The 576,716-nt window shown below is 40.0% G+C and overlaps 5 protein-coding genes and 1 long non-coding RNA gene across 11 annotated transcripts; 4 read left to right on the top strand and 2 right to left on the bottom strand.

Annotated features, from left to right (window-relative positions):
• Window positions 1-1,745: 1,745 nt before the first annotated feature.
• On the top strand, window positions 1,746-2,687 carry LOC114697978 (olfactory receptor 2A1/2A42-like). The gene has a single exon (XM_028876404.1). It carries the CDS (start codon window positions 1,746-1,748, stop codon window positions 2,685-2,687), a length of 942 nt encoding a protein of 313 aa, XP_028732237.1.
• A 10,585-nt stretch (window positions 2,688-13,272) lies between these two features.
• LOC114697977 (olfactory receptor 2A1/2A42-like) lies at window positions 13,273-14,214 on the top strand. The gene has a single exon (XM_028876402.1). The coding sequence runs from the start codon at window positions 13,273-13,275 to the stop codon at window positions 14,212-14,214; it is 942 nt and encodes a 313-aa protein (XP_028732235.1).
• A 50,306-nt stretch (window positions 14,215-64,520) lies between these two features.
• Window positions 64,521-88,918, top strand: Arhgef5 (Rho guanine nucleotide exchange factor 5). Its single transcript, XM_028876447.2, is given in 17 exon segments — window positions 64,521-64,627; window positions 71,393-72,440; window positions 72,443-72,510; window positions 72,758-74,753; window positions 75,262-75,319; window positions 76,051-76,115; window positions 76,307-76,560; window positions 79,011-79,171; window positions 79,890-80,042; window positions 80,331-80,460; window positions 80,733-80,807; window positions 81,182-81,271; window positions 82,250-82,407; window positions 83,004-83,165; window positions 84,793-84,863; window positions 87,325-87,429; window positions 88,203-88,918. Coding segments are annotated over 16 exon segments (4,740 nt in total). The 5' UTR covers window positions 64,521-64,627; window positions 71,393-71,404; the 3' UTR covers window positions 88,361-88,918.
• A 14,566-nt stretch (window positions 88,919-103,484) lies between these two features.
• On the bottom strand, window positions 103,485-108,340 carry Nobox (NOBOX oogenesis homeobox). The gene is given in 11 exon segments (XM_037204292.1): window positions 103,485-104,091; window positions 104,682-104,971; window positions 105,308-105,539; window positions 105,739-105,762; window positions 105,765-105,823; window positions 106,046-106,152; window positions 106,545-106,651; window positions 106,980-107,064; window positions 107,164-107,318; window positions 107,321-107,539; window positions 108,325-108,340. Coding segments are annotated over 11 exon segments (1,605 nt in total). The 3' UTR covers window positions 103,485-103,780.
• Window positions 108,341-114,715: 6,375 nt separating this feature from the next.
• LOC119087523 lies at window positions 114,716-115,834 on the top strand. Of its 2 annotated transcripts, none has more exons than XR_005090987.1 (2): window positions 114,716-114,756; window positions 115,717-115,834. It is a non-coding gene; the product is annotated as an uncharacterized LOC119087523 (long non-coding RNA). The 2 variants fall into 2 exon arrangements; XR_005090988.1 differs by lacking the exon at window positions 114,716-114,756 and adding an exon at window positions 114,945-115,175.
• A 19,105-nt stretch (window positions 115,835-134,939) lies between these two features.
• On the bottom strand, window positions 134,940-469,481 carry Tpk1 (thiamin pyrophosphokinase 1). Of its 5 annotated transcripts, none has more exons than XM_037203606.1 (9): window positions 469,341-469,478; window positions 468,954-469,011; window positions 416,931-417,002; window positions 363,649-363,718; window positions 329,026-329,098; window positions 298,776-298,871; window positions 275,018-275,164; window positions 221,401-221,512; window positions 134,940-136,066 (listed from the first exon to the last, which is right to left on the bottom strand). In XM_037203606.1, the coding sequence occupies exons 2-9, from the start codon at window positions 468,994-468,996 to the stop codon at window positions 135,948-135,950; spliced, it is 732 nt and encodes a 243-aa protein (XP_037059501.1). In that variant the 5' UTR covers window positions 468,997-469,011; window positions 469,341-469,478; the 3' UTR covers window positions 134,940-135,947. The 5 variants fall into 5 exon arrangements, with proteins under 5 accessions (XP_037059501.1, XP_028732275.1, XP_028732279.1 ...); XM_037203607.1 differs by lacking the exon at window positions 134,940-136,066 and adding an exon at window positions 188,740-189,692 and having other exon boundaries at window positions 469,341-469,481; XM_028876442.2 differs by lacking the exon at window positions 275,018-275,164 and having other exon boundaries at window positions 469,341-469,481.
• Window positions 469,482-576,716: the final 107,235 nt, after the last annotated feature.

The following is a 576,716-nucleotide window of genomic DNA, read 5'->3' as shown; positions in this document are numbered from 1 at the left end:
CACCTCTGGATTGCTATTCTCGTGAGTGTGTTTTGCAATTGTCTCTTTCTCTCAGAATGCAATCCTATATCTCATGCTGACTTCTTCAGGGAACATTTCTTAACATCACCTGTATAATAATGACAGTTAAACTAGGAGATGGAACAAACTCGGTGTTATTCCTCACACTGTTTGTGGAAAGGTAGCTAAACCTCAAATTATTTTGAGCATATAATAGTTCTGATAAATGTTGGCACTTCAAACTATATTGACTGTCAACAAAACTTCTTGAGGAAATTATGGTAAAAAAGACAAGTTTTCAACTTACTGTACAAACAGTGTATAAGCTATTTCATCATTAATTTGACAATGGAGGTATTTGTCAAATGACCGAAAAGGTGAATTTTCAATTTATGAATATTTTCCATTACCTACATGTAAAGAATATGAGCATTCTTTTATTTTTGAAATTTATAGACTAGGCTGGCATTGAACTCAGAGACTGCCTGCCTCTGCCTCCTGAGTGCTGTGATTAAAAATATGGGCCACCATGCCAGCTAAGGATCATGAGCATTCTTGAAGATGAGGTCAGCTACTGTTTTTCAGTTTGAATAGCAAATTGTTGTGTTATAAATTTCAGGTATGGTATGTATCGCAAATATAAAGGATTAAATTAATAAAAAGAGAATCCTATCTTATTTTCATTTTAGCTCTTTTATGAAAAATAAACATAGAAGGGATAATCTGATCAGATGCTGCATATGAAATTTTTTTCTGAGTGTTTCTACATAGACAGCTGCCATGCCTAGCTTCCAAATCCTGAAGAGCTTACATATTGTTAAGTTTATAAATTTAGTTGATGAAACACAGAATGCCCTATTGTCTATGGACTCCAATAAAAAGATTGCTGTGGCAAATTAATGATTCTGACAATTGCCTGGAGAACCAGTTTCTACATTAACAAATGTTAGTTTGTTTCTATTTTTCAAGACCATAATGCTCATCCTGTATAAATATAGTTACATACATTTTATTTACATATCTAGATAAAGATATATACTATCATAAATCAATACCACTAGATATTGTTTCTACAAAATCCTTCCTTCTCACTACCTCACAAGACTCCAGGTTGTATTTAAGTATCTGAACATTAAATTGAACTTGGTAAGTATATACCCATAATTACTCTTGCCCATCAAAAACAATATTAATAATAAAAAGTTGCTGTTTCATTATTTCCTTTGGGTAGAGCTATGAAAGCAATCTCTAGTTAGGATATAAATATTTATAGAAGCAATCATAACTTCTACCAAAGCAACTGGAATTCTTTTCCATTCTAGTGCTGATCTCATTTTGAGAGCTCTTTTTGAGATTCAGCAATTCCCTGACAGATTTGTCAACATAAAGCCTGAAATGATCAGTGCTTCATGGTTATTTTATATGTGTGGATTTGCTAGTTCTTAACAGCCGCAGGGTCAGTGGTTCTAAGTAAATAATCATTGGTGACACATTTTTCTTCTAAAAATTGAATGTCAGACTAGTTATTTTGCTTATAGATAATTTAGTTTTTATAGGCATTTATTTATTTACTTTTAATTAATAAGTTCCTAGAGGAGGTTGTTAATAGCATTCCACGCCTAAGTAAGCAATAGTTGTTTCCAACACATCTGTGGATGGCAGAGTCATGTGACAATGTCAAAAAATTGACACCTCTGTTTGAAACAGTTGCGTCCCAGTTCTCTGCATCTCTCTTTCATAGTGAAATGGAGGAAAATCAGACAATGGTCACAGAGTTTGTCCTGCTGGGATTCTGCCTTGGCCCAAAGATTCACCAAATTCTTTTTGCATGTTTCTCACTCTTCTATGCCTTCACTTTGCTGGGGAATGGGGTCATCCTTGGAATAATCTGTGGAGACTCCAGACTCCACAGCCCCATGTACTTCTTCCTCTGTCATCTGGCCATCGTTGACATTGCCTATGCCTGCAACACTGTGCCCCAGATGCTGGTGAACCTTCTAGATCCATCCAAGCCTATTTCCTTTGCTGGATGCATGACGCAGACCTTCCTCTTCATGGCTTTTGCACACACAGAATGTCTCCTCCTTGTGGTAATGTCCTATGATCGGTATGTGGCCATCTGCCACCCACTTCGATATTCTTCCATCATGAGCTGGAGAGACTGTGCTGCTCTAGTTATCACATCCTGGACATGTGGCTCCCTCCTTAGTATGGTTCATATGAGCCTCATCCTGAGGCTGCCCTTCTGTGGACCTCATGAAGTCAATCACTTCTTCTGTGAAATCCTGTCTGTCCTCAAGCTGGCCTGTGCTGACACAACACTCAACAAAGTTGTCATCTTTGCAGCTTCTGTGTTCATCTTAGTGGGACCCTTATGCTTGGTGCTGGTCTCCTACACACGCATCCTGGTGTCTGTTCTGAGGATGCAGTCAGGGGACGGCCGAAAGAAGGCCTTCTCTACCTGCTCCTCCCACCTCTGTGTGGTCGGGCTCTTCTTTGGCAGCGCCATCGTCATGTACATGGCCCCCAAGTCTCAGCACCCTGAGGAACAGCAGAAGATCCTTTTCCTATTTTATAGTTTTTTCAACCCCATGCTGAACCCCATGATCTACAGCCTGAGAAATGCTGAGGTCAAGGGTGCTCTCAGGAGGGCACTGTGCAAAGAAACTCATTCCCAGTTGGTGTGATGTTTGAACCACAGTAATATTAGCCCCCAGTTGTTACCTAAATACAGAAATATCCACATGGTCTTTTTTTCTGTGACTGATGATAAAAACACATCCTCCTTCTGCAGGTGTGGAGGGGAAAAAAAAACATAGATAAACTGTATTCTTTTTTTTTTTTTTTGAGACAGGATTTCTCTGTATAGTTTTGGTGCCTGTCCTGGATTTCATTCTGTAGACCAGGCTGGCCTCAAACTCACAGAGATCCTCCTGGCTCTGCCTCCCGAGTGCTGGGATTAAAGGCATGTGCCACCACCACCTGGCAATAAGTTGTATTCTTGACACAAGGTTTTATCAAACATAACTAATTTCCAATTGAATTGATTATGGATTTATATAACGTTATTATATAATAATCATTGTTGTGGTGATAATACTATTATTATTATTATTATTATTATGTTATTGTATTTTAATTCATTTTCTAGTTCAGAACATTACATGTCATCAAACCTTTAAGGTAATTAGATATCTTCACAAACTCCATAAGATATAGAAGCAAAACAAGCTATACCCAAAGAAAGCCCATCACACACTGGTCCATTCTGCAATTGTACTTGCCTAGTCTAGGAAACACTTGAGGATACATAGTCACTTGTGCTTTGTGAGACCAAGAACTTTCATATTAAAATTATTGACTCATATTAAGATCTTAACTTGTTTGCTGAGTGAAGGAACAGAATTAAAACAAGCACTTAGGAGGAAGAAGAGGGGAGTATTTTTTTTAAGATCATAGACAGTGAAATCATTGAAGCTTCATTTACAGATTGAGGATTCAACTGACTCATTGGTAACTAGTAAAAGAGTAAATGTGAGCATTGTCTCCTTGAATAAACTGAAAATGAAACAAGGTTAAACTGCTTAGGTAGTGCAGTATTCCTCTACAACTGTACAATGATGAATTGTGATTTATATCTGTTGCAGACTTTTCTATGCATGGTTCCCCAGCATCTTTCCATCAACTCTTCTACTTCTGTCAGTCTAGATGCCTGCCACTGCCCTCCAAGATCACACCCCCTCCATGACAAGCTTTGCAGGATAGAGCTGGTACCTAGCTGGCTCTGCAACTCAGTTAAAAACTAGAGACTAAAATTCAGTCCCCAAATATTTCAGGTAGTTTTTCAATGAGTTATCTATGAAATCATTTAGTGTATATGCACATGTATTCTCCTGTCTGCTTGTGTACACTCCTGTATACATATATATATGCATGTGTCATGTATACACGAGTGTACTTCTTTGTGTGTGTGTGTGTGTGCCTGTGTGTATGTATAGGTCAGAGGTCAACTTTGGGTATCTTCCTCTTCTGATCTCCCTTTCAGTTTTTGATACAGGATCTCTTTACTGAATCTGGTGCCTGCTGCTTTACCTAGGCTAACTAGCCAGCCAGTGTCCAGAATCCTCTGCAGCACTGGGGTTACTGGTGTGTAACCATGCCTGGTTTTTTTTGTGGGCATTGAGGATCTGAACTTAAGTATTCATACTTATGTAGCAAGCACTTAGCACACAGAGCCATATCTCTGGTCCCTGAAATCATTTTTTTTTTTTAGTTTGCCTTGAGATATAATGTACTCTCATGTCTCTGGTCTTTCTAAATGCCACCATGAAGGCAAATATTGGAAGTATTTTCTTAATGTATGTGTTTTTCATTTGGATTTTTAGACTCTATCAAAGAACAGAGTATGGCTATTTTCCCATTCTTATGTTCACACACCCAGCAATCCACCATATGAGGACTTTCCCCACAAACCAAGCGATCCCTTTTCTGTCAAACACCAGCTGCATGTCCTCCAACTGAACTCTAACAACTATCCGTACTAGATAGTGTCAGATCTTATGAGTTGATGGCTCTTCTCACAAGACTCCCCCACTTCAGTTTGCAATGACAAGCTCCAGTTGTGACCTCTGCTTCTGACTGATTAGGTATAATTCAGGATTCCAATTTCATATCCACTACAGCCTCAAGAGTTGCTCAAAGTTATTTGGATTATACCCCCTTTGGGAAAAACATGACCCACATTAGAGATGAAAGGGCTGGGTGATGTAGCCGTGTATTGGTGGTTATTACCAGGCGTAGCTGCACATTGTAATGAGGAGCACTTGTATTTGCCCTCTGTCCCAGTTAAAGCAACCCTAGCAGCTGAGAAAAATAAACCCTTTCACAAACACTGCCTCTTATTCCCAGGATCTATATATCCCAAATAAACAGCTGACATTTGAAAGTGAAATCCCTCAGGACACACAGTCGAGAACGGCACCAGCACGCTCAGCCCAGAACACTTCTGTCTTGCTGCCCTGAAGATAGACCCTCCCAGCCGGGTGGTGGCACACGCCTTTAATCCCAGCACTCCCGAGTCAGAGCCAGGTGAATCTCTGTGAGTTCAAGGCCAGCCTGGTCTGCAAAGTGAGAACCAGGACAGGTACCAAAACTACACAGAGAAACCTTGTCTCAGAAAAAAAAAAAAAAAAAAATAGACCCTCCCACGTCTCAGTTGTTCCTCCCACTGTAGGGAAAGGCTCCTTTACAGATTGCTCTGATGATGTTTTTCTTTCAGCACTGATCACATCCTCCTGTTTTAGTTAGGATTTATGTGTATTACTCTCCGTTAAATACTATGGTTAGTTCTAGAAGTGCTTCAAGCATAAGATCTTTGAATGTCCATTAAAAGCAAATAGTGTTAGCACATAAATTATATTTGTATTCCAATTCATACTGACTTTACTGTTGGCTTTTCCCATTCCTATACTTATGTAACATTTTTATTCTTTAAAATAGTAAATACTATCCAGAAATTCAGTAGCTACTTCCTTCAAATGGAAGTATTTCCTCCTGCAATGAGTGCCCTTAAGACTTAGAAAGTAAACTAAATTGATGAAGCGCAGGAAGACTTCAAAACTCACAAGTCTCAAGATGGTCCTGAAACTTAACAGACAAAGAAAACCCTTCTCCAGAGTTGCACATAGTAACAACAGCTATAGAGTGATACTATCCACCCACACTGCCTGAAAGTCATGTAGACAGTTTCAGAAATGCAGCTTTCATTGAGTCCTTACCCGTTATTGAGGAGGCTCTTCAGAGATGAGGCTGCCCTTTAGTCATCCACACTCCTGTAAGAAACCCTCCAAAATTCACTGGTCCATTAAGCTTGACTTGGGTGGATCTGTTTTGTTGTCTGTTGTCTGTGCCCTACCTGGGCAAATGAATGTTTGTTTACATCTCCCAGGGAAAGTCAACACAAGATAAATGCTGTCTCAGTTTACTCCCAACAGAACATAACAATTCGAGTCATAGTGCTAGCTATTGGTGTTATGTCCTTCAGGACTCTTTTTTTAAGTTTCAGTTTTTGTTGCATTTCAAGCATAAAACTTAATTACTATCCTCTAATTTTTCAGGTTTATATCTTCAAATATGTGTTGATCATATACAAATGTTTTCTATAAGACTCTGTTAGACAGATTTTCAGGCTATTTCTGCATAGAGGCAATTTTCTGATTTCTATGTGGTTAAAAATAATACAAACATTAATAAACATATTTGTTTCAATTAACATTTGCTTCCTGTGTTGTTCTAATTTCCATGTGTTTATGTCTGCCATGTGTTTGTATTTCACAATGACAGCTTGCGGAAGCCGAGATGTTCCTATCTTGTTAGACACTAGAAAAGGTGTGATTTGGATGGTGTGTTTCCCAAACTTCCCTTTGTTTGCTGTTATGAAATTGTGTGTTTGCCTTGACCCGACTCAAATGTTCAGTCTCTTCCACTAGAATGACTTTTATTTGTTTATTTCTGTTTTGGGTTTTCTTGTGGGGGGTGGGGACAGGGTTTTTCTGTGTAGCCTTGGCTGTCTTGGAGCTCGCTCTATAAACCAGGCTGGCCTACAACTCATAGAAATCTGCCTGCCTCTGCCTCCCAAGTGCTGGGATTAAAGATGTGCACCACCAATGCCTGGCTCTAGAATGACTCTTTATGACTGATTGTTTATATGGTGATCCTCATAGTTATCTGTCGTGACATATTGTGCCCGCCAATATACTGTGTCCCCCAGCAAAATTTATCTGAGGATCAGAGGGAAAAGCCAGCCACTATACTAGACACAGAAGTCAGGTAATAGTAGCACACAACTTTAATCCTATCATTCGGGAGGCAGAGATCCATTCAGATCTCTGTGAGTTCAAGGCCACACTGAGAACAGAGCCAAGTGTGGTGACACACACCTTTAAACCCAGCACTAACCATAGAGGTCTGTAGGTCTGTACAGACAGACAGGAAGTGACAGAGCTTGGCAGGAAGAGGAAGTGATGTAGCTGGACAGAGAACAAATAAGATAGCAGAACAGAAAGACATATAAGTATGGGTATACAGTAAATAGGTCTCTTTGGAAGCTGCAGAGTTGGTAAGGTGAAGTGAATTTGTGGCTTTTCCTATTCCTCTGATCTCTCAGGTTTTCACCCCAATATCTGGCTCTGGGTTTTTATTGAATAAGACCATTTAGCAATTCATCTACAGTTATCATGGTAGTTTTATTTACATTAGTTGCATATCTCCTGGATGCAAAAAGAAGATAAAATGTTTATGGAGTGTGTTAGGGTCCAAGAGAAGTCTCATAAAAGACCACTAGTCATGTATGCAATCAACAAGAGCATTTATTAAAAAATATCCTATATGTTGGGGTCTAACCATCTGACAAAGCAACAAATGGTGACCCTGAGGGAAGCTCACAGCCTCCTTAAGCAGGGTTAGGGGAATTCCAGGAAGGAGAGATTAGTCTCAGGGCTAATTGGTGGGTTTAAACAAGAAGTCTATAAGATTGTTAAGTGCCTCCAGTGGTCAGGAACTTTCCAATGGCAGGGTAGGGAAAGCTATCTTTAGCTAGCAGAAGACTGTGGAGTGCCTGTTGATTGGTTGTCCCTGAGTTGTGGTTTTCCCAAGAACTGCTTGTTCAGCTCTAGCCAGCTCCAGTAAACCAAAACTGAGACCTGGTCTCTGGCAGGGCTACTAAGAGCCTGTCATGAACTTGATCTGGCTCCCCTGTCCTCTCAGAGTGTCCTCTATGCATAGAGACTTTTCATATAAGGAATGATTGCTTGGCTTCCCTAAAAACAGTATGTTTTCTCATCATGGATACATACTCGTGATAGAGGTGACATTACCTGCAAAGATAGGAAAGATGTGAGCATCTGCCTTGGGTTTTTGCTTTAACCTCAGAAGATCAGGATCACAATGTAATAAACTCACTAGTTTATGAAGTTCAGTATGTACATTATTATTTCTCCAACATTCAATATCAGAATAAAATATAAATAAAAATGAAAATGCTTCTAGAATCATCTTCCATCTTCCTGGGAGAGACAGTAACTTATATGGGAAGCCACCTTGTGGAGGCTACAATCCTCCCAGGAAGGGACAGTCTCAGAAGGAGATGAATGAGAACTTCCAAGCAATGACCTACATTTGTAGGTCATTAGAAGGTTCTGCCTTAAAGCAGGTCCCCCAAAGCCTCTCTAGAATACTTTACACCCTCCTTGGACTTTCCAGTCTTTCTTATGACTCTCTAAGCAGCTTTCCCAGCACCTCCCCACCTTGGAGTGCAACTTGCAATCAGATGAGTTTCAGAGACTTTTTTCTCCATGTGTGCTTCAGCCTGGGGCACCCAAACTCCATCCAAACCAGGTTGACTTGAGGACTGGATGCCAGCAGCTTCTTGGCAGGCTTACCAGAATCCCATGGAGACTGGAGACAATGCTATTCCAGAAATTATGAGATCAAATAGTGAGAAGTATTTAGGGATGCTAATGAGAGCTGTAGTCTCAGAGGTATGCTCGGTGGCTATGTTTCCTAATTGTGTGCTGGGGATAAGAACAGAAATAGAAAAACAGTATTGCTTTGTTGCTGCTTCTAGCAGAGGGAGACGTGCAGGATATTTCATGGCATAGCCCTTCCTGTGACTCCTCAAGGACTGTCAACTAGGCTGGGCCCTGAGAGAATACAATATCCTTTCCTGAGGATGTGGCTGCATTTCAGTCAGGGAGATTTCTGCAGCTCCATGGAAGATCTGAGGAGACAGGATCTGTGCTCTCCTCCAGCTGCTTCCCCTTGAAATGCTTGGGTTTAATGTTCAGATAAGAGGGTTTCCTGACTTTACTACCTTAATCCTCCCTGGCTGGCTAAAGCTTCTAGGCTTTGGTTTGTTCTTCCTTTGTTATTACCGCTCTTTATTAATCAGGAAGAGAAATCGTTTGTCTCTATGGATGCTGAATTTACATGCTCATTATTCACATTCTGTATGTGAGTAATTTCTACATTGTAAGTTTGGATGAAATATGTGACATGATTTTCCTACTTAACAAAAATTATAATAGAAGAATAGGATAAGTTACAGAATGATGTTCCATTTCAGGAAAATTAATATGTGCAGGTTATTTCATAATGGTTGCATTTAATTCTTGTCAACCCTGCCGAAATACATGCTAAGCCTATGAAAATGTTTTTATTCCAATGGAATATGAGGCCAAATGAATGTCAAGTCTATGTCTTACACGTACCTTTCTTTGTACATAGTTTTAAGGGTGTACTCGGACATCTAAAATGCACTGAACAAATATGTACATGTTAGATTTTCTGTAGCCTGCAGGATGTGTTTCTTCAGAGGTTATGGAAAGAAACATAGGTGTCTCCATCATTGCAAAGTGAGAGATGGAAGAAATGTTGAAAAACTCAAGGTTTTCAGTTTAGAAGGTTTTGGTGTTTAAAGTTTACCTTTATATGAATCTCTTTCACTTGAAGATAATTTTGCAATAAAGTCTCCACAATACTGGTTCCGTCAACCTGCCCTACTTTGTATTCCTATAGTATTTCGTGCATAAGATACCACTCAATAGACTCAGACTAAGATGACCTGGTAAAGTCTCTATGAAAGTGTGAGTAAGAAAACCAATTAGTTTTCAGTTCTTTCTCATCACCTACAAGTAACCAGGCTTCTATTTGAGCTGCATAATTGGTAAACAACAGAGAATCATATTACAAATTCTGTCACTACAGAGAAGAGACAGATATCTATCAAACTTTGAGATTTGCTTTTCTAAATATGGAGTGTTTAAATGTTAAAGCTTTGTTGATACAGAAAACAAATTCATCTTTCTGAATTAGATATATACTCTAAAATGTTAAAGTCATTGGATGGCTTTTTAACTGGATAAATGGTTGGCAACTTCTAAATTTTGAAATCACACATTTGTAGATTAATGTACATCACAATATCTGAAATTCACATTTGCACCTGAAATACTTATCAGTAGGAAGTCCTTACAGATATCTTGATAATTAGCTTCCATTAATTATTTTTATTAGTATTAGGTATATCAAATAGCTACCAAATAAAAATATAAGAGAAATAAATATTAAATTAAGTGTTTAACACATTGCAAAACCTTTAGTTGATCTTACCAAAGGTTAAAGATCTTACTTTAACACAAGACACAAGAAAGAAGTTTTGCTAGGTTGTAGGACTTGTTTCCTACAGATAGAAGGAGCGGATTTAACCTAATTGTTAGAAACTATATTGTTAAAGAAGCTAGATCTAATAAGAAGACAAAGTTAGTTATTTGTTCTTTTTTATGTATTTGTCATTTAACAAATGTCTGGGATACAAAATAGGCAAATATGCTCTACTGCTGTAGAGTAATCAAGACTGAAAAAATAGTGCTAGCAGGATACTAATACATCTGACCTTTCTATCTTCCTCTGTCTGGGGCTATAAAAAAAACTATAGTTCAATATTTTTCTATGCCTTATGTATTTAATAATTAAATTTAGACAGTCTTTCATTCTAAAAATTTTAATACTTAGCCGGGCGGTGGTGGCGCACACCTTTAATCCCAGCACTCGGGAGGCAGAGGCAGGTGGATCTCTGTGAGTTCGAGGCCAGCCTGGTCTACCAAGTGAGTTCCAGGAAAGGCACAAAGCTACATAAAGAAACCCTGTCTCGAAAAACCAAAAAAAAAAAGAAAAAAAATTTAATACTAACCTTTTGTTAAATCAGCCTGTCATGCTTGGAACTTTAAAATATGTACATATTATTTCGATTATTTTCAGTCAATGTAAGTTGGCCATGTATCAATAATGCTTCTATGAAGGTAGGCACAGCATCTGTTGTCATTAGTAAGGGAACTTTTTTTTTTTGCAAGGTATAGTATTAAAGGGGTTACGTTGGTCTAGAATGTGGTCCCTGCTTTCTAGATCAATCTTTGGAAATTTTCTTCAGGAATTTTTTTTCATGCACAATCAAAGCACAAATGCACAACACATAAGCCATAATATCCAAATATTCTTTATTTAAAATTCAAGATGAAAGTGCAATACAAGCAGAAAATTTTGTTATTCACATATCCATTCCTTCTTTGTATGGTCACCTGTTCAAGAAAAGGGATCGTTACCCAAGACTGTAATTAACATGAAATGACAGCTAGAAGAGCTATTCAGAAATCATCCCAGGTAAGGTGATAGATGACCAGTCACCAGCCCATCTACGTGGAGTGCAGACATCCTGCATCTTTGCTCTTCCTAGTTCCCTTGTCCCCCTCTCCTAAAGGCCATTTTGCACGAACTTCCAAATGCTGCCTTATAGACATGGTGTCTACACTCCATATCCATATCCTCCCTTCTTTTTACCCATTTTCCAGACAGGTATTTCATGAAAGTACCTACATTTGAGCTCACTGGTTGGTAAGATCCTCCAGCCCCACCTCTGGGAGATTATGTCCAACAACTGTAGTGGCCTTTCCACTTACAGGTCATTATTCTCAATAATGAATTTTACAATTGTTTCTTTAAGAACCCAATTTTGTCTACTATGCCAGTTCTTCAAGAAATGCTTATTCATATACCCCTTGCTACAGATGACAGATAAACTGGGGACTAGCTAATATCTGTGTCATTGCTAACACTGATTATTGGGAAAGTGGCTAAGCTTCACATTATGTTGCCTGGATAAATTCTCACCAGCTGGCAAAGTTCTCATCAGAAACCACATTGTATTTCAACAGGGCTTAGTGAAGAAATTGTGGTCCAAAAGCAAAAGCAAAAAGCCAGTCTTTTAGACTATTTTATCCCTAATTAGTCCATTCAGATTTCTGTTAAGTGACCAACTGAAGTATCAACTTGTCGATAGTTTTGGAATTTCCTACTTACAGATAATGATAATTCTTGATGCTGATCTTGTTCTTTTCTGCTGTTGGTTTAAATAGCAAATTACTTAATTTTGGTTTTCACATATGGTATTCATTATAAATAGAAAGGATTGAATTAAAATAAAAAGAGTAGAACAGGCAGGATGACTGGGCAGGTAAAGGAGCTTGCTGCCAAGCCCATCAATCCAAGTGCATTTCCTGGGAACCCATATGGTGAAAGGAGAGAGTTGGCTTCTGGAAATTGTCTTTTGACCTCTGCACACAGACATGATAAGAATAAGTTAATAAAATGTAACCTTTTTTGCAAGTTTTAAAAATAATGAGTATCCTTCTTCCTTATTTTCATTTCAGACTATTCTTATTCTAATAAAACAAAGAAAGGGAAGTCAAAACAGACAGCACATTTGGAAAATCCCAAATCAGGGCCACCCTCCAAATCCCTGGGAGTTCATAGGAACACAAATCCAGACTAATTCAGTGACCAGTACTGTAACATCATGCAACTGAGAAAAAAAAAAAAAAACTTCCCTACTTTCTATGTGTAGAAAAATAGGTATAGTGAATTAATAATCCTTTCAGTGATCTAGTTGCCAGATTATCAAACATTGATTTGTGCTCATTTATCAAAACAATGATATACATTTTCTATGCATATATATTATTTAGATTATATATTTAGAGAGAGAGAATGCTTTAGAAAAATAAAAATATAGAAATACATAACTCCATATAGAAGTATAATTAGATACTATTTCTACTACCAACTTTCTCCTCACTAACACTGCAAGTGTGTGCATGTGCTAAACTTCACCTTCTCCATAAGGCACCCAATTATTATTGCCCATCAAAAACAGCCTCTATACTCCAGTTACAATTCAAATATTTGTAAATAGCTATTTAAAATTTTTGTAACAATAATCTGATTTCTACCAAAGCATTCTCCATTCTCTATAATTCTCTATTTTTTTCCTGACACTATTCTTCTAAAAGCTCCAGTATTCTTGCTCCAGTGACTCACTAACAGAGTGGCACATGTGAAACTCTGAAACATTCTATTTCATGATACTTTTGTAGATATAGGTTTGGTAGTTCTTAATTACATCAGTGCCAGTGCTTCTAGGTCAGTAATTGCTGACATATTTCCTTTCTGAAATTGAATGCCAACATTGAAACTTGAGCAGATGGACAGACAATGTAACTACTTGATACGTAATATTTTATTAATTAATTTACTTGAATAAATTTCTAAGAGTATATTTTAAAAGTGTTCCATACCAAAAAATAGTCATGAAATAAAAAAATAAAACAGATGTTTTAGCATGATTATGTCTCCTAGTACTCTCTATCTCTCCTTCACAGAGAAATGGAAGAAAATCAGACAATGGTCACAGAGTTCATCCTACTGGGATTCTGTCTTGGCCCAAGGATTCATCTAGTTCTCTTTCTACTTTTCTCCCTCTTCTATACGTTCACTCTGTTGGCGAACGGGACCATCCTTGGAATAATCTGCCTGGACTCCAGACTCCACACTCCCATGTACTTCTTCCTTTCACACCTGGCTCTTGTTGATATGGCCTATGCCTGCAACACAGTGCCACAGACACTGGTGAACCTCTTGGATGAAAAGAAACCCATCTCCTTTGCTGGATGCATGACGCAGACCTTTCTCTTCTTGGCTTTTGCACACACAGAATGTCTCCTCCTTGTGGTGATGTCTTATGACCGGTATGTAGCTATCTGCCACCCCCTACACTACACTGTCATCATGAACTGGAGAGTGTGTAGTATAGTGGCTGTTAGTTCCTGGATATTTAGCTTCCTCCTGGCTCTGGTCCATTTAGTCCTCATCCTGAGGCTGCCCTTCTGTGGACCTCATGAAATCAATCACTTCTTCTGTGAAATCCTGTCTGTCCTCAAGCTGGCCTGTGCTGACACAACACTCAACAAAGTTGTCATCTTTGCAGCCTGTGTATTCATCTTAGTGGGGCCCCTGTGTTTTGTACTAGTCTCCTACACACGCATCCTGATGACCATTCTAAACATCCAGTCAAGGGACGGCCGCAGAAAGGCCTTCTCTACCTGCTCCTCCCACCTCTGTGTGGTCGGGCTCTTCTTTGGCAGCGCCATCGTCATGTACATGGCCCCCAAGTCTCAGCACCCTGAGGAGCAGCAGAAGATCCTTTTCCTGTTTTACAGTTTTTTCAACCCCATGCTGAACCCCCTGATCTACAGCCTGAGAAATGCTGAAGTCAAGGGTGCTCTCAGGAGGGCACTGTGCAAAGAAACTCATTCCCAGTTGGTGTGATGTTTGAACCAAAAGGCTCGGTAGTTTCCTCTAATATTGGTCCCTAATTATTTCCTAAGTCCAGAAAAGTTTATATTGCCTTCATATCTGTGTCTAGTAACATCTGACCACACCCTTTCTCTTCATTTGTAGGGAAAATACTACATTTGGTGCATTGATTGGCTTTCTATGAAATGAGGTTTTATCAGACATAATTGTTTTTATTTTTAGCTGAATTTATTGGCTACAAAATTATATAATATTTCATTTTCTGGGTCCCCAAAATAGAATAAATTCTATCAAAATTCTAAATACATAATCTTGAAAATTACATATGTCATAAGATTAAGAATAAAACAAGATACATTCAAAGGCAATGATCCCAAAGCCCCATGTCGAACTCTACCAGTCTCTTCCAGTTACACTTGCCCAGTCTAAGAATTATTCAGCAGTTTCTTCAAAACCCACAGATATTGAAAGAGCTTTAACATTGTTTATAGATTTGGTACACCCTGGTTCATCAATGGGGTAAACATGAGCATTGTCTGTTTGAATAAGCTGAAAGTAAAAACCAGATTAAACAATTTGGGTAGTTTAAGGATTCAGCAGAATGATGACCTAGGATTTATACATGTGTATAGGCTCTCTCTATATGTGACTTCCCATCATCTCTCCATCAGCATTTCTATGATGCAGATGCATGTCACTGCCCCTCTAGGGCATTTCTCAGCCCTGACAGTAAGCTTTACAAGATGGTGCTAGTATCTAGCTGGCTCTACAGCCTGGTAGTATGTTGAGCTTTGCTGATTTGATCTAGTTAACCAGTGTCTGCAGACTAGAGATCAGTCCCCAGAAATTTCAATTGTATTCTCAAGAAGTTACCTATAATTCCTTTCTCTCCTGTCTTGAAATGGAATAGACTTTCATGTACAGAGTCTTTCTTTATGTCACCATGAAGGCAATTGTCTGGTGTGTTTAAAAAAAAAAATAACTGTGTGCTCTTTGTTCAATGGTTAATCAATATTTCACCCACTCTTAATAAAGGTGTATAAATGAAGGCACACAGAGTTAATCACTTACTAAGTGGCAAATACTACACACTGATAGAACAATGTTGCTGAATCCATCCTAACAGCTCCCTTGGGGGAGGGGGTGAGAAGGTGCAGCATCAACAGCACAGACACCAGGAGTCAGTTGAAGGCAAACAGCAGACTCATTTATCCAATAACAGGGAAGGTTTTATATACCCTCCTCCTAGCACCCAAGCTGTGTCCCAATCTAGTGGCACTTTGTGGTCATCCCTTATTGGCTGGGCACAATCAGGACCTCTGCCAGCACCTGTTGCTAAGTCCTCAGACAGACTCCAGGTTGGCTCATAAGGAAGTACATTATGGAAATGCCTTGGTAACTTGTTTGAGCCAATTTCCTCAACCCTATGGGCCTGTCTTACTTCAGAATTTTTCATGGATCATTTCATTTGGGCATCATTTAAAAAAAAAAGAAAGAAAGAAAGAAAGAAAGAAAACATGAAGAAGTTTCCATCATCATTTGTTTTTTGAATAGGTTCATTCCACACAGCAGTGCAGATTGGGCTCTGCCTTAGCCAGTCTGACTTCCAGGTCCACATGCCTATCAGTATCAGTGCTCTCAAATATACAAGGCTAGATATCCAAAGATAGGATATTGTGAGTAAAGACAGATTCTTCACAACTGAATAATTTTCATAGTGAGCTTACCTGAGCTCCAAAGTCTGATGGACTAGGAGTCAGGCATGAGGGGTTTATTGTACTGACTGCATAATGACACTGGTAGTCAAAGAATCACGACACTTTTAGAGAAACACAGAACACAAAGAAGTTGAGAATATAGGTGATTCTCATTGAGCATGGAGATTTAGACTAGCTGGGACATGGAACCAGGATATCCTGATTCATTCTTTGTCCTATGCCTCAGTTAAGGCAACACTAACAGCTGAGACAAATAAAGCCTATCAGAAATTCTGCCTCTTCTATTCTCTGATTCAATCATTTCAAATAACTCTTAGAAATCAAAATCATTAAGAATAAATAGCTCAAAACTGTACCACCACTCTCTTCCCAGAATACTTCTCTCATGCTAGCCTGAAGATATATCCCCAACATCTTAGGTGTTTCTCCTACAGTGAGGAAAGGCTCCTTTACAAATCTCCCTGGTTAGCAAGAAAGAAGATGAAGTTAGGTGGAGAAAGGTGAGGGAAGGTCTGAGAAGAGTTGAGAGAAGGGGCAGAATATTATCAAAATCTAGTGCATGATATTCTCAAAAAAACTATTTCAAAAAAAATCTTTTCAATGATTATTTTGAGCAGTGGTCACACCCTTCCATTTTATGCTTTTGTATTATAGATTATTATTTTATATTATAGGTTTTGTGTGTATTGTTACTTTCAATTAAATACTATGGTTAATTTCTACATGCACTCCATGTACAAAAGTTTTAAATATCCATTGAAAGCAGATAATCAGTGTTATCACATAATATAAATATTTTACTTAAATTAATGCTGTCTGCACTGTTGGCTTTGTACATTCAAATATTTATTTACCACCTTCCTGCTCTTCAAACAGTAAATACTATCAAGATTCATGCAGTTACTTTCTTAGAGTGGAAATGTTCCCTCCTAGAGGAAGGCTCATAAATTAAACTGAAAAGACTCAGGAAGTACATAAAACTCATAAGTCTCAGGAAGTTCCTGACATTTAGGAGATTCACAGGGCCTTTTCTAAGGTTTTCTAAGTAGTAATGATTGCTATGGATACATGCCAAAGACCTAAGCTACCAGTAAGTTGTCCAAAGAGTTTAGGGAAGCAGCATGAGTTTTCACACATGCTGAGTGGGCCTTTTGGGATGGAGCTGCATTTGAATAATCTATGCACCTATGAATAACTCTTGCCTCTCTTTATTCATGTAAACAACCCCAATAACATTGATTCTCTAACATAGACTTAGATGCAATCATTTGGTCTGTCATCAGTGCCCTATCTAGGATGAAGCTACATTTCTCATGTCTCCTCAAGAGACATCACACAGTACAATAGCACCTGACTGGGGCCAACAGTTCAAAGAGAGTTGGTCAAGAGGGGTTGCATGGTTTCTACGGTGAGTGTGAGATGTGTAACTACTTGCTTGTGTACTGGAAAACAAGTAGTTGAAGTTGTGTGTTTCCCTGAAACTCTGCTTAGAATTATAAACTCTTTAATTTGTCTTGCTTTGCTTTAAACATTTTGTCTTTCTGGCTAAAATATATAGTAAGAATTTTTTTCCTTTTTCTTTTATTGAAAATTATATATATATATAATTCTAATTACAGTTTCCTCTCCGTCAATTTCTCCCAGTTCTGCTCCACTTACCTTTCCATCCAGATTCATCCTCTTCCTGTCTTTCATTAGAAAACAAACAGGCTTCTAAGGGATAATAATAAAATATAATATAATAAGATAAAACAAAAACTAACATATCAGAATAGGAAAAAACAAACAAACAGAAGGAAAAGAGCCCCCAAAAGGCACACAAAAGAGATATAGTCACAAAGGACCAATCATTTGCACAGTAGGGAATCCCATTAGACTAAAAAACTGGAAGCCATAATATATATGCAAAGGACCTGGAGGGTAAATGAGAGAGAGAGAGAGAGAGAGAAACTAAAAAGAGATAAAAAGAAAAAGAAAAGTCAATGACATAATATTATGAGATAAGGTAACTGGGTTTGTGTTTACATTTCTTCTTTGGTAGCGTGCAGAATACCTTCCTATACCAACGACACTAGAACGTAGGTGTGAAGGCTCTATGTAGGCAACAGCTCAACTTCTCCATATTCAATGATTTGTGTAGGTTATGTCTTCAGCAATGGATCCTTACCTCAATTTTGTGAAAAGCATCCTATAGTAATGGGAACACCCTGAGTTGCTTGGTGATTCCATGGGATCCCTTTGCCCAAAAACTCAATTAGATTAAATCCATTCCTCATACTGGAAGTTTCATTTGGTGACAAGGGAAGTCCAGTTGGGGCTCTGTCACCATGGTTATTTGGTGATATCCTTTAGATCACCTTCATATATAATGTATATAAAGTTTCTACTATATGATCCTTAATTTTAGCTGTCTCTCCACTTATTTCCTGTTCCCTCCCTCTCCCTGATTAATCCTCCCATTCTAGTCCTCTCCCCTTGTCCAGCCATAATTATCTATTCTATTTCCCTTTCCTGGGGAGATCTATCCACCACCACCCCTACTCCTTTACTCTACAGTTAATCTCTGTGGTTCTACAGATTGTACCATGCTTATCATTGACTGAACAGCTAATTTCCACCTATAAGAAAATACATTCAGGTAACATTTGTCTTTCTGGGTCTGGGTTACCTCACTTGGGATTTTTTTTTCTAGTTCCATCATTTTACCTGTGACTCACTTTTTTTAAAAACAGCTGAGTAATATTCCATTGTGTGAATATACCACATTTTCTTTATCCATTCATCTGTTGAGGGACATTTAGGTTGTTTCTAATTCCTGGCTATTATGGATAGAGCAGCAATGAATATGGTTGAGCAAGTGTCTCTGTGGTATGATGAAACATCCTTTGGTTGTATCTCCAAGTTGGATCTTGAGGTATATCTGTTCCCAGCTGCCTGAGGAACTGCCACACTAATTTCCAATTTTATAAATGTCCTAAAATTTATAATTTTCAGATAAATTATACTTACATTAGTTGTAATTCATATAGACACAAAGGACATGAAAATTATAAAGACTGTATTCTACACACTATGTGTTTCATACAAGGAACAATGCTTTGGGCTTCCTTTAACATACAAAAAAAAAACACATGCTTTTGAGGCTGGAGAGATGGCTCAGAGGTTAAGACGGCTCTTCCAGAGGTCCTGAGTTCAATTCCCAGCAACCACATGGTGGCTCACAAATATCTATAATGAGATCTCTTCTGGCCTACAGGCATACATGCAGACAGAACACTGTATACATGATGAATAAATGTTTTTTAAGTGTTCATTTTCAGCTAGGTGATGGTGGCACACACCTTTAATCCCAGCACTCAGGAAACAGAGCAGGCAGACTTCTGAGTTCAAGGCCAGCCTGGTCTACAGAGTCAGTTTCAGGAAAACCAGGGCTGCATAGAGAAACCCTGACAGAGAAACCAAAAAGGGGGAGGGGAGGAGCATGGAGTATTTTCATCACTAATACATACTCATAGCAAATATGAACATGTCCTACAAATGTAGGAAACACAAAAATTCTCCCTTGAGTTTATGCCCTAACTCCAGACAACTATGTTTACAAATGTAATAAATTCATTGATTTATAATTTTTTGAGTACCTTCAAATGGAATCATTATCTCTCCAATGCCTAATACCAGAAATATAAATAAAATTGAAAATGGTTTTAGATAGTAAAACATAGTAAGTGAAGAAGAAACTTTGGTCTCCTCAGGAAAGCACAGTCTCTAAATCAAGACACCTTCATCTTACAGCATGAAGCCTAGAGAGTTCTTCTAATAGATTGCCTACATGGATGGCTTGTACTCTTAAGCCAAGTCCCAAAGGCCATTCTGGGATTCCTTGGCTTCTTTGAACTCCCCAGTCCTCTCTCTGCTTTCCTATGAATCTCCCAAAGTGTATCTACAACCTGGAGTGTGACTTTCAACCACAAGACATTTCAGGATCCTTACCTTCTCACTTCTACTACAGACCAGGGAATCCAGATTCTCTATCCAGGAGAGACTGAGCTTCAGAGTGGATTCCAGGAGTTCACTCCCTCATTCTACTTCTCAACGAGTTCATCAGAACCATCAAGAAATGAAGACAATGCAATGGGAATTATGAGATAAAACAATGCCAATATTCAGAGACTCTGATGGATGTTGCTCAGAGATGTACTCTTTGACTGTCTGTGATTCTTAATTGCATATCCTGTTGAGGATGAGAACAATAGAAAGAGATCATTTCTTTGTCCGTGCTTCACTCAGAGAGAAGCGTACATAATGTTTCAGGGCTCTGCTCTTTCTAGGAGACTCAAAGAGCACCCAACTAGGCTAAACACTTAGAGAATAAAATCTCCTTTCCTAAGGATTACACTGCATTTCAAGCAGCCTAAGACATAAGTGTTCTACAGTTCCCCAGAAATCTTGCAGGAGTAGGACGATATGCCAGCCTCCAGATGCTTCCCCTTCTGATATCCTTGAGTGTCAATGTGTGAGTCAGTAAAGTTATGTAAATTTAGTACACCAGAAATTCCTCCCAGACAGCCTGAAGCATCCTGTCTTTGCTTAGCTCTCCCTGTTATTGCCACTCTTTATTGCTGTATCATGATAAGAAATAGATTGTCTCTATGAATGCTAAATACACATGCTCATTCACATTCTGTGCAAATAGTAATTTCCATATCATGGGTTCAGATGAAATGTGTAGAATAATTTTCCTACTTAACAGAAACTATAGTAGAATATGTTACAGGGTGGTGTTCCATTTCATTGAAATTAATACATACTGGTTGTAGTATGAAGGCTCCTGTGGGAGCCCACAGAGGTTTCCTAGTGATAGCTGAGCTTGCTTTACCCAGCAGGACTGAATAAGGGGATGATTGGACCACGGGCCTGGGTACCAGGTGTTTGGTAGGGTCTACACTTGGCTGTATCTAGCAGGGGGAGGTCTTTTGCCTTGCCCCTTGGCATTGTTATAAAAAGCCCTTTTGAATAAAGTTCTGGGCTGTCAGGTATTGACCCATGTCCTTCTAAAACTATCCTGTGTTTCTGTCTTTCCTCTCATCAGCTAGGTCTATCATTCTACCTAATATTTCTTTTTCCTCTCTCCTCCTCATAGGAACCCTGTAAAAGGTGGGAGCTGGCCTCCCACAGATTCCATTTCATTCTTGTCAGTACTGTCAAAATGCATGCTAAGATTATGAAGATTTTCTTGCATTGGACTATAAAGCCAAATGCACATTAAGCTTATGTTTTATACTTATCTCTCATTTAACTTTAAAGACCTGGAATGTAATCAATAAGTAAGCATGTATGGTATATTTTCTGGAGCCGAGACATGAATTTTGAGGTGTGGATAGGAAGAGTATGGGAGGGGACACAGGTGTCAGTGATGTAACAAAGAATAATATGCCCAATAACTAAGTCTTCTGCTTAGTAAATTTTTATATTTAATATTTATATCTTTATTTACCTCTTCACTTGGCTTCAAAGCACATTTTTACAACATTTTTATAACATTAGAAACATCAGTCTGTCATACTTTGCATTCCTACAGTGCTGAGTACACATGAGGTATGAACCAGATGATTAGCTAGGATTCAAAGATTAGTGAACAGATGATCCTGCAAGACTAACCTTCAGTTCTTCTTGGCCCATAATAGTCTCTGTACCTTGAAAAATCATTTGCCTCAGCAATCCTCACCATATATATATGACAAAGTCTCTCTCTCATCAAAGAGAGAAAAGTAATTACTTCTTCCTTGGTAGTTATAAGTAGGCAGCCTTCATTTGAGATAAGCAACTGAGTAAAAACAAGATGGTTTTATGACTGTTGCTTTACCCATGCCTGTTACTATAGAAAAGAAATGGATAGCCTATCAAGCTTAAGATTTACTTCTTAAAATACCACATACACCAAGTTTTGGCATTTTATTTATGTATAAAGAAATGCCTTCCTTCTGAGATATTGCCTTTAGCACTTTAGAGCAATCAGATTTTTGTTTGTTTGTTTTTTGAGACAGGGTTTCTCTGTGTAGCTTTGGAGCCTGTTCTGAACTCTCTCTGTAGACCAGGCTGGCCTTGAACTTGCAAAGATGCGCCTGCCTCAGCCTCCTGAGTGCTGGAACTAAAGGCATGTGCCACCCCTCCCTGGCACCAGATCATTTATTAACCATTGTAGTTTGACAATTTTTAATTTCTGAAGTCATACATTCAAAGATTAATGAATATCATCATAATAATTCTTTAAATTTACAATGGGAACTGGAATATATTTCAATGTAAAGTCCTTGTGAACCCTGGAAATTTAATGCTTTGTTTCTTTTTTTTTTTTTTTTTTTTTTTTTTTTTTTTGGTTTTTTGAGACAGGGTTTCTCTGTGTAGCTTTGCACCTTTCCTGGAACTCACTCTGTAGTACAGGCTGGCTGTGCACTCACAGAGATCCGCCTGCCTCTGCCTCCCGAGTGCTGGGATTAAAAGCATGTACCACCAATGCCTGGCTTAATGCTTTGTTTCTACTTGATTATTTTAATTAACATTAGATACAATGCCTAGCTATCAAATGGAAAAGATTATAAAGATTAGCATGTGCTAAATTCAAGTGCTTAACACGTTGTGAACCCTTCAAGTGATCTTATCCCATTTTAAAGATCTTACTTTAATATGGATCATAGCAATGCATTTTTTCTGGATTGCACGAGTCATTTCCTGTAGCAGAAGGATTGAATTTAGAACAATTAGAGAGGAGACTTAATTCTAAAAGAAACCAGACCTCGTAAGACAACAACAGCTAGTGGTTTATTGGCTTGTTTGCATTTGTTCATTTATTTGGCATTAAACAAATATATATCAACTGCCAGATATAGAAAACAAGAAAGCCTGCTCTCCAGCTTTGTAATAAATGATAGGCTACTGTAACAAGAGTCCTAATGTATCAAACACATCATCTGTATTTCTTTTTTGCTATGAAAAAAATCACAACCTAGTGTTTTTCTATGCCTGACGTATTTAATTCAGATAGTTTGTCAACCACAGACAAATTTATTATTATCCTACTCTTAAGTCACTGTATACCATTTTAAATATATATTACTTAGATTACTTTGCTGTCAAAGTGATTTGGCCATTTGCTTATAAGACAATAAATGTGTCATCTTTTGCCATCCCCAAGAGCATGTCTTTCCAAAGGTCTTTCTTAAAGGGTTTTTCTTGGTCCAGTGTCTGGTCCCCACATTTTAGATCCAACTGAGGAAATTCCCTTCAAGAACACCATCATGCTATGACAAATCACAAGAGAACAAGGCATAAGCCACCATGTTGAAATCATATTGAAATTTGAAATATCTGCAAAGAATTTTGCTAATTGTATATTCCATTTTCACAGAGATGTCTGCTCTAGAAAAGGAGTTGTTACCTGACAGTTGATGAAGAACATGAAATGAGAGTAAGAAGAGATAATCGGAGATCATTTTCAGTAAAGTTATTATAAGCAGTCACTCAAACCCATCCTTGAGGACTACAGACATTCATCAGGTGGCGAGAATGGTTCTTCCGAATGGTTCTTCCAACTGGTTCACTTGTCCCTCCCCAGAAGTCATTTCTTATGCACTGCCAAAAACTGCATCTCTTGCCCAAATCCTGCACTCCAAACACATTTCCTTCCTTCTTTCACTACACTCTGTCTCCATACACTATCTCATGAAATATGAGTTCTTAGCCGGGTGGTGGTGGCACACGCCTTTAATCCCAGCACTCGGGAGGCAGAGGCAGGTGGATCTCTGTGAGTTCGAGGCCAGCCTGGTCTCCAAAGCGAGTTCCAGGAAAGGCACAAAGCTACACAGAGAAACCCTGTCTCGAAAAACCAAAAAAAAAAAAAAAGGAAGAAAGAAAGAAAGAAAGAAAGAAAGAAAGAAAGAAAGAAAGAAAAAAAGAAAGAAAGAAAGAAATATGAGTTCTTGAGTTGTTTAAATCCACCTTCTGCACCTCCTGGAGAATACACGAAACACCATGCTTTCAGATGGTCCCTGCCCAAATTCTCCAGTCCTGTTTTTGCTGATGTCTTATTTCCACCTGTACCTTATTCTCATCAGTTGCATATCTATTTTATGAATGAATTTCTCAAAATAAAAGACTGTCTGTCATGTCAATTTCCTTGGGAAACACTCTTTAACATTCTCTCTTGGTACTAATGTTAATGGTCCAAAACAATCATTCCTCTTGCTATTTATGGAAAAGTTGCAACATGTATAATTATTGATGTGAAGATCAACCAATGTTTTCCTAGTTTAAATTGCAAATTCTTTTTTTAAATTTAATTTTATTTTATTTTACAATACAATTCAGTTCTACATATCAGCCACAGATTCCCTTGTTCTCCCCCCTCCCGCGCCCCCTCCCCTTCCCCCCAGCCCTTCCCCTATTCCCACCTCCTCCAGGGCAAAGCCTCCCCTGAGGACTGAGATCAACCTGGTAGACTCAGTCCAGGTAGGTCCAGTCCCCTCCTCTCAGACTGAGCCAAGCAACCCTGCATAAGTCCCAGGTTTCAAACAGCCAACTCATGCAATGAACACAGGACCCGGTCCCACTGCCTGGATGCCTCCCAAACAGATCAAGCCAATCAACTGTCTTAACCATTCAGAGGGCCTGATCCAGTTGGGGCCCCTCAGTCATTGGTTCATAGTTCATGTGTTTCCAATTGTTTGGCTATTTATCCCTGTGCTTTATCCAACCTTGGTCTCAACAATTCTCGCTCATATAAACCCTCCTCTTTCTCGCTAATTGGACTCCCAGAGCTCCACCCAGGGCCTAGCCGTGGATCTCTGCATCTAGTTCCTTCAGTCATTGGATGGGGGTTTCTAGCACGACAGTTAGGGTGTTTGGCCATCCCATCACCAGAGTAGGTCAGTTCCGGCTGTCTCTCGACCATTGCCAGCAGTCTATTGTGGGGGTATCTTTGTGGATTTCTGTGGGCCTCTCTAGCACTTTGCTTCTTCCTATTCTCATGTGGTCTTCATTTATCATGGTCTCCTATTCCTTGTTCTCCCTCTCCGTTCTTGATCCAGCTGGGATCTCCCGCTCCCCCAAGCTCTCTTTCCCTCGACCCTTGCCCTTCATTACCCCCACTCATGTCCAGGCTGTTCATGTAGATCTCATCCATTTCTCCGTCATTGGGCGATCCCCGTGTCTTTCTTGGGGTCCTGTTATCCAGATAGCCTCCCTGGTGATGTGAGTAGCAGTCCAGTCATCCTTGTTCCACATCTAGTATCCTCTTATGAGTGAGTATGCTTTGGATTTCACATACAGTATGTGTTACAAATATGAGGGATTAGATTAACAACAAAACCAGCCTACTTCTTCCTTATTTTTATTCTATACTAATTTTCTTCAGAGAAACCTAGAAAGACAAGTCGGAAGAGATAGTATATGGGAAATTTGTCTGCAAGAGTATTTAAATAAGCACTTAACAAGCCACCTTCCAAATCCTTAAATGCTTGTAAGAACTCACACACACTGAGTCTGGGTGGTAAAACATTTGGTGAAACAAAATTGCCCTATTTTTCTGTAATGTATTGATAATTCTGTCACTGCCCCACTTGACTAGCCACCAAATTTTGAAACATTAGATATTGTCTAATTATCAACGCAATCATTTGGAATGGACACACACAAACAGATGTGTAGGCACACAACATCATCTACCACTGTCATTAGAATAATTTCCACCTCCTCCTTCCTCATGACTAACTACATTCCAAATTCTGTGCATGCATCTAAATAAACATCACCTTGTATTCCAAAAAGGCCCTGGGTTTTTTTTTTTTTTTTTCATTCTATTTTTTATCCCCCTCTCCTCCCTCCTCCCGCCCCCCCCCCAGCCTTTCCTCCAAACCCACCTCCTCCAAGGGAAGGTTTTCCATGGGGGGTTAGCAGAGCCTGGTACATTCAATTGAAGCAGGTCCCAGCCTCTCCTCCCTACACCAAGGCTGCTCAAGGTGTCCCACCATAGGCACTGGGCTCCAAAAACCCAGCTCATGCTTCAGGGATGGATCCTGATCTACTGCCTGGGGGCTCCCTAAATAGTTCAAGCTAAACAACTGTCTCGCCTATCCAGAGGAAGGCCCTGGGTTTTCTTACCCATCAAATGTTCACTTGCTTTACATACAGTCCAATCACTTTTTTTAAATGTTGTTTTATGATTTTCTTTGAGTGTAAGCACCCTCTAGATTTTAGCCATGATTTATACACTTAAAGTAACTATAATTTCTATAAAATTAATTTTTTTCTGTATTAGTCTCATTTTAAAAGCTTTTTCACAACTTGTTTTGCATTCATCCAAGATGTTTCAATCACAAATCTCAGTAACTCCTTTATAACCTTGCACACGAGACAACCCATGTTTCATGATTATTTTGTGTGTATGGTTTTCTAGTTCTTAATTGCTTCTGTGCGCTTCTGTGCAGATGGTTTTAAAGAAATGACCACTGGTGATATATATCTTTTCTAAAACTTGGACCACTTTTAAAAATACATCATTAATCTATTAATGGATTGAATAAATTCTTATTGGTATTTATGGGTAGTTTCTCCATGTTGTTAAAAATCTAAGAGATCTTTGATTTAAAAAAAATGTTTTAAAAGAATTGAGTCTCATTTAAAGAAATGCTCAACATCCTTAATCATCAGAGAAATGCAAATCAAGACGACTCTGAGATAGCACCTTATACCTGTCAGAATGGCTATGATCAAAAACACCAATGGCAGTCAATGTTGGAGAGGATGTGGAGCAAAGGGAACACTCCTCCACTGTTGGTGGGAATGCAAACTTGTACAACCACTGTGGAAATCAGTATGGCAGTTTCTCAGAAAATTGGGAATCGATCTACCTCAAGACCCAGCCATACCACTCTTGGGCATGTACCCAAGGAATGCTCAATCATACCATGAAGATACATGCTCAACTATGTTCATAGCAGCACTATTTGTAATAGCCAGAACCTGGAAACAACCTAGATGCCCGTCAACTGAAGAATGGATCAAGAAAATGTGGTACATATACTCGACGGAGTACTACTCAACAGAGAAAAACAATGACAGCATGAAATTTGCAAGCAAATGGATGGAACTAGAAAAAATCCTGAGTGAGGTAACCCAAACCCAGAAGAATAAACATGGTATGTACTCACTCATAAGTGGATACTATATATAGAGCAAAGAACAATCAGCCTGCAACCCACAGAACCAGGGAGGCTACATAGCAGGGGGGACCCTAGGATGACTGTGGCTTATAATAAGTTTTGGTTTTACTCAATCACTGGGCAAGCCTCAGTGAAACATTTCACTATTAGGATAAGAATTTGTACTGTATCAAGCTGATAATAGAAAAATAGGTAAATAATAAATAAATAATTGAGTCTCAGCTCTCTGCATTCTCCTTCATAGTAAAGTGGAAGAAAATCAGATAATGGTCACAGAGTTCATTCTACTGGGATTCTGTCTTGGCCCAAGGATTCATCCAATTATTTTCTACTTTCTTCTATTCTATCAGTCTTGTGGTACAGACCATCTGGAAATCTGCTGACTCCGACTCCACACTATGTCTTCTTTCCCCTGCTCTTGTTGATATGCCTATGCTCAACACAGTGCCAGACACTGTGCCTCTTGGATGAAAGAGCCATCTCTTGCTATCAGACCAGCCTTTTTTTTTTTTTTTTTTTTTTTTTTTTTTTTTTTTTTTTTTTTTTTTTTTTTTTTTTTTTTTTTTTTTTTTTTTTTTTTTTTTTTTTTTTTTTTTTTTTTTTTTTTTTTTTTTTTTTTTTTTTTTTTTTTTTTTTTTTTTTCTTTTTTGTCGAGTTCTTGCTGTGTAATTAAAGGCGTCATTTTTGCAGTTTGTGTGTTCATCTTAGTGAGACCACTATGCTTGGTGCTGGTCTCCTACACACACATCCTGGTGGCCATCCTCAAGATCCAGTCAGGGGACGGCCTCAGAAAGACCTTCTCTACCTGCTCCTCCCACCTCTGTGTGGTCGGGCTCTTCTTTGGCAGCACCATCGTCATGTACATGGCCCCAAGTCCCAGCACCCTGAGGAGCAGCAGAAGATCCTTTTCCTGTTTTACAATTTTTTCAACCCCATGTTGAACCCCTGATCTACAGCCTGAGGAATGCTGAAGTCAAGGGTGCTCTCAGAGGGCACTGTGCAAAGAAACTCATTCCCAGTTGGTGTGATGTTTGAACTACAAGTCTCAATAGTTATCTGCTGTGGGATGTTCTGTATGGCAAATGTGTTGCTCTGATTGGTTAGTAAATAAAACACTGATTGGCCAGTAGTCAGGAAGGAGGAAGTATAGGCGGGACAAGAAGAAGAATTCTGGGAAGTGGAAGGCTGAATCAGAGTCACTGCCAGCCGCTGCCAGGACAAGCAGCATGTGAAGATGCCAGTAATCCACAAGCCACATGGCAAGGTATAGATTTATGGAAATTGATTAATTTAAGCTGTAAGAACAGTTAGCAAGAAGCCTGCCACAGCCATACAGTTTGTAAGCAATATAAGTCTCTGTGTTTACTTGGTTGGGTCTGAACGGCTATGGGACTGGTGGGTGACAAAGATTTGTCCTGACTGTGGGCAAGGCAGGAAAACTCTAGCTACAGTTAGCTTCTAATCTTTATCTAAAATATTTCCTAAATCCAGGAATGTTCATTGTCTGTTCTTATCTGTGTCTAATGACATAGGATCACAAGCTCCTCATAACCTAAAGGATTAATAATGTTGAATTCTTTGGTTTTCTAGAAGATGAGATTTTTGTAAGGCATAATTTTTCTTTCTAGTTGAATTGATTAGCTGTGAAATAAAATAATATTTTAATTCATTCTCTGAGTCTCTTTATTTGAGTCTTCTCATCAATCTCTTTCATCAAATTAAATGATCTGACATTCTACATAAGATTCAGAAGAAAAAGAAACTATATCTAAACACAGTGAACCCTGTATCATATCATATACCTAACAATTTCCACATTTACACTTGACCAATCCTGGAATTATTTGGGTGTTTTAGTCGTTATCTATGGTACTTATCACTTTCAAATGAAAATTACTGACACATTATTGAGTTAATTTGTTTGATGATATGAAGGAACAGATTTAAAACAAGAGCTATTGGAATAAGGAGGGAGGAGAATTTTAAATGCCATAAACAGTTGGGAGTGGTCGCACATGCCTTTAATCCAAGAACTTGGGAGGCAGAGGCAAGTAGATCTCTGTGAGTTTGAGGTCAAGCTAGTTTACATAATGAGTTCCAGGACACCAGGGTTACACAGAGACACAGTCCCAAAAGAAACTAACCAGCCAAACAAACAAAAAACACAGACAGTAAAAAGCTGCAGCATCATTTACATCATTTACAAATTAAGTGTTTCACCTGATTGTTTTGGTAGCTAGTGTATAACAAAGTGTTTGTCCCCTAAATGAGTTGAAAATGGGCATCAGATAAAATAACTTGGACCATTTGAAGATTCTTTACAAAGATTTAGAATGATGAGCTATGACATATTTTTTGACCTGCCTACAGATAGAATGAATTCCTATGTCTAGAGCATTTCTCAATAACATCATGTTGGTGAACATCAGACTTGCTATGGGATATCTTTCTATATGTTGTGAATACCTGTTGCTCCCATTGGCTAATAAATAAAGCTGCATTGGCCTATAGCAGGGCAAGATGGATCCAGGTAGGAAAATCCAAGAGAGATAGTGAGAAGAAAGGAGAGTGGGAGAGATGCCAGCCGCCACCTGAAGGAGTAACAAGATGCCAGCAGACCGGTAACTCCATGACCACATGGCAACATATAGATTTATAAAAATTCATTTATTTAAGATGAAAGAGCAAGCTAGCAAGAAGCTAAAGCCATAGACCATACAGTCTGTAAGTAATATAAGCCTCTGTGTGTTTACTTGGGACCAAGCAGCTGCAGGACATGGGTTGGAGACATTTGTCCTGACCATGGGGTTGGGCAGGACTGGAGAAACTTCTGGCTACACAGATCTATTCTCACAAAAGTTTTTTGGGGAGTGAATATTGTGTTTAATTGTACCTAGCTTGGAGTGACTGCAGAGCAACCGCAGAACTATTGGGAAAATATATTTAGTATTCAATAAAACAGCAGAACAGCTGCGAAATGCTGCAATGGTACTTCGACTCCCAAGCTGGCCATGTAGAGGTGTGGATCCTCCCATCTCCTGCAAGAGGCTGACAATATTAGAGGCTGTAATTACTGAAAATGATAAGCATGGCACTTTGTGGGTGAAGTCAGTTCTTGCGCCACAATGGCAGTGGCCCCCACAGTATCTCTGGCATGTGGAACCAACACTTGATCATTGCTTTGTAGGAATATTGTTTACTCTTTGCTAGGAACTATAGAGTCCAAAGTGTAGTGGATAGGTATAAGATATTGTGGTAGATCATTGTATATACTAGTAAACAAATTTAGTAAAATAGCAACCTTAGATAATTTGCACTGTAACTTGTACTGTTATGGATTCTTATATGTTGATACAAATGTAAACTATTCTTATATTCCTGTTTAAGTTAATTTGTATATTGATACAAATACAGAACTATATTTGTTATAATGTATATATATTTCTACTCTTATTTGAAATATTTGTATATTGATGCAAATGTAAATTTACATCTGTCGTACTTTATATATGTTCTACTTCTGTTTAGGATATTTGGTATATTGATATATATTTAAGATTATTGTCATATTGCATATCACACTATATATTCCTATCTCTGTTATAAATATTTTGTGTATTGTCACAATTTTGAAGTCATCGTTCTTTACCATACATTTGCTTATAGACTGTTTACTTTGTTTATGTGAAGCCTTAGTCCTTAGATTATTTCGGCAGATAAGACTTATAGATTTATAGTCACCTGTGCCTGTCATCTCTATAGTTACGTTAGTTAGGTTATCCAGATTTACAGATACATAGGTCAGATGGACAGGTAATCTTCAAACACCTCATGGACTTAGAGAATATGGCATTTAAATAACTTAGAATTCTGTTGACATGAGACACAATTGCTCCTGGCTGCACCAATTTGATCCCGAGAGAATGTTGGGCTTCTAAGACATTTCCATTTGGAAGATTGTTTTCTTGGCACAAAATGGCCTACTGGGCAAAGAACTGCCCTTGCCTTGACGGCTGACAGTACAAATGCAATGCTGTCCTTCCTGGACAAGCAGGACACAAGGAAAGCGACCATTGTACTCTGCCAAGACAGAGTAAGATGGTCTTTCAGAATTCCTGCTTCTGAAAATGGTCTGTCAGATACTCTAGACCTGTAGCCAATTTGAATGCACCAACAATGCTGAGAAACATTAGGTGACTATCCAGGCTGCCAGCTGTCTTGGTCTACTCTTGCAAGATTCCCGAAAGTTGCTTGCATCCATCTACCATTTCTCAGGTACCATTATGTGCCTTTTCAGGTCTTTGATGGGATTGAAGACTAGCAGTTATAGTTACAACTTAGTATATATAATATCTTAGATAAGACATATTAAGTATTAGATTCAGGCTCTTTAGGATAGGACACCTTTTGGAATGATCTTTATAGCATCCCATTTACCTATGCTCTATACTTCTCTGGATTTTAGTATGTGTTTCTTGCTTGATATTGTTTGCATTGGTTGTAGTTCCATCTTATCTAGGTCATTATCCCTCATTATTCCTGGACAATATTTGATAACCATTCCTTTGTATATAGTCTTGTACTAGTTTAGAACCTTCTTATTTAGACAAAAAGGGGGAGATGTAGTGGGTAGCCATTCGAGCTTGGATCTGGAAGTTCCAACCCCCATTGAGACTCTGGCAACTGTCACACCTACAAGGCGGGGCCAGGGGATGTGCCTGGAGACCGGAGACCTGGATGGGTGAGTGCTCTCTCTGTTCCGGGACCCTAGACGGTGGAGGTGGACCGAGCAGAGCTCCAGAGAACACCGCTGGACTTTGATACACCTTCCCCAGCCCCCCACGACCTACCTTTCCCTTTTTTGTAAGTTACCCACTAAATAAATCTTCCTTTTAACTATGTGGAGTGGCCATGATAATTTCACCAATACCAATGCTTCTCACTGAATGATGTTTTGTACCTTCAGGTCACCTGGGGAACTTGCAAAAATATGGATTTTGATTTGGTAGATCTGAAAGGGATGGACAGGCATTCAAATTTCTAATTATCTCTCTTTTCTTGGTGACTGGCAGCCCACAGACCATGCTACAGGGAACACTGTTAAATCTGAAGTTCATGGGGAAAGTGGAAAACAGATGAGCATGAGCTTGTGTTCCCACAGGACCTGACAGACATGATGTCTTATCAGACATCGGGGAAGATTCATTCCCTTTGCCTTCTTGATGAACTTTGAAATCAATGGCTCAATTTGACTTATGATTCACTGTAGTTTGTTGGTGGTCATTTTATTCATTCCTTCAACCAGTCATTCATTTATTTGGTTCTTCTTGTTGTTTCAGTATGTTTGCTTAGTCTTGTCTTGTTTTTAGTATTAGGAGACCAGGAAAAAATGCTATTGTGCATAATCTGCTTTGTTCCTTACAGAACAGTCTGAAAGCTATATGTTCAGATTTATTTTAGGGACTGGAGAAAACCAAGATGAATTTCATACTCTTATGTTCTTATAACCAGCCAGCACTTAACCATGGATGTTCAATATGTGATGATTTTCCCATAGATCAAGCAATCTAATCCTCAATGTATAACAGCTGGATGTCCTTTATTGATTCTAAAACCTTCCACCAGAAGATAGAGTCTGACCTCATAAGGTAAAGGATCAGTTCACATGACTGCCCAACTTCAGTGTATAATAACAAGTCTGAGTTGCAAGGCAGGCTTCTGACTGACCAGCTACAATTCAAGATTCGAATCTCATATCTATATCTCAGCCTTCTACATCACTTCTATTTTTTCTGTTCATACATCTTTGGTAAAAATGTGACCTCTATTAAATAACAGAAGGCTGGAAATGGCTTCATGTTGACTTAAGTGAGTACTTACATTCAGGTGCACATCCCCAATTACAGACACACATACATCCACACAATTGAAAATAAAATGAATCTTTCAAGGCAGTATCTGAATTTCCACATGCTGACTTGTAATCACTTGGCAACATAATAGCTTCAATGAAGATCTGTTCATTTTCTGTTTCATTCCTTTTTACATGTTTATGTTTTGTATAATTTTATGGTTTCCTCTCATAGCTTTTATAAACTGGCATTGCCTTATTTTGTTTATGTAGTAAAAACACATAATTTAGAGGATACATTTCTAAGTTTTAGTTTATTTATTATTATGTATTATACTTACCTTGATTTGATTCAAATACTTTTGTTTCCCCCCAAAAAAACTTCTAATTTATGTATACAGAGTGAAAAAAATTAGTGCCCCCAAATTAGAGCTTTTATGTAATATCACAGGAGTTTTACCTCCATTAGTGGCAGAACACCTGGTTATAAAAGAGATGAAGTGTTTATTAACTGCCTTCTATGCATTATACTTTGGATATGATTAAGAGTATTTTTGGCTTCCCTAAATTAATGTGTTTCTTGTCATAAATACATAGATAAGCATGTTCTTCAAATCTGATGTGAATTTAAGAGTTTCCATCAGGGTTATCCTATTACCCTAGAAGAATAAAATCACAGTGTAATAAACACATTAATCTTATAAATCTTACAGTGTCTAAATGTCAACTTTCCAGTTTTCTCATGTCCAATATCAAGAATAAATACAATTGAAAACAAAAATAACTTTAGCAGCAGGTATCTCCATCTTCCTTGGGAGGATAGTAATGGTAAAGTGAGCTACCTTGCACAGGCAACCGTCTTCCTGGAAAAGAATGATCTCTGAATTCAGCATCCATTGCCCTTCAGAGTGAAGGCTATTGGGCATTTCTGACAGATGACCTACATGGGTGGTTTCGCCCTGGAAAATACTCTCCTAGGGAAGATATTTCTTCAAACACCCCTCTGGCACATTCAGGCCCCTCTTTGTGCTCTCCTGATCTTTTCTATGCATCCTTAACCAACTTCCATAATTTCTTTGCACCTTGAAATACAACACACTGTCTGTGTATTAGCTGTGTGTCCTGCTGGGGATGAGAACAGAAATAGAAATAGATACTTGTGGATTTTTTTTCTCCTTCCTTACAAAAGCAGGCATGCATTATATCTCCTAGCTCAGCCATTCCATTAAGTCCTCAGTTGCTGCCAACTAGGCTGAGCCCTCAGAGAATAAAGCCTCCTTTTCTGAGGATGCTACTACATCTCAGGCAGGAGCAGATGCCAGGGTTCTGCAGTACCACAGAAGCTAAAAGGAGACAAGACCTGTGTCAGCATCCAGGCTTCTTCCTATTGAGATCCTTCCATCCTAATATGGAAGCCAACAAAGGTGTCTGGTTTTAGTTTAGCACTAATTCTGCCCAGACAACTTGTAGTTTTTCATCTTTGTTAATACACTTACATAACCAGGATTGGTAAGAATTTCATTTCTCACCAATGTGTACTGAAATAGATGGGGAAAGTCAATACTAACCTGTTTAAACATACTAGTCACAATCATCTAAGTGAGTGCTTCACTTCTTTTCTTTTCTATTTTCTTTTCTTTTCTGTTTGTTTTTGTTTTTCGAGACAAGGCTTCTCTGTGTGTCCCTAGCTGTCCTGGAACTTGCTTTTTAGACCAGGCTGGCCTTGAACTAAAAAATCCACCTGCCTCTGACTCCCCAGTGCTGGGATTAAATCCGAGTGACACCACCACCCCACAATGTGTACTATATTTCTTGAAATCCACATAGTTAGATTCCAGGACACTCTGAAAATACCAAAATCCATGGATGCTCTAATATGCTATATAAAATGGTTGTTTACTTGCATGTAACTTGTATACATCCTCCTATATATTTGAAATAATTACTAGATACTCATAATACCTAATATGTTGTAAATAATATGTTCAATTATTAAGACATGTTTGTGTGTGTACATGTGTGTGCATGTGCATATATTTATATTTATTTTTATATTTAGGAAGTAGTAAGAACAAGTTATACAGTTAGCTCAGAGACACACATCTGTAATCCCTGTCACTTGGGAGAATGAGATGAAGAGAATTTTTTGAGCCAGGAGTTTGAGATCAGTTCAGGCAATATAAAGAGGTCCAGAGAAGAGGAGATGGGAGAGAAGAAGGTGGAAAAGGAAGAGGAGGAAGAAGAGAAAGGAGGAAGATAGGGATGAATGAAAGGAGGAGGGAAGAAGAGGGAAGGTAGAATGGGGAAGGGAAGGTGAGGAAGAAGAGAAGAGGGGATGAAGAAAGGACCTATGGATGTTCAATATAAAGGTAATCTTTATTCTGAATATATTTTTAGCCTTGGTTGGTTGAGCTACAGGTATAAGACACTTGGACTAATAACCAGCCATATAAAATATGGTAACCTTTATTTTATATAGTAAACAGGATCTACAGCAAGACAGCAATAAACTTATGGCTGTTGAAGTTCAGAGAATGAAGAATACATTGTCAAAAAAAATCTACCTTGCTAACTTACATTTATTATAATCAAGACTTGGCTTTTATAAGACGGTGGCCAATGAATTGTGTGATATTCACAGAGTGCCATGACTTGTAAAGAGGCCATATATGTGGGGCCCATATAGTCATGAACTGTCTAAGGAGTAGCTAAAGAATGATGATGGGTAGAGGTTCTTAAGTTCTCACTGCTCAGTATGGACTATGAATTATCATATTTTGTCCTCACTATACCAAATAAAATAAGTGATGTGTGTTTTTTCCTTAAAAACATACAGGAAACTGAAGCTTCAAAAGGAAAAGATCATACAACCAGTAACTGCATGTTTTACCCAAAGTCCAGCCTTTTTCTCTGCTATGCTGCAATGTATTTCAGTCCTTCCTTTGCTTGAGAATTTGACTCAGGAAAGAATGTGGATAGCTTCTTCTGTGTTTTACTTCCTCATATTTAATTAAATTGATATCTAGTCAGATAATATGTAATAAACTGCCATGTTCTAGGCATGATGTATGATCAAATATAATCACAATTTCATCATATTAGGTCAAATATATTTTTTTCAATGTAAGGACATTTTTTTTCATATTTTTAAAATATTTCATGTTTTTGTATTTTATGTATATGAGTGTTTTTGCTGTGTTTAAGGGCATCATATGAACGTAGTGCCCTAGGAGGCCAGAAGATGGCAGTGGATCCCTAGAAACTGGAGTTTAAGGCAGTTTGTGAGCTGCCAGGTAGGTGCTGGGGACCAACCCAGATCCTCTCTAGAAGCAGCAGTGCTCTTAACAGCTGAACTATTCAAAGCCCTTAACAGCATCTTTTAAGTGCAAATTCTGAAGAAATTAGTTTTGAGACACATGCAGTCCTGACTGGCCTCACAGAGTTGAGAAAGAATGCATCAATACTCCAGACAAGTGGGATGCCAAAGAGTATTCCTATTATGAATTATAAGATAGTATTTTTAAGGTTGTTTAAGACAATTTATCTGAATGGAGACTTCCTAAGTAATTGAAGCCTTCTCTGTGACCACACAAATATTGTAACTACTGACAGTCCCTAGACATACTGTGTAGATGCATCCTGGAAACAAATAAGACTGTTTGTGAATGAAAGCTTGTAGGAGAAAGACATGGAAAAATGGGAAATGGGAAGGACATCAAAAAAAGAGAAGAGGGAGAAATAAAGATCTATCTAGATAAAGACAATAAGATGGGGGGCATTGAAGCAGGGACAGGAAACAGCCCTTAGTAGAGACAGAGAGGGCCTTTACCAAGTATATTAGTTGTACCAAATGCTTATTACTTCGTGGAAGTAAACCATTCCAGGCTTCAACTGAACAAGAGATTTAAAAATAGATGTTATTCTAGTAACACTTCATGACTCACTCCCCAAATATTAAAACTGAGTTCATCAGCCCATCGCACTCAATTTTTACTCCTCAAAACACAGGCTCCATCTAGTCCTGACAAGTTTGTTCAGGCATTAAAGAAAGATTATCCCAGTCTTAGATATTTAGTTAGGAACCATGGAGACGCTGCATCACCCATTAGTCATCGGGAGCCCAACTTTTAAACATGTAACTTGAGCATACATATAAGATGTATAATTTCGAGTATAAAAGAAGGTCCATGTGTTGCATTTTGGAACTGGTTATGACTGTATTCTTTAGTTTCTCCCTTCCTTTTCATTTCTGTCAATTCACTGGCAAGCTTGATTCATTTGTGTCAGGTAAGATGGTTCTTTTTTCCAGTATGATATAGAATAAAATTAAATTAAAAAGAGTAAAAATTAATTGTCTGTCAAATGTTCAACAGCTAAACACTTTCTTGGAGCTCTCATAATTATTTCTGTAGAACCTTGTTCCCTTTCACTTGAGAGGAATAACTTGAATTTGGTACAATTTTAGCATGCAAAGTGTAAGCAACAGATATTCCAGATCCAGTCCAAGCACAGCTCAATGCAATTGGTATTTATTCAATGACATACTTTGAGCATGTCTGTAACACAAATCTTAAATGGTCTTACTAATAAAAAACTCGAGAGCCAGATATTGGGGTGAACGCTGAAAGATCAGAGAAATAGAACAAGCCACAGCCAGCCTCACCTTGCCAATCCCTCAGCTGATCTTCTCTCCTCAAACTGGGAGATCCAAATGGATCTCAGCTGAACTGCTGCTAAAAGCTTAAAAAAGGTTCTAGTTCCTGGTCCTCATGCCCTATATACCTTTCTGTTTCCTACCATCCCTTTAAACCATGGGATTAAAGGTGTGTGTCACCATGCCTGGCTGTTTCCAGTGTGGCTTTGAACTCACAGAGATCCAGACGGATCTCTGCCTCCTAAATGCTAAGATTAAAGGTATGTGCTACCACTGCCTAAACCTATGTTTAATATTGTGGCTGTTCTGTTCTCTGACCCCCAGATAAGTTTATTGGGGTGCACAATATATCAACCACACATATCAATGTTATGAAACAATGAATATCCTTTTGTGTGTGTGTGTGTGTGTGTGTGTGTGTGTGTGTGTGTGTTTAACTACCACTTATTCTGGGATCCATTGTCTGTTTCATCACAGCCACTTTCCTCATTGATACTAGTAAGCTTCCATCACCAGGTTCCTCTGATGCACATCTGTCTCTGGAACGGCAACTGCATCAACACTGCCATGACCAATGGCGACTTCTACAACTCTGTTGACAATCACTAACAAAATTGTCCATGTTCATTTGTTTAAATAAACTTTTATTTTTGTTAGTCAATTCTTTTCAGTGATCACTTTTTAAAAACTTTATATGAGTGATGGGGAGATAACAGACCATATGTGTTGTTGTAAGTGTACAGAGAACAATCACTGACAGAATTTAAAATAAGCTCACATGACTGGTATGAAGGACATTTCCCACCTTATTGTGGTGGATAATCATCTATGCTTGAGTGGAGATGATTCACTCAACCAATAGGCTAGAGTTCTGGGTTTTTTCAGCCTTTGAAAGCAAGAAGTGGGTCAACAGCAGCTCTCTAGGGGTAACTCATGCCTTTGGCCTCCAAGCTTGCCCAGGTCTACATTGTCAATCTCTTGTTCTGAGAGGCTTTTAGTTTTTTGACTTGAGTAGCTACCAACTCATCATACTCTCCAGCTCACAAAGAGCCACTGGGATACAATTCAGCTTTTGACTGTCTCAGTCAATCTAATAAATCCTTTCTTATAATAATATATATTTTATTAGCTTTACTTCTCCAGAGAAATCTGATGACTATTTAAGATAAAGATAGAAAGACCCAACCAGAGGTAATAGGATGAATAAAGTGTCTCAATAAAACATACTAATAGTTAGAATTATTACTAAATACGCTGTATCTTCCATTGTATGTTGCCATGTAATTATAGGGACAATTTCATTTATCATCCTAACAAATCCACTTCTTTTTAACCACCATCCCCATTATGAAAGCAAAATTAGGAAAATGGTAAGTATTGCTCTCATATCTAACTCCAAGTGTTCTTTACTTAATAGGATAATGTAGTACATTCTTATCAGGATGATCAAATTAAGAATAAGCCTATCCTAACTGACTATAGAGCATGCATTGCATATGGACTTCTCAGTTTAATACAGGTCATGATGAGCCCAAGAGATTATAGATGAAGGTTCCTTCCTTGTACTGGTCCTTGAGTGTGACTGTCAAGGGATTCAGAGCTTTGGAGAAGCAGATAACATTCAAAACATAATAATGAATGATGTTCTCTAGGGCAGTAGAGATTATGTAAAATGGAGCATCAAGATAAGACCCAGAACCAAGACATGTCTCTTCTCAAGTACTTCACTCACACATCGTGCACATGTACACACACATACTCACACACTCCTCTAGTGAGTTCTTGGTGAGCCACAGTTCTAAGTATTTGGCAATATTAGCTTTTCAAATCTTCATAATAACTTTTCAAATTAGGGACTAGCAATCACTTTCATATCTGAGATTAGGCAAACACAGAGAGTAGGCTGCTGTGGATATCGCTCTATATAAATAAAACACTGATGGCCAGTGACCAGACAGGAAGTATAAGCGGGACAAGGAGAAGAGAATTGGGGAAACAGGAAGAAGGGGGCAGAGACACTGCAGCCACCGCCAGGACAAGCAACATGTAAAGCCGCTGGTAAGCCACCAGCCACGTGGCAAGGTATAGATTTATAAAAATGGGTTAATTTAAGATATAAGAACAGTTAGCAAGAAGCCTGCCACGGCCATACAGTTTGTAAGTAATATAAGCGTCTGAGTGATTATTTTATACGTGAATTGTGGGACTGCGGGGCTTGGTGGATCCTGGAGAGAAGCTCTCCAGCAACAGTAGGCCATGTTATTCCCACACCTTCTCCACAGTCTCTAAATGGGGCTTTCATTTTATGGCAGCACTGGGAGAGTCATCTAGATGGCCAGACAAGAGGCAAGAACTGGAATTCCAGGGGTAGGGAAGGAAGCTCCCCTGTCAGAATGAGAGAAGATAATATTCTAAGATAATGAAACTGTACCCAGAGTATCATCCATGTTCTCCCCTAAAGCTGCCCTGGGGACCAAGAAGCCACAAGGGCTGCCCAGCCCATAAGAACCAGAGATTTGTAGCTGGAGACCTGAGTATCAGTGGGTCTACCAGTTGTTTGCTGTGGGCTTTCTAGAGAAGTTCCTATAAACTGTCTGAGTCTGGGTCCTTGCCCCCATGAAGTTACATATATTCAGAGCTGCTAGGCACTCAGCCCTAAATGGGATCTCTTCATCACTGGGGGTGCAGGGATCTGTAGGGAAGAAGATAAAAGACTGCAAGAGCCAAGAAGGGTGAATGACTGGAAAACAATGTCTTCCTGACACAACAGAGCTGATGCACAGGGCCTCAACTCACAGAGCTGGAACAGGGCCTGAACAAGTTTAAGTCATACAGGTTTCAGCCCTTACAGGGGACGTGGATATGGATATGGAGATCCATCCTTAACCAAGCAGTTACCTGCAATTATACCGGCCAGAAAAAAGGAAATCAGTTTTCTCCAGTGGAGATTCTCTGGGTTTATCAATCAGGGCAGGCTCCATGCCCAGGAGTAGTTGGCCAACACAAAATGAACTCAATGGTATTTTGTGGGCTTTTTCATTCATTTTGTTTTGTTTGGACATTTTATTTCTTTGTCTTATTGGTGGTCTTTTGTTCATTTTAATTTTCATTTTTGTGGGGATTCTTGGTGCGTGTTTCTTGCATTTTGTTTTTATTTCTTCAGTTTGCTTGTTTTTTAAAAATGGAAAAAAAAACCACAAATCTGGGTGGGTAGGAAGGATCTGGAAGGAACTGGGGGAAAGGAAAAACATGATCAAAGTATAAAATTTTCAATTAAAAATCTTATAAGCACAATGCAAGAAGAGGAGGAGGGCAGGAGGACCTGCTTAGACCGCCTCAGAGAATTCTTGGAGACTTCAGTCAATTGAAAAAGAAGTCGACACCACTGGGTGAGATAATATACCATGCACACATAGGTAGTACTGTTATCACCATTGTGTGAGAAGTTATCTTAAACCTGTCAAGGTGGAAGACCTTCTGAGCTTGGACCACAGCTGTCCAGAAACAGTGTTGGTATCAAAATATTGCTTTATCCTGTGCCCATGTGGCTTCCTTTCAAGTCCCCATTGAAGATGAAGTCACACAGCCTGAGAGAAGCAGCCCAGCTAGAGTTGCATCCAGACTCATTGCCCCACAGTGAGTCACCTGGGGATGCCCCCTGGGGAATTCCTCTCCCTTAGAACCTTTCCCAACCCAACCACCAGGAAAGCATAGGGGATTCCTCCTGATGCAAAAGATTTCTGAGTTCCAATCCTTCGTAATCTTTAACCTGGGATTCACAATACATTCCTTAATTGTGTGTAAATATCCACAGAGAAGAAGACAAAAATTAGTTCATTTGTTTATTCCAGCACTGAGACATGACTAGCACATAGCGAAAACCCTTCAAAAGCCTCTTGAGTAGGGCTTGGGAGCTGTCTCAGTTAATCATTTGCTTGCTGCATACATGTGAGAGATGGCATTCACATATCCAGCATCAATTTTTTGTTTGGTGGCTTGTTTGTTTGTTTCAATTTAAAGCCAGGTGGGAATGGCAGCACACCCATAATCCCAGCACTCAAGAAGGTAGAGACTGGTGGCCCTTCCTGCAAGATGGCTGGCTAGACTAACCAAGTCAGTGAGCTCTGTATTTAGGTGAAAGACCTTGTCTCAACATCTAAGTTGGATAGCAATAGAGGAAGACGTCCAGTGCTTACCTCTGACCTCCACATACATGTGCACATATGCAGCCATAACCATGCAAGCATGTACACATGCATTCATAACACACACATGCATACTCACATATATACATGTAAACAAAAAAATAGAAATAAACAAAGAACCTTCTAACTATCTACTATTCACTAACCTATCTAACGATCTATCATTCAGTGTTGCGTTTTCTTATGAAGACTACTGTCCATAAGTTCTTTACACTGTATGATTTAGTACAAAAAAATTACAGTTGGTAATAATTGAGATTTTCTCTGTGGTAAACACTGAATAAAATATTTAATATGGTACTTGTATCAAATATCTAGAATTAGTACAATACTATACTTAGAAAAAATATTGAAAAAACAATTAGTTTATCTAAAGCCACAGTATTCTACAACAGGCAACACAATTCAAGACCAGGCACTCTAGCCTTAGATGAACTCTGCATAAAACTTTTGTAGAGGATTTATGCATACCCAAATCCTGAATGGCTGGCAGCTGCCCTGTTCTAATAGACACTAAAAAAACACTGACTAAGTATGCAGAGAATAAGAGACTGTGTAATGCTCAGCCTTCAATGAAGCATACCTGTTATGCTTCTTCCCAAGGGTCGGGGATCTCAGTGGATGGAAGACTGTAAGAACCAGACCGCATAGACAGCTTCAAGGAAACAGTGTTTTCTGTCACAACACGGCGATTGAAAATAGGAACTCAAAACATTGTGACATCATACATAAGACCTGTGCAAGCTCAAGCCAGACAAAATTCCAGCATGGTGGGGAGTAGATAGGCATGAAATCCCACCACTATCTGAGGAGATGTTGGCATTTGACAGTTGCTGGAAGAGGAAGAGGGAGAATCAATTTTCTTTAACGGTGTGACCCCTGAAAGGCTCACCATAACCAAGAAGTTGTCGAGCAAGACAAATTGAACTCTGATACACTGTTGACTTTGCCCGATTCCATCTCTGCCCAATTGTCACTTTGTGATCTGCTTGACTCTTGTGTGCATCTGCACTTTGAACAGACCCTTGAACTAGTCCAACTTTCCTTGTCTTACAGATCAAGAAACTAGCCTAAAGTCCAGTACTCGAGAAGAAATTTGGGGGATTTGGGTTTTGTTGCCTGATCATTTTTTCATTCCAGCACACTATTACACAATACAATTGTAAGAAATATTTGTTATACAATGATAGAAATAAAAGTGTTGGTGGCTACTTCAAAACAAATTTGAACTCTGGATTTTCAAAAGAAAAGGACAAAAATGAAGAAGAGAAGGAAGAGGAAGAGGAAAGGAGGAAAAGATGGAAGAAAACTCAAAATTGTGTGGGCAAGGAGGTGGAGGTGGGGAAGGTGAATCTGAGAGGAGTTAGGAGGGGGAGGTGAATATATTTCATTACATGAAATTCTGAAAGAATACAAATATGGCTTTAAAATGTAAGTTTGACTAAGTGAACAAGAAAATGGTGAGCGTGTCCAGCCTACCACTCATTATCTCTAGACTAAGCATAACAATGATTCCTTACATTCCTGCAAGATTAGATAAGTTACTGCTCATTAGATTTGCTTTTATCATAGTCTTATATGGTAGAATATTGATAATGGAGAACATGCCATTAATCTGACATCACAACACAAAAATGAAACAAATTGAGGTAGAAATTCGTTCCTTATTATTTGAAGATTTGGAGGATACATATGCATTTGATGACAGGTTTTCCTAATGATGTGCCAACAGCTAAGCCTGTGGTTTGGGAAGGCCCGACAGAGTGACTTGGGGAGAAGTATTAGGGTGTTGTTCCTAAAAACTGCTGCGAGGGTGGAGACAATAACTACTACAAATGAAGGGGTGAGGATGCACGCAGGAGACGGCTCACCTGAAGCCTGAAATGGGCACCTACAGTATCTGTGGCATGCAGACAACCTGCAGGGTGGCTATTCATGCTTGAGTGTGGAGCAGGGTCCTACATGCTGTTGTCAGCAGACAAAGAAGAAGGGAAAAATGGTGTGTCTCCCGCCTAACAGGAAAATGACTTAGAGCCCTTGCTTTCTTGACACACTTTGAAGAGCTGTGGCTCATTTTTATGTCAGCTTTTCTTTTCTAAACTTAATTCTGGGTTTCCATTTCTGCCTTTAAAATAATCATATCATGTGTATTTAGGATGAAAAACTTAATGTTGCCGGGCGGTGGTGGCGCATGCCTTTAATCCCAGCACTCTGGAGGCAGAGGCAGGCGGATCTCTGTGAGTTCGAGGCCAGCCTGGTCCCCAAAGCGAGTTCCAGGAAAGGCGCAAAGCTACACAGAGAAACCCTGTCTCGAAACCCCCCCCAAAAAAAATAAAACTTAATGTTAAGATACATATAAATATTAAAAGGGCTATTTTAGTGGAGCCAACTTACATGCCCACTAACCAAAACAAGGTTATAACTTTGTTTCAGAATATGACATCGTTGGCAACGGTCCTGCTGTCCATCAATTCATCCTACAGATGTGCTGCTTGATTCCTCTGGCTCATATCTCCCTCTTTCCTCCCCCACCTTGACCCTGACAACCACCATTTTAGTCTTGGTCTCTACATATTCCATTTGTCTTAACTTTTCAGATCACACCGCTGAGATCATACAGTATTTGGGTGTGGGGGGGAGCTGTATATTTCTTTAAGAAAGTTTTTTTTTTTTTGGTTTTTTGAGACAGGGTTTCTCTATGTAGCTTTGTGCCTTTCCTGGAACTCACATGGTAGCCAGGCTGGCTCGAACTCACAGAGATCTGCCTGCTCTGCTCCAAGTGCTGGATTAAGCATGCGCACACACGGCAAGAAGTTTTTTTTTTTTTTTAATTTATTTGAGCTTTAAGATCTTCTAGACTCATTCACATTGCAGCAAATGGTAGGATCCCCTCATTGTTTTAATGTTATGTAATATTCCATTGTAAATGTGCACCAAATTTTTAGTCATTCACCAACTCATTGTTGTTTATATTATTCCCATATCTTTCCTACTGTAAACAGTGGTGCAATGAATTTGAGAATAAAGCATCTTCATGATATGATGAGTAGATTTCCTTTTCTTTAGGTGTATGTCAAGAAAAGGATTTTACAATTATGTTGGGGCTATCATACAAAAAAATAATTTTAATAGGTAGCATTAATTAAGAATTAATTAAGCATCATAAACTATGTTGGATTACACACATTGCTATCCTTTCTAAACTTCCTAGGACTGGAGAGACAGCTCAGTCATTAAGAAGACTTGCTGCTCTTTGAGAGGACCCATGTTCAGTTCCCAGCACCCACATGTGGCTCACAACTGCCTGTAACTCCAGTTCCATAGGATCTGACACCTTCTTCTAACCTTCACAGGCTCTTGCACAAGCCATGGTGCACAGACATACACTCAGCTATGCACAAATACACATAAAATTAAAAAATAATACTTAAAATTTCCAATAACTCTCTAAGTCCACTAGTTTTCACCACACTCATTTTAGAAAAGAAGACAGATGCAGGGGTAATGTAGAAAACTTTTCTATGGTCACACAGCAAGCATGTGACGTGACCTAAGGATGAATCTGAGTTAGCCTGATTCTTCAAATCTTGGCCACAAACGCTACAAACAATGCCACCTGACAGCCTACAGATGTGGAATCTTTTTCTGTTAGTGCTAAGAAACAAGAAGGTTATCCTCATGATCTATTGTATAACATGGTGACGACAGTTAAAAACAACATATTGCATTCTTCAAAATCCAAAGAGAGTACGTAGAGAGTTCTTACTGAAAGGTGGGTAAGCCTACATGAGGTAATTCAAATGTTAAACAGCTCAACTTAGCCACCCTACAATATGCATCTATTTTTTTAAAATCTCACTGCACATAATAAACATTTACAATTTTGTGTGTAAACTTAAAAAATGAAACATTTTAAAAATACCCAAGGAATGCTCAACTATGTTCATAGTAGCACTATTTGTAATAACCAGAACCTGGAAACAACCTAGATGCCCATCAACTGAAGAATGGATTAAGAAAAGGTGGTACAGATACACAATGGAGTACTACTCAACAGAAAAACAATGACAGCATGAAATTTGCAGGCAAATGGATGGAACTAGAAAAAATCATCCTGAGGGAGGTAACCCAGATCCAGAAGGACAAACATGGTATGTACTCACTCATAAGTGGATTCTAGATATAAAGCAAAGAACAATCAGACTGCAACCCACAGAACCAGGGAGGCTTTATAGCAGGGGGGACCCTAGGATGACTGTGGCTTATAAGTTTTGGTTTTACTCAATTACTGAGCAAGCCTCAATGAAACATTTCACTATTAAGATAAGAATTTATACTGTATCAAGCTGATAATAGAAAAATTAATTAATTAATTAAAAAATGTTTAATGTTTTTACTAAATATCATATACATAAAAATATCAACAACCTTACATCCAGTGCTCTGTGTCTGGGCTCTTGAACCCTCCCCATCAGAGACAGAACCCTAAAATGCTAGCACGTGCACGATGGCAACTACTTGGTGAACTGTGACCGTACCACTGATAAATGCCCGGTTTTGCCCTTTGTTCTTGAAGCCGGTAACCATCCAGCATTGTATTAGAAGCTTCACAATTATCTCGCTCAGCCTCCAGAGGGTCAGAAATTCTCCAGCAAGGCAAGCTTTTGTTTCACAATCACAGACAACCTTAACTTGCAGCTTTATCTACGCATTCATGCTCGGCTCTGAACAGCAGGCTCCGGAGCAGCCATGCTTCAGGACCTGTTTGGATAAGAGTCCTAGATACCTGAGGAGGGTGGGGAGCAAGCAAGACTGGGATTCCCCCGGTCAGTTTCACCTATTTTAATCTCACCTCTTCTGAAACCTGTGACTACCCCGGATCCAGAGAGGTCACTAGGTCTATGAAATCTGCTGAGATTCTTAACAAAAATGGGAAAGAAGCAAAATACACTAGGCTCTACCAATAGAGCACTGATAAAGAATTGTGTCATCAGACAATGGGTAGCCATGCAAATATCTGTAAGGGCATTATCAAAACAAGATCCCGACCTTTTTAGCTTACACAGGAAGGTGTTGTGCCTTCATCACAAGACCACCACTGAGCCGATATCTAATGCAAAACACACAGGGGTTTATCAATAATAAGCAAGCCCAGGCTTGGTCTGTGTCTGACACAGCGGGTGGAGAACAGCCCTGAGCTCTCAGGGTGAGGGGTTTTAAAAGGGAAAAACCGCAAGCAGGATGGTACCAGCTTTTGCATCATTATGATTGGGTGAGGGTGTGTAACCTTTGAATTTACTGGTTGGAGGTTACAGTTATCATTTGAGGGCAAGCCTGGACAAGTCCCAGGCTTTGTCCTTGAGCTGCCATAGAGGCTGGCTGGCCTTGCATGTACTGAATGTTGGGGCTGACTCAGTGGCCCAGGCTCTGTCCTTGAGCTGCCATGGAGGCTGGCTGGCCTAACATGTTCACATTAACCCATGCACGTAGCTCTAAGTTGGTGAGGGGTCCGACACAGTAAACAATTAGCTGAACCTTGATCAGTTCATGCAGAAAGGGAGCTACTGCAAGGACTATGTCTTTTGTTCATGGCCCTCCCAGAAGCTGCTTATTCCAGTCTCAGGAAACTGAAATTGAAGCCTGATCTCTGAGAGAAGACTGAGCAGCCTGTTGTGGCATCTGCTTGGTCCTTTCAAAGGTATCCATGATGCATTGAGAAAAGCAAGCATAAAGAAAAGAAGGATGCTATTCTACATCTGAATGTGCTCATCTGGACATAAAATCACTCTTCAGCTAAGACATGGGAAGCTAAAAACTGAAAAGACAGTCACAGGCTGTCACTGACAACTTTTTACGTCAGTGCTAGGGATGGGACTCAGGATTTAATGCATGCTAACCACATACTGTACCACTGAGCTGCTGAGAAGCTGAGTCCTCAGCCTCTGTGACAACTTCATTAATAAAAATGGGAATTTATGCTGGGCAGTGGTGGCACACCTTTAATCCCAGCACTCAGGAGGCAGAAGCAGGTGTATCTCTGTGAGTACGAGGCCAGCCTGGGCTACAAAGCAAGTTCCAGGAAAGGCGCAAAGCTACACAGAGAAATCCTGTCTCTAAAAACCCAAAACAAAAAAATGGGAATTTACTAATCAAAATTAATTAGTTAAGTTAACCCAAACATCTACCCACCTATGAGCTGCTAGAGCACGTGAAAGGGCTGATCCTGCAGGAACCAAAGAGGCAGGATGGCCATGACTCAGGGCAACAACAGGATATCCTAGAAGAGTCTCTGTGAGGGCCCAGTAGTGATGGTGTAGCAGAAGCCAGATGCCTCAAACTAGACTAATAATCCATTGCAATGAACATTTGCAAGTAAAGCCGTTTGAACAAAAAGGTAAGTGTGATGCACTGCAGCTTCCATAGGAGAGGTTTTTCTTTCTTTGATGTTTTATTTCTTTTTGAGGAGGTTACAAGGGTGGAGGGTGGAAAAGGAAGCACTGGGAAATGAGTGTGCTTGGGGTGTAAGGTGTGAAATTCACAAAGAATCAATTTTTAAAATTATGGAAAAAAAATAGTTCAGGTGGTAGTAGCGCACATCTTTGACCCAGTACTCGGGAGGCAGAAGCAGATGGATCTCCATGAGTTTGAGGCCAGCCTGGTCTACAGAGTGAGTTCCAGTACATCCAGGGCTATACAGTGAAACCCTGTCTCAAGAAACCAAAAAAACATAGTTCAGGAAATGGGAAAGAATGAAGCTCCTGTGTCTCTATGTAGCCTTGACTGGCCAGGAACCAGGATGGCCTTGAACTCATAGAGATCTGGCTGCCTCTGCCTACCAAGGGCTGGCATTAATGGAGTGCACCACCACTGCCCAGTCAGTCCACTTTTAGAGCTATTTTATAAAAAGCTAAATTTATAAACCACCAGCCATCAATCTCCCAAAATAGCTTTAGAGAAAGAGACTTGACTTGGGTAGCCAGGCCTCATGGACAATTCTGAGTTCATACAAACAAATTTATAAGAGGAATACTGTAAAATCTAAAACAGCAAATTACATTGAAGTATATTTCATCTATCACGTCAGCAAAAAAATTTTAAAAAAATTTTTTTTTTTTTTTTGGTGTTTTTGAGACAGGATTTCTCTGTAGCTTTGGAGGCTGTCCTGGACTAGCTCTGTACCAGGCTGGCCTTGAACTCACAGAGATCCACCTGCTCTGCCTCTCGGGTGCTGGGATTACAGGTGTGTGCCACCACTGGCCGGCTAGAAATGAAAAATGTTTAAAGTGAAGTTACTGGGCTGGGGAGATGGCTCATAGGAAACAGGAAAACCCTCAGTTAGATCCCAGAAAAGTCCCATAAGAAAGTGGAACCCAGCAGCAGATATCTGTAACCCCAATAACTGGCGAGTCAGAGACAGATAAGTCCTTAGTGCTTAATGTCTAGCTGAATTGGCAAGCTCCATGTTCAGTGAGAGACCTTGTCTCACAAAATAAGTTGAACAGTAATTGGAGACACCTGGTGTCAACTTTTGTCTGCATCAATATGAACACACATATACATGCACCTAAACATACATACATGTGCACATACTAGCGAACATGTACACACATACACACACATACACACACACACACACACACACACACACACACACACACACAGAGTCAATGATGATTTATGGAGTGTTACTCATTGCTAAATCTTGATCTAAAACTGCACAGAAAATAAGTCTGCCCACGTCTGCTACAATTCCAAATGTATATATGATTTGGTTTAGAAATTTGACCTCCATGGGCTGGAGAGATGGCTCAGTGGTTAAGAGCACTGACTGTTCTTCCAGAGGACCCAGGTTCAATTCCCAGCACCCACGTGACAGCTCACACCTGTCTGTAACTCTAGTTCCAGGGCTTCGGACACCCTCACACAGACATACACACAGGCATACACACATAAAATAAAAATAAATTTAAAAAGAAAGAAAGAAAGAAAGAAAGAAAGAAAGAAAGAAAGAAAGAAAAAAGAAAGAAAGAAAGAAAGAAATTCGACCTCCAGCTAGGTGGTGGTGCACACCTTTAATCCCAGCACCCGGGAAGCAGAGCCAGGCAGATCTCTGTGAGTTCGAGGCCAGCCTGGTCTACAGAGTGAAATCTAGGACAGGCACCAAAACTACACAGAGAAACCTTGTCTCAAAAAACCCAAAAAAGAAATTTGACCTCCAGGAACATATCCTACAGGTAGACTAACAGATGTGCAAGATACTCATTAAAGCACTGTTTGTATATCACACTATTGGAAACAACGTCAACAGAGACTGGGTAAGTACTTCATGCTACACTCTTTCAACAGACTACTATTCAGCTGAAAAATAAGGGAGCTCTTCATGAAATGATATAAATCAGTCTACATGTTCAAGTGCAAAGTTGTGAGCTCAAGATACTTTTCAGGCTGTCTTTGAGGCAAACATGTCCTAAAAGCACAGAATATTTTCTGAACCATTCTACAAGCAATTTGTGATGCTGCCAAGGGGCTAGAGAAGGAAACAACTTGTGCTCTGAGGTATGTATTTCCACAAGATGGTGCTGTAACTTCCACCAAGAACAAAACCCACATTTCCTTCAGAATGTGGTCTGCAGAACGTGTTTCACAGTCTGTATGTGTTCTGGTGAGTCCATCAAAGAAACACAGTGGGCCAACATATCCTTATAGAGGATGACTTGGGCCTGAAGAGCCAAGACTGTTCCTGGTAAATGCTTTCTACCACCCCCATTCATACCTGAGTTACTGTGGAGGCTTCATGTTTACCATAATCCGGGGCCTCTGTACCCTCCTTTCCAATTGCTGCCCTCACAGGCCAGGGATACGTGAGGCAGGGTGGGACCCCGTACTGAGGAGTGGCTGGAGTGTTCGTTCCTGGAAATGTAAGCAATGGAAAGACAACCCCCATATGAACCCACACTTTCCACCCTGCACAGCCCAAGAACCTCTAATAGAGCCATCCCAGCCCACACTAATCATACTTTCCTCAGATGTTCTGTAGCTTTAAAGCTTTTGCCCTCTTTAGGCTTATCAAGGGTTGCTTTAGAATATTTCAACATTTCCATTTAAATGTTCCAAGTTCTTTTAAGACAAGAACCCTGTGATAATGATCTATTGTATATCCTAGAGCAACAAGCATCCTAGCACCGAGTTATGCATAGTAATGAGACCAGCAACGCCCACCATCAGAAATATGTGTTCCTTAATCTGCAGCAGTTGGGGTGACTGGGAAGACGGTAGCCAGTTGGTCACTTTCTAGGCCTAGGAATGTGATCTTATGGATCACACCCTCTTTGAACTGTTTGATCATCTCTAAAATCCAGAACTGAACTGCCTTAACTCTGTAGTTATTAAATTTGCCTTTAAATAGCTTACTTCTCTCAGGATCTTTAGAATTCTCTCTTTGAGAGAACCCTCCAGGCAAGAATATTTGTATCATAGAGGAGAATGTTTCTCTTGAAGAAGATGGCATCATCCTTTCTGGTCTTCTTCATTCTTGGCTCTGTTCTTCTTTCCTCTGTCTCCTTCCTCTGGGCTATGACAGTCATCACCATTGACACAGATGCCTGAGGCTGACAGTCTCTTTCCACTTCTCTGATCTCCCAGGACAGGAAAGAGCAAGGGGCAAAGAGGCCTGAGGGCACCGGGTATTCTGGGCCCAGTCTCAGGAGTAGTAGAAGAACTTAGTGTGTTTGGGGAAAGAGTGGAGCAGGAATTAGGTGGAAAAGAGGTCTTTTGTGCCAGGTGTAATAATACTTGGGGCTGTGACAGAGAAAGAAGATCCTCCAGGCATGGCCACCAGGCCCTGGACATAGGGAATAAGGTTGGCAATTTTGTACTGGTATAAAAGGGCAAGGCAGTGTTAGAGCAGTAGGAACAGAAACCAAGATTGTTTCCATTCACGAAATGAATAGCATCTAATTAATAGTCTGTATTCCATATTACATCCACCACAAGAAGAGGGGACAGAAAGAGGACCCAAGTCATTCTTTAAGTGATATGATGAGGTGGACAAAACAAAAGACAGATTTCTATTTTATCCCAACTAGAAGGAAAAGGAGATATGTGTGTGAAAATAGCATTTGGTACTGGATGGTGGTGGCACACACCTTTAATCCCAGCACTCAGGAGGCAGAGCCAGGCGGATCTCTGTGAATTCGAGGCCAGCCTGCGCTACCAAGTGAGTTCCAGGAAAGGCACAAAGCTACACAGAGAAACCCTGTCTCGAAAAACCAGAGAGAGAGAGAGAGAGAGAGAGAGAGAGAGAGAGAGAGAGAGAGAGAGAGAGAGAGAGAATAGCATTTGGCTTTATACTTCCACAATAAAAACTGCTGGGACCCTCCCCTCCCCCTTCTACAATTTAAGTTACTATAAACATCTCCATCTGTATGTCCTTCTCCTACAGAAAATAATATGACTCATAAACATGTATACAAAGCTATATATACACATGATAAGATAAAGTTAAAGAGCGATAAGAAAACAGGGAAAAGGGAAATAAGAACAGAAGCTGTGAGTTTACAACCCACGTGACAGTCCCCTTGGGAGATCAATTCCAGGAATCTCTGGATACTAAATTCCTCAAATACTTAAATCCTTTATATAAACTAGTACTGCTTTTGTTACATACAACCTACAGACATCCTTTCATGTACTTTAAATCATCTTCCAATTACCTGCGACGCTAAATACAGTGTAAATGCATTATTTACAGTAGAATGCAAATTCTTGGGGGGTTTGCTGGTTGTATTTTAAGATAGGGTCTTACTGTGTTGATAAGGCTGACCTTGAACTCACAGAGCTTTGCCTGCCTGTGCTTCCTGAGTGCTGGGATTAAATGTGGGTGTGTCACCACTCCTGGCCTGTAAATACTTACGTCTTTCTTGAAATGGCAGGAAAAGCAATTTCTATTTCTTCAGTACAGACAAATAACCCTGAAGATACAGAGGGGCTGGCTGTTCTAACATATCTCTGGAAGGTAATTACAACTTTGCTACTGAATTCTATTTTCCAATTCATACTGAAAATGAGAGTGTTGTGACTTTCCTGGTACTAGTCTTTCTCTTTCTTTAGTACCTCCCAGGATTTGTCATTAAGATACAATCTTTACAAACCTCTGTCTTGGGAAAATAGAAGCACCATCTTTAAGGCTAGATGCCAGTCAGGATTCATGCTTTCTAACTTAACATCACTCACATTCCAGGGCTCACTTCGGGTTGGGATTTCTACTGTCTTCAGCCCTGAACGTGGTTAGACCTGGAGTTTCCCTCAGAGATTCCAGGGTAACTACTGACACCCTTTATTGAACATTCTTAGCATGCGTGCTTTTTTTGTTTCATATAAAAAAACAACTGACAGATTGTCTCGGCATTCAGGGAGCAGGAGAAGAAGTAAACCCCAGCCTTTGTGATAGGTAGCATCCCAAATGCCATAGAGATTAGAAGTGAAGAGGAATTAATGTGAGCAAGACAGAAGAGACCCATCCCCTGCTGTTGGCTCCTCTGGACTTTTGTCTTTAAGCTTGAACCAGAATTGCAATGTTCAGTTTTATCACTGTCTGTTGATCGTACAAAGCCTTGGGTTTCCTGACGGTTTCACCAAACATCATGTCCTCATGCCACAGTCGCCCCCGTTAGCACTCTTGTTCCTCCCTCCCACTCCTGTTTCTTCCCAAATATACTGTTTTCAGGTCATATATGTATGTGTGCGTGATAAAAACAGGCTAATCATTCCAGGCTAGTCTCAAACTCACAGAATCCACCTGCCTCTGCCTCCAGAGTGCTGGGACTAAAGATGTGTGTCACCACCACCCAGTCACAAGGGAAGTCATAAAGTCAATGTGAAGGCTTTAGGTGGAGCTTTGAGGAAATAACCGAAGTTAGGTGAGGCCATGAGAGTGGGGCCTTTATGATGAGAAGAGGAAGACACAACAGAGTCTGTTCTCTTTACAGAATACAAGAAGTTAGCTAACTGCCAAGAGGAAGAGGGTCCTCATTCAACCCAAATCTTTGGCACCTGATCTGGAACATAACAGCATCCAGAGCTGTGAAAAGTAAACATCCGTTGTTTAAATTATCTGGTTTGGGGTGTTTTGTTACAGTAGCCCGGGGTGACTGACACAAAGGAATTCTCAGTACCCCCATAACTAAACAAGTATAGATAAGCATTGCTTTTTGTTTTATACATAAACAGAAAGATCAGCACTTCATCTACAATCTCATGATCAGCAATAGATCAAAACTTAAATCTTTCTAGGGTGAATTTACTCATTTATTTATCAAGCATTAATCAACCATCTACTGTAACATGGAAGTCACACTGGGCCATGGTGTCACACACCTTTAATCCCAGCACTAAGGACGCAGGTGGATCTCTATGCCTTTGAGACCAGCCTCATCTACATAGCAAGTTCCAGAGCAGCTATGAATACATAAAGAAACCTTGTCTCGAAAGGAAAAAAAAAAAAAAAAAAAAAAACAATTCATACTGAACTTTGATGTCATGAAGTCAGAGAAAAAAGAACTACACATTTCTTAAATAAGTTTTTGAGATAATAACATAACTACCATTCCTTGTTCTATTTTAAATTCAAAAATGGCCCCCTTTTCTTTAATTGTTGGTATATATATTTATGTCTCTGTGTGTTTATTTCTAAATATAAAAATATAAAATATAAAAATTACTGCTTAGTGCATATACTGTTACTTGCATGCATATGCTGACCATTTGGTTTTGGTTTTGGATAACCAATTGGTATGCTCTTCCCTGTGGAAGACTATTTCTCCTATTCTCAGCATTTCTTAGTTGCTTGTAGTTCTTTATCTAACCTTCCGACCTTCTGAGTTTCCTCCCTTCCACATTAGCATGTCTATTGGCCCTTATTCAGCTCATGTTTAAGCATCTATGTTGATGAGACTTCATGGGTGCAGCTTCTGACATTCCTAGGAGACACAAGCTGACAGGAAACTCCCTAATGGTCTGGCCCTCACAGTCTTCCTGCCAATGTTCTTTAGTGTTCCCTGGGACTTAGGTACAGCAATAGTGTTGTGATGTATCAGCTGAGACTGGGCTTCACCTCTGCTGTTTTGCTGTAATCAATGGTCTCCGCTGCAAAGAGAACTTTCCTTGATGAGGGGTGAGAGCTGCATGAGGACAAGTATTTAGAATGCAGATAGGGATGGTGCTGGTTTAGTGGAGTGGAGGTTGTAAATTCTCCTTGAAGATACAAGATTTGAGAAGCCTTGGGGAGTTGGCTAGGTTTCCAGTGCCAGGCATGATTTCCCTCTTGGAGAGTGGGTCTTAAGACCCAATTGGAGAGTTGTTGATTACTGGCCAAGATAAGTGTGCCATTACTGCACCCTTCGATTGTCATGCTGGTCATTATGGCTTTGGGGCACTGTATCTGGGTAGGACTGTTGGTTGCTCCCCTCTTTTGCAAGCTTGCATGATGTTTCTGGTACCATGAAAGCTGTAGGAGGAGGCATTCAGGTCAGTTCCAGTTCTGGTACTCAGGGCTCTGTATCTCAAGTGTATGGTATCTTCAGCAATAGGGACTTACTTGATACTCCTTGGGTGTGGGGGTATTAAGGGCAATAATAATAGCCTGTAATGTTTGAGGAGTTACTTGGACTACCCTGACCAACAATTTAAAAGAGAGATTTTTTTGTTAGATAGTGTCTTAGGGTTTCTATTGCTGTGAAGAAACCATGACCATGTCAACTTTTTTTTTTTTTGAGACAGGGTTTCTCTGTGTAGGTCTGGCTGTCATGGAACTCACTCTGTAGACCAGGCTGTTCTCAAACTCAGAGTTTCACCTGCCTCTGCCTCCTGAGTGCTGGGATTAAAGGCATGTGTCACCACTGCCCAGCTGACCATACTAACTCTTATAAAGGAAAACATTTAATTGGGGCGGGTTTATAGTTCAGAGGTTTAGTCCATTATCATCATGGCAGGAAGCATGGCAGTACACCAGAAAACATGTGGTGGAGAAGGAAGTGAGGTTTCTACATCTGGATCCGTCGGGAGCAGGAGACTATATGTCACACTGGGCATAGCTGAGCATATGAGACCTCAAAGTCCACCCCCACAGTGACACACTTTCTCTAACAAGGCCACATCTCCTAATAGTGCCACTCCCTATGGGCCAAGCATTCAAACATAGGAGTCTATGGGTGCCATACTTATTCAAACCAACACAGATAGTGTAAGGCTCATGGGAGAAGCACTGTTAGGCCAGAGGAGAAAATTTTACTAAACTGTGTGTGTATGCTAATTTACATGAATTATAGGCATTTTTAGGTAAACAGTTAATAGCATAATTCCTTATGACTTTTTCAAACATATTTACTGTTATTACTCTCCATCCTCCTTCTTCTGTATTTATTTCTCTTCCCCCTCCTTAATTAAAGCACTGCTCCATGGAGCATACATCTTAATCGTAACGACATTTAAAGAAATCAGAAAAGGTTCCAGAGATGAAATAACATGACTTCGTCCTGCAAAAGACCAGGAACCTGACAAATAGAAGAAGGGTAGGAAGGACAGTTCAGGCAGCAGCGTTAGTACCTCAGAAGCTCAAGGGAAGGAAATGCTGCATGGCATTGATGGTTTGGCTGGAAGACAGCCAGAGCAGAGAGCTTGTGGAGTCAGAGAAAAGACAGCCTCAGAGGAAGGCTGGGAATGAAGGCAGAACCCAAGCAGAGAAAGTCTTTGCCTTGTACTCAGTACTGTTTCTCTTACCTAGATGGTTACATATTTACCTCCTAGCTTTCCTTTCTGCGTTGTCTCTGTATTGACTAGAGTGACCTAGAATATCTACGGCTACACCCCACCTCACTCCAGGCCTAAGTGGACCTAGGACTTCCAATTCTCCTTTTCCTCTTAGTGATTCAAAGCCAGCTCATCACCAGACACAAAGACTACAGGTTTGCTTCACTGTTGGGGGAGAGCGAAGCTCATGAGCACAAGCAAGCCCACAGGTACCTCAGGAAGCAGCAGAGCTGTGAGGACATGCCAGTCAGGTTTTCAGTGTCAACACTCTTCTAGCTGTGAGGCATCCCAGTGTGTGTGTGTGTGTGTGTGTGTGTGTGTGTGTGTGTGTGTGTGTGTGTTTGAGTCGGAGGTGTGTTCCTGGAGGAGTCAACTGTCAACCACAAAAAACTATGTTCAAGAGAAGTGTTAGGGAACACAGGCAGAGGTGCCAGCTAAGACCAGATGAGGCACCTTGGCGAATTAAATACACCCAAGAAGACCATTATGTAAAGAAGTAGACTGCCTCCTTGATCTTTGTTTTTCTGTAACTGTTGAATGTGGCCATGAAGCTCTTGTGTCTTTAAAAGTATCAAAGGAGGCTACTCATCTATACATTCTATTATTTCATGTATCCTAATATATACTATTTGTCATATCATATTTATTTTATATTTATTATTCACTCAGCAAATATTCACTGGTTCACTTACTATATGATTCTTTTCAAACCCTAGGAATATGGAGATATGGGATATAATCTCTGCACTTAAGATCCTTAATTCCTCAGTGTAGCAGTGTAGGAGCTGGGCCTAAGAGATGTTTGAGTCATAGAGACACAGCCTTTTACATAGATTAATACCTTTCTTGCTTGTCACAAAGGCTGTAACTCATGTTCTCTCTTTTCTTTGCACACCCGAGTCTCAACCCCCTTTCATGCATGGAAATAGCATAAGGCCCTTTGGTTGGTGTTGGAAGCCAAATTAAACCTCCTTCCTTTACAAATAACTCAACAGTAGGGAGCAGACCAAGACATGTGTGCATCTTTCACAGGACACATTTCAAGAACCACAAGCCTCCACAGACCATGAGAGTATGAGCGTTGATGTATTTACCATCCTAGCAATATCACAGGAAGACACCAGCAAGTGGACCTCAGTTTGCAAACTCATTCAGAAGTAAGTATCTCTATACCTCCTCTAAACTTGGCTCTGCACACACCTCATCACAAAAATATATTGCTGTTCCCTTCAGAATCTGAAGAGGATGGGTTCCAGGATCACTCGTGGTAATCAACATCTGCAGATGCTTGAGAGTCTTATATAAAACAATGTTGATTTTTGCATACAATCTATGCACAGCCTTCAAAACACTGAAACCATCTCTAGGTCACTTCTACGACCTAGCACACTGCATTGTTCAGGAAATATTAATGAGAACAATATATATATATTATAAATGCAGGGTTTTTCCAAATATTTCATTCTTGGTTTTTTGAGATAGGGTTTCTCTGTGTAGCTTTGTGCCTTTCCTGGATCTTGCTCTATAGACCAGGCTGACCTAGAACTCACAAAGAGCGCCGCCGCCGCCCGGTATATTTCACTCTTGGATGGTTGAATCCTCCAGTTATGGAATCCCTGGACATAAAGATCTAAGTGCATACATTGTTTACCTGTTTCTCCTATTAGACATCAGGAACAGTGGACTGGTTATCTCCTTGGGACAGTAGAGGTAGTAAAACCTTGCTTATTGTTAAGCTAAAAACACCTTTTATTAATAATCCACAAATTAACATGATTCCAGTGTGTGTGTAAGGTTGTGGTGGTCTATTTAGCTGTTTTAATATATAAAATAACTGACTTCTACCTACATAGCTGACTTGGAATCTCTGAAAATGCCTGAATGTGAAAACCTTTGAGCTAGTATGCACATGCCTTTCATAGAAAACATACTCTTTCCTTCAGTGACTTACCACAGTACTGCCCATTTTACTGACAATGAATAAAATAACAGGCAATGTCAACACACATCAGGCAAACTAAAGTTCTGGCTCTGGGACACAAATGATAAGTGGAGCTGAGCTCCAGGGAAGGCTTGTTTGTCTGCGGTCAGTGGTTTCTAAATCCTACATTAAAGTACCCACACGGAGAAAACAAAAACAAACAAACAAACAAACAAAAAACAGTCCATGTAATGAAAAGTTATCAGCAAATCGGTTCATCTTCCTGTAAGTAAAATAGAGTCATGAAGGTAGTGAGGGCAAAAGCCAGACTCCATTATTCTGGCCATGACTATGGAACATCCTGGAGATCTCTTCCTCTTGGGGGCTGGGGTGATGGCTCACTGGTTAAGAACACTGGCTGCTCCACCAGAGAACCAATTCCTAGCACCCCCATGACAGCTAACAACTGTCTGTAACTCTTAGACCTGACACTCTCATACAGACTTACACGTAGGCAAAACAGCAATGCACATAAAATGACAAAAAAATTATTTTTTTAAAAAAATCTCCTCCTCTCCTGCCATGTCCCCCCCCCCCATCACACACAAATTTAAATCTGGATTCTGCATATGAGAAAACAAGTAGTAGTATTTGTCTTTCTGAGTCTGGCTTATCTTGCTCAACATGATCTCCAGTTCCATCCATTTTTTTTCAAATGCCATCATTTCATTTTTATGACTGAATAAAATTCTAGCGGGTATATGTACATTTTCTCTATGCATTCTTTTTTAATTTTTTTTAATTACATGCATGTCTAAGGAACACATGCATGCCTGGAGCATTTGGAGGCCAGAAGGCATTGAATCACCTGGAACTGGAGTTCCAGAATTGAACCCAGGCCCTCCGGAAGAGCATCCAAAGATCTTAGAGACTGAGCCATCTCTCCAGCCCCATCCATGGATTTCCTGATGGACATCTAGGTTAGCTCTATTTTTTAGCTACTGTGACTGGTGCAGCAGAAAACATGGCTATGTAAATACCTCTGTGGTATATTGCCTTTCAGACCTGCAGGTATATGTCTGGAAGTACAGTCGGGTCACATGGTGGTTCCATTTTTAGTTTCATAAGAAGCCTCCATACTGGTATCTGTAGCAGCTGTACCAACAATATATGAGAGCTTCACTTTTCCCACATTCTTGCCCAGCATTGCTGTTGTGTCTTTGCTTGATGACAGCCATTCCTGGAGTCACATGGCATCTCGAAGCAGTTCCAACCAGCATTTCCCTGAGGGTGAAGGATGTCCAACACTTTTTCAAATATTTGCCAGCTATCTGTAATCGTTCTTTTGAAAATGCCCTACTCAGCCCATTTACTAATTGGATGATTTGGTGTTTGCTATTTGATCTTTGCAGTTCTTTATATAGCCTAGATGTTAATTCCTTGTCTGATATATAGTTGGCCAAGAATCTTTCTAATCCTGTAGTTCTCTTTTGATTTGGTGGTTATTTCCTTTGTAACACAAACACCTTTTTTTTTTGCAATCCCATTTGTAAATGCTTGGAATGATTTCCCATGCTATCAGAGTCAGTTGCTGAAGTCCACTGACTATGTCTCCATTTGCTTCACCTTTATTTTCTTCTACAAGATTCAGTTTCAGGTCTTACGTTAAGGTGTTTAATCCAGCGCTGAATTTTTGTACAGGATGAGAGAATGAGACCTACTTTCCTTCTTCTACATGTGGATATCCAGTTTGCTCAGCATCATATGCTGAAGAGCTCCCCCCCACCCCTGATCTATTTCTGACAACTTTCATAAAACAATAACTGGCTATAAGTGTGTGGGTTTACTCTGGGGTCTTCCATTCTACCTCATCAATTTACATGTGAGCAAGCTACTTTATCTTTCCCATCGTCGACTCTTCAGTTCTGAACTTATTATTTACTTTCAAGAAGCAATCATCCTCTACCAGGTTGATCTCAGTCCTCAGGCAAGGCTTTACTCTGGAGGAGGTGGGAATGGGGGGTGGGCTGGGGGGAAGGGGAGGGAGGCAGGAGGGGGAAGAACAAGGGAATCCGTGGCTGATATGTAGAACTGAATTGTATTGTAAAATAAAAGAAAAAATGTCAAAAGAAGAAGAAGAAGAAGAAGAAGAAGAAGAAGAAGGAGAAGAAGAAGAAGAAGAAGAAGAAGAAGAAAGAAGAAGAAGAAGAAGAAGAAGAAGAAGAAGAAGAAGAAGAAGAAGAAGCAATCATCCTGACTCTTAATTCCATTTCCTCTCTTGCTTGTCCTTCCTCCAGAATTGGTTCAGGGTGTCATCTGCTTTATCTACAGACTGTGATGTGCAACCAACTATCAACCACACCCATAAATGGGCTTCCCCACATCTCCATTTCATGACCTACTCCCATCCGTTCTCCACAGTCCAACAACAGTGGCTTTCTTGACATCTAATCTGATCACATTGTAACCTTGCTCACAGTTCTCCGGAGGCCCATCTCCAGAGAATAGTACCTAACCCAGGTAGAAACATGGCCACAGGCCTTCCTTGATGTGGCTGCCTGACCACCATTCCCAAACATTCTCCATTATTTCACCAGTCCTAAGCTTAAATTGCACTGTTTGTACTTCTCTGATGAGAAGATAGATACTCAGGCTTCTCTAGCTATATGTCCTATTTCCAACGTGCATCTGCCCTTTCAGTATCTTCCTTTACAAATAAGAATCATTTTTTGTTTTTTGTTTTTATTTTTTTTCATTTTACACACCAACCACAGTTCCCCCTTCCTCCCCTCCTCCCACCCCCCTCACCCCACCCCCCATCTCCTCAGAAAGGGTAAGGCCTCCCATGGGGAGTCCAGAAAGTCTGGCACATCAAGTTTTCTATAACCTCTGACCAAATATCTTCACCTGCTAGGTCACCTGTGCTTCCCCAGCAGTGAAGTCTGCTTTCCTTTATATATCCATTGTGAACCTCATAACACAGCACTTGGCCACCGTTGGCTATCAGAGTCTGTTGTCTGTGCCTTTGATGTGCTGGGGAGCTCCTTGGAAACTGAGGCTTGTTCTTTGTATACCCAGTGTCTGTGAATACACATAGAGCAAAGGATGATGGGGAAATGAAGGTATTAATTAGTACATATGCCTTGGATAGCACTAAGTTGAGTAAGTGCTAGTGTGGGAAGGTTGAGAAAACAAATAAGTGAAAACCAAAATGCAGAAAAGAAAAAAAATACGTTTATCAAACTCTTAACAAAATAGCTAAGAACTGTAGTGGCCAAGTCAGGGTGGATTTAAAGGACAGAGATGAAGAGACCATAGTCACCCAAGTTAAGAAAAGAAGTTCACTCCAACTCCAGTCTGAAAGGTGGGATATACGGGCAGGCAAAAGGCAGAGGCAGGAATGTGTGAGCTGCATTCAGAGCTCGCACAGGATTGGCAGGAATCAGAGTTGCCCAAGCAGGAACAGGGAACACCAGGTGATTGTCTTCAAGACCATGGCAGCTACAGGGTTAAAGCGAGTGCATTCCTACTGCAAAACAATTTAGCCTTAACATCTAGAACTACACAAGGAAGTTCCTTGTTCCTCTCCTCACTCCTAGCTGGATTTCAGAGGCACTTTCTCTGACTGAAGTGACCTCCAAGTCCAGAGCCTGCTTACTCTTCTGCACCAAATACAGCGCTCATTTAAAATTAACTTTAGTCTGAACCCAGTTTCCTCTTATCTTGTTATTATAAATTCATTTCACATTCATAACTGTCAGGTCCTCTTAGAAATTACAAAAGGAAAACAACCCATATCCAGCACCTTCCCATACAGCGTTCTTGTATCAGTGATTTCTCTATAGCCCTTCTTGAGTTGCCACAGCAACCCAGGGGAGGAGCTACTATCAATGAGAGTGGGAAACAACTCAATGAAACATTGAAGTAAGGCACCAGAAAGTTAACATCCCCACATTTTCATGTTGAATAAGTGACCGAGGTAAAATCTAAGTATTCCAGTCTACATCTGTCTGGACCTATATCCCATCCTCTTTCCACTATCATCCCCTCTCTTATCTAAGAGTTTTAGAAGAAATATGAGCCCCCAAAAAGTCTCTTTTATCTCAGGACAGGATGATAATCCTCACTCCAAAGTCCAGGCACCAAGCAAGGTAAAAGAAAAATATACACTAAATAATGAAACTCAGTCTGCAAAGTGAGGAGCGCTAAACTGCTCTTATATTCAGGGACACCCTAAGACAAGGGGCAGGCTCAAGGAGCGGAGAAAACATCCTAACTGGGCGGTTCAACTTTTCTACATCCTACTATCAATGGGAAAGCCAGGTCAACATTTCCTTTTAACTTGGGACAGGAGCCAGAGAGCAGAGAAGCAAGAGACTTAAAGAACAAAAATACTAAGAATTTGCTCAGAATCAGCAAACACGAGGAGGTTCCTGTGTGAGACCCAGATGGAGAGAAAACAGGGAAAGCAAGCTGATTGATACCAAGGAGGGCCAAGAGCAGCCAAATGAATACCCTATCCCTGTCCCCACCGCTGATCCCAAACAGCATTACGGAAGCTGTCAGAGACCAGCAACTTCTAGATTAGAAATTGACAAAACCTGTTCACCAATTAGAGCTCAGGATGCTCTGATCGCTGAAGTTCCCTCTCCCAGTCTAGAAGGAGTCTAAACTTTTCAGCCAGCTTTAATTTTCTGATTCACTTCACTCCTAGTTCTCAGGCTTGTGCTGGGTTTATGAAGCATGCTGGCTGGCCTGCCCTTATATGGCTGAATCCTAGTCTTGGCATTTCCTGTTACTTCCTGTGTATTTCATGACAATTGAGAGTGTGTCAAAGCTAGCTAACTGTTTAAAATTTAATCCTTCAAAGGAGCATGACGGAACTAGGACTTTTTTTTTTTTTTTTTTTTTGAATACAGTATTGCTTCAGGACTATCAGAGAGGAGGCCATTCTTCCTCGGTCAAGTTTTATTCCACAGGGCCTCTCATACAACTGCTTAGCTTCTTCTTTGTGCCACGATCAGTGGAGCAGCCAGCCGACACAGGGATCTGGGAACAGTCTACCCACGAAACTGTTTGGCGTTGTGGGCCACAGCGTTCCTGAAAGCAAAACAGCCAAAGAGCCTGTTACGATTCTCCTGGACACATGTTACTGTGGAACCTTCCAGAGTAATGAGTGGGTCTGGGGAGAGAGCCTATGCTTAGAACATCCAAAGTCCCTGTCCTTAGGTAAGGGAGTGTGTGTGTGTGTGTGTGTGTGTGTGTGTGTTAACACACCAAAGACACAGCTTAAGAATTATGTATAAACAAACACATACACTCTCAGAATACTGCAAAGAACAGGAAAGGATCATAAACTGGACATAAGCTCTTAAAATGAACTTAGGAATATGGACGCAAACAGGGTATCTACAGAAAAGATATAAGCATGTTTCACAGGCACCCAATAAAGGGAGACAGGGAGAGAAAGAGGCACAGAGACAGAACTTGGTCAAGAGACACCCTTTATCTTATGCCAAACACCAAGGAAGAGAAAACTGCATTGCATCCTGAAGATCAAGACACACGGACAACACAAATCTCAGATGTCCCGAAACATCAGCAAGCCAAAGACAAACTCCAGGGCCAGAAAGCCAACCGGGTCCGTTGGAGGCCTGAAGAGGACCCACGGGGGAAGAGACACCGAGGGGCGTCCAGGGGCACGAGAGACACCGGGGGATCCCGTGCCCGGCTCTCGGATGCGGCTCCCCGAGTGGCTGCGGCCGGGGGACTCCGGCCCTGGGCGGCCTGCGGGTGCTGTGGGTCGGCGCTGGCCGCCGTGCCGAGCCCGCACTTCCCAGCTCTGCTCGCAGCTGCCCCTCCCCCGGGAAGGTGTGTCCCTGTTTCCTCACCTGAAACTTCCTTAGGAGAAGCCGGTCCCTCCCTCCCGTCCGGCGGCAGGGGCGGGCCGCGGGTGGGGCGCCGGGGCGGCCTGGCCTGGCTGGGGACCGCGGCGGGCGCCCGGACCTGGAGGGGACTCTCGGGCCGGTCCGGGGCAGCATGTGACTCCGACCAGGTGGGTGGCCTCCTCTCGCCTCGGCCCCGGGCTCCAGGGGGCCGTGGCGCCCGGCGGGAGTGAGGCCGGGGCGGGAAAGAAGCGAGAACTAGGCCTCCCCGGGGACCGGTCCCTGCCGGGTCCCGGGGCTCAGGCTCCGGAAATGGGGGGCTGGGCCAGGGGGCCGGGCTCCGAGTGTGAGGGGCTGAGTACCTGGTGGGGAAGAGGAAGGGAGCCGGAAGGAATGGCCTCTTGGAAAAGTTGGCTTCCCAGCCAGGGCTGCGTCTTGGAAATGGGCACCCTGCCCCGCGAGCTTCCCGGGCCAATAACCAGAACTTTTTTTTCCCCACCCACAAAGTCGGGGGCCTGGGGAAAACTAACTCCTAGGATAGGGAATTCTTGAGTTTCAATTTCTAGACTGTCCCTTACCTGGAAGTGGTATTGTCTCTATTTTTTTTTTTTTTTTCTGGAACCAGGCCTGGGCCTTGCTTCGTTATCTTCACGGCATTTCCATGCGTACGTATGTGTGAATCTGTGTACACACCTCTCTCCGCTGTTAACCAAGGCTCTGAAATCTGTAACAGGGATCCATGCTCTGAGTTCCCTCTCCCCTATTTACCGGTCTATAGGGAGCTTCTTGTTGGCCTCAGTAAAACAAGGTTCTTAGAAAAGTGTAAGAGAGCCGTTTCGAGCAGCCAGCCAGCCAGATTGCGGGTGCAGGCGCCCATTTTCAGAGCCTAGTTGTGAACATCTTTTCTAAAAGCCTTTCGGCACAACTGGCCAGGGAGAGTTAATCCGGGGCCTCAGTTTTCAAGTCTCCGTCCCCCCCTCCCCCTATTCCTGGATCTTGGGTTCTCAGGACAGACAGTCTTGTCCTCCTATCGGCCTAGCAGTGAACTCTGGCCAGCGCTAGGTCAGACCGGGAGGCGGGGGAGCAGCGCACACCAAACAGAAAGAGGGTGAGGTGAGAGGGTGGTTTTCCTTCCAGCTTCCTCCCTCCCTTGCCCCCCAACTGTGCTCTCGGCTTTACTTCAAAAGCACCAAGTCCCAGAGAAACAACCCCCCAGTGTGGCCTCTTCCCAGACTTCCTGCTTTATCTACACCTGGGGTATGGAAGCTCTATCAAAACAGTCATCATTTGTTAACCAGTCCTCAGGCCTAAGACTGAAAGCGTGAACATTGAAAGGACGTGGGGGAGGAGGGGAGGAGCTGGGCAGGGGACCGAGGTGTAAATTCTGTGACTGTGGTCAAAGAGGAATGTAAGCATTGGGAGGAAGAAATCAGAAGGAATGTAAAGGGATCCCTCGTTTCACAAGAATACAGAAATTCCAGATATAGCCAAAGTTTTCATATATCAGGGCTCCCTAGAGGGGATGGCTGTCCATAATGTGATTTGTCTGAGGTTGTCTGTGGTCACATTATGCACTTGTCTGTCTTTGGGATAGACAAGAAGACGTCATTTGTGGTGTCTGGAATCGTCACTTACTCTGGTGTAGACAGAAATGGGATCTCTCCTGGGATGGTATGTTAAACAGAATGGTATAGAAACAAACAGGCGATGGAAGCCTCCGTGATGAACAGGACTCCCTACTTGTGATGGGTGTAGAATAAGCTGGCCACTTAGAGTGTCTGTAAAGTTCACAAGAACAGTGTCACCCAGGATAAACAAGTCATACCCTACCTGAGTGGATGGTCCCACAGCCACAGGTGGGCCTGAGGACATAAGCATCCTCATTTAGGATGTTCTTATGTAAGACCATCTGCCCTCTGAGGCAATCGATGATGTTTAAGAACATCAGAGAGTAAATAAACATTGTTTATTCTGTCCATCACCGGGTTGGTGGGACAGGTCTTAGCAGTGGTGTCATACTACCCTTATTTTGACGTCTTTGGAATATGAGGGCAGTGATGTCAAACTCTGAATCAAGTTAACCTGTCTGTGCAGTGATCGTATGTGCCAAATGAAAATAAGAGGGTATCTTTTGGATTGAAGGTGGGAGATTTGTTTTCCTACTGTAAGCACATGTATAAATGCCATTGTAAATGCAGAAGCAATTATCTTTGAAATCATTTTGTACCTGGTGATTAGAAATGGACAAGAGCTAAGGTGTTGGGAAGGGGTGGGGGTGGGGGGACGGACTGTGGAGGTCTGCTGTGTTCTATACTGCTAGTGGGGTGACTTGGAGCTTTGTCTCCTAACAAGTACACACCTTGGGGTCTTGAAGATGCTAAATGTCTCTGGTCTGGATAGAAGCCAGTTTCCCGTGATGCTGTGCCCGGCCTCTGCCTGTGTGCAGATAAATAGTGATTAGTCACCCCAGATGAGAAGGAGATGAGAATGTTTCAACTCTTAACGGAACGGGTAGTTAAAAAAAAAATCCATTCTAATTCTAATGCCTTTATATGAGTAAGACCATGTTTCACAGATTTCCTTTAGCTTTCTCCACATTCTAGCCGGGTCATGCCTGTTTGTGTAGGATTATTAAGGTAGAATTAACTATAGAAACTAAGGATATGTGCTAACTTGGGGATGAATGGTGTATAAACAGGTGACTCCCATATTCCTTTTCTTTCTTTCTTTCTTTCTTTCTTTCTTTCTTTCTTTCTTTCTTTCTTTCTTTCTTTCTTTCTTTCTTTTTTCTGAGACAGGGCTTCTCTGTGTAGTCCTGGCTGTTTTGGAACTTGCTCTGTAAACCAGGCTGGTCTTGAACTCACAGTAATCAACCTGCCTCTGCCTCCGGAGTGCTGAGATTAAAGGCGTGTGCCATCAGTGCCCTGAAACCACGTTATTTCTGAAAAGATAAAGGCATTGCAGAGACATTCATTGTGTCCTTAGATCAAGACTGAAAATAGCCACATAGCACATAGTACATGTGGATGAAGTGTGGCTATGGCAGGGACTCATTTATAAATGCAGGGAGTCCTCTTTTACCGTATGGTGATGTTCAGAGATAGGGATCCAGACAATACAGATGCTGGTGGGGAGAGATAACAGGGTTTGTCACTTTGTTTTCTGAGGCAGGTAGAAGCAGGTTTCAGAAGGTGTCAGTGAACAAATGTGCTATTTAACATGTGGCTGAGAGAATAAGGTCAAATTACATATCATTTGTGTATTTCATATTTAAGGGCTAAATAGAGCAACTCACACACTGCCAGTTAACTGGAAAAGGACATAAAAATCCTTCAGCCGGGGTGCATTTATGTTAATCGTATCTACTTGCCCTATATAGATAATATCTGCATCTGTGAGGTGACCAGGAGCTTGTCACATACTCTATCTGCAAGGTGCCTAGGGACTTGTCTGTTTATGTCAGATCTCTTGCATAGAGACTACAAGGGTAGGTAAGTCACTGTGGGGTGTGTGTGTGTGTGTGTGTGTGTGTGTGTGTGTGTGTGTGTGTGTGTACACATACATAGCCACTCTGCATGACGACAAAAGGCAGTTTCATGAGTGGGTTTAAACCTGGAGTAGACCGGAAGGGTGCACAGCTGTTTAAACCTGGAGTAGACCGGAAAGGTGCACAGCTGGGTGCACTGAGGGACCCACAGGTCCACAGGGGCCTCTCTTGTGTTGTAGCTGGATGATTGGGTTCTTGCAGTAGACAGGAGTCTTCATTTCCAATCATTTCTATCATTTGCTTAGGAAATGGAGTCTTAGAACTTGAGTTTTGCCGTCTGCAAACTGAGCAAAGTCTTGTGTTTCTAGGAAAGCCTCTATAGCTCACAACTTTCTGTTTCTTTCCTGCACATATTCAGTCTCTCAGAGCAATAATACCAGCAATTTCTATGACTTTTAAAGATAAGTGAACTTTTTTGTATTGTGTTAGTTAATCTTCATTAGAACTGTGAAGGAAGCAATTTTTCTCATCTCTTATAGATGAGGAAAGGATATTCAAATATATTAAATGATTTCTACAGTTGACTTAAAAGCCAGCAAAGACTCAAAAAGGCAGAAATGAAAAATTGAAGCACACCCTTTTAACTGTACATCTTTCCCAAGGACCATAAATCTTTAGGTGGAGGGGGCTGCACAGTTATGGAGATCCTGATACAGCTCAAAATGCTAGACAAGTTCAGTGTTGGTTTGTGGAGAAGCAGAAAATTCTTTGGGACCAGATTCCAGCAGAGGAGCACCACGTAGGAAAGCCTATAGCTGAGAGAACAGGGGTTGAGACCTGAGGGTAGAGGCAGGTACTGAAAAGGGAAGGCAAAGGTTAGATTATAAGGTGTGTATGATCTTTTCTGAATTTTTGGGGTTCATCTCAGGACTACTGAGAAGATACCAGAGACTTTAAACTACTACAAGTGATATTTTGTGTGGAAAACGAACTGTATGTGTGGAGGCTGAGGCTAGGCTGTGCTCCGGGTACAAAGATGTATGAGCATGATATGGAAACTCTCGGCCAGGAGGGAAACAAGAGATTTATTCTTTATATTTAAAATATTTATTGATGACTTACTATGGACCTACTGTTGTGCTCGATGTAGGTAATTGAACAAGACATGTCTCACACAGCTTGTCATTTGTTGGTTGAAATTGAGGTTAAATCAGATCACATGACTATATAATTGAAATGGTATAAATTGCAAAAAAAGGGAGACGTGAAGTGAGTTGCAATTTGGTTTGGTTTGGTTTTGTTTTTCGAGACAGGGTTTCTCTGTGTAATTCTGGTGCCTGTCCTGGATCTTGCTCTATAGACCAGGCTAGCCTCAAACTCACAGAGATCCACCTGCCTCAGCCTCCCTCTTGCTAGGATTAAAGACGTGTGCCACCACTGCCCGGTGAGTTACAGTTTTTAATTACATGACATAGAAATGTAGTTTAAGCCATTTGAGGAATTGGAAACCCAGAGCCGAAGTCATGACAGCATACTGGCCTTTCCACCAGGAAGGAAAAGTCCTTGTGAGTCACAACCACCAGCAAAAGTGGTGATGCAGGGGACATGGCAGACTGGCACCTATTGAAACTGGGTGGAGCGGGTGGGATGTGAGGCTGGGAAGACAGCACATAGGCAGAACTTGTTTTAGAGAGTCGGAAGAAGGAGGGTGCCTGGGACAGCTCAGACAGACACTGTTAGAGTGGTTAAAGGGATAGTCCATGGCACACAGGCCTGGAGGAGACAGGCTACGGAAAAGAGGGAGGATGGAGAGTGGACATGCGGGCTGCTGAGAAGTGCAGTAAATGAAGGTGGCATCTCTCCATTGTTTGCTGAGCGTTTTTGCTAAATAGGATATGAGGTGTTCTTTTGGAAGGGGGAAAGACAGAGTAGAAAGTCACAATGTTGGGAGTAGTGAGAGGAGTTAGTGTGGTTAGAGAGAAAGACAGTATCATAATGAAGGTAGCACAACTTTACGAGCCACGTTGAAGAGAGGAAGCAGGATTGCCTTTCCGTTTTACAGCAGCTGTCTCTATAATTGAAAACAAAATTGTTCATTAGTTATAAAGCACTGCTAGATACTATGAAAATAGGAAGACGAGTAAAATGCAGACTTTGTGAAAAGGACTCATCTGTTGCACGTTGGCTATAACAGCTTGACCTACTTTAATCCTATGTCAGCAGCTCCGGAGGATGGCTGCACGCCTGACACTGCTTCTCTGGCCTCTTAGATGGAGGGTGTGTCGGTCCTCATGTCTGGTAGTTATTCCAGGCTGAGTCACACTGAGAGTCCAGAGAGTTGACAGGGAGGACTAGACAATGGCATCATAGAACTTAGAGGGCAGTGACCACTGGCAGTTCCTGGAACTCTTTGACAATGGTCTTTCATGCTAATTGAATTGTTTGTAATCGGTTTTTCCCACAAGACTACAAGATCCACCAGGCGCTTTGTCTTGGTCACTGCTCATTGTCTACACGTAAAAGGGTCACTAGGTAAATTGTGTGTGTGTGTGCCTTGAAGGCTCTCCACCTTATCTTTTGAGACAAGCTCTCACTGAACTAGTACTCATTGATTGACTAGCTGGCTGACCAAGAAACTCGAGATCCATTGTCCCTGATCACCCCTACACATGTCCCTAGACACACTTTACTTCTCCTGGCATTTTTTATGTGTATTCTAGGGTCAGTATGTTTGTATGGCAACTGAGCCATCTTCCCATTCCCTCTAGGTAAATCTCTATTACACTTACCAAATGAACCATCTCCCTAGTTCCTCTAAGTCCCTTGGGAACTACAGAGCTGGCTTAACAGTTAAAAACACTTGCTGCTCTTTCAGAGGACCAGGGTTCAGTTCCTAGCACCCATATTAATGACTCACAGTCACCTGTAACTCCAGTTCCAGGGGATCTATTGCCCTCTCCTGGACTCTGTGGGCACTGGGTGTGCATATAGATAATGTATAAATAAAAATATATTTTGAGGCCGGGCGGTAGTGGCGCACGCCTTTAATCCCAGCACTTGGGAGGCAGAGCCAGGTGGATCTCTGTGAGTTCGAGGCCAACCTGGTCTACAAAGCGAGTTCCAGGAAAGGCGCAAAGCTACACAGAGAAACCCTGTCTCAAAAAAAAAAACCAAAAAAAAAAAATAATAATATATATATATATATATTATATATATATATATATTTTTTGAAAAAATCTTTAAAAAGAAAGTGTAGCTTAGTTTAATTTAAAAATAAATAAAGTTAAACGAGACATAGAAAGGCTAGTGCTTATTTGATTGAATACCTGTCTTGAAGAATGACCCTGAATAGAAGGACAGAAGTCTCCCTTTCGTCTTCCTGATCTCTCCCTTTGGACACAGGAAATGAAGGAGGCATTGGAAACTTTTGTTTTGTATTCTTCTTTAGGATTCAGCCCTGATGGAGGCTGAGCAGCCTGAACATGGAGCATCTGCACCCATCCCTGCCATAGAGGAATCGAAAGCTATCCCTGAAGCTATCATGAGGAGCAGTCAGATCCCTGTCCTGGAGCCTGAAGCTCAAGAAGGCCAAGACCCATCCTACAAGTGGGCAGATGGACACAGACCCCTGATGGGCCAGCCACAGGAGTTAAGGGACATGAGTGACCACATACCTGATAGTATGGGATTTTTCTTAAAGGAAGTTTCTTCCAATGTGGAGACCAACCAGGAAATCCTTGTGGCTGAGGCCTTCCACACTCCAGACCCGCTGGAAGCAGTATCCCAGAGCCTTAAAGACAGTCTGTCAAAAACAATAGCTGTCCCGGAGCTCTTGGCCTGTGCTGTTCGGGAGGAATGGCCAGACAAATCCAGCAAACTGGACAGCACAGTGGAGCTAGAATTGCAGCCGGAACTCATGTCTTTGACACTGGCAGTTAGCAAAGCAAAAGAAGAGAAAGACACCTCGCCAGACCCTTCGAGCCCTAGAGGATTTTGGCCTCCCTGCAAAAAGCACCCTGGTGAGACAGACCAGTCTGGGGGCCATGGAAGTGGACTGGTCAGGCAGTGGAAAGCGCTGCAGATGGAGGCCATGCAAGAAGAGCACGGTCAAGAAGGCCTCCTCCAACCTCAGAAGGCCCAGGGACTCGAGGGGCAGGAAGTCAAAATTCAGGAGGAAGGAAGTCTGAGGGGAGACATTTGTTCTGATGGGCTTCTAGGGAATCGGGAAGACGAGGAAGAAGAGGTTTGTGGCCGTGAGGAAGAACAGGAACGAGTGCAAAACCATAGAATGCTCGGAGGACAGAGGGCCAGTAAGGGACTGAGTGGGGAACTGGAGGCTCTGGATTACAGTGAGCGGGGTCAAGAGGACAGGGATAGGAGGGTTCAGGGTCAGAGAGATTCAGAAGAGGAGGGATGGGACAGGGAATTAAGAGAGGTGGAAGAGAGGAGGGCACACTCTCAGTATGCAAAGAATCAGAGGTTAGTAGTGAAATCAGAGATGTGAGTGGAAAGCAGGGAGATAATGATGAAACCCAAATAGTGATGCCAGGAGAGGGCCAGGAGGAGGCTGAGGGCCAGGAGGAGGCTGAGGGCAGGAGGAGGCTGAGGATCAGGGGAGGGGGACGAGGGGTGAGGATAGGGGGGCTGAGGGCAGGAGGGGCGGGCAGGGGGGTGAGGCCAGGAGGAGGCTGAGGACCAGGAGGAGGCTGAGGATCAGGAGGAGGCTGAGGATCAGGAGGAGGCTGCGGGCCAGGAGGAGGCTGAGGATCAGGAGGAGGCTGAGGATCAGGAGGAGGCTGAGGGCCAGGAGGAGGTTGTAGACTCAGGTGAGGGGGGACGAGGGAATGGGGAAGGGGGTGGACAGGCAGCCGTGGAAGGGAGGAGAACAGACGAGAACAACAAGCATTGTCCTCCAGTGGATCTCATAGCTCCTGAGGCGCTCTCTTCAGGAGCACTGTTTCCAGACATCTCTTGTTCTGTGTCTGATATTCCTGGGGCTCAGTGGGAACCTGTTCCCAAGGAACAGATCCTCCCAGCTCTGACTCCTGCACGGGAGCCAGTAGAATGGCCTCACCAACCCATTTCTCCACCTGCCTCTTTTGCTACTGAAGAACTCCCTAATGATAGGACTCACAACAGCCAGCAAGAAGGATTCAGGCTGAAGAAAGGGACAGTGTCTCTCCAGGGGACTGAGGTTGTCTCTGCTAGTGTATCTATGACTCCTCCAAGGACACCGGATTCAGCTCCTTTCAGTCCCACTGAAGTCTTCCCCATCACTGCCACCCTGTCACCTGTTAGCCCTCCAGTTGTCCTTCCTCGGAAGGACACCCTAGCAGCCTCTCTCTCGACTGACACTCCACCTCATGGTGGGGCACTTGAGGCTCCTCCGATACCTGCAAAAACTCGCAAGGACCCATGTGCCACCCCTGACAAGGCCAACGCTCACAGCCCTCTCACCAGCTACGCTGGAGCCACCCAGCATCTAAGAAGTAACTCGTTCCCAGGCTCTCACAGGACAGAACAGACTCCAGACTCCGTGGGAAAGTCTTTTTCTTTCTCTCATTCGGAATTACCACAGAGGCCCCCCAAACCTGCCATCTATGGCTCTCTGATCCCACGAAGAGACAGAAGAAGTAGGGACGGCATCGTCTTCTCAGAATCCTCTGCTGCTTTCTTTGCTTTGAGACAGGACTCCGAAGGACTCACTTCAAATCCAGAGAGTCCCGGCGAGCCTCATGGTAGTCCGCTGTGGGGCTCCCCACAGAACTCAGCCTTTGCCGTGGGTTCTCCTGGGAATGTTTCTTCTCTATCCACTGTCTCCATGGACATGAGGAAACATGAAGCCTTGCCCCCTCCTCCCCCAGGAAAGAGACATAGCTACAGTTCCGTGGTGGAGAGAGATGGCCATCTTCATGTAGTAGCCCCCACAGTGAAGCGATATAGTCATCCTCCTCCATTGGCCCTAAGTTCAGGGCTACCTGGATCTCCTGAAGGCTCGTTTCCGCTAGTTCCTGACTCTGTTGTGTTGAGGCAGCACCGCCCTCTGCCAGCCACCCCAGAAACCCCCCGCCATACTCAGACCTCCATCTCCTCCAGGCTGAGATACAAGAAACCATTACCCCCAACTCCCTATGTGCCTGACCTCTGCCATTCTCCCCTCTCCCCCGCTAGCGTACCAAAGATGTACAGGCCTCTACCCCCAGTCCCTTCCTCTGAACCACCCCCATTACCACCAAAATCCAGGGAGAGAAGCAGGAGTATCCAGGGAGGAGTTATACATTCAGGGGGTCAAGCCAAACCAAGACCCACTGGCCAAGACTGGACAGTCTCCACACTCTCTGTCGGACGGACCTCTTGGCCCCCGGCTACAGGCAGATCAACAGAATCATTGGTTCCCACCAGTGGGAGTATAACTGAAGTGTCCACTGGCCTGGCTTTCAGCAACATGATAAACCTTCTAAATCCCTCTTCCCCTACCACTCCCTGTACCCCGGAACTTCTGAGACCTACCAGTAAGGATGAGTCGGAGCTCACCGAAGAGTCTGAGTCCCCCGTGAGAGGATCGTTTAGAAGATCAGTCCCTCAGGAGGGATGTAATGACACACGGAGGTCAGCTTTAGGACCAAAAAAGCAGTCAGAAAAACCCACCCACCAGCAACTGGAGAAGGCATGCAGCTGGCCCCACAGGCAGGACCCAGCCAGAACAGAGAGTGGCAGTGAACAGGCTGGGGGCCAGGCCTCCAACAAGCACAAGGGCTGGAACCGGCAAGGCCTGCGGAGACCTTCTCTGTTGCCGGAGAGCTCTGCAGGTGAGTGGGGAGCAGAGGGCGCAGGGAGATCGGTGTTAGGCTCAGCTTTTCTTCCATTCTTGGGGCCTCTCCTGCTCTCTCTGCAGCTTCCCTCACCTGCATATTTATCATCAACTCAGAAACTCATGATCCCGTGATCCCGTCAGAATGTTCTTCCTCCCCTTCTATCTTTCCATCTCTGGCTTCCTCTGAAGTCCACCTCGTCCTGACGTTGCCAGACTTCCTCCGTGGCTACACCTTCTTGCTCCCTGTCTTGAAGAACTTAAGGCACCATTTCTTTGTGCACTTCCCATCTGTTTGAAGGCTGGGGGCACAGCTGATACCAGTCTTCTATCCTGAATGAGGGCCAGGGACACGGCCTGCTGGACTCCCAGAATTCCTCTGCCTTTAGTGTTGTCTTCTCTTCCCGATTCTAGTAGAACTGTCTTCCTTCTGCTCATCTGTGACTCCTGCTCATCCTTTCACTTTCTCTAAATGTCCCTGTTATGTCACCCATTTCCCTCTCCAGATTTGAGAAATCCAAGCATGGGAAGACCTCCTGGCTCTTCAGATTCTGTGGTTTTCCGGTGAGTTGCCCTGGCTCCTCACAAACTCAACTCTATGGTCTTCATTTATGACTCTTGAGATTCCCTTAGTAAAGGCTGGAGAGATGGCTCAGAGGTTAAGAGCTCTGGCTCTTCTTCCAAAGGTCCTGAGTTCAATTCTCAGCAACCACATGGTGGCTGAAAATCCATCTGTAATGAGATCTGGTTCCTCTTTGGGCCTGCAGGGATACTTGCAGGCAGAACACTGTATACATAATAAATAAATAAAAATCTTAAAAAAAAAAAAAAAAAAAGATTCTCTTAGTAGGACTTCAGTGGATAAGGATACTGGGACCCAGTATTCCTGGTGCCTCTATCTTCAGAAAGTAAGGAGAGGAAGAGGAAGGTATCAGAACTGTCGGAAAGGGCAGTGTCTGGATCATCCCAGTTCTACCTGCTGTGTCTGGGTCTACTGTCCTCCTCAAGCATATGGCTAGAAACCAGTCTCCTTCTACATCTGGGGTTATTGTTTGACTTGCCCATTTTTATAAGAATTTACAAGTTTTCCCCAAGTCCTCAGGATCTCTGGACTTTGAGGTAAGGGAAAGGGGTTGAATAGAAAGATTGATGATGGGGACTGATTGAAGCCACTGTTCCTTTGGTCCTGACATCCCAGCCTGTGTCCAGAGGATTAGAGATTTCTTCATCTAAAGTCACTTGGGGGTCTTCTGTCTCATGGTCAGCAAGCACCCCAAAGCCTCCCTACTTCACAGGGAGAAGAAACCGAAGGAGGGGACAGGAGGCTTTTCAAGACGCTGCTCCAAGCTCATCAACTCCTGTGAGTGCCTTGAAACAGATCTCTAGGCTTATGCTTTTTGCCTAAAGTGGGACAGGGACTCATGACTGCCAGCAATAGAGTGGTGGTGTCCAGAAGAAAGGGTTGCCAGAGGTCAGCCATAGAGGGCAATTTCTGGCTGTGGGCTTCCACTCACTTCATTTTCTTCTTCACCCATGAATCCTCACCCATAGCCCAGCTACTTTATCAGGAGTACAGTGATGTTGTTCTGAACAAGGAGATTCAGAGCCAGCAGCGGCTGAACAGCCTAGCGGAGGCACCTGGACTCTCTTCCCCCCGGCAGCGTCGAAAGGCAATGGTGTCTTCAGACTCCTACCTACAGCGCCTCTCCATGGCCTCCAGTGGCTCCCTCTGGCAGGAAATCCCTATGGTGCGCAACAGCACAGTGCTGCTCTCCATGACCCATGAAGATCAAAAACTGCAAGAGGTACCACCCAGGGCAGGGGGGGGGCGACAAAGTCATATTTGCTAATGTTTTGTCTCCTCCTCACCTTTGTCACCAAGAGCAGGCTGTCCCCACCTCACAGTCCCCTGTATACACATGCTCACCGCCATGCTGAAGAATGTGAACTGCCCTCAGAATCTGAGCACTCAGCCCACTTCCCACATTCATGCATGTGCCATCTACTCCTGCCTGTACTGGCTTGGGCTCCTACGTACCTCTGAATTCGTTGGGAGGGATGTGAAAGTAACTTCATCACTGATGCTTCATGATGAGCTATAATCTCCCTACCACTTCTACACGTATTTCAGACAAGCCCCACGCTCAGTCTTTGTGCTGGCTCCTTTGAAGAGGACAACTTCTTGTCCTTTGGTTCTTTTGATCTCACTGGCCCTGCTTGGTCATCACGCCCAGTATCAAGACTGAGGGAGACAATGCTTGTCTGGTTCTAAGCTGGGACCATTAGTAAGTTTTCTATAAGCAGTTCCTGCTTTCAGATCTGTCTGAAATAAGAGGTAGAACCTTTCCTTCCAGGGAGAAAGTAGGGCACAGTGGGATAGAGTAATTAATATCTAAGTAACTGGGTTCCACAACAGATGATCTAGACATAAAGCCTTCATTACTTGCTTGATTTGGCCAAATCCCTTGCTTTCTCCAAGATATTGTTTCCCACTTGTAAAACAGATACAAAGAGTTACTGGGGGTGGGGGGGGAATAAATGGTTACTACAGAATCATCAGTCAGAAAAATATGATTTGAATTTTGATGATACAAACCTGGCTTCATGTACTAGCTGGATAACCTTAGACAAGCTATATAATTTCACTGCAAGTTTCAAAACACATGCGTTGAGAAAATCACTAACCTGTTCTGTATTCATTTCTTCCCATCAAAGAATGGGAAGATGAAATGAACTCCAGCCACCTCTCCCTGAATCTTTAGGAAGCTAGGGATTCACAGGGTCCAGCCCTCATTCCTGTTGACTCTGTGAGATGGGAGGCCTCTGCATCACTCGTTCATACACACACATTCAGTTCATGAACTAACATCTTGGGAGCCTACAAAGTTCCTTCACAGACTCCATTCCTTTTACCAATCATGTTCTCTGAAGTGTGTGTGTGTGTGTGTGTGTGTGTGTGTGTGTGTGTGTGTGTGTGTGTGTTTGGAGGGGGGTTCATTATATCTATGTAAAAGGACAAAACAACAACAAATACCCTTAAGTGTCAGGAGCTTAAATGAGCCACCTTAAGCCATATGGTCTTTGAATGTTGAGAATAAATGTGCGGTGTCATGCTTCAGGGTTGTATAGAAAGTCCCTGTGTGGTTGGCTATCTCAGTGATCAGCAATGAATGTCTGTCTTTCTCTTCATCCAAGTGGCCTTACTGAAGCTCCATGCTGAGAAGGGAAAGGAGTCCACTGGTCATGTCTGGGTCATTGCACCCCCCTGCTGGAGCCTCCACACACATTCTTAAGTGCTTGGTTTCCATTTTAAACTAAAACTTTTCTCACATATCCTCCTTCTTTCCGTTTCTATTTCTCCTCAGACCTCAAATTGAGCTTGTCACCTTCCTCCCTAAGTCTTTTCCTACTATGAGCACTGTGGCTTCATCAACGATTCCATCATCCAACCCACTACCCAACTGAAAAGCAAGGTGCTGGCTTTGGCTCCTCCTCTGTACACCCCAGTTCTAGCAAATCAAGTCTTCCAAGTCTGCCTGCTTGATGCTTAGAGCAGTCTGTGTCTTTTCTACTTCTAACATGCCTAGGACTGGCAGGCTTTCATTTCCCAGCTAGACATGGTACCCTTTCCCAACATTGCTCCTACCTCTTCTAATCTTTTCCACACTTGCTAAAAGATACTGTCTTTTAAAAAAATAATAATAATAACAAAAAATAAAAAACTACCCAGTTAATTCCTGTTGTGCTGCATTGTTTACATAGCCCACCTTACATAGCCTACTTATCCCTCTGGCGTCATTTCCTCTTTCTTTTCTGTTTGTTTGTTTAGTAAAAGTTCTAGAAATGCTCAACTTATTTGTTTCTTCTCTAAAAATAAGTTTCATTGTGTTTATTTAAAATATTAACCACCTAGTTATGAGGTATAACACAGTCTATTTTGTTGGTAAAATTGTTACTATGATGTGGTAAATTAACATATCTGTGATATCACAGAGTTATTTGCATATGTGTACAACTAGAGCTTTAAGTTTCTTGAAAACATAAAGGCTTACACATGTTCTTCAGCCCCTAGGTTGAATCTTACATACTCAAATACTTTTCATATCTCTGCTAGACTAAGTTAAATTTTGTGACTGTGAGTGATGAAACAATGTACCTACTTCAGTGTTTGGCCCTAAAACGTTGTTCAACAACTGGTATCTGCCAGAGAGTTCATAAAAGTATTCATGAATCTTCCTCTTGTCCAACCCTCTAGGCCAAATTTGAGCTGATTGTGTCAGAGGCGTCTTACCTTCGCAGTCTAAACATAGCTGTGGATCATTTCCAACATTCAGCTCAACTTCGGGCCATCCTGTCCACCCAGGATCACCAGTGGCTCTTCTCCCGTCTACAGGATGTGCGAGATGTCAGCACCACGTGAGACTTCTTCCAAACTCCATCTTCTCAACCTCGCTGTTCTTAGCCATTGAATCTTCAGCTTCTTTCCTCCCTCACAGACACCTTCTCTTTGTCAGTCTCTGTATGAAAGTGGGCCTGGGCTCCCTCCAAGGAAGCAGGTAGAAAAAACTAAGAAGAGGCAAGAGTATGAGGATTCACATCTGTTAATAGACGAGTGAGATGTGCTTCCTGGATCGGGGTTTTACATACATTCTGGGTGTGTACTGCAGTGGACACAAGGTATAAAAATCACTGAAAGAGGGGGCTGGAGAGATGGCTTACCAGTTAAGAGCACTGACTGCTCTTCCAGATGTCCTGAGTTCAAATCCCAGAAACCACATGGTAGCTGCTCTATAGTGGGATCTGATGCCTTCTTCTGGCATAAAGGTGTACATGCAGGTAGAGCACTCATATACATTAAATAATAAATAAATCTTTTTTAAAAAATCACTGAAAGACTGGCAAACCAGAATAGAATAAAAGAAGAAAAAGAAATAGAATGTTATTTCAATTAAATCAGGAATGAACTAGTAACAGCCTGGGGGAGGCTGTGCTGCATAACAAGGCCACAGAGCTGAGGAGAGGCAGTAGAAGTTAGTGGTCATGGAAACAGAAGTTGCGTGCTCAGAATATACAGGGCTGAAACATGCTGAGCCGAGGCCCCCGTGCTTCATGAGACTGTTTCAATACTGCGCAGGTTCCTTTCCGACCTAGAAGAAAACTTCGAGAACAACATCTTCTCCTTCCAAGTATGTGATGTTGTCTTGAATCATGCCCCAGAGTTCCGCCGAGTCTACCTGCCTTATGTCACCAACCAGACCTATCAGGAACGCACCTTCCAAAGCCTAATGTGAGAATGATCCCTGTCCGTTCCCTTCGTGGACATTGCCGTGACCTTGACTTAGTCCCTAGCCCAGAGTGCTGTCCCCAGAGTACTTGTTCTTTTGCCTACTGTGTCAGCTGAAGTCTCAGCCCACTCCCCATATCAGATTGTCCCTGCAGTCACATCTGGACCCTGTACATAGGCTCTTACCGTTCTTTCCCACTCCCAGATCCTACACTTCCATTCCCCAGACCTTCACTGAGCCCCCTTTTCTCCCCATCTTCCTCCTCACCCTGAGTTTTGCTACTCATATAGGAATAGCAACAGCAGTTTCCGGGAGGTCTTGGAGAAGCTGGAGAGTGACCCCATCTGCCAACGCCTGTCTCTCAAGTCCTTTCTGATACTGCCCTTCCAGCGTATCACCCGTCTTAAGTTGCTACTCCAGGTATGGCAGATACTTCTTTAGTCTAATTTCCTTGACTCAAAGACATGATCTTGGGAGGTTTGGAGGCAAAAGATCATCCATTCTTCTGTGAAGTTTCCACATCATGTGGAAGATGTGAGCGGTTTCACAAATGCACACAGTTTCTTTCTTTCTCAGAAATCTTTGCTTTTGGAACTGTGTCCCTGACTTCTGCATCAGATATCCCCCCGTTATCTCTTCCTGTTTATCCATTCTTCCTCCCATCTGGCTCTTGTCCACTATTTGTTCTACAGAACATTCTGAAGAGAACCCAGCCTGGCTCCTCAGAAGAGGCAGAGGCCACAAAGGCACACCATGCCCTGGAGAAGGTAGGCAGCCATCATATCCAATAACCTATAATACTCCTTCCCCTGGTACTCATGACTGAAGAAAGTATGGGACATGGGACACTATTAAGAGGAGAGCTCAGCAACCTCCTTGCGTGCACTAAACTTGTTTCTTCACGTTCCATGTCTAGCAGCTATACCACAGTCCCAATACCACAGTCCCTCAGTATGTTCTCTCAGATCATGTAAAGTAGTTTAGCCATCTAAAACATGAATTTGATGCTGTTCCTTCAGCTCCAGCCTGGTCGAAAAAGACCGAGGTTTGCAGGCATCTTCTCGGATTGCTTGACTGGGACTTACAGCTCAAGACTCTAACACTGTGATCTTCCCCTCCCTTTATCCTGCTCCCTTCTCAGCTGATCCGAGACTGCAACAACAACGTGCAGAGGATGCGGCGGACAGAGGAGCTCATCTACCTGAGCCAGAAGATTGAGTTTGAGTGCAAAGTGAGCTGTCCCTGGCACACCTTCCTGCCTCTGAATCTCTTTAGCATGTCCTACAGACCATCCTCTGACAGTCATCTTGCTTACATCATCTCCAGTCTCCAGTGGTTCTACCTGCCCTTCTCTCCATTTCTGGAATATGCAAATGATCGTTTAGTTTACAAGACATGTTAATAGGTGGAGGCATAGAACTATGTGTGGATTTTATTACCTTTGCTGTAAAAGTAGAGGATGTAAATCTATTGCTGCGTCTGTGAATGTGCATAAGGAAACTGTCAGGATAATGAGAAGGGGGGCAGTAGTTACTGGAAGAGGAGGAGGAGCACTCAATAAATGGACAGAAGGAATTTCCCAGATTATAAGAATTTAGGGGTTATGAATGCTTGACTCACTTATTTTATCAGATCACCTTTAATCTAACCAAAGCAACATGCCAAAAACCTCAAAATGTCTTGTCCAAACAAATAGAAAATTGATCTTCAACATTGAAATTCCAGTGCATTGCAGATACCATCTTTATCTCCCTAGAAGAGAAGGGAAGTCCTTCTCTAAGTTCTATCAGAGCTCTTTTCCCAGGCCCCAGTTCTCAGCAGACCCCACCTTGATCTCCTTATCCTCAGCTTCATGACTGATTCTGACTGCCTGTCTTGGCTCTGATCATCATCAAGGAAAGAACAGATAACATAACTGATCCTTAGACTTTTAGGATGAGGTCTTATGCCCTCCTGTTCATTAACATGTTCTGCATGGGCTCACAGACTTCTCCCACATCATCACTTGTTAGATCAGAATCACCTTCCTTTGAGCATGTAAACACAGGATCCACACACTAGTGTGGTATAGTTACAGGGTTCCAAGAGACAACAGAATCTGGATGGGTTGGTTAAGAGCAAGAGGGAAGATCTGGTATTGGTGGTGGGTTGGTTGGGCAGGACTGAGAGGAAGCTCATGACCTGTCTTTTCTCTCTTCCTGATCTTTAGATTTTCCCGCTTATTTCCCAATCTCGATGGCTGGTGAAGAGTGGGGAGCTGACAGCCCTCGAGTTCAGTGCTTCCCCAGGGCTGAGGAGGAAACTGACCACTCGTCCTGTCCATCTGCATCTCTTCAATGACTGTCTGTTGCTGTCCCGACCCCGAGAGTCAGTGCCTGGGATGGGAGGCCAGGGCATAGGGCCTATGAAAGAATGGGATAAGTCTAGAGGGACACCAAATGACCTGCTGCCAACGAATCCCTTCTCAGACAACTCACAGTCTGAGTCATGAGTCATAGCTTAGAGAACAGAAGTAGGGGGTTAATATTACCAAATTACATCATGAAGTCACAGAACCAGACCTGTCCCATGTTAAAGACATGAGTAAACCACAGCAAAGAAACACTATCTTTTTAAATAAGTTTATCTATGGCTTCATTGGGTTGTGCCTAGCATATTAGCCAATATATCCACTTGGCTAATTTCAGAGCTTAAACTCTGGTCTTTAGGACCTTTGAAAGTTAACATTGGTTCTTATCTCTTCGACTTCTTAAAGTAGTAAATAGTGCTATTGCAGTAAATAGTTGGTTGAGACACTGGCATTATCGTGTTGAGAGCAGGTTGAAGCCCTCATATGGATTTTATATGAATACGGTCTGTAGAAGCGAAGAGCAGAGAACTTGAATTTAAGACTATGAGGGTGAGAGTGGATGAAGTACAAAAACTCTAGAATCAGACTTAAAAGATTTCTTTCTGTCTTGCAGAGGCAGCCGGTTCCTGGTATTTGACCATGCTCCATTCTCCTCCATTCGAGGGGAAAAGTGTGAAATGAAGCTGCATGGACCTCACAAGAACCTCTTCCGTCTGTTCCTGCTGCACAACACACAGGGCACCCAAGCAGAGTTCCTCTTCCGCACTGAGACTCAGTGAGATGGGGCTGGGCAGCAGTTGGGGGAGGATGTGCCAGACCATGGCCTCAGCACTTCTGGAGTGGGGATCATTCATAGAGAAACCCAAAGCCCCAGAGCTAAGCAGTAACTTGAAGGAGATTCAGTGTGGGCTGAACATGCAAAGTTGCCACCTTCTTAACATCTGCTTTCCAGTGTACTAAAAATCACAAGTTCTATGAGACATCATGAGGGAGATGAGCTGGCATGGAATGAGCAGAGAATTGGATTGCTGTATCTGTGAGAGATCCAGCTCATCTGTACAACCCAGAGCCAAGGCTATAGGGCACTTACATGAATAAAAAACACCTTATATGCTTTCTTCTTTTCCTTAATCCCCTAGCTTCATCCGCCATTGAGCAGAAATCTATAGTGTTAAGAAATATGGGTTGTAATCTTTCCAATGATGATAACAAATGAATACAATCACATATACACATACACTGTTTTGAGAGTTGAAATGATAACTGTAGAACCTGATATATAGTATACAAACTAAAGAACACCCAGTGCTTTCCTGGTACTGTATGAGACACAGGAAAAGCTTGTCTGTAAAATTATTAAACACTTCCGTGGCTTAAGACCCCACATGATGTGGGTGCTGTTGCTGGAGGGCTTCTCTCCAGGTTCCCCAAGCCCCGCAGTCCCACAATCCACTTATAAAATAATCTGTATGGCCGTGGCAGGCTTCTTGCTAACTGCTCTTTTATCTTAAATTAACCCATTTCTATAAATCTATAGCTTGCCACGTGGCTGGTGGCTTACCGGCGTCTCTACATGCTCTTCTCCTGGCGGTGGCTGCAGTGTCTCTCCCCTCCTTCTTCCTGTTTCCCCAATTCTCCTCTCTCTTTGTCCCGCCTATACTTCCTGCCTGGTCATTAGCCATCAGTGTTTTATTTATATAGAGTGATATCCACAGCAGGGTGCTTTTCAGCTTGGTCCCTTGGAAGACATTTCTAGTAAGGTCAATGGTTCCTATCTCTACCCATGGAACAGAAAAGATAGGACATGAGTTTGTATTCAGGATTTTACCTTAGATAAATAATCCGATGTAGCTTTGTGTTCTTTTTTAGGGCTATGGGCAGCATCTTTTTGGAAAGTGAAAGTGTCATTCTCAATAACCTAGGTACATTTGGAAACAGGATAAGAGATTAGAAGAATGTTCAGATGATCAAAAATTAATTTGAGATCACATTATAGACAACAACAACAATGAAATGGAGATAGCTCCTTGGCTTACTTGTTATTAAACAGTAATTTTCATCTTAGATATTTAATTGAAGGGAGGTAAGTGAGGAGCAAGAGTCATGCAGAGTGGTCATGTCTAACCAGATGAGTGTTTTGCTTGGTATGATTTCCAGACTGAAAAATGTTCATGCATATGATTGACAGTTCACCTTATGACTTTTTGTGGAAGATATGCCTGAAGAGAGAAAGGAAGAATACACAAGATACACTAACACGTGTTATAAGATCATTCCATGTTTCCAGCCAGGCAGAATCCCACTGGCTTTAGGGTAGCCACCTGCCTTCCCCACTACTGGCCCTCAGCCTATGTCCCCAGACTATAACTGAAGCTATGACTCTTTTGTTTTGTTTTTTTCAGAAGTGAAAAGCTCCGATGGATCTCGGCCTTGGCCATGCCCAGAGAGGAGTTGGACCTGCTTGAGTGCTACGGTGAGCAAGGATGTAACGAAAATGGTAGTGTCTATTTGTGGTCTCCTTTAGATGAAGGGTTAAGTGTACTGGGTGGTAACTCTAAAAGTCTCCTGTTCATTGGCTTTTCTTAGAATTTCATGATGAATTGCTGGTGGTAGAAGCTTAAACACTTGTGATACATCTACTTAAAAACTGTCATTTACGCCGGGCGGTGGTGGCACCCGCCTTTAATCCCAGCACTCGGGAGGCAAAAGCAGGCTGATCTCTGTGAGTTCGAGGCCAGCCTGGTCTCCAAAGCGAGTTCCAGGAAAGGCGCAAAGCTACACAGAGAAACCCTGTCTTGAAAAACCAAAAAAAAAACCTGTCTTTACCATGGTAGTACTGTACCTCATACATTCACTGCCTTAGGCACATATTTGTTCTTTGTAAAATATATATTCCTTGAAGTCTTATCCACTATGATTTTGACTTAGTTTTACCAATTGAAGATATAAGAGGGAAATAAGGGGAGACAGTGTAGCTTCAATGGGGAGGACAAGAAAAGACCAACATTGATTTGGTATGGCCATACCCAGGTAGCTGACATTGCTTACCCAGAACACACAGAGGTAGCCAGAGCCCAGAGCATGGCAAAGGAACACTGGGACTTTTGTGGGTAAAAAGAACAAATGAGTGTAATGAACCTTGGAAAAGGACCTAGGAGAACCCAGCTGAACTCAGTGTTGCTTGCTTGCCATACAGTCCATTGGTTCACTTCATTTATGGTAGGTAGAGAGGGTGGAGGGGACTACTTCACTTTACTGCATTTTCCGTGGATGGAAGATGATGCCGAGCTTTAGAAAAAACAGTGCACTATTAATAATGTAGCATTCTATTTATTTTCTGCAAATCAGAAGAGTGCAGCAAAGTATAAAGACAAACCCATCGAAGATAGATTGCTGCAAGGACAGACGTTCTCTGAACTCTGTTATCTTGAACTTGATTCCAGTCTATGGAAATGCTGCCTGGCTCATAAGAAAGCATCTAGAATTTCCTTATGAATCACTTTGATCAATGATCATCTTGATCACTGGGCAATGGTAGCACAAGTCTTTAATCCTAGCACTCAGGAAGCAGAGGCAAGTAGGTCTCTGTGAGTTCAAGGAGAGCCAGGGCTACACAGAAAATCCCTGTCTCAAGTACAAACAAACAAACACAAACAAACAAATGATCATCTTGATCAATTCCAGATGAGGAAAGTAAGGTCAAAAGGAATCAAAGGCACCCAAGTCACCCAGAAAGTCTAATGCTAGAAGACTATTTTTAAAGGAGAGGGGTCCCTTACTGGAACATTGAAGAAAATGATGAAAGATTCACAGACTTCGATTTTGAATCTTGTTGGAAAAGCTGTCACCTAAGTTCTGAATTCTGTGCTGAAGATCCTAGGGACCACTTGACTGGAAATTTGTGATTGTGAACATGGAATATCACAGATCAAGAGCCAAAATTAACTTGTGCCATTTTTTATCACAATAATAGCCTTTATTACCAACCACTATATCTGACCTGACATCCTTGTGACCATTAGGAATGTGGAATGTATTATTAAACTTAGTAAATCATTAACTTTCACCAGCCCTAAAGCCAGGTCTGTTAAGATAATGTCAACAACCTATAGGAGAGGTGTTTCTTCTCTGCTATAACCTGCCTACCTGAGGACCTCACCAGCGTATTGGCAAACACATTGATTCATGCCTTGCTTTTGTTCTGGGACCATAGGAGTAACCTCTTCCACAGTGGAATGTGTCATTCATGGCAACTTGACTCTATGCTTCTAGGCCACAGTCACTTTTATTTGGCTCAGAGCATACTAGATCTTGCTCCCTTTGGAACAAAATCTGTGCTCTGCCCTAGCAAAGCAAAACACATGCATAAAATAGTTGGTTAAGGGATATATGGTTCCTCTCCAACCGTCAGTTCTAAGGAGTTCAAAAGCCATTGAAAACTGAAAGATCAATCAGGGAACATCTAAGAGAGAAGCTGGGTCTTCAGCTGAACCTCAAGTTTTGCCATGATGAGGAATTAAATGTGGTCACAAGGTATTTTCCTGTCTTCTTCCCCAGAAGTAGAATTTTTAAAAATTAGATCCCATACTCATATTTCTATTTCTTTATTGAACCAGGCTTGTTTGATCCCTGGTAGATGATGAAGATGTTTCTAATCACCTCTTTTGTTTTTGTTGGGTCTGTCATTTTTTTCCTGGCTTTTGTTTGGGTTTTTGTTGTTGTTGTTGTTGTTGTTGTTGTTTTATGTTTTATAGATAGGTTCTCACTCTGTAGCCCTGGCTGACCTAGGCATGCTCTGTAGCCCAGGCTGTACTCAAACTCACAAAGATCCACCCGTGCTTATCTCTACTCCAGGCCTTCCACACTCCCCTCACAGTTCCTTGTGTGTGTCCTAGTCACGGCTCCTCACTTTTCTTCACTCTTCTCTTCCAAAGACTCCCCACAGGTTCAGTGTCTCCGTGCCTACAAGCCCCGAGAGAATGATGAGTTGGCACTGGAGAAGGCGGATGTGGTGATGGTGACTCAGCAGAGCAGCGATGGTAAGAGGGGGAGCCCATGAGCAGGAGGCTGGCCAGCAGAGGCAGCAGGAGGCGCACTAGCTTTCCAGGGCCACCACAGCAGAGCACTGAACACAGCTGATAACAACAGTAATTTATTCTCTCACGGTTCTGGCGGTGAGAAGTCCCACTTCAAGGTGTCAGCAGGCTCCTCTGGAGCTTCTAGGAACAGTCCTTCTTTACCTTGTCCCAGTCTGACAGCTCCAAAGTGGCTTGTGGCTGCATAACTCCAGTCTCTGCACATGTACCCTTGAGGGCTCTTCTCTCTCTGTGCATATAAATTATCCTTTCTGTACGGAGACCGATTCCGATTGGTTGACGGACTCCAGGGTGGCCTTGGTATAACTTCATTAATTGTATTTGCAGTAGTTTCATTCCCAAGTAAGAGCAAATTTTGAGGGGTTGGGGATTTAGCTCAGTGGTAGAGCGCTCGCTCGCCTAGCAAGTACAAGGCCCTGGGTTCAGTCCTCAGCTCTGAAAAAAAAAAAAAAAAGAGCATATTTTGAGGTAGGGACCAAAAACTTTGATGGACAAAACTCCACTGATAGCAGTGAAGCAGGTCCCAGAATGTTTGGCTGTAGATATCAGCAGACCTAGGGCAGCCATCTCCATACCCTGCAAGGCTGGGTTTTTCATGCTGGAGGATCCTAGTTCATTCAGTCTTAGGATGTAGATTGATTTTCAGCCAGGAGGTCCAACAAGTTAGCATGGGTCCTTAGCAGCTAATTCTTCCTTCCTCTTCCCGTGGACTGCAGGCTGGCTGGAGGGTGTGAGACTCTCAGATGGGGAGCAAGGCTGGTTCCCCGTCCAACAAGTAGAGTTTATTTCCAATTCAGAAGTCCGCGCACAGAACCTCAAAGAGGCCCATCGAGTCAAGACTGCCAAACTGCAGCTGGTACAACAGCAAGTCTAACTGTTCTTGGGAAAGAGTCTTCTGAGATCATGAACAAGCATTCCTGGAAATGGCTGGCCACAGGGACCTGCTACAGAGGCCGTCTGTGGACCAGGAACTCGGCCTTCTGAAAGCCCAAGGACTGACTCAGTCCCTTGCTCCAGTACTTCTTTCATTTTGTGCTTGGTGGGGAATATTGAGTGACTTCACACTGGATTCTGGGATCCTTTTTTCGAAGGAAAAGGGACTGTGGGGTCCTGAGCCTAGGCGGTGTACTTCCCACTACCAGATGGTGCTTGTACATCATCTGCTGCTACAGTGCAGATTCAGAGCTGGCCAGATGTGAGGCTGTAGACACATGTTACCAGATGGACCTCAGCCCACTGCAGAGTGGGGTTGAATGGGGATTAGCACATCAGGTGGGGTGTGGACCTGCTGACCGCTAGGGTGTCTTCGGATCTAGAGATTCTCCTCAGTGCATGCGCCCTCGAGGTCTTTGTTTCTTGGTGGCAATGTGAGGATGGCATTCTCTCACTCTAATAAACTTGGCACTTCTCTGAGTGTTTTCTTCTCAGACCACTCCGAACTCACTGAACAAGATTCACAATGCAGAATCCTTTAAGAACTCCAGCCTATGTGGTGTGTCATTGAAGACCAAACTGGCACATAGACAATATCAGCTACTGACTTCTTCGACAGAGCCCTAGGAGCTTGAGCAGCGCCTCTGCTTGTTCAGAGCTTGTAGAAGGTATTAAAAGACACTGGTGGGTAATGAGAGCCTCTTCAAATAGTTTACCATATCCGTAGGCACAAATAAACTAATTTGGGTAGATTTTGCTCTTTAGACCATTCATGAATTTCTGCTATGACTTGACTTGCTATGAAGTTGTCAGCCTAGGTATTCCGGCTTGTGAAAGTCGGGGGAAAGAGTCCCAGAATCCAGTTAGCATACTGGCATGGGCCAATCGGCCCAAATCCTTAAACATAAACTGCAGCACCCAATCAACACTCTGCAAAGTCTCATCCAGATGGATCATTCTGTCTCCTTTAACATGGCCTTCTCAGTTGAGAAGATTGTTTTTCTTGTTTAGCATCCTTATGTGACAGTACATGACATCCTTTCTGCCATCTTTTAAGGAGGATCACTATAGTTCTTAGCCATTCGATTGTTTATTCTTACGACTTAAGTTATTATAAAAGTAGGAATGAAATAAAGTTTGGTAGCGATGATATAGTAGTACTAACTTTTGACAGCACATTGCCTTTTTAGTCATTCTAAAATATAAGCCTGCTTACCTCTTTTTAAAATAGACCAATATTTTATTTGAGGCAGAATGAGCAATAAATCTAAACTAGGGATAGTCTTAGGGAAGCTAAGTTGAGAGATTCACAATCTTCTAGTCTGGTCAATAAAAATGACTAACATGTGATATATTTTCCATGTGTATATGTAATTTAACAATTTAACGACAGATTCTTATTAATGGCTGTGATAATTGCATTCCAAACTGTTTCTATAAGTAGCATTTGAATACTGGCCATACAACACAGAGAGAGTTGCAGTTTCCAGGCAAGTTCTCTAGTTCTTCAGCGGTAAAGAAATGCACCATTTCTTCATGGTGGATATACAGGCAGGTGTCGGTGCTGTCTGAATGATTTATTGCTTGAAGTGATTGAGGGCTTAAGATGCCTTTGTAAGTTCTTTCTTTTCTTTTCTTTTCTTTTTTTTTTTTTGTTTTTCAAGACAGGGTTTCTCTGTGTAGCCCTGACTTTCTTGGAACTGACTCTGTAGACCAGGCTGGCCACAAACTCACAGAAACCCACCTGCCTCTGCCTCCCAAGTGCTGGGATTAAAGGCGTGCACCACCACCACCACCACCACAACCACCACCACCACCACCACCCAGTTGCCTGTTTTAAGTTCTTAATACATTTCTTTAGTTACGTAATATATAGACACTGGATTATTCTTATCTAATCTGGAAAACCAAAAGACATTTGGCTTTTACATACCAGATGGTCCTTAATTTAGATCTTTGCTTAAAAAAAGAAAAACTAGATGTGAGTAATCTCTCTTTGGGTGAGTTACTAAATTTTCTACTGACTTTGAACTTGGGGGAAATAATGTATATGTAGACCCAGTGACTGTCACCTTCTCCAGATTTCAAGACTTTGCTTCAGTCCCGAGTGATGTCAGTGGCGTAGAAGCCCAGCAATTACTTATGAGAAAGTGTCAGATAACCACGTTTGAAACATAGATGCCACCCCGCTTTTTGTTGCTTTTCTAAGTAAGCGATGCATGGCAAACATCACTGTGTACAGGCCTGTTTATAGGTCTCAACTATAACAGGCATGGAGCTTGGAATCAAGCTTCAGTAAATCTCTACTGAATTGATTCCTTTGTATAGTTAACCACACTGAAGTGGGTCGTTTTTTACTGATTCCTGTTGTGTAGTAAGCTGCTCATTAAAAGTTTACATGCTCACCACCCACTTTCACTTAAGGATAACTATGAGCTTAGGATTTTTATTGCTTATTACTTACTGTCTTAGTTATTTAGAATGATTTTTGATAACATCAGCCTATGGGGACTTTCTCCCCTTTTTCTTTCAGTTCTGATGATTAAATCTGGAGCACTGATTGATAGAGCATTGATTGACAGGCAAGCATTCTACTGCTCAGCTCCACGGCAGTCTCTTTTTTAAATTCAACTTTGTGGTAGATATTTAAAAATCTTAAAGTCTAAATAACTTACATGTACTGACTTCCTTCCTATGACATGTATCTATCTCCCAGAAGTACACTTGATTGCAGTTTTTATTCTGTTGAGGTACCCACATAGTCTGTGTGGTTTTTAGTAGTACTTCCCTTATTATATATTTAATTATGTAATTAAGTAGTTAGTGGTATTTCCATTATGAATTGTTTTGGGGATCAACTTGTAGAAATTCAGTGTCTTGGTATAATAGCCCTTTACAGACAGCTACTCCCTGCTAATCTCCCTCCCTATGACACAAGAAAGACACTTGTGCATGTTTGGACGTGGCCTGCAGGCCTCTCTGTAAATATCTGGTGTGGTGATGACTTGGCTTTATCACCAGCACAGACCAGTGACCCTAAAGCCACATTAGCTGTAAACATGACTCAGGAGCTGCATGACTGTAGGGAGCAGAGCCAGCAGTTGAATGTAATCTTCTCACTCTGAACCTAGGTGTGTGGGGAGGTCAAAGGTTACAAGCAAGTGAGCTAGAGAGATGGGCCAAACTCAGCCTGGGAATTCAGATAAACTTCTTGCTCAGATTTAAAACATTCTGTATGCTCAATAGCCTTGGACCCATTTCTTTTTTTTTTCCAACCTGCCAATTTTTAAAATGACACTTTTGCGTGGACATCTCCCTAGCCCCTTCCTCGTGAGACTGCCCAGTCTGCAATTGCCACAAAACGTTACAAAAAGACATGACAAGTGGTGAACAGGGGAGGTTGATTCTGGGCGGGCAGTGGGCAGTGAACAGAGGATTGGGGAGGAAAGGCGCTGTGTTTTTCCCGACTGGTGAGGGTGGCAATTGCTGATTCCTGCTGCCTGGTGGATGAGTCATGCACCTGGGGCAGAACTCGAAACAGGGAAGGGCCAAGTCTGGCCACCAATGAAACACCAGTGAGCAGATAAATACTTTCCTGGCACTTTACCTGAGTCTTTCAGAGGCCACTATCCCTGAACAATGCAAATGGAAACTCGGGAGTAGGAGCCAGTCTGTGTGTGCACTAATATGGAAATTCTAAATCCGCTCACAGACGGAGGGGCTCCCAAACACCAAGGAGAAAGTTCAGACTGTTCAGGGAAGGGAGCCAAGATCAACAGACCATTAGCTATGGTAGAGCAGTGTCACAGAGAAACTTGAGGCCACCATAGGAGTAAGTAGGTCTGAGAGAAAAGGATGGGACTCATCCAGCTAGTTCTTGGATGTTTTCTTAAGATCAGCTTGTGATGGGAGTGTGAAGATTCACTATCGGTGCTGAAAAAACTCCCAAGACCTTCGTATTTTCACACCCATAGTCTCGGTGGTGTTGGACACACTTAGGGGAACTGGAGATTGGAAGTGACTTGCTGAACGTTGCACAGCCAATTAACTGTGAGCTCCGCGTGCAAACAGCTCCGCGTTCCCCACTGAGATTTCAGCAAGTAGCCTGCGGAGTTTACTGTTTTCATAAAAGGTTAAAGGTGACTTGCTGTGAGATAGAAAGACTGGACAGCTGGGGTGTTTAAGAGAGCCGGAAGGGCTGGTGCTCACATGTATGGGCGGTTAATAAGCAGGTGCTGGTGCTGGTGTGGAGCTGGGTTGGGCAACAGACTGGAAACAAGGGTCAAGGTGTGGTCTCCAAGTAATTTATCAGCCTTGCACTGGGGCCGTAAGATACTAAAGAGAACTTTGTGTGTGTGTGTGTGTGTGTGTGTGTGTGTGTGTGTGTGTGTAAATTTAGAGGAAGATGGATTTGATGCAGAAGACTGGATTTGCTCCCTGGGATACAATAATGTTGGAATTAACGAAAGGGAAGCAGAGTTGGCCATTTGAGGGTTAGAAGGCAAACTCACAGTGGTTTCAGACGTTCGCCAGTTGTACAGGTTCACCACTTGTACAGGTACTCGTTTATACATGTGTGAGTTCATACCGAGGCTAGAGGTCAACGGCAGGTGCTTTGCCCTCTGCCCTCCACCTTATTTTTTGAAACAGGGTTTCTCATTGAGTGTGGAACTTGGCAATTAGGCTAGACAGGCTGGCCAGTGACCCCAGGGATTCCTCTGTCTCTGCCCTCCCAGGGGGTTACAGGTATGCACCACTGTGCCCAGCTTTTTATGTGGGCGCTGGGGATCAAACTCAGGCACTCATGGTTTTGCAGCAAGCAGTCTACCAACTGCGCCATTTCTCTAATTGTTTTTAATCTGTTGTTATATATAGCATGTGTCTCCAGCACCACACCTAACATGATTTTGTGGTAATTCATTCCTGGACACTAGAATGACTCCACTGTTCTGTGGACTCCGGTCCTATCCCCATCATTCCTCTGGAAATGCATGCTATAATGCTGGAATGCTCTTTCCCCCTCTCACCGAGTAGTAAAAAGGCTTGCCATGGATGGACCCAAGCCAGGGTGCCCTATTCCACACGGGCCCCTCTAAATCCTTCTGTTTCTCCCCAGCCCACAACCCTTTACACACATGCTCACTTTCTTCTCTGCCTGTGTTCTTCATGAGTGCTGATTCTCTTCCTGGTTTGGAAGTATGCAGCCTTCCTGTCCCCTTTACAGCCGTTAGCTTCTCCCTCTTCTCTGTCTAAATAATCTTGTTTTGAATTTAAGACAGGCACAGTCATACTGACTATTTACACAGACACAAGTCCTCCTGCTGAAGGACTTGGTTCCACATCTGTTCTGGTGTAGATCTGTTGTTTTGACATTCCCTCCTAAACTCTCGCCCTTGCTTATTGAAGTGCACCATTCATGACACGGGAATCCCGTCTGAAACTCATTCTTTTTCCAACTTGGGACAAGTACTTCACTCTGAGTTTCATATTTTCACCTATGACATACATATTACTTTCAGGGTTGCTTTCAAATGGAATTACTCAATAGAGAGCTAGTTACACAACGAATACTAAATACACTATTATCTTTACCATTAATATTTCATTTGAGAACCAATTTCTGGGTTTACCCAGCCAGCCATTTCAGCTCCCCATAGTCTCATAAAACACAATCACAGGACAGGGCAGGCCATGACTGATGGCCTCTTACCTAAGAAGGCTCTCTCAGAATTTGAAATGCTTTCGTGAAGCAAGACCTTGCTATTGGCATTTAGAAAATAAAACAAAATCAAAAGATATTCATGTAGATTTGCCTAAGGTGAGTTTTGGAAATAACTTGCTTTTCAAGACAGAGTTTCTTTGTGTAACCCTGGCTGTCCTGGAACTAGCTCTGTAGACCAGGCTAGCCTCAAACTCACAGGGTTCTGCCTGCCTCTGCCTCCCAAATGCTGGGATTAAAGGCGTGTGCCACCACCACTGCCACCACACAGCGAGTTTTGGAAATAATTTAAACCTCATGATTTTTCATCTGTAAATTGGGATATTTATATCTTTATTTGTACATTTACAAGTCTGACTTCTCTGTGACCTATGGCCCTGAGCTCTGGATCATTTTCTTTCTTCTTCTTCTTTTTTTAAACGAAATTTATTTTTATTTTCTGTACATTGGTGTTTTGCCTGCATGAATGTCTATGTAAGAATGCTGCCTCCACTGGAACTAGAGTTACAACAGGTGTGAGCTGCCATGTGGATGCTGGGAACCCTGGTCCTCTGGAAGAGCACTCCCAACCACTAAGCCATCTCTGCAGCCCCTTCTGGGTCATTTTCAACCAAACATCTCTTCCAGCTCTTTCCACCTCTGCTGGAAAACTACCTGTTGCTAGACAATCTCAATATCAGCTCACTGTCCCATTCTCCTTCTCCAAGAGGTTTCCAGAGCAAGACAGCGAGTCCATCCTAGGATGACTTTGCTTCTCATACTTGCCCTGATGCACAATTATGTGTGGTCCCCTGACCTCAGCTATACTTCCCATGCACACAAGCCCACAAACTGTCTTTGGTTCTCACCTCTGACTCCAATTCCACATTTTTTCTTTACAGGATCTCAGCCTTAGCAAACACAAAGAATCTTCATTCATGCAAATTTGCTGTGTCTCTGCTTTTCCCTTCATTATGGCATTTATTACTTTAAAAGCTACTTATTCCCTTTCTACTCATTCCCTTTAGGTAATTTCCTACCAGGTTCCAGTGATTCTAACTTTAGCATTCTACAGATCTACTTCCTCTTCAGTCTGTCACCTTGCCTTCCCAGGGCATCTCTGAGACTAGTTCAGTCACTTGATATAGAATCTTTATATCCCCTCTCTAAATCTGCCAGTCTTGCTGTCCATTGCTCTTTTAAAAGCCCAGATTGGGGACAGACATGCCCATAAGTTAAAACAGCCAGTGCCTGTGCCTGGGCAAAGAGTGCACTCTGAACGCCTAGTCCTAGGCCTCTCCTTATTCCCCTCAGCTTCCCTCAGAGCTTTCCCCAGTGGCTCCAGCACACGGCACCACCCTGCACTCCCTCGTCCTTGTCCAGTCTCAGTGGTCTTGCACCTGCTTCTGCTGAGACAACTGTCTTTCCTTCCTTGCTTATGCAAACCTGCTCCTCCTGCCGCCGGAGCCAGCTCTCTAACTAGGCTCAAGCTTTCTCCAGCTGCCCTGCCAGACAGAGCTGCTCTTCCTTTGTTCTCCGGGCCAGCTCCACACAGCCCTGTTCAGCATTGGCCCCCTGCATCATAACTGGTCCTTTGTGTTGTCAGACTGCCCAGCGAGACTAGCAGTTCCCAGAAAGCTGGGAAGACATTTTATCCATCTCGGTATCCATCAAGTACATTTGGTGCCTATAAATCCCTCTTAACTGCTGGAACAAATGCCTGCCCTTATTTCTCGGGGCTTTGTTATGAAATCCAAATGGGAAGGTATTTATGACAGAGCAGTATACACTAAGCCACAGATGTAAGAACTAAGTCTCCTCAGTGTCCCTCTGGACTCCAGCAAGCACCACTTCTGTGTAAACAGAGAAAAGCTTCCCTTCGGAGGAGTCAAATTTATTCCTAAGTAATCAGAGCCATTTAAGACTCCGGCTAAATTGTCTTTTGTAGCCCATTTCCATCCCATGTTCCACTAATGCAGATGTTATTTAAGTGGACATTTAGATTATATTCTGTCATAAAGTCACATAAACATGGAAGTGTCAGCTGAGAAGAAAAGATAGGAACCAAGGGGCTTTAAAGCTTCCAGAAGAAAAAAGTCATTGTAAGGAATCAGGAGCCTGTATGGAGGGACTGAAGGCTACCAACGCTGTGGGAGGAAGCATCAGGGAGAAGTGGAGGGTGCCTGGGAAACGTTAGCAACAAACTGCTCAGAAGCCTGGCAAGCAAAAGGCCAAGGAGATAGAAAGGCAGACTCTGTGGTTCCTGAATCATGGGCTTTTCATGGGCACACATATCCTTAGCTAAGTGCTACAGGGCTGCCAGGCTGAGGAGATAAAAATATCCGACACCCCCAAATATAGCTTGTCTGTGTTTTTTTTTTTTTTTAATCATTTGATGCTTATCTGGATTTGCTATTTACCCGAAAAGCCAAACTGAAACCCAACTGACTTTGATAACTAAATCTTTGATAGGATGGGACTCTTAGAACATTTAGGGGAAAGGACTGAGCAAAGCTCCCCTACTAGGCCCTCTGACTACACAAGCAGAATTTTTAGGATCACAAAGAAACTAGTGGTGCATTGCCATCTAGTGGGAAAGAAAAAAAAACTATAGGGAAATTAAACAGTGGTGCTGACATTCATTTTATTTAAATTTCTCTAGCATTTGCAAAAGAAGGTGCTACCCTGGGGAGCAGCAAAGTACTGAGGAGTGCACTGCTAGAAGATGATGTCCATCAGGGGTGACTGGGCAGGTGATTGCGGAGTGAGGCTGAGATGTGTTTGCCTAGAGGTCTAGGTGGACTCTCCAACATGCAGAAACTTGGCTCCCATTCAGGAAACAAATGAACAAACAAAACAAAAAAACAAAACCACAGTAAAGCAAAGGCAAGAACTAGAAGAAGTGCAAGAGCTTTCCAATGGAGGATGCATGGGGGTCTAATCACAGGAGATAGCAAAAAACAGGGTTGTGATAAATGTAGCTCCTGAGATAGTTACCATGACAACCAATGATGGACAAAAGCCTTGATTTTTATTTCAGCCTGTTTGCTCCAGGAAAGGAAAGTGATCTAGAAATTAGAAGGTTTAAGTGAAAAGTAAAATGAATAAAAGATAGCCTTGGAACCCAAACCAGGGCATCATAGCTGATTTCAATAATTCCATCATTTTTCTAGTATATAACAGGAGAGGTCTCTAAGACTTAATAGAGGCATAAAGACTAATTTCTATCAAGCTGATTTTTAGGAGCCTTATGAAAATAAATTTAATGTAAAATTCTTAAATATTTCTGTAAGGTATTTTTGAAATGTAGTTCATAAACAGGTCAATTAACTAACAACAAGTGATGGTGAGGATGGGAGGAAGGATGATGGTGGGAGTGTAAACTAGTGCAGCCATTATGCAAATCAGTATGGAGATTTCTAAAAACAAACACAGCTACCATAAAACTCTACCACCTCCAGCACATACCCCGAAGACTATCTTAGCACAGCGATACCTGCACATCCATGCTTATTCCTGCGTTGTTCACAACAACAAGAAAATGAGTGTCTATCAACAGAGGAATGGAGAATGAAAATATGGCATGTATACATAACAGATTTTTTTCAGATATAGAACAAAACTGGAACTTATAGAAAAATGGATAGAGCTAGAAAGTATTATATTAAATGAAGTAATACAAACTGGATGACAAAAGTCACTTCTCTCTCATATGCAAATTCTAACATGCTTATACACATGTAAATGTATATGTGTGTGTGTATATGTAGTATATATGTATGTAAGTGGGTGCAAGTGTGAGTATAGGCTATGACACTAGAAGAGAGCCCATGAGAGGGAAGAACAAGAGGCTGAGGAAGTGGGGAAGGCAATAGGATACATTAGTCAAGAGGAAAAAAGGTTATGGAGGTAGAAGGGGGCTCAAGGAATTGGGAGAGAAGAGGGGATAAAAATAAGTGACATTGTGTTTCAAAATGCTGTAATGAAACCTAATACTATGTATGCTGATTAAAATAATATTTGTCTTCATTACTTTTTTATTGCTGTGATAAGACCTCATGACCAAGGAAATTTGTAAAAGAAAGCATTTAATTGCGACTTAGAGTTTCAGAAGTTGAGGTCATGACAACCATGGTCGGGAGCATGGCGGCAGGCAGGCAGGCATGGTGCTGGAGTAGTAGCTGAGAGCTCACATCTTGAGCCACAAGCACGACACTGGAGAAAGCTAACTGGGGATGATCGGTACTTTTGAAACCTGACAGCCCACACCAGTGATACATGTCCACCAACAAAGCCACACCTCCTATTCCTTCACAAACAGTTCCACCAACTGGGGACCAAACATTCAAATATGTGAGCCTACAGGGACCATTCTCCTTCAAACCACCACAATGTCCTTAGGAGGCATAAAAGACAGTGGGTGTCCCGAAGCGCATGCTTATCTGGTTGTATTACAGAAAATGTTGATTTTATTGGTCATAAAAGCAGATTCTCCCCCAAAAAACATTTTGCAGGAGCTAGCAAAGGATAGCTTTGGATGATAGAACAGTTGAGGATTCACAGCTAGCTTAATACTAAATGTCAGTAATAGATTATTTTCCAGGAGAATGACAAAGTATCTTATACAACCTTAGTGTCCTGCTTATTAATTTAGCAATGGTTGAAATATAAAATGTCCAAAACATACTAATTTTCAATTAGAACAAAATTTTCAAATAGAACAAAATTTTCAAATAGAAGAAAAATTCTAAGATAGGTGATATCCTGTAAGGATTTCAAAACATCTTAAGATCATAAAGAGTTATAACTAACCAAATGAAGCTGAACAGGTGACACAAGTCTTAGCATATTTAGATTTGAGATGTTACTTCTCCAAGTACAAATTGGGAGTGAATTGGACTCAAAGCATCTTTTATTAAAATGCCCTGGAGGTTGTAACTGATAAGAATATAAACAGCTGCAGGGATAAACAAAACACCTCACTAATATTTTGTCTGTAGAGACCCATTAGCAGAGATCCTATTAGACGGAGATGATAGTTTGCAATAAGCATCACAGACAGCTTTAGCAGAGGTAAGGTCCAGACCCAACATCACCATCATTCCTCAGAGAGAGGAACAGTAGAAAATCACATTCACCCGAGAAGAGCCCAGGCCATGTGAGGGCTGAACGAAGCGGTTCAGCATGCCTGGAGAATGCAGGGCTATGGAGGAAGGCACACAGTCCCCAGTGCTCACAGCTTGAGTTTATTCTTGGTGGTGCCTCACTCAGAAGACAAGACTCCACTCTATCCAGTGAAGCTAGATTTTGTTTCCTCTCAGAATCAAGAACTTGAGAGGAAATCTGTTCAAGACTTTTGTGAAACAGAGCTGACAAAGATCCAGACTGTTAGACTATTGTAGAGCCATTGATGCTAGAGTGGGAGTGCTTCTGGTGTGTCAGTAACTTGGGCTTAACAGCCTATGAGGTTTCTTCAGTTTCTAGGCTTCTAAAACACGTTCATCATTTCCTTTCTTCAGGCCATCTTTCATTTTTCATTTTCAATACTTAAGTTTACTTTTAGAAGTCGATGTGTTTAGATTGTCTGACACTTGGCCTAAGAGTCACATATTAGGCTATATCGTGAAGTTCACATTTCAGTTTTTCAAATTTACATATATGTGTGTGCACACACTCATATTTGCCATACACAGGGTGCTACCAATCATTGAGTGGTAGGACCCCAAACCAATCCTAAGCTGTAGAAAAACACCCAGGGTGTTTTAGACTTGTGTCTACCAAGTCTGAGTTTTGAAAATAACTGAATATGTGATATCTGATGGAAAGAAACAGTTTTCCTCTCATTTATCTGTTTCAAGGCTGCCCATGTCACGGGCCTTATGAGACCGAATGTAAACCAAAAGGATTTGTGAAATGTCTCCTTTAAAAGTCTCCCTTGTGCACATAATAAAAGACGTTCAATATGGCAGGCTGTACATTTGAATCCCTAAATTAAGGGCACTGCTACTGGTCCTGGGGCTCTTGAGTGGCAAGAGATGAATAGCTATGACACTAGGCTGGGTTTTGAAACCCGATTTGTAAACCCCTCTCTGTGTTTATGTAGGATTAATCCTAAGATTCCCCTGGATGCAAAAGTCGGCAGGTGTTCAGGTCCCTCAGCTGTAATGCCACATATCCTATGCATTCTCTCATACACTTGGACTCATCTCTAGATTATTTATAATACCCCAAACAGTGGAAATAGTTATACTAAATGACAAGAAAGTATCTATGCCTACTTAGTAGAGATGCAATTTTCTTCCAAATAGTCTTGGATTGCAGATGACTGGATCGACAGCTGTGAATTTGAAGGGCTACCTCAAAGATCAATGGAGAAGGCGACTGTAATAAAGATTTTTTTTTCCACTTCCAAATAGTGCTCCTTGGTGGTTCTGATAGCCACTGAACCAATAACTATTTTGGTGGATATGTACACAATCCACTATGAGAGTGGGTTTTTTTTAATTTATTCAATAATCATAGCAAATTTTAATTTAGGAAGTATTGTAGGCTACCCCAGTTGGATGCTAAATATAGCTCCCACTTACAGGGAGGTTGAGTCATAGCTAAAAACACTTGGGAAAAAGGATCCCAGACTAAAATCTGTCACATGCTTTCTGTGTGTCAGACACCTCCCTGAAAGCTTTTTGAGTATCGGTGTTTTAATCCAATAGCCACTCAGTCCTGAATAGCAAATACAAACAATCTTAACACAACCACTGACGTTTCCCTATCCCTAGATTGGTATAGATCTGTTGCTGACATAGACAAATGCTCCTTTCCATGCCTCCCCTTCCCATCACTAACTCTTGCTACAGTAGTTTTGACTCTTTAACTGTCCCTGCCTTCTCTGAATATCATTCAAATCACCTGCACCTTTGGCCCCGTGAGAAACGCCCTTCCTATTTCAGGGGTGCTCTCTCCCATCTGCCACAGCCATAGCGATCCATTCCTCTATTAGATCCACCTGCTTCTTCCTTGGGTGGGTTACATAGCCTGCCTCCCACACTGTAGACTTGACCTCGGCCATCTGTCTCCATATGGCCACAGATCTCACCATGCTCCTTACAGCCCAGAGCCTCCCTCTTCTCCCTGCCTGTTACCTCTCCCCCCACAGTTCCTTGGCACCTTCTCTTGACTTCATCATCCTGATGCCCTTTCACCTGCTCTCCTGAATTCCTTATCTTCCCTCTCCTTTCCTTGCTGGTCCCTTTTTCTACTCACTTAAGCAGTATCCACACATACCCTCCCCTCACTGTTTTACACTTCTCATAATTTCCCACCACATCCAAGTCAAATCTCCCTCCTGGTCTGTGCATTTCTCCCATCGTGTGCATTTTCTCTGGTGGTTTTCTGCATCCTCCAAGAGACAAATCTGTACTCATCTCCTTAGTTCATCTTTCAATTCCTTGAAGCCTCCTCCTGTGTGACAATACTGATCTTTGGAACTCCTTCCTCCATTTCCCCCTTTCAAGCTTCCTCTGCATCTTCCCAGCTTTGCCTTTTCATGTAGAATCTACCTGCTCCACCCAACTATTTTCTCTTGGTCTCATGATCTATTCTTTCTTACCTTGGACCTTTGGGTCCCTTCACCTTACTGTTTCTGTATCTGGGCTTTACTCTCCTTCTTTGATAAAACTTATTTGATAGAAGAAAACAGTCACAGAATGACATCTATCACTCAGTCCATGTTTTGTTATTCCCTACAGTCTCCACTCTTCTTTCTAGTCCCATTTGGATGCATCTCTCTTGCATCTCTTCCGCCCTTTACCTTCTCATACAAACTGACTGTACATCCACCATCTTATCCCTATACTTAAGCAAGAGCTCATACACAGACAGTACATCTAATATTTCTTCCTTCATTGTGGAATTTGTCATTGGGTCCAGTTTGGCTAGCCACCATATGAGAAAAGAAGTATTTAGGCTTTATGTAGAATTGAAGTTTGTCTGCAAAGGGCTGGAGGGCAGGCATGCACACATGGGCATGTTCTCATGCTCTGTTCCTCCTGAGCTCTTGAGAAAAGATTTTTTGTTTGTCAACCTGCACTCTTCCCTCCTCTTCCCAATACCTCAAACCATTTCCAAAGCTGCCTATATTAGCTTGCAACCCCAAATAGTAGCTGTAAATAAACAAACCTGCAAAACTTCAGTCTGTGGCTAAGTGCTGTGAGATGTTCTGTATGCTGTGAATGTGTTGCTCTGATTGGTTGATAAATAAAATATTGGTTGGCCAGTAGCCAGGCAGGAAGTATAGGTGGGATAAGCAGACAAGGAGAATTCTGGGAAGAGGAAGGCTGAGGAGGAGCATGTAATGGCACATAGGTAAAGCCACGGAACACATGGTAACATATCGATTAATAGAAATGGGCTGAGTTTACATGTAAGAGCTAGTCAGTAGTATGCCTGAGCTAATGGCCAAGCAGTTTTAATTAATATAAGCCTCTGTGTGTTTACTTGGGTCCAAGTGGCTGCTGGACCAGTGGGTGAGAGATATTTGTCCTGACCGTGGGCCAGGCAGGACACAGGAAAGCTTTCAGCTACAGCTAACTATGAAATGGTAGTTATTTTAGCATAGGTATTCTTTCCAGGTACCAGTCACATTTTTTTGTTTCCTTTCCCAGCTATTGGTGTAGGAGACAGAAAGACCCTTGGAACCTTCATCCTAACCCAGTGAGGTCTATGCTGTCAGAAATTAGAAGTGCTATGACATCATCCTAAGCAGGAAAGCACCATCTACTTACTATACTTTTTTTGGGTATCCACTACACCTCACTCTTTTTTTTTTAAAGTTATTTATTTATTTATTCATTTATTTATTTATTATGAACACAGAAGAGGATGCCAGATCTCATTTCAGATGGTTGTGAGCCACCATGTGGGTGCTGGGAATTGAACTCAGGACCTCTGGAAGAGCAGTCGGTGCTCTTAACCTCTGAGCCATCTCTCCAGCCCACCTCATTCCTTCTTATCATTCCTACCCTTCACCAGAAAATAACTTTAGGAAAAATAAGTTAGGATTCACAGTAACAGACGCATAGAGCTTCACGTCACATCCAATAGCTTCCATGCCACTCACATTTCTCATATGATAATATTCCTACCAGGCCCAAATTTGAGAGAGGAGTCCAGACTCACTTCCAGTTTTGGGTTTGGGAATAGACAATGCTAGTGGCAGAGCTAAAGGAAAAACACAAGGTGCCCCAATCCTCTTTTAGTGGAGAAATGGGCCCATGGAAATGCCAGGCTCCATATGGTGATACCCAGTGGGAACCTCCCTTGAGGGTTACATCTAACAAACCCAGACAAGTAGTCAGAAACACAGCTCTTCATTCCCAGAAAAACACCCAATAGTTACTGTTTTATTGCATACAATGGACACGAACTCAATGTCTAGGAAGCAACCAAAACCATAGAAACTGATGTAACATTTACAAGTAGCATGGCCCAGTTCTCTTCAGAACTCCTAAGGGGTAAAGGAAAAATGATGCCAGCTCCCTTCCTTCTTAAAGCCCAGGTTGGGAAGACCTTGGACTCCCATCCCTTTCAAAACTTTCAATCCTGTTCTTTACATGAGTGCCTCAATCCTGTTCTGCCTCACAGCCCCTGACAAGGACCTTCTCTTTACTCTTTCGTCTCAGTGGCATGACTGTTCTTGGTTTTGTCTCTCACCTCCTCTGGTGCAGGTTGCTCAAGGGAAGAGGCAGTCTGCTCCTCTGGCATTTTGCTTAGTGAGGACCCTGTCTCTGGTCTAGTGTCTTCAGGAAGCCCATTGAGTCCTAATGAAGGCTGCTTGCTCACAGTCTGAGCACATGGAGCTGGAAGCAGGTCTGGAAAGAAGCCGTCTACCCCCAGGGGGTGCCCCAGAGTCTGTGGGCAGAGTGGACCAGGGAAGGGAGGTTCTGGCAGACAGTGGCCACTCCAGGGTCCTGGACCTGTGGAGTCAAAGAACATGGGAATTATTGGACAGGACTAAGAGCACTGAACACTACTAAATTGTGTGAGTCTCTTTCTCCTTCCTCAGGACCACGGCTCAGGTCCCTAGTGCCGTCTGAGTGAGACATTAATACCAGCCTCTCCCTCAGGATCAGACAGGCCCCTGGACTCCAGGTCCTGTGATTTAGTAGAGCATGGGTCGAGGCCAAGGGCTGGCCCATATAAGCACCAAGGAGACCTGGAACCACCTGGACATCTCTTTCATCCCCCCCTATAGAAAGAACCCTCTCATTCATGTGAGGGCCTTGGAGTTTCAGAAGTCTAGGTAGTTAGGCATAATATCTGCTACCAATTCTGTACCAAGTTCTTTTGCTCATTATTTCTAATGGTCACCACACCCTTCAGCAATATGAATCCAGTGCTCCGATATCAGATCCACAAAAGTTTCAGAACAGCTCCAAGCAGGGGCAAGCAGGAGTTCTGCTTGCCACCCATGACCTGCCTCATTCTGCCTTCCAGCTAAGGAGGTGCTCTGTCCTCACATTCAAACAAAAGGGAGTGGAGACCTTCCTCTCCAGCCCCAACTCACCCATGTATCCAGCATGTGGCTGTAGCAATAGCTGACCAGGTGGAGGCCCTGGGCAATAATCCTGTGATGTGTCTCCACTGAGGCCAAAAGGAAAAGAAAAAAGAGAGTCTTCCGGCGGGAGAAAGCTTGGGATGGGGAAAGGGAAGGGGGGCAGATAAGGAAACTGGGACTGAAACGGTGGGAAAAGAGGAGTCTGTGGAGCCTGGGGGAACTGGAATGAACCCAACTGGCTGCTTGCTTGGTAATACTGAGGCCCCAGGTCTTCCAAATTTGAGGGTGATGAGGAGATGCTATGGAGAACAGAGGAGCATTTAGTAAGGTATAACAGTGACCTTCTTCCCAGTTTAAAAAAAAAAAAAAGCCATTCCCTCTTCACCCCTTTCTCCATCTCTGTGGCAACATCAACCCTTGGACATCACTTCAGTCTCATTTCCCCTCACCCCCGACCCCCTGCTCACTCTTTCCCCTTGTTTCTCTTCTATTGCTACAAATACTGGATCATTTCTACCCCAGACTCACCCATCTTCCTACTCCCTTATCACATAAGCCACTTGGACCCACTCAGCCCCTTCCCTCTCCCCGCTGTCCTCCTCTCTCCAAGTTACATCTGAACTTCGGTTCCATACCTGGGGCCCCAGGACCCACAGGGGCTGTCCTTGTGTAGGCTGTCACTTCCAGGAACGTCCCTTAGTGGGGGCATCACTTGAGGAGTTTGCATAGGACCAAGAGGAAGAGGAAGGTTGGTCCTTCGAAGAGGTGGGGGGCTTAAGAGTGGTGAGGTCTCTGCTACCCTCTGAGCACCCTCACTTTGCTGAGAGGGGGTCAGAGTCTGGTCAGAAGTCAGCAGCATGGGGGGCTCTAGGAAAATATGGAAAATAGGGGATCTCAGCATAAGAAGGTGGGCACTGGGAGGCAGCTATGGCACTGCTGAATGGCAGATGGTGCAATGCCTGGGGATCCCCACTGCTAACCTCTATGGAGCAAGGACTTCCTGTTCCGACTGTCTTCTTTTTTCATCCCCGCCCTGCCCACAAACTTTCTGAAGGTGGTAGCTCACCTGGAAAGGCGTCCAAAATGTGCTCGGGGGAACAGGGCCAGGTTCTAGGTCTGTAGGCATGGGAGCTGGGAGCTCAGGTGCAGACCTGCAGAGTGAATGAAGACTGTAGCTTCCATGGCCACTGGATTTAGAACTCAGATTCAGTGCAAGGAAATGGCCACTTAAAAGCACCAGCAACTCTTGACTCCAGCCCAGCCCAAATCCCCTGAAAGGTTAGTCAACACCCTCAAGCACTCTGATGCCCAGCTTCCAATTCCCCTTTAAGGCCCCCAGGACTCCCGTGTGGAAAACCCAGGAGCGTTCTCACCTGCTTTGACTGCTGTCCTCACTGGGGGCTGCAGGACCATCCTGACTTTCCTTCTCGCTCAGTTTCTCCACTTTTCGCCACTTTGCCCTACGGTTCTGAAACCACACCTACAAACGGAGGAAGGGGACCCGAACTTGAGAATGCTGGCAGAGACAAAGTCCTGGGTGTCACTGTGAAGGACACTTTTTCAGCTACTTCTTCACTTGGAAATATAAAAAGACCCTGGTAAGCATGGGAAGCCTAACACCATGGGTTTGGCCCTAGTGTCATCTAAAGATGTGCGACACACAAACCCATGCTTGCTGAACCAGGCCTAGCCCGCAGTCTTTCCTCTCTAATTGGTTAAAGCTGTGGCCCAAAGGACAGCTGGCACACCCCTGCATCTGAGCCTGACTTTGGTCTCTATCCCAGCTGAGACTGAGCACATGCCTTCTCCCAGAGAGTTCTGACCAGCAGCAGCTTCCATATCACCCTACTGATCAATTAGCCAGCCCTTTACCATGATGCGTTGGGGGGTGACCCCCACCATCTGGGCAATCTCCCGGCGCTTGTCACTGTCTGGATAGTGGTCTTCCTGGAATAGCCGTTCCAGCTCCTCCAGCTGGTCTGCAGAAAGAAGACACTTATGGGGGAGGCCAGACACCACAGCAGGAGAGAAGAAAAGCAGATGCCCATCGGGCACCCATAGCAGATGGTGCCAAAGCAAGAGTATGCCGCCTCTCATGCATAGTGTGATATATGCATTTCTGATTCTTCTATCCTGGTCTAACAAGACAAGACAGCCTGCCTGCCCTTCCCTTTCAGGGTCAGAGGTGTTGGCACTGCCACAGATGAAGAAAAACATGTAGGACAAAGCGACTAGCCATACCCCAACATCTCCTGGGGCCACACTCTTTGCACTGGTCTACAGTTTTCTCTGCCTTTCGGAACTAACCTGAACGGTACAGGGTTCGAGTCTTTTTCCGAAATTGACAGGTCACTTCTAGGGACTCCTTCTTCAGGTCCTCCTCTTGACTGTTCTTGGCCAATGTATTGAGGAGACTGCGGGCTAGGCCTGGTTCAGAAAGCATAGGTTTGTGTGTAGCACATCTTCAAGATGACATTAATGCCAACCCCACGGTGTTAGGCTCCCCGTGCTTACCAGGGACTGAAGAAATGGATGGCTTTGCTGTCTTTACCTCTGTCTCTAGAGAAGTAACTTCTTCCTGGGCTTGGGGACTACAAGCAGCTGGTGCTGGGTCTTTGTTGGGGCCTGCTCTGTGTGTGTCAGCACCATTAACTCTGCAGAGGTCTTTGACAGTGGTCTCTTTCCCGAGCCAGCCCTGGGAAATGAGGACTGCTTGCCCTGGTCATCTTCAGTAAGTGAAACAGAAGCCTTCAGTGGTCCCTCTGACTCCGGCCCAGGAGTCCGGGGCTTGCCTCCAGCTTCCTGGCCTGTGGAGAGCAGCAGCCCCTGGTACCAGGTGGTAGAGTCCCTTCCTCCCTGCAGCTGATCTGTGGTTAGAACCTAGGCTTTCCTTTGCCTGTCTACCAAATGAGGCCTGAATGCCTGGCATACCTTCCTAACTGGACAGTCAAGAGGATGGACTAGATAGGTTCTCAACCCTTCTAATGCCGCAGCCTTTTAATACAGTGGTGACCCCCAACCATAACATTATTTTCATTGCTACTTCATAACTGTAATTTTGCTACTGTTATGAATCATAATATAAGTACCTGTGCTTCCCAATTTGTCTCAGGCGACTGGGACCCCGGTGAAAGGGTCATTCAATCCCCAAGGGGAATAAACAAATATTGCAACCCCGAGGGGTCTTAATGTGAGAACAGTGGAAAACTGGGTACACATTTTCTTATCCCCCCCCCCCCCCCCAGACATCAGAGGTGCAAGTTCAGGGGACAGGCACCAGGTTTGATCTAATAAACAGCTGTTGGGGGAGGGGTGAGTAGGAAGAGAAAGAACAGGCCTATTATTCTGGCTTTCCTCAGACTAGCCCCCTTGCCCCAGGAAGCTAGGCTCTGTGGCCGCTGAGGAGACAAATCAGGCTCCCTGGGGCTCCGCAGAACAGGCACAAGGACATCAGAGGGGATCACAGGAAAGGTGCTCCTCCTCCCTCCCCCCCTCCCAGCTCGCTCCTCACTCCCCGTGCTCTGGCTCCTTCCCTCCCCTCCCCCCAGTCCAAGTGTTCCACAGGTGAGGAGAAGCGCCCATCCAGAAGGAAACCCCCCTTCACACAGTGGTAAAGCTCAAACTCCCCTGCCCCAACTCTGAGTCCCCTTACAGATGGGGCTCGCCATGGGTGTTATCAAGAGCACAGTGCGCCAGGCGGTGGTGGCGCACGCCTTTAATCCCAGGACTCGGGAGGCAGAGCCAGGCGGATCTCTGTGAGTTCGAGGCCAGCCTGGGCTACCAAGTGAGTTCCAGGAAAGGCGCAAAGCTACACAGAGAAACCCTGTCTCGAAAAACCAAAAAAAAAAAAAAAAAAAAAAAAAGAGCACAGTACCCACTGGGTCCCCACGAGGCAGGCATTCCCCCCACCCCAGGTGAAGAAATGCGGATAAGCTTGCAGAATGATCGACCCAAGGGCACACAGGGTTGGGGTGCAGGAGCACAGGCTAACTAACCCTCGGCCACCACCTGGAACTTTCCCCAGGCTCCCAAACACTTGCCCTCTTTTCTGCATATATTCATAACAAAAGAAATTTCCCTTCAGGGAGTTGCTGTCATTTCCAACAGAAACCAGAAAATGTGTGAGTGAACGCCGACTAAAGCTTCTGATGTCGCCTCTTAACAAACAGCTTTCTAACGATATATAAAGCTAGGGGGCAAGAGCTGGCTCAGAAGCCTCTTCCAGCTGATTCCAAATACACAATGCAACCACTTCAGAGAGGGGGAGAGGGGGTACATCCTGGGGTGAGAGGATAAAGGTGGACCAAGGGACACTGGGACAAAATAAGCTTTACAACAGTTGGGGGGGGGGGGCTTGTCGCACACTAATAAACATGGTACAGAGTGGACACTCAACAACCTGAACCTTGTTGGACTAATGTACTGTACTGAGAAAGGTGAAGGGCCTCAGAACCTAGATTAGAGCAGTGTTGGAGACTTAAGACCAGGCCCGTCTCCAGCATGTCAGGGATGATCCCTAAACAGAAGGCTGCAGTGAGGTCGCCTCCCTTTCCCACTACCACCCACAGACCTAAGCAGCCTCTTAAGGTTGTCAGAGGGCTCAGCAAGCCCTCACCAAGGTCGACCCCGATGCGTGCTCACCCCGCGTTTTCCTGCAGAGCTTCTCGGTGGGTTCCATGGCCCGGACTCCCACTTCTCAGCCCGCCCTGGTGCCACAGGAGCAGCCTTAATGAAGTCCGTGGGGTGGCCAGGTGTGTGGAGTCTGCACAGGCCAGGGCGAGCGCAGCAGGAGTCTGCGCCCCCAACCCCACCCCCGGGGCGAGGCACAGCACACCTGGGGTAGTGGGGGGCTGGGAGATCCATCCTGCAGCTTCCTGAGCGCCTTTATGCAGCCCCAAGGGGGTCCAGATGCGGGTCACCTCCCTAAAGCTGGGGCAGGAACAGGGCAGCAGCAGGATTGCCGAGCTGCTGGGGTGTCTTTGAAGGTGAGGTTCCCAGGCTCAGCACACATTGTATGGACATGATTCCACGTCGTTACGTCTTGACCCTTGTGTAAGGTGACTTCTGCAGCCACTCATGAAGAGAGTCCCCGAATATGAGGCTGCCCAGTCTCCTGCCTGCTTCAAGGATTTTTTGTGTCTCAAAGTCCGAAGTGACTTGAACATCCTTAACATACAGATCCAGGAGCAAATGGCAGGATCGGAGCTGAAAGCACCTCAGGCCTGAAGGAGAATATGCCTTGCGTATTTTTGCGCCGACCCCCCGCCCCCCAACCGCAACTTTGCAGGTATAGACGAGGTTCAAGCTAGTCTAGGTTTTCTTATTAGGCTTACTCATTTAATATCAGTTTTCTAATCTAAGAAAGAAAGGAACACTCCTGGTTCACGGAATGTTTCTTATTTCTCTTAGGGAAAACATACCAAAATTGTAAAATTCTTACTGTTTCTTACTTCTACCACGGAAGTGGGAGGAGGTGAGGAATGTAAGTGCTGGCCAGATTGAACCAGCTGCTGGGAGCTGGGGGAGGAAGAGCGCCTCCGGACCGGAGCTCAGGTGTTCTGATTTTAGCATTTCAGAGCTCCTGGACACCGGCGGTTTCCTGCTGTATTAAACAATCTGCCACCGGGACATTTTCTTGTGTTTTAAAATCATCTTTGAGAAGCTTCCTCTACCCACCTGTGGACTCCCTCCGAGAGGCTGTGGGACTCTTAGTTCCTTATGAAACATAAAAATAAGGGCCAGGAAGATGGCTCAGTGGGTAGACGCACTTGTTTCACAAACCTGATAATCTGAGTTCAGTCCCCAGTGAGGGGTGGAAGGAGAGAACCAACTCCTGAGAGTTGTCCTCTGACCTCCGTAAAGTCCTGGGGTGGTGCACATGAGTACACACACACACACACACACACACAGAGAGAGACAGAGACAGAGACAGAGAGAGAGACAGAGAAATAAAATTTAAAAGATTAAAATGCAAACTAACTTCATAGTAATGTAATCAGAACTTCAAGCCTCTGCCATTCATTCCTACGCCCCCATAAAACTGACACCCTGTTCCAGGAGAATTTTAGACACAATACCCAGTTTCTATGCTAGAAAATCTGCAGCATTCTAGGAAGGAATGGGAGCCGTGAAGGGGCTCTCTATAGGCAAAATTGGGACTATTTGGTAGTGACCTGATTGTAGCTGGAACACCATGGTTTGCTTGAGTATACATTTAAAGGACAATGGCTGTGTGTCAGGGACTGTGGGGAAAATGATCTTCTTGCCCACAGAAGCTTTTTGGAAGACATAGATTAAAACATTAGTTCAGTGGAATGGGTCACGCCAATACTACACGGCCACTATCCGTTGAGCAGGGGGCAGACTAGGGAACCCTGAGCAACAGAGTCTCTCTTGGAGAGACTCTTCATAGAAGTCTGACCACTGTGCTGTGAGCTGTGTGACTTACCATGTTAGGGCCTGCCTAAACATCCAGATAGCAAGCAAGCCCTCTACCTTGAGATAAGGGCCTTTCAGAAGCCGGCTGTCTATGCCCCACACCCAGGTGTCCAGAGCACTTTGATCTGATGTTTTAAAAATTATTCTGAAACTCAGCCATAACCAGGATTTCTTAAGGAATTCGTTTAAAATGTGCTGCAGGTCCAATCCCCTGAAATCTTAATTATTACTAGATCCAAGGAGCGACCCCAAACAGAGTACTTTAACAAGACTCTTGAGGGATTTACTATGCTTCATAATTTGAGACCCTCAGACTTTTGGAAAGAAAAGTCAATTAAAACCTACCCTGGAAAGGGCCAGGGGTACAGCTCAGTGGTTCGGTGCTTAGCATGTTCAAGGCCCTGGGGTTGTTTCTCAGAACTGCAGAGCAAAATAAAAACACACTTCTGGGCAACGGATGTGGAGGCTGTAGGGGACGGAGGCCCATAATGGGACAGGAAATGATCTTTCTTCCTGTGCTGGTGTGTCTCCCTGCAGTGAGAAGCAGGACACAAATTCTTAAACAGATTAAACTATCACATTAAAAAAAATGTTACCCTCCTGAGCCCTGGCTTCTGTTTCTGTCTTTTCCTCACAGGCTGTCCCCCACCAGGGTGAAGGTAAGAAAAACACTGTCACTGTATGCCTAACTATGAATGATGCAAGGCCGAATTATATAAAAGGTTTGGGGTAGGGATTTGGGGGATTAAAAAAAGTTCATTATTTTTCCAAACGTATGATTGGATTTGTTGGGGTTGGGATATAAGACTAGAAAATTTTCGTCTTTCTTTTCTCTTGCTCATCTGGGCTTACTGTGACTTCTTTCCCGCTAAATGACACAGTTCAATGTTTTCTTTATTTCCGTAAAGAATGGCTTTACGGAAAGTACTTGATGGCTAAGAGTGATTCTGTGTAGGATGTACAGCATGACTTGCCTGTTGGGAAGGTACAGTGCTGACAATATGGACCATTAAGCCCTACTCCTTACTAAGCCCTTAACTGAAGTGAAGGGGATTATGTCATGGCAGTTAACACCCTTCCCAGACAAGAAAGACATCTCTATTACATTGGAGACAGCAAGAGGCTGTTTTAGGGCTTCTTGTGGGTGTTTATTTTCAAGTCGTGCTTGGCTACATGTCATCTTCATAATTTCTGACTATTTGATATACTCCACTCTGTTTGGAGGAAAGGCAAGTTTTTATTATTTGGTTTCTTAGTTTTCAGAGCCAAACCATAAACCATCACTACCATTCACCAAGCAAGGGCCATTTTATAATGTCTTTTTCTCTTTCTCGTGGATATAACCATGAAAGAGAAAATAGAATGTGTCAGCTGCTGGCTACTAGAAAATTGTCGCCCACCCCAGTCTGGGCAGAGCTAACCATGTAACTGTGGTAGCAAGTGAAATAAGCTCTCCTTGTCCATCCCCTTTCTTTTTATCTAATGAGGACCACAAATGATTGATGGCACATGATGTTTTTCAAAGTAGTTGTTGTTCTTTGTGCCACACCCAAGGTCACTGGGAGACCTGAGACCAGAGAAGCAGGAGGAAGTTGTGAAGGACAGCTGGAGGCCTCTACAGGCCTCGGATAGTGAAACCAGAGTCTCAGCAAAGACGGGAGGCCAAGGCCCGCCCCTCCACCCCCCCGGGGGGGGAGGAGGGCGGGGAAGCTCTTTGGAGAGAAGCAGGAAAACTGAGAAAGGCTGAGGTAGGCCCAGGTTTAGAGATCACCACTTCAGAGCCAGAAGAAGGCAGATAGTCAGGTGACCCAAAGCTACCACTGCGGTCCTGGGGAGAGAAAGGAGGAAGCACCCAGTCTGCCGCCAGAGGCTTCCTTTGCACCTGATGGTTTGAGCCCCTGATGAAAGGGGATTGGGGACACCTGGGAACTGCCCTGGCAGGGCCAGATCAGATCGGGGTGTGTGAATCCACACAGTAAATCTTCATTCCTTTGCCTGGAATGCCCCAGATTGGATGCTTGTGATAAGAACGCGGACTGTGTGTGACATGCAACTGCTTTTGTTTATAACCGATCTCCACTGTCGGCGATTTTTTAATTTAGAAAACGGGTCCATTTTGGAGGCACTTTTCTCCTGTTCTCTAGGTTTCTCCAGGGTTGCAAAGCCGGAGTGCCAATTAGAGTGCTTTCTGGAAGTCAGACAGGCGCTGTCTCCAAAGCCTTGTTCCAACCTTCACCAGGGCCCGGCTCCCTCTGGTCCTCCAGTCTCGCGAGAGCCTCTGTGGTCGCATTTCAGTCTTGAGAATGGCCTATGCCCTCTTAGGCCTCAGGACACACAACAGCCGGTTATCAGCCCGGAACATCTTTCCTTCTCTTCTATTTCAGTCAAAGCCTTACTCATGCTTCAAAGCTCCGCACAAATATTCTGTTTTCCGTGGAGCCTGACTCAGCTGGGCTTATCCCTTTGTACTGTCCTTGAATTATTCTGTGTTTATATTTACATAGCATTATTTAACACAGGCTGACCTAGTGAGAATTTTGCCCACCCTCCACAGGGTTGAGCTCTTAGATGATAACATCCATCTATTTGTTAAATGTCAGATATTTCCACTTGCTTAAAAAAAGTCAACTCACCCTTACATTTTTTCACAGTTCTATTATTAGCTTCATGTTGTTGAAGAACATACTGTGTTGTGATGAGCTTAAATACTTTCCCGAAGTCACAGTGGCCAATAAAGATCGGAACCCAGTCAGTCAGGTTCCTCCCTGAACTCCCAAGTGTCAGGTTATACTCTTTACCTGACTATCAATCACTGTGTTTGGTAGACTGATTTGCACATGGCAGAATAATAACTGTTCATTGGATCAATTGGCCACCAATGCCAGGAGTTGGGCCGTAGGACCGGAAAGACAGCCATGGCTTAGGCTCCACCGGGATGGAGCCACCTGACTCTTGACTGCCATGGAAGTTCCACAGGCAGGGAATACAATTTCAGAGAACTAAATTCACACTCGAATGCAGAACGAACTAGTGAGACCTAAGTAAGTACTCTGGGTTTCTTGTGATTTCACTGGAGCTAGGCACGATGTGTCCATGGAACCTGGACGAAGAAGGGAGTATGGAATCACGTTATTGTTTCTGATAACCACATGTGAGTCTAGCCATCTCTGAATAAAAAGTAGAAAAAAAAAATCCTCATTTCTGCCCAAAAGTTCAGCTATTTTAGACCTGTGTCAGTTTAATTCATAAAATCAAATTAAACACTCTATTTCATAGGTAGTAAAATTGCTAAATTTGTTGACAATTTTAAAGTAATCTATTATTACTAATTTTTAAAAGATTTGCCTCTCTCTCTCTCTCTCTCTCTCTCTCTCTCTCTCTCTCTCTCTCTTGTGTGTGTGTGTGTGTGTGTGCGTGTGCATGTGCGTGTGCGCTCACCCATGCTTGTGTGGGTGTGGAGTACCACAGCTCATGCTGTGGATATTGCTCTATATAAATAAAACACTGATGGCCAGTGACCAGGCAAGAAGTAGGTCGCCAGGCAGGAAGTAGGTGGGACAAGGAGAGAGGAGAATTCTGGGAAACAGAAGGCTGAGGAGGGAGACACTGCAGCCACGGCCAGGACAAGCAGCATGTAAAGACTCTGGTAAGCCACCAGCCACGTGGCAAGGTATAGATTTATAAAAATGGGTTAATTTAAGATAAAAGAACAGTTAGCAAGAAGCCTGCCACGGCCATACAGTTTATAAGTGATATAAGCGTCTGAGTGATTATTTTATACGTGGACTGTGGGACTGCGGGGCTTGGGGAACCTGGAGAGAAGCCCTCCAGCAACAAGCTCACTCACAGATGTCGTCAGAGGACAGCCTGCAGAAGGGAGTTGGCCCTATCCTTCTACCATGTAGGTCCCCGGGACTGAATTCAAGCCATCAGGTTTGGTGACAAGTGCCTCTTCCAACTGAGCCATTTGCTGGCCCGATTCGTTACTTTGTGTGTGTAGCTCGCACGCCATGTGCTGTGTGGAGGTAAAAGGACACAACAAACTGCTGTTGCTAGGCTTGTGTGGTAAGCGGCTTTACCTGCTTAGCCATCTCACTGGCCCCATGGACAATCATTTCTACATGGGGATTTAAATCATATTAATTTTCTTAACAGGGTTGTAGACAGCCAATCAGAGATGTTTATATTTCATCCAGTTGAAAGTAAAACAAAGAGGGCTGGAGAGATGGCTCAGAGGTTAAGAGCACTGGCTGCTGTTCCAAAGGTCCTAAGTTCAATTCCCAGCAACCACATGGTGGCTCATAACCATCTGTAATGAGATCTGGTGCCCTCTTCTGGCTTGCAGGGATACATGCAGACAGAACACTGTATACATAATAAATAATTAAAAAAAAAAAAAGAAAGTAAAACAAAGAATATGTCTTACAGTGGGAATTTATTAGGAAAATAATTTTAAATATGTAACAGTTTGACATGGAAAATATATCATTTCTGTTGAAACAATAGTATTAGTCATTAACAAGTTGGTGCATTTCCTTTCTTAGTCTTTGTTTTGTGGTGGATTAAGTTTGTCACAATTATAATTACCCTCTCTGTGTAATTTCAGGTGGTTCTCGTTGGAAAGGCACCGTGAAAAGCATAGTCATTTATCAGTGCAGAGTTCTCAGACTTTACAATGGCAGTGTGATAATGTAACGGCTCCACAAATAAATATTTTAACCTAATGTCTACATTTTAATATGTATTTACTTTTAAATTATTTATTTTTTTACTTATTCATTTATTTACTGCATATCAGTGTCTGCATGTATCAACAGTCTGATACATGTGTCTGAGTCCCATGTTCATGCAGTGCCCATGGAGGCCCGAAGTCAGTGTTGGATCCCCTAGGGATATGAGCTTCCATGTGGGTCCTGGGAATCAAACCCAGGTCCTTTGCAAAAGTAGCCAGTGCTCTTAATGACTGAGCCATCTCTCCAGCCACTACATTTTTTATTTAAAAAGGCAAATTTGCAATAAAGCTTCTGTTTTTGTTGTTGTTGTTGTTTGTTTGTTTGTTTGTCTGTTTTTCCTTGTGGGCTTCCCAATCACAGTCTCGCAGTTGTTACTGATCTCAACCACCCTGTTTCTTATTCTCAAGCCCAGGATGCATTTGTTTATTTCACAGAACATGTGCTCCGCAGTTAGTGGGGCAGCTGTAGAGGAGCAAGAAGTGCCCCTGAGCTAGTCTTTGTTCCTCCTGTGACATGCTGGGGTTGTCATCTCTGCTGGTGGCTGCAGAGAATTTCTCCAGGCCAGGGTTAGTGGTCTCCCACGGGGGCATGTTCTGTGAGACCTCAATGCCATGGAAGAGGCAGCCCTTTCCAGAGAGCACAACCCACTCTGGCTCTGCTGGTGTTCTCTAGACATGAGTTCCTAGTATGTTTAATGTCTTCCTAGTCCCTTGTGGCTCAGGTATCCCCCAGGACGAGGGAGAGAAAATGAAGGTGTGGTCGTGTCACAGTTAATAGGCTCCTTTGGCCTGTTTCAGTGACAAACTTTTAGCCTGCTAGTGTTATGCTAACTCTTCTAGACCTTTCCAATTGACAATGCCCAGACTATGTCTTCCAATGTATACTTTGCTTGATATTGATCAAGGACAAGATCATTAATGTGGGTTAGAAGTTGGGAGTAACTTCCTTTGCAATGTGGAATGATGGTGAAATGAGAGGCTTGCACTTGGTGAGGCACAGAAGTCAAACAATAGCAGATTAGATTGATTACCTGGGAAATAATTCAGCCTGCCAAACCTGTCCGTCCTTCAGTCTGTTGGCAGGAAGTAATAGAACTGGATAGGCTGCTAGACCCGGTCTTCATTTTGCAAAGGGCTCTGGTTGTCTGTCTTTCCAGCTGAGCTGCAGAAAATGTTATTAACTACAATCTTGGTGAGGTTTTGCCTGGACACTCTGGAGTTTATTCGTGGGGTCATTCAGAGCAGGCCTTGTGGTGGGAAAAGTGAACATGCAGAAGAGATAAAGCCATATTTGGAAGTAAATGAATATGAAATACATATTTCTGGTTTGTTTATCTGAGTTTTTATTTTATTTTTAAAATAGGTCACATGCTACATTCCAGGTCAGCCTTGAAGCCGTGGTTGCCCTGCCTTAGCCTCATAAATGCTGGGATGGCAAGACATGAGCCAGCAACTAGTGTGACCCCATCTTTCGAGTTTCTAATCTGAACCTTTCCAGGTACTGCTCTAAGTCCTGGAGAGATTTGTTTGTTTGTTTGTTTATTTGGGCTTATTAGGGATATTTCTTCAAGAGGGTAGTGGGCATGTTCTCTGCTTGCTCATCATGAGCACACACACACTAGCTGACCAGGAACCGATTCATTGCCCTAAAAACACTGGGAAGCCAAGACTGGGAGGGCTGAATAGTCATTCTCCAGCCTCACAGGCTCTCGTGACCTGGAAGAGGGTGCTCTTCTTATGTAACTGTCTTCTTCATGGTGTCTGAAATTGGAGGAGAATCTCATCGTTCTCAGTATGACCTCCCTAACTCACTAATGGATTAAACCTTTGTTGATTTCTTGGGATTTCTCCGTCAACCTGTTTATATTGTTAGCTCCTCTCTGTACCGATAGGTTGCAGAAATCTTTGAAGACGTTTTGTCCTGTGTATTCAGTGCATTCTATGTGCAGGCATGATGCCAAGCGCTGAGGTTGTGGAGCAACACCAATGAAAGGAGAACTTTGGTTGTTATCATCAATCATGCAAAAATGGGAAGGAAAGAGATAATCCAAAGTTTCTGGAGAGATTCGTATATATGGTTTCATTTTCTCCTCTGTCCTGGTTTGGGTACATGTTCAAGCCTCAGTGTTATTTAGCTTCAGTTTTTGTTTGTTTGTTTGTTTTTGCAGGGTGAACTGCTCCTTGAAAACAAAGCCCCCATGGTTTTTTCTTAAAGTGTAAAGACAATTAAAAAGTTTGTTTGGTGGGGAGAAGAGGGACACATAGGTGACTCTTTTGACAGAGTAAGCAGAGAAACTTCCCAACCATGAAAAGGCCATGGTGGGGACCCAGGTTCTAGATACTTCTCAGAGAGGTGGGTGAACCACACAGACACTGGTGTCAGGAGGTCCATGGAAACCAATGTTGCATTCTCACCTCTTCAGGGATCATGACTCTTGCTTTTCGCTGCCTTCTTCACACATTGCTGAAGAATCTACTGCTGATGCCCTTGGGTGAGCTCCTTGGAAGCACTTGGAAATAGTCTTTTTCTCTGCAGCATGGTCTACTGAGGGAAAGATAATTAGCACACAAGGGTCAGCTAGATGGTTCTATGAAGTGCTTCTCATGCAAACCTGATGACCTGACTGAGTTCAACCCCCAGAACCGACAGAAAGGTAGAAGAAGAAGAGAACCAACTCCACCAAATTTGCCTCTAACCTATACATGTACACACACACACACACACACACACACACACACACACACACACACACAGTGTTAGCCAAATACCTGCATTCACACATTATACACAGACACACTAATGATAATAATTTTTTAATTAGCATACCAAGTAATGGTTTCATTCATTTCACTTTCACACTTATTTTTATTGATTCTCCTCCCTCCTCCCATCTTCTCCCTCCTCCCATCTCCTCCCTGCCTCCTGCTGGTCTTTCTCTTCCTCCCAAGCTCCCCTTCTGCCTTCATGCCACATGCATCCTAATTCACTCTCCTATTTTCTTTTCCCCACCCTACCCATATGAACATTGAAGTCTAGGCTCCACATATTTGAAAAATGATCTGTGAAACCTGGGAGGACATAAAGGAAATGTTCAACCCCAGAGCATTCTTTTTTCCTGTGTGTTCCTTCTTAACTTCTACGATATTGTGCTCTCATGAATCATCATCATTGGCAAGCCTTTGGGCTTTTGTTTCCAAGTGTGCTCTCCCTGTCTCATGTCTATGCAGTTCTTTCTCTTGACTATGTGTAAAAAAATTTTTTTCAATCATAGGTCTGTTTTTGTCCTGCAAGTAATATAAACTTAAGCAGAAAAGAATTCATCAAAAATAGGTAAATAGGTGATCGATTCAGATAGGAATGACGAAACTGACTTGGCAAATGGCACACTGCAGAAGTCAGGTTCTTACCCAAGGAAGGGGCTGGGCAGGGCATTCCCATGGGAACGTCGATGCTGTCACTTTTCCGTTGTCTGCATCCACAATCTTTAAAGTCCTGATCAAAACTGGAACATTGGCCCAACCTTGATGTATGCCCACCCCGGAAACACTCCAGGGTCTGCACTGGAAGCCGCTCTCATGGTGAAGAATGGGGCTCTATTCCCTCCAGAATTCTGCCAGTGATAGCACTTTCAAAATACGATCCTATTTAGATACCGACTATAGAAACACACAACTTGTCCTTCCAGCTGTCACTAGCTGCTACTGTCAGGAAATCGGTGCTCACCCCAATCTGTACCCCCGGTTCTGATCTTAAGACCACTTGTGAGCTTTGTTTTCACATCCCCATGCTCATAGGATCAAGACTGGGCACATCATCTGTCCTCTCCCCAAAGCATTTATTTTAGTAATGTCTAGAGGATCTGAGTGTACTGGGTCATGCTTGTGATCACAACACTCGGGAGGCTGAGGCAGTAAGGTTGACGTGCCGTTGAGGCTAGCCTGGGTTTTAATGTGAGCTCCTATCTAAAAAAAATTAGATCAAAACAAAACAAGTCACCCCAGAACTAGTTAAAACGCAGCCTTACTCTGTCTCCCCCTCAGTTTAGACTTTTGACCTGCAGTGGAGCCTAGCAATCTTCCATCTTTGCTGGCGGCCCAGGAGCATCTCTAAAAATAGTCCTGTCCGAGCAACGAGCTTCCCATCTACTGCGAATGCCTGCCAAGCCCTTCTCTGCGACATCTTCAAGTCTTTCTTCTCTCTTTCATAAGACAATATGCCTCCTTTATCACAAAGACTGTTTTCAAGCCGGCTTTGTCCATTGTTGGCTTTTATAGTTTATCTGTTGCACTTCATCGTTTTATCTGTTGCTGGTACAGAACGGCCCACCGGCATCTCTGCTCCATCTGTGGAGGTAACTTCAGGGAGAGTGGGGAAACCGCCTGCCAGGATCTGCTTCCTTTGAGGCCTGGCTGTACTTTGAGAAATTGGGTTTTCTGTGGCTGCCCTTGGGTGGTGGGGTTTGAGATCACTGCCAATTAGAGTGGACACTGACTGTGATGAACAGATGCCTCATGCTGAATTGGCCCGAATCCTGATCACAGCCAATGGTAACTGTTTGGGCTTCCATTTCCGCAGCGTCGCAGGCCTTCCCACAGGTAGCTCAGCTGGCTTAGGTCCTGCTTCCGTCTAATGAGAAGTGGCATTCTGTCTCAGCTTGAAAGACATAGTGCAAAGGAAGTGGCACCCACAGCGAGCCCATGCTCATGAAGGCTTTATGATCCGTCTTACAGGATCCTTTATTTTCAAACCTGATTTCTCAAATGGTTGCTAAGTTCCTGGGGCCTTTCTACAAAAATGATTCTTCCATTGTTCCCTCCTCTGGCTTCAACCATGCAGTTGCACTTTCTGTTTGGTAAGCAGGATTAGGAGGGCTGGCTTTCCTCATGGAGGCTACCTTCCTCCACACTGATAGGATTTTTTTTTTTAAGTTAAGGGTAGCATCTTCTTTGTCTTATGTTTTTACATATTGGTATGATTTTATATCTTTTCTCATCTTGAAATTGCCTTTGTAGATTTTAATTTAAAAGCTGAGGTGGGAAGCCTGGGTCTCCATGCCCTTCTGACCTCTGGGTTAGTGGATAGCTTCAGCAAAGCACAAGAGGCTCAGAAGTGAGAAAGGAGCATTTGAGCTGGGAGGAAGCTATACCACGAATCTGTCCTAGACTGAAAAGAATATTAAATACCCCCCCCCCCCCCCCCCAAAAAAAAGCAACTTGACCTCCACCTCTGGTCTTGGAACATGGACTAGCAACCCACAGGGACACATGCCACACCGTTTTCTTGTCTCCAGGCAGTAAATCTCTCTCTTTCCAATCAAATCAAGAGGCTGTCTGCCTAACTAGATTAATGCAAATGCTTAATAAAAATGGGAGTTTACTCTGAGTGCTTCTCATTCATTCAACAGCTATGGCACATGCAACACTTAGCCTCACATACTCAGATAACAGGAGAAACATCTTCATGTCCACTGAGACAGTCTACTTTGGACTCTAGTCTGTTCCTCCCCAGGGTGGTTGAACATTCCATATGCCATTCTGATGGCCCTTCTGTGTTTCTGGCTCTTATAAGGATGCACCAGCTGCTTTTCTGCCATCAGTCCCTTGAGAGCCTCCCTGAGACATCAATTGCCTTTGTCTACAGGTTCCATGAACACCTCGGACTCTGCTGCTGTGAATGGAATTTTTGCCAAGCACCTCAGTGGAGGGTTGTGCAAGGTTCTCCTCTCTAGTATCTGGCTCCTTCCCTCCACAGATGCTCCTCAGTCTCTCCACCCAGGGACAGCTCTTCCTGCCCCAGATGAAGTTTCTTCTCTGTCTTCTCCATTCCATTTGATGTTTCCCTTCATACCTTCATCTTGGACTGAGACTCCCCTTTCTATAGAACATGGAGGGTAAAAGCTCCAAAAGAGAGGGTGAACATCTGCATTGCCATGCCTCTTGTCTTTCAAAGGAACACACATAGAAAGCTTGTACTGGGAGCCTCTTGTTCTGACACCCAGGCAAGTGCTGAGTTCTTACTTGTAGATGAAATTGTAAATGGTCTTATTAAACAAGAAACACAGAGCCAAATACAGAGTTAAAAGACCAAGAGATCAGAGCACTAGTGAGTAGCCTTTAGTTTACCACTCGCTGCCATCCTTCCCCGAGAGAGAGAGAGAGAGAGAGAGAGAGAGAGAGAGAGAGAGAGACCTTCTCCTGTGTGACCTGTCTTTTTATTGCCTTTCTGTTCTACCTTCTCATTGGCTCTAAACCCAACCACATGATTTCCTGTCTATACAGACCTCCAGGTCTCTATGGTTGGTACTGGGATTAAAGGTTCGGGTCACCGCTTGGCTGTGTCCTTGACCACACAGAGACTCTGCCTGCCATGTGATCAGATTAAGGGCGTGTGCCACACCACCGCCAGACTTCTGCATTTTAAATGGCTTGCTTTTAGCTCTGATCCCCAGGCAACTTTATTTATTAACATACAAATAAAATCACATTTCAGCACAAATAAAATATCGCCATACTTACTGCTGTAAAATTCATTACTTAGTCTGTCTACTCATAAATTTGTGTCAAATGTTAACATAGCTAAGATGTCCTGCTAAGCAGCTGAAGAGAGTGAAGGGACATTGCAATCCTTTCCTCTATCCGGCAGGGCTCTAGCATGCAGTTAAAATCTAGTAAAGAGGAATAGCGTGGCTTTAGATAAATGAATGAGAGAAAAGACTTCAGAAATGCACAGAGGGCATCTGGTGCTGAAGATGGAGAAAGGCAAATGAAGCAGGCATGGCCAGCTCTATGTCATTGCAACGAGACTTTGTCATTTCTAAAGAACCTTGAAATTGAGTTATTAAAAAAAAAAAAATCTTGGTCTGGCAAAATGGTTCAAGAGAAGAAAGTACTTGCCACACAAGCATGGTGACTTCAGTTCAATCCCTGGAACCCACTTAAAAAAATAAAAATCAACAGATTAAAAACTGCACCAATGAAACAAATAGACATTTGGATGCATTAATCCTACTATTCTTATAGAGGCAGGACAATGGCTCAATGGCCCGAGAGCTCACAAGACAGGTAGCCTGGAATGTGCAGCACAGCATGAATACATTAAAACAGACTCACAGACTCTTCAGAATTGTCTTCTGATCTCTGTGAGGGCCATGGGACGCGCGCATGCACACACACACACACACACACACACACACACACACACACACGCACACACACACTGCCTGAAACTACATAATGTTTTAAGTAGGCTTACAATTTTGTGTGGAGCTGCATCCATAGCTGTTCTGGGGAACTGTAGTTTGTAAATCTCAGGAAGGACAACCCAAACTGGCTCTGCCTTATGTATCATTTGCTATTTTAAAACTTTATTCACATTAGCGAGAATATTGTGATGAGCAGCATTTCAACTCGCCTGGTTTATATGTGGTCCTGTCCCCATCTGCTCAGATCAGCTGTATGATGGAGACATCTACTCCTACTGCCCATTAAGGGTGGGGATAGTAAATTCCCCATGCACCAGCACACTAAGCTACACATATGCTATACTACAGCTGACTTAGAACTTACCTCTTCTGTTATCTTTTGCAGGTTAACTGACCTATGAAGAACATTCAAAGAGACAAAAAAAAAAAAAAAAAAACAAAAAAAAAAAAAAAAAAAACAGGGAAACTAGTTAAAACAGAAAGTATGGGGCTGAAGAGATGGCTCTGTGGTTAAGAGAGTACACTGTTCTTACGGAGGCCAGAATTCAGTTCCCAGCGTACAATTTGGATAGCTCACAACTGCCAGTAGCCCCAGCTTCAGGGGATCTGATGCCCACTTCTGGACTCTGTGGGCATCTTCACTCACATGTGCACAAACCTATACACAGATTCATAAATATACACAGATGCGCTGGGTGGTGGTGGTGCACGCCTTTAATCCCAGCACTCGGGAGGCAGAGCTAGGTCAATCTTTGTGAGTTCGAGGCCAGCCTGGTCTACAGAGCGAGATCCAAGACAGGCACCAAAACTATACAGAGACACCCCTCTCTCTCTCTCTCTCTCTCTCTATATATATATATATATATTATTATATTATATATATATACTAATTTTTTTTTTTTCAGAGCTGAGGACTGAACCCAGGGCCTTGCGCTTGCTAGGCAAGCGCTCTACCACTGAGCTAAATCCCCAACCCCAGATGCACTAAATTTTAAAGAAAGAATAGTAAATGGGAAAGGAAAGAGTGTCCTTTCTTTCCTTGTTTCTATACCAAATTTATGTAGTTTCCCCAAAGAGGAACAACGGCAGCATCTCAGGGTACGATTATAATCCACCCACTATTATTCTCCTATTCTTGCCTTTATTGGGTCTATGAGACTGTTTGTCTTGTTATCATATGCCATGGTTTTTAGAAAGATTAAATATACTGGCCTCATGCTATTAATATTTCTTTTGTTCACTCAAGGACTTTGTCTGGGGAAGGAGAGAAGAGACGTCCATAGGGACAGTTTCTTTTGCTTTACTTTCCTATTGTGTCTATCTTTTCCCATTATTTCTGTGAGCTCAGTCAAGGACAGTGTTTTTGTATGGGTGTAGAACAGTAGCAAGGAAAGCTGAGATGCCATGTAAGATTTATTGCTCTGAGGGGCCTGGGACTTACCTGGACAACTGGTGTTCAGGACTGCCTCAATACTCTACTATTTGAGTTTCCCAATACCAATACTGCAGTGAACATTATCAGGCAGGTGAACCTGATGCAGGCTGCCTGCCAGAGTATCTGTTCAGCCCTGTCACCCTGTCAAAGCCACCTGCCCCAATTTCCATCTCATTACAATTTTCTGAATAGGGTTTGAGGATGGTGGGCCTCCTGAACAGAGTAAATTTTTCCCTGTCAGGAGACTAGTGCACGGGTTACACCATATTTTTTTCCTAAGGTTTGGCTGCCACCTGGTGGAAGAAATCCTACTATATGTGTATCTTAGTTTTGACCTAACAGCTATCTCTGGGTTTGGACGTCTGAGAATATTCTGAAGTGGTTCTGTTGTCTTAGGCTAATTTAAAGGTAATGCTGTTTCTGGTGAGGCATGATGTGAAGTCTTGATATTTGCAAATAGGCTTCACATTAATGAAATAATCTAGCACCAGATTCAGGGGCTTCGAGGCTTGCTCCCAGCTCTGAGACTGTGTAAGTCTATCCCTAGTTCTGGAGAACAATTCTAGCACAGAATGACAAGGATCTTTACTGCCGGTGGGAGCTGGAATGGAGATGTAAAGATCTAGTAAACACCCTACTCTTGGGACAGATTTGGCGGGATTAACTCAAATGCAATGGAATCCTCATTCTCCTCTATCGACCCTGAGAAGCACGTAATAAAAGAAGAGTGGAAGGCTAGCAATACAGCAATACAGAGCATCTAATGAGTTGTCCTTAAGTTCTGCTCAATTCAACATATAATTGCATCCTTTATCTTGAGCTATTGGTCCAATGAGGTCCATGATCTTTCTGTTACGTGATGAATCCCACCACACGGTATCCTCGCCAGTCCCACTCTACTATTTGTTTTTCCTCAGAGAGAAGGCGGGCTTCTGTGGGTATAGGCAGGTCGGTGTAGGCATCAGTGCCACTGGAGTCTGCACTCTAGAGGTTAAGGCCGGGGCACATTGGTATACTCTTTTTCCCAGGGAGAAGCCACAGGAGACATCAGTGAAGTCCTTGAGACTCAACTTTCTCATTAGCTGCCTTGAAAGGCCAGTGACAACCCTAGGGAAAATGAAGTGGGATTAGCTTGAGGAAAGACTCAGGGAAGCAATTAAAAAACCTGGAAGGTATCCCAGGAACTGGACACATGGTGCCGGACCCTGAAGGACAGCTGTGCCTCTGAGCCCAAGTGCTACTGAGAGACGTGATGGAGGTGAGGTGAGTCCTGAGATAGTGTGTGGAGACAATGGTGACAGCTGAGGGGTGGGAGGTGGCTTGTCGTTCGTCAGGTGTCACAGAGCCTGTTCTGGCTGTCATTCACTTGATGTCAGTTATTTAAGCCTCCTTGTGTTCTGTATTCACGTCTAGGAGGTGGAATTAACACTACCTGGCTGCGAGTCTTAATCTGAGGTGTAAATAAGGTCATAGAACATGCTTTCGAAATGGTGGTGGCTTCACAAATCCTATTTGAGTGTGAAGGGCATGAGGAGGGGTGTGGCTTCCCATGAATCAGCACAGCTGTCAGGCTAATTAAGCATGGCAACCAGAGTCTTTTCTAAGGCCAGCCAGAGCTCCTCTCCTGTCCATTGGCACAGGTGACCTGCCTGGATAGAAGGTGGCTTATCTTTAAATATTATCTCCCTTGGATAAACAGTGGAGGCAGTGCAGTCCTATTTCTGGCTATAGGAATGTCACCCAGTGGCTTGCAGGCCACTTCAAACAGTAGGATAGAGACATGCCAGCTGGCGCTGGCTGCACACTGTGCTATGTACATAAGGAAACACAGGCAGGTAAACACTGTAATTAACAATCCTGGAGTGACGGTATGTTCATACAGTAAAAACAGGTGATGGATTTGACATGCAATCTGAACTTAATTGGTTGGGTGAGGTGATTTCATAGTTGACTAATTTAGCAAACCATTTTTTAAAGGTAGCTAATTAAAAAGTGCCTGAGGTTATCAATTTGTTGCCAGAACTGCAGAAAAATGGGCATGGAAAGATTTTAGTACAGATAATTATTGAATAAAGATTTGATTCCCCTGTTAGGGGGATGTTCTAGATGGAGGTATTTTTAGTTGGAACTTTTATAAATGTAGAGGGGGGCTTGTTAGGGACTCCAGAGTATCATATTTAATTTATTTTGTTAACCACAGGTTATATTTGGTATCATTAGGGTGAATTCACTTTTACATGCTTGTTTAAGTAAGCTTGGGATCCCGGCTTGTAGCAGGAACCCTTAGGAAGAGTGACAATGGATATATCTGAAGACTAGCAAGAAGGCTGAGGAATCTTGAACACAGTGTGCGGTGGGGAGTATAAAATGAGGTTAGGGAGGCCAGGGGCTTTTGAGTTGACTGTAAACACTTGTATGTTCCCTCTAAGTCATTTCAGGGTTTCAAGTAGAGAAAGGGATTGATTGGCTGTGGCTTCATCTGGAGAAGACAACAAGGTAGAAACAAGAGAGCACTGTGATGGGAGATCATGTTGGGTTGGGGTATGGGAATGTGAGGGGAACGGGGAGAAGTGGGGAGAGTCCAAGTACGCTTTGAATATGGGGGGAGAGGGAGAGAGAGAGAGAGAGAGAGAGAGAGAGAGAGAGAGAGAGAGAGAGAGAGAGAGAGAGAGAGAGAGTTAACAATTGCGTTTGAACGGTTAGGGCAAGAACTGCCATGATGATCATGGACTAACCCTCCGAAACTGCGAGCAAGTTGCTTTGTTTTAAAAGTTGCCTTGGCCATAGTGTCACTCACAGCAACAGAAGAGTAACTAAGACAGGCTCTTAAAAGATCTTAGTGACTGGACAAAAGAAGAGTAAAACTGGGCGGTGGCAGAGAGTGTAAGAATGCATTTAAGACAGTAATTGTAAGGCAATGAGAACAATTCAGACGGAAGACATGAGACTTCAGGAGGACCTTCCTGGTGGGGGAGGGGAGCTGTGCATGGTGGAGGAGCCAGTCTTGGTGGGATGGTTCATCTCTGGTTACAGGCTGGAAGATGAAGTGTGGGGGAGGAGGAGCCAGGTGTTGGGTGGAGAGACATGGGGCCTCTAGATAGATCATTTTGACAGCTGTGATTTTCATGGTGAAACCAGGCTATTAACTGAATATGAGGAACATCAGGGAGGAGTTACATCTGGATGAGTAACCAGAACAGAGCAGTCCTTTCTGACTTGTTTCCCACTGTCATGCGAGCCCTGCAAGGGCATCATTGTACCCCAGGGTCTGCCTTACGGCTGGCAGTCAACCTTGTATTTAAGAACAGTTTGTTAATCAGGACTTTTAACTGTCTTTTCTCCTTTATTAAAAGTTAACCCATGGTTACAATGAAATGTTAGAGGATTAGTGTCTGTGTAATTTGTGTGTAATGAGGGGAGTTCATTCTTATCTACATTCTTTTTTTCTGTATTCTTCCTTAGATCAAATATCATGAGACCTGACTAGAACATGAAACATTAGTAATATTTTAATTTAGCCATAAGAAAATAACTGTAAGAGATAAAAGGTAAAATGCTTCTAATGATTTTAATCTAAGCAGCACAGACACTAGAAGGTAGTCCATGTAGGTGTCATTCCCTCAGACTTCATAGTGGTAAAAATTCTTGGATTTCCTAGGGAGCCAATCAGCATAGGTCTGTGTAGAGTAAGTTGTAGGCTACACCTTGTAGTCGGAAGTTTTTCTGTGTCCTGCCTGGTCCTGCAGCCGCTCAGACAAGTAATCACACAGAGGCTTATGTTAACTAAAACTGCTCAGCCATTAGCTCAGGTTTACTACTGACTAGCTCTTACACTAAACTCAGCGCATTTCTGTTAATCTGTATGTCACGAAGTGTTCCGTGGCTTTACCTGTATACTATTACATGCTGATCCCTAGACGGTGGGCTGGTGTCTCCTGACTCAGCCTGCTTCTTCCCAGAATTCTCCTTGTCTGCTTATCCCACCTATACTTCCTGCCTGGCTACTGGCCAATCAGCATTTTATTAAACCAGTGTACAAAAGCATTATCCCACAGCAAGATCCTCATGAGAGTTGGTCCAGCAGTGAAATGGATACTGCTAGTTCAGGGAGTTTGCCATGTCCCCAGGTAGCAAGTCCTTTCTGTCCTAGGTACACAGCAACACTGTTGGGGCTTTCTTTCCTGCAACATGGAATACACCTCCTGAAAGTCTGTAAGAGCCTGCTGGGATGGGGATATTTTTTGAGAGACTAGAATATTTCTAGTAACTTGAGGCCTCTGTGACTTCTAATTCTTTGTAGTCAATTTACTTTTTCTATGAGTTGAGTATGAGATATATGGTTTTAATGCTATGGAGTTTAGCACTTATAATATCAACCCAATGAGAAGACAGAGCCTTACAGTGACCTGTGGAAAGCTATTAACTCCTGAATGGAAATGTGTGATAGCAGCATCTGTATGAATAACATTTATATACTTACATGCATGGACTACTACTAGACAAACCTGGTCTAGACAAGAAGTTATATGAGTGATTTACACACACACACACACACACACACACACACACACACACACACACACATTTCAGATTTATGGCATTTTTTCATTTTCCCCCCAAAGAGCAGGGTTTTTTTTGTTTGTTTTTTGTTTTTGTGATGTAAAAAGCTGAGCTTCTTTGTTAAAAAAAAAATTCCTGTGCTTCTACTTGCTGCTAGTCTGAAAAGAATCTATTGGCTTCTTACCAATTTTTTTTTTTTAATTCATGAATCATACTGTTCACTGCCACTTGAATACAAATATTCACAGTGACCTTGTCGCTTAATTTCTTGCATTGGAATTGAATAAAAACTTGGACTAAAAGGTCAATTTTAAAATATGCATAATAAATTCCCTGACTAAAAGTGATCCTAGCAACTTTCTGCACCATTTCTCTTTGCCTCATTATTCACATAGGTGTCCCTGAATTTTAAGGAGTAAAAATAAAAGAGCAGTATGTGGACCATTGGGGCCAAGGAAATTTTGCTCATGAATAAGGAACAAGTGGCAGAATGGATGAGATTTCTTAAATTAATAGGGTAGCTGTAGTGGAGAATATCATTGGGCACTTAAGTCTTTCTTACAGAATGAAAAACGGAAGCTTTTACATTATTCTAAAAAATCCCTTCCTTTTAGGACCTTCCCTATATTTGGTCATAAAGGCATAGTACTGAAAGCCCCATGATGTTGGATATAACTGGTTTTTAAATTTCACAAGATGACTAAAATGTTCAGATCTATCCAGTAGGGTGTGGTGGGGTAAGGAGGGAAATTGGCAGAAAGAAAGGTGAAATGATGGCTACAGATACAGAAGTCTGAATGCATTCTGCAAATATTTGCTAAGTGTATTAAAAAAACTGATCCTTTTTTTTAATGACAGGTTTTTTGTTGTTGCTTTTTTTGTTGGTCTCTTTTATTTTTGAAAACAGTTTCATTTAGCCCAGTTATCCTGGACCTAACTTATGTCTGAGGATGACCTTGACCTTCTGATTCTCCTGTCTCCAGTCCCAAGTGCTGGGATCATAGGTGTGCACTACCACACCTAGTTTAAATTAAAATAGGATTTTTCTTTACAAATAGGTTATTCAGTAGAGAACAATGAATCAAAATCACCAATAATTAGGTTTAGTGTGGGCAGTTCAGCTGGGGACAATATATACTGCTTCACGATCTTAGAATACTCACCCTAATTTACTCAGCCTAATTTGGGGTAACAAGTAGATTTAAATACAAATAAAGAGATCAGAATGGCATGTCCTTAAGTTGTTAGAAACAGTATTTGTTCTTGTCTTAGTCTACTTTAGTTCATGACAGCCATCCTCCTGCCTTGAACCTCCAACTGGGAAGAGCTTCAGATTCAAGATTTCCAACTCTGAACCATTTCTCTTCCAGTTTCTTTGTTGCTCTGCCTTCCTTTCCCACCTGTCAGCAACAGCCTCCACCCTTATGTTCTTGGTTTTTTCCACCCAAACCATGTGTCCCAAGCTTTGTTATTATGTACTGTGTCTTTCACTGTCCTTGACTCACTGTTTCAGGAGATTTCATAGTCCTTGGCCTTCTGGTTTTTTTTTTTTTTTTTTACCTTGATCAAAATATTTGCCTTGGATTGGTGCCTTGGAACCTGGCCTTGGCCTTGTAAATATTACTTCCTTCAACAGATAGGAAAGTGAACAATGATTTTACCAGGTCTGTCCAATGCAGAATCGGGACACGTCTCTTTAGGGTTGAGGGACACAGGTAAGAGAATGTTAACATATTTGAAGCGTAGCCAGCTCAAGACCACCACAGAAGGCAAAGAAGAGTGGTTGCTTGAGGCTGGGAAATACACGTGTTCCCTCAGTGTGGTGCAAGGGAAGGTCTGCTAGTACAGTGGCATATTACATGTCTCCCCTGAACTCCTGCAGCAGACACATCGTATTCTAGGGGCAGGCGGTGGCAGATGACAAGGAAGACAGATGTGCATGTCCACAGGGGTTTATAGTCTAGGAAGGATTCATAACATTAAACAACTCGGCATGAAATTAATTATTCAGATGGAACACTGTTCTATTACAGAATTTTATATTTATAACTTATTTTTGTCCTTTCCCCCAAGCACCCTGTCTAGTAAATATTCAGTCATCTTTAGGTTTTAAGAGATATTTCTAAATTAAGTAGTTGCTAAGGTACATGTTACAATTTTTGAGTTCTATATCAAAATCCTGTTCCATATCTGGATGGATTCTGTCAGTGTCATGTCTTTGAGAGTTTGGCTTTCAGTGAGAAGCATCCTGTTCTGAAGACTTCCTTCTCCACTACACATGAGCACAGGGTCCACTTCATGTTTTCCAAGTTATTTTCAAGGGTGGACCTCGCTCTTATTTTGCTGTGCACAAAGCCATTGCTTCTAGCACCCAGGGAACGAGTCCTTGGATGTGTTTATTTACCCATTAGCTGTGAGCAAGAGTGATGTTTCCACGGCCTCTTTCCTAGGCTGTCAGCAGAGTGGTTTTGTATACAGTGGGAAAATAACACATTAGCTCTGAGCCAGTGGAGCGTCAGCGATCACATCTGCTTGGATAACTGTTTTGAGATGGATTTGGAGGCTTTGGCTGGGGCTCACCAGAAAAGAAAATTATGACTGATGAGTGAAATCTGCTATGGGCAAGGAAGGGCAAACTTGTGCTACCTACACCTGCCAGTTACTGTCCAGCCTTTATACAAGCACTCCCTAGGAAGGAATTGGCCTTGTGGCCTAAATTTTAATCTGTACAGAGAAATATATTTTAAAAGTGACATCAATATCATAAAGTTAAGAAATCAGTGTAATCTCAGTGTAAGACTCCTATGTTTTTAAAAGCAATTTTATGAATTTTGCTCTTTTCTGAGGTATGCTTTTCAAAGGCATTTGCTTTTCAATTTAAGGTAAAAGTAGAACATATTGCATGTTTCAGTGTGTGTGTGTGTGTGTGTGTGTGTGTGTGTGTGTGTGTGTATGTGTGTATGTGTGTTTCTCTACAGACTGGGTCATAAGGTAAATATTCTTTGTGGGTCATGGTAAACACAGTTTGAAAGTCACCATTGAGACCATAATAATCACAGTGCCTTGGAGGAAGGAAGAATCATTTCTCCCCCTTGGCTGACTTGGTGCATGCCACCAGTCTCAATCACATCCCATCTATGTGTTGCTCTATTTCAACAGTTCAAGTCGTGTGCAGGGAGCTGTGACTGTAACCAGGAGGAGTATGCAAGGCTGGCTCTACACAGGGGTAGCTGATGAGAGGTGCACTCTACACATAGACTCGTGAGGCGAACTCAGCATTGTAGCTTCAAAAACACCCAAGCAATGTGCACCTCTCCTTGCTTCTCTGTGCGTGGAAGTCATAGTTTTCAACCCCAGTGAAAACTGCTCTGTCTCTTCCCCAGAATATTTCTGTCAGACCCACATCTGATTCCACTCCCCTCTAACATCTCGTGGTCACATGTGACTCCAGTCATTGCAAAGGTGACGGCTGTTGCTGTTGGCTCAGACCAAGCCAGTGCTTTGGGTAGCTCAGCACTATTTAGTGCAATAGTCACTAGATGACAGAAGCTGCAAGCTGATCAAGGAAGGAAGAAATTGATCTAAGTCAAGGTTCAAGTGGCAAGAGCAGCTTTCCTAGCAGGCCCAATTTGCATTTTCCCATTACAAGGAAAGGCTGCAGGTCAGCATGTGACCTGAATAGGGGCTAAGAGGGAATTCCTTAGAGGGTTGACTTTCAGCCACGTATCCGAGCCCTCATCATTTGCAGCTCATATTGTTGCTATTAAAAAAAATAGGCAAACAGTTTGTCTGGATGAGTCAGATAGCACATAAAGAGGGAGACTGCCCTTACATAGTTTCAAGGAACAAGCAGGGGTAGTTATAACACCAGCAAGCAGTTCTTCAGCTATCAGCAGGACCTGGGGATGGTGGCCTTTGCTTTGAGAGAATCCCTGAGGTGGTCATCTGATGTTTCTGGCATGATTCACAGGCGACAGTCTGGGTTAAATATCTATACCCCACTCACTCCAGTGTTTACATGTGCTTCATTAAGATGCGCGTACACACACACACACACACACACACACACACACACACACACACACAGAGAGAGAGAGAGAGAGAGAGAGAGAGAGAGAGAGAGAGAGAGAGAGAGAGAGAGAGAGATGCTTGCAGGTTAAATAAGACACGCATTAACAGTAAATTTTTTAAATGATGGACACACGTCTTTTGCATGTAATGAATACACTTCTCATTTTGAACATACAGCAGTTGACAAACTGGAAGATGGAGACATGGCTGACCTCTACTTTGCATGGGGTAGAGAGTGGTGGTAAAGAAGATGCTGCACGCCTAGTTTTGGCTCTGTCTCTTCTTCTAATTTCATTTGTGGCAAGTAGTGTTCGTGGCAGCAGCTGGAGGTCTTGCTGAATCACCAGAGGAGCTTGGCTGCTTCTCTCTCCTGGCAGAATAGCATCTGTCTGTTGGGAAGGAAAGGGATGCATGGAACCTCTGAGCTCTGTATTTGTACTGAAAGGATGCAGAAGGTCCTAGTCATGAGCCTGTCACCTTGGCACCAACGTGATCTTCAAGTGTCCCATGTCATCTCTTGCTGCTCCTCAGATGTCTTTCTCTATCAGTTCTCTTTCTTTTCTCTACCACCGAAGACACACAGTTCACTACTGGCTCCTTTTCTCCAGCAACTAGGCACCCATAATGCAAGTTATCTTCATTTTTGTCTTTTCTAATTCCTACAAAGTGGCTAGGTAAGACAAGCAATTCTTATTTTTATAGAGAAAGCCAGAGGGCTCCAAAACAATGGAATAAAAATCACTGGTTCAGGTCGTCTAGAGAGTAATGTTCATGGTGAAAGGGTAGAGGGAGAACTTAATATGACTGGATTGCTGTGAAATCAGATGTGAGATTTCATTATGAATTATGCATCTTTAGTCAGCCCTTTGAGAAGAAACAATGATTATGAGAGATGGGTCATAGTGAAATACAAGTGATAAAATTGAACATTTTCTTAGAAAACCACTATAGACATGCACGTTGATAATTGTTTTTATTTGACATCCAGATTTCAGTATCATATTTGCATAAATAATAACAATAATTCTAACAATTTCTGTTCAGAACTTGGCATTGGTTCAACTGATCTCTTTTCTTTCTCTGTATGTTTTAAGCCTCATACTATTGTAGCACCAGGAAAACAGTGACATACTCATGGTTAACGTAACGTGGTGGGCAGGCTGCCTTAAGTCACAGGTTGTTTGGCAAGATGTAGTTTAACAAATGGGCTAGGAGAGGATAGGAAGATGAGTAGGGGCTAGCATGAAAGAAACATGAGTACATTTTAATGCACCAGCAAGCATATGCTAAGTTAGTATTATCTGCTCTCCAACTGCAACATGTTATCATTAGAGTTTGGATCTGTGGTTCTTTCCCACACAATGATTAAAACCCTTCCACTCTACAGCTAGACGGGGTTCAGGAACCAGGTACATGGTGGGCTGGAATGTAGCACGAATCTTAAAAGGTCTTATTAATAAAAACAAGGGCCTGGTATTGGGGTGAATGCTGGAAGATCAGAGAAGCAGAACAAGCCACAGCCTCACCTCCCCAATTCCTCAGCTGATCCTGTTTCTTCAGACTGGAATCTTCTGAGTCTTCATCCAGAATGAATCTCACCTGAACTGCTACTCAAAAGCCTAAAAGCTTAACCAGCTCTAGTTCCTGGTCTTCATGACTTATATGCCTTTCTGCTTTCTGCCATCACTTCCTGGGATTAAAGGTGTGAGTCACCATGCCTGGCTATTTCCAGTGTGGCTTTGAACTCACAGAGATCCAGGCAGATCTCTGCCTCTGGAATGCTAGGATTAAAATTGTGTGTGTCACCATTTTCTGGCTTTTATATCTAGTGGCTGTTCTGTTCTCTGATCCCAGATAAGTTTATTAGGGTGCACAATATTTTTGGGGAAACACAATATCAGCACATTGGATGACTTCCTCAGCAGGCTGTGTTCATTTATCTCCATAGGTACACTGATTTTCTGCTGATGTCAGGAAATGTATGGTCCATTAATTAATAGTTCATTTTTTTAGTGTGAGGCATGTTAAAAGTGACTGAATTTTTAGGATTAAGAATCCTCTACACAAACCTCTTGAGTTTGTCATGATTTTCATAGGGATCTCTGCATTTCTAAAGCTCAGAGTGATTACTTTTAAGTTTTGAGGGGTTAATGTATGAGGGAATCATGAATTACCACTTCTCATTTACCCATAGCCCATGTAACTGCTTGCTTTCAAATCTAAGAATTAAGTCAATGATTCTTATCTTTTAAAATATCATGTCAAAGTGAAATGGTGCCATTTTATTACAGCACTCTGGAAGATAATATACATTATAGAGAGGAATCCAATGCTAGGAGGAGATACTCAGAGGTAGGCAGCCCTTGTTGGCAGGCATTTAAGGAAGTGCTAGACTCCAAGGCAACACTGACAACAGTTTTTGGTGCTTCGAATTTAAAAAAGAATTTTAAGGTAAATGGACTTATTAATTACAATGATCAGAACTGAATTATATAATGTAACGATCTACATTAGCCTTTTCAATAGAGTATAATAAAGCTTATTTACTTTGATGGAACATAATTTTCCCTCAGTATAAATTTGAGATATCATTTACAGCATGACTAGAATGTTTAAACACCAACATCTCAATTTTGTGGTGTTCAGGGTCGAACCTTGCCCCTGTGTAGCAAGTGCTCCTCTCCTCAGCTGTACCCTAATCCCCAACATCTTGAAAGCCCAGGGCTTCCTATGGAGAAGTTTAGATTTCTGCACACCTAGGTGATTGTTCATGGTGAGCAGGAGCCACTGGGCAGATGAGCGAAGGCAGAGGCACATGATGGACACCACACTCTAGGTTAGCTTTTGATGGCCATGGTCCAGAGAAGCGGGTGATCAGTTTCCACAGTCACGACCCCAGACCCATCATAGGTGTTAGAAGTACTGACCAGTGTTCCAAAGGCAAGCACATCATTTGCTGTGGGAAAAAAGAGAAAGAGATTAATGAAAACTTTTCATAGTGTAGACCAAGTCCATCAACAGCTACAATGACACAGCTGAGCATATTCTTTGATAGATGTTATACCACGTGGTGTAGGGTTTTAAAACCAAGTGTCTCACAATGTTCTCTACCCATTCTCAGAACTTGTCATTGTATCATTCACCGTTTGGGCTATAACTTACTATAGGTAACGGATTGATTAGCCTCCCCACTTTTCTTTATGAATTCTAAACCCAAAACACTTATCTGTAATGTGCCATTTACTTTCTTGCTTGCTTGGGTAAGTTTTATTTTTTGATAGTACAGAAATAACTTTTTATAAAACCATTAAACTCTATAAGGCACAGTACAAATCATATGGGGACAGAAAACTAGATACCTAAAAAAGCATGGAGTTTGGGTCATTATTTTTGACTCATAGAGATATGCCACTTTGAGCATGGCTTATGTTCTGAAAAGTTAATGGGAACACAAAGGTCAAAGCTGACTTTCTGATGTGCAACATCGCATAAGTTACAGACTTAGCTCAAGAGGAAGGCAAGAGATAAGACTATCCTTCAAGCTACTTAACTACTGGAGTGTAAGTTTGACTTATATAGTTAAAGTGTTTGTATATGTCTTAGTTAGAGTTTCTATTGCTGTGACTAGACACCATGACCATGGCACCTTTTGTAAAGGAAAACATTTAATTGGGATGGCTTACAGTTCAGAGGTTCAGTCTATTATTATCATGGTGGGACATAGCAGCATGCAGGCAGACATGGTGCTGGAGAAGGAGCTGCGATTCCTACATCTTTTTCAGGCAACATGAAGTGAACTGACACATTGGGCATGGCTTTAGACCTCAAGACCCACCTCCACAGTGACACACTTCCTACAGCAAGGCCACACCTCCTCCAACAAAGCCACACTTTCTAATAGTACCACCCCCTATGAGCCAATGGGGGCCAATTACATTCAATCTACCACAGTATATTTATACATCTCACAGGTACACACATGTAAATATGTATTTTATTTCTTAACAAGTTAGCACCTTGGCACGAGTCAACACCTTCTGCCTTGCTTACTCAGAACACTTCATTTCACCAATGTGACTTAAAATGACTCTCCTGCAAATATCCTTTGACTATCAGGATTTTCTTGGTTAAAATGTGATGAGAAACATAAACCAATATGAAGCAGAAACTGCCCTTTCCTTCAGAATCTAAGTAGTTCATGCTTGAGGGAAATAGTTCAGTTATAAGGCTCACTCTCCACTAGAGGGGGCCTGCTGTCTTCCTTAGGATATCTTTAAAATGTAATTGAAATCCCTAGTAACAGCATTGCAAGTCAACATAGAGGAAGCATTACCACTACACATGTTTTTTTTTTTTAAATTAAAATTTATGTTATTTGCATTTTGTAGTTGTCAACGTCTTTACTAATGCAAACAAGAAGCCATAAAATAGAACTATCCAGGAATGCAGAGTGACTTTCCTATGAACACTATTGTAATATGCAGTATACTGTAAGAAGCTCCTGTTTCCAGAACTGCAACTTTGAGACACATGGTTTCTAAATGAAGGGGGTACACATCAGTGTTTGCAGATCCAGACACTGTTACATGATACAGACAGTGGAGTTTGGGTGGAGGTCATGGTGGAGTTTACAACAGTCATCTTGCTAACTCTAGATGATATCTTGCTTTATATAAGACTGTTCCCCCCACCAGTGGCTTCCTTAGACTCATCTCAGAACTAGGGGTACACAGTTTTATAATCTTTGTTTTGGGGGCAGTGTGGACTTTTGATGTCATTTAGTTAATCACAAGGGCAAAAGAGGGTGCCTTAGAAGTGCTGCTAATTTCAGAGAGGAATCTCTGGAGTGAAGACCCAAGTCACACAGTCACCTGAAATTGACACAATGTGTTGAAAGTCTGGAAACCAACCCTAGTTTTAACTGAGCTCAAAGACTAACAGTATAGCACTGTTGCTGTGGTAGACAGCAGTGCATTCATTCCTTTCTGATTTTCCAAGGACTAAGAATTCTAGGCTTCCAGAGGTAGGGAACCGCATCATACACCTTTATTTTTCTAAGGTATGATGCATTCGAATTAGTTTTCAAATGAGCAAAGAATTGAAATAGCTGTGTTGGGCAGGACACACAGGAACAAAATCTTTTCAGAAAACATTTTAGTGAAGAAGGCAACTATAAACTAGGTTTTATTCCATATTTGCTATTGCACCAACAGCTAATTAACAGCAACAAGTATGTTTGATAATCTCCCAGTTTACAGAAAGTAAGCTGAGAGTAGAAACTAAAATGAATAATCTGAAACATAGAACAGTCCATTTAAGCTTATAAGGCCACAGGCCTGAGTGGGACCTACTGCTATTGTATTGCTAAGTGAACATACTGTGCATGTCAAATTGCCTTCTCAATACTTAGACTGAGCCTATAGATGAGTGTTATTGTCTTCTTTGGCCACAGAGCTTCCTTTTTGTAATGGGTGGTGGTTACTGCAGAGGCTTATAACTGGCCAGCATGCTGAGAATGAGTCGATGGTTGAATGCTCAGCCTGTAACGGGGCGTCTATGTCAGCCCCTCCAAGGTTCAGGGAACTTCACAGAAGAAGGGGTAGGAAGAAAGCAAGAGCTGGAGGATGAAGAGTGTAGTTGTTGTGGGACTGTGTCTTCTGGGCATGGTATGGCCACTTCTCTCTTTAACACATTAATTGCAAAGACTGCACAAATTTGGGTCCATCAACACTTAAACCATAGACAGGGAAGGTGCTCATGAGGCCCTACCCCTTCCTGAGGATTTATCCTTGATTGGGACAGGGAGACATTTTCTTCAATAATGCAGTCACTAGTATGGAGCCTAGCCTACCTGGGAGGGACTGGGTGGGACTTTAGTCTACAATTGGCACCCAGACCTTTGTTAAGAATTTCCACATAAAACCTGAGAGCTTAAAAAAAAAAGAAAGGTTCTAAAATGGAGCCCAGAACAGCTTCCTGGTTCAGGTCTCATTACAGGCTGTGGCACAGAGACCCTTCCCCTGGCTATGGCGGGCTTCAGTGGCAACATGCTGGACTCCTGTGGTCTCTCATGGGCTGTGATACAAAGAGGCTTCTCCTAGCTGCTGCCTGTAGGTTTGAGAGCACAGCCATGGGCTTAAAAACACATGCATGCTGCTTAATATTGCTTCCCAGAATTGGAGAGGTAAGCATGACTTGTTGGTCCCTACACCATGTTGAGCATGACTTGTTGGTCCCTACACCATGTTGAAAAGCCAAGCGGGGCAGAGCAAGAAGACAGGGCCATCACTTGGTCCTAACCATGCTGCAGTTTAAAGCAATGGTCAGAAAATGATTACATTCCTATGCAGGCTCCATGGCTGTTGGTCTAAAGTTCACGAACATAAGTGAGACAGTTGTGTGACTTGGTCTGTTTATGGGGCCCCTGGCAGTAGAATCAGGATCTATCCCTAGTGCATAAGCTGGCTTTTTGGAGTGTATTACCTATGGTAGGACATGTTGCACAGACTTGATGCAGAAGGGAAGGGTTTGGATCTGCCTCAACTGAATGTATCAGGCTTTGCTGACTCCCCATGGGAGGCCTTACCTTTTCTGAGGAGGGGAATGAGGGTGGAATGGCGGGGGAAGGCTAGGGGGACCAGGAGAAGGGATGAGAGGGGGATCTGTGGTTGGTATGTAAAATGAATAAATTTCTTAATAAAATAAATAAATTAAAAGAAGAAAATTATTACAGATACACAATAAAACATATTCAGATGGAAAAAACTTCTAAATGGGTTACAGTGTGTTTAAAAATATACATCGGCTTGGTTGAGAAAAGAAAAGGATAGAGAAAGTCCTTAAAAAAGAACTAGAGTAATTAAAAAAAAGCCAAATAAAGATGGTAAATACAGAGTCTGGATACTGTATCTTGTTGTGTTGTATTTGGGATTTTTTTTTTTAACTGCAGAGAGACATTTGATTGTGGGGGCTGCTAAGCTAAACCAACATATCTATCTATCTATCTATCTATCTATCTATCTATCTATCTATCTATCTATATTAAAGGCATCTTGACTCAAAATTTGGGTCTAAGGATAAGTTGCTTTAGAAAAGAGGTTCTGCTTTTGTTCCCACTGAAGATGAGAAGCTGTAGATTCCTTCCAGGTTAATATGTTTCCTTCAAGGAAGACTCACTCCCTAGAAGTCTCTGTAGATGAATTGCTAATAAAAATAAAACCCCAGAGCCAGATATAGGGATGAAAACCTGAGAGTTCAGAGGAATAGGAAAAGCCACAAGCTAACCTCACCTCACCAACATCTTAGTCTCCAAAGAGAGAGACCTACTTCATGTATACCCATGCCTATATGCCTTTCTGTTCTGCTATATCATTTGCTGTCTCCGTCCAGCTACACCACTTCTTCTTCCTGCCCAGCTCTGTCACTTCCTGTCTGTCTGTACAGATCTTCAAACCTCCACAGTTAACTACTGTTGGAATTTAAGGCGTGTGCCACCATGCCTGGCTCTGTTCCCAGTGTGGCCTTGAACTCACAGAGATCCAGACAGATTCCTGCCTCCTGAGTGACAGGATTAAAGGAATGTGCTACTATTTCCTGACTTCTATGCTTACTATAGTGGTTGGCTTTTTACTTTGATCCTCAGATAAATTTTACTGGGGGACACAGCATATTGGGAGACTCAATATATCACCATAGGTCTCCAATGGGAGCAATGGCCCAGATGATCCAACATCCAGAACAACTTCAAAGCAACTGACTGAGATGATGCAGCCTCACAGACTACTCCAGTTAAGTGTGACCATAATCCTCAATACCCCCAATTAGCAGGAAGTAGTATAGAAAGCTATGCCTAAATTCCCAAAATATTGTTTATAAATGTTTGTTTTTATTTAAAGGGGGCTGTGATATAGAAATGGTGAAAAAGGCAGATTATTAAATCTACTTTAAACCATCTGTAATGAGATCTGGTGCCCTCTTCTGGTGCCCTCTTCTGGCCTGCAGGCATACATGCAGATGGAACACTCTACAAAATAAATAAATAAATAAATCCTAAAAAAAAAAAAAATCTACTTTAATACAAAAAAAAAAAAAAAAAAAAACCCAACTGTTAATCTCAAAATACTTTACATTGGTATGGATTTGGGTTTATTAATACAAATTTAAGGTCAATTTTGTTATACTATATGTTTATTTCTACTCTTGCTTAAGGTATTAAGTTTATGCAACTCATTTAAAATTGTAATACAGCATTAAGAAATACAGAATAATAGTCATCCATGGATAATCAAACTTTTTTTTTTTAAGATTTATTTATTTATTATGTATACAGCATGTATGACTGCAGGCCAGAAGAGGGCACCAGATCTCATTACAGATGGTTGTGAGCCACCATGTGGTTGCTGGGAATTGAACTCAGGACCTCTGGAAGAGCAGCCAGTGCTCTTAATCTCTGAGCCATCTCTCCAACCACGGATAATCAAACTCATAGTCATGTTCGTTAAGTTTTTTAGGTATACAAAGATATATTTCAATTAGATAGATAATCTTAAAAGACCTACAGAATATGGCATTTAAAATGTTTTAAGAGCTTAGACTTTTTTGGACAGTGAGACACATCTGCTCCTGTCAGCACCAATTACTTCAAAGAGGATGGTGGGTATCAAGGAAACTCATGGAGTTTGCTTACAATGTGGAAAAAGCTAGCTAGCTATTTGGGCAGGAAACTGCTCTTGCCTGGACTGCTTGACAATATGTTGTATAAACTAGACATGCAGGGCCATAGGAAAGTGACCACTAAACCTTGCCAAAACAAGGAGAGATGGTCCTTCAGGTTCCTGCTTCACAGAAGAAACTGTCAGACATTTTTCAGGACACAGAGGAAAGTGACTGATGAACTTTGCCAATAGGCAGAACAGTCTTTCAAATTTCCTGCTTCACTGAAAAGTATGCCAGAGACTCCAGGCCTGCAGGCTGAAGATAGATGTCCCAATGCTACACAGGAACTTTGGGTAACTGTCCAGGCAGCCAGATGTCACTGTCATTTCTAGAATTTTGGAAGTTGCTTCCAATGCACTTCCTGTTTACTCAGATAATATATCCTTCTGGGGTCTTTGATGGAATTGAAGACTAGATAGTTATAATTATAGTTTTCCTTGGTTATGATAAAAGGTAAATTAGATATGAAACTTTAAACTCACAAATATAAGATAGATAATAGAATATTTTCTTTAATTTTGCCAAATACAAATAGGCTAGATATTGTAACTATTTTGTTATATGTAATTTTACTATGTTAAAGTTAAAACCTTCCTTTTTGATTAGAGAGAAAAAGGAAAGTGCTGCGGGATAGTCTTTCTGTATGCTGTGAATATGTGTTGCTACCATTGGTTAATAAAGAAGCTGCATTGGCCTATGGCAAGACAGGTTATAGACAGGCAGGAAATCCAAGCAAAGACACAGGGAAAAGAAAGGTGGAGTCAGGGGAGATGCTGCGAGCTGCCAGGGGAGCAAGATGTAATAGAACATGAGACACATGGCAATACAAAGATGAATAGAAATAGGTTAATTTAAGATGTAATAGCTAGCAATAAGCCTGAGCCACAGAACAGTTTATAATTAATATTAAGCCTCTGAGTGATTATTTTATAAAAATGACTATACTAGCCTTCTGTAGATTACATCTCTCCATGGCCATGTCAACAACCTAATAAAATTCAACACACACACACACACACACACACACACTCACGAAAGACAGGAAAGTAGAAAGGGATGAACTGGGAAGAGGAAGGGGGGCAGGGGGAGTTAGAGGGATTAAGAAAAGGTAATGAGAGAGTATAATCAAAATAAATTATAACCATGTAGCAATGCCATCATGAAACACATCATTATGTATTATTAATGTAAGTTAATAAGAACCGATTTACTGTCATTTTAAGAAAACCACAGTTTTGAATACCACAATAAAATCTTCACAGAAAAATTTTGGGGCCGAGGCGAGGGAGGTGAGGGAGGCGCTGGGAACTGCGCTGACTGAGATGCCCGGGGCCGGCGTTCCAGCAGTGACGCCGAGCCCCTCGTCCGGGGCCACCGGGGCGCTGCAGGTGTCAGACTCCCTGAGGCGCATTTAAGAATGAATTCCAGGCAGCCGGCAGAGACATTCAGGCCCAGCGGCGGTCCACAGAGGTAGACAGGCCCGGCGGCAGCGGAGACAAGCAGACGCAGGTAGGCCTGTGGCGGCGGCCTGTGGAGGTAGACGGGCCCAGCAGCGGCCCGCTGAGGTAAACGGGCCCGGCGGTAGAGACAAGCAGACGCAGGTAGGCCTGCGGCGAGGGCTCGTGGAGGTAGACGGGCCCAGCGGCGGCAGCCGACAGGGATATTCAGACCCGGCGGCAGCCGGCAGAGACATTCAGGCCCAGTGGCGGTCCACAGAGGTAGACGGGCCCAGCGGCGGCCCGCAGAGGTAAACGGGCCCGGCGGCAGCAGCCGACAGGGACATTCAGGCCCGGCGGCAGCGGGCACAGACATTCAGGCCCAGCGGCAGCGGGCAGAGACATTCAGGCCCAGCGGCGGCCCACAGAGGTAGACAGGCCCGGTGGTAGGGACAAGCAGACGCAGGTAGGCTGCGGCGGTGGCCCGTGGAGGTAGACGGGCCCAGCAGCAGCCCGCTGAGGTAGACGGGCCCAGCGGCGGCAGCCAACAGGGACATTCAGGCCCAGCGGCAGCCAGCAGAGACATTCAGGCCCGGTGGCGCCCCCCAGAGGCAGACAGACCCAGCGGCAGCTGACAGGGACATACAGGCCCGGCGGCGGACTGCAGAGGTAAACAGGCCCAGGGACGGAGACAAGCAGTCGCAGCTTGGAACAGAGACGCCCCTAACCCCAACATCTGGGGAAGAAGCTATCTCGGTGGGTCAGAACCAGAATGAATCTGAACACTCCGTCTGAGGACAACCCAGGGCCCAGGTGCTGATCCTGTGAAACCCAACAACTTGGAGGTGTTGGTGAGACTACCCTGCTCAGCTGAAACCCATCTGGGAGAGGATTCAGATGCCTACAGTTTAAAGTCTGAAGAAACAAGATCAGCTGAGGAGTTGACAAATGAACAAAACGTGACCTGGGAACACAGAAGAAGGCGCTACCCAGACACCAAACCAGATCACCAGAATCATAAGTATATAATTCACCGATCGAAATCAGCTGCCCCTGAAGAAATAGCCCAATAGCACCAATTTAACCAAGAACCACTACTAAACCAAGACTAAAAAATAGAACAAGAGAGCCACTCTCAGACACAGACACCACCTGCACCTCACAGAGGAAGAGATGAGTAGACGCCAGTGCAAAAATACAGGCAACAACATAAAGACCTATATGGCAACATCAGAACCTAGTGATTCTACACCTGCAAGACCTAAACATACCATGACAGAAGAAACAGAAGAAATCAACCCTAAAAATGACATTAAGAAGATGATAGAGGCCCTTAAAGAAGAAATAAAACATTCCCTCAATGAGGAAATAAAAACTTTCCTTAAAGAGGAATTGAAAAACTACCTTAAAGAGGAAATAAAAACTTTCCTTAAAGAGGAAATAAAAAACTCCCTTAAAGAGGAAATAAAAACTTCCCTTAAAGAGGAAATGAAAAACTCCATTAAAGAGGAAATAAAAAACTCCCTTAAAGAAATGGAAGAAAAAACGAACAAAAAATGGGAAGAAATCAAATCAAGCCAAGAAAAAGCAATTAAACAGATGAAAGAAACATTCCAAGATCTGAAAAATGAATTTGAGACAATAAAGAAAACACATGCTGAGGGAATGCTGGAAATAGAAATCCTGACAAAACGAATAGGAACTACAGAAACAAGCATAACCAACCGATTGCAAGAGATGGAACAGAGAATCTCTGACACTGAAGACACGATAGAGGAAATAGATTCGTCAGTCAAAGAAAACAATAAAGACAAAAAAGTCCTAACACAAAACGTCCAGGAAATTTGGGACACCATGAAAAGACCAAACCTAAGAATAATAGGGATAGAAGAAGGAGAAGAATACCAACTCATAGGCACAGAAAATATATTCAACAAAATCATAGAAGAAAACTTTCCTAACCTAAAGAAAGAAATACCTATGAAGATACAAGAAGCTTACAGAACACCGAATAGGCTGGATCCAAAAAAAAAGTCCCCTCGCCACATAATAATCAAAACACTAAACACACAGAATAAAGAAAAATATTAAGAGCTGCAAAGGAAAAAGACCAAGTAACATATAAAGGCAAACCCATCAGAATAACACCAGACTACTCAATAGAGACTATGAAAGCTAGAAGATCATGGACAAACCTCATGCAGACACTAAGAGACCACGGATGCCAACCCAGACTATTATACCCAGCAAACCTCTCAATCACCATAGGTGGAGTAAACAAAATATTCCAGGATAAAACCAGATTTAATCAATACCTGTCCACAAACCCAGCCCTACAGAAAGCACTATAAGGGAAAATTCAACCCAAAGAAGCTAAACACATCCATGAAAAATCAAGCAATAGATAATCCTACACCAACATACACCACAGAAGGACAACACAACACAACCAAAAAAATAACAGGAATTAACAATCACTGGTCATTAATATCCATCAATATCAATGGTCTCAACTCACCTATAAAAAGACACAGGCTAACAGAATGGATAAGAAAACAGGACCCATCCATATGCTGCATACAAGAAACACACCTTAACTCCAAAGACAGACACTACCTCCGAGTAAAGGCTGGGAAAAGGTTTTCCAAGCAAATGGACCTAAGAAACAAGCTGGTGTAGCTATCCTAATATCTAATAAAATAGACTTCAAACTAAAATCAATCAAAAGAGACCAGGATGGACATTACATATTCATCACGGGAAAAATCCACCAAGATGAAGTCTCGATTCTAAACATTTATGCTCCAAATACAAAAGCACCCACATTCATAAAAGAAACACTACTAAAGTTTAAAACGCACATCAAACCCACACATTAGTAGTGGGAGATTTTAACACACCACTCTCACCAAAAGATAGATCTACCAGACTGAAACTTAACAAAGAAATAAAGGACCTAACAGATGTTATGACTCAAATGGACCTAATAGATATCTACAGAATATTCCATCCTAACACAAAAGAATATACCTTCTTCTCAGCACCCCATGGAACCTTCTCAAAAATTGACCACATGCTTGGACACAAAACAAATCTCAACAGATACAAAAAAAATTGGAATAACCTCCTGTATCTTATCAGACCACCATGCCTTAAAGTTAGAACTCAATAACAACAAAAATTATAGAAAACCCACAAACTCATGGAAACTGAATAATGCCCACCTGAAACATCAATGGGTCAAGGAAGAAATAAAGACAGAAATTAAAGAGTTCCTAGAATTCAATGAAAATGAAAGTACAACATACCCAAACTTATGGGACACTATGAAAGCAGTGCTAAGAGGAAAATTCATAGCTCTAAATGCACACATAAAGAAGATGGAGCAATCCCATACCAATGAATTAACAGCACAACTGAAAGCTCTAGAACAAAAAGAAACAAACTCACCCAGGAGAAATAGACGCCAGGAAATAATCAAATTGAGGGCTGAAATCAACGAAATAGAAAACAAGAGAACAATACAAAAAATCAATGAAACAAAGAGTTGGTTCTTTGAAAAAATCAACAAGATAGACAAACCACTAGCCAAATTAACCAAAAGGCAAAGAGAGAGCACCCAAATTCACAAAATCAGAAATGAAAAGGGAGACATAACAACAGACAATGAGGAAATCCAGAGAATAATCAGATCATACTTCAAAAACCTGTACTCCACAAAAATGGAAAACCAGGAAGAAATGGACAATTTTCTGGATAAATACCAAATACCAAAATTAAATCAAGACCAGATAAACCATTTAAATAGACCAATAACCCCTAAAGAAATAGAAACAGTCATCAAAAGTCTCCCAACTAAAAAAAGCCCAGGACCAGATGGTTTCAGTGCAGAATTCTACCAGACTTTCAAAGTAGAACTAATACCAATCCTCTTCAAAGTGTTCCACACAATAGAAACAGAAGGAACACTACCAAACTCTTTTTATGAGGCTACAATTACCCTGATACCCAAACCACACAAGATGCAACAAAGAAAGAGAACTACAGACCAATCTCCCTTATGAACATTGATGCAAAAATACTCAACAAAATATTGGCAAACCGAATCCAAGAATACATCAAAACAATCATCCATCACGACCAAGTAGGATTCATCCCAGGGATGCAAGGATGGTTCAACATACGGAAATCAGTCAATGTAATACACCATATAAACAAACTGAAAGAAAAAAACCACATGATCATCTCCCTAGATGCTGAAAAAGCCTTTGACAAAATCCAACACCCCTTCATGATAAAGGTCTTAGAAAGAATAGGAATACAAGGAACATTTCTAAACATAATAAAAGCAATTTATAGCAAGCCAACAGCAAACATCAAATTAAATGGAGAGAAACTCAAAGCGATACCACTAAATTCAGGAACAAGACAAGGCTGTCCACTCTCCCATATTTATTCAATATAGTACTAGAAGTGCTAGCTAGAGCAATAAGACAACAAAAGGAGATCAAAGGGATACAAATTGGCAAGGAAGAAGTCAAACTTTCACTATTTGCAGATGATATGGTAGTATACATAAGTGACCCCAAAAACTCTACCAGGGAACTTCTACAGCTGATAAACTCCTTCAGTAAAGTGGCAGGATATAAGATCAACTCAAAAAAATCAGTAGCCCTCCTATACACAAATGATAAAAGGGCTGAGAAAGAAGTCAGAGAAACATCACCCTTTACAATAGCCACAAATAATATAAAATACCTTGGGATAACACTAACTAAACAAGTGAAAGACCTTTTTGTTTTTTGGTTTTTTTTTTTGGTTTTTTGAGACAGGGTTTCTCTGCATAGCTTTGCGCCTTTCCTGGAGCTCACTTGGTAGCCCAGGCTGGCCTCGAACTCACAGAGATCCACCTGCCTCTGCCTCCCGAGTGCTGGGATTAAAGGCGTGCGCCACCACCGCCCGGCGTGAAAGACCTTTTTGATAAGAACTTTAAATCTCTAAAGAAAGAAATTGAAGAAGATATCAGAAAATGGAAGGATCTCCCATGCTCATGGATAGGTAGGATTAACATAGTAAAAATGGCAATCTTACCAAAAGCAATCTACAGATTCAATGCAATCCCCATCAAAATCCCAACACAATTCTTCACAGACTTGGAAAGAAAAATACTCAACTTTATATGGAAAAACAAAAGACCCAGGATAGCTAAAAGAATCCTATATGATAAAGCAACCCTTGGAGGCATCACCATCCCGGACCTCAAACTCTACTATAGAGCTATAGTAATAAAAACAGCTTGGTACTGGTATAAAAACCGACATACGGACAATGGAATCGAATTGAAGACCCTGACATTAATCCATGCACATATGAATACCTGGTTTTTGACAAAGGAGCCAAAACTATACAATGGAACAAAGAAAGTATCTTCAACAAATGGTGCTGGCATAACTGGATGTCAATATGTAAAAGATTACAAATAGATCAATATCTGTCACCATGCACAAAACTCAAGTCCAAGTGGATCAAAGACCTAAACATAAATCCAGTTACACTAAACTTAATAGAAAAGAAAATAGGAAGCACTCTTGAACGCATTGGCACTGGAGACCATTTCCTAAATAAAACACCGACAGCACAGACCCTGAGCACAACCATTAATAAATGGGACCTCTCAAAACTGAGAAGCTTTTGCAGGGCAAAAGACACAGTCAATAAGACAAAAAGACAGCCAACAGATTGGGAAAAGATCTTCACCAACCCACATCTGACAGAGGATTTATCTCCACAATATATAAAGAACTCAAGAAACTAGACATCAAAGCACTGAACAGTCCAATTAAAAAATGGGCTAAAGAGCTAAACAGAGAATTCACAAAACAAGAACTACAAATGGCTGAAAGACATTTAAAGAAATGCTCAACATCCTTAATCATCAGAGAAATGCAAATCAAAACGACTCTGAGATACCACCTTACACCTGTTAGAATGGCTAAGATCAAAAACACCAATGACAACCAATGTTGGAGAGGATGTGGAGCAAAGGGAACACTCCTCCACTGTTGGTGGGAATGTAAACTTGTACAACCACTGTGGAAATCAGTATGGCGGTTTCTCAGAAAATTAGGAATCGAACTACCACAAGACCCAGCCATCCCACTCTTGGGCATATACCCAAAGAATGCTGATACATACCATAAAGATACATGCTCAGCTATGTTCATAGCAGCACTATTTGTAATAGCCAGAACTGGAAACAACCTAGATGCCCATCAACGGAAGAATGGATGGAAAAAATGTGGTACATATACACAATGGAGTACTACTCAGCAGAGAAAAACAATGAAAGCATGAAATTTGCAGGCAAATGGATGGAACTAGAAAAAATCATCCTGAGTGAGGTAACCCAAACCCAGAAAGACAGTTATGGTATGTACTCACTCATTGGTGGATTCTAGATATAAAATGAACAATCAGACCACAACCCATAGAACCATAAAGGCTATATATATAGTATGGAGGTCCCTAGGACGACTGTGGCATATAATAAATTTCAGTTTTACTCAATTATTGAAAAAAAATAGCCAAATGAATGGAAACACATGAACTATGAACCAAAGGCTGAGGGGCTCCCAGCTGGATCAGGCCCTCTGAATAGGTGAGACAGTTGATTGGCTTGATCAGTTTGGGAGGCATCTAGGCAGAGGGACCAAGTCCTGTGCTCATTGCATGAATTGGCTGTTTGAAACCAGGAACTTATGCAGGGACACTTGGATTAGTCTGGGAGGAAGGGACTGGACCTCCCTGGACTGAGTCTACCAAGTTGACCACAGTCCTCGGGGGAGGACTTGTCCTAGAGGAGGTGGGAATGGAGGGTGGGCTGGGGGTAAGGGGAGGGCGTGGGAGGGGGGAGAATAGGGGAACCCATGGCTGATATGTAGAACTGAATGGTATTGTAAAATAAAAAATATATATCAAAAAAAAAATTTTTGAAAGACCTTTTGGGTTATGACTAGAGTCCCCTCACCCCCAAACATCTGAGGATCAATCTAGGAATAAAGAAGAGGTGGAGCACATCCCTTATCTATGACACATGACATTATAAATGTTACAAATTCAGAGTATTTGAATATAAAATGTTACATTGAGGACAGAGCTCTAGTCATTAACACTGTGTACACCCAAGCTAATGCTAACTTTGTTTCTTATTTCTTTTTTTTTTTTTTTCGAGACAGGGTTTCTCTGTGTAGCTTTGTGCCTTTCCTGGAGCTCGCTTTGGAGACCAGGCTGGCCTCGAACTCACAGAGATCCGCCTGCCTCTGCCTCCCGAGTGCTGGGATTAAAGGCATGAGCCACCACTGCCCGGCTAACTTTGTTTCTTATTTAGTGATTGCATTTTGACTGTTGCCTGTCACACAAGGACAGGCGTGAGATTGTCCACTGATGGTGTCCTGTGTGCAGACAACATGTTTTATATTATGGAGCACTCTGGATCTTTAGATTAGGGGTGCTCACCCTGAAAAAGACACTGGCAGAAGGAGCAAGCTTCATCTATACTGGAGAAAAACCACTTTCTTCTTTTCACACTGGAGAACTTGTCTAGAACAGGGCTGAGCTTTTAGATAGTTGAGACTCAAGTTCAGATAGTTCTCTCTCTGGACTGCAGAGTACAGTGAGCCACACACAGCTGCTCTAGTCAACCAGTCATTCAGATGAAGTCCTGCTTTTAACCAAGGACACGAATCAAATACACAACAGGATTACTAGAAAGCACAGGACCTAGGCTTGGTCTTCGTCTAAATGTAAATCTTCCATCTCTTCTATTCGTTTCAAGCTATAGTCCTCATCTGTGCTGATGACAGGTTGTTTGGCAGGTCTGACAACAAGGACTGGTTGAGTTCCTACTCCTGGGAAATCTCACAGGAGGTATGTTAGGGCATTGGTAGAGCCAGAGCCTAACTTTTGGCTTTCGTATTGTAGAGAACTAGACCTCAGAAGTACAAGAAACATTCTCGTAGGCATTTTCACCTTCTGTCCCAGGTTCTCCAGGGGTAAGGATGAGAACCAAGAGCTTGTAGAGAGAGAAAAAGCATCTTTCTCTTAAAATAACGGGCCCTTCATGGGGAGGACAGAAGGGTAGACCCAAGGTCAAACAGAGCTCAGCTCTCTCATTCACTAACTCAGTGAACTGAGTTATTTACTATGGTCTCAGTTTCCTTAACTGCAGAATGTGAATAATAATTCCTACTTCACAGGCATGGTATATAGAATACAGGATCTGATTTCTAACATAAAATAAGTACTCAGGAAAAATTCTCTTCATTTTGTTTTCTCTGGCTATTCTACTGAAAGAACATGTTAGGATTGCCTCTTAAATCAGAAGAGAGAGACATACTGCTTTAAGCAGTTATCAAATGCCTTTGTGCAAGTGATTAGCATTTAGCTGGATGAGTAGAATGAAGTAAACTCACATCTTTTCTAAGCTAGTTTCTGTGAAATACTTAAGATTATTTTGGGTGCTACCTTGGTCATGTATATGTATGCCTTTGTTTGTTTTCTAGATACAGTCCTTAAATACGTAAGGTTTACATCTGTGGGTTGATATATTTGGGAAAAGACATCTGTGTCTGTCCCAGACATATACAGACCATTTTTTTTCTTACAATTATTTCTTGAAGAGTACAGTACAGAAACTATTTACATTGCATCTATGTTATAAAAGATACTACAAGCAATTGATACCTTGTGAAGAGTCTAGCTTACTTAAAGTATATGAAGGGTATGTATAGATGGTGTGCAAATACTGTGCCATCTTATACAAGGGGCTTGAGAACCTCACTATATGGTACTGATGGTAGTCCTGAGAGCAGCCTGCATGGAGGGATAATGGCATTTCTTAGAGTTTGAATGCAGCCGCTACCAGGGTTCAAATGTCTCTGCACCTAAGGTTCTCATGTTTTAGTAAAAGTGACAGGATGGACGCAGTCATCTGTCATACCAGGGAACAATGTCTCTTGGTTTGATTACATAGAATCTGATTATCATTCCACACATAAATATTCAGGCTCACATGGCAGGTTATTAAAAGCACATGACACTCGGTGTAAGTTAAGTTATTTCAGATGATTAAGCCTTATGAATAGGTTAACAGATACTTAACTCTCAACATGCTCATTCCTGAGGGCTGAGTTCACTGCCCTATAGGCTGAGGAATACCTACAAGAAAATGTAGGAAGACCACTGAAAAGTAAAACTTTAAGCAAACCAAATCTAAAAGTTTCAAGCGGACATACCTTGCATCTGGTAAGGCTGATAAACAGTCGAGCACTGCCTGAGCTTGTGGCAGACAATCTGCTTATATTCCTTTAAAACTACTGTCTCTCCTTTTTATCCTTGTACCTCACCTCTAATCATGCCACTCCTATGGGAAAGAATAACTAATGATGGACCCTAACTGGCAATTGGGTAACTATCAAATGAAAACGAAGCAACATACCCCCTGGACCTGTCCACATGTTGGCATAGCAGTTAGGACTCCCTATCACCTGGCTCTTTCTCACCTACTTACCAGCCATTCTATGCAGCTCCATAGTCCTTCACTAAGTCATGAATTTCCCATTTTCATGGAAAATTTTGTGTTCCCTCCAGGAACAAATCTAGCCTTTTCTCTGAAAATTGGATCCATACAGTCTGAACTCGTAGCTCCTTTCCTAGCCTTTATCGCTCTCCCATTCTTTATCTTAACAGTGATTGAATTAATAGTTCTTTGTCTGGTTGTAAATGACTTGGTTCCTTCTCTAGAACATACTTTGTATTAGAAGCTGACTATTTAAAATCCTAGTTTAGGTCAGAAAAAGTACCTGGTGAGCCTGAAACATGCTGCTGCAAAAGTAAGAAAATGATCCAAAACCCATTTAGACATGTCAAAAGGACAGAGTTGCTGGGACAATTTGAGATAGAGAAGACTACTGAGGAAAATGCATTACAATGCATTTCATAACAAAAAGAATCCCCAAAGGCAGAAGGGGAGAAGAACATTTCTTTAGAGAAGAGTGTCAACTCTAAGGAATGACAGGAAGTCACTATTCTGTAGCAAGCAGTGTAATAACTGGGTCAGGCAGAAGCCATTAGTGCTAAATCACGAGCTGAAATGATGCTGGGGAGTGGCTGATCACACAGAATCAAAGTGCCACTCCCATGTTGTTTTCAATTTCAGAAGAACAAAGGGAATAGTCAGATCTGGGCACTTTCAGATCTCAGCCAAATGATCAATGATCAAGCAGCATCAGTAAGAAAGGACACACAGTGGCCACGTGCCTCCTGAGATGATGCTAAGGAGGGATGCAGTTCCATGTAGGTATTGCTTTTGCTCCAAACTGCTTGACCTGAATCTAAAATCAGATAATGAAAGAGATAAATATTGATCATGGGGGTGAAGAAATTAGCTGCTAGGATGCCTCAAAATAGTCAGTGTCATGAACCCCCAAATTAGTGGAGGGACTTCTCTGGTTGACAGAGTAAAGAGGCATGCCAATTACAGACAATACATGACTTTTTAAAAGTAAGTCTCATATTTCAAAAACTTTGAAAAAGCAATTAGACATCTGGAAACTGTCTGCATGGTCTGGGTGCTGTCCTGTCAGTGCTATATATACTTTAGGGTAGTGTGTAGCTAGAGTTTTCCTGCCTTGCCCACAGTCAGGACAAATCTTTGTCACCCGCCAGTCCCACAGCCACTCAGACCCAACCAAGTAAACAGAGAGACTTATATTGCATACAAACTGTATGGCCATGGCAGGCTTCTTGCTAACTGTTCTTATAGTTTAAATTAATCCATTTCCATAAATCTATTCCCTGCCGTGTGGCTCATGGCTTACAGGCATCTTTACATGCTGCTTGTCAGGGTGGCGGCTGGCAGTGACTCCTTCTGCCTTCCTGTTCTTTTATTTCTCCTCTCTGTTAGTCCTGCCTATACTTCCTGCCTAGCCACGGGCCAATCAGTGTTTTATTTATTGACCAATCAGAGCAACTTGACATACAGACCATCCCACAGCACAGCCAAGTGCAGACCATCTCAGACACCTGCACTCAGGCCTGTGGTCCTAATCATCCTCTATGCGGACCTGCTGGGTAAAGCCATGAGGAACCCAAGAACAGGCTCCCACAGGACATACAGAACATCCCACAGCAGTAGTGGGGAACGGAACTCTAGTCATGTGGGAAGATGTGCTGGTCCTCAGGAAAAGGCTGGAGGGAAGGCCAGGGAGCTCCAGGGAAGCACTGCCTTCTCTTCACCTGTTTCCCTCTGAGCTCAGTCAGTGCCATGTCTGTGAAATGCTCACTGGTTTGCATTAAGACCAATCTGAATTGAAGAAAAATTCATCAGATCCAGACAGACAGAGGTTGTGGACTTGAGATTTGGCGTCTTAGAAAAAGTTGAGAAGAGAGAGCACACAGCCTGGGATGAGGCAATGAGTCCTGTTGTCGGCACACAAAAGCCGTCCAAGGGCAGCTTCTGCTTATGCTTGGATGTAAAGGGCCTGGAAATGAACCTGTGTTATCCAGAACTCCCTACGCTGGGACAATGGTGAGTGGAACTTGTTCTTACACATGGCTCTGGTAATAGTCACATTGGGCTTTTCTTCTGAAATTTATCTCCCTAAACCCTGACCACTGGACACTTCCTGAGGTGAGCACTCTGCCCTTTCGTAGCCTAAGGAGGAATCATGAAATGCATGAAAGCAAGGAAGACACATCCTCCCCTCTCAGCAGTCACAGGGCCCTCCCTTCATCTCCGGACTCAGCAGTCACACATCTATACACCCTTGGATGAGGCCTGGAAGATGCTTGAGGGCTTCAGGTGCTCCCTTATTTTTTTCCCTTTTAATATTTTATTATTTCATTTTTAATTTTTACTTCAACACAGCCTGCTATCAAAAAACACAATTAGACCAGAAGAGTTCTGTAACTTGGAGGAATTAAAATTAAGTATTCTAGTTTGGAACTGTCATCCAAGATCAGTATTTTCAAATGTTTAGATCTGCCTAAAATAAGCAAAAAAAAAAAAAAAAAAAAAAAACAAAAACAAAACCAAAAACAAAACAAAAAAAACCCTGTTTCTTTGTTGAAACACATTCCCCAATATGTTATATTAATAATGTGTTCTATTCAGGTCAGCCTCTCTGGCAGTTAATCAGAGCTCCTTGAAGAAATAAAGAAACGCCCACAGGGTCTATGAGACAAAAAGGACAGTTCACATCCATAAAATGTGGTTTTGCATTAATGATTTGGGGTAAACTGTATAAAACTGCCTGGACAACTTCCCTGTGAAAGGCTAGTATGAGCTTTATATGTGTATGCAGACAGAGCGCTGACCCACACACTACATGGGCTGCTCTCCTGAGCTTAGCATTGGGCCTCAGCACAGCCTCCTGGGCACACTGGCCTGCCGGAAACCATCCACACAAGTATGAGAACTGTGAGCATATTCAAGGCTGATGTCCAGGACTAGGTCCTCAGTTCAGGCTGGAGAACAGCTAGAGTCATTCTGTGTGGCTGGGCCTCAGTGCCACCCTGGAGAACAGAGAACTGAACTTCCATTCTACTACTCTAATATCCCATGATTTTTGAGGAAAAAATCCCCAGGCGATCTCAGCATCCATTTAGAAGATGTCAATAATATCTACTGCAGTTATTTCTCATACTGGAAAGGTGAAGACGAATGAGTTAATGCCTGCAAAGAGCCCTGACTTCTCCAGAAAAGCACTGAAAATCTGTATTATATCATCACTTCATCTGCACCAAGGAAGCTTTGAAGTCACATTTGCTTCCATCTTTCAAATGTCAACCGAGATTATTACGAGTATATCAAAAAATGCAAATGGCACAGAGAAATGAAGAAAGATGGGAAGATGTGAGGGAGCACAGGATTAAGGATTAATGCGTAATGTCCAATGTGCAGCTGGTACCTAACCCCAGTAAGTGAAAGAGGCACAATTCCTGCTCTTCAGAATAACCAAACCAACTCACCCCACACAGGCAAACAGAAAGCAACCACCATAAACACGTGGGGCGAGGAAGGGGTTTCGAAGGACTTTGAGTTCAGGATGCTAAGCTCCTTTCCTCAGATCAGAGCAATGAGAGAAGGAGTCTGAGGGTTTTCACTGCTCTGAAGAGACACCGTGACCACGGCAACTCTTATAAAGAAAACATTCAATTGTGGTGGCACCTTACAGTTTCAGAGGTCAGTCCATTAGCATCCTGATGGGAATCATGGCAGTGTGCAGGCAGATGTGCTGGAGCTGAGAGTGCTACACACTTTGCAGGCAACAGGAAGTCGACTGACTTACTGGTGGTAACCTGAGCACAGGAAATCCCAAAGCTGACCCCCATACACTTCCTCCACAAGGCCACACCCATTCCAACAAAGCCACACCTCTTAATAGTGCCACTCCTTATGGGATTATGGGGGCTGATTACATTCAAACTACCACAGAAAGGAAGGGAAACATTGGAGACATTCTTGGTAAAAAACAAAACAGAACTGCTAGAAGAACAAACTTGTCTGCTCAAGATTTGACTGAACCAATCTACTTACCTGGCTCTACTCTGGCCTATTTATGCCTCATGATGATGACTTGCCTTCAAAACCAGAAGGACTGATCTCACCTGTTACCACTAACTCCTTACAGAGCAACAGGCTATTTTATGTGGTGAAGGAATGAAGTATGAAGATATGGAAGCTGGGAAAGATATGGAAGCTGGGAAAGCCACTGCTCTATTCTGGATTGAGAAGTGACAAGAAGAAGGAACTACAGAAGCAATGTTATGTGGTCCTAAGAGGAGAGGGTAGGCAGATCTGGCAAGTCTCCTCCACAGACATTGTAATAGACCCCTGGAGGTCACAGAAAAAAAATGCTCTCTCACACACTTAGAAACTGATTTCTTGGAGCTTATAACTCTCCACGTGGCATTCATGACATCACGGTGACAGTAGCAGGCATCTATATTAACTGTTCATTTATCCTTGTCTTCTAATTAGGTTATATGCTACTGTGGTAAACATGTGGCTTGTTCTGTCTTAGCATGGGTTGCATGATCTGCAAGGACCTTATCTATTAGCTTTATGGTTACCACACACAAAGACAAAGCTGTCCCTACTTCTACCCACAATAGGTGCTGGACTCAAGGCTCCACTTACCTCCTGCACCAAATGGGCCTTAGGCAATGTCTAGAGCTTCAAGGAATAAAGCTGAAGAGCCATCTAAGTCCATACCCTTTATTTCAAGATAGGGAAATAAGTACATACCTCACTGATCTTGAACACAGCAGTGGAGTTCAAGTCTCCAGACTCTGGTGTTATCATGGCATAGTCTGTGTCCTTAACACACCAGGGAGGCCTCGGGGCTGTTTTGGATTAGTTCATCAAAATTAAATGGCCTGTGCTACTTATTTAGTATTTACACTAGTTGAAAAATATAACTGTGTTCTCTTAATTTTTTTCAGTGCTTGTAGATTGACTTAACATTGCAGGTTTGAGGCCTGAAGGAAAACTGACTCATGGGTATCCCACCCCTGACTTTTTAATAAGGTAGATACCATGGGATTCAGACACAAAATCCTTAACTGAGGCACATTATACTGCATATTTTTATTTTTTAAGTACCAGTTCCATTGTAAAATGCTGAAGGAGCGTCTTATCCTCAGTTCTAGCCAGTGTTGAATAAAGGAGCCTTAATCATCTTCATAAAGAAGAGGAGAGGATCAAATGGACAGAGTTGCTGAGTTCAGGTTTCAGTAAAACTACTTCGACACAGCTGTAATATAAGCATTCATAAGAATTAAAGGGGCTGGAGATGGCTCAGTGGTTAAGAGCCTTGACTGCTCTTCCAGAGGACCTGGTTTCAATTCCCAGCACCCACATGGTAGCTCACACCTGTCTGTAACTATAGTTCCAGGGGCTCAGACACCCTCACAGGCAAAACAGCAATGTGTATAAAATAAAAATAAACAAATTATTAAAAATAATTAAAGATAAAATTCAGTAATCTATCTTTACTTTTCAACATGGGAAAAGTATTTCATGGTACAAAAAGAGTTATTAAAAGTCTTTATTTGTAATTCTAGGGACACAGATGTTGTTATTAGAAAAGTTGTAAAAAATCATTACAACTAAAAGAATAAAAATGAAGGTTTTCAATAAATTTCTCATTAATGACAACAAAATAAGTCAGAATTGGAAGAAAGAAATAAAGAAAGACAATTTTAATATTGAAAAAAGTTTCATACAAGCTGAGTTATACTGTCTTATTGTACAAGCTGGCATGATGATAAGCCTGATATCATGTCTGAGGCTCAGAAAGGCTTATCTATCACATTTGACATCCCATGGCCTGTGTCTCTGCCAAGAGTAAAATTATCTCTAAGATTTAAGTATTCCATTTCACCTAAGAAGCCATATATTAATACCCCTGGGAACGGATGAGAAGCCTCCATATGCTGCTCCTGAGTTCAGGTGTCTGATACAGTGCTTCAGGCTGCCTTGCTGTACCTCCTTCCTGCAGCTCCTTCTCACTTAGGCATGTGACCAGAGAGTGGGGGATCTCAATCTTGCTTCAATATTTTGTTTATTTCTGTTTTATTTTGTTCAGTATTTAAATACATACCAACAGAGTCTATAAAGTTTATTTACTACATTTGTCATTTCAGAGGGTCATTATCTTCTGACTATTTTAAATTTCGGAATCAAAGAGAAATAGCTGCTTTAGAAATTCTTCCAGAAATTCAGGCTTCTTTTTTTTTTGTGTGTGTGTGTAGTACTTGCAGTATGTAGTGGTGGTGATAGGTGTTGGGAGCAATCATGGAACTTACACAAGTGATTTTATATGTCTCCCCAAATTGTAAAGTCAAGGTGAAAAACAATCCTTTAAGTGTTAGGTATTAAACACGCTGGACCTTATGACATCAGGCTTGATGATGCAGCCTCGAGAGTCTCACACGCAGAGCTTTAGTGGATTAGATCAGCACACTGGTGTGCTTTGCTCCACAGCTAATGGGCTCAGTTCTTGTTCTTTTTTTTTTTTTTTGGTTTTTCGAGACAGGGTTTCTCAGCGTAGCTTGTGCCTTTCTGAGCTCACTTGTAGCCAGCTGCCCGAACTCACAGAGATCCGCCTGGCTCTGCTTCCCGAGTGCTGGGATTAAAGGCGTGCGCCACCACTGCCCAGCAAGGGCTCAGTTCTTAACAGTGCAGTTGACTGCCCTTAGTTCTCCCACCAGACATGGTGCCTGTGAAAACTGCTGGGCTTGCTGTGGTACGTGATGAATACATGCTACTGGCTTCTAAGCTGAGAAAGAGAAGGATCCATTTTCTATTTTGCTTTTGCCACAAACCCAGTGAACAGAGGTGTGTACTCAGTTCCCAGGTAAGAGGCCACTGTGACTGATGAGAAAAACACTAAAGTAACTGATTAACTCTGTCTGATCTCTTTCAGCACAGTACTTTATGGCATTTCAGGGCTAAGGGGTGGTAACTAAAATGAGGCTGGAAACACCACACCTTGCCATGCTGCCTCTCCTTAAAGTACAGAACTTTCTCATTGGGTGCTTTCTATTGCCATTTAGGATGGCATTTTCAGTCCTACCATTCCTTGAAACATTTTAACATTTTGTGAAGAGGCTATCATTGTCCATGCAGGTAGTCATATGGTTTATTATATAGGAGAGTAACCTGTAAGGGTAGAATGGAGACTTGTATGTACAGTTGTAAAGGATTTTAAATTATGATTGTGGTCATCTTAAGTGTACAGTTTCTTGTGAAAAATTTCACAACACTGTGCTGGATTTTGTTATGTTCATTAATAAAAGAGCAGACTGACTGCTTAAAACTGCAGCCATATGGAAAGTTTGGAGTGCTACAGGTCTAGAAGCTAATTACCTAATCTCAGGTTAGCGTTAGCCCTAGACAGTCATTTCTTGCCCACATCTGTGTCAGAATACCCTGTGACTAAGATAAAAACCTTTTGGAATCTGTTGACCTAGCAGACCACTGTCTTCCACCAGCCAAAAGGCTAAGACAGTCACCAGAAAGCATCTTAGGACTATAGAAAAGCTTCCTCTATCTTGCTGTAACTGCCTCTCTGATGTACCCATGAATGTATTTTAATCTTCTCTTGATTTATGACTTTCTTTGTTCTGTAAAACCATAAAACTTCATGAAACTGTTTCCATGTGGCCATATGGAATTTAAGGTAACCTAAATGTGTGTTCCCAGGCCACAGTTATTCAAAATTGCTCCATAATAAACTCTTATTCTCTTTAAAGTGAGAGCTGTGTGTTCTTTGCATCAACAGTTGTTTTCCATTCACACTGGAGCTGTTCTTGATCACTATACTCTGACAGTTTTAGAAATCCCACTTAACCAGAGAATTTCCCAAAGTCTTTCTCTTGTGGTTCACATTAGCACAAAGTATCAACACTGAAGATAATACTTTTCTAGTCTACTCACTCCCCGCAAGACACATCAGCCCAGGCCAATGAGCTGGCATCCCTGGTCCACCTGTGTACTGACATTGGGTTTAGTGCCAACTACACTTGCCATATTTATTGAATGAATAACTGAATACCTAGGTAAGACTGAATGGTGCCTGTAATAATAAGTTGGACTTAAACTTTCAAGTCTGCTCTATGAGCATCTGGAAAGATTCACCCAGAGAACCATACTCCTTTGGTATTCATTTGCCCCAAGCTCAGACCAAAGGTTTTTAACAGATGTCACAGTCTCTCAGAGCTTGGCATTTCCTTAAACAGTTTGTTTCTGATGGAAGCTTATAAGTTCTGGGTATTCCAGAGTTTATTAATGATGCATCCAGCTTATCTTACACAGACATGTCCAGAGCCTAGGAGATAAAGGAACACAGAATACACTCAGTCCTCGGTTTGATTCTTGAAGCCCAGGTCAGAGGAGGGATTCCAGGCTCTCTCTGCACCCTGGTTTGAGCATGCTCCATTTGTTGTGTGAGTCACGGTGGTGACAAGCTTCAGGTATTTTCCCACAAACTGGCTTCTTTCCTATGTGAATCTTGATGGCAGTTTTTCCTTAATTTTTATTCTCCTACTATTGCAGGCTCTCAATTTAGCATAACATTAATGGAGAAGTCACAACTCTCCTGTTTGACAAAAGGTGCCTTCTATCCCTCGATGTTAAAAAGCATTTTCTACATGGTTCAGTGGATTTACCGCTGGTGGAAACACCCCATTAAAATTTCTCATCAGGCTGTGATGAAAAGAGAAGTGTATGCTGTGAGGAGAGAGGGAAGGTTTATCGTACGATCAACCAGTGGCTATGCACCTTGTTTCTCTTCTCTGCTAGGAGCAAGGGAATTTTCGAAATAGTAACAATCTCCAAATATTCACCCTCTGCCAAACCATTAATCATAACATTTATCATGCCTTAGAGTATACATTTATAAGGGGAAATTCTTAAACTCCATGAAGCCTAAATGACTAGTATGGATAAAGGGTAGGTTCTCGGCAGTTCTGTAGTATAATTCACTTTGATACTGAGTTTAATATGCCTTTATTTGAACTCTGCCATCCCAGATTTGAAAAACAAAAACAAAAACACTTGCAGCATGACTGACATAGTGACTACGAGCTCAGTGAAAGGGAAGGAGGATGGATCCACTCCATACACATGTGGAGTTGTCAAATGAAGTGAATCAGTGAAAATAAAAAAGAAATAAATTAAAAAATCTACTTCTGCGTAGCTGTGAAGGCTTGGATAATAACCTTTACAACTGCAGGGCGGTGGTGGCATATGCCTTCAATCCCAGCACTTGGGATGCAGAGACAGGCAGATCTCTGTGAGTTCAAGGCCAGCCTGGTCTACAGAGCGAGTTCCAGGGCAGGTTCCAAAAGCTACAAAGAAAACCCTGTATCGAAAAACCACAAAACAGCAACAACAAAAACCAAGAACCAAACCAAACCAAACCAAACGAAAACCCAACCTTTTGAACCTACTGACGTGGCAGACCATTAGTTTTTTAGTGTGTCTGGCCTGAGTTAAAAGCACACAGACACAAAGATTATGTAAGGCGAGTTTTCTCTCCCTTAGTCACTGGTTTGAAAGAGAGACTGGCTTGAAGCTCCACATTCACAGCCAGAGTTCGTCTCCTCTATGGGTCAGAATGAACGTAGATACTGTCTTTTCCAGTGCTCTGATGGGAACCCCTGGTCTCATCCATGCCAAACACATGCTACACTGCACTGGACTGCTCATTGTTGTGATGCATGCATTAATGTTTCTCCTTTACCTCCTGCTGCTTTTTGCTACGACAGCAGAGCAGACTTCTTCTCTCTAGTGCTCTGGATGCCTGTTGTTCCAGCCTTCTTGGACACTGACTGTTGGTTCCTCTTTGCTGTATCTTCAGGTCTGCTCATCTCTCACTGCTGTCTATGAGCAGTTAGACACAGTCAACTTAATTTCAGTTTCTTAGATTATTTCCACAAACTTTCTATCTCTGTAGCACCTACCATTAGAGACTGCTGAGTCCCTTCTGTCTCCCAGGTTCCACATTCTCTTGACTAAAGCAACACCCGACTCTGAAAGTAAAATCACTTTGTTTTTCCACCAGAACAAAGTGGTGAGCACTGAGCGTGTACACAGACAAAGGCAGCATCTTAGGATGGGAAGACTTTGACCCAGTCTGCAGAGACCAGTGACCTCTAATTTACAAGAACTAGCCCAGGAAACTAGCCTCCTGTCAGTCAGACATGGTGGAAGTTAGACTGCTATTTCTATTAATGATCCAGGAAGCAAAACAGTAACTTCACTAATCATCAGATTCAACTGGCTCGGGCCTGATTAATGAATAGCTTTCCTATGTTTTACCCCAGCTTCCTACTTTAGGATTAACAATAGCAGTGCAATGTGCTCCTGGGACCCACCCCTAACTGCGTGCGCCCTGCCTGAGGAGCCTGATGACAGCCTCTTCCTGCCAGCAGATTTTCCACTAGAAAGCTATGCAACTCATCTTTCTCCTCTGAGTGTGCAAAAGTGACCCCGAATACAGCCTCTGACATTTTCGGAGTGGTGTTGGTGATCTTAATGTATCTCCACAGGTGCAGTAAATGAGAAAAACAGAAAGCATTCAACTTCAAACACTATGTTTGTTTATTCTTAAGTTCCTGTTAGTAACTTTCAAATCTTGTAATACGTCTCCTATGCTTCTGCATGCCTGCTACCTCTTTTGCTACAACAACAAAGCAGACCTCTTCTCCCCAGGCTCTGGATGCCTGTTGTCCCTAGTCTTCCTGTGACTTTGATTATCAGCCACTCTTTGCTGTATCTTCAGATGTACTCATCTCTCACTGCAGTTAGATGCATTCAGAGCTCTCACACCCTGAACTCTTTCACTCAGAGCCCTACACCAAGGCCTCTGCTGTCTATCCGTGTCTTCCTCATCTCAGAGCCTAGCTATTGTAATTACTCGTCTACTGTTCACTCCCTATAACCATTCCCAGTCTGCTGTAATGCAAGTTCCACATTGGTTACTCAATTAAACTGTTCTAAGATCACCAAGGGCTTTGTTTTCACCAAATATAATGTGTATTCTAAGTGTCCGATATTGTGACCAAGCATGTGGGAGAATCTGACACTTCTGGGTTTCTTCACCTCAGAAATGACCTAGCTAAGCACTGGCTTGTAGCTTTACTACAATTACCCTCACTGCAAGCTTGAAGACACGATGTTATATCATTCCTATTTTGGAAACCCAGATTCATAGGGGGTAAATTATCCCCTGCAGAACACACACCTGTTCTTCTTCCTCCCTCTGAGATAGCATCGGTGTCCTATAGCAAAATATCCTGACTGTCCTTAACATGAATCCAGAAGCATGAGCTATGGTCTGTTGTATGCTGGGCATCACTATTGTCTATCCTCTAAGCAGTATCTGACACATGGAATAAACCTAATGAACAAGGTCATAAAAATACTCAGATAATTGTTTCTGTTGGGACATGTGGTCTGCTTTAAAAGCAAGTAGGGCCTTAAAAAAACACTTCAACCTGGAGTCCTCCAGAGGATTTTACCTGGTTACACTGAATTCAGTGAAGAATAAGAAAAGCCCTATCTCTCTCTTTTCTACCACACATACTCATCTATTTTTAAAAAGGAAGACTTACAATGTTATTTGTTATCTCTAGCATGTGCCTCTATCAGAGCTTGGTGATATTAGTTTGTGGTATGAGTTGAGCCACTGAGTCTTCTGTTTCCCATTATTTATGGTATAAATTTGACTTCCTGGTATTTAAATGTGAAATCTGCTACTCTGGAGAAGTAAAGTCTAATTACAGAGTTAACAAGACAAAGGGGATAAGAATGTAGATTTATTGCACTGTTTCCTCTCTCTGCACTGATTTATGCTAGACAGAGCAGACACAGACAGCTGGAGGGACAATAGGTGTTAACACAAAGGGTAAGGAGAGAGACTCCTTACATTCCAGCAGCTGAGCCAAGGGTTAGAACCACAGTGGGACCACAGGGTGTTCATTCTAGGCTCTAACAGAGCACCTAAAAAGTACCTACCAGAGTAAAAGCACCAGTGCCTCTTTGCCATTCCATTTAAATATTGTTAATACTTAGGAAGTATCCCCCAAACAGCCACTACTGTGTCACAGCTTGCTTAGCAATTAGAAGACTTCTTTCTTTAATGGAAAGTAATAGCATAGGGTAGTGGTACATATTGATGACATGAAGGATTTCTAGAGCAGTCCAGCACAGGAAGCAAACAGACTCAGTGAGGTTTCTGGCTCAAAGTGATACAGGCGAAATATCTGGTAGGAAACCTATAACTTAGGGAAAGAGAACTTAAATTTAGATTTTGAGAGGGAAGATAAAATATCCACAGTAGTTTGCATAGATGGAAGTCAGATGCTTCTGGATGCCATACTGAAAGACGTCAGGAGGGTGTGCTGAAGTTCCCATGAAAGCTAACTGCAGCACTCCTCACAGATGAGGTCCTACATGGACACACTAGACAGGGAACATATTCACAACCCTATAGAGCGGAGGAAGGTACTAGAAAATAGAAGCTTAAGTGTGGACACTTTAAAAGACAGGAAAATGGAAAAGCTGAAGGTTGGGAAGTTCACAGCAACAGAAAGAGCTGAATTCAATAATCACAAGGACTTCCCAGCTCTGTGCAAAGCAAAGACGGCAGATTTATTTCTGCCTGGAGAATATGCTTTGATACCTGTGACCAGAGACCTGCTTGGCTTCCACAATCTCCAAAGGGGAAAGTGGTATTGCATGTTACAAAACAAGGAAAGGACTCCAGGCACAGATGATACTGCAGGCCTTTGCTGGACTAGCTTATTGAAAGAATGTCCAACTAATCATCCTCAAGAGCAAAGTTTTTCTTTTCAAAGATGAGAGCTTTACTTTGTGTGTTAACTCGGGGACATGTGTATTACACAGCAGATGAACCAGGAGACGTTGAACATTTTCCCAATGGGTATCTATCAGCAGATCTTTGAGACAGCCTTGAGTGATGTGAGATTTTGTCCTTGGGCAATCTCATTCAACTCTGTTCATCTTATCCGCACACACTAGAACAGTAGGAAAGCAAAATGAAAGAAACAGAAGCAAGACTCAAAAACGATCTTAAAAAGTTACAGTTAGAAGCCACAGCACTGTCTGGGGTGAGTCTTATGTGATGTGAGTTATACTTTAATGAAGTTGTATGTATATATACACACATATACATTAATACAAATACAATTGTGTAAGATAAAAACAACAGGAGGATGTTTAAACTCAAAATTGTAAATAAAGCCACACATGTGAGTAAAAGGCTCACACCTGGCACAGGGACAGCTTAATTGGCAAAGGAGTAGCACATGAGCAGGTGAGTTTGCTGTAGGCCAACAGCATAGTCCACAGGGTTGCCGTTTCCTAAGTCCTGACCCTCAGCATCTAATGGAACACCCACTACAGAGCAGGCATATGAAAGTAGTCCTTAAATAGGTACACTACAGAAAGTAACATGACAGAAAAGCCCCAAACCTCACATCATCTTAATGTAGGTAGTGTGACATCTTTTTAAATATATGCCCTTTCTGTCCACCTAGACATCCCGATTGGATAAATGGTAGTTTCTTTGCCTGTCATAGTCTGATGTTCAGGACAGCAGCAAATTTAACCATCATCTCTCACACATTAGGACAACTGAATTAGATGAAAAACTAGAATTGTAATCGACACAGCCACTCTAGCAATGTCCTGGCATGATATAACTCTATGAAATGATACCTTACACAGACTAAAAACAAGTCATCATTGTTACTCAGTGTTTAGACTAGACACCAATTTTGGAGGTCCTTCCTTCATTATTCATTTTTTTGGTGGGTGGTAAGGGAAAAAATATCTCATGGGAGTAACTTTTCTTTGATTGTATGTCATTGGTAATGTGTCTGATGTGACCCCAATACTGTTACTTCTTAAAGTTCTATTTCACAGGAGATTTTTATCACTCTTTCAGTCAATTACAAGATGCTTTAGATCCATGGCAGGGAAGAAAAACAAGGGCCATGTGTCTAGGCCAGACCTTTCCCATAAGGCAATGGAAATCTTTATTTATGGGAAAACTCAGAAGGGAGTTGGCTACCTTCTATATATCAGGACTTGGGACTGGGTCAAAGGCTGTCTAGTGAAGCATGTTTCCTGGGACTTAGGACTGTGAAGGGTTTGTGTTTCAATCAGTGGTCTCAAAAGGAACTAAGAACTAGCAATGGCTGTCTCTAGTCATGAACACCCTCATTTAGACTATCATTAACAAATGATCACTTAGTAAAGCGAGTACCCAAGTAACAGAACAAAGATCCTACCATTTTCCAAGCCACAGTATAGCTCTCATTTTTTTTTTTTCTTTTTAGGACTGCGCTGTCCTGAGAAGAATATGTTACCTCTTGTCCAAGAGGAACACCAGGAGCATGGCCAAGGTGGATGTCTAACACACTGTGTTAAGTGTCAGAACAGCCACACACCAGGTGCTGTGGAATCAGGCACAGCTTCAGATCAGCCAAATCTTCCTCAGCTGCAACTCTACAGGGGATACTTTATATTGCCAAGTCAGCAACTTCGATATTTATGAGTTACATGCAATGTTATGGTGAGATACAGGTTTACCTTGTAGAATAAACCAACCTAACAACAAATTACTACCACACATACTTTCTTGTGACGATATTTAAAGCTCTCAACAATTTTGAGATGTACAGCATTATTAATCGTTAGAGGCATTGTTTTGTGTGAATGCATTAAGGTGAATTCCTTATGCACAGTCCAAATACAACTCTGTACCCTTTGATCAGTATTTCTCCTTTCTCTGTGTGCTCCTCTTCACCAGCAAGGCCGATCACCATTGCACATTCTCCTATGACCTCAACTCTGCTAATTCTACATAGTATTATTTACTATTCTGCGGGCATGATAAAATACCATGAGCAAAAGCAACTTACAGGAAGAATTTATTTTGGCTTGCAATTACAGAAGGAGAGTCCATGACAGGAGATGACGAGAGCAGAAGGTTGAGCCACCACATCTGGATCACACTTAGGCAGCAGAGAGCAAGAACTGGAAGTGGGATGGGGCTATTGACTCTCAAAGTCAACCCTTAGTGATGTACCTCCACCAGCAAAGGTCCCATACTAAAAGTTCCATAATTCCTCAAACAGCAGCACCAGCTGGGCAACAAGTGCTTAAAGTCACAAGCCTGAGGGGGAACACCACACACATCCAGATGTTCTATCAGCATTACTTCCTTCATTCTACTGATCTTGAGACAGAGTCCTTGCAATATTAAGATTCCCATGAGTGGGAATAATAAGACGACTTTTTTTTGTCTTATGTGTTTTATAGCATGTTCTTTATGTGTTTCAGAGCAACATGTGTTCTACATTGTTGGGTGGAATGGTCCATACCACATGTCTCTTAGGTCCTTTTGGACTAATATTTGTTCAAATCCACTGTTTCTGTTTTGATGTTCTCCTCTTTGCTGTTCTTGTAGGAAGTATGAAAATGTTTACCATCACCTTATCCCAATCTATATGTCTTTAGCACTAAGAAATATTGCATTTTGTTTTGAATCCATTCAGCCACTCTGCCTTTATTTCAAGTAACTATTGACAGGTAAGACTTACTAGAGATACTTTATTTTTTACTGATTGTTTTTACAATCCTCTAATCGTTTCTTACAGTTTTATAACTTTCTTCATGAAATGCTGTATTCCTGAAGCAGTATGCTTCAATTCCTTTGTCATTTTACCTTTTGCATATCTACTACAGTGCTTTCATCTTCGGGGAAATCATTGAATTTTAAAGCAAAATTCTTTGTTGCAACAGCAGATAGATACAGCAGGAAGCTAGGGGTTCGAATCGACGCTGGGAGGCTGTGAAGATAGTTTTCCCTATCATTTTTTGTAATACTAGCCACCATACTGTCCAGTGTATGAATCAGTCTTTGTGACTGTGTGTCTCTTTCACTGTAGTGTCTGTACGTCGGAGTTCTGAGTGCGAAGACCATGTTTTCACACCACTTTCCCGCACTTTTGCTAATATGTGCTTTCTTATGCTTTGAAACCCCCTTTCTCATTTTTGTTACTTTTATTTTTTGAAACTTAGTTCATTCAAATAATGGTGTATTTCTCTAACATTCTGTCCCACCTAAGATTGATATAGATGATCTGGTATACTTGCACATAGGTGTAATAACAACATTCAGGAGATTGAGGCAGGAAGATACTAAGATTAAGGACAGCCTGAGGTACATGGTGAGAACCTGCCTAAAAAAGCAAAACAAAACAAAAGATGCATACAGGCTTGGGGGAAAAGTTAAGTATAAGTAATAGTAATTAAGATCTTATTATGGCCCATTGATTTTGTTTACTATTTATTACCTAGGCTAAGCTGTGGCAATTGAGGGAACATCTCCAAATACTTGGTGCTTTCTTTTTCAAATAGAAGTTCACACATGAGCACACATAAGTGAGAAATGCAAAGTTAGTGACATATCCTAGGAAGCGCAGTGGACACTCTGACAGCTGCAATTTATCAACATACATTTTTTGCTTAGCTGCAAAGCTTTTGCCACAGGGAGATAGGGCACTTCTTAAATTGCCTCCTGCCTTCTTTAATAGTAATCTTAGTTTTTACAATCCAGATATCTCAGAACAAAAACGACACCTTGGTGCACAAAGAGAGAGGAATATTCAGATTTCATGTGCATCAGCAGGAGTATCCATCTTTAGATTAGAGCCCTTGCCCCTCTGTCAGACGTGTCAACAGATTGCTTCTGCAAGAAAACAGAGAGAGAAGAGGATGCTTGGTGGTAAACAAGTCTGGGTGTCATTTCACTTTCCTTTGAACCATAGGAAAGGCGGAACTGGATTCCCTGTCGCGATCTTTGTGGTGGTTTCTAACAGCATTAAGTAGGGAGAATCCTCTTCTTGCTAGCCTCACACCAACGACCTGATTGGAAATGCATGCATTTAACATTTCCCAAAGCTGGTACCACTATATATATACTTGTCTCTCTAAGCTACTTTGGGCACTTTAAACACTGTTTTTCTCATTTAAAAGCAGTATCAATTTGCATTTTAGGTATGGTTAAGATATAGTTTTTAAATATTCACAGAAATCTCATTTGGGGGATACAATCACATTCCAGTGGAAGTTTCTAATAAAGTAGATTAGCTGAAACCTGGGCTCAGGTCCCCTTTAAAGCCTAAGCTTGCTTTACTGCAACCAGCTACCCTCACTGAAATTACCTGCCCACACATCTTATTTTTAGAAAGCCAGTTTTAAGACTGCTATTCATAATGCCAAATTCTTGAGTTATTTTTTTCTACTATTATAAGAGATGTTGGCTTAGCTGTTATAGAACTGACTCATTAAGAATGAATAATTTGAAGTTTTGATAAGCTCCCCACTGTTAGTCTTTGGGTAGTCTCCCAAAGACATGGAGGCAAGAGCAAAGATGTCTATAATCTCCTCATGGTTGCAAATTTATCTGCCAGTAAATGTGCAGTGGTAACTAGCTGTAGTAAACAGACTGCCGGTATGGTCATCTCTGCTGTAAGATCAGGAGCTAGCTGCCTATAGAGGTCACCTCCTGGTTCCCCAAAATAGGACGTATGGTAAATTAATGCAGCAAATGAAGTTGATTTTCCAATCAACTGACCTGAAAAAGGTGATACTAACTTGGGTTTTGTAAGTGGATCAAAGTGACCCAATGCTGCTTGCTGGGTTGGAAAGTAGAGGAGAAGAGAGAGAGAGAGAGAGAGAGAGAGAGAGAGAGAGAGAGAGAGAGAGAGAGAGAGAGAGAGAGAGAGAGAGAACACATTATCACTAAGACCATCTTAAATTTGAAGTAGGTTTTCCAAAGTAGCATTCTAGATAAGATTTCACTTCTTTCCCACAGCAACCATAGGAAGTGTGAAGAAAATGTTGCTATCACTCTGTCACAGACAAGGAAACTGAGGCGGAGAAAGTCTAAGTGATTTATTATTGGCTAGGAGCCAATGGTGGATGTGTGTCCAGAATTCAGAACATCTCACTAAATCAACATTTAGGACTCAGTGTCTATTACCTATGAAACTCTGCATTGCAACTTTATCAGAGTGTTACAGTAGTGGAAAAGACCACACACAGAGGTTAGAATGTTAAACTGTCATAAGAAGGTGGGATTCCAAAGCAAACGATGCACAAAAGAACAGGAAAAATCAGGAGATAATTATCTGTTTGGGGCTAGAATATCTCCATTCTGTTCAATCCCCATCCTAAGTTTTTTTTTTTCTTTCCTATCTAGAACTGGTAGTAGAAGATGAGAGAGTATTGGCTTTCTGTCCTTTTCAGTCCTTCACAAATTTCTATCTTTTAACCTTTCAGACACATCAGGAAGACATAGTAGGTTTCCTGACCACAATATCACCCTCTTCCTGTGTTAGGGTTCTCTTTGCACTTTTACTCTAGGCCTTGCTACCCACAGTGTGTCAGAGGATCAGTAACTCCATTTGAGGAAGCCTTGTAGGAAGGCAGGGTCCCAAGTCTCACCCTACCTTCTACACCAGAATCTGCACTTTAACAAGACACATTAAGATGTGAGAACTGTTATGCTAGGCCCTCACTTCATGAATTAGCTCCTCCATTTTACCATTGGTCTCCTTACAGTCTTTCTCCTTCCTTTCCTTCTTCAAACAATCCAGGTCCACTATTAGGAAACAAGTGAGAAATCCAGCGACTCTTTTAATGACCAGTATCTTTTCAGCTCTCAGGTCATCACACGTTTGTTTTCCTGTTTACCATGTTTTTGAAATTAATGCTATGCCCCTGTTCTCTTTACTCTGTATCCACGTGTGTGTGTGTGTGTGTGTGTGTGTGTGTGTGTGTGTGTGTGTGTGTATGTGTGCATGTTTGTGGGTGTGTGGTGTGTATGTGTGCAGACTTTCACTCACAGGTGTAGATACAAATAGTTTACTTTGGTGAGGTTGGATCAGCGTTGGAGATCTCCACAGTTACAAAAATGGAAATGAATGTCCTTTGCAAGCATTTGGTGCTTGGCTATTTCTGTGTGCCTATTCTCATCACACAGCTATTCAAGGTCATTCACATGTGTATGTCCCTGCTTAGTGGTTGGGTTAACCTGCTCCAGGCCAAAGAATGGAGTACCTCCTAGGCACTGCACTTACCTCAAAAGATAGAAACATCAAACAAGTACACAGCCACAGAATTCTTGAGAAGGACAGTACCTTTAGGTCAAATGAATATCAGAATGGCTAATCCATGTGTAGGGATATATTAAAAATGAAGGAAAGGACCAAACAGTCAATGGAAGTCAAGGGACTCCTCACTATCCACTGTCACAAATAAGGTTGGACAGTGAGGAACCAGAAGACAAAACAGAATCAGACCCTTCTCTTTGTCCAGTGACTTTCTGAAGGCATGTTGTACGTTAAGGCATGGGAATGGTGATGCTTTAAAGGTCTCTGGGATCACAGCCCACACGCCACTATGGAGTTCAGCAACCCACTCCCTTGTGATTGGATGTCCTGCTAGTCATCAGATCTGCCTCGTATGAAAAAAAAAATGGCGAGCATAAAAGAAAAGAACCACAGTGAAAATGGGGGTGTACCAAAAGGTTAATGTGCTCTTCAGCCTACTTCTGACAGATCACCTAGCAGCCACACAATCTGTTTACATGATGCATGCAGAAAGAACTGTCACACTTCACCTTTGGAAATGGGCCATTACTCCTGGTGACAGGTTATGAGTTGTGGAATATGGCCAGCACCTGGCCAGACAAAGAAGAGTTCATAAATCAGACTCAAAAAGAAATACCTGACTGACATCCGTGAGTTCTGGGGGGATTGTATAAGACATGTAAGGAGGGGATCGGGTTAGTCCATGTGGGTGTATGTGTTCTCATGTGCTGGACACCGCATGACAGCTACTGACTTTCAAATATCTTTCAGGTTCTACAAAAGAACTACTTATTTTGTTTAATTTTTTAAAAATCTAGGTAAGTCATTTTGTTTTCCCACATTTCTCTGAGGCTTCTAATGAAATGGATTATCTCAACCAAAAGTATAAGTGATTGATTCTCTAGAGTTGGCTTTATTTTACAAATAATCCAGAAAACAGCTACAACTTGGCAGATAATACTACACAAATTGCTAAATGGGTAGGAATCATTGAAATATAAGCATTTAAGAGCAAGCACAATTACCCAGAAAAAATGTCAACTAAAATGAAATATTGACACATAAATATCCACAGGGACAAATCATCAAAACCCCTTAGAAGAAGAAGAAGGGCTCCAAACTTTTGTTTTGAGGTTGGCATGAAATACTCAAACGTTATTTTTTTTTTATCTAAATTATTATCTAAAAATATGTATCAGTGTACATGAAAGGCCAGGAAACGGTATCTTGTAGAGAGGGATTGGTAACGAAGACAAGACTGTTCTTTTCCCAGTTCAGTCCAGGCTGATTGCACACGTATTGCCAGGAAGCTGAGAGTTCCTTTCCCATCGCCCCACCCAGCCTCTTCCCCGAGCAGTCGCTGTGCTCTTAGCACTTCTTTACCAGGAGGGCGGCGAAGTGTCTATACATTTTTGAAAAGATAAATAAGGCTAAATCAATGTATAAATCATTATTGTGGTGATTATTGCTATTATAAAACTATAATTTTCTTGTTAAAATAACTGTATAGCTATGTTTTGAATATAGCACATGGTACGGAAAATAATAAAATGACGATAATTCATAATTATAAATAACAAATTTATAATAATAAAATATATGCCAAAAATTATATTTCTCATAAAGTCCCATTTCTAATAATATACTCTGTTTATCCAATGGCTATTGCAGGTCTTTCTAGAATCCTAATAAATCTATCTTCATTATTTTCAAATATGAAATACTATATTTTTCCTATTTATTTTGAATATTAATGACTTACGCTATCAAGCCAAATCAGGTTCTCCTGTTCAGTGGCACAAAATCCTGTCGAATATGTCTTATTTTAGTGCATTTGTGGCCGTCACCAGCATCTTGCCCACTAGTGGGCAGATGGTCCAGTCAGCCAGCTGTTATGCTCACTTTTCAGTCCTAACTTAAAATGTCCCATTCCATGAGATTTTTTTTTTTCATGGTGCAGTTTATATTTGTTAGGATTTCTTCTCTAGGTCTGTTTGGCGCTTTTATTTTCTTTTAAAACAGAGTTTTGGAATAGTATCCTCTCAGTAGCAATATCTATTCTAGTATGAAACACACTCGAACTAATTGTCTGAGTCAAGTTTTGCATAGAGATACACCTACATGAGGGTAATAATGCAAATAGATTTTATCTTCATCACACCTTGCACAAGTTTAGTATTTAAAAATAAATCCGAAACATCTTAATATTTAGTCTGTAAAAAAGATGCTAATACATGGCACTGGTTGAGGAGGTTATGGACCCTTTAGGAGGTGCAGCCTGGCTGGAGGAAGTACACTACTGCAGTCAGGTGGTTTATGGCCTCACCCCATTGCCTGCTTGCTCTCTCTTGCTTCTTGTTGTGGATAAAGGTGTGATCAGTCAGTGTCCTGCTCCTGCCTCCTGCTGCCATGCCTTCTACATCACTATGAGCTTTGAGCCTCTGGAACCAGAACACATAATAAACTCTCTTCTGTAAGGTGCTTTTGGTCATGGTGTTCACACAGCCGCAGAAACCAAGGGAACACATATGTACACAGCAAAACAAAAACAGGGACTCAACAGTTAGTCAGTGAGTTCTCAGATTCTTAAGTTAGTCAGGACTATAGCTTATTTATTAATAAATGAGAAATATTTATTATGAAAACTAATTTCTCTGTCTCAGGAAAAATAATTTTAGGTTGATTTTAAAAACCATCTTTAGCCAGGTAATCTTGACTGAATTCCTTACCCTACATATAAAGCAAGTTGAAATCTATAAAGAAAAGCTTTGAGATGTAAGAGATGTGAAAGGTGACATAATCAAGTTCACAGGAAGCTTAACTACTTCAAGTAAGTAACAATTCAATATAAACAGAAGATGTTAGAAGTTAGTATGCTTGTCAAATTAACTGTGCAGAAGTAGTTGCTTCATAATTCACTGTACTGGAACTGCCAGAGAAGCTCACAGAGAAAGACAGATACAAGCTGCCCCTCAAATGGTGAGCAGCTTTAGATTAGAAAGTCAGTAGAGATAAAGAGTACAGGGAGCAGAATGGCTTCACAGAAGTTTTTCCACATCTTCAACAAACAGCAGAAAGGCAGAAAACACTCTCTAATTACAAGTTATCTGTGCTAATATGGTATTAATATCAGAACCTGAGAAATCTATTGAAGATACCATTAAGAACTACGAGCCAGGCATGGTGCTGTTTGCCTATGATCCAGTACTCATGGGGAAGAGGCAGAGCCTTATGAATATGAGGCACATGGGTCCCATACCAAGTTCCAGGTGAGCCTGGGATACATAGTAAGACTCTATCTATCTGAAAAGCACAAAGTGTTGGGGATGTAGTTTAGTCATAGCTAGAATGCTTGCTTAAGCATATTTTAAAAAAGATACATAAGAGGATGTAAACTTGACAGACATGTAGGAACCATAAGCTAAAAATGTTAAAAATGAAAAAACCCTGCTGAGAAAAGTTAAAGAATTCTTGCCAAATGGAAAGAGACAAATGTTCATGGGCTACAGGGTTCAATATTGTTAGAAGATCACTGGGTTTGCATTATCTGATTTCAAAGCTTACACAGCTACAGTAACTCAGACGTGTGGTACATGGATAGAGACAGGCATTTAGAACAGTGAATCACAATAGAAAACTCAGAAATAGACACAGACCTAAGTGGATGACTGATTTCAACCAGGGATGTTCAGAAGCCACTGAAACCATAGGCTAGTCATATGGAAAAAAGTACATATATCAAGCTTTCAATGTGTCATTTATAAAATTCAAATTGAAATATACCATGGATTTAAATGTAATAGCAAAATTTGTAAGACTTCTAGAATGTAAGAAAATAAAAGACTTTTTTGGGTTAGACAAAGCATTCCTAAATCAGGGAAAGAGCATGAGTTGGGAAAACAAACCACTCAAACTTCGTAAGGATGCTTGCTTCTTAGAAAACAAAGCACACAAAAAGAGTCATAGGCGTGGACACGTAAATAACCACTTTTTCAAAGAAGAACATATATGCAGAATATAGAAGTAGAACTCAATAATCAGAAGTCACACAATTCAATAAAAAAAATCAGGCAAACCGTTTGGACCATGCTTTCCAACTGGAGTATGACTGAGATTTAGAGCTACATGCCCATTTCTGTCACTGTAGACAACAGTCCTGTGTGGGAACAGTAGCTGTCCTTCTAACTGGCACATGCTGGATGGATACAAAATGACATCCAAGGATGTCCGAGGCATTACAAAAGGTCCCATGGGAAGCCAGAGGTTGAGAATTACTGATCTGGTTGGAGCTTTCTCAGACAGGATATATAGGTGACAAATAAACATGTAACCTGTAACAATCAACTACAAACTATTAAATGCAGGATCCGATTAAGTTATATGACATATAAAATATCAATATGATAATTGATAAAAAGAACATTTATAATATCCTCTAGTTTTGCAGAAGCCTTCAAATCTGAAAATGGGTTACTGAGTCTTCCCCTCCCTAAGGTTATTTTGTCTGCTCAGTGACTTCAGTGGTTTCATATATATATTTTTGGATTCTCTTTCTATTTCTATGAAGAAAATCACAGAAATTTCAATAGGAATTGCACTGAATCTGTAAGTTACCTTGGAGAGGATGAGCATTTTAACTGTATTAACTATTATTCCAATACATGAACATGAGCCTCTTGCAATTTTTCTGTTTTTCCAATTTCTTTCATTAATGTTTTACATTTATCAGGGTATAGGAATTGGTTAAATTTATACTTAAATATTTTATCTATTTTTTTTGTAGTTGTAAATGAGATGGTAAATGAGACTTTTTGGGAGGGTAGATATTGTTAACATATAGACATGCTACTGATTTTTTTAACATGTTGAATTTTTGTTTTTATGTTTTGAGATAGGGTCTTATGTAGCCCCATCTGGCTTTGTTCTTACTTTGTAGCTCAGCTGGCTTTGATCTCACAACAATCCTCTACTGCAGCCTCCTAAATGTTGGGATAACAGCTATGCAATATAATTTTTAATACAGCCTTTATACAAGACTCCCTCATATATAGAACAGTTTAACTCCTTCCCTTCTAATTTTGATGTCATTTATTTCTTTCACAAGCCCAGTTGTTCCAGGTAGGATTTCTAGCACCATGTTGGATGGAAATTGATACCTGTTCTGTCCAGAGCAAAAGGTCTTCTGCATATATCCAGATAATCAACTTGGTCTCATCCTTCATTCTTTAATGTGATTTATTTTTATTGATTCTCATAGAATAAATTCCATTTTATCAAGAAGACTGATCCTCTTAAAGTGTTGTTGAATATGTTTTTGAGTTTTGTTGAAGACTTCTGAATCTATGCTCACCATGGATCCTGACTAATAATTTTCTTCTCTTGCACTGTAATTGAGTGTACATGGTATCAACGTTTTACAGCTTTATTTCTTCAACTTTGACAAAGATTAAAAACAAAGAAAACATTACTTTCTACAATTGTGTGTTTCAACAAACTATCAAAATAATTCAAAGTTACTGTGAAGCAAAGTAAACATATACCTATGTGTATGGTGTTAGATGAGAAACTGTAATAAAATGTGCAGTCCATAGAGTTCAGTAACTTGAGAAGAGTTTGCTCACACAAGTGAAAGACAAATAACAGGCAAGGACCAGGAGCTGCAATTGCAACTAGGAATTTACAGAACATATTTAACAAAAAACATGATGATTTGGTTTCTGATAACAACTGTATGATAATTTTGTTAGCAGTAATACTGTTCTTCATTAGACTGACAAAGAAAATTCATTTTAAATCAATCAGTCATCAATCAATTAACATCCATACCATGATCCAGCTGTCTACTTCTGGACATAGGGTCTTATTCCTGTTTATATGTGCATATGCACAATATTTTGGCTCCAATATTATAAATACAGATTATAAAATATGGTACTTGTGTCTTTACTTTTCCGAGGAACCATTATATGAATTTCAGTAGTACCTGTACGAGTTTGCATTCCCATCAACAGTGTATTGATGATATTCCTATTTCTCCCCATCCTCACCAGCAAAATCTAGTTGTTTATTAAGAAATCAATGGATAACAAAAATGTGGTACATACATGCAATGGGAACTTATTCAGCAATAAAGAAGAACGAAATCATGGCATCTGAAGGAAAGAAATGGAATTGTAGCTCATTATTCTAAGGCAGATTCAGAAATACAGGTATTAAGTATCCTGTCTTATATAGGCTTCCTCTTTTCCTCCCTTCTTGCTCCATTCTCTCTCTCTCTCTCTCTCTCTCTCTCTCTCTCTCTCTCTCTCTCTCTCTCTCTCACACACACACACACACACACACACACACACACACACACACACACACTTTCTGCACCTCCATGAAAGCACGCATGAATGTTGACTGGGAACTCAGAGGAGAAGAAGAGTTGTAAAGGGCATGAAGGGTAGAATGCATGTGATGCGAGAGCAGGAGGAACTAACTGGAGGAAAGAAGGAGGCAGTCGGAAGGGAAGGAGATGAATAAGAACTATAATGACATTTATGAATGACAAATGCCACATTGAAACTTTTTAGGATGCCTAGAAAAGTTATAAAACCAGGCACATTATCAACACACATGCTGTACTGGAACTAGTTAAATGTCATGGTTAGCTCTCTATAACACAATTCTCTGTGCATAGGAAATCAGTTTTTTAATGATACAGGAAAAATATTTTCAAGTAGAAAAAGTAACTGCAGAAGAGCTTTCATTACTGTCACTTTTTTTGGCTAAAAATATACATATAGAGGAATGTAAAAAGACAAAGTGTTTTAAAGAGACAAATTCTGTAATTTTAGAAACAGTTATCCATAAAAATTTGAGTGCAATGAAACTTCAGCTTTTTTTCTGTTTTAGTTACTTTATTTATTTTATTTAAGGGTAGTGAGAAGTTAATAGAAACAAACTATAGCATTTCCTTCTGATATAGCAACTCTGTAGCAATTACTGATGTAAATTTAAACAGTTACCTCAGACTGCTGCTAGTCTTTCTAAGAACTACAGACACAAGAGAAACAATTTCTATACTGTTAGTTAAATACATTATTTTAAATATTTGTATATATGCCAAGGAGGTCATATTTCAACTAAACTCTCATCAATTCATTCAATCCCTGTCATGATAAATATTTTTAATGATGTGCAAAAACATTCTGGAAGGATTCTTTTCAAAATCCTCCAAGCATTACAAAAACACAGAGTTGGAATGATACATGAAATATAACTGAACCCTAGGACAGCATTTCCCCCTTTCTATCATAAAATAGATAGTAATAGCTTATACAAACATAGTATAGAAAGCAACTGAGAATGTTTCATGATGTCTCTTGATAAATAGTACCACTGCCAACCTCAACAAATTTCTAAGTCATCTTAAAATGGCAATTTGTTTGCCTGTTTCAAAATGAATAGTTCTATTTATGCAAAGGCACAGTCTTCAGTATGTCATAGAAACTTTGCTTGCATTCTCTCTGTTCCAGAGGGGCAACCTTCCCAAGCCATCTCCCTTTGACATCCAAGGTGGGAGTCACTGTAGCATCTACATCTCTAGTGCACTACTACCCAGGGTGCTCTTGGTTTGTTCTATTTAAAGGAATTCAAGGGACTTGGTTGGAGATACCCTTCCCTCCAAGTTGGTTCTGTTAATCAACTAGTAAGTACCTGACAGAACATGTAAATGTAGTATGAATAGCAGGTTTCTTGGTGTGTCACATTCCTGTGAAGCTAACCACTGAGTGTACATTGTGCTAAATGTACAGTCCACTTTATTATTATTATTATTATTTTTTTTTTTTTACTTTTTTTTTTTTATTAAGTAAATTTATTTTACAACATCATTTAGTTCAACATAATAGCCACAGATTCCCCTGTTCTCCCACTCTCGCCCCCCTCCCCTCCCCTATCCCACCCCCCATTCCCACCTCCTCCAGATCAAGGTCTCCCCCGAGGACCGGGATCGACCTGGTAGACTCAGTCCAGCCAGGACCAGTCCCCCCTCCAGACGAGCCAAGTGTCCCTGCATATGTCCCAGGATTCAAACAGCCAACTCATGCAACAAGCCCAGGACCCGGCACCAACACACGGCTGCCTCCCAAACAGATCAAGCCAAATGACTGTCTCACCCGTTCAGGGGCCTGATGCAGTTGGGGCCCCTCAGCCTTTGGTTCATAGATCCTGTGCTTCCATTCGTTTGGCTATTTGTCCCTGTGCTTTATCCAACCCTGGCTTCAACAATTCTCGCTCATATAAACCCTCTTCTTTCTCACTAATTAGACTCCCAGTGCTCCACCAGGGGCCCAGCCATGGATGTCTGCATCCAGATTCCTCAGACCTTCCTTGGATGGGGTTTATGGCACAACTAACAGGGTGTCTGGCCATCCCATCACCGGAGTAGGTCAGTTCCTGCCGTCTCTCGTCCATTGCCAGCAGTCTTTTCTGGCGGTATCTTTGTGGATCTCCGTGGGCCTCCCTAGCTCTCTGCTTCCTCCCCTTCTCATGTGGTCTTCATTTACCATGGTCTCCTATTCGTTGTTCTCCCTCTCTTTTCTTGATCCAGCTAGGATCTCCCACTCTCTTTCCCTCGACCGTCGCTCTTCATTGTTCCCACTCATGACCAGGTTGTTCATGTAGATCTCATCCATTTCTCCATATCTTTTTTGGGTCCCGTTTTCCAGGTAGCCTCACTGGTGATGTGAGTAGCAGTTCAGTCATCCTTGTTCCACATCTAGTATCTTCCTATGAGTGGGTACATACCATATTTGTCTTTCTGAGTCTGGGTCACCTCACTCAGGATGATTTTTTCTAGATCCATCCATTTGTCTGCAAACCGTATGATGTCATTGTTTTTCTCTGCTGAGTAGTATTCCATTGTGTATATGTGCCACAATTTCTTTATCCATTCTTCAGTTGAAGGGCATCTAGGTTGTTTCCAGGTTTTGGCTATTACAAACAATGCTGATATGAACATAGCTGAGCAAGTGCTCTTGTGGTATGATTGAGCATTTCTTGGGTATATGCCCAAAAGTGGTATAGCTGGATCTTGGGGAGATTGATTCCCAATTTTCTAAGAAAGCGCCATATTGATTTCCAAAGTGGTTGTACAAGCTTGCATTCCCACCAGCAGTGGAGGAGAGTTCCTCTAGCTCCACAACCTCTCCAGCATAAAGTGTCTTCAGTGTTTTTGATCTTAGCCATTCTGACAGGCGTAAGGTGGTATCTCAGAGTTGTTTTGATTTGCATTTCCCTGATGATTAGGGATGTTGAGCAGTTCCTTAAATGTCTTTCAGCCATTTGGGTTTCCTCTGTTGAGAATTCTCTGTTTAATTCTAAAGCCCATTTCTCAATTGGACTGTTGGTCGTTTTGATGTCTAATTTCTTGAGTTCCTTATATATTCTGGATATCAGTCCTCTGTCACCTGTGGGGTTGGTGAAGATCTTTTCCCATTCTGTAGGCTGTGGCTTTGCCTTGTTGACCGTATCCTTTGCTCTACAAAAGCTTCTCAGTTTCAGGAGGTCCCATTGATTGATTGTTTGTCTCAGTGTCTGCGCTACTGGTGTTATATTTAGGAAGTGATCTCCTATGCCAATGCGTTCAAGATTACTTCCTACTTTCTCTTCTAGCAGGTTTAGAGTAGCTGGATTTATGTTGAGGTCTTTGATCCACTTGGACTTAAGTTTTGTGCACGGTGACAGATATGGATCTATTTGCAGCCTTCTACACGTTGATATCCAGTTATGCCAGCACCATTTGTTGAAGATGCTTTCTTTTTTCCATTGTACACTTTTGGCTTCTTTGTCAAAAATTATATGTCCATAGGTGTGTGGGTTAATGTCAGGGTCTTCAATTCGATTCCATTGGTCCACATGTCGGTTTTTATGCCAATACCAAGCTGTTTTTATTACTTGTACAGTCCACTTTAGATAGCAAATAAAAAATACCTCCATCACACTTGACATTTCACAGCCGGTAAGAATTGATGGGATTAGTTCTTTCTATCAATTAATTACCCATTACCGAGTTCTGTCATTTAAAAGAAACAAGACTTTAGAACTGTTGAAAATTTGGCTCATATGCAAGAAACAACATTTTTGATGGTCTGAATGAGAATGGCCCTATAGGCTCATATGCTTCAATATTTGGTCCCTAGTTAGTGGAGCGCTTTCTGGAAAAATTAGGAGGTGTGGCTTTGTTGGAGGAGGTGTGTCAGTGGGTGTGGGATTTGAAGTTAAAAAAGCTCACACTAGGCACAATTTCTGCCTTCAACTCGTGGATCAGGATGCAAGCTCTTCACTACTGCTCCAGCTCCATGCCTGTCTGCCACCAAGCTTCCTGGCCTGATCATGGATGGACTCACCCCCTGAAACTGTAAGCAAGCCTCCAATGAAATGCTTTCTTTTGTAAGTTACCTTGGTCATGGAGTTTCTTCACAGCAACAGAAAAGTAAGAAAGAAATTTTTTTCTACATTTTATTACCATACAAATACAATTCTAGTCAGATGGAAAATAAGAAAAACCATCCATAATCTTATTACTTAAATATATTTTCCTATAATTATTTTTCATGCATATAATTATATTTTTTTGGTACATTCAATTGCAGCAACACTTTTTATATCTTTTTTTAGGTCCATCTTTCAAACTAAAAAAAAAAAAAAAAACACCACTGAGAAGTTTTCTTCTTCATTGTGGTGATCCTTTCAAGGGGGTGTGGGTGGTGAGACGTAGTCACTGTATGTTTTTATCACTCCATTCCTGATTCTGTTATCAAGTGACTGTGCCAAATTTTCAGGTCAGAGTCTACTCCACAGTGAGGCATTCCTGCTGAGGTGCTTCTAGCTTCAAAGCTATGCCAGACAGCTGAAAATTACTCTTGCCATTCACTGACCTAAACAGGACTATCCTGCCCACCTTCAAATGTTTAATTCTGTTCTCTTGGATTTCTCCTTTTCTGCTTCCTGATGGCCCACAATACCAGTTTCTCTCCTTTCGTAGGAAGTAGAGTTTTCTCACAGAATGTGTAACACAAAGCAAAGTGAATTCTAAAGCAAGCTGCAGTTGGTAAGTGAGGAAGAAGTGCTAACTCCAAGTCCATTAGCTGTTACAGATGGACAGCTCTGATGAAGCCACTGACAGTTGAACTATGTAGGAGTGGAATAGATGGGAACTCTTTGTCTTGTGGGGTTTTTGTTTAAGTTTTCAATCAACTTACTTACTTATGACCTACCTTTCTTCCTTCCTTTCTTCCTCCCTTCCTTCTTTCCCCCATCTTTCTTCCCTCCTCCTTTTTTTCTTACTCCTTTAGTTTTTTGACCATTTCGTGAATCTGCAATTTCTAAGTTCCCATTGGATGTTTACTTCATTTGACATCCTATGTTTACTCTCTTACTGTTTTTTTCTGCTTGAGAAAAACTTTACTAGGAAAGGGGCTAGGGAGATTGCTCAGTTGGTAAAATGCCCAATGTGCACGCCATGGGATTAGAGTTAAAGTCCCAGCAGCTGTGTACATGCCAGCATGGTGGCCCAAGTGTGTAACCCAGGGCTGGGAGGAACAGGCAGTAAGGGTTAGCTGGTCTAGAAGAACAGGTGAGTTCTAGGCCACAGTGGAAGACTGTGTCAAAAACAAGGTGACTGACTTGTGAAGAACACCTGCTGCAGACTTTTGACCTCCACACACATAGACATATGTTTGCATTTGTGACCAGAAAAACATATGTCTGCCTACAGAGGAGCCTGCACACACACACACACACACACACACACACACACACACAAAAGCATAACACATGTGGGTGAACAACACTCTCCAGCAACAGTCTTCCCATGTAAATATCCACTTACACAAATATTATACTCTTTAGCATAAATTCCTCATTTTTTGATCAAGTTTATCATGAATTTGTCATTACATAATAAAGATAACAATAAACAGCTTTATTCACAACTTTCTAATATGTAGCCTTCCAGTATCATCTCCCTTTAAGTGGATCTCTAATGGACTTCACATTGATGTTTTTATCCAATCTTTTATTTTTACATCAGTTTTATCTATGTGTTTGTTTTTAGTTATTTCTTGTTTGAAGGAAATATACACTATACATCTTTTACATACAAAAATGTCTATCACTATCTAGACTGAAACTTCCCAAATAGTCCTATATTTATTAATTTTGCAAATCCCTTCCAGTTCCCAGAGCTGTGCACAAGGACTGGTTTCCTGACTTGAATGGGAATTTCTGGAATGGAATGCCTAGCAGTAGAGCCCAGGAATCAGCCAGAAGTCAGTGGTGATAAATCGGGGCCAGGAGTCTTCCTGGATACACAGACGCACAAAACTGCAGTTGCTACATCCGTCAGTAATGTGCACCTGCTGTTTCTGTACTTGGCATAGACTAATTGGACAGACACATTTCTGGTCAATAAGAGATAAACACAGTCCCTTCCTCTTCAGCCACCTTGCCATTGCTACCAATCAATCCAGAGGTTGTTCCAATTTGGAGTGGGATTTTAACTGCGCCATTTGCCTTTCTTAGATCAATGTGATGGCTGTGAACAGCAATAAAGGAATAATTCAAAAAGTTCAACATTCAAAGGAGAACAGACAATGCAGGAGCCTGAAAAAGAACTGCATCCAGGGTCAGGTTTTTCCACCTCCTCTTTCCTTTGTGGTTCCTGTTATCTCTGCTTCCTTCCCAAAGGCTTCCTTATTTGCTTTACATTCTGTTAGTCTTCTAAATATCTATTGATAGTCAAATTTCAAAATTGTTAGCACATTCTTTCAAACAACAAGGCTGAAGTCACTCTAATTTTATTCCTAGGGCAGGTTTGAGTAGACATTTTTTATTTTTTCCCCCTTAAAAAGGGACAACTGGGGTCTGTTGGCTTTTTCCTGACAACAGGGAGAGATTTTCCATTAAGTATCCTGAATGTAGCATGGCAAGGAAGATAGGTCTTTAAAAAGTATTATTAAAGTAGAAAAGAGTTATATGTTTTTACAGGCAGGTGTACTTAGAAGCCATTTCATGAAGTGATATATTATGCTTCAGGATTCCGGTGGACAAAACAGTCACCAATTGGTAAAATTCCAGTACTACATGAGGGAAAGCTGTACAAAATGTATGTGGAAAAGGAGAGGGAGAGGGAGCAAGAGAAAATATGAATGAATATAAGAAAGAGGACCAAGCCAGGGGAGGGGCTCTCTCCTTCCCTCTTTATGTGGAGAGTGAACTCTGAAAGGTTAGGGGCTTGGGTAGTGATCATCTTTAATAGTTTTCAGATGATGGGCTAATGTGTTCACTAATTAAAGATCAGCTAATGACATTGTTTTCTTAAATAGTTATATAGGTGAAGTTATACACAATACTACACCTAGTAATTATGGTAGGAATACAAAACAAAATCAGAAATGAAAACCATAGTAGTGGGGGAAATAGAAAAAATATTGGTAGCTGTTGAATAAAACATAAAACACAAGTCCACAATTTCTTTTTTCTTCTTTTAAATGGCTTTATTAATGACAAGTAGAGGAGACTATAGAATTACTCATTATTTCTGGACCCTGATTAGGGTTGTCGATTTGCTGGAAAAGCTTTCAAATACATTCTTTAAAGGAACTGCACAGGGAGGAGCTCAGGCAAGGTGGGTGAGTGAAGAGCTGGGATGGAGCACAGCAGAAGGGCTGCTGAATTCTTTATTCATCTCCCTAGGATGAAATCAACTTTGCCCCACTCAGGTTCAGAGCCCAGCTACCAAGGACCTGGACACATACGTGGAAACTGACGGCCAGTTCAGTCTGCTTTACTGTGCTCGCATTCTGACAGACTGACATTTGATTCAAGGGAGGGAGACTCCCAACTCCTGCCTTCTCTTCTTATGGGGGGCCCATAAGCTAGTTAGAATGTCTGAACTGGCATCTGACAAAGATTCATGTTTCTAAACAATGAACAGTTGATTTAAAATGTCCACTTGGATTATTAGGTCTGTTATTTTTAATGGATCAATTTCATCTTATCCTTTGAAAAACCATGAATTTAAAAGGCGGATTTGGAAATAAATGGCCCAAGCAGAGCAACGAAAGATGTGACCTGTAGGAAAATTACTGTCTTTGCAGGTAGGTAAATCTACCAGAGAAAGTTCTAGATAAAAGTATACGTGCAAACGTTGTTTAGTTCCTTACAGGAATTTCCTTTAGAGACACAGCTGATAGAGGTGCCTCTCCTAGCTGTCCCCAGGGACACTGAAGGGATGCACCTCCAGCTGTTGCTTTTGACCAGACTTCATGCAGAAACTGAGGAGCCAGACTCCTAAACTACCATGGGAAGGAGAGCCTCAGCTCCCCTCCTGATGACTCCGGTGGACATTCCTTTGTGAAAGAAACCTTTCCTGCATCCGAGCTACTGCTCTTCTGGGCCTGCTTGCAGTGGAATGAGTTCTGGTAGATATGCTCCTAGGGAGGGCATCTTTGCGGAAGTAATTACACACGTAATGAAAAGAGACTTAAAGAATGTTACTGGAGCCCAGGGGCCAGGGTATTGCCTTTCATTGTCTTTTTGTCTCTGCTCTTATTTTCTAATTAAATGGTGAAATTCACATCTGCAGAATTCATTGTCTTGGGCTCAGCAGTTTCTCTTCTGAGCATTTATCTTAAAAAAATCATATGCAGAGATCAAACACCATGCACATATGTGTCTGTCATACCATTATTCATAATGGTAAAAGCATCTAACTGTCCAAGAGAAATAAACATGTAAGCTCATACTCCACTGAGTAGTACTCAAGGAAGACACACATTCATGAGCACCATCTACAGCATATGTCTGCCTTAAGTCCATTTAAAAATGGTATGAAAACCATGTGTATACAGCATCACTATGTATACAGTAAAGCATGAGAGGAAATACAGAAAAATTGCTATGTTTGGATGGCATAATAATTCCTGACATTATACTGCAATTCAGAACACAAAACTTCCCTCATTTTTTCTGGCAGTTCCAAACTTTCTCTAGTCTCTCTGTCTCTGTCTCTGTCTCTGTCTCTGTCTCTGTCTCTCTCCCTCTCTCTCTCTCTCTCACACACACACACACACAAACCACAATTTTTTCTCGACCTAGGACCCTTGATCAGGATTAAATGAAATGAGGACCCCGATGAAATTAAAAGGATCAGTGACAAGAGTTCAGAGTTACATAGGTCTAGACAGTATCTCCCTGGAAACCAAGAGTTTTAGTTCAAGTGTAAATTCAGTGAAACCATTTAGTGTGTGCTTGTTGAAGGAGCTAATATAGAGCTAATTCCATACAACTGTAGTATTCTGAAAGGGACCACAACAAACCACTTCTATATGGACCATTCAGTCTACTTTAGAGAACCTTGCCTAGCTACTGGCTGGACATTTTAAGACTGTCATTGTTGACCTATAGCACCCATCAGAACATTGTGTAAAAGGTATTGTCAGAAAATGGTATATGGGGGTCATTCAGGAAATAGGAGAATCTATTTTATGAGATTATTAACAACATCATTGAAAGAATCTGAATTTAGGTCCTCTCCATGGATGAATAATACTCCTCCCAGAAGTGATAGGTTATTAGATGGAAATCCCAGTGTTAGATGTGTTGTATTTCTCTAAGAGTTGTTGGTAAGGGAGGTCCCAGAGGGCCCCAAGACAACACAAGCTATTGACATTGCTCTTGGCTGACTACTGGAACCTGGAGGTAAGACCCTATTACTGAAGATATCACATACTGCAGTCACATGACAGAAAAATAAAGCTGGAATTGAGCTGGAAGCATCTTCTCCACTGGCTACTTTTCATAGTGCCAGAGGATGCTACAGGCTACTAGGGAAGAGAAGTCAACATTTTCACCTGTCGGTGAATCTATAAGTTACAATAATGACCTGCCAGGCAAGATGTACCCTCTGGTGCAATAGTGGCATGAACATTTCTGGGGCGAACTACCATTTATTCTGAATTGGATGTAGGGCCAGCTCCACAGGAAGGAGCCCGGTTCCGTAAACTTAGACAAGAGCCCATGGCTATGAAAGCCATGCCCTGATGGGAAATCTACTGTTCATGGTCCATGTAGTAAAACTGCCTTCAAAATACTCATGTTTGCATCCATAGATTAGTGCCATATTTTTCCTCGCTCAGAGGAGGTTCTTATTGCACCAGGTTTGGTATAATGCAGAGACTTTTAATTGGTCAAAATGCCAAAAATGGGACAGTAGAGTGTTCTGCCTTAAATGAAACAATATAACCTCCACCAAGACTCTAGGACCATCGGGGAGAGAAACAGAAAGCATGTAAGAATCCGAAATAGTAAGATGCATAGCAGAAAGATGTCTTCTGGACACAACACAGCTATTGCCTTTCTGAACTCACTGCAGCTTTAGTTACCTGTGCAAGTTGGATCTATTAATGTCTCGTCATGGGTTCTGGAAGGGCCAGTGAGGTCCCACTCTTCCCCGAGGGACTGTTGGCAGTTAATGATCTTGGGGGGGAGGGGCTGCTGTTTTCTTCAGTCGTACAGTCACAGATAATTTATTTGTATGACAGTAAATAACCTTCTACCTGTGCTCTCACAGCAGCTCCAATTAAACTCAGTGGGTCACAGACAGAGAGACAAGAAAATGGGAGGGGGGCTTGTTAGGAAGAAGAAGGGGAGCAGGGGAGAGGGTGGGGATATGATGGAAGCGGGGAGCAGGGGTGAGGGTGGGGATATGATGGAAGGGGAACAGCTACCGAAGCTCATTATATAAATGTATAAAGCTGCCAAAGAATAAAAAAGATTAAAAAACCTCACAATAAAGACATGTTAACTGACCGTATGCATGCAGCTTGTGGCAGAAAGATTAGACTCAGATCCAACAGTTTTAAGAACAGAAAGGAGGTCCAATATAAAAAGAACTACCGAGTTCAGGGGACAGGAAGGGTTTCTGTACTGGCTGACATGGTCTTATCATTCTGTCCTCTTTCCACAATCTTTTGGGCATGTGTTGACTACTTCCTTACTTATTAAGACATATTTGGATTTATTCTAAATCAAATACTTAAATAATAAATAAAATTTAAAAACTGCTGTCTTAAAACCAATAAAAACATAACAAACTTTTGTAAACTGTAACTACCTAAAATACTAAGCTTTTGCCAGTGGATCTGTGATCTGCAATGCTGCCCACTTAAAGTAGAAACTACTATTAATATATTATCTTTTACTGATTCTTAGAAATCTGTATTTTAAAAATTACCTGTTTCCTGTCCTATATGCTTATGGTAAATTTATTTCTTGGTGGTTTTGGTTTCTTTGTTTTTTGGGGCGCCTTTTTTGATGACCGATTACAAGTACCATCAAACTAACTCTTTGTGAAAGAAGACCATGGTGTGCGGAGATTCTCACATTAGTGAATCAGGGTCACATAATCTAACTGTAGAAGGAGATATGACTAGATCTCAGTCCTCTGTCCACATCTGCTCTGTCTCACTGCCTCTTGCTGCTGTTTTCTTCTAAGCACTGGGACAGTCACAGCACATGCATGTCAGGATCTTATTTAGCAAATCAATTTCTCAGCACTCTGAATTCCACGTCATATTTCATTATGATCATGTTGGGCTTCTTGACATGATCTTTTCAGATGACCTGCAAAGTAGGAACGGTGTGAATACGATGTTCCACATAAATAGTATTACATGCTGTGGACTCAAGAGGAAATGGGTTGTAAGATATTGGCCATGAAATTTCTGTTGTGCCACCTGCATGCCAGAAGCTTAAAACAATTCCCCTTTTATCCTTGTTTATTTTCTACTCTAATACATACGTTATGTCCTTAGTTAAAAAATATTTTATGTGTATGAATGTTTTCTTGTATGTATATCTGTGTACCATGCATATGATGTATCAACCCAGGTTAGAAGAGGGCATTGGATCACCTGGACCGGAGTTGCAGAAGGCTGTGAGATGCTATGCAGGTGCTGAGAAACAAACCTGGGTCCTCCATAGAACACTAATTGCTCTTAACTGCTGATCCATCTCTCCAGTCCACTGTTTATGTATTTTAATCAGAAAGTCAAAGAGTCAACTAACAGAACCAAAGTACACGATGCCCAAACCTATATGCACCCATGTGTAACTTTTTAGAGATGCCTAGAAAAATCATTTTAATGCAGTGCATTGGTCAATCCTACTCATCAGTTGTAATCTTAAGGAAATATGTAATACCACTATAGTTTTTAAATATGAGTCTTTAGCCCACATATACCACCTGGTGGCCTCCCCTTAGAGCACGGGTCCTTTAACTTCAGACATTGATCATCAGCCATGAAGTACCATTTATCTATCTTCTTTAATTCACCACTGAATGAACCAAAAAAAAAAAAAAAAAAAAAAAAAAAAAAAAAAAAAAAAAAAAAAGGAAAGAAAGAAAAAGGAAGACATGACTACTCCTAAAGTATGGAGAAGGTTTATTATAGATATATGGGAAAGCCTAAGAAGAAGAGGTGTCCGCAAGAGTCAAGACTTGACCTTGCAGGCAGATGGAACCATCAGGCCATGTGAGGAGAGTGGGGGAGGGGAAAGGGAAGAGAGAGGGGAATCAGGAGCAGCAGCCAAGAGGGCAGGAGGTCCAAAGGCCAAAAGGGACCAGCAGAGCTGATTATGTAAGGGAGAGCAGCTGGGGGGAGGGGAGAAGTTTTGGGTAGGACACAGGGTATTCCAGCTAGGAGGACCCTGTAACAGGTAGGGACTAAGGGATGCTGAGCACCTGAAAGCCAGAGTCTGGGGGTTTGAGACCTAACAATCATGCTACAGGATTTTTCTAGTTTTATTTTTTTTTTTTAAACTTTAATCAGCAATTGTCTGACTCAGAAAGTGAAAAACAAAACAAAACAAAACCAAAACAAACAATACAATAAAATAAAACAAAAAAACAAAAATAACTGGGGAAAGAAAAGGCCAGAGAATTTGGCACTCTTCTTAGAACACCCTGTCTTTCTCACCCCATCCAGTTGCTTTGAGAAACTGAGTAAATGCTGCACTTTTAAACTGAGCCTAATTCATTGCCTAGCAGTTCCATTTCCAGCTGGCCACAGGCTGTTTCCAAGAGCAGAGTGAAGCACCGAAAGCCATCAATCATTCATCAGTTACGATTACTATTTGCATCCGTTTATCTAATCACAGCCTGCAAAAACTACCAGCGACTAACAGTTCAAAATCAGTTTAACACAGACACGTCGGGGTGATTATAATACTCTAGCATTATCTAATACACATGGCTGCCCTGTTCATGTTTCATTTAAAAGAACAATGTTTTGGCCGCATCACATATATGGAGGGAAAAGAGAGCAGAATATTCTACAACAATGGGAATGTCTGGGTAATCACATGCCATGCTTCTTCAAACCATTAAAGGCATAAATCTACCGAGCTTCTAATACCTGGGATTGTAGTTTACTGTATATTCCTTATTTTTTTTTATTTCTTTTGCTAAATAACCATCAAAATTGCATCCTTATGCAAAGCTGTTAGCTTGGCTACTCCAGGTCTATCTTCCCAATCATGTTTTTACTTCTGTGTTCCTTTTCTTTCTTCATAGTTTCTATATCTGGTTCTTTTCAATGTTTTGAAATGACTTTGACTATTCTACATACTTTTAAAATATTTTATTAATTATTTTAGCATTTTGTACATTGTATTTTGGTATTGATGCTCCCTTCCACATCCTTGCAGATCCACCCTCCCATTCCATACCTACTCAATTTTGTGTCCTTGTGCTTGATAGTTTTACATCAGCTTGACACATGCTACATTCATCTGAGAGGAGGGAACCTTAATTAAGAAAATGCCTCCTCAAGATCAGGCTGTGGGCAAGCATGGAAGGCATTTTCTTAATTAGAGATTGATTGGGGAGGGCCCAGCCCATTGTGGGTGGGTGATGCTATCGCTGGGCTGGTGGTCCTGGATTCTATAAGAAAGGAGGCTGATCAAGCCAGTGGGCAGCACCCCTCCCCACTCACCTCCCGCCCACTTCTGCATCAGCTCTTGTCTCCAGGTTCTGGTCCTGTTTCAGTTCCTGTCCTGACTTTCTTCAACAGTGGGCTATAAAATTATAAGCCAAATAACTCCTTTCCTCCCCAGCGTGCTTTTTGGTCACGGTGTTTTACCACAGCAACAGAAACCCTAACTAAGACAGTCCTCACTTTGTCTTTTAAACTCAGTGAGCTCCATTAATGCTGCATATGTACTCTTAGGTGTGTGTCCATCTACTGGAACATGTTCGAACTACACACTTTCAAAGGAAGCCTACTCTTTTTTTAGGGAGTTATGAACAACTAACAGCTCCTCAGCCAGTGCGCTCACTTCCTCCTCCATGCTGGGGCTTTGTCTGTTTTGAGTGTGTGCAGGTCTTATGCATGCTGTCACAACTGCTGTGAATTCATGTGTGCAGCTGTCCTGTGTTCAGAAAACACTGTTTCCTGGTGTCGTCTACCATCTCTGTCATTTTACAGCCCTGGTGTCATCTCCCACCTTTGTCGTTTTACAGACTTTCTGCCCTGCTCATCCACAAAGATTCCTGAGTCTTAGGAGGCAGGGATGTTGTAACAGATGTACCATTTAGGACTGAACACACCACAGTCTTATGCTTTGCATCTTGACCAGCTGTGTATCTCTGTGTTAGCAGCTATCTGCTTCAAAAGAAGTTTCTCTGAGTTTTGAGAGATGGGACCCACACCTGGTACAGTTCCTGGGGCTACAAACTTGTGGCTAGATAGGCCATGGCCCCTAGGGGAGAGCTTGTTAATAGCACTCTGTAATGGGACACAGTATTAAACAGACTACCAATGACTTTTTGTAATACCCACAGATTAATGCATCTCTCAAATCTCATACATATTCACTTATAATTGCTACTTCTTGAGGATTATAACAACACTAAAAGCAGTTACAACAGGAGACTAACAACCCTCGATTTTGCTACTATTTGGGAGTACATGATGCTTCCCCTTTTACAATTGTGCAAATGTGCATATGTGCATGCACATGAAGATTCACACCTTACTGTCTACACACTGAATTGATTTCTGTTAACCTCCATTATATATTTAACCTGCTCACTTGACTTCTATTCTCTAATAACACAGTTTATGGTTCTTAAATTTTTAAATTTGTTTCCTAATCTTTAATTTGAAGATGCTATTACCTATTTCACGTGGTTTTTCCATGTCCCATGGAAGCAAGTAGATAGTTAACTGATGCCAAGGTCATTTGAGTTGACCTTATTGTTGGATTAACACAGCCATAAAGGTTTTGTGGAGGAATTTAGCATTTTGTTGCTTTTCATGCTTGCAATTTTATATTCTTAACTAAGCTCAAGAAGTTGAGGACAGTATGGGGAAGAGAATGGGGGGAATTGGTGGCCAGGCTATAGTCAACGAAACAACTGCAATGCTTTTGTTCTTTAGGTAAAATGAAGAGTTGCTGTTTGCATCTTAGTGGACAGAACCCCCAAGTAACTGAAAACTTGGTGGAGACTTGGAGAGTGCTATTTCCAGTCTACTGCTCCCTCACTTGTTCTGTCCTACACTCAGACCTGGGCATCCCTATGAAGAATGCTGAGACCTCTGTACTCCTCAGGATGGTCACATAGAAAAAGCACTAACATGGCCATTGTGGGATGTCTGGTAGTTTGTCCTTAGCCTGATTGTGTGATAATTAGGTTTCAGGGTGCTTCAAGTAGAAGGTGAAGGTGGGTTGCAAAGTTACTCATGTGCTCATTCCTGATATATCCTGTCAGCGATGCCCATACTGATATGGTTCAGCTTAAGTCAAATCTAAATCATGAAGTCCTCTCAATTGACAGTGACTTCCCCCATACATACCCCAGGCTGCATTTTTCCTTGAATATGCATGCCATCTTCCTTACATATGTGAAGAATCTCACTCTTTTGAAGGGGGTATGGTGCTCTTTGGATGAAATAGCACACACAAGCACTGTGATTTTTTATCCAAACAAATAGTACTGAAACACATTTCTTGAGGTTGGATTTTAAAAAGTTCCTTGTCTAGAGGAAAAGTTATCCCTTATGATCTGAATATCTGGCAAGTGGATTTTCTTAGATGGTTGGTAAAGCACACAATGATCATTAATGGTCAAGTCAATTTGCAAAGAACTGCAATGTCTATGTGCAAGGTACAACTGGAATGGGTTTTACAATTGTATAATTTAAAATTATTTTTGTAAACATTATGTTGATAGGTTGTCAAATGCATTTACCAAAGATATGTTATGAAACTAGACTCCATTTAAAGATATTTTATAGCAATGAAAATGGGTTAATACTTTCATCTACAGTTAAGCATTATTATGTAAAGGGATAATGAGATTTATGGAACATCAATTCTATAAGTATATCTAGCTATGTATTTCATTTCTTGGAGGTAATATGCAAAATGAAGAATGCAGAAAAAATTAAAAAGCATTCTTTGCTCACATATTTTTGAATGTGATATTCAAGTTATTTATTCAGGGGAATTTCCTAATACATTAGTAAGCATGCTGCAGGATATTTTGGAAAAGTAATGAAGGCTTAGTAATGCAAAATTTTTCTCCAGCCGTCTTCCCCCCAAGAAACAAATGAGGCGAGACTTTCTTTTCAGTTGATGACTTCAGCGTTTCCTCTCCACCATCTCGTTTATCACTTTATCCTGTGCATATGTAGCGAAGTTGCTCACACTGGTATGAATTAGCCCCGGCTCCTTTACTAGATGCTAAGCCCTCTGGAGGCAGATCAAGGATTTGACATCTTATGTGCAGCCCAGCAGCAGAATTCCCTTTGTATAGCATGTGGGCATGACGAATAAGGAAAAGAGTTTGCCGAAGAGAAATGGAGGAGGAAAGAGAAGCAGGAATGTGAATGACAACCCACTTACCACATACTGTTGGCTCAAACCAACATGCTAGCTCAGCACTCAGTCCACAAAACTGCCACCATGCACACAACTAGCTTATACAAAATATCTAGTCATTGCAGTTGCAAGTTTCTTGGCTCTGAGGCACTTTTTCTCTCCAAGTCCTCAGAGAGACTCATAAACATAAGAGGACATTAAATATACATGCCACTATGAGTTCTGAATTGTTAGAATCGCTAGTGAGAATGGTTCTTTTTAAGAAATGTGAAGTTGTTCTAGAAAGGACCAGCACACTGGTAAACTGGGCAACAGTGTAATGCTGTTTGAAGTAACCAGGAAGTAAAGTTCTATGCCTCAAAAGGGTTATCAAATAAAGTCTTGAAAAACTAGGTAATCAACTTAATACAGAATAAAATGTAATGCAATACTCACTCCCTTAGGAGTCTAATTAACAGATGTTTCAACATGAAAACCCAACATTTTTTAAATATTTAAATACACACACAAACACACACACACACACACACACACACACACACACACTTAAGCAATGTAATGAAGTTATTTAAACAAAGCAGTGAAGTCTTCCTGCATGTACAGGGAACTCTAAACATGTACACATCTGAATTCTTTGGGGCAATGTTACTTAAAGAGCACACGAGAGCTGGCGTCTACATTATTCAGTGTACTCTGTAGATGGCACTGCAGGTCCAGCAATGATCCTCTGCTTGTAAGTCTTGCCATCACTGTCGAGCTCAGTTAAGAATCATGCTGTACGCTATGAAAACCACGTCTGTTTTGAGAGCAGAAATCACTGTGCAGTGGCAGATCTCTTTTACAACTGCAGGACACAACTCTAGTCTGCAACGTAATTAAACATTTCCTCAGAATGTACTGTGTCCCACAAAGGCTGGGCTGCTGAACTGATTCTATTTATTCTCTGGTATCTCTTTTAGTTTGTGGTCAAGTGTTGAAAAAAAAGTTTCATTGATAGAATGAAAGAACGTGAAGCATGACTGTCAGTACTTGATCACACTGTAACAAATGAATACTTTTTATGGTATTTAATTTGTACTTTCTGGCCCAGATAGTTAAGTGACACTCTACAGAGCGGCAAGTTTCTTGTCTACTGAAGGTGACGGTTGAGGGTTGAAGATAGAGTTATTTTACATCAGGCTGTGATGCTAAGGGGGGTGGGGGTAGGAAGCCAGCTGAAGAGCAGCATGCTGGCCCAAGCACTGAGGAAAAAGAAAGGTCAGTACTTCTAGTCTCAAAACCTTTATTTTTATTTCATTTCATATTGATTGTGTTTAAAATTTTTGCAGAGGTCACTAATGGCCATATAGAAAGAAAAATTAGCACCAACAGCTCCTTAGAACCAGTGTGTTATCTTTCTCCACATACTTGACGTTTTCTTTTTCTAGCAAAACTCAAGTCAACAAAACATGTCATAGTTGAGTAGACATTTGGCATCATGTTCTTTGGACTAGCTTTTCTTTTTTTTTTTTTTTTTTTTTTTTTTTTTTTTTTTTTTTTTTCAACATTTTTTGTAGCTTTGTTTCTATCATTGTAGCCACTCCTCAACTCACAGATCCACCTCTCTCCTCCCTCTATTCGCCCCCCCCCCCATGGACTAGCTTTTCTTTGTAGGCATTTATATACAGATGGGGCAGCAAGAATAACAGTTACCCATTATGACCATCAAGTCAAAGGTTACTCAATGAAGGGCTTTCTTACCCCAGGTGCACTGCTAAGAGGAAACAATCCCTACAGCCTTTGTCCTCTATTTGTGCTCTGCACTCAAGATGCTTTGCTGAACTTTTGTAGCTGACAGTCACCCAGACCATGGGAGACAGTTAATTTCTCTTGACCTTTGTCTGAGCGAGCTGCTTACTTGAAAACGCCGACAGGGAAGAGATGAGATGCCCTCTTTCTATCCCCTCCTTAGAGCTTATTGCTTCAAGCAGCCTCTCATGTTCACTGCCCACGTGGCCCAGAGAAGCACAGGGCAGAAATCAAGAGTCGGGGACAATGCAGACACAGATGCTTCCCATCCAGGAGCACTGAGGTGCTAGGATGATGAGAAAGAGTGGCACTTTGAAGAGAAAGACAGGAAGGCTGTAATGTATCAATTCTGACCTTCAATATCTCAAGCTGATCACAGAGATTCTATATTTCAATTATCTAGGGGTCGAAAAGCTGAAAAGAATCCGATAAGGACTCAGAGCTCTCAAAGACCCAGCATACAACAGCACGGATCAGAAAACTCACAAACAAATCATGAGTGCAATGCTGTTACTCTTCTGTGTCTCAGATTTGAGTGCACATCTTAAAGATGTTTGCAGATGAGGATAGTGCATGCCAACTATAGCACCATTCTTGCCATATTTCAATTGAGAAATTTCCAATTAACTCCTCAGATTAAACAAAGCTCCCTATGCATTCATAGCCAGTAGTTCTGTGGTGAGGATGTGGAGCTTCTGACCAAGAAAGAACTCAACCTTCTGCCTTCTAGCTAGAAGGCGGCTCACTGTAGACTACCCAGGGAAGCAAACAGTTACAATTTTCCTCAATTTGTGACCTTGTAGGCAATATCTATCCTCATGAATTCAAATATTCTGTCATTCCATGCTGTAAGGCAATTATAAGAGCTAGGGTTAGAAAATTTACAGGATACGTAGTTATGAAAAAAAATTGTAATTGTATTCTGGATGTGAAAAGGGGAAAATATGGAGTTAACAAACATATACATTTTAATTTTAACTTTAAAAAGATCACTCAACATGACAATGAATTTACCTGAATAAAACAATCATGATTTTTAAAACATCACAAGACATCAAATTTTGAGAGCTGTGGGGGGGGGGGCAGATTTAAGCCCCTAAATGATCACTTGTTTCATAAAATGAAAAATCACTTGATGATATAATCTGTTTTGTTTTCTAGAAAACAAGTGAATGCATTTAATTATTGTAGATGGAAACATAATTGCACCTGCATGTAATCACAGAAAAGAGCTAATCAACTTGCCCACTCCTTGGCAAGTAATAATTCAGTGATGGGCATGGAAATCATTATCATGTTTACTTGTTTATATTCTCCAGGGCTGAGTTCCTCCCTGGACACTTATCATTTAGCTCCGTCAAAGTCTACAGAGGGGTTGTATGTGACATACATTGAACTGGAGAGCAGCAGCTAGGCTGGTATAGAAAATGTGAGGGCCAGATTTCTTCACCACTCTAGCTCATTAACACAAGCAGACTCGCTCTCTCTCTAATGGAGACATCCATGAGCCTAAGCAGTGACTTCCCAAGTACACAGCTCTCACCACTTTCACACCATAAACAAGGCATTAAGCAAGGGGTTAGATGTGCAGGATGCCCTAGGCTGTTTTACAAGGATTCATTTGAAAAATTTCGGTTTTGGAAAGTATATGTGATGAAGATATTAAAGGCTCAAGATTAGTCAGTGATCCCATTACTGGAAGGCTTAGGGTGATTTTATGTTGGTGGCCTATCCCACATGTCCAGTGATCCTGTGTCATGTGTGCCCTGAGTAATCATACACGTGAACACAGGACAGTTTAGCTTTTGCTACATTGCCTCCCACCTCAGTTGCAGAGGAAGCTCCCAGGCAGCTCTATATCAACCCAGCACTTCGACCACTAATTAAAGTAAAAAAAAAAAAATGCTCACCAGGATTTTTTCTCCTGATGTGGCACCAAGATGTGTTACCAATGTATGTTACAGACCCCAGGTGACTGTACTTAGCACCTAGGTTTGAGAACCTAGCTGAATTTTCTTAAAAACTACTTCAAGAAGTAGGGGGGAAAGGTATGTAAGACTAAACCTGTTACTTGTGGGCTAATTTGTTAGAAAGTCACAGCTAGGGGCTGGAGAGATGGCTCAGGGGTACAGGGCACTGGCTTTTCTTCCAGAGGTCCCAGGTTCAATTCCTAGCATCCACATGGCAGCTCACAACTGTCTGTAACTCCAGTTCCAAGGGATCCAACACCCTCGCACAGACACACATGCAGCCAACACAATAAAAATGCACGTAAAATATAAATCATTAAGAATTTTTAAAAAAGTTATTCATAGCTAATTCTCTGCCAAATTTTCTTCATGTACATTAAAACAGAAAGAAAAGAAATTCTGGTGAGCATTTTTCTTTACTTTAAACAGGAGATGGTGTGCATATTAAGTATGTGGACTGTGGAGTTAGATGGCCAGAAAAAAAAGAATCCCAGCTCCACTGCATCACTTAAAGTCTTTGTGACCCTGGGTATGTTAATTAAATTTCTGTTACTATGACAAATTACCCGAGAAAAACAACTTGAAGGAGTAGAAGTTGATTGTTGGTTCCTGAGTTCAAAGATTTTAGTCCATGGTGAGTGGGTTTATTGCTTGAACATGAGATGAAGCTGAATTTCATAATGGAAAGAAAGTTTGGCAAAGGAGGTCCATCTCATGGCAATAACAAAAGGAGGAAAGAGTGAGGGGGAGGGAGAGATGAAGACATGGAAACAGGTGGACATTAACAGTCTAATCCAGCAAGCCTTGGATCCCCCTATTAGGCCGGCCTACTTACAGGCCATTGACTTATGAACTAACCAGTGGCTTAGTTTGTAGATGAAGTTATTAGTTCTCTTGTGATCCAATCACTTCTTTACAGTGTCACAAACAGGGGAATATGCATTCAGTATGAGCTTTTGGTGCCATTTCATATCAAAACCATAACATCAGGTATTATATAATCATAATACCTCATTTCTAACCATGCAGAAAAACAGGACTTGACATTGAGGACTGAGGCAATTCACAGAAAACACTCAGAGAGTATCTGATCAACCATTACTGAGTACTCTCTTTGTGCATACCCTTGTCATTATTTCTTGCAGGAAAAAAATAGAGGTCATGTAGTGAGAATATATGAAGTTACTTTGTTAACTGATGTCAGTGTGACAGAATTTGTGTTGCACCTTAAACTACACTTAGTTACCTTTATGTTTTAGGATTCTGTTTGTTGAGCAAAGTGTTTTACAACACAGGAAAACGTTAACAAAACAACCCCCTTGCTAACCTAGTTACTCCCACTGCATAGATTTAAAACACATCAGGGGAGGTATACTGGGCACTAGGATCTTCTTTCGGAGGCCCGTTTGGCCATGTAGGTAGTGGACACCTATCCTCCATGTGGGGAAATCTACCTGAGCAAGTGTTTGGCTTTTATGTTTGTTTGCCTCTCAAGAACCTTTGCTGGCTGGCAGTAAAGACGGCACTGATGAGGCTCTCTTAGACACAGGGAGAACTTAAGTAAAACCACCGAAAGGTATAAATAGGCCTTGACTAGCACAGTGCTAAGCATGGCAACGAATCTTCAAAAACTTCACGTGGATTTGATACTCCGGGGAAAGTTTGATATTCTATTCTTCAGCTGTCTATCACAATCTCATGAAGACAGGAGTGTAATTTATTATTGTTGTTACATTAGGTGGTGATTGGAAACACATTACCAATGTACAAATTAGAGCCTCTAATTCTAAAGTAATTATCAGCCAATTCTTAAGTTGTTAACAGGATTAAAAGTATGAATATATTAGCTGATTCACTGTCACAAATCAAATTTTGATTAGATAATACTATGTACTAATGTGTATACTATTCAAATTTCTTAAAAGGGTAATTTTTAGTACAAAAACTTTGATCAAAAATTTTAATAATATATTCAGAGCTACAGAGAAGGAATGAATGATTGATGGTTTTTCCTCATAAATTTTATTAAAGGTCCTGATTTGGTTGCCCCCAACTGTTTGGGTTCAGAATTAGGAATTCTACTTTTGATGACAGCTCATGTGCATTGATTAGAGAAATATTTCATGGAGTTATTAAGAAAGCAAATTAATCACTAGAAATGTAGCAATGTCTGTGACAATACTTCATCCTAGGAGTTCTTGAAGATCCACATTCAATTATGATAGATACACTTCAAGGAAGCAGCTCCAGGTGGTAGCCTTGTAAGTATACAGTAACCTGCCCCTTCCTGAGGCCACACTTGAACCCTATCTGGAATCCTTCCATCAACAGTGCTAAGTACTGTGCCATGCACAGAGATAAGGGAAGGGGGTGGAGAGGTAACAGGATAATTATTCAATGTCTGAAGAACTACATTAGTACTTTAAATCACATCACTTCTTAACAAAAGTGTTTGGCATTAAACTAGGCCATCAGGTTTGAACACAACAACAGGATAAAACAGATTACAGAAATCAGTGTTTGAATGCATCGTTTATATCTATAACCCTGGGGCTTTGGAGGCTGAGTTGCGAGGATCTCTAGAAATCTGATGAAAACGTGGACTAAATGGTGAGAAAGGAATAGAGACCCTTTTAAAGATGTGTATGCGGTGGTGGACCAAATCAAACAATGTCAGAAACAATAACTCAAGATGAAAACATTCTTTACATAGACACTGAGGATGAAGGTAGATGGTTATATTGGAGCACATAGTAAAAAGAATCTTTTTTTTTTTTTTTGGTTTTCCGAGACAAGGTTTCTCTGTAGTTTTGCGCCTTTCCTGGAACTCACTTGGTAGCCCAGGTTGGCCTCGAACTCAGAGATCTGCCTGGCTCTGCCTCCCGAGTGCTGGGATTAAAGGCGTGCACCACCACCGCCCAGCAAGAATCATTTTTAAAAGAGTAATTAATTGAGATATGATCTTTGTCTTAGTTAGGGTTTCTACTGCTGTGCGAAAACATCATGACCAAAAAGCCAGTGGGGAGGAAAGGGTTTATTAAGCTTACACTTCAGCATTGCTGTTCATCACTGAAGGAAATCAGGTCAGGAACTAAAACAGGGCAGGATCCAGAGGAAGGAGATGATGCAGAAGCCATGGAGGGGAGCTGCTTACTGGCTTGCTCCCCATGACTTGCTCAGCCCATCTTTTTATAGAATCTAGGATCACCAGACCAGGGATGGCTCCACCCACCATGGGCTGGGCCCTCCCGCATTGATCACTAAATGAGAAAATGCCTTACAGCTGGATCTCATGGAGGCATTTCCTCAGCTGAGACTCTTTCCTCTGGTAACTCTAGCTAGTGCCAAGTTGACCGACAAAACCAGCCTGTACAATCTTCTAAAAAATGTTCCAAGTATATCATTCCTTTTTGATAAAGAGTGAGTATTGCTTCCTCTGAGACTTTATTCAGATAATGGACAGCACTGAAAAATAAAATGAGTGTTTACTCAGATAAATGCAGAACTGAGATAGTTCAATAAAAAAATGGGCTCTTTCTAGCACATATCATCCTTTGAGAGTCACATTTGTTAAGGCACAAAGGTGATCATCTATCCCTTCAGCTTAAAAATTCCTTCCATTGCCTATAGAGCCAAGCCTGACTTCTGTCACAAAAATGTCTCCATAAGTGGATCCCACTTGTAGTTCTAGCATCATTCTCCTTTAACACCTCCTCTATTGCATGAGTCAGCCATAGAAATACTCGAGATCGTTTCAAATGGTGGTCTTGGTTCTGGGAATGGGCTCCTGCTTCTCTTTACTTCTGCTCAAAGTGGGTCATCTCTGTAGGCTGTTTGTGCCCAGGACATACCATCGTTCCCCACCAAAGAAAATGTTATAAAGCTTACAAATGAGTCTTTCACATTAAAGGAAATGTTCAACAACAGACATGCACCTACACACATGTTCTGGGATATCTGTACACTGTGTGAAGATATATTGCTGTGATTGATTTAATACAGAGCTGAGTGGCTAATAGCTAGGCATGAGGTATAGGTGGGACTTCTGAGCAGAGAGAGAGAGGAAGTAGGGGTGAATCGAGGTGTGCAGGAGACTCCATGGAGACTTGGAACGAGTAGGACAAACAGAATGGGAGAGACATAAAAAGCCACATGGTATAAGATAGATTAATAAAAATATGGGTTAACTTATAATGAGGTTATAAGAGCTAGTTGAAAACAAGCCTAAGCTAAAAACTACTCTTTCATAATTAACAATAAGTCTCCACGTCATTATTTGGGAACTGGCTGACAGGACAGAAAAAGACTCGTTTTACACACACACACACACACACACACACACACACACACACACACACACACACTATTTAAACTTCATTGGAGTATTCACGTGAGAAGCTGTGTTTTAAAATGCAACAGGAAGGGGCTGGAGATATGGCTCAGAGGTTAAGAGCACTGGCTACTCTTCCAGAGGTCCTGAGTTCAATTCCCAGCAACCACATAGTGGCTCACGACCATCTATAATGAGATCTGGTGTCTTCTTCTGGCATGTAGGCATACATGCTGGCAGAACACAGTATGTACAATAAAGTAATCTTTAAAAAAATGCAACAGGAAAATTTGCCCAACTTGATCCTCTTCACAGCATCAAGGTAAAATAGAAATCATTGCAATAATACAAATTGAGAGAGTGTCTTTTAGAGTTTGTATTTCTGTGAAGAGACACCATGACCATGGCAACACTTAAAGAGAAAAACATTTAATTGGGTGGGGGGGGCTTGCTTACAGTTTCAGAGGTTCAGTCCATTATCATCACAGTGGGGAGCATGGTGCTAGGGGGCATGGCATCCTGCAGGCTACGTTTTGATCAGAAGGCAAAAGGAAGTCGACTGAGACACTGGGCAGTATCCTGAGCACAGGAAACCTCAAAGCCTGCCCCCACAGTGACACACTTCCTCCAACAAGGCCATCATCAAATCCTGCCCCCACAGTGACACACTTCCTCCAACAAGGCCATCATCAAATCCTGCCCCCACAGTGACACACTTCCTCCAACAAGGTCATCATCAAATCCTGCCCTGCCCCCACAGTGACACACTTCCTCCAACAAGGTCATCATCAAAGCCTGCCCTGCCCCCACAGTGACACACTTCCTCCAACAAGGTCATCATCAAAGCCTGCCCCCACAATGACACACTTCCTCCAACAAGGTCATACCCACTACAGCAAAGCCACAGCTGCTAATGGTGCCATTCCCTATGAGACTATGGGGGCCAATTACAATCAAACTACTCTACTATAAAAGATCAACTGTATCACAACAGATAGAATAGATGTAATATTTTTCCATGTTCCAAAAAAAATCAAGTTTATATCCTTGCTCTCCTCATTTGATGGCTCTTGGCAATTGTTTTGGCTATTTTTGTCCTCAGGCAGGGTTGCCAGTTTCTTTGCTAAGCCTTATCTGCCCACAGTGTAGGTTTCCTTAGTTCCAGTACTTGCTCTGCTGCCAAGCTCCCCTTCACTGCCTTGGCATCAAAATGAAATGATGCCATGAAGGAAAGCATCCCAAGAATCAGTGTGTGCAGTGCGGAAGCCATTTCCTTGAATTGCTCTCCTCCAAGCATGTGAATAGAGCACAGCTTGGAGTCCTATCGTCCTTTTGTTGATAATCTGCTTCTGCTTCTGGCATCTCTGCCTCTCCTGGCTCCGTTCCCTTTATTTATTCAATTATATAGCCATAAAATTTGCTTTTAAGTATGCAAGGGCATAAAATACCATGATTTTAGTGTCTGTGGTTCCCATAACAAAAATGAAAAGATCTGATGAGGGCTGGAAATAATTGAGCAATAATTCTGATAAATATTCTAAATATACCCTGTAGTATATGCTGAGCACATGGACTCTTAGATCTTAAACTGCTGTTCCACAATGCATGGGAGAAGTTGGTTAAATCATATTTTAGGGAAAATTGTTGGTAAGTTTCTAACTTAGAAGAAGTTTCTCCAAAGTTATGTCAGCCTTTGCAAAATTCTAACAATGTAATCAGAACCACTTTCCATTCCCCCTGGAATCCTAACTATGATAAACTTACTCACTACATTTCCAAATCAATGAGGCCAATGTGTTCTTTCAGTAGAATTTCCCTGGTTATAATGTAAGTTACTTGAAAAGATTCTGGGATTTGTTCTACTCAAAGGGACACTACACTAACAGGGGCATTATTAATACTTCTGAACACACATAACAAAAGAAACCACTCAGCCCCATTTCAGTACCTTCCCCACTCAGAAGTTTCATGCATATTTAAGAGAATTAATTTATTTTCTGCAATTTGCTCTTAAGAGCTTAAGTGGCCATTTGCTGTTGCTTATTTCAGGATTGTATGCCCTTGTTCTCTGAGTCACCGACTTACAGCTCAAGTGCTTCAGGTGTATTTATGCTCCCAAAGTATTTTAAATTACCTATCAGGAAATTCAATTTCCTGTGCATAAGATTCAGAAGTGATTTTCTACTGTTAACTTTTCTTAATTAAGGATATAGGCCTGAATTCACTGCAGACTTCTTGGTACTACATTTATTCATTGGCTCCTGACAGTCAACATTTAAGAATGTCATCAACATTAGAATATTAGATAGTCATTTAGATTAGGTCACTCTTAGATTAGCTGCAGAATGACATTTTGAGTATCCATAGCAGTCATCACCATAACAATACATACTCTTCTCTCTCTGCACCATGCATAGATAGCACCATCTTGCTGAACCTTTTACAAAGTCCTGTGATACTAACTTCGCCATCACTTCAATTCCAGAGATCTGAGGATTTCAGCCAAAGGGAAGTGAATCAATGCATAACAATTAATAAAACATTTAAACCACCTCCTTCTTCCTTTAAAACTGGGTACAGTTAGAGAAAGGGGACTAAAGGCAACTAGACAGAATACTACAATTTAAAGATACATGACCCTTAAAGAGACTTAAGATGTACTTGAGAATTCATGCAAATGGAAGTTTATATCTGGTTGGAGAACAAGGGAAAACTTTAAGATTTAAAAAACCAAAAAAGAAAAAAAAAAAGGTGGGATTCAGAAAACTTAGTCTGTGGACTTTAGGGTATGAGATAGACTGTCCATTCCAAGGCACTGGCCATGAACTATGCATGACTTGGAAGACAATGACTCTAAGAGACTTTATTGGGTTGAAGTGCTGACCCTGTCTCCTGATAATAGACTGTAGTAGAATTTGCTCTGCCCATGACCTTGGGCTATAAGGCCCAAAGGAGGCAGTGCTTCCTGCCATTGTATGTGACCTCTTATAAGGAGTTGGAGAAGGGTCACATGCCCCTTCTCCCTGCTCCTGCCCATGAGGTGGATTCGCTCCTGGTCAGATCAGAGGATGACTTCTACTGTCTACTCCATTCTGTAATTGTGAGTGTATTTCCTCAATTTATATCTTAATAAATTCTGTTACCAATTTAATAGACTCACATGAATTGATCGTAATAATAGACTTGATAGATATGTGAAACTCATGGATTTAAGGGAAAACATTTTTTTTTTTGACATATAGAATTGTGTTACCTTGATGATCAGGGTTCCTTTCAAGACAATGGCTATGTCAGCTCTCTGAGGAATATCATAGCCAGTCACATTATTTCACAGGAAGGATATAATTTCAGACTTACTTGAGACACTCTGATTCTACCCCAGGAATTCCCTGTCTACAACCCCTCTGGGTTTGGTCTAAGTCCCCCAATGATACCTTGGTACCATTTCCACCCCAACTCTTGTGAAGCACATGACCTATTATTCCTGTTTCTGGCCAGAATAAAGTAGTTTAGCTTTTCATTCTGCTGTGAGATGTCTTTCTGTATGTTGTGAATATGTATTTCTATGACTGGTTAATAAAGAAGCTGCTCTGGCCTATGCTGAGTCAGGTTATAGGCAGGCAGGAAATCCAAGGTGAGAGAAAGGAAAGAGAAAGGCAGATTCTAGAGAGAGACACCAGCACCGCCAGGAAAGAAGCAAGATGTGAAAGTACAGGTAATGCCACAGTCACGTGGCAACTTACAGATAAATAGAAATGGGTTAAGTTATAAGAACTAGGTAGCAAGAAGCCTGCCATAGGCCATGCAGTTTGTAAATAATATAAGCCTCTGTGTGTTTACTTGGGTCTGAGCAGCTATGGGACCCAAGAAACTTATGGCTACATCATTCTCCTTGAGCATTTCTAGCAAGGCATTCACAAGCCCACACTTTGAGTGAGTCCTCCTTTCCTGATAATCTATGAATTAGGAATAGTGTTAGCCACCTGACCCAACCCATTAAATCTGGTTATCTCTTAGGATCATGAGCTTGTATTTTTCTCTGATGAGGGAATCTTTGTTGAGGATTCCTTCACTACTCAGAAAGTATTTTTTCAGGGCCTACTCATTCAGAACTACACCACCAGTTCCCGGTACAGTAGAGAACCAAATGGTGGTGATCTCCTCAAATTTACCTTTTGGTGAGAAGAAGACAAGACAGTCTACATTTCATATGATACTTTCAAATAGTGATGATTTCAACAATGAAAAAAAAAAAGAGGGAGAAGGGATGGAGAGTGCTCTGCAGGGGAGGGCTCCATGCCTAGTCAGACTTACACCAGAACGGCTCCTTCCTCAAAGTAACATCAAATAGAACAGTGTGGAAGGTATACTAGAAGGCCCCAGGAATAGGATCCTAGACAGAGTCTACAGGCCTTAGGCAGAGACTAAAAGGTAAGATGCGTTCATAAACTGACAGGTTTGGCAACCAATTTGGATAGGTGAGACACAGGCAAGAATGTGCCTCTTATTTTAAGTATGAGGGAAATGTACTGGAAGGCTTCAAACTGGGAGTGGTAGGCCATTACTTTAGGTTTAGAAAGATCTGTACTGCTTTACAAAGCATGGTTAAACAAGTGATCCAACAGTACTCAAAAAGAAGACAATCTGGACTCAGATCAGGCTGAAGTCCTGGAAGAGAAGGTAGGGAGAAAAGGGAGAATGAATCCGAGGCTTTCAATCATGGCAAGTATCTAGATGATGGTTTGCTAATGGGGTAGGGGATAAACCTGATAGGACAATAGCCATTATGTTTGCTTGATCATCATGTTACATGATACATCCTTTGTGCACAAGTCTTTTGATAAAAGTTTACTCAGCAACAACTCTAAAGCAGGTATTCTTTTTTTGGGGGGGGGGTTTCGAGACAGGGTTTCTCTGTGTAGCTTTGCACCTTTCCTAGGACTCACTTCCAGGCTGGCCTCGAACTCATAGAGATCCGCCTGCCTCTGCCTCCCGAGTGCTGGGATTAAAGGCGTGCGCCACCACCGCCCGGCCTAAAGCAGGTATTCTATGAGCAGAAGGGGTAAGTTATACACAAAGCAGATGGAAGATTATATTCCAGACATCTCGGCGCACATGGGAAAAGCTAAGAGGGATAGGATGGGAATGTATGCTTGACAAGCAGTGACATTCAGATTTGTATAGGTATGATGGGTCTCAAGAACACAGAAGAAAAGAAAACAAACCAACAACAGCCCCCACTCCCAAACAAAGAGGCTCAGATCAGGCCAAGAGAAGATGGACATTTTGTTGTTGTTGTTGAGAATAGTGTGGGAAAAATATATTTGTTAACTTTGGTGTGACAAATTTGTTTTCAGTTTGTTAGAGAATAATGACTGATATGGCAGTTGCCTCGCTCCACTTATTGATAAATATGCATGCCATTTATAGTGCCATCTTCTACACCTCTACAAATTTAAATTAAATATGTATGTATAAACAGTGTGTGTGTGTGTGTGTGTGTGTGTGTGTGTGTGTGTGTTTGTGTACACAGGCATGCAAGTGTCATGGCACATAGTGCAGGGAAAAATGTCAGAGGTTGTTTCTCCTCTTCCACCTTGCATATGCCAGGACATCTGGGCCTATGGGTTTTGGGCAACTGCCCATTCCCAATCTCCCATTGTGTTTTAGAAATACTGGGATTACAGACATGTACTACCATCAGCTTTATGTGGGGTTCTAGAACCCAAATTCATATTCTCATGCTCGTGTGGCAAGCACTATACTCATGGAAGCACTGCCCTAGACCTCAGTAGAGGAATCTCCATGTGCTTACATCTTCTGCTATAACCAATGTGGTTCTATTAAAAGTATAATATACTGTCATTGTACTTTTCGTCTATGTGAAATGCCCCCCAAACCTCTAAATAATAGAAATCAGATCAGTTCTTTTTACAAAAGATTTTTTTTAATTTCTTCTTTGAGATTATCATGCTTGCATGTTATGGATATTAATCCTATTTACTTTCCAATTTCCTCTCCCAACTCTAACCAAATGTTCACCTCCAAACTTCTTGTCCTATTTTTTTTTTAAACAAACCACTGAATCATCCAATTAATGATGTCCCTGTGTGCATATAGGTGCAGTGCCATTCCCTGGAGCATGCACCCTACTACCCTAGTGGCTAAATCCCTTAAGAAAAAAGATTCTCTTTCCCCTAGCCATTATCCACTGCCATCAGTGCTGGGACTCTGAATGGCTTGTTCTTATGTGTGCACTGCCTTCTGTTCTTAAAATGCTGCTACTTCTCTGTGTTACCAAGAGTAACTTAAATACCTCATCAGTAAAAATCACTTACTCGAACTCTTTTCCATCTCATTCAAATCACGAGCCCCCTCTTCCAGTGATGGCTTCCCCCTAGCAAACCTGGAAGAACTTTCCCTCTTCCTGCCTCATTTCACGTTCCATTTTTTCCTTTTACATGATCTCTACCCTTCCTTACTCACCTGTCAATCTGTTTCCCAAGGCTAAATGCCACATTATTAGTTATTTCCCCAGTTGACTGTGCTAGGGAAATGAGTAAAGTTCCCCATGAACCTTATTCTATGAAGAGAAAGGACAACCCAGATAAGCAGCCCCACTGTCAATCAATGTCAGGGATCATTACTATGGATGTTGTTAAGTAGGACTGGAAGTACAACCAAAAGATCTGTAAACAAGGTATAACCTTGTCAAGTGGACACAGTAGACAAAATGATGGCAACAAAGGCAAAGCCAATGTTTACACTGATACAACGCAGTTAATGAGATTAGGAAATCAAACCAGGACAGCAAGGGCAGGGACCCCACCAGCATTTCTGAGCTCTGGTTCCTGTTCCCTTGTTACCTCTTACCCTAGAGGCTGTACATGAGGACCTGACTGGAACTGAGGGGAGGCAGATGGACACCTGGCTGGGTGCAATCAGCTAACCAGCTCAACCCTCCCCTAGTTTCTTATTAAATGTTGTAAAAAGCCCTAGTCTAGCAGCACTATGGCTCCCTATTTCCTCAGGATGAGCCCCAACCTGCATTGTAGGACTTCCAAGCGATCTCTCCCTGCTCTTTCATTCTTAGGCACCTACTTACAGATCTGTAGTAAATGTCTTTCTAAAACCCACCCAGTGTGTTCTCTGAATTTCCTTCTGCAAGATTCAAGAGAGGAGAACCCGAAAGCCACTGGCTAGGGCAGTTTTGGTGGCTGAGTTTTCTAGGACCACAGTCCTGTAAGCCAAGCTCATCAAAAACTAAGAAAAACTTCCTTACTCCCAAAGACACCCCAATATTTCCTCATCATTAATGCCCCATAGCAAACAGAGTATGTTGAGGGTTTCTGTTTTCTATGTTTTTACTAGGCAAATATTAGAGGTTTCAGGAATAAAGAACTACTATTGAGAAAACTGATTTCATTATCCTTTATTTTTATATTTGCCCTCAAATGTGTGTTTGGTATTTTCAACATTTGAAAGCAGAATTTAATGAAATGTTTTAGACACTGACTCATGCTTTGACTAGTAATGCATGCATATACATACACACAAACACATGCATATATACATGCAAACATGCACATGTCCACACATATCTCACATTCTAGTCACATAACTTTAAACTCTATCAACTCCTGGCAGGGTATGCAAGAATTTCCACACTTAGAATTCAACCCATTCCTCATTATCCTAATTGCTTTTGTGGTTTTTGGTAATGAACTTCTGCTTCATTACTTTTTGCCATAGTGCCATTGACTCTGTCTCATTATAAAATTCATGTAGGTAAGATGCACTTGCTCATTTAAAAATGTTGTTAATTACAAGAGTTAGGCATGGCACTAGTGCAGATAAGTAGGAGGAGACCAGCATTGGCATCCGATCCAAGGAAAATTCACTCTACTAAAAGAACAGGTGCTGTGGCTATCGTTCTGTATAAATAAAATGCTGATTGGCCAGTAGCCAGGCAGGAAGACTAGGCAGAACAAGCAGAGAAGAGAATTCTGGGAACAGGAAGGCTGAGTCAGGAGACGCTGCCAGCCACTGCCATGAGTACCAACATGTAAGATACTGGTAAGCCACAAGCCATGTGGCAAGGTATAGATTTATAGAAATGGGTTAATTTAAGATGTAAGAACTAGATAGCTAGAAGCCTGAGCCATTAGGCCAAACAGTTTAAATAATGTAAGCGTCTCTGTGTTTACTCGGTTGGGTCTGAGCCGCTATGGGACTGGCGGGTGAAAGAGATTTGTCCTGACTGTGGGCCAGGCAAGACTGGAGAAAACTCCAGCTACAAACAGGAAGCATGTACAGAGGAGGACACTAATGGTCATAGATTCTGAAAAGTTGCATGGACTAAGAATTGAAAAGAAAGAAAATGTTTCCCTTGATAAGGAACACCATGATTTGTTACAGTTTGATTTTAAATGGCCTTTGAAACTAGTGGAGCTGTTAAAGGGAAGCATATTCTAGTAAAACCAGAGATAGAGTTATGAAGTATAGTGGGGGTGGGGGGATGGTGACTCATGATGCTGAATATCAAATGCTTCAACAGGCTCCTGGGAGGACAGAACAAAACAGTACATTTATACCAATTAAGGTAAAATACAAAGAATAATGCAAAAGATTAAAAAGATTTTGCCAGGCGGTGGTGGCGCACGCCTTTAATCCCAGCACTCGGGAGGCAGAGACAGGCGGATCTCTGTGAGTTTGAGGCCAGCCTGGGCTACCAAGTGAGTTCCAGGAAAGGCGCAAAGCAAAGACAGAGAAACCCTGTCTCGAAAAACCAAAAAAAAAAAAAAAAAAAAAAAAAAAAAAGATTTAAAAAGATTTTGAAATAGTCCACTTACTCATTTCAGACAGCAGTGGATGATGAGGAAGGTGATGACTATTTATATTCACATTACGATTACAGGAGCATCAAATAAAGAGGAGAAGCTTACTAGGGCCACTTCTATCTTTATTCTTTTAGCTCTACACGAAAAAAGCCTGACCTCCCACCATACACAAGTTTTGTAATGGTTCTACCCATAGAGGTGAGTCCTATGTACTTAGTTCCCATTGCAATCAGCACATACCATGTGATGCACTAGAAACTAAAATACCTTTGTCCTTATAGAGAACCTGCCTTTGGTAAGACACAAGTCAATGAAGCCAAGACAGGTCTCATTCTTTACCTTTCTTAATTATATGCCAAGTTTAAATTGCCCACAACTCATTTCTCTTTCCAGAAAGATTGCACTTATACTCTGCAAGTTAGTAATTTTCTAAATAGCTAAGTAAAATTGCTTATCAATTTTATCTGGTTAAAAAAAAAAACCCAACTAGAAAGCCAGTTAAATGGCTTAGCAGCTAAAGGTTCCTGCTGGATCTGAGTTCCAGCCCCAGAATCCACAAAATGGAAGGCGAGAAAGACTCCACAATGTTGTCCTTGGATTTTTACATTTATGCCATGGCCACTCACCCACACACAAAATAAATAAATGAAAATGTAAACAAAAATCAGAAAGCTTTCTTGCTTTGATAATTTTTTATGAGTACATTCCTTAAGACACACACACACACACACATATATATATGAGGAAAATAAACACATTAGGGATGGCTGAAAAAGACAAGTTGTTATTTCAAGATGCAGCATCAGATGGTAGGATAATTAGGGCATTGTGGTTGGTCTACAGTTTTCAAACCCATCATCATGCAGTGAACTAAGTCACAAATAATTTACACAGGGCAGCATGAACCCCCAACACTCTTACATAAAGGTCCCCAACTCTCATTTGACTCAGCTTCTCTGGAACTTTTCACTGCTACCACACAGGACACTAGGGAGAGACATTTCTTCTTAGAAAATCAAGTTTCTGGCTTTGATTATCTGGGTGCATCCCTTCTCTGTGGGTTTACCAGTTCTCACAATGAAGGAAGCCTTAGTAGTCGCCCACTGGTCCTTTGTGTGATAAGAACCCATGTGATGTCCCGGCACTGTCCAAGTCACTGGTGCCTATGTTGGAACTTGAGCCCTGTTGCCAACTTTTCCTGTACATCAGTAACTGAAGTAAACATCTATATACTTCCTTTTTTTCTAGTATATTTTGAGGAAAACTCAAGGAAGGAATAACAGAGACAGCAAGTAATTTAAACAACAATCTCTAGATAAGTATTTTGTCAGCAGGTTGGAGGCACTGGAACACTGTCATTTTGCCTGCTTTATAATCTCAAAGCCAGAGGTCATTACTTTCTTAAGTTGGTTTAATTAGACTTTCTTGTCTGGAGAGGAAACAGTTCTGTGCAATTCTTTGCTGTATTCTACTAGCTGCTCTGTGTGTAATCTTTACCTTGATTACTGTTTGAAATACAGCAAAATATATTTTGTGATTATAAAAATAGGTATACTTCACAACAAACTGGGGTTGCCTGTAGGCAGGTACACACTCACACATGTGCATCACCCCCAACGCCCACATTCTTAGGCTTGGGAAACACAAGGAATCCCTTAGGCCAAGGCTATAGCTCCCCCTGCTTAACCATTCTCTTGTTAGCCATGTCTCTTGTTTGTGGTCTTAGAGGCTGTTCTTATGGGAGAGGCTGGTGCTTTCTACTCAAGATGGGCAGCAGCAGTCTGAGGGTGATTAGGTGAAAAAGCAGGAGACACAAGACTTGGCTTCCCCTTGTGAATCTGATAGACATGTGTCATTAGAATCTCAGGAGATGATCTTTTGCTTCACACATCCCATGCACACCATGAAGCAGCCTGCAGGGCTAGCACTCCCTGCTCTCCACCTTGAGCTCCACTTCTTTTTATATAAGCCTGGTGTTCTTCAAATGTTTTCAGCGCTCGCTCTCTCTCTCTCTCTCTCTCTCTCTCTCTCTCTCTCTCTCTCTCTCTCTCTCTCTCTCTCTCGCAATTTGACCTCCAAACAACCTAGGGAAACAGTAGCAGCTCCCTGCTGAGAGAGCCACCTGCAAGGGCTCTGCAGCCAAACCATCCTAGCTACAAAACCCTCTTTGAACAGGTTAGTTCCCTTCATGAATGCTGGATACATGTTTCCCCCTTGAATTCTTGCTACAATTTCCCTGAGAAACTGTGTGATAAATGACAACATTTAGTTTATAATCCTTCCTGTAAGGAGCTGTCACAGTGAACTTAAGTTACATGTAAATTAGAGTGCAATCCACAAAATGCTGGCCTATGTGTTAATAGTTCAGCTCTTGGAATGAATATCCTAGGTGATGCCTACATAATTTTAATTGCTAAACTTTTTATTCTCTATCTACTCTGCCTTTTGGGGGAAAACTCATCTTGAGAAAAGACTCTGAGATAGGCTCTTTATAATGTCTAAAACGTAAAGAAATAGACAAGCGAATGATGGGTGATTAATTCATCCATGTACACAAAGGACTAAGTTAGAAAATATGAACTTGAACAATCCATTCAGTATTGTCTGTCTTAGTTTTTCACCTATAAGATGAGGATAATGGTATCTCCTCCACATTAATATGAAGCTTGAGTTATGTGATTGAGTTTAGAGAAAGGACAGGCCAGAATATGTGAAAGAACTATTCAGAATATAAAGTGTTATTATTTGGGCCCAGAAGAGAATTATACCCAGTGAGCTGTTCCCACAGTAAAAGTTTATTCACAACACTCCTTGATTCTTTCTCTACAATTCATGTAATCACTGAAGTTATTGCTTTCTTGTCTGGATATATTAACTGGATGGCTGAGTGCACAGGGCCCACATCCGAATCAGTGCAAAAATGGAATGTGGAGGAGGGAAAATAGAAAGGGACTTGAGCTTCCACCGAAGTCATACTCATCAGTCAACCTGCCCACATAAATACTGCAAAATCAACTCAGTTAAACAAGCTGGGAGGCCAACTTGAGATAGAATAGTGTTCCTGAACACAGGTCAATGAAAACCTGGCACACACACAAACTCCCATTTGTCATATTCTCTACAAATGCCCACTAATTGTTTTCATATTTAAATGGCCAGAATCAACCACCACAAATGTATGTTGTCAGACTGTTGGGTGTTTTCTAAAAATAAAACAGGATGGGGAGGACACACAGTAAATTATTGTTGGTTCTTTGTGTTCTCAGCAGAATCCTAAAAGGGTAAGGTCTTAAAGAAGAAAAACCATTCATGTCCGGTTCAGCTTCTAAAACACAAATGACAGTACTGGAACCGAGTCAGGGAGATGTGTGTGCGCATGTGTATATACTTACTCCTTCTGCGATATTTTGCAAGTCATTAGTCTTCCATGCTTGAAAAGGTAATTTGCTTATAAACACGGTATTTGAAAACCTTTCAGAATGATTCTGAGTTTAATAACTAAGAAATTTGTAAAAATCAATTCTATTCATTTATTGTTGACAAATAAAATCAGTATACTAGGTATTCAAAAAATAGACATGAGTATAATCCTCCTAAAATGCCAGTTGCAGAACTCATCAAAAGTGCACATTTTATTATCTCTCTATAGCCCGTGGCAGACAAAGTCTGTGTAGTTGCTAAGGCAATCCAAGCTTGTGTCATGGTTGTACATGTGTGTACATGTGTACAAGTGTGCATGTGTGGAGGTGGCAGGAATAAAGTGACACTGGTGTCAGCGGCTCACAGGCTGCTTCATGGTGTGCATGGGATGTGTGAAGCAAAAGATCATCTCCTGAGATTCTAATGACACATGTCTATCAGATTCACAAGGGGAAGCCAAGCCTTGTGTCTCCTGCTTTTTCACCTAATCACCCTCAGACTGCTGCTGCCCATCTTGAGTAGAAAGCACCAGCCTCTCCCATAAGAACAGCCTCTAAGGCTAATAAAGACCACAAACAAGAGACGTGGCTAACAAGAGAATGGTTAAGCAGGGGGAGCTATAGCCTAAGGGATTCCTTGTGTTTCCCAAGCATTAGATTATACATTGAGCTGGACTGAATATGAGACTTGGGTCACAGACATCAGGCTGAAAGGGAGCTGTGACTCTCACCAAATGAAACATGTCCGCAAGATCAGTTTTTTTTTTTTTTTTTTTAATCCGTGGTCTTCACCACTAGTGCCCAGAGTCATAATGAATGACGACACTGAGATGGATTTTCTCAAGAATCTAATCTTCATGCCTAGTTTCAGAGTGATTATGAAAATGCAGTGGCATACATCTGTATTAAAGATGTTATTGTAGAGCACTATTAAGTCCATTGATTATAAGCCTAACATGCTAGGTTGAACTGACAGCCTGTACTCAATGTACACTTACAATTTCTGGTCCTGAGCCTATGATTTGTGGTAAGAGTCACACGGGTATAAGTTAAAAACCTTGAGGTGATAGTAACATAGGTTATCTAGGTGATTCTCCTATCATCGAAGGTCACTTAAAAGGGGGGAACTGGAGAGTCACATCAGAGAAAAAGGGACCCGAACACCGTGTTTACATCTCTCAACTATTACTTCTCCTTTTCAGTGGACAGTGGTTATTGCAGAGATTCATCATCAGTCAAGCTGCTGAGGATAAGTGGCTGTTGCATAGTGGTCCATTGCTCAGCCACAAGTACAAAAAACTAATCGGATACCCACACCATCTTTTCTAAGGCTCGGGGAACACCATACAGGAGAAGCAGAATGAACCCTAAGGGATGGATCAAGGGTGGAGTTAGTATAGCTATTTCTTTCAAAAGGATGTTCTCTCCTGAAGTGGGTTGGACCGTGCCTAAGATCCAAGAAGCTCATAGAGCATGAGGATCAGGAACTCACAAAACATATAAGGCTCAAGAGGCTCTCTCCACACAATAGACAAGGGTTAGGAGACTCCTCACCGAAGGTTCCTGAAAGCCAAGGGAATGCCAGTGACAGAGCTTTTGTGAATCATCATCCACAGTGAGGTTGGCTTTTTGCTGAGGCAGCTGCTCTCACGTCACCTGTGCTCCTGCTCATCCTCTCTTCCTCACATCCCTGTAAACGACCCCAGGAAGCTCACTGGATTAACAACTGAGAATTAGGTAGAACTGTCTCTGGTCTGCTGTCAGTGTTCTGTCAGGTATGAATAGACATTCACTCAATACTGTGAAACAGAGGATGCCTTTCTCTAATGACTGGGACCAAGGCAGATGTCTACTTGTATTTATATTAGAATTTGTATGGATGGTTCTAGCCTTCACATTTGGGAAGTAAAATACATCAGAGACATCCAGGTTTCAAAAGAATAAGTAAAACCATGTTTGTAGACATATTTTCCTGTAAAGAAAATGCTAATGAATCCACTAAAAACCCCACAAAAAACTGTTCAGAAAGGTTATTGTGATGGCTATTTTGGTTGTCAATTTGACTACATCTGGAATAATTAAAACCCCAAAATGAGTGGGCACACCTGTGAGGGATTTTGCTTAACTAAACCATTTGAAGTGGGAAGATCCACTTCTAATCTGGATCTTTGAGTTGGGAAGACACAACTTTTTTTCGAGACAGGGTTTCTCTGTGTAGCTTTGCGCCTTTCCTGGAACTCACTTGGTAGCCCATGCTGGCCTCAAACTCACAGAGATCTGCCTGCCTCTGCCTCCTGAGTGCTGGGATTACAGGCGTGCGCCACTACTGTCCAGCTGAGTTGGGAAGACACAACTTTGACCCAGATCTTTTGAGGGGGAAGACACACCTTCTGCTGGAAGCCTATTTAAAGGACATGGAAGAAGAAGTTCGCTCTTTGCCTACTTACTCTTGCCCTTGCTAGCAAGTCCATTCCTTCACTGGCATAGAGCCTTCCAGCTTATACTGAAGACCAGCTGAACGATCCAGCCTCATGGACTGAACAACTACTGAATTCTTGAACCTTCCACAAGCCATTCTAATAAGTCATACACACACACACACACACACACACACACACACACACACACACACACCTATATCTGTCTGTCTGTCTCTGTCTCTGTCTCTTTCTTTCTCTCTCTCCATATTCTGTAAGTTCTGTTACTCTAGAGAATCCTGGCTAATATAGCTAGCCAGGGTAATGTAACATGAAATCAATTGATGCACAATTGATACATATGAATGAAATGGAATCACAGTAATTCTGTCATACAACATAAAAACAGAGTAATACTTGGGAATTCATGGAACAAAAGGACTACAAAATTAACTCAGCGATGTCATCAAAATGTGGACAAAATGTTAAGACTTGAATAAATGAAAATCAGTCTGTGTTCACAGATTGGAAGATTTGACACGGTTGAGATGGTGCCCTCTACAATGTGATTTACAGAGTCCAGACAATCCCTATTGGAACCACAGCTAATTCCTTTATAGGAACCAACATACTGGCTCTCTATTATCACCTCATATCATATCTAAAAATTAACATAAAGTGGACATCTAGAACCCAAAGCTAAGAGCAAAAACCATTAAACAGCCACACAGGAGCAAGTGTTTATGATATTGGGTTTGGCAAACATAATCACACACTAAGTGTGTGTAGTTTACAAGTGTGTACAGGTGTCAGTTTGTGTGTGTATATGGATGTGTATGAGCATGTTTGTCTGTGTGCAGGTAGACAGATGTGTGCCAGAATGTGCACATGTGTTTGGAGGCCAGAGGTTAACCTCAGGTCTTGTTTTTCAGGAGTTGTGCACCTTGTTTGCTGGCTTGTCAGTTAGGTTAGGCTGGCTGGCCAATGAACTCCAGGATCTGCCCCCCCCCCCCATTGTTGATTACAAGCATGATGGTTTTTGTTTGATTGGCAGCTTCTGCTTCCATACTTTGCTACTTTTTTTTTGATGGTTTCTCTCTTTATTCTCTCATATTGGCTTCATACTTTGCTACTTCTACTTCCTTTGCCCTGGAATTGCTCATTCATGGAATATTATCAGTCCCTGATCATCTTTTCCCTGATTCACCTTTTTAAATCTATGTGCATGTGTGTGTGTGTGTGTGTGTGTGTGTGTGCCTACCAGAGTTTATGTGCACCACCTGCATGCAGGTGCCCGTGGAGGCCAAAGAGGACATCAGATCTCCCAGAACTGCAGTTCCAGGTGGTAGGGGCCACCATATGTAGCTGCTGGCCATTAAATCCAGGTCTTCTGCAAGAGAAGTAAGAGCTCTTACCCTGAGCCCTCTCTCCAGCTAGGCAATAAAACTACTATTTGGAAAGTTTCAGTTCTTCAAGATGATACATAGGTATCTTTCATTCTTTTTAAAATGTGAAAATGTGATGTGTGGGTTTGCAGAGTGGTAACAGATATATTAGACTACTTTTAGAACCTGTGGCACCAGACCTTAAAGTGAGTTAGATGGGCAGGTAAAAGCATAAAGCATGAAACCAGTTGACTATGGGGGTGCCCACAAGAGAAGTTGCTTATTCTCACTGATGCGAGAAGGACTGAGGACTAAGCTACTGTAGCTCTTTCTTTCTTTCTTCTCAGAGTTGGAGCCTCCTCTGCAGCTGTGACAGAACAATGGTGACCTACCAGAGTGCAGAACTGAGTAAAACAGGGGCATCTGTGAACAAAATCAACCCACTTCTCTGTTGTCAACATATACCACCATACTTACTCTGTTGTTTTTAACTATAACCCATGTTAGAAGTCCCTAGAACAAGAATTTTCTTGATTGATAATTTCAGTTCTATCTCTTTGCATATGCTAAGAAGTTGCTGGGTATTGGCTGCATTTTGAGGCAATCTAACTCTTAACTTGCCCGATACTAGTTAGGTAGTCCAGTCTGGCCCCACACTAGTGGCAATCATCCTGCCTTAGATGCCTGAATGCTAGGGATTACAGATGTGCCCCATCGTGCCCTGCAGTTTTTCATTTATTATCATAAAGATGTAGAGAAAAACAATTATTTCAAAACTCAAAGCCACTTATAACTAAACAATGGATAATGGCATATTGCATTTAGGCAAGATCAAACATTATATCCTTCAGCATGTACATAGTGCTGTGGGAACTAGAGGATGAAAGGTATTCTAAAGAGCTTAGGGGAACTATACTTGGACGTATGATTCCCATTTCCATCAGGACTAGCATCCTGGGCTACAACACCTCTCCCCATCTGTTTCTTGGCTTGGTGTTTTATCCTTCCTCGTGCCAGCACTGGAAAATGTGGTCAGCACTAGATCTGGAAGAGAGCTTACTGCTGTCTACTTAGGATCTTTGTAAGTAATGGGAAATGTAGGAACTGAAACAGTTGATTTAGGTTGCAATGTTTTTAAAAGACTTCTAATGGAGCTCATGCTAGCTTCAGCTGAACAGCTTCAAAGCCATTACACACTTATAAGTAGGAAGGAGGCCTGCTTTCTTTTCAAACTGACAAGTCTATAGATGTGTTTCAAAGCAGTTCCAGTTTTCCTAATTATTTCATCACTGACTCATAGAAAGGACTTAAAAATAATCTTTTTTATCTTCAAACTATTTCAATGGTAAACATGTTAGAAAAGAATGACATGGTGTGGTACATATTTCTTATACAGCCTGAAATAGACCGTGGTTAATCATGGCTGAGTGATTCCATGTCTGGCAGTTTTTCCTTTTCTTTTTTTTGAAGGGTGCATCAACATTTATTGAATAAACATTCTGTTTTATTTTTCAAGTCAGGAAGTTTTTGAATAGCTTAATGTAGCTCATAATTTTTGAAAAACATTTAAATATTTAATAACAGAAGCTAATCTGTGAGAGCTCAAAGGTTTGACTATGAAAACCACTTACAACTTCAGAACTTTACCTACTTCTAAAAAGTAAAGTGTAGCTCTTGTACATAAATCAAGAAAGAAGTTGGACATCACAGCCATGGCATCAGGAGGCATAAGACAAAAAGAAAAACTGACTTCATCAGAATTAATTTAGTTAGTTAAGTTTTAGGAAATAAAAATACAAGGAAAGAATTCTAAGAAAGTATCTGTAAGCCAAATATCTGATGTAGGACTCATAACTAGAGCATGTGAAGGACTCAGAGTCCAGGCCAAAGGGAACAGCTTAATTAGTAGACGAGCAAAGACTTTGATACTATTTTCTCCAAGAAGTTATACAAATGTCCCATATAGTTATAGCAGAGATGCTGGGCCATCGTAAGTCATCAACAAAACAAGTCAAAGTTAGGCTCTAAGCAACACAGGAGAAAAGCATAAATGACTCAGATGGTGGTGGGGTTTGCAGTAGTACAGGGACTACAGAAGACAGCCTGTCAGTTCATCCTTAGGTTACTTTTTGACCATCGAAGACATTAAGGATGAAAATTGCTAGGTGTGGTGCAGATGCCTGGGAACAGGAGGCTTACCTAGAGGCCCATGTTTTCAAAGCCATCTCTGACTAAAACAAACAAACACCCTCTCACAATGGAAAGAGAACCCTCCCTTTCAGAAGGGTTTTACTCACTGAGGTTCCATTTCAGGCCCGTTGTCGTCACCTGGTTGCAATGCTGTCCAACAGGAATAAGGCCACACCAGCTGCCTTCCATCCCAGTGTCTACATGGAGCCTGTGCCTGCCCTGCAGGAGAAGAGCGAGTGTGAAAAAGGGGAGGAAGGGGCAATGGGCAGCATGCCAGCAGCCAGATAACACTTAATGTGGCTTACCACAATGCCAACCACAAACTAACTTAGCACATGCTTTAGTCCTAAGAACTGACTAATGCCGATTTAGTTTGAAGAGCTTTTCTATATCAGATTACTATAATTATCAGTTTTACAGTTGATAAACTGGTTAAATATATCCAGAGCCACACATATAAAGTATTATTCCTTACACCTGCCAATTCTAAAGATACCATCCACTGCACCTACTGAAGATGCAGCCTTTTGTGACACAGAATTCTGGACTAAAAAACAAACATTTGTCTAATTATATCTAAAAGACTATTTCCCAAGTAAAATCTTTACTTATCTGAGAGTCAGGTTTCTAACATTCAAAACTCAACATAAGCACTATATGTGGTTAGCCTGTCTCCTGTGGCCATCATTGAGATCCTCACAACGTACACATAGCTGTGCTGGTTAGTTTCTGTCAACCCTAGACAAACTGGAGTCACCCAGGAAAAGGGAAGCTTAACTGAAGAACTATCTCTATTGGACTGGCATGTTTCTGGGAGGCATTTTCTTGATTAATAATTAAGTGGGAGGGCTCATCCCACTGTGGGTAGTGCTACCCCTGGGCAAGTGGTAATGGGATGAATAAGAAAGCAAGCTGAGCAAGTCATGGAGAGCAAGCCCAATAAGCAGCATTTCCCCATGGCTTCTGCTTCAGTTCCTGCCTTCAGGTTCCTGCCTTGGTTTCCCCTCAATGATATTCTGTAAACTGTAGGCCAAATAAACCCTTTCTGACCCAAGTTGGTTTGAGTTAGTGTTTTATCATAGACACAGAAAGCCCTAAAATAGTAGGGAACATTTTGTTTCAATATTCAATCAGAAAAGGCCTAAATACAATCAAACAAACTATTTTAAAGAGCAATACATTTTGAACTTGGTGTCTGTTGTTGAGAGAAAAGATGAACCACCACGCAGGAGATAATGTATACACAGAAGCATGGGTTGATTGTGGTACAGATAACATGCCCGAGTGGCAGAAATGAGTCTGCAGGATGAGATATGAAAGAACCTTTTTGACCAATGATTAAGTGGGAGGGCTTAGCCCACGGTGGGAAGTGCCACCTCTGGGCAAGTGGTCCTGGGTTATCTAAGAACAGTTTGCTAGCATCAGAGACATGCCTCTACATAAACACTTCAGGTGATAACAGTGAGTCGACACTAGTTCCTTACTTGTTAAAAAGGGACCACATGAAGACACGGTAAGGAACACACTGCAGGCCGTATATGCGGGTGCGTGGGGGCTGGGGACTGTATATAATTTGCTTGATGTTCTCAACTGAAAATCTTCTCTAGATGTAAGAAAGTGTAAGTTTAAAAACGCCTCACAGCAACCCTCCAGACCTCCCCTGGTCAGGACTGATGGCGGCAGTACCCCAGGTCGGAAACCTATACTACATGAGCAGCGCCAAAGGGAACATGACTCCCACCTCAACAGCCATTACAACTGGTTCTGATTTTACCTCTAAGAGTCTTTACCTTTCTGTAAGGCATGGTGTGTCTTTATTGCTTTGTACAGTTTTCTCTTAAAGTGACTGAGATTGGCTAGTTTACCACACATTTGTTTTTCTCCTTCCCTCCTATTCTCCAAAGCAAAATAATTCTCTCTGAAGAGAAGATATTCAGAATATAATACAAATGGACAAATCGAATACCACACACTCACTGCACATTTTAACAAATTCTGAAAGAGGTAAAGATGTTTCTTTTACAATAAAAGCAGTTGTCAGCAGAAGGGGTGGCAGAAATTCTCAGTTCTTTACAAATATTTTGGCTTTAGAAGGCGGTGATTCGATAGCATCTCATGACGGTAGAGCCAGTCTCCTGCTTTAGGCTGCATTTCTAGGGCCCCGGGGGAGAAATGCCACACTATCGGAGGGTGACAGCTAAGCTGCAACCTTCTGGCACCGAGGAGTAGATACAGGGCTCAAGAGGCTGGAAGAGAGAGGGTTGGAGTCCGAATGGAGGCCTCGACTTTTGCCGCCATTCCCCCTGGCATTTCTGACAACGAGGGTGGCTTCCCAGGGCTTATCAAGGAGGGATTCCCATATTATGGGTATATATTATTTTCAATGTATTTATATGCACCCTTACTTTTAATGACTCTTCTTCCATGTTTTTGGACTGCTTTATGCTTTGGTAGAATCTAGCTAAATACATTGTATGTTTGGTGTTCTAGAAAACTCTAGTGAAGAATGATGAAGGAAAGAAAATAATTTTTCAACTGGTAGATATTAACTCCCTGAGAGAAGATCCTTCAGTGTCCCATATAACGCAAAGGAAACAGCACAGATACACGCTAAGTTTTACTATCCTGGGGAGAGAAGCCCTGCTGTAAAAGCTGATTTAAGCAGCACAGTGGGAAGCCCCCTTCCTTGGCTTGGCTATATATTCATGGCCTTTCTCGTTATTCTAAGAACCAGTGCACCTTAACATTTTCATTTTGGGAATAAACTAGCTTGGAGACTTGAGAAGTCACAGATAGGTTTTAGACTATCATCAATTAGCATTTTGTCTCTTGCTTTAAGTGTGTTTTGCCATATGTGAAGGGTCTTGGTGTTTATAAATATGCAAATTTAGCTTTTATGGCTAAAAGAGAACAGTATTATGCTTTCATCCTCTGTCGGCATGCCAATGTGACATCTTTAAAAAAATGAATGACTGGGTGAAGGAATTTTTGTTCATTTCCTAGATTTCTCAGTTTATAATATATGCTAGTCTATATGAGATTTGACAGAGGCAGGCATCTAGCTTGACGTTAAAGAACCCCTGCAGGATTTATGGCATCACTGAAGACCAGAGGCACATGAACTAATCATTCACTTCCATCTACTCCCATGAATCACTGCTCAGGTCCTGCTCCATCCTCTGTTCTCAGCTAAGATAACTCTTTGAAGTCAAAAGCAGTTTTATACAGCGAAGAAGGAACAAAAATCAATCATGGTTTGCCTTTTCAGTTGCGGTTATTTGAACATATGCGGCAACCTCAATGTGGTTGAAACTATAATCCAGTGAAAGGCAGCAAAGATGTTGCATGGTATATGTGCTGGAAATCATGCTTAAGATCATGATAAGGACAGACAGTATCATGAGATCAGTTTCCCCAGACTATAAATCTAAGCTAGAGCAACACACACACACACACACACACACACACACACACACACACACACACACCTTAATTGAGGGCAATAGGGCTAAGACACCATTCCCATCACATTTTGTACTCTGTTTCATTACTGCAAGGGAGGAAGGTGTAATTGAAAGAAACCATTAAAGCTCACCCTAGATTTCTGTCACCTAAAAATACCAATTAGGAAGACATTTTAATTCAGTTTATATTTCTAGGTCCTTAAATTTAGCAACTATGCCAATATTTGCACACAAAAAAAATGTTTTAGAATACCTTAGTAAGAGGCTCACAAAATGCAAATGCATTGCAAATTGATAAGATCACAAAACATGGAATACAGGATGAGTAATGACCTTTCTAGTTGATATAAAAGATCCAAGGAGCAGGTGAGACTGGTGAGTCACAAAGCAGTCAGTCATTCATTAAATAGCTATTAATGCTCAAAACACACTCTGTGTTAACTGCTGTATACATTGCAAGTAAGTCACCAGACCTAGTGGGAACACTCCTGCACATTGCTTGAACACAAGGTCAATCGCTAGAATGTCATCTTTTATCACTCTGTCCAGGTTCTTTAAATTGTATTAGCAAATACAGGCCACTTGCAAGAAAGTAAATAGTCTGCAGGAAAAACTTCAATGAGGAAGATAAAAGGATCCACACTATGTGCACCAGAAGAAGCTGTTGCCCTGTTCACACAGCTTAGGGTTGATATTCTTTCATGCTAACACTGATCACACAATAGAAAGCAGATATACATGGTCTGTCCAAATAACTTACATTTGCAAAATTTCATAGCTGGAGAACTCATGAGTCTCTCTTATTTTCCTTTATAGGCATACATTTCAAAACATGAGGATAGTAGGTTGGATTAAATGGCCTGTATTGAATCAGTATTAAAGTATGTTTTACACACACACACACACACACACACACACACACACACACACTTCCCAAGTCAAATGCAAAATAAGACTGGAAAAATTGCTTCACAGATTGTTCTTAGAAGTCACAATGTCTGTTCACACATTCCATATTCTAGAATCTAGATAGTCTTGCAGAGAAAAAAACCAAAAACCAAAATACCAAATTGAAGAATAGTTTTCCTGAATGATTGGGAAATTCTTATGAATAATCATTTAATCTCTTTTTACCCCTAAAATAATACTTCATTTCCTATAGAAGCTTTATTTTTAGAAAGCTTCCTTCCAGAAAATCCATATAATAATGACTTGAGAAGACACACACACACACACACACACACACACACACACACAAAGAGAGAGAGAGAGGGGGGGTACAGCCACATACACTATATAACTTTGATATTTTGGTTTAATATTTCTACAGCCAGAACATTTTAGAGATATGTTTCAAAACTGACAATATATATTTGTTTTTTGTTCTGGAAATTATTGTTAAAGACAGGCTGAAATCAGGTCTTCTGAAATAAGTTAACCTTACTCTCTACTTGAACAGTTAACACTAAATGATTAAAAACAGAGAACCTCTTAATGCCAATTAAGTTACTTTGTTTACTCAAAATTAAGAAATAATTGTGAAATAATTGAAAGCCTAGAAGGGCAGACTCATTCCCCTACTAGCCCCCTAAATCTAGACTATTTCAAAATTCAAACTGATGAAATCAACACGCCTTTTATTTCCCCTCACACCTGCATTTATGTTGTTTTACATGTCTTACCCCATCTCTATGTTCCCCTTTTATTGGAATTGGAGGAAAGAGCCTGCTAAATGCTGCCACACTAAAGTGTTGAAAGTCTTTTCTTTACCATTCCAAAGGTTCTGTATTTGAAGCACTGACTTCTCAGAAATCTTATTGTAGGAGTAAACAATTGTAACAGTGGAGACAGACTGAGCTACACGGCAGGGCATTATGAGCCAGTGTGATAGCTAACTTTCCATGTTTTTCCCCAACCTCCACAGGAAAAGCCACAAAGGAAGTCCTGCTTTGTATGTGACCTTCTTATGTTTCCTATTTAGCACTGAGAGATGAGTTCTTTCAAATGTTACAAACTTTATCTGTGCTACTATCCATTACATATATAACATATAATTTGCTACTATATTTCATTTGGCAAACAGGTTCATATTCTTACTCTAGAAATGATAAGAAGCCTGCTTTTATTTTGCTGGTTGGATTAATCAACAGCACAGTGGGAGAATGTCTTTATGTGTTTAATAAATATCTGACTTGGAAATTGCTTAGAGCAATCAGAAAAAGTATTGATGAAAATGTGTCAATAATTTTGAAAAATTACTTCAAAATTTGAGCTGAATAGATGGGGAGGTGTCTTTAAAGTACTGGAGGGAAGGTTCAGATGAACAGAAAGGATGCACAAGAACACCAGTATTACCTAGACAATGTTCATCTGATTAAATACTAGGACAAAAAAACCATACTCACCAGTATTTATGAATAGCCTGTCAACAGTTCTCCAACCACACTTTAAAATACATGCTGTGTAGACATCTGTTATATAAAATGGAAATTATATGGCCCTCTTATTAAATCATTTCAGGACTTGATTATGGCATAAGTGTTCCAAGAACAGCGATTTAGGCATTTAAACTATGAATACTGATTTATTTATGCTTTTCTGTTTGAGGTTTCATTCAAGCATTGGTTGACATTCCATACTGTTTTAAAAGATAGTGATTACTCATCATGAGGCTAATGCAAAATATTAGCAAAAGGAAAAATACTTAAAACATTAGTGTTAGAATGCTTCCATTAAGGTATCTTAAGAAGATCACTACTCCACTCTATAAAACTCACAGATATTTAGTAAATTAATGCTATATGTACCATTCTTTCTTCATTATTTGGAAAAGTTCCAAGAATTTCTGACATTTTATAACTGGTACCATTCCTTTAATGTATCTCTTATTTTCTGGAATTCTCATTATAAACAGAGTCTAGGACTATAGCAACACAGGATCTTTTTATTTTCAATGGTAGAAATAATTTAACCCATTCTCAGCTATTAAATCCACTGGCTGCTTCCCAGCTTTTATCACAATTGCACAGGGGGTGATGGGATGTCAACACTGAGTCACATTTCCATTTTTCTCTTCGTGCTCACTGCCCCACCTTTCTCCCTATGCACGGTGCACAGAGGCTCCTACAGTAGCCATCTGATTCCCACAATGACTCTTAAGAACAAAGATGCTCTCTTCCAACCTTCCCTCTTGTCAGTCTGTACTTAGCAGCACCCCACAATATGCCCTCTTTTGTCATCTCAAAAGCTACATATCCTTAAGACGGGAAGGAGGATGGAAGATAAGGCCAAGACAAAGTGTTAATGAAGGCAACTGTTTGACGAGGTAATTCTCATATTTCTTCCTTCTGTGAATTCTAAGATTCATGTTCTGGCTGACTCAGGTTGGTGGGGATCACTATCTAGTTCACATGTGGCAGCTTCTCAGTGTCCTTAGCAAGAATAGTAATAGCAGGACTCCTTAAAAAAAAACTAATTCTATTTACAAGGGCTCTATCATTATCTCACCATTTCTGTATGCACTTCTGTTGCTGTAATGAAACAGAGAGAGAGAGAGAGAGAGAGAGAGAGAGAGAGAGAGAGAGAGAGAGAGAGAGAGAGAGAGAGAGAAAGAGAGAGAAGTTTGTTTAGCTCACAGTCTGAGATGGATATTGTCCACCATGGTGGGAAGGCAGGGCAGAAGTGTGAGATGAGTTAGGAAGTGGTTCTTCCACACAGAGGAAGCAGAGAGAACATAAAGTGGGGCCAGGTTACAAAGCCCCACCCCTACCCCCCCACCGCCTCAGTGACCTACTTCCTTCAGTAAGGCTTGACTACCGAAAGGGTCTATAAATAGCAGCACCAGTCGGGGGACCAAGTGCACAGATACATGAGCCTACAGTCAGCATTTCACACTCAAACTACAACAATGTCCTAAATATTATGACTTTGGGCAAAGATTTTAACCTATGAATTTGACAGAGAGGGCACAAGTTTTCCAAGCATATTAGCTTGCATAGGAGCTTTGAGTTCCCTTTATTTTTGTGGCTGTTCTCTGTTAATGACCAAATATAGAGAGGTATAGATGCAATCTTATGTAGCACTCATTCATGTTTTCAAAACACATTCAAAATATTTGAATTCAGTAAGTATGATCCGTAAAACAAATATCAAAAAGCATTAAAAGAAAACTACTATAAATAAGGAATTTATTTTGAAACAAAACAGCACAATACAGAATTAGAGAAACGTAAAGGCCCAAAGGCAAAAGGTAGATAGGATAATTTGAGTTAAGAAAAGCTGGCTAGAAATAAGCCAAGTCAAGGCCAGGCATTCATAAGAAATAATAAGTCTCAGTGTATTTATTTAGGAGCTGGGTGGTGAGCCTCCAAAAAGTGAAGAGTAAAAAATAGCAGTTACACAGACCTACATGCCTCACAGTGACACGTCGATTAAGAGAAATATACTTAGTTTCTAAATGTCTCTATTCCCTTTTCTAGACCCCTGGTGTGGAGAATAGCAGTCATTGTTAATGAACACTAATTTTGAGTTGATATATGCACAGTGATCAACTATAAATTTTGTGGATCTAAAATCCCTTTCCAACTATAAACTTTGTGGATCTAAATCCCTTTCCACCCAGGACAAATTTTGTTTTGCTATCTATAAAACTAGAGTAAATTTAAGGGCACAAATGATTTGATATGTAAGGTACTAACAACAAATGGAACATGACTTAGAACAAATGTTAAGGAAACATTTGCTTTGGTTTTTTATTATAAAACAAAACAAAACAGAGACACCAAAAACCTGAACACTTTTAATTTTAGAAACTCTGCTTTTTTTTTTTCTTTTTGCTTTTTGTCAAGAATGTTAGACTAACATAGTCAGGAAACATTTTGAGAAGTAGTTCTTAACAGCACAGCTTTAACAGTTAACTTGACACAGCGTACAGTTAAATGAGGAGAGCCACAGGTGAGGAATTGCCTAGATCAGCCTAGCTTGTGGGCAGCATGTCTATGGGTGGTTGTCCTGGTTGTTAACTGATGTAGGGGAGACTAGCCTGCTGTGGGATAATGCTCTTGTACACTGTAAAGATTTGTCACTTGAATTGGTTTAATAAAATGCTGATTGGCCAGGGGCCAGGCAAGAAGTATAGGCAGGGCGAGCAGACTGCCAGAATTCTGGGAAGAGGAAGGACGGAGTCAGGAGTCACCAGCCAGATGCAGAGGAAGCAAGATGAGAATGTTGGACTGAGAAAAGGTACCAAGCCACATGGCTAAATATAGATTAGAATTATGGGTTAATTTAAGTCTAAGAGCTGGTCAGTAATAAGCCTGAGTTACCAGCTGAGCATTTATAAATAATACTAAGCCTCAGAGAGTAAATTATTTGGGAAGCGGCAGCTGGGTATTTGGGAGTTGTTGGTGGAACAGAAACTTCTGCCTAAGTAGCCCACCATGGACAGTATCATTCTATGAAGAGGTAGATCTGGGCTGTATATGAAAGCTAGCTAAGCACAAGTCTATGAGCCAGTATCGTTCATGGTTCATGCTCTGTGGCTGTGAACTGAGTTCATGGTTGGAAGTAATTCTGTGTGGAATAGTACACAGGCTTGCATTTATGTTCCTGCCTTGACTTCCTTCAATGCAGAATTGTGATCTGGAATGGTAAGCAGAAATAAACATGTTCTTTCCCTGAGATGCATTTGGCTGGAGTCCTTTATCACACCAGTGACATGAAACTAGGAAAAACATCAATCTCTTGTCACTTGGTAGAAATATTAGAATGTACACATCTTTTAAGCTGTGCAGACCAAGTCATCATGCTACAGTACTCTCATTTTCACACATCTTCTGGAAGAGGCGAGAACCCTTGAAATCAGAATATAAATGCACTAATAATATTCGTGCAGTGTTTTTTGTTTTGTTTTGTTTCTGGAGGAATGAAGGCGAGTGACTTCTGATTCACTGAGGCAAAATCATGGTTAACATTTCTGAGAGAAATACACCTTAATGTAATTTACTTCCGTTTGTGTACTACAAAGAGCTTACTACAGTAAGGGCACAATTAGAAACACACATTCTGTTGTGTTTGAAGTAACATCTGATATATCAGCATTCTTCACCTTTTGTCTGTCCTCAGGTGCACTCAGGATGACCTGTTCACACTCAATCTCTACTTGACTGAAGATATACTCTCTTCTATTGCAAAGACAATGAATGCATGAATGGGGTACCTCTTTCTTTGTCACATTCCTCTGTGGTAGTGTCTTTAACATGATACTCATTGAACAGTACCATCTGGTATTTGTTGCTTTATATTCCATACAGCTAATAAGACTTATCTATGTGGGTGATAGACAGGATACTGCACATGTGCTGCTATGTGAATTCTGAGGCTGAAATCATCAGGGAAAAAGAAGGAAAGGACAGCTGCTCTTTTGTGTGAAGATTACTTTCTTTGAGGAAGGCTAGTCACTATGTCACAAGGACCTTAAGGGCTCTTCTGGATGATCAACCCTTTACTCTTACATATGGACAGCCAGCCCCAGTTGGCCTGCTGTGTGAGTGAGCCATATGCTACCAGTGAACCAATGTGAGGACAAATGAACCTCCTGAGACCCTATGCTTGAAATGCCAGCTAATCCCCAAATCCTGACCACAGAGCAACTTTGCAAATAAAACATGCTAACTGTTGTTTGAGCCATAGGTTCCAAGACACAGCAACAGTCAGCTAAAGCTCTCTACTCTCAGCCCTCTCTAGTCCCAGTATATTTCTACTCCTCGGCCTATACTATACTCCTCATCTGCCTTCTGCCTGCCATCTTTACCCCCTTCTGGTCCTTTCTGCTTTAAGTGACTGTGAAGTAGAAAATTGTCTTAAACTTTTGTTCAAAAAGGGGTATGAATTCCTTTTAAATGTGAAAAATTGGTAAGTTTTCTTTCTTATTTTTTTTGTGTGTGATTTTCCTAAAGGAAAAAGAAACAAACAAGAAAACAAAACAGAAACCACAAAAGCTTCTGGTCCTCCCACCCCAATACCTAGAGATGATCTGATTTGATTCTTCCCTGTTCATCTTGATTTTCTCCTGAGCTATCAACCTGGGAACAGTAGTGCTAAGCTGGAAAAAAAAATGATCCCCATTAGTTATGAAATTAAGACAGGTACCACAATCATGAAGCAGAACACTTTGTGCTGGGTGCTGCCTCTGTGTTTATCCTTTTATTTAAAAGACTACATCTAAGCAGAAATGATTCATATTTTAAAATATATTTTGTATAATAGGAAGACAGCATTAAAAATATCACATAATACCTTACTTCCTATCCAAAAGTCAGTTAAGCTGTCTTCATTTAAATAAATGGTAAAATGTGATCAAATTGATATTTTAAATTTGATTTGGATGTTATTTTTTCAAATGGGAAAAGTCTAATTCCAGACATATTTCAGAAGCTGCCTCCTGTGTACTATATACTGGATTTTTTACTTTTCTAATTTTTTCATATAATAAATTTTGTTTTAGTTTGCTGTTACCGATTGTTGGTACCCTAGGAGCCCCACAGTGATGGGAAAGAACAGGTACTCACAACAGAGTGGAGTTGCCAACATATTTACAGCCTTATCATTTGACAGGGAAGGTCAGAGCTTTCCTGAGTTTATTCATAACCTGGCACCAGCTTTCAATTCTTTGAAAATTGCTCCTTGATACCAAGCTTCTCTGAAATCACAGAGAGTGGCAGCCACTCTCTTCAGGTATAAATCAGAGTCTAGATAACTGATAGCATTTCCCCCTCTACACCTCATAGGAAACACTGTATTTTCACTGGTGAATGCAGGCACCTGGGAAAAGCTGCACCAAAGATGATCTTAGCACTTAATTTCTAGAGTCAGTGGTAGGAAAGCAGTCTCCGAGGTTGTAGAAGTAAAGGTCCTGTTCTTGAATGATGCTGGTATTTCAATAAACACTCTACTTTTACCCTCGGAGTCCAAATTAATCAAATTTAGCTTCTGTGTGTCACAATGAATCCAATCACAACATAGTTATTCTACACCTAAAATGACCAAAACATGAATGATTTTGGCATGTCATAATAAAAGCCAATGCCACGATGGCAAGTGAAATAGATAAAAAAACGGTAGAAAGAGAAAGGAAAAATTTAAAAGAAAGCTACATCTTTTGTATTTTCTCCATCAAAGATCACTATTTCTTTGTTGCACAGATCTTTAGTGAAGGCCCTGCATTCACCAGTGAAAATGCAGTGTGTTAAGGAGCCCTAGTGAACTGTCATGTCAACAAGATTGTCACCTGTGACCCCTCCTAATGAGATTATATTATCTATCACAAAATATTAGAATTACAGTCATGGTTATCAAACACATCTGAGACATACAGGGTCACCCGAGGAAAGCTAAAGAGTAGTTTGACAAAATAGCAATCTTTAATTTTAAGCCATCTTTTTCAATATATGAGGTATGAATATACTTATCGATATGAAAAATTAATATTGTTTTCCCATTTAGTTTGGTATCTTAGTGGTAATATGATCTCATTAGGAGGGGTCACAGGTGACAATCTTGTTAACAATATTGTGATTCAACTTCAGTTGCTTTATCAATCTATTTATCTTTTTGTTGGCAACAAACAGGTCCAAGAGAATCAGTTTTCTCAACTGAGAACACAAGTAGACTGGTTATTTTGGTGATTTTTGACTGTGTGTTTTTGCACTCTAAAACTGTGTTTCAATTTCTTTCTTTTTCAAATGGATCTTATCTAATGCTACAGAGTGACTGGAATGAATAAAGAGCTTACATAAAGCTCCTGAAATAGTTAGTAATCAATCTTACCCATTTCTCTATCAATATTATTTTTACTGTATAATAATAAATAGCAGAGACACTCTAATGGGGAAATACAGTAATATCAAGTCAAAGACAATTGCTGACATATCATGCCACATGACTGGAGCTTCACAGTAAGGCCCTGGGAATTTGTTTGTTTGTTTTCTTTCTTTCCCTTTAGATAAAAGTGTCTGTGCCACTGTAAGGGGCATGTGGTAAGGAACCCTAGTGAACTGTTTTGAGTAGTACAGACTGCATGGGCTTCCTTAGATATCTATGAAAGACCCCCATTTTCTCAATGGCAAAAAAAATTGAGGATCATGTCCAGGATTTCATTATTGAGGACAGAGTTCTCATAAAGCATGTGTTCTCAGCATCTTCCCAAGTCTCTTACTTCATGGTCAGGAGTCAGGGAAAGAGTAACAACCAGAGAAACAGAATAGGAATAGTTGAACTAGTGAACTAAAAACGTTGATTTTTTTTTTTTTTTAGATTAACCCCAAATATACAAAGTGTTGGAAGTCAAACTATCTTTTTTTTTTTTTTTAAAAGACTAAACTCTCTTCCTTGAAATGACTGAATATGTGACCTGCAAGGCAACACATCATCTTTTCTGTTCACCACTCCTCTCCCTCATGGTCACAGCCAGTAACAACAGCAAAGGCTGAATTTAGCCTCTTCTCAAGGGATAAGCACTGCTGAGGTAAGAGAGGGTCTGCATCCTACTGGAGATGCAAGGCCTAGATACCATGCTTGTATGGAGAAGACTGGTCCCAAAAATGCTAGTTAAAAGAAGAGGAAGCCTAAGGAAAGAAAACAGAAAGCATGCAGATGCTGCAATACTTTGCTGACACAGGATGGGGCTTCTTCCCAAGACTTCTGGTAAATGGTGTAGAAAACCTACCAGATGGTCTCTGAAGATGTGGCAAAGGGGCTCACATTTGGTGAAGTTTACATCCCTAGAACACCAGTGGCAAACAGGGAGCTCAGAGAACTGGCATGGGAGACTCAGTGTGCTTCCAAGGGGCCAAGTCCCTCATTTAATTATGGCTGTGAGGAGCCTGGAGAAAAAAAATAAGAAAAGAAGCTGGGGACTAGATACCAAAATCAAGTGGAAGCTTGCAGGAACAACCTACTCTAGACTCTTGGCTGTGTCTTAGTTAGGGTTTCTATTGCTGTGATTCTTGGCTTGCTTCCCCTGGCTTGCTAAGTTTGCTTTTTTATAGAACCCAGGACCACTAGCCAAGGGATGGCACCACTCACCATGGGCTAGGCCCTCCCACATTGATCACTAATTGAGAAGATGCCTTACAGGCGAATTTCCTCAACTGAAGCTCTTCCTCTCTGATGACTCTAGCACCTTGACACACAAATCAGAACAGAACAGGCTGGTCAGAAAAGGTTCAAGTGAGAGTAATGTACATTTGGTCATTTGTGTGTGTTGTGTATATATGTTCATGTGCATCTGTGCATGCATATGAAGGACAGAGGTTGACTTCAGGTGTCTTCTATCTCTTATTACCTCATGAGTTGGTGCAGGGTCTCTCACCTCTCACTGAACTGGAGATTGATTTAGACAGGTGGGGAGGCCAGTGAGCCCCTGCTATCTGCCTATCTAGTTCTTAGAGTCACATTAGGCTCAGCTTTTACACAGGAGCTGGGAATCCTACCTCAGGTCCTCATGCTTGCACAGATGGTACTACACCAACTGAGCTACCCTGCCAGGCCTGCAATGCAGGATTAACAACAGTGGGCAGGCTCAATCATCACAAAAAGCAACATGACTGGAGTTACAGCCATCAGATGCTTGAACCCTCCAAAATATTGGCAGTGATTTCTATAATAAGAACCTGTGTTGGGAGGCAGAAGAACAAGGGAATCCATGGCTGATATGTAAAATTAAATTAAATTATAAAATAAAATTAAAAAAAGAACCCATGTTCATAGGAGCAAGGTAAAAGTGTTGTTACCAACACTCTTTTTGATTTATATAATAAAAAGAAACTAGCCAATAGAATGTCACAATTTCTTGCCCAATCTCTGGGTATAAGCCAGTTCTTAAAATTGGAAAACTTGTCATGGAATGAATCAGGGCATTTACTGAGAGGATGGGTCTTTAGGGAGCAGGACCTTGTAGGAGCCCCTAAAGTGTCTAGTCTTGTTCCAAATAAGGTAGGCTGGCTTATTAAAGAATATCACTTAAGAAGGGAAAGAGGTTCCTACATATTTTATAGATATGAACAATGTTGGAACCTGCAGCAATATCTTAGCATCACTGTCAGATTGTGGTTGCGGGTAGAGATAAATAAAAAATGGAGTTTTGGATTTGGTCCATTTCAAAGTAATTCCGCGATTCCAATGATCACCTAATGCCTAGATGTGTAACTGAAATGGTCACTTTTGATAGTTAGAAAGATTCCTACATTTGTTCCTTCAATATGGGGTAAAAACTAGGATTGGGAGTATGAAAGAATTTTCTTGAACTGTTTAGATATTGCCAAGATTTGAGAGAATACCAGTAGATTATCAAAAGAGGCTCCAATTATGGCTGCTGGGCCAGTGTAGTATCTGCTGGAGGAGATAAATATTGCCTCTTGGTAAAGGAAGCATTGTCCATTCCCCAGACTCCCAAGCAATGACCTACAGCAGCTAAAGGGGGTGATAATATATAATCCTTCTAGGCCATCTGTTCACATGTCTTCATTTTCTCCATTTATTTTGAACTATATGAGGAAGACATAGCCCATAGGCAATATTAGAAATTTTATGCAGGCAACAGTAAAGCCTACAACAGTTTGGTATTGAAGTGACTATGTGAAGCTTTTCCATTGGTTTCTTCAATGGTCTGGAATTTTTATATGAACAAAAAAAGAATCAATGGTACTTGAGTAAGCAAAAGGGAAATGAAAAATTATGCATCTGAAGAATTCAGGAATGGCAGAAAAGAGCAGAGTTCCAATTGCTAGTGAATCAAAAATTTGGTTTTCATCCTATTATTCTGACTTGTTGGGCATTTTGCAAGAGATATGTCATATGGCATTATGAATCTTTGATACAGTTGATAGTTTTAATTTTCCCAATGTTAACAGCTTTAAAAAAGGAAACTAGTATGTTTTTCTAGGTTCATGTTGTCATTTGTAAACAAGGTCTATTTGGTATAGACCTGCAAAAGTTAGTATACATGTCAATGATGATAAAGAATAGGCTTGGACGCTAAAAGCAGAATGACTAGACTCATTCCATAGTGAAATTCAGACCAGAAGTGAGAAACAGCAAAGGAAAGATAACAAAAAACAGGGTACCTGACAGTTAGCTGCCTAGAACCAAGGGGGCATGTCTTGGCACAGGGGTATGGAGGTGACAAGTTCTGAGCTGGGTGCTAAAACCTCGTAAGTGAATTTTCAAACATGGTAGAATACATGGAAACTTCTTTATACAAATCTACAAAAGCAGCTTATGGTAAGTACATTCAGAAAGGACAGCAGCACTTTCTAGAACATGGGAGGATCTGTTTCAAGTGCTAAAGAGTGTTTACTTATAAGCCCAACACAATTTTCTTTCAAGCAGAAATTATTTCTTCACCTAGTCCCACAACTGTTTTCTCTGTAAGATGTCAGTTTTAGCCAGCATAAGGAAATTTACTAGGATATCACTGACTTAGTTCTAAGTAGCTTAACATTTTCAGAAAAAACTCAGATTTCCTACAACTAAGAAATCCAGGCTACTATGTCTTTCTTCCTTTTCAAACATATTTTCAAGTAAAATAATTAACAGGTAATTTCATAACCCAATGCAGTATCTTTCAAGAGTCACACTTTAACTTTCATTTTTAACATTTACATTTTATTTATAAATATTAAAATTATAAGACACAGAAATGCTAAATAGATTGCTGAGCTTAATTTCTTGTGCTCCAATAAAAATGTTTTACAATGGAGTTCTACCTGAGATTTAAAAACTTTGGAACTGAAACACAAATTCACTACTGAGGTATGGTGATAGTTAAATCAGCCATTGCCCTTTTAAGTACTTTTGTTGAATTTGGTGAGGTAGCACTCTTAATAGGACAATTTCTTCAGTCCATGTAAAATTGTCCCTTATTCCCCTTTATATAAACCATTTCTCACCACAGGCAGAAGACCGTCAAAATAAGGTCAGTGTTCTCACTGTTGAATTATGACATTTACAGGAAGAAAGCTTAAGGGAATATGACCTGACATGGGTAGAATTAATTTTATAATTCCCCTAGTTGTAATCATAAATAAAAGGTGTTCATTGTCCCCTTCCATCCCTTCTAGCTAGTAACAACTTTAGGAGAAAACTGGACATTTAGAACCCTGACTATGCTGGTATTTTAAATGTTAAAATGTTAAAAATGTTAGTATTTTACTAATATTAACAAAATCAAACTGTCACATGGAGGACGGTGAAATGGTAGTATCAGAAGATTCCCAGATGTAAGCAGTCCTACACACTGTCTGGAGAACCTCATCTCAGAAGATTCCCATATGTAAGCAGTCCTACATACTGTCAGGAGAACCTCATCATAAATACAGATGAGGCCATCCACATATCCTAAAATGCTATTAGTTATCAGGTCCATCTCACTCCTATCAATCACTTTTTTCCAGGCCATTCTCATTTTGATTTGCATTCTAATACAGTCTGTTTGGGGGAGAATATAGGATTGAAAATGTTGCTGATGTGGGCCTCACATGTTCTTATTGCTGGGACAGCACTTCTTATCAAGTGACAAGTAGCTATGGTCACACTGCAGTTATGACCACTGATAGAGTTTTCATTGTAGGGACTGAAATTAGTTTTACATGTTTAAGTGGTATTTTATATGAGTATAAGTGTTCTGTTGTTCATATTTAATTCTGTCAGATAAGCCAGTGGAGAACACTGAGAGTGGAAGGTGGGTTACACTGTCATCAGAAGCTTTTATGTGAAGCTTCTGCCTACATCACACAGATGCAGTCTCAATTCCTACCACTTGGTCAACTGACACTTCAATGTCAGGTCACTTAGAGTACATTGTTATAAAAAGCAACCCACTCAATTAGTACAGAGGTGTCTTCAGGAAAAAGAATGAGCAATAAATATTCCAAATTCTACCTGACTTAAAAACCCCACTATTCTATTGCTTTATCTTAGCGCGTCTTGGAGTACTATTCTGTGTAGCCACAGTGTCTGTACAGCAGCCAAACTGGGAGGGGCTCCTTACCTTCTGACCATAATTGAACATTATAGCTGATAGAAAATATTGGGGAAATATTTTGGAACAATTTTAAATTCTCAGTGAATTATTTTAAATATTATTCATTTAAAAATTATCTGTTCAACTTTTCATAAGCATTGATTTACTATTGTAGTAGGAGCTTGGCTGCCATGTGCATGCGATCAAGGTAAAGAAGGACTCATCTGAAGAATGCTATTAACTACAGGATCATTTCTTCCTTCCTCTGAACCTTCCCATATGCCTGCCCCTCCTCGCTCTTTCAAATTCATGACATTTTTCATCAACTTTGCTACATGCATATGTACGTATGTATATATGTATGTATGTATTCCTAAATATAAGCTATTCATCTTATGTTATTTGTATGTATGTTATGTTTTCAGGGTTGAGCATTTGGTATTGGATAACCAATTGGTATGATCTTCCCCGGGGAATGTTATTTCTCCTGCTTTCAGCATTTATTTGCTTTTAGTTCTTTGTGTAGGGTTGAGGCCTGATGGTCTTTCCCCCTTTCATGTTAGCATGGCCATTGGTATCATCATTGTTTAGTTCACTGTCTTAGGGTTACCATTGCTATGATGAAACACTATGACTAAAGCAAGTTGGGAAGGAGAGGGTTGATTTGGCTTACATTTCCACATCACTGTCCATCATCAAAGGAAGTTAGGACAGGAATTCAAGCAGGACAGGAATCTGATACAGAGAATATGGAGGGGTGCTGCTTACTGGCTTGCTTCCCTTGGCTTGTTCAGCCTTTCTTATAGAATCCAGAACCACCAACACATGGATGGCACTATCCACAATGGGCTGGGCTCTCCCCACATCAATCACTAATTAAGAAAGTACCCTACAGTCTTGCCTACAGCCCAATCTTATGGAGGCATTTTCTTAATCAAGGTTCCCTCCTCTCAGATGACTTGAGCTTAGGTCAAGTGGACATAAAAACTATCCAGCACACTCACCTTATGAGTGCAGCTTCGACATCACTAGGAAACCCAATCTCACAACAAACTCTCTGATCCCCTGGCTGCCCACTTTGTCTTCTTCACTGTTCCCTGAGCCTTAGGTGCAGAAGTTCTTTTGTTGATGTATCTACTGGGACTTGGCTTCACAATCTACTTTTTTTTTCTTATGAAAGAGACAGTTACAGTACAAATTATTAAGGAGAGATTGTTAAAACATGTAGTATTTCCCCTCCTATTAAAACATTTTTTTCCATTTGTGTTCCTTGTCTGATAGCTGGTGAATGAATGGCTGTCTTATCTATTTTGACTATTTACTAGTTTTGGCTATTACTGAATGACCTCATTCAATTTAAAAAATACATTCTGAAAAAAAGATGAAAAATGATTATTTGTAATAGTCTGCTTTTAAAGTAACATTTCCACCTGACACTTCTCAGAAACTTGCACATACACACACTTCTTAGAAACACACATACTTGTACATGCACACATTTTTCAGAAATACACATACTTGTACATGCACACACCTCTCAGAAACATATGTACTTGTACATGCACACACTTTTCAGAAACACACACACTTGTACATGTACACACTCACCCCCCTCCCCCATCAGAGAGGTCTCCATGGTGTCCCAGGCAGTGTGGAAAAGGAAAAACATTAACATCATTATGATGTTTTGTGACTGCATGGGAATCTAGTTCTTTAGCCCCTTGTGGGTAAGATGAAAAGTTCTCCCATCCCCTACCATTCAAAGTGTCAATGTATACAATGTATACAATGTGCTGGATGTGTTTATCTGCTGTCTCTCTCTGAAGAGGAAACTTGTGACCTGGTTTTAAAATGAAGGAAAGGTAAAAACCAACAACTGTACTAAGCATCGGGAGAGGGGGAAATGTGAAAGAATCAGGATTCTTTAGCGCCCCTTTGTCCAGGAGCATACAAGGTCCTAGTGCCGAGAGACAAGCTGCCAAAACTGAGATGTGTTGGTATTTGCCATAGGAGAGATGGAGTCTAAGTTACGAACGAGCCTTCTAAGCACTTAAACTATGAGTATATGAATGTGGGGCAGATAGTGAGATACTTCCCCTGTAAAATGAGAGCCCAGTGAAAGATGCTCGAAAGCACCCAGACATTTCTGCATCCTCAGCAAAGCAGTAGAGGCGTTCTTTCTTTTCAGTACCAAGTGGGAGATTGTCTTGATGGTACTTCTCCAGGACAGCTTCTGACGGAGAAAATGTGCCCTCTCTAAGCACTGATGGACAACACATTTAATCCCTAATACCAAAAATTAAATGAACACAGTTTAAGACCTGAAACCATGAATGTGCCTTACTATTTACATCCTAATGAGAAATTTATCAATTACAACCAGAAGCACTTATAAACATATTTCAAAGTATATGTACTGGTCATAATTCCTTGTTACAGCTTATAAAAAGGCAAATTACAGTGAGATTTCAACAAGGAAAGTGGAAATACCTCTTCATTTGTAAGAAAACTGAAAATAAGCCCTGTGAAAACTACAGCCTGAGATGAGCCTAAATTTAGCTATCTTTGTGAGGCATAGAGAAAGGGAGATAAACTATGTTAATATTAATGTTTAGCTTAAATTTTTCTCTATTGTGTGGAAGTCCACTTATGATGGACATACCTGAAAAACTAAAGAACTGTCTTGGAATAAAAAGACAGTAACAGGAATTTATTAATAATAATCCAAAATTAAAATATTTTCATTATAAAATGGAAAGTTACATGTTGATGGGCATTTCTTCATAAGACAGACTGTTCAACACTAGATATTCAGCAGTTGATAACTTAGTCCATTAACCCAGTATAGTGCACATCAAAGCTACCTATTTTTTTTTTTTTTTTTTTTTTTTTTTTTTTTTTTTTTTTTTTTTTTTGGTTTTTTCAAGACAGGGTTTCTCTGTGTAGCTTTGCTCCTTTCCTGGAGCTCACTTGGTAGCCCAGGCTGGCCTCGAACTCACAGAGATCCGCCTGCCTCTGCCTCCCGAGTGCTGGGATTAAAGGCGTGCGCCACCACGCCCGGCCAAAGCTACCTATTTTTATATTCAATATAAAAATGTGAATCACCTTGACTTGTTTCTTAGCCTTCAAATAATGTGAAAAAATAAAGAAATGGAACATGATGCTCTATGAAATATACTTGGCAAATCCCTGGAACACCCCATGAGCTGGCTTTGAACTGTATATTTTCTGGGTCACCACGACTATAAATAGATTAAATATTATGATAAGAAGAATATAACACCCCAAATTCCTCATGTACAAACCCCAGTATGATATAATTTAAATTTACCTTTAATTCTAATTCCTTAAATCTTATCAGGAATTTTAAATATCAATAATACAGATTTTAAAAAACGCAACAAAAATACACGAGTGGAGAGCAAGCCGAGTTTGGAAGGCTAGGACGGGGAAACGCGACGTCAGATGTGCGCCTGCAGTGGCGGATCCAGGGACCACACTGGGTTCAGCGGCACTCTGGCTGCACACAGCCGGATGCCACTCCCAGGACGAGAGCTCAACAGCCAGAAGACTGAAGCAGTAAATCTGCCCAGCAACGGCCACAGACAGATGGCGAGGCAGAAGAGCTATTTCACAACACACAAAGGTGACAAGGGATTGACATTGAAAATATGTAAGGGACAGTTTCTAAGCAGCAAATGAAGCGGTCTCATCTGTAATAGGAATGACTGAATCACAGGAGGATATATGCAGAATCAGTAGTATTTACAAAAACAGAAGCTCACACAGACCACACCAAATCATTCCTATAAAATTACACCCAGAAATTTGGGATAAACATCTGCAAAATGAGTAGGCCACGTTATAAGTTATATGCTACTTCGTTTGACCAGGTCCACATAGTTCTGTGTAATAGTTCTATCCAGATAAAGGTGCATAAAGGTGATCTTTAAACACTTCAGTTTATAAAGTTTCTCTCTATTTCTCTATACACATTCACGTTATCTACAAAAAAAAAAAAAAAAAGCCTGCTTAAGTCCATAAAGATATGCAGAGGAAGCTGTCCACTAAAAAATATATTTCTGAAAGTCTAAAAAGTTAAAAAGGAAAAAAAATAGGTGGACAGAGAAGGAGACAGATCAATCTTAAAAATATAATGTTGAGTGAAAAAATGCAATTAAGAGAACATACCATGGGATCTTCATGGACACTGCAAAATGAAGCAAGCCAGTCTGCAAAACTGTATTACATGACATTCAGAAATTAAGCAAAGCTGGAGGAACACTACACAGAGCAGGACCTGGGGTTTGGAGAACATAAAGAACAACTGGAAGTCAAAGAAATACTGTATGGGTGTGTGTTGTGTGTGTGTGTGTGTGTGTGTGTGTGTGTGTGTGTGTGTGTGTTATATGGAATATTACTTAAAGATGTGTTACATTTGTTTATGCTGTGGAACATTTGTTTTAATGATGCAAAGATGTGCTGCATTCTTTTATGTCACATTTGTTTAACTCTGTGTTACTTTGCCTGTCTAAAACACCTGATGGTCTAATAAAGAGCTGAATTGCCAGTAACAAAGCAAGAGAAAGGATAGGCAGGGATGGCAGGCAGAGAGAATAAAAAAAGGAGAAACCTGGGAAGAGAGGATTGGAGAGCAAGAAAAAGAGAGTGAGAAGAGAAGGGGAGGAGGACATCAAAGGCCAGCCACCCAGCTACACAGCAAGCCACAAAGTAAGAAGTCAAGAAAGTTATACAGAAAGATAAAAGCTCAGAGGCAAAAGACAGACTTACATTAAGAAAATCTCGCTAACTTTGGAAATCAGTATGGTGGTTTCTCAGAAAACTGGGAATCAATCTACCTCAAGACCCAGCTATACCATTCTTGGGCATATACCCAAGGAAGGCTCAATCATACCATAAGGAAACATACTCAACTATGTTCATAGCAGCATTATTCATACTAGTCAGAACCTGGAAACAACCTAGATGCCCCTCAACTGAAGAATGGATGAAGAAAATGTGGTACATATACACAATGGAGCACTACTCAGCAGTATAAAACAATGACATCATGAAATTTGCAGGCAAATGGATGGAACTAGAAAATATCATCGTGAATGAAGTAACCCAGACTCAGAAGGACAAACATGGTGTGTAACTCTTAAGTAGATACTAGATGTAAATCAAAGGCTAACCAGACCACAACCCACAGCTCCAGAGAAGCTAGCTAACAAGGGGGACTCTAAGAGTGACATATGGATTGCCCTGGGGAAGGGAAATAGATGAGATCATGAGTAAACTAGGGATGAGGGGGGCAATGGAGGGTAGGGGATGGGGGATGCAAACATAAAGGAACAGGATGGGCGAGCTGGAACAGAGACAGAGTGGGAGAGCAATGAAAGAGACACCATGATAGAAGGAGACATCATGGAGATAGGGAGAAAGCGGGTGCTAGGAAGTTCCCAGGAATACACAAGGATGACCCTATGGTGATATTTTAATTGTACTGAAATGTGATTTTATTTGTATGTTAATAAATAAAGTTGCCTGGGGTCAGAGCTAATAGCAAGCCATAGCAGAAACTGGGCGGTGGTGGTGCATGCCTTTAATCCCAGCTCTTGGGAGGCAGAGCTAAGCGGATCTCTGTGTGTTCAAGGATACAGCCAGCATGGAGACACATGCCTTTAACCTCAATACCAACCATAGAAGACCTGGAGGTCTGTACAGATAAGCAGTGACGAGGAGGTCATGTAGTTGGGTTTACAACCAATGAGAAGGCAGAATAGAAAGTCTATAAAAAAGATAGACAGGAAGTAGGTCTCTTGCTGAAGAGGACAACAGCAGCAGTGAAGGGTAAGGTTTTTAGCTCTGACCTCTTGGGCTTTCATCTCTGCATTGGCTCTGTGTTTCTTATTTAACAAGACTGTTCATTTACATGACCCCAACTTAGACTACTAGCAGTAGTGGAGAGGGTGACTGAACTGGCTTGCCCCAGTAATCAGATTGGTGAATACCCTAACTATCATCATACAGCCTTCATCCAGTAACTGTTGGAAACAGATGCAGAGGTCCATAGCCAAGCACCAGGCCGAGCTCCAGGAGTCCAGTCAAAAAAGAGAGAGAAGAGGGATTCTATGAGCAAGGGGCACCAAGATCATGTTGGGGAAACCTACAGACAACTAGACCAAACTAGTGGGAACTCATGAACTTTAGACCAACAGCTGCGGAGCCTCCATGGGACTGAAGTAGGCTCTCTGTATAAGTGAGATAGCTGTATAGCTTGATCTGCTTAAGGGGCCCCCTGGCAGTAGGATCAGAATCCATCCCTGGTGCATGAGCTAGTTTTTGGAGCCCACTACCTATAGTGAGACACCTTGAACAGCCTCAATGTAGGAAGAGGGGCATGGATCTGCCTCAACTGAATGTATCAGGCTCTGCTGACTCCCTATGGGAGGCCTTACCTTGTTGGAGGAGGGTACGGGAGGTGGATTGCGGGGTTAAGGCTGGGGGGGGGGTAAGGAGGAGGAAAGAGAGGGAGACCTGTGGTTGGTATGTAAAATGAATAAAAAATTTCTTAATAATAATAAAAGAAAACCTGGCTAGAAACAAGCCAAGCTAAGGCCGTGCATTCATAAAAAATAATGTCTTTTTGTGATTTATTTGGGCGCTGGGTGGTGGGCCCCAAAGAGTAAAGAATAAAAACAACCAACATATACATACATATACATGTATATCACAGATATATATCATATATATGACATCAAAACTTACACAATTAAACAATTGTTGCATCTTATTTTATAAAATAAAATTCATTAGCAAGGCTAACAGACTCTAAGAAAGAATGAAGACTCTGATAGGTAACTCCAGTTATATGAAAAATATATGAAACAATCTCAATGAAGAGAATAAGAGAAAGTGTGTCAATCCAATCTTCAAAGGAATAATAATTATTATTATGATGATGTGCCCAAGACAAAAGCACATACAAGCATATGCCATTTCTAGGTGTCAGAGCTGTTTTCTATTGGGGTATCAGTTAACAATCCTATCATTTATTTATTTATTTATCTATTTATTTATTTATTTATTTAAATTTTATTTATTTATTTGTAAGTGGAAGTTTCTCTCCTACCTACCTGTTCCCAAATCAGTTAACAATCTATCACTTATTTATTTATTTGTAAGCAGAAGTTTCTGTCATGCCTGTCTGTTCCCAAACACCCAGCAGCCACTTCCCAAATAATTGATTCAGAGGTTTAATATTACTTATAAATGCTCCACCAGTAACTCAGGCTTATTACTAACTAGCTCTTACACTTACATTAACCTGTAATTATTATATTTGTTTAGCCATGTGGCTTGGTATCTTTTCTCAAAATGGCATTCTTATCTTGCTTTGTCTGCAACTGGTTGGTGATTTCTGACTCTGCCCTTCCTCTTCCCAGATAAAAGCATATAACTACATCTCACATGAGGAAAAGTTGTGTAAAATCCAAGTAAGTTATGCAATTACTTGAAGTAAAACTCTTCCCCTACAGTGTGAGGTCACACACTAACTTGTGTAGAGAAAGGTGAGGAGAGAAAGAAGGGAAGAGAGAAAAAAATAAACAGAGAAGGATGGAAAGGAGGGAGAGAAGATGAAAGCTACATGGTAGGTAAGCAGCTTTTATGGCCCGGTGGATAAAGCATTTGCTATATAAATCATAGGACTGATGTTCAGATTCACGAAACCAAAGTAAAACAGGGCACGTGTGGTGGCTACCTGTAAACCTAGGACTCAGGAGGGAGGCAGAGATAGGAGATGCCTGGGGCAAAATGGCTAGCTCGACTAGCTATGATTGATGGGCTCCAGGTTCAGCTAGAGACCCTGTCTCAATAAGTAAAGTGGAGAGCAAGTGAGGAAGACACTGGATATCAACTTCTTGTCTTAATATGCACATGCACACAAATGTACCTGCATATACACATGTGGCCACATATATGTAAACATGTATGTACACATATATGCATATCATATACACATAAATGTGTCACTAGTACAAGGACATATCATTGAAGTATGTACTTCTATATAGGTTAATTGAATTTAAGGAAATATACTAAACTAATGTAAGATGTTAATAATTAAAAGGGAACTAGGTGAAGGGAGTGGGTTATAAATGAAAATTCTACTCTCAGTCCAAGATAATCTATAAATTTAAAATTGTTTGGAAAATAGGCCCATTACTAACGAATATAATTAAACACAAGTTCATCATGATAAAGTAAAGGTAATAGAATCTATAGAAAACATGCATACAGCTTTTCTAACAAAATTGGAAGAAAATGAGCAGGGGAAAGTTTATACAAATCACATTAAAGATAATGGATTGTGTTACTAATTGATAAACAGTTTCTACCAATACAGGAGAATAAAGGCTAACTTCTCAAGCTGAGAGGTGAGCAGTTCATGGAAAAAGGAACATGAGCAGCTTTCAGTGTGCTCAGCCTTGTTTATAACACAATGAATGCACACTGAAGCTACACTGGGACACACTTTCTCACATCGGTTAGCCTGAGGGTCAACAGGTACCTGTTGGTAGCTTACCACCTCTTTGCATATCACTTACTGTGGGGCATTTGGAAATCACCAGGGCTCCTTAATCACATTTCTGGGGAAAATGCAAATGGCCACTAATTAGAGCTGCAAAAGTCCCTTCACTGAACATTGGCAAAAATACAAAAGGACAAATGTAAGACTATTCACTGCAGTGGAAAAGATCTCAGAACTGAGCCAAGGCAGAGAGACTGCGGATCAATGGGGTGTATTAGAGAGAGCAGAAGAATTCACACTCAGACGGATGGCCAATTTTAACTAACCTGATAACAAACATATTACAGTGGGAAGAAACTTTTCAAATAACTGTCATGAAATAATTGAAACTCTGCATGCATATAAATGAATTTTAATTTATACCAATATAGAAACAAAATTAAGTCAAAATTGTAATATAAAACACAAGACCATAAAATTTATAAAGCGAGCCTAAGTAGAAACTCTGAACCAGTGGACTACATAAGAGTTTCTCCATTCAGTGTTATAACCATAATCCACAATAGAACAAACTGGTAAACCAGGCTTTGCAAAATTAAATATTCTGTCCACCAGGATGCCATTTCCTCATAGTCATGACTTTGAATGGGAAGTATAAATACAAACAAATAAAAACTAGCCTTTTTTTTTTTTTTTTTTTTTACTAAATCAAGTTAGCAGCAACAAAGATCTTCTTTAATGCCTTGATTGTGGACTATTTATTTTTTAAAGATTTAAAAATGTTGAGAATTATATACTTTAGTACTTTTTTTAAACATCATTTCACCCCTCCATCTCCCCCTTCTAACTCCTCCCACTACCCCCACCACACTCCCTCTCAAATTCAAAGCATTTTCTTCTTTAATTGATATTGTATAAAACCTAGGAATCCATTTATTACTAGCAGTATGCTTATTAAGGACAGTGCCAATTAGTTTTCTATTGCTATGATAAGGCATCATGACCAAAAACACCTTGGGGAGAAAAGGGTTTATTTCATCTTACAATTTTCATATCCTGCTCCATCATGGAGGGAAGTCGGGGGAGAACCTGAGGTAAAATTGAAGCAGAAGCCACGGAGGAGTGCTGTTAGCTGGACTGCTCAGCCTTCTTACATAAGCCAGCACCACCTGTCCAGAAAGGCCACTGCCCATAGTGTGCTGGGCCCTCCCACATTAATCATTAATCAAGACACCACTTCCTAGATTTGCCTATAGGGCAGTATTATGGAGGCATTTTCTCAATTAAGGTTCCCTCTTTCCAGATATTTCTAGATTTGTGTCAAGCTCACAAAAACTAACAAGCAACGACCCTTTAAGCCTCATGATAAAAGGATGTGAGTGGCAAACTGAATATCCTCCTGCTGGCCAAAGGTAGAATACTTTGACCAGTAATAAAGACACTAGAAGAAAATGCTATACATCGTATAAGCTGAAATTCAGGAAATTGGGGGAGGGAACCCAAATAATGGATGGATGATTTCCATGGAAATCATCTTATTGTTTGAAAAATAGTAAGTAAATGAAGAGTCAGGAAATCTTCATTTTATAGAAGTATTTTTGACAGTAAATTGAACAAAAATGGTGGAATTTATAGTCTGCATTGAGCAGTGGGAATGATTCATAGATGTAAATAACTGTCATCAATGGCTATACGGTGTTACTAGGAACAGACATCCTGGAGCAATGCCATCTCCCTCAGAAGCATCACCCTGCCCCCTGTAAACATTTTAACTGTCCTGATCACAGCATAAAATTAACTACACATAAAAATAAATGATCCCTGGAAATTAGTAAGTGACACCTTGTCACACAAACAGTTTAAACTGTAAAGTCCTCCACAGAGAAAGTGACACTAGAAATGAAAGTAGAAAGAACACGGGGTGGGGGGGGAGAAAGGGAAAGTGGAGAAAGTTCATGAAGATCAAATGGACAAACGCAACACCCCCCCCATCCCCGCAGAGTCTCCACACAATCGGCCACTCGCTATACATGCTTCTTACTTCATCTTCATTCAAATAACAATTGGTAAAACATTTTCAAACAGTAGAGAAAACAGAAAGACGCTATTTCATTTTATCAAATAAGGATTGTTTTAAATTTAGGTTTGACAGTGACACCGTGTTTATGATTTTAAAAGCACCTTTGTCTTCGAGCTATGTAAAAGGGGTCTTTCAAGCTGAGCTTAGATGCATACACCTCAAATTCCTGGCAACTCTAGAGGTGGAGGCAGGAAGACTGCAAATTCATGGCCAGCAAAGCTACAAAGTGGTTCAAGGGCAGCCTAGGTTTGAAAGTGAGACACTCCCCCACCAAAAAAAATTAATCAATACTATAAAGAGAGCGTTGAGAATATAGGTCAATAACAGGCCTTATCTAACTTGTGCATAGCCTTGGGCTCAATCAGAACACCAAAAATAAAAAAAAGTCATGAAAAATAGGCATAAAACATAGAAAACATGTACAATATGTCAGATAGTATATTAGGATGCCTTTGAGTGTGTGTAAGAAGGTCAGAAGGCAAACTTGAGTGCTGATCCTCACCTTCTGCCTTGGGTGAGACAGGACCTCTTGCTGTCAACAGTACATCTGCCAAGCAAGCTGACCTACACGATTCTGGGGACTCTTTTGTCTATCTCGCCAACACCCCTAGATGCTTTCTTATGTAAAGAGGGAAAGAAATCCTAGAGGTAAGTGGCAAAGAGCAGTGAATATTATGGTGACAATAAAGCAAATCCAAACTGAATAGCTAAACAAACTGGCTATTAGTGAAATATGTGAACCAGGACAGCTATTAACCTACCCTCCCCACATGAGGCTGAAAGGAAAGAAAAACAAAACAACCCTCCCCAAAACATACAAATGTTACATATGTGGCCTTGAGTACTTTAGTTATCATGGACATTTGGGTTTCAGGACCTGTGTCAGTAAATACTATAACCAATGCTTGAACTTCCTTCTCAGATCAGGAAGCCTTGACATAGCATCAAAACCTCTATTAAATAAGTTAAAAGTCCCCAAACTAACAAGGCACAGGAATACATCGATTCAATAATGCCCATACTATAGCTTCCCATCTCTGTGTTCCTTTAGTGGGTCTTTTCATTTGAGACAGGGTCTTACTCTGTATGCCAGCCTTCCTTTAAACTCATGGGGGTCCTTCCTCAGCTTCTCAAGTGCTGGGAGTACAGGCTTAAGCCACCACACCCAGCTTGACTAATGGTTCGGGATGGTTTCCTTCCTTTGATGGCAATTCCTCTCCCAAACAGCTCTGCTATAGTAGGCTTCTTTTTCTTTTAAAGGTAAAAGCATCATCATTAAAATGAGTAGAGGCTAAAATCTACAGCATTATTAATTACTTCTTCATTTTTCACATGAATATTTTTCTATCAAGCACTAAGTTAAAGTTCAGTACATAAAATTATTTTGAAGGAAGTGTATATTAAAGATAAGAGGGTTTTAGAAATGAAGTTCCCCATGCCGCTTGCTTGATGAGATGAGACACTGTGCTGCTCTCAATGTCCTGTGGCCATATTTAACAGCACTCAAAACGTACTAGGAATGCAGCAGCTGAGCACTAGTGCTTCCCAGGGCAGAAATATTTATATCTGAGCTGTTAGTTCAATGTACTGAATGAGGATCTTCACATTGACTTCTATGTCGGTCCAATCCCTCTAGGCTTCTATCATGTAAAGCAGATTCCAGTGTGATTGTTCTCTCAGAGCAGGGTAGTGAAGTAACTAAGATGATAGAAGAATTCATGAGCAGCCATGTCTGGCATATCTCATCTCTGCATATTAGTAGCTATATATAAGTTCTTGTGCTTCAGTTTTATACCAGAGAAACTGGGATAATCAAATCTATATAATGAGTCCATAGGGTCTTACTGTAATTGATAATAATAATGCTAGTAATAAACAAAAAAGTTGAGGTAATCAATGCAATCACTCTACATGCTTGGCACATGCAGAATCTCAGTCAGCATGAGCCAGTGCCATTATTTCATCGTTACTGAAGAACTTCGCTGTTCTCCCACTATGATCATCAATGATTATTTAAAAGTTACAATTTGCAGCATCTATGAATACAGCTGAACCCTTATCATGCACTGGGTAGCATGAGGGATGTTTGTCTGACACAGTCCATTCCTAAGTGAAAGTCTATGGGTAGTTCAGAGCTCCCATAAATGCTCAAGAATGTGCTTTACAAATTAATGTCAAAATGGATATTTTTAGGAGACCACGATCATAGTTTTTAGCATGGTCTGTGGCCTCATCTTCCACCATATGCACATTCACACAGGAGACACCAGGCCTGCTCCAGTTCCCCCATGTTACCTTGTTAGTGCACACTTTTGTTTATGTTGCTTGATTTGCATTTGGTCTACTTCCTCCATTCTCAGGAAGTCTAACTCACCTGCCTACTTCTAGGCCCAATTTGGAAGAACTCCTCCAGGAATGCTTTCTATGCCTTTCTGGGGCATATTACACAATGCTTATCTAGAACCCTAGAATAGTCTCTCTCTATATTCATTTACTGAATTAGTTCTACATTTTAACATTGATCTATTTAAGGAAGACAGTCTTAGCTCTTTCAGGAAAACTCATTTATGACCAATCTAGTAAAATACCTGATAGCAATAAGCCCTAACTAATATGTTGGTTGAATATACACATGAGAATGTTTATTTTCATTTTGATTAGCTCTCTGCTCTTAAAATTCTGTATGATGTGAGATGTTAAAAATATGAAGGTCAACTAACAACTTTTTAATTACTATTATCAAAATTTCAGATTGCCCACTTATATGTTGTGTTACTCAGGAGAAAAATCAATCCTCCACTGCTCTCTGAACATTTCTATATGCTAGACTTGCCTGATAAAATAAGACCCACATACTACACTCTATGCCTTTTACTCTATCACTTTTGGAGGGTGCTTGGTAGGAGTAAAATTGGCTTCTTGTGCATGTAGTCAATCAGTTTTGGGTCCTCTATCTCCATGACTCTGTCCAGAAAGAAGGAATCTGATTCATCATTACCATTGTGTGAGCTACAACAGAAAGCAGTTTCCTCATGTTAAGAAAACTGATTACACCCCCCACCCCCACCCCGTCAACACATATTTACAAAGCAGAAATACTGGTGGGTAAGCCTCATTTTCTGATATCAGAGAAGCAGCTATCCTTATAGGTCATGTTTGCTTCATGAAATGACCCACTTAAACTGTTTCTTCTAAAGTGAATGGAATCATAAAAATCTCATACATTATGATGCTATTGGACAGAGAAGTGGCAAGGAGAAAGGTGAAGGGTGAGCCTGATACAGGACATGTCCTGTATCACAACTGATGGGATAATCCCTAGACAGTCTGGGTCCCATGTTGTTCATCTCTTAAATGACATGTCTTTTGTATAAGACTGCTTTGACGGTAAATTTTTTTTTAAAGAAATATCTATAAAAGCACAGAAAATATTAAAAAAACCTTTATACTAAGAATCCAAATTACTAGCCTAAATTTTAATCATGTTATTTCAAAAAGCTATTTCAACACATGGTTAGAATATGATACACTGGGGTGCATCCACACTGTGGAGTCATAATAAAGGAATAATAATGATCTTTTTTTTGGTTGTTTATAATTTCTTATTTTTTAAAAAATTTAATTAATTTAGGGGCTAGAGAGATGGCTCAGTGGTTAAGAGCACTGACTGTTCTTCCAGAGGACCCAAGTTCAATTCCCAGTACCCACATGGTAGCTAATAGATCTTTAACTCCAAGATCTGACAACCTCACACAGACACACATATAGGAAAAACACTAATGCAACTGAAAATAAATAAATTAAAAAGAAAAAGCTGGGTGGTAGTGGCGCACGCCTTTAATCCCAGCACTTGGGAGTCTGAACCAGGCAGATCTCTGAGTTTGAGGCCAGCCTGGTCTACAGAGCAAGATCCAGGACAGGCTCCAAAAGCTACACAGAGAAACCCTGTCTCAAAAAACAAACAAACAAAAACCCAAACACACACACACACACACACACACACACACACACACACACACACACACACCAAAAACAAAATTAATTAATTGATTTATTTTAAATCTTGACTGAAGTTTCCTCTCCCTCCTCCTATCCTCTCCCTCCTCCCTCCCCACCTCAATCCACTCCTGTTTCTGTTCAGAAAGGGGCAGACCTCCCATGGGTATTAACAAAGCATTGAATATCAAGTTGAAGTAAGAATAAGGACCTCCCCTTGTATTTAGGCTGGGCAAACCAATCCAGTATGGGGAATAGGTTCCAAGAGCCAGCCAAAGCATTAAGGACAGGTCCTGCTCCCATTGATACCAAACTACACAACTATCACATATATGTAGAGGGCTTAGGTTGGTCCCAGGCAGGCTCCTTGAATTGGCTCAGACTCTATGAGTTCCTATGAGCCAGGTTAGTCATTTCTGTGGGATTTCTTGTGATGTCCTTGACCCCTTGGCTCCTACAATCCTTCCTCCTTCTCTTTAGGACTCCCCAAGCTCAGCCTAATATTTGGCTGTGGCTCTCTGCATCTGTTTCCATTAGTTACTGAATGAAAGCTCTCTGATGACAACTGGGGTAATCACCATCTGGTCACAGGAGATGGCAAGTTCAGGTTATGTATCCACGATTGCTAGGAGTCTTAACTGAGGTTATCCTTGTAGATTCATGGGAGTTTCCCATGCATCAGGTTTCTACTTGACCCAGAAAAGTACCCCCGCCCCCACTTTCCAGTCATCTCTTTCAGTACTTTCCCCCTCGATGTACCTCCCCAACCTGATCCCTCAAGTTCCCATCGCCACCCGACCCGACCATCCAGGAGTTTCCCCTTTCCAGGGACATCTACGTGTTCTCACTTGGGTCTTCTTTGTTACTTTGCCTCTCTGGGGCTGTAGATTGCAGTATGGTTATCCTTTACTTTACAGCCATTAACCACTTATGAGTGAGTACATACCATGTTTGTCTTTCTAGGTCTGGGATACCTCACCAGTATAATTTTTTTTTCTAGTTCCACCCATTTGCCTTCAAATTTCCTGATGTCATTGTGTTTAACAGATGAGTAGTACTCCATTGTGTAAATGAACTGCATTTTCTTTATCCATTTTTCTGTTGAGGGGCATCTAGATTGTTTCCAGTTTCTGGCTATTACAAATAAAGCTGCTATGAACATAGTTGAGCAAGCGCCCCTATGGTGTGATTGAGCATCCTTTGTGTATATGCACAAGAGTGGTATAGCTGGGTTTTGAGGTAGATTGGTTCCCAATTTTCTGAGAAACTGCCATATTGATTTCCAAAGTGGCTATATAAATTTGCACTCCCACCAGCAATGGAAGAGTGTTCCCCTTGTTCAACATCCTCTCCTGTATAAGCTGTCATATGTGTTTTTGATCTTAGCCATTCTGATATGTGTAAGATGGAATATCTGAGACATTTTTATTTGAATTTCCCTGATGGCTAAGGATGTTGAACATTTCTCTAAGTGTTTCTTTGCCCTTTGAGATGCTTCTCTTGAGAATTCTCTGTTTAGGTCTGTACCTTATTTTAAAATTGGATTATTTGTTTTTTTGATGTCTAGTTTCTAGCTAGAGCAATAAAACAACAAAAAGAGGTCAAGAGGACACAAATTGGGAAAGAAGAAGTTAAAGTATTGGCATTAGTAGATGACATGGTAGTATGCGCAAGCGACCCTCAAAATTTGACAATCTCCTACAGGTGACAAACACTATAGCAAAGTCGCTGGATACAAGGTTAACTAAAAAAAAAAAAAAAAAAAAAAACCAGTAACCCTCTTATATACAAATGATAAAAGGGCAGAGAAAGAAGTTAGAGAAACATCACCCTTCACAATAGCCACAAATAATATAAAATATGTTGGGGGTAACACTAGCCAAGCAAGTGAAAGACCTTTATGACAAGAACTTCTAGTCTTTGAAGAAAGAAACTGGAGAAGATATCAGAAGATATGGATTTGTAGGATTAACACAGTAAAAATGGACATCTTACCAAAAGCAATCTACAAATTCAACACAATCCTGATTAAAATTCCAACACAATTCTTTACAGACCTTGAAAGAACAATACTCAACTTCATATGGAAAAACAAAAAACTCAGGATAGCTTAAACAATTTTGTACAATAAAAGAACTGCCTGAGTTATCACCATCCCTGAACTCAAGCTCTACTACAGAGCAATAGTAATAAAAAGGCATCGTATTGGCATAAAAACATACATGTGGATCAATGGAATCAAGTTGAAGGACCAGACTTAAGTCCACAAAGCTATGGACACTTGAATTTTGACAAAGAAACCAAAATTACACAATGGAAAAAAGAAAGCATCTGCCATATGGCGTTGGTATAAATGGATGTCTGCATGTAGAAGAATGCAAATAGATTCATATCCATCACTCTGCATGAAACTCAGGTCCAAGTGGATCAAAGACCTCAACATTAATCCAGTTACACTGAACCTGATAGAAGAGAAAGTGGAGAATAGCCTTGAATTCATTGGCATAGGAAACAACTTCCTGAATCAGTAGCACAGAAACTGAGATCGACAATTAGTAAATGGGACCTCATGAAATGGAAAAGCTTCTGAAAGGCAAAGAACATTGTTAATAGGAAAAAATGGCAGCCTACAGAATGGGCAAAGATCTTCACCAACCCCACATCTGACAGAGGGCTGATCTCCAAAATACATAGAGAACTCTAGAAACAATAACCTTTATTGCTGATAATGTAGGGGTCTCTAAGATGTATTAAGCAAAAAAGGGAAGAAATAGGCAGATTAAATTTTATATATTATAATATATATTCATATACAGAATCTGTTTTGGTTTTATTTGTACTTTTATAAGAGTCTGGAAGAATCTGAAAAAGATGTGGTGGTGGTGGTGGGACAAGGGGAAAAAGTCATCTCCTGAAAATATGACCCTAACCTACCTCTGCTTTTGAATAATATAATTATTTAAAAATAACTGAAAATAAAGTTTTGTAATGCTAAATACAGTGGAACAAATGAACATGACTCTGTATTAATAGCAAAGCCACAAAAATAACAAAACAAATAACTGCAAGTGGAAAAGTTTTAGACCCAGTAGTCCTAGTGGATACTGTCTTTGTACCAATACCAGATGATAATTGGGAAAACAGTTACTATTTATTATGGCAAACTATAGAAATGTCATTTCAAATCATAAGGATGTTGGTTAAAGAAATAAGAAAATAAAATTAAAACAATGGACTAAAGTTGAATTCAAAATATCAAAACTGGCTCATGATTTATATGTACATTCTTGCATATATGTGTGAACACATGAAATCTGTGCTTTTTTGGTCATTTTATCCCTATTCACTGTAAATCTAGGGGCAAGGCTAGCACAGTAATATTGCTTATGTAGAAGTCTGTAGTGATATGTAATGTGATATATATACTTATTTAAAAAAAATTCTTTTTGTTTATTTTTTTATTATTTTATTTTATTTTACAATACCATTCAGTTCTACATAACAGCCACAGATTCCCTTGTTCTCCCCCTTCCTGCCTCCCTCCCCTTCCTCCCAGCCCACTCCCCATTCCCACCTCCTCTAGGGCAAAGCCTCCCCTGAGGACTGAGATCGACCTGGTAGACTCAGTCCAGGCAGGTCCAGTCCCCTCCTCCCAGATTGAGCCAAGCGTCCCTGCATAAGTCCCAGGTTTCAAACAGCTAACTCATTCAATGAGCCCAGGACCTGGTCCCACTGCCTAGATGCCTCCCAAACAGATCAAGCCATTCAACTGTCTCACCTATTCAGAGGGCCTGATCCAGTTGGGGGACCCTCAGCCTTTGGTTCATGGTTCATATGTTTCTACTCATTTGGCTATTTGTCCCTGTGCTTTATCCAACCTTGGTTTCAACAATTCTCGCTCATATAAACCCATCACTTTCTCGCTAATTAGACTCCCGGCGTTCCACCCGGGGCCTAGTTGTGGATGTCTGCATCCAGATTCCTCAGTCCTTAGATGGGGTCTCTGGCACAACTATTAGGGTGTTTGGCCATCCCATCACCAGAGTAGGTCAGTCCCGGCTGTCTCTCGACCATTGCCAGCAGTCTTTTGTGGGGGTATCTTTGTGGATTTCTGTGGGCCTCTTTAGCACTTTGTTTCTTCCTTTTCTCATGTGGTCTTCATTTACCATGGTCTCCTATTCCTTGTCCTCCCTCTCTGTTCTTGATCTAGCTGGGATCTCCCGCTCTCTTTCCCTTGACCCTCGCCCTTCATTGCTCCCACTCATGTCCAGGTTGTTCATGTAGATCTCAGCCATTTCTCCGTCATTGGGTGATCCTCGTGTCTTTCTTGGGGTCCTGTTTTCCAGGTAGCCTCACTGGTGATGTGAGTAGCAGTCCAGTCATCCTTGTTCCACATCTAGTATCCTCCTATGAATGAGTACATACCATATTTGTCTTTCTGAGTCTGGGTTACCTCACTTAGGATGATTTTTTCTAGATCTATCCATTTGCCTGCAAACCTCATGATGTTGTTGTTTTTCTCTGCTGAGTAGTATTCCATTGTGTATATGTGCCACAATTTATTTATCCATTCTTCAGTTGAAGGGCATCTAGGTTGTTTCCAGGTTTTGGCTATTACAAACAATGCTGATATGAACATAGCTGAGCAAGTGCTCTTGTGGTATGATTGAGCATTTCTTGGGTATATGCCCAAGAGTGGTATAGCTGGATCTTGGGGTAGATTGATTCCCAATTTTCTAAGAAAGCGCCATATTGGTTTCCAAAGTGGTTGTACAAGCTTGCATTCCCATCAGCAGTGGAGGAGAGTTCCCCTAGCTCCATATCCTCTCCAGCATAAAGAAGATAAATTAAGGCATACAAAAAAAAAAAAAAAAAAAAAAAAAAAAAAAGCTCAGGGACAGTTTTCTACCTTCCTGAGGATCCTTTAGCTTCATGGTGGGGTGAAACCAACTCTCACTTAATACAAACTGTCCTTTAGATTTTGAACATTGACTTTTCTTGGCCTGTCAACATGTGGCACGTATCATGTTGTAATGTTGTATATGTAATGGAATGCAGAAGCATGAACTCACAGCTTGCACATAGTCAAGAACTCGCAAGGGGAAACCACTGATATTCTTTGGTGTGCTGTGTGCTTAACTATGATATACATGTGAGTTGTGAGTTTAAAATGCATTTTCAAATATTTCCAACTTAGAATGAGCTTTTGGGATCATACACCATTCAGGCCTGGAAGACTCTGCATATAACAAAATGCTTAAGATATTAAAGTAGCTCACTGGTGATACTGTTTGATGTATTATACTACCCTTCTGAATTCTTGATACACATATTACAATTTTCCCAGTAAAAATTTTGATTGATGTGCGGAAAGCAACATAGGTGATTTCAATTTATTCTCCCTTGCTGGTAATTCAATATGCAGAACATACTTTAAAGTATCTACTTTGTTTTAGGTTTTCCAATGAAGTTTTCAACGTTGAGTGTTAGAGCAGAGGGTGGAACTGCTGGTGAACTTCTAAAAAGCTCACAGTGTTTTTTTTGTGCAGAGTTCCCATGCAAGAAAGAGCAAAAGGTTCCGTGTGACTGCTTAAAGCACACTACTTAGGATGATCAAACAGATAATGAAGAAGTTACTTTATAAACTCAAAGTGTTGTCTAATTCTGAAAAAACTGTTGTTTACTTTCCACCTTTTCTGGATCTAAAGGCTGCTTATAAATCAAACATGAGTGTCATGAGTTTTAAGTCTGCTATGTTAAATTCATTCCATTTTCAACATTCAGACTCCCCTGAAGACTAAATATTACCTATTTACAATCTGTTTCAGGAGACCAGCTGGCAGGGGCATATCTTTAAAGCTATTCTCCAACAGCCAAATTCTCTCCCACGCTCTCTATTCCTGTGTGGATGGGGCTCTTCTATACAACTTGCTTGCTGACCTAGGATCACTTTTTAAAAGATCATCACTGGATGGGCAAGATGGCTTAGCAGTTAAAAGCCTTTACTGTGCAAACCTCACAATCTGTTGACCCCTGCAACCCAAGATGGAAGGAGAAAACTGAGTCCTGAAAATTGTCCAGGGACCTTCACATGTGCACCATGGGATGCATGTACCTGCACTGACTTTCACATGTGCACCATGAGATACATGTGTCTGCACTGACTTTCACATGTGCACCATGAGATATATGTATCTGCACTGATTTTCACATGTGCCCCATGGGTTACATGCACAGGCCCTGACCTTCACACATGCACCATGAGATGCATGTACCTTCACTGACATTCACATGTGCACCATGGGATGTATGTATCTGCACTGACTTTCACATGTGCACCATGGGTTACATGCACAGGCACTGACCTTCACAAGAGCACTATGGGGTGCATGTATTTCTACTGACCTTCACATGTGCATCATGGAATACATATACCTGCACTCATTTACTTTTCACACATACAGTAATAATATATGGAAGTATAAAACAAATTTATCCTATTCTCTACATATTTGCACCAAATACTGTAAATTCAAATATATTTCCTTTTTAAAATCAATGACCCCATTCGTCCTTTATTGAAAATTGACTCCCCCCCCTCACATAATAAACCTTGATTGCAGTTCCTGCTCCCACTGCTCCTCCCAGTTCCCCCCACCTCCCCTCTCAGCTGGATCAACTCCCTTTCTGTCTCTCATTAGAAAGGAAACAGGCTTCTAGGGATAATAATAAAATAACATATAATAAGATAAAACAAGAAATAATACACTAGAATTTGATAAAAACAAACAGAAGAAAAAGAGAACAACAAAAGTCACAAGAAACAGAGACTCACTCATTTTCACATTCAGGAATCCCATAAAAACACTAAACTGGAAGCTGTAATATATACACAAAGAAACTGTAAGGTTAAAAAAAAAGAGAAGAAAAATATAAATAAAATGAATTACAAGATGAGAGAGAGAGACAGAGAGAGAGATCCTGACATGATATTACGAGACAAGGAATTTCCAAAGATGCCATTGAGTTCATTTTCTGTTGGCCATCTACCTCTGGGCATGTAGCCTACCCTGGAGAATAAGTAGTTTGTTTCCCCAGTTATACTCCTATGGAGGAAACTAAATTTTAATTTGCACGTGGTTATCAATTGGAGATAGCTTCTCGGTTAGGGATGGCGGTATATGTTCACTTCTCTTTTCTGCTCTAGAACTCCATTTATGCAGACCTGTACAGACCCTATTCCTGTTGTCTCTGTCTCTGCGTTCATATCTACTTCCATCCTGTTAACTTAAAGGACATCTTTTCCTTGACTTCCTTCATCCCCCTCTGACACATACTCTTTCCGTCTTCTCTTTCACAGAGTTCCCTGAGCACAGAGAGGGGTGGGATTTGATGGAGACATCCATTTATGGCTGAGTGTTCTAAGATCTCTTTCACTCTGCATAATGTCTGGCTGCAGATCTCTGTGTTTGTTCCCATGTGCTGCACGAGGAAGCTTCTCTGATGATGGATGAACAAGGTACTGATCTATGAATGTAGCAGAATGTCATTATGAGACATTTTAGTGCTATCTTTTTCATTTGTTCTGTTTTTAGAACAGTAGTATTTGTAGTCAGTACAGTAGTAGTTTTGCTGTCAGTTGTGGAGACCAACCTTTAGTCATGGCAACACCCTGGGTTATTTGGGGGGTTCCTAAGGCATCCCTTTGGGCAACTTAATTAGATGTAAACAATTTTGGTACTGGAAGCTTCATTTGGTGCGAAGAGATGGCCAGTTGGGGCTCTCTCTCCCCATTATTTGGCAATTTCATTTAGATCATCTTTATGTATGTACATGTTATAGGATGCTTCTACTGCATTAGATTTCTACACTACTCCTCAAACAGTCCTTAATTTTAACCATCTCTCACTGTAGGACCTCCCTTCTGCCCCCTCACCACTCGATCCTCCCATTCCAGTTCTTGTCCATCTATATTTACCTATTCTATTTCCTTTTTCTAGGGACATCAATATGCCCCACCCTAGTCTCTTACTCTATATCTAACTTCTATGGATTATAGCTTGGTTATGATTGACTTAACAGCTAATATCCACATATAAGTGAATATATCCCATATTTGTCTTTCTGGATCTGGGTTAACCTCATCAGGATGATTTTTTTTTCCTAGTTCCATCCATTCATCGGAGAATTTCAAGATTCCATTTTTTTTTAAATGGCTGAATAATTATGTAAATGTACTACATTTTCTTTATTCATTCTCCTGCTGAGGGGCATTTAGGTTGCTTCCAGTTTCTTGTTATTATGAATAGATCAGCAACAAACATGTTTGAGCAAGTGTTTTTAAGATGGAATAAAGTGTCCTTTGGGTACCCAAGAAGGAATACCTGGATCTTGAGGAATATCAATCCCCAGCTTCCTGAAGAAACACCACACTGATTTCCATAGTAGCTGTATAAGTTTGCACTTCTACTAGCAATGGATGACTGTTCCCCTTGCTCTGCATCCTCATCATTATGAGCTGTCATTTGTTTTACTGATCTTAGCCATCTTGATGAATGTATATGAAATCTCAAAATAATTGATTTTTATTTCCTTGATGACAAAAGATGTTGAACATTTAAGTGTTTCCCAGTCTTTTGAGTTTCCTCTTTCAGCATTTTTGTTTAGATCTGTACCCCATTTTTAAATTGAGTTATTGGTTTCCTTGATAACTAGTTTCCTGAGTTCTTTATATAGTTTGACTATTAGCACTCTATTGGATGTATAGTTGGTAAAATCTTTTCCTATTCTGTAGGATGCTACTTTGTCTAAATGCATTTTGCTGTGTGGAATCTTTTCAGTTTCATGAGGTCCCATTTATTAGTTGTTGTTCTTAGTGCCTGGGCTAATGGTGTTTTGTTCAGAAAATCTTTTCCTGTCCCAATGAATTCATGACTATTGCCTATTTTTTTTTCTTTTATTGGATTCAGTGTATATGGCCTTATGTTTAGGTCTTGATCCATTCAGAGTTGAGTTTTGTGCTGGGTAGTAGGTAAGTATCTAATTGCATTCTTCTACATGCAGCCTTTCACCTGGCCAGCACCATTTGTTGAAGATGCTGCCTTTTCCCCCAGTGTGCATTCATAGATTATATATATATATATATATGAGATATATGTATATATATATAAATCACATGTCCAAAGGTATGTGGATTTATGTCTGTGTCTCCAAGTTGGCTCCATTGATCAACAACTGTGTCTAATACCATGGTGTTTTTATGATTATAGTTCTGTACTACAAACGGAAATTGGGGAATGGTGATACCTCCAGCAGTTCTTTTATTATTCGGTATTATTTTAGCTGTTCTGTTTTTTGTTTGTTTGTTTTGTGTATGTGAGTGTGGGCACATGTATTTCCATATGAAGCTGAAAATTGTTCTTTCAATATTTGTGAAGAATTATGTTGGAATTTTGATGGGGATTTTATTAAATTAATAGATTGTTTTGTTAGGATGGCCCTTTTTATGATATTGATCCTCCTACCAAAACATGAGCATGAGAGATCTTTCCATTTTCTGATATCTTTAATTTCCTTCATCCATGCCTTAAGTTTTTTTTTTTTTTTTTAATCATATAAGTCTTTCATTTGTGTAGTCTGGAGTTACCCCAAGACATGTTCTATTATTTGAGGCTATTGTGAAAGGTGTGGTTTCCCTGATTTCTTTTTCAGTCAATTTGTCATTTATATAGAGAGGGCTACTGATTTGTGTGAGTTAATTTTGTGTCTTGCTACTTTGCTGTAAGTGCTTATCGGCTGTATGAAAAAATCATAAAGAATTATACACCACTTTTAAAAGGCATGTAGAATAGAAATTTTCAAAAAACACAATATCCTCTCTTACAGATTTGAGATACGAAATATTTCCCTTTTCTTCCACTAAAACATTAGAAGAACTGAGCTTCTTGAGGGAGTGAATGTATAGTTGTAAGCTACATGTTTATGTGGGGTGGGGGTATCTTCCTTACTTCTCCATCCCAGTTAAATTTGTCTAAAATTTCCCCATATTCTTTACTTTGTGTTTTGGCCATTTTTGTAGTAAATGAGATCAAAATGCATCCAAATTCAGAGGTGCAAACATTTAATTGGCCGAGAAGTAAAAAGACCCAGCTGGAGCTGCATGGGGGCTTTTTATATAGAAACTTTCACTTCTGCCAATCTTCCTTCCAGAGGCTCATTTCATTTTCCTGCTGGTAACACTCAAATCCCTTCACAGTTCATTGATACTACATTGGCAACCTTTTGTTTTCAATCAAAGGAAGATACTGAAGCAATGCTCAATTGAGCTAAGTATACATGACACAGTGTACTTATGTCCTTGCCAGCAAGGACCATGGCTGGGGGTGTGTGTGGAGATGACATCTCATATCCAATATCCCTGTACTTTACCCAGAATTGGATTATGATAAATTATGATGACAGCACTCTGATAAATGCTGATGCCACCTTTTCTATTGTTTCACCTGCACACAGCCTCTCATGGGTGCACCAAGAATCAAAAACCGATTCTCTGTCACTCATGGTTGAAAATGAGAGGCCAATATTCAAATAAGGCTTTATACAGTTTCCATGGAGATAGAATTTTATATTTTCTCACTTATTGCTTCAGAATCACTGGGGGATTGCTGTAAGGTTTTGCTGATGGGCGTCTTTCTATAAACCTTTTAAGTAAAAGACTTCTTTAAGGTCAAAGAACTTTTACACTGTGTAGTAAGTGGCAGAAACCAGATGCGTGTTTCATTCTTTGCCTCCAGGATACTCCACATCCATGCTGCTTTAAAGCCTCCCATCATTGCCCACATGTAATACACTGCAGCCATGATCTTCTAAGACATTAGGAAGACTGAAGAAGGCAAATGGAAAACTTATTGAATAAATTGAAGTTTGACTCCCAACCTGAGGGACCAGGCAACCTGCTATATGAGTCAATATCAAACACCTAAATCTTTCATTTCTTTGTACTTTTCCAACATTAGGTAAGTCAATTGTGATAACTGTTATTTCACCTTTGATAGAAACACAGGTAATTGTATGTTTTTAAGGAATTGGGCATTAGAGAGTTCATCACATTATTTTTCTTTTATAGTTATATTATTGGAAACCCAGAGGAGTAAAGATTTGAAAAGCACTTGGTCTGTGTACCTTTCCTTTTCAAAAATTTTTTTATGAAAAGCAAAAGTTACGCCCCACGCCATGTGGCTGGAGCAGGTGGGATTCTACCAAACACAGCCTGGGGTTGCTAGCCCTGACCCACAAGAGGACTCCAGCAACACCTCCACACCAACCAGGAGCCTACTCTCCAGAGACACGGTGCAGTTGGGCACTATTGTGATCTCTTTGTGATGAGGATCTCATGGTCCTGTTCAGAACCATGATAGACTGAATGCAACAAGGACACACACACACACACACACACACACACACACACACACACACACACAGAGAGAGAGAGAGGCCTGGTGCAGTCTGCCCTGGGCTTTGAGGAGAAAACAGAGGTCCACCTGGCACCTTTCAGCACCGGGCAGACAGGCACTATTATGATGAGCAAAAGTATGGTATGGTACGGGAGAGAAAGACAGAATGGTTCAGGTTCAGGCATATATGAAGAGGTGAAAGAGGTGAGGAGTTGGCTGAGGTGGGTGGCTTGATTGTCACTCAGGGTCATGGTGATGCCTGGGTCTGGGCTGCTGCTGGGACCCAAGTCTTGGTGCATGGCTCTGATGTACCCACAGCTGCAGTCTCTGTTGATGTTCCTGGCTCCTGATACCACCAAAAGCAAGAGGTTAGGGCTGTACAGAGTTGGCCCTGCCCCTCATTGGCTGGAACACTAGGGAGAACTGGTCCTTCCCTTCACCAGCTGAAGCACCGAGGAAGAGGGTCCTACACCTCACCTGGGCAGCACAATAAAGCTGACCTTGAGGGCATGGAAGCAGGAGAACTGGCCCCGCTCCTTGCTCATCACTGCAAGGGGTGAACTAGCCAGGGCAATGCTGGAGAGCTCACTTTGGTGGTGAGGCCAGAATAGATTGTGATACAAATTACAGGGGAGAGCTGGTGGGCTGACTAATCCTGCAACTACCCAGGCCCAGAATCAGGGCTATGAGTTGGCCCACCCCAGCATCCACCCGATCTGTGATCTGTGGGAATACATGAAGGGGCCGATCCTGTAGACCTAAAACTATAGGATCTTCACAGCAAAGGGCAACAACAGGGTCTCCAAGAGGCGTCCCAGTGAGGGCCCAGTATCGAGCGGTATCTATGACATAACAGCTATTTAAAGAAGGCTGTTGGTTGCCGGGCAGTGGTGGCACACGCCTTTAATCCCAGCACTCGAGAGGCAGAGCCAGGCGGATCTCTGTGAGTTCGAGGCCAGCCTGGGCTACCAAGTGAGCTCCAGGAAAGGCGCAAAGCTACGCAGAGAAACCCTGTCTCAAAAAAAAAAAAAAAAAAAAAAAAAAAAAAAAAAAAAAAAAAAAAAGAAGGCTGTTGGTGTGTTTCCTGCTACAAATCAACAACTACAGAATAAATACTTTGAGTGTGTGGTTTTATTCTTAGTTGAAGAAAAATTAGTTTAATTAAGCATAGATAAAACCATAAAGAGAAAATTTCTCTATTAACTTAAAGGAGACAATGAAATAACTGGAAAAACGAGATTTTTATAACTCTCCAATGTGACTGCCTTATTTCATATTAAAATAGAAGGATTTTAACTAACACAGTTCAAAACTAGCATAACAAAATAGTAGGGTAGGTTATTGTGTTAATTTTTTTTTTTTTTTTTTTTTTTTTTTTGGTTTTTCAAGACAGGGTTTCTCTGTGTAGCTTTGGTGCCTGTCCTGGATCTCGCTCTGTAGACCAGGCTGGCCTCGAACCCACAGAGACCCACCTGGCTCTGCCTCCCTAGTGCTGGGATTAAAGGCGTGCGCCACCCTGCCCTTGTGTGAATTCTTAAACATCTTAGAGAAGGAAGAGAACCTCGGAGAAGAGAAGAATGGACATTAAAGATTTCCTGGGAAGCCCAGGGATGTTTACAGGGGTAAACATCTGGTATCTTCATGCATTCCAGTGGGGAAGCTGTTGCACTGACAGAGAAGCAGAGGAGCCAAAGCAATGGAGTGAGTAAAAAAAAAAAGCCTCGGTCGGTCATGCACAGAGCACCAAGGGTAAGAAGCTGCACCAGAGAATAAAATGTGGGCAGATATAATAAAGTGTGGAAATGGACATTAGTAATTTCCTTCTGGAAGAGAAAGAAAGACTGGGAAGGCACACTGAATTTGACCATCTGTAGATATAAAGGGATTGGAGCCCCTTTATAGTCACTATCAGAGAGATACCACATCTGTCCGCTAGTTGTCAACCTGACACAAGGTATACATATTCATTTGGGAAGAGGGAACCTCAGTATAGAAAATGCCACCACCAGATTGGAATGTCAGCAATCCTGTAGGATATTTTCTTAATTAGTGATTTATGTGGGAGGTCCCATCCCATTGTGAGTGGTGCTACCCATGGGCTGCTGGTGCTGTGTTGGATAAGAAAGCAGGCTGAGCAAGCCACGAGGAGCAAGACAGTAAGCATCACTCTCCAGGGCCTCTGCATCAACTCCTGGCCTGACTTCCCCAGATAATGGACTATAAGCCATAAGGTGAAATAAACTTTTTCCTTCCCAAGTTGCTTTGGTCATGGTTTATCAGGGACAAGGACAGAATCTCTAGTTAGTAGAAAAATACAGACCCCCGATAAGACAGGGAACTAGATCATCTTACAGTCAGGTTGTCTAGCAACAGGACATTGAGTCAGAGTCCTTGACCCTTTCACCCTGTAAACATCCAATACAAACATCCTGTTAGCTTGCCTCACCTTATGCAGATGACAGCTTCTTGCTCCCCCCACCCTGCAGGAACTATAGAAACCCTTCTGGAAAAAATAAAGTTGCATGTTGATCAGAATCTAGGCTTGGTGTGTTTTCCTTTGTATCTTCTGTCCCTACATTCCCTCCTTAGGGTGGTCAAGAACATGTAGCCCTGCAGGCACGGCAATGGTTTTTTATCACAGCAATAGAAACCCTAACTAAGACAACACATTTCAGCATCAATATATATTTTTATTTTTAAAAAGTTATTAACTGTACAATTTATGAGGAACAAGGTGATATTTCATAACTTTTCCATGTGTTCAATGCAATAGCATATCAATCATGGCAGCTAATATTTGCTACTTCTCAGATATTTTTAGAAGTGTTTTGATTAACATGAAACAATTGCCACATTTATCAAGTACAATGTGATATTTTAAAGCATGTAAAAAACCTGCTGACCAAACAAATATAATCAACATTTGTATCTCCTTCTCATGACCTTTTGTTTGGAACCTCCAAACTCCTCTTTCTAGTTACTCACAAAATACATGGGCAGTTGTGAAACTGTAGCCACCACTGTTCTGCAGAACACCACACTTTATCACTTCTATCTATGTGTAAGTTCCTACTATGCAACTGCCCACCACCTTTTCTATGATCTAGCCTCTAGCTATCACTATTACACATTTCAATGAACATATTTTAATATCATTGAGAGGGACATGTGGATTTGTTTTTCTGCAGCTGCTCTTTCACTTAGCATACTATAATCTGGATCCATGCATTTTGCTGCAGATGATGGGATCTTACTCTTGTGTATAAATAATAGCCACAGATACTATATTTTGTGTATTTGGTATTTAGTATTCTGGGTATATACCACATTTTTTATGGTCGTATTTTCATTTATGGACCTTGCTAATGTGAACAATATAGCAGCAAGCATGTACAGATGTCTGGAGTCTGACATCAGTATCATTTTTCTTTCAGAAAATTCTGTAAATAACTGTGGGTAGATTACACACATGTCTGTGCAATGCCCATTTGTACAACAATGACTAAGGCCTGGGGACCATTTTCACTTTTGGTGAAATGTATTTTCACATATGGTGAAATTTCACTAATACATAATTTGTACTAGATTCTAAAAGGCCAGGCCAAAAAAACAAAAAACAAAAAACAAAAACAAAAAAAAAAAACCAACAACAACCAAACAACAACAACAAAACCCAGAAATATTATGAACATGTAGAGGGAAAGAAAAAAAGTGATTATTCAAAATAAAAAAAAGAATTAAAGTTGAGTAGCATATAATGAAGGCAGCTTTCAGAATTGCCTAGAATTGAACACTCCCTGTCCTCCACTGTAAATCTTGCTGAGATTTACTTTTTTGTTGCTATCACAGACCAGACTCTGCTGAGGATATGTGTACATGGGCACATGGACCTGAGCCTGCAGTTGGCATCAGAAACTATCACACATGCCAAATTTACCTCATGAATATTCATCTTCTTTTGATCAGACCATTAACATCTTTTTATCATATTCATTACCATCACTGCAAGTGTCCACTGCACAAAATGTCAGGACTTCATACAGTAAGTAATTAATCTGGTGAGAGAGAGAGAAGGAAAGAGAGAGAAAAAGAGCCAAATAGCAGTAAAACATAACTAAGATCATGAGGAAGATATATTTACAACATGTTTAGAAGTTTGCTTCACATACAGAGAAGCCAACTCTGTAACAGCATTCCACATCAGATGTGGGAACCGTAAAGAGGAATCACTGGACAGAGTTAGGATAATGTAAAAGGCACACCTTATTAACTCCTGGACATCTCATTTCCTGGCCGTAAATCCTATTAACTTGTATTACCAACTGTCATCAAACTTGGAGATAAAGGGTAATTTATGCTCAGTTACAGAGCTAATGTTTCTGTCCTCCTGGGAAGCATGGGACCAGAAAATGAGAAAGTTTGTATGTGAACCCTAGAGCCATCCTGTCCACATGCACCATGTGGTAAACAAGGTTATGCGTTGACAGCAGAATTCAGGCCACCATGGGTGTCAGTTACTGGGGACTCAGATCTAAAATATCTATGACCTGTCCCAGAAAGACTCCTGCTCATTCAGGCTGAGCAGATTTTAAAAAATATTTTTTGAGGCAAAAGAGGAAAGTTTATTTTTCAGGGAAGAATCCCATTTTTAATTTTCCATCTTCAAAAGATAGATGAAATATATTCATAAAAGCAATTGTTACTTTGGGGTTCTCATTTACCAGGAGATTTTACTTATATTAACTGTTATATGCCAACATTCAACATAAGGTGGTGAGGGCTGTAATAGCATTATTCACATGTACTAGAAAGCATGGGACCTTTATTTTAAAATCCAGCTTCTGGTTAACAAAGACAAAAAAAGGGGACTAGAAACAGGGTGTGAACTGGAATATGCTAAAATGACCTCATGCAGCTCAGCTCCAAATGGCTAATATAACTGTCCTCAATCACAGATGATCACTTATTTATACAAGCTAGTTACAGGAGAATCTCATGTGCACACTCTCTCAAACAAACAGAACATCACAGAACCTATGACTACTTGATATAGAAGCTTTAAAAAAAGATCAAATTAAGTACATTTTAGTCTCAAGGTTTAGAAGAGGCCTGGCCAGTTAACATTTATACAGCAGACACAGCACCAGACCTGTTAGAAGTTACACTTAAAAATAACAAATCACTCATATGATTGATTTATTCTTCTTGTTAGCTATCTTATATGTCAGACAATATATAATTGTAAAGGAAATTCAAGAAGACACTTGTTCCCAAACTTAACACTCAGAATAATTAACAGTTATGCTGATTTTTTACTACTTTTAATGTAAATGTATTTCACTGTTATCTCATTGGATCTGTTTATATTATAAAGATTATTGCTATAGTTAGATTTCCTTATGGTTTAGAAAAATCCAGAAAGTAATCTTTCCTAATTTGAGATTATAGTAGCAAGGAAAAATTACAGTCTTAAAATGCATTCACAATTAAGGTGGAGATGTGAACCAGTAATAGTGTGCTTGCCTAGCAGGTATGGGGCCCTGGATTTGATCCCTAGCACTGCCAAAAAACCATAGTGCACCTAATACTTGCATTATTTGAACTCAATGTTATAGGCAAAACTATCAATATCAGATAGGATTTTATATATGTATAAAAATATATATGTATGCATGCTGTGTATAGGAATAAATATTTAAATCTACACACACACACACACACACACACACATAAACTGGCCATTCAGTTACACATTGCTCATGGATAATCACCAGCCTATGAGCTATGACTTGTTTTAAGAGCTTGTCATTTCTTTCTTAGTCCATTAATTCCATGAGAGAGGAAATATAGTGCTGTGGAAAAAGTGTTGAGTCAGAGCCTTACAGTATAACTGTATTATCCGCCTTGCTTTTTTTTTTTTTTTTTTTTTTTTTTTTTTTTTTTACAGTACTGTTATGAAGGTTAAGTAAAAGCTTTCATTTTAAAGCATCAAAATTATTATCACTCTACCTGAGAGTGGACTATTAATATTAATTTAAACAACTTAAACCATTCTCCATTTGATGCCAAGGCATAACAGTCTTGGTTTTCTTGAGCTTAATTCTACAATATTTGAAACTGTTTTCAATTAAAAGTTATCATGTTTCTTTTCTGATTAAAATCATGACTATTATTCCTAGTAACAATGAACAGTACCCTGTAGGCCGTCTCTTCTGTATATTCCTCTCAACCACTCCAGTTCTTCTCTAAGATGTACAATTATTTTTAAGAAAAAGTTTCAGCAAACATTAGTATCAAGTTCATCTGTAGGTCATTCACATTTCATACACACACACACACAAGCAAAACTGCCTAAGTGCATGAAGGTCATACAGAACCATCAAACAATCAAAGCCCTCACACTGTCATTCTGCCTTTTAATTTGTGTTACTAAAATTTTCTTACCATCCTTTTACTAATCAGGTTGTACAAAAGTAGGGTGCTAGAGTTGGTCTCTTAAAAAAAAACAACTCCCTAAACTACAGTGACAAAATTGCAATGCTAAACCACTGGGAGATGCTGGAGCCAGGCCTTGACCCCCTTCAAAGTGTCATTAGGTGTGATCCAATATGAGCTCTGCGTAATAGTTATTGTTTGAGGATAAGGAATTTTCTAATTATTTCAAGGATGCAAAGCATCCACAGTAACACAGCTGACATGTTGGGAGACTCCAGAATTCTCCTTTAACAAGCACAAGGTGATACACTGTGCCATAATATCATAAATCACGTGGGGCCAGATGCCTGAGCATTCTTAGGACTAGAGTTTCTTGCAGTTATGCAGAGGCGGAGTTCCAGGCTTCTATGGTGCCCTCTCTTCCTGGGCCCACAGCTCTTGTTCCCTGGCTACCTACAGTCTTTGCTAAGGTGGCCATTATGGAGGGAGCACTGCTCTGGCAGAGTCACAACCCCCTCCCCTGGCCCCTCGTGTCTAGCTGTCTGCAAGGTAAAGTGGAAAAAGCTTCCCAAACTATACTACATTCTCCCTTAATGACAAAACGTTCAGTTCCAGAAAAATCTGTCAGATCTGGGGCTAATTATGACTGGTGATTTAGAGAGACAGTGTATCTTATTATAATACATGATAGAAAATATTAGAGGTACTAGAAAAATAATAAAAGGATTATTTTAAATAGAATCAGATCTGTTTAAAAATAACAATACTTAGAAATAAAATGGGTTTCCATTTAGAAGACCAAAGCTAACGTTCATCTTGACAGTGTTTTCCAAATTGGCGAACATCAGCTAAAGCCCAAAGTCTAGGGGATGGTCATATATGACAGAGACCCTACATACCAAAATGGACATAAACACTCCCATTGCATGCTGGGAAAATGGCCCAACCAAACCTTGCCTCTACAAAGCTGAGAAGAGGGATATTAGAAGGCACATCTTATCATCAGACATCAAAGTCCCAGAGGTATTACAATCATGAGTCACACTAATGGATGCCACAGGAGTCTCAGAATGTTCCATGTAGTTAATGGTCCTGTAAACAGGACTAGGTGTCATTCAAGAGGTTGACGAAAGCAAATGTATGTTTTTCATGGGCTTGCTTTTAACTCAAGCCTCAGACAATCTCCTCAGGTAGAGATTTCAAAGATGCAAAATCACAGCTATATACCACACAACATAGAAGAAACTGAAGTTACAAAATAAAAATCAAAGTATTCTGACATATGCGAATTATTCTAGAATATCAAATAAGTTCGACACTTACGTTTTAAGAGTCAAATGTGAAAAGGGCAAGCATGTGAGGGCAGGGATCAGAGTCTCAGTAGATGGGTTGAGCAGCCACACAACGCTGAATTAAAGAATGAAGAGAAGTGAGAGTAGAAAAGGATGAAGTCCAGAGAGGCTGAGGCATACAAATCATGAAAGAGAAGTTTAGTGACGCACGTGACACCATCAGAGACTCTTACACACACCCAATGGGAGTGGCAGCAGAGGGACAAAGAAGTAGAGCAAGGTAGGAAAGTACAATGGTAGAGAGGCTTTGGGAAGTGCTGACAGACAGCAGTGCAGTGACGGGGGAGTCCCAAGACTCCCAAACTGCCTGCTTCAGAAACCCCAGAGCTTACCAACTACAGTGAAGATGCAGGGCATCAATGAAAAAATGTTACAAACCATTCCTGTGACATGTTTTGCAGGTAGCATTCCAATCACACTTTAGGATACACTCCAACCTCTACTGTTCTTCAATTGTAGCTCCTGTCTTCAATGACTTTCCCATCATCTCTCATAGCAAACCTCGATTCACTCTTTTTTTTTTTTTTTTTTTTCCGAGACAGGGTTTCTCTGTGTAGTTTTGCGCCTTTCCTGCATCTCACTCTGTAGACCAGGCTGGCCCTTAACTCACAGAGATACACCTGCCTCTGCCTCCCAAGTGCTGGGATTAAAGGCGTGTGCCACCACTGCCCGGCCTCAACTCACTCTTGAGTGTGTGGAAATGTAAGCTCAGTAAAATGCCCAAAGAAGTGAGCATTTCCCCTCTTTTGGACTGCTTTATTGCTGGAAAAAAAGCTTCTCATCAGTAGGTATATTCTAAGGAATTGTTGAATTTAGGAAATGTTGAGTGGATAAACAGAGTGTCTCTGTGAATCCTTTCCTTATTCCATGATGCCCAAACTACTTATTCTCTCAACATCTCTATTTACTAAACTTTAATCATTGAATTACTGCCACATACTGGACCTTAAGTGTCCCCACCAGGCCATGTGAGAAAACTTTATGCCTAGGATGGCACAGTTGGGAAGCACTGGGAATATGCAGGTGGAGCCTAGTGGATTGTGGAGGTGGATTCTAGTGGGAGGCCTTCACATCACTAAGGGTGTGACCTAGAAGGGGACTGTGACCACAGGGACATGCTCCCTTCTTTTTTCTCTTTTGTGTCTCAGACAGAAGGGGGAGTGGATTTATCTCATTACATGTTACTACCATGATGTCCACTGAATGTACAGGACCAATGGGTCCTGGGCTTAAAACCGCTAAGATTATGAGCTGCAGTAATCCTTTCTTTTTAGCAGCTGACAATCATAGGAATTTATTACAGCAGAAAACTGACTAGTGCAATGATGCTTATGTTTTGATCACTGTCTTCTTCACTGCACATGAACTGGGGGGGTAAAGATCAAATAGAACTCCTTCTCTTCATCCTCACTGCCATGGACTGCAACAGAAAGGCAACCAGTACTGCAAGCCTGGTGGCTGATGAAGTAAGAGGCTGGCAAGGAATCTGAAATCTGAATTCTGCTTTTGTTACACATATTTGCAGGAAACAAAAAAAGTGAGGCAATGAAAAGAGCCCAAAACCCAACCCGAACCAAACAAAGCAGAACCTGATGAACGAAAGTGAGTATGCTATGAGACCCGCTGTCTCAGCAAACAACAGTTTACAATGCCGGCATACTATAGGTAGCATGTAGCAGATGAGGTAGACACCAAATCATTAGTTCCATAACACAATGAGAGGCAAAACGGAATGGTCCACTATCCTTAAAAATTCTCATGCAGAATAAACTAAACTGCAGGCCCAGTCAACCTTATGGAATTTGGTTCCACAGTAAGAATTCTATTCTGTGCACTACACTGGCAGAAAATTTCTTGATGCTTACATTGATTGGAAAGCAGTGACATCATTTTTAGAAAATTACTTAAGGGAATAAAATTAATAATCAGGCAACTTATGAATAGTAAAAGCTAAAGATTTCCTTTAAACTGTTGAACAAAATCAAATCCAGTTTCCAATTATAATGACAACACTCCAAATACATGAGGAACCCATCTGAAATATTTGCTAAGCCTGTGTTTCCCTGTTGAGACTTTTCTCAAGTGTCATTCATATTTAGCTGCTCAAAATGCAAAAGTACTAAATTTAATTCTTAGGGAATTTATTTAAAAGTTACAAGATTTTTTTCCCCTTCTCTCTCAACACAAAGAAAAACAACAATCCATAGAAATTCTGAGTATTTTACTACCTATGTGCTGTTCAGTCATTTGGCCGTAGATAAAAATAAAACAAACTACTACAAGCAAGCAATCTTCGCTGAAAGACATAAGCCAGGCCAAGGAGTCTCCTATTCTACAGAAACATTGGCTCTGTGAACAAAATCCTGATGAGGTCTACTATTTACTCACTGGTTGGAGGAGGTAGATGAGAGATTCCTCTTGGATTATTATAATTGGCAAAGGAGTGATGTGAGTGGCTTGGAAAAGGGTATTCACAGATGCCATGATCTGGTCAAAACGCCCACCAAGTCCTCCCAGGGTCACGATCATGTCAACCTGAGCAAGGAAGGTAAAATTCAAAGTCATGTATTTGAACATTGCAAAACTAAGGGATATCATCAAAGACCCGAACAGCGTTTTCATTACTATAAGATTTGATAAAGCAAAAAGGAAAGCATGCATCATTTCTGCTCCTCAAAGGAGAAAACAAGTCACTTGTTCCAGGCAACTGAGCTGAAAAGTGGCAGAGCTGGGTGTCAGGATATACTTCTTTATGAGCAAGTTCAGTCTTTACTGTCTGCTTGTTTGCCTAGCAAACCAGCAGGTCTTGCTTCATCCATATGTTCCTTCCATGCATGTGGCTTCTCTGATTAATATAATGTCTATAGAGTTCAAGCTCATAGACTGGTCATGAAGCAGAAAGGAAAGAAGAGTTTAATTATGATATACACAAACCTTGCAGTCATTTAAAACTTAGAGTAATAATCAATCTATATAACAGTAGTTGCTGAAAGGGGAGTATTTTGGTTATAGGTTTTAAAATATATTAAAATTTAGATAACATGAGGTCTGAAAAGAGGGCAGGATTTCATAAAAAATAATCTAGGACATAAGCACCAATAGAGCCTGTTCAATTCTGAGAGGAATGACAAGTGTCAGCAGCCCGAGAGACTGTTCAGTGTTTTGGGTTTACTTATTTATTTATTCACTTATTTTATTTATTATTTCTAAGTTTTGTTGTTTTGTGTTAAGTTCTGGTTAAGTCTGTGTTATGTTCTGGTGACTAACACATATGAGATGCTCAAGGCCCCAATAACTAAAGAGATTTTTTTTTTTTTACATATGTACATACACACACAGAGATAGACAGATAGGTAGGTAGGTAGGTAGGTAGGTAGGTAGGTAGGTAGGTAGATAGATAGGTAGGTAGATAGGTAGATAGATAGGTAGATAGATAGATAGATAGATGGATAGATAGATAAAGTAGACAGATGAGATAGATGGCTGAAATAGATGCATCATCATTTGGTAGGAATATAAAATTAATGAAGGAATTCCATCAACACATTAAAATGTAAATTGCAAAGAAGAATGAAGAAATAATGACATGAGATTCCTATTTCTGACCTCATCAGTGTTGGAAGAAAGGTGATTTAAATTTGGATAAGATGCTTCATGTTAAAGTTTGAGTAGTTTAAGGCAAACAAATCACACATCTATAGGACTCAGTAGTATCTTTAGAGCTAGTCCATTACAGTGCTAACAGTTAGATTTGTGGCTTAGAGAAGCATCGGAAATAGGTATCATTTGAACTACAGAGGCATCCAGAAGGTATGAGTTCATCTTTTGAGAAAAATGAGAACTCACTGTAAGCAATCCAACATTTGGGATGGAGTTGGCTTCTGCTAAAATCGGTTAGGTAAACAGATTCTACTTGTGTATTACAGTTCTCCCAGTGATGCCTACTCCAGGCGAGCTGAGTCAGGACTACTTACGATGCCAGGAATACCAAAGTCAGTTTGCTTTAAATTGAAGAGAAATGCACTGTCATATTCCCACCCTGTTTCTAAATTTACTTCAGAATCTAGGCTTTATGGAAGATTATTCACTATGCAGATTCTTGAATCTTTGTCAGGTTCTCAACTTTTCTTTAATATACTCTAGGCCTTGAGGGATCCCATAACCTTTAAGGCTGGAATTGAATTCCCATCTTCTGCAATGGGATAGCATGATGAATAAGTAATATCTGTAAATCAGTCGATGAATTTTTCAGAAGCAGCAGCAAGATTACTCCTCATCACTCCTCATTTTCCCTACAGGAAGTATTTAGCAAGGCTGATTAAGAACACCAGAGGATCAGTGCAAGCTGCAGGTGGGTACACAGGGTCATCTTTGGATTACTTCTTAAGTTCTGCTCTTCTAGCTCTAAATGGGATTTGATATTCAGATGGAGGAGCAGATGCTAACCTGACATACGTTTGTAAGATTTGCAAGGTCAGATGAATATCTCTGCGACAATGCCAACGGGGCAGGGAGCTCAACCTACAACAGGCCATATGTGGCCCGTGAGAACACCTTCCTTTTGGGCCTCCAGAGCCCCACGCACTTACTTTTAACATTACCCAGTCAATTTTTGTGAGAACCTTTGATATACATGTATGCCCCTCTGTCCAGAGGCCCATAAACCATAGGCAATAGCAGTGTTTGCAATGGAGTAGCCCATGGGGGTTTTCTGAGGGAGCTAAGGGTATAAGAACTCAGAGAAAAACTACTGGTAAGAAACAGTGGCAAGAAGCTAACACACAGGCTGAGTTAACATAATCATATTCCTACACAATTGTTCTCCTCTATCTGACAAGGTCTTTCAACTGATTTGTAGATTTTTTTTTAAAACTGAGGTGTGTGTGTGTGTGTGTGTGTGTGTGTGTGTGTGTGTGTGTGTGGTATGTGTGGTATGTGTGTGGGCAGGCATGTGTGTAAACAGATGGACAAGCACATAGAGGCTAGAGGTCGATATCAGGAGTCTTCTTCAATCATTTCCATATTTTTTTAATTTTCAAATGATTTATTTATTTTATATGTATGAATGTTCTTCCTTCATGTCTACATGTGCATCAAAGGCATGTCTGGCATTCACAGAGGTCAGGTGTTGGATCACCTGGGACTGGAGTTTCTCACCAGTCCCTCCACATTGTTTTTTGAGTCAGGGTCTCTCACTGAACCCATAACTCATAAATTTTGGCTAGGCTGCCTGGCCAAGGAGCTATGAAGATCCATCTCTCTCTCCTCTTTATTTACATGCTGTTTTATTATTAATTTTTAAATTTATTTTATATACCAACAACAGTTTCCCATCCCTCTTCTCCTACCATTCCCTCCCCGAACCTCCTTTCTACCCCCTATCCATTCCTCAGAAAGGTAAGGCCTTCCATGAGAGTCAACAAAGCATGGTATATCAAGTTATAGCAGGACTAAAGGACTAAGATCCTCCCTCCTGCATCAAGGCTGAGCGAGGCATCCTACCATAGGGAATAGGTTTCAAAAAGCCAGCTCATGAGCCAGGGACAGATTCTGGTCCCACTGCTAGGGGTCCCACAAACAGAAAAAGCTACACAACTGTCACATACATGTGGAGGGCTTAGGTTGGTCCCATGCAGGTTCTCTAGCTGTCATTCTATAGTCTGTGAGCTCCCATGAGCTGGGAGATCCATTTCTTTCTGCAAGCCCCTAACTCTGCTCAGGAATGAAATTACTACACCACTAAGCCTAGTTTTTATATGGCTACTGTTGCTATAAAATCAGTTCTTCATGCTTACACAGTAAGCATTTTACCCAATTGGCTCTCCAGCAAAATATTTAGTGGTATTAGAAAAAACATTAACATGTCACTTTTATTACCTCATAAATATAATTCACAGATTTATACGTTTCATTAATGAGCAAATGGCAAACAAGAAAAACAGAAATATTTATTGATCATCCAACCTTTGTTAGGAACTATCCCAAGCACCCAAGAAAGTGAATGGTAAAAGATGGAGAATGTATCTAAAACCACCAGCAGGAGTTGCTTCATACAGGTGAGCTGGGGTAGATTACATTCAAACTAAGAATGGCAGCACAGACCAAAGGAGGGGAGGAAGCTGCTACATGTTTAGAAACTTGTAAGGTGGGAGATGCTTTAGAGAACAGATTGTAGTATGGATCCAGAGACTACATTAACCCAGGTGTTGTCAAAAAGCTCCAGAGTCCCATTTGCTACACTCGAGTGAAGTATACACTTTAACTCTGTGAAGATGTGATACTTTGTCTGTCTAAAACACCTGATAGTCTAATAAGTATCTGAATTGCCAATAGCCAGGTAGGAGAGAGAAATAGGTAGGGCTGGCAGGCAGAGAGAATAGACAGATGGAGAAATCTAGGAGGAGGAAGAAAGAGCAAGAGAACAAGGAGAAGAGGATGCTAGGGGCCAGCCACCCAGCCAGACATGGAATAAGAAGGAAAGAAAAGGTAAACATGAATAGAGAAAGATAAAAGCCCTCAGGTCAAAGATAGATGGGATAATTTAAGTTAAGAAAGCTGGCAAGAAACAAGCCAAGCTAAGGTTGGGCATTTATAATTAAGAATAAGTCTCCATGGATAGTTTATTTGGGAGCTGGGTGGCGGGCCCCCAAAAGAGCAAAAACAACCAACAACAATGAGACATTGTAAACAGCAGTAAAGAGAACACCACAGACTGAGTGTCAGATTCAGGTATCCCTCTCCTGAAGTCCAGGCTCCTGTATCCAGCTGCTTAATTATCATCCACATCTCAAGATCCATCCCACAGCATCTGTTCTACCTAAAACCCACAGAACAATGATTGAGGTCTACCTCACATTTCTTCATTTATTTTCCCTATGGATTCTACTGGCTTTACTACCAAAGCATTCTCAAAGTTTCTCAATCCACTACCAACTATAACTTTATTAGGACCATGACCAAGCCACCATCACTTGAGAAAGAATAGGAGCCACCTCTATATCTCACATGAATGCAATAGCATCTAACAGAGAGTTACTGCTTCTATCTGTATTGTCTACAATCTATCTTAATGCAGTAACAAAAAGAATCCAGCTAAAATGTCATTCTTATCATGGAATTCTGCTCAAAACTGTCCAACAGATTTACAGTGATTTTTACAAAGACTTATAAATGCCTACAGGGTTTGTTCTCTGGTCACTTCTGTGATCTCACCCCCCTACATCCTCTTTCTCCTCTTCTTCCCTTCTCTATTCCAGTCATACTTCCTTCATTTCTCCTACTGCTTAAACACATGATGCCCTTCTATTTCAAATACTTTGCACTTGCTGTTCTTTCTTTATGGAGCACATTATCCCCAGATATTCATTTGATGGCTTTACTTACCTTTGCTTTAAACCCCCCACCCCTCTCATAATACAATGCTAAACAGTTTAATGACTTAGTATGTCATGTTATTACTGCCAGAAATAGATACAATTAACATGAAGGCAGAGGCTTTCTATTTCTAGTTCTTAGAAGAGAGTATGGCATATAAGCAGTCAGTAAGTATTTGTTGAGCAAATAGATGAGTGAAACAAGAAGAGACGGACAGTAGAAAAAAATGGTTAACAGATGTAAGTTCTGGAGGGAAGGAAGAATGAGACGAGGCTACAAGGGGAGATGATTATATGGGAAGTTGGAAATGGTGTTATAGGCACAACTAAGATATGTACATGTGGACAAAATTGAGTCACTGTGGTAAAAAGGTAAAGGAGAGTTCAAAGAAACCAGATGTAGGTATAATGAAAGAAGCATTTGAAATATATGGAATGTACCACGAATTACACAGTATCGTTGTGGGCAAATATTATTGATGAAAGGGTTGGTAATTAAGAAATTAATGTCACTAATATGTAACAATAAGGACTATAGCAATAGGCAGTAAGAGTGAGATTAACTAGTGATATTTCTCTGTGGTTTAAAAGTTCAGTTTCTTATTGTTAGATTGTATGTTTGTTTTATATATACACATGCCAGCAAACACCTTTTGTGCTCTCCTTTTTAATACAGCGAATATGAAAAAATAAAATAATCCTGATTGATTTGTATGTATTTCCTGCCCTTACGTCAAGATAATTTACAAAGATCTTATTAGTTAGCAAGGCATATGATGGTAATAAGAGTTGTCTTTGGCTTTGCATAGGTTATTACATTTAGCAAAAACCTATCTCAAAATTCTGTGTTGCCACATTCATGATCCAACTACAGTATCCATACTTGAATAGCCAGCTAACTGCATCCAAACCACATGACCTCTTTAGGCTTTACTTGAGGGTTTAAACTAAATTTACTAGCATGTTTTTGAAGATTATTTTTACTTCTTTTTCCTAGTAAAGTGTCTTAGTTAGGATTTCTATTGCTGTGAAGAGATACCATGACCACAGCAACTCTTGTAAAGGAAATCATTTAACTGGGGTGGATTATAGTTTCAGAAGTTTAGTGTATTATCATCATGGTAGGACATGGAGGCATGTAAGCAGATATGGTGCTGGAGAAGGGGCTAAGAGTTCTACATTTGATCCACAGCCAGTAGAAGGAGTGTGAGTCACTCTGAGCATAGTTTGAGCACAGGAGACCTCAAAGCACATCCCTACAGTGACACACTTCCTCCAATAAGGCCACATCTACTCCAATAAAGTCACACCTCCTAATAGTGCCACTTCCCTTGGGGACCATTTTCTTTCAAACAACCACATATGGTTCTCTGTTTTTACCATTATAAGTTAAATAGTAATTGAAACTATTTTGTTTTGAAAAAATGAATGACAAACTGGGCTTTGCTTTAAATGTCTTAACAGTACCATGGCAAGGCTAACTGAGGAACATATAACACCAAGGAAAGAGGCGATTTTACTTTTCTATTAAAGCAGTAAAAACCTTTCAGTAACCAAATGACAAGTTTTTCTCTTTGACCTCAAAAAGACTTAAACACAACATGCACCATCTCCTGTAAGAACAGTGACTGTCAGCGTATTTTAATTACATTTACTTTCTAGAAATTGAATTCTGGGGATGCATAAACGGGCAGTTTCCTTGTGGCTCTCCCTGATAGGGTGATCATATAATTCAATGTACAAAGTGAGATGCCTGTGGAAGTAAAAGTGGATATTATAAATACAGAATACAAAAATAGGGACTTTGCTGTATAAACCAAGACATATGCTTTCCCTCCTCTGAACAGAACTAATGTTACCATAGGCAACCTATCAAAACCAAACACACGGGTTTAAGTCAGCTTACATGACATCCTTACCAGCCCTTCACTTGCAAAGATCTACACTGTACAATGATGAGGCTTCCAATAAAAGTCTGAAAATTTTGGCTCCATTATATTGCATGTTATAATTTGAAGATGGAAGAGCAAGTATCATCCACAGACAAATTACTGGGTCAGGACAGAGCAAACAAATTAACTACAGCCAGGAGTATCCAATCACTACATGATAAGAAGCAAAAGAAAATGTTTCAAAGCAAACAAAATAGTTAAAATACATGTTTTAATAAGCATATAAAATAATTGTGGTGATCAGCATGAAACAAATTAAGAAACCAGAAAAAGTGAAGGTTTCCGCTTTTATGGCCTCAGCAAAGGCTATACTGATAAGCACAGGCACCAGCAGCCTGTGGTTTAACTGCTACAAGGAAGTCATTGCATTTTGGCCATCTCAGGACAAGGCACAGCTAAGAGCAGCCTGTTTAGAGATGGACAAAACAATACTTTCAGTGGCTAGCTCATGGGGATTCTATACAAATATGCAGAATTCATGATTTTTCTCAAAGAATTCTTATGCTGTCCTCCAACCCACAGCTTTAATGAATGCATGAACATATATATTTACATGGTCAACATATATATTTATTGGTCCTTTCCTGGCCAATCACCACATGGTGACCTTTATAAAAGCTAAACAATTGTCTACTTAGTAATGATTGTTACTTCAACTATCTAAAATCTGATCTTGCCAATGTTCTGCTTAAAATTAAGTTTGCCTTTCTAGAATTTATAAAGGATCCCCTTCAATGCTGTGCTTTAAACCAAGTCCTCAACTCATACCCTACATTTACATCTCAGACAGACTTTAGTTCTCAGAAAACCCACAAGATTGTAATTCTCTAGACCATTACCTTTCCCCTTCTTCCTTGGAAAAGGTGTGATTAGTAATTACAAAGGAGGACCACTTCACTACATTACCAAAAAAAAAAGTCAGCTAGTTTGGGCAGTACTTTGTTAAACACATTGTTGATTGAGAAATGCCAGAAGCGTGTTTGTTAGTTCAGCTTGGACAGCTATAAGAAATGAGCACAGCCAGGGGACTCTAAGCGACAGTCCCTTCTCATAGTTCAGGTGACACACAGTCTAGGACGAAAGGAGCCCAGTTTTGGTGAGGACTTGTACTGGTCTGCAGATTGGTCTGTGCATCTCTATATGGCAGAAAGCAGAGTGGAGCCAGGAAATGCCAACCTGCCACCCATTATACTAGACCTCTGCAGTAGCATGGGTGACAACACATTAGATAATAGAAACACAGGGCATCTACTCCAAAAGACAGCATATTCTCAAATCAGAATTAGGTCTCATTCAATTTGCTTTTCTCAATCAACAACAATTAGGAGAGTGACTACCACACATATCAACTGCTTATTATCTGAATAGTTTGTTTGAGGACTCAATTAAGACACAAACAAACTCAACACCAAGCATCTACTTTAATGCTAATTTCTAGGGTCCCCATTCCTCTCTAAAACCCCTGGTGGAAAAAATAAGTTTAATCTCAGAACAACTTTGCAACTAATTCACTACTTACTGTCATTACATTCTTCAATCCAGCCTGGAAACTACAATTACATTATTTTTTTAAAATTTATCTTCTATTGTTCTTTAGTAGAGCACCATTACCTGGAGATGCAAATTCTTTACCTAGAGATCACAGGTTCTCTATAAGCAGATCCAATGAATTGGTTCTAACAACTGCTGTGACCTCCCCCCTCCCTAGAACTCTACATATGGATGGGTTTTCCTACTTGCCTCAATTCTTCCTACTTCATGTAGCTATAGACTGGAGTCTTTACCTGTTCTCATACTGCATTCAAACACCCATGCAACATTTTAGTTTTAGGTACAGTACACGACAATGTGTAGCATAATCACTGAATTCACTCCCAAAGCACTCAAATGCTTTTTAAACTTTACCCTGAGGAGCTTCCAAATCTTGTAGTCAAACATATCAAAGTCAGTTGTGTTAATGATGGTATCTTTCCCCAAGAAGGGCCCTTGAGCACTCATATATATATATATATATATTTTATATTATATATATATATATTGTGTGAGTGGACCACAGTTTCTCAAGCAATAGCAAGGAGTTCTCTAGAGATTACAACAGTTTTCAGTACTAACAAAACAAGCATGATATCTAGAAAATGCACAAATGTGTTATTTTGCCTTCTTGATGTAAATATACGATTTCAGGAGCAAATTCGCATGGTTTATATTTCTACTATCAGAAAGTGAGTGGCAGGGAAAGAGGAACAGAATAAAACAACCTCTCATGAGTCTCTCAATTTTTTTAAACTTAATTTTATTCAACTTAACTCTGCTGAAAATTAAAAGCTTTGTGGAGAAAAGTCAGCAATACAATATGTGTATGAGTGAGTAAAATTATGGAAATGAGAGGTGTATGAAGAAACAGCATGAATAATATACAGCCTGGTAGAGATAATTTTTGTGTCCAAACCTCCCATTGTCAGGCTATGAAAATACTTCTAGGGAAAAAGAATTCCAAAGTATGTTTGTGAATTCCACACCTTGGAGAAATAGGAAGGTCTATCATTCATGGTTTGCAAGACTTACTTCTCCTATAGCAACCTTCCCATGGTAGTTATTTAGATGAAAATGCAAACATATAACCTATGACACATTCCTAGGTTTTCATTGATTGGAAGTAGACTTAGGTTATTACAACTGACATTATATAGATCTTGCCCATTGAGGCTAAATTATTGATTGGTAGCCAAATGAAAAATTGAAAAGTTTGGTTTTGAAATCCTACTAAAAAATACTAAGAATTTTTCACAATAGCTAAAAATTCTCTAACATGCATGCTTCTCGACTCAAGATAAATATCTGAAAGGACTCTCAACTTGTACAATCTCCTTCCCTTTCTATGGAAACTGGGTTGTGGTTCCCAGGAGATAGGACCTGGGCTATCTTTCTTCATCCTCATAGCTGTGCAGGTAAAGAAAAAGCAGATAGTTTGGCAAACCATTTTGGACATGCACTGACCTGTTGTCCCAAAGATTCATACTTTTGAACATGTGGTCATGTATACAAGCAATGAGAACCCCTTGCATCAGGACCATTCATTCTCACCCCACAGGGTTTCTTGCTTTGCCTCACCCATAAAATAACACTTAGTTGCATAATCCCATCTATCATGATGCAGCAAATGCCTGGTTTCCACTTCTGGAAGAATAAGAATTGGCTATTTGCAGTGTTTTTCATGCATTATTTCCTCAGTCCTTACTAGGTTAAAATTATCTTCACATTTTAGCATGTAGTTTATAAATGGCAGCTATCAGACTTGCTGTAGTATAATCATTTGCTATTGCAAGCTTATGTTAATTAATCCCTTTCTACCATTAGGAAGAATAGAATGTTTTGGTAGCAAATTTTGCACTTGGCATTAGCACTTTGATTTCTAGACATGAGCTAGACCATTTTATAATGTCAAATGAAAATGTTATCTGTACTACAGTGACACTAATTACTTCATGCTTACTTCTTGCAATACAGTAGTACGTTTGCACACATTAATCCATGTGTATAAAATACTTATCATGTCATCATGCTTAGACTTACCTTGATATCCACAATGCCATTTGCCGTTTTGCTAAATATATTGTATATGAGAATCACAGCAAATTTATAATCTGAGCTAAAATATTTATTTGATAATAAGTTTTTCATGAAATATTTTACTTCTATAAATGCTTTTAAAAAATCAGAATTGTTCTGGTCCATTTTATAAGCATCTGAAACAGATAAAAAGGCAAGCAATGCAATTTGACTGCAGATAGTGCTGTTTCTTAATATGCTGCAGAGTATCATGACATGATAGTTTACTTTAGGAAAGATATGCATTCACATGTATTCATAGAGGAAGGTGCTCGCGAAAGAAGCTGGTGTGCTTTCACTTATATCCCACATATGTAGACTTGAGCATGGCATTTGCTGATATAGAAGAGTATACTGAACCAACATGAATGCTCCATAGATCTGCTCTTAGGACAGCAGAGCACCAGGGAAAACTGAAAGTATTTTCTACTTCTATCTCCAGAGGCAAGGGTAAAAACAGAGTACACAGTAGTTCAACCTCTCTTACTTAAAAGAAACTTTCTGAGATACTAATGCTCAGCAAATAACACCAAGAGAATATACTTAGACAGAGGGAAAGAAGTATAGCACTCCTCCTGATCACTAGTGAATCACCACTAAGGATACATTGATCTGTATAGGAATCTCTGTGCCATGCAGTAACATCATTTCAGGATTTTCAGTAATTACTTAATGGCTATGTGGAAATAACTTTTTAAAAATATACACCACTCTCAATGTGGTTGATCTTAGTTATCCATGTAGGTGCTTCTGCATTTAATATCTTTCCAAGAGAAACAAAAGCAAAAACAATCAAAAGAGGGGGGATTTCTATCCACTAAGCAGCGGCTAGAGCATTCTAGTGCATAGTCACTAATCTTGCAGAAGGCTTCAAGACGCAGCTTTTTTTTTTTTTTTTTTTTTTTTTTTTTTTTCCAGCTCTGGTTTCTGAATCTTCATAATGCTATAAAGCTCTCTTTTTCATACAAGGCCCTGTGTCTTCTGCAGAGGATCCCCACAACCACCAAAGCTGTCACTCTATACATTAGTAGGAAATTCCATCTGGCAAGTGAGTCATCAAGCTGAGATTCCTGGTAATCAGATAAACATAACCTTTGTCCTGGGGCCTATAAACACACACTCTGCTCTTCTTGCAAGATTGAATTAGATTGCCATGGCCTCTAAGGTAGGACACTTGTTATGTCCTTAGCAACATCTCCCAAGTCACTTCAAAGCACTAGGTTTATCTATATTCTCTTGTTGCACAGCACTATCAAATAGATTTCTGTTCTCTGAGAAGGAGAAACTGTAGCAGGCTTTCTTGGACTGCCAGCCCCTAAACCATGACACAGAGACATTATTAATTATGAATGTTTGGCATTAGCTTACACTTGTTTCTAGCCAGCATATATATATATATATATATATATATATATATATATATCTTAAATTAACCCATTTCTACTCATCTATGTGCTGCACTGAGTCTTGTTTACCTCATCTATGTACTGTCCATCCTACTTTCCTGCTTCCTTGTGTCTAGCTGGCTGGCCCCTGGCTGACTGGCTCTCTGCCCACCAGCCCTGCCTATCCCTCTTCTGCCTAGCTGTTGTTTGTTCAGGTTTTATTTATTTATTCATTTATTTATTTTTTTTGAGACAAGGTTTCTCTGTGTATCCCTGGCTGTCCTGGAACTTGCTTTGTAGATGAGGCTGCCCTCAAACTCACAGATATCTGCCTGCCCCTGCCTCCCCAAACTTTTCAGCTTTTTAATTAGACCAATCAGGTGCCTTACAGGCAAGGCAAAGCAGCAACACATCTTTACATAATTAAACAAATGCAGCATAAACAAATGCAACACATCTTTACACAGTTAAACAAATATTGTATTCCATAACAAGAAACAGATGCGAGTTCCTCTTTTGAAAGCCTCTGCAAAATCTCGGAAACCATCTGCTAGCACTTGATGGTCAGAAACTTCCTTCTCCTTAGGTCCTTGTGTGTCACTCAGCCTGTACAGCATTTGTCCTAATACATGGGAACTACTGTGGCACCTGACAAAGAAAACAGTGCTGCTTCTGCACTAAAATGCGAGGATTGGTAGATGTAGATATATTTATATATTGCTCATAATGTGTGGATGGATATAGCATACATTTCACTTTCCCAAAAAAAATTACCATTTCAGCTCCTAACACTTCTTTGAGGTAAATAAGCCCAGACCCCCGCCCCCCCCCTAAAAAAAGATGGTGATGCTTGCTGCACATGTCTTACGAACACTGGCTCAGTTACAGAGTCGGTGTTGGGAGTACAGGCTATTCTGTAACTTCCTCAAGATGGACTTATTATCATCAAGTTCACAATGGCGATATCTTATGAAACAATCAAGATAGTCTCTTTTTTTCCCTCTTGATATGTGCAAGTCACTTAAAACACAGAAAAGAGATGGGAGTTCCAGAAGTAACAACTTGTACATTACAGAGTGAAAGTAATATAAGAACTTAATAATAAATTGTAATCACATACAATACACATCCTACCAATCATATAAGCCAATCATTATGTTAGGTATATATCCATACAGAACCACATATAACACATCGGCATATAATAATATAATAAATGCACTAATGTAATAGTGGATAGGTTCGTGGTTATCCCCATGTATTTCTAAAACAAACATTACAGTTATGATGGGACAGGATCTGTTGCAACAGAATGGGCTTTTTAAATTAAAGCTGGCAAAAATGTTACTAACATTTGATAATAGAGTTTCCTAAATAGGATCCTTCCAAATTTGCGCATGTTTATTTATTTCATAAACATATAGGGAGTTCCTACATGTTACAGATATGGTTTGGGTGCAGTGGACCTAACAGGAGGCTGGTATGCATGAGTGCCTGTTCATGTGAAGCTTGCATTCTACCATTTAAAGATATAAAAGAAACAAATGCCCGAAATGTGAAGTACTCCAGATGCCACTGTGTTAGGTCGATAGAAGAACAAGGAAGGGTATAAGGACAACAGAGTCAACAGACTGGAAAGGAGGGGTGAGGAGTTCTGCTTAAACAGAGAGGCCAAGGAAGGCCTTGTCACTATGAGCTACATTCTCATTACAAAGAATATCTGTCATTCCATTTTTTCCTCAAATGACAAATGAAAGGATGAAACACACACAGGTTATATACAATCTGAGAGCAATCCATCCAGCATCAAAGTTGGATCTATCTGAAAGTGGTGTACAGCATCTACAATAAATCTGAGTTGCTCTATCTGTCTGTCTGCTGTATTAGATTGAAGGCTATTAGAGGTCATAGCTGTTTACCATCACATGGCTGAACAGAGATCCAAGTGTTGCCCAAGAACCTGGGCACCTAGATTCTAGTAATAATGCTTTGCACTAATAGTTTAGAAAAAAATTAAATTTGGATTGCTACTTTTATAATAACTATCCTCACTGTTACTAATGGTGGAGATGAGTAAGACCCTAGAAAATCTGGCCGTATTTTTGAGAAGGAAAGCTACTAGGATGAAGCCCAGAGTGTATGTGCAAAGGAAGGTCATAGCATCTTCGGGGGTGTGTACACATGCTACAGGAGAAACATTTGATCACTGGCCAAGTATTTACCAAATACATAACAATGGGAGACAATTAAAGATTTAAAGCAGATGCTGAATTAATATATAGCATGTGACTTTTCAGTAAAAGGACGGACTAAAGAGGGTCAACAAAAACTAATAACCCAGCTAGTGTTGTAATAGTAAGACTGCAAAGAAAAAGCTCTATGCAAGAGAGGGACACCTGTGGAATTTTCAGTAAGTGTGATAAACCATTGTGGACTATATAAGGTAATTTTAAGGTATATATAGGTGGATGGATGGTAATACCATTGAGTGAGATAAGGAGAATGAGATACTGTGAGCAAGATGATGAATTTTGTTTTAGACACTAAAGCTCCTCTGTCCCACTAGTTAGCTAACAGACATATGGCTTTGTATTTTTTTTTTTGTATTAGAGTTATCTAGATCAGGGTGTTAATGGTACAGAAGTGATAACAGAAGCCAGGTGACCCAGGAGAAGAAGCAGGAGGCAGGTGTGATGCAATGTCAACATAGAGACCTGCAGGAAAGGAGGGATGATGAAGAGTCATGAAAAAGTTATCAGGGCATATAAAGAATGCAGAAATAAACAGTGAATCCTTTGAGTCCATCTGGTTAATACACCTCATAGGGCAGTTCCATATGTGGAGTTCCATTGTGTTATGAAATATATCCCTTGGGGACATGGAAAGATAGCGAAGTTCTGGGCTTCCCCTTCAGTTTAAATGCCACCAGTATCAAACCAACATTTCCTAGTAGAGTTTGCTGTTGTTCTGGATTCTTATTCTTTGCTACCCAGCTCCCAAATAAATGACACATGATGGTTATTCTTCCTTATAAGTGCCCGGCCTTAGCTTGGCTTATTTCTTGCCAGATTTCCTTGACTTAAATTATCCTGTTTATCTTTTGCTTCTAGGCTTTTCCCATTGTCTATTTCTGTATATCTTTTCTTTCCTTCTTATTCCATGTCTGGCTGGATGGTTAGGTGGTTGGCCCCTGAACTCTTCCTCTCCTTGTTTTCTTATTCTTCCCAGATTTCTCCTTCTGTTTATTCTGTCTGCCAGCCTTGTATATCCTTTCTTCTGCCTTACTATTGGCCATTCAGCTCTTTATTAGATCACTCAGGTGTTTTAGACAGGAAAAGTAACACAGCTTCACAGTGTTAAACAAATGCAACATATAAGAATGCAACACATCTTTGCATCATTAAACAAATGTAACATATTTTAAAATAATATTCTACAATAGTTTTCATCTAAAACAGTTGTCTAAACATGAAGCAGAGAACCAAAATGGGAAATGTTCTAATGGCATCCTGTAAAGGCTGGTGAACTCACTGTATTCTTGCCCACATCTAAGCAGTACCTGTGTTCTCCACCACTGTGAATCTAGTCACAAAACCTGTGCTTTAGCTCTATGGAAATAACACATTTAAAACAATGATACATTTCTTCTAGTCCACTTTTTATTCTGAACCAATTTTAGATTTACAAAGTTAGTGTTACAAAGGTGCCGGGTGGTGTTGGCACAGGCCTTTAATCCCAGCACTTGGGGGGCAGAGGCAGAGGCAGGTAGATCTCTGTAAGTCTGATGCCAGCTTGGCTGCAGAGCAAGTTCCAGGACATCAAGGGATACACAGAGAAACCATGCATTGAAACCCCCCCAAAAAGGTACTACAAGGGGGATACAGCATACACTTTACCCAGTTTTCTGTGTTATCTTCTTATAACTATGGAACATGGACCGCTGGTTACAACTAGTGCTGAAGCTGTTTACTACTAATGGTTCACATTTCACCATCTGCCTATCAATGCCATTTTTCCACTTCAGAATATACACCAAGACACTACATCCCTTTGTCATAAATCCTAAGTCTTCTGTGATTTGTGTTAGTTTCTTAGCAGACAGAGAGACTGACAGAGAATATCACATTTTGCTTCAGATCTGGACCAAGATATTCACCCATTAGAAAAATCTACAATGGAACCAGTTGGATAATGATGATGCTCTCAGGGATCCATGTCCTCCTACACTCAAATGAATAAGTCTTAAATTTGATTTTCAAATAGGGTGCTTTTTCAAATGAGACTTTTATAGTATATGCAAAATAAAGCCATTATAAGAATATTGTATACCTACATCCAGTATGGGTAATTAATGGCTGTAACTATTCTAAAATGCACAGCACTTGCTGATGTGCAATGCCAATATGTCTATATGCATGGAAGAGTTTGAAAGAAGGATAACCTGTAATTCTTAACATAGTCTTCATGGTAGTGGAATATTTCAATCCAGACATAATTAAATAACATAAAAACTATTCCTGCCACATATACATTACGATTCAGTATTTACTCAGGTTTCTAAAGGAGTAAACATTGAGCTTAATAATATAGAAGTCTATATTTTTACATAGTATTTATATGTGATTGAATAGAATGTAGATGCTCTCAATACCTATTCAGTATTCTTCATTATTTTATTAAAAATTTCTTAGAGCAGTGTGGCAAAGGCAAGATAAAGTGTTTTTGAGTTTTAGCCTATAAAATTTGAACAGAGTTAAATCTCTAAAAACACAGAAATAAATTAATGGAAAACTTACTGGTCAATTAATTTCTTTATTATTAATATAAAGTCTATATTTAAAATATTAGCAGTTGTTTTCTGGTCAACTTAGGCTACAGAGTGAAACCCTGTCTCAAAAAACAAAAAGAAAGAAGGATGAGGGAGGAGAGAGGAAGAAAGGAAAAGGTAAGATGGGAGAAGGAGGGTCGAGGGAGTAGGGAGGACAAGAAGAGGTAGGAAGAAGAGGAAAGCGGGGAGAAAATGTTGAGCACATACATAAGCTCAGTACTCAGAGGCTAAGGTAAGGGGACTGCCCTGTGTTCGAGACAAGCCTGTAATACACAGCGAGCCACAGGTCAGTCTGGCCTCCAGAGTGACGTCCTAGCCTGGGTGTGCTATTGTATTCCCCCAAATATTGTGTATGCTAATAAACTTATCTGGGGTCAGAGACAGAGCAGCCACAATATTAAACATAAAGGATAGGCAGTGGTAGCACACGCCTTTAATACTAGCATTCCAGAAGCAGAAATCCATGTGTTCAAGGATACAGACAGGCATGGTGACTCATCACACCTTTAATCCCAGAAAGCGAGCCTTTAATCCCAGGGAGTGGTGGAAGAAAACAGAAAGGTATATTAGACATGAGGGCCAGAAACTAGAAGCATTTGGCTGGTTAAGCATTTGGCTGGTTAAGCATTCAGGCTTTTGAGCAGCAATTCAGCTGAGACCCATTTTGGATGAGGACTCAGAGGCCTCCAGTCTGAGGAGACAAGACCAGCTGAGGATCCGGTGAGGTGAGGTAGCTGTAGCTTGTTCTGTCTCTCTGATTTACCAGCATTGACCCCAATAACTGGCCTTGGCTTTGATTTTATTAACAAGAACTTTTAAGATTCATGCTACACCTGGGGTTAAAAAAAATAAATATATGTGGTGTTGATATAAAGAACTATCAGCAATTGAAGTCATCGGATTTACTGCCCTGCAATACCAGTAAATACCTTAACAAGACCTATCCTCTCATTCTTGGATCTTATACTGCAGACACATTCCTGCTTAATTCTAAGAATGTGCACATTATCTCTTTTGGTGCTTGGAGCCACAACTTTTAATGTTTCCTACTGAATAGCATGGTTTAGATCTCAAGTGTTTAATCACAGCACTAGAAAGTAAGTGTTGTTTGAAGATTCATTCATATCAGATGTCATCCTGATAATGAATTATTCATGAATCTGTTACAGATAAGGAATACTGCACCATGAAAGCAAAGCATTAAAGAGTCACATGCATCAGAGAACCCTTCTGTAGAAGAATGGGACTTGAGGGCAGTTGGGGATGTAATTCATGGGATTTTTCTTCAATTAATCTCATATTCTAGATAATAAACCCCTTCAGGCTAAGAACAATATTGAATCCAAACTCTGCAAAGTTCAATGTTACATGGCACAGCTCCACATTCAACTGCACTGGGTACCTCATTTATCTATACTATAATTAAAATTTTATTTTGCAGTAGGATCTTGTATCTTTTGTTATAATTTGATCTGTCTGGAAGGCATCTAGGCACTGGTACCGGGTCCTGTGCTCATTGCATGAGTTGGCTGTTTGAAACCTGGGGCTTATGCAGGGACCCTTGGATCAGTCTGGGAGGAGGGGACTGTATCTGCCTGGACTGAGTCTACCAGGTCAATCTCAGTCCTTGGGGGAGGCTTTGCCCTGGAGGAGGTGGGAATGGGGAGTGGTCTGCGGGGGGCAGGAGGGGGGAGAACAAGGGAATCCGTGGCTGATTTGTAGAACTGAATGGTATTGTAAAATAAAATAAAAGGAAAAAAAAAGAAAATGTGTTTTACTAGAACCATGAAAGATTATTTGTTATAGTTCATATATACATTTCAAGAAGAAAATTTTAAAAGTTGTCATGATCTCCTGCTAGGATAGAAGGATGGATAAGGGGAATATTGTATTATTTTTCTTTCTAATGTTTACCTCTTGCTAGTTCATCAAATTAAAAAAACACACTGTATATCCAGTTTTAGAAAAATCCAATAGAAACTTGATTTCCTCACATTTAATACATGGCAACATAATAGTAACCAACACTGAAGTAGGACAAGCACAGCAATATGCTAGAGGGAAGGTTATGTGAATGTGGTTTCTGCCTCAAAATACATTATTGTACAGAACCAACCCTTTGTCTTCTTATAGTAATGTGAAATAATATGACTATGTGATGAGATGAAGGGAAGAGAATGACCAAGGACTGTGATAAAAGTGTGATGACAGATAGGCCCACTCAGACAGAACTGGGATCCTGTGTGCATCAATCCAATACACAAAACAGAAATAAATGACTAACAAGAAAGTAGTGAACACAACATGGACATAGGGATAAATCAATATTTCCAGAGGAGAATGCACAAAATATTCATGCCGCTATCCACAAAGGCACAATATGTAAAAACTCATGAATTACTGATTTCTGCAACTATCAGTTTAACATTTTCAAACTATGCTTGTCTATAAGTAACTAAGGTACAGACAATGTAAATGCAGTTGAGGGCAGACAACCATCACCATGCTTTTCAGTCTGAATGACAGCTACCTCAACAAGTTTTCACCATGAGCAACACAGTCTTTAGCTTGTATAAACATGCTGTGTATGTGTGTGTGTGTGTGTACATGTACGTACGTACATACATACATACATATGTACAAGAAGTTAAAGTTGGGTGTTTTCCTCAATTAGCCTCTACATTATTTTCTGAGATAAGGGTCTCTTCCTTAACTCAGAGCTCACTATTTAGCTAGGCTAGATTCTGGCCTATATTCTCCTGTCACTGCCTCCTTGGCGCTGAGGATTCATCCTCAGCATTATAATATAATCCTGAGGATTATAGATACATGCCAGCATACCCTGCATTCATATTGTATTGGGAATCTAATTTAGGTCCCCATGCCTTGTGTAGCCATCTGAACTATCTCCCCACTCTCTAAGTATATTTCTTTAAATACTAAAATAATAACTGTCTTCTCCATCATAAACTTCTTAAACTGTCTTTTATTGACTACTGAAGCTAAGGAAGCTCAGAATAAGCCACCCCAACATATAAAGACCACTCTAATATGCTGAATATTTAAATTATAAATAGTGTAAAATTCAGTACAAAAAGATGTCTCTGGCCTTCACAATTTTTCTTAAAAACAGAAATTCAGTGCCTGTGTGGAAGAGGCAACAGCTTATCCTTAAAAAATGAGAAGAGAAGACTAAGAGAACTCTGCATGGTGCTAGTTAAGAGACTAATAAAATCTGCCTATGTGCATAATTTAGGTGCTTTTCCACAACTAATATTCTTTGTCATTCCCCAACCAAGAAAGTAGATCCACGCCTTGTTCACCCATCACCAGAGATTCCTCCCATAGATGAGGGGAACAAATAAGAGACCTAAAGCCAAAGAGTATGAAGAAAGTGAGAGACCTTGGAATACTTAGCCCTAAATGGGATGTCTCCATCAAATCCCTCCCCTCAGGGCTCAGGGAACCTTGTGGAAGAGGAGATGGAAAAAGAGTTAAGAGCTAGATGGGATGGAGGACACCAAAACAGCAGGGCCCTGTAAATCAACAGGATCAAAGCTCATATGAACTCCCAGAGACTGAGGCAGCATGTACAGGGCCTGCATGGGTCTGGTCCAGCTGGGGGTCCTGGAGCTGAAAGGAGAAATGGACACACACCCCCATTCCTAACCAGAAGCTACCTCCAATTGATAGCCACTTGCAAATAAAATACTCTGTTTTCTCTAGGGGCATCTCACTGGGGAAGCAAACTACTCTTAAGGGTAGGCTCCATGCCCAACAGTAAATGACCAAGACAAAAATGAACTCCATAGTATTTTTGTCTCATAATGCTGTCAGAGTATTTTTTTTTTAACCACACAGGTCCTTTGTATATATATTATGATTTCCAGTTTCATGCTTTTAAGGAATTCCTGTGTGTGTGTGTGTGTGTGTGTGTGTGTGTGTGTGTGTGTGTGTGTGTTTCTTGTGCTTTTTTTTTCCTTTGGCCCCTTCTCTTGTCTGATTGTTCTGTCATATTCTGGATTGTTCGTTTTGTTTTACCTTATTGTACTGTATTTTATTATTATTGTTTAGGTGTTTGTTTTCTAATGAGAGACAGAGTGGTGTAGATCCAGACAGAAGGGGAGGTGAGGAAGAATTGGGAGGGATAGGAGGAGGGAAATCTTAATCAGAATATATTGTATGAAAAAGAACTATTTTCAATACAAATATTCTTTGTCCAGTCTGTTACTTAAGTAACTGATTCTAAATGCAACTTTGGGATTTCCTATCTCTTCAATGATTCTTATGCTATGTAAAAAATCTGTATTACATAAATGTGTATGCTTTTTTTTCTATTGATCCAGCTTATATTAATTTAATTCTAAGGCCTATCTGGGGCCCTGAAGAATGGATATGTTATTTTCCTGCCTTTACCAAGCAATCTGTCCTTGCTGTACAGTGCAGATTTTAAACCTGCTTTGCCCCTCTGCTGCTTAGATCCTATTAGCTTGTCACAGTCCTTCTGAAAAACCTTCTCTGTAACTGTGCTCTTCTTTATGTTCACAAAACATCAAACATCAAATATTGAGGGCGCCTCTTTATGAAAAGCACTTCCATTAAGTCTCTAGTACCTGCACCTGATCCCAGCTTCCTGGTTGGATAGTAAAGATGTGAAGAAAAACTTAGGGCAAATAATTAGAAATAATTAACAAAATGCTTTAAAATGTTCAGCGTGCCCTAAAGGAGAAATAATGGGCTATATGGAAATGAGGAGGAGCAAACCCTAACCTACATGAGCACTAATGAAAGCCTGGCAAATGAGTCAAGTATGGTTGAGGCAAGAAAAGAAAAACAAAACAAAACAGGATTTCAAGCAAAGGGACAAACACGTAGAATTGCCTGGGGACAGAAGGGAGGGAATATGGTAGATTTTAAGATCTGTAAGAAAAATCCATTAAGTATAGGATTGAGGATGCAGGTTTGGAGCATACCAGAAGGCCCTGGCCACTAGGGCAGGCATGACTGCATTTCCTCCACACAAAAGCTCATGCACACCACCACCCAACTACAACCACTTGAGCACGCAGCACAGGAAGTCCAAGCTGTTCCCTGCAAACCCTGGAGCCAAACCCTACTCCTCCTAGCAGCAGCAGACCTAGGGCCAGCACAGCTAGAAAAAAGGTCATCGCTATGGGTGCATACTGCTGGTCCTCTAGCAGGTACCTCATTCAAAACTCTGGTTGGACTTAATACTTAAGAGTAATTATTATTATTTGCTTATTTTGATACTTTCATATGTTTTTTTGTTTTTCAGATCATTTCTTTTACCTTAGTGTGGGAGTTTTCTGTATGTGGAGATCTTGTTGAGTTGAAATATAATTGTTTCTTTTGAGACACATGACTAAACACTGTATTAAAGATACTATCAATTATACAAAAATGGGAATCACATAATTGCATTTCTATTTTTAATAATTTTTCAGAAATGCTTGAAAAATAGAGATACGTTTGCAAAAATTTACAATCTTTTTCTTAATAAACCCAAAATCAGCTATATGAGTTAAAGTAGATAATTCTCAATTGGCTGTTTTCTTTCTTCTTCTTCTTTTTCTTTTTTAACCTAAACAAATACTAAAATTATAGCAATTTACTGCTGGAAATAGCACAACAGATTTAGTACAGTTCAGCAATGTTCACTGAATTACTTTTGTTGTGTCTGCACACTGAACTCCTTGCCAATTATGACAGTTAACAAGGTTTATCTTCAAAGAGAGAAAAGTATTTATTCCCCCAACTTAGAACATATATGCCAGAGGAAATCTCTGAGGGACCTCACTGCTAAGGAATAAGTTCTTATTAGAGTTGCTTCTCCCACAACCATGCCATTATGCCAGATGGATACTGTGGGCTTTGAATAAATGCTCCGGCGGATCAAGCTCACTTCTCATTCTTGAAAGCAGGCAGGGATACTCCTCCTCCTTTTGCCAATCCATGAGTGGTGTAATAGAGAGATTCTGGGAGTGAAGTTGGTGGATGGTGGAAAAGGATGAGTAAGTCTTCACAACTTTACCTCCCTGCTGTAAAGAGTAAGAGGCTCTGGTGGCAGTTTCACCATCAAGGAAGCCTTGTGAAGACCCAGCCACACAGCATGTGGATACAAATCAAGCAAACAGAGTAAGGACCTGCCTGAGGTGTGCTTGTAGGCTTCCCTACTGCATTAGACTAATGACAGCAGATTGGCATGCATTTGCTGATACTTGTGCTACCAAAGCATTCACATATACAAGGGTGTTTCCTTGGTGTAAAATTATACAACTGATAATACATATTGGCTTAAGTTATTGCCCTAGTCAGACCAAACAATAAAAATTTATCATTCAATGCTTCAGTTATAATTTTCTAGATGTTCATTTAAAGAAAGACCTAAAACAAATTTCATACCACTTCCACAGGTACTAACATATAAGAAATATAGGCTGTGTACAACCTAATATAATTGAACATTTGGGTGATGGATGAAAATCATTAAATAATACACAAATGCAAATCAGTAAATGCCTTCTCTAGCTAAAATACAATAAAAGCAGCATTTTAATTTCTTTACATAAACTTTGCAATGATGGCTCATGGGCCAAATCAAGGCTGTATCTGTTTTCCATGCACAATACACAACATTGATACAGAAATATCACAAAATCATGCATAGCTCTAACTGGCAACAGGGTGTCAGAAATGATGACTTGCTGATCACTTTAAGTTGGCAAAAAAATCTGTTCGGATTACTTTACACATAGTCCAGTTCACCCATTTGTATCTCTAAAAGTCATCAATATTTGCGACTTCTTATCTATGCACATACGTTAATGTCTTCCTAGCTCAGTCCAGATTTATGTTACACACAAGAAAAAAAAAACAGATGGAAATTCAAAACTAACAAAACAGAATTAAATAACTACACATGGTCTTTTTATAGCATTGTGACCACCAGATTTCCTTTCTGGTAGGCACACACCTTACCTGCAGCTCTTTTTCTTCCATCTTCCTTTGGAGCACTTTAAGACACTTGGTGAAATCAGTGTGGTCTTGGTCAGGAGTTGAAATAAGATCACAGCCCTACATGTTGAAGACAGAGAAAGTTAAGAATAAGTAAAGATTTCAGCACATGATCAAAAGGACAAGCTCTAAAAGTAAGGAAATGTTTTTAAAGTAAAGATAGGCTATCATTAGATAAATCCTATGAGGCCAGTACTATCCCCTCATTAGAATCAGCATCATTATCTTTATACCTTTTTTCTTTCACATAAAGGGACACACCAGGAATGAAGTTACAATTATAAGATGATTATGTCAATCATTTTTCCTAAGGAAAGTACATATTTTAACATATAATCAGTCCTTCAGAGATACTGATGTAATAACATTCAAGATTAAAATAAGGACTTTGTACTAATATAATAAATTATACTCACAGTGAAATTCCTGAATTAAAATGAAAGTATTTCTTTAAAACTCCAGTTTTCTTTAACCAGACTTCATCACTTGAGTTACATGAATGGAAAAACTAACATTAATATTGAACTAGTGATTATATTTTATACTTTAGGTAAAATCCAGCTAGCTGTCCTATAAGAGTCCTTTATAGTCCTGCTTCCCCATGTGAGCAGCAGCAGAAAGAACTTCCCCTGTGCACATATGTGTCTTGAATTATCTTTGAGACATTATAGAGTCAAGTTGTAACTTCTTTGCCTTCTTTATAACATCTCACCATCTGCAAGATACCAAAGCCTATTCCAAAAGACAAAGCCAGAAGAATGCAGTTCCTCATCTCCCATGAACTTATATGGATAAAGAGCCTATTTTTTTTATTCATTTACATACCAACCACAGATCCCCCACTCATCCCTCCTCCTGCTCCCCAACCCCTCCTGCTTTCCTCCAAGAAGGCACGTTTTCCCATGGGGGGATAGTTAAGCCTGGTACATTCAATTAAAACAGGACCAAGCCCCTCCCTGCTTTATCAGGGGTGAGCAAGGTGTCTGACCACAGGTAATGGGATCCAGAAAGCCAGCTGATGCACCAGGGACAGATCCTGATTACACTGCCAGGGAACCCTTAAACATACCCAGTTACACAACTGTTTCCTATATGCAGAGGGTCTAGTCTGGTCCTAGACAGGAAGAACCTGTATTTTTGAAAAGACGTCTTCTTTCCCAATGTCGTACAGAGGAAAAGGTATATAAAACCAGACCAAGAAGGAACTCCATACTTCTTAAATCAGTAATGAAACAATTCTTGGATTCTTGACAAGCAGCTGAGTAAGGGAAAGTTAAACATAATCCAGTGTATAGGGTTGCCATTCAAAGAGTTTTCAAGGATACAAAACACCCATACGGACTCCTAAATTATTCTAAGAACCATCCTCAGTAGATTTAAGGCTTCTTCTTTTACCTCAAGGTCTCTCTAAATGTGTCAAGCTCAACCTGTGCTTTATTCATTTATGACTTCCTTCCAATGAAGTGACCAGTGAAAAAATTAATTTCTCACCATTCAGAAATATATGATGCTCTAAAAGACATATATGTCATCTTTACAAGATCAAAGACATAATTTCCTGACCCTAAAAGAACATTGAAATTTGCTATAATCACCAAGCAAGGGCATGAAGAAGTGGCTGATCTAAAGCTAACAGTCTTAAAAAGAAAGACATATGTGAGTCACTTAGGGATATTAATAAAGTGACAGATAAGGCTGTCACTAACTACCACTATATGGAGAGCTCCCTGAGGGTAGGAACTGTGTTTCTTTCTGTACTGTTTCCCATTCTGGCACCTATCTGCTACACAGTAAATATCTAATAAATATTTTCATGATGTTTATTTTTTGCAGTGTAGGAATATATTATACTAAATGTGTTAAATGTATACATATTTAAAGATGTTTATAGAAATATGTATTGGCAATAAGCTGGGACAGCATCTTCTTGCTAAGCACACCACATTTAACAACTGAGATTTGTCTTTCTTTTTAAAATAGTGACAACAGAACAACCACACTGAGAAATAAAACTGAACAGGCAAATACTAACAGCAATAGACACAGGACTTAGGACACAGGACTTGCATGATTTGAGCTGGATCCCTCCTGCAGTCTAGCTTGCAAAGGATCAGAAAGTCTTATGCAAGCCACAAAGGAAGGGAAACAATAGATATCCAGCTGTGAAGCTTATGAACCCCAACACTGACCAACATGGTAAAGAGACACATGGTGTAAGAATAGCATTCTTTTTTAATTAATTAATTAATTAATTAAGAGCTGAGGACTGAACCCAAGGCCCTGCGCTTGCTATTACCACTAATCCCCAACCCCAAGAATAGCATTCTTAATCTTGCCAGTAGCCAACAGCTCTCTAGTTGTACTGTAGGCCCGTTCCATTCAACATTAGCGAAATCAGGCCTGATGCAGGAAACCTAGATAACTACCTGGCAGTAGTGAGGTCATGGGTCTTCAAAGAAAACCTACTACCTCCACTTTAAAAGATCAGCATAATTCTTAACATACTCTGAAATTTATCCTATACCCACAGATAATTGTAGCTCTCCTCCCATGTCAAAGAAGTGTCTCTTTAGAGAAAGTGGAGACCATTACAGAAATTCACAACTAGACACAACACAGAGATCAATCAATCACAGGGACTCCAGCCCCAGGGGATTCATCTACAACACAACTACAATAACCAAGGAAGGCTCCAGGAACACTGGAAGAGGGGATGGAAGGTTCTAAGAGCCAGAGGATGAGGGAGACTGACGTGTGACTGTGTTTCTGAGAAATGGCTGATTAAAGAAGACCTGAAAAACGACGAGATCAAGACATGCTAACACAGGAAGGGAAAAAAAATCTCAAAACGTCCCATCTGCAAACAAAGAGCAACAGTCAACTAATGACTATTGAGAAAAGGATAAATACCGTCTCCTAGCGCTGAAACCCATAACTGATTATCTAGTATAAAATGGTGAGCCCAGAAATCATACACACATTAACAAAAATGGACGCAGCAGATTGCACTTACGTATCTGTGCATGCACACACATCAGAATAATGATCTAAGAAAAATAGGCTATCATTTTGAGAATGAGAGGGGCACATGGAATGGGATGGAAAGAGGAAAGGGAATGGGGAAAATTTTGTAATTACATTTTAAGTAAAAGACATTAAAAATAAAAATTTAAAAAAATTGAAAAATAAAAAGAGGATATGAAGTTGGGAGGGGTGACTTTGGATTTGGAAGTGGATACTGATGGATGAATGTGATCAAACTACATTGTATACTGGTTTGAACTTTTCAAATAATACATTATGTATGTGCATATATATATGTGTATATATATACATACACACACATATATATATACATATATATATATATATTTAAAGTTGACTTCACTTTTTCTCAGTCCTCTAGAAAACAGTAAGTCTAATAAAGAGAAAGTATAAGGTAACAATGAAAAAAATGATAGTTACGTAAGTTATCTATCAAGGCACATCCATATTAGATAGGGGGATATTGACCATGCTAAATAAAAACTAACTTGATCAGAGTCAGAAGCACTAGAGTATTGAACATTTTTCACTGATTTGCTATTTTCTTTTTAAAAAGTTAAAGTCCTCACAACACTCAATACTCCCAAACTTAGAAGAAAAGGCCATGAAGCTTAGCATTAAAAAGACTTGAGTTTCCAATTGATGGTCTGCAGGATTAGTTTCCTGGAAGTAATACATATATTTTAACTAAAAATATACTGAAAAACCCACAAAGTTAAAACTACAATGATCTTAAATAGTCTTAAGGTGCTGTTCCTTGGTAAAAACTGCATTTTCATTGATTTTTCTTAGTTTCATAAAATGCAGGGTTTTTTTAAAGCAAAAAAGTATTATTATTTTATGAGTCAGGAGGTGGTTCCATTTTCATATTGCATATGTCTGTGTTTATTTTTTCGTTAGTTAACAAGGAGATACTTACATGACTTAATTTTACTAAGTTCCCTCTATGAATATGCTGCTTTCTCAAGCTGGATTGTGATTTTTGATATTATATTTCATTAATTGTAGTTTACAGTGACTTAAAACAAAAATCTGGACTGATGCTACACAGTTCAGAATATGTTGATGCCAAGGTTATTCTAATTTTTGTTCTAACCCAAAGTAATCTTTTGAAGATGTGGACTCACACACCCGCCTGAACACTCCTGACGTACACAAACACTAGAGGAAAAGCAAGAAGTATGGGAATGAGAGCAACCACTTTAAGAATTCTGTTCTAGCTTTGAGTTGACAATAATCTCATTTATCAAGCATCTCTCATCCCATAAACAAAAGGAAGGAAAATTACAAAAACTTAATTGTAAGTTACCAGTCAACTGCTTTTTAAGTCTTATTATATGTCTTAAATCTGCAGCTCTGTTAAAATAATGCTGTGTAGTGTCTGGGGTAGGGGGAGGGATAATAGCTCACTTCTAGAGTGCTTGCCTAACATGAAGGAAACCTAGTGTTAGATCCTAAACACACACAAAAAAAAAACATACAATTATTATCTTTATCATATGAAGAAGAAGGGATCTACCAGATACTAAAAACACAGTCTAGCAGAAATAAAATATGAACACTATGAATAGTAACATATAAAATATAAATTACATTTGATTACTCATGAGAAAGTAAAACAGAAAGACAGTCAGGCTCCTTATCTTCTTATTGCCATTTAGAAAAACTCCTAGAAAAGCTTGCTTATGTTTAATGTGTGTCTGAAGAAAATAGTTTTCAGTTCATTCTTAAATCACATTTTTCCTTTTGGCAGGTAGTGTGGACATTTGAAATAATATTTTAGCTTTTGCACTAAGCCACATTCTCTATAAAATAACTTTATCAGGAATTCCTGTACTTGAGGAATAAACATGCCTCTACTAATATTTAAAAAGCCCTTTTTGCAGGCTTGGACCTGTTCAGTGTAATACTTCAAAGTAGCGTCACTAGATCAGAAGGCAAGAAACAATTTGAAAATTCTTTACAAAAGTAGCCTCCATTTCACAGTATGGTATACATAAATGGATATTATAAAGTATTTTATATTTTATAATTCATACATAGAGTTATATGTAATTGTTCCAAGCAAAAACTACCTTAAGGGTCTACATTATTTATAATCTGTGTGTGTGTGTGTGTGTGTGTGTGTGTGTGTGTGGAGAGAGAGAGAGAGAGAGAGAGAGAGAGAGAGAGAGAGAGAGAGAGAGAGAGAGAGAGAGAAGCAGACAAAGACATAGAAAGTGACACATAAAGAAACAAAGATCCTCAAGCTTAGGGAAGTAATCAATGTTACCCATATAGTCAATGATATTCTACATGAAATTTGAAAATATCACCATAAACTCATCCCAAACAATGAAGAACCAAGACAACCAAAGGAGATTTTTGAAGTAAGATGGCTGAACTTGACCTTCCCTCAGATTTAAAAGTAATTAAAACCAAAATGTTGGCAAACTGCATCAAGGGAAGACGGGTACCCGCAGGGCAGAGGAAGCCATCTGTATGGTACGCAGCTATCTTCTTGGAACCTGACTGGGACCCAGGGACATGTAATGTGCAGCTGTTGGTTGAACAGTCTTGAAGAACTGGGGAGAAAGAATTAAATATATGCACATGCACATTTGGAAACTGAACATCAGACAAGAAATAGGGTCAGAGAAGCGATCAGACTTTGGGGTAGGTGATCTCTTAAATGAAATAAAAAATACCCATTGTTCTGTATTATTTTGATTGTGTTCTGACAAATAAAGCTTGCCACTAGCTGACCAAAATTAACTACAGGTTTTGGAGAATGCACACACATAGGACAGGAAGTAGTAAGGCAGGGCAGAGAGGGATCTTGGCACTTTTGGAGGATGGAACGGAGCAGGTACGAGAAGAGTGGTGGCTTCTCTGCTCTTTCAGGTTCTTATTCTGATATCTGACTCCTGAATTTTTATTGATAAAGAATATTTAGATGAGTGCTTCATCTCACCCCTGATTTTGTGGCCACAGTTTGCAACTGCAGCCACCAGAGGCAGCTGGTTTTTCCTCTTGCCTCAAGCCTTCTGAGTAACTCTGGGACTGTCTTGTTGCAGCCATTCTACAACAATCTCCACAGGCCTCAAACTCCATAGGTGCCTGGGCTCCAAATGCCACCAAAGTTAGCAGTCCACTACTGGCTGGCTTTGCCTTCAGACAGTTCCATGCTCTCACTTCCTGCCCATCACACTGCTGCTTCCTCCTGTTCCCTGCGACTGCCTTTTATACAGCTGGCTCCTTTGCTCCTTTTGCCTGTGGGTTGTGGGCTTCCCCTGGACCCCATCCTCAGACTGCTGCCACCCTAAGCTAGCGGCCTTAACACTCGCTCTGGCTTCTATTGTTGTTGCAACTGCCACACACTCTCAGCTCATGGTTATGGTAACCGTTATATTAATTATCATGTATAATATAATTAACAAGTTTTTTGTTAAAGTACAAAGAAATGTAAGGCATTAGAATTTTTTAGATTTAGCAATGAAACAAAGATAATTTGAATTTTATAGGCAAATATACTTAAGTTGCGTGGTAATTACATATTTATTACTTTTTATGGTTTTACACCTCATGTATTTCATACAATTTTTTTGAAATTACCTATAATTTCTTACTAAGTAGGGGTAGAGAGTAGGTTAACTTTTGTAGTGCTAGTGGCTAAAACAATTAATACAGATCAAACACAGTTTTCTTCCATCCTGCCTATTAAAATTGTACAATCCTACAATGACAGGAAATTTACGAATAATACATTTGAATTCTGAACAATTCTATTAAATGTCTATCATATTATCATATCAAGTTGGAAGATATCATCATTTATTGTCTTATAACTGGTCTTAGTTGTACTCTATGGAATCATATAAAATTAGGAACATTTGCCTAGGTTTTATTTTTCTCATATGCATTCCACTGATATTGGTTGTTAAATCATTTAAGACAGAATATCAAATAATAAAAATGGTCCCTCTCAGCTTCAGGAGTGCTCAGATATGATAGAGATGTGTTTGTTCCCTGACTGCATCCTTTCTAGGGACAACAGTGATAAGGAGAGCTGAAGACAACACCCTTCTTGAGAACTTCTGGATTCTCACTGGGTCAGGGTATCTGAAAGCAAGACCCACAGTGAATGCCTGAAAGCATGGATAACAAGTGCAATATACATTATGTTTTCCTACGCATACTGTTGCTATAATTCTTTCATGAGGGAAGACGTAAAGCAATGTCTGAATCTTTTCCCACGGCCCTGAGATAGTGCACTTGGGAATCAATGAAGTTATTGGGCTTTCTTGCAGAATGTAGGTGAGGGGCGACTTACAAGGATGAGAGCATTTAGCTCTCCCCACAACTGGCTGCACCTAGAAAGTGTTACTCAACAGGGATGATGGTGTCCCTTATAGCAACATTGATGGAGCACTTTCTCCTGTCTTCCACACCTCTATGTACTCTAGCCCTCCCCCCACGTCACAGGCAGTATTATAGGTGGCAGGGAGCACCTGGATACTCAGGGGAGAGTTTTGTGTCCTACAGTCATCACCACCCAGTTGGGATGATCTTGTATAAGGGGGCACAGCTGAACTCCCCAAGACAGTGGCTGCTTGGCTTGGAGGACAGTTACTCATAATACCCATATATGTCTATAATAATGTTTGACTCATAACGTAAGCATAAGATAAATTAAAAATATAGCCAATAACAAACAGACTTTAATAGCATTAAATCTCTGTCATTCTCAATATCCCACTGAAGTGGATTCACATTTTTTCACCATGACAATATGAAAAAACATAATGCCTATCTGCCACCCATGTGGTAAGACATGATGAGATGAACAGAGGTGAATGTCATAGGTATGGTGACCAAGGATTAGAAGGGTTGCTTGCATATGGCCACCTTAGCAGCTGCCATGCTAACTGAAGCAGCAACCAGATCACCTCTGGTTACACACACACACACACACACACACTGGACACATTGGAAAAGGGGATGACTCATGGCCCATACAGAACAGATCTAGATGTTGTAAAACTTGGTGATACTACTTATAATGGTACATAATTTAAAAGTGGCTTTTTTTGCCAGGCAGCACTGGTGCACGCCTTTAATCCTAGTACTCGGGAGGCAGAGGCAGGCGGATCTCTGTGAGTTCGAGGCCAGCCTGTGCTACCAAGTGAGTTCCAGGAAAAGGTTCAAAGCTACACAGAGAAACCCTGTCTCAAAAAACCAAAAAAAAAAAAAAAAAAGTGGCTTTTTTTTTTTCAATTTCTAGGGATTTGCATTAAATGTATTTGGCTTCAATTAACTTTCACTAACTGAATCTACAGCAGATGGAACCACAGCGAAGAGACCCACTATATTCTACAAGGCATCTTTTCAACAAAAAAATAGGTAAAATGAAAATATATCTAAAAAATGACATTCTGCCTAAGCCAGACATTTTATTAAGAAAATGCCATAAAGGATTAAATATTATAGACTGTTTTAAATATGAGGGTATATCTGCAAAAAGAAAATATTTCCTCAAGATGATTTATGTTAAAATGACAAAGAACTTACCAATACAAGAAAGTTTTTTTTTCATTCAAATAGCATGGCTCCTAGTCTCATCAGCAAAGCAGTTCTTCTCAAATGTCTACATAAGAAATAATCATATGTAGATGCACTCAAAAAGGCTTATGCAACATCCTATAAGTGATGAAGTCCCAGGAAATAGATAAATCATGCCATGAAAGCTATAGTTTAAGATGCATTGGAACTCAAGACAAGTAAGAACTGAGAAAAATGGCAACAATGACTATAAATATTTCATGAAGGTTCTACACAAGAGATCACTCATATAAAATTATAGGTAAAACTATGCCATGAGGTATGAGGTATTAAATAAATGTAAAACATTAAATCATCAATAATAGTACTCACTAGAACATAGTAATTATCTGAATCTGCTGAATTAATAAGCTAACAAATATGGGAAGGAATATGAAAACTAAAGGCTAAAAGTAATAGGAAGTAAAGAACACAGAGAAAATATATTTGTTGGTAACTAAACAGAGTAGTTGCCCAGACAAAGAATAATATCTAAAGGTGGCTGGGGATTGTTCAGTCCTATAATTCCCCTGAAAACCATCACCTCCAACATCTCTGTAAGTACTACTTACAACAACAGCCATCCAACTGCCGTCACCACCATTAATTCCCAACCATTACTCCCTCCACACCATGATCACCATCATCACAACTTCCAACACCACTGTCATTTATACTACTATTGCCACCATTACCATTTCAACTATCACAGTCATCTCCACTACCACCACCATCACCAATGTCACCCCCATTACTATGATCACCTCCACCCCCACCACCAACATTCCCAACACTGTCATCACCATCATGTCATAACTACCACTTTACAATGGAAAGATGAAAAAAAAAAACATGAAGTGTGTGTTGCTGTGAATAAGCCCTATCCATTTGCTAGGCAGACACAAAGCGAAACTATTTGTACTACCTTGAACTATATGTTCCACCATCCTACAAGTTTCAGAATCCTCAAATTGCCATGGGCACTCTTAAGCATACCATATACCTCAACATCAATGGAATTGTAGATTTGGCTATTGATTATTTGCCAAAAAATGCACATTAAAGGTACTTATTTCTTTTCCACAATTCTTAATTTACAAATCTAACCCAATCAAATAACCTTTGATATTTTTCTCCTTTTATACTGGCTCTCTGTGAACTAGGCAGAGGAGACTGTTCATGTTAGAAAGTTGTTATCCCTAAAACATGACATTCAGTATGTGAAAGTTCTTCATAACTAACTCCTTTCCTTCCTTCAGATTCTTGTTAAAATTCCATCTTCAAGAGGCTGTCCCACCATACCACACTATTTAATAATATGAGTTCTTAGGTTTCCCTTGGTCAACCAGTGCAGACCTGATTGTGGTACCTCTAGAATTCTCTTACCTTACTCAAAATCTCCAAACTCTCTCTCTACAAGGCCTATCATCTCTTAACATTCTGTGTGCTACTTATGGTCTCTTCATACTAAGAGATTCCTTCTGTGGAGAAAGTGTGATTCTTAGTTTTATTGACTGCATCCTATGGACACTGAGTACCACAAAGTAAAGACACTGCATTCCCAACAGTGCATGCACTCTGCCTAGGTGGGAGAATATTGTTAGAGGTAAAAGATTTGATTTTCCTCCAAATTATTATCCTCCAAACACTAGTACAAGTGTTCTTTACTAGTGCTTTAAAAATTTGCAGTGACAGAATATTCAATGATCTGCAGGCAGGCAGGCAGGCAGGCAACTAAGTCTCCCAGAAGGTTCATTCAATAGATCATATGCCAATCTCAAAGAATGTTAGATTGTTAAGCTTAACATTCTCGAAACAGACTAAAGCTTATGAATGACAGCAATGTGTAGTGTTATTTGCTCCGCCCATGATCTTGGGCTATGGGACCTAAAGGTGGTGGTGCTTCTTGCTCTCATATGTGACCTCTTAAAAGGAGAGGGAGAAGGGCCACATGCCCCTTCTCCTTGCTCCTGCCTGTGAGGAAGATTTGCTCCTGGTCAGATCAGAGTACTACTTCAGCTGTCTATTCCTTTCTGTATTTGTGAGTGTATTTCCTCAGTTTACCTTAATAAATTTCCCTAATATTTCTTAAACAGACTCCTGTGGATTTATTGCTTTAGCAATGTTTCAAGTTCAAATGAAATAGGCTATGCTTTCCTCTCAGATTCATTAGTATCTCTGCTTCCTTTATGTTAACATGAGCCCAGGGCAACTCCTGGTACCTTACTTACTCCCAGACCCAAGTTGTTCTTACATCACTGCTGAAAGCATTGTCAAAGTATGTGAAAATTACAATATGAAATGACTAGTAATAATGAAATGCGAAGATCTGGCCTCTCCACAACTCCTACCTCCCATTCTTTACGTTCTTGACATGAGTCATTTGCTAAAACAGGTTTGGTTATTACTTCTTTCTTTCTTTTTTCTTTTCTTTCTTTTCTTTTTTTTTTTTTTTTTGGTTTTTCTAGACAAAGTTTCTCTGAGTAGCTTTGGTTATCTTGGAACTGGCTTTGTAGACCAGGCTGGCCTCAAACTCAGAGATCTGTCTGCTTCTGCCACCTGAGTACTGGGATGGGCTTGGTTTGGTTATTTTTAAAGAAAGAAAACAAAAAACAGAAAAGAAAAGGAAGATAAAAGAAGAGAGAAAAAGATGCCATCCATCCTTGCTTGGGTACTCATGTCCTCTGACTTTCTCATACATATAGTTTGATATTCATGAGATGCCAGAACTTAAAATACACCAAAGATTTAGAGATGACCATATGCCACAATTCAGATGAAAGGGAGCCAAGAACTGCCTTATGTGATCAAGAACCAGTGAAAAGCCTTCTGCTCCACAGCAGAACATGTGCAGAGATGCTGCTAAGCTGCAGCTTAACTGCCAGAGTCCTTAGTGTGCTCCCTGAGCAGTACACTGCCTCTGAGCAAAGGAGTCAGAAGCAGAAGAACCAGGCACCTGGAGATCATTCCAAGAGCCTGACTGTGCCTGTGCATAGCTCTGTCATCTCAGTTACAAGACACAACAAAAGACTTCTATTTCGTGTTGCTGTGGCACACTGCTTTCTATTACTTGCAACACAAGTATTATCACAGCACCTTTCCACAGAGGAAGAAAACACTAATTTAAGGTTTTAGGTATAGCATATTGGACAAACAACATCTTTCATTTTTTTTCTACATCTAGAACTAAAAACTGTAGAAGATATGCTATTATTTGGCTTTGTGTCTGCCATGTTCAGGTTAATACTTAGGAATTTAAAATCTAAGAATTTGAACATTATGAACATTTTGTAATCAGGGGAAGATAAATCATGTATAGGGTGTGAGCATAGAGAACATATAGGCCAAGATCTTAAAGATATACCAGTCTATTATTCAAAAATCATTCTCTGTCATCTTGAAGAATGAACTTATACTAATAAAATACTGTCACTATAATGATATGTAACTTAGTGAGTCAATAACAACAGATAGGAAGGAGTTCATAATAACACCTATAATTTTAACATAAAAATAAAGCATTAACCTCTTAGTATTCTATTCTAACCTCAGAGTTACTCAAAGTCCTTGGAATAAAGGTTTACCAGAAATACCTGTATATTAAATGAAAAGACAAAGTTTCCTTGTTTATTCTCATCCTCTCTCTCCCTCCCTCCCTCCCTCCCTCCCTCCCTCCCTCCCTCCCTCCCTCCCTCCTCCTCCTCCTCCTCCTTCTTCTTCTCTTCTCTCTCTCTCTCTCTCTCTCTCTCTCTCTCTCTCTCTCTCTCTCTCACTCACTACAGAAGAAGCAAGAATTGAGAATAACTCCATAGGGTGGGAGTTGGATGGAGAGATGACCTAGGTTCAATTCCCAGTACCTACAAGGCAGCTGTCTGTGGCTCCAGTAACTGATGACCTCGTCTGTCCTCCACTGGCACTTCATACATACATCGCATAGGTATACACGAAGGCAAACCATCCATACATAAAGTAAAAATAAAAGAATTCCTCAACAGGGTTGGTAAGACAGCTCTGCAGGTAATGCAGCTTGCTGCCAAGACTGAAAACCTACATTTGATTCCTGGAACTTATAGTGGAAGGAGACAACTGACACACTCATGTTATCCTGTGACCTTCTTAATACACACACACACACACACACACACACACACACACACACACACACACAACAAAAAGAAATGCCTCTGTAATCCTAAGAGGAAAAATTTATTCCATCATTATGTTTCAGGTAATGTGAAACAAGAGACCTTCATAAAAGTTTAAGAAGTATCATACAAGTATAACAATCATTAGAGAAAATAATGCTATAGTGGCCAGCATTGCTACCTTCCAAAAATAATAAATACCTATATATGTAGTTAATACAATGTTTTATTTCTTTGCAATACTAAGGATTGAATCCAACGTGCACTGCATTACAGCACTAGATCATTTTATTAAATCTCTTAACAGGTGAAAATTTAAAATGTGCAATTTCTACAGTAAGGCAACAAAAGCCCCAAGACCTACTGCAATACACTGTGATGGGTGATACTATCCATAGAATTGTTCATGGATTACACTTAATTCTCCATTCAGGAGTAAATGAAGCATAGAAAATTGAAAGGTAAAGAATTAGATTGTAGGACTGGGGATGCAGGTCAGAGAAAACAGCTTGCCTAGCATGTGCCAAGACTTGGCCCTTGGTTTAAAATATCAGACTGTAATATGAAACTTATAATAATAATAATAATAATAATAGTAATAGTAATAATAAAATAAATAACAAGTTAAAAATAACTACTTGAAATAATTAATAATTGTATAAAAGACGTACAAATTATAAATAATAAAATTAGTTTTATGTTTAGCCCAACAACTTATAAGAACTGAGTAAACTGAAGAATAAAAGAGAAAATTTACATTAACTGAGGTAGTGCTTCATATCTAAGATAATACACTCATGGAAAAGATAGTCCAAGATGTGATACAAATTATGCTTGAGGGAGAACTTCTTTTCTTGGGACTAGGAATATAGGCTCAGTGTTGGTAGATCATCTGGTACTAGTCAACCCTAGTACTAAACTAAAAAAATCTTGTCTGGAAAAGTATTATTATTACTTCAGGAAAAAGGAACCTTGAGAAAGGGAGGGAAGACATGGCTTTCCTCATGAATAGGGAAATCTGTGCCTGCATCTTAAAGGGGAAGAGGGAGGAGGTACCAATCAGCCAGTGAAAAGGAGTTTGATGAACAGACAGAGAATGGCTGAATTGTAACTCTCCTTCTCACATTCTCTTCATTTCTAAAATATAAACTCAGATAAACCAGGCAATGTGTCTAACACAGGAAAGCAACAGTGACGGTGTGAATCTGGGTATTGAATATGGCCGCCTGGGGAGATGATACTTTCCTTCTGGTTCCTAAGGTGGTGCCAAGTCTCAGTGCTCGCCACTGGCTCCCGTAAAGTGCAGCGTGCAGTGATGTAACAAAGGTGCTTTCCTGCTAGACAATGTGAAGTGCAGCCTCGGGGGCAGCTAGACAAACACCATTGTATAAAGAACTCCATAAATAATTCAGGGTACTTTCGAACAAGTTTTCATCTACTTCTAAGAAAAAGACAGCAAGGAAACAACCAGGTGTCAGGGACAGAGTAAGAGAACTACTGATGAAGAGTTTCAAGAATATGACCAAGGATGATGGGTCCACTGAAACACTACCAATGACAACATCTGTAACAGACACAGACACAAAATGCTATAAAAATTAATCCTGATAACAGCAACATCACAGATAACCTAGAACAAGAGTAGGTTTATGTTCAGTGTGGTGTATATACGAAATTGCTTTTTAAATTTCAAACCCTAAGGTTGTGTTCAGTATTTAGATTATTTTTAATAGATTTAGATTCATGTATTTTAAAATTCTTTGTATGTAAGTGTTTTTTCTGCATGTCTCTTTGTGTACCATTTTGTGTGCCTAGTATCTGTGGAGGTCAGAAGAGAGCATCTATCTGGCAGGAACTGGAGTTATAGATGGGTGTAAACAACCATGTGGGTGACAGGAACTGAAGGCAGGTTCTCTGGAAGAGCAGCTGGTGTTCTTAAGCACCCACCCATCTTAACAGCCCCCTTCTATTATTATAACTAACCTATTTTGTTAATATATACATATTTTATATTTTGCTATAAAGTGTCCCCACAGCCTCATATATTGAAAGCTTGCTCCCTTAGCTGATGGGGTTGTTTTAGGAAGGTAGTTAAAATTTTAGAAGGTATAGCCAAGTAGGAGGAAGTACGTCACTAGGGGGATGCCCCAGAATTCTGTTTCCTGACACCCATTCCCTCCATCTCCCTCCCTCCTCCCTCCCCACATTCCTGACAACTATGATAGTCAGTTTCACCTCAGACCCAAAGCAACAGATCCTGGCTTTGGTTGGAAATCAGGAACCAAAAAGCTAATGTGCCCACATGTTGCGAAGCAGGTAGTAAACATTAAATGAATAGTCATTTAACAAGTCCAGCATGGGAAGGACAGTATTCCTCTAGGCCAGAGATCAGCAAACTTTATGGAAAGAGAGAGAAAATTATTCTTATTATGCTTAGGAGACCACAGGGCCAATTACTAGACTCTATCTTTAAAGAAACAAAGAGGGAGAGCTATGTTCCACTAAACCTGAAACTTTAATTTCATGTGGTTTTCATGTGTCATAAAGTATTATTCTTCTTTTGATATTTTCAACCATTTTAAAAATGTCAGAGCCACTTTTTGCTTGCCCACAGTACAAATACAGACAGAAGGCTGGGTTTGCCCTGTGGGCTGTCATTTACCAACTGACACCTGTCTGACCTACAATTCGTTCTTATGACTATGCTTTTAAATCTTATGTATGTGCAAAAAAATTAATAGAAGGAAGGGGTTTCAACACTTTAAAAATATCTCTCTGAATCATACACCTTATTCTTCTGTAAAGAATTTCACAAGAAAAGCCAAGTTGCTGATCTGATCTCTATGACAGTGTGTGGTAACAGGCGCATGGTTGTGGAGCCTTACCACAGGGGCAGAAGAATCTGCAGATCTTAAATGCCACAGGCGGCCCACTTCACCCTGCTGACCAAATTATCGTTAATACTTCCTGAAGAATATTCTGTAGACGTTTACAAAAATACTTTCAAATTTACTGACAACTAAAATAAATTATTACAAGGCAATGGGTGTCAATAATAAACCTAATTTCAAAAGACCAATGCAAAAGTCATTAGACTGCCATTTTTGATTACTTAATTTACGGTTTGCCAATAATTTTGCTAATGTAGGTTAATGAGTTTTTACATTTTGCAGTTATAAAACCTATCAGGTTAGAAGATGCTGACTCCTCTAAAACTCCTTAATGGGAAATAAAACAATCTTTAAAAAAATGTAATAGGATATTAATTGTGATTTCATGCAGTATATCTAAGAAGAGCCTTGCCCTCATAAAATAAGAAACAAGGAGTTGAGTCTAGTAAAATCATTCCCAAGTTTGCTATTAGCTCACTCATTTTAGGTCAAGTCATTTAATACCCATCCATCTATCCAGGATAGAAAATAATTGCACAAATTAACCTGTAACCATTTTATGGGGCTCTGAGACATCCATGGTAACTTCATGGACTATGTTTATAAGGTTACAAATTCAGAACTGGTAGTTCTTCTTCCTCACTTTGAAAATGGATCCCCATTGATTTGCACAATGACACACAAAGTATGTGAAGTTTATAAAGTCTAATATTCTCTATAAACAGATTTCTTTTCAATAAAATACAGTGTAATTCTTTGAAAGATTCAGATAATCTCTAAAAGTATCCATTTTAAACTGTAACTAATTTACAATTAACTGCCTTCCTCAATAAATTAACAATAAAAGTCAACCACTGAGTATACGTGGTATTAAATGCTAGGTGATATGTAAATTATGTTCTTCAATTCCATGATAACTTAATAAGGTAAGTGTAATTACCATAGTGTAGTCTGCTCAAATGGAAAATCTGAGAGATAAGGTAACTTGTCTAAGGCTACAAGCTGATGAGACTTGGACCGAAAGTCCAAATTATTAGCCAACCAAGCCTTGGACTCACCCCTGTTACTTAAACTGGGTATTTTGGAAGGTTTGAGCAGAAACATGGCTTTAGCTTAACCTTCATTTAGTTTGCTTTCTACAGTCCAAATGTCTGAACATCCTTTAGCATGTAAGCATCTGGGACACCATGAATTCGCACAGCTTCCATGTGAACAGAAATTTGGAAAGTGTCATGGCTCTTGTTGTCATGCAACAGTGGCTATGAAGTCTGGCTATCCCTTAAAAACAAAACAAACACAAAGACCAAAACCTTTTACTGATTTCCTTCCTTATTAAATTATGTAGCTTTATTATTCACTGATATATAAAAACATAGGACTATTCATATTAGTGGGGTTGATATATGATATTTCAATACAGGTAATCTTTCAATCAGATGAAAGTATATCTATTTCCTTATTATTTCATTACAGTAAAATCTTTCAAAACCTTTTGTTCCATCTTCTTAAAATAAACATCATTGCTGCTTAAAGTCACTATCATAAGTAATAGAACACCAATACTAGTTACCCCTCTCTAGCTGAAATACAGAACCCATCCTTAACCTTTTTCCAGCCTCCCATCCCTCCCAGCCAGCCAAACTATCATCCCACTCTCACCTTTCAGGAGACAAACATTTTTAAATTCCACATCTGAACAAGACAATGCCAGTGTTTCCTTTCTGGATCTGGCATCACTTAACATAGCAATTTCTCTTTGGCCAGTGTTGCTACAAATGACTGGATTGTACTCCAGATAGAGGCCAAATAGCCTGCTGTGTGTATGTACATCACTTTCTTCATCTATTTAACAGGATTTAGACACTCAAGGTGTTTTAATTAAGTTTTGTTTTGTTTTTCATTTTTTTTTTTGTTATAGGAATTATGTTCTAGAGTCAAAGTTACTGGGGAAATTATTAGAACACTGTTTTAAGATCCCTATTTTTGTCTACTGAGTGTTTTTAAAAAATAGTCTAGAAGTGTACATCTTATTTGAAAGACATGAGTGTGAAGAGTCTTTTGAAATAGCCATAGAAAAGATAATTCATTAAATATTTATCTTGGAATTTAGGCTAATTAATTTATTAAGCTTTTCACCAACAATCAAACTCTTTAAGGGAAAGATGACATCCACCAAAGAGGAAGGAAAAAGAAGGGTAATTACAGAGTATAACACAGAGGTGGGCGTTGTCCACCCAAGAACCAAGTGACTCCAAGGGACTATAAAGGAATGAATAATCCCTGAGGGTGAAGACACCAAAGATTATCTTTAATACTTGCTTTGAAGACATGAAATACAGTTTCTTATGGACTTACATTAGAATATTGATAGGTATTTTATATTAGAAAAGGTAAGAGTATTATTGAGTTTTAAACTTTTGGCTTCTACATTTAATCTTTCCCATTTCATTGCTAAAGTTATCTTTCTTCCTGCATGTATGCAAGATATACAATGAAAAGTATCTTCAAAAGTCTTGGTAAAATTGAAGATATTAAATTTTAATAATCATATTTCAAAATAATCCTTTTAAATAAATTGACTGGATTTCTAGAAGTAGAAACTGGCTTTCTTGATCGAGGACATAACAGGCAAAGAACAAAAGGAAATGTACTCTAGGTAATCAAAGATACAGATCTAAAGTTAGAGCAAACACATTCTCAAACTTTCTAAGAATTGTAACAGTTAGATAAAACCAATTAGAATCCCAGTGATCCATGTGCATGGATATAGTTACAGAAGCTATTTGTTTACCTGCAGAGATGTAATCACAAAATAACCACCTTCCATTTGTTTGTTTTCAAAAGCACAGTGTGCTAGACTGATGGTCTAATTGGAATTACTGGCCTCTTTACAGGCACTTCCGTTTCTCACACTAAAAATGACTTTTTTTTCCTTTTAAATCAACAAATGGCAACTATGAATGATGATTTCTTGAAGGAGAATGTCACATGATTAAACTTTTAAAAACTCAAAGTAACAGGTAGCTGATGCAACCTTGTATTCTCTTTCTAGTTTTCACCCAATTTCACTTGTAGCAACTCCGCATTCGACCCCAAATGAAGATATTCCAATCTAGTGTCACCTTAACTGCTCTATGCATTGCAAAATAACACTTTTTTACAAGGTGGAATTGACTGAAAGTTACAGCATTTCCAACAGGAAAAGTCATCCCTCTGTCAATGCAAGTCAAGTATCTTCAGAACAACATAAGGTGCTAAATGGGTGCTTCCTCTTTAAAAGCATGGTCAGAATTCTATGAGTGGCAGAAGGTTCAGAAAAGTCTTCTTTTTTCCTTTTTACTTTCCTTCTAACTTTTTATTGATTCTTTGTGGATTTCACATCATGCATCCCTATCCCACTCATCTCCCTGTCCCCTCACTTCTGACCTCTGCCCTTGCAACCGCCCCAAAAAATTTAAAAGCAAAACCAACCTCCCCACAAAAAACCCAAAAAACAAAAAAACCCAAACCAACCGAACAAACAAATAACAAATATCTTGGTGTGGAAGCTATAGTGTGGCCCAGTGAGTCACACAGATACCCTTTCGTCCATACATCTTTACTTCTAAGTGTTCATTGCAATGAATCTCATTCAAGGCCTCTGCCTTTTGCTACACCACCAATAATGGACGATCTCTGGCTCCTCTTGGATATTCTGTTGTTGCCTTGTGTCATAGAGATCCTGTAGTTTTGGATGAAGTGGATGTTGGGTGGGCTACCTTGTATAGCCCTGGTTCTGGGCTTGGGTGGTAGCTGGGTTGGTCAGCCTGCCAGGTTTCCCTCACCCTCACCACCAGGGTGAGCTCTCCAGCACTGCCCATAGCTCTCACAATGCAGCAGGCAGCAAGGTGTGGGGATCAGTTCTCCTGCTCTCAGGCCCTTGGGTCCAGCTCACACTCACACCACGAGGGCCAGCTCAACTGTTTTGTCCAGGCAAGGTGCAGGGCCCGCTCTCCCAATTGCAGCTCTTAATGAGGGGCAGGGCCAGCTCTTCTATTCTCATGCCCCTGAGACCTGCTCTCCTGCCTCCTGCAGGTGGCAAGAGGTGGGTGGGGGGCAAATTTCCCTCACCCATGCTACCACATGGCATATAAGGGAGGAGGGTAGCTCTCCTGCTCTCATGTCCACAGGTCTGGCGTATCTGTGCCTGCCCCCCAACAACAGGGCTAGCTCTAGTGTGCTACCCAGGAAACATGCAGGGCCAGCTCTCACTCTCTTATGACCTTGGGGCCAGCTCTCCTACCAGCCCAAGGTGTCAAGGGGCAAGGAGGGGGAAGGCAACTTTCCCTCAGCCATGCCACCACATGACATACAAGGAGGGGAAGGGGCAGCCACATCCTGCTATAGGACCGGCTCACCTGCAACCCTGCCAACAGAGTCTGCCCTACCATGATGCCCAGGTGAGGTGCAGGACCTGGTCTCCTGAGTGCTGCTGCCACTGAGGGGCAGTGCCAATTCTCCCTATCTCATGACCTCAGGACCAGCTCCCCCACCTGCCACAGGGAGCAAGGGGCAGTGTGAGGAGCCATCTCTCGCTTACCCATTTAATCATATGGCACACAGGGGGTAGGATCAGCTCTCTTGCTCTCATGCCCTCCAGGCTAGACCACCTGTGCCCATGTCAACAGGGTCAGCTCTACTGTGCTGCCAGGGCAAGGTGCAGGGCCTGCTTTCCCAAGAGCTTCACCAGTGAGGGGTAGAGTCAGCTCTTCCACTCCCATGGCCCCAGAACCAGCTTTTGCTACCTGCAGTAGGTGGTGAGGGGCAAGGGGCAAGAGCGGGTTATTGCCTCTTCACTCATGCTACCTCATGACAGTGAGGCTAGCTCTTCCACTCTCACACCTTCAGGGCTGTTTTACCCAACCCTCCACCAACAGGCACAGCTCTACTGTGCTGCCCAGGTGAGATGCAGGGCCTGCTCTCCAGAGTGCTACAGCCAGTGAGGTACAGGGTCAGTTCTCCCTAGTGCTGCAGCAGTGAGGGGTGGAACCAACTCTGTGCAGCCCTATTCTCACTATTTTCAGTGGTAACAGGAGCCATGGACATCAACACAGACTGCAGTTGCAGCAGCGCCACAGACTCAGATATAGCCCTTGGCAGCAGCCCAGGTCCAGAAGACACCATGGCCCCGGGTGGCAGTGCAGGCCACTCAGATCTGAATGGCCTTGGTAGAGGCTCAGCCCTTAGACACTAACATGAACCTAGGTAGAGGCCAGAGGCTACTGATGTCCATGTGACCCTTGGTGGCAATATAGACCATAGATATCAACACAGACCTCAGCTGTGGTTGGACCAGGGACCCAGACATGGTCCTTGGCAACATCCAGGGCCCAAATGGCATCTGGCTGCACAGGTCAATCAGACAGACATGGACCTGGTGGTAGTGTAGTCCTTGAGCACCCACATGGCCCCAGGTGGTGGCCTAGATCTTGGGAATCCACATGGCCTTCAATGCCAACAGGAGCCTTGGACATCAACAGAGACCCTGGCTGCAGCAGGAACATGGACCCAGCAGCAGGAGCCATGTCACTGAGGTCCCTTATGTGCTGGGAAGTGGAACAGCCCTCAGATTTTTCAGAGCCACTTGAGCCTACTGCCCTCAAGAAAGCCAGCCTACAAGGAAGACCCCTGGCTGATAACAGAGGACCTCATCAATCAATAGCTCTCTCCACGAAAAGATACAAACAATGTGGCTTGGGCTGAGCATTCATTTCTTTCCTCCTAGGAGTTTGGTTTGAAGTACATGCTACACAGAGGGCCCAAGTATATATGTCATTAGCCTCTGGTAAATTTCTGGGCCAAGTCTCAAGTGAGATTTCTAACAACAATATCATTTGTCACAAAGTGATTAATTATATCCTCAATGACCAAATGACAAAGGACTCAGAATTGGTGACTTTCTTTCCTAACCATGACCTACATGCCCCTTTGCTCATTTTGTTTTGTAACCTTTCCAGTATTTAATCATAGCCATGATTTCAACTATAAGCCTAGGTTTCTAAGTCCTTTTTGAGAATCACTGAACTATGGTGGTGACTGAGAATGAATGATATTATTTGTTCCTAGAAGTATCCTGATCAGGAACCATTCCATCAGAGCCTAGCTTTATATGCATAGTTGCATATGAAAAGAGACTCAAATCCATCCATCAGGGCTCTTCTCTCCTTGTTTCTATAAAGTCTAGGGTGAGGAAGGAATTGAAATACTGAAGATACTAGTAGGCTCTGGTGCTCAGTTACTCTACCCATCAGGGCTTTCAGCTTTCTTCCAGCTATCTCCAAAAAGACTAGGATATGGATTGGGAAGGGATTGGAATACTGGACATATTCATGAGTAATAATGCCTGGTTACCGAGAATGTCTTAGACAGCAAGACTTAAGTAACAGAAAATGTAAATCCTGTACAAAGAAAAGGAGACAATGGTACTTCTGGATTATGAGAAGCAGTGCTTTTTTTTTTTTTTTTAAGAAATCTCCCGTCATCAAGCAAGATGAATGGGACATAGTGACTAGAAGAAAGCATGGATTCTGGGAGCAGAATGTCCCTTTATCCAGTTCTATTTCAACCAATTCCTAGTTGTGTTACCTAGTAGAAATTACTCAGTATCTTATTATTTCTAACTATCTGTATGATGCAGATAATATATTTCTATAAAGGTGCTGCCAAGACTAAATGAATTTATAATGTAAACACATGTAAAATGGTATATTGTAAGTCCTTAGAATGTGTTGTCACTACCTCAGTTAGCTGTATTAATCAATGTACTATAGAGCAATTTCATCTATATTTGTGACTACTTTTAGAGCAGGTTAGATTCACAGTGAAATTAAAAATTACTTCCCAAGTGTTCTGGCACTGGTCATGCAAAGCATTCTCCATTGTTAGCATTCTCCACAGAGTGGCATATTTGTTACAACAGACACATGTCCTTGTTGGCCTAAGTCCACAGTTTACACTAGCATTCAGTCAGTGTTGTGTTTGTGAGTTATAAAACTATATATAACTGTACTCATCACCACATCATATGGTGTATTTTCAATGCCCTAAAATCCCTCTTTAGGGGTGCTATTTTTCTTATGGGTTTTAAAAAGAAGAATAAGTTCATATAACTTTCTTGAAAAGTTTCTGAAATAGTGAAACAAGCTTAGCAGCATCTAGGTACATTTTAGCCTAGTTGGAAGGCAATACAGAAGAATAGGTGCTGCTGGGTAATAGATAGACATTCTGGGGAGAAATACATTTGAAAAATATCAAGGTAAATTTCTACTTTTGTCAGACTTATTTAAAACGGCACTGTTAGCTGTGGGTTTCCAGGAGGGATACACAGAATGCCAAATTTCCCAAACTCACATCATCTCTTAAGTCTCTTTTATGTGAAATATCATACAAGACTTGTGCCTTGTCACTCTAGTTCTAATAGAAGACTTATATCCTGCTTCATATGAACTGCACCGAGAATCTTCTGGTGACTAGGGATGCTAAGATGAATGGCCATAGACATGAAGTTTCACTAGTTCACCTGTTAGAAGGGATAAGGAGGAAAATCATGATAGAATTGTCTATTTCGAGCTCTGCAAACAAGTACAAAGGAAAAAATAAACAAAGTGGTAGACAGATAAGTAGGTCCCCTCTGCCAGGTGACCAAAGAAGACAGATAGTGCCAGAGACCCTGGAGTATTGTCTGTTCAATATAAGAGGACTGAGGAGGGCGGGTGTGCACTGTGGGGTCATGTGGACCTCACTTGGGAGTACTTATGGTTAAAGGTCAAAGGCTCTTCCCTCCTAATACCTTAACGATATTTAATCACTTCAAACAAAACAGGTTTCAAAAAAAAATAAAGATGCAATCAATTCAGTTTGAACAAGCCATGATTGAAGCAAGCGCAGGAATTAAGATACATTCAGGAAACAGTTTCACATGATGTTTCCCTGGCAGTCTCATCATCCCCTTGGTGAGATGCTAATAAAGGTTAGGCAGCCAGTTCAGAGAATGTAAAGCGCCTGCCACTCACTGTCAATGGAAACTGCCTGTCTATAATTCCCTCAGCAACAGCTTTATATCACAGCATATGCTAATTAGTCTTCATGCCTAAGCCTACAGATTCACTTGCTCAGAATTTGTTTGCTTCATTTTCTTTCTATTTTGTAGAAAAGTATGCAAGTGAATGGAGTTGACCTTTAAGCATCTTCTAGTTTATTGTGCTTACATAATAGTCAATTGTGCTAACTTTAAAAAATCTCCAACAGTCCAATTTGTTATGTTCTCTAAATTACGTAATTTTACTGTATCTAAATTTTATTGGCATATGGGTGGGTAGAAAGAACCAAAAAAAGAGACACCACTAAGGGTGAGAATAATAATATTCATGAGATTTCATTACATCAGTGCAGATATATTTAACAGGAGACATTCAACAAAATTTAAATAGAACTGAACCCAAGGTTTTGTCAAATTCAAGATATTCTAAAGGATTCTGACAGTTGAGTCCAAGTAAATTCATAAATTACATACTTAGAGAAAAAAACAAACAAGAAATATTTTAAAACAACATTAATGAGAAACAAAAATAGATATTAAGAAGCTCATAGGACAACAACTTTTGAAAATAAAGTACCACATTAGACTAAAGTGTTAGTATTTCTAAAACATTTCTGTACCTGTATCATTTTGATCATTACTACAAGCATAAAAGGAACCAGGGCCATGAACATGATTTTTTTTTCCCTACATGTGGTAGTAAAACACTCACGTATGCAGTAACTTAAAAATAATTTTCATAGTTTAATAAAACACTATTGCTTAAAAAAACTAAATGTATGCTATTAAGATCCAAGATTATTACTTATTTGACACATATACGTATACTTATCCACCCATTCTACTCCCCATTTCCCCACTTAAACATCTGTGATTAATACCCTTATTCTTAAACTGAAATTAATATTCAAAGCATTACTTAATTAATCTCAGTAAGCCATTTAGGAAAAAAATAAAATACTCTATTCACTTGTCAATTAGAAGCCAGTTTCTAAGGATTTTCACAGAAAAAAATTTTATGTAAACCCAAATCCCATTTTTAACCTGTAACAGACACACACTGAGGTAGGTGATTGTAATGCAAGGTAACATAAGGAGCCATTTCCTGCTCCTCTAGGTCACTGAATACCTATAAAAAGGAACACTGGTTTAAAAAAGTTTTGATCTTTCTTTGATCTTTGTTGAAAGCAGGCTTTAAAACTTGGTAAATGGCTTTAGCAACTTTATATGATAATAAGATTTAACCAGGAAACATTAGTTTAATAAAAGTCATTCCTAAAAATTCATGCAGTTTGCTCACATTTATGGTGTTTCTCTATGCAGAAAAGTTCACAACACAATGAAAAGTGGGAAAAAACAAGGGCCTGGGCACCTAGTTCTATTTTTGCACCCAGCTGGTGGCCCATGCCATTTTCACACAGCACATAACTGTGGTCCATAGCACAGCCTTCCCGATACCTCTCTCAGCTTCACACTGGGGTGGAGTACACTTCCTTGGGCCTGTCCTTGCCTCTGCCCCTCACTCAGCTTCACACTGAGGTGGAGTACACTTCCTTGGGCCTGTCCTTGCCTCTTCGACTGCAGCTCTGCGGGGTCTTTGGGTAGCATGTTCCAATCATGCAATATTCTTTTTTTAATTAAAATTTTTTCATTTTTTTTACAGGCTGGCCACAGTTTCCCCTCCCTCCTCTCCTCACTTTTTCTCCCCACTACCTACCCTCTGCCACCCTTCCTTCCACTCCTCCTCTGTTTCTGTTCAGGAAGGGGCAGGCCTTCCATGGGTGTCAACAAAGCACCACCTATCAAGTTGAGGTAGGACTAAGCTCCTCCCTTTGTATTAAGGTTGGGCAAGGCAACCCAGTATGAGCCAATCATGCAATATTCTTTCCAGAACAATGAAACCAGGTTTTAAGTCCCATGCTTGAATAATGACTAGTAATTTTACTAATCTGTCTAGAGGATGGCCTGGTGCTTTTCAGAACTTTCCAAAGTGCCCAAACTCTTGTTACAACATAAAGGAACATATATTTGATCACCAATGTCCTTATTAACTTTCTCTTACCAATCACCCCAATTCTTCAATAATCTATGCTAGCGTAATCCTATTTCAGTAACTGAATGACTTATCAGACTCTTTAAGTGCTGTCCTTTCCATCTTGGCGTAACCCTTGCACCCTGTCCCCTGCCTGTCCCTGAACTGAGGAGTGGAGGAAGGCACATGATGGAACTGTGAAGCATCACACAGCAGACTCATCGCATTGCTGGTGATGCTGTGAGAAACCCATCCCAGAGATGCTAACTAAGTGGCCCCTGCAAGAACAGCCAAGGAGGTACTGCTGAGAAGCAGCTGCAGCGACTCCTTCCAAGTCTCCACAGAATTCTCTCACCGAAAACATGAGAATTAATTAACCTTCAGGTTGTCACACACAAGGAATCAGTTTTTTAAACTTTCGATTGATTCTTTGTAGATTTTACATACATCACTCATCCTGATCCCACTCATCTCCCTGCCCCTCACTTCTGCTTCTGCCCTTGCAACCCCCCCCCCAAAACAAAATTTAAAAGTAAAACCAACCAACCAAACAAACGAATAAAAACAAATAACAAAAAATCTTGGTGTGGAAGCTATAGTGTGGCCCAGTGAGTCATACAGTATACCTTTTAGTCCATACATCTTTACTTGTATGTTTCATTGAGGTGAGTCCTCTGGCTTCTGCTACATATTGAGCCCTCACTGGGGCTCCTCTTGAATATTCTGTTGTTGCCTTGAGTCATGGAGATCCTGTAGTTTTGGATCTGCAGGTCTGGCCCCTTCACATGCTCCAGCAGCTCATAGGTGAAGTGGATGTTGGTGTGGGCTACCTTGTAGCCCTGGTTCTGGGCTTGGGTGGTAGCTGGGTTGGTCAGCCTGCCAGTCTTTCCTCACCCTCACCACCAGGGTGAGCTCTCCAGCACTGCCCAGGTTAGCTCTCACAATGCAGCAGGCAGCAAGGTGTGGGGACCAGTTCTCCTGCTCTCAGGCCCTTGGGTCCAGCTCACACTCACATCACCAGGGCCAGCTCAACTGTTCTGTCCAGGCAAGGTGCAGGGCTTGCTCTCCAGAGTGCTGCACTTGGTGAGGGGCCTCTTCCATTCTCATGCCCCTGTGGCCAGCTCTCCTGCCTGTTACAGGTGGAAAGGGATAGGCATATTTCCCTTACCCTTGCCACCCTATGGCATATGAGGGAGGGGGCAGGGGCAGCTCTCCTGATCTCATGTCCACAGGCCCTGCTCACCTGCACCCCTGCTAACAGAGTCAGCTCTAGTGTGTTGCCCAGGAGAGGTGCAGGGCTCTCTCTCCCATGTGCTGCAGCTGGTAAGGGGCAGGACCAGCTCTCTCATTCTCGTGGCCTCAGAGACAGCTCTCACAAGGAATCATTTTACTGAGGTCATCAAACTCTCTGTAATTACCACATTTACATCATCTTTTTACCTCTGATCCCAAATACCACTATTTATAGAAAAATCCTATTATTCTGTAACATCTTCAGGAATTAGCTAAATGCTGTGACTAGCTCTTCAACCACCTGAGTATCAAGTAACCATGTGTTAACTCCCTTTTTCTGTAGCTAGTGAAGATCCACAGACCATTCCAGTAATGGGGAAGTGTAGTTTCTCCCAAAGTTCCCAGGAAGCTGAAATGTAGGTGCTCAGGATGGAAGGGAAATTACACAGCCTGAAACTGATGATTTCTACCCTGAGTCAAAGAAGCTCAGAACTGCCCAGAAAGCAAAAAAAGAAGAAAAGGAAGAGGAGGAGGAGGAGGAGGAGGAGGAGAAAGAAAGCAAACAACAACAAAAATTTAAAAATAAACAATGAGCATTATTAAGAGACATTGCTCATAGAATAAAAAATGGTGACCCAAGCTGAAAGAACTAAAACAGAAAAAAAAAAAAACCACAGATTTTATAGTTGCATGAAAGAAAGGTGAAATACAGAGCAAATATAGGCTTGTATGCTTTTTGTAAAGTTCAACTTCATATGGGTCAATACTGGCTCTGTGAGTACTCTATGACTGCAGCAGTATTTTAGCACTCTAAAGTTTATATTTATTTTCTTTACTAGAACCCAAGTATTAGCTCACTGAAACCTCAGACCAGCCTGGGGGCCAGATGGATGTGCAAGTGAAGATAATGTCCTTTCACTTGTGAAAGAGTTTAAAGGCTGTTGAAGTTGGCGATAATGGCTTATAGAAATTGTGTGTAATGTTGCATTAACTTGTAATTATCATCATTATTAAACTCACAGCCAAACACTCAGGGTACACTCTATGGGGCACAGTAATTGCATGAAGGGCATCACCTGTGCCCTCTAGGAGCATGCCTGGTAACTTCAAAAGCAGAGATTTAACACTCAGGACACAGGGAAAAATTGGACTGTACTATGCAGCTTAGAACTATGCAGCTTAGGAATGAGGAGAAATGGCTAAACATAACTTTTGAAACTAAGTCTTAAAAAAATAGGAGGCTTTTAAAGTTTGAAAAGAAGCAAACAAGAAATACAAGAGAAATCCGAGTGTTAACTAGAAAATTCTCTTTATTGCTGAATTCTGATTTAACATCCAGAAGTTACCTAAGAAGCTCATTTCCTCATCCTGGAAAGTAATAATCAGACTGACATTTCTAGTTTTGGCAAACTGTCAGCATTAAGAGACAGGCAGATAAGTCAGATCTGACTGTCTCTTCAGCTTGTTTTAAGTATGCTGGCCCTTGCCTCTCCCTCTGTTTGCTCTGCTCCTGAAAATATGATTAATGCCCATGCATTAGCACAACTCTGCATTGTAAGCAAGGCCAGAGCTCCTTCCCAGCGAGGCTGAGGTATGGAGTTAATGAGAAGGGGCTGTGGGGGAATGAACAGGAACATGCCAGTGCTGAAGTAATTGAGTGTGAATATCAAACACTGGCTCGGGAACGGTCTTCATTTGTGGAAGGAAGGTCTGATCAGCTGGTGGGCAGATGGGACTCACACAAATCTGCTTTCCAGCCAATCCCAGAATTTGCATCCACAACAGTCTTGGTTCACTTATGCCATTTCTAACTTCCTTTCTCTTTCTTCCCCTTTCCTTGTCTTCCTCTTGCCTCTCTTTCCTAAAACATTTTTTATTATATTTTGAGAATTTTATACAGGAGTACTTTTTTTTACATAATGTCCTCCTCATACCCTCCCTTACTTCAGGTATCTCTTCTGTTCCATCACTCTTCTTTAAATATGGGTACACACATGTACACACATGTACACACATCACACACACACACACACACACACACACACACACACACGTACTATCTGGGGTCTTTTCCTAAGACAAGACTGATTCCACTCTTTAAAATTTTATTTTATTTTATTTATTTTTAATTTATAGATATATTTATCCAAATGTATGTGTGTGTGAGGGCATCATGGGCATCACAGATTGTTGTGAGCTGCCACGTGAGTGCTGGGCATTGAACTGGGTCCCCCAGAAGAGCAGACAGTGCTCTTAACTACTAAGCCATTTCTCCACCCCCCCACCTCTTTTAGTAGCCATTACTTGTCTGTAGCTATTTATCTAATGTTTCCTGTGCATTAAAAAATTATCCCATCTTTCTTCCAGCCTTAAAAGGAATTTATTTTATGATCACAGCCATGGCAGTTTCTTTAAAAGAAAATACGCATGATTTGACTGCATCCATTTAGAATAATACACATACTGAGACTATAGCTAGAATTACTAATGCTACAACTTTTCCTTTAAAATCTCTTTATTGAAATCTAAAACTTGTGGATCCTTTAATCAGTAACTACTGTAATTCATTACTGTGTGATTCCATCACCCCACTTAGATCTTTTATATGGTTTTTAAGTGTCAAGGATCTGAGGAAAATTTGCACAACAGTGAAGAAGAGTTGCTATTATTAACCTCATAGTGTTTTATTCAGAACAAAAAAACTAAGTGTAGAAAAAATTTATGATTCTAAAATTCTAGGAGTAAACAATTATACACATTTATAAAAACTCATTTCTAAAGATATTTTAGTAAAGTTTATATTGAGAGAAAATAGATACAGTTTAAGTATATTAATTGGAATTAGTTAAGTAAAATATTAATATAACCCATTTGTTAAATGAGATCAAAATATTTGTGAAAACATGTAACAACCAATGAGGGTATAAACAGCAATAAGTTATTAAACATGACTTGGTAAACTATAGCCATATTGAATACATATGAAACATGCATGCTTAATGTGTTGATTAATGCATATTTGATGGTGATAGAATTTCTAATACTATGTTTCTATCTGTCATTTTTAAAGTCTCTATTTTAACACATAGTAAGATTTCTACAGTAGAAAGTATGAAAATAAGCAAACATGAGTTTTTCAATCTATACCCACCGTCCAAGATGGTCAGACAGAGCAATGGCATGTGCAAGTATAAAAGTGAGTGTGCTTTACCTTCTCGGTGTAGTACTCTCTGACTTCAGGCCTAATAGAATCAAAGTCCCCACTGATGAATTCAGGCAAAAAGCTGAAAGAAACAGTTCCATGTAAGTTAACTAGACTGAGCCATTCATTTATGAACTTTAAAACTACAGTTGTAAGGACCAGAGAAAAAATTAGGACACTCGAAACAAGAGGACTGTTTTCAAAGTAAATGGGATGTGTTCAGAGTAAATGTGCTAGGACATCCTCCTATCACACACTCCTGGCTTCAGAGGAGTGCAGACCAACAACAAATAGCTCCAAGTTCAACTCAAACCATCAGCATTGTTTCAAACAAATAGATACTGATGAAGGCAACTGACTAACCAAAAACAAACAAACAAAAAAACCCCAAAAAACTCAACTAAAATGTTCTAACACAAACACTCTCCCCACTTCCCTATTAACTTCTCACTATATATAGATCTTAACATCACTTAACTCTCACACCAACTTTCAATGGATTTGAACAGAGTGAACATGTGACCAAGTTAGTTTAAACACATTTTCCAAACAATGACATATTTCTAAAAGTAAGAGTCTTCTGGAGAGGCTTAAAATACTCATATGAAGACCAGGGTTTATTTGTTGTTGTTGTTTCCACCCGTGGCTCAGCAGATAAAAGTGCTTGTCATCATGCCTGAGGATCTGATTTCCATCTCCAGGACAGATGTGGTGGAAGGGAGAACGGCCATGGTGTGTTTGCCTTTCCCCCAAACTAATCAACTACTCAATGTACCTTATAAAAGAACCCCAGGTTTTATACAGGAAGAGACTCTCAAATGTGGAATTTCTTGTGACATTGAAAATTACTTTAATACACTTTCCTGTTTTGTTCAGCTCATTTTAAAAAATCTATTTAACTCTATTCTTTAGAAGTCATCATTTACTTTGTATAAAGTACCTACATGGCTTGAGAATTTCTCTGCCCCACTTAATACCTCTAACTATGGAGGGAAAGATGACCCTGGATTTTCCAGTGCTCTAGCAGAGAATGAGACAAGAGTCTCCCACAGCTGACGAATGCACAGTAAAGGAAAATGCATATTTTCAGATCCTACTAAAATACTATTCATAGAACAGGATAACTAGATCAGTACACATTTGTTTAATTAGTTTTCTGATTCAAAAGAAATAACAACACCTTTGTAACATTGGCTTACCTCTATAGGTATTGCATGTGGGGGAGCCCCAGAACTGGGAGATCAGTCTAGGTCATAATAGCAAAGACCTCAGTGGTCTTCTTCTAGCTTTGAAGAAATTCTACTCAGAAACCAAAGCGTTAGGGGCAGGTCCACATAATCCTCAAGGAGACCTTTCCCAGGGGCAAGGGACACAGCTGCCATCTTTCACTTAATTGGTAGAGAAATAAAACCACATTTTATTTTCTTTACCCATGGTGTGCCAACTACCAGCAGTAGGCAACTGACCTGGCTTTCAGCACATGGGCTGACAGTTTAAAACCAGAACAATCATATAGTAAGAAATACAACTCACAACACCTTAGGTGTGCATTCAAGATAAAACTAGTAAAGATAAAATGATAAAATAACCTTGTCTCTTATACTATTTTGTAGCTTTTAATTCAACTAGAACCCTAAGAAAACTATTTCTTAGGTCAAGCCTAATTTGACTGAGATGGCTTGTGCCAATTTACCGTGAAGTTACACAACTTTCTCTGACTACATGGTAAAAGGAAGGCATATGACAATGTAGTTCACATAGTGCAGTGCATGGTGGGACATGCCTGGAGCTCAGTACTGGGAGACTGAGGTAGAAAGACTGGGAGTTAAATGGGTTATAAAAGGAGATTCTATCACAAAAACCAACAGCTGAGGCCATGGCTCAAGGGTAGGGCACTTGCCCAGCATGCTGGAGGCCCTGGGTTCAATTCTCAGTATCAATAAACAAATAAAAAGCAATAACCTGTACCACATGTATAATGTGGATGAATGAGAATTAAATTTGATTGCTGTTCATGACTCAGTCATGATCTATTCACTCATGACTGGGTACTTAGGCTGCTTCAAGATGAGACAGAAAGGAAACAGACTTGGGTTTTAAGTGGTTCCAACAGTCTTCCTGTAATCTTTCTTTCTCCCAACTGCCTTGCTCATCGTGTCCATTATCTTACTCTTTTCTTTACTTGTTTTCTGGTTAAATAAATTTACATACTTTCAAAGTTTCAACTGGACACTCTTTTGCCATCTATAAATTAATACTTTTGTAGAACACAGAGGATTAGATCTGGAAAGGGTAAAAGGGATCATTTCTCTAATTTTGTCCATTATCTCTACAGAGCTGCGATCAAACCAAGTGAATATATGGCCAGTGCACTTCACTGTGCACAAAAGCCACTTCAGCCGAGGGCTCCCATCTGTATCACATGGTTCAAGCAAACTGCCTAATGAGACTCACTTTGTATCTCTCTCCAACTTGTAGTTCCTTAGATATCTAGAAACAATTTGGCAGTTCCCAAATAGTGTATTGATTTTGATAATAAATAAAAATGAAAAATAAAAGCCCAGGCTGATGAGCATCTGTCCTGTAGGATAGATCATCTTTAAAAGAGAATTAGATTTCCTTTTATCTAACACAAAAATAATCTAACAAAGCAATCATCTGAATTCATTTATATTTTACGCAAACTATTAATGGGAAACAAAATTATATAGATAAATGACAACTGACTTTAGTTACCTTTTAATATAGTTTTCTCCATGTAACATAAATGACACATTCCTATTGAATAAATATGGTTATTTCTAAGAAGACTAATGCCAAAAGTAACCAGGCATTCATGCTTAGATGACTAAGATTATTATAAGTTTCTACCATAAAACACAATTTATGGAACTGTCTGAATTGTATTTTTTTATGTTGTAATTAACAGTCCATTGAACATGTTATCCAGTGCCTGTTACTATGGCACCTGGGCACTCTGAAGGCATTCCCAGGGATGACACTTCAGAGATGTAGAGGAGTTGTGTTATGACATAAATGACAGTTCACACAAGAAGATTATTTTAGGCTGACTACTCGTATCTGCTGACTGCAGGGACAGAGATTTGCATAGCCCCTGACCCCATCTGTCTACTCTAGAAATGGATCCAAATAACATACTTGTTATTTTCAGTCTACAGCAGGTGACTTATTATTAAAAGATGTCCAAAATTTCTCACCCAACAGAACTACAACTCATCACACATCACTTATCAGTGACAAAGAGTCCAAAAAGAGCTGAGATAATTGATGGGTTAATGGCCTACCACATGTAATCACCAAGGTGGCTGATACTTGTAGGAAACATAAAACATGAAGAAATGCAATCTTTCAAAATCCCTTTCCTAGTAATTATGTGGATAGCTATCCGTCCAGAAAGTTTTCTGCCTCCAAGGAAAATGCTATTCCTCCTTTAAAACTCAAATAGCATGAAATCTCTCACAGGTAACAATTCTCTGTGTCTTTTAGCTTCTGGTAGAGGATAAGTCTTTGAAGCAGGAGTAACTAACTAACCTTGGTGTTCTTCAAAGCAGCAAGCACACAGATGCTGATATGGCACAATAAGGTGAAGATGAGGAAAAGAAAACAGTGCGGGGGAGGACAGAAGCATTAGAAAAAGAAAGGATGAAGGAGAGAAAAGAGAAAGCAGAATAATAAGGTACAGGCTCCTTTCTTCAGCCTCTGAGACGGAAATTTGCTCACTGTTCATATCTGGATGGACATGTGGCCATCTTGCTGAATAATGACTTTGCAATGTAGCCTGATCCATTGGCAACAGGCCACTTGCGTAAGAGACCACAGAGCACTACAGGAATGGTTCCAGTATCTATGATAGATATCTCAGCTCAGGCTCTAATGCTCATGGCTGGTTAAAATGTGGGGAATTATCTTTTGTTTTTGGCCTATACTCTCCACTTTCCCACCTGACAGATCAGGAAGGCCAGGTTATTGACCAGGGAGATGATCCACCTTCCAGAGCTGCTTCTGGGCAGAGTAGATGCCAGGGAGCCTTGATTTTTTGGGTTGGCTGCTGCATGGTCAAAAGAATATAAGCAGAGGAGGCAGAGCACTTTGCAGAGAGAAGGGGGTGGCTCCTCCCAGAGGATGAAGGCTAGACTGGCAGTTGGAAAGAGATCTTCAGTGCTGGACACAGGTGTAGATGGCACCAGAAGTGTTGGTGCCCCTGAGACAATACCTTGGGACTTATTGATCTGTAATCTTTGCTCTGATGTTCTTCAGTGGTTTCCTATCAGGCAGGTATGGCAGGACTTCTCTCCCTCATACAGGCTATTGGGTAGCACTGGGTTTCCACTCCAGATGGGGAGGACACTGTCATAAGAGTTGGGGTCTGTCTATCTCTACTTCCTCAGAGAGAGGCTTATAGACACATATTGCCAGGCTTGGCATTCTACATGGATGATGGGGATAAGACTCACGTCCTAATGCTTGCATAGCAAGCACTTTACCCCTCTAGATTATATATTATTCATAAAATATATTTAATAGTAAACATACAAGTAACTTCTAAATATTTTATAGTGCAGACACAACATAAACCTTGAAGACAAGATGCTTCCCTCCATAGTTGTGAAACAGGCTGTCTATCCATAGCCCAAACTGACCCTGAACTCAGTTTCCTACCTCAGATTCCTCATTGCTGGAATTATATCTGACACTCAGTTAAAAACATGCATTTTAGAAGAGCTTTGTGATGGAATTACATTATAATTCAAAACGTGAATCAGCACCCAAATGTTATAAAAAGATCAATTATTCTTTGAAATGATATTTAACACTGACTTTATAATCATGTATTTAATCAAAAATTTTCTTACTCAGTATGATGTCTGCTAAGACACTATTACACCAAGCACTGTGTGTGCTGTCAGAGTGGCTTTCTGCCTTCCCAGGGCTGCCAGGTGATTATTAAATGGGTCATGTGAGGTGTCGCTGCTGACCATGACACGTGAGAATGGATTTTCCAGGCATGAAGGAAAAAGCAGCGTCTGCGGACAGCTTTGCTAGGATGCCAGTGCTAGGTAGTATCTAGGGATAAGATCATGTTTACTCAAGATATTCAGTCTTTTTACTGTGAGATTCTCCCAGCTGGAGCAAAGAATGATGACACAGAAGGCAGAAAAGATAATTCAACTGAAAACCTTAGGCAAAGAATTCTGGAAGAAAAGCAATTTTTAAATTTACTATCAGTTCTGCTTAAAATGCATCATCTTTTTTTTTTTTTTTTTTTTTGCTGTACAAATAGTGAAAGAAAGAAGGAAAGACGAGAAGCAGCCACAGGCATGAAATCTGTAGTGTACACTACCAACCTGGACACCAAGATAGTGTGTACACTGAATTATATGTTATACATAAGCTAATAAGCAATGTATTTAGGTGAATTCTTATATATTACACACAATTGAGCAACCTTTCTCTGAAGGCATAGACTGTGTTTCTAGTATTCAATGCACTTCTAAAAACAGTTTATAGCTTGCACTACTTACGCACACAGACTGCAGTAATTTTAGTCTTTCAACATTCCTACTAGATGTTGTTTGTAGCAGACTCATTGTCTTTTGGTCAGATGTGAATGAATTCTATTCAAAAATTAAGGTAAGAGCTAGAGTGGGTTGCCAATTATTTACGATGTATAATTATTTATCTACACACAAAGTGAAGTAGTATAAGGAAAAACATACCAATAAGCCAGTACTAGCTATTTATATTAGAAAGATTTTATACAATGCATCCTACAGGCTGTTAAATTGCCTTTAAAATAATCCTTCTTTACATTTTCCACAAAAGAAATACACATTCTTAGCTTGGAACAGCTAAAACAATACTCACCATATCAAGTCTCATAGTTTAGATTCTACCATGCTACCTTGTATTAAGGCACTTCAGACAGGTGGATTCAAAGGTTACAGAAAAAGTCAGTGTGCAATTTCAGCTGAAAATTTTAAATGCAGATTTAAAAGTGAGGAGAGATCAGAACTCAAACACTTTTTGCATAGAGGACGCTTACTTCAACTTATCAGATATTTACTAAGTATATATTGTATGTGACAGGGTCTGAATACAATAGTTACTACAGTCACAAAGGCGTGAAGTTTAATAGTGAACACATCTGACACAGAGTCAGGCTTGGAAGAACTTGTTAGTAAAAAGGTAAGAGATTTGTGAGAACTGACTCTACACAAAAAGTTAAATAAGTGAGGTTCTGGCAAGAAAATATGAGTGAAAATAAACATATATGAGCCATTTGCTGGCAATGAAGACTACAAAAATATAAAGACAAAAGGGGGAATTAGAAAACATGAAATGAAGGACACAGGGCAGACACCATAAAGACAACATCTTGATTGCTGAGACCATACACAGTGGTCATATTCTGAATGTTGCCATCCCTTCAAAATTCCTGTGTCAAAATCTAATCCTCAGTGTGCTGGTATTAAACAGTAGGGTCAGGGTGTATAGAGGTGATTAGGTCATCAGGGAAAAGCCCCATGAATAGATTAATGGACCTTACCAGAGAAGCACAGAAGTTGTCTGTTTCTTTCACTGTATAAGGACATACCCAGAAGGCAGTCTATGTACTAGAGGAGAAGATCCCTCAACACATATGGAATCTTCTGGAGTCCTGGCCTGAACTTCTCCATATGGGGGAGTGAGTATGAGGATTCAAATAGTGTTGTTTAGAAGCTATCTGGATGACGACATTTATTATAAACACCCAAGAATGAACTAAGGTACTGATTTTTTAGGTCAGTCACCCATATTCACATATCACAATAAGGGAGGAGAGGCTTTGCAGCCTCTTCTGCATCCAGAGTGGAGCTTTGCATACTTCACACAATGGAAGTTCTGTGCGAGTAAATAGCCTCCCATTAACATTAGGTCACTTTTCCCTTTTTACTCTGCCCAAAGCACTTACTTTCCTAACGAAGCTAGAAAGTGTGAGGAGAGAATGATAGCAGCTGATGGAATGGAAAGTAAAGTATGGGGTTATTTTCTTAGCAGGAAGTAGTGTTGGAAATGGAGCAGGGTGGTATGGTACCAGAATGCACCATGTGATGAAAAAAGTCGAGAGAGGCCAATACAGTACAAAGAAGGTTCCATCTCTTATTTATAAACATGAAAGAGCCAGAAGCATACATAGAGGTTAATGCCAATTCTTCACCTTAACAAATAGAAAAGACTGGCTCACGGACAGTGAATTACTTTGTGTAATTTATTTGCTTTATGCTTCCCTCTGTGATTCAGCTGAGACATAATACACAGAATTCAATAAGTACAGCCAGTGATAAATGCCATTAGGGTCACTAATAGGCTGTTTGCTCCTCCCAAGTTTTCTGGAACAAAGTGCAGCAATCTGCCCAGCTCCAATGTCTGCTGGCAGGATTTTACATTTTGACTCTGCCTTTTCCCTCCACAGTTGTCTTTAAGGAAAGGACTAGGAAACAAATTATATACTATTGATATATGTATTTATATATATATATATATTGATATATGTATACTATCCTACAAGGCAAGTGTCTTAGCAGTACAAGCTGCAAGAAACTTCTGTCCCTGCCAGTTTCTGGCTTTATCCCACTGCTCCCATCCCTTTATATGGACAATGAACCATGGTCCTAAAGGACAGATGCTGAATGTAGACAGAGCTCTACAGCACTGCATAAACAGCCTTGTTAGAGGAGTCCCAAGGAAGGAAGTCAGATGATAAGGGCTTAGGCACAGACCTACAAAACACTATGGTCATTGAGTGATAACTATTACTGATGAAATTGAAAGGGTCTTTGGAAGACACTTAAAAGAAATACAAAGGACAAACGGTGAGTATCCTTGTTCAAACAATATCTGACACAAAACTAAATTCAAACAGGAAAACAAAATAAATAAGAGATATGATACCAATGCCATGGAATTTAAGTATGCAACCTAAATACATGGTGCATTTTCCATCTCCAAAGAGTTTTACATTGGTCAATCTAATCAACTCCCCTATTTTACTTTATCCATTCAAAACAGATTAATATAGTTGGCTACTCCCTATTTCTTAATTCTCTTTTATTCCTTAAAAGACTCCTGGTTCTGGGTTCTATTTCACTGCTTATTCCTACTATCTCCTTGCTGTCTCCTAATTCTCTCACAGTGTGAACATGCACTGCCCCAGCTCGGTCGCTGGCTTCTTTCCCTTCTTTCTGCACTTACTGTTTATTCAACCAAGTTCTGCTGCCTTATATGCCATGCATTCAAGGCTCAATCTTACACCTCTCCTCAGCTCACAATCAAGTATCCAACAACCTAGTCACTGTTACCCCATCTTGTAGAAGAGTTCTGCCCAAATCCAAACTACTTCCCTTTCAGCCTCACCAAGGTCACCCAACGAAAATTCGTTTTTCCCAGTTGTTCAGTTCAAAATCATTATGGTCATCTTTGACTTTTTCTCTTTTTTTTCTTTTCATAACTGATTGTTCCACCAATTCTATAGGCTCCTCTACAAAATCTGTTCCCTCACTGGCTCTTTTAATACTTTCCATGGTACAACCTTGACAGGACAGCTGGTGCAATTCTACTGCCCCAAATCCTCTGGCATCATCCTTTCTGACTCATAATAAATCAGTGATATCCCCTCTCCAGGCACCCACAGGTACCACCCTTCTTGTCCTAATCAGTTCCCACTTTTCTATCTGATAGAAATTACTAGCAAAGTTATCCATTATTTCTCCCTCCCTAACACACCCAATTATAATGTGACTTCACACATTTTTCTTCAAAAGATGCTATGTCAGCCTAACTCTGAACCATGCAAATGAGTATTTATCTTGTAGTCCTCAGAACAGAAGGCAGCAGCAGCAGTAGCATGAGAAGTATGAACTGCAAAAGCCTCACATGGAAGTGAGGGCTTCCCTTTACTCCTGGACCCCTCTCTCTAGCCCTGAGAACTTGGGCAAGCTTCTGGAGGTTGGGGTATGAGAAGGAAGAGTTGCAGCTTAACTAACTTTCACCAAAGTGTGATATAATTAGCAATACATATTTTATTTTTTGTCTCAATCTTCTGACAGAAGGGACCCTAAGACCCTGGGAATCTCTGGCTAATATAATTTGACTGATGAGATGACTAGTGACTGGGGTCCCTAAGGTCAGCCTCACGTTGGAAGATGGTCACCACCAAAGACACATGAACATGATTAGGAGGTTTACTACTCCCAGCCAGCTCAAAGGCAGGGTGCAGAGCAGTAGACTGAGTTAATCAGCAATAGTCAATGGCTTCACTAATCATGCCTATTGATCCAGTTTCCTCTTGTTGCTATGTTACAACACTCTGTCCGAAGGCAACTCAAAGGAGCAAATGGTTTATTTCATCTTACAGGTTACAGTCAATTATGGAGGAACTCAAGGAAAGAACCTGAAGACAGGACTGGTTTGTATTCCATGAAGCATTACCACTGACCAAGGAATTCAAAAGCAAGAACATCCAGTGGGAACCAGGGAGGAGGCTGCTTATTTGCTTGCTCACTAGCTCAGGCTCCACCTGATTTGCTGTACAGCCGAGGACCCCCACCTAGGACAGTGCTACCCACAGTGGGTTGTGTCCTCTCACATCAGTCATCAGTCAAAATAATTTCACACAGATATGGCCATGGTGGAGGGTAATAGTCAGAGCTCGCTTCCAGATTCTGAAACCAACCAATGCCAAAGCTCGAAATCCCACCAATCCATGAGCTAGTTTCAAGCCCAGGATTTGAAATCCCACTAAACCCCATGCCGAAAATCTCCACCCTGGAAAACCCCGCCACCAAGAGACCTTATATAAGCCTGTCTCCTGCTCAGTTTCCTCTGCTTGTTACCTGAGCAGAGGCAGCAGCCCTTTGTGTTTTCCCCAGCACAACCCTCCTGTGAGGTTTGCTGTGCAGTGTGACTTTGTGAGCATACCTTTCCCTTCAGAGCTATAACATGTGGACTGGGGAAACCTTTTGCCCCAGAGCTGTAACATGTATGAGGGGAAATGAGAAAACATTTCCCCTCAGAGTTGTAACACTTACAATGGGCCAACCTGATAAAGACAATTCTCTATGTGAAGATCCCTCTTTGAAGGCGAGTCTAGGCTGTATCAAGTTGATGATAAAAACTAACTAGGTCATCTATGTAATGGGATACTGACAAAAAACTCTAAATAAAGAAAGTGGTTCAGGGAGCTTCCAGCTCAGAGAACACATCTAGGGCACAGGAGGGTGAAACACTTTAAATTTTAGTTATTTATTTTCTCCATATCTCTAGGAAAGGTCAATGAGGTCAGTTATATTGTTCCACATCACATTGTCATTCATACTGGATGGTTACATAATCCAAAATATGCTAAAATCACAATGGTATATAATATCCCATACTAGACATCAATAAAAACCCATGGTGGAAGACACCCACAGACTTTGGTGGCAGAACACAAAGAAACAATCTTGAGCTGACTAGGAAACTTTGCCTGAACGTCAGTTGTCACCGTATTAGAAAGTGGTATGCTGGTTTCTGGAGGAGAAAAGATATCAATGGTTTTATCCAGAGCTGGACAATACAATACTGAACTGCCAGGCAAGATGTGACCCTAGTGTAATAGTGGCATGCCTGTTTATAAAATGACCAAATACTGTTTTGATTGAATTTGAGGTCTGTTCTACAAGAGAGATTCTACGCCTGGTTGTAGCTGGAGAGCTTCTCTCCGGGTCCCGCCAACCCCCCCCCCCCCCCCCCCAGTCCTGCAGCCCACTTATAAAATAAACACACAGATGCTTATATTATTTAAACTGTTTGGCCTAATGGCTCAGGCTTCTAGTTAGCTGTTCTTATATCTTAAATTAACCCATTTCTATTAATCTATAAGTTGCCATGTGGCTCATGGCTTACCAATATCTTAACATCTTCTCATGGCGGCAACTGGCAGCTTCTCTCCACCCCAGCCTTCTACTTCACAGATCTCTCCTCTTACTTTGTCCCACCTATAATTTCCTGTCTGGCTACTGGCCAATCAACTTTTTATTTATCAATCAATCATCCACAGCACCTGGTACTGAAAACATGGTTTAAAAAAAAATGGCTAGGGGCTAGAGAGATGGCTCAGAGGATAAGAGCACTGGATGCTTTTCCAGAGGTCCTGAGTTCAATTCCCAGCACCCATGTGGTGGTTCACAACCATCTGCAATGAGATCTGATGTCCTCTTCTAAATAAATAAATAAATAATCATTTAAAAAAAATGGCTAGGGAACTCATAAGCCCTAGGGGAGAAATGCTTGAAGTTTTTGTTTGTTTGTTTGTTTTTGATTTTTCTTTGAGACAGAGTTTCTCTGTGCAGACCTGTCTGTTCTGGAACTCACTCAGACCAGGGTGGCCTGGAACTCAAGAGATCTGCCTGCTTCTGCTTCCCAAGTGCTGTGATTAAGCATGTGCCACCACTGCCTGGTTGAAGTTATTTTTCTAAATGCCCTTGTTGTTAAACACTTTCTAAATATGTTTATAGTCATAGATTTCTGTTGCTACCAATCCTGGTCAAGAAGCTTATTACTGAAGTGGGTAGTGGGTAATGTAGGCATGTATGGCTATTCAGAATGCTGTGATTAAGCAACTGTGTGCTCACCCAGAGATGGTATAGTTATATCAACTTCTGCTCCCTGCAAGGATCAGGGAACATTGCAGAAAAGGGGACATGAAAAATGTAAGAGCCAAGAGCTAGGGGAGGAGTGCTGGGAAAAGTTGTACTATGGACGTGAGATGGCTGTTGCAAACCTGAGCTCACAGAAGCCATGGTTACCTACATAACACAGGCACATGATCAAGCCAGTTAGAAATTCCATCATGGAGAGGGAAGGGGCTCCTGAAGGCCTGTGCCTAGGAGAGGATCTTTTGGCTGCTGATGGCTTCTGGGGAAATATATATATATTTAGAGAGAGAGAGAGAGAGAGAGAGAGAGAGAGAGAGAGATACAGATATATATGTTGGTAAGCCTCTTCTGAGGATATTTACCTCTTAATGAAAGCACAGGGGAGAATCAGTCTCATAGCATATCTATGCATTTCAGCTTTCTGGAAGTTTCCATATACCATTGACAAGAAGAGAGTTCCTTCAGTAGTTAGTGATCAGGTCCTAACTATTTATATCGTCACATACCCCTCTGCTTGTTGGTCATTACTCCCTACCTATAGCCTACATATTTATACTTCATGTCTAAGCACCACAAACTTCCACAACATCAGAATAAAAAAGATAAGGTTTGCTAAGTTAAAAATAATAAAGAGGAGGATATATGTTCAAGAGAGAAAATTGTCAAACTGAATTTAAATTATTTTTAACTCATAATTTGGCCCAAGTTTTAGACCCAAAAAATTATTCCAACTTCCAGAAGCTCAGTTATATTTAAAAATCCTATCAAGTTTTATCATCAAGGTTTTATTTATAAAACACTATGAATTATATACTTTTCTGATATGCATAAAATGAGCTAATGTTAATGTCAAAACTGTATATATAACATGGTATGTGTATATATAATATTAACCAGGTATTATATAAAAGAACATGTGCATAAAAATTTTTCACAATAAGCATTTATATGTTATATATTCAATAATGTAGAAATATAACTCTTAAAAATTAAAAAAAATCTTCATAAAAGAAATAATGGTGGTTATTTATACAAATGTGATTTCAGGCTTTATTATTTAAATGATTTCCTGTATTTTTATGTATTCCTCAAGTTCATTATAATGAATTTTTACTATTTTCATAAAGGGCAGAGGTAAATGGGATGGAGAAGGACAAGTCTCAAAAAAAAAAAAAAAAAAAAAAAAAAAAAAGCACAAAGACAAGCCAGGTTGTCACACCTGGATTCCAGCTCCTCTCCTTCAAAGCTGGGGCAGGAAGCCGAGCCCATGTTGAAGACCTGCCTGTGCTGTACAGTGAGGACAGTCCAGCCAGGGAAAGTGAGAAGACCTGTCTCAAAATCAAAACAAGAAAAACGCTGCAACTGTAGCTTAGGGCCAGAGCACCTGCCTAACATGAGTGAGGCTCTGGGCTCAACTGCAAGTATCTCAATGAACCACAGAGCTTAACAAAGCTGAATTCTAAGGAATACAGGTATGTTCTCTATAAACCAACTTACCTTTGTATCCTTTTTCTTAATGAGCATATTAAAATTAATAAACATAGTTTCATCTGTCACAAGATAAACAAGAACAGTCCAGTTAACTCTTTGATCATGACTTGGTTTAGTTACTGTTGTTGTTTGTTTTTTGGCTCTTTTTTTTTTTTGGGGGGGGGGTCTGCTACCCAGCTCCCAAATAAATCACACACAGAGGTTTATTATTACTTATAAATGCCTGGCCTTAGCTTGTTTTGTTTCTTGCCATCTTTTCTTATCTTAAATTATCCTATCTACCTTTTGCCTCTGGGCTTTTCCCATTCTCTTACTTCTATAAACCTTACTCTTATTCCATGGCTTGCTGGGTGGATGGCCCCTGGAGTCCTCCTCCTTCTCTGCCTACTTCTTCTTTTCACACCTCCTGGATTCCTCCTTCTATTTATACTCTCTGCCTGCCAGCCCTGCCTATCTCTGTCGCCTGCCTTGCTATTGGCCATTCTGTTTTTTAAGAGACCAGTTAGGGTGTTTTAGACAGGCAAAGTAACACAGGTTCACAGAATTAAACAAATGCAACATAAATGAAAGTAACACACCTTAAAATAATATTCTACAACAGATTACATTTGCTACTCCTTGCTATCTTGACTCTTTCCTAAGCAGAGCATCATGGGATTAGTATAATGGACCTCCACTCCACTTCCCAGCAAAGGAGGAAAGCTTTGGAGTGCTAATGTCATAAGAAGAACTCTCCCTGAAAGCCTGATTACTGCTAACAGGAATCATCAGACCACTGTATTATGCAAGAATGTTCTCTTCAATGACAGATAAAATGCTAAGATGACAGAAACTGTAGTTGTTTTTCTTGTTCCTAACGGAGGGAACTGCTCTCCAGTCACTAATAACCAACTAATGTACAGCCAAGCAGGAGGAAATTGAATACACACCAGAGGCCACAGTGATAAATAAGTGGATTTTACATGAAGTAAAAGAATGATGCTCCTACAAAGAAAACTGCACTCGAGCTGCCAAGCTCAGCTGCCTGCTTAGTTACTATGCCAGAAGTCAGAAATGGCTCTGCCCCTTTCTGTTCTTTCTGTCTGTAAAGCTGATTCTTTTTAATGAAAATTTAAAAATCTATGGAATTTTCATCTATAAATTTTTTTCTTAGAAATTTGTCACTGTATCATTAGAACAAAGCTCTGCCTTATATTCATGAAATATTTTTACACACAAAAATAGAAAATAGAATCAGGCATTTAATTCCAGCACTTGGGAGGCAGAAGCAGGTGTATGTCTGTGAGTTTAAGGCCAGCCTAGTCTACGGAGTGAGTTCCAGGATAGCCAGGGCTACACAGAGAAACCCTGTCTTGAAAAATAAAAAAAAAAAAAGAAAGAAAGAAATGAAGAGAGGGAGGGAGGGAGGAAAGGAAAAAGGAGGAAAATAGGAGCTAGAGAGATTGCTCAGTGGTTGAGAGCACTTGAGTCTCTCGCAGAAGACCTGGGTTCTGTCCCTAGCACCCACATGGTATAGCTCACAACCACCTGTAGCTCCATGAGATCTCATAACCTTTTCTGGCCTCAGAGGACACCAGACATACACACAATACACACACATATTTTCAGGCAAAACATCCATACTCATAAAAACATTATAAAAAAAAAAAGGATGGGAAACCTTTTTATTCTCTTAATTCCTGCAAGATTGAGGCTGAGTAAAAGATACTGTTATCATTCATAATACATGAACTTGTCTTAGTATTATTCCATTAAGAGAAAAAGGCCCAGAGGAGGTTTTATATCAGGTGAGTAAAACTATGAAGAATTTTAGTTAAAGAAACATGCAAAATAACAATACAGCTGCTTTTCTAATTAACAATACACTTGTAAAATTATGGGAAAATTACACATCTACTATACTTTTAAAATAATTCCATGAGAATTGCGTACAACATGTTTGCATCATACAACCCTACTTATCCCCAGATCTTCCTAGGTCCACCCCCCCTTCCCATCCAACCTCGTGTCCTCCTCTGCCCACCCATCAAGGCCATTTGTCCTGTCCAAATATTCTTTTCAAACTGTGAAGGTTTTCTCAGAAGGCAGGAGTTATTTTTATTACTTATGTGCACGGTAGGTGACCACTTCATTCCCTTTCATTCAAACAGAAGACTGTCCTCCAGTGCTGAAGAAAGCCTTCCTTTTCCCCCAGCTTCCCACCATTTGTTGTCATTTGCTTTCTTGATCACAGCCATTCTGATTGGGGTGAGACAGAACTTGAAAGCAATTTGAATTTGCATTTCCTTCATGGCTAAGGCTGTTCAATAACTTTTAAAATATTTATTGTACATTTGTATTTCTTAAGATCTGTCTATTCAATTTGTTGCTTGCACAGCACTGTGGAAACAGTATGGGGTTGCCTTGTAGAACTGAAAATACAAGTACCATATGATGCAGCTACAATCACTCAAGTATATCTCAAGGGACTCAAGGCAAAGACCCACAGAGATAGACCTGCAGATCCATTTTGCACTCAAAACACCCTGTTAACAGAACCACCTTCGATGTCTATCAGCAGATGAAAAGATAAGGAACATACATTGAATTTACACAATGGAATTCTGAGCAGCCATAAAGAAAATGAAAGGATGATATTCCATGAAAGCAGAAGAAAATGGAAATTATTGCGTGCAACAAGCCAGATGCAGGAATGCAAATACATGTTTTCTCTCATATGCAGAACATAAATTTAAAATTATGTGTGTAATTACATGTTTGTGCATCCCAAAATTAGAGTAAGGATCATGACAGGGTAGGAAGGGATCTGAAGAGGTGGGAGATAGAGAGAGAGTAGTGGAACAGATGTAATAACAAAGAAGAAAGGAGACAGTTTGAGGGTAGAAGAAAGGAAATCACCTGAAGGAAGGAGGGCAGTGGATGAGGGAATTAATGCAAACAAGGTGTAATGATACATATGTATGAAGATGCCATGATGAAATCCACAATTTTCTGTATGTATTAGATACATGTTCCTCTAACAAATACCTGACAAAAGCAACTTCTAGGAGGAAGGGTTTAATTTAACTCAAAGTTCAGTGGTATAGTCCATCATGGCAAGGAAATCATGGTAAGGAAGCCAGAGACTGGAGGAACTGGGCAAACTGTACCTGTGGTCAAGAAACAGAGGGCAATTAATGTCCAAGTATAGCTCACTTCCTTCTTTTTATTCGTTCTAGGTATCCAGCACATGGGATGGTACTATTTACATTTAACACAGGTCTTTCTACTACATTAACCTAATCTAGATAATTCCTCACAGACAAGCCTAGAAATGTACTTCTATGGTGATTCTACATCCCATCAAGCTGACAGTTAAGATTAATGTCACAGTATGGTAACTTTAAAAGTAGTTTTTAAAAGATGGATGGACATGGAAAGTATAATATTAAGCAAGACAACCTAAAGACAGGGAGGCAGAACCACATGTTCTCTCTCATATTTGGATCCTATCTAATGTACATGTGCATACACATATATGCATATACACACATGACATGAAGGAGAAAAAAGGATTCCAGGAGAGGTTACAAAAGCAGATCAGGAGGGTACCAGGGAATTAGGGATGAAGGGACAAGAGAATCTACTAAAACACTTTGTTTCAAAATGCCATATGGTATTTAATAACCTAGTATGCTTATTAAAGAATAAAACTTTTAAATTATTCAAAAATAAGATATAAAATACAGGAAAAAAAGACAACAAGCTTAAAAAAATCCTAAGCAGAGAATTCCCTATCACAGTAAGACACTATTAAGTTAGAGAAGTGAATATGGAGGGGAAATAAGGATACTAAAGGGCATAAACTGTCAAGATTTAGTATTGCGAACCAGAGAGATGTGGATCTACATTTGTTGGAACTCGGGAGACTAGAGAAGATACACACACATCTGCATGCACACACACACCACCACCACCACCGAGTTCATTTTGTACTGGCTATCTACTGCTGGGTATGGGGCCTACCATTCAGTGTGGTTCATGTTAATGAAAGCTCTTGAAAGGTAGCTGTCTGTGGAGACTGATTAAGATTAGTATTTTAGTACTGTGGATAGACTGGAATGTTGCAGGTCCAGAGGCTAATTACCTTATCTCGGGCTAAGTTCTGGATCTCTGGAATACCCACTCCTAGCCCTCCTCTGTGTCAGAACTAACATCTCATGACAACAGATAAAAGCTTTTAGAATTTATTGACTTAGCAGACAACTGGCTTTTACCAATCCACAAGCTAAGAATGCCATCAGATGGCATCTTAAACCTATAGGAAAGCTTCCCCCATCTCAACATACCCATCTCTCTGATGTACCTGCCAATGCGTTTTAAACTTGCTTTGATTCATGACTTTCTCTGTTCTGTAAAACTATAAAACTTGTTGAAACTGCTTCCACATTGAAACATAGAACTTGGGGTAACCTAAATTGGGCTATGGTCACTCACAATGGCTCCAGCATAAACTGTATTTTATTTCCTTTAAGATGAGAGCTATGGTTTTTGTGTCAAGATTTACATACCGAGATTCCATTGGAGAAAACTAATTTTTCCTTTGCAAATGGTTGTCAATTGAAGACAGCTTTTTAGTGAGGGATGGAAGCTCATGCCCACTTCCCCTTTCAGCACTGGGACTCAATCTGGCTTGAACTTGTGCAGGCACTGTGAATGTTGCCACAGTGTCTATGAGTTCATATGTGCATTGGTCCTAGTGTGTATGGAAGGCATAGTTACTTTGGTGTCATCCACCGCTTTGGCTCTTAAATTCTCTCCGCCTCCTCTGCTCCTTAGCTCCCTGAGCTCTCAGGAGAGGGATTTCATGAAGACATCCCATTTGGGACTGAATGTTCCAAAGTCTCTCACTCTGCACACTGTCCAGTTGTAGGTCTCTATGTTTTATTCGTCCTTCTTGATGTGCTTAGAAACTTACATGCCGTAGGTATAAAAGGAAGTTATATCACTCTCCCGTAAATAAAACAAAACAACCCCTGCCCCAAAATACCCTGCAATAGTAGAAACAAGGACACAAGCAGATATACCATCGGATCCTCAGCTCCACTGGCCACAAGAAAGGAGAGACAGATGGGAATCCAAGCGCTGCTCCCAGTGCCAGCTCCCCTAAGTGCAAAGCCTAATTTCCTGTTCTTATAATGCAAGCATAGCTGTGGGCCTGCAATCTAGTTTACTCTAAATCCTACATGTTTTCTATAACCATTCTCCAATTTTCCCATAAAGAGAAATTTATGGAGATACTGGGAGAAAAAAATAGCCTCTCATGGAGCCCCTCTCCAGCTGAGAGTTGAGAATTCAGGCATAATTAATGAAATTTACTTTTGAGGTTGACAAGATTCCTTTTATAGAAAGATATTTCAGACAAGAAATTTAAAATAGCAATGCATCATGCTTGGCCTTTGTCTACTCTTAGCTAGAAACCTTCAGTTTCCTATGGATCTCACAAGAAACCCCATTCAGTCACAGCCAAGTCTTAATTTCCTTGTGCAACCTTATGACCCATAGCTTCATCTTATCAGATAATAGCACCATACAAGACACTTTTGGAACTACCCTGTCACTGCACTTATCAGAAAGAGGGAAAAGACAAAAAGAATTCTCAGCATCCTTTTATGTTGTGAGTTGAGACATCAAACTGTTGAATATTGTCACTGCTAAGACACACATGAGACATTTTGAAAAGCTTACACCCATGTTCTCAAATATGAGCCCTATTTTTCTGCTTAAATCTATGCTAAGCATCTTTTTTAAAAGTATCTCTTTTAGTTTTTGAGGTTATAATATATCATTTCCCTTCCCTTTTCAAACCCTCTTACATATCCCTCCTGTTCTTTTCCAAATTCATAGCTTTTTTCAAGAATTGTTACACACACATATGTATATGTATACAAATATATGTTCCTAAATATAACCAGCTCAGTCTGAATAATGTTACTTGTATGTATGTTTTTAGGGTTGACCCTTTGGTATTGGATAACTCATCTCAATTTCTATCACCTGTTCCTGGCTGCTAAGATTATTTTCAAAGATAAATAAAACAAAGAAACCATCCAGTTAAGTAAAGCAGCATAGACAATTTCAACCTTATGAGGCATCACGGTGAAGGATGATTTGGGAAGGTTTTTTTTTTCCTCCTAATTTAGATCTATTGAAATAGATAGTTATCAGTAAAGATTTCTTGAGAGAGACACACTGGAAATGAGTTTTAAGAAAGCGCCATATTGATTTCCAAAGTGGCTGTACAAGCTTGCATTCCCATCAACAGGGAGGAGAGTTCCCCTTGCTCCACATCCTCTCCAGCATAAGCTGTCTTCAGTGTTTTTGATCTTAGCCATTCTGATGGGTTTAAGGTGGTATCTCAGAGTCATTTTGATTTGCATTTCCCTGGTGATTAGGGATGTTGAGCAATTCCTTAAATGTCTTTTAGCCATTTGAGTTTCCTCTGTTGAGAATTCTCTGTTTAGCTCTATAGCCCATTTCTTAATTGGACTGTTGGGCATTTTGATGTCTAATTTCTTGAGTTCTTTATATATTCTGGATATCAGCCCTCTGACAGATGTAGGGTTGGTGAAGATCTTTTCCCATTCTGCAGGCTGTCGCTTTGTCTTGTTGACCATGTCCTTTGCTCTACAAAAGCTTCTCAGTTTCATGAGGTCCCATTGATTAATTATTTCTCTCAGTGTCAGCCTGGGTGAAGAGAGGAGGGGACTGGACCTGCCTCGACTGAATCTACCAGGCTAAGCTGAATCCCAGGGGAGTCCTTGCCCTGGAGAAGGTGGGAATGGGGGGTGGATTGGGGGGAGTGGGGGAGGGTGGGCAGGAGGAAGGGAGACAGGGGAATCCGTGGCTGATATGTAAAATTAAATTAATTATAAAATTAAAAAAACAGAAAATAAACAAACAAACCAAATAAATAAATGAATAAATAAATAAATAAATAAATAAATAAATAAATATCCTATTAGGAAGCAATTGAAATGTCAACAACAACAACAAAAAAAGGAATTTACTTTCATCTACTGGAAAGTTGTCACAAAACTAGAAACTTTACTACCATCTGCCAAAAGCTGTAATGAATATACAAATCTAAACTTTATATGATAGCAATGCTGTCCCCTAGGGTGAACATGTACAACTGTATACCAGAAGTTCTGTTTAATAAATAGTTTGTCATAAAAGTGGGCTGTGATAAATGCTGAAGATGTAGTTAAACAAAGTATGGTTCCAGCCCCCCCTACCTCACAGAATCTCACAGCCCAATAAACTCAAGAGTTCCATTACAGTTTAGCAAGTGCTGTGCTTAGGGGAGGGTCTCTAACCTGGCTGGTAGGGAATCTATGTTAACATATTTGCTCATACAGAAATGGCTGTGACTCTACAAAATAAAACAGTAAGTCATAACCATAACAAAAAAAGAGAAAAGTTTATACTATATGACATAACAAAAAAGAAGAAGAAGAGGAGGAGGAGGAGGAGGAGGAAGTGGAGGAGGAGATGGAGGGCTAAGGCTGAAGGCAGCCAGAGGACACAGAGAGAAAGAAAAGATGAGCAGTTTGTGCACTATGAAGAGAGGGGGAACTGGAGACAAAGTGAGAAACAGCCTGATGAGAGAGACCTGTGCTGCCACTGAGGGCCATGTCTGGGTCTGCAGCCCCACTGCTGCCAGGGTCTGTGTTGATGCCAGTGGCTCATGTTACCACCCAAGGCCATGGGGATGTCCATGGTTTGAGTTGGCTTTTGAGGACATGTTGATGACTGAGTGCCATACTAAGCTGACCCCACCCCTCCTTGGCCAACTTATTGTGGCTCCAATGGTGAGGTGGGCTTGGGAGTCCTGGCCCCACCCCTTACCTGGGCAGTGTGGAAGAGCTGGTCCCAGTGGCATGGGCATGGGAGAGCTGGTGGGCTGACAAACTCAGCTACACCCAGGCCCAGATACAGGGGTTTGAGCTGGTCCACCCTAACATCTACCCCACCTATAAGTTTCTGGAGCATGTGAAGGGGCCAGTCCTGCAGAACCAAAGTTGCAGGATCTCCATGACTCAGAGCAACAACAGGATATCCTAGAGGAGTCTCTGTGAGGGTCTAGTAGTGATGGTGTAGAAGAAGCCAGATGCCTCGAACCAGACTAAATGACCCACTATAACGAACATTTGCAAGTAAAGCCGTTTGGACAAAAGGATGTACTGAGACACACCATGACACACCGCAGCTTCCAACGTGAGATGTTTTTGTTTTAATTTTCTTGGTGGGGGAGCTACAAGGGTGGATATGGAAGGACTTGGAAATGAGTAGGATTTCGGTGCATGATGTGAAATTCACCAAGAATCAATAAAAAATTATGAAAAAATTAGAGATAGGTTTTAGAAATTAAACAGTATTCTGTTAAAAAAAAATACCACTACATGCTTTGATTTGCAGAGGCAACACAGGGTTTTTAAGATAACAGCCTGAATGAACAAATAGTATTAAGACAATGTAAGGATTTGATTAATTATTTCTTCCACATTCTAATACTTAACTATCCTGTTCCTATGTGGTTGTGACAGCACCATACATCATCCCTGATATAAAGAGCCCCACATGACATCCAGCAGAAACTGAGCAAATGTGATGTTCTCATGATGCCAAGCCCTATTACAGAATGGGTCAGTGTCTCCTTCCCTCGAGTTCACAAGAAACACTACTAATTTCAGTCCACAAGTGAAAATGCAAGTCCACATAAGAGGGTGTAGAACAGTTTGACAGTAAAAGAATTAATCAGCACATAATAATTGTACATATTTATAGAGTACAGACTATGATAATTCAATATACTGATATAATAGGCAATGACTGGATAATTAACATCTATTTGAAGTTCTGTCTTCCAGCTCTTTTAAGAGTCATAATGAATTGCTACAATCTGGCCACTGTGGTGTGCCACAGAGCTTTGGTACTTACTCCTGTTACCCTTCCTGTTCCTCCTCTTATGGCATTTGGGAGCCTATTACATATCCACACAATGATTGTATTCCTATGGTGGTAATGTATGTTCTTCCTTACTTAAGAAAAAAGATTTATTTATTTTATTTTATAGGTATGTGGAGGACCAGCCCCCACACTTATTTACCCCAGGAACTCTTGAGGGATGAGGGATAAGAGACTTAGTTAGAAATAGAGAGGGATAGAAACAGAGAGAAAACACAAGATAGACTTGGGTTGGCCTGGATCCTTATCCACTGGCCCAGAGTTTTATTCCAAATGTCTATTTATAACAATGCCAAGGGGTGGAGCAAAAGACTTCCCCCTTGCTAGTTAGATAGATCCTTACAAACACCTGATACTCAGGCCTGTGGTCCAATCAATCTCTTATGCAGTCCTGCTGGGTACAGTCACTAGGAAACCTAGTGGGCTCCAACATAGGTATAGGTGTGTTGTTTACATGTGTGTATGTGAACCACATGACCGCAGTGCCTGTGAGGGCAGAAGATGATGACGGATCCTTTGGAACTGTAGAACAAGCTGGTGTGAGATGCTATTGTGTGTGCTGGGAACTGAACTTTGACCCTCTGGAAGCACAGTCAGTGCTGGGAACTGCTGAGCCATCGCTCCAGTCCCACCCCTGCTGAGATTCTTCAGCATTTTCTTAACCTTTCTTGTTACTAAGATAAAACTGAAGTTTGTAAGGTTAGCAGCTCAAAGAAACCCCAAGATTGCTACCTTTAACTGCAGTGGTATCCCAAGGCTGTGTAAATGCCATTTAGATATTTCTCCATAAAATTTACAATGAGCCCTTGAGTAAACTGAATCCTGTCAATTTTCTGTCTCCTAGCAATAGGAACATCATTGCTGGTTTGGCTGCAAGTTGGTCATCAACTCAGATTTCATTCCTATAATGACGTTTTGGTAAACAGAATAACATCCACCCTAGAATTAGGGATATTTTGCTGGATCTCTGTCCATCAATACAAACCTCCAATTTTAATAAACAGAAAATCACACTGTAAGTATCTAAATAAATGCTTGCAAGCACACATGTAAATGCATCTGCATAAACATGTATGAAAAATCAGACAATTAGATGCTATATTGTAACACATACAAAAGTGATTTTAGAAAAGATGGCTCAGCAGTTCATAGCATTTGCTGGTCTTCCAGAGGACCCAGGTTCAATTCCTGGCACCCATGTCAGGCATCTCTCAACCACCTATACTTCCAGTCATAGGGGATCTGGTGCCTCTGGCCTCCTTGGGTACATACACTTACACACACATATATCCACCTGCAGATACATATACATAATTAAAAATAACAAAAATAAATTTTTAAAAAACAAACAAACAAAAAAACAAGCTGGAATATATGACAATATGTAATTGCTCACAATCACCATTTTTCATTAAAAGAGCCACATGCTGCCCCAAACTTTTGACAAATGATGCCAGGTTTTTTTGAACAATCACCAGAAGGTAATTTATTTCTGAGGATTCCATCTACAGAGCAGGAAGGGAAAAAGGTTCTGTCAGGAACATACTTTATGAAATAGAATAGCCATAAAGAACAATGGCTCTGATTAAATTTAGTTGTAAACTGACTTCCTGCAGCTGCTGAAAGTGATCTCACTCTAAGAATTTATTCTGAGTTCAGGCGTGATCTGACAAACATGGCCCTTTGCATACACATTTGTCCCTCCTCTAGTACCCCCAAATGATTCACAGCCATGTACGGATAACTTTGAGATCAGTGATTTACAGCATTTGATAACCAACAGACTAAAATTATTACTAAGCTAATCTAATCAATAATTCAAGATAAATATACCCACACAGTCTGTTGTGTAAGGTTCTTTACTACCAAGATTTCTGTTGTAAATTCTCTTTTAAATGTGCTAATCATTTCTCCCTTCCATCATTTTGATTCAAAGATCCAATAGTGTTGGCCTGCCTACAGAGCTCAGTCATTTGACTGCATAAATACTTTTTAAATAGAAACTTAAAGGAGCAAATGACTGAACATTGTACAGGACACTTTGTATGCTAAAGCACAGTGAAAACTTTATTTTCTGACTGGGCCTAAAGTACTTGAAAATAGTGAAAATGAATCTCAACACTGACAAAAGTTGTCACAGGGAGGTGAAATGAACTATTTCACATAGTAAAGTTTACTGACATCATAATTTATGCTCAGATACTTGACACCAATTTATTCCATAAAAACGACACCAATTTATTCCATAAAAATGTGTATGTATTGTCTTATCTTATAAAAACATCTAACATGATTGACCTAGCATTTGCAAAATTTCTACTGATACAGCAAATGCCGACCCTTTGTATGAGTTATTTCAATCGTTATATAATCCTCAGTGTTGACAACTTCAAGGACTTTCATCAGTTTTAATTAAAATAACTAATACACTTCCCCCAAGAAGCCCTTGGAGAAGCACTGACAGTGGCCAACTCAAAGGTAAATTCAGGAATGAAGTGCTTTGTTGTTTGGCTTTCGCTGCTGTGGTGAGCACCATCATCAAAAGCAGCCCCGAAAGGACAGAGTTGATTTGGCTTACATGGCTGGATCACAGTCTAAAAGTGAGGGAAGTCAAAGCAGAAACTCAAGAAGGGCAAGAGTCTGGAGGCAAGTCCTGTGGGGAAGTTTCTGTATGCTGTGAATAAGTGTGGCTCCCATCGGATAATAAATAAAGCTGTTTTGGCCTATGGCAAGAAAGCTTACAGCCAGGTGGGAAATTCAAGCGGAGATACAGAGAGAAGGGCAAAGTCAAGAGAGGTGCCAACAGACTGGTAATGCCAAAGCCACGTGGCAACATGTAGATTAAATTGGAATGGGTTAATTTAAGATGAAAGAGCTAGCGAGCAAGAAGCTGAAGCCATATGCCTACAGTTTGTAATTAATATAAGCCTCTGAGTAATTATTTTATAAGTGGCTGTGGGACCACAGTGGGAGAGATTCATCCGGACTGCTGGGCAAGGCAGGACTGGAGAAATTTCCATCTACAGGCAAGAACTGGTGTAGAGGTGTACAGTGCTGTTTACTGACTTGCTCTCTATGGCTTGCTCAGCTCGCTGTCTTATATACCCTAGGACCAACTGCCCAGGGGTAGCACAAACCAAAACGGTATATTCTTAAATCAAGGAAATATCCCAACAGACTTACCTACAGGCCAGTCTTACTGAGGCATTTTCTCAATAAGTTCCCTCTTCCCAGATAACCCTAGCTTGTGTGATACTGAGAAAAAGGTAACCAACACAGATGTGTTAACTGTGCTGAGTGCACAGACAAATGTATGGTGCCCCATTCAGTAGAAGACTATATACCAGCAAAACCAGCAAACTACTGATACACATTAATATGGGGAAGCTCACAAACTTTTGGTAAGGAGAGAAGTCTGACCCAAAAAACCACGAGGCGTAAGAGTTTGTTTTATGACACTCTAGAAGGGCAAAAAGGTCAGGGGCCAATTATAGAAGGACAGGAGGCATACATAATATATAATATGTAATAAATAAATACTATATATATACATATACATATATATACACATATATGTATATATATATATAAAGGATAATAAACATTTTTACTCTTGATTGTGGTGGTGGGTACCGAACTGCCCACCACTTCAAAGACAACTGAACTGCAAGTTTACAACCAACTTTATCATATAAAATTATAGCCAGCAAATGCTGAACAAAATAAAAAGAAATTAAAGGTCAAACACTACATCTTCACTCCAACCATAATTTGAAAAGTACTTAAAATCATTCTATATTACTCTAAGGATGTGCATAAGTCACTGATGCAGGGGTATAGTCGAATTTTTCTTTGGGCCCTCAGCTCACAAATAACAACACAAAGACTTATTATTAATTACAGAAGCTCAGGCTTAGCTTAGGCTTGTCCCACTAGCTCTTATAACTTAAACTAACCCATTGATGTTAATTCACCATCTGTTGTGTGGCTCGTTACCTCACCCCTCCATACTGCCCACGCTGCTTCCTCTGAGTCTGGCTGGCAACTCCACCTTCTTCTTCCCAGAGTTCTCTCTCTGCCCAGAAGTCCTGCCTATACCTCCGGCCTAGCTAATGGCTGATCAGCCTTTTATTACACCATCACAGCAATCTTCACACAGTGTACAACTATCCCGCAGCACAAGTGTGTGTGGCTGTCCCCTGAACTTCCTAAGGTGTTCACCAAGCTATCTTGTGGCTCATTATACTGTACCTCTTTAGAGGGTCATTCTGAATCTTCATGGCTTATGCACTATTTTATGATTAGTCAATGTAATATGGCTCATCAAAATTTCTCTAAATACTCCACAGACAGTGATGCCTTCCTGAAACCCACAGCATAAGAAATGGCTGCCCAAGTACCTGAACTGGCCATGTATGTTTGTTACACTAGTGTGGCAATACAATCAGATTGAATCCAATGTATCTTACTGCAAAATTCCCAAACTGAAGTAGCTGCTATGTGCCTTGAAATAAGCAAGAGGAAAAATGGTTAAGTTACTCATGACATGTCACTAGTTCCTCTGAAGGTGTAAAGAACACTTGTACCAGATGCCTGAGTTAGTTATGTTGGTAGATGCTTTAGAAGCTGTTTTAGGACAGTGGTTTCCATGGGTGTTTGTTTAGTTACATATTTGTTATTTTTTGTGTATGTGCTCTGCACATGTTTGTGCCCATATGCACATGTGTGTAGGTGCACATGGAAGTAGACGCATGTGGAGGCCAGAGGTCTGTCTAGTGTCTTCCTTCACCTTTTTTTTTTTTTTTTTTTTTTTGGCATTTGTTCTTTTATTTGTTTGGAGTATTGGGGAGCATGCCATGGTGTGCATACAGGGGTAAAGGACAACTTGAGAGATGTGGGAATAAGGGATCTAACTCAGTTTGTCATGTGAGTACTAGGAAACTGAACTCAGGTCCTCCATACTGATTAAGCTGTCTCCCAGGTCCCAGTTATTTCAATTGTGTTTTGATCTTGGTTTAGCTGGACAGTTTTATAGGAACAAGTGAAGCTACCACAGTCATCTTCTGGAAAGAGTGGCCAATCTGCTGACAGGAGAGTTGCAAGGGTAGAAAAATTTGAAAGTTTGAAAAGAGAACTTTTTTCAGTGCCTTGTGCATTCTAGAAAATCACCTCATCACCGAGTTATATTCTCACTTAAGGGAGTGAGAGAAAACAAGTCCAGGATGTGTTTTGCTTTTCTTTGTAAATGAGTCTGCCTCTCAGTCCTACCACTGAGTAAGAATGTTCAGAAGTGAACATTTGAATGAACACAGGGGCATCTTTGAGATGCTTGTCTTTTAAATCACAGTAATCGTTACTATACATCTCACCTACCTAAAATAATGTTTTACATAAAATTAAGCAGGAAGACTTCCTATTCAGGCATTTACTCTGAGAAACAAAGATGAAAATGATCCTTACAACTTCAAACACCCTTAGAACACCATCAGCTCAGAGCTATTTCTTACTATTCTGCAAATGAGCCTAAAAATCTCCAACTCCCACAAAATCATAACATACACACATACACACCCTTCACACTTAGCACTGATGTTGATACTGTATGCTGTTCCCAACTATTAATGAATTCAAATGTGAGTACCTTGTTCAGAATCAGATGCATTTGATAGAAATTAGAATGCAGAATAATGTAGCAAATCTGTTAGAAGTGAGACATAAACTAATTTTTAGATCGAAAGCATTTAAATTATGTATAGTGTATATACAATAACAAAATTATGATGCATATAACTATGAAACATTTCTTCTGCACTAATATACTTAAAATACCTGATTTTATAGTTGAGAAACCCCTTGATGAAAAATAGCTTAGCCTTAGTGACATCTCTGTTGAGGTATCAATAAAAAATCATTAATTCAATAAATTTTCAGATGCTCATTAGTGCACTAGATATTAGAGGCATGCAAAGATGATTAACTGTGATTACCGTCTTCAAGCAGTTCACCACCTAGTGAAGGGTATAAAGCACATCTTCACAAGATAAAATGAGAGAGTAAATAATTAAAAAGCATTATGCAATGTTAAGGAGCAATAGATCATTAGAAATTTATAATCTAGTAAAGGACATAAGTCCTTACAACTCTAAATCAAGGTAAAATAGGAACGGGGTGTTGTGATTTGTAGCCAGTATCACAGTGAATGAGACAAGCTGCAGCGGGCTGGAAGGAGAGGGGTGCTCAGATGCACACACAGCATCAGCCCATCAGTGGCTACAGACAGCACTGCTACAAGAAATGCTGGTGTCCTCCATTAATACTACCCAATAACCAGCACAGCACAGGATCTTCAAGCACTGATCAGTCTGGTCAGAATGGAGCCTGTGTAGCTCCAATGTGTACAAGGTAAGCTAGGAGTTGAGACCCAAGCAAAATCAGAGAGAAGAACTGCATGGCATACTTCAGACAGCTCTGTTTGTTTACAAATGAAAGGATGAATTAGAAATATCTGGAAAGACAACCTTGGCTCAAGGCGTTTAGCTTTTACCAATGAGACAAAGGGTAGTCTCCCTCAACCCCCAGCCACACACAGGCACACGCAAATATGCACCCATATACACACTCCACTGAACTACCATGATCTCTTTATGTCTCATAATTTACTATACTGAATATTTTCTCTTCATATAATTCTACAGCATAATACATTTATTTTTCAGTATGGAAGTCTAGCACACAAACATGCGTTAAATCATAGCATCTTCAAACAAACCTGTCATTGTAATTTGTCTCATTCCTCCCCCTCCCACCCAACTCACCATCTTCCTACCCACTCTCTTCTCTATCTGCTTCCCTTTCTCTCTCCAATGAATCCCAACTTCTACTTTCTTCTATTAGTTTACTTTTATGTATATGTGTGATTGCTTATGGTTATATGTGCACCCTGTGTGCCTTGTGCCCACAGATGCCACAAGAGAGCACTGGATCACTTGAAACTGGAGTTACAGAGTGTTGTGAGCCACTTGATACAGGTGCTGGGAAACAAATGAGTCCGCTTCAAGAACAGCAAGTGTTCTTAACCACTGAGCAATCGCTCTAGCACAGTGGTTCTCAACCTTCCTAATGCCGCAATTGTTTAATACAGTTCCTCATGTGGTGACCCCCAACCATAAAATTATTTTAGTTGCTACTTCAAAACTGTAATTTTCCTACTGTTATGAATCATAATGTAAGTATTTTTGGAGATAGAGGTTTGCCAAAGGGGTCCTGACTTGAGAACTGCTGTTCCCATCAACTTTTTTTTAGTGTGTGTGTGTGTGAAATAAAAAAATAAATAAAATCACCAAACCTAAAGACTTGATTTCAATTCCTGGAACCCACATGGAGAAAAGAGATAAGTAACTCACAAAAATTATGCTCTGACTTCCACCCTCACGTTGAGACCCACACAAGTGTGCACACATACACTAAATAAGTAAGTAAATAGATTATTTAAATTATGTTTTAACAATTTTTCAATAAGTTAGGTGGTGACTATTGTGAGTTTATATCAGCATCTACTATTTTGTTACACTGGGCTGTATGTTTGTTGTCATATCAACACTAAGTTGATTTGCTACTGTGGCTCTGTAGTACAGTTTGAGATTGGTTACTTTGCTATCTCTGTTATTGCCCTTTTTGCCTTGGGTAGCTTTAGCTATATATTTTCATATAAATGTTAGGAATGATTTTACTAGCTTTATGTTGTAAGCCATTGATATTTTGATAAGGATTTCATTGAGTCTATAGGTTTCTTTCAGTGTCAAAGAAAAACAAGAATCTTCCAAACCACAAAGTATTAACTAGTAAGAATTAGGGCAGAAATTCATTTTATAAATTAACTTAATTAACAATAAGTGGAATCCATCAAAGAGTTGATTCTTTTGGATAAAGGGAGAGAGTATTGAAAGAGACATCCTGATGGGGGTACATTTTGGGGTCAGGTAGAAATCTGGTGCAAGGGAAACTCCCACAACTCTGTAAGGATGACCCTAAGACTCCTAGTAATAATGGACAAGTAGCCTAAACTGGCCATCTCTGTATTCAGATTGGTAACTACCCAATTGTCATCAAAGAGCCTTCCTCCAGTGATTGATGGAAAAAGATGTAGAGATCCACAGCCAAACATTGGGTTGAGCTTGAGGAATTCTCTTGGAGAGAGGGAAGAAAGCTTGTACAAGCCTGGGGGTGGTGGTCAAAGTCATCACAAAGGAACCCACAGAAACAACTAACCTGGGTTCATAGGAGTTCACAGACTCTGGACCCAACAGCTAGGGAGTCTACAAGGGACCTACCTAGGCCCTCTACATATGTGTGGAAGTTGTGTAGCTTTATCTACTTGTAGGACTCCTAGTGGAGGGAGCAGGACCTGTCCCTAATGCTTTGGCTGGCTTCCAGGAACCTATTCCTTATACTGGTTGCCTTGCCCAGCCTAAATGCAAGAAAAGGAGCTTAGTCCTACCTCAACCTGATATACCATGGTTTGGTGACACCCATGGAGGCCTGCCCCTTTCTGAACAGAAACAGAAGAGGAGTGGTTTGGGAGGGTGGGAGGGGAGGAGGAAGGGGGAACTGCCTTTGGAATGTAAAAATAAAGAATAAATTTAATTAATAAGAAAAAATCATTATTTAATATTAACTTTCAAAGAAAAGGAGCTTTGTTTATCAAGCTTACACTCACCTGAACAAGTAACTGCAGGCGAGTGAATAATATTCTCTATTGTCTCAAAGGGGAGAATCAATATGCAGACTTAATGAGGCTCTTTGCTTCTTAGGAAGAAATAAGTACAGATACTTTAATTTTTTTTCTTCCTACCCACTATCATACTGATTATCATTCTTTGCTTTCACGATAGAAAATTTGTATGTTTTTTACTGTTCATCAAAACAAAACCTGATAACTGGAGGTAAGCTGCTTTTAGGACTGAAGCAAAGGCTGATAAAACTGAAGTAACATGACTTGGACTTGTGGTATTTACTAAATGGAGTAAGTCATACACACAACTACAGATACTGCATGGCTAGACATACATAAAGCATCTGAAATACACTGATGAGTGAGGGACGGAAGCTTCCAGAGGTGAAAACATCACAGGTTAGGAGCTCAAGACAGTGGTCACAATGACATGGCAGTGAAACAAGACACAAGCTCAGAGACCTGCACTATAGTGTGTGTCCACACTCAACAGCTCTATACTCCAGGCTCAGCAGTGTGCTGAAGTAAGTTCATGTTTACTGCTTGGATGACAACAGAAAGTCAAGGTTGTGTGGAAGGGGAAGGTACCTGCGTACAACTGGAGCGATGAGTGGGAAGAGTTCCAGGTTTAATACCAGCCTGGGCTAGACAATGTGTCCAGGCTAACAAAGGCTACATAGAGCCACACCCTGTCTGAGACTCAGCATTTACCTTTCAAGGTTTTAGAGCATTAGCCCAATGTTCTAAAATTAGGTAGTGTGAGAGAACATTAGATACAGCTCCTTTCTTATAATGTGTATTTCTAGTGCCTAGCCGTGTACTTTCTGTGCTCCACAAATACTAGTCATTGCATTTCTACTAACTGAAAACAGCTAAAGCCAACAGCTACTTACGAGTCTTCCTTCTCAGGGCATCTAGAGGCATCAAACCCAAGACTCCATGCCACTACTGTGCAGAATGTCTTCCCTTGGTGCTCAGACTGTATCTCCTTCAGCTTCCCTTGTAATCTGCTGTCTCCCCTATACATGGGCCCAGCCCAGTTCCTAGCTGGGGCGCTGTCTCCTGAGGTCATACAGCACTGCATCCTCCTGAGTCTCCCAGAGGGTTCTGCCCTACCTCCCCTGCCACCCTCAGTCCTCTCTCTCTGTGGGTCTGTGGAGGAGCAGGCACAGCTGCCAGGCCTAGCAAGGCCTAAGTGGACTTGGTCTTGTTCGGAGGCTCCCCATTCCCTTACTCCACGGGGGCTAGCTTTAACCTAGACTGATGTTCAGAGGCAGCATGACAAGAGGCCTGGGTAACACCTCAGGCCCCGCCCCCAAACAGAAAGGAGAAGGGCCCAGAGAGGACTTGCACAGCGTTGTCTCTAGATAAACCTACTTCCAATCATCAGTCTTCTTTTCTTCTACTTCAAATGTATAAATGTTTTATGTTCTCTTCAGCGGGAGATAGTTCTTTAAAAATCCATTTTTTTTTGGTTGCATAATTACAGGGCTTTACAGAGTGGATGTGGTTGTTAATGAATAAACATATGAAAACAAGACCAGCCCAAGCCTACAAACTGCAATTTAGCTTTTTAAAACTCAAGAGATTTTATTGTTTGTTTGTTTGCTTTTGCTGTTGTTGTTATTTTGGTTTGGTTTTCATTGTGCAAGTTTTTTGTTTAAAAATACAATTAAGAGGAATTACATGCAGTCACCTGTATCCAATTAGTTTTACTCGTTAGGGGTTGGAAGTAATGAGATTTATTCCAAGGATTTAATTCCCATGCAAGACAGTTAGTTTCACTGATCACTAATAGGGACTCTACCCTTCCCCAGGCCAGCCATGTCCCAAGGCAACAAAACAAGAATCATTGCAAACATCATTAGGCCCCCAAAATCAATGAGAATTAACTACATTGCTTCACTAAACAACTTCATGTGTAGACAAACAGTTGTAAGATAAATTGTGTACAATTTGGAATGTCTTCTATAATATTATTTGTAAATATAGTTGGACATAATAAGACCTTTGTTCTAGCACATGGGAGGTGGATCTCTGTGAGTTCAAGGCCAGCCTGATCTATATAGTGAGTTCCAAGACATACAGTGTGATATAGAGAGACCCTGTCTCAAAAAACAAAACAAAACAAACAAAAGAATATTTATAAATAGGATGAGGAATACTTTATTTATTTTGAAATTAATTAAAATAAAGGCAAAAATAATGGTTCTTCTTTCTAAAAGCTACTAAGCTTCTGCTTTTAAATACAAATAAAAGTGTTCTATTAACTTTGTTACCACTGCCTGCCTAAGCCAAAGAAAATAACCAAGACAGACATTTGTAAGTTTTCATAAGCATTCTAGATGGTTCTCATAACTAAGGGACAGGTGGAAAGTGGCGGGTTCATAACTTCTCAAGTTCTGCTTTTTACTATGTTCCTGAGCTGTGTCTACCATTAGAGAAACAATGTTTAACTGCTGGCTACTTGACAGCTACTGCAGGCTACAGGCATGGGATAAACAGTACCCAGTTTATAACCTGAGCCCCCATGCCCTATTGGGAACTACATGCTGAGGCACTTTCTAGAACAACCTGGAGGATATTTCACACAGTGTCCTTATCAGGTATTGGAGTGTACTATTAGAGGAAGCTGTGAAGTCATGCAGCAAGTGAGTGAATGAGATGTAACCGTTCCGGGCTCTCACGATCATTGTCTTTTTGATAACTGCATCCCACCCGGTCTCCACACATTAGCAAACAGCATCTGATATCAAAACAATAACAACAACAACAACAACAACAAAAACAAAAAACACAGCTTCTCCATGGAAAGCAAGCAGCTGCTCTCCACAGCAGCTCTGGCACCAGAAAGCTGAAGTTAAACATTCTGATGTCACAAAGAGAAATACATGATTTCAAACCACACATGTTTAATGCCCACACAGGGCCTGTTACGCTATAATATTTTTATTTTTGTTTTGGAAGAGAGTAGGCGGTTTCTCAAATGCCAACCATTTCAATATAGCTACTGACACATATGAGAATGACTGAACCACATTTCACAAATAGCATACTCACATCTATTCCACGAAATCTCATGTTTCCAAATGAGTTGGGCCACAAACATATTCACAACTGAACTAATCTGAAAATCTCTTTCTATCAAACATATTCTCTCACCGAAAAATATCTCACCAGACAAGAATCAGGAAAACAACCCAATGCAGAAAGCAAATCATTAAATAAACTCTCTCTAAACATGTAGGTATGTAACTCAGAAGTAATTAAGAAAGAGTAAGTCCCACTTAGATTTATTCAACACTAATATTAAACCTCACATCTTCACAGCAGACTACATATTTCTTTTCTAGGAGTCCAGTTTGTATTCATTTAAAGTGTTTTAATACCAACATAAATAGCCAGTTGATGTTTTATTTTAGCCAATCTTCAAAGTCCTCACAAATTTCAATATTTGGTAATGTGACTTAATGAGGCTTTAAAGTAACAGAATAGGATTTTAAAGAGAAGAATAGAGATGATCCTAATTCTAAGAAATCTCATTCAACAAGAGAAATAATACATCGTGGTTACACAGCTCAGCCCTTCTCATAGAGGCTATTTCCTATGATGAATATGAAGGAAAAGAAACAGTTGCTATAAAAAGATTACAACTAAGGGCAGCAGAAGTGAGGGGCGAGCAGACACTGATTTGCAGGAGCATACCTTTCTCTCTCCCCTTCGGTGAGGTCATATAAGCGGTTGGCACCTCCATCAGCACAGGCTCTGAAGAGCGCTTCAAACAAAAGAATACAAATCATTTCAGTACAAATGGCAAAGCACAGTCTTCCTCTCCTGAGAACATCACTGGAAAGCAAACACTCAGAACACAGTCATGCTACCCCTGGATCATAAAATTCACCTTATGGCACTTCTGTCTTTATTACAAGTGACTCTACACAGCAGGACAAAACCACCCAGAGACCCTCTGTATCTTCTTCAGTCTCTCTGAACCGAGGTGGAGTGTGTGTAGTGCTAGCCTGTTCTACAATGTGCTGACTTATGAGAAGACAGGTTCATGCTCATGGCAGGAAGCAGGACACAGCTTCTGATAGTTGCTCTGACTCCATTACCATGCTGGCTTTGGACTTCTACTGGGAACAGGGTGATTTCAGGTGACTCACTGTTCTGTCTCAATGTTCTGAGTCTTGTTTTGTCTTCTCTCTGGAAACACTGAAGACCTTCCTTTTTTCATCGAAGTTTTGAACTTCAAAACAGTACCTAGGTGAATTGTGCTTCCCAAAGCTTAAGACGCATCCCTTTCAGGTTCTGAATGAACCTTAGTTATCTTAACCCAATTATTTCCCATTCTCCAGTGAAACATATCCATAGCTAGTCTTACCTGTTCTCAATCTTTCTCCAAATGTTTCATTCTTATTTTCCTTCTGTATGTGACCAACTACTTCAACTCTGTCTTTCAATTTGTGAAATCTCTTTTCAATTATTAATAACATTTATTATATAAAACATTAATAATAATTAATATATTATTAACAATAATATATGCAAATAATATTAGTTTTACTATTACTATTTTAAACTATTAATCTAATTTCAATAAAGGTCCTTTATGACATCTTGTTGCTAATTTTTAAAGTTTCTTTTTAAGTAAAATAAAACAAGATAAATCAAAAACTGACACATTGGAATTTGAAAAAACAAACAAACAAAAGGGAAAGAGCCCTAGAGAAGACATAAGAAACAGAGACACACTCATGCTCACACTCAGGAATTCCATAAAAATACGAAACTGAAAGGCATAATATATATGTAAAGGCCCTGGTATGCTGTGCATGCTGCCTGGGTCTCTGTGAGTTCATGTGAATTTTGATCATGTTGATTTAGAGAATCGTGGCTTTATTTACTTATTTTAAAAAATCTTTGCCCTAGGGGTTCAGATCAAACTACTCTTTTATTCTGTGGAATATGAGTAAATGCAAGATACTGGTGATTTAACAGGCTATCTTGGCAGTTTCTTTAATATACCAAAGTCTTGCCTTCTGCCCTTACACAACCACTAAAAGCAAAGCCACTAAGTATATTAATTACTTTTTCATTGTAGATTTATACAAGAGTAATCAGTAATAATGATGCCATAAATCCAAATGTATGCTGTCTTGCAACTTCCCCCACCTATGAAATTAACCTCAGGGGTGAAATGTGACCAGATTATTTGCCAAAATATTACATGACTAGCTTTACACCCAGCTGATAATGGAGCCTTGACTCCTACCTGCAGGTTTCCACTCTCTGTATTCCTCTCGACAGCACTATCTTCCAGGCCCTAGGAGAACAGTCTAAATTCTGCTTACAGCACTCACCTGCTTTCCTAGTCCAAAACTCCAGTGTCTGCCACACTAAGTCAGTAGCATGAGAAAATGTCTGGGACAGGAACAGTTTCAGAAGAAACAAACTACCCTGTTGACCTACTTCTTCCTTTTAAAACCATCCTATCATCTTTCTGTGTGCAAATCTAGCTATATATTTAAGAAGATTTAGAATGTTTAACTCAGAATTTTGATGTGCTAACATCAGGAAAGATAAGGTAATGAGTATCTAACCAACCCTATGGACAGGCACAAAAGCCGATTCATCAAAGTTGATTTTCCATGTTCCCCGTTACATATGAAATGAAATACAAGCCACATGTATAGAACACACTCATTTTAGCTTGAGCTTCTTTACCTATTCAGTATGGTCATTAAACAATTAACAATTTAATAATCACATGTGATCATTCCTATAATTCATGAACACATTCAGAATTCAGTAAATAGTTTTCTGTTTTTTGTTAGAATTTTTAAAAATATAAAAAGCTTACATTCTTAGAAAAGAACAGCACAAGCTACTATGAAATATTAAATAAAAACAAGAGTTTTTATAAAAACAACTAAGAGGGATGACTAATTTCACTAACCACCCAAAATACTTTATAAGGACTGGAACCCAGGCTCATATTATGCCAAGAATATAACTAACAGAAGAACATAGAATTTGTGGCACATTTCCTACATGTCAAAATCATCATAAGCGAAGAGGAAGAAATGATCTCACATAAAATGTAGTATAATATCACTCGCTGGGGAGAATAAAAAGACTGATTAATAGAAACAGATGGTAAATGATCAGTAATTACCCTTGGAGTATAAAAAGTAATTCTCCATAAACAAAATTAACAAGTATATGAGCTCTTTTATGTAACAATTTATTTACTAAAGCAATATAAAATGTAAGAAATAGTGTTTAATTGATGAAGATTAACAAGTAGAATGATATCAATTTTCCATATATTACACAGCAAAAAATCAGCTAACTTCAACATTTAAGTCTTTTTAAGAGTCAGGGGTAGAGCTCAGCGATAGAGTGCTGATCAAGCATGTGTGAGGCATAGTTTTGCTCCCCAGTGACATCATAAGCAAATAGGCACATTTACATTTGGTAGGCATCCAGGCTCTTTGCAGGAGAAGAAAACAGAGTGAGAAGCAAATGTGTGTAATGTCCTCTGGACTAACAAAAGCTTCAAATGCAATGAGCAGTCAGAGGTCAGCTTCAAAGGACGAGACATAAGGAATGCATTAACACATCCAGCTCAGCTAAAGTTCCTGTTATTTTTGTCAATCAAAAAGTTCTAATACTTGTTACTTCTAATAACTATATTTAATTTGATGGATTTAGAGCAGTTTATGAAAAGCAAAACACTTAGTAACTACATTTATTGATGATTACTAATGTTTTAAATGGAAAACTGAGCAGGAATATTCATGAGGAAATGCACAGACTACCCTCTCATTACACACGAGTTAGGAATGGGAATTTATTCCATCTGAAGGGAAAAATAAATCTATTTTCAAAATAATTTGATTCCCATAAGGTACTGCAAAAACATTCTTTACTTTTTAAAGCTTTATTCACAATAAAGTTTTCAAATTTTATAAGTATACAAATAGAATTACACTTAAAAAGAAAATATTTGAAGAGGATAAACAATGCTGACACATTGTTTGGGTTCACATATAGCAGTTAGAAAAATGTGCAACACATATAACCAACAAAGGGAACGGCCATGTAACAAGACCAGAAGTGGAGGGCACTCTAGAGGAAGAGCAGATAAATCACAATAATTCGGACCAGAAATGTTCATTCATCATAATTTAAATTGTCCTAAGAATTCCTGCATGAGTTATCTCTTAATGTAAAATGTCCGTTAGCTTATACAGCGAAATTTTTGCAGGTTGCCAAGTAATGGTTGAACAATTCTTACTATGCTTCAAGTTGATAAACATGTGAAAACTCAAATACACTAAAAATCACTGGAGCAACTTTTCTATTTCAACTATTCTGGTATGTTAAAGATAACTTTAAGTGTTGTTTTTTACCCAGCATTTAGCAATATTTACAAAAAAAAAAAAACCCTGCATTCACAATTACAGGTAAATTGTCTATTTCAAAATCTTCTGTTGAATAAAATTGAGCAGAAATAATTTGACTTACTGCAAAGTATACTATTAAAGTAATTTTAAGTATTTATATGTAGAAAAAACAGAAGGAGAAGAGGAGGAGGAGAGAGAGAAAAGAAAAATCTTACCATTTTAGTAACTTAGAACACTGGAATTCGATTTTGATCCCAGTATCTATGAGCACTAACAAACCCAGTGGTTTTTATTTTTATTTTTTTCTTATAAAGCCCAGTGATTTTTAAGTCAATCCCAACAACTCTGATTCTAATGCAAAATCATCAAAATTACTATTGGTGTATTCCCCCAATTAATAAAAAGTTCAGAACCAACAGGAAGACAATATAGATAAAACAAGGAGCGAAGTACCGGGGAAGATGTGCTATTGAAGCTCTACCTCAGAGAGACAGCCCTGTAAACTGATAACACTTTTAAATGTGCTTCCCCTTTGATGCAGAAATTCTATGTAGCCAATACAAATACTTGTTTAATGGACGAGACAGTAAGCATAGGATAACTGCTGTCACATACATGTTACAATGGGAAACACTGCAGTAGACATACATGGCCATTGGGTGAATACTGGTACCTATATCATATTCAACCACCAAGAAAGAGCGCTTTTTTTTTTTAAAGTTTTGAACGCTACTGGCTGTTCAGTTTTTTATTAGATCTATCAGGTGCCTTAGGCAGGCAAGGGTGAAACAAAGGCAACACATCTTTATATAATTAAACAAATGCAGCATAACCTGCAAAAGTAACATACCTGAAAGTTGTTTTTATATGCATTAATATGCTACTTGTTTGTTTGAATTTGTCATCTCCTGGCCTCAGCCTATTACACTATGGGATTACATGAAATGTGTCACTACATTTGACTTATAGTACAATATTTTTAAAATTATATCTTTATTTATTTTTATTGTATGTATGTTTTGCCTTCAGGTAAGTCTGGTTGCCAAGTATGTGCCTGGTCCCCCTGGAGGTCAGAAGAGGGTAACATATCCTCTGGAAAAGGAGTGCCTTAGTTAGGGTTTCTATTCCTGTGAAGAGACACCATGACCACAGTAAATCTTACAAAGGAAAACATTTAATTGTGGTGGTTCACTGAGTTTCAGAGGTTTAGTTCATTCTCGTCATGGTGGGAAGAAAGGCAGCATTCCATAGACATGGTGCTAGAAAAGGAGCTGAGGGTTCTTACATCTTGACTAATAGGCAACAGGAAGTGGTCTGAGACACTGGGCAGTATCTTGAGCATATATAAGACCTCAAAGCCCGCCTCCACAATGACATGCTTCCTCCAACAAAGCCATACTTCCTAACAGTGCCACTCATCTAGGGGGGCATTTTGTTTCAAACCACCACAAGAAGTTAGAGACAGTTCTGAGTCACTGTATGAGTGCTGAGAATTGAACCCTGGTCCTCTGCAAGAGTAGCCAATGTTCTTAACCACTGAGCCATCTCTTCAGCCTCCTAGTATATTATTTTATATGATAAATTCTTTTAAAATTACTTCTGGTTTAGATATTCCAGTAAATAGCAACCCAGAGAGTATATAATATACAAACCTAAGAAAACTAAATGCATGATACAGGTTTCCATACCAAGATTATGAATTGGTTAAGCAGTAATCAGCACTGATAATATGTACCGACACTGAAAAGTAGACATTAGACTCAATTCCCTAAGAAAACTCATGCTAACCAAAGTGGGGAAGGCACTCAAACATGGATAAAAGGCACACTGGAAAGCCATCCTGACAAGACTTCCCTATTTTATTATTATGCAAGCATGATGCACTGTCTTGTAACCTTCCTAAGAGGTTAATGAACTTCATTTTTGATCAAGCCCATCAAGCCATATTTGCTAGTTCAATCACAAGATCATCTGTCTATTCCTCAAACTAACTGTTTAATAGTGAATATTTACAAAAACAATAGGGATGAGATAATGACATTTAGACACTGTGTTATGAATCTTTTTTTGAACAAGGAATATGAATTATATTGAATTTCAATTTGAAACCCATAAAAACTAATGAGAAGAAAACCAAAAGTTAGGGTTCTAGCTCAATGGTAGAACACTTGCTTAGCATATGTGAAACCATGGTATCAATCTCCAACACACAGAGGTGGAAGTCATGCACACATATGTAAGAGGGCAAGAGAAAACACACATATATACTTTGGATAGCAAAAATAATTCAGGATAATCCCTACTTGGGGAAAAGGGATAAAATACTTCATCAGGTAAAAACAGGGGTGTTTCCCACCCACAGCCAAGGAGACTTCACAGGTTTCCTCTTTCCTGACATACAGCTCTTGACTGGGAATGTGAAACTACAGAGGCTGCCACCCTGACCATAACCAAGAACATGATAAGAAAGCAAGAAGACAAGCGTGAACACGCCAAGTTCCCACTGCGATGACTAAAGCCAGGCAGAAGTCTTAGTTGTGTGAGTTAATAAATTCTCTTTCTGGCTGTGGCAAGTTTGAGTTGGGTTCTACTCCACTTAAAATATGAAAGAGCCCAAACTAGCACAAATATTAATTTCTAATTTAAAGACAGAGTCCTCAGATCTATAATGAAACAAGCTTTTAGAGAGGAGCCATCATGCCTATGGCTGGTATGTAAATCACCAGCAAAGCCTTGCACACAGCCCGAATCACTTAGTTCCCAGACATGGTAAAATGAGATGGATTAGTGTGCTTTCTCTTCCAAGGCTTTATTTCATGTAGAAAAAAAGCATTAACTCAGAAATTCATGGAAATATATTCTCTCCTAAAGAAATAACAATTTACTTTTCTTAGAGGAGTGCTGAAATGCACACAAAATTAACTGCTGTTTCAAGATCTTCTTCAAGGTTTTTGATGGAAGGTTTTACTTATAGTATATTTATGTGCAATTATTAAGAAAGCTCACATTATTTGTAATATTCTTCAGATAATGAGTAGAATACTCATTACATTTTAGTCAAATCAGTAGCACAAAATTATCCTTATTTCAAATGAAAGCCAAGTGGTATTTATACTGAGCATCAACATGCACAGTTCTGCACCAGCCCTAATGACCTGCTTCATGCCATGTAATGGGGATTTTTATTACCTTTTAGTAAATATTACTGTGTAAATTCTATTATCCTTTCTCTCTCTTCCTTCCCTACTAATATACTGCAGATATGAAGTATGACATCTAGTCTTCTAGGATCTTATTTATAAAGTCTATAATAAAATACCTCTTTAATTCTGGGTCTCACCAACTATCTAATTACTATGAAATCTCAAGAAAACCACCTACTGTCAAGCTGCACTGTATCACCTAGCACAGAGAAATTTTTCTTAAAAATGGAAAAGCCCATTCAGTATAAAAACTACTAAGTAACACAGATAAATATAATTATTTTGTATATATAAAGAATATATATATTTCTTTAAATATGGAACTGTTACAAAAAGTAAGGTCCCACAACTCTCAAACCTTACATTTTTACCAGTAACCAGCAAATCTTTAGGAATAGAACAGCAAATATGAACTCAATCCACAGTGAATGAAGCAAACATGGAAGGAATCATAGTTGGCATTATAAAGCTTTATAGGATTCATCTTTGGGTCTTTGCTGAGTGCTTCTTTAGACGTTGAAGGATATTCAGTATTCGTGACCTCTACATATTACATGCCAACAGTACCTTGCTGTTGTGGTTATGGCAACTGCGTATACCTGCCAAGGTCAAATGCCCACTCAGTCATTCCAAGTTGAGAAGCAAGACACCAAGAAGAGCACACCTACTCCTCAGTAGGCTGACCACACCCCACAGCACACACCTGTAAGGAAGACACGCTGTTATTCTGCAAAATTTCTGGTTTAAACCATTGCCAAGAAGCTACATTACCTGGCTACTAAAGTCAGGGAAAGTAACAAGGTAATTATATACTAGCTAAACTGACTTTACATTTATTTCACATGCACCTCCTATTTCTTAAGGCTCTGTAACTAAATTACTAACACTAGTGACAACTGAAGTCAGGCCTTTTTGACTGTCCTCCAGGATTGGCTGAGTTGTTGTGAGATATCTGTACACTGTGTGAAGATGGATTTCTGTGATTGGTGTAATAAAAAGCTGTACAGCCAACAGCTAGACAGGAAAGATAGGTGGAACTTCCGGGTAGAGAGAAGAGGAGATAATCGAGGCGCATAGCAACCAGAAATGGAGGAAGCAGGATGGGCAGTACATAGACAATGTAACAAACCTCATGGAGGAACATAGATTAAAAAAAAATACTGGTTAATTTAAGTTAGAAGAACTAGTTAGGAAGAAGCCAAAGCTAAGGCTGAGCTTTTATAATTAATAATAAGTCACTGTGTTTCTGTGTCAATATTTATGAGCTGGCGGTCCCTATGAAAAAGTATTACTATACTGGGTGGTTCACATCATTTCCCAAGTTGCTGAGTCTCAGCTATCTCATTCCCCTGTGGAAGGGGAGTTTCTATTGACCAGTTCACTACAGAATACACAATTACCCATAAGAGGCAGTGCCGATATGAAGACAGGAGTCAGATCTCTATGAATATAGTGGAGATAAATGCCTATAACTAGCAAGAGGAGCAGGTCCACAATAGTCAAAGATGGTGCTTGATTCACTTGGCAAAAATATAACAGCTTTTAAGTAAAGCTTTAAAATAAAAAACAAAAATCACTTTGTGTGGGAGCCCACAAAAGCTTCCTTTACACAGCAGGGCTGCAATAGGGGATGGCTTGACCACGTGCATGGTCACCAGGTGTTTGGGATGGTCTGCACTTGGCTGTGCTGGGGGGAGGTCTTTTGCTCCACCCTGAGCATTCCTTTAAAAGCCCTTTAGAAGAGACAGAAGGGGCTGGTGGGTTTTGAACCAGGCCCTCCTGAACTATCCTGTGTTTCTAACTGTCTCTCTCCTCTATATTTCTATCTAAGTATTTCTTACTTCTCCCTCCTGAAGAGTACTCTGGGGGGAAAATTGGAAGCTGGTCTCCCTCAACTTTGATGATACAGAATGAATATAAAATAAATACAGGAGACTGTGGAGTGGGTAGAACTACTGAGTCTATTTGCTCCTTCTTATCCCACCAAATCACTTCCATCCTTTCCTAAAGGCACCAAGAAGGTTCCAGTGGCAACAGGTCCCAGAGACACAAGGCATCTTTCAAATGAAAGATGCGCTGTGGTATACATCAAAAGAAAACCATTGTTAAACAAACAAAAAGATGATGTTTATATTTATTTTATTTTATATAGGTAGAAGAAAACATTACTTATCCAGCCTATATTTCTTTCTTTCTTGACACCTTTGGCATTCATATAAAAATAGTTTAAGGTCAGTGTGATGGCTCAGGCAGTCAAAGAGCTTACCATGCAGGCCTGAATACCTAAGTTCAACCCTCAGAACCCAGAGTGCAAAGCAAGAACCAACTCCCCTAATTTGTGCTCTGACCTCCACGTGCATCATGGTTGGTGTATACACACACACACACACACACACACACACACACACACACACACACACAAACACATACACACACTTCACAATAAATCAAAAACTATTAAGATATATATGTTTAACATAGTTTATAGAGTGAACCAGCAAACCTATCTGTCCTCTTAGTCAAAGAAAAACCATTACATCTAAAAGGTACTAAATAGGTTACCCTCAATAAATAGACCTTACTGATAAATAATTCGAAACTGAACATTAATTAATATTTATATTCAACTAATTCAAGGATTTCACATATAACTTGACCACTATTTTTTTCCTAATGAGCATAGCCATGAGCTTATTCTTCCTGCTTAAAAAGGAAAAGGGGGGGAGGATACATGAAGGCTATGAGTAGATGTAGTATATTTAGAAAAGCAGGAATAACTGGATACAAGCTCAAACTCACAGGAATTACACAAAAATTCAACATGGGTTTTCTATAGGTCAACATTAATGGCTTTAGTAATGGAAACAGCAAAGAGCTTAAAGAGGCAAAACCACCTTGAGTACCCATCCTTATTCACTGTAGAGCACAGGAGGCTTTTGGTACGTGGGCTATCTCACGGAAGGCTTAGAGACAATCTCTCTCTCTCTCTCTCTCTCTCTCTCTCTCTCTCTCTCTCTCTCTCTCTCTCTCTCGTGTGTGTGTGTGTGTGTGTGTGTGTGTGTGCCATGTTGTTGTGTATGTGTGTGTAGAGCCAGGGGGATATCAGGTATCTTGTTGTGTGTGTGTGTGTGTGTGTGTGTGTGTGTGTGTGTGTGTGTGTGTTTTACACATGTTGTCTGCAAGTGTACATGTGCCTGTGTAGAGCCCAGAGAAGGATGTCAGGTATCTTCCTCTATTGTTCTCTGGCATATTCCTCTGAGACAGACTCTGACTGAACTTGAAGCCCACCATTTGGTTGCAGCTAAACTGGCTGATCCATGAGCTCCAAGGATCCACCCTGCAACAAGGGATTATAGGCAAGTGTGGCCATGCCCAGTTTTTTACAGAGGTGCTAGGGATTTGAACCCAGCTCACCGTATGTTCCATAGCAAGAGTTCTTACCTACTGAGTCATTTCCCTGGCTCTGAGAAATTAACCTTAATCCTAAACTAAATCAAGAGAAAATCCTAGATTTAACAAATCAGGAAGAAATTTCCATTAATACTTTAAGATATTTGGCTTTATATCAGCATTTGGTCATATAAGATGATACTTGCAAAAGGTAAGTGAGAAGTAAAAGCATTAAGACCACAGTAAAAAGAGATTCAGTATACAATGGAATTCAGTATACAAATGTCAGCTATTGATGTGAATTCTGAGAGATCAGAGAAACAGAACAAGCCACAGCCGAGCTCACCTCAACAACTCCTCATCTGATCCTGTTTCCATGAATCCTCAGGCTGAAAGCTTCTGAGTCCTCATCTGAATGGAGCTCAACTGAATTGCTGCTAAAAGCCTAAAAGCTTAAAAGACTCTAATTCCTAGACCTCACACCTTATATACCTTTCTGCTTCCTGTCATCACTTCCTGGGATTAAAGGTGTGTGTCACCATGCCTGGCTGTCTGCAGTGTGGAAATTAAATTAGCTTTAATTTAAAGACATGTACTCATTTATTCAATAAAGATCTTTGGACATTGTAAGAAAATAATAGTCCAATGAAAATAGGTTAAAAAATCTTCAACACAAGTTTACACGTCAAATTCAACTACACATAAACCACACATTTACCACCATTGAGTAAGACTTGTCCCTAAGGTAACAGGCTAGTTCAGGTATGCAAATAAGTAAGTGTGAAACACAGCCTTAAAAGACAAAGAACATAGCTATGCAATCCTTTGGATAGATGGAGAAAGAGCATTTGAAAACAACCAAAACCCTACATAAAAAAATATAAAAAAAAAGACATAAAGGAATGTAGCTCAACACAGTAACAGTCACACATGAAAAGTCCACAGTTAGCATTACTTAAACTCAACAGCTAAAACACTGAAGTTTTCCTGTAAAATCAGAAACAGACAAGGATGGCCACACTTACTGCTTTGCTTTGACATAGTACTGAAAGTTTCAGCCAGAATAATAAAAAATTGGAGTTAGTACATTATCAATACTGAAATCAGCTCCTAGCTACATTTGGTTATAGACTACATTCTTAGTTCTACCACCAAGCACTGAAGATTGCTAGTAAAGCAAAGTAAGGGATGAGGGATGAGGCAGCTCCAGCTTAAGGTTAAGAATCATAAAGGTCAATTTTACAGCTAACTGTAAGGCACATGGCTTTTCCAATGTAACAAAATATATGATAGAAGCCAGACACAATCACATATACATCCCTTAAGCCCACTCATAGAGCTAGTTCAGTGTTCTAAAAGGGAGGGTGTAACATGAATCTTAAAAGGTCTTATTAATAAAAACAAACCTAGTGTCAGCTATTGAGGTGAATTCTGAGAGATCAGAGAAACAGAACAAGCCACAGCCGAGCTCACCTCAACAACTCCTCATCTGATCCTGTTTCCACGAATCCTCAGGCTGAAAGCTTCTGAGTCCTCATCCGAAAGGAGCTCAACTGAATTGCTGCTAAAGCCTAAAAGCTTAAAAGACTCTAATTCCTAGACCTCACACCTTATATACCTTTCTGCTTCCTGTCATCACTTCCTGGGATTAAAGTTGTGTGTCACCATGCCTGGCTGTCTGCAGTGTGGCCTTGAACTCACAGAGATCCAATGGATCTCTGCCTCCCAAGTGACAAGATTAAAGGTGTGTGTGCCACTATTTTCTGTCCTCTTTGTCTACCTAGTGGCTGTTCTGTTCTCTGACCCCAGATAAGTTTATTAGGGTGCACAATATATTAGGGGACACAACATCACCATAGGAGGGGGTAAAGCTTGAAGACATCAAATATCAAAACCACTTTTATTGACTTTGGCATGCTGAAGAAAGGCGTTTGCCTCTGCATCCACTAGTGTATATTGCATTAGGGCATGGCATACAGCGTTTTGAACTAGGGAAATAATTTTGAAAGTAGCTGGAACATGAGAGTGAATCTAAGAAGAGAGCAGCCACTGCCTCTATGGATTGCTGGAAAGGGCTCAGTAGAAAGACTAACTGGAAACACTCACTATGCAGAAACTGGAACCCACTGCAATGTGCCAGAGATAGCGCTGGGGGAAGTAACACTTGGCAAAACCATGTACCAAAGGCACCTGACAAGACAAGAGCACAAGGATGAAAAAGTAATGCCTTCTAGTAATGCCCCTTTCATCCCTCTGTAGACATAGCTAACTATCACATTCACTGCAATGGAGAAACACTACCAGTGGAATGGTTCAGCATAAAGGATAGAGGAGAAAGCTTAATAGGCACAGGTCCATGATTACAGTCTAAGTAATTAAGGCTCGTTTGGAGCTAAGAGAGAGCTAATAGACAATTCATAACATACATATGTTTTTATTGAATTATATTTTCCAACTCCCATTGTGAATACATAGCTATTCAACTGTTTCAATGTCCTGTGTAATCCTAACTGGTCTCTTTCTGTCCCTCATTGCTATTCCCTCTCCTAATAGCTCCCCAGCCTGGTGCAAGACCCTGCACAGGGCAGCAGGTATCGCGAAAGTGCTTGAACTGAACTGAATATACCACATCCTAAATGCCTTTCAAACAATAAGGCCAGTCCAGATTTTAAAAACCAACACTTTTAATCTCATGAGGCCCCATGGGGCACTGAGTTTATTAAGCATTTTTGACATTGGGATTAGTACTAAAATCCTACCCTGAAATACAGAACAAAGGAGATTTGATTTAAAATGCCCTTTTGGACCTGCATACCTCAAAAGGATATGCATCTCCATCTGTGCCTCCTTTTCCAGCAAATAACTAAAATAATTCATATGAAGGGAAACAAAGAAGGAAAAATATCCCTTGTGGCTTAATCCTAAATTTTCACTTTCAAAATTATAGAGCATATATCTAAAGTAAATGTTCTGACTGTATAAAATATACCATATACACCAAAATACACCAATGAACAAATAGTACAACACCTTTGTACCTCACGCCACCTTTGCCAATTGTCACCATTCAACACTTCGGGTTGCCATAAAACCACAAACACTTCCATTCCTTAACTGCCATCCTTATACACAACAGACCCCCATGCCCTAATCAGCACACCCCCTATTCTGGATTTCTCACAGCTTGTGGTTAGTTGTTCTGTTTTGTTCTTTATGCTGTATGCTTGTAACCATGAGCAATATGTAATATTGTGTCATGGTGTTTAAATTTTTAAGCAAAGTGTTCAAATATTTTCTCTTATCATTGAATATTAAAATGCAAGGGATTTCAACTTGAAGTATAAATTCAGTTTACTAGATTCACCTGACTCATACCAATTTAGTGAATTCATCAAAAGATTTATATTTTAATAATTCTGCAATTAGCATCTATATGCATGATTATACACATATTGAGTATCTTCTGTTTGGATGTCAAATATCTAAATGGATAGTCACCAACCAGGTCCTAGAATATGCACATTACTAATTTTACTACATTATACCAGATCATTGCCCATAATGACTACACTAATCTACACCAAGTGAAATTTTATTAGATAGTAAAAAATTGAACCAGACTCATGGCTTCTGTTTGTATTAAAGGGGAATGAAAAGGACATGCTTATAAATTCGATCATGGTTTCTATGGAAGATGCCCTAATAGTACAAGTGAAAGGGCAGAGTGTCAAATGTTCTTCATTGAAGTCTTAGATGGTAAGTGGACCCTGGAGAGATTGGCATCTTCCTAATTTCCTTTATTAGTTGTCCCCAACAAGAAACCTTTGGTAATTTACCTCTTCAAAACCTGTGCTCACTGCCCTGATTTGACTGAAATGTGCAGAATATTCAGGCCTAGGTGTCCTGTTTGTAGCTAATGTACTTCAGTTCTCTTTACAAGAGGCATTAGTATATTCATGACTTGCATCAGTAATCTTAATAACCCTCCTTATATACTATATGCCTTCATTCATTCATGCACTGGTTCATAGGCACACACTGAAAGTCAACTAGGTATGGCAAGGAGTAAGTACCACAAAAACCAAACATAGTTCCAACCTTCAGGAGTCCATAGTCTCCTACCAAGCCGTGTAACAAAGAGGCATCAGCCAAGTGTGAGATTGAGTATCTGGGATGTAGCTGTGTCACTTCAAGTGCAAACTACACACTAGACTTGGAGGCAATAAAAAGTACACTAAACTAGACCATTAATAAGTTTTTACATTGGCTATAGTTTGAAATGATGACATTCTGATTCTTATTCAAAGAGACTTAAAATTATTTTTCCCTGTTTTCTTTTTCTAAGGCCACATGGTTTAAATTTATATATTTGGCTCACCTTATTTTAAGCAAGTATACCCAATAAAGGGAGAGGCAAGCATAACAACTAAGCAAGATGATTCCCAAGATGAGTAGATGCAAAGCTGTATGGAAACAAGTCAGCATCAAGAGCAAACTTGCAGGTTACTTGAGAATCATGCAAAGTTGGGAGATCTTAGTTATTCTTACCACACACATACAAAAACAGGTAACTATGGATGGATGGCTATGCTAGCTTGGTTCACCATAGCACACTCTTACTATCTAACAGCATGTTGAATGTCTTGAATACACAGAATAAAATACATATACAAGATGAATGAATAAATCAAAGCAATCAAGTTTGTATGTGTGAAGGCAGAAAAGACTCATCCCAGCAGAAACCATGGCCATTCTCAGTTGTAACAGTAGAGCTTTACTATACCTTACAAATGTTGAGTTAGCTAGTTGGGAGAGGGCAGGGTGCTGTGGGATGGTCTGTATGTCAAATCTGTTGCTCTGATTGGTCAATAAATAAAACACTGATTGGCCAGTGGCCAGGCAGGAAGTAGGTGGGACAAGGAGAGAGGAGAATTCTGGGAAGCAGAAGGCTGAGGCAGGGAGACACTGCAAGCTGCCACCATGACAAGCAGCATGTGAAGCCACCGGTAAGCCACCAGCCACGTGGCAAGGTATAGATTTATGGAAATGGATTAATTTAAGCTATCAGAACAGTTAGCAAGAAGCCTGCCACGGCCATACATTTTGTAAGCAATATGTCTCTGTGTTTACTTGGTTGGGTCTGAGCGGCTGTGGGACTGGGGGGTGACAAAGATTTGTCCTGACTGTGGGCAAGGCAGGAAAACTCTAGCTACAGCAGGGAGTGATACAATCCCAATCAGAACCTAGGAGTCAGAGACAGTACAAATGAGCAAGATCATCCAAAAGTGGGAAAAAGTTCTCACGTTAATTCTGGTAACTGCAGGCTGCATTTCTTTAGACAATTAAAATAACATACAGAATATAAAGAAAATAATGTTTTATCCATTTGTTTACTTCATATAGTCATCAAATCTACTGTCAGAATTGCCAGAATTAAATGATAAGCATCTTAGGAATACTCACTGGAGATATGAGTCACCATAATTCCAACAGGTCAAACAGGTATGTCAGCACCTGGGCTACTTGACTCAACCCTGTACATAAATAATATAGCTATATTTTCTCGGCTTTAGAGCCATGAGCTCTTATGTTGTTTACACATATTGTCTCTGTATAGCCTAAAATGGACTGGAACTATGTAGGCCAGGTTTGCCTTCAATGCACGGTGATTCCCCTGCCTCAGTTTCCTGGGTACTAAGATTAACACTGTGAGCAACTATGTATGACTGGCTCCTTTTTTGAAGTTTTGCTTCATACTTTTTGAGTTGCAGAATTAAAAGGATACAAGATTAAAATTTCAATCAAGAGCTGGCAAATGATCCTTTAAATGATGCATATACAAGAATGCTTTTGAGTTCTCATTCTCCTGTCTCAAGCACCAAGCATCTCTGAAAGCTTCTTTCCATGAATATAAATAAAATTAAGAAACAGTCAACAGAAGAGTTAAAAGTGAGAGGATTTGCTGTTGGATGATAGACTTTAATAAGATTTAAAAAGCAGAATTAACTTCAGCAGCTGGAAGTTATATTTGGCTTGCACCAAAGGAACATCGCTGCTGCTGTTTGCAAACGTGATGAATGAGAGCAGCTTGCAATGGTGATGGATACAAATTAATATTTCATTCCAAAAACTGTGTTCTAGTGTTGTGTTTGTAAATTTCAAACAATTATAAGGGCTGCACAGCAGCCCAGGCTGTTAGTCATTTTCACTCACATGTAGTCTTTGGTTCTTTCCTCCTTCTGTGAAACTACTGCAGTCATTCTGTCTCTTTTTCTCCTTCTGTGAAACTACTCCATTCACCAGGCTGTAGGGAATTGAAAACTGCTTTTCTGATAATAAAATAAAAACAGCTACCTTCTTCCCAGCTAACAGAATTATGTACATCTTTTTAATTGCATTTTGATCCTTAGAACTTGAAACTACAATAAGCTGCTAACACTAAGAGTGATTCAATAATAAAGTCCAGAAGTAGCAGAAAGGGAAATGCACCCTTTTTGCAGATGCATTCCAGCTTGTTTCAATAATTCATGAAACACACAAACTCATAAATGCACAAAGAAGTACAAGATAGCCTACAGGAATGAACAGAGATGGAAATATTGATCCTATAGCATTTTTAATAAATGCACTAACAAGGTGTGTCCTCCAAACAAACAAAACTCCTCACAGTACAGCAGTGCCCTGTGTTTTCATCATCAACTCATCAGGGAACCAGAGGCTAGACTGTGAGATTCCATTCTCAGTAAAACCACAGCAGGAAGAATAATCAGCAGGCAGTTAAAGGAAAGGATGGAGAGAGCCAAGACGTCAGATCCTAAGTCTACTCTGCAGGAATCTTCTGATAGCTGGGTCACACAGACTGAAGGATATGAAGTGAGAAAAATCTTCTTTTAAGACCCAGAAAGACATCTCTGACTTTTTCCTATCCCAAACAAATGAATAAAAAATAAAACAAAACAAACAAATAACAACAATAAAAAACAAGAAATAGAAATTTGACTTCAGATAAAACCTGGGCAAAATTTCTTACCAATCACATTATTTATGAAAGGCAGTGAAACTCAGTCTGGGGTGTAAGAAGACACCAGAGGTCTTGGCTATAGATTCAGATCCAAGGTCAATGCAGGAGGCCCTGTGGCTGAGGGGCAATGAAAGAGGCTGAACTGCAAACCACCCTGTGGTTGCTAGTGCCTTGGCCACAGCCATAAAGCCATCCCTAGCCACCCGCCTTCCTGCAGCTCCCAGTCCTCAGGAGAAGCGCTGTCATCTCTATTACCCCAGCCGAGCTGCCCAGGGACATGAACTCTTTAGAACTTAGAGGTCAATGGAAAGGGGAATACAGGATTTAGAGTAGACAGGTTAACAGAAAGAGAAAGAAAGGAGGGACAGAAGCATGTGGGAGTAGGGTTGATAGGGGAAAAAAAATAAGCTAAAAAAATAATAAGGGGAAGAAACCAGAAAAATATTGCCTCCAAGTCAATGACAATCATGATTGGAAATGTCACTAAAACCCACAGGACTTCAAGAAAACCTAAAACCATTCAAATACAAGAGCTCTTGAAAGAAATGTGAAAAGCTCAGAGAATGAGTCACAAGCTGAACGTGTGAAAAAATAAATCACAACAAGAAATTACTTAATCACTAAAAATCCACTAAAGGGCAAGGGAGACAAAACGAAGAGGTGAACAAAAGCATGAAAACTGAGAACTAATTACAAATGATTAAAAAAATGAGACAAAAATTGGTGCTCCGCTGGGGATAAATTCATAGCCTCACTTACAGTTGTCAAACACCGTAACACATCCTAGGTACCTCAAAAGTTTAATCATATACGTACAACTTCCATGCAAGAGAACTACAGAACTAATTAAAAACAAACTTTTCAGTACTAGCAAAAAGTTAACTGTACAGACAAAGACAACAGAACACACCAGACCACACCACTGAAGAGTGGGAAGGCCCTGAGAGATAAACGGTCTAGAGCATCCTCTGGTGGAAAAAGTATCAACGTGTCCTTAGACTTCTATACAGAAGCTTTATACTTAAGCAACATGGATGAAACCAAACTACGATCAATGAAGTAAGCTAGACACAGAAACTAAATGACTGATCTAGTGAAAAACATGACCTGGGCTAGTGGTCATTACAGACAGGAATGGTAGAGAAGGTGATAAGGCAGAAATCGAGTACCAAAACAAAGAGAGGGGAAATTAGTTTGGGTTTCCTATAGCCTAGTAGGGCAACTTTTGGCACATGTGAGTATAATACAAAACAGAAAAAAACTTTAAAATGCGAACACATAAAAATAGTTTGAAGAATTGGAAGTGCATACTGCCTTGAAAACTGAAAACATGTCTTGAAGTATCATCATATACCTGATACAGATACATGGATATTGCTACCTCCTAATAAACAAAGTACACAGTAACTATTTAAGCATCCCTAAGGAGGTGGCTAGAGATGGCTCAGTGGTTAAGATCACTTGCTGGTTTTGCAGAGGACCAGAATTTGATTTCTAAAACTCACATCACAATGACCTGTAGTTCCACCTACAAGAGATCTGGCATCTACTTCCTACTTTCAAGGTCTCTCACACACACACACACACACACACACACACACACACACACACACACACACACACAGAGAGAGAGAGAGAGAGAGAGAAAGAGAGAAAGAGAGAGAGAGATCGATCCACATAGATGGATGGACGAACAGACGGATGGCCAGTCAGCCAGCGAGACAAACAGAAAGATGAGAGGGGAGCCCTTTTGGGCAGCTGAGAATGTAGCTTAGTGGTAGAATTTGTATCTAGTGTGCATGAGGGTCCAAGTTTTAGCCCAATGCACATGCACTGACATAAAAATCTCTTAAGATCTTAGGAACTAAATATGCAATCAAACTGCTCTTCAGTTTAAAAGAAAAGGTATTTTAAAGCCTATGAAATTTCATACCCACAGTTTCTTAAAAATCACTCCCAAAAACCAAAACAAAACCAAACCTCAATAGAACAAAAACACTATCCTCCCAGACCTTCCTTCCTCTTGTATTTATAGACTTTCTAGTCCTCCCTCATGCACATAGCCACAACATTCTATAGTCCACACACTCATTTCACCACACACTCTCCTCACTCATTCAGCACCACCCTCTGTTGGGGAATAATATTTAAGGTGTGTTACCTTTGTTTATGTTGCATTTGTTTAACTCTGTGAAGCTGTGATACGTTGCCTATCTAAAACACCTGATGGTCTAATAAAGAACTGAATGGCCAATAGCAAGGCAGGAGAAAGGATAGGCAGGGCTGGCAGGCAAAGAGAATATATAAAAGAAGAAATCTGGGAGAAAGGAAGAGGCTGAAAAGGAGGAGGACACCAGGAGCCAGTCACCCAGCTATACAACCATCAACGGAGTAAGAAAGAAAGGTATACAAAAATAGAGAAAGTTAAAAGCCCAGAGGCAAAAGACAGATGGGTTAATTTAAAGTTAAGAAAAGCTGGCAAGAAACAAGCCAAGCTAAGGCTGGGCATTTATAAGTAAGAATAAGTCTCCATGTGATTTATTTGGGAGCTGGGCGGCGGCCCCCCCCAAAAAAGCAAAAACACCCAACAACAACCCTGCCTCTTGCTGTCAGTGCCTCATCACCCCCGCCCTCCACCAGGACTCCACTCACTCTGTGTCATCAAGCAGCTCTGCTGTTTCTTTTCTAGACTTGGTTTCATTTTTCTATGTATCATATGTGGTAAATGTATCTAAACCAAGTATTCCAACAGGCTGAAAATGGGCCATGACACAGATTGTAACTGTAAAAATAAGGAGTCACAGCCAGGCGTGGTGGCGCACGCCTTTAATCCCAGCACTTGGGAGGCAGAGGCAGGTGGATCTTTGTGAGTTCGAGGCCAGCCTGGGCTACCAAGTGAGCTCCAGGAAAAAGCGCAAAGCTACACAGAGAAACCCTGTCTCGAAAAAACCAGAAAAAACAAAAAAAAAAAAAAAAAATAAGGAGTCACATTAACAAAGAGAAGAACCTTTTCCCATTTCATATATCCAAGAATATGGAAAACAAAGAAAAAAATGAATGAAATAGGATTAAGTGAAGCAGATCAAATACTGTAATCTGTAAACAGTGGTTCTATGTGTGCATCAAAACCATAAAAAAACAAATATATATGTAAACCACAAAGAAACATCACAAAAACTCCAGAGAGGATACATGAGCAAGATATTGTTCCATAATAAAGCAATAAAATAAAAAACATGAATTGATCCTAAAATAGAAATAATGAAAACCCCTAAGTGTTGAAACTTTTTTTTTTTTTTTACAACTTTTGGTCTAATGGGAAAGAAACATAAATTGGAGAGATTTTACTTGACTGAGTTAATTATTTGGAAGAAAAATAAAAATTTTTGTTAGTGTCATGGGGACATGAAAAGGGATCATTTAAAAGATACAATCCTGAAAAGCAAAAATGGAACTCATGAATTATAAAAAATGTCATCATAGTGACCCCAAATCATTATCCAGGTCTATCAAGAGCATCCATGAATGTGCCCAAAATGATAAAGGTAGGCTGTTTCTCCATATGACACATACATGTATAAAGAGAATTAAGAAAACAACAGAAACAGTGTGGTGTATGGCTACCAGAGCCTCCTACATTCAAGGACCACCAGAATGCAAAAATCAGAGAACACTCTGAAAAGCCAATAGGATGAAACACTAAGAGTACACGCCAGAACAAAGGTAGAGGTTTGGACATGGATCATGAATAAAAGATCTGGGGTGAAGGAAATATCACTTTAACATGTGAATATAAATATGCACTATAAATATGCAACAGCCTAGGACTGTCATCAACTGCCACTGGACAAGGTTCGTAAGTGGAGAAAGCAAGAGCACTTGACTTTACCCACATACAGGAACTCATTCAAGGTTATCATAGGTATAAATAAAATTAAATACAACATTCTAAAAGAAGGCTTGGAAGAAATTATTTTAATAGATAAAAAATATTTTAAGAAATTTCTATTTTGATGATACTCAAATTTAAAAAAAATGAAACAATGTTGCTTATGTCCTAAGCAACAAAACTTGACCTTGCCTTCCTCAGCTTTATATATGATATTTCTGGGCTAGGGTTAGCAAATAAAAGCTGTACATATTTAAGACTGGTTGCATGATATTTTATATGCATATATATTATGAAAGTTTCCTATAGTAAATTGAATTACCATATGCATCACCTCACATAAGTAACTATTATTTCAAATAAAAAATTATTAAATATTCTCAATGAACATAGTAGCCAGAAGCACAAACAGTGCCTGTCCACGTGGCTCAAGAAGGGATGATCCACCCTAAGGCAATGGAGCCACAGGGTGGAATGCCACTGAGTATAAGGGAGTGATGGCAACACCCCATCCTGACTGGAGTGACTGCTGATGTACTTACATAACTTATAAACTTACAGCATACTTACCTCATCAATACTCCACATACAAATCCCACAGTCCCCATGACTGTGGGATAGACATTTTTAGTCCACAAACTCTACCAAGTGAGAATGACTTTTTAAAGTTCACTAAATTAGACTTAATATCGTAATGAACGTCTAAAATTAAAGGATTAAAAACATGAGTTTTCTGTTTTAAGATATTGCAAACCTGGGCCACTCCCAACATTACATGCTATACCCAAGGTGCTTTGTTCCCTAACTAAAATGGCAGAATTCAAATACAGATTGACCACACCCAAGACACTAACACAAAGAGACAAACCAAATAGTACTACTGAGAAAGATTAAAAAACAAAAAAAAAAAACTATTAACACTGATACCATGTGTTTTTTCCTCTAGGATGCCTTTTATGTACTCAACCACATTAATTAAAAGGAAAGGTTAAACAAACAAAACAAGACTTTGCAAAAATAAAACAATAAACAAAAGTCATGGGACTGCAGGCATTCATTCTTAAGAATCAATATTTGTGGAGACCGGCCCCCAGCTCACATCCTGCCCCGGACTTCCCTTCTGGACAGGAGGTGAGTGCCTGGGCTCAGCCTAGATCCCATCCCTGGGCACCAGCCACTCCAGGGAAAACCTGCCCAACTTGGCCCCAGGTTCTGGCCACCGGGCAGGATCCCTTCTACCTGTACTGAGAAGACTACGCCTTCTCCAAGACCTCCGCAGACCCTGCAATCTCCATGCCCTGCCCCCATGCCCATCCGCCCAAGACCCCAGGCACTTCCTGAGACTTAGAGACAGGCCCCCAGCTCCCATCCTGTCCCGGACTTCCCATCTGGACAAGAGCTCCCATCCTGCCCCACACATCCCATCTGGACAAGAGCTCCCATCCTGTCCTGGACTTCCCATCTGGACAAGAGCTCCCATCCTGCTCTGGACATCCCATCTGGACAAGAGCTCCCATCCTGCTCTGGACCTCCCATCTGGACAAGAGAGAGAGACTTCCTGAATCTGTCAGCTCTGTCTGGACCAAGTGTGCTGCTAAGACCAAGAACGAACTACAAGGAGATGGGCAGACATCAAGGCAGAAAAACATATAACAAAATGAAGAGCAATACAGCATCACCAGAACCTAGCCCGCCTCCAACATCTAGACCTAAACATCAAAAATTGGAAGAAGCAGAAGACAAGAGCCTTATGAATAACATCATGAAGAAGGTAGAGGCTTATATGGAGGAAAAGACAAACAAAAAATGGGAAGAACGCTATAAAAACTGGAGGAAAGGACAAATAAAGTAGAAGAAAACAATAAAGCCCTGGAAGAAGACGATAAAGCCCTGAAAGAAAATCATGAAAAAGCAATGAAACAGATGAAGGAAACATTCCAAGACCTGAAAAGGGAAATAGAAAAAATGAAGAAGAAACAAACAGAGGGAATGCTGGAAATAGAAAATCTGAGTAAACGATCGGGAACTTCAGATGCAAGTATAACCAACAGAGTGCAAAAGATGGAAGAGAGGATCTTTGGCATTGAAGATACGGTAGAAGAAATAGATTCATCAGTCAAAGAAAACACTAAAGCCAACAAAGTCATGAACCAAAATGTCCAAGAAATTTGGGACACCATGAAAAGACCAAACCTATGAATAATAGGGATAGAAGAAGGAGAAGAATACCAATTCAAAGGCACAGAAAATATATTAAACAAGATCATAGAAGAAAACGTTCCCAACTTAAAGAAGGAAATGCCTATGAAGATACAATAAGCCTACAGAACACCAAACAGACTAGACCCCTGAAAAAAGAACCCTGGCCACAAAATAATTAAACAAATAAATGTACAGAATAAAGAAAGAATATTAAGAGCAGCAAAGGAAAAAGGCCAAGTGACTTATAAAGGCAAACCCATCAGAATAACAACCGATTTCTCAATGGAGACTTTGAAAGCCAGAAGGACCTGGACAGATGTAATACAGACACTAAGAGACCATGGATGCCAGCCTAGACTAATATATCCAGCAAAACTTTCAATCATCATAGACGGAGTGAACAAGACATTCCAAGACAAAGCTAGATTTAAACAATACTTATCGACAAACCCAGCCCTACAGAAAGCACAGGAAGGAAAATTCCCACCTAAGGAAGTCAGATACACCCTCAAAAACACAGGCAATAGATAAAGCCACAGCAGTAAACCCCATAGAAGAGAAGTACACACACAATACCACCAAAAAATAACAGGAATGAACAATCACTGGTCACTAATATCCCTTAATATCAATGGACTTAATTAACCTATAAAAAGACACAGGCTTACAAAATGGATACGAAAGCAGGACCCATCTTTCCGCTGCATACAAGAAACACACCTCAAATTCAAAGATAGACACTACCTAAAAATAAAAGGCTGGGAAAAGACTTTCCAATCAAACAGTCTTAAGAAACAAGTGCGTGTAGCCATCCTGATATCCAGCAAAATAGACTTCAAACTAAAATCAATAAAAAGAGATCAAGAAGGGCATTACATACTCATCACAGGAAAGATCCACCAAGATGAAGTTTCAATTCTGAACATTTATGCCCCAAACACAAGGGCACCCACGTATGTAAAAGAAACATTACTAAAGCTTAAACCACATATAAAACTCCACACATTAATAGTGGGAGACTTCAACACCCCACTTTCACCACTGGACAGATCTCCCAAATTGAAACTTAACAGAAAAATAAAGGACTTAACTGATGTTATGACTCAAATGGACTTAATCGATACCTACAGAACGTTCCATCCTAACAAAAAAGAATATACCTTCTTCTCAGCACCCCATGGAACCTTCTCTAAAATCGACGACATACTTGGCCACAAAGCAAATCTCAACAGATACAAAACAATTGGAATAATCTCTTGTGTTCTATCAGACCACCATGGTTTAAAGTTACATTTCAACAACAACAAAAACTACAGAAAACCTACAATCTCATGGAAACTGAATAATGCTCAACTGAATCACCAATGGGTTAAGGAAGAAATAAAGAAATTAAAGACTTCCTAGAGATCAACGAAAATAAGAGCACAACATACCCAAACTTATGGGACACTATGAAAGCAGTGCTAAGAGGGAAATTCATAGCACTAAATGCCCACATAAAGAAGTTGGAGAAATCTCACATTAGTGACTTAACAGCACACCTGAAAGCTCAAGAACAAGAAGAAGCAAAGTCTCCCAGGAAGAATAGATGTCAGGAAATCATCAAATTGAGAGCTGAAATCAATAAAAGAGAACAACACAAAAAAATTAATGAAATGAAGAGATGGTTCTTTGAGAAAATCAACAAGATAGACAAGCCCCTATCCAAACTAACCAAAAGACAGAGAGAGAACATCCAAATTAACAAAATCAGAAATGAAAAGGGGGACAGAACAACAGATAATGAAGAAATTCAGAAAATTATCAGGTCATACTTCAAAAACCTCTGCTCCACAAAACTGGAAAATCTAAAAGAAATGGATAATTTTCTGGATTGGTACCACATACCTAAGTTTAATCAAGACCAGATAAACTATTTAAATAGTCCAATAACCCCTAAGGAAACAGAAACAGTCATTAAAAGTCTCCCAACCAAAAAAAGCCCAGGACCAAATGGTTTCAGCACAGAATTCTACCAGATCTTCAAAGAAGAGTTAATACCAATACTCTCTAAATTGTTTTACACAATAGAAACAGAAGGAACATTACCAAACTCCTTCTATGAGGCTACAATTACCCCAATTCCTAAACCATACAAAGATACAACAAGAAAGAGAACTACAGACCAATCTCCCTCATGAACATTGATGCAAAAATACTCAATGAAATACTGGCAAACAGACTCCAAGAACATATCAAAACAATTATCCACCATGATCAAGTAGGCTTCATCCCAGGGATGCAAGGGTGGTTCAACATACGAGAGTCCCATCAATGTAATACACCACATAAACAAACGCAAAGAAAAAAACCACATGATCATCTCACTAGATGCACAAAAGGCATTTGACTAAATTCAACACTCTTTCATGATAAAGGTCTTGGAGTGATCAGGAATACAGGGAACATACCTAAAACATAATAAAGGCAATTTACAGCAAGCCAACAGCCAACATCAAATTAAATGGAGAGAAACTCAAAGCGATTCCACTAAAATCAGGAACAAGGCAAGGTTGTTCGCTCTTCCCATACTTATTCAATATAGTACTTGAAGTTCTAGCTAGAGCAATAAGACAACATAAGGAGATTAAGGGGGTACAAATTGGAAAGGAAGAAGTCAAGCTTTCCCTATTTGCAGATGACATGATAGTATACGATAGTATACTTGAGCGACCCCAAAGATTCAACCAAGAAACTGATACAGCCTATAAACACCTTCAGCAACATAGCAGGATACAAGATCAACTCAAAAAAATCAGTAGCCCTCCTATATACAATTGACAAACAGGCTTAGAAAGAAATCAGAGATACATCACCCTTTACAATAGCCACAAATGACATAAAATACCTTGGGGTAACACTAACCAAGCAAGTGAAGGACCTATATGACAAGAACTTCAAGTCTCTGAAAAAAGAAATTGAAGAAGATGTCAGAAAATGGAAAAATATTCCATGCTCATGGATAGGCAGGACTAACATAGTAAAAATGGCAATTTCACCAAAAGCAATCTACAGATTCAATGCAATCCCTATCAAAATACCAACACAATTCTTCACAGACCTGGAAAGAATAATACTAAACTTCATAAGGAAAAACAAAAAACCCAGGATAGCCAAAAGAATCCTGTACAATAAAACAACCTCTGGAGGCATCACGATCCCTGATTTCAAGCTCTACTATAGAGTTACAGTAATAAAAAACAGCTTGGTATTGGCATAAAAACTGACATGTGGACTAATGGAATCGAACTGAAGACCCTGACATTAATCAGCACACCTATGAATATATAATTTTTGACAAAGTAGCCAAAAGTGTACAATGGAAAAAAGAAAGCATCTTCAACAAATGGTGCTGGCATAACTGGATATCAATGTGTAGAAGGCTGCAAATAGATCCATATCTATGACCGTGCACAAAACTTAAGTCCAAGTGGATCAAAGACCTCAATATAAATCCAGCTACTCTGAACCTGCTAGAAGAGAAAGTAGGAAGTAGTCTTGAACACATTGGCATAGGAGATCACTTCCTAAATATAACACCAGTAGCTCAGACACTGAGAGAAATAATCAATCAATCAATGGGACCTCTTCAAACTGAGAAGCTTTTTTAGGGCAAAGGATATGGTCAACAAGGCAAAGCAACAGCCTACAGAATGGGAAAAGGTCTTCACCAACCCCACATTTGACAGAGGACGGATATCCAGAATATATAAGGAACTGAAGAAATTAGACATCAAAATGTCCAACATTCCAACTAAGAAATGGGCTATAGAACTAAACAGAATTCCCAACAGAGGAAACTCAAATGGCTGAAAGACATTTAAGGAATTGCTCAACATCCCTAATTATGGAAATGCAAATCAAAACAACTATGAGATACCACCTTAGGCCTGTCAGAATGGCTAAGATCAAAACCACCGAAGACACCTTATGCTGGAGAGGATGTGGAGCTAGGGAAACTCTCCTCCACTGCTGGTGGGAATGCAAGCTGGTACAACCACTTTGGAAATCAATATGTTGCCTTCTTTAGAAATTGGGAATCAATCTCCCCCAAGATCCAGCTATACCACTCTTGGGCATATACCCAAGGAATGCTCAATCATACCACAAGAGCACTTGCTCAGCTATGTTCATATCAGCATTGTTTGTAATAGCCAGAACCTGGAAACAACCTAGATGCCCTTCAACTGAAGAATGGATAAATAAAATGTGGTACATATACACAATCAAATACTACACAGCAGAGAAAAAACAATGACATCATGAGGTTTGCAGGCAAATGGATGGATCTAGAAAAAATCATCCTGAGTGAGGTAACCCAGACTCAGAAAGACAAACATGGTATGTACTCACTCATAGGAGGATACTAGATGTGGAACAAGGATGACTGGACTGCTACTCACAACACCAGGGAGGCTACCTGGAAAACAGGACCCCAAGAAAGACACGGATCGCACAATGATAGAGAAAAGGATGAGATCTACATGAACAGCCTGGATGTAAGTGGGGGTAATGAAGGGAAAGGGTCGAGGGAAAGAGAGCTTGGGGGAGCGGGAGATCCCAGCTGGATCAAGAACAGAGAGGGAGAACAAGGAATAGGAGACCTTGGTAAATGAAGACCACATGAGAATAGGAAGAAGCAAAGTGCTAGAGAGGCCCACAGAAATCCACAAAATGCCCCACAATAGACTGCTGGCAATGGTCGAAGACAGCCCGAATTGACCTACTCTAGTGATAGGATGGCCAAACACCTTAATTTGTCGTGCTAGAAACCCCATCCAATGACTGAGGGAACTGGATGCAGAGATCCACGGCCAGGTCCAGGGTAGAGCTCCAGGAGTCCAATTGGCGAGAAAGAGGAGGGTTTATATGAATGAGAATTGTTGAGACCAAGGTTGGATAAAGCACAGGGACAAATAGCCAAATGAGTGGAAACACATGAAGTATGAACCAATGGCTGCGGGGCCCCCAACTGGATCAGGCCCTCTGAATAGGTGAGACCATTGATTGGCTTGATCTGTTTGGGAGGCATCCAGGCAGTGGGAATGGGTCCTATGCTCAGCGCATTAGTTGGCTGTTTGAAACCTGGGACTTATGCAGGGACATTTGACACAGCCTGGGAGGAGGGCACTGGACCTGACTGGACTGAGTCTACTAGGTTGATCTCAATCCTTAGGGGAGTCTTTGCCCTGGAGGAGATGGGAATGGGGGAAGTGGGCTGGGGGAGGGGAGGGGGGAGAACAAGGGAATCTGTGGCTGATATGTAGAATTAAATTATATTGTAAAATAAAATACAATAAAATAAAAATTAAATTTTAGAACAAAAGAATCAATATCTGCTTTACAAATAATTTAAAAAATACCCAAGTGACCATATTGTAGGCCACGTCTTTCCAACTTCAGTTCTGTGAGAATACTGAATTAAGACTCTTTTTTTCAAAGACCCTACAGATATATGCACATGTGCATGTACACACACACACACACACACACACACACACACACACACACACACACGGTGTTCTGCAGCTTTATAATGGCACCTCTGTGATTTGGTAATGTCTGGTAATGTGCAGATGTAAAAACCTTGTTTCGTTATTACTATTTCTACCCAGGTGAATAATATTTTTCTCCATCCAATTTTAAAACAATGTCAAGATTCAGGCTACTGGAAAAGGTGTGAACATTCTTCTGGCAGTTAAATACTGAGCTCTTCTGAAGTGAAGAAGTCTTAATGTCTATCTGGAGATGATGCAGTGTTTTGAATAAGGTCCTTGGCACACCAGGCAATGGAAGAATTTCATCATTGGGCAATGGGGACACTGTACAAACCCATGTAAAATCTCAGATTATGTAATTATAGAAAACATTTCACTATCTATGAAGGTTGTACACAGACTTTATAGAGTTTTGTTTTTCTTATGCCTTAAATTCTGTTCAGAAGTCAAAACAAAGGAGACCTGAGGATATGTATGCATATTTTAGTGTGTTGGCACACTCTCAGAAATCTAAAAACGCTGCCCAGGAAAAAAATCAATAACAAAATCCCAACAATTTTTGAAACAGGAAGAAAGAACTATTTCACACATTCTGTCAATGAATTTACTGCATCTGGGATACATCTCTTTACAAACAGCTCTGACTTTCATGATTGCAACAAGTTGTATACTTAAAATACCCTGATTTTATTTTATTCACAAAAGCATTTTTCCTACTTCATATTATTTATAAAACTTATAATTTCTTCTTCTGGTAAATTTTACATTGCAGATTTGATCAACATTTTGTGAAGATGCAAATCAATAGCTTATGCTGTCTAAACTGGGAACCTCCATCAAATTAGGAGGGATAAAAGACTGAATCTCAAGAATGATTATATTAACTAATCTAAGTTTGCATGGCCACATCTGGCTGATTGCTACCATTGTCCAAACAGCACAACCTCAGGAAAGTCATGGCTGCAAGCTTAGAAGCTTTATCATTGCTCATGTTTCCTTAGCTCACCTGTGATCCTAAGGACAGGTTCCTAACTATGACCTGCCAGCAATGCAAACAAACCAACAATCACCAAGAGAAGCATGGGACTGTCAACTATCAATCACACAGTAACTAGAGTTGCTTCTAGTAATAATCATTTAAAGTTTTTAATTCATTTTCCCCTCTAATGTTAACATCTTTGAACAAGTCATAACATGTTTTTGAAACATTCCTAGCAAAACTAGTTACGTCATTTAGCCTTGGAACTGGAGCATCAGCCCTGAAATTGTCTTCTCCTTTAAAGTTTTCTGCATACCATCTCCTCTTTGTCATAACTTAGTTCCTATTCCCTCAGGGCTCCGCTTCCTACTCAGAACTGCTGTGGAGAATCATTTTTGCATCTCTTTCTGTATTCTTTCTTTACATTTTCTTTTATCCGGCTTTCCTCAGATCTCTTTTCCTCTCTTTCCTCTTGCACTAATGACACATTATCCTGTGGAAGAAAATCGGAAGCTTTGTTTCTTTGTTTAACAGCTCTATTAGTTTAAAGAACCTAGTTCTAGTTCTAGTTCTAAACTAGTTATAGAAGTAGTTTAAAGAATGGGTTTAATAAATCTCAGAATTTCCCTTTGTCCTACTTCTGGAGACCAACACACATTCATCTGCAGAAGAAGCAGGATGAAGATGATGATGAAGAGCAATGGACAAAGACAAGAACAATAGCAATGGCCATGTATGAGGATATTTAGAACCTTGCCTTTTCAGTTCACATTTATAAAGTGAAAAGTTTAACAATTCTTATGATAAGTAGACTCAAATATACTGCAAGGAAAAGACAAAGGAAGGTACTTTATGATAAAACCTAGATAGCTGGTCCAATATAATGAGTATACACCATATATTACAAGTTATTAAGAAAAGGCAATGGTAATCACTGGGTATATTAAAACACCTAAGTATTTAGCATTGTTCTGAAATGTCATTGCACACAAGAAGCTATTTATCCATTTTAGATACATACATAAAAAAATTCACAAGGAATTCATTAGATAATTGAAGAAAAGGACAACTTAGGACCCAATATATAGCATCAACTCTTAGGATGCTTTATAGTTTATCAGCAGATCTGAAAGACATTTGGCCTAGATCCTCCTTGATAATCAGCAAAGTGTAAAGCCAAGGACAGGAAATGCAAGACTCCAATTACTGGTCAGAAGAATTAGATCCGCATCCTATTTCTAGCCCTGGGATGAAACAGTGACTTCCTTAACAGCCTGGGAAGTCATTCACTGATAATTACCTTAGCTTTGGTCCCTGGAGCCTGAAATTTCATAGGCTTACCATTATTAACAGGGCCACCATTACTGTTAATATGAAGCTGGGGACTTCATGAAACATTGTTCCCTCCTGTAGGAGTCAGTCTAAATGGGCCTACCAATCACCCAGAAAGGAAAGCTATCTGTTACAAAAACCTCAGAAATTGTATCAACCCTGCCTAAAGTATAGATGGGCAGTAGTCCCTGTGTTTCCTCTCAGCCTTTGGGAATGTTGTACTTGACTCTGCAATAAACCTTACCTATATTTACATTCTACGCTGTGGGTCTCCTAGGAATTCTTTCAGTGGAGATCACAAAAACTGAGGGACAAAGGTGAGGCTAGGGCAAGATCCCTGTGACATCAATTATTGCCATTTCTGAAAATACTGAAAAGGAAAAGATGACTGTTGGCCTGGAGTCATCAAAAAGAACTTAGGAAAATAAGCTAGGCTCTATTGGAAAAAGCCAACCCATCAAAGAAAGAGAATAGATTTGCAAACTGAGTAAAGTGTGTAAAGGAAAACAGAGAGAGTGGCCAGAGTGTGGAGGGTAGAATACTTGTGAAGGGGTATCCAGGACGTCAGTGAAAACACACAAGTAAGAAAAAGGTGAGGGGGCGGCAGTCAGCTTGGGTGAGAGATGAGTATCACGAAAAAGAAATTAAATGTGATGGAAGCAACACAGCAGATACTGCAAAAGGAGATGTCAAGTGCTACAAGCAGTCTATTCGAGTTTGCTTTCTGTTGGTGTAATAAAGACCATGGCAAAAGCAACACTGGGGTGGGGGAGGGCTTACCTGGCTTACAGGTTCCAGTCTACCATCACAGGAAGCCAAGACAGGAGCCTGGAGTTGGGAACTGAAGCAGAGACCACCAAGGAACACTGCTTGCTGGCTCAACCTGCTCACATTCAGCTATCATTCTTGTATAAGAGTAAGCCCACATGCCCAGGGATGGCACTGGCCACGCTGGGCTGGGCCTTCTCACATCAATTAGCAATTAAGTTAAAATCCCTACACACATGTCCACAGGCCAATCCAATGGAGGAAATTCCCTAGGTGAGAGTCCCTCTTCCCAGATGTGTCGAGGTTGGTCAAGTTGATCAAAGCTATTACACAGTCTAACAGATGAAATGCAGCAGAGAGGCTATCACACAGTCTAACAGATGAAATGCAGCAGAGAGGAAACCACAATGGCAGAGAACAGGTTACAACAGTGAAGTGAGGCAGCAGCAGTGACACACAGCAGGGGGTGAAGGACAGTTAAAGAATAAAAAAAACAATCAGTTAGTCTGAAGGCCTATCAAGAAAGAGGCAAAGGGAAAGAGAAAGCTTCAAAGACGAGGCAGCATTCCTATCAGTAAAGGGAGAATCAAAGACTGGTAACACATTTGATCACAGTATCTAAAACACATAAAATCCCATGTGGTAGCACATCGTTGCTGAGCATCTGGCTTAACCCATGCATGCCAGATGAGGCCCCCCAGCATCTTTCAAGGGAAGATACTGAGTTATGCCGTGCTAATAAAAAGCACAACTATACAAGGCCCAGAAATAATTTTTAAAACAATGCCTCTTTTATGGATAAAAACTATAGGATATCTTGTATTTGCCTGCAAACAATCCAGTAGGAAAGAGTGTATGTGAGGCAATAATAACCCCAGTTAGCAGCTAAAGATGAATGGGGCATATATACAGGTAAGAATGGAAACTCCCTCAACACATTTGTCCATTTAAAGGAACCTAATGACTTACATAGACATACTTTTTTTTAAAGAATAATGCTGTATAATGAGAATGACATTTGTAAGTAATTTTTATTAAAAAGGATAAAATTAACATAGCTATTTTTGCATATAAATGCAAAAAATGAATAAAAGCTGATAAAATCCCTGCTTTGTTCAACATTGCCTTTCCATAAAGCTGTAAACTTTAGTTGAAGTCATGAAGAATTAATAAATGGCAACAATTACTCACATGCTAAGATTTTAAAAGTCAAGACTAATATCAGTAAGACATATGAACAGTATACACTGTGTTGCACCCAACCAAACACTACACATCTTATGTATGTCAATGCCTCAGGGAAAACTGACAGTATCAGCAGCTACTAATAAATGTCTAGATGTTAGTTGAAATATTTTACCTTTTATAGTTGCACCCTAATTAAAAAATGTTACATACAATTGTGTTCATGAAAGTCTGGTATTCACCTTAAAGTCTGGATTCAGGATTCTCTTTTAAGTAAATGTTTAACTGAGATACTAAGGTAATCTGAAGGATTTGCTTTGGATAACTGCCTTTTGGATGCACATTTTAATGCTAAACACACTAGATTCCAAGCACTGAATTTTAACCACTGCAATTTTAAACATGACAGAATCCAAAGACTTATGCCTGACAGTATTTCACTGCCTGAAAAATAACAGCGAAGTTGACCAAAGAATTGACAGTCTTACCTTTTGTCTACTCAGCTTTGTTAGGTGCCTAAAACCAGTGAAGAATAAGAACTAAATCACTAGATTCCCTTATACACTATAATTACTTTTCAAATAAAGATACATTGTGTGTGATTGTGTTTGTATATATATGAAATCTTCAAGGAATAAAATCTAAAGGGACATGTTGCTACCAAAATGGAACTAAAAAGATTCATTCAATCTGGAAGTGGCATTCTAAAATAGCTACACCTCACTTCATATTTTGTAGTGAAATTCTGAAAGCTTGCCTGCGAAGCTTAGATGAGTACTGGGATACAGTGCAGCTATAACTCCTTAGGTGCTACAATTTACAACTCTTTTTGCAGCTCTGTAAATCACTATAAACACCATGTATATTTTCCAATAGAACATATAAGGATAGCCTTAAAGCTGTTTTTCATGTAAAACGCTGGCATATTTATAATAAACATTCATCTAATTAGTCTTAAAAAATCTAGAAGAAATTATTTACTAAAGGCCTAACAGTGTTATTTGGAGAAGATTCTTATAAATTAGGGCCGAATCTCAGATCTGCCATGTGCCCTCTGTGTTGCTGTGTGGCACCGAGCCAGTCATTCAACTTCTCCTACCCTCAATTTCCTCATCTGTCCCATGAGACTCACGAGAACACCTAATTCTCAGTCTAGGAGTTAAATGAGCCAGTCTACAGAACGATCTCAGAGCCAAATGGCACATGGCAGACATTATAAATCGCCAGCCAACTGTGACACTGTACTGTCACAGCCATGATCCTCATCGAAGATTGCTGCTTCTACACAAATGTGGATGTACAAATTTCTCAATGCTTTCCTTAGTAAATAAAAGTAGATTTGCAATTTTGGACACACAATGTTTCATAGTCTTCATCAATGAAAACAGCCAAGCAGCAACCCTAAAGTGAACTATGAGAATTATAGCAGCTCGAACTTGAGATTTAATTGGGAAAGTGAGTAACTATGTGCACATATAATGGCTTTAAGCAATTTCAAAACACCGCATATGACTTGAGGCAAACAAAGAGGCTTTCTTTTTCCTATAACTGGACCAAAAAAAAAAAAAATGCCAATCTGCATTATTCACTACTGTCTTAGTTACTGCTCTATTGCTGTAAAGAGACTCCATGACCAAGCCAACTCTCATGAAGAAAACATTTAAGGCAGACCTGTTTACAGTTTTAGAGGGTTAGTTCCTGATTATCATAGGGGAGCACATGGCAGCAGGCATGGTGCTGGAAAAATGGCTGAGAATTCTGATGCAGGCAGCAATCAGAGAACTTAGACCTGGCACAGGCATTTGAATGGTCAAAGCCCATCCCAGTCACATACTTCTTCCAACAAGGCTGCACTTCTTAACTCCTGCAAATAGTTCATCAACTGGGGACTAAGCATGCAAATATATAAGTCTACGAGGGCATTCTCATTCAAACCACTCATACTCTGCTATACCTCTTGTTTCTCAGACACACCAAACCTTGCCGCCCTTTCTTTCTGGGCCTTTGCTCCCATGAATCTCATGGCAAGGGTTAAGGGAGGTCTTGTTTTCTAGATATGTTCCTCCATTGTGAAGACTAACTTAAATGTAATCCCTTCAGAAAGCATACCCTGATCATCTTTGTGTTTTACTTAACCTTACTGGACCTAGATATATGCTCCTATGGCTCTTTTGTTTTGTTTTGTTTTTCAAGAAAGGGTTTCTTTGTGTGCCCCTGGATGTCCTGGAACTTGCTGTGTATCTGGCCAGCCTTGAACTCACAGGAATCCACCTGCCTCTGCCTCCTGAGTGCTGGGATTAAAGGTGTGTGCCACCACCACATGGCTTCTATAGCTCTTTTTAATGCTCTCCATCTTCTCCCTTTCCCATCATAAACAGGAGTCCACAAGAGCACAAGTGTCTCAGCTCTTAGTGTGTGGCTAACACTAGCTATGTCTAACCATCTACTCAGATTAAGGCAGTGATGCCTAAATATTCTATACTACTCCTAAACAACAATAAAGCTCTCTGAACTCAGAATAAAAGCTTTACTCAATTTTTTTAATCAAGAACACACAGCATTAACATACTTCAGCAATGCTCTGAGTGGCCCTTAAGAAAGACAGGGACCAATCAAGAGCCAGTCATGTGGCCGCCCAAGCTATGGAAGCAGCAAGGCCCCAGCCACAAGAGTATTCTTAAAACCTTTACTCTAGCTGTTATTTGTAATCGTATTTCTCTAAAACCAATTCCAAACCTCTAAGGAGTGACTACAAGTTTATACCTTACCCTACTGGAAAGAAAAATATTTCTATTTGTGTTTGACTTTAAACTATTCGTATTATATTTTGGATAAAAGTAATTAGCAGAATTATACATGAATCACTATCATTAAGTTTACAAATTCCTGCTGAGCATCTATTTTTTTCCCTGTTTATTCTAGCTGCAAAGGTAACACACAGAAACTTGTTAACGTATACCCAAATCGCAGGTGTAACAGAGTCCTGCAAACTTGCTTTGGATTGATTTCATTTCCAGTCTGAGAGGGTAGAGTTTCACGTCCTTAAAAGTAACCTCTAAACAGTCATCTTGCCCACAGTAGTATCACCTTATGATTTAGTCAGACTGAGGCAGTTACAGATTTATTCCATCTAAACATGTTAGAAGACACCACTGGACCTCTTTATGACCAAACGTCAACAATGACTGACTTTCCATGTGCAAAAGAAACAAACCTAAGGAGCAGTAGGGGAGTCAGCGAGGAGGGACGCTCTGCACCACACACATCATGACAGGTGAGAGGGGGTGCTCCTGAGCAGAGGCAAGGCCCGGCAACCAGAGTAGCACAGCTTGCCTTGTCGGAAGGGGCACAATCTTCTACTGTATCTGTTCAAAGCATTCTGCTATTTCTTACCTTTGGTGACTCTTGAAAGATGAGGATTTTCCAAGTAAAACAGAATTAATACTTTTTTTTAAGAGGTACTCTTAATAAAAGAAGTTCTGAATAAAATACATACTTTATATAACCCTATTTGTTTGCATTCCTCATCCTCAACACATGCATGTGAAATGAAACTGGACAGAGAGACAATAAACACACTGCACAGAACAAACATCACCTGCCAGGGTCTGAATTAGACTGGAGATGTTTGCAATTTACCTCCATCCCTTCACTGAAAGCATCAAACGCAGGCTCTGCATGGCATCAGTCAGTGTCTCTCATCCTTGTCAAACTGTTAGTAGCTTGGAAGGATTAAATAAACAACTTTCCCATGCCCAATCGTCAAGCTTCAATGATAAGACATCATTACTGAATCATCATTACTATGAACCAAATGTGATGTAACCACAAAATATAACATGGAAGAAGTAAAACTGCACAGATTTTCCTCTAAACTTGTTAAGGATGACCATTAAATTCCACTTTCCTCTGACAGCAGTGATTTAGTTGATAGCTAAAAATGCATGAAAATAAACCATGTGCTCTATCTTCTTTCCTCTATGTATCCTTATTTACGACACCATAACTCTAGACCCATGAGCAGTGGTCGTGAATATTGTAGATAGCAGCAAAGTCAACACTAGCCAATAAACTCGGGTCTTATCAGAGAGTAACTAAGTTACTAGAGAGCCTTAGGGTCTGGAAAAACACATATAAATCCACTGGAAGGCATCAGATAGGAATCTGTGTGTCATATATTTACCATGGCTAATATATATGTTAAATAGATAACTGAATAAGTCATGAGTATAATTCATGCTAATGCCATTAACTAGATGTTCAAATTGTTAATGTTGAATATGTCTTATGAGAAGTAGATCCCTTAAGTACCATTAGAAGCAAAACAGAACAAGAGGACTTTATAAAACCAAGTGAATAATCCAAAAATATTTAATCTAAATAAGTAGTAGAAAAGAATTAAACTTAAATTATTTGTTCTGTCTATATTATAATATAAATATATAAAAAATCATTATGCATCCTGTATCAACTCATTTCCTTAGAAAATCATTTTCAGTAGATTAATACATTTTTTTAAAAAAATCTCCAGAATGAAATTATACTTTAAATGGTTCATGTGTGCTTGAATATTATGTAAAATCTTGAAAGAGCTGTAGGAGAATTGAAGATTTTGCCTAAATGAGAACTTTTGTATGCTTTATTATTCAGTATGGAATGAGAATCACTTTTCAAATCAGGGTTTCTTCACCTACACAGAAAAATTAATCATAATTCTACATGTTAACAATGAACACATGAAAAACAGTATTTAAAACACAGCATCATTTAAATTCATTTCAAATGAAACAAAGCACAGAGATAAAAACCTTAAAAATAAATGTATAATATCAAAATGCTCAAAAAAAGAAATCAAAGCAAGTAAAATAAAGGCACTTTTCCAATAATGTATAGTTATTGAAATTCTGGTAAACTGCAAATAAATATTACCAATAAAATTTACATCTAAATTGTTATTCTCCTGAGCAAATCTTGTTAGTAGCATGAGGCTTACTGTAACAAATGTCCCATGTACAAAATGAATTGTTCATAACTTCATCTTTCTGTTACTGCTGAGACTTCAGTTTTTGGTATTCTAAAATGCTGTTTCCTCTCAGGAGGTAAACTATATGAACTCCTAGGCACTTCCAAAGTCTTACACGTTTTCCTGAGGACTAATTTTGAATTCTTAATAATTTTGCAATGATAGCAATTTTTAGAAACTATATCTCAAAAGTCACTTTCCAAAAAATTATTTCTTTCCCTACCTAAAAGAGAAGTGTCCTTGGAAACCACAGAGAGAAGAATCTTTATTTAAAATGAAAAGTGAATGTAAGAAACAGGGTTGGACCCATGGGAGGCCTGCCTTTTTCCGAAGAGAAATGAAGGAGCAGTGGATAGTAGGGTGGGGCACAGTGCAGATGGGAGGGGGGAACTGGAGGGAGAGGAAGGAGGGGAAACTGTGGTCAGGATGTCAAATAAATATAATAAAAGAAAATTTAAAACGACAAAAAAAAAAGGTGGAGGAAGATGCCCAGTGATGGCTTCTTCCTGTATTACTTATAAGCAGTGAAATCATCTGCACGGCATTTACAAGCAGTATGACATTCATCTCTGAATATTTACGTATTTTCTATTTTTCCTTTTAAAATGCTTAGGTACCAAGCTAGTAGTCTTTATGTCTACATTCTGTTCTCTAACTAGAGTGGCTTCCTCTCAGGTTTGTCCTGATAAGCTCCTTTTTTTATATTTTATTCTTCTGCAAGGCATTCCTCATGCCTAGCTCTCACTGTTCATTCAACTCTTGCATATATTACCTGTTTTTATAATTAGGAAATATTTTTTCATAAACAGGGTTGGTTACAAATAAAGCCACAAAACAAAAATCCTATCAGTTTTCATGATTGATGTGATTTCACAGTGAAGACAGTAAGTATACCAAGAGGCTGAAATTCTATTTTAAATTTTTTTTTCGAGACAGGGTTCATCTGTGTTGTTTTGGTGCCTGTCCTGGATCCTCTGTGTAGTTTTGGTGCCTGTCCTGGATCTCGCTCTATAAAGCAGGTTGGCCTCGAACTCACTGGCCTGGCTCTGCCTCCCAAGTGCTGGGATTAAAGGAGCATGCCATCACCGCCCAGCTCTATTTTAAATTTTAATGGGCTACAAAAGAATTCTCACTTGAAATACCTTAGGCAAAATAGGAAGATTTATTTACAAATTTCCTTTAATAGTTTCCCAGCTTTCTGCTGCAGCCTCTGGCCCTAAGACTGCAAGCATGAACAACAGTTGTAAGGAAGAAGTCTCTGTCAATTTTCCAATGTAGAGATACTGGTAGAAAGAAGTTGACTTGGATACCTTCCATTTAAAAATGTAATCCAAGGAATATTGATTGAGCCAGCTTGCCTGGTAAACTCAGAACATAAGAGGCTGAAGCAGGAGGACTGACTGATTCAAGTTCAAGGTCTGGACTACATAGTAACTTTCAGGCCACTCTGAAAGTTTGATAAATAAATAGATGATTGATTGATTGATTGATTGATTGATTTACAGAGAGAGAGAGAGAGAGAGAGAGAGAGAGAGAGAGAGAGAAAGAGAGAAAGAAAGAGAGAAAGAAAGAGAAAGAAAGAGAGGGACAGAGGCAGGCAGGCAGACAACCAAAAAAAAAAAACAAAAAAAACGATTGTCCAGGTCATGTACCCATCCTGGAGCCAATCATAGTAGCCAGGGGATGGCATTCAGGTATACCTTAAAGAATTTACCATCTCAGCAGCCAGAGCTAAATTACAATAATTGGTATTTTCTACCAGAGCTAAAGGGATAAAGAAAAAAGGGGGTGAGAGGGTGGAGATGATGAACCAGTTCTTCCTCTTTCCTCACAAAGTAAAATACTCATTACCAAAACACTAAGAAACTGTACCCAAAGGAGGAGAATGCTGGGCCAGCAAGAATAATAGCTTTTTACACAGGGTAACAACAAGAATACTTGTGCCATTTACTAATCTCAAATTTACTAATCCTAGTGACAGACCTAGATCAGGACAGTCGTTCAGCATTTCAGTCAATAATCCTTTCGAGAACTGAGGGAGGAAAGCAATCTTGGCCTTCACTGAATACCTGCCATAGGCACATAATAGCATGACAAAGAAAACACTGGCACTGAGCTTGGTGTTTGCAAAGATGGCAGCTTGCAGGTCTAGGAGTCAACAGACTACCCTTCTAGAAGTTCTCCAACAGCAATGATATCAATGGAACAAAGGACAGAGTTACACAGAAAAGCATGAAAATTACAACTCATTTGTAAGGTTTTTCAGAAACATTGGATGTGATACTCTATCATAAAGCCTTAACCATTTTTACTCACATTTTCTAGGTTGAAGTTTCAAATATGCCTGACAATTCCTTGATGCCTACTTCTGAAGCTTCAAAAGACAGAGGCTAACTTCTTTCTCCTTAAAGGTGGACTCCACTTAGTGACTCACTTCTAACAAATATTATAATGTATGTAACTTCTGAAATGGCATCAAAGACATTGGAGCACCTTTCTCACAAGCCTCTTGGGTCACTAACTCCAGGGAAAGGCAATCAAAGTGTTGTGAAGACATGTGAGCATCTCTATGGGGGCAAAGAGATTCTCCTGGCAGAACATGGGTGGTCACAATTCAGCCCTGAGTAAACCCTTATTGATAAAATGTGTAGCCAACATCTTGAGGGCATACTGATCAGAGGCCACCAGACAAGACTACCTGTGGTGAAATTCTCTTGATTCTTGACCCAGAGAAATTATGAGATTAAACAAAAAAGGAATCTGTTGGAGTTTCTTTTGCTACTGATTTTAAGCTTTATTCTATTGTGGTTAGATTAAGATACATTTACTTATTTTAATTTTCCTAAATTTGTTGAGATTTGCTTTATGTCCCTACATGTGACATATCTAGAGGAATTTCCATGCTGCTGAAAGAATGTATATTCTGCAAAGCCTGAGTGAAATATTCTGTCACCAGTATTAGGTGCATGTTGGTCCATGATGTCATTTAACACTACTTTTGTTTTCTGTTTATTTTTGTCTATATCACCTGAACTGTGGTGAAAGTCAGGTGCTGAACTCACACACTATTACTGTGTTGGATTTTCTGTAGATTAATGGCTAGTAGTGCTTGCTTTATGCACCTGAGTTTTGTACATATGCTTAGAATTGCAATAATTCTTCCTGGTGGATGTGTCATTGATCAGAATGAAGTGACCTATGTCTTTTCTGATTAGTTTAGCTAGAAGTCATTTTGGGGAGATATAGAGTAGCAATGCCTGCTTGTTTCCAGTAGTTTATGTAAATGTCTCAAAACATTTATAAATCTGTTCACATTATAAATACGTTTAAATATACACTTTCACTCTTTTTTGCTTGTGCTCTCTCTTCTCTATGCTCACAAACAGTTCATTTTTTCCACTCAACCTTTTATACTATGATGTATGCTGCCCCTGATTACATACACACATAAATTTTCACATGCACACAACACTAACGTATTCATAGAGACTTATGCTTTAGTGCCTTTGTTTTAGAAAAGGTGAATAAACTAAACAGAATGTTTTTGTATCTTGATTTTTTTGCCATAAACAATACCACACTGACAACCCTGTATACATGGTATATTTTTCATTCTTTTTCAAAATAGCATACTCTTCTATGACATAGTTTTTACTATTATATATGGTACTACTCCATAACACAGGCATTTCTTTGTTTTCCAATATTCTATCTCTATTAAGAAGCTACAGTGAATGTCCATGTATGAACACATGTCTATATACACATGCACATACATGTGCATATTTTCCCATGTTGACTCATATTTGAATTGTCAGAGAATCACAGTAGCTGGAACTATAGAATGGGAAGACTGGTTTTCATGTTAAAAGAAGCCCAGGAAAAAAGAACAATCATTTGCCTCTGCCAACAGCTATCAGATGAGCCTGTCTCCCATGTCTGTCAGTATAATCATAGGAAAAGTACATCTCATGTGGCATTAACTTGCAACTGCACAATTAAGGTGGATTGATCATTCTTTCCTATGTTTAGAATTCATTTCAATTATTTATCCTCTAAAATGCCTATTTGTATCTTCTGTGTGTATGGTGTGCACAAGCACAGGTATGTGTACATGAGGTATATGCATGTATTCCTGTGGGTACGCAAATATGTACAAACATGTGTCCCTGAATGTAGAAGCCAGAGGTCTCTGTCTGGCATCTTTATTGATCTCTCTCCACATTATATTTTGAGTCAATGTTTCTGACTGAATTTGGAGCACACTCAGTCGGCAACACTGGCCAGCAAGCTCCAGAGATCCTCTTGTCTCTACCTCCCCACCACGGGGATTACTGGTGTGGCTGCTATAAATGGCTTTCACACGAAAGCTGAGGATCCAAAGTCCTCATGCTCACACAATAGGTACCACACCTAACTAGGCATCTCCCTAGGTGCCTCCCCATTTTGATAAACTTTGCTTTTTCTTATTTAATGATAATAGTTATTTTTTATAAAAGAATTTTTAAAAACCCTCTTACCTATTATCTACATATACTTATTTTCCATACTAGCATGATTACTTTTTTAGTTTTTTTACACTTATTTAGGGTTGGGGGAGGACTCATGACATGGCACTTATGTGGAGCTCAGACGATAACTGTAGGAACTGGTTCTCTTCAGCCATGGGATTCTTAGGGAGAGAACTAAGGTCATCAACCTTGGCAGCAGGCACCTTGTTCTCTGAGCCATCTCTCAAGGCGGCGACTGATTTTTCATTTTTTTTTTTTTTTTTTTTTTTGAGACAGGGTTTCTCTGTGTAGCCTTGGAGCCTTTTCTGGATCTCACTCTGTAGCCCAGGCTGGCCTCAAACTCACAGAGATCCACCTGCCTCTGCCTCCCGAGTGCTGGGATTAAAGGCGTGCACCACCACCGCCCAGCAATTTTTCAAATTTCTAATTAAAATATAATTACATTGTTTCCCCCTTCCTTTCCTCCTATCCCTCCCATGTCCACCCTCTCTTTCTTCCAAATTTCATAGCTTCCTTTTCTTTAACCATTTGTTAAAGACACACATGTAAAGAAATCAACGGGTAAGTTCAACCCCCTGAGTCTGTTCAGTGTTGGCTGCCTGTATATGTTTCTACAATGACCACATGGTATTAGATATCAACCAGTCAGAGGGCTCATCCTACAGACCACTATCTACTTTGGGATATCAACTGTTGATGGAATTGGTCAGGTCTCATTTAGGCAATGATGCCTAATAGATTTTGCCATGTAGAGATTTCGTGGGCACAATTTCCCTGCCACAGCTAGAAGGCACAATCTCATAACAGACTTCCTGGTCCTCTGGCTCTTAGAAAGTTTCTACCCCTTCCTATGCAATGTTCCTTAAGTCTGGGGTACAAGAGTTGTGCTGCACTTAATAAACTGAGGCTGGGTAACCCACAAGTCAGTTGTTTTCTGAATTGTGACCTTCTGTAACAGTCTCTCCTACTTCAAAAAGAAGCTTTTTTGGTGAGGAGTGCAATCTACAATTATCTCTGGGTATAAGGATAAGTATTGAGAATGCACTTAGGAATTACGGTGTCTTAGTAAAGTGGGGGTAGTAAATTCTCATCTAAGATCCATGATGCTACATGTAGTTGGCTAACAGAGTAACCAGAGAAAACAGGGAAATAAAAAGGGACCATGGGAAATGGGGGGTTGGGGGTGATGGATTGAGGAGAATAGTAGAGTGTGGGTGATAGGAAAGGGGAAAGGAGAAGAGCAAGGGAGGCTTTAGTTGGAGCAGGGGGACAACACAGAAGGAGAGACAGCGAAGAGAGATGAAAAATATTAAGATGGCTAAAAAAGTCATAGGGAATCATTACTTTATATTTACCTAAAATGACATATAGCTGTACATGTGTATGAATATTCAACTATCTATAAATGGAGTTACACCACATTAGATGATAATCCTACCCCATACACAAGAGCCATAGACTATCTAACAAAGCCCCAGTGCCAGCCAGGTCCTCTGTTCAAAACGTTGGTTGGGGAAACCCAAGAGACTCCAAAACAATATAAGCTACTGCTGGCACTCTGTTGCCATCCAGATATTAAAGTTAAGTCCCTATTACTGAAGGTGCCACACAATTCATACAACTTAGAATATTTGAGCTGTAACTGACCAGAAAGACTCCTCCTTGGGACTACCTTTCATAGTACAGGAAGGTGATCTACAAGCTACTATTGAGAAAGCAATCAATAGTCCTATCCAGCTGTGATGAATATGAACTACAACAATGAACAACATGGCAAGAGATCCCTATGGCCCAGTAGTGGGATTTATATCTTGGCAGTGATCAACAGCTATCTAATTGGACCTTTGCTGAGTTTTATTTAATCAAATATATCTATTTATTTAAATGTCTGGTTTTTAAAAACATCTTCTATATCTTCTGTTATTCTATAAATTATATTTATTAGGTATCATTTTCTGTTTAGTATCATAATTACTTGGAATCTTTTAAATGTCAAATGTTGCCATTCACGAGAATATACATTTAAATTTGAACTAGTACAATTTCCTAATTTCTATTCATACTTTGAAAGTCTTGACCTATACTAAGTCATTAAGTTAATATTCTATAATGCCCACAAAACTGCTCTATTTCTCATTTTTACTTAAATCTACCATTCTACTTGAAGTTGTAGTCCATATGTTTCTTGGTTTTACTTTTGGGGAGGGGCAGGACAAGGCCCTCTAAATCAACCGAGTAAAGTTCATCTGAACCCACAGAGATGGAAGTAGCAAGCACTGAGCTTACTTACCCTGGTCTCCACTAGGTTCTCTGCATATATTATGCCTTTCAGTTTAGTGTTTTAATGGGACTCCTGAGTGTGGAGTGGATCTCTGAGTCTTGTGCCTGCTCTTGGGCTCTTTTTCTTCTGTTTGTTTGCCTTGTACAACTTTGATGTTATAGCTTTTGTTTAACTTATTATATTTTATTTCGTTATGTCTGGTTGTTATCTTTTAGAAGCCTGTTCTTTTCTAATAACAGACAGAAAGGAAGGAATCCAGAGGAGAGAACAGGTGGGGTGGAACTGGGAGGAGTAGAAGGAAGGAAATTGTAATCAGGATGTATTGTATGAGAAAACAATCTATTTTCAAGGGGGGGAGTGTCTAGGTTTCTAAACCTAAATGAGAAGGCCTTTCTCTACCACTACATTTCTGTAGATCTGGTCATTTTTAAGGATTCTTACTTTTTTTTTTGTTATTTTTCTATATTTAAGGATTTTCTATATTTGAAAATATTCCCATACATGATAAAATAGTCTAATACTAATATATAATCCATAAGTACTTGTGATACACACACTTACACACACTTGTGGTAGTTTGAATAAGAATGGCCCCCTACGCTGATATATTTGAATGTATTAAGAAGTGGCACTATTTGGTAAGGATTAGAAGATTAGGAGGTTGTATCCTTCCTGAAGGAAGTATGTCATGGGTTAGACTTTAGGTTTCAAAAGCCCATTCCAGGTCTAGTCTCAGTCTGTCTGTCTGTCTGTCTCCTTCCCCCCTCTCTTTCTCTCTCTCTCTCTCTTTCTCCCTCCCTCTCTCGATTTCTCTCTCTGCCTATAGATTAGGATGTAGCTCCCAGGTACCACCATTATGAAAATGAAGCACACCTCTGAAACTGTAAGCAAGCCCTCAATTAAATGCTTTCTCTTATAAAGAGTTTCCTTGGTCATACAGTCTCTTCACAGCAATAGAATAATGACTAAGACACTTTCCTTATTAAATTATTGTAAATAAGGCATCCATCTATCTAATATATCCATCAACTCATATACTGTTAAGAAATTCATTTTAAGAAATATGTATTCTTAAATTTTACACACACACACACACACACACACACACATATATATATATATATGCCATGAATGGGGGGGTGGGAGGAGTTGGAGGAAGAGAGAGGGACAAAACGATGTACATACAGTATATAAGTAAGAAATAAAAAAAATATTTGATCTGACTACACAATGCTGGCAAGACAGATTGGCAGTAAGGGTGCTTACCACCCCGCCTGACAGTTTAAGTTTGATCCCAGAAATCCACAAGGTAAAAGGGGTGACCCAAGTCACTCAGGTTGTCCTCTGATCTCCACATTTACTGCCATGTGTATGTGAGTATGTGCACATATGTACATACACACAAATGAAGAAATAGAAAAAAATGGCTAAGTCCAAGAGTCACATTTTTATGCACTAAATATTGCAAGAGGCTGCTAAAACCAAATGTATTAGCGTAATAAAGTGCTCACAGAAACTTGAATGCAGTTTAGTACAGATGAATGAAACAGCACACAGCATAAGGCAAGTGTAAGTTGTTGTGGATATCGTTCTATATAAATAAAACACTGATGGCCAGTGACAGACAGGAAATATAGACGGGACAAGGAGAGAGGAGAATTGGGGAAACAGGAAGAAGGAGGGAGAGACACTGCAGCCACCGCCAGGACAAGCAACATATAAGACACTGGTAAGCCACCAGCCACGTGGCAAGGTATAGATTTATAGAAATGGGTTAATTTAAGATAAAAGAAGAGTTAGCAAGAAGCCTGCCACGGCCATACAGTTTGTAAGTATTATAAGCGTCTGAATGATTATTTTATACGTGGATTGTGGGACTGTGGGGCTTGGTGGAACCTGGAGAGAAGCCCTCCAGCAACAATAAGTTGAAACTAAGTGTTTTCAGCAGATAATAGCAAAGGTGCTAAGCACACTCTACCACACATTACCTCTATTACTCATAGAAAGAGGCAATGCAAGTGTTGGCTAAGAACAGATGTTTCAAATAGATTTACTCAGGTTGTTATAACTCGAAGTTCTTCTATTGTGCAGATGTGGAAGATAAGACTGAGGTTGTGGGTTGTTTCTATAATTCTCTGACTTACACTATTTTATTGTATTTTCATTGTATTTCTGCCTCTCTTCATAAAATAGACTTCTTAATCCCAGGGAAATACTTTACTATTATAAAATCTTCTTCATATAATCTGGCTGCTTTTTGGCATATAGGTTTTTCTGGTCTTCCTTACAAGTCCCCAAACTTGTGATGCCAGCCAAAGCCTAAGGTGAAATGTCCCTTATAATACAACAGGAAAGAGAGGGCACTATTGTGGCCAGCATCAGTCAGGATTCCTAACTTTGGTACACAGCAGCTGTTCCCTTCCACACTGCATAATAAAATAAAGAACTCTGCATCTCACTAGTGGTTTTGTTTTTTCTTTATTTCCTTTTTGTTCTTGAAATATCACTTTTGATTTCCTCCCAATTCATTATCAGAGATGGCATTTCTGCCTACTGAAGTTTTCAACTGGACACCTGATGTGTGTATCCACATAGGTCTCCATCCCCAAAGTCCCTCTTAGAATTCTAGCAGTCCATAGATACCATTACACAACACTGCTGGAATATAGGGGTTTATGTCTTGTGCTGGATCCCATTTGCATTACAGATTATAAATGCTTAAGGGTGGAGCCTTCCTTCCCTGCCTCTCAAACTCCCTTTCAATAACACTGGCCAATTCATTGATAAAGTCCTAAGTGCTGTATAAATCCTTATGGACTCACTCCATAGACTGTAAACCCATTCAAGGAAAGGATTTTGTCTTTCGGCCTGTTTAATCCCAGATACGCAAGATCCACAGCTCATTTACTTAGTAATTTAATAAGCATTGTGAATGATCACTAATTCACAGCATAACATCAGACAAGAGGCTTAAGGACTTTGTAGTGGCAGGCTCCTAAGGATATTTCCTTTTCTTGAAACATTTTGCTTGCTTGTTTAAATTAAGAAGATAAATTCCTTCAGAATTCAGTTTCTTTAATTAAGATTTTAATGCTCATAATGAATGCCTCTCACACTCTTCCATGGAAAGCTTACCCTTAGTAAAAAATATATCAAATAAGAATGTTCTAATTAAACTAAAGTCATTCTTTGATCTGAGAATTAAAACAATAAATATTAAGAACCAGAAAGTACACAAAAAACAGTATGACAGGCATTTCTATCTAGTTTCCTAAATCTATCATGCTATGAAAAAAAAGTGTGATCTTCTTCTGTACCAAGTATTTTATTTCATGCAGCACTAGACTTTCTAGTGTTCCAAGACATATTCACAAAGAAGTAACTGCTTACTGTAAATGTTATAGAGACCCAAGATTTGACTGCTAGAGAGTAAATAAAATCTGCCACCAAAACACCAACTTTTATATGTAGATAGCATAAAGGAAGTATTCAGAAAAAGAAAGGGAATATTTCAAATTATAAATTATAAATGTTATTTTCTCTGATGTAAGAGACAGATAACATATGGTATTTTATGGAATTTAAGTTGAGCTATAATCTAAGCCTATCAAGGCATTATCTTATCAGCTAGTAAGAGTTGTACTTAAAATAATAATTATAAAATAAAATGATGTCCACCTAAAATTTAAAGCACTGGTTCTTAATTTTTAATGTTTCTTATTTGATTTTTATTATTATTTTTTTCATTTATTTATTTATTTGTTTGTTTATTGGTTTCTTTGGTTGGGGATTTAGCTCAGTGGTAGAACACTTGCCTAGCAAGCGAAAGGCCCTGGGTTCAATCCTCAGCTCCAAAAAAAAAAAAAAGAAAGTGAAGCACTGGTTCTTAAAGTATACCAGAAAAGTCTTGTTTAATAAATGAATAGATAGATAGATAGATAGATAGATAGATAGATAGATAGATAAAACTCAGCAAGCAAATCTTTTAGAAATATGGATTTGTGATCAGTTTAGTCCAAAACTCTGTGTTATGACCACATGGTAGATTTGAGAAAATTTATGCATAATATTTCCAAAAATGAAGACAGAATCTTCATATCTTTATATGTTAAATTTCACAAGGAAATGAGCATCTCATTGTTATGAAAGACTAGAAGAGATTACACCATGCTTTACTGCCTATTGCTATTTTTTGAATACCCTACTGAAATATAATTCATATACACAATACAACACACTTAAGCATATGATTCATCATTTTAGCAATTCACAGTTGTGCAACTACTATAAAATTGACTTGCAAACATTTTATTAACATGAGAGTACACAACTTCAAATAACTCCCTAACTCACCACTCCTCAGTATTGAGCATGCATGAATCTATCTATGTCTATAGATTTGACAGTTTGGGCATTTAATTGTAACTGAGCTGTAAGATGTTGTCTTTTGTGCCTGAATCCCCTCACTTAGACCACTATGTTCAAGGTTCATCGATTTTGTAACATACCAGTGTCTCATTCTTTTACTGTAATTGAATAATATTGTACTCTCATTTCTCTTGAACTTGAATCTTGGAGTAGAAATAGGTCAAGTGGTAACTCTGAGGAACTTTCAAGTGGTTTTCAAAAGTTACTCTACCACTGACATTCCTATCAGCAGTGTATCTGGGTTGTCATTTTTTTTTTAACAATCCCCAACTCTTTTTCTCAACAGAACTTAGTATGTGTGACATGGTATCTCATTGCCATTCGGATTTCCATGATGGTGAGCATCTTTCCATGGGCATGTGCATCTTGGGAGTTTGCATATTTTCCATGGAAAATGTCTATTCAGATCCTTTGTCTAGTTTTTGTCCTTTTAATTGGGCCACTTCTTGCTTTCATTATTCAACTATAAGAGTTCTTCATATGCTCCAGGCATGTGTCCATATGTGGTAGTTTGAATGAAATGGCCCCCTTTGTTCATAATTTGAATACTGGGTCCCCAGTTGGTAGAATTGCTTGGAAGGATTACTAGGATACTAAGATTACTAGGAAGGATTATGTCCAGTTGGAGGAGCTGTAACACTGGGCATGGGCTCTGAGGTTTCAAAGCCCACACCATTCCCAGTTAGCTTTCTCTGTCTCTGTCTCTGTCTCTGTGTCTCTGTCTCTCTCTTTGTCTCTGTCTCTCTCTGTCTCTCTGTCTCTCTCTCTGTCTCTCTCTCTCTCTCTCTCTCTCTCTCTCTCTCTGTGTGTGTGTGTGTGTGTGTGTGTGTGTGTGTGTGTGTGAGTGTGTGTGTATGTATGCCTGTGGTTACTGTCTCAAGATGTGAGCTCTTAACTATCTCCTATTGCTCCAGCGCCATGTCTACCTGTCTGCTCCCATGCTCCCTGCCATTATGGTCATGGACTCACCTTCTGAAACTGTAAGTCCTCAATAACCTCTTTCTTCTATAATTTGCCTAGGTCACAGCAACAGAAAAGTAACTGAGACACAGTCCCATTCAGATACAAAGTTAGCATGTAATTCTTTCTATATGTGGCTTGACCTTTCACTCTCTTAATAGTAACCTCTGAAATACAATGCACTTTTTGAATACATTTTCCTAAAATATTGTATTACTTTAATTTTTGAGAATTTTATATATACACAAGTATACTATATTTATATCCTGATTCTTCTGTACTTATTACTTATATGTACATATGCTAAGGCTGACCATTTAAGACTATATAATCTATCAGGGAACTTGTCCCTGGAGAAAACTGATTCTTACTCCCTCAGTGGCCATTAATTGCTTATTTGCTCATTAAATGGGGAGGATACATACCACAGTACAAATGTGGAGATCAGAGGACAACTCTGTGGAGTTCTTTATTTCCGAACATTGTCCTTTTTATTGCTAAGCAAACAAACAAATTGGTTTCCCTAAAAATATCTTTGTTCCCTAAAAAAATCAGCTTTGAATCTACTATATAATGTTAAGTATAATATTTCTTAAGATACTAGCTCTTGAACTTTGAATTTACATGGTTTAAGTTTTACTAAATTAATATAATATTGCAAAGCTATGGTACAGAATCATGATTTGGTAGCAGTTAAATTAAGTGTAAACTACTATTGGGAATAGGTAACTGAATGAAAACAATAATGATTCTGGACTCATATTAAGCAATCACTTATATTAAGCAATCACTTCCACTGCACGGATAGTCAGAAACACAAAGATACACAAAAGCAAGGGATGACACAGATTGAGGAAAAGACAGATGAGATGCCAGCTGATATGATGCAGGTATGCAGGAGCAAAAAGGTCTAAGTAACAAAGAGCTCTCTGATCATCCACCACATGCAACGTGCAGTACCAGTTCTGATGCAAAGAACTCAGAGACCGAAAGTTCCCAAGTGTCTAGCTGTGTACATCTGAGCTGAAGAAGTAGTACTGCTACCTCCTCCTGAGGCTGAAGGTCCCAACTGAGAGAAAGAGAACAGGTGTGAGCAGTTCCCAGGAAGTTCCTCTGAGATATGACCCAGACTAACCCCTCAGAGCTCCTCTGAGAATCCTTCGGCAGACAAAGTCTGAAAGAAAAACGTACCTGGACAGAAGAAACTTAGTGGATACCCTTTGAGAGTTTCAGAAGGAAGCCAGGCCAGGCTACTAGGATCTAATATAAGGGGACAATGCCATGATAAAGGCTGTGGCAATGGCCTGAGAGCGGAACAATGTCCACTATAGTGGGCTGGGATTCAATATGCTATAAAGAAAAAGAAGCCATGAATTTGAGAGGAAGTTGGCTTGGGAGAGGCTGAAGGTAGGAAAAGGAAGGGGAGAAAGGATGCAACTATATTTTAATCTTTTAAGATTGAAAAGAAAAGAAAGCATGCACAGGGCCTGTACAGTTTAAGCCAGATGGGGTCCCAGCACTGAGAGGGGGGTAAGCAGACACAAGTTTCCATCCCTAACCAAGAAGCTATCTTCAACTGGCATCTGCTCACAAAGGAAAAACAATCTTTGCCAATGGAGTCTCACTGATGTGTGTATTAATCACACTTAAATGTAGGTCCCATGCCCAGCAGTAAATGGCTAATGCAAAACGAACTCAATGGTATTTCTGTAGACTTCTTGTCTCATATTGCTTTGTTGGGGCATGTTTTTGTCCTGTTTATCATTTTTCATATATCACACTTTCTGGTTTTGTGCTTTTATGGGTTGAATTTGATGTGTTTTTCTATTCTCATCTGTTTGTTTGCCTGTTTGTTTCTGAGAGAGAGAGAGAATGAAAGAGAGAGAGAGAGAGAGAGAGAGAGAGAGAGAGAGAGAGAGAGAGAGAGAATATGAGAATGGAATTGGGTGTCAACCAGGTTATTCAGTCTTAAAGACAATTAAATGCTAATTAAGATTACCTTGTTTATAAATAGATTTATTATGATGTTTTTAATACTTTCCCCTTAGTTTATTCTTTGTATCATAGTAATTCTTTTTTTTCCTTTTATTTTATTTTACAATACCATTCAGTTCTACATATACTGTGATAATGTCCTTAAGTTCCTGTGTCTAATATTTAAATTGTTTTTGGCATAGCCTTAAACAGATGGTGTGGACTTTGGTGATGTTGTAGGTATAAAATCTTCAATATGTGAAGCTGGGGATTTATAATTTAGAAAAAAAGAAATTTACATTTACGTCTTCTATCAGTAATAGTACTTCTTTATGGATCTTTTGTAATGCCTTTATTAATCAACATCAAATTATTTCTTATAAAAACAAGAGAACAACTCTTTCTTTCTTCTCAAACTCCCCTCCCTTATTCCCTACTCCCCTGCTTGTGGCATTCTTCCTCCAATACCCCACTCTGCTTTCATGTCAGGTATGTTTACTGCCCTTCCTTCCTTAAAACTTATTTACTCCCTCATAGCCCTATTTCTAGTTTCATGACCAATACCCACACACAGATATACTAGTAGACAGACAGACAGACACACACACACACATAAATAAATGCTCCTAATATGAAGAAAAAGGTGCATCTTTCATGTTTCTGCTTGTGGGTTACTTTGTTGAAAATAAAAATGTCCAGTTCCATTAATTTTCCTGTAAATGTCTTGATTTCAACTTTCTTGACTGATGACTATAATTTCACTGTTTTGTGGATCGTATTTTATTTACCCATTCTTCTGTTGATAGACATTCAACTAATTCAGTATCCTTGCTGTTGTAAGTAGCTCACCAATAAACATAGATGCCCACATTAAAAAAAAAAAAAAAAAAATTACCTTTTTTCCAAAGATGACGAAAGCGTGTGTCCAAAGGCTGATTAAGAACCACAAGGCAGTATTTCAAATTTCCTAAGAGAAAAGAAAAAGGTTAAAGCACACATTCAGATGAACTGAGCCCGCACCCATCATCTGGGTCTGTATCAAAAGCTCCATGAACATAAAGTGGGACAGCAATACAGCAATGACAGTTACTCATTGCATACCTTCCTTTTTATGGAGCTCATGTATCACCAAGACTTACATTGTTTAAAATGTCTACCTCTCTCACATCATTTCTCAGAGGAATGTATCATGAAAGCAGTTTACAGAAAAAGAAGAGTAAACTTTTTTTTTTGCAGGAGATAAAATACTTTTAATATGAATTCTCAACCTTAAGAAAGATCCACCACTTACTGATATGATGGACTCTGCTGGCTGCTGGTTTCACACTATCCTCCCATTTTTAGGAACTGCTGTCACTCAGGAGTGCCAGGGTATGCTATCACACTCATTCCCACTCCTTCGTGCTACTATTTTCATGCCATCCCACCTTACTTTGAACTTTCTAATGTAAAACCATGTGCATATTCTCACAAACTCTACCAACTATGTTTATAGTATTCACACAATACCATACAAAAACGTGGGGAATGTTATTGTCTGTACTTCTCTAGAAGGAAAACAAGCCAAGTTCAAGAAGAAACCAAACAGGTCTGAACAGTGTACACAGGAGCATGTACACATGCATATCCCTACATGAGGCAGCTCTGTGCTACTCATATACTGAACCATGGACAATTCCTCTCATCATTCATAAATTCAAAGAATCATTAAAAACAAAGACAAAAAATTAACACTCTTATTCTAAGATTTTCTTAAGTTGTTCCTGGAGTAGACAAAAGGTTTTTTGTTTTTTGTTTTTTTTTAAAAACACACACACACATACACACACGTGCATGCGCACACACACACATATATATATGTATAAATTTCCTCATTATCTTACAAAGGCTACAATTTTTCTATCAATACTTTAATTTGTATGCAAAATTTTAGGGTTTCAGGTATAATGGCAACAGAAAATTTTCATTTATCCATAAAAACATATAATATACTCCATTTTAAAGAACAAAGAAAAATATAAATTCACCATTATTCTTCAAAAGATGATGACAAAGTCCCAACCACTGATATACAGAAACTGATAGGTCATAAATTGCATAGATGCAAGTTTATGACATGAAAATAAAGATGAGGTCAAATGATCAACCATGGGCTAAAACAAACAGCTTTTGAACATTAAGGACTAGTGAACGTAAGTTCAATGTTAAGAAAGGAGAGCTGTCTTCTGCCACATAGATGGGACACTGGCTCTGGAGGAATATGCCAGGAGCCATTGCCATGCGCTATTGAGGGCCAGGATGCAAATACAGCTTATAGAAATTGATAATTCAGATATCAACCCACCAGAGGGATGATTCTCAGATGGGGTACCCTTTCGAGCATGGCTTGCAGGCCATTGACTCTGAATACTGTTGCTTTCATGTGTAATTTCTTGTACAATAACAGCTATGATATCTCCCCATTACCATGCATTTTCATGAAATGTGCACTTGTAACCTCATGGTTGTATCTCAGTCTTATGGGCACACATATATCTATGGATGGTCAGAAAGATGACTTTTCCTTAGCTGTACAATTTTTATATATATATAAAATATACTTGCAAATTCTTCATAGCTAGATCTGTTGTCCCATGTGGATTGTAGACACTTAAAGCCTGCTTTGTTCCTTTTAATCAGACTAATACAAGAAAATAACAATTTCTCCTCAGTCTAAGACTAACTGCACACATTTAGCTCATTTTTACCTTAGAGGAAGTTCAAACTAGACTAAAGGCCTTTGTAAATAGATCATAAGTTTAAAACTTTACAGTTATGTACAAGTCAGAGTCGCAGATGTTTTACCAAGGTTACAAAGAACCCCACAAAAAGCCTGCCAATTCTTCGCTTGCCAAGTCTACTGACAATAGACCTATGTCTCAAAATTCGTCACTGGGCACTGTGCCCTCCCACCCTAAGGTCTGGTCAGTCTTACTCCTATAACCTTGGAACGTTACATTGCTATGGTAAATGCCCTTATCGCTTACCCTAGGAATGTGCTTTTGACCAATGAGAGGCAACTTTTGTAACTTTTTCTATTGCTTCAAGCCTCCTGTGAAAGAAGAAGTATTGGGCTAGATGAAAAGAAGCAGGAAGATAAGAACAGAGAATTAGAGTTAAGAAATTATAGACAATTAGGCCAAGAAAATTAGGAGAAAAGCAGAAGAATAAAAGAGACATGCAACGAAGTATGCTGTGAGCAGATATTAGTTTTTCCTCGCTTGTTGTAGTGCCTTTCTCGAACCCTGGAAGAAGGCTTTAAGGCCAGTCCTTAAAAGTATTCGTTGGGAATAGGTAACTCTGTAAGCAAGGAAAAAGTAGCAATGATGGGTCTAGACTACCAAGGGTATCACCAGAAGGAAGGGGCTGCTAACAGCAACACAACAAACAACTGAAATAGCCCGCTATGGCCAAATGGCTAAACCTGGAACAATCTGAGCCACAAAATAGAATATTAATTTTTTATAGTACAAAATTAAACATTTTTGAAAGCCAAATCTGAAGCAAGTGTTAATTAAATACTAGCCAAGTGGATGGGCTCTAGCCAGGTCCATACCCAGGTTCCAGGAAAATGGCCCAGAATCACAATTTGCAGTAGGTTAAGAAGGAAAACCCATAATTCATTACATTTCCCATCAGGTCCAATCAGGGTCAAGCATACATTCTGATGTACCTCTAGCCTACATCCAATTAGGGGCAATTTAATGTTTTTTTTTAAGACCACATTTACAGGAGAAAAAAAACAACAGGGAGAACCCTAAATGGGGTATATACCTCTTTGCTGCCCATGGCAACACCTATCAAGTGAAACTGCTGAGGAGGGAAGGCCTTTCCACTGGAGCATCTCAGAAACTCTGAACAACTTCACCATTCTATACGGAGACTGGATTGCAAAAGTCATACTTTCATTCTGAAATGAATGAGTTTATTATGTACTTAGCAAGCGAAAGTAAAAGAACAAATAACAAGTGGTAGACAGAAACAGCAAATAGAGAAAGATCAGCTTACAACATCTGTCAGAAAGGATTAGAGCCTCTTAGCACAGAAGAGCAGCAACATCCAATCAGGGGCCTGGGCATCCAGCAGAATGGCCAGGGAAGCCCTGCTGAGACAGTCTTGCTCTGGTTCCTAATGAGAGCTTTCCATGCAGAGCAAAGTAGTCACTCCATGGATGAGCTCTGTCTTGGTCTTCTCAGGAGCACTGCAGGCATTTTGATAGTATGCAATAAACAAGAGACACTTGGAAATGTTTTTCCTCTAGATCAGTGGTATGTCAGCATATGCTAAAACAACATTCAGTCCTGAAACCCACAGAAACCCAATCTGACTCAGGAGGGAAACATCAGACATATTTCAACAGAAGAGTAGCTTACAATGCCCTCTTCCAGTAGTAGTCAAAACTGTCAGTGGTACCAAAGACAAGGAAAGTCTTGGATACTATCACAGATATGATGAATCTAAGAGAGAATGATAACTACATACTGTGGTATCCTAGATACTATCACAGACAAGATGAATCTAAGAGAGTATGATAACTACATGTACTGTGGTATCTTAGATGGGTTCTTGTTGTAGAATATTACTTTAAGGTGTGTTACTTTTTGTTTATGTTCTGGAACATTTGTTTAATTATGCAAAGATATGATTAATTAAATAAAATTCACCTGCAGTCAGGAGGCTGCACCAGCAACTAGCTGACAGGAAGTGATAGAGAGGAGCCAGGGGGAGAAGGGTTTTTAAGGATGGGTTAGGAGACGCATGAGGGCATTTTGGAGGAAGCGAGCAAGGAGAGGAGGTGAACTACTTGCTATTCAGCCTCTCTGAGGAGCATAATTCCACCTCAACCACTGAATCTTGAATTCTTTACAGGGACAGACAGGGATTTAGTTAAGTTCCCTTGATAGCTTTGAAAGAGTTGGAGCCTGGGGAAACAGAATTCCCACAGGCTGTGACTGCTGCTGGTAGCAGGAGTTACAGAAAAGGCAGCAACAATTTAAAAAGGACAACAAGTTCCTGGGGCAGAAAAACAATAGTAAGTAAATACTTGAGAAACTTGGTAAAATGCAGAATAATAATGCATATCTTCATTACATCAGCATTGGCTCATTAATGTGAACAAATGTATGTTAATATGGGAGAAATTATACATGGGGCTGGCTACTTGAGAACCCTAGCCTCTTAATTTTTCCAAAAGCTTAAAAAAGTAAAATCCATTTATTTTTATTATTTATTGATTTAAAAAAATTGAGATAAGGATCTCTTTAGGTAGTCCTTGCTGTCCTGGAACTTGCTCTGTAGACCAGACTGGTCTCAAACTCAAAGATCCACCTGCTTCTGCCTCCTGGATGCTGAGCTTAGAAATATGTATGTACCACCGTGCCTGGCTATGTGCAAGGCATATTTAAACCCTTGTGCAAGGACAAAATACAGACTTGAAAACTATTCCATGCAGTATTGTTAGTGATTATTCAATGTGACCAGATTGTTTACACCCATGAAAGAAAATCCAAGTGTATTCGAACTTAAAAAGTTAAGAAAAAAAACTACTAAAACAGAAGGAAAAGGGAACACTATTCCATCTTTTGATAAAAACTGTAGTTTTACCAAGACTTTTAAAAATGTTAAACATGGGAAATAGACTGCATATATCCAGAAAGGCAGCTTCTCTGACATTAAAAATTATTTGTATCACAGACAAAAAAATACACTATTCACATCTTTAAATCAATAATCTCAAAATGCAGTAGTGCAATTTAAAAGTGAAAGGCTTTTCTATTATTTTCAGAAGGAGAAATTATTATTTGACAGTATTTGTGGTGGTCTGAATAAGAATGCCCCCCAACATAGGCTCATAGATTGGAATGATTGGTCACCAGGGAGTGGCACTATTTGAAAGGATTAGGTGTGACCTTGTTGGAGGAAGTGTGTCACTGCAGATCTACTTTGAGGTTTCAAATGCTTAAGCAAAGCCCAGATTCAGTCTCTTTCTGCTGCTTGTAGATCCAGATGTAGAACTCTCAGCTATTTCTCCAGCATTATGTCTGCCTGCATGTTGCCATGACGACAATGGAATAAACAGCTGACACTGTAAGCAAGCTCCAATTAAATGCTCTCCTTCATAAAAGGTGCTATGGTCATAGTGTCTCTTCACAGCAAGAGAACATTGATACATTGATAATATTTAGTATGTAGACCAGGACAAAGGCCTCCCTATGTTTACAAACGAAATTCCTATGTTTTCTACCTTAGCTGATGTCTTAGGGTTTACATAACTCTGATAAAGCATCATGACCAAAAGCAAATGGGGGACGAAAAGACTTATTTCACTGTATAGTTTACAGTCTATATCCAGGAAAGCCAGTGTAGGAACTCAAGGCAGGAACTTGGAGACAGGAACAGATGCAGATACCTAGAGAACATAGCTTACTGGCTTGCTCCTCATAGCTTGCTCAGCTTGCTTTCTTATAATACCCAGGATCACCAACCCAGAGTTGGCACTTATCCATTTATCAAGACAATATCCCATAGGTTTGACTACAGGCCACTCTTAGGGAGACATTTTCTCTATTTTGATTGCCTCTCTTCCCCAGTATATCTAGGTTTGTGTCAAAGTGACAGAATGCACACAGCCAGTACAGTTTAACTACAGAAAAGTAGAAGGGCCACCTCATAGGGTGCTGATGGGTGCCCTCGCTCACCCCTGCAGCTTACTAGGCACACTATGCTTTACCTGTGCCCTGGAGAGCACATTAACAAACCAACTAGCTTCGCACAAAATAATCTCTAAATATGACGAACTTAAAAATACTCCTCAGCACCCCCTGAAGACAATACATGTTCTATGAAAGCATAATCATACATATCAAGGTCAGAAGCTTCATGTAGAATCTCACCAGCTCCAACAGGAACTAAGTGGCAGGAGGAGAGGACAGAGACAGTCTGGGAGGATGGACAGGCAGGCAAGAGAGTCTTATGGATGACCAAGGTTGAGAAGCATTGGTAAAAGTCCTGATAATGACATTTTTTCATGTTAAAATTTTTTTTAAAGTATATTTGTTTACTTGCATAGTTATTCATTTATTTATTCTGGAGGGAAGGGCATGGTGTCCTGTGGTGGTCAGAAGATAACTTGAGGGAATCAGTTCTCTCCTTCTAGCATATAGGTCCCTAGGATTGAACTTGGGCTATTGGGTTTGACCACAGTGCCCTTACACACTGAGCTACCTCCTGGCCCACTAACAATATTTTATAATATTTATTCCATTGTTTTATTTTTAACTTCTGTTTTCTCAATATTTTATATATAATTTTAAAAAATTAAAACCAAATGTGGTGGCACATATCTTTAATCCCAACACTCAGGATGCAGGTACAGGAGAATCCTCTGAGTTTGAAGGCAGTCTGGTCAACATAGTAAGATCTAAGACAGGCAGAGGTACATAGTGAGGCCTTATCTGAAAAACAAAGACAAAAATTGTGGAGCCAAAGTAAAAACTGTCCTCACTGGGGCTGGAGAGACGGCTCAACAGTGAGGAATACTTATCACTCTTGCAGAGGCCCAGGGTTTACTTCCTAGTACCCACACAACACTTAAAACTGCCCTTAACTCCAATTCCAGGGACACTAATGACCTCAGCAAGCAAAACGTGCATACATATAAAATAAAAAGGAAGATCTATAGGAATGCAGACTTTAATTGTAATCTTGGGGATGGGTGCCAAGAAAACATCAGGGTAAATCAACCACTTAGGTATTAGCATTAAACTGTTGAGGTTTACACCAGGCAATCAAATTATACTGACAGATGAAGACAGAAACATAAACAGTCAGGGGGTTGGAGAAAAGGAAAGGGGAGGGAGGGGAGGGGAGGGGAGGGGAGGGAAGGGGAGGGGGTGATTTTGCTGTAGTACTAGGGATAGAACCTAGGAATTCACTACAGTTGGTAATGATATACTGAGCGACATCCCCAGGCTTATTGCATCTTTTTAAAGGTGAATTACACTATCATGAAGGATGGCTTAAAATTAAACTACTATGATGACAAAAGTTCATTTCCTATAAAAAGTAAAAATGAAAATAAAAAAGCTAATAAATGACATATACTTGACTGAAAAAAGCACCACATGGTAATTTATAAACTGTTATAAATACAGATTACCTTTTTGTGTGTATTGTGTGTGTGTTCACATATGTATGTGCGTTTACAATTTTGTGTGCAGGTGAGTGCATATTTGTCATGGTGTGCATTTAGAGGGCAGAACACAACCTCAGGTGTTAGTCCCCAGTTTTTACCATCTTTGAAATCAGAGTCTCTCTAGGCTTTAAGCTTCTAGGGGTTACACTGCCTCTCTCTCCTATCTCTTGGGATTGCAGATGTGTACTACTGTATCCAGCTGTTGCAATAATTCTTGAATTCAGGTCCTCATGCTTGCATGGTAACTAATTTCCTCACGGAGCCATCTCCCTAGCCCTTCAGATTCCCTTTCAAAACATGAAATGACAGGAGATTAAAAGAATGCACATATATTAAAATACCATTTATTATAGAACAGAAGTATTACTCCAATGAATGACTAAGTTGACAAGTTTGTATATACTGTATTTTAAAATTACTGGAGCAAAGAAAAATTGTTATTAGCTAAAATATATGCCAGTCATTACACATATAACTTACTTTGTCAAAGAACCAAAAAACCATTATTATGACTTTCTCATCCCCAGAACGTATTGCAATTAAATAAAAACTTTGGAGCACTTAGTCTCATATCTGCATTCATGAACATCTTTTAAACACAGTTTTTTTTTTTTGTAAGTACACACAGGGAAATCAACACTGTCAAATCAATTTGTTTTCTGAGGTAATAAATTACATATGGATGAAGCAAAACTATTAAAAAGCTCTGAACGAATATTCTTACAAAAGTCTTAAAATAATTGAATTACCAATAGACTATGAAGAATTGATAAGTCAAATATAAGAAAAATAAGAAAAGTAAACAAAGAGTAGGATAAACACACTTGTGAAGAAATGTTTCCTGGCCTCCCCCAAGTGCAAACTGATGGCTTGTTCCACTTACATTAGCATAATAAAAATAATTACCTTTCTATTCATAAGGTGCCTTGTTTTGGATAATAAATGAGAAGGTCACTCTACCCTCTATCACCTCCAGCTTCCACCCCATTTCTCTGTCTTCAACGAAAGTGATTTTTACAAATTTATTTATTTTTATTCCATGTACATTGGTGGTTTTGCCTGCATGTATGTCTGTATGAGAGTGGCAGATCCACTGGAACTGGAGTTACAAACAGTTTTGAGCTGCCATGTGGGTGCCGGGAATTGAAGCTGCCAGTGTCTTCCTACTGGCAAGCCATGCAAGTATTTTTTTTTCGAGACAGGGTTTCTCTGTGTAACTTTGCACCTTTCCTGGATCTCACTCTGTAGCCCGCCTCCTCCAGATCCACCTGGCTCCCCCGAGTGCTGATAAGGCGTGCACCAACGCCCGCAAAAGTAATTTTTAAAAGGCATTTATCTTCCAACATCTGAAACAATCATTGCCAAGGCCAACAGTGCCCTTGTATTATAAAACCGAATGGCTAATAATCCCTTCTCATCTTGCCCAAGACATCTTGGTGTCGGGGCAAAGTAGGTAAGGGGCTTCTCCTACTTGATTGTTCATGCTAACCCCTACAGTCTTGTATGTGCATAACCCACGGAAGTTTCTTATTCTATCCACACAAAATTATAACATTTCCATCACATGCTTGTGCCTGCCTAAACTCTGAACTTGTCTTGTCTTCCTAATACATTTATCAATAATACATGCATTCACTGTTTTTCATATCTCCCTATTCTAGAAACTAAGCTCTTGAATCCAATATCTACAACAAGGGCACATACACAGTAAGCATTTAATAAATATCTGTTGAACAGCTCTTCCAAGATAAGACTTTATGTCCATTTATATAATAAATTAGTTCCAGATACTTCTTTAATAAAAATACTACTCCCTGCAATTTGTCCACATTCTATCCTTTGGATGCTTCCCTCATATAATTCCTTACCAAATGGAACTACTCCCTTCTAAAAGCCAATAGTTCTGTCTACATCCTGCAGCCCTGAGCAGCCCTGTCAAATGACCAGTGGATAAAATGTTTCTGAGAGGACACCAGGAAACAGCAGCAATCACTCACCTTGCTTTCACACAGCTAAGTGCTGCTCTTCTCACTACATCTCAAGACTATCAGAACTAGAGATAAGCCACAGAAGAGCAGCTATATTAGTAAGAGCTAGGAGATACTTTCATTCAGAACAGATTGACTTTTTTAAATGCTAAATACATGTTTATTATCTTTAACATCTACTTAGGAAATCAAGACTCCATATAACATTCATTGAGCCCTACAAATTTGACCATATATCTGGTTATTATCATTCAAGTTTTCAGGTTGAAAGTGCAAACCTATCTGAAAAGATTTAAATCAATTTTCATTTGAAAGCATTATTTCCCATGATGCAACAGAAATGACCCTGTCTTTGTTTAGCAATTCTAAACTCTAGGCTATTATAGACAAAATGACTGAATACATTTTCATAAGAATCCATAGATGCTATGAATGTATGTTATATTTCACAACTAGTAAGATTCTATTGTATAGGAAATAGGAGAAAGAGGACCTAAGCTGGGCAAGTATTGAATTTTTCTTGCTATAAAAGTAGAATGCTATCCTATAGAATGTTTTCTTTCTTACCTTTGAAAGGTTAGTGATATTCTTGCTACCAGTAAACATTCTCACTGTATAACCCAAATGAATAACGCTTAATTCTTCATCTAGGCATACGTGAAGTGCTGACAGAGTTCAAAGCTGTTCCATCAACTGTCCCTTGCCCTGATGATCTGGACCACATAAACTGTGTTTCCTGTCAATCAAGAAAATCAATCACTTCCCAGCAAACTGTGAACAAAATGCCATAACCCAAAGGGTTCATCATAAAGTCTTAAGAAATTAGAGTCCATCACATCTGTTCTGATGTGTTGACAGCTGAGCCCAAAAATACTCTTCACATTTGGAAAGTCAGTTCTGAACATTTCCTAAAGACAGAAGCTATATGAGTTTAGAATATGCTTATAAAACAAATTCAGAGCTAGCTACTCCTATATCCCAAGCCCATTTCTAACCACAACAAACAAACAAACAAACAAACAAAAACCCACAGAACTGCAACCACAAACAGTAGTAAGAAGGAAGACAACCAAACTCATGGATCAGAAGCCAATCCCTGTCAATACCCTTTCTAGACATTCTATTTTGTGTTGGTTAGTTTTGGTGAGGACAGTTTAGCAGATTATAGCCTTCAAAGCTCTGTGGGTTCCACATACAATATTACAGAAAACAAGTATTTATTACATGGAGAATATTTCCTTCATTTTTTAATATTACTTAGAGATTATTTTACTGAAAAGTCATCTCAATATTTATAATTAAAATAAGATCAAATAAAGCTAAATTGGAACTATTTAAGTGACTAATTGAGACTTTAGGTTTGACAGAACAAAAGAAACAACAAATATTTCTAGCCTCAAAGTATTTTCAACCATCTTTAATAGGTATAGATTGCATGCTACACCATCACATGGTCAAAGCACTTCTGGATAATTTTTTTAAAAGTTTTTTTTTTTTTTTTTAACCAATTTTTTTCAAACAAGAAAATATACAGGTATAAATTCAGAAGACTGAATGGTGAATGAATTCTGATTACATAGTCAATGGTATAAAGAATCCCATGCAAAATGCAGGAAAATCTACCAAAGCACATTTTGTTAATGCCACAGTCACCACCTGCAGCTTGAAGAATAAAGACCAAACTGCCTACATCTGGATTCTGGCTTCTCAGATTCCCTGCTGTCCTCTCACATGGTGAAAGGAACAGAAGTGAGAGATTCACACCACTGTGTTCCATGGCAGAGGGAGCACACGAGCATCTCCTCAAATGCTCACCTCTCAATACTACTGCCTGAGAAGCAAGCTACCAAATAAGTATTCACAGATATACTAGGACCAGAATGTATACATTTAAACACTCTTATAAAACTATAGATGGTTCAAAAATATGAAAGTTTACATAAAGACTGGCTGAAGAATTATCTTCTAAGCAAACAAAGAAAGCAGAAAATTACCACAAAAAAAAATGCCAACATCATTATTAATTAGAGCTAGCATTTTAATGAAAGTCCATATGCTCATTTCTCATTTCCTAGCACCCAGCACATTGCCTGGTACACAGCAGACATTCAATAATACAGACCAAAGGCTAAACTGGATCCTCAATGGAATGGCCCCTTTGACAGGGGCCATGTCAGGTGTTTGGATTCCAGCTACTTCAGATCCACTCCAGAAGCTTCTCAACACTCTATGAAAACATTACACATCTTCATTGTTTTCACATCCTCATTCTTGGTTTCTTGTCAAGAAGTGTCTTGAACACTTCTCTAGTAAGCATATGTGCTTGCCAGGTGTGGTGGTGATGCATGACTTTAATCCCAACATTTGGGAGGCAGAACCAGGCAGACCTCTAAGTTCGAGACTAGCCTGGTCTACAAAGTGAGTTCCAGGACAGGCAGGGTTATCCAAAGTAAACAAACAAAAAGAATGTGACATGGGGTCTGCAATCAGTTAAATCTCTTCTGTGTCATTTACTAGCTGTATGACTTTGAGATGCGTGGGGACTATGTTTAACATCTCTGAGGTTACAATACTGTGGAATATCATAATGGAGGGTTAACCAATGCACATAGAAAGAACTCTACCAACACTACGGAAGGAAACCTGCAGATGTAGTTCTCTCCCCAGCACAGTCATAGTTAGGCCCCAACCAAAAGACATCTCACTCTCTTGCATCATTGGATACTCAAGTATGTTAATGACAATTGCTTCTCGGTCAACATTTTTACAAGCTTTACACACACAGACAACATAGTTGGCAATTCCCATTATCTTCAAAATGCGGCAAAGGACCTGGGGCAAGGTGAACTGTTTTCTAGCATGAACTTGAAATGTCACTTGCTCATGGTGTTATTAACTGTGCTGCTAAAACACTGACCTGCAAAACTGAAAATGTGCATGGGCACACAAACAAAACTATCACAGTCTTATGATGTTCTCAACTGCTTTACAATTAAGCTTTAGGACTTCGGTCCCTTGCAGAGTTGGCTAACCTAACACTATACCTTGTAGGAATAGGAACATAACCTTAGAATAGAAAACAAGGTAAACAGGGAAGAAAAGATGAATGGTAAGCTATGGCAGGCTCATTCGGGCATTCCTCCCTCAGAGAATCAAATGGTCCAGTTCTAAGTCATCTACAGACTGAATTCTATTTCAGTCCATGACATTCTTATAAAGTCACACACTGAATCTCAAGGGAGAAGACTAAAACACTCTTAAGACTTTCAGGGAAGGTTAATTATAAAAAACAACAACTGTTGCCAGTACCTGGAAGGCTTCCATCTGAACTCTGTTTCATCACCATCCCTCTGCCCACACACACCTGGAAATGATCCAAGCCCAAGGGAAGGACCTTTCAAAGACACTGTAGTTTTCCAGTAAGATGAAATAATCGCTTACAATTTTTATGAATAATATGGTTCACTAATTTTCAAAAGATTTCTGCCTTATCTGTTTGTATATTCTCGATGTAATCGGTTATATGCTCAGGAATGTTGTGACCTGTGCGTCGCCCTGCTATATGACATCTTGTGTTATTACTACTCAGTAGCACACCTACCAAAAAGCCCATGGAGAAAGGAAAAAGGAATACCACCTAAGCCTTCATTTTGTTCCATGGAGTTATGAGAAGACATGAGGGAACACTATTCACCAATCTGAAAATGAACATTTTTTTCACATTTTAGCATCTCTAGCATATATTCTGATGCATTCAGAATGTCCTTGGCATCTCAGCACTGACAGCTTAGCCAATGTTTCATTCTATATTGTGGTGAATAAACTAATAATGAAACTTACATTAGTAGCACCACAGAGGCAATAACAAGCAGGTACTCAAGTCACACACAGTACTAGGCTACAGCAGTATCAGGAGTATTTCTGAATTGTAGTAAGGTTTGTAAGACATTTGAAGTTTGTGGGCTAAAGGTGTCTAGTTAAAACATCAGCTATAAGCAAAGAATGACGATCTCTGCTATTTATCATTTAAAAGCCATGATCTCCCTGTGATGTCAAAACAAGGCTGGTGATAGGAACATGGTCTTTGATCTTTTAGATCCAATGAAATTCATGGGTTCAGTGTAATAAAAGGCTGAACCCAACATACTCAATGTACCAGTTGCAATGAGACAGAGGGAAAAATCATAGCCTCCACAGAAAAATGGTGCCAGGAGGCTCATTTTAGTATCTTGAAGGGTTAGAGTATTAAAATGAAGAAGTACAGCATGCAAAAGGATGGGCGCGCACGCGCACGCGCGCGCGCACGCGCACACACACACACACACACACACACTTACATGGTAGTAGAAAACCTTAGTGAGAAGGATGTTAACCACACAGAAAAGCACACTTCATCCACATTAAGTAATGATCACCAGCCACTTCTTGCCCTCATTTCAACTGGACAACCAAAATAATTTCTTTTGTGTTAAATCTCCATTTTGTCTACTATTGGCCTTACAGTTTAATGTAAGGTCCTGGTGTTCTACACAACTTTAAGGCTGTGAATGTCTTCTTTATATTTAATGCTGTAGAATTAAAAAAATGAACCAATTCTTAACATGTAGTTAATCAGCTCATATTCTTCAGCATGAGTCAGCACAGGAGCTCCTGAAATTACAAATCCCTAAAACAAGCTTATAATCCTTTGCATATAGAACTATGAATGAAGTCTAATCTAAAAGACAGTTAGGTCTGCTCAGACATATAAAATGTATCCATTAGCACTGGAATCCAGAGGGCCAACACAGTACGCTGTCATCTACTCCAAGCAGTTACATCCTCTGAGCTCTGATGAAGAGAAGCCACAAGGCAGGGATCAGTGAGGTTGTAATTAGAACTGCTTCCTCAGAGGTATTTTGATTTGCATTTCCCTGATGGCTAAGGATGTTGGAACATTTCTTTAAGTGTTTTTATGCCATTTGAGATTCTTCTGTTGAGAATTCTCTGAGATTACATTTTACACCTGCCAGAATGGCTAAAATCAAAAACACAAATGACAGCTTATGCTGGAGAGGTTGTGGAGCAAAGGGAACACTCCTCCATTGCTGGTGGGAGTGCAAGCTTGTACAGCTACTTTGGAAATCAATATGGCAGTTTCTCGGAAAATTGGGAATCAATCTACCTCAAGACCCAGCTATACTACTCCTGGTAATATACCCAAAAGATGCTTAATCATACCACAAGGACACTTGCTCAACTATGTTCATAACAGCTTTATTCATAATAGCCAGAACCTGGAAACAACCTAGCTGCCCTTCAACCGAAGAATAAATAAAGCATGGTACATTTATACAATGTAGTATTACTCATCTGTTAAAAACAATGACATCAGGAAATATGAAGGCAAAGAGATGGAACTTTTGTAAAAAATCATCCTGAGTGAGGTAAACCAGACCCAGAAAGACAAACATGGTATGAACTTGTTCATAAGTAGAAATTAGCTGTAAAGTAAAGGATAACCATGTTACAATTCACAGACCCTGAGAGGCCAGATAAGAGCGAGGACCCAAAGGGGACACATAGATCTCCCTGGGAAGGAGAAATAGAAAAGATCTCATGAGAGATCTGGGGGTGGTGTGGGGATGAGAACTTGAGGGATCAGGTTGGGGAGAGGAAAGAGGGAGAAATTACTGAAATACATGACTGGAAAAGGGGGCATTTCGGGGTCAGGTAGAAACCTGATGCATGGGAAATTCCCACGAATCTACAAGGATAGATAAGACTCCTAGCAATAGTGGATACATAGCCTGAACTGGCCATCTCCTGTGACCAGATTGGTGACTACCTCAACTGTCATCAGAGAGCCTTCATTCAGTAACTGATGGGAACAGATGCAGAGACCTACAGCAAACATTAGGCTGAGATTGAGGAATCCTGTTGAAGAGAAAGAAGGATTGTAGGAGCCAGTGGGGCTCATCACAAGAAAACCCACAGAAACAACTAACCTGGCTCATAGGAACTCAGAGTCTGAACCAATGACCAGGAAGCCTGCCTGGGACCAACCTAAGTCCTCTACACATATATGACAGTTGTGTAGCTTGGTCTACTTGTGGGACTCCTAACAATAGGATCAGGAGCTGTCCCTAATGCTTTGGGAACCTATTCCTCATACTGGATTGCCTTGCCCAGCCTAAATATAAGGAGAGGTGTATAGTCTCATGGCAATTTGATATGCCACGCTTGTTGATACCCATGGGAGGCCTGTCCTTTCTGAACAGAAACAGGAGAGGAGTGGATTGGGGGTCGGAGAGAGGAGATTGGGGAGGAAATGGGAAGAGAGTAAGGAGGGGAAAACAGTCAGGATGTGAAATAAACAAATTAAAATTTAAAAACTTGAGTGAACAAGGGTTATTTTAAATAAACTTTATAAATAAAAAAAAATTTTTTTAAAGTTTCCTCATTGGAAGCCTCAAGAAAACAAGAAAGAACTGCTGCTTTATTACACAGTACCTGACTATCACATAAACTGTTTGCCATGCATTAATTACTTCTACATTCTATGTATCTAGTAAGAAGTTCCCCCATAGGAAGGAAACTCAATGGGAGAAACCGTCTATTCCCTAATGTCTAATCCCCCACTGCCATGAGCAGAGCAGAAGCTTAGCCCATCATCAGTAAACACAAGAAGAAAAACAAAAACTTAGACACCACAGTATCATAGAGGCACTTTTCCATCTATAAGTTATAGGGGAATCCTATTATTTTTCCAGAGAAGACTATGGCTTGAAAAGTCACTTGTCTAAGGTAACTTTAGCAAGCTACCATACAAAGTCTGACTGTTTCCCATCAAAGTCTTTCTGAACAGCCTCTAGGCTGCCCTTTCATATTTCAGGACATCATTAAAATTTCATTTATAAACACATGGAAAAGCTAAATGAAAGATTCTCAGGACCCAGTCCCCATACCTCTAACCCCTCCATTCTAGATGATCTACTGTCCTCTTATATCTATGACTGCCTGTTCACCTGCCTGCCAACATACGTTGGTCCATAAGCATAATACAACTCAGTCCCTCCTCCAAGCCCACCATCCCCTTTGGACTCACAATCATCTGTGGCTAAAGCCAGAGTATGCCTAGGTCTGCTTCTGATGCCCATTGTGGAGCCAGACCCTAAATCCTGCTTGAGAGAACTCAAGAGAGATTCTACCCTTTTCCACTGTCTGACAGCCTATCACCCATGCCACCTAGTGGACCAATATCTTTGAGTCTAAACCCAGAACTCCAACAAGAACTTCCGATGTGGACCTAGTACCAGACTGCGCCCAATACTAAAAACCAAGCATTATCTATCCTTCTAGTCCACAATCGATATATCAGGCTGGGACAACAGCAGCTAACCAACTAAACATCCCCCAACAAAAGTGAGACCAAGTATCTATGAAGACACTATTTCCCTGGTACCAAAACCACCCAAAGACACAAAAAATAAATGAAAATATAGACCAACATCCCTCATAACATGTAATAATTCTCAATAAAATGCTTGCAAATGGAATAAAAGACCATTTCAAAAATATTATCTACCTTGATTAAGTTGGTTTCATACCAGAGATTCAGGGATGGTGCAACAAACACAAGTCAATAAATAAACATAATCTACCACCTAAACAGAAAACAGATTAAAAGACAAAAGTCCCATTAGATGAGAAAAAGATCTTAGAAAAATATCCAACATCCTTTCATGATAGAAGTACTTGGAGATACCAGGACAAGATGTCTTCTCCATCTCCCTCAAGGCTCAGGGTCTATCAGTAAGTGGAGGCAGAAAGATTGTAAGAGTCGGAGTTTGTGGATGACTTCAAGAAAAAGTGCCTTCTAGAAACAATAGGAAGGCTTGAGCACATATGAAGTCACAGAGATTTGGACAGCTTATATAAGATCAATCTGGACACAATCCCAGCAGGAAGAAGAGAAGGGGACAGAAAGGCCACCACTTGCTACAAAACTTTTTACAATTGATCTCTGCTAGGAGAGGGAAAATCAGTTTTCTCCAAGAGAGTGACAATGAGTAGTACATCAACCACACTCCAGGGTAGGCTCATGCTCAGCAGTAGTCGGACTCGTGTGTGTGTGTGTGTGTGTGTGTGTGTGTGTGTGTGTGTGTGTGTATGCGCACGCACGCATGCATGCACATGCATGCGTGTGCATACACATGCTTTTTGATGTTTAGATTTGGTTTGGTATTTTTTGTCACTACATTTCTTGATTTTTTTATTTTTCTTTTTTTTTGAGACAGAACAAGAAGTTAAGAAAGGAAGGAGGTGAAAGAGCATCATCAAAATACATTGTGTGTGTATGTATGTGTGTGTGTGTATATATATATATATATATACACATATATGAATATATATAGTCAATAAAATGTATAAAAAAATTAAAAATAAGATTTTCGGGGCCCCCAGCTGGATCAGGCCCTCTGAATAGGTGTGACAGTTGATTGGCTTGATCAGTTTGGGAGGCAACTAGGCAGTGGGACCAATCCTGTGCTCATTGCATGAGTTGGCTGTTTGAAACCTGGAGCTTATGCAGGGACACTTGGCTCAGTCTGGGAGGAAGGGACTGGACCTGCCTGGACTGAGTCTACCAGGTTGATCGCAGTCCTCAGGGGAGGCTTTGCCCTGGAGGAGGTGGGAATGGGGAGCGGGCTGGGGTAAGGGAGGGGGTGGAAGGGGGAGAATAGGGGAACCCGTGGCTGATATGTAGAACCGAACGGTATTGTAAAATAAATAAATAAATAAATAAATAAATAAAAAGATTTTCACAGCTCATCAGCACATACTGATGTACCAGCAGTACAAGATGCTGCCTGACCTTTAAAAATGCAGAAAAAACAAGGGGACATTATACACTCCAACATCCTGCACTCTGGCATAAGGACTGTTTAAGCTGGCCATCAGAAGACACAGATTCCTTAAACACTCAGCATTCCTCATGTTTTCCTACAAAAGGACACTAATTTATAAATATGAAAGAGCATTCTCCTTCCCTCTGAATAAGAAAGGACAATACATTTAAAATCCAAGATGTCCATGGGTCTTTATCAGCCTGGAGGTTGAACCTGAGAAATATACCTAAAATGCTTCACTAAATTACTCACGCTAACATCAATTTCCCTTTCTGTCTTTTTCTACTATAAAGGATATCACTTCTATAAAGCTTCCTGTTCTTTGTGGAAGATAAAATATAAACCCAAGTTACTTTCCTTGAGTTTTCTTCCATGTACACAAGATAGAAGCCAGTAAACGTCTGTGTGTTCCTCTCCTGTCTGTCTCTTGTTGTAAGGGTCTAACTAAGAACTAAGAAATACAGCAGGCAAGTTAATTTTTTCTTCTCTTAAAAGCCTCAGAGATGAAGGACAATTAGAAGATTTTAGCATTTAAAGATCTTATTATTTGAATACCTGAATTTTGCCTGATTGATAAATTATTTTTTACATACTATTTAACTTTTTTTTTTGTTTTGTTTTTTGAGACAGGGTTTCTCTGTGTAGCTTTGTGTCTTTCCTGGATCTCACTCTGTAGACCAGGATGGCCTCGAACTCACGGAGATCAGCCTGGCTCTGCCTCCCAAGTGCTGGGATTAAAGGCGTGCGTCACCACCGCCTGGCTCACTAACTTTTATTAGTCTTTTAAAGTAATTTCTAGGATGAGGCTAAGCTCAATGACAGAGCACTTTCCTAGCATTGTAAGTGTTATACACACACACACACACACACACACACACACACACACACACACACACACTGAACTAACTTCATGGCAAAGTAGTACTTTTAGTAAAGTGAATCCTCAGTTTTTTTCAGCAAAATTAGTATAAACCTATTGAGTGAAATAACTCCATTCATTTCTCAATATATAACTACCACCAACTGTTTTGAATAAGTTAGAATATATCTGAATAAAATTAATTACAAAATTGATTTGTTCAATTTTTCAAGTTATTTTTAAAAGATTTTGGAGACATGCTAGGTATCTGAATCACATTCTGGCCCTTGATACAAGGGAGCTTCTCAAATACTTCACTGTTAATAATAAAAACTCATGAATCCTGTAAAAATGTGTTAAATCTAACCATGTGGCAAGAATTTGTGAAGATATATTTTAGGAAAGAATTTCTATGGATATATAATCCCACACAACCATAAATGAAAGCCATACCAGTCTGAGACAATCAATGAGTCCTTTGCTAATGTAAAAAGTCAACCAGGGCCTATAGATATAAGGATATACAGATAGAGTTATAAAAAATAGCGAATTACAGAACAACCACTTCCCTTTGACACCCAGGGGTTCCAGGGACAACCTTGGAAACCAGTCCTCTGAGAGAGTAAGGGCATTATAATAGCAAAGGAATGATGAGGAGAGCAGAAAGGGACTTGGATTAGTTGCCTTTGTACTGCGGTGATGAAACTCCATGACCAAGGCTTATAGACAGAAGAGTTTATTTTGGCTTACAGTTTAGAGGAAGGCATGGTTGCACAGAGCCAGCATGGTGGAAGGACTGGGGAGCAGAGAGCTCACATCTTGAAACCACAAGCACAAGGCTAAGAGTGTGAACTGGAAGTAGTGAATTTCACATATTTTGCTGTGAAATCCTGACCCCATTTATTTATGTCCCTCTTAAACCTTCAAACAGCACTACCAACTAGGTACCCAAGTATTCAAATACCAGAGCTTATAAGGGGCATTCCTGTTCAAAACCTCTACAGGGATCAACTTAGAAGTAAATAAATTCATGAAGTCAGTTAATAGCAAGAGTCTTTAATTTGTAGCTGAATTCAGATAAAGGGAAAACACACCCAGGAAATATCCTAAAATGAAAATGAAATAGAACATATAAAAAGACAGAAGAAAATATTATTAAATTATAATAAGTATAAAACTATGGAAAAGCCCAAGATACCATGAGTAAACTGTTTAAAATTATTAACAAAATATCAATCCTCAAAGCAGAAATGAAGATTTAGTTCCCTTGAGGATCTAGCAACAGATTTTTAATAGTCTCTCTGGAAGTAAGAACATTCAATTATTTGTTAATACTTGTTAATAATCAAATGCCAATTGATTAAAGAACTCTGGACAAAAAAGTAAGTGGGGTTTAAAAGCAATTCAAGAGTCCAACAGTTGGCTAACTGGCAGCCTCTTACCTCTGGCCTCTACAGCTCTACTAACATACTACAAGTCAATACTACTCATGCTACAAGTCAATCAATTCGAGTACTGGCTAACAAGAAGTAATCTCCAACCTTGGAGTTTTAGAGTCTTTAACTCTGGCACCTAAAGCAAAACCACTGACTGTTGCAGCCCTCAGTTTATACAAGTCTTTTAAAGGTGCCTGGGCCTGGTGCACTGATTGCTCAGCTACTCTGCAACCCCATGTCCACAAGGCTACTGTAGCCATAAAGTCTCTGAAAGAATAACACAGAAGTGAAAATGGACATGGCATCTGTCTTAGGGTTTTTACTGCTGTGAAGAGATGCCAGGACCATAGCAACTCTTATAAGGAAAACCGTTAATTGAGGGGGCTCACTTACAGCTTCAGAGGTCCAGTCCATTATTATCATGGTAGGCAGCAAAGTTGTGGCATGCAGGCAGACATAGTGTTGGAATAATAGCTGAGAGTCCTACATCTTGCAGGCAACAGGATGTTGACTGTGACACTGGGTGTGGGTCGTTTACCCACCAACCCCACAGTTCCCCAGAGTTTTCTTGAGTGTGAGCAGCAGGAAATATTAGATAGAAGGATTTAGATTGTGTAGATAAACAGATAGAAAATAAAGGATAGCCTCGAGAGGGCCTGGAACCTTTTCCAATGCCCCCCCCACTGTCTCTGCCCCAGGGTATTTATAGAGATGCCAAGGGGTGGAGCAAAAGACCCCCCCCAGCACAGCCAAGGGCAGACCATTTCAGACACCTGCACTCAAGCCTGTGGTCCTAATCATCCTCTATGTGGACCTGCTGGGTAAAGCCACAAGGAACCCGAAAACGGGCTCCCACAACTGGGCAGTATCTTGAGCATAGGAAACCTCAAAGCCTGTCCCCACAGTGACACACTTCCACCAAGGCCATACCCACTCCAACAAAGCCACAACTCCTAATAGCACCACTCCCTGAGATTATGGAGGCCAATTACATTCAAACTACCACAGCATCTCTCAGCAGACAAAGCCCAGACACTCCATCCCAGAGATCTGGCCAGCATTAGTCTTACTAAATCTTACTAAATCTTCAGATATTACTAGCATCCTTTCTCAAGCTAGCCTCTGTTTACTGCTTGAGAGTATCTGGGATAGCACCTTCAAATAATTTTCTGAAATCTATTCAAAATTGAATTGATTTGAATAGAGTCTCTTGTCAATGTGATTAATCAGTGTGACTGACAGAGTGGGGTATTCATGTGTGAATTCATCAGGAGCCACAACAATATAGAAGCAAGTGTTTGTGTTGCTGGGTTTAATTTCCCAAGAGTCTCTGCAGTCCTTCTCTGCATGTCTTGTGAGTATCTGTTGCCTTTGCTGCCAATCATCTTTCTGGAGACTGTTTTAGGTTACAAGTGTTATATCTGGAGCAAAAGACTCTTTAAAATGATATGTTCCAAGTGGGTTCCTTTCACTATAAAAATTCGAGACTGATAAGCTCTGGGTTCCTCCCATGTTCCCCATATGTGTTATGTGACCCTCTCCACATCATTACTCAAGAGATATAATCTCCAGAAAAAGGACCCAGATGCTTCCCTGCTGACTACTGCTACTGCAGTACTAAACAAACCCATTTGTGATTCAGGTGTCTCATCCCCTTTACCAACAGCCATGAACCTGAGGCTGACCAACTGTTAGCTTGTAAGTGCTTTAAGTTTACTCATACTTTAAAAATACATAGCATCACAACACACACACACATACACACACACACACACACACACCATACTTTTACTCAGAAGAGTGAGCTCCATATAACCTTTTAGTGAAACCTCTTTAAAAAGGACAAATATACCAAACTGAGGAAGATAAGCCCCTTTCTTCTGGAGTGTTCTTCCACCACCTTCTGACAGAACCACATGTTTGGACAACTCATCAGGAAATGAGTGTACCCTACTTCCTACTCTTCATCTGCTCAGCCACCCCACCCACAACTATTATAAATACTTCTTAAATATCCAGTTTTACCTTCATCAAGTCATTTGAACTTTCTCAGTTTTTAATGTTACATGAACAAGCGTATGGATTTGAGCAAGAGTCAAGAAATGCAGAACTTAGGGACACCAGAATATTATCCATGAAAGACTTTTGTTTCAATATTTTTTTTTTTTTTGGTTTTTCGAGACAGGGTTTCTTTGTGCAGCTTTGCGCCTTTCCTGGAACTCGCTTTGGAGACCAGGCTGGCCTCGAACTCACAGAGATCCGCCTGGCTCTGCCTCCCGAGTGCTGGGGATTAAAGGCGTGCGCCACCACCGCCCGGCTTGTTTCAATATTTTAAGCAATTAGTAAAGGCACTAATTGACAGTCTCAAAGGTGGATGTTCAACATGAATATTTCTTAGGCTCTAAGCCTCCAGCGTATGTTATAAATACTGCATCAGCATAAGATAAATATTACACAAGGCACACTTCTGCAGTGGTTATGACTAGCATGGTTTACAGTTACAGTAAACATGTCAGAGGAATACATATTCAGGTTTGTGAGTGGAAAACATAGATCTATGTCAAAAAGACTGCTCAAACTCACAGCACATTGCTTCTCTGCTCTGAGACAATATCAACCACTCCATAAAGCACAAGACACTTTTGTTCACATCATAAACTACCAACTCAAAATATGTGCATATGAGTGTATCCATGGAATATGTCTCAGTAAATGCCAGTTATCACCACCATAAATTCCTAACAGCTCTTTATAAACAAAACCAAACAACATGATTCACAATTACATTATTTTAAAGACAGGTCATTGTTCATGATTGATAACCTCTGTACACAGCTAAGATAGGGAGCTACTTCATAACTTTCATGATATGAAAAAAAAACCTTACTCATGAGGTAGTTTTATATATAAATGTATCAAAAACATTTAAATAAATCCTAGAAATTATAATATTTAATCTATAAATATTTCAACATGGATCTTCAAGAGTTCTTTAAAGTACATCAATATTTATATCTTTATATACATTTCAAATTATCATCACAAGCAGAAATTTAATTGATTGTTCCATATCTAGTACACACTATGCTCAAATTTCCCCTGTTGTCACAAACATTCTTTTTATGTTTGCTTAATTCAAGTAAGAATCAGAGCATTCACACATGCATCTTTTCATCCACGTTTCACCTCATTTCTTTTTATTGTTTTATTTGAAAGTTACGTATTGAAGGAGCTAAGTGGTGCAGCCATATTCTAAGTTCTGTTTGTGGTATCTAGGAGCATCAGTGGTACACTCTGCAGTTGCCTGACCTCTCAGGACTGGGATCGCTTGTCAACTTCCAATGCTTTGGCTATTAGTTAAATTTCTTCTTCCTTACATATTCCATAGTGATGGAAAAGAACTTAATTTGATTTCTCCAGTGAGCTCTCTAACATGATATACTGCCAGAAGGTGCTTGAAGGACGCTATAGAAGCAAAGACCTCGTCTTCCTCTTTCAAGTGTACTTATCCTCTGGGCCTTGATGCAGCATCTAGTTCTTTCCTTCAGCACCAACCAGGCCCTACCATACACCTCTCTCCAGAGGTTCAAACACAGTGGCCACAGCAGATTATATAACACTGACTTCAGCAGGCTACAGAGTAGAGTGCAGGTCACAGAATGCCTATCAACTATTCTCCATTGATATCACAGCATCCAATTATCTGAGAGAAACAAAAGTAGCCATCTCCACTTAAACAAACTTTGTTACCCCTTCCCAATCAGCAGGTACCTTCCAGTATACTCTATGCCACAGTACCTTCCTGTGGGTACTTTCCCCAGTACTTGGGATTTCCTGACAAAACAGGATTTCAAATTCCCCATGGTTAAATTAAGTTAAATTTGGCAAGCTGTAACTTATTATGCAAATAAGTTGCAAGCAAACTTGAGACCAACCAGGTTTTTTTCTGTTATTATCTTCTGCCATCTGTAAATACTGTCTGCACTTTAGTTCCTGGGTTGCACCCTATGAACTTTACTGATTAACAGGACTGCTTAATTCATGAATCACTTTTTGGCTCAAATAAACACTACTAAATTTAATTTGTGCAGTTTTTCCCTGAACACCATCAGTAACTCCAGCTGCACAACCTCTTTCCTGTAGATCCTAGCTGTGGATCTCCACATTGCAAGCAAGTAGATAATTTCTTGAGCACTTCACTCAAAAGGTAGAAAAAATACTGCGGTTTGGAACAGAGTCTACTCAAAGACCACACATTTAAAAAAAATCTCTACACATGGTGCTACCAGGAGGTGAAGGAAGCATTAAGAGAGGGAACCAGTTGGAATCCTCCTGGTTAGCTGAGAGCTTTGAAGAGTCTACCTGGAACCTTGAACCCTCTCCTTGACCTTTCCCCTCACCCTCTAGATCACTATCTAGATCACTGTGAGCAGCTTGCTCTATCACGCACTTCCACCCAGAAGTGCTGCCTCACTATAATGGGCAATGCCTCACCTCAGAGGCAATGAGGCTCACACACCAGGGGTTTTGTGCTAGCCAAAACAAGTCTTTCTTCTTTATAGGTTGGACTGTTTTCGGTACTTTGTTTTGCACCAGTTATATGATGATTAACTTTATACTTCCAAGTCAAACACACAACTTATAAACTATGTAAGAATGAAAAAAAAAATACATATAGAAACTTGCTATGGGATGGTCTGTATGTCAAATTGTTCTGATTGGTCAATAAATAAAACACTGATTGGCCAATGGCCAGGCAGGAAGTATAGGCAGGACTAACAGAGAGGAGAACTGAGAGAACAGGAAGGCAGAGGGAGTCACTGCCAGCCACCGCCATGACAAGCAGCATGTGAAGATGCCGGTAAGTCACGAGCCACATGGCAAGGTATAAATTAATAGAAATGGGTTAATTTAAGATATAAGAACAGTTAGCAAGAAGCCTGCCATGGCCATACAGTTGGTAAGCAATATAAGTCTCTGTGTTTACGTGGTTGGGTCTGAGCGGCTGTGGGACTGGCGGGTGACAGAGATTTGTCCTGACTGTAGGCCAGGCAGGAAAACACTAGCTACAGAAACTATTTGATAAAAATAAAAGAAATACATGTGGAGGATATAATCTCTCAACTGGAAAAGAGAAAGAAAATAAAAGGAGGCAACAACAAAGTCTATCAACAATGAAGTGCCTAGAAAGGAAGGAATGGAAAGGCTTTTGTTAACTCATGGTTGAAGGGGTAAGTGCAAGAGGCCTTAACCCTAGACAAAGAACTACAGGCAACTATGGAATGTTGAGAGCAAGACACACAGTGATTCCAGAGTTGTCTGATACCAAGTGGTCAGCCCTAAAATCATCTACATACAAGTAACATTACCAAGACTGAGTAGGTTGTTTTTATACTTTTAGGAGTGTGTGTGTGTGCTGAACAACAATTAAAGGGTTAAAGGAAAGAGGTCATGAATTTGAGATGAAAAGTACATGGAGTAAGAAAAAGAAAAGAAAGAAATGATGTTACTATATTATAATTACAAAATTAAAAAATATTTTAAAAAAACCCTCAAGGTTGATATCCAATGCATATTATATAAAACAATTCGGTAACTGGACCTTACAAAATTAAAACTTTCCCTGTGGATGATCTTTGTGTTTAAAAAGATGAAAATACAACATGCAGACTTGGAGAAGACATCTGAAAACTGTATACCTAACAAAGGAGAGGAAATTAACTTTCAAATGTCTGTAGTGAAAATGCAAGTAATCTAATTAGAAAAAGATAAAACCATGAATGCACATTTCCCCCACAGAACACAAAGATGACAAATAAGTACACAAAAGGATGGCTATCATTGGTTAACAGGAAATGCAAATCAAAACCACATGTTATCATTATACATCTTTCAGAATGTCTAAAATAAACATGGTGGCAATACCAAACGATGGAAAGGGGCAAAGAAACTGGGTACTCTCCACTGAGAACGGCCACTCTAGAGAGATATAACAAAAGTTCTTTAAAAACTAAGCATGCAGCCACAATACAACCCAGAAACTGTACTTCTGGACATCTACTTAGAGAAATGAAGACAGATCTACACAAAAAGAGCATACAACATTTACATCAGCTTTATTTCCAAGAATCCCAAACTAGAAACAACCCAGTGTTCACTGAGGGGTAACTGTTTACACTGGTACATCCCTACTATGTATCCTGGGCAACAAAAGAAATGAGGTACTGGTAAGTAGTACAATTGGGGGGATCATGAATGAATACAAGCAACTCAAATCACATACTGTATGTGGTTCTGTTCAGACAAAACTTTTGCACTTAAAACAACAGACTTACTGGCCAGCTGACTGGACAAAGAAGATAGGGGGGAAGAAAAGGGAATGTGATGCCATGAAGGGGAGCACAGGAGTCTATGGTGATGGAACTCTTCTGTATCATGAATTCGGAGGCACTGACATACATATCGGCTAAAGACTGTCAGAATGGACTGAAAACTAAACCCAGCTTGTCTTAGGATTTCTACTGCTGTGATAAAACACCATGACCAAAAGTTTGTTTCATCTTACACTTCCAGGTAACTGCTGGAAGTCAGGGCTGGGACTCAAGCAGGAGAGGAGCCTTGAGGTAGGAATTGAAGCAGAGGCCATAGAGGAGCACTGTTTACTCCCTTACTCAGTCTGTTTTCCAACAGCACCCAGAACCACTTGCCCAGAGGTACTGGCCAAAATAGTATTGCCTTGACCCTATTAATCATCAATCAAGAAGACAGGCCAATTGGTTGAGGGCATTTTTTTCAACTAAGGTGCCCTCTTCCCAAACTACTTACTCCAGCTGTGTCAAGTTAACATGAAACTATCCAGCACACAGTTTTATACACTTTACTAGACAAATAACTAAAACATAAGAACCCAAAAGGTCTGGAAGTACATAATAGAAAAGTACAAAAAAAAAAAAAAAAAAAAAAAAAAAGAAAGAAAGAAAGAAAAAGAAAAAAAAAATACATGAATTGGAATATAATAGCCAGCAGTTAATGCAGTTTTAATAGTAACAGTGGGGACTGGAGAGATGGGTCAGAAGTTAAGAATACTGGCTGCTCTTCCAGAGGATTTGAGTTTAATTCTCAACACCCACATGGAGGCTCACAAGTGTTACTCCAGTCCCAGGGAATTTGATGCCCTCTTCTGGCCTCCACAGGAACTGTACACACATGGTACACAGACATACACACAAGAAAAAAAAAATGAAAAAAAAAAAAAAAACAAAAAAAAAAAACAACCTGTGTCACAACTAGTTTGTTGAAGTTAGTCTTTCAGGATATAACTTGATACCTTCATTCAAAACTAAAGTATTATAAAGACTCGCAAAAATTATTCCATGGTTTAGAGAATATATTACCATCACAGAGGTCTGAGTTTAGTTCCCAGCAGCCAAATCATGTGGGCTCACAGTCATCTGTAACTCCAGCTTTAGGACATCCAATGCCTCTGGTTCCTCAGTTAGCTCCACTTACACACACTCACACATACACATAATTAAAAATAAATCTTTTTTAAACTGAGTATCATAGAAATGCATGCCAAGTAACAGTGGTGACATTTCCATGACCTTAAAATGTGTTCCAGGGTTTGGGTCCAATAAGTATTCAGAAACTGTTAATGGACTGATGGGAAGTACTCCTAGAATGTCCTCACAATGCATACCTCTAATAATGGCTGTGTGGAGTACCCTAAGCAAACGTTTACCACCAGGGTTCCACCAGAGCCCTAAGGTAAAAGTTAGCTACCAGTATATCCCTTTCACAAAAAATAAAAAAATAAAAAAATAAATACCAATCAACAGAAAGGAAATATTTTATTGACACATTCAAACTCATTTTAAAGAAAAATAGACTGGGGAGTCATAACGGCTATAATCAAGAGAACAAATTCTGAGAAAAGTGTGGGAAAAAAAAAACACCCAAGAAAGGAAAACTGTAGCCACCAAGGAATTGGTGTAGAATTTCTAAGAAACAACTGATTTAAGCACACACCAATTTTCTTGAAGAAATAAAATTCACCTGTGAGTAAGTACAATATACAAAACTCAACACTTGAATTTTATGCTCCTGTCAAGAATAGAATTATAGTCCTTAAAAGGAAGTTCTAAAGTAGATGACTAATATTACTTTAGGAAGAGGAACTAAAAATTGATGTGACCCACAAAGCATATACAAAAATATCAGCTAGAAGATACAGCTCCTAAAACTGCAGCCTGCACACAGGATGTTCTGAATTTATCACATATCCTCCCTCAAAATAGAGCTCCCAGGTTCATGGAATATTCTGTAACTTGCAAATTTAAATACATGCTAATACCTCTGTAAGAAGCCAATCAAACCCTGGCTAGCACACTGCTTCTACCTGCAGTTTAATGTAGATTAGAAGGCTCTTCTTGTTAGAATTCTACCTAAGTTCACTGCACATTACCAAACAATCAGAAGCCAAATAGGAGAATCCTGACCCTATATGTTTTTAAATGGTGAGAAGACTAATTTTTTTTTTAAACAAATACTAAATTTTGAAGCCTCTCTACCCCAGGCCCCAAGGGCAGAAATGTGGTCTCTTTCCATCTCTCCTACAGCACCCTGGACAGGGTGCCTGGACAGTGCTCTGCATTCAACAGATAAATGCCTGCTAACTAAAACAGCCCAGAATGACTTCCATATGCTCTGACTTCAGCACTTACATAAAGGATTTCTATTAGCTCCCATGTCATAGCCCCATGGTTCACTGAAACCCAATTACAATTTCACAAAAACATCTCATTTTAACAAGCTGATCTCTACTGTTCTCAATAAAGCAGTCGTTTTTGCACACTGTAGTTTTAATTCTCTGGTACTTCTGAATTCCTCCAATTCATAAGCATATCAAACACATTCTTGTAGAAGATTAACACACAACAATGTGCTATTTCCTGTGTAAATTTTAAGTATGCAGAAAAGTAATAAATTATTACTTTAGAAATACAATAAATATATAGATTTTAAGCCTCTTTTGTTTTCAATAAGGTATTTTTCAGTTATGATACCAAGACTCACAATCTTGCCTCAAGCTCCTTTCTGCTCAGCCAATGTGCAAAGAGTCAGGGAGGGACATCCATGAAGTATATGTCACAAGCTCTCCCATACACCAAAGGTGATTAAGAGTGCTTCCTGCTCGTCCAGAGGACCCAAGTTCAGTCCTCGGGTCCCACATCAGCTATCAAAGGAATCCAATTCCATCCTATGACCTCTGGTAGTCCAGCACACAATATCAACCAATGCGGCCTGAACTACTTCAGCTCAGACTTGAAGCTGTCACATGTTATAAGCTGCAATGATTTTACTACACAAAGTTTTCTGCTCTTATGCAAAATAATGTAGTAAGAAAAAATAAGGACTTTTAATATTTTTCCACTGTCAATCCTGAACAAGTAAGTATCAAGTTAATACATCTTTTGATTGTATTATATTAGAATGCTCGATTTTAAAATTTGCTGTTTGAGTTGCTGACTTCAGTTTCATTTAAAAAAAAAAAATCATTCAGGGTCAGCAAGATGGCTCAGCAGGTACAGGCGTTTGCCGCAAAGCCTGACAACCTGAAATCAATGCCCAGCACCTACATGATAGAAAGAAAGAACCGACTTCAGGAAGTGGTCCTCTGACCTTCATAAATGTGTAGTACACACACACACACACACACACACAATTCCTATTCATACTACCTCATTTCTCTGCTATACATTATAGAAAAATGTCTCAGAAGAAATAAAAAGCTTTGAAAACCATCACACTGAGTCTTTGACTCCTACCTAAGGAAAACACATCAAATCCTCAATGACTCCACAATGCTAACCATCTTTTAGGCTGCCTTTTAGACACCATCTCCGATAACCACAAACAGCAGTCAACCCTGGCTGTTCCCTCTCACTGTATTTTCCTTATCTGGATCCGCATCTGTGCATTCCCATAGTCTTCCTTCAGCCTCTCTGGTGACTTCTTCACTGTCTCTTTTCCTGGTTCCTCCCTTTTGCTACAGTCTCTTAATCTCAGAGCAGCCCAGGGCTTAATACTTGATTCTCAAGTTTCCTGTAAAAATCAACCAGGCATTCAAACAAAAGCCCAATCTTTCAAAAGAATCCCAGCAAAAGCTTAAAAGTCAAGAAATTCCTGCAACTGTTTTTAGTTCATCTCATTGTTCTGTGACAGCTGCAACTAGAGACTAGCATACTAATAACTTCAATGACAGCACCTCTTGTTCCTTGGTGCAGAGAAGTCTTTTATTCCATACTCCTTCCAAATTCTCCAGGATGTATTACAGCAATTGCTATGCTAACTGCTTCACTCTTCTGTCCTGCATCGGGGAGGCTAGATGATAGCTTAGTATTGTATGACCCAATACTCAGGATGGTTCCTGGCACACATTAGTAGCTTGTATAAAAACAAAACAACAACAATATAGTGGCTGGAGAGGTGACTCAGCAGTCAAAAGCACTGGCTGCTCTTCCAGAGGAACTGAGTACTATTCCCAGCACAACCATGGCAGCTCACAATCATCTGGAACTCCAGTTCCAGAGGATCCGATACCTTCTCCTGAGTGCCTCCAGCACTGCAATTGGTGCACTGACTAATATGCACACAAAATAAACATACACATAAAAAAATTTTAATTAAAAAAATCCAAATTCAATTAATTAAAACTAAATTTTAAGGGGCACACCAGAGAGTTCTATCAACACTCATATGTCACTGGAGAGGCGGAAGGGCTCTACTCATGTTTAAAGCTACACTGAGAGTCCTCTAGAGGTAACACTTTTACCACATAGGTTTATAAGATAAAGTAATTCTTAAAGTCTTGATAAATAAATCAATCCCCAAGAGAAATAGCCTAGAAAATTGTACACTTGGACGAGTCACTAAAGATCTTCACCGAATGTTGGTATAGGACCTAAGTCCCCAGAGCTGACCACAAGGCTCATTCAACATGTGGACTGATGAAGCTAACCTCTGTTCTGGGTTTATACCTTGAAGATTTGTGAGTTCTTAATACTCTATATGCAAATCCAGAATAAATCACAGAACACTTGGGAAAATGTTGAGGTTCATTTGGCTTAATTACTTTAACTGGCAAACTTTCTCTAGTTTTCAGCAAACATCTGTAGACTGTACAGGTCAATAATGGGTACCTGGAATAAAGGATATACCTTAAAACGTGAACTGATTGTTCTGGCTGATAAACTAGACAGCTGCTTCCACATCACAGCTCGTGCTGCGTTTACAAGGAGCAAGTTTCCTGCTGCCAGCCTCCAAGCTTCTTGCAGCAACATATAGCATCATTCGCTACCTTCACTTCATCTTCACAGAAAGATGCAGAACTGACAAGTTAGGCTTCATTTCCACAGATAACCTCCCCTCTTCACAGGCTCCTGGCCTCTGTAGTAACCTCACATTTAAGACAAAATCTTACACAAAATCATTACATTACAATATGCAACTTTAAAAGCTGCTAGTCTCCTCTTTGAATGTTTTCTCAAACTAATATATTCATTTCCCAACCTTTCATAGATGAAACTATATTTCTAAGTTAAAAGGGGAAAAAAATCACCAAGTTGTACCAGCCTTTTTGATTGCAAAACCCAATTTACATTTTACCACAATCCTTACCAATCAGCATTATGTAAATTGTGACATAACTGAATACAGCATAAAAATCTCAATTATTTCTAATAAAATTTTAAAGAAAAAGACTGTTCAAAGTTCATTTTTCACTAACAAGATTATTGTACTTTAACTTAATAAAAAGGAAACACTTTTAAAGTAATCCCCACAACATGAGTGGTATATAGAGAGTATTAGTATAATATTCCTAAATTAACAACATCAAATTCAAGAAATGGATAACTGCCCAGATTCTATTGCCTCTACGAGTTGAGCAAGTTCATGGTTTTGGATTTGTTTGTTAATAAACAACCAATTATACTAATGCAAGTCTCTTTTTAAAGCAACGTTTTATAGTAATGAAAATTCTGACTATAAAAGATAAATGGTAGGCTGATATTTACCCTTGTGGTTATGACAGCCTATTAAAGCAATTTACTCTTTTGTAATTTAAGTCTCACTTCCACGTTTCCTGGTTAAGTATGCAACAAAATGCAAACTAGATTCCACAGAAATGTATATAAATACTCAGTGGAAGTTCCAAATAAAAGTATTTTCCTACCAAATTACATCCATTTATTTCTATTTAGTCGGCAGTAGCAGTAGAAAAGTACTTACTTTCCCCTGTATATTTCCATAAAGTTTCACATTTTAAAAATAAGACTTCAATTTGGACTCTGAAATCACTGAAAATCTCCAGACTTGCATGCAACTTTTATTAAGTCTTTTTCTCTAATAATACATCTTTGCATATAATTTTGGAGGTTGTGAAGGCTTTTTGGTGCATTGCAAAGATTTTTGTCACTTTTCACGTTCTGTGCAAGCAGCTTCCTCAGTGATGAATGCCCAGACATTCTTCTGTGTCTGTAATTATACAGATGAAGTGCTCAGCACTGTTACTCTAAGATCACATGCTGTCTGCTGTCACCACTCAGTCACAGAAGCAGCTCTGTGATCTGCAGCCAATTCAGACCATCAGCCTGACGTCCTCAGCTGACAACCATTCAAGGATATTTATCATACTTCCTTCATTGCCCTTCAGGAAAATCTCATTTGATTTCTTCATTACCCACAGCCAAACTCTCCAGCACCCCTAAGCCAGCTCCCCCTCCCCCAGAAGACAACTGTGTGTTCCATTAGCCAGCACATGGTTCCTGACCTCTACACCACTGAGCAGAGCTAAGCAGAGTCACAGGCACCTTGGGTAGAAATCAGTATCATCTAATTCAGTCTTCCGTGAACCTCAATGTGGTGATTTCCCTCAAGAGGAGGTAATGAAGACGATGCATGAAAATACATCAGGAAAAGCATAAAATGGAAGACCTGCAAGAGGATCATTCTCATATAAATACACAGGCATGCAGAGATGATCTAGATAAAAATGACAATTCTGAATTTAGATGACACTTTCAATCTGAAACTAATGCCATGGCATCTAGAACCGAATGACACTCAGAATAAGCCAGAATGGAGCTGCCGCTCTAGAAGAACCTCCAGACACTGCTCCAACTTCTTAGGCAGTAAAGCCGGAGCTACTGCTCTGTTTACAACATAGACACCTTGTGCCCCAAGGGCTGAACACAGCTTTATCAGAACAGCCATATTACAATGCAGACACCCTCCACCACTGTTCCTTTGGCAAGAGCAAACCTGTCAGATAGAAAAATCATGAAACCTTTCATTGAGGAGACACTCAACCCTTTGGAAACTTGCATTTCTGTGAAGATTTCATGGGCATCCACTCTGTGGGCACTCACACTTTAAAATATCCTCATTTTTCTAGCCAACTCTAAACAGAACAGTCAATAAAAATGCAATAAACTTTAAAATCTTGGCATTTGCAAAGTATCCTATCTGGTGCCTGGAATTCAAGTTTGCATAAAGACTGACTACACCTGAAATTACAAGTGTAGGATAGTAGTAGTTATAGCCCACAAGAATGATTTGCATCATTCTTCCATGGGCTTGACAGTCAAACTTTGATGAACATTTTACATGCTATCACGATGCAGGATTCTAACACAGAGGGAAAGAAGAATAGTCTCCTGAAATTTAGTTCATATTCTAAAAGCTTGTGTTAAGATGCTGAATGTAGATAAAAGAAATTAAAGTAATTTTCAAAAAGAAAACCTGTCAATATGTTCCAAGCTTCTTCAAAAATGCTCAGATTTCAGTTCCACATTATAATTAGCTTTCACCATTGAAAGTTTCAATTGCTCATGTACGATCACCAACTAAAGGGAAAAATAGTATTATAATGCAGCCTATGATTTATTGCACAATTAAAGCTGTAATACATAAAAGGAGGCCCAGAGAAGAAAGCTGAGTTGGAGTACATAAAAGGCAATCAACAGGATTTAGAACCTACATATGTACAAGGCCACCACTTCTTTTGTCTTTTTCCCTCCTTTTCCAGTGTGCCAGGATTGTCCATGTCTCATGCCTGCTAGGGAAGTATCCTTCTCTAGAAAACTACATCCTCAATCCAAGGCTACCACTTGAGTGCTGGACAGAAGCTGGGTTTCCTCCTGTGTTTCCAGAGTGTTCTCTCTCACACTTGCTAACAAAAATTCAGAAGCTAGGAGCACTAGCTTTTTTCTAGAAATTAAAGTTCTGCTACACTGTGCCTTAGGTAGGTGTTCGTGGGCCTCTCTGAAACTTTAACCAACACTGTAACCCCATTTCCAAAAGAAAATCCATTGTCAAATTAGAAGCAAACTACCATAGCCTCAAAAAGCCTGAATGCAGAGTAAGGACCAAGGATCATCTTTGCTAGTAAACATAAATACATTGAAATTAGCATCAGTGTGTACTGCTCAAATATGACTCAATCTGCAGTGCAGGGGGCTGAAAACTCCTCACAGAACGCAGCCGTCTCTGAAGTGTTCTTGTGTCTGTGAGTGGTACTTCTGTGCCTGTTAACATCTGAAGCAGCAGCACTAACTCATAGACACCATAAAAATGATTCAATATCACAACAAGATTGACTAAACGCAAGTCATTAACACTTCAAAATACAACAGAAGGGCAGAAGTGTACTGTTGGACTTTATCTCAAGCACTGTTCCTACCTGGCAAGTGGAAACGGCAACTCATGTCCTAACAGTAATAGAAAGGTTATACGATGATAGGTTTCAAGTATCCATGCTGCCATATGCATGATCCTTTCACAGCTATCTAATGTCACAGTCCAGAGCACACTTCAGAGTGAGCAGTGGCTCCTATGAATGTCATTAGTTTGAGCCAGTCAGCACACAGATTCTCTTCACTTGTATTTTTTTCATCAACAGGAATTATTGTAGGCTTTCTTTAACTCATCCACTGAAACCCGTAACACGAATTCAGATGAGTTGACAACAGGCAAGGGAGAACTTTCAGAAACCAACTGTTCCTAGGACGACGGTAACTGTGAATTAAATTATTTTACAGTTTTAAACCCAAACTGCAGAAGGTTCTCACCAGGCTTCCCAGGCCTAGTCCTGAAAAGTACTTTTAAGCCGTGGGCATTAGACCCCTGGAAATCCTCAGCATCCTCTCACTTTCTCTACCCTTGGGGATCCATGAGGTTCCCATGTTAGCGCTCACTCTGAGCTACTTCAGCTTCTAACTCTCTACTCCTCGGAGACCCACCAACCCCAAATGTGTTCATATTTCCAATTCAGATAGAAAGCTAAATGGGTTTTTAAAAAAAAAACTGAAAATGAGGGAAAAAACAAAGTTCAATGCAATACTTGGTGACTTGGGGTGGGGGAATCACTTCTATAGTTAGAAAGTAACACTTAGAACATGGGATCGGGCCGGGCGGTGGTGGCGCACGCCTTTAATCCCAGCACTCGGGAGGCAGAGCCAGGCGGATCTCTGTGAGTTCGAGGCCAGCCTGGGCTGCCAAGTGAGCTCCAGGAGAGGCGCAAAGCTACACAGAGAAACCCTGTCTCGAAAAACCAAAAAAAAAAAAAAAAAAAAAAAGAACATGGGATCAAGCTTAGGGGAATTAAAGCACATAAAACTACAATTATTGCCCGAATATAACACTCCTGACTACTGTGTCCACTTCGTTGTTAGAGAACAGGTGAGAAAACACAGATGCACATCCAGAAAGCCCTAGAGGTTGTTTTCCTGTCTCCCCCTCATCCACTGCTGGATCCTTTCCAGGAGCTAAAGAAAGAACGACCGAGATCGGCTGCTGAGGAATTAAAACTCTCTCTCTCACCACCTGGAAATTCCTGGTGTTACAGGCAGCTGATGGGCTGTTACAGCAAATTAGTGGAGCATTATGGGGTAGAATTCCTCTTGGGCTGTTTCCAGGGCACTCTGCAATGTAGCCCTGCCTGGTCTACGTACCTTCCTGTGGAAAGCACCTTCCGCTGCTGAGCCACAGGTCTGCCTTTTCTCCTGAAGCACTAGCAACAGCGATAAGTAGAGCATACTCCCTGTGTCCATGCCAAGTTTGTACCATGTGGTGGAAGACTGTAGTCTGTACTCTGGGGGCACACAGTCACTTGTTATACAGGCTGTTAGACATCAGCCATAGGAAAATCAGATTCAAAAAAGTCACTTAACAATGAAATCAGCATGATTTAACTGACACTAACGCATAATTTCCAAAAACTAAAACTGTGGCTTTCCTATAAATACAAACTGATCAAATGCTAGAAACTTTATTCAACAATGAGGATTAGTTCATATTTCAAGATATGGGTATGGGCCAATAGTATTACTGAAATATATTTCCTGATTATATAAAAATGGTGCATCTGCTGTAACAAGGGCTCTCTAAGCATCAAGACAGCTAGGCCTCTGGGAAATATTAGAAACAAACTATTCCTATGGGATTGAGAGCTAACTTTTTTTTTTTCTGAGACTTTTTTTCCCCATGTAGCCCTGGCTGTCCTGGAACTTGATTTGTAGACTAGGCTAGCCTTAAACCCACAGAGATCCGCTGCCTCTGGCTCCCAAGTGCTGTGATTAAAGGTGTGCACCACCACTGCCTCTTGAGACCTAACTATTTAATAAAAAGAATTGTTGGTATTTTTTTGACCATGGTAAAACCAGAAAAAAAAAAAACATTACTGAGATAGAATACCATAAACTGGGTGTTTTTATAATTTCTGCTGCACAGCAATTAGCTATAATATCTTAGACCATCTGTTCGTCAGGGCAGAAATCAATTACACGCCCCCTGCACAAAAATTGTTTGCAATATTGTATTTAAGAATCATGTGTGTGACTATTAATTAACTTCTACTACCACAGCATTATAAAACAGTCTATCTAAAGAAAGAAAAAGGGGGGCTGGAGAGATGGCTCAGTAGTTAAGAGTGCTCATTGCTCTTCCAGAGGACTGGGGTTCAATTCCCAGCACCCATATGGCATCTCACAACTGTCTGTAACTCCAATTCCAGGAGATTGGACACCCTCACACACACATCAGGCAAAACATCAATGAACATAAAATAAAAAATAAATCATTTTTAAAAAAGAAAGAAAAAGTAGTGTACCCCATACAGTCATTTCAGGGTCCATGAGACAAACCCAGGATTACACAGAAAGGACATGGTAATCTTTCAAACCCTAATAACTTTCCCCACTTGGATTGTGGCTAGTACTAATATGAGTAAAGGAAAAGTCTTGAGAAAGGAGTTGGGAAGCAGAAACAATGTGTCATACATTCTTCCTCCAAAATTTGCAAAGACAGACTGGGGATATGTGCATTTGACAGAGTGCTGCTCGCATGCATGAGGTCCTGGGTTCAAACCCTAGCAATGTATGAAACAAGGATGGTAGTACACACCTGTAACCCCACACTCAGAAGGTAGAAGCAGAACGACCAGAAGTGTAAGATGAAGAGATGGTTCAGTCAGTAAAATGCCTGCGGCTATAAGAAGCATGAGGACCTGAGTTCAGATCCCCAGCACCCACAGAAAAACCAAAGTGTAGCTGTACTAACCCTAATCAGTCGGTTCCAGATTCAGTGAGATAACCTGTCTCGAAAAGTAAGGTGGAGAACAACAGAAGAGTCCAGTGCTGACATCTGGCCCCCATTTGCATCTGCATACACAATGAACAGGTACTCCTGCATAACACACACACACACACACACAGAGAGAGAGAGAGAGAGAGAGAGAGAGAGAGAGAGAGAGAGAGAGAGAGAGAGAGAGAGAGAGAGAGAGAGTTAGTTTAAGGTTAAGACCAACCTGGGCTATATGACACACCATCTAGAAAAAAAAATTTCTAGCACATTCTGACAAGGCCAGACTAAAAAGGATGCTAATGTACTGTTACTGGGCTGTTAGTTTGATTCACCCTTTCCAGGAAGCCATCTAGAAATATGTATCAGAGACTCAGGTGTCCTATTTCATAATTCTACTCCAAGAATCTATACCCATCAGATATGTATCAAGGTATACAAATTCAATACAGTATTGATGTAGATTCACCAATTTATAGAGTTGTCAGAATCCTTCCATAAGCCCTCAGCTGTTTCGTGTGATTCAGAGTTCCCTCTGATTTCCCTATCATACTGTACTCATATGTGAACATGCTGCCACATGCATAAGAGACTCAACACACACACACACACACACACACACACACACACACACACACAACACGAGAGAGAGAGAGAGAGAGAGAGAGAGAGAGAGAGAGAGAGAGAGACAGAGACAGAGAGAGAGACAGAGAGAGAGACAGAGAGAGAGACAGAGAGAGAGAAGGAGGAGGAGGAGGTCTGGGGAGCAGGTTCCTTCTATCAAGATCACACATCAAACAAAAATCACAGGAGGCAACTTGAACACACTTTCAAGTAGCCTAGATCTATTCTATCTGAGAGCAAACAATTTCAGAGCCCTGATTCCCAGAAAAATTAGGAAGAAAAGGAGAATAAGAAAAAGTCTACTGTAGACTCCATGATTGTTGCTTCAGTTTCTGTGAGCTGCTATGAGCCCTGCTTAGTTGATTCTGTGGGCTGTGTTCTCCCGGTGGTGTCCTTGACCACTCTGTCTCCTACAATCCTTCCTCCCCCTCTGCTGCAGGGCTCCCTGAGCTCTACCTAATGTTTGGCTGTGGGTCTCTACATCTGCCCCACCAGCTGCTAGGGGAAGGCTCTCTGATGACTACTAGGTGAGGCATCTCTCTGTGAGTATAGCAGAATATCATTAGGAATCATTCCTCTGCATATATGTTGTGGTTGTTTAGCTTAGGGATTTTGTGGAACTCCTAACAATGGGAGCGGGGTGGCTCTGACTCTTGCCTGCTCTTGGGACCCATTTCTTCCTACTGTGTTGCTTTGCCCAGCCTTGATATGAGGGTTTGTGCCCAGTCTTATTCTTATGCTGTGTTCAGTTGATATCCCTGGGAGGCCTGCTCTTTTCTAAAGGAAAATGGAGGAGCAGTAGACCTGGGGAATGTCAGGGGAAGGGGGAGGGGGAGGAGTAGAGGGATGTATTGTATGGGAGAAGATTAATATTTGTAAAAGAAGGAAAAACAAAGATTTAAATAAGAAAAAACTCTTATTTTTACAAAAAGAAAAAGTCCAATGATTCCTAACTTCATTAATCTTCAAAGCACATTTCCCAAAACTAGCATATGGATTAATTTATTAGAACAGTGTCATCAGAGAAAAGACTGTGGCAATGTGATTCCTTTGCTGAAGCCATCTGTGGAAAAAGTACTCTTTTACAGATGCCTCTTGCCTATAGGGACAACTTAGAGAGCATCTTTCAGATGAGCGTTTCCCTCAAGGAACCACTCCTGACTTTAATCCTTTTGTATTGGTATTAGGTAGTTTAGCATTGATGTGAGTACAATACCTGAGAAAAGTAACTTAAGAGGGAAAAGATTTATTATGTTCATTTCTGGAAATGTCAGGAAGAGCTTGGTAAAGCAGAGTAGTTCACATCATGGCAGACCATAGAACAGAGGGAAGGAATGCCAGTTGACTTCCTCCTCCCTGTCCTCAGTGAGCTCCAGCCTATGGGACTAGGCTGAAGTTAGGTGGATCTTCCCTGTTAACCCTCTGTAGAGACACATGCAGATCTGCTTCACCATCTGTTCCGTGGTTCCCAATCAGAGAGGGCAGACTGTGAAGACTACCATTACAGCACCCAAATTTTAGAGTGCATTTCCTAATTTATTATTTGGGGGCCAGTGATTACATACAAAAATTTTAGATTCACTTCCTCAACAGTCAAAGCAGCACCAAATCAAACCTACATGGAAAGCTCCACATTCTGTCTGTACCAAACATACTGACAGAATCAAATCATGTGCGGCTATTCTGAGTAGTACAGCAAGTACCCCAAAGGAGACAGTCACCCGAGATGCTACTAGAACACAGGACATTAGCATGCCACTCTCAAATGAAATGTCCTCTGCACTAAAGACTTGTACAGGTATACTGTCACACAGACAATAGCAAATCTCAAAGGAAAAGCATGGGCATCACTCCCTTAAAAAAAGAGAAAAAAACTGGATAGCAACATATATTAGCTCTTAATATGAGGTTTTGTTTGTCTTCATTATTTCTGAAAAGCTTGTGGTATGCCTCTTCTGTCACTGCTTCCCAAATTTTAAGGGACTTAAGTTTGACCTGGAGGTATCACTGAAAGGCAGGTTTAAACAGTCTGTCTGAAGTGGGGCTTGAGATGCTGGGTTTCATAGTCACCTAGGACTTCAGTTGAGTAGTAAGGTTTAAATATACCACACAAAAACTTTAAAAATATATACAATGGTGTGGAAAGATTTCTTAGTTTCTGTTGTTACTTTATTTATTGATACAGAAGCTCTATTTCATTTGATGATGAACCACAAGCCCTAGTTAGTGTTATAAATATGCAGGTGTTGTCATTTAAAATAATGGGAAGCAGGGTCTCATTGAGCTTCTGGGCGGTTCTAACTTTCCAAGAAGGGATGGTAGGACTGAAAAGCAGAAGGCCTAAGGAGATCTACTGAGATGCCTTCCCATGCTTTGAACTGTTCTTAGCACAAGTAATTTTTCAACAAATGATATTAATATAAACCTGGGAAATAATCTAATTCAAATTTTTCAACATTTTGGAGAGTAAATAAAATCAAGTAAAAGTCTTCTGTGATATTTAAGTTGCAAACTAAGAAAAATAAAGGTAAGTTTCCATTATTTTAATATATAGTTGCATACTTGAGCTTAGCCAAAGGCTAAATGATAAAATGCACATTTTTAACCAGCTCTTTGTCCAGTGTGAAGGGATGTGACAAAGGAAAAGCCATACCTGAGACTGCTTACAGTTCCAGTGATTATACAGAGAAGAAATATTGAAAGCACAGAACTAAATCATCATAGGTTATTTTAGTACCTGACTAACCATGTATTGCCCACCCTATGTGTGATTGGTTTGTAAGTACTAGAGAAATGTTTGGGGCATGTAGAAATGGACCCCAAGCTTCCACCAACCCAAACTCACACTTGGCCTAAAGTAAGTTATCTCTTTTCCCTTTTGGGGTGAGCTGGGTTAGTGCATCAACACTAAGAAAGCTGTGTGTTTTCTCAAAAAGGCAGAGTTGCCTGACTATGTTGCAACAGAGAGTCAGCCCACCTCAAGGATAAAAAGGACAGCACATGCTGAGCACAATGGGGAGCTGAGCAGACTTCCCATCCCTGCAAACTCGGGTACACAGCTCACAGCACTAGCACTTGGGTTAGGAAGAAACTGCAAGCCCAAGCCCAGTGCTCTTACTTGGAAAAGGGCAAGCTTCTCAGCAGCAACGGTGCCAGGAGCCAGAACCTCACACATGACCCAAGAGTACATCAAAAGCTTAAAGTTGCTGGAAGTCATAGAAACTAAAAAACTATTCCTGCTCACAGATGAGTAGCTTTCAAAACAATGGTGCGATAAAGGCAAGATTACGTTCATAATGAAATCCATTTGTTTGAGCATCTGTTTGCCACCTATAAAGAATAACACTTTCCAGTGGATTTAACCAAGAGAAGGACAGAAAAGAAAATCCCCTTGGTGGGGAGTAAGTGCAGAAACATACTAATCTCCTGGAAGATTTCAAAGCCATCTTCTGGTAAAATACCAAAACTACAGATTTTATTTTCCCTTGTTTAATTCATTGTGTGGGGGGTGTGCTTAACAATATTAAAAGTGCCCTCAGGGTTTGCTTTATATTTTCAGTTATTTAACCTAAATGATTAGTATTCCCTTAGTTTCAAAAGGCATGTGACTATCAAAATACTAAGAACAACTGAGAGAGGAGTGACCTGGAGAGTAACTACCACTAAAGCCACAGAAACTGGCCAGGGTAGTTCAGGTATTTGTCCTGGACCAGAAGCTGGAAATGCCCTTGGCTCAGTCTTTGGTAGAATGGAGCTGTGGTTCTGATCTGGATCCCTGTCATCCCTCAGCCCCTCTTCCACAACCTGCATGCACAGGTGTGAAGATGACCCTAACTGAGAGGCACCTGGAAACACTGGACTGACCAGCTCACCTCCCCACGCCTCACCCGTTTCTGCCAGTCTTATTAAAAAGGCCCGAGAACAGCAGCCTGATGGTACCCATTTTCTAGGACCCACACCCTCTGTACAGGAGCTGTCTTCTGCTCACACCTATAATCCCTTCATAAAACTCCTTTCTAAACTCACCCTCCCACTGTCCCAAATTTCATTCATTGAGTTGACAAGACAAAGGACCTGGAAGCCACTGCTCTGGAGTGGCTCAGATGGTCATTGATTTTGTGTGACAGCTTTGCTCTCTGAGACATGCACTCTTGAGACAAGAAAACTTCCATTGTACTCAAGGACCACCCTTTGCTAGATTTCAAAAGCAAGTGACTATTTCAGTGCAAACAACAAAGCCCTATTGACACAAAGCAACACATGAACACAACAGCCAGGTTTCAGCCCCCATCTATCTCTAACAACACCTTTATTCAGGACTGACCTTGCAGAAGGAATATTCTTTTCATTGTCTGTGAAGGTAATTACAAAGTTATGAGGCTATTCATTGATCAATGAAAAAAAAAAAGTCAGGATTAACCCTTGAAACTTCAAAGTCCAGTTTGTCTTTAAGATTTTCCTAGCTAGACCCTGACAATGAAATAATACAATGCTCAGCTGTAGCCTTGGCAAGAGGCTTATCTGTCATTTGTGATAAATTATATTACAAATTAAATCCATATCAAGTATGTTCAATGAAAATTTAGCATCTAAACTGTGACAGAAATGTAAACTACTTCCTGAAGCTTGAAAATTTAGAACAAGAAATGTAAACCCTAACAGCTATAACTTTTATACTGATTACAAGTTATAGCAACATTTTAGAGATACTTGTTTAAATAAACTATAAAATTACCCCCTTTAAAGAGGTAATTGGGAAAATTTTAATTATATACAAAAAACTCAAAAAAAGATGTTTGTTACCTTAAACCACCTGCTATAGGCTGAATCTTTTACATGTTTTAGGTTGAGACTTATTTGTCCTCCAAAGACCGGATTTTGAGAGATTGGTCAGTAGAAACTACTGGGTGATGGGAGAACCTTTGGGAGGCAGGGCCTGGGAAAGGACATTAGGTCACTGGATATGGGTGGGGGAGTCTTTAAAGGAGATGTTCTTCCCAGAAACCAAGTGGTAAGCAGCCTTCTCCACAAAGTGCTCCTTACCATCAAGGGCTGTTTGCTGCCTCCAGAGGCCCATAGCAACAATACAAGCAGCCTTGGACTGAAACCAAGGTCAAAGTAAAGTCTTTCTTGCTTTCTTTTTTGCCCATGATAATCAAATTCTCTACCTCAGATGAGCATGTTCCCAGCCTTTACCTCCTTTAACTTTCTCAGGTATTTTGCTGCAGTGACAGGAAGTGGCTAACTCATAGAAAGGCTTGCCAATTCTTTCCTTTCCCTGAAGCACTGAACAAAGCAAGACCCATGTCATAAGAGATTTTTTGGCCAGACTTTGGTCAGGATCTGAACTTTCTCATAGGCCCCTTGTACACTTCCTTTAAACATGACGGACCTAAGTCCTGTCTTCAGTATCCTAGGCTTCTCACCCTCTGCCATCCCAAAATGATGTCTGTGCATCCTGGCCTGTCTTCAGCAAGAATCCTTCTGACTGTTTTAGGCAAAGCTCCCCAACACCTGATGTTTCCTCTTGAAAATGTTCCATCCGCCGATTGCCCACCCTGCTCCTTGGCTAGCAGGTCCCATTTACCATACTACATACACAGTTGAATCTAATCTCTCACGAACACTGTAAGATTTGGCTGAAGGGGTTCCTGTATTCACCTCAATGGTCCTGGATGGACTCTCCCTTGCTGTGTTTTAATAAGTACTACTGAATGATGTTTCTTTAGCAGTGGAAAATCAGGAACTGTTGAAGGAACAAACAGAACTGTGTAGATACACATAGAGCACCTAAGAAAGACATACACACAAAATGACTTTCTACATACCAGCTATATCCTATGGCAGCGACATTGAAAACTTCCTTATTTGGTCATTAGACTACAGGAGACCCTCCAACTAACAATAGGGTTATGTCCTAATAAAATTATCATAAACTGAAAATATCCTAAGTCAAAAGCACATTTAAGAAACCTAAGTACTAAGTACATCAGCTCAGCAACGGCATGCACTGCAGGATGCCAGATGTGTAGCTTGGTTTGCATGGCTGACTGGGAACTGAAGTTGACAATGGTTGCTCCTATCCCAAGAGCACCATGCAGATCACTAGCCATAAATCAAAACTCAAACTCAAATCATGGCTGAATTCTTAACAATCAATCCTTCAGAATGTGATGATATTAGAAGGTAAAGTAAAATGAGCTCATATGGGTTAATATTAACTGAAAATGGCTGGTATTTTCATAAAAATTTGAGATTGTACACAGAACAACTGCCAATCATGTACACATAGGAACTTAATATCATCCGCAAGACAAAGAGGGAGACTCACAGAAGAAGCCAAACCAAATCAAGATGCCTTATCTTGGACTCCAGGCATTCACAATGGTGGGAAATCAAAGTTCTGATGTTTTAGAAAAGATCTGTTTTTCTATTTTTTCAAATGTGTGTATGTATGCATGTCTGTGAGAAACAAACCTGGTCCATGCTTTTAACCACTATCCCATCTCTTTGGCCTCTCAAAAATTTGTTCTTAAAGAAAGCAACTGTGGCCAGTGAAGGCTGCCCATGTCACGTAGTATACTGTTACAAAATATTGAAGACACTCTAATAATGGAGTGGAATTTTGGTGTTTTTACTCAAGTTATAGTCAGCTACAGGAACAGTAGAGTTCAGATACTCAAGAGCCACGTGTGGCTAGTGACTGCTATACTATAGAGCACAGATTTAGAGACCAGACAAAACCAGAAAGGTATAACAACAGCCCCAAGTCGGTTGGGTAGTGTGACCAAGAAACAGTTTCTACTGACTGACACATATTTAATCAATACAAATTCACAGGAGTCAAATCTACTCTCACATGTCAATTCTTCCTCTGGTTTCCTGAGTAGGTTAAGGAAGGATCATACATATGAACGTCATCACTCAGGTTCTTGAAAAGTGAGTGCTGCTACAAAACACAGAATGGAGGTATGTGACTGGGGTGTGTTTACCATTCATAGGGGTCAGAATTCCAAGACAGATGATCCAGGTATTCTCAAATACCCATTAGTAACTGGCAAATGTCGGAATTTACCTCAGGTTTTATGATACACTATTTAAATTTGATCAGGTGTTTTCAACAGACACAAATATAAGAAATATCATTAATACTACATTGAACAAAATATTTCAAGTCATTCAACTTAACTGAAAAGTATGGTTCAAAATGACTAATTTCATTCCCATACAGTAACCGAGTTCAACATGCATGAACACACAGGAGTGACACAAAGAGCAGTTCCGTCAGACTCCCCCAGAACTCTGTCATCTAACTGGACCAAACACTTTTATTTAAATAAACAGCAATCTCACTTGAGAACTGATCAGAAAAAATGAATGTTAGAGACTATCGGGGTCTAATAATTAGTATGTTGCTTATTTAGTACAAACTTCTAACAAGAGAACTTCGTTTGAAGAGACCTCTCCTTAAATTTACTTTAAAATATCTTACATTTACCCAGGGACTTAATGTTTAGACTTATTCTTACTTTATGTAGATAAGGAAACTAAGGCTCATAGAAATTAAATGACACAGGTGTGCCACATAACTAAGATGAGGACATCTAAAGCTCAAAGCTGGGCCACCTTTGAATTCCACAAATTCTCCACAGGCATTGCCTTGGAGAAGCATTAGAAGTATGCTGAGCATACAATGTCATGTGAACGTTAGTTATTACAAAAGTCTGTAATATAATTATGCTGACTGGATCAAATGTGCATTAATAATACTTAAAATGGTAATTAAGTTTAGAACAAACCTCAATAATGGTAATTCAATTTAGAAGAAATAACTCCCAAGGGCATCATGCTCAAAGGAATCTTTTCTAAACTTAAAAGCCTATAATCTTTTTGCAAAGAAATGCAAAATGATCAATAAATGGCTTGCCAGCATAAAATTTATTTATGAAGATCAAATTATGTGTAGAAACTAAAATGGAATTTTTGACTCAGAAGTTATATTTCTAAAGTGAGTTGTATGACATATCAAATTGCTGTATGTTTTATTCCATCAGATCTCTTTAAGGCTGCTGTAAAAGCTTTATTTAAAATGTCAACAATGTCAAAGAGAATTAAAAATGTGAGGAACAAGCATGGTAAATTCAAAAAGACTGGGTGAAATGCACAGGTGGTCCTCACTGGAAGAAAGCAACTGAGAAAACTCATTCTAGAAAAGCAGCAATTTAAATATGGGCAGCATTACATACTATGGAATATGGTGAGTGTATGAAATATGGTGAGTGGAGTCAAAAATTGAATAAAGCAACTTATATCACATGCCCGTTTCTGTTTTAAAAGAGCTTAAATGCATGATTATACATAGTAAATATCTGTGAGAATGTAAATATAAATGCACAGATTAAATGTACATATATATACACTGTGGCAACAGCAGCAGCCTCTGAGGGGTTACAGTGAGGTTCTGTTTTGTGCGGTATTGGAGATGAAACTCAGGGCCATATCCATACCAAAGTACTCTATCACTGAGATACACACCCAGCTCATTTTGTTAATGTTTTCTAATGTTGCATAGTGAATATGAAAGTTTGAAGATGACATAACACCGTAATGAAAGGTTTGGTCCGTAAGGTGGAACTACTGCCAGGTGGTACAAACCTTTAAGATCTGAGGCACTCGTATAAATAGGATGTACCCTCATAGAAGACTGAAGGACCCTAGTCTCTCCTTCTGCCCACTGATGGAGATAAAACTGCTTCCATCCACAGGGGACTTTACCATAAAGGGACCACTATCCTCAACCTTTACTAGAGGCTAAATCTATGGTACACTATTTATTCTTGGACTTTGACAATCCAAAATTGAAAGCTAAATAAACTATCTTTATAGCTCATTTGTGCTAAATACTTCATTAATGGCAAAAAGCTATTATGCCGTACACTGTAAAATATATTTTAAACTTTTTTAAGCTTTTGTGGCTTGTTGAAGTTGTTTGTTTGCTGAGGGTAACATGATTTACTTAAGCTTTAGGGTATTCTAAAGACTGTTTTTTACGGAATATCCCAAATGAGGACTGCACAGAAACCTTTACATGTTTTCTACCTCCTTCCCTGAAACAGTTCTTTATCTTCCACTTCCTGATTTTACTCATCTCTCAAGCATTCTCAAACACCCCCAGTGTCCTCCAGCATCCTCAGATCTCTTCTCACAGGAGCCATTTTAGGTGAGTGCTCTCCTGTGTGGATGCAGCACTAGCCCTCCCTTGCAATGTACCTCGGGTTTCCTGGTGCCACTCACAAGAAACCCCATGCCCCTTTGGAGATGCAGATCCAGTCTGCTCAGCCATGAGTTATTTGCCTACTCCTGCCTTCCCTAATCCCCCTCTCTGGAGACCCTGTGTTTCATACATAAGCACTGCATTCTAACATCTCACTAGAATCCATCTTACTTTCTTCCTAACATCCCACTACAGAGTGTACTACGGGACAGAAAGCAGAGTCTTCCACTTTTGTATGGCCCACAGCTCCCAGTAACAAGAGAAAAGCACTAGTTAGCTCATCGTTTCTGCTGACCTTGGAAATGTACAAATACCTTTCACCCAGCAATTTCGTTTCTAAGAATTTATCCAACTGATACATGTGCATAAAATTTCAAAACCATTGTTATCAAAGTACCAACTACAGAAAGGAACCATACAAACTACAAATAATATAACCCTTAAGAGAAGATCAATTTGAATGTATGTTGCTAATCAGAAAAACACAGGACATGGTCTGGAGATGTAGCTCAGTTGGTAGGGTACTTTTCCAACAAGCAAAGCCCTAGATTGGATCCCCAAGCCCACAGAGAATCAGGTGTGATGGTGATAAGCATCTGTAATCTCTACAGGAGGAGCTAAGAGGATCAGAAGCTCAGAGGCATTCTCACCTATGAAGCAAGCTGGAAGGCAGCCTGGAATACAAATGACAAAAAGGAGTGAAAGAGGGAGGGAGGGAGGGAGAGAAGGAAGGAGAGAAGGAGAGAAGAGGGAGAGGAAAGAAAAATAACTTAGGGTATTTCTCTATACGACCCACAACAAAGAAGTTAGTGAAAAACTGGCAGAAAGAAGGTATAAAGTTATTTTCTAAGTTTAGTTATTTAAACATTCAAGCCCACAAATCAGAAGAACACATAAAGTGGTTTGTTTTTAGTGCAAAGATGGAGCACAGGCCACATGCATGCAAAGCACATATTTTACTGCTAAGCTGAGTCCTCAGTTATCAGCTAACTTTTTAGAATGATCATCTCTGCTAAGTAGAATGGGCTGTTTACTTAGGAACATTTCTATTTTGTCTAGAAAGAAAATGAACAAGGAACTCATACAACATTTGACGTTAATATATATATCTACACATATATACAGTTGTATGTATGTATGTATATGTATGTGTGTGTATATATATATATATAAACTCACTGTTCTAACATGTCATCTGTAAAACAATTTATAATATATACCCATTTTGTTTGAAATGAGTAGTAAGTTATTTCCAGAAGACTACAGTAAAATATTAGCAGTTTGAGGAAGGCTTTATTTGTTTGATTTAAAAAAAAAAAAAATCCCTTCAATAAAAAAAAAAAAAATAAGCTACACTACTTCTTAAATTATTATAAATGACTAGGCGCTGCACTGGCCTTATAGTAACCACTCAACTTCACTACATCTTACATGAATATAAAGTCAACAGAAACATGCCTGGGAACTCTCTTTCACCACCAAAGCTAAAAATGAGACAGGAATCAACAGAGGAAGAAATTCTGAGAACCACCACAGGAGCACTGGACTCTGGTCCCTGAGGATTTGGACCTGACATGGTACACCACAGTATTACAAACCTTGCTCCAGTGTAAACTTAGAAATGTTCTAGATTAAAGAGCCAAGGCTTCTCCGCTGAGTACGTCATAAAAATGAAGGCAACACTGCACTTCTTGTACATTACTGTTACCATCTCAGCACTGACCCTGAACTCCCACGGCCGTCGCTTCTCTCAGACTCTGCCACTGAATCTACGAGCTCCTAGTCATTGAGTCAAACTGCTCTGCGTGTATTAGCTGATAGTCCCAATAGCCCCATGACATATCTCTGCTCTCCAGACAAAGAAACCGAATCACAAGATCTCAGAACCACTAAGCAGCAAGATGAAAATTTAAATCTGGAGATTGGAATTCTTCAAGGTCATCTTACAGCACTCACCCCTCTCTGCACTTCTTTCAAGACAGAAAACATTCGCAATCTTCGGACAGTAACATTCTAACATTGTAGTAGGCGATCTGAAGGTCAACAAGTCCACCAGGATCAAATGTTTATTTTTGGAAATGCTGTTGGTTCTGCCATTATTAGATAATTAGAAACTGTGAGATTTAATTTGCAAGATGTTGTGATGCTTTATGTCTGAAAACTGTTTGCAGTAATAAACAGGAAACATCAGCAAGCTTTTAAAAATGTGTTTTAATTCTCATTCTACCACTCTTTTCTGTGTGGAACAATAATCCTCTTTTACACTAAGAATATGTATTACTCTCACTGGTTAATAAAAAGCTGACAGGCAGTAGCTGGGCAGGAAGTTAGGCAGGAAAGCCAAACTGAGAATAGGAAGGAGGGCAGAGTCAGGTGAGATGCCAGCCAGCTGCCAAGTAAACAGGATGTGTAGAAAATGAGGTAACAATCCATGAGCCACGTGGCAAAGCATAAATAGAAATATGGGTTAATTTAAGTGTCAGAGTGAGCCAGTAACAAGCCTGAGCTATTGGCCAAGCATTTATAATTCATATTCAGTCTCTGAGTTGGTTATTTGGTCAGAGGTGGTCAGGGCAGGAAACATCCATTTACACTTTTCCTCTACCTATATAATAAGGTAAAAAGGCACCAATGAAGCACTAGAGACAAGAGTACATAGACGAGTGACATGGTAGCCCTCTTAGTATGTGCAGATAGACTCCTGCATGTTTGCACAATTGTGAGATTCACATAGTCTTAGAAACCATCTCAGCCCTTAGGGGATGCATGACTGTACATGAAGAGCTGAGCATAATGAATGACTAACACTAAAGAGTCAATGTCACCTACTGTTATTAGTGTAGCCTTCGGATTTTCCTATCAGTACTTCCAGGATGCATTAGTGATAAGTACAAATCAAATTCAAACCTCTCAGAACAAGACCCCAGAATTCACATGCTTATAGAAACTAAAGGCAAACACTGAAAAAATGATGCTTCTTCTGAAAATGATACTAATGATGAACCCAAAATTCCACACAGTGGGAACACAATAAACACTAACAGTAAATATGGGCTAGAGAGACAGTTCAGTCAGAATAGCAGGAAGAAGTGAATCCAGTTTCAGAACCCACATAAAAGTACATGGCATAGTAATTAGCACTTAACCCTTGCTCTATGGAGGTGGCCAGAGGAAGACACCTGGGGACCCTATCCAATTGGCTAGCTAGCCAGCCTACCCTAACGAATGATTTCCAGGCCAGTGAGAGATCTAAAAACAAGTGGATAGCACCTGAGGAATGACACTTAAGGTTGACATCTTGTCTCCATATGCACACGTACCTATACACACATACACAGACACAGAAACTAACTTGAAAATTAGATACATCTAGCCTTAATGTATTGCGGTAGTCAATTTACAAAATAAATGCTACTAATAAAACTGACTCCACATATTACCATGTGGAGTGCAATCATTTCAAAGTTTTAGAAATAAAAATCCTTGGGGCTGGGCATATAGTTTACTGATAAAGTATTTGTCTAGTGTGCTCAAGGCCCTGCGTTTGATCTCCAGCACACACAAAAAAAGTTTATAAGAAAAATTAAAATCCTTAGTGTTAAACCTTTCAGACTTTGATATAACCGTTTACTAATCTGTTACTAAGTTCAGGAACTTTAAGGTGGTTAGAAATGCGTCCCTCGTGTTCCCAGTGTCCTATGTTCCACTGTTGGAGATGTGTTCAGTGTGAGATGCTTATTTACTCTTGGAACTTCCGGCAGAGGACACAAACTGTATCAACTCCCTGAGTCCTCACAGAGGTTCTACAGAGCCAAGACTAATCCAGAGGCACAAGTGTGGTTGGGTGACTTTGCCCACAGGAAAGAGAAAAACGGAGATAGGGGTTAAGGTGCAGACAGCAGCCCTTCAGGGTGGGGACGCTGTCCCTCTGCGGGCCTCATGATGACACTGTAAGCATGGGTAAGGAATACAGTACCCGTGGGTAGCAGGGGCTCCAGCGGGGTAAAGGCATGCTCCATAGCGAGTTATGGGTTCTGCATGGAAAAGAAAAGAAGTTCCAGGTTAAACTTTCCCAAATCGAATTCTGCGACAGGAGCAAGCACGGAGCAGAGCAGCTTGCACTTTGGCCCGGGCACTGCAGGAAGCCAGGAAGATGCAGCTGTGGGCTGGGGGGGAAAAGTCTCGGGAAGAGGCCAGAGGACCAGGACCGGGGGCGGAGGCCCCAAGCCAGCTCCCCGCTCCCGCCGCCGCCTCAGTCGCCTAGACCCGCTAGCTTCCATCCGGGCACTGGCGACCTCCCTCCCTCCTCCCCTCCCTCCCGCGCCCCCGCCCCGCCGGCCCGCGCGGGCAGCCGCGCACTTACAACAATGGCGGGTGGAGCCACGAGCGACGCGAGCGCGGGCTGCGGGAGTGAGTGACGGATCGGCCGCTCGGCGCTCGGCTGCGGGGCCTGGGGCAGCACAGCGCGTTCGCGGGAGGAGGGCTCGTGCGCGCGCGCGGAGACACGCCCCTTCCGGAGGGTCCCGGGGGCGGTCACCGGCGCGTCCCCTAGCGGCCGCGGAGGGTGACCCTGGGCTGCCGCCCTCAGTTCCCCACAGGGCAGAGAGTTCCTGTCATCCTTCACCGACCAGCACGCCCTGCCCTCTGGGTCCACCTTCTCTTTCAGCTCCTGCTTCTTGCGCTCTGCGGAAACAATCTTTTGGAAACATTCCAATGGAAACCCTTAAAAATGAGTCACCGCTTTGTAGGAAGAATGCAGCCTTTTTTTTTTTTTCAATATAAGCAAAGCCAAAGGGTCAAAGTCTCCCTGGTCACCACCAACCACTCCTAGGCCTGCAGACAGGACTCAGAACTTCTGCCAGCCCTTATGGTGGTCTCCTGTTGGCCCAGACATTGCAGAGATCGATCCTTGCTTGGGCAAGGTAATCTTCCACTAGAGATAACCCGAAGTGACGCGCCTCAATGTGACTTTACCCCTGACAGACATCAAAAGCACACGTTTAAAGAGCCCTCAAGACTACTAAAACACAAAGGAGATTTGTAGAGAAGGTTGTGTTTACATGTAACACAGGATTGCTACAATACAAAAGGAACTTTTAAAAAACAACAGCCAGAGGCAAACCAGTGAAATGATAACCCAGATGTATTATTGATGATAATAATGTAGCAAAAATAAAGCAATAAGAGACAAACTTAACAAACAGATGAAATTTATCTGTCATCTTATAAAGGATATTAGTAACAATTTACAATCATTAAGCAGTTACCTTTCAGTTACTGTAGAGGGCTTTTGTGTTTTGTTTAATTACTATAAAATGGTTGCAGTAAAAGAACAAGAAACCATTAAATGCTGACCATTGTTTCCTCTTGAATCTTCATAGTCTAACCCAATTGCTAGTAAAGAATAATCAGTATCCATTGAATATTCATACTGGAATTTTTTCAATACTCTTGAATGCTACCTCTCTAGCTCTTAGAACTGACCCATCCATCTACCTCAGAACAATTCTCCTTAACCTTTAATCAACTACAATTGATTCCAACACACTTATGTATGTATGTGTCTGTGTGTGTGAAATTGATGGGAGCCATAAGCCTAAGTGACCTTTGACATACATGCTGCCATATTTGGGCTTCTCTCCTCTTTTCTTAGATCTAGGCCTTGCTTAAGTCTCCATAGCACCAGAACCTCTTCTCACATATAAGGTGAACAGGCTGCAGTTAAGCAATTAGGCAGTTAGGCAAGAGTAGATAGATAACACCCACAGCAACATTCCCTGCTGGCCGAACAGCCCACAATTAAGTCCCTTCCTGCTTGCAACCCCCTTTGCCTACCTATATATACCTTAAGAGAAAAAATAAAATTTTGGAGCTTGATCAGACATCCTGTCTTGCTCTCATTCTTTGTGTCTCTTGTCCCTCTCATTCGCAGTCCCTCCCTTTAGGTCCCCGTTGAGGACCTCGCTGGTCGGGGCATGAAATGAATTCATACTAGGAGGAAAACAAAAATTGTAGTATAGCATATCAGATATTCTTGAAACAACAAACCAAGCCCATAGTCCTTTGTGGAATAATGTTACTAACAGTAAATTGCATAAATATGAATAGTAGAATAATTCCAACTGTACTTCTAAATGTATTTGAATATCCTTAGAACATGGTTAAAGATGTCATTGTGGTTTAGATGAGAAATGTCCCCCATAGTCTGAGGCCTTTGAGCACTTGGTCCCAGTTGTTGACACTGGGGAGGTTTAGGTACTACACCCTGGCTGCAAGAAGTCAGTCACTGGGTCCGGGCTTTGAGATCAAATGCGGTTGCCCACTTGTGCTTTGCTCTCTGCATCATGCTGGTAGTTGAGATGTGAACTCACTGCTTCCTGCTTCTGCTATCACGCCGGCTGCCTCCTCACCATAATGGACTCTTAACCCTCTGGTACCATAAGCCAAAATAAACTGTTTATTCCTTAATTTACTTTGGGCATAGTGTTTTATTACAGCAACAGAAAAGTAACTAAGTAGATGCTCCATGTTAAGAGAGAGAGAGAGAGAGAGAGAGAGAGAGAGAGAGATGGGATGGGTAGAAGTCAATAGGTTGAAGGAGAGATGGCTTATTTTCAAACACTGGGTATCATATAACATTTTAAATACTTTTCAGATTTTGGTTGACACAATAATTGCATGCATTTATGTACCTCAGTGTGAAAATTCATGTACTCAATGTATAATAATCAGATCGGAGAAACTGGTATATGTTTATTTTTGTTTTAAAACCCAGCTCCATGTATACCAGACTAGCCTCAAAGTTACTATGTTACTAATGATGACTTCATACATCTGAGTCTCCTGTTTCTTCCTCCTACGTACTGGAATTTTAGTCATGGCTATTCATGTCAGGTTTATATGGTTCTGGGTATTCAGCTAGGCAAGCACTCTGCTAACTATAGCATGAATCTTAAAAAGTTCTTATTAATAAAATCAAACTGAGCCAGTTATTGGGTAAAATGCTGAAGATCAGAGAGACAGAACAAGTCACAGCTTCTCACTGGCAATTCTCAGGTGATCCAGTTTCTCAGACTGGATGCTCTCAGCTGAACTGTGCTGCTCAAAGTCTAAAGCTTAACCAGCAAATGCTAACAGACAAATGCTCTAGTTTCTGGTCCTCACGCTTATATAGCTTTCTGCTTTCTGCCTCACTCCCTGGGATTAAAGGCTCGCTTTCTGGGATTAAAGGCATGAGTAACCATGCTTGGCTATATCCTTTTTTTTTTTTGGTTTTTCGAGACAGGGTTTCTCTATGTAGCTTTGCGCCTTTCCTGGAACTCACTTGGTAGCCAAGGCTGGCCTCGAACTCACAGAGATCCGCCTGCCTCTGCCTCCCAAGTGCTGGGATTAAAGGCGTGCGCCACCACCGCCCGGCTGGCTATATCCTTGAACACATGGATTTCTGCCTCTGGAATGCTAGGATTAAAGGTGTGTGTTACCACTGCCTATTCTCTCTGTTTAATATTGTGTCTGTTCTGTCTCTGACCCCAGATAATTTTATTAGGGTGCACAATATTTTAGGGAACACAATACCATCTCAGCTAATTGACGTACTTCCTCAGTCAGGTAGTAGGTATATCTTATTAACTCCAACATCATTTCTTTGTATTTGAAATATTCAAATACACTCCCCAAGCTCTGGCAACCATTATTAAATTCTCTCCTTTTTTGATATTAACATTTTAGCTTCTAGATAACAGTAAGAACATATACTATTTGTCTTTCTTTACCAACTTTCTTCGCTTGATATACATAATGTCCTCAAGTCTCATGCGTGTTTCTGTAAATGCCATTATTTTATTATTTTTATAACTGAAGAATATTTAACTGTCGTAAAGAACATTTTATTCATTCATTTATCACTATATATCTTTGCAATTATGAATGCTAATTCAATAAACATAAGAGTGCAGTGTGTTTGATAGAGTGTTTTTCATTCTTTTTGGATATATGCCCAGCAATGGGATTACTGGGCCATATGGTAGCTTATCTTCAGTTTATTTAAGGAACTGCCATTATGTTTTACACAGGTCTATGCTAACTTAAATTTCCGCCAACCATGCTTGAGAGTTTTCCTTTCTCTGCATGTCCCCCCTTCCTGGCCCCACTTTCTACTTATCCCTGTCACTGACCCTCTTCCCTGTCTCCCATCTCTACCATCTTGTTATCCTGTTGTGGTTTTATTTCATCTCCCTGAAGATTTATGATGTTGGGCATTATTCCTTTTACTTTTTGGCCATTCATGCATCCTCTCTTGAGACATAACTGTTCAAGTCATTGTCCCATTTTTTAATTTGGATTATTTGTTGGCATAGTTGTTTCAAAAAAAAAAAAAAAAAAAAAAAAAAACTGAGTTGAGTCCCTTATATGTTCTAAATGTTAGTCCCTTATACAACAAATGATCTAACATCCCGCCTCCAGTTCTGTGGCTGTCACTTTAGGATGTTAATTTTTTTTCTTTACTGTATCAAAACATGCTTAGCTCAGTAAAGACCCAACATTTACTTTTGCTTTTATTACTTATGCTTTCTGAATCATGCCCCCTCCCCCCAAAAAACTGTTTAGACCAATGTCCAAATGTTTTCCTTACGTTGTCTTCTGGGATTTTCACATCTTACATGTGTCTTGATCCATTTTCATTGACTTTTATACACAGTAGAAAATAGATGTCTAGTTTCTTTCCTTTGCATATAGATATCCAGAACCTTTCATAAAAGGAGTGTACTTTTTCCAGGGTATGATTTTACTGCTTTTATTGTCATCAATTGGCTGTAAAAACATGGATTTAAAGTCTGGGTTCTCTTTTCTACTAGTTTGTGCTTCTGGTTTTAACATGCTGTGTTGTTTTTGTTCTTTGTTGGTGGTGTTGTTTTTGTTTTTGTTTTTCCAAGACAGGGTTTTTCTGTGTAACAGCCCTAGTTGTCCTGGACAGGCTGGCCTCGAACTCACAGAGATCTGCCTGCCTCTGTCTTCCAAGTGCTGGGATTACAGGCCTATGCCTCCACCACCTGTCTTAAGTTGCTATTTTGATTAATGTCACTTTCTAGTATGTTTTGAAAACAGATATTGTGATACCTATAGCTTTGTTCAGAATACTTTAGCTATTTGGGATCTTTCATGGTTCAAAACATTTTCTTTCTGTGAAAAGTATTGATATTTTGGCAGAGTCTATTAAATATACAGATTTTGGCTTAGTGTGTGTTGGATTATTTAAAGAGCAGCTATACAGAGAGGGAACATGGAAATAAATAGAGGCTTGGTCTGACCTTAGGTGGGACTGTGTTTATTCATGACAAGGGGATACTTTTATCACCCACATGTGCAGAAGATGGGACGTGGCCCCTTATAGAAGTAGTAATGACTTCCATAGTCCACAAGGACACTGAGAAATGTAGATTATCAGCAGGAAGTTATCATCCCGTACCTGAGAGGCTGTAAAAAAAAAATGCAAGACAGGGGTGTTATCACTGTTTTCTGCTGAGGAGGGTCTTTGTTGGATGAGGTAGTTCTGGCTCCATTGAAAAGACCATCCTCTGGTCCTCTAGCCAGAGAAGAGTCTTAACTTGATCAGCTAAGGTGGGTCAGACAATTGCCATCCTGTATTCCTGAAGGGACTTGTAAAACAATTATTAAGTGGTTGTAAGCAGATGACTTGTTTACAGAATAAAACTGAGAGATATTCTGGGAAGGTTGAGGGATAGGAAGGAACAGAGGCAGGAGAAGCAGAGTGAACCAATGAGAGGAAATGGGCTTAGAGTTGATTCAGGGTGACAGTGACTGGTCCTGTTGCCAGGATTGCATCAAAATGAACTAGCAGATGTAGCAGGGAACTACAGAGCATCAAAGGATGGGAAGAGAGAAAATACAGAACTAATGTAAAGAACTGTGTCTGGCCAGCCGTAAAAGGGTTGAAAATCCCTTTCACAAAGAGTTTCTCCACAGCATCTAAAAGGGCTTTTTACAGATGTATCAGGAACCAATGGAGCTGCTGTAGGGTGAGAGCTATTGGGAAAGCTTACGTGGAACATTTTGTTTGCGTAGAGGGTGAAGTTCAGCAAGTAAAACATTTAAAAGACAGGGTAAAACTGTAAGTATAAGGACAATGAGGAAAGGAATGATCTAGGGGAAAAAACAGGGTGGGAGTAGGTGGGGAGGGAACCAGAAGCCCATACATAGGAGGATGCTTCTTTAAATTTTTTCTGGTATCTGTTGCAAGGACCTAGACCCTTTTCAAACCAGTTAGGATTTGGTGGCATGGAAGTAGCACAGGTCACAGAGAAAGCACAAATGCCATCCTTAGCAATAGTCAGACCTAGCTAGTCCTTTTTAATTTTGGAGTACTGCAGCAAAGAGCTTGTTCGTTTGTTTGAACATCCTAAAGGATGTCCAGCCGATCTGAACTGGTGGGACAGAGAGAGGTTAGTTGATGCAAAGAAGGCTTTAGTCCTGCTGCTTCAGATCTCAGTCCCCAAAAGCAATGTCCAGTGTAGCTGGAGGGCTTCTCTCAAGGTTCCCCAAGCCCCGCAGCCCCACAATCCACTTATAAAATAATCACTCAGACGCTTATATCACTTATAAACTGTATGGCCGTGGCAGGCTTCTCGCTAACTGTTCTTTTATCTTAAATTAACCCATTTTTATAAATCTATAGCTTGCCACGTGGCTGGTGGCTTACCGGCGTCTCTACATGCTCTTCTCCTCGCGGTGGCTGCAGTCTCTCTCCCCCAGCCTTCCGCTTCCCAGAATTCTCCTCTCTCCTTGTCCCACCTACCTCCTGCCTGGTCATTGGCCATCAGTGTTTTATTTACATAGAGTGATATCCACAGCAGTCCAGAGTGGCAAGAAGAAAGATGAGTTGGACGGCCCATGGCCCATTAGTCCACTTTCAGAGGGTACCCAAACTGCTTTTCAGGGTTTGGGGGTGTTGGTCTCTCGGTGACTGCTTAGAGCTGACATATGATAGTTGAAGGGAGCAGCGGTCAGAATGCCTCAGCAGAGGATCCATCCAAAGGGCAATGAAAACACAGTTGGCAAAAATTCAGAACCTAAGTCAGCAGGTAATAAGTGTACAATTTTGTGGGGAGCATTAAGAGACAAAGTTACATGAGGAAATTTTTTACCTCAAGATTAACATGAATCTTATCATGAATCTTAACATGAATCAATCAGTATAAGGTTAAGTATAAAGTTAAGGTTAAATGTAATTGTACAGCCGGTTAGACCATGACCAGAGTTCTGTAAAAGGATAAGGTAATTGTAATTAGCAGTTTTATTACATCAGGCTCTTACATAAGGAACAAGCACCCAGCAACTTTGTAAAAGAAGTCAGTTAAATTCAGCATCTAAGAAATGAATCTTAACAGTAAGTGTCTAAAGTGACATTCCTTGCTGCCATATACAATAAACTCAATATGTTTGCTTCAAATATTACCAATACCAGTGATTATTAATAAAGAAAAACAGTATCTCAAGTAAACCACAATTTTTAGTTAGAAACAATTTGATAAGGTGAAATTTTTAAAAATTGGAACTATTACCTTAAATGACCATAGCTTATCTATGTATAGTAAATATATTTTATATTGTCAGGCTACATAGAGTGACAACTTAATTCTAACAAAAAGAAATTATTTTTAATTTTCAATGGAAAAATACACTCAGAGACCGTGACTGCCTTGCTTTTTCAACAGGCACTCTTCTAGAACCATTTTAGAATATCCCAAGTTACTATCCAAGTCAGGGACTTGCATGTCAAGAGTAAATGATTCATTTTACAAAGTTTACACTGCACAGCCAGAATGTTTTTCTGAAATTAACCATACTATCAGACCTCTTACAAATCTCTACATTCTCATTCTATCCACTCAAGCAACAGATGAAAGATGAAAGCAGTCAGTCATGTCAGATCTGTAATAAATAACTTACATCATAGACTGAATTAACAAAGAAGGTTAAAGCCAACTCTTTGCTCCTTCTGCAGATGGATAAATCTCTAGGTCACCACATACTAACAGTAGTAAGCATAATTCTTAACATCATTCTATTAGAAATAGATTGGTTGTTTAGAGGCATACTTTGTAAAGAAAGTTTATCAAATTAAGTGAGCTTTTGGCTTTTGGAACATCTTAGAAAACATTCACAAGAATCACTTTCAAAGCCCTTATCTTCCTTGTAGGCTGTAAGTTAAGAGAATGGACACTGGCTCAGGAGCTCTCTATAAGATAGAAACTAGGTTACATCCTCAAAGCACCAGATGAGCCCCAGTTGGAGAGAATCTTCTTCATCTGTCATCTCCTGAAGAATCTAAGAGCTTATGATATCACTTACTAGAATCATCTGTTGACTCTACAAATGTAAAACCAACTCTCAAAGACACTGCTTGGATGTGCTGAATAACTTTCCAAAGCTGTGAGCTTGATGACAGAGTATTTGGCATCCTCCTTTAATGAAGAAATATGGGAAGAAGAAGGATGGAGTCAGGGGAGTCACCAGGAGACACAGAGGGAGCAAGACATGCTGGAGAACTGGTAAAGCCACGAGCCACGTGGCAATACATAGATTAATAGAAATGGGTTAATTTAAGTTGTAAGAGCTAGTTAGTAATAAGCCTGAGCTATAAGCCAAGCATTATAAGTAATATAAGTAATTATAAGTAAGTCTCTTGTGGTTATTCAGGAGTGACTGCCAGAACACAGAAAAACTCCACCAACAGGTCTCTCCTTCCATGCTTCTCTGTGAATTACACTTGTACTTAGCATGACTGACCATTAACTTATACATCTTAAATATCTTTTAACAGTTTACAATAAGTTAGTAACTATTTTATAAAATTAGGATTTATAATTTTATCCCTGTTAAGTCTGAACCTTAACATTATAATTCTCAAATTAAAGATTCATTAGTACCAAAATAAAACTTAAAACCATAATTATAGTCCACAGAGAGACTGGGAACCTTATTTCCCTGATCCTTTCGTAGTGTACCTTTACAAAATGCCAGTTTTTTTTTTTTTTTTTTAATGAGTCAGTTTTGTTAAAACAAACTGTCTAAGAAGCCTGGTGTTGCCTCCTTAGTCTAAAAATGGGAATACTGTGATAAGTTGAGGGATAACACATTACTACCTGTAAACACGATGGCTGCAAAGTAACATAGCACACACTTTCTTTAACATTAGTAAAGATGGCAACTGAGTTACACGATTGCCAAGATAATGGCATGGTTGTTATTTACTCCAAGGTGAGCCTAGATCATCAGCCATGAACTTTTTGGCTCTACTTCATTTATTTCTGCTCTAATTTGAGGTTTGGTTTATATTTGAAATCAAAGCATTTGTGAGTATTGCTTGTTTTATTTACACTGTTTGTATGCAGATTATTACTTGTTTGTATGTACACTTATTACTTATTTGTTTTTATATAGCCATTTATTACTAATACTGCATCTTAGAACTGCTTTGAGTATTATTACATAGGTCTAGTGTTTTGTTGCATCATTTAAATATATTTCTTCAAGAAAAATTTTCACTTCCATTTTGAGTTTTTCATTAACCCAAAATAATGTGTTTGTTAAATTTTACTACGTTTGTATAGTTTCTAAAATTTCTCCAGTTGATTTCTAGGTCTCATTTTTTCCATTGTTCTTAGAGAAGGTACATGTTAAGATTTTAATGCAAAAAAACTTTTGAGATTAATTTTGAGGCCTAGCATATAGCCTACTCTGTTAGTTATCGTATGCATTGCTAGGAAAAATTACCTGACAGAAGCAACTTAACAAAGAGATGGCTTCACAGGTTCAAGTACATCCTGGTGAGGAAGTCTGAGGCAGCTGTTCAGATCATTGCACATACAGTCAGGAAGCAGAGAGATGGATGTTAGAATTCTGCCGCCACTCCAGCTGCATGACCGCACATGTGCAGTTCAGGAGCTAAGCAAGGGGTCTTGTGTCTTAAGTCATCCATGTGCTGCATGATTGCGCAAATACGCTCAGCGTGGTCACATAATCAGCGCATGCGTGGCATAGCTCTGTAAGCCCACCTGTGCATGTGCACAGGAATCCTTAAAAAGCCGGACACAGACTCTTCCTCTCTCTTCTCTGCTCTCTCCTCCCCCACTCTCTCTATCTCTGCTCTCTGCATGTGCTTCTTCCCCAGGCCTGTTTTTTTTGTTCCCCACCTCCCAATAAGACTCTGATACTGAGTTTTGTTGTGGCTTGTGACCTTTCTGCATGGTAACCAGTGCCACTTATCATTTTTAAAACCAACAATGAATACTAAGTTCACCTCCGTTTCTTCTTTTTATTCAGTCTGGGACCCCAGCCAATGGAATGATATTACCCTTATTCAGGATGTGTCTTCTTACTGTGAGACCAAAATGAGCCATCTTAGAAATAAGACCAAAATGCTTTCATCCTAACATTAAGGCCTAAGATTTCTCCTTTTGGGAATAGGCCATTAGTTACTGAAACCAGTCAGTTCAGAGTCCAGAAACCAGGAAGTGTAAAAGTACAGAGTCACAAGATAGTCACGAGGTAATGCCTGCTGGACTATGGAATGTCCTCTCCCTGGTTTCCAGGGTAACTGACCACAGAAATGCCCCCATCTGAGGGCAGCCAGTGAGAAATGGTGGCGGGCAACCACTCCCTTAGAAGTAATTTCTAGAAGTCCCTAGAAGTGAGCCAATCAGAATTGTATCCATACTAGCACCCTGTAGCGGTAACGCCCGCATTACCGATAACCGTTCACCATGTCCGAGCGAAGGGCTGCGGATTAAAAAATAGAGACAAAAGACAGCGGGTCATCCGTACGATTGGATGTCGAATGCCGTTTATTGAAAGAGGGAAGAAACCTTAAATACGTACAGGCTTACAGCACAAATGGAGGAACCCCCGGAGGGCAGAAGTTCGCTGCCAATGGTCCACATTCCAGACCCAATGTTCTATATTCTTGCATCTAAGTAGTTAATGCCCAAAATGCAGGATACACAACAAGGAACTTCCCTTAAGCATTCAGAAGGGTGGATACCGGCAGGGAATCTGAATAGGGAGGACACAAGGAACTTCCCTTAAGCATTCAGAAGGGTGGATACCGGCAGGGAATCTGAATAGGGAGGACATCTGATCAAGGTCAAGCAAGCAAGGCCGCAGCCACTCCCAGTAGGGGGCCAGGGCCCATGGCGCCCACAGCACCCCTAAATGATGTAACCTTGTGACTTTTCCCTTTAAAAACTGAGCTTGCAGACAGGTGGGCGCTTCCTCCAGCCTCCACTGCGTTGGATGTATTGGACGAAGTCCCTGCCTAGGCTTGTATTGCTTTTGGATATCCAGAATTAAACCTTGCTTTTGCATTCCGGCATGCTCGTTTTTGGTGGTCTCTCTGGGGGTCACGATCTGGGCACAACATTACCTCAATTAATTTAAGGAAACATCCTCACCAACATTCTTGGAGGTTTTTCCTTTAGTGATTCTAAATACAATTCAGCTGATCATCAACATTTGCCATCACCCTGCTAGTAGAGCATGTGTCCATATATGAGAGAAACATGTATTCTGTAGCTACTGGTTAATTTATTCTGAAAATATTCATTAGGCCCACTTGGTCCTAACATAGTTTAACTCTGATGTGTTTCCAGATTTGTTTTGTTTCCTTTACTTTGGGGAAGGAGCTGAAATCTGCCCATTGCTGAAAGTGGGGTGTTGGGAACACAAAGGTCTTTGTGCTCACAGATCACTAGGGAAACCAGGAATGTTAAACATGCAGGGTTAACTCCTCAAGGAAATACATGTTTTTATCAAAAGCCCCTCAGGTGCCTGCCCTGAGAAGATTGAGATTTCTCCCAGAATCCTGGGGAAGACACTACAAGCAGCATGGGTTACTAATCTGAGGGATAGCAAATGAATCTACTTATACAAAACTCCTCAGTTCACTCACTTTATTCTTCTAAGGCAGAATTCTATCTACACAGCTTCAAGTCCATTCTCATACTTAGCTCCTCTCTGTCCCTTCTTCTCCTGTCCTGTCATAGCTCTAAGTTCTTTCCATCTCATTCTCATCTTCATCTTCATTCCTCTCTCCATCCTTGTTCCTCCCTTTCCTCTCCCTGTGACCCATCTCCATACTCTACATTTATCTTCATTCCTCTCTCCATCCTCATTCCTCCCTTTCCTCTCCCTATGACCCATCTCCATACTCTACAATCAGCAATACTCTGGCCCTGCCGCTTTCTGGTTGATAGGGTAAGTCTGCTTGGAGCAGGTCTGTACCTGTTATGAAAAAACCCTTTTGTTCTGAGTTAAATGTTAGAGGGGAAATCTAGGGGTAGAGGGGAAGACAGGATGGGACTAGGGCTGTGTAAGAAAGGAGGGTCTGAGCTTAATTTACATAAGAAACAAAGCTATGTACCTAACATCTGCCTGGCCTAGGCAGGTCTCTGTATGGATATTTACCTCAATTAAGGAGACTAACAGGTGATCTGAACTGCTTATTCTGTCTGTCCTTTGTCCTTGGATGTTAGCTAAAGGAGATATCTAATTCTCATGCTAAAAAGGGATAAACAAAAGGCCTAGAAGCAGGAAGCCTTGCCTGTGTGGCTGTATCCAAATACCTTAATTGTGTATGCCCAAAGAGTGATCAATCCACACTGTTTAGAAGTTCTTAGGAAAAAGAATCAATTGGGGAAGCTATAATAGCACACATGAAATTCTTAGCAGAAAACAGCTGATATATTCAAAAAGCCAAATAACACCAAATACTCCTTGAGCCTTGGCTTCCTCTGGAAAGTCTTTGACCTTCCAGGTAATAGCTTTTGTTATAGTCAGCTGAATTCCTGCCTCATCTTTCTGTGGCTTGCAGCAATGTTTTCCATCCAGAAGGCTGGGAGTGGATGTTGCTAATGGCCTGGTAACCTTTGCTATCCGTGGGGCCAGACCTCACTCAAATACCCCAGAATGTTTATTTCAGACTCTCCCACCCTAGACCTTTATCTTTGTTTCTCAGTCAATAGAACCCATCCTTAGGGGAGATGACACATGTGATGTATAGCACAAATGATCTCTTTGCTATCTGTAGGACCGAGACTATTCCAGATCCTTCCCTAGAACCCACTTTCTTGGAAGAAATGGTGTGTACTTTGAGTTGAGTTTTGATGTAATTACGCCTCCTTGTGCACCAGGGATTGTATTATACCTGGAAGCTTTTTTCTAAAATTGTACTGCATTTAAATATGCTTACAATAAACCGCCTGGGGTCAGACTCTCTAGAAGTTTGAATAGCATCAACTAAGTCAGGCTGAACCAATTGTTCCTTCTTACCTCTCTAGGTTCATTTTTCTAAAATCCATGAATCTTGTGGTGTTTACCAACAATTATATATTAGTATCTCTTTTTCTTTTTTAGATCTTGCTTTGTATAAGGGAGTACATCTATATTTACTATGGTTGTTTCCTCCTCTTGAATTATATAGCAACCTTGTCTTTCTATAGTTTTGATTTGTTTTTTCAAGGCAAGGTTTCTTTGTGTAGCCCTGGCTGTCCTAGAACTCACTCTGTAGACCAGGCTGGCCTCAAACCCACAGAGATCTATCTGCCTCTGCCTCCCAAGTACTGGGATTAAAGTCATGTGCCACCACCTCCTGGCTTTCTCTATATAGTTGTTAATTTAATGTCTATTTCATCTGCCACAAATCCTTTTGTACTTGGTAGTCAATCTATAAATAACAGATAGACTCCCTCTAAAGAGTAATGATAGTTGGATTCAAAGTAAACATTACTAAGTGAAACACACATACCATAAAAGCAAAGAGCAAATCAGAAGAGAGAGGGGAAGGGGGGTGTTTTAAAGACAAAATGGGGGAGATTACATAACTGTTTTGGAATAACAATCCTGGATTGAAAATTCAGTAATGAGGATGGCATGATTACATATATAAACAGGCAGTTGGTAGAGTATGTCACTGCAGAAGTATTTTCTGAGTAGGGCTCTGGTGGCTCTCCATGAAGTTGTAGTTCTGGCAAACTCTTTCCTGGTCATTCTTTTTGTCACGCACACATGTAAGTTTCCATCCTTTATAATACTCCAGCATTATTTATTGTCTGTCAGTTGCTTTTAGTTTTTTTTTTTTTTTCTCCTTAGGGCTCTGTTTCAATCTTCAGAACTTTCAGAAAGGAATCTCCTACCAGTAGAGTATGTCTGTCTCCCCAGGATACAAAAAGGCTGCCCTATTTCCCTTTTCTGTCAAAGGCAAAAATGCAGTGGGCAATTAAGGAAGGTCATAACATCGGGGCAGAATGGCTTTGCCTTGGATTTTTATGGGGGAAAGTAGATATATCTTAGCTGTGATGATTTGCAGGCAGGGTTCTTTTGCAATCAGGAAAGTCCAGGTCAGCTGGCTGAATAGAAAATGTTTAGAATTATGTTTAACTAGTTTAGGAACATGAATAACTTTTAGCTTTTTCCACCAAAATGTTAGCAAACACACACACACACACACACACACACACACACACACACACACACACGAGAGAGAGAGAGAGAGAGAGAGAGAGAGAGAGAGAGAGAGAGAGAGAGAGAGATTTCATAGCATGAAAATCTTTCCAAAGCTCAGGGTTCAGGTGAAGCTGAGCACTACAAGAGGCCACCAAAGTTTCACATGGCATGACACTTTTACATAAAGCAGGACCAAGGAACTGTTCTCTGAAACTGCTCTGAGGCAGGAAATAGTTTACTGTTTAGGCCTCCTGCAGGTTAATGCACAAAGCTAGAGCATGCCCAATATCACAAGGAGGGGACTTTCACATACTTCGGCTTCTCTGTCCTTGGGATATTGTTTCATATGTTTTGTCTGAGTATTTAAAAACTACTAGTCAGTGATGACTAGAATGAAAATGGAAGTGAATGGCAACAGGCAGCAAGGGAAACATGGGCAGCCCTCATATCTGCATGACAAAACTCACTGGCTCACTCATACAACTGGACTGGACATTGGCCAGCCCCCAGTATTTCCTGTTTTGCTGTGTTTTTTTCCATCAAGGGCCCCTTGCTCCTTTACTGCAACACAGTCTAGCTCACAAGTAGTCAAAATCCTCTTCTCAAGTTGAAAACAAGTTCCTGCTTGCTTAGACTGGTGTTTAGAATTGGCTGATTTTAGAATAAAATGTATAGCAAAAGACACCAAATTGGTGTTGGTTAATCTGTTCTTATTTCCCACCATTTTCCTCTTTACATAGGGAACTCCAGGCAAGTTTGTGTGAGCTCATACGTACATTTGAATAGAACAAGTCCTCCCTCCTTTCCTCCCTAAGAACATCTAATCCCCCTTCCCCAATTCCTCACATAAGCAGCTTATTCTAAGCTCAGATATCACCTCTTCAAAGCTTTCCTCGATTTTTACTATCTACAATAACCTCCCTGGCACACTGCTATCCTCTTCAGAATGGTTATCTTGTTGATACATTTATTGACTTTCCTGGGCAAGGAAGTCATTTTGTCTGATACATCTAATGCTCACTCTCACTGTCAGTCAGAGCACATGATTCACAGTAATACCTCCCTTTCTCTCTGTCTACATTTGTGTGTGTGTGTGTGTGTGTGTGTGTGTGTGTGTGTGTGTGTGAAAAGCAACAAGGTATCTTAGGGATACGTTAAGCACGTGAGATAGTTAATCTGTGTTATCAACTTGATGGGATCAAGAATCACTTAGGTAACAGACTTCTTGTACCTCTGAGGGATTTTCTAGGTAAGGTTCTAGGTAAGCCCCACCCACTGTGACACCATTCCATAGGCTGGGAACCTACATCAAATAAAAATGAAAAAATGAGCTGAGCATAAACATTCATAGACCTCTTCTTCCTGACTGCAGATGCAATGTGATGGCACCTTCATGCTCTTAGTCACAATAAATGATAACCTGATGGGTGGTGCCATACTGTCCTAGAGGGCCTGCCAGACAGGGATATAGTGAAAAGGTCTGAGTGGTGTCTTAGTGCTCTGTTGCTGTGAGGAGACACCATGACTGTGGTGGTTTGAATAGTTATGGGCCTCCAAAGACTCATGTGTGTAGCACGAATTCCTAAAGGTTTTACTAATAAAAACAAACCTGGAGCCAGGTATTGGGGTGAACACTGAAAGATCAGAGAAGCAGAACAAGCCACATCCAACCTCACCTTGTCAATTCTTCAGCTGATCTCGTTTCCTCAAACTGAAAGCTTCTGAGTCCTCACCCAAATTGATCTCAGCTGAACTGCTGCCCAAAACCTAAATGCTTAAAAAGCTTCTAATTCCTGGTCCTCATGCCTTATACACCTTTCTGTTTCCTGCCATCACTTCCTGGGATTAAAGGCATGTGTCTTTTCCAAGCAAGACATGAGATCTCAAGTCCTGGGATTAAAGGTGTGAGCCACCATGCCTGGCATCTATGTCTATCTAGTGGCTGTTCTGTTCTCTGACGCCAGATAAGTTTATTAGGGTGCACAATATATTGGGGACACAATATCACCACATTTCCCCTTTTTTGTCTAAAATAATAAAAGAAGCTTATAACTAATATAAGATAAACTATATCCAATAAGTATATACAATATTGGGGCACACAATATTACCACATATGTGTGTGAATGCTTGGCCCACAGAGAGTGGCACTATGAAGAGGTGTGACCTTGTCTGAGGAAATGTGTCACTGTGGGCACACGCTTTGAGGTCTCATATGCTCAAGCTACTCCTCGTGTGATGCACAGTCTCCTTCTGCCTGTGGATCACTATGTAGAAATCTCAGCTCCTTCTCCAGCACCATGCACACCACCATATTTCCCACCATGACGATAATAGACTAAACCTCTGAAACTGTAAGCCAGGCCCAATTCAATGTTTTCTTTTGCAAGAGTTTCTGTGGTCAAGGTGTCTTTTCACAGCAGTAGAAACCCTAAGATAATGACCAAGGCAACTCTTATGGAAGAAAGCATATAATTGGGGCTGGCTTACAGTTTTAGAGATTTAGTTCATTGTCAGCATTGCTGCATGCAGGCAGACACAGTGCTGGAAAAGTAGATAGAGTTCTACATCTGGATCTTCAGGCAGCAAGAAGAGAGAGCCACTTGATCTGGCTTGGGCTTTTGAAAACCCCAAAGCTCACCTCCAGTGACACACTTCTTCCAACAAGGCCACACTTCCTAATCCTTTCAGAAAGTGCCACTCCCTGGTGACCAAGCATTCAAATCTATGAGCCTGTGGGGGCCATTCTCATTCAAACAACCACAAGTGGATTTAAAAAATGTTGCCTGGAGCTTTAACTAATAGTAAAACTGACTCTTTGGTGGAGGAAGGTGGCCAGTGACAGGAAGGGGAGAAGAGGGGTGACTATGAGCAATATACACGCCCTACGTGTATGGTGATGTCACAAAGAAATCTATTTTTGGGGGGCTGGAGAGATGGCTGTTCTTTGAGAGGTTCTGAGTTTAATTTCCAGCAACCACATGGAGGCTCACAATCATCTGTAATGAGATCTGGTGCTTTCTTCTGGTATGCAGGCAGAATACTGTATACATAATAAATAAATAAATTGTTGTTGGCTGTTTTGGCTCTTTTTTTCGGGGGCCCACAACCCAGCTCCCAAATAAATCACACAAGGAGGCTTATTATTACTTATGAATGCCCGGCCTTAGCTTGGCTTAGTTTCTAGCCAGCTTTTCTTAACTTAAAATATCCCATCTACCTTTTGCCTCTGGGCTTTTCCCATTTGCTTACTTCTGTAAATCTTACTCTTACTCCATTGCTGGTTGTATAGCTGGGTGGCTGGCCCTTGGAATCCTCCTTCGTCCCTGGCTTCTAGCTCCTTTTTAATCCCTCTTCCTAGATTTCTCCTTCTATTTATACTCTCTGTCTGCCAGCTCTGCCTATCCTTTCTCCTGCTTTGCTATTGGCTGGTTAGAGCTTTATTAGACCATCTGGTGTTTTAGACAGGCACCATGACTCAGCTTCACAGAGTTAAACAAATGCAACATAAACAAAAGTAACACACCTTAAAATAATATTCTTCAACAATAAATCTTTAAAGAAAAGGAAAAAAAGAAATCTATTATTGTATATGCTGCTTTAAAAAGTACACTTTCTAAGTAAAAGAAAACAGATTTGGGATGAATTAATATTCGAAATCAAAGCCAGGTGTTCTTCCCTGGTTATATATTAGTTGTGGATGGTGAAAATTTTGTCTCTATAATTATGAGCTTTTGCAATAAAGCATATAGAAATTTCATTTACTGAAATGGAGAAAGACAAGACTACTTAAGGGGAGGGAAATGATTTAATATAAACAGCATAATAAAAATTTATATTAAAGTCTTACTGCTGTGGGATGGCCTGTATGTCAAATTGCTCTGATTGATCAATAAATAAAACACTGATTGGCCAGTGGCTAGGCAGGAAGTATAGGTGGGACTAACAGAGAGGAGAAAAGAAAGAACAGGAAGGTGGAAGGAGTCACTGCCAGCCGCCGCTGCCAGGACAAGCAGCATGTGAGGATGCCTGTAAGCCACGAGCCATGTGGCAAGGTATAGATTTATGGAAATGGATTAATTTAAGCTATAAGAACAGTTAGCAAGAGGCCTGCCACGGCCATACAGTTTGTAAGCAATATAAGTCTCTGTGTTTACTTGGTTGGGTCTGAGCGGCTGTGGGACTGGCGGGTGACAAAGATTTGTCCTGACTGTGGGCAAGGTAGGAAAACTCTAGTTACATCTTACTTGATACATTTGTCTCGATGATATGTTGTTGTTTTTAGGTAAATTGATTGCAAAGTTTGTGGGGCCATTAAAATTCTAAAGTTAAAAACAGTCTTTTTTTTTTTTATTGGTAAAAACTTTATAAATAATGAGCCAGACCATGTTCTAAAATGAGAAAAACTCATTATACCAAAAGGGGAAAAAATCCCAATTTAATAAATTGAATGCAATATTTTTCAGTATCCTAATAGTATTTTTATGAAACTAGACAAATTGATTCTTAAATATACCAAGAGAAAAAAATACATAAGAAGAACCAATAACATATTTTAAAAAACATCAATAAGAAGATTCATTTCTGTGCTAGGTATCAAAAAATATCTATTATCACAGTTATTAAAACTAGCTAGTATTGTCCTCTAATTAGATATCTTAGCAGACTAAAATAGATTTTAGAAATAAACTAATGTATATAGAAATGCACTTCATGATAAAGCTGACATTTTATTTTAGGGGGAAAATATAATGGTACATTTAGTAAATTTTCTTCATAAAACTGTATATACATGGAAATGATTAAAAATCAATGCCTATATCACACCATAAAAGATAAGTTTCTAAAGTATTAAAAAGCAAAATACAAAAGTCAAATCTACCCTGGTGTGATGGATGCTTCATGTATGTAATCCCAAGATTCTAGAGAGTGAGGCAGGGGGATTGCAATCAGACCTTCACATAAGCAGTTGTGGAACCCCGCTGACTGCCCTTTGACAGCCCACAGAGATTCAGATCTGTGGAACCCAGGCATGTGGGCTTTCATCAGATGCCAGCAGCCCAATCTAAGCCCAACCCCCTGAGCACAGCAGTGTGATTTTCTAGGTTGGTAATTGGGTAAGCGTGGAGAGACAAATGGAAAAAAAGATGGTTATTTATTTCAGCCCTTCCTCCTTCTACTTTCCCTCCTTTGGCTGCAACATCTAGGAGAAGAGATAGATCAGGCGCCCTAATGAAAATACTCAAAGGTTTGGGATTTAACAGCTCTCTCCTGATTGGGTCTATATTTGCACACACACCCACACCCAGCCAGTCAGAGCCCATCTGAATCTAGAATACAGGGTGAGCAGGCTCTGGATAAACAGACTTGTTAGAAGGTCCCTCCAAGGAAGAGAGAAAGAAAAGTTCCGTGCGGCTCCCACACAGATTTCTAGGTTCTATCCAGAATCTATCTCTCAGCTGGCCCCTGACTCTGACCAGGGCCTAATTCCCACCCCTAGACATTCAGGAGGAAAAAAAAAAAACTGCTCCCAAGACTTGCCAGAGAGGTCCTCAGGGGATCTACCAACTGCAGGTTGCTTTTACTGGCAGAAACATTGCACCTGCTTTATATGTAGGGAATTGTTTGCTACCTCTGGACCATCACTTCTGCTTCAAGATCCACCATTTCTACCTCAGCCTTCGAGCAGCACAGTGGGACTTGTCCTGGCCATAAAGACGTATTCTGCTATTCTCCTTCATGCCCTAATCTCTGCAGACTTGCTTGGCAATGGATGCTCTCACTTGGCATTCTGAGACCCTCTAGACAAATAAAGTTCTACCTATTTTAATCACTGTCTGCCTACTCCACTCTTGGCAAAACAAGAACCCTAGGTGGAAGAATGGACCGCACTGCAGATGCCCTTTGTCATTTTGTACCATCTCAAATCAGTATGTGGAAATAGTTTTCTTCAGCCTGAAGGATGTTGCTAACATTAATTATGATGCATTTCTGCTGGGAACAAATTCCCTTAGCTTTATTTTTCTGAAAATGTCTTTGTCCCACATTCGGTTTGGAAAGATGTTTTTGTTACGATAGAAAATTCTAAATTAATAGGAATTTTCTTTCAGTGCCTTAAGGCCTTGTTCACATTACTTTTTGATTTAATTAGTTACTGAATCTAGGTCTGGGATGAGTTTGTTTGCTCCCTCCTCAATGCCATGTGCATGGTGTTTATTTGTGTGGCCATTTGCTTTTTCAAGTGTTTTCCCGACTGTTGGCTTTAAGCTAGTTGATTGTGATGTGTTTAGAAATAATATTCTTCGTATTTAGCACAATTCTACTATATTGAGCCCCTTAAATCTAGAGATTTAGAGCATCAATTAAATTCATAATTTCCCAGCCATTATTTCTTTAAAAATTTTACATTTTGCTTTCTTTGTCCCTTCTTTCTGACTCCCCTATACACATTAGACTGTATGATATTACCTTAGTTCAAAAGAGACCATTTTCAGTTTTTTTTCTCTTTTTGCATAGTAACTTTCTGATGAAATTCAATGACTCTTAGAAATTCTAATCGTCTGATATATCATATCTGTGAATTGTTTGTTTTAGTTATTGCATTTTTCCAAGCTATACATTTCATTTATTATTTTGTAAGTGTCCTGCATGTCTCTTTAAATTCTTGAACATAATTATCATGGATGCCCTGGGTCTTTATCTGCCAATTCCATTGTACTTGGCATTTCAGAGTCTCCATGTAGCTTTTACTCTCTGTTACGGGGTAAGTTTTGTGTGTCTTTTAATGGCTTACATCAGTTTTTGTTTGGGTGCTGGGCATTATGATTTTTAGGTTGTTGAGTGTCTATATTCTGCTTACTTCCTTTAAATATTTTTTCACATTTGCTTAGCAGACATTTACCCAAGATTCTCCTCTATCCTATTAATGTTTGGGGGTACTTTACAACAGCAGCCACTCTCGGGCTTCTCACCCTTACTACAAAGGGTCGTCTCTTCTGATAACTGTCCTGTGTGTCCTATGAATTTAGCAGTAGATCCCCTCCCTGGTTGAGAATTTCAACCTTGTGTGGGCTCAGGACTGCTTAACATATAATATTGCCCTTGAGTTGCTCTATTCCACCAATCAAATGTCTACAAATGTCTAAAATAGAGTTCAGTCAAGGATGCATAGAGAACTCCACATATTTCTGGAATTCATTTTCTTTATGCATTGGGTTGCTGGTACTCCACCCTGCAAGTGCCAGCCATCTTGGCCTTTCCCCATTCTTATCCTTATCATTTTCAAATCTCAGTGATGCTGTTGGCTTTACATGATTTCTCCTTACTGTTGTAGTGTGGAAATTACCACAAAACAGAAGGCTGAGATGACCATAGGGTTCATCTAGTTCTATCTCTCATGTATGTATTATACCAGGTAGTTATTGTCAAACCAATACAAATTAACTGAAACGAGGGAACTTCAGTGGAGGAATTGCCTCCATCAGAGTGGGCTATAGGCATGTCTGTGAGGGCTATTTTCTTGATTGCTGATGAATGAGGAAGGGACCAGTCCCCTGTGAGTAGGCAGGCCTAGGCTACATAGGAGAAGGATCTGAGCAAGCCAGGGGAAGCAAGTCAGTAAACAGTGTCCTCCATGGTTTTTCCTTCAAGCCCCTGCCTTGAGTTCCTGCCTTGTCTTCCCTCAGTGATGGACTTCGATCTGTAAGCTAAAATAAGCTCCCCCCACATTGATTTTGCTGTGTTTTATCACAGTAATAGAGAAAATATCTTTTCTGTTTGATTCTTTCATATATCTTGTCCAGTTTTCTATTTTTTTATGCAAGAAGACAGGTTTGGTGTTAAATGGTTGTATGTGGAAGGAAATAAAGTTCTTTCCATTAAGTTTAAGATCAAAACATAAATCCCCTAAAGGTCAATGGAAGCTGCATGTGCATAGTCAGTTGTTTTTGACTGTTGGGCCACAGCTTAGGATGGGCAATTGATTTAATTGCCTTCTCTCATTAAAACCGCATCCTGTAGAATGTCTGTTTTTTGTCTTTTCACTTGGAAATTCAGCTATTTCTGAGCTCAGTCTTTTTTTTTTTTTTTTTTTTTTTTTTTTTTTTTTTTTTTTTTTTAAAAAAAAAAAAACAATCTGTAGAAGGTAAAGTTCTTGTTCTCTGTTAGAGAGCAATTCTCTCTTTGGTGATTTTTCTGCCCCTTAGCTGTAGTCTGATTTTTTTATTTATATTGCAATTTGTTCTATGTTATGATGTTGTCTGTTTTTTATTTCTTTTCTTTTCTTTCTTTCTTTTTTTTTTTTTTTTGATGCAGTGTCTCTCTGTGTAGTCCTGACTATCCTGGAATTCACAAAGTAGACCAGGAAGACCTCAAACTCACTGAGCTCCATCTGCCTCTGTTTCTCTTATTATTTTTTTATTTCTTTAATCACATAAGATTATTTTGGATCTTTTTCAAACTGCTCAATCTGAAGATTTCAGATTCGGTTCTCAGTTTCATGTAAGTGACATCCTGAATCCTTCTACCTTGATCTTGGTTTTATTATGTGGCTTTGAATATTGACTATCCATTGTGCCGGCCACTTTTCACTGCCCTGAAGAGGTTAAAGAAGAGGTTCACTTGACTCATGGTGTCAGAAACTGTTTCTCTGGGTCCAGATGAGGCAGAATGTCCCTTAGAGCAGAAGAGTGTTACAGAGGCTGCTAACCTAAACAGGACAAGACAGGGTACTTCAAAGATACTGCCCCAGAGATCCACCTCTTCCAGCAAGATCTTACCTCCTAAAGTTTCCTTTGCTTTCCAAAACAATACACCAATAGAGACCAAAGCCTTCCAACCCATGAGCCCCGAGGAAGACATTTGAAGTTCAAACTACCTACATGAATCACAGTGCTGTCTTGGCTTAGGACAGTGACTCTGGGATTGTGAAGTTTCCAAATTAGATTTTTTTGATAATATCAATTAATAGTCTTTGGACAAATTTATGGCAAAAACTTTCCATTGAGCTTTTTCATAGCTGATTTTTTTCTCCTTTTATTCAACACTCTGTACAAAGACCAAAGACACTGTGTTAAATTCTCATGACTGGTTTGTGAATGTCAGTGGATTATGCAGGATTACATTTCCAGCATCTACCACATAAATCCCAGGTGACATCTCTTGCCCCTTGTGTGCTTTGTAGTTTGAGCTCTTGAGGGGCTGAATTTCTATTAACAGCAGATGAATGCAGACTTATTCCCTTTCTGTTACCTAAGTGCATGCTGAGCACTGGTCTAAACATTTCATACATGTTATTTCATTCAGTCTTGGTAATATACTAAGTGATCTAAGTATTACAATTAGTACTATTTTATATAAAAAACCAGATCTATAATAATTTTCTGAGGATTTGTTGAACAAATAGGCTTATATCACTTAATTTGCCTCTTGCTTTTGTTACAGGTAGCTCCAATCTCATTCCCATGCTTTTAAAGTTCAGATACACACCCACCCACATATATACACATATTTATATGCATACATATACAATGTATACATGTGTATTCTTATACTCATGTGCATATAAATATAATTACATACCTTTTTATAAACAACACACACATATATATGTTCATATACATATGTGTTTAATAGCTTTAATATCTTCATGTTTTTAGTGAGAGGATGTTCTAGTTTGCTTTCTGTTGTTGTTATAAACATCACGACCAACAGCAACTTACGGAAAGAAAGGGTTTATTTCAGCTTACACTTCCAGGTCACTTCCTGTCATTGAGAGAAGTCAGTGTAGGAACTAAACCAGGAACCACTGAGGAATGTAGCTCACTGGCTCACTCTCAGGCTTATTCCCAGCCCTAGGTTACACTAGCTTTCTTGTATAAGCCCAGGCTCACCTGACTAGGGAAGGTGCTGACCACAGTAAGTTTCCTTCCACATCCATCATTAGTCAAGATAATGTCCCCGCAGACACATCCACATACCAATCTGATCTAGGCAATTCCTCAGAAGTGTCCCCTTCCCAGGTGACTCTAAGTTGTGCCAAGCTGACAGCTAAATCTAACTAGGCCAGAAGATGTATATTTGCTGTCAGTTAAGCCTGGCATGGGCCTCGAATGTGTTAGAATGCTGAAATTTTGGGCTGTATTTGTGGCTTATATGTGAGCAGGGCAGAGTAGTGAGAACATATGGTTTCATTTTGAATTTTGGAGAAAACTTAGCAGGTGTGATGAGTCACATTCCTCCGGTGCTTTAGAGCTGCTTTTACTTTGCACTCTGACTCCAGTCTCCTCCTTGCACAGTCCCAACCAGTTAAAGTGCTCCATCTCTCTCATTGGACTTAAAAAAAAAAGTGCTTGAAAGTGTCCACCGCCTTCTCATTGCAAGCCTCCATTGTGTTTCATGGCAGTACATAATTCTCCATAAAAAATTTCTGCTCTCTACTTGTCCCAACCTAGATGGCACAGTGATTATTCTCAAACAAAGTTGTAGCTATGACATTTCTGGGCTGAGAAAAATAGGGTGGTGTCCACCTGTACACACACACACACACACACACACACACACACACACACACGCACACGCACACACACACACCCACACTCCTAGAGCTTGAGGTAAGATATATATTTGATATGTTCATTGGTTTTATAGATGAAGTCACAGCAAACATAAGCAGTTTAGAAAGAAATGAAAAATGGAAAGGAAGGGAGCCCCATGCCTGTCAAGTTTCCCACAAAAAAAATGTGATTTACTATGATTTCTAGTCCATCACAAAACAGTAAATGATGACCCAAAAGCACCAAACTTGTTGGTTTTCATCATTAAAATGTATGGTTTTTTTTTTTATATAAAGAATGAATGGTTAGTTTACAACTACTTTGGGATAAAGTTCCACTCTCTCCCGTTGTTCCCCAGAATTATGTATCCCATTTTATTTGTTAGTTGTTGTTGTTGTTTTAACCATATTAACCTTTCCATACCTTGGCTACATCATTTGTGAATCCTTTATACATTTCAGCTCTGCATTCTGCTTTATAATATAACTACAAAAATTGTATCCAATCATTGATCCTGACATTGCTGTTGTGAAAAGTGTGTGATGTCTCAGACCTGAAGCCCCATGAGAACAGGAACCTGTCCTGTCTTGACTCTTTACAGGGTACTGTGGACATATTTAGACTCAGTAAGTGTTTGTTGGCAGAAGGAAGGACAGATAGAAGTAAATATAGGGAACTTTGTGCTTTTGCTCAAAAGGAAATTGGTGGGTTGTGAATACAGTCCAGTGGGGGAGTACTTCCCTGATACATGTGAACCCCAGGTTCAGTTCCCAGCACAGAAAACCAAACAAGCAACAACAATAAGAAATTGATCCACACATACATTTGGTTATTACTTGGCTACAAGTTCTATGCTAGTTTTGATAAAAGAGAAAAATAAATAAGTCTTTCTCTTCTTAGCAAAGAAAGATGACATTTAGAAAGAGGAGATTGAGATTTGATGACAAATCTTCTCTCCAGCTATTTTCTTCTGAACGAAAGTGTCCCATCTTACGATCTGGAGGTAATTTCTTCCAGCCAAGACAGACAGTTAGCTCTGCTTAGCCTGCTGTGTTATGGTTGTAGAATACTGTTTTAATAATGGTTGATTAGAGTAGCAACCTTTGGCACAGTTTATTGCAGTAGAGTTAACCTCTACTCCTTCTAAGTTACTTTTGGTGTTTTCCTCTTCCCCAAGTAAAGCTTTTGCTCAATATTCTTCTGCCTTTCCAGTTTATAAGCACCGGATCTTACCATATCTGGCAGCTGTCTACCAATTATAGATACTCACAGTAGAGGGCAGCAAAGGAGCATATGTCAAGATGGAATTACTGGCAAGCATCTCAAGGCCCTTTCCTGGGCTCTCTTTGGAATGGTGTGTGACTAGGTCTTTCAGAGGAAGACACAAGCGACTCCTGGAAGTAAAAGCGTAGAAGACATTATGAAAATATATCACTAGATACCTCAAAACCTGAAAATCAAGGAATTTTAGATATATTGATCTATCTTACATCTTATTTCATGGACTAGAATGCACATAGTATTTTTGACAGTAACAGAATTTGCCTGTATTTTTTTTTAATGATTTATCTTGTTTTGTGTTTGTTTTTCTGAAAAAAAAAGTGTCAGTGATGCTATTTTAACAGACTGTATTTTATTACTTGAATAGGTGGGACTGAAGTATGACATAGAAATCTTTTCATTTTTTCAAAGGTCATCCCTAAGAATTAATATCAAGTAGCCCAATGTTTTCTTACGTACCCAAAGGGTTAATGCATAAAGAGAAATAAGTTCTGCAGCACTGTATACTTTGCATTATAAGCATTTGAACAGGGCTGTAGTAGCTGCAAACCCTTGCTGGAGCCGAAAGATGCCTCTATTGACTGAGGAGCAGCTCAGAGCAGTGTTCAGCTAGGATGAGGCCGTCAAGTTAGGCTATGTTAGCTTCATGGAATTTATACAAAACCCTAAAGTCTGCAAAGCTTGACAGATGGAACAATCTGTATTTTTTAAGGTCTCCTGTCACAAGAGGAGGGAGAGGTTGACAGGACAGCAAGTAGAATTACACTTGGCTGTACTTATTGGTCAGTCACAGAGAAAGTCACTGTTAAACCAACATCCTTATTTAGAGGATAAACAACTATTCAGGAGTGATACTGGCCAGACTACCTGGAAGACTTTGATAGATCCGGGCACGAAAGTAAAGGATGCAACAAGAGAACTGCTTGTCAATGGCATTTGTCCAGAGAAATTGCCAGAATAACTACTGAAAAAAAGCAGAAAGTAAATGTTCATATTTGTCAAGGAGGATAATGCTCATATAGACAAATGATTATTCATGGCAATCATAAATAATAATAGTTATTTGTATCAATAAAAATGTAATTCCATGCTTTGTAGAGTCTAAGGTGCATTTTCATTCTCTATATATCAACACTTTGACCTCAGTAGCACCTCTGATTGATAGTGGGCAAAGTGATTTTTCAGGCAAGAAGAACATGGTTCCCATTACATGTGAATACGCAATTTAGTTTTAGCTGTTTATTTCACGTTGAAAGGAATTGTTCACCAAGACAAATTGTAAAATCAAGTATGTGAATGTGTCTAGAAGAAGGCTAGAAAAACACTTTTAAATAGCTATAAAACAGCAACTCCAAAGGGTAAGAAAATATTATGTCATAATTTAGGTGGGAGTTTTGCTTTGTGGTACATAAAATGATGTATGTTAAAATTAATGATATTTCATATTTGATAAAAAAGAAGGATTTTTTCCCATTTTATGAGTGAGGAATATGAAGCCTCAAAAGATTAAAATTTTTCCAAGAAAAAGCAAAGAAATATAATCCAATCTATTATAAATTGCTTTATATTCCAAATAGATACTAGAAGTAACTGTCACTCACTCTTTCCCACTCATTCTCATTAAAAACTATTAGTGTTTTTGCCTATACATTTGAAAGAAAAATTAGGCCTTTTTAAGTGTATTAAAAAAATCTGGAACACCAAATTAGCACAAGTACTGTGATGTTCTGTCTTAGCATAGAAAAGGAATTCTTTTTTAAAATAAAAGAATTGGTTCTTTGAATTTCATGCCATGTGTTTTGATCATATTCATTCTCTCTCCCAACTCTTTCCAGATCTACTCCCTTTTCCTACCCAACTGACTAGGTGTTCTTCCTCCCTTCCCTCCCCCCTTTATTTATCTCTCCTTCCTTCCTTCCTTCCTTCCTTCCTTCCTTCCTTCCTTCCTTCCTTCCTTCCTTCCTTCCTTTTTTTTTTTCTTTCTTTTCTTCAAGACTGATTTGTACTGCCCAAATATTCTTGCCTTTGTGGCTGTCCACTGGAAAATGATCAGCTTACCAGGCTATACTCTTAAAGAAATCTGTATCTACCTCTCCTATGCAAGAAAATGAATTTTTAGAAACCTAAATATCAAAGGGCTTATTTTATTAATTGTTAAATTAAAATATATTTAAATCAGTATGACTATAGAAAGTTGGTAGAATAAACGCATAAAAACCCATACAATAGTTTTACTGTGAGCCCTCCCCAAAACCTAATGCCTAAGCATCCTCATCCATGCTATAATTAAAATTTCAGACATACAGATGTAAAAGAAACTGATGAATTATTTTATTGCAAGTATTATATCTGCTTATGTCAACAATTCCATGTCTCCTTTCTCTCTAAGTAAAACGTGGGCTACAGTTTGAATGTAATATACTTAGGAAGCCAGCTGGTCTAGAGGACCATAACTGGGAACACTTCATAGGATTACCTGATGGTTTTAAAGTACAAATGTTGAGTCAGGCTCTGGATCCATTTCAAATTCACACTCAGCTTCTAGTTCTGGGGAGAAAGTAAATGCCAGCCACAGTACTCATTTATCACATTTCCACAAAGGATGTGCTTGCTGTTGCTGTAGGCCTGCATCAGTCTGAAAACTGAGGTTTTGTTTGCTTCTGAAGAGTGCAAACAGAGATGGATTTCAGCATGAATACTGGGAGGCCAAGAGCTTTTACTCTATGACCTTGAGGATAACTTTCTGTAGGACAGACAGAGGCTATGTCACATCAGGCTCTGGTGTCTGAGGCAGTGTTTCCTGTTAGATGGCCATCTATTCATAGGGAGTGTGGCCATGCATTACTGAGGAATGCAGATAGAGGATGTTTTATTCCCTGGTGGCTCAGTTGGCATACATGAAAAGGACAATGTTTCTTGAAGAGGTAAAAAGCAACCAAATAGTCTACTTTCTTCATCTAGCGAAGTACTATCACTGTTTTTCACAGACAGTTCTTTCCACTAACAACGGCATTTTCTTTTGTAAGATAGGAGCTCAGCTGAAATCTTTCCTTGTACAGAGGAGCTCTCATTTTAAGAGGAAAATCATGAAAATAGAGGAGATGCCACAAATGTCAGCGGGAGAGCATCCACCCATGTGGCCCTCATATTTCAACAGCCAGTATCTCCTTCTTCATATTCAACTGCTCCTTTCTTGATGAAATTTTTAGTAAACATGTGTTAGAAAGTTCCCACACATACACTGGCTATTTAATTCAAGACAACCAAGTTTCAAGTACATTTTCTTGCCAATTCAGTTAAGTCTGGGTTGAAACTTGGAGCGATTCCCATTTCTTCAAGGAGTCAAGGAGTCAAGTAGAAAGCTCTTTTTGTTGGTTCAGCCTAAGGAAGACATACTGATCTGGAACTCTTTAGTAATTTCACATTTCCCAGAAAAGCTACAAATCCTTGTTAGGGACAGGTCAGAGGGATATCTTTATATGGTCAAATATTAAAATGGTTCAACTATCAGAGTGGGCACTTACCCATTATTTTATGAAACAATAACAAAATATGGGTGTTCTAAACCTTAAATTTGTTTCACTCAGTTGTCAGCTGGATCTTAAATATTATTCCAGTTTTGTAAAAGAACACATTTGAATAGTTGGCCATATAAACTTTTGCTTACTTGCTTAATATTATCTTAGTCCAGGTTTAAACATAAAGGTTTTTTTTAATAACTTAAATTTTAATGTGTATGCTTTGTTACTCTTGGAATTATTCTATTCACTTTCTGGACTAAGTATTGGAGTGACTAACCTTAGAAACAGAAGATGCATTTTGGCAACCTGACAAGATAAAGGAACATGAGTGCTCAGAGGACTTATAAACAGATAGATTGACAGACAGACAGACAGACAGACACACACACACACACACACACACACACACACGCACAGAGGAGGGGGGAGAGAAGGTACTTTAGAGGGTATAATTGTATCACTTCTTGAGCACAATTATTTGCTGATGAGAAGTGGAAATGTTGACACACAGCCAAGATGAAAAATAAAAACAATTACAAGATTTCTTTATCTAAATCAAGTTAATGTATTATTTTTTATTTGTGAAAACATGCAATAAAACATTGCCTCCATATCTTTCTACCTATCCACCTAGCCCTCCCTGTGCCAGTGTCTGTCACTGCTGTGGGCTATTTCTGAGGCATTTCCTCTAACCTTTCCTATGAGCTGAGGTGGCATGTATGTCAGTGCCCTGGATGAAATTTGAGGGGTGGTGGTGCTGCATTAGCTGTACTTTCTGTGGGAAGCATCAATTTTATTAATGTGAAGAGATGATGGTAAAGACAAGGAATAAGGTGAACATTTACTGTGAGGCAGTGATAGGTCAGGGAGTGTTTCTGAGGAGATGGGAGAAATGGCAGCTGCTTGTGACTGTGGACAGACATTCATATAGCTTCGTTATTCTTGTGATATGAAGGTAGATGGTCATGAACATTGAGTTTCCAACTAAAGAGTAGCAATTTTTCTCTAAAACCCCTGGAGACAGAAAGAGGATTTCTGATGTGTTTTGTATTATAAGAATAGCTGCTGCAACTCTAACCAGCACAATGAAGAATTAGGAGGAAATGTAAAATGTGATACTTAAAATTTCATGCTTCAATTTTCTCTTCAGATAACTGATTTAGTGGATACATTAGAAATGCTTTAATTGAGGTGCACTATACTCCTTATGGTGTAAATATGAGTGGGTTTTCATGCAATCTTATTAGACATTGGCAGTCATCATGATGAATTCAGTACTTTGCACCATGATATACAGAAAACCCATACCCAGTGCTGTGACCACCTTTTCCCCATTTGCCACTTGATGGACATTCAGGTTTTTACACTTTCTGCCTGTTTTGAATTCTACTTCTATAATAACCTTCAGCTTTTATGTGGACATAACTTTTCTTTTTTTTAAAATTTTTTAATTTTATTTTACAATACCATTCAGTTCCACATAACAGCCACAGATTTCCCTGCTCTCCCCCCTCCTGCCCCCTTCCCTTCCCCCAGCCCACCCCCCTCCCACCACCTCCAGAGCAAGGCCTCCCCCGAAGACTGAGATTGACCTGATAGACCCAGTCCAGGCAGGTCCAGTCCCCCCCTCCCAGACTGAGCCAAGCATCCCCACACAAGTCCCAGGCTTCAGACAGCCATCTCATGCAGCGAGCCCAGGACCTGGTACCACTGCCCAGATGCCTCCCAAACAGACCAAGCCAATCAACTGTTCCACCCATTCAGAGAGCCTGATCCAGCTGGGGGCCCCTCAGCCCTTGGTTCATAGTTCATGCGCTTCCATTCGTCTGGCTACCTGTCCCTGTGCTTTATCCAACCTTGGTTTCAACAATTCTCGCTCATATAAACCCTCCTCTTTCTCTCTAATTAGACTCCCAGCGCTCCACCCAGGGCCTAGCCATGGATGTCTGCATCCAGATTCCTCAGTTCTTGGATGGGGTTTCTGGCACAACTATTAGGGTGTTTGACCATCCCATCACTAGAGTAGGTCTCGACTGTCTCTCGAGCATTGCCAGCAGTCTTTTGTGGGGTATCTTTGTGGATTTCTGTGGGCCTCTCTAGCACTTTGCTTCTTCATTTACCATGGTCTCCTATAACTTTTCAATCCTCCATGCTGTGTAACCAGAAGTTGAAACGCTGGGTCATTAAGTCACTCTGCAGTTCAATAGTCTGAGGCACTGCAAGGTTGTTATGTGGAGCAGCCACCATGCCTGTCTTTGCCTCTGCAGTGCACGAGGGTTCTAAGTTTTCTGCATTCTTGTGGTTGTCTGTTGGGCCTCACCATCTTGTACAGTGTCCTCTCATTGAAGTTCCCTGGATGACTGGCAGCTTTGAGCATCTTTTTATATGCTTCTTGATCATTTCTAGATGTTTATTTTTGTGTATTTGAATGTGTATCTCAGTGTGCTCTTGTGCATGACAGACAGAGGAGCATTAGCTTCCCTGTTTTACCACTTACTCCTCCGAAGCAGGGCTTCTCTGAACCTGGGGCTGGGCTGTCTGTACTTGTCACAACAAGGTGGTTACAGGGGTCTGCCGGGCCACACTTGGCTTCTTATGTGGGTACTGGGGACTTGCACTCATGGCCCTATGCTTGTATAGCTCTTACTCAAGAGTTCCATCCATCCATCCACCATCCATCCATCCATCCATCCATCTATGTATCTATGTATCTATCTATGTATCTATCTATGTATCTATGTATCTATCTATCTATCTATCTATCTATCTATCTATCTATCTGATATAGAAATGCCTTTTTAGATGCAGAGACCCACAGCCAAACATTAGGCAGAGCTCCAGGAAATCTTGCAGAGAAGGGGTAGAAAGAATTGTAGAAGACAGAAGGGTCAAGGACACTATAGGGAAATCCACAGAATCAACTAACCTGGGCTGATAGGGATGCACAGAGACTGAACTGACAACCAGGGAACCTGCATGGGACAGACTTAGGCCCTCTGCATATATATGACAGTTGTGTAGCTTGGTCCTCTTGTGAGACTCCTAACAGTGGAAACAGGGGCTGTCTCCCATTCTTTTGCTGGATTTTGGAACTGATACAGGGCCACCTCACCCAGCCTTAATCCATGGGGAGGTGCTTAGTCTTACTGCTACTTGACATGCCATGTTTTGGTGATATTCATGGGAGACCTGCTCTTTCCTAAACCTAAACAGAGGAGGAGTGGAATGGGGGTGGGGCGGGGACAGAGGGGAGATGAGGGGAGAGACTGTGAGGAGAGGAGGAAGGGGAAACTGAGACCAGGATGTATAATTAATTAATTAAAAAAAAGAAGTTAGAACAACATTGACTGGCGCATTAAAAAAAGAAGAAATTCCTACTTAGATCCTTTGCCCCTTTTAAATTGTTTTCCTTCATGTTTATTCTTGAGTTGTAAGTTATTTATGTATCATGGTCATGTAATGCTTATTACATAGAAGGCTTAAAATGATTTCTACCATTCTGTGTGTGAGAACCCTTTTATGAATTATTAATATTTGAAGATGCTCAAAATATTTACCTTTTTCTTTTGTTGCTAGTTCTTTTGGCCTCATAGCTAAAAGTTCTTTGCCAAATTGCCGGTCCCAGGGATTTATCCTTATGATGTTCTCTCAGTCTCATATTGTTAACACTTACATTTTAGTCTCTGATGTTAATTGTTTTTATGTGCAATGTAAGATAAGCATCCAGTTTCATTCTTTCTCACAAGGTGTCCACCTATTCAAGAATCATTTACTGAAAGGACTTTTCTCTGATTATTAAACGATCTCAACTTTGTTGAAGATGGATTAACAAAACCATACAATTGTGTTGCTTGACCCACAGTTCTGCTCTGCTGATCTGTTCATATGTCTGCTCTTGGACCAGTGAAGTGCTGTCTTGATTATTGTTGCTTTGTTAAACACAGAAACTGGGAAGTTTGAATTCTCCTATTTTGCTCTAGTTTTCCAAGATCATTGGTGTAATTCCTGTCTCCCTATAACTCCATGTGGATTTTAAAACCAACTTGTAAAATTCTCTTCTTCTCTCTTTCTCTTGTCTTTCATTTTCCTTCCTTCCTTCTTTGCTTATTTTATTTCTATTTAATGTTTTCAGGCAGAGTCAGCTATACTTTTGATAGAAATCAAACCTAATCTGCAGATCAGTGTGGGGTATTGCCATTTTATCAATATTAATTCTCTAATCAATGAACATTTATTTGTATCTTTTCAAATATATTTTATGGTGCTTGGCAGTTTTCACAGATTGCATCTGATGCTATTTTAATTGAATTTATTGTGAAGTATTTCATTCTTTTTATGTTACTATAAGTGAATTTAAAATTTTTTTACCTTTACATTGTTCCTTGCAAGTGCATAAAAGTACTATTGATTTTTATATTTTTCTTGTTTCTTGAAATTTTGTTGAATGTATTTATTAGCTACAATAGTTGATGGCATACTCTTGACACAAAAAAGAATGAGAAGCTTCTATATATTTGAAGATGCTTGCTTGCATGGTGGGAGCAAGCAGCTGTAATGCTCTCCCTGCCTAGTTAAGTCAGTGTTCTGTGCTCTGTAACACAGCCAGACTGCCTGAGCACCCCTGTGTTCCCTGAGCAGGCCATACCTCCCATGCCTTCTGCATCTCAATGAAGGATAGACAATTGATTTCTTTATTTTTGTTTTGTTTTTCAAGGCAGTGTTTCTCTGTGTAGTTCTGGCTGTCCTGGAACTTACTTTGTAGACCAGAATGGCCCCAAACTCAGAGATCTGTCTGCCTCTGCCTCCCAAGTGCTGAGATTAAAGGTGTGGGCCACCCCCAGGTGACACTTGATTTCTAAACTACAAAAAATGTGAAAAGAAAACCTTGCTTTTCAAACATTCATGCAAGTTTTCTTCCTCTATTTCTTATGGAGAAACCCCAGGTAGGTAGGTGGTTTTAATTATCTTACTCCTTTTAACTTTAATGATACTGGATTGATTGGGTTTTAGTCAGAGGATTGAACACAAAAACTTAAACATTTCCAAGGTTATTAGTGGACTGGCTTCCCAGTATCTCTGTCATCCTCTTAGTCATCGTCACATTGTACTTACCACTGGCACGTACCAGTCATGCATCTTTTGTAGTATTTGTTTCTAATTTCAAATTCTGCTTTATACATTCCTGTGCTTGGAAACAAATTTTTGTTCATATTTTGTTACTTGGTTTATTGAAGTATCAGTCCTCCATCCACTCCTAATTAGATATTAAGGGTCTTATGCCTTTGGGGAGAACTTACTACTGTTATTTTGTGTTGTTCAAATCTTAGATGGTCTTTTAATAATAAAAAAAAACCTCAATACCAGATATTGGGGTAAAACCTGAAAGATCAGAGAAGGAGTGCAAGTCACAGCCACCACCTATTACCTCACCAACTCCATGAATCCTCTGAAATCCTTTGAGTCTTCACCCAAAAGGGTCTCAGCTGAACTGCCTTATTTCCTGTTTCCTCGTGTCTTATATACTTTTCTCCACCCTGCCATCACTTCCTGCAATTAAAGGCATGTGTGTTTCCCAGTACTGGGATTAAAGGTGTGTGTCACTACTGCCTGACTCTGTTTCCAGTGTGGCCTTGAACTTACAGAAATCCAGACGGATCTCTGCCTCACTAGTGATAGGATTATGGGTGTATGCCATCACTGTCTGGCCTCTATGTCTAATCTAGTGGCTGGCTCTGCCCTCTGATCCTCTGGCAAGTCTTACTGGGGTATACAATATATCATTTTGCCAAGTAGACGTAGCATCAATCTTCCTTCTAAATACTTTCCTTATACCCATAGATTAGTGCAGCTTTCAGCTCTCATCAGGGATGCCTCTTATTGCAGGGGGCGGAGGCTAACTGTGCAGTCAACGCAGAGGCTCACGACTTCTCAAAGTTCTTAGAATAAGTGACTGTGAAGTGCTCACCCCCAGTGGGATATACACATCACCCTCCCTTTCTAAGGTGCCAAGAATATTGCAGAAGAAGGGGCAGAAAGATTGCAAGAGCCAGTGGTTGGTGATGACTTATGAAGTAGTGTCTTGTGGATGTAGCAGGACCACTGCATTCATGTACTCACAGAGACCATGACACAAGACCTGACAAATCAATGTTTCAACATGGATGAGAAAGGCCTCATAGGACCTGACTATGGTGATATTTTATTTGTACTGAAATGTGATTTTATTTGTATGTTAATAAACAAAGTTGTCTGGGGGTCAGAGCTAATAGCAAGCCATAGCAGAAGTCTGGCAGAGGTAGCACATGCCCTTAATCCCGATCACATGACAGGCAGATCTCTGTGCATTCAAGGATACATCCAGCATTGGAGACACATGCCTTTAATCTCAATACCAACCATAGAAGACCTGGAGGTCTGTACAGACAGGCAGTGATGAGGAGGTCATGTGGCTGGGTTTACAACCAATGAGAAGGCAGAAGTGAAAGCCAATAAATAGGACAAACACACAGGAAGTAGTTCTTTTGCTAAGGTAGGACAGCAGCCACAGTGAAGGGTAAGGATTTTAGTCTCAGCTCTTGCTCTGACCTCTTGGCTTTTAACTCTGTATTTGGCTCTGTGTTTCTTATTTAACAAGACAGTTACATCTACACCTGACCTCTAACAGAAAGTTGTAACAGTTGAAAGATGCTGGGGGAAGAAGAATCAGTTTTATTCAGGGTTGTGGCCTCTTACAGTCTTCCCATTCTCCAGTGGATGGCCCTCCATCTACGTGAATACATATTACTCAAATTGGGCACAGTAAGTCATGAAAAAAATCATAGACAGAAGTAAAATTGGGAGAGGAAGGTGAATATGACTGAAGAATATTATATATGGGTATGGAATTTGCAGAAAATAAAAAGCACTTTTCCAAAGGGAAAAAACTACCCTTTATCAAATTTATGAGTAGATAGTTAAAGTTATCCATTTTTGGTAATTAGAATAATGTTTTTCCTGAATAGCCAACTATGAATGTGACAATTTTCTTTTTGGAGTCTTGAAAACTTTACTAGATCAATGATGTTTTAAAAAATAAGTTACTCTACAGTGTGTCAGATGCCTCCTATGAGGTTAACTTGAGTGTCAACTTGATGAATTTTAAAAAAGCCTCAAGGGAGGTTCACCTGTGGTTTTATCTGCTGATGTTGTTTCCAGAGAAGGCTAGATCTTCTGGACTCTGATCTAATCAATATGTTTTAATCACTGTATGGGTTCATAATGTGACAACATTATTTTCAGGTGTTGACAGGTGTATGGGGAGTAGCTGGATGAAGCAGGTCACTTGGGTTGTGTCTTTGAGGCTATTTCCACCCTAGTCCCACCTCTATCTCATCACTTTCTGCTTCCAATATACCAAGAAGTACACATGCTCCTGCTGCTGTGGTATTCTGCCCAACCATGTTGGGGCCAGGCCATCATGGACTGGGTCCTTTGAAGCCATGAGCCAAAATAAAACTTTTCTTTTTAAAGTTGTCAAGAATTTGGTTACATCCATGAGATAAATGACTAATGTACTCATCTCTGCTTTCACTTTTTCAAAACAGCATGGAAAGACCTGGGATTAAAAAGAAGTTTCAAGTTTAGGCCCAATAATCAGAAATGATAGAAAACAAATGCTCAACCATAAATTTGGAAAAATAGTTGTTATCATTTCCTTCCTTCTCCTTTGTAAAATACTCGAGAATACAAAATCAGTGGCAGGTAAATGTTTTATTTGTGCCTTTGCTGGGCATGTAGTAAAATGAAAAATAAAGAAACATAATTTTTGCATGAGTTACCATCAGGCAACAAGTAAAAATCTTACTCATAGCTATTTATTTACAACATCAACATAGCAACAAAACAACTAATTAAGCAACTTGAATCTCCAGAAATGTTAAAAATTGGTAAAACTATGAAGACATGATTCATGTTTCCCTGGGCTTCTAGAAACTCAAAGCTTTGGGAAAAGAAAGATTTCTGTGTATTAAAAACCAAAACAAACCAAGAAGAAGCAGGTGGATTTGATCCCACTTCTTTACATTTTCCCCTTGGTCCTAGAGTAAAGCAGAACCTGACACTGCATTCTTCCTGTCAGCACAGTCAGCAGTAACTTTAATAGCCTAGAAATAGGTGGGGGGGGGGGCAGAAGGGCAAGCACATGGTGATCCCACCCATGCATCAGCTAATTTCTGACTCCAGTGCTAGCCTTGGGAACTTTAGAAATCCCAAACAGATGCTTTTTCTAAAGGTAAGGGAGAAAGTTAAATCTGATCTTGCTAAAAAGGAAATAAAAACAAACAGTGCATCTGTGAATTATTTAAATCCATCTTTAGAAGGATGATGCTAAAGATTTCACTAGGAAATTTAAGCACTTCTGTAAAGATGCCTGCTCTTCCCCCCCCTCTTCTTTTTGGTTACTTTATGCAAATTTAACTTCAAGCAGACGTTTTTGGTTTATTTCTTGTCCGAATGTATAGTTGTACTCGTTTTTCACCCAAGCATTCATCCAAGCCTCATGATTTCTTCATACATGCCACCTTGGTGAGACTCTTGAAGGAAGCTGGCCTCTAATTGAAGTATGTAGATGTTAGAGGTGGACTCCTCTGGGTTGGAATCATGGCTGCACATTTGCTACTCATATATCCATAGAAAGAAGTTTCTTAAATGGATAATAGACCTTTGACACAAGTATTTGTTCTTCACGCAAACATAGAGAAGGATATTGACATGTAGTGCCCCCACCCCCACTCCCTAACCTTTCTGCGATAGAAGAAGGTTTATTCAGATGCAGGTATCTATTCAAGGATACCCTAAAAATAGAGAATAAGACTTTGTCATTCCCTGAGTCCTGCTGCCAGAGATGCAGAAAGCATTGTGACAAACAAGACTGCTATTATTTAGTATGTTAGCTTGCTATGGCTGGTGAAAAGAATACCCAAGGAAGAGACATAAATAGTGAGTTTACTTTCTCATAGTTCTGGGTGACAGGGTTCAAGAGCTTGGTTTTGGCAGGAATGCTTTCTAGTGAGGTGCTGTGGGATAATCCTTCTGTGCACTGTGAATATGTATAGCTCTCATTAGTTAATCAAAAGCTGACAGGCCAGTAGCCAGGCAGGAAGTATAGATGGGACAGCCAGACACAGAAGATGATAGGAAGAGGAAGGGCAGAGTCAGAGGAGTTGCCAGCTAGACACAGAGGGAGCAGGAGATAAATGTGTCATGCTAATAAAGGTACCACCACATGACAAAGTGTGAATATGGAATATGGATTAACTTAAAATGTAAAAGCTAGTCAGTAATAAGCCTGAGCTATTGGCTGAGCATTTATAATTAATATAAGCCTCTATGTGGTTACTTGGAACTGGCAGATAGAAAAGAAACATCCACCTACATATGGTGCCCAATGTGGGGCCACATACGTTCACATAAAGCCTGAAAAAGCCTTTAAAAAGGGTTCTAAAACCACACACACAAAACAAACAAACAAGAAAAACAAACTCCCCCAAAATGAAATCAAACACAGCTTTTTGGCAAAAGCTAGCCATGTGGGCAAAGAAACTTCCCTTGCCTTAATTGCTGACAATGTGCTGTTCAAAATGTACCAGCAGGTTGTAAGAAAGGCAACTGCTGAACTTTGCCAAGACAAGGTAGTCCTTCAAAATTCCCTGCTTCACAGAAATGTCTGTCAGACATACTAGGCTGATAGGCCAGAGATAGATACCCCAACATTACAAAGAAACTTTGGGTGACTGTCCAGGCAGTGAGATGTCCCTGTAGTTAGGTAACATTTCACCCTTCTGGGGTCTTTGGTGGAGTTAAAGACTAGATAGTTACAGTTTTCCTTAGTTATGATAAAAGGTAAATTAGGTATAAAACTTTGGACTCACAAAGATAAGATAGATAATAGAGTATTTTCTCTAATTTTGTCAAGTACAAATGGACTGGATATTCTAACTAATTCTTACTTAATGACTGTTCTGTTATAGATATAGCTTTACTATGTTAAAAAAACCTTATTTTTTAATTAGAAAAAAATGGGGAAATGCTGTGGAATAATCATTCTGTACACTGTGAATATGTATTGCTCTCATTGGTTAATAAAAAGCTGATAGATCAATAGCCATGCAGGAAGTATAGGTGGGACAGCCAGACACAGAAGATGATAGGAAGAGGAAGGGCAGAGTCAGACGAGTGCCAGCCTTTGCAAAGTGTGCAGGAGATGAATGTGCCATGCTAAAAAAGATACCACCATATGATAGAATGTGAATAAGGAATATGGGTTAACTTAAAATGTAAGAGATAGTAATAAACTTGTGCTATTGGCTGAGCACTTGTAATTAATATAAGCCTCTGTGTGGTTACTTGGAATTGGTGGGTGGGAAAGAAACATCAGCCTACAGTGAGGCCCCTAATTTGGTTTGTAAGTGACTACCTTTTTGATGTGTCCTTTTATGTCTTTTTCTGTGAGTACTTCTGGTGTCTCTTTCCACTTTTTATAAGGCCATAATCTATTCAATGAAGGGACCAGTGTATGACCTCACTTAATCTTAAGATTGTTGAGACACACTCGCAATGGAGGATTAGGACTTTAACATGTGAAGTTTGGTGGTGGTGGGGACACGACACAATTTATTCTATAATACTCAGAAAGCCATTTTTCTATTTAAGGTATATAATGAAATGAAACCTGTTCTCCTTCCTCATCTCTTTCCCCGTTTCACTCATTGATGGAACATATAAACACATGTAAATAAGCACACAATATACATGTTAACATCTGTGAGTTTCTGATCTTCATAATGCACAATTAACAACCAATACTGTTTATTAGTATTGACAATGTTTGATGTTTCCTCTGTGAAAATCAGGGTAGACAGTCACAACAACAGTCATAGCAATGTCTTGAGCATTGAGGAGTATGCTTATTTGTTAATTGTCCCACTTACCTGAGACATGAGAGCCATCTCCAGCCCCATCCCACACAGGGCAGAGATTTTGAGAGTTAATGAGGTTCCAAAGGCTGCCTAGCTAGTAAATCCCAGGCTGTTTCCTAACCTTCACACATAGAAATGTAACACAATGTCAAGAAACTGAGAATGTTGGCAAATCTCTATCTTGATCACACAACCCGACTCTTAGCCCCATCCATGGTAGGGGCAGATTTTTGAGTAGGGGGGCCTTGGATAGGTCTCCTGTTGTGCATCATTATGGTGTTTGGGGCTGCTCATGTTCATTGTTTACTATTACTCTTCTATAAGTTTACATACTTCTGTTGCTGAACCACCCCAGAAGGATGACAAAGAGTAACAAACACTGGAAGAATCACAAAACATGATTGGGAGACAGATATAAACAATTAAATTCAAATCCACCGTGGTGTAAACCTGGCCCCTTGTGGAGCCTGTTCAAATGACACAGTAGCATAGAGAAAAGCATGGCATTCTTGAAGAGGTCAGGACATACTTTATTATGAAGGTAGTCCTGGGATGTAAATGGAAAGTAAGTAAAAGTTTGCCAGACTGGGCAGAAGGTGATCCATACAGAACCATCATGTGTTTTTATGGGATGACATTTATAGTTTACCTGTTGGGCTCATTCTGTAGAATATTTACAAAGAAATAGTTTATCTTGGACCAGACCCTTCTGTATCTTGTTCACTTAGCCAGAATCCATGCTTCCTGTCCTGCCAGTTATCCTCTGGGTAAAAAATAATGTGTCAATTCTAGCTATCACAATAATACTACAAACTCTAGATTATACAAACAGGATGTACAGCAGAGCAATCCACTGAATTAGTTTTAAACCAAATAGGAACCCACAACCACCTCAAAGCACCATAATTATATAATTAGAAACAACAGGATGATCTTTAAGACAATCAGATTGTTTTCTCCTGCTGCTCCAAGGGGAGAAGAGAAAATACCCACTCACTCCACATAACGAACAGCCTGTTTACTTCATTGTCTTACTGACTTTCTTTCAGGGTGGAGTTCATCAAGATCCTGCTTTTCCCATACATCAAGAATTTGACTTCAAACATTTAATCCCCAGTCACTTTGAATGGCAAATTAACCCTACCTTTGAGATCACAAAGTGCACACATCCTAACAGTCTGGTGGAAGCCCCTTAGCTCTTCAACCTAGGGCAGCATCTGTCCCTTACTCTGTTTTCCTCAGTCCTGTCTTTAGTCTTAAACACAAGTTACCAATCTCTGGATAATGGTATCTTTGTGACCTTTGCTCTGGTCCCTTCTCCATTTCTGATCTTACAAACCTTCACACTATTATCTTCAATTTTTCTTTCTTCCTGCTGTAAAAGCTGCAACTATCAAGAAAGAAAAAAGACAGAAGACAGGAGGGAATTAGAGAAGGGAGGGGGGACTTTCTATGGCCGCCCCTGTGGAGGATTCTTCTTCTAATGGTCCAGAGGATAGACACCTTAGACATAAGATCAGGAAAGCTGGGAGACCATGGGGAACAGTTGTAAAGGGTTAGGCCAACAGTGGAGAAATGAGAAGTTATGGTGTCTCCATGGGAATTAGGACGGAAAACTGACAGAAAGAAAAAATTCTACTGAAAAATCCACTTAACCTACTTGAAAAGTAAATAGCACAGACTAATGAAATAATTTTATTTTATTTTTTAAAATAGGGAGGATTTGAATGAGGAGCATATAAGCTAACATTTGGACAGATGTCCTTAAGATGCAAAGAAATAAAATGAAGAATAATGATATCTAACCCATAGTGTCTCAAATGGAAACAAGACAAGCAGAAAAGAGAGCTGACATTTCCTCCATGATAATTGAGTTAGATGCTTTGAGCAGAGGTTGCCCACCAGGAGAGGAGCTGAAAAATAGATCACGCTGCCTTTTTGGATGTGTTTACTATAAATCCTTAGATATAAGGCCTTGCAAGAGGAGGTATGTATGTATGTATGTATGTATGTATGTATGTGTATCAAATTGTTTGTCTTTTCCATTGTTTAAGATGCTTCTCACATGATTCAGATGACCAGTAACGTGGGGACTCACTCCCATGAGAGAGGCTGAGATAACTTTGCAGGCTAATAATAAACTAGACTGTTGCAGGAAAGCACAACTCAGGTGAAAGGTGTTTTTTTTTTTTTTTTTTTAACAGAATGGGTATGGTAGTTAATGAAATAATGTAGTGGAGAAGGCTTGTTAAGGTCAGCCTGTGGGGCTGCATCTGCTTGGTTGAATACTTACTGTTCTGCCCAGCTGTCTTCCAGTTCTGTCTACAGCAGTGGTCCTCAGCCTCCTAATGCTGTGACCCTTTGATATAGTTCTTCATGTTATGGTGACCCCCCCACCATGAAATTATTTCATTGCTACTCATAACTGCAATTTTGCTCCTATTATGAATCATAATGTAAATATCCAATATGCAGGATATATCTGATATATGGCCCCTGTGAAAAGGTCATTTGACCCCCAAAGGGGTCATGACCCACAGGTTGAGAACCACTGGTCTAGATACTAGTTCTAGCTGATTTGCTTCTTAATAGATTGGCCATGCTGTACAGAAATATCCAAGGATGCTGTGGGATAATGCTTTTGTACACTGGTTTAATAAAATGCTGATTGGCCAGTAGCCAGGCAGAAAGTATAGGCGGGATAAGCAGACAAGGATAATTCAGGGAAAAGGAAGGCTGAGTGAGGAGATGCCAGCCTGCCGTCCAGGGACCAGCATGTAATGGCACACAGGTAAAGCCATGGGACACACGGCGACATACAGATTAACAGAAATGGGCTGAGTTTAAGTGTAAGAGCTAGTCAGTTGTAAGCCTGAGCTAATGGCTGAGCAGTTATAATTAACAGAAGCCTCTGTGTGTTTACTTGGGTCTAGGAAATCTTCTGATTACACTAGGATGTGTGTGTATGCTAGAATCAGCAAGGTTTCTTATCTGCTGGGTGGTATTCCCAGACAAAGAAGGTGACTTCTACAGTAACTTAGAGTCTGAGTGAGGCTCTAGGTTCTCCTTGGCTGCCTTGTGACCTTCTGCATATTACTCACTCTCCCTCTGCATCTTCATGTATCATTGGGGTTATAAATATATAGACATCTTAAGGCTGTGGTGAGGTTGAAGGGAGAACATATCTGTGTAGAACTTAGAATAGTGCCCAGGGCCATGATATGTATCCAGTAAGCAAATGAGTATTTCATGAAGAGACCTCTCCCATGTTCCTTGCTGCACTGTACTAAATGAAGAGCCAGGGTGTTACGTGACATGAGACCACACACTTGAAAGGTGCCAGGTTAGATTTTAAGTGTGAGTCCAATTGACTTTGACCTTATGTTCTTACTGTAGCACGCTAACAAACCTCAGCCACAAGAAAGAAATGAGCCTGGATCAGAGGGGGTTAAAATATGAGTTACTTGAAAACCAACGTAGCCTGTGATTAGAACAAAAAAGGGTAGCCTATAAAATGTTGCAATTTACCCTACCTTCTAGGATAAGCCCCAAATAGGGGATGATGAAAATATGACCCTGTCACAACTGAAATGGAAACTATGGAGAAAGTGTGTGGTTGTTCGCTGAATTTGTGTGGTTCTAAATTCAGTTTTCAGCTCTCCATGACCTGAGAATTTGAAAGATTATAGAAGGAAAAGACAAACCATAGAACAAAAGAGTAAAACTGTAATCTGAGGGGAACAAGTAGTTTCACAAGACTAGAAAAAAGAGCCATAATATTATACTTTGCCCTTTAGTAAATAATAATGCATATTAGTAGTAATATAACTATTAGTTACTGATTTAATCTGAAGAATGATGTTACTAGGTTAGGTGGGTTGGAGGAAGCAATGTGCTGGAATTTTAGCTTCTTTCATAGAATAAAATCAATAAATAATGTGTAAGACTGAAAAGAAAAGAATTATTAACATGAACATTCTATATAGAATAGGGATGTAACTTTACAATCTAAAAAAAGATTAAAGGATGGAAACAGGTTACTTCTACAAGAAAGAAGTTAGAAGATTAATGAAGCTAGGATTAAGAAGGAAATTATTTTCCTAATCTTATTTTATATTTTTAAAGAATTTTTTTCCCTCTGGGGACTAGGGATTGAACCCAGGGCTTTGCACATACTCTTTCACTAATGTATATCCGCTCCTGCCCCACTTAAAAATTATTTTGAGATAGGTTCCCAGTATATTGTCTGGTCTAGCTTTGAACTTGCTCTGTATTCCAGGAAGGTGAACTGTGATTACCCAGCCTCAACCTCCCACGTAGCTAGGATCATCAGCCTCTAAGTGATCTGTAAATGGTCTTTATTTTTTTCTCTAGTAAGCAATTCTTATTTATGGAATGCAACTATTCCCTCTTAGAAATGACTTAATTACAGTTTCAGTTGATATTTTCTAGTGTCTGCACCTCTCTCCACACTTTAAATTGTTTCACTATTTCTGCCAGCACCCTTTATGTTAACACATTCCTGAGACTATCTGACTATCCATCGTCTATGAAAAGGAAGGCTGGGTGGGAGGAAGACTTAGCTGGGGTAGGGCAAGTCAGCTTCACAGGATGGCCTTTTGAGTAAGGGACGTTCGGTGTCAGTATTTGCAGGTCTCCTTTTCCAGTCTGGCTTATTACAAAAATCCCCTTATCACCTGCCTGAGCTGTCATGGGAATGGTGTGGGGATAGGGGGTGAGGCTCCCTGGATGGCTACACAGTGTCCCATTTAAGCTGCATGTGAACACAGCCCTCTTCTACTGGAGCTCAAGTCCAGAGACTGAGTTAATCTGAGTTTATCTAAGACTGAGTTTACTGAGTTAATCACTCCAGAGAGGCACTGGCTCTGTAGGGAGGGGGTTGTCCCCAGAGCCTGATTATTCCTTATTGAGGTCTGCTACAAACCCTCTGATCTCCTTTTCACCTAGAATCTACACCCCGGCCTACTTTGTCCTGAATCTCCACTCTGTGTTTGTTTTCCCCACAGCTCAGCCTGCAGGCCATCTCATTTCTGCTCTCTCTGCTCTGGTAATTCAATATCTGTTTATCCTTGAATTATTTTTCCTCTACACTAAGGATTCATTATCACCTTATATGTGGTCTCCTTTCACTTATGCTGGGGGTAGGGAGAGGTAGAATAGTTTGCTTTTTTCCTGTTTTTAATTCTTTCCTGTTGTTTTGGTGGCATTTTTCATTACTTAGCAGAGAGGAACCCATATTTTCTTCATAATCCTTATTTAGACGTTCCATTATTCATTTAAAGAAGAGTCTTCAGTCAGTAGATTGCTGGAGATAGCAAATAAAATCAGGAATTTCATTAGTATTATTTAAAATTATGAATGTCATTTCCAGAGGACAGGGCACATGGAACCAATTTTTTTCCCAAACAATTCCTGGTGACTCAGGCTAAAATTTGAAGTCTATAAATTTATTTATCAGAATCATTAAGTATTGAAAGAGAAATCTACTCCCACATGGTGTAGGAAAAAAAAAATACATTTGAAAGAGTAAATGGGCAATTTTAGTTTTGCCATCTTGGGCAAAATACTTTCTCTTGCTATTAGTAAATACCTTAGTAAAATAATGGTAATTAGATTGTATGGCTGCTAAGATTCCATCTAGACCATTCCCAACCTTCCTAACACTCTGACCCTTTAATACAGTTCATGTTGTGGTAACCCCCAACCATAAAGTTATTTTTGTTGCTACTTCAGAACTCTAATTTTGCTACTGTTGTGAATCACAATGTAAATATTTTTAGAGAAAGGGTTTGTCAAGGGGTCTTGACCCACAGATTGAGAACTGCTGATTTAGACTAAACATTCTGCAGCTCTGCTAGGTAGACTGAAGTCACCACTTGAATTTCTGCTCTCACAACTGTTGTCATGCATAGTGTGAAAGTTCACATCACTGGTGACCAACAAAGTATTATTATTTTGGGGGGCTTTGATAATACTTGTTATGCTTTTGCTTGATAAAGGATCTATATTAAACTTTTATAAATTAACTTTATTTATTTATTTATTTATTTATTTATTTATTTATTTATTTATTGCCTTCTGGAGATCAAACCCAGGGACTTAACACATTCTAGGCAAATACTCTTATCACTGAGTCATATTGCCAGCCCATGCAGGAACTTATTTTTAAATTTTATTTTTTAAATCGTTTTATATATATGGGTGTTTTGCCTGCATGTGTGTCTGTGCACTATATGGACGAGGTGCTGGAGGAGGCCAAACAAAGGCATCTGATCCTGTGGAACTGGAGGTACAAATGGTTTGTGAGCTGCCGTGCAGGTGCTGGGAATTGAACCTGGGCCCTCTGTAAGAGGAGCAAGGGCTCTTAACAGTACCACATGAGTTTATTTTAAATCTAACATAGACTCTCAAAGAAATAATTTTTAATAGTTTAAGACTAATGTTTTTATTTATTATTTGTGTTTATGTAATAATGAATTCATTTTGAAAGACATAACTAATAATTAGTGCAGTAGGTTGAATTTTTCTTTGTAAGTAGATTCACTTGAGTTCAAAAACGTGAGTAGATTTAATGATAATAGTGAAGTAAGGCTGTATGCAGACAAGTGCAGCTTGTGAAACATGTCATGTCATGTGACACCCTTCCAGGACTGGGCCTTTGTACATATATTAGTTTTCCACTTGGCCACATCTTTAAATGTCCAGCTCAAAGGTTGCTTGCCTATTGAACTGTGCAAAGTAGAAGAGTTTCATCTTCTCAAAGAGTTCAGGGCATTGTGACTGCCCTATTTACACGGACCAGAGGCTGCATCTTACTCATCCCTGTATCTCCAATACATCACTGTACTTGGCTTGCAATGAATGTTCAATGAACATTTGCTCAAAGAACATGCCAAGTCACTGCCTCTCTAATCGTAATAGGGGAATGTTTCCTAATTCTGATCTTTTTTATTTATTTATTTTTTCAGTATCACTAACTGTGTGCCATTGGTCTCTGCTTTTAGCTCATTAGTCACAGGGCAATGCCCCAAAGAAGTCACAGAAGGAAAAGCAGGCCTGATATCAGGGGTCAGAAATAAACAAAAACTCTTGGGATTTCCCAACCCTGGGAACAGAAACCCAGGGTTTAAGCATGTTGGCAAGTCTTCATGTTAGATAGACCCTCTACCCCTGAACTGCACTATAATCTTCTTGAAGGCTTTGGGGCTAGTATTAAATTCATGCAAATTTTAGGAAGGAAATATTTCAGTCATTGAAATGGAGAATTTTGAGGTAATAAAATTCTAAGATTAATGCTCTTCCATAGAAACAGATAATTCCTACTTTCTATTAGAGCAATTTGTATTTTGTATACTTTATACTATAAAATCTAAAGTTTATGTAATTTGAATTTACAGTGCACTTCTACACACATCGTTTAATTTTATCCTCACAATAATGTTTTGCAATTGGCCTGATGCAATAGAAAGGGGAAGTGAGGGTAAGAGATCGGTCAAATGATTTTCCAACATCACCAAGCTTGGAGTTAGTTGGTTGACCAGAAGTCATCAAACTAGACAGGGAAGCTGGGGGAGGTAAGTGTGCTCCACTGCTCCTTTTTCATAAATAAGGTTTTATTGGAGCCATGACTTGCTTTTATGAGAGATCATCTCCATTTCACACATGAAGAAGAACTGGAGAAAAGGATGTGCTATTGACACTGTCACACAGCCAGACAGGTGCTGTGGGTGAGATGACTGTGTGCCATACCTCCAAAGCCCTTGTGCCGGCTTTGGTGTCCAAATCAATCTGGTTCTAGCTCTGTGACTGTGAGGGGTTTGTTCCCCTAGTGTCTGGTGAACTACCACTTGTCAATTGATTGTCACAAATCTAACACTCAAGCAAACATTAATTTATATTCAAGTCTTTTGATATCCTATTTCTTTCTAATGGCAAAAACCACTTGAATACTGTGGGTGGACAATAGCTATATCTCTATCTATCTATATATATACATACACACACATATATGTATATCTTCTCACTTAAGTTTCTTAGGAATTGATTACTAAATCATTTGAGAAGAAAAATGGAAATGCTGGTTAATTAGCTTTTCTGGTTTCAATCTGTGGTCTGTCTTACTTTTTAAACCAACTTTCAGGACAAACACCTAATCTCATCATTTCCCCTGTAGGAACTTAGCATGTGTGAAAAACCCAATGATAACCTTCTCACGATTCAATAAAGCAGCCAGCTACTAACTACTCACAGAAGATCCTGTTTCCCCACATCCAGCCTAACCTACCTTGATTTCTTTAAACAAGCTGCTTCTCTTCTGGAATATGAACTATCTATCCCTGCAGCTCCTTTATTGAAATCCTATTTGTTCTTTGAAACCAGATTCAAATAGCACTGAATCCTTAAAAGACTTCTCAGATCAAAGACAGAACTGGTGTGTTTTCAGAATCCAGTTGGATTTTTGTTTGTACCATACTTAACAGAGTTCACATAGTGCCCACTGACTTTTTTTTTTTTTTTTTTTTTTTGGGTTTGGTATGTGTCTTAAAGTACCCTCAAAGATTTGTGCTTTTAAACTACTTTGTAGGAGATGGTGGGATTTATATCTATATCTGTATCTATGTCTATATCTATCTACCTTTGTGTGCACGCGTGCGTGCGTGCGTGTGTGAATGCTGAATTTTAAGAAATTATGTCATCTGCAATGGTTGAGAGAAAGTCCGAACTGACCTACTCTGGTGATAGGATGGCCAAACACCCTAATTGTCGTGCTAGAAATCTCATCCAATGACTGAGGGAACCAGATGCAGAGATCCACGGCCAGGCCCCAGGTGGAGCTCGGAGAGTCCAATTGGCGAGAAAGAGGAGGGTTTGTATGAGTGAGAATTGTTGAGACCAAGGTTGGAAAAAGCACAGGGACAAATAGCCAAACGAATGGAAACACATGAACTATAAACCAATAGCTGAGGAGCCCCCAACTGGATCAAGGCCTCTGGATAAGTGAGACAGTTGATTAGCTTGAACTATTTGGGAGGCATCCAGGCAGTGGGACCGGGTTCTGTCCTCAGTGCATGAGCTGGCTGTTTGGAACCTGGAGCTTATGCAGGGACACTTTGCTCAGCCTGGGAGGAGGGGACTGGACCTGCCTGGACTGAATCTACCAGGTTGAACTCAATCCTCAGGGGAGTCTTTGCCCTGGAGGAGATGGGAATGGGGAGTGTGCTGGGGGCAAGGCGGGGGGGGGGGAGGGGAAGGGGGGACGACAAGGGAATCCATGGCTGATATGTAAAATTAAATAAAAGAAAAGAAATTATGCCATCTGACAGAATGCATAAGAACATTTCTTTTTTAAAAAGATATTTTAACCGGGTGTGGGAGTGTATATGTACATCTATGTGAAAGTCTGCACATGTGAATGCAGGTGCCCACTGAGGTCAGAAGAAGACATTGAGGCCCCTGGAGCTGGAGTTACAGGTGCTGGGAAATGAACTCCTCTGAAGGAGCTTATGTGCACTTAACTCCTGAGTCTTCTCTTTAGCAAGAACATTTCAGGTTGAAACACCTTAAATTATTATTTGGTAAGCACTTGAGATACTCCCTGTGCTCAGGACTTGGTCTTGTAACATCAAATGTTAGGCACTCAGTAAATATTTACTCATTTTTGGTCTCAAGTTCTCTTTATAATGTTAATTTCATGTTTCCATTTAGCTCAGTACAATTAATTTAAAGGCACCAAATAAAGATAAATAATGGATAGAACAGATAATTTATTCTAAAACCTTACATCTGCTTCTCATTTCACAGTGTCTTTCCCTAACTCATTTTCCATTCTATGTTGACAGCTCATGTTTTATATTATTAAAAGTTATTTGATAAGACTTCAAGCCATTTCAGCAATGCTTATATGCTAACTAACTTATCACTGAAAGGATAAGACCCATGATGTAGTAATTTAGCATTTGTTTGTGTCCAAACCTCACCATTTCAACTTTGTTTTGCAACTTTAGCCTTGCATTTGAATTATCTCTTATGATTAATTGCAAATGGAGAATGACTAGAGGTAAAGCATCAGTTGATTTACCCCTAGAGGAAAGGGTGGTGTGAGGAAAGATTCATCTTGGATTAATAAAATCCTGTATCATATGAGTTTGTTAAAATATAAAAACACATCTTTAAGTATATTGGCGTTGAAGTCCCCAGTGAGTACTTTTCAAATAGAAGCCTTTGTGCCATTTTTTCTTTTCATTTTGTTGAAAATAGATTTTTTTCACATAATATATTCTCCTTACAGTTTTCCCTTTCTCTATTCCTCCCATTGTTTCCCATCTCCCCTCCTATCCAGATCCACTTTTTTCTGTCTCTCATTAGAGAAAAGCTTCTAAGAGATGATAACAGAATAAAATAAAATAAGATAAGATAAAGCAAAAACTATCACATTGAAGTTGGACAAGACAAAACAAAACAAAAGAAAGAGCCCAAGGGAAGGCAAAAGAATTAGGGACCCACTTATTGGCACACTCACTAATCCCATAAAAACATTAAACTGGAAGCCATAATATATATTCAGAGAACTCGATAAAGGCCCATGCAGGCCCTGTGCATTCTGCTTCAATTTTGATGAGTTCATAAGAGCTTTGATCTTGTTGATTGAGAGAGCTTTGTTTTCTTGGTGTCCTCATCTCCTTTGGCTCTTACACACTTTCTGCCTCCCCTTCTGCAAATTCTCTGTGCTCTGAGGAGAAGGGTTTAATGAAAACATCTCATTTAGGTCTGAGTGTTCCAAAGTCTTTCTTGGAACTCTATACAGTATTATAGGCAAATTGAGTCTATTGGTATTAAGAGATATTCATGACAAGTGATTGTTAATTCCTGTTATTTTTTGGTGGTAGTTTGCGTGTGTTTTCCTTCTTTGGGATTTGCTGCTGTGGGATTATTTATTGCCTGTGTTTTCATGGGTGCATCTAACTTCCTTAGGTTGGAGTTTTCCTTCCGGTGCTTTCTGTAGGGCTGGATTTGTGGATAGGTGCTGTATAAATCTGGTTTTTCCTTAGGATATCTTGTGTACTCTGTTTATGGTGATTGCAAGTTTTGGTGGGTATAGTAGTCTAGGCTGGCATCCATGATCTCTTAGTATCTGCATAACGTCTGTCTAGGACCATCTGGCTCTCAGAGTCTCCATTGAAAATTCGTATGCTATTCTGATGGTTATGCCTTTATAAGTCACTTGATATTTTTCCTTTGCAGCGCTCAGTATTTTTTATTTATTCTGTATGTTTAGTGGCTTGATTATTATGTGGTGAGGGGATTTTTTTGAGGGGTCTAGTCTATTTGGTGTTCTATATGCTTCTTGTATCTTCATAGGCATTTCCTGTTTTAGGTTGGGAAAGTTTTCTTCTATAATTTTGTTGAATATATTTTCTGTGCCTTTGAGCTGGTATTCTTTTCCTTCTTTTATCCCTATTATTCTTAGGTTTGGCTTTTTCATGGTTTCCCAGATTTCCTGGATGTTTTATTTTCTGACTTTTTTGGCTTTGGTGTTTTCTTTGACTGACAAATCTATTTCCTTTATTGTATCTTCCATACCAGAGATTATCTCTTCCATCTCTTGTATTCTGTTGTTTATACTTGAATCTGTAGTTACTGTTCATTTACTCAGATTTTCCATGTCAAGCATTCCCTCAGTTTGTGTCTCCTTTATTGCTTCTGTTTCAATATTTAGGTCTTGAACTGTTTCCTTCACCTGTTTGGTTGCATTTTCTTGGTTTTCTTTAAGTGATTTATTGATTTCTTCCATTTTTTGTCTTTTCCTAAATTTCTTTAAGGAAATTTTTTATTTTTTCTTTAAATGTCTTTATCATCTTCATAAAGTTATTTTTAAAGTTGGGTTCTTATGCTTCTACATTATGATGTTCAGGTCTTTTTATTGTAGAACCTCTAGGTTCTGGTGATGCCATATTGCTCTTTATGTTGTTGTATATATTTTTACACTGGTGTCTACTCATCTCTTCCTCCCATAAGTTCAAGAGGTTTCTGTGTCTGAGGGAACTGCTCTTGGTCCAATGTGTGATGGCTGTGTCTGTATCTCAGGGAGCCACTCTTGGTCCAATGGGCACTCTTGGTCCAATCAGAACTGCTGGATTCTGTGTCTTGGGGAGCTGCAGAAATTTCTGGGGGATAGGTGGGTTTGAGGGAGGGAGTGGGTCTTGTAGATTGCAGGGTCCAATAGAAGGTCTTGGTGGGGAGGCCTGCCCACAGGAGTCTTCCCTGCTGGCCTATAACTGGGACAGCAGTGGGTGGTGGTGGTTGGGGGAATGGGTTGTGCCCTGGGTCTATGTCTTAGAGACAGGATTCTCTGGCTGGGAGAAGAGGCACTCACCTCTTAGTCCAATCACAGCTATCAGATTCTGTGTCTCAGAGAGCCACTGAGTTCACAGGGGGATCACTTCCTCAATTTCTTTCTTCAATATCTTAGTTTTTAACATACAAATCTTTCACTTGCTTGGGAAGAGTTAACCAAGGTATTTTTTATTACTTGAAGCTATTATGATGGGTGTTGTTTCCCTGATTTTTTTCTTAGTCCATGTGTCATTTGTATATAGGATGGCTACAGATTTTTGTGAATTGATTTTGTATCCAGATATTTTTCTGAAAGTGTTTCTCAGCTGTAGAAGTTTCCAGGTAAGATTTTTAGAGTCATTTATTTACACTACCATACTGTCTACAGATAAAGATACTTTAACTTCGTCCTTTGCTATTTGTATTCTCTTGATCCCCTTCAGTTGTCTTATTGCTCTTGGTAAGACTTCAACTACTGTATGGAATAGGTATGAAGAGAGTGGACAATCTTATTTTGTTGCATATTTTAGGGAATTGCTTTGAATTTTTGTCCATTTATATTGATGTTGGCTATGGGTTTACTGTAAACTGTCGTTATGTTTAGGTATGTTCCTTGTATTGCTAATCCCCCTAGGACTTTTTTTTTCTTTTTTTGGTTTTTTAAGACAGGGTTTCTCTGTGTAGTTTTGGTGACTGTTCTGGAACTTGCTCTGTAGACCAGGCTGGCCTCGAACTCCCAGAGATCTGCCTGGCTCTACCTTCCAAGTGCTGGGATTAAAGGCATGCACCACTGCACGCCTGGTTTATCTACTTTTTAATGATGATACTATTGCTTAAGTATAGAAAAATTTCCTTGACTGAGTCACTGTCAGTTGAGAAAAGAATGTTCTTTGTACAGAGAGCCATGCTTTTCAAATTGAAACTTGAAAAGAGCTTAAAATGATAGCAGCACGCTCATTTTCAGTACTCTCAAGTAATCTATGATTGACTTTAGGAAGGCTTACTGAATATGTTTTTATGAGGGGAGATGGACACAGAAATCCCAGTCCCTGCAAACGGATCTAGCCATTGGAGCAAAGCCTGTGGAAAGCGTCATGAAACTTGAGTTTTCACAGTTTTGCTGTAACTGGCTTTGGCTGTTTGAGTATGGTACGATGTTGAAGTGAGGAAAGGGAAGGATGATGAGACTACTGATGTGCCTGGTTCTGAGGCTCTCAACAGCTGCATTAGCTTCAGCTCCCATGCCAGGCACCCAGCTCCCTCAGTGCGTTGTCCGGCTCACCTCTGCAGAGACGAGGCCTCTCTTTCCCCCAGCTCCACCTGAAATCTTGGAAGTTCCTTGAACACAATGCTTTTCTCACCTTTGTGGTTTCTAGCACATTCTGCCTAAAATGCCTGGTGCTTGCGATGTGACTTGTGAACCGTTTCTTCTTTTCTATGTCAGAGCCCTTGTCTGTGGCCCCAGTGTACTGGAGGTACACTACGTCTGTGTCTGATCACCATCCCAGATCACCTTTGGCCTAAATAAAATACGTAGCTCAGTTTGTAGGAACTTCCCTGGTTCCATTTCTAGCACTGTATCAAAACAGGCATGGTGGAGCAAGCCTATACTCTCAGCATCTGGGAGGTAGAGGCAGAGGAATCAGAAGTTCAAAGTCTTTGTCTGTTACACAGTGAGTTCAAGGCCAGCCTGTGGTACATGAGATCATGTCTCAAAGGAGATTTTTAAAATTTCACTCGACTATGTATTTCAGATTAGCATATGAGTAGTAGATACCTGTGGAATCTTCTTAAAAAGCATGTATTAGTGGCTTCTCCTCCCCCTTCTCCCCCACGCTCAGATTCCCCCTTTGTTAGTGCACAGCCCTAGTTTCTTTTCTTCCTTCATGTCACATGTGTTCTTTGTACTCGACTTCCCCAGTTCCTCAGAACCCATTTTTACCCTCTCTTGGTCACTTTTGGTTTTTTAGGCTCCACCTACATTTACACTCATTTATGTATATACTAGGCTTTGCAAATGAAAGTGAAGATGTGGTCCATGTCTCTGCAAGTTTGAGTCACTCTACTTAATATACTCTACTGTGTATATGCCCCACATTTTCATTATACATTCATCTGTTGATGGCCAGCTAGGCTAGTTCCATTTCTTTGCTATCACACATATAATAGCAATAAACATGGATGTGCAAGTGTCTCTGTAGCCGGGTATGCAAATTTTGGATGGATGCTAAGAAATGGTATATATAGCTGGGTCATATGATAGTTCTAATTGTAATTTTTAAAGGAACTGCCATACTGATTTACATAATGGCTATACTAGTTTGCATTCCTACCAGCCATATTTACCAGAATTTGTTGTCAGTCTTCTTGATTATATCCATTGTTTCTGGAGTAAGGCATCTCTTGTTATGGAAATACAAATGAAAAGATCTTTAATATATATGTGTATTTTTGTACCAGCATATTGATCATTTTGCTAAGTATATAATCTATGCTTGCTTTATCATAATTGCTTCCTTAGAATTTAAACATATGTCCTAACATGTAATTGTGTTAAAAGTTGTCTTTTAACAGTTCTGCATTACATTAGACTATTTGAAAAATTAAAAACTGGCATATTTCCTCATCTTACTTTCAATGACTAGAACTTTTTAATTGAGAATGTTTGTTTTACAAATTTCAAATTTATTTATTTATTTGTGTGTGTTGGGGGCATGGACATGGCACATATGTATGGTCAGAGGACAACTTGAGGGACTCAGTTCTCTTCTTCGACTTTGTGAATCCTGGGTGTAGAACTCGGGTCATTGGGATTAGAAACAAGTGCTTTTTTCCCACTGAACAATCTTACCAGTCCTGATTTTATTTTTAAAATAGCAATCTTTACTTAGGCATTACACTTCCAACTAAGTGACTTGTTTAGCTATTCTCATGGACTGCTACAAGAATCACTCAGAGATTTCTTTTACTTGTTTTTGGTCTTTGCTTTCATAAACCATTTTTGTCAAAATATTTTCACTTATACTTGTATTTGGGGTTGGGGTAAAAATAACAGTGTGGTTTCTATGAATTGGCTCTTTTATCTTAACTTTGATTATAACTTATTTTTCTAAATAAAATAAATATGATAGTTAGAATCATACCCACAAATATTATTGACAAATTGTGGCAGTTTGTCATGGTATTCTGCATGTACACCAAGGACTATCCTGAAAGGTGTCTATGGGTAGCTTTAAGTTTCCATACTTATCTGGAAATTTTCTTTGGTCACATTAATAAGCTTGAACAGATGTAATGCATGGTATAAAGGACCCAGTATTCTTAGCAGTGACAACCCAGTTAAACAGAAAGGCAGGTAGTTAGACTCCCTAATGATTCATGTTCCATTGAGTTTTAATGTATCTCCTGTAAAATGGGGCCCAAATTACCCACAGTAGCAGGTGGATCTTCTGTACACAATCCATCATTTCTTTCCTTCCTTCCTGTCTCATTTTCTACTTTGTTATAGTTTTATGCTATTATTATGATAAAACATTCTGACCAAAAACAGGTTGGAAAAGAAAGGGTTTATTTGGCTTTCACTTCTAGGTTGCAATCCATCATAAAAAGAAGTCAGGAGTTTGAAGCAGAAAGCCCAGAAGAATACTGCCAGCTGGTTCATTGTCTGGTTGTTTCACTAGCTTTCTGACAGAGCCCAGGAGGTCTGCCTGTGGATGATACCCACTGTGTGCTGCATCCCCTTGCCCCCCAACAACTGTCAGTCAAGACTTACTCTCACAGAAATGGTCACTGGTTAGTCTGACCCGAGACTCCCTCAGATGATTCTAGATTGTATCAGGGTGACAGATGTAGATAACAAGAACACACTTCCTTATGTTGCTTCTTGGAAATGCTTTCAACATAAACCACTTTCACTGAAATTCTGATTTTGGGCCCACCCAAAGACAAAAGTTTGAAAAAAATCTGTGAATTGGGAGATACTCCATTTCTTTTCAGAGTTATTTAAGATCTCATGATCTTCAACACATTCTCAGCTTGTTCACTCTTCTGAGTATACAGCTACCAGTGGCTAGTGCTGGTCCTTCAATGCTCAACTACATTGGAAAGGTCTCTCACTTTTCTTCCTGCTTAGGTTACAAGCTTACTTTGTCATGGGCTAAAGACTGTCGGCTGACTGTATGTTAAACTCCCCTACCTGGGCTCTTAGACTCCAACATTTAGTGCTTGTATTTATTGTCTTAGCAGGCAGATCAACTCCTATGAATGGCCTCTTTGAACTAGGGTCTTGAGAGTGCTGTTAGTCAGTCATGTCTACTGACATGGTAGGTAATAATGAGCTTGTGATTGTCAGAGCAATCATGTAGGATGAGACAGTTAATGAAAGGAAAAGAGGGATCTTACAGCATGTAGGAGCATGGTAAGTGGATCAGAACCTTATACATCCTTCCCATTGCAGAGAGGGCACAGGGGCTGTGATGCTGATTGCCCAGAGTCTTGTGAATCCTGTCCATCTAGGAAAGCACAGGGGATACAGGTCATTTTAAGAGCATATCAGTAAATGACTTTTAGGGGAGATGAATAAATGCAAAGGACAGGTGATAGCTTGGGACAAAGCTGCTATGGTTCTGGGTGGGGTGTCATTGTGCATCCCATATGACATGAATATAGCCATCCTCGGTTGATGGATTAACACAGACAGAAGACAGTTGATTTCTCTTTGGCAGAGTCTTTCTCAAGGTGCATATAGCACTTCAAAGAAAGCTGCTTCTTCCACTCTAAGGCAAAAAAGAACAGACAGTGATAGTAGGAGGGATGGGAAAAGGTCACAGACACTTGTTCTGAGTCCATTTAGTACAAAATATTCAGCACGGGTAAGTGCCATCTTTGGGGGTTGTCTTAGTTAGGGTTGCTGTTGCTATAATGAAACATCATGACCAAAAGTAACTTGAGGAAAGGGTTTATTTAGCTTACACTTCTGCATCACTGTTCATCATCGAAGGAAATCAGGATAGGAACTCAAGCAGGAACTCCAGGAAACCTGGAGGCAGGAGCTGACACAGAGGTCATGAAAAGGTGCTGCTTAATGGCTTGTTCCCGATGGCTTGATCAGCCTATTTCTTGTAGAAGCCAGCTAGGATCGATGGCCAGTCCGGGGGTGGCCCCACCCACAATAGATGGGGCCTTCCTCCATGAATTACTAATTAAGAAAATCCCTTACAGCCTGATCTGATGATGACATTTTCACATTTGAGATTCCTTCCTCTCAGATGACTCTAGCATTTGTTAACTTTGACATAAAACTAGGCAGCAGAGGGGTATTACTTCCTAAGCCTCAACAAATATTTAGCTACTCTAATACATCCAATAGAGTATAGAGTGAAGAACGGAAGACTACAAAAGTAAGTCAACAAACACACTCATAAACAAAGCCTTTGGGAGAGAAGAAAAGAGAGAACATTAAAGTGCAGTGACTGTTCCCAGCCAGTGTAGCCTCCCTCTGTGTCAGCATGGTGAGTCTTTAGCCAGTCTCCTTCCCCCAGCTCTGTTGGTGGTACCTCCCATCAATTTCCTGGGAGAACATTTCTCTGGCGGATGCCTGGGAATAGCTCTTAAGAAGTGCTATTTTTTTGAAATGGTTGTCTAGTGAGTATTTAAGTCCAGAAATGTTAATATATGGTAGAACCTGTATGGGTCATCTGCCTGAACCTTTCAGCTGGTGTAGTACTGATTACATCTCTGAGCTGCAGGAGTAGCTCCAGGAATAAGTACAATGCTGGATTTTGAATTTTGTTTTTAAATTATTATTATTTAAAAGAGCCTTTCAAAACCAAACTGAGCTAAAAACCCTGTTCTTGTTCCCTGGGTTGTCAAACATTCTTGTGTGTATTTTGCAATGTATTTGCACATATTCATGGACAGCTTTCAGAGCGGCTGGGACTCGCCAATTAAAGCCTACATTGAAATGATATAAAATGGAGCAATTTATTGTAATCACAGATACTGTACATAACATAGCAATTTACGTCTTGAAAGCTAATTACTAAAGTTGTTTGAAATAATCAGGGCCTTATTCAGCAGCTCAGGGATGGGGACATCTGTACACATACTCACCACTGTAGCAATGGCAAGGGAGTAAGGCAGGAAAATAGGTTAGTTAAAAGTTCAAACAAAGAGTGAAACACGAAATGGAAAAGAATCCCCCTGGCTCTATTCCGGGACTATAATGAACATTCAAGGGCACACTGTTCCAGATTTTCAGCAAAATATTGAAATACACTTTTGACATGACAACAGATTCTGCTAGAATTACAAAGCGTTGAGTAGCTACTTAATTAATTGTAGCTAAAGTTCCTGGGACTCTTCCAAAGTATAAGCAAACTCTCATTGCCTCTTGAATCACGGCACTTTTCTCTAGAGGGAAAGTGTAAAATATGTACCAGCCAAACAGATGGCTTTTAAATTCTCAAACATCTCCCTCGATGGGATAAATTGCTACCTGTAATGCCAGTGAACCTTTCTGTTGTGTGCCCGGCTTTTCTAAGTGGAAGGTGGACTCTCTGGCTGGTACCTGGCTGTACACATCCTAGAAAAGCCTGCTTCTTGGCTGAGCAACAGCTGTACGCTTGTGTTTAGGCACTTCATTTTGCCATGAGACAAAACCAGTGGCATTGTCCTCAAAAGGAATAATTGCAATTTCCCATAATAATTGTAATTGTTAGCAGAGCCCCCAGCATCCTGAACATATGCCTTCAAGGATTAAGGGCAGGCATAGTGTGCCACTGAGCAAGACATGCTTCTCAATTGTGGTACTGCTAGTCATAAATTTCACATACATAGCAAAATTGCATTGATTTATAGCCTCTTTTGGCCAACCATAAAACCAGATTTTATGCTTAAAAATAAATGTCCCTATTGTTCAGGGAAGTTTACACTTTTTTTTTTCAAAAGAGAAAGTTATTTGGGCACCTGAAAAAAAAATCAGGTTATTTTGTAGAGCTCAGAGAGCCCAGTGGAGTTATAAATATACATGCACAAGGCATAGATAATCTTTACTGAGCTTCACTTCTTGAAACTTCTTGATGGTTTCTTTAGACTCGTAATAAATCCTGCTTGAGCCTAATTAAATTGGGGTTCAGGATCACTAGTATTTTATCTTTTACTGAACCTTTAACAGCCGCTTCATTATCCACTGGAGTAGGTAGAATGTACACATGAACAGCAGTGAGTAGTGCAATATTTATTATCTTCAATTCTGGTAAAATATTTTTAGACAGCAGTGTTTTTTTTAATACTAAAGAGTTGCATTTTTAGTATTTAGTAGAGTACTAGACTGACAGGATGTCAATAAATGTTTGTTGATAGTTCAAATACAATATTATGAATCATTTGAATATATTTTAAGGAAAACTTTTTCCTGATTCATTCATTTTATTTTAAATAATATTTTAGTTATTCTTTGAGAACTTCATTTAACGTATTTTGATCATGTTATTTTCTACATTGCTACAGGTGACTGATAATTTTCTACTATCTTGTGGCAAGGACTTCTTTTTTTCCAGTTTACAAATATTTTTTCTGACCCTATATTTTAATACATAATATTCTTTACAAATATATATGGAGTTATGCATTGATATATCTAATGAAGTATTTTCTTTTTGAATAGTCCAAGGCTTAAGTGAACACATCAAAGAGTTAAAAACACACTAGAAATAGTTAGAATTTACCCATTCAACACTAAGCATGCATGTGTGATTATATTTTGACCTCTGTGTAATAATTGCTAACACTATTTTACATGTCAATATATTCATTTGCCAATAGTCACATTTTCTTAGAGAAATTTCTGTAAGGTTATTTATTTATCACATGTATATTTGTGTGGTGAATGCATCTGTGCCCATGTGTGCAGATGTATTTACCTTTAGAGGTCAAAAGCTTTTGTCAGAATGACCTTTCATCTGTCACTCATAGAACCAAGAGTTTGTTGTTTTGGTCAGAGGATAACATCATATAAGTCCAATCTCATCACTGAAATTTATTCCAGAATTATTTAAGATATGTAAACTGTATTTAAAAATCCAAGTCTATTAGAGGCTATCATTTGTTAGAATATGTAAGGCCTGGAAAGAATGCATAATATAATACCATCTTCAATGCAATAGATGCTCAATATATTTCTTTTTTTTTTCTCATTATGGTGATTCCAGTAGCTCTATGCAGAAGATGAACTGTAAAGCTTATTTGAGGCCATCTTCAATGGGAGACAAGAAAATGGAAAGAAAAAATACTTCAGTAGAAAAGGTATTAGAGTATGGCAAGAGAACTTACTTGGGGATTTGTATTATAATATCACTCTTATCTGGTGGGAGGGGGTAGAGAAAATGTCTTAACTATTCCAATCATGTTTTATTTACATGAAATAAGAAAGTTTGTCTTAGGGTTTGTGAAAACAAAGGAGAGCTCTGTGTAAGCTGGAAGTATCTATGTAGGTTTATAAGAAACTGTCATGAGTGTGTGATGTTGAATGAACACCGCAGCTCTTGCCTTGATCTTCCTCATCAAAAGCTTCTTTTTAGAGCTATTTTCAGAAGCTTGGAAACAATCATTAACACTAAGATCTGTGCCTTTAAAAACAATTCAAAGGGGCTTTGGTCAGAGCAGCTGAACAAATCTCAAAGAAAGGAAAATAGTTCTTTTCTAGAATAAAGGGAAACATTTGGCTCAAAGGAATGGCAGTCTCACACTAATTGAGGAAGTGTATTATTTTTCAATATCAGACTAGACAGTGTGGGAGGAACACTATTAATCAGAAATTTACACTGGTGTGTTTACTTTATGGACAATTTAATGAAAGCTAAGGAATTATGAAACGTGTATTTCAGAAGCCCAGACTTGGAGGAGCCCAGCCTCCTCCACCACTGCTCTGGCATCCATTGCCAATCATTTCAGCTCTTTAAATTCCATGTCTACTTCATAAAAGATCTTCTTGGGTATTCTCAGGTGTTAATATAGCAGTAAGCAAAAGGAGTTATGATCTACATAGCAAGAGATTCCTTTCTGTAAAATGAGACAGGGATTTCCTCAAGGGAAAATGTATGATGGCAAAAAGGGCTGGCAAATCAATGTGGTGCTTTGGATGAGAATGTCCTTCATAGGCTCAGAAATTTGAGCACTTGGTCCTTAATTGCTGGCTGCTTGGGGGGAAGTTTTAGGAGAGGTGTCCTAGGTGGAAAAATGTCACTGGGAGCAGGCTTTGAGAGTTTGAAGTCTTGAGTCAATCTCTGTCCGTTCTCTCTTCTCCTTACTCATGGTTAAGAATCTCATTTCCTGCTCCAGGTGCCATACTTACCTGTTGCCATGACTCCCTCCCAAGATGGACTCTTATATTTCTGAAATGTAAACCCAAATAAATCTTGGTCATGGTATTTTATCACAGCAAAAGAAATATAACTAATCCATTCAGTTACTGTGTGTGTTGTGTGTGTGTGTGTGTGTGTGTGTGTGTGTGTGTGTGTGTTCAGGAGAGATAATTTCAATCTCAATACTATGAACTATGTCTCTAAAGCCTATTCATTCTATGCAACTGAAACTTTTACCCTTTGGCTGCCATCTCTCCATTCCCCCTACCTCTAGCTCTTGGTGATCACTCACCATTTTCTGCTTCAGGATTACTTATGCTGTCATAAGTGGCAGGCTTTCCTTGTTACACTTTATGAGGATGAATGGTATTTACTACATCTATAGACTATATTCTATTCCCTTTGTCAATTCATTTATGATAGACATCTCGGTTGCTTCTTTAGCTTGCCTATTACTAATGTTACTAAAATGAGCATGAGAATGTAGATAATTGTTCAAGATTATAGTTTCCTTTCTCATTTGCACGCTAAATTGAGATTGCTGGCTATATGATAGTTTTATTTTTGATGCTTTAAGCTAACCTTTATATTGAGTTCCAAAATGGCTTTACTAGATTATGTTTACATTAGGACTGCACATGGATTCCCAAAGTACATGTTCTAGCAAATGTATGGTAATATCTCAAGTGTTTGATTTGAAATTTCCTGATGATTTGTGATATTGATCATTTATATATACTTGATGTCCAATTGTACATCTTCTTTTGAGAAATATCTATTTATGTTCTTGCTTATCCTTAAATAGGCTTTTTGTTTTCCTGTTACTGAGTTGTTTGAGATATCTATATATGATATACATACATATATGATATATATAATGATTGGTAAGTATTTTATCTTGTTCCATAGATTGTTTTCAGTCTGCTGATTAGTTTTTTTTCCTGTGCAGAAATTACTTTAGCTTGATGAAATCTCTCTTTGTCTATTTTTTATTTTGTTGCCTGTATTTTAGGAGCAAGGTAAAAAAAAAAAAAACCCAATTCAAACATATCAAGATTTTCCCTTGTTTCCTTCTGTTTTACAGTGTCTGTTTTTTACAATATGTAAACACACTTTCACTTCTCTTCCAATTTGGATGCTATTTATTTATTTATTTATTTATTTATTTATCTTTTCTAATAGCTCTTGCTACAACATCAAGGAATATATTAAGTAGAATTAGTGAAAGTGGGTGTGGTAACCTTTTCCTGATCTTAGAAGGGAATTCAAAATTTCACCTATGCTATTAGATATGGGCTAACTGTGTGTTTACTGCTTTAAGATATATTTCTTCTATCTATAAATTCTTGATAGGTGTGTGTGTGTGTGTGTGTGTGTGTGTGTGTGTGTGTGATTGGAGGTTCAACCTAGACCTTTATACATACTACACAAGTGAATGCTCTGTCACTTAGCTATACCCACAGTCCAATCATGACTTTACCTTTCATTCCATTAATATAATTTATCACATTTATTGAATATATATATATATATATATATATATATATATATATATATATATTAGTGCCCATAAACACCAGGATGAGCCTTTACTAAGCTTCTAGCAAGTAAATAGGTAACTGCTATTGTATAACAGGGCCCAGAAGAGCCTGCTTTAGCATGAAGGACCTTTATCCTTTCTTAGGAATTCATGCTTTTACAGTGACAGCAGTTAAGCATTTTAAATTTCCATCCAGTGGAATTACATTTACAGACCAATGTATTATCCTTTGGAATCCTGAAATAATTGAAAAACAAAAGGGTTGGCGTACCTATTTCACCTTTCTCTCTGTATGGTCCCCTGATGACTTACATACCTTCATATTTTATCAAATTAATAATCACTGCTAGCTCATGGTCATGTCTACCTCAGAGGATTAGCCATATTGAAAGTGGGAGTTGAAAGGAAGATCTTTAAAGCTAATTTAGTACTCCAGAGAGGGTGCAAACAATAAAGATAACTTTCTGCTTACTTCTCACCTTAGGAGGTAGAGTGTTGTATAGTCTCAAATTAGGTTAGATAAAGCTGAATAGAAAAGTAGGCATTGGGATGTATTGTGTGAATAGTTTGCTATCATGAGTGTACAATGTGTTGAATAGTGGGGTGAATAAACTTATGACTTCATTCCCAGAGGCCTGTTTTCTAGTATATGAACTTGTAATAGAAAAAGTAATGCTCATTCAGGTTCAGATAGTTTTCATCCTTGGAAAGTTTTAGAAAGAAGTTGCCTAAGAGTTCTCAGTTGATATTAGAGAGTAATTAGGACCAGCATTTTAAGCATGTATTGATTTAAGCAGTTAATTAAGACTTGATGGATATAAATAAGCTGCCTGGAACACTGCAGTGACCAGAAACTTCTATATTGCTTTGAATCACTAAGTTTTTTCACTGTTTTAATTATATCTTTTGCTACTTTCTCCATATGCGATAGAAGCCTAAGTGCCTATCATAAAATAGAATATTTGGAAGAAAACTGGACTTTAGGCATCCAAAATCTGCTATTTTACATACACACACACACACACACACACACACACACGCACACGCACACGCACACACACACGCACACACGCACGCACACGCACACGCACATATGCACGCACATACACCATCACTATCATCACCACCATCCTGACAACAACCACCATCATGAAGCACTCAAGTGATTTAAAATGTCCAAAATTAGATCCAATGTTGTTTTTACAACTTACCACACCAAGGACACAATGCGGTCATTTCAATAACTACTTGAGTTAAAAAAAGTAATAGCTCATCAACTACTAGCAGTAACATTGTACTGCTCAAAGCAGGGACTCCTTGATTAATTTTGATTCTTAACCTCATCGACTTAACAAACACCCAGGTGATTAGTGAATTGTATCTGGGTGTGATTATGATAATATTTATAGAGAGTATTGAATCCTAAGGGCTCTGACCTACTCAAGGAATGAATTGCTTAGTGGATCAATAATAGATGATGTTATTAGGACACAGTGAAAACTAGGAGGTGGGGTCTTGGAGGAAGTAGATCTCTAAAGACATTTTCTTGTGGGTATGTCTGCCCTGGTCTCTTCCTGTGTGCTCTCCATTCTTTGTTTTTTGTCCACAAAGATGCTTCTTTGCCTCACATTTTAGATACAATGTTCTGACTTCAACTGGCTCAGAAACACAGACATTCAGGTAACCATAGACAGAACCCACTTAAAGTAATAAATCCCAAACAAATAATTCCTCCTGTAAATCATTTCTTTAAGGAATTTGGTGATAGTGGTGAGACACCATTCACATTGCTTTGTGAACAAAGCTGGTTTGTACCAATTCTTTTAAAATGACTGTTGAATTTCCATTATGCGCTAGGCACAGGTAGGGAGCATTGGTAAATCATGTACAGAGAGCATGAACACTGTGAAGCAGATGTCGGTGTTTAAAGATGGTGTTTCACACGTCACCTGACCTTCATTTAATAGATGGAGTAAACATTCTAGTGTGTTGCCGTCAGCAGTGCCACTGTCGGGATTTGAGCATCATTTCTTTAGATGGACATTTCCACATTGCTTTGATGAGCAGGGAAGCTGAAGTCATAGGAACTACATAAAATTTCTCTCTCAGAGCCAGTAATGATGGTGCCTACCTATAATCTCAGCACTTGGGAGGTTGAGGAAGAAGAATTGTTAAGATGGAGGACAATCTGGGCTACCTAGTGAGAACTTGTGCCAAAAAAACCAAACCAAACAAGTGAAAAAAGAAAAGAGGGCTAGCTTTTAGTTTCAATATTAGATTATCCTTAATCTCAGTAACTACGTGGTAATTACTTTTAACTTAAAAAGAAGAAAAAAAACAAACCTACTCCCTTCTTTCTTCTAATGCCCACACATCTTGGCAGGCTAAGTGCAGCAATGAAGGGGATCACTGGGATGACTGGCAGTTCCTTTTGCTCATTTACAATTAATAAAGTATTTTTATGCCTCAAAGAAAACTAGGACTTCATGTGTCCTCCTTCTTAAATAACCATTCTTGTGCTGAGTTGAATTGTTTCTCTGCTTCTTAAGCACTCCCACATCCATAACAGAAACCTACCATTCAGTCACCATTTCTGCAGGTCGCAGATTGGTACAGCAATTCTAATTGCAAATGAAAGTCAACCCACTAATTGTTGAATAAACCACCTAGTGCTCAACCATACAGAAAATAAGGTGTAATTTTATAATTAATAGTATAATGATGCCTCCTGAGCTCTAATCTTGAAACAGTATGGAGAAGCTAATCTTTCCAAGGTGAGGGGAAAGAATTCAAAGCTAAAAGGCTGCATGCTAACACAAGGATCATAGCTCTGCATTTCTACCTTTTTCACTTTAGTAAAATATCTGTGACACAGAATTGGTCATGATCATTGTTTTCAAGTGTGTAGTCAGCATTAGTAAGCACACTCATGTTACTGTATGGCCATCATCACCAGACATCTCTGAAACTTTGTCATCACCCCAAACGGAAACTCTGAACCTATTAAAAATAATCTTCCATTTCTTCCTTCTGAGACCCTGGCACCCACCACTCTTACTTTTTGTCTCTGTGTCTCTATGATTTTAATTACCCTAGGTTCCTTGTTAAGTGGAATTATACAGATTTATTTAATTTTTTGTCTGTCTTATTTCATTCAACACAATGTCTCCAAGATTTATCTTGTAAATACATTATAAATTTAATCTAGTAATGTAATATAATCTTGTAAATTTATTTTGTAACTTGGGACAGGATTTCATTACTTTTTCAGGTTCAATAGTATTCTGTTGTGAGTATTTGTAATATTTAGTTAATTTATTCATCTATCAGTAGGCATTTAGGTAGTGGTAAATTTTGAGTCAGTTCAACAATAATTGTTTAAAAAGTTTAAAAAGGTGTGAATATTGTAGTTGAGATAAAAAGATCAAGGATTCAGCCTGACAGTGAACTGGGTATGTGGGCACAAAACACCAGCAGTGTGGACCATCTGAACTAAGGTGAGCTGAAGAAATGCAACTATGCACCAGATCTAAGTGACCATAGAAGAAAATAAGTTATAAAAGCTTTTTAATTCTTTACTGCAGTTGAAATGATATCATTTTGGCTATGTATGGTTAAATAAACTTTACTATTATATTCATTTCTCTGTTATTCTCTTTAATGTAGCTGCCAACAAGTTAAAACCACAAACATGGCTCATGTGATATTTCTATTTGCCTTTCTCAGGCGATACAAGTATTCATTATTATGAACTCCCTGTACTTTTTGTGCTGGATATCTTGTTTTGTATACTCTGTTCTCATTCCTATATAAGACATTTTAAATTCTCCTCTGGTTTCCCAAGGACCTCTGGTTTGTTCCATAGAATTATGTTGTATTTCTGCATATTTGTGTCATTCCTCTTACTGATTTCTCCTTTTATTCCATTTTTGTCACAGAATTTAAATGATGTGATTTCATATATTTGCAGTTGTTGAGATTTCTTTTGTGGCCCAGTATATGGTCTATGGTGAAGAATATTCTACGTGGTGAGAAGAAGAAGGTGAACTTTGCAGCCATTAGAGGTAATATTCTGTAAATCTTAAGTAGATCCATCTCATTTGAATTGTAGCTTAAGTTTGATGTTTCTTTGTTTATTATTACTGCCATGATGATCCTTCCCCTGATAAAAGTAGAGCGTAAAATCCCATTTTTACTGTTTTGGAGCACATGTCTCTATTTGTATTTAATAACATTTGATTTACTAGTCCAGTAACCCAACAGTTGGGGCAAAACAAAGAGTTGTAATTATGATATTTTCTTGTTGAATTGATGCCTTGATCATTACACAGTGACCTTTGCTTCTTTGTACAGTTTTTGTCTTAAACTCTATTTCATCTGATATAGAACATATGTGCTGTGACTTATTTTTAGTTTCTATTAGCCTGGTATAATTTTCACTGTTTCTTCTCTTCAGTCTGTATGCCATTATATGGGTTTCTTATAAGCTGCATCTCATCAAGTCTTGTTTTCATTGTTATTTAGTCTATATCGTTTCATTGGGGGAATTAATTTACTTATACTAGATGTTAATATTGATGTGTAAAGACGTATTCCTGTCATTTAGAAACTTTCTTCTTATTGTTTTTGAAAGGACCAATCAGATGCCATAACAGACTGCTCAGTCTTTTCTCAGAGATCAGGCCTCAGTTTCAGTTTCCTGAGACTTAAGCAAGCAGTTTCTGGGAGGGCCATGAACAAAAGACAGTCCTTGCAGTAGCTCCCTTTCTGCACGTACTCTGACTGCTCAAGGTTCTGCCAGTCGTTTACTGTCTGGGACCCCTCACCAACTTAGAGCTATGTGCATGTATAAGTCATTGTGAACGTGTGAGGCCAGCCAGCCCCCATGGCAGCTCAAGGACAAAGCCTGCAACTTGTCCAGGCCCGCGCCCCAAATGATAACTGTTACCCCCCCATCAGGAAATTCAAAGGTTACACACCCTCACCCAATCATATGATGCAAAAGCTTGTACCACCCTGTTTGTGGTTTTTCCCTTGAAAAACCCCTCACCCTGAGAGCTCAGGGCGGTCCTCCTCCACTCACTGTGTCAAGTCTTGGACGCAGATCAAGGCCGGCCTTGCTTGTTATCAATAAACATCTGTGTGTTTTGCATTGGGTTTCGACTCTGTGGTGGTCTTGCTCAGGGGTCTTGTGACATGGCCACAATATTTTGAATTTTTTCACTTTTTATCTGATATATATATCTTTGTGGTTTGATTTAAAAAAATTATGTATGTGAGTATGTAGAAGACACATGAAGTGTTCTGCCATATCATAGTCCACTTTTTTCTTTTGAGACAGGGTTTTCCATTGAACTTGGAGCTAAACTGGTTAAAATTTTTGCCTAGGTGATCTTAATGCCTCTACCTCTGACAGGGCTGGTTACAGATGTGTCCGCCAACGACTCACAAATGCCCGGCAGCTGCTTCCCAAATTATCACACAGAAGCTGTAACACAAAAATCTAATAGGTCTTTTAATAAAAATCCTGGAGCCAGACATTGATGTAAATTCTGAAAGATCAGAGAGACAAAGGAACAAGCCACTGCCATGTCTCACCTCGACAACTCCATGAGTCCTCTGTTTGGAAGCCTCAGCTAAAATATCTTTTTAACTGAAAGGGCTCCAGCCTAAAATGCTTCAACCAAAAAGGGATCCTCAGCTGAAAAGGGTTTAGTTCCTGTCTCCTCAAGCCTTATATACCTTTCTCCACCCAGCTATTTCACTTCCTTCCTAGTGCTAAGATTAAAGATGTGTGACTCCCAAGTACTGGGATTAAAGGTGTGGGCCACCACTGTCTGGTTCTGTTTCTCTCCTAGACTAAATCAATCTCATATAATTCAGGGTGCCTTTGAACTCACAGAGATCCAGACAGATCTCTATTTCCTGAGTGCTAGGATTAAATGTGTGTGCCACCACTGCCTGGCCTCTGTGTTTAATCTAGTGGCTTGCTCTGTCCTCTGATCCTCAGGCAAGCTTTATTTGATACACAATATATTACCACATACAGATATATGCGCAACCAGGATTTCTGTGAGTGACGGGGATTTGAACTCAAGTCTTTATGTTTGTGCAGCATATATCCTTACTGAACCATCTTTCCCATCGATAATTTGGTGATTTTTCTATACTCAGGGAATTTGATTCTCTTATCTATGAGTATTTGTTCTACTGTTGAGTTTTATGTGTTTATTCTTTTACATCCAGAGAAAGAGTCTCTTAAACATTTCTTCCAAGGCAAGTCTGGGGATGATGGATTTCCTTTTTTTTTTTTTTTTGCTTTTGCTTTTCTTGGAAAATCTTTACTTACCATTTATTTATTATTGTCAATTCTGAAGGATAGCTGTGCTGGGTATAGTATACTTGGTTGGCAGCTTTTTAGTTGTTGAAATGAATGATAAACAGTGCTGGTGGTGGCACTGGTTACCATATGAAAAGGTCATCAGTACTTTATTGGGAGGAAGAGGTGTAGGTAGAAGAACAAGGCCTGGGAAAGAGCATGTGTGGAGAGAGGGGCAAGATGGTGGGAGGGAGAGAAATCAGAACAGGGCAGAGAGAGAGAGAGAGAGAGAGAGAGAGAGAGAGAGAGAGAGAGAGAGAGAGAGAGAGAGAGAGAGAAAAGAGAGGGGGGGTCTGAGTCACAGTTCTTTAAGGCGCAGGTGGACCTACAGAGCTATACCACACATGCGCTGACTTTGTGACCACGTATGCACTGATGGCATGACCACGCAGTGCATACATGATCACCAGTGCAAATTGATGATGTAAGACACAAGACCCTTTGCTTAAATCCTGAACTGCACATGTATGGTCATGCAGCTAGAGTGAGGGCAGAATTCTAACCGTTGTTCCTCACATTTTGTTTCTTTTTAGCATTTTAAATAGATCAATCTATTCTTGTGTAGCCTGTAAGATTTCCTATTACATAACTGCTATAAGTCTCTTGACACACTCCTAAATGAGACTTGGTGCTTTTCTCATGCTGAGTTTAGAATTCTAGCTCTGTTGCTGTGTACTTCTATCACTTTAAACATTGTACATCATCGTGAGCACTTTAGTTTGTCTCTGATGTTCTTTGGAGCTCTTACACCTCTTACTATATTTTTCTGAGATTAAGGACATTTTTCTGTTACTGTTTTCTTCAGTAGATTTTTTTTTCTTTTTACTTCTTTCCTGTTCCTTGCATTCTTGGACTCTGTGAATTCAAATACTTATCATTTAAATCAACTGTAAGTCTTGATGGTAGACTTAATTTCTTCAGGCCTGGGGTATTTAGGAAGACATTTGTATAGCAGGCAGAGTGGTATATGCCTGTATTTTCAGCAGTTGGAAAAGCTGAGAAAGGAAGACTGTGTGCAACATCTCAGGCAGCCTGAGCAACATAGGTAAGACTCTCTTCATTAAAAAAAAGTTCAGAAAAATCTTTCTTTTGATTGACCCAGTCTGTGTTTGATGTTTGTAGTTGTATAATATAATTTTTGTATATTCTTAGCTTTCCGAATTTCTGTTTGGTCACTTTTGTGACATCTAATTTTTCATATGGTTTCGTGTTCATATCATGAATAATTATTTCTTTTTTAAAAAAGATTTTAAATTTATTATTTTTAATGGTGTGTGTGTGTGTGTGTGTGTGTGTGTGTGTGTGTGTGTGTGTGTGTTGGTGCATGCATGTGAGTACAAATACTGTGGACACCGGAAGAGGGAATTAGGTCACCTGGAGCTAGAGTTCCAGGCAGTGGGAACCAAACTTGGGTCCTCTTGGAGATCAGTAGGTGCTCTTGACTGCTGAGTCATCACTCCATCCTCATGAGTCATTTTCTTAATTACATTTCCTGATGTCATTTTTTTTTGTCAGAAGTCTCTTGTCTTTCTCCAGCTTCCCTTAGAGTCATTATTTTGACATCTTTAGCAGATACTGTGACAGTATCCTTTTCTTTAAGATCCTTTGCTAGACAGTTATGGTAAACTCTTGGATGCGTCATACTACTGTAGGTAGGCACAGCAGAAAAGCACCAAACACAGCCACCATGTGGAGAGCACAGTTTAATAAAGCAAGCTATCTGGCTGCCTCAGACAGTTGAGGGCAGCAACAGCTGTCAACGCTTGCTAGGTTTTACAGGGCTAGATGATGGGTGGGTGATCTCAGAAGCTGGAACAGCCAGGTGCTTAGAATGGGAACTCCTAAGACAGATGTGGTCCCGACCGTTGCGGTGACCAGTGTTCGCCTAGCCTGTAAGGCTTCTAAGAAATGCGTTAGGTTCCTGTTTCACGGCAAAACCCAGCTCTGGTTGGGGTCAAGCCTGTTGCCATCAGCACTGCTCCTTCGGGGCCTGCTTTGGGAATCTGACATTCCAGTCCTTTATAGACGACAAGGAGCGGCCTGTAGTCCTCTGCTTACTGATGAGTAGGGGGCTTTGTCAAAGGAAGGGCTCAGAATGCTGGTTCCAAGCAGGGTCTCCAGCCGGCAGGCGACAATAGGAGACCTGGGGGAATTCAGTCAGGAGCATCTGATTCTCTGAATCTCAGGTCAGCTCATCAATTCTTTCCTGAAAAATTGGAAGAGACAAAGGTAATCATGACTATGAGGACAGAGATCAGAGAGCTGAGGAGAGGCATGAATCAAGAGCCCCAGGAGACCATAGCGAGAGTCCTTCCATTGTCCGCTCCCTGGGGTCAGAGTCTGCATGCCAGCTCACATGTGTTTTTAATCTGATCTTTTATGTGGCCAGATGGATTTACAAAGTAGCAGCATATTCCAGTGAGGAAGAGACAAGAGCCTCCTTCCTCAGCAGTCAACAAGTCATGGGCCTTTGGTTTGTAGGACCACCCAAGGCTGAGGAGGTGAGCTGTTTGGGGATTAGCAGCCAGGCCAAAGTTGATTCCTGGATGTTGTTTGTTATCTCGGTGGAGATCTCCTGTGGCAGACAGACTGTGGACAGAAGGTAAAGTTAAGCAGCTTTGGAGGGATGGTTATCTTGGGCATGTACTTGAAACTTCTAGATTTGTCACGCACGCCAGGTGCTTGTGAGGGTGGGAAGGAGCTCCAGGACCAGAGAAGAGGCAGGTGGTAGGTGGGAGCACTTAAGCTTTCGTGATCCCGTGGAATGACTGGAATACTTACCAGATGAGGGATTCAGAGTCCATTGTAGTTGCGCCAGATAGATCCCAGCTGCGAGTCCCCGACACTTACATGAATTGTTTTAAGTTGACAAAAGGAGATGAAACTTTTAGATCTATCAGCAGGACTGATTTACTCTGCCCTGAAATCCTCACTGTAGCAAAAGCAGTCAACAATGTCTGTAAACAGCTTGAAAAGACACACGGTTTTGAGCCAAAGCAAAATAAAGCCTAAAATGCTATTAACATATTAACATGAACAAATTGAAGACAATGAAATTTAAAATTTTTGAGCCTGTGACTGTGATAATTTTATTTTTTAAAAAAGTTTTAGTAATCAGTACTTATAACTGTCACCAAAAGTAGGTTAATTACTTATGACAACTCTGTTGATTTAAATAGAGGTATAACATTGACTTTTTTTTTTTTTTTTGATTTTTCGAGACAGAGATTCTCTGTGTAGCTTTGTGCCTTTCTTGGATCTCACTCTGTAGACCAGGCTGGCCTCGAACTCACAGAGATCTGCCTGGCTCTGCCTCCCGAGTGCTGGGTAACACTGACTTTTTATAATGCCATGAGACATAGGTGTTTGATTATTGAGAGGAGTCGTTGATAAAGCTCCCTCCTGGGAGCATAAAAGCATAGTAAGGAGCAGTGTTTAAGTCAGGAACAAGAGCACAGTAGTTGAGTTTCTTTCTCCATCGAAACTCATGTGTGAGTTTGCCCATTTCAGTAGGAAGCCTGTCAACTCCAGAAAATAGCCAGGCCAGACTTCTACACTTGAAACCAGTTTAGGGTGACCAAGCCTCACTTTGAAAGCTTTTTCATTTAAGAGACTTGAGTAATTTTAAACTTTTACAAAAGTTATTAAATTTGTATCTTCACTAAGTAGCATATCTATCCTTTGGACCCCAAAGTACTATAAGGCCAGACTGATTTCAAGATGAAAGCAAGCTTTTAAACTTTGACCAGGTGAAACACTAGAAAGCTGTGTTTGTCAAAGCATCTATGTGATTTTTTTCAACATGATTGGCATAATTTATGAAGTAGGAAAATATACTCAATTATATTTAAAAGCAAGCTAGAGCAGAGCGGTAGGTCCTCAGAAGCCAGTAGAAGAAGAAAAGTTCAGGAAGGTGTTGGGTGAAGAAAAAAAAAAAAACAAGAAAAAAAGTGTAATTCAGCCATGATATCCCTGACTAATGACAGGGTTAGGCATCTAGGCATAACAAGGAATGAGTGAATGATCACATGGCCCCTGACAAAACAGAGGAGAGGACTTTTAGCCCTGGGTTGGTGGGGACAGCCATCAACACCCATCACAGAGTTCTGAGAAGGGTAAGTTTTACTAGAGTGAGGAGTAAATATAGACAACATGGCCTTTGTATCAATTAAAAAGGACAGAGACTTACCTGTTGTCTGGTGCTTCATCCCAGGCTCTTCCATGCTAATCTTGTTGATTTTGTTGGGGCCTGAGGTAACAGAGTAGTTTTCATCTGCATCCACCAGGCCCAAAAGATCCTTGAGATTTTTCCTGAGGAGGAGGAACTAGGGGGACTGACCTACCTCTGTGAGGAGGAATGGGCCAGTCAACCATCCAGTACGCTGCCTGTTGGAAGTTTGGGCAGGGTGCTGGAGGTGGGCAAGGCACAGGGCAGTTCTTTGCCCAATGGCCAGTGTTGTCATACTTGAAGTAGATCCCAGGGAGAATCCATTGATGTCCCCATCGTCTTCGGTGTGGCCTCAGGGCTACTGCCAGAAGTTGGTATTTCCATTTATCATGGAAAAATCATGTCTCTTCCTGTTCCTCCCTCCATTAAACACCTTAAATGCCATTTTCAGCAGATCTTTCTGAGAGTTTTTGAGGGACATTATTTAGTACCTGACTTTTAATTTATTTTACATTAAACAAACTTTCCTTGCTTTTTGTTACTTGTTTCAGACTTAATTTTGACACCATATACAGAAGGCTAAAGTTTGTCCCTGTGAAAGAACTACATTTTGCATGTATTACAGTTATAGCATGATTATAAATGTGGTTCTGAGCATTAAAAATTAAAAATTTTGATCAGTTATAAGGTTACTGACCATTAACTTGTTTGTCTTGATTATCTTTAACAGTTCACAATAAGTTAGTAACTTTTATAAGATTAAAGTTTGAAACTAAAATTTTATAAATTTTGAGTCAAAGGTACTTTAGCATCAAAATATACTTTAAGCCATAAATAGAGTCCACAGAGAGGCTATGAACATCATTTTCTGATCCTTTTATAGTGTACTTTAAAGAATATCACAGTTTTTTTTCCCTAAGACTCAGTTTTTCCAAATAGCTAAAGCTTAACCAAGTTACCAAAGACATAATTGGTTAGACATAAATTTTTGTCAGTTTCTGTTAGCCTGAATAGACTTTTATAACCTTAGGAATTCATAAACCTTAATAATCAAAAGTATGCTGTTAGTAAGTTCTGGTTTCACAAACGAGTTAAGTCCAAATTACATACATGGTGTAGTGTAGCAAATTAAGATTATACATAGGTTTTTAAAACTAATAATCCTTTTGTTACAAGTTTTAAGTTAATTTTTGTTGTTACAGATTTTAAAATCACATCCAGTGAACTTACAAATCTTGAGATAAAGTCTACATTTTAGCAAAGAATTTAAGGATAGTAAACAAAAAAACAATAAAAAAGGAGGGGATATGACATAAGCATTAGTAACTTCTATTGGAAACAGTTGTTTTGTTGTTCTCAAGTACAAACTCACGGGGAGGGGGATGTTTTGTTTAGTTCTTCTTTTTCCTGGCATAGAGTCAGTTGGCCAGCTTGACCCAAGAGAGGAGGCTTTGGAGGAAACCTTTGAACAAACATGCTTGGGTCTAGAGTGAGTAGGGTAAATTCCATCTCTACAGACAGCTTTTTCCATAGAGTAGAACAGCATGTGGCAGTATTTAACAGCATTTATACTGCCCTCCCCCAAATTTTACATCTCTGTAAGACTGAACCCAGTGATCAGAGCGAGGGCTGGGTGTGGAGAGCACAGAAGGCTTAGAAATAAGGATTTTTGTATTGCCTGTCTGTGCAGTGGCAGAACTTGCCAAAAGTCTGTGACAATTTGGAAATTGAAAGTGTTATCTTTTGGTCACTGAGACTGGTTACCAAGTTTGTACTATCATATTGCACCTCTGCATATATATTGCAGTTGTGTAACTTGATCTTTGTATGGGATTCCTAGGAATGAGAATGGGGGCTGTCTCTGTTGCCTGCTTTAGGGACCCACTCCTCCTGCCAAATTGCCTCATCCAACCTTGGTGGAGGAGGGGGTGCTGGTTGTCCCTGCATCTTGATATATCATAGCTGACTTATATCCATGGGATGCCCACCTATATCTAAAGAGAAACACTGGAGGAGGAGTTGATGGGTAGGGAGGGGGGAGGTGGGAGGGATGGGAGAAAGGGAGAGAGGGCAAGCTTTGGTTAGAACGCAAAGACAAGAAAATAAATAATAAAATAATTAGTGGGGAATATCCCACTTGTTATCTTAAAAAACAAACAAAAAAAATGGTTTGGCTTAATCATTTCATAAGGTCCAAGAGAGAAAAGAGATTTGAGAAGACAGCCAAGAAGGGTGGTGGAGTCAGGCTTGAAATGATAGTTAATGATTAATGAGATGATGGAGTCCTGAGAAAGGGACGACAGAAAAAGAATCCCACTATCAGGCAAAATGTAGGCAAAACAAAACAAAACAAAACCAAGAAACAACAAAAACAAAACCAGGAAAAAACCTTTCTTCCCAAGTCTAGACATTGAGGACTGTAAGTAGATCTTCTAGGGAAGGAGACCAATAAAATATGAAAGTGAAAGGAGGTAGAGATTATAAATCATAAGGATTCAGAACAAGGACTGTGGTGGTGGTGGTGGTGGTGAGTGTCATGTCAGATCATGAGGGATGGGCTTCCCCCGCCAAGTAATGGATGCCAGGAAGGCATGAGCAGCTGCTTGTTGTGGGGGCATGATTTTCTGATAACAGAAAAGCTAAAACTGAGCAGGCTGATTGGATATAAGGGCACTTACCCTAGTCTATGAGGAGGGGTATGTAGGCTTGTCAAACTGAAACTCCTCAGGGAGTTCTGCTGGAAAGGCATCTACCACAGGCTGTGGAATGAGGCAAGGAGGTGTGCAGGACAGAGAATCAGTCAGAGAGACAGACAGAATCTGGAGTCAAATATGATGGGTGGCAGAGGACAGGCAGAGGCAAAGGATCTGTACCACAGGAGGGCAGAGTTGGCAGTTTTTGGTTCAGTTAAAGGAGGGACCAGGTGCCTAGAGGAGGACTATGGCATCCCTACTAAGTTTTAGCACCAAATGTAAATATGTGCAGCAAGAAACCATTGAACATGGTCACCGTCCATGAGACAAGACCAGTTTAATTTAAAACAACAACCTCTCTCTCTCTCTCTCTCTCTCTCTCTCTCTCTCTCTCTCTCTCTCTCTCTCTCTCTCTCTCTAAAGAAAGGGGAAGATAAAAGAGAAAAAGAAAGGAAGGAAGGTAAGAAGACAGAGAGAAAGGAAGGAAGGAAGGGAGGAAGGAACCTGTCTGGCTGACTCAGACAGTGAGGACAGCAACAGCTGCAGTCTTATAAGGCTTTGAGTGGATATACAGCAGGAAGACATGGCTTGAAAGTTGGGACGGCCATGTGGTTATCATCGAGACATGCATTACGTTTCTGTTTTCTGGCAAACCCCAGCTTTAGGGCATGTTGAGCCATTGCCATCCACATTGCCACTTGGGGGCTTGCTTTGAGACCTAATAATTGCCTTATTTTTCATACTTCTTGTGGTCTTATGTTGATATTTGCGTATTTGAATGATCAGTTGTTTCTATTCATTTTGTAAGGTGACTGTTATAGTAGATTTTTTTCCTAAAGATGTATCTTATGGGGATGGTTTGATAGACAGTAGTTTTGGTTCTGGTTGGGTACCATACTGCCGTAGTTAATTTTCTGTTGCTATGATAAGACACCATGTCCAAGACAACTTATACAAGATATCTAGATTTGGAGCTCACAGTTCCAGAGGGTTAGGGTCTATGACCACCATGGAGCCATTGCTGGAATAGTAGTAGCTGAGCACTCACACGACAATTCAGAAGCAGAGATCTAACTAGGAATGGCATGGGCTTTTGAAACATCAAGTCCCATCTCAAGTGGCATACCTTCTCCAACAAGGCCACACCTTATAATCCTCCCCAAAGAGTTCCACCAACCAGGGACTAAAGTATTCAAATATATGAGCCTGTTCAGGTCATTTTCATCCAAATGACCAGATTTCTATCTGTGATATAGTTTTCCAGATAATTCCTTGAGCTGTGATCAGTAGGCTTGAGCATCCTGTTTGTGTCAGGGATGGGAGAAAGCAACACTGTGATCTCTCAAGCAACAGTAGTGGTGATACTAAGGATGTGGGACACAAAGGATATTTTCCCAGGAACCATTGTAGGGTTGGGTTCTCCTACAATGTCAGCTCCTATAGTCCATTTGGTATGGAGCTTGAATCTTTCTTGCTATCCCTAGATGGGTGTGTGGGTTGCAAATATTCAAGTCCACCAATGACACAAGCTAACATTAGCTATGGAAGAAAGTGGAGTGATACACAGTATGAGTCATCAGGCAGAGCCAAAGACAGCCAGTTGTGGGAGGTAGCAGAAGTGGTGGCAGGGGATGATGAATGGTCAGCCACAGGAGACAGCAGTGGAGGGTGATTGGGCTCAGATAACAGAGGACAAATATATTTCTCTTACATCTCACATGGGAATGGTATTGCTCTGCTGTAGATTGAGCTGCCTGTTCTCTGTACTTCAGAATACTGTGGGTTTGGATACTGGAGTCATCATTTCCTTGGTGGGTCTAGTTGGACTGTGATCCTTCAAGAGTAGAGCATCTAGGACCTATAGACAGAAGTGTGCCATGGTTCTCTCCCCTAGGGTTATATGATACTCTAGATTTCTGTGGTAACGGTGCCCCCGCGAATCTTTCATTTACTCTCTTTCCTACTATCGTATCGAATTTCCTCCAGCCAGGGAGCCATGTGCTGCTGTCCTTGGTCTACACTGTTATTCTATGACTCTGTCTCCAGGAGTCCTTATTTATCTCTTGCTGGTCCCAGCACTTCAGGGCAGCAGCTACCCTGCTGCTTTTGTAGGAAGAAGGAAATACTGAGCACCGTCCTCTGGATATCTTGAATTCTTTTCTGTTCATTTTTCTATTAGACATAATACTTAAAAATACTTAAAGATACTTAAATCCAATTAGGAAAATTGTCTTCAGTTTTTCTTTATTAACAAGGCTCAGATAGGATCTGATTTGCCAATTCTAACATGGGAGTATTAACAATATAATACACACACACACAATTAACAGTATAACAGAATTAACAGGAGGCAATTTTTTTTCAAAGCATCAAATTCTAATTCTAAAACATCACACCTCAAGGCAAGGATGGGAAATATTTTGAATATCAGAAAGTCTATCTTGCCATCAAGTTTCACAATACTGTATAGAAGATTCTGTCCTTTTACCTAACAAGATTTCTTGTCTGAAGCAAATGAGGAATGATTAGCAGGATAGTATAAGCCTTTCTATCTTCTCTTTCCCTCTACTGTTTGTGCTACTCTCCTTTATTTGGAATTTCTTTATGTTCATTGGCTCTCTCACATTCTCTCTGTCCTCTGTGTGTCTGTGTGTCTGTCTCTCTCCCCCCCAACCCCCAGACAAGGTCTTACTATGTCACCTTAGCTGGCATGGAACTCCCTCTGTAGACTGTGCTCCCTTGAGCTAGCAGAGATCACCTGCCTCTGCCTCTCAGGTTCTGGAACTAATGACACCATGCCTGATTCACAGCAACCATTTTTATTAGAAAATATTTCTTGGGGCTGGAGAGATGGCTCAGAGGTTAAGAGCACAGCTTGCTCTTCCAAAGGTCCTGAGTTCAATTCCCAGCAACCACATGGTGGCTCACAACCATCTGTAGCGAGATCTGGTGCCCTCTTCTGGCCTGCAGGGATACATGCAGACAGAATACTATATACATAATAAATAAATAAATCTTTAAAAAAAAAAAAACTACTTGTTTTGGGCTGGAGAGATGGCTCAGAGGTTAAGAGCACAGCTTGCTCTTCCCCAGGTTCTGACTTCAATTCCCAGCAACCACCTGGTGACTCACAACCATCTGTAATGAGATCTGGTGCCCTCTTCTGGCCATGCAGACACAGCACTGTATACATAGTAAATAAATAAATCTTAAAAATAAAATAAAAGAAAAAAAGAAATAAAAAGAAAATATTTCTTAAGTTCTCATTAGACATTTGTTGGAAATATTTCTGGGTGAAAAAGACACCATGTTTATACCATCTGACTCTGCTATTCTGGTTGATCAGATTCTCCAAAAAAATCATGCCAGTCCTTAAAAGAGCATCAGGAGACAGTGTCTATGGACTCAATCAGCACCATACAAGAGTCAAGAGTCCTGCTGCCTTGCCCCAGCCAAGGGCAAACAAAGCCAAGCCTCAAAATATAGCAGTAAAAGAAATGTGAAGTCATAATTACTTAGGTATGCAGAATACCACATACACTTCCTGCTTCAGCTGCTTTAGTATGGAATCTTATTACACTGAGGTGTTATGGTTTTGCTGTAGAAGACAATTTCTCTGACTATATCCCTCTTTTCAGTTTCTATTTAGCACCAATGAACCTTTTCTGCTATAATTGACCAAGTCTGGTTTCTTTCCCATTTTAAACTGCAAGGTGCTTTTTAAAGGACCACATTGATATTTTAGATCCTTTAAGTATGAGTTTTTTTTTCTTACATAAGTATGAAGATTTTAGGATCACTATTCAGACTATAGGACACCCATTTCCTTACATCCGAAACGTCCCATGTATTATGATCTGAGTGGTGAGTTTCCCTTGTTGCCGAATGGAGGATATATTGGTCTAGATCATGAATTCTATCAAAGAAAATTCTGTTCTGAACAGAGCACTGTAAGATGGGAAAATAGAATGGGGTTAATTGCTAGGGCAGGCAAAAAGAAAATACAGAGATAAAAGTATGAGAGGGAAGCTGAGAACAGAAACAGGAAAGGGAGTGGTCAGTGCACTAGGTAAAAGGTGAGAGGGAAAGGAAAGAGCAGAAAGAGCTAAAGCGTGGACAAAGGGAAAAGAAAGGAAGCAGCAGAAACGGAAGAAATAGGTGAGAGAAGAATGTCAAAAGTAGAAGGGAGGGGCTGGCTAGCAAACCCAGGAGACTCAGGCAGGTCTGCTTTGGTTTGTGCTGGTTCTCGACAGCAGAGGATTGTATTTGATAAAAGCACTCATAAAATAATAACAGCTTCATACAGGAGTGTATCATTTCAGCGTTGTCACTAAAATGTGATACAGGCTTTTCCAACTATAAAGTGATTAATGCTTGTTCTTTTTTTGTATGATATATGCACCAACTATGAATCCCTTCACATCTTGTAGAGTGTAAATAATGTCACATATGGCTTCTGTTTGTTTTAGTTAGAGAAAAACCTGAAGATGCTTCCTTTGGTAAGCATGTGTGTAGTATATGTGTGTATACTGAATATTTGAGGTGTGTGTGTGTGTGTGTGTGTGTGTGTGTGTGTGTGTGAAGTCCAATAACTGTAATATTAAGGATGTCCTTGTATCATCTTTCCGGTATTTGTGCAAATTCCTGGGCCCTTCAAAAACCTCTGTCACTTTAACTGGGTCCTGAGGAAAAACTTTTTTTCTCACCATGCTTACCACTGCTGCACATGTTCCTTTGTGTCCCATCATGAGATGGGGGTGAGCTGGTCCCTCAGCCCTTGCTCTGTGACTGCTTTGTGTTGCTGGGAAGCTCTCATTAGGATTATATATCAGCTGATGTTGTCCCCTAAGCACAGGCGAGGGCCACCAGGCTCCCACCTAGCCTCCAACAATTTGCCTCTGATGCCGTGCTGAAATCCCACTAACACAGATGCGATGCATCTGCCAGCTTGGCTCTCCATCCTCAAGGCTCCTGCAGCACCTCTCCTTCAGATGACTCCAGGAATCAATCCAAGGACAGCTTGCCTTTTTATTTCCAGTCTTCTTTCTTCCTGCAAAACAAAATAAACCTCAGGATTTTATCACACATTTCTGTTCCCAAGAACTTGATAGTTGATCTTCAGGGAATTGGTCTCCTAATGAGGTAGGCTTGGTGCCAGCAAGATGGCTCAGCAGGTAGAGGCTGGCTGCCAAGCCTTTAGACCTGAGTTCAATCTTCAGGACCCACACTGTTTAAAGAGAGAGAATACCACATGTTGTTCCATGACATCTACCCATGCACTGTAACACACAAGCACGCCACCAAACTAAATCACTAAGTGTAACTTATGGTTTTGTTTTTGTTTTTTTTAAAGAATGCAGGTTTTAAACCTCAGAATCACAAGAGAATGCACTTCCATTTCTTACTAGTCAGTCAGAATTAGTACTTAGGACCAAATGCCTTACAACTTTCTGTAGAGTGGGGAGGTCACTCTTCTGGTCATATGAATGTGAAGTCATAGAAACACAAAGTAAAATAGACATATTAAATGAGTAATCTGCCACAATGTACTTTTCTAAACAGTGTACATTGTATTTAAAATGCTTGGTTATTTATTGCTTAAATTCTGCAAAATTTTTTTTGCCATGAATTTCTTCTCTTTAACAAAAAATAGACATATTAAATGAGTAATCTGCCACAATGTACTTTTCTAAACAGTGTACATTGTTTTTAAAATGCTTGGTTATTTATTGCTTAAATTCTGCAAAAATATATGCCATGAATTTCTTCTCTTTAACAAAAGACTACAGTTTAGAGAGACTGAACTGAACTGTTGTTGACGATAACAACAACTCTGTAGTGAAGTCTAGATTTTGTTGTCATCTAATCTCAATATATTATATTAGTTTCACGATGTCATACATGAAGAACACACTTAAGCCAGGCAGACTCACTCTGCTAATTTGAAAGCATAGTCTCTTGAGGTGCAGTAGTTAAGCAATATGTAAATGGAGACAAAATTGGAGAGCTGGTTAAGTTTTGACACAAATTTATCCAAGATCAGATCCATTTCTTATTAGGCTGATACTAAGACTGAGAAATTGTCTTGGTATGCTTTCACATTATATATGGAGTAAAATATGTTTTTTTCATATAAAATATGAAAGTACAATCACTTACAGAGCAAAATAATAAATGTTGTGACACAATCATCTAAAATAACAAGTGGTGCAATGAAACATCTGAAAGATAAGCAGAATGAGAAAGGATTGAAGAGTGACAGAAGTAAGGAGGGAAGGAAGCAAGAAAGGAGGAAAGGCAGACAGACTATGTGTAAAGAAAACAGACTTAATGGACTCAGGAGTGTGGAAATACAGGTCAATATTTGAGATAACCTGAGCAGATAACACACACACTCACTGGAGTCTGAAGTTTAAGATTGGTAAAATTGCCTTGGTTTGATATGAGAAAAAAGACATTTTGGTTGGTTCTGAACTCCCTAAAGGTTTATTTGGGTGATAGTTATTAATATGTTCTGATAATAAGATAGAAATATGGTGAAAATATTAATATACTACCACAAATTCGAATACAGTAGCTTACTGTCATCATATTCTCTGAAAAACTTTCTCTGCCAACTCCCCTTCTTCCCTTATACCCACAGTTTTTGTAAATCTCTGATTCAGCTACTCATCCTTTGTGTTCTAACAGCGTTAGGTTTATATTTATTAGTGATTGATTCATGACTTCTTCACTTTATGTCAAATTCTATGATACAAAGTTCTTATTTGGCTTTGTGCATCAATATAGTTTCAACATCCTTCATAATTTCAGTGTTTGGAAGGTGGAAGATGCTCAGCAAGCTTATTTCTATTAAATCACTTGATAACCCTACTGAGCAAGCAGTAGGAAACTTGTAGTTAATTTTCCTGCACTTTAAATTGGAGTAAAGAATAGAAAGTAAAGTTGGGAAGATGTGGAGAGTCATACTTGATGAATGCCAATTTGAAACTCAAGCTTGCTAATGAGAGGAATACAAGCAAAATTTACACTGAAGTGGTCTTAACACTGATGCTTACATGTCTGACATGAAAGAGTCTTTAACTGTATCACCCCTGATGTTAGCTTTTTCTTTGAGATTTTTCTGTGATTGTAAAAATCTGGTTTTATCCCAAGGAAGGCTGTTAGGAGAAAATGATAGGTTGCCCTCAGGTCCCTCTGAGTGTAATTTTTTCCACTTCTTCATATTCAGGACATGAACTTAAAACTAATAATTTTAACCTACTTAAAAACATCTACTAGTAGGGCCAAAACCTAAAAGCCATAAAATAACAACTGTTGATGAGGATGTGGAAAAATCAAAACACTTATGCATTTCCAATAGAAATGTTAAATGGTACAAACACTTGAAAACAGACTAGCAAATTTCTTGAATTCTTAAACATAGAGTTATCATATGATGCAGAAATTCCACCCTTAGGTGTAAAGCCCAGGAATGCATTCACACAGCAATATATTCAATGAGCAATTATATTAACACTACTTATAATAGCCTAAGGGTGATAATATCTCAAAGTTCATTGATAAATCTGGATGATAAATATGTGGTATATCTATAGGTATTAGGGTATACTATAGAAACAGAGATATAGATATGGATAGATACACTTATGATAGAAAATTACTCACATAATTGCAGTCACCAAGATGTCTCATGACTTGCAAATTGAAGAATAATGAAAACCAGTAGTGTAAGTCAGTTTGAGTCCAGGGGTTTTAGAACTAAGGAGTGCCAGTATCCCAGAGCAGCTTGAGAGACCTAATTCACCTTTCTTATTCTTCTTTGATATATTTAGATATGCCCTTTGATATATTTAAATATCTAGGGATATTTTAGCTCAACGAAGATAATAGATAAGTTGAAATACAACACAATGGATGAGGATGTAGAGTAACTGACTAGTGTCTTAGACTTTTATTGCTGTGAAGAGACACCATGACAATTGCTAAACAGTCTTATTAATACAAATCCAGAGCCAGATACTGGGGTAAAAACTTAGAGATCAGAAAAGCAGAAAGAAACCAGCCATGTTTTTACCACTTGGACATCCTCAGCCAAAGAGACCTACTTCCTGTATACCCACACCTATATGCCTTTCTGTTCTGCATCTCACTTCCTCTCTCTGCCCGGCTTCATCACTTCCTGTCTGTCTGTACAGACCTCCAGACCTTTATGGTTAGTGCTGGGATTAAAGGCATGTGTCACCATGCCTGGCTCCGTTCCCCAGTGTGGCTTTGAACTCATAGAGATCTGGATGGATCTCTGCCTCCCAAATGCTAGGATAAAAGGCCTATGCTACCATTGCCTGATTTCTGTTTAATAGGGTGACTGGCTTTTTCCTCTGATCCTGAGATAAACTTTATTAGGGTGTACAATATATTGGGGGACACAATATATCACCACAGACCATGGCAAGCAACTCTTATAAAGGAAAACATTTTATTGGGGCTGGCTTACAGTTCAGAAGTTTAGTCCATTATCACCATGATGGGAAGCATGGCAGTGTTCAGGCAGACATGATGCTGGAGAAGGAGCTGAGGGTTACACATCTTGATCCATAGGCAGCAGGGAGAGACTGTCTCACTGGATATGGCTTGAGCATATATGAGACCTCAAAGTATGCCTCCACAGTGACACACTTCCTCCAACAAGGCCACATCTACTCCAACAAGGTCACACTTACTAATAGTGCCACTCCCTATGGGCTAAGCATTCAAACACATGACTTGGGGAACCATACCTATTCCAACCACTACAACTAACATAAAGATCCTGGGTTCAATCCTTACAACTGTACACAAACAAATGAATCAGAATATTCCATCAAACCAAACCAAATTATTGTCACACAGTATAACACATACTATTTGGTTATAAAATTGAAGGAAGTGGTAGAACACTGCAAAAAGGATGAACTTTAAAAACATGATGGTAAGTGAAAGAAGCAAGGCACAAAAGTCGATACCATGTGCTCAATACCTATGAATCTTCAGGTAGGAAAAGAGAGAAAGCCAGGAAGTACAAAATATTAGCTACTGGCTAGGTTTGGGGGAATGAAGATTGAGGGAAATGATAATTCAGGGGAATTTTGCTTATTTTGAGGTGGTGAGAGCACCAATACACACTACACATTATAGTGCTTCAGAAACGTTGGACCTGGACTAGTGGCTGCATGTAAAATGGCATTCCTGTGTGGATATAATGGAGACAAAGAGTGATACGTGGCCATCATAATGCCATCATATAGTGCATAACCCACATGTTTGTGATGATGCTTGTAATAGTAAACTCACTGTACTCTCAGTTATATATACACACATAGCAATTATACATGACACATAAGAATTATAGTAAATTACTATTATCACTTGATAGCAATAAACAACTGGACAACATAAGTAATGGCTCATATGTACTTATTGTACTATGTTTTTGTTTTCAATCATCATTTTAGTTATATTTCTTCTACATATAAACAGAAGTTTGCTGTAAAACAATATACTGTCTTAAATTGATAGTAACCTAATATATATATTCACTATCTTTCTCTGAATTTTATTTAATCTCATGTTGCTTTATTCATCATGACCTTAGGAGCAATAGGCTCTGAAATTCAGAAATGTAGTTGCAGGCTATACCATCTAGGTTTGTGTAAACCCGTGGTAATATTAATACAATGATGAAGTCACTCAATGATGCATTTATGGAAATACATCCATATCATTAAATGATATCAGACTGTATCACATAATTGTCTATGCAAGAGAATATCCAAAAGATAGCTGAACTGTACAGTTTAAGCAACTGGTATAGATAGTGGACTGTATTTCAATAAAACCATTTAAAAATAGTTGTGTGTTCTATACGTTCACTGCTTCTAAACTTTTCTGTAGAATATGCTACAGAAAGAGATCAAGAGCAAAGGATGTAGTCTTGATGTGGAAAAACTCCTCGTTAGGTCTGTCAGCTGCTCAGCTCAGGTTTTTCATCTTTATTTCTACACAGGAAAGTTGAAGCACCCTCCTTTCAGGGTCTCTGTTGCAGCACCCTCCTTTCAGGATCTCTAGAAAGGATTGGTATAATATGGTTTAAATACTTGGCCAACAGTGGGTGTGAATGAGCTGTGTCCCCTGGTGACTCATGGATCAAAGCCTTGATCCTCAAGGTAGCAGTGTTCAGAGGTGGAGTCTTGAGAGGTAATTGAGTCATATGAGCTTTAACTTTATGAATACTTTGATTCCTTGGTAAGCTCATAGTTGAATGGTCTAGTATGATATGGAGCTTGGTAGCAGGAAGTAGGTCACTGATGTCATGCCTTTGAAGACATCCTATCCTTGGCCCCTGACTTTCTCTATTTCAGTTTTCTGCCCATGATGAATCCTCTACCAAACTTTACACCATGATGCTTTGATCTCACATCATGCTTAAAAGTCCCAGGGCCAAACAAATAAGGGTTGATACCTCTGAAACCAACACAAACCTTTCTCTACTTTAAGTTGTATGCTTACAGTGTTTAGTTCAAGTGATAGAAAACTAATGTTCCTAATTGAAGAAAAGGAAGTCTTTACACATGAGTGTTTCAGCCAGTAAACAGTCTATAGTCTAAGAAAAAATTGAAATATTCCCCTCCCCCCAAATTGACCCCATCCGCAGTCCTGTCACAGCAAAAGACTGGTCCAGGGTCCACTGAGTTCAGGTGATGTCCCATGTTTGCATGCATTGTTTCAGAGAGGACCAAACTGAACTAGATTTTTTTTTAATACCCTGTGAAGATCCCATTCTTCTCCCAGTGAAGACATGTTCTTGTCTGTGTTCTCCATATTAGTAAAAAACTGGAACTATCCTAAGTGTTAAAACTAGGGGAGAGTTTCTTTTCACTATTATCACATGATTGTGTTGTCATATATATATATATATATATATATATATATATATAATATATATATATATATATATAAATTCAGTCCTCCTTCATCCACTAAATTAATTGTATAGCTGTGGAGAAAAGAAAAATAGAGAATATTAAGATAAGAGAGGACTATAGAGAAAGCTTAAGTGGTTTAGAATGATGGCTACTCTTCCAGAGAACCTATATTCGGTTCCCTGCACCCACATGGTTACTCACAACTGTCCACTTCTTCCATTCCAGACAATCCAAGGCCTCTTTGACCTCCACCAGCACCAAGAACACATATGATATAGACACATAAAAACATGTAGGCAAAAAGTTCACACATACAAAATAAAAATAAATCCTTTTTAAAGATAAGAGTACATTATATATAAAGCATAATTGCAAATAAAATTAATGCTGTATTACAGCCCCCTAAAATCTATATCTGAAAGATAAAAGGAGATTAGGAAGGACTATAAAATTATTGTAGGTGTGTTTGTCTAAAATTATGGGACAATGATTGCTTTTTATTTTAAATAATTTACATAATTTTAAAGTTAGTTTAACAACATAGAAACTGTAATAGGTTAAACTACCTCCTGCTGTTTGTCCTCTATTTTATGGACTCTATTAAGAGAGATAAAACAAAAGTTAATTATAAGGGAAGGTAGGCAATATTGATGAAATTCCTAGCTGTTGGGAAAGGAGAATTCTTAAGGGGATAGGTCATTCTTGACAACATACTGAAAGGACATTTTTAAGGTTGATGAATGATGTCTGCAAGCCTGCTAATTAGCTGTGCTCCCATGAGGAAGCCATTTAACCTCCAAGGATGACAATCCCCTAACTTGCGAAATAAGGGAGAGAGAGAGAGAGAGAGAGACAGAGAGAGAGAGAGAGAGAGAGAGAGACAGAGAGAGACACAGAGACAGAGAGACAGAGACAGAGAGACAGAGAATTTTTGACAAACAGTGATGTGAACATTGGTTGTTTGAATACAAAGCTGTCCTCTTAAACTCAGAGTCTCAAGTGTCTTACATGTGGTCTATGTTAAATGTGAAGGACATGAAACCCACACAAGTTCTGTGATCAGCAGCATATTAGGGAGAGTTAATTGTTCTTTCTCTGTAAGGAACTGAGGCCTTTTCCTCTAGAGTGGGGATATTGATGAAGAGAGATGTTTTGAAGCTGACTGAATATGAAAGTAGTAAGTAGAGTGTCCCCAAGGATACGGTGACCTTAAGTAAGGAAAGGAAAGAGAGGGCATTGGGATACATGTGACATGAACTCAGAAGAGGGACTCTCTGGGGGAAGGAAGGAAACCAGTGAAGGGGTGCAGGGGTGGAGTGGGGGCAGAGGGAGAGCTAATCAGGAGGGGATAAAAGAGAACAAAGAGAAATGATAGATATGTGTGAAAATGTCACAATAAAACCCATCACTTTGTAAGCTAACTTATTTGGTTAAAAAAATAGAGCACAGGCAAACAGATGAGTAAATATATAAAAGGCAGGCACTTTAAATAAAATTTAGTATGACTAGGAAAGAACACAAATAGATTTTCAAGCAGGTGCTGAGCCCTTTCTGTTGTGTCTAGGAGAGAAAATGCAATGGTTATATTATTACTCAGGCTGAGATCAGACAAAACAATTGGGAAAGGAGAGGGTCGCTCTGTAATCCATGTCTCAGAGTTAATTAAGCGGATGAAGGAAGACTGCATTTTAATTTATATCTTCACTCCCCTGCCCTCTTCTGCCCTTAGCAGCATTTTCCCCTGGGGACAGAATTCCAAAGCCGTTAAAGTGGAGCTCATAGTGTGTGTATTGGCTTCCAGCACCAGCAGACACAATGGTGTGCAGACTCAGAATCAGAAGGCGGAGTGCTTATTCTACTCAGCTGAAGGCTCTCTCCCCTGTGCACGAAGGGGCTGAGTCACAAGCCCTTCTCCTCCTGCCCCTGCCTTTCCCTCAGCACTGCCCCTTCTTCTCTACTTGTTTGCAACATCGAGGCCAGCAGTCAGTCCTCTTAACAGTTGGCTTCGTGGCTCTCTCTGGTGACTTTCCAGTTCTACCTTGCAAGGATGTTTTTAAAGATGCTTATACTTAGCTAACTCATTCGCATGGGCTTATTTCATTTTAATTCTCCTATTTAAAATGCCTTTATTGGGGCCTGGAGAAATGGTTCAGCAGTTAAGAGCACTGCCTGCCCTTCCAGAGGACCTGGGCTCAGTGTCTAGCCCCACATGGAGCGAGAGCTCAGGTGGATCTTACACCCTCTTATGACCTCTTCAGGCACACATACATGTAGGCAAAACACACATGGCACATATATGCTGTGGGATAATGCTTTTGTACACTGGTTTAATAAAATGCTGATTGGCCAGTCACCAGGCACGAAGTATAGGTGGAATTAGCAGACAAGGAAAATTCTGGGAAGAGGAAGGCTGAGTCAGGAGATGCCAGCCCACCATCCAGGGAGCAGCATGTAATGGCACACAGGTAAAGCCACGGAACACGTGGTGGCATATAGATGAGCAGAAATGGGCTGAGTTTAAGTGTAAGAGCTAGTCAGTAGTTAGCCTGAGCTAATGGCCAAACAGTTTTAATTAATATAAACTTCTGTGTATTTACTTGGGTCTGAGCGGTTGCAGACTGAACGGGACACAGAAAAACTTCAGCTACACACATACATACATGTAGGCAAAACACCCATGCAAGAAACAGCTTTACTAAGACATACAGTTTCATTTAGTGTGAGAGGTGGCACTTGGAGGCAGTAAGGAACATGAGTGCTAGTGGGTTTCTTTCATTATTGGAGAGCCCTTTAGCTGTCCTCCTTCGAGGAGGTTCCATAGAGTGTTATTTTAAAAATTAAACAGTAACTACTTTGCTTATTTAAGAATGTACAAGGTCTTAATTTTTTTTCTCAATCCAAAGTGTGTTTTCAGAAAATGTCCCCCTTTTCAGTACATTTGTTTGGTTCTATAAATACTGTCAGCAGAACTAGTCTGTCACTTTTTTTTCCTATTGACATTTTTATTCTATTGTATTCTTTTTTTTATTGTGTAAGAACACTTAAGATGAGATCTACTCTCTTATAATTTGAAGTGTACAATATAGAGTTGTTAATTATAGGCACAGTGCTGTACAGCAGATGGAGTAAGCTTTCTAGAATTATCCATCTTGTATCACTGAAACACTATGCTGGTTGAATGGCAGCTCGTTTCCCTTTCTACCCAGGCTTTGGTTGTCACCATTCTGCTCTCTGCATCAGAGCCCTGGGCTATTTGATTTGCCTCACACAGGCTTGCTGTGGGATGTCCTGTATGCTGTAAATATATGTTGCTATGGTTGATTGATAAAACACTGATTGGCCAGTAGCCAGGCAGAAAGTATAGGTGGGACAAAGAGAGAGGAGATTTCTGGGAAGTAGAAGGCTGAGGCAGAGAGACTCTGCCAGTTGCCACGATGAGAAGCAGATGTTAAGATACTGGTAAGCCACGAGTCACGTGACAACTTGTAGATTAATAAAAATGGGGTTAATTTAAAATATAAAAACAGAGAGCAAGAAGCCTGCCATGGAAATACAATTTATGAGTAATATAAATCTCTGTGTGTTTAATTGGGCCTGAGCAGCTACAGGAGCTGGGTGGACACAGAATGCTCCAGTTACACAGGCTTGTGACGCTATGACTAGTTCTTCTCTCTTGGAGAATATTCTTCAGATTCACCCATGTTGCATGAGGCAGGATCACCTAGTTGATGATTTAAAATTATTATGTACCTAGTGTATGCTCTGTGTTTTTCATCTGTCACTGGCTACCTAGGTGGCTTGCACAGCATGGTTAGCGTAATATTTTAACAACCTATTGGATCCTGGTATCAATTATTTTTAACATTTATTCATAAGTGGGTTTATAGATTCTGTAGAAATTCTATTTTTAAGTTTTTTTTAAAGTTATCATACTGCTTTCCTCAATGCCTTTATCTTTCATATCCCTACCATCAATGTACAAGTCTGCTTTCTAATTATTCTTACCAATACTTTTTAAAGTAATAGCTTCCTTCATAGATATGAAGCTGTGTCTAATTGTGACTTGGATTTACATTTTCTTGTTGATCAGTGATGTTGCTTATTTATTTATTTATTTATTTATTTATTTAGAAACTGTCTGTGGTAAGTTTCAAACCCTGGAAAAAAGGTTGAGATGCCTGTTTTACTTATCAAAGCGGAGCTGCCCCCCAGGATCTCCCACCATCCCTCAGTCCCTACTTGTAACACTAGACTGAGCTGGTCCACATGAGGAGGCAGGGGGAGAGGGGAAGGGAGAAGGGAGAGATGGAAACTAGGTGCAACAGCCAGAAGGCCAAAGGTAACCAAACTGTCTGGATTATAAAGGGAAGAGCCTCTGGGGAAGGGCAGCCTAGTCCCTGGGCCGTAGAGTTCAGGGTAGAGGGTGCAGTATGCCAGCCATACCCTGTAACAGGGAGAGACTGAGGCATGCTGGGAGAACCTGGAGTCCAGGTTCCTTTGATATGTTAAATAGGCACCTCAGTCATTTGTCCTGGGTTTGAAACTTAACAGTATGTGTAAGGGCTTTGTCAAATTCCAATTCTTTATTACTCTTATTGCTCTTGTATTACAGACAATCCTTGTATATTTTGGATATAGTCCCTTATCAGATGTATGCTTTACATGTGGTTATCATTTTTTTCAAATGATTCCTTTTTTATTGTGGTCTGTTTCCCTTAGTGTATAGATGTGAGAGCCAGAGTTACACTTTAAGTTTTAATTACTGTGCCTAAGAGATCCATGAAACAAAAATGCCTCTGATCTGCAAGCCTCATGTTCAAGGCCAGATAGTTCTGGAAATGCTGGAGGCTATAGTTTATGGGAGATAACAAGTCACATGTTTTCACTCCCCCAAACAAGTTTGTTTAACCTATATGCACTAGATGTGCTTATTCACACATATAATGTGGGCGGGAGGTTCACAGGCAAGAAATATGTCAGGATGTATGCTTGCCCTGATGTAGGCTGGAGGTACATCAGGATTTATGCTTAGCTCTGATTGAACCTGATGGGAAATAATTAAGATGCTGTAAATCCTGATTCACGACCATTTTTCTGGAAACCCAGAGATGGACCTGGCCAGAGCCCATCCACCTGACCATTATTTAATTAAAGTTTGCTTAGAATTTGGCTTTAAATTGTGGCAGTGGTCTTATTCTTGACTGGTGGGATTAACATAGGAGCTGTTCAGTTTGTTAACTTATTGATGTCTAATTTTGCTTTTGTTGTTTGTGCACTTGGTGTCACATGATACATGTCTAAGCAAACCTTAGGAGGTGCTAAGATTGTAGGATGAGCAGGCTTTGGTGGTTCAGGAGATAACCACATAATTAGATTGCTTCACCTATTGAAAATGTGACCGTAGGCAACACAAGTGCAGCTTGGTGTTTTAAGAGAATCCCTGTGAATTGTCATGATAGGTTTGAACATCTTCTTCGTGCTGGGGGGAAAAGGCAATTCTTTAGAGTTAATTCATCATCCTCACCAAAGAGTGATTAAAAAAATAGACATTTTGATTGAATTTTTAATGTCATTTTGTCATTGCTTAAAAACAGGTGGGGGAAACAGGCGAGTCACAATGAGGAGAAAGACTGACAGCTGTGTAATGAAAGTGCAAGAAAACAATGAGTACTAGTATCCTTGGCAATCACTAGTTTAATAAAACCCTAAATAATTTAAAATGAGAATGTTTACTTCCTTCTTCTTACTGTCACAGTAATCTGGAAGCTTCATGATCTGTTGAGTAAGGCAGGTAAGGCACCTTCACAGAGAGACTGGGAAACTCTGGCCTGAGAGAGGAGGAGAACCAAGCATCACTACCAAATCACCTTGCAGTCCCCTCCAAAGAGGCTGTATGAGCCAGGTTTGTCAACATTCAATACCTGATTTCCTAAAGAAATTATGCATGATGGTCCCTTTAAACTATGTGCCAAATGTCTTAAGAGCAGTGACCATGCCGTATTCATCTTCAGATCTTGTCCATTTCTCAATTCTCATTCCAAATACCCTTAGTCACAGCAGTCAGCACATGTTATACTAAGACATGGTGAGTGCTTATCATAACTGAAGTGGTCGTACATAGAACATTTCTCAGATGCACCTTCAAAATCTGCCCTTCTGTTTTTCAGTACCCCGTCTTCTAGTCATTTGGTTTGGATATAATTCACTCCACTTAATGACAGCTCCTAAATTGGGACCTAACTGGCTTAAGCCACATACCCCACCTTTTTTGGCCACGACGACTGTATGAGGTACTACACATGTCAAATCAGCTCACAAGGGTCCCATGAGACACAAAGCTTGGGGGGGGGGTCCACCAGCAGCAGAATGTTTGGAATGTCAAACCTGGACTTGTGTAACTAAATGAGATGGGGAAGCTATTTTAGAGTCTCAAGAGAAGGGTAGAACAAAGAATGGAAGAATTGAGTCTAGAGTCTAGTTTATGGTTTCCTTTTTGCATGTGTGTGTGTATGTGTGTGTGTGTGTGTGTGTGTGTGTGTGTGTGTGTGAGAGAGAGAGAGAGAGAGAGAGAGAGAGAGAGAGAGAGGAGAGAGAGAGAGAGAGAGAGAGAGAGAGAGAGACTGGTTCTCATGTACTTGATCCTTCTTTTCAACGTACCAATTTCTGAATTACAGGTATGTACCCCCACTTGTAGCTAGTTTATATTTTTAAATTTTGATTTATGTGCATTGGTGTTTTGCCTGCTTGTATGTCTGTATAAGGGTGTCAGGTGCCCTGGAAATGGAGTTACAGATGATTGTGAGCTGCCATGTGGGTGCTGGGAATTGAGCCCTGGGCCTCTGGAAGAACAGCCAGTGCTCTTAACTGTTGAGCCATCTCTCCAGCCAAGCTAGTTCATATTTTTAAGCTATCAGAAAAAGACTGAACTTGAAAATACATTACTTTGGGCTTTGATGTAGGTGAGCCAAAAGATTTATGTGTTTTGAAAGAATTGAAGTCAGTGGTTTTGCTATCTTAACTCCACATGATTTAGCCAGTGTTCCAAAAGGATTCTGCATTTGGCCAATGTCCTCACACAGAACCTCTGCTCCTCAGGTGACCTGGGAGCATCAAGTCCCTTAAGAGAAGCCTCTGAGTAGGCCTTGTTGTGTTATAGGTTCTGAGCTGGGTTCTACCCAGAGATGTTGTAGATTAAGCCATATTTTATACATCTTTTAGAAGGTTCTTCTCCTTGATATACAATGATAACATGCCTATCATGTGTTAGATCCCTTTTAGTAGATGTATCACAAACAGTTTGAGTGTTTTGGTTGAATGTTTCAAAATGTATTTGTGAGACTGGAGAGATGTCTCAATGCAGAGAACAAGGGTTCAGATCCCAGGACCCGCCTGGTGGCTCACAACTATCAGTAACACCAATTTCAGGGCCTCCAATGCCTTCTTCTGACCTTGGGCACAAGGCACACACGTGATAAATATGTATGCATGCAGGCAAAACATTCATATACATAAAATAAGAAGTAAATCTTTTAAAATGTATTTACCTATAATTATTGAATATTGGTTAAGTTTTCTGTTATTGATACACAAAATCCATCTGTCTGAACACAAACTGCTGATGTCTTGAACAACATGTCTAATCTGCCTCCACTCACATACCACATGGATGAACTATATTTTATTCATCTTTATCAAATTTCAGTAACAATAATTTGTTTTTGAGGCAGTTCTGTGGCTGTTTCATGCTGCTGTCTAGAATGATGCCTGTAAGGGGCAATGCACCTTAAGGGAAGAGCAATTGTTTTGAGTAAACCTGATGATAGCTGATGCAGTCCTTGATTCTTAGGTAGCAACTGACTGCTAACAACAAAACTGAAGAGAGGTTCAGAGACTTTTTTCTCAGAATTTATGATTCAAGGAACATGAACAGATACAATGTAGTAGGACAAATATTTAATGAGTCAATGATACTAATAAAGATTGGAGCATTTTTTGCATTGTAATGATCTCTGTTTATGTAGGTATATTTATCTTTGTTGGTTAAGATATTGCATTAACTTATTTGAATGGGTGCTTCAAGTAAGCTGGGAGAAACACTCTGTGCTCTGTGCATTCTATGTTCCATCTAAATTCACAGTTTACTCATTAGGATTTAATAAGGGTTTATCTTTTATTAGGGCATCTGTTTGAGTTAGTATTTAGGGTTAATCCTATGTGGTAGTGGAAACTCTTTAAGAGCTGGGTATAAATTGAGGAACCAAATAAATGATCTAGAAGGGACGAGTAATGTGGAGGGCATTGCAAAGATCTCTGAAGAATGCTGGCCCTTGAGGAGAGGGCAGAACAAGCAGCACAGCCAAGGACAAAACAGCTCCCTGCCTTGCTGCTTCCTGCTCTGCTGGGTTCACAGAGGCAGTCTGCTTTTCTTACAGTTGTTAGAGCCTCATCCCAGCTGCCACAGTACTTACTTCATTGTACTAGAGAATAATTGTTTATTTACTGGTCTTTCTTCCCTTTTAGATGAAAATCCTTGAGGTGAAGGTATTTTTAGCATCTCTGACAGAAGGCCCAAGCGCACCCAATAAAAGCTCCTGTATATTTATTGGAAGAATGAATGGGGAGAGATGGAAGGTTGAAGACAGGCTGATTAAGAGGTGGTTTCAGTTAGATAGGAGAGTAAGTAATACATTGAGGTCGTGGATATTTTAATTAGCCTTTTCAGCCTTTCTACTCTATATAATATAATATTTATATATGATGTATATTATATATAATGTCTTTACTAGCTTGAAAATGCTACAAAATATTTAAAATGCAAACCAGCCTTAACTACAGCTTTCCAAATACCCAATACAAACCATGCATATTATAAATGCTAAGAAAGTACTTATTGATTGATTAACATTGATCAGAGATCCTAGGATCTCATTTAACATTCAGAAAGTGGACAGAGAGGGAAGCCATTCTAGATGCATACTCACCCAAGGGGAGAGCACAGGGCAGCTGAAAGAAATGAGGTGGTGTAGGTTCAATGTCCCTGAAAGGAAAATCACTAGTAGGTTGGTTGCTTGTGACCCTGAAGTATTGTTCACTAACAAATTGACTCTGTTATTCCAATAAACTCAGGGATGATTCTTTTAGACTACAGAAAGAAAACTTTCTTATTTTTCTTATATGAACCAATGATTCAATGAAACTAAATCAATTTTGGGTCACAAACAAGAAAAAGTAACTTAGCTGAAGTTTTAAGAGGCAATGGAGGAAAGGGGAGAATGAGGAGGAGAAAGGGAGAAAATGTAAAATAAAGAAAAGGAGCTTATAAGAAAAAGGAAAACAAAGGCTCCATCTGATTTTAATAGGAATTATCATGATCTTTTTCTTTTTTAAAAAAGAGTCATTTGTTTTTATTTTATGTGTTTGGATGTTTGCTTGTATGCATGCATGTTTACTGCATGTCTGCCTGGTGCCTGATCATGCCAGAAGAGGAAAGAGATTTCTTGGAACTGGAATTATAGATGGCTGTAAGCTGCTGGATAATGCCAGGAACAAAATCTGGGTCCTCTGGAAGAGCCACAGATGCTCTTAACTGCTGAGACACCTCTCTAGCCTCAGCTGTTTTTTTTTTCTTCCTTTTTTGAGATAGGAGTACGTATCACCGAGGGTGGCTTTGAACTCACTATGTAGCTGAGGATGGCCTTGAATACTGATCCTTCTGTCTCTAACTCCCATCTGCTGGGATCACAGTCCCGCATTACAACATCTGTTTGGTGCAGTGCGGGGGATGGAACCTACAGCCTCATACATGCATCCTAGACAAGCACGCTACCAACTGAGCTGCCGCTGCAGTCCCTACAAGTGGTAATTACTAAGTTACTTCTGTTGGGAGAATTTTTTCCATTGGTCATTTGCTTCTCATGATGGAGCAAGAGTTAGTTCTCACTCCTATTATGCAGAGAAGGAAATCCATATAGTCAGTGGTAAGGGCGGAAAGAGAACTCTCGCCCCCTGCCTCCTAGTCCTCTGTGTTTATCTGTGTGTAATGGATGTAAATTGCACTTGTTCAGCTGTGTACTTGCTTGAATGTCTCCAAGTACATTGTCACCTGTTATTGCTGCTCTTTGAAAGTCTAATTACAGCACCTTTGGTAGCACTGAGCCACATTTTGTAACACAAGAAAACAGCTTGTCTGTTTTTATTTCCAAACTTTAAAGTTTATTTTTGAAATAAATGTTTACTTCCCCATGGGCTTCTGAATCCTTTGCAGGTGTGTGAAGGAATGATTCTGGCATTAGAAAATTGCTTTGGAACATTAGAGAGAGCTCTTGGTTTCCTTGATATCATCTAAAGGCCCCCTTTGGAACAGAAAGCTGTCAGATTGAGGTATGTTGTTCTTTCAGTGGTCAGCATGTTTTCATTATGGAGGAGTTACGGTTTAAATGTATAATTAGTGTATCTTTGCTGTGGAATGAAAGCTTCCCCTTTTGCTTAGACAATATAAACATTTAAAATATTTAACAAGAGATATAGAATGGGCAACTTAAACATTACACTTTTATTCATTTTATTATTGTGTGTGGGTGTACAAATGCAAACTTTGTCCAAGTGGAGGTCAGAGCACAACTTTTGGGAGTCAGTTCTGCCCTTCCATCTAGGTCCTAGGAGTCAAAATCATGTTGTCAGCCTTGGAGGCAAGTGTCTTTGCTGACTGAGACATCTGGAGGACTCAGAATGGGGAACTTTTGATTTTAACTAATGTCTGTATGTCTCTGCTTATAGGCTACAGGTGCCAGCTTCTTGCTAATTATTATAGCAACACTGCAAGACCAGAACCTCAAATGCTGCATGCTGTCCATGAAGTATATCACATGAGAACTAACAGTATTAGCCATGCCATTATGTACTCTTACAACTTCATGTGTCTTTCTCTGGCAAGCCAGCTTGAGTGGAAAGAGATGAAAGTGAGAACAGTGGGGGGACGGGAGAGACAGAGGGAGGCATAGCCTATGTTGCCTCTGCTTTTGATTCTAGAATTGCAGAGCCAGGGAGCTTCACTTATCTGGATTCTCTGAGAACTGCTGAGCCCCATTGAGAACTTGCTCCCTTTTCTCTTCCCAATATAAAATGTTTAAATACACATAAGTTTCAAGATTATGTTGAAGTTCTTGATGAGTTTTTACAGAATGAACACATCTATGTGATCAGTGCCCACCGAGACAAAGGATATTACTCCAAGGTTCTGATTTTGTCATCTCGGTCCCCACCCTATCACCATTTTCCTACCTTTGCAACCAGAATTTCAACTTGTAAAGTCACGAATTAGTTCTTATTTTTACTCCAGGTCTAAGCCAAGGCCTTGCTGTGTTACCAAGGGTCTTGAACTTGTGGGCAAAAGTGATCCTGTCACCTCAGCCCACTGAGAGGTGGGCTAGTACACATCACTTAGTTTTCAGTTTTCTTTCTTTCTTTCTTTCTTTCTTTCTTTCTTTCTTTCTTTCTTTCTTTCTTTCTTTCTTTCTTTCTTTCTTTCTTTCTTTCTTTCTTTTTTTTTTTTTTTTTTTTCCGAGACAGGGTTTCTCTGTGTAGCTTTGCGCCTTTCCTGGAGCTCACTTGGTAGCCCAGGCTGGCCTCGAACTCACAGAGATCCGCCTGGCTCTGCCTCCCGAGTGCTGGGATCAAAGGCGTGCGCCACCAACGCCCGGCTCGGTTTTATTTCAATAGAGTAAGAATGGTATGCATTCTTTTATGTCTAGCTTTTTTTTTTTTTTTTTTTTTTTTTTTTTTGTGTGTGTGTGTGTGTGTGTGTGTGTGTTTACAGCTGTGTGTGAGAATTATCTATGTTATGGCACAAAATAGAAAGTCTTCCATTTTTATGCCTATATTGGATTCTGTTTTATGAGCACAGTGCAATAGATGATTTTCCATTCTATTGTGTAGACATTGGGTTTAAGTCTGGAGCTTTTACAAGCAAGCTGCTATGAACATTCTTGAATGTGTTCTTGGTGTACATGTGCATGTATTTCTATTGACTGTATAATCTGGGGAAAATAGAACTTCACTTGAAACTCCCATGTTCTTGTCAAAAGTTCTATCCACAGGGGGCTGGAGAGAGGGCTTATCAGTTAGGAGCACTTTCTGTTCTTGCAAGATTTGTTTTCCAGATTCCATGTCAAGCAGCTCACAGTTACCTATAACTCTATAGCTCCAGGTATCTGATGCTCTCTTCTGGCTTCTGTGGGTACCTGCACTCAAGTGCACATAACCCCACAGAGACAAACACACATGCATGTAATTAAAGCAAACATACATACATATACATATGTATTAACATCTATATAATCTGTTGTGGGATATTTGTACACTATGTGAAGGTGCATTGCTGTGATTAGTGAAATGAAAAGTTGAACTGTCAATAGCTAGGCAGGAGGTATAGGTGGGACTTCCAGGAAGAAAGAGGAGGTAGGAAGAGATAATTGAGGCACAGAACAGATGCTAATGAGACATGGAGGGAGTCAGACATACATAATTAAAAAAAGGGTAAAAAGCCACGTGATAGAATGTAGATTAATAAAAGCAGGTTAATTTAAGTTATATGAGTTAGTTAGGAACAAGCCTAAGCTACAGGCTAAGGTTTCATAATTTTTTTTTTCAAGATAGGTTTTCTCTGTGTAGCCCTGGTTGTCCTAGAACTCACTCTGTAGACCAAGTTGGCCTTGAATTCGCAGAGATCCACCTGCCTCTGCCTCCCAAGTGCTGGGATTAAAGGCAAGGACCACCACCACCAGGCTTGACCTTTCATAATTAATAATGTTTCAGTGTCATTATTTGGTGCTGGTAGTGGAAAAAAGTCCACCTACATATATCCCAAACCCTTTACCTTCTCCCTATAGCTGTCAAGAGAGGCACTCAGGTCAACCTCATCCTGGAGGTTGCTGCTCTGTCCACTGAGATGCTGAGGTGACTCCCTAACTACTTTGCACTTGGAAAAAATGTATTTACATGTGAAAAAAACTATAATTGAGAGTGTCATTTCAAGGCAGGGAGAGAAAAATTCATCTACTTGTCCCCAGCCATGGGGAATCTTGCCATTGTTTGAGATGTGTCCACTAATCTCCCTGTATAACCTCAGGCAGAAGTGTGAAATGGTTGGCATGTTAGAGGACTCACTGTGAAGTAGTAACAATATATATAATATTATAATATATAACTATATATTATATAACTATAACTATATATTATTTATATGCTTTAGTGATATACTTTTATATCTCTTAGAATTATTTTCATATACTATGAAGATTAGATCTGCAGGCATTTAAGGGCACACACACATACACATACATATGTATTAAAACACACACACACACACACACATATATATATGCACATTTGGTCCAGAATACCTTGTGTATGTCCTGGATAAAATTATTTAAGACAAATAATAACTGAAACCAAAATTGCTGAGTCTTAGTATGTATGCATTTAACTTTAGCAGACATTCCCAGTAGTATCCATTTACATTCTTAGCAGTAGTTTTTCAGAGACTTATTTGCTTCAAAACACTAAGGTACACTCAATGTGTGAGGTCCCAACTCATTGTGGGTGGGACCACCCTTGGCTGGTGGTCCTGGATTCTATAAGGAAGCAGGCTGAGCAAGTCATAGGGATCAGGCCAGTAAGCAGCACCCCTCCATACCCTGTGCATCAACCCCTGCCTTCAGGTTCTTTCCCTGTTTGAGTTCCTGCCATCACATTCCTCGGTGATGGACTGTTACCTGAAAGCATAAGTGAAATAAACCCTTTCCTCCCCAAGTTACTTTTAGTCATGATGTTTCGTCACAGCAATGATAACCCTAACTAAGATACTCATTGATTTTTAGTTTTAGGCATGGTGATGTTTCTGCCATATTATCTCCTTGTGGTTTTGATTTGTGTTTTGCGTTTTGCCAGGTGATCAATGGATTTGATCAGTTGTCTTGCAGGCTTTTTGTCTATGCAAATTCTCTCACTTTTAAAAAAAATGCAAATTAAGTTACTTGTTGGTATCTGTCTGGGGATTCATCTTCTCCTTACATACTTCCCCCATTTGAACTGTAAACATTCCTTTCGCACACTAACATTTTATATATACACAAAGCTCTATTGTGAACCCTTTTAAGTGATAAGTAGTACAAATACACTTTCCACTCTGGCTTATTTTTCACTCAATTTATGGCCATTTTAAAGTCCCAATTTTCATTAACTATGATTTATCAATCTTCCTTTATGCTTAGTGGGTTTTGTGTCATTTAAAAGTAATCTTTCCCTAATCCTAATGTCATGAAGATAGTCTCTGCAGTTATCACTTAAAACTTTTAATCTTTTCTTTAGTATTCTGATCTACATTCCACTTGGAAATGATTGTTATGTTAAGAGTAGAGGTCCAGGTTCATTTTGAAGATTTTATTAGCAGGGATCCCTAGAGGAACAGACATAGAGAATGGATGTGTTATACAAGGGGATTTTCTAGAATGACTTACAACCAGTAGTGCCTGGGTACTGCACGCTGGAGAGTCTGAGAGGCAGTTAGCAGCTCAGTCCATGATGCAGGATGCTTTAGTAGTCTTAATTCTGATTCCAGAGGCCTGGAAGGTTCTTGAACTGCCATGGTCTTCAGCCCACTTCAGGAGGTAAAGAAGCTGGGTTCTGATGCTGGTGGAGAGTGGCAGCAGAGGCAACAGAGACAGGATAAATGCAATCACCATTAAGAAACGAAAGTAAGCAGACGAGCAACATGGAGCTTTTCTTCAGTCTCTATATCTGGGCCACCATGGCAAGATGCCACCCACTCTGGTGTCGGGTATTCTCCCATCAGTTAATTCTCACTGGAAATGCCTTCACAGACTCACTCCCAAGTCTGCTTCTCAGTTGATTCAGAGTCTAGTCAAACTGCTAATCAAGGTTAATTGACATGAGTATTTCAAGGTATCTAACTGACCCACCTCTATTACTTTAAGGATATTACCCCTTCACAAATGTGTGCCAGCCTTGTTTTGTGATGGCATCTTTATCAGCACACATCACACACACACACACACACACACACACACACACACACACACACCACTTTGGGGTTTTAATTCTGTTCTGTTTGTCTATTTGTCACTTCCCATAAACGTCGTAATTTATCTTACTTTACCTTTATAATTAGCAAGAAAACTAATAAGTTTTAATAAGTGTTTATAGAAAATAAATGCTAGGCTTTTGATGACAGTGGTGTCTGAAGTGCATTAATATGGGGAGTACTGTTATCTCTGCCATCTAAGTCTACCACCTCAAAAACACACCCACTGAATCCCTTTTGAATTTGATTTTGTTCCTTAAATGCTAATTTCCTGAGGCTGGAGCGATGACTCAGTGGTTACAAACATTGGCTGCTCTTCCATAGCTGTGTTCAATCACAGTACCTACAGGATCACTCACAACTGTCTGTAATGCCAGTCTCAGGGGGACAATGCACTCCTCTCACCTTTGGAGATACCAGGCACACACACACACACACACACACACACACACACACACACACACACACTGCACAAACATGCATGCATGCTAAATACCCATACACTTTAAAAAAGGATAAATGTTAATTTTCTGTTTTCTAAATTTCTATTTTCTAAAGTAATTACATTGATTTTTTTTTGTTTTGTTTTTTGCTTTGTTTTGTTTTTCGAGACAGGGTTTGTCTGTGTAGCTATGTGCTTTTCCTGGAACTCACTCTGTAGCCAAGGCTGGCCTTGAACTCACAGAGATCTGCCTGCCTCTGCCTCCCAAGTGCTGGAATTAAAGGCATGTGCCACCACCACCTGGCAATTACATTGATTTTTTAAAGTCAATTTCTTTATTACAACTGCAGAATTATGAAAGCATTGAAGATTATGTTTTACCTAGAGATACTCTAATTTTCCATATGAAAAATAGTGTACCCTGATGATAATAAGTTGTGTCTTAACTTCTAGTTATCCTTGTATTATTTCCAACCTGAGAGGTGCATCTCCCAATAATTGACTCTTCATTTGATTCATGGTACAGGAATTTTTTATAGTTAATTACTTGATAAAGGAAGAACTATTTCTAGTATACAATGCATTTTTTAAAAAAATTGAATTTGTGTGAGAGTGTGCATCAATTTTCTTCTGCACTTTTTGAGATGATCATATATTTCTCTTATTCTGTCAGTGTGGTAAATTGCTGCTTGATTTTTCAGATGCTAATCTCTCCTTGTATGGGTCACAGTTTTGGAATAAAGCCATTGTGATTATGATGTATTACCCTTTTATGTATTGCCAGAATTGATTTGCATTTTCCTCTTTAAGAGAGCTTGTTGTGTAACAAGACTTTCCTTGGGGAGATGCAACATACACATCTATTCACTTCAAGTAGGAAATCCAGGCCAGACCAAAGTATGGATACCATCAAAGTCCATCTTGGTGAACTAGTGAGTTTTATTGGCGTTACTTACAGGAATATTGGTGAGGGATTATTATAGGAGCAAAATGACTCAAGGATAGCCACATCCCAAAGCCCACTCTAGCATAGGTGACAGCTCACAAGGTTAGGGACCTGGAGCACACTGCACACTGCAGGCAGCTCCACAGGTTGGAGAGTGTCCTTTCCAGGTGCGTCAGTTGCTCTAAATGTCTTCCAGGAAGCTCAGCTGATTTCTACTTCTTCTAGACAGTTGGTCTGATCTCAGAGTCTTCTTTGCAGTTTTGCTTCCTGTTCTGAAGGAGACTCTCAGCCTTTATTGCTTACTCTGGCAGAATGGGGCCTAGTGAATCTGCTTTGTTTCAGGGACTTCCTGAAGGCGCTTTGAATGGTTTATTTCCTGTTTCAAGGTCTTCCCTGCAGGACTGTTTTAATCTTGACAGGAACTGTGATACAACAGAGCTACACCTTTATTTCTGAAATAGATTGGTAAATATTGTTTGTGTGTTTGAAGGAGTGCAAAGTCTATAGTTCAGGTGTTCTAGATAGCCATTTAGGCCAAATAGCTCAGATCTTTATTTTTTTCTTATTAATGCTTTATTATTGAAATCAGTGAGACAAGTATGATAAAAATTATGCCTTCCAATATGATTGTGGGTTTTCATGTTTATTTAAGTTACATCAACATCTGGCTTACATATTTGGGGCCTAGGCTATTAGGTAGAAAGTATCCCACAACTTTAATACCTTTGTAGTGAGTTTGACTCCTTTGTCCTTAGGAAGTGTGAACATTTCTCCCTTGATTTCTAGTAATGCTTCTTGCTTTAAAGTTTATTCCCTCTAATTGTAATGGTGGCATCTTTCTTTGAGCTATCACTTGCAAGTCCTATCTAGATTCCCTATTTCAAACCCAGACAATATTATCCTTGTTTAGAAGGCTATGGTTATTTAGACCTTGATGTATCTTTACCAGGAGCTGATGGTTCCCATACCCGTGTTTCTGTTCTATTTTTAGCTTTGAAATGGATCTATTTTATGTTTATTTTGGGGGGGACTATTCTACTATGCATACCATCTTAATGTGACAGTTACTAACTTTCAGTATTTAAAATATTTCATTCTTTTTTTTTGTTTATAATTGAGGAATTATCTTCAGTCCTATGGCTGCCTATTGATGATGAGGTATCTTGTCAAAAAGTTTCTCTTTGATATGGTTTTAATATAGCCATTTTAGATAGATCAGTTTTTAAGTTTTTATTGTATTCTTGCTTGAGATTTATTTTACATCTTGAATCTATACAAAGACAGACAGAGAGATGATAGAGTTGTGGACAGAACATGTGACATAAGATTGATTCTCTTAACAAAACTGTAAATACACAGCATAGTGCTTAACTCAGGGCATGCTGGTGTACTAGACTTCACAAGCTCAGCAGGCACCTTGTAAAACTGCATAAGTACTGTATAACTGTAATTTGTGTAACTTGTATAGAGCTTTTCTGCTTCTATTTGCCTTTTAACTTTAAATACTTCAAATAAATGAAATCATGGAATATTTCTGCTTATATGGCTGGCTATTTCAGTCAGAGGAATGTCCCCAGGTTCACACATGCTATTGTGTATGACAAGGTTGTCTTATATTTTTCAAGGTGAATCTCATTCCACTATAGGACTGTACCACATTTTAAAAAATCTATTCATCTATTGCTTGATATTTAGGTTGTTTCTGTATCTTTTCTGTTGTAGATGTTGAGGCAGTGAACAGAAGAGCACAAATATGTCTTTGATTCATGCAAATTAAAAAAAACCTTCGAGGCTCACATTAAATGCTGTTAATACCTTTTCTGCTTCCCCTTTGGAATTCCAATTATGCTTTGCACATCTTTTATGTACCATGTCCTTATCTTCATTTTGTTTTTAGCTGTTTTGCTGCTCTGTACTTCATTCTGAATATATTTTGGTTCATTAAGCTTTCTGCAGTCTTTGTTAATCTGTTACTAAGACCATCTGTGATGGCTAATCTCAATTATCAACTTGATGAGATGTAGAGTCACCTGGAATATGGGCCTCTTGTCATGTCTGTGAAAGATTTTCTTGAATATATTAATTGGGGTAGCAATGCCCGCTCATCACAAGGAGCAGTGTTCCTCTGGTTGGGATCCTGGACTGCAAAAAAAGAAGAAAGTTAACTGAGCATAAACATTCATCTTCTCTCCTTGCTGATGGTAGATTCAATGTGACGACCCACTCAATCATTGTATCTAATTTTCATTTTATTTCCTGCCATTGTTTTCTGTTTAATTGGTATTTGTATGTATCATCAGTCATTGAAAGTTTTTATCTAGAAAACCCTATTCTTGACCTCTTGTTTTAGTTGCTTTTTCTTTCTCGTGGCTTTCTCAGTTGTAACTTTTAAATTTAAATACCTGTTTGTTTGTTTGTTTGTTTTGTTTGTGTGTGTGTGTGTGTGTGTGTGTGTGTAGGTGTAATTTTACCTTTTCTTCCTCTAGTAAAATTTCTCTTTGCTTCTACAATCCGTGAGGCTCAGGGCAGGTCACGTGAATGTAATCAGGAATCTAGCTAACTAAAAACTGGCCATTAGTCCTGACATCTGATCTGTTTTGATGCAGTTATTACTAAGGCAGTTCACTGTGAGACATTTACCAAGGCCTCTCTCCTATTACTGGACTTGGAGAAAACACTTCTCTGTAAGATCTATGAAAGAGCAGAAGCTCTGCTCAGTCTGTAGCCTCTCAGCCTTTGCTTGGCTCTTGTCTTTTCAGTGTCTCAGCCAATGATTTGAAGCAACAAATCTCCAAAGGAGAATAGCAAAGTCGATATTCTTTTCTCTCTGTCAGTGGTTCTCAATCTGAGAGTAGCGACCCCTTTGGGGGCTGCATATCAGATATTCTGCATGTCAGATATTTACAGTTATGTAGTAGCAACAAAATAATTTTATGGTTGGGGGTTGCCACAACAAGAAGAA

This window comes from Peromyscus leucopus, chromosome 3 (genome assembly GCF_004664715.2).
Source record: "Peromyscus leucopus breed LL Stock chromosome 3, UCI_PerLeu_2.1, whole genome shotgun sequence".
Lineage (NCBI taxonomy): Eukaryota > Metazoa > Chordata > Mammalia > Rodentia > Cricetidae > Peromyscus > Peromyscus leucopus.
This window is presented reverse-complemented; position numbering and strand designations above follow the sequence as displayed.

What these genes read in the sequence shown, in the direction of transcription:
- LOC114697978 (XM_028876404.1), top strand. Translation starts at nt 1,746, where the DNA reads ATGGAGGAAAATCAGACAATGGTCACAGAGTTTGTCCTGCTGGGATTC.
- LOC114697977 (XM_028876402.1), top strand. Translation starts at nt 13,273, where the DNA reads ATGGAAGAAAATCAGACAATGGTCACAGAGTTCATCCTACTGGGATTC.
- Tpk1 (XM_037203606.1), bottom strand. Translation starts at nt 468,996, where the DNA reads ATGGAGCATGCCTTTACCCCGCTGGAGCCCCTGCTACCCACGG. An exon ending in GGAGCCCCTGCTACCCACGG is followed by an intron (nt 417,003 to 468,953) that starts GTACTGTATTCC and finishes CTTTTCTCTTAG; the next exon opens with GAAATTTGAAATACTGCCTT. An exon ending in TGGAAGAAAAAGAGCTGCAG is followed by an intron (nt 275,165 to 298,775) that starts GTAAGGTGTGTG and finishes TTCCTTGCTCAG; the next exon opens with GTTGACATGATCGTGACCCT.